This window comes from Trachurus trachurus (genome assembly GCF_905171665.1).
Source record: "Trachurus trachurus genome assembly, chromosome: 3".
Classification (NCBI taxonomy): Eukaryota; Metazoa; Chordata; class Actinopteri; order Carangiformes; family Carangidae; genus Trachurus; species Trachurus trachurus.
Window position 1 is genome coordinate 15,188,355 of NC_139893.1, and position 576,716 is coordinate 15,765,070.

Here is a 576,716-nt window from a genome sequence, read left to right on the forward strand (position 1 = left end):
GAACAACAGGATTGTACGACTGCCACTTGAAACCAGAGCAGCCTCTCTCATCAGAAGCGACTCAGCCTCTGATTTAATAAAAACTACAGGTATCTAGATGGCTTTGTTACTCAACAGCTTGATTTGGAGGAAATAAGTTTTACAATAAAGTGAAAAAAAAAACAGTATTTGGCAGCAGTTACAGGAAAGAGTCATGGCTTATTCTTGTCGGTGACAGTAATCTTTAAAAATCTGTAAATCTAAATCTGCATAATTATTAAAACATTTACCAACAAACTGTGGAAGAAAAACAACCAAATAATAATTTCAGTGGCTTGCAGTAGCAGTAATGTCTGTTGGCAAACTAGTAACGCACTGATGACAACACTGATCAAGTAAAACATCATTTATCTGAGCTACTCGGTAAAAACATTTGGAAAAAGCTTCGGTTTAAAAAAAACGTATTTGCTTATTTCAGCCAATTCCAATTGTTGGAAGGTTTTTAAGTTTAAATCCATGAAAGACTTCCAAGTTGCGTTTAAAACTGAGCTTTAATGCTCTGACGTGAGTTCAAAGACCTGTTTTCCACAGAAATTCAATTTGTACTTCGGTCAACGGCCTCCATCTTTGTAGTTCAGACGTCACCACCTCTCACTTGCAGTTCTGGTATTGCCACATCCAATCATACATGTGCCTTGCTTACATGCCATTGACCTGCTCAGTTTAACATCCTACTGTCAATGTTATCAATGATCTGCTGCATTGAGATGACAAAGAGCAGCGGAGACCTTTGTTTCATGTCATAGCTCCTCTTTTTCTCCCATCTGTCTCTATCCAATCATCTGGCAACCAAAGAAAGGACCCACCCCTGTCCAAAAATGAAAATAAAACAATTGTTCACAGGTTGTAAAGCTGCGTAGTAAAAATGTATCCTACAGGCACCTTGGACATTCTTGTAACTACTTATTTCAAGTTTTGACTGCTACGTGACAACTTGGCTTTTTTTCCCCCAGATATGAGTGAGACGTGATCGACAGACGCCCAGACAAGTTAAACACAGAGGTTTGGACAAGATGGACTCATGCACTGTGTTCTCCATCTTGCTCTTTGCTTCATTGTTGGGACGAACGTGGTGAGATGATGAGTAAGGTGTCCCATTGTCAACAGCTGCCTCCCTTTTTTGGGGGGGTGGGGGGGTCACTATGTCCCTGCTGGGGTCACAAAATACCACATTCTCACTATTATTTGATTTTTGAATAGAAACAGCTCAAGATCTCAACACTGACGCCGTCGTTGATGACGAACAAACACAGAGGCTGTGGAAGGATCTTGAAAGGTGTTGGCCTTGGTCTCTCTACTGGAGGTGTTCAATGATGGAGATATCTCCTCTCTCTAGGTCCAAACCGTTCATCAACAAACTGCCGTTTCTGGCCAGAGGCGTGGTCAGGCCCTGCAGCCCGGCCTCCTTCTCGTTCTTGTCCCGCTCGTCGTTGAAATTGACCGACATGGCCTTCTTGGGCATGGTGAGTTCAGGGGCAGGGCTGAATCCCAGGTCCGTGGAAAGTTTGCGTTTAATTGATGCCGCTCGCTGGAACTTATCGTAGATCTCAACACTGACACGTCGACGAGTTTCTTTGAACTCTGCCGAGACGTTGGCCGTCCACTCTGCAGCATGGGCACGGATCTCACCCACCTGCAAGAAGAGAGAGGGAACGACAGAGATTAGTGGACGAGACCGATGATGGATGATGGGTTTGACTCTTGATAGTTAAAGCTGTAAAATGCAACATTTCTACGTTGTCTAAAAATGACAAGAACTATGTGATACAATGTTGTTGAGTTGTGCACTTAAATTATCTCAAATGTCTAATTTTTTAATTTCAAAACCAGAGAAATCAATAATTTTAGTGGCAGCTCAGATCCAACCAATAATTCCTGTGTCCACTGAACACAGTCGGAGAAACACAGATATGTGTGTTTACTGAAAGTGTTTTGGAAAGGAGACCCATTGCTCCAAATAAAGCCCATTATCCCACATTATGTCATAACATATTGTTTTGATTGAGAAAAGCATTGCAGCAGAAAATTAAATAACATAACAATGGCTAAAACACAGAAAACTAATTTAATTTAACGATTGTTCTTCTGGTTGCTTTGTATGACCATTAAACTGCAGTGCAACATCATATTACAGCATTTATATCACTACATTTCTGTGTAGGTTCTGAGCAGCTATTGGTCTCCACCCAATTTGCTATAATATAAAAATCAACACGCAAAAATGTTTTACTTGTCATGTAAACTGTGAACTGTGAACTGCACTGAAAACTTTCCTAGTTGATGCATTCAGGGGCATATCCTTTCCACAAGTATTATGTTCAGATTCAGTGTATTGTCTTTAAATGATTTGAGTAGAAACATAACTTTTCCATTTGGAGATTGGATCAGATTTTACAGATTTGCCTTTATGAATGAAACTGTGCAAGAGAAGAGAGTGAACAGCTGAATACAATCTTTAAATATCAGAATAGCAATGATGTGTGTATTTCTCGTGGAGTGGAGCATGAAGTCACAGCAGAGACATATGATAGTGGAAATATTTGAATAATGAAAATGAATTCAGCCGTGGAGCAGAGATAGAGTTATATTCTCTAAGAACAGAGCGTTCTGCCACACCAAGTCTAATTTAATTATGTTTGTTCATCCCAATTAATTAAACACCTCATTACGTCTCATCTACAGAAAAAACACACAATCTGATAAGAGCTTCACTCTGCAGCACATGGAGTAGACAGACGAAAAAAACAAAAAAGCAGATGCAGACAGAGCATTGTGCCACCATCTTTGCATAACCGGGATTTTTAGGCTCCTCAATGAGACACTAACATGCTGCAGTTTAGTCCTAATATCTCATCAGAGGGTAATGGGGCAGTCAGGGTCCCTTCAGAAAAAATGAAACCCTGTGTGTGCAAACTCCTCATATAATGTCTCTATGTCTAACTTTGTCACACACTGCCTGATGAAAATAACACACAGGATAGTTCAACATTCTGGCAAAATCGCCTATTGCCATAATCCCTATAGTCATCGGAGCTAGTTCATTACTTTCAATAGTCGGTGCATGTGGTTTTGAAATCTGCAGGGCAGAGACACGAGCTGCTCAGCGAACACAATGGAGGTGAACGGTACTGGTCCCCTGTCCCTCATCAAACTCATCAAATTCACAATCCAATAACTCCAAAATGCTCTCGTGGAGAAGTTGTGGCCTGCACATTCACCACGCTATGAAATAATAGTGTAACATTACGAGACGGAGTTGTTTTCGAGGCAAATGCAGCCGCGACTACTTTCCAGACACGGCTGCTGGGCATAGTGATTCCAAAAGTGCACGTAGTTCCTAGTATTTGCTTCATGTGTCGTAATTTTACACAATTATACATGGTTATTTCATAGCATGGTGAATGTGCAGGTCACAACTTGTCCACAAGAGTGTATTGGAGTTGTTGGATTGTGTATCACCTCCATTGTGTTCGCTGACCAGCTCGTGTCTCTGCCCTGCGGATCTCAAAACAACATGCACCGATATTTAAAGGTAATGAACCTACTGCTATGACTATAGGGATTATGCCAATAGGTGAATTTGCCAAAATGTTGAACTAGGCTATCACTTAGACACACCAGAAATATGATGTGGCATCCCAGCAGACCCTCATCATTAGAGCACACACACACACACACACACACACACACACACACACACACACACACACACACACACACACACACACACACACACACACACACACACACACACACACACACACACACACACACACACACACACACACACACACACACACACACCTGTCTTACTATATTTGTGGGCCCCATCATTGAGATATTGCATTCACTATCCTGTTACCGTAACATTAACAAACACAACAGAAAGCCTAACCCTAGACTTAGATCTAACCCTGACTCCAAACATCTAACTCTTAAACGTTAAAAAAAAAAAAAACATTTAAACCATTTTAGCTATTTTACTGTGTGAACAGCAGCAGAGAGTACAAGTGAATTAGGTAACACTTTATTTTAAGGGGTCCTTGTTCCTGTGTATCTACCTAATTAATTACAGTGTAATTACCTATGTAACCGTATGTAATAACATGTATTTACATTGTAAATACATAGTGTATTTTGGTGTACTTACAGGTCCTTGTTACACTTGTAATAAGAAATGCCAAAGTGGCCTCTCTCTTTGCACAAGCATTTCTTATTACAAGTGTAACAAGGACCTGTAAGTACACCAAAATACACTATGTATTTACAATGTAAGTACATGTTATTACATACGGTTACATAGGTAATTACACTGTAATTAATTAGGTAGATACACAGGAACAAGGACCCCTTAAAATAAAGTGTTACCGTGAATTAATTGTGTTATATTCAGTACTCCAACAATTCTCGATAAGGACATCATCACACATTGTCCAGGTAATCTCTCTCTCTCTCTCTCTCTCTCTCTCTGGATATGAACACTGTAACAGCCTCAGACGACGCGTTTGGACGGCAGACAGTAAATTAGATTAGAAAACAGTCTTATCATTGAAATGAAGTTAAGCAGAGGGCAAAAGTTGAAGTGGGGACACAGCTCTGCAAACAAGGAGCTTGCGTAATCTGTGTTTCACTGTGGTGAAAGAGATATAAATTGTGGACATACACACATTAACAGATGAGCAGAGAGAGAGAGAGAGAGAGAGAAAGAGAAAGTCATACCTCTTCCTTCGTCCTCTTGGAGATGACTCTCAGCCAGTCTCCTATCATGCTGAGGATGGCAGCGAAGTAGGCCAGTCCCACCAGAATCCAGAACCATACAACTGGTTTATAGTAATCTAAATACTCTATATCTGACCCACCTACACACAAAGACAAAGAGATGTAGAGTTTTTTGTTTTAACACCTGATGTAACACAGATCTGTTCACTGTGTGTAAGTGAGTTAAAGTGTCTGTATACCTGCAACAAAGTCTCCAAATCCAATGGTAGTCAGGGTGATGACCACAAAGTAAAGGGACTCCAGCGCAGACCAACCCTCGATGTATTTAAAGATGGCCGCTGGGAGCGCCACGAACAGCAGGCAGCCAAACAGCACAAACAGCAGGGTGGAGATTACTCGGATCTTAGTCTGACTGATGTCCCAGTGCTGCCGGGGGAGAAGGAGAAAGAGACGATGTAACAGTGAATTTAAACTCTGTGACAGGTGCCGCTGATGTGTTTGTGAACTCTGCAAACACACATGAAGCCTCTCATTGTTTTAGTGTTTGTACAAGTGTTAAGTCACTTGGTTTTATGCTGAATCTGTCAAAGAAGAAGAGAGCAGCTGCGTGAATGAGATCATGGAAAAACCACAAGATCACCAAAGTCATTAGGATTCATCCTCTGGAGACGGTGAATGTCTCTGCACCACGTTTCATGTCAATCCATCCAGCTGTTGTTCAGACATTTCAGTTTCATGGAAGAGTGAGCAGCCATCACAGATTCAGCAGGTTGTTCAGGGAAAGAAATGTTTGTTTTAAAGTGAAATAGTGAAAGAGCCCTGACGCTGTTAGTAGTAATAACGTTATTCTGTGAATTGGTCCTTTGGGTACAGTAAAAAGAAAAGCCATTCACAGTGTTCACCGAGGATAATGCTTACACTCACAAACACACAAACACACACACTAATACAATGAACCTTTGTCCCCCTGTCCGCGGCCTTAATCATAATATTCATTACTGAGTCCCTCGGGTGCTCTGAGTCTGAGAGCAGCAGAAGGAGGAGGAAATCTTTCTCAATTACACATTGTGGATTCAGATTCCTGCTTCATCTCGTTCAAGACTAGAAAGCAAAATATTCACAACAGTAACTTTAACTTTAAAAACTTTAACACAGACTGTGTTTCACTTAGTTGGCATCTACAGAGTTAGGGGACACATTAATGCAGGTGTCAATCGTGTTGGTAAAATCTAAATATGTGATAAATATCAATATGAAACTCTCTAACAAAAGATACAATGTGATCTGCTTCTTATTCAGTCAGGTTTAGCATTTTAGTTTGTGAAACCAGGGTGACAGAATTTATCTACCTACTGTATTTATTAGGGTTTTAATCAAACCTCAATCAGCAGCAGTTTAGACTGAGAATGACTCATTAAAATGTAAATGAAGGGAAAATGTTTTGTTCACACAGCGTCTAAGTGAGCAGGCACATGCATCATTTATACACACAGCACACATACTGTACACACTGTAAACTCTTTAATCTCTGTAAGATTAATGACATAAAGGGAAAAAGTCCACCTTAACTGCTTCAGCCATTTTTACTCTACAATCCAAGATGCCGGTTTATGCACAGTGTGCTCACTGAAGGATTATCTATACCATTAAATATTCTCAATGTGCTTATTTCTTGTCTACATCTAAATATCTGTGAATATACTGGACCAGTGTCAGCTCAGTTTGTATATTAATGGGTAATTATATATAGTAATATTGCATATTGTATGAATATTTTTCATTATATATCATGTAATACATATAATAATATAATCAAGTTTGTTATGCTGCCTTGTAAGTCACCCTGCCCTGGTACAGTAGTTAAAACAGATGCCATGTTAAATATGAACTAAAAGAGCTGCTGTGGGTAAGGATGTTGTCAAGAGTGCTTTATTATGAAATATTCATGTTTGCCTATATAAAGTTGCTGCCTGCGGTACATAAACTTGTGTGAACTCTCCTCTGCGTGTGTGTATGAAATAACTGTAAGTGCATGTGTGTATGTTGCAAGTGTTTTGTTCGTATCTCCAGACTCACCACAAACATTTTCTCCACTCTGGCGATGCCTTTGCCGAATATGGTGCCAAGTTGATCCCCTACGCCTGCCAGGAGGAAGCCGAACAGAGGGATCCCCAGCAGCGCATAGACGATGCAGAAGATCCGTCCACCCTCTGTGTGGGGAGAGATGTTCCCGAAACCTGGAGAGAGGACAGAGAGAAGCTGAGACAGGGAATCAATCAACAGCTGTTAGACGTGCACAGCGAATATTTGGTCTGTTGTGGTGTCTTCATGCTTGTTTCCCACTCTGCACATCACATTGTACGTCACACACACGCACACAGGATGTCGGATCCTGCTAAATGGATCTCTCCAGTTAATGGGAGGCTTTCATTGCTTATTCATTCATTCATTCATTCATTTTGCAGCGATTGACCTGACAATATGTGTGAATGCAGTTTTCTCCCAAATGGGAATTACAGCAATAAATAACAGATTATATATATTTTGTGAATATATATCGCAACATCCTAGTTTGTAATGTTCTCATTTCTGTTCAAGTTGGTGTTTGAATTAAAGCAGCTGATGAACTCACACACTACAATCGTTTGTACAGTGTAAACGTCCATGGGTATGATAATGTGAACAGATTTGATTATATCCAGAAAGCTGATGTAGATTTAAAGACAAGAAAAGAAACTCATCACTTTAAATCATGTTACATAACCGACCACAACAGCAACAGTCAAAAGACTGTGCACGGAAAACACTCACATAATACAATTTGATTTTTTTCTCTCTCTAATCACTTCTTCTGATAGGCTTCTGTGTGTGTGTGTGTGTGTGTGTGTGTGTGTGTGTGTGTGTGTGTGTGTGTGTGTGTGTGTGTGTGTGTGTGTGTGTGTGTGTGTGTGTGTGTGTGTGTGTGTGTGTGTGTGTGGCATACCAATGGTTGTGATGACGGTCCCGGCAAAGAAAAAGGCAGAGTTCAGGTCCCACAGGCTGCTGTGGTTGGTCAGGGTCCCTGCAGGGTTCACTCCTGAACGGATAGCTGACGCAACTTGCTAGAAAAAGAAAAGAAAAGAGAGACACATGTGTTCAAAACAGCTGTTATTAAAGCTATAATGTCAGACAGGAACGTGTGTTTGTTTTCTTGCTTGCCTGCCTAAGGAATTAAAACGAGATACTCCGAGAACGGGACTGAAAACACTTCCACTCCTTTCAAGTGGAGCTGTAGGAACTGTCCATGGTGCTGAAGCTGCTGCAGCTACACAAGCTCAACCACAGCTGTGTGTGTCTGTGTGTGTGTGTGTTATAGGAGGTAGTGTGAGATGAGAAAGATGCACCATACATCTCAGTTTTTAATCATCTTCACATCTTAGGTAAAGGTCACGTCAGTCTCACCTTCACCAGCTCCTCCAGCTGGCTCTGGTTCACACAGGAGTGTCTGGACAGGAACTCCAGCTTCTGGGACAGGATGGCCAAACGCTGGGCACTGGGGGGGGGGGGGGGAGAGAGAGGGAGAGAGAGAGGGAGACTGTTAAAACACACCCAGTATGTCAGTCAATATGTTACTCTACAGCAGTGTTTTTCAACCTTGGGGTCAGGGCCCCATGTGGGGTCGCCTGAAATTCAAACGGGGTCGCCTGAAATGTCTAGTAAATGATTAAAAAAAAAAAATTACTGATAAAAATACATATTTTTAACTAAACATTATTATTTTTTAAATTATGATTAAAAACACCACACACAATCTTAAACAACTGTATTCTATATGTTCACTTTCTCGAATATAAATCATGTTCAAATAAAATGCAGCATATAAAAATAACCCAAGCTGGCGCATCTTGATTGACGGGGTTGCCACGAGCCAAAAGAGGTTGGGAACCACTGCTCTACAGATTGTAGGTCTGTATGTCACAAGTTATTAAATATCTGGGTGTCATCTGCATGTGGCCTTGAGAACACCACATGCTACTGAATTATAGATGCCAAATGACTGAACCCAGATTAATGTTCATCAGTAGCAATAAAATGACTTCTGACCACTACAACTTGAGCCAAGGCAGTTCAGTATTAATGAACAAACATCATAGATTCATCACATGCGTCTTGGGTTTAGAAAGAGAACAATTCCTTTAAAAATCATTTAGCCTACAAAATAAAGACTTTCTTCAATATTTTCACAAAGTGTAATGATTTAGTTTCAAAGGGTCCACTCTGCACTGAATCGAGGGTAGTTTTCAGCAGCACAGAGGAAACATGTGGCAGTACCTATAGGAGCTGTGGCGTGGGCAGGAGGACGACAGCAGGGGTCTGATTACTAAATGAACGGGTGGACGGGATCAGGACGGTGGCTCCGCCTACCTCTCGTGAGGCTGCTCCAGGGATCTGAAGACGGCTGCTCCCATCACCAGGTACAGGACCACCAGAAGAAAGATGGCGGTCACCGTCTTCCATTTCATCACCGTGGCAACCACCTGCAACACTTCAACTGATCAATCAACCTGCAATCAACTCCTCCCTTAATTAACCTATGATGGTGGCAAAAAGCCTGTTTTTTGTTTTGTTTTTTTGTTTTTTTATACAGAGACTGTGTTAAGAGCCGCTGTGACAAAAATAATTACTTTTAAAAGTCTGGACTTCTCTCTTTTCTCTCTCACCTCACTCTCCTCCCGGGGAGTCAGTGTGATTGGCTTTGTGGAGAAGGAGAGGCGGGGCTTGGTGTTGTGAGTGGCGGATTTAGGGTCCAATAAGTCTGGAGCTGCCACTGTCAAGGTGAAATAAGAAAAAGAAAATGGCCAATTAATCACTTTTCCCCCCTCAGTCAGACTTCTTTCCCCCTTCCCGTCTTTTCTAACCTGCTCCAGTCAACACATCTAGCTGTTAATTTTAGAAACCTTCATAAATAAATCACCATCAAGTCCTTTAAATAGCCTCTAGATCCTAACAGTGCCGAGAGTCAAGCACGTGCGTTCAGTCAGGTTTGTTTCTCCTGTTCATGTTGCACAATGGTCTGGCTGTGTAATAATGTGAGTTTCTGCTTTTAGGACACAGCACTGTAAAGTTATGCTGCAGAAAGAAGGACGTGTGTGAGGTTGAGGAGAAAACACAAGAGGGATTCGAGTGTTACAGTAGTTATATCTACTCACACTGGCTCTACACACAACAAATGCCCCACCATTTAGACATAGTCACAGTTCAGCTCTGTTCATGCATCCTGTTATTAAAGTTAAACAGGTGGATGGCGACTTGATAATGTACTGTGACTTTACTGTAACAACATCATATTTAACATGTGTATTGAATGTTTTCTTATTCTAGAAGAGAAGAGAAAACCAGCACCCTCCAATCAGCTCCTTTTAACTTTTTATTGTAGGACAGGCAGGCAGGGGCCTGCCTGCCTGTCCTACCCCCCTGATTGGAGGGTGCTGGTTTTCTCTTCTCTTCTTGTTTGCCTTGGCCGTGCACCTCCACATGAGAGTTTTTTTTTTTTCTCCTTTTTTTTTCTCCTTTTTTGAGATTCAGGGTGAGTGCTCACTACCTCCGTTCTGTATGTTTTCTTATTCTGAAATCCTAAAATCACCTAAAATAAAAATAGACGCTGCATGAATAGCAAGCAAGACAGACATTGCATTAATGTGATCATAAAAAAACAAATACTGCCAGGGACTAATTAAGTACTTTGAAACTCAGGAAAACTACTATGATATAATGTTTTTTTTCTTCTCCATACTGTACAGCAGGAGTATGAATATGTGTTTGCATGAAGTAGCTGAACAGAGGCATCAAAGAGCAGCAAAGAAGAGGAGACGATATGGGAGGCTCTGGAGGTGTTGGTTGCAGGATCATTCAGACCAGACAAAATATTAATAAAAGCAAATTATTGTTCATTTATCAGGATTATTATCAATTATCCGGATACGATGCCTCACATCACATCCCTGTTTTCTACTGCAAATTCAAGTGGAGGAATTAATCAATAGACAGGATTTCAATAGCACAATCCTGATTGCTTCTTAAATTATATATATATAAAAAAAATACTTTGAATTATTGTCCACAGCATCTTCATAATGTCATAAAACAAACACAAAGTGAAAGAAATAACAAATGAATTGAGTCCATGTTACCAGACAGTAGCTACAAAGGCTAAACTCTCTGGCCGATTTCCTCCCACCAACAGGTTTGCACAAACCACATATAAATCTGAGTTGGCCATTTAAATTAAATAATATCTTATAATCAGGGCCAGCTCAGAGTCGCCTCTCTATGTGCTGCTCTCCTCCATGTTCTGCTGTGTGATCCGTACAGCCCATCACTCCTCAAACATTAGATACTATTCTTTACATAACAATAACTCTGATTGTTTTCAGTTTTGAAGTTGCAGAAATATTTCAAACAATGTGAGAAATCAGATTAATAGAGTAACTCACACCATGGAGGTTTGACTGATTTAAAAAATAAAACAAAACAAAACATTTTTGTCCATTTTTATCTTCATCCTTCTCCCTCAATTTCAACTTCAATTTTATTCAACTTTTTTTTGTAAATGAAAAATGTTATTGCTATAGTTTATGATCCAATCATCCATCTGTGGATGATGCAGCCAGTTTGAAGTGTGAGCAGAGTTTTTTTTAAAAAACTTGCAGTGAGTTTCAGGACAAGCTCTCTTCTTTCTCTCTCCGGTTGCATCCCTGCCTCCTACAAACACTTGACTTTGATTGGCAGCTCACTCACTCCTTGTTGTTGCCTATCCGATGCCCTCCGCTCTCCTCTTCTCCTCATCCGACGCCCTCACTGCGTTGCGGTGAATCTTTCCTCCTCTGCGTGTCTCCTCCCTGCGGGGCTGAAAGACCGGGCGCTCCGTGTCTCTTCTTCTTCTGCTCCTCTCCTCTACTTTCTACTACTCGCTGATATCGGACGCTGCTGCTGCTGCTGCTGCTGCTGAGACACTTTCTGTCCGCTGCCTCCGCGTTTCACGGCCAAAGAGATTGAGTCTGTGGTCTTTCCAGCAGATCTCCAGTTGCTCCCACCACTGCGCTCCGGTTTGCGCCCTGGGTTTATGAGCGCAACCGGTGCAGCGGTGGGATATGACCAGAGGGGGAGGAGGAGGAGGAGGAGGGGGAGGGGGGCAGGGGTGGAGATAACAGCAGGGACGGGGTGGAGGTGCAGAGCGGCACAGGGCGGTGGTTCCCACACCGTCCACAGCTTCAGAGGCGTCGCCATCTTAATCTGTAGTGATTTGACTTCATGTTTATTCACTATAGAGGTGAGGCAGGACAAGAGACACGTGGTCCAGAGGAGGAGACAACCCCATCATCAAAGTGTCACCATGTCATCTCTCATAAGTCTAAAGTTTTATTAAATATTCTTGGTGTATGTAGGTTAGATGCTCTTAAGTTAACTTGTTTATCTTTTACCTTATGATTATGATGCATGTGCGCCAGCCAGGCCTTCACAAGTTGGAACTAAGCCTGTCATGATATTAGATTTTCACTCACCTTCACAAAGAAATAACAATAACATAAACTGTTGAAAAATTAACCACATCCAAACTTTGGATTATTGTGTATTTTATCTGTTTCCCATTCATTTTTCATTTGAATGATCAATTATCATCAGTGCTTCAACAGCCCTTGACCTTGAGTGAGTTTCCAACACATCTCATATTGTTTCATTTTAACGATTAAATCCATATACAAAAATTAAATTGGTGCAGCAGGGCTCTGCTCTCTCTCCCCCTAAGATTTATCTGTAGCCCTCGTTCTGAAACACAGAGCCAGTGTTTGGAAGATTTCTGATATAAATGGATCATACAGAAAAACATTTTTCTGCTACTTAAGTGATAAAAAACAACAACAATGCTCCCCATGATACAGTTTAAGGTAGTTTTCCTCATTATGTTTTCTATAAGGACAGTATTGCGTGAGCTTAGAATTATAGGGTTCTATCTCCGTTTTGGGTAGTTCCGAGATATTGAGCATCAAAGTTCCAACTCGGCTTGTGTTTTGGTTGATAGAACCTTTTTATTTTATGAATAACTAATTAAAAAATGTTGAAAATTTAAAAATAACACCACACAGGCATTAACAGACCACTAATGGATGATATTATGCAAAAAACTCAATTTTGAAAAAAATGGAGATAGAACCTTATAATTCTAAGCTCACGATTGGTTAACTGACACGCTGGTGAGGACCTGAGATATGCAGTTTGATTTGCTGATGGGAATGGAGATCGTCTTGCTGCATTTTCCACTGGAAAACAAAATAACCCATAAATGGTCCAAGTGTGTTTATACTGTAGCACAGGAGCCATGTGACAAAAATGCTCTCTTAATGTTTAACCAGCACAGGTGCTATAAACTCACCGAGTGAACACAAAGCAGGTTCATTATCACACTTGTTCTCTGCAAGACGTCTTATTTGCTCAGTGATGCAAAATGATCCACATTGCCATGGTCACAGCTTCAATGCAGACTTGACTTACTTTAATGGTTTTAATCACTTCCAGTCATGAACAGAAGATGTATAAACTTCACTGAAAGAGAAACAGACAGTTATTCAATCAGTCAGCTGCTCGTTTCAGCTCAGATGTGCATAGTCTCACACACATAAATGTTTGCTTCCATCACAGCAGCACATGTGCAGAGGAGATGATCAGGAAGACGAAACAGGTTGAATGACAGCTGTCTGAACCCCGAGGAGACAAAATATGCAGAAATACAGAGTTCATTTAAATGCAGAGTATAAATAGCCTACCTACAAGTTTCCAATAATGGATAGTGTGCAGAAAACTGCTCTCCTGTTTGAACTGAATTAAAGTTTCTTAGGTGAAGACTGTGGAGTGCTGTGTGTTGCATTCAAATAGATGAATCACAGTCTGCTTTTCACCGAGTGACCGAGGTAAAGAAAGCGTAATAAAGCTGAACATTCAATTAAAGAACAAAGTCGTTTTCATCATTTCCAGCTGTTTTCTGGGGGGGGGGACACCTTTCAAACCATTCAAAGAGAAAAAACATTGCATTGCTTTTTATGAGCTGACAGACAATAATGAACAATGGTCTGGTATCATCCATCTCTCATGCCCCATTGGTCTTTCTTTCTTTCTTCTTTCCCTCTTCTCTCTCTGTCTCTCGACCCCTGATGAGAAATTAATAGTTGTTTAAATGTTCATGTTTCCACCTCACGACTCCCACATCTGAACATTAATTACACGCCTATTTGTACAGCTAAAGATAGAGACTGCGGGTGTGTGTTCATGTGTGTGTGTGTGTGTGTGTGTGTGGCTGATGTCTATTTGTCAGTCATTGTATGCTGACTTCCTAATTAACATGCACAGGTATTTTTTTTTGTGTCTCAGCTCACCTGTCTGCTGCTTAATGGAGACACACACTTTCTCATCTCTAACACAGTGACGACTGATCCTAATTGAACTGAACAAAGCGATGTAAAGTTGTTTTAGAGGTAAATTCATGCAAAACCACTGATGCACGTTCCCGTCGGGGGCAGTTTTTCAGCAAGCAGTCTCTGCATTTACGTCGAAAACAACTTTGTCTCGTTACGTTACGTTATTATCTCATAGCGTGGTGAATGTGCAGGTCACAACTTGTCCACGAGAGCGTTTTGGAGTTGTTGGATTGTGCATTTGATGAGTTTGATGAGGGAAACCAAGAAATCCCATGAGCCTCCGTAGCGTTGCTCTGAGCAGCTCACAGCTCGGCTCCGCCACCGACAATTAAAGGTAACGAACCTACTCCTAAAACTATAGGTATTATGGCAATGGGCCAATTTGCCAAAATGTTGAACTATCCCTTTAAGGACCGCTCCAGTGTGTTTGTATGTTTTAGCTGCTAAAATACAAAAATGTGTCATCAGCAAAGAAGCAAGAAAACCTGCAGAGGAGACAGGAGCTCTTGGATGGTTACAGTGACAGAGTTTCTGCTCTCTTGTGCAGCGTGAACACAATCCAGTCTGAATATTACTATACAGAGTTTTAAGATAAGATAAGATATACTTTATTGTCCCAGAGGGTAATTCATTGTGGGCAGAAGTGCAGGTAGACTATATCGCCAAACAGGACAAGACCACATCACAAGTTTTACAGCTTTAGCGCGCTGTAATCGACCAGATAAGGAAGGACATCACCTTCAGGAGCACATCTTACCCAGAAAGCATTGTGCTCTTCAGTAGTTCCTATGCACAGTGCATGGGATGTATGAAAAAAGTTTTTAAAAAAGTTAAAAATCTATGTGGCAAGGTGAAGAGGGCCCGGGCGGGGATTGAACCTACACCTCCTGGGTAAGAGTCATGTGCTTGCCAGTCACCCAAAGGGAGATCCCTTTGGCCAAGTAGCCAGGGCACATGATCAATTGGAGGCATAGTGACAGGACCACCTCTGTCACATCTATTTTACAGATATAGACAAGGATGCTGTGGTGGCTCAACCTGTAGAGTGCATACTATGAGGCCTCAGTCCTGACCGCAGTGGCTCAGGTTTGAATCCACCTTGTGGCCTTTTGCTCAATGTCATCGCCAACCCCACCCCCCCCGATTTCCTGTCTCTCTCATAATATCACTGTCAATAGAGGCTAGCCTAGAAATCTAGACGCACCCCAGCGGCAGCAAATATATTTGTTCCGTAGGTGGGTCTAGAAACGAGCCATAGGAACTTTTTGAGTCTCGAACACCGTTTGTGTTCACCAATCACAGCGCTCTATCTGTTTAGAGAGTCGTTGGGCAGGCTTAACGCGATGACGACATACATTTGAATTGGCTTGTCAGGCTAACGTCATCCTGCTCTTTGCTCTGATTAGTCGTAGCGCTACCCTATTGGTGCAGAGGCAGTTTGAAAGACAGCCTTCATCCCGCCCCGGATTGAGCCGAGGTCTAGGCTACCGGTGGTTGCCAGACTATACATGTTAATGATATAGTCTGGCTTGTCAGGCTAAATAGAGGCATTGAAAGACCCCAAAATATCTTTAAAAGAACAAAAACAAACAGAAAACAAAAAAGGATTTTGCTGTTCTTCATTCATTCACTGGGCTCTTAGTTTATTTAAAAACTGCAGCTGCAGTGAAAACAGTAAACAGATAACGTGAGCTCACAAGTCTCTAACGCCCTGTTTGCACCATTACACTGCCTCATACTTTTAGTCCCTAAAATTAGTCAGTTGAAAACGGTTCATTGCTTTTTGCCGATTCAAATATGCAGTATGTAAATATTTCTATATTCTCTATTCGTCAGGTCTTCTCCTAACAGGGTGGTCCTCGGAGCAAAAAAAATAAAAATACAGATGACTAACACTTGATATAAATATTATTTCAGATGTGGTTTATGTGCCTGCGTGTCTGTGTATCCCATAGTTGTGTCGATCACTGCAGCTGCTAATTTAGAAATTGATTGCTCAATGATTGCAGTCAGTCTGTTGTATGATAATCAATGATGCTGATACTTAGTCACAGTCAATTTACGCAGCAGGGACCAAATATAGCACTCTAATTTCAGCTTATTTTCCCATCATCTATTATCATTGTTATGCTGTCTGTCTGAAGGGTAAAAATAATTCAAATGTAAATATTTTGTAGTTATGAAAGTAAATCTTGTTTCACCAAAAACTCAACAAGATCCCGTTGAGACAGTATTATTATATCAGGTGTTGTTAGCTTTAATAATTAATTAATTTTGGGGATCATGAAACTTGAGGTATCGTGGAGACCTTTAATTATGAAATGAACGAAGACGGAACAACAGTGAAGTTTTAATAGTGTGCACCTGTATTTGTATCCATTTATAAACCACTGTTGAAACACTGAGACACACAGTTTCTATCATTCTAAAATAAAACATTTAAATTAGAAAAGATGACTTATACCTTCCAGTCATGAAATGGAATCAGTAATATTTTTATAGACTATTTATTCAGCAGTTCAGATTCAGATTAAGCTCCGTTTTCGTGCACATAACGCAACGATGAGTGAAACCAAAGTTAGAGGGAACTCTACAAAGGCCTGATATACTGAGTCTCTAGGCGATAGACTGTAGATAGAGGAAGTAACTTTAACTTTACAGTAATGTGGAAAACAAGTGTGATCCCTTCTGACCTTTTCAGACATAACCATTTTAATTTCCACAACAGCTTCTCGTGAACAGTTTTCCACCTTGTATGCACGTTGTTGTTATGTGTGGGTCATTACATTGTATTTGCATGAAAATGTGTTCAAGCCCTCTGAAGTACATGCAGTACATGTATATAGTATGTGTACTGTCTGTATATATGTATGTATTAAGGCAGCGGTTGCTCTCTCAGGTGATTGGCCCTGACAGCATGGTACCCCCTTTTAGATGCCTGTGGAGAAATGACCCAGGGTCGTCAGACATCATGTCCCGGCTGGACACAAGCCTGCAATTAGACGCCCATGAACCAGAACTGCGCTCCGTGTGTGTGTGTGTGTGTGTGTGTGTGTGTGTGTGTGTGTGTACATACAGTATGTGGTATGTTTTGCAAGAGTTATATAGAAATATGTCGCTGTGTGACTCTGACTTGTGTAGGAACTGCAACAGCGGTTGTCACAGTATATAACAGCAGGTGTGTGTGTGTGTGTGTGTGTGTGTGTGAAGTCACTGTAACGGATTTAGTGCTTCCTCTGGTTTTCCTGTTGTAATGACCTGAATCCCAGAGGAATTAGTTTGTGGAATGTGACAAGAACCACTTCAAACAAACTCTCTATACTATGGCACTAGGGAACTGTGTGCGTGTGTGTGTGTGTGTGTGTGTGTGTGTGTGTGTGTGTGTGTGTGTGTGTGTTGCAGGTGCAAAATGTTTGGCACCCATACATACATTGCAAATCTCTAATCCCAACCCGTCTCTTACATATGTTCAACAGGTTCTGGGTGACACTCATTAGCTGCCAGTGCTGAATTCAAGCTGTTTTTATTGTCTTCACATAAAGTGAGTTTGAACATTTCCTGATAACTGATAGGAGTTCATAGGTTGAGAAGTTTTCCATAGCTTTAAAGCAACTCTTTCTTCTCTTCACAGATCTGGTATCTCTGTCTGTTCTTAGTCAACTATAGCAACACTTTTCTCACTTGAACACGTGCTCAACTCAATGCAACATCATGAATTTCATTAATGCATCAAGTGTGTCTGCTGCATTTTAGTCAGCAACGCTCTGTTACACTGTTGCATAGTAGATTTGTACTATTGCAGTTCAACTAGTTACAAAACTTTTTGCTGCGACCTCAGATGAAGTGTTCACAGAGCGACAATAGTAACTGGCGCTGTTGTGGGAGGCCCATGCAGTGAATATCAGTGTCAGGACGACATGTCAGTGGGGGCAGCGATGACTGTTAATGCGGGACGCCTCTGTTGATATTATATTGGGGTGCAGGGTTAAAAATAGCTCACGTAGTTTTGACTGTTGGGGCCACGGGATAGTGAAACCTAATCCTTGTTACATAACTGAACAGAGGCAGGGCTTCTGTGTGTTTCTGTGTGTGTGTGTGTGTGTGTGTGTCTGCCAGTGTACACTCTTGTGTGAGTATGCATGCGAATGCACTTGGGCTATGTTAAAGACAAACAGAGCCATGCAGTTGCGTGACATGGTGCTGGGAAGTGAGAGCAGTGGTTGGAAAATACCAGCAGGGAATCTGTCAAATTTTAAGACATGAAGAAAAAAAAGACATATTGTTTTGTGCACACTACTGTAAATATCTAAAATATGCTGTGTCTTTAAATCAAATAACTGTCCGCCGTGTTAGAGGATCTGTGTGAGGGAGTCTCACTCACCTGCACTTCCACCAGACACTGAAAGCTGATTTTGAAATGAAACCTGAAATGCACATGATGGTACTGTAGCTATACACAACTATTAAAGGTCCAGTGTGTAATAAGTGTCAAGATTTATTGGCAAAATCTGAATACACTACCCATGAATGTATTTTTATAAAAGTATAATCTCTATAAAATAAAACTTGTTTGGTTTTCATAGCTTTATATACACGTAGCAAGGGTCTTGCTTTAGAGAGGGTCGCCATCTTGAGCCGCCATGTTTATACGGCAGCCCGAACAGAAAATCCCGCCAGCCAGGGAGCACGTTCCACGAGTTTCGCATTCATAAATAAACCAACAAAGAAGAAGGCGGAAGGAAAGAAGAGCAGCAACATGTCGTAAAATGGTTTAGATCTTCACCTCATCACTCCATGCTCTTGAAATACTCCCAGTCGCGGTGAACAAGTTTTTTCGTCCTCGGAGGCCACCGACACTTTTCCGACGGGAGGGATGAGTGAGCCCGGCGATAGATAGATAGATAGATAGATAGATAGATAGATAGATAGATAGATAGATAGATAGATAGATAGATAGATAGATAGATAGATAGATAGATAGATAGATAGATAGATAGATAGATAGATAGATAGATAGATAGATAGATAGATAGATAGATAGATAGATAGATAGATAGATAGATAGACTTTATTGATTTCAAGCTGGGAAATTACAGAATCTGAGAATCTGAACGCGGTTCCCCCCCTATTTTACACACTGGACTTTTTCCAACATGTTGTTTATATCTCGACCTCTCCTCCTCGTCCACTTTGTTTTACTTTTACAGCTGTGTTTGTTTACTCCAGATTTGGGTCACAACTGTCCCATCAGCCCACACTTTCCCCCCTTCTCCAACTCTTCTGCATGAAACCACTAGAGCTCACCTGTGGCAAATTAAATCCAATGGACGTCACCCCTGTAATTTCACACTCGGGACAAAAACAAAGACTAGAAGTCCAAGGAATCCTCTCTGTGATGAAACTGTGACGAGGCATACGTATATACAGATCAGGGCGGCTTTGAAAACATTTCTATTAAAGCTCTGAGTTTTCCCAGGAACACGGTCACAGCTTCAGCCCGATGATGCTGATGCCCCACTGCTCTACATCGTAGCGACACTCATTCTCTCTCTCTCTATCTGCTTCGTGCCCTTGGTGGCACATAGGGCCTCCACAGAGCGTTTCCACTTCTCCCGGTCGACAGCAGTTGTTCTTGCTTCGGCCCATGAACTCCACCCCGCCTCTTCTCTTTCTTTCTCCACTGTACGTCTTTGGTCTTCCTCTTCTTTTCCCTTCAGGTGCCCAGGTCATGGCAATGTTGCAGTCATTATTTTGGTCCTGCCTTAGTATATGACCAATCATCTTCCATTTTCTCCTCTTCACTTCCTCGCTCGGTGGCCTCATGTCGGCTCTTTCTAATAGTTCTTCTGTACTAATGTGGTCTTGCCATTGGATTTTGAGGATTCTTCTTAGACACTTGTTGTGAAACACATCGATTGCTTTGTTGTCTCCTTTATTAATTTTCCATGTTTCGCATCCATATAGTAACACCGGCACCACTACTGTTTTGTACAGCCTCAGTTTTGTTCTTCTTGTGATGCTCTTGGAGTTCCAGATCTTTTTCATTTTGATGATTTGATCCTGTTCTCATTAACTCTCTTAAATTTCAATAGAAAATTGTCTGGTTGGAAAATTGTTGTGCATCTGATCCTAACCTGGATGTCCACAACAGGTAAAGATGTTTTTGCTTTTGCCTTGGACGGTGACTGAAAGCCACATCGTCCCACAGCGCGGTCACTTCCATTCAACCAGAGGAAACACACTCGGAGCAGCAGGAGATTTGTTTAAACAACTTTCTTTGTGGTTTCCTCTGCATGAACAACAGCAGTGCCTGACCGACCGTCCGACCTGTTTTTCTGCATCACGTGTCCCACCTCTCTATCTGTTCGGCCGCTGCTGTGCGTGAGAGAGGGAAAGTGTTTTCTAGATCAAATGCATCACCATTACACACACTCACACACACATACAGATACTACGCAGCAACTCATGTTAACAATTACAGAGTAATCTCCTTTCCTGTAAGTGAGTGTCAGTGGGATGTTTATGTACCAGCCGGCTGTGAAATAATGAGCCACCACAGTGTAGAGCCGCCCGGTGAGTCACGCAGAAGAACCGAGATGTTTGACTATATTTTTGGGCTTTTAACACGTGTCACTAATTTTTGTGCGGTTATGGAGCTATGATTGGTCTCTCTCCCACTCACAGGTCCTAAAAGTTTCCAGTGGAACGTCAAATACTTTCCTCCTTGACCTTTATATGAGTGTGTGACTGTATATGGCTGAGTGTGTTTTTTCTTCCCTGACTTCACAGATTACACGTGAACAAGCTACAAAAGCAGAATGTTTCTTCTCAACTTTCAAACTTAGATACAGTAAAAAGGAAAATTAATATTCTATCTGAAAGTCTAATATACTACAGTAAAACATGCAACTTGGACAGAATACAAACACTGTGGATGCAGTTAGCAAATAAATGCTAACTTTAAACAGAAAATTACTAAATAAATCAATTTATATAACAAACAGAGAAAATTATTACAAGGTTGACTGAAGTCAGATCCAAACTGTTACTGCAGAGGACCGACGGATCAACCGCCATGATGCTTTTGGGGCCTTTTGGTCTCATATTTACATGCATCAATTTTTCAAAAGTCAATTTCAGATCAGACCACAGCTGCACGTTGACCACAGTCAGCAGAAACCACAATGTAAGCACAGGGAGATTTAAAACACTTCATCACCTTTACAGTATAGGTGCAGCAGTTTGGGAGCAGGACAGGCTGGTACTGTCCTTCAACCACACAGCTCAGGCATCAAACAGATGGACGTCTCCTTCGGGACCAATGGCTGTCTGATCAGGAGACGGTTCAATGACACTGGTCTGTAGTTCAAACTGACGCCCTGTCATGTTACAGTCGTACAGATTCAACACTGTGGGTGTGTGCAAAAGACTTGTGGGTAATAATAGTAGCGCAAAACTCACATAAAAATGCACATTGTTTTATGCTGAATGAATGAAATCGTGTTTCATTATTATTTATACGCCGTGTTGTGCCTCAATTCGTTGTTACCATCACAGTCTCTCTCACTCTTACTATTTTTGACTGCAAACTTTAGACCCGCTTCGCTGTGTGTGTGTGTGTGTGTGTGTGTGTGTGTTTCACCACTATGCTGATGTGTTGCCACCTCAATAGTTTTTCTATTTTTAGGAATTTGAGCGTAAGTTCTGGCATCACTTCAGACGAGAGGGAGGCAGATAGGTAACAGATAAAAAGAGAGACGACGGAGCAGAGTGAGGTGACGTGGGACCGATGGAGGAATAAAACACACACCGAGCCTCAAAGCCCGCTGACACGATTTGCACATTCAACGCTGAGACTCCTGGGGCGTATACAGTAGTTAGTTCTGCAGCACATCAAATTCAGTTTTTCTCTATTTCCATACCTTTTAGACTTTATATCATCCTTTAATAACCACTAAAGTTGTAGTTAAATAGATAATAATAATCTGTAGTTCCACTATGGACAATGCACAATCTCTCCCTTTGCTGTTACATTCAGTTCAAAACTGCAGCAGCAGCAGCAGCAGCAGCAGCAGCAGCAGCAGCAGCAGCAGCAGCAGTGTGAAACATTTTCCCTTTGGGACCAATGAAAGATCCTGAATGTGTTGTGTCAAACGAACATTCATCAGTTCTATGTGAGTCACAGAAAACACATCACACTCTCTGGGAGACAGCTGAAGATCTGCAGGATAATTAATTTGCACAGCTATGATATAATATCAACTTACCTTGACCTGGTGCGTGAATGTGTGTGTGTGTGTGTGTGTGTGTGTGTGTGTGTGTGTGTGTGTGTGTGTGTGTGTGTGTGTGTGTGTGTGTGTGTGTGTGTGTGTGTGTGTGTGTGTGTGTGTGTGTGTGTACACTGTACCTGACCTTCCTCTGCAAAATAAGCATTCATAGTAGTAATAATAATAACAATTGATAATTATTTTTTCACTATATTATACTTTAGGTTAATAGGTTAATTATATTATATCATATTATTATAGGTTAATTTGATAAAAGACAACAAATCCATACTGAAACAAAATAAAAGCTTCTCATCTACAATGAAATGTTTGCATATTTATGGTCTAATTAGAACATTATTAACCTAAACTCTTTTTTGATAATGTTCTGCAGATGTATATATGATGCCTTTAGAAACAATTTAAACAAAGAGTAACTGGGACATCTTGTGGTCAAATATCTGCAGTACAGTGGTTACTGACATTTACCCCTCTTGCTTTTTGTGTGTATGGACTGGATTGATGGGTACTATAAATGTAAGATATAAACATTTTATTTTACATAATGAGTTTTCCCAATTTGACACAATTATGTGGATAATTGTATATGATAGCGCACTTGATGTGGTCCATGACCCTTTAAACGTAATTTTTTTCACTTATGAAGACATGGGTTATATAGCAACATTCAAATGGACTCTATGAAAGGAGGATGAAAACACATTGCTCTGTGCAATAGCATTTTCTACTCACAGAATAAAATAAAAAAAAACAACACTATTGTGAATATGAACTGGATAATAACAAAAGGCCCTCTGATTCACATATTGGAATAAAAAATTATAATTTCACTGGGATACTTGAATTCTGCAAGTTCAAGTCCTTACTCATTTCATCCTCAGTTGTTTAGCTGAATGCTTGCTTGAGAAAAAGTCAAGACAAAAGCTGTTGGTTTGTTTTGTCAGTAAATCAACTATGAGTCTTTATTCTCTTTTTGTTTAGTTAGTGCATCATGTTGTGTAGATTAGTTAGTTAGATCTTATCTGGAATCCGGGTGGAGAAGCTGAAGGATCAAAATCCATGGAGTTGCTCCTCAACTCCTCCAAGTGCAGCCACGTGGTGGTCAGAGGGGAGACACCTACAGGCAAAACAACTTATTGCCCTCTCAAATACAAAACACAACATGACCATGGCTAGAATATAAGTTGTTACACATTTCTCTTGTTGTATTTTCCCCACTTCACATTCATGAAATTAGTATGAGCATGAAAAAGCAAACACTCACCAGAGTCAGTACCCAGATTAACACATGAGCTCCTGTTCCTCCTGAATCCTCTGGTAGAACAAACAGCTCTCCCATCAATCCAACTCTTTGCTGGGTAATTACAACATTTAACTTAAAAGACACAGTCCAACATTGAGTCACTCTGCTCAGGATCTTCACAAACTAAACTCTACTGGCTAACTTCTTCCTTTTTCTTCCTCTCTGCCTCCATCTCCCTGTCCTGACTTCCACTCTCCATGCAGCTGCTCTGCGCCACCGCCTGGACATTTGGTCAAACTGCAACATCACTTCACACTTGGCTCAATGAGGAGCGATGTCAATTTAATGCATGAAAAGCTGTCATGGCTAAAGGTGGACGAGAGACTAAAATGTGGCCTTGTTTTATATTTGGACAGACAAAAAAGCCAGTATTCACAGCTACAACTGACCATTGATAGACATCATCATAACACTATAGACAGGTCTTTATCTCAGACAAAATCCAATGCACTTAAAGATACAGTATTATATAGAGCTATACCATATTGGAACAGACACCCTCTTTATCTTATTGGTATTGATAATAAATCAAGATTCAAAAAAGGGTGTCATGCATAAAGAAATCATATTTTGAGCAACTTATTACCCGCTTTTAATAGGCTATTTTAAAAAATGTTTATCCTTGTAGTTGTTTGTCTTTAAACAGACCCCAGGAAGAATAGTCCTCACCAAGGTGATGACTAATGGGGATCCATGTACAAATAAATAAAAAAAACACTTCAAATGTATAACCAAACTATAGTTTGTTTAGATTGTTTGTATATTAAGCAAAGTTTCAGGACCATACTGTCAGCCACCTCACAATTGGAGTAATAGGAGCTGGCTTTAAAGCAGAAGTAAGCGATCCAGTCGTTTTGGCTAACTTCCTGTCAGCCAATGGAGTTAGCAGTCCTCGCCCTCGTCCCTACGTCACCACATTCACGCGCATCCCTTGGCTGCACACACAGAGAGGACCGCCCCTTTATGCCGTTCTCTCTCCTCATTGGATAAAGGTTGTAGGATACAAGGAAAGTTTTCTCCTCGGCTTACAGCAGAGCAGAGTGACCGACAGACCCGTGTTTCAGACCAAACACTCTATGTAAGTGATTGTGACCCCGGAAGATATAACTATTTAAGACTTATATTAACACAAAAAATCTGCTTACTTCTGCTTTAAGCCTTTAAGGCTGACTTTTCTAGGACCCCGGTTTCAAGGCAGCACCTCCTAGTCCTTAGAGAACATGTGTGAACATTGGAAATAGGTCAACAGAGCAATAATTTGCATACACAAATATACAGCCAAAACGCAATATATGAAAAACTTTGCCAGGGGAGATATACAAGGTGTATGCAAAGTTGAACGACAGAACAGGTTTTGGAAATCCCTGCAGCACATAGTGCAGCATTTTTTATTAGAGATTAACTGTTCGAAATGAACATTATCTGATGCGCTAAAAGATATTTTGATTCTTTTATTCTAAATTGAAGTCCTGAGAATGTGGGCCTAAAACTGCAACTCCAAGGTGCGGTCTTTATGGTCCTGACATTGGCCCTGACGGTGCAGCCTCTGAGTCTGGAGGAACACACTGCTGATTTAAGCAGGTAATTTAGTTTGGGACCAGCATGCACCTGGGTGGGTATGTGGTTTTTACCAGAGCGGGAGTGGATTTCTTTGTTTACTGTCTCATGAGGAAAATACAATGATATTGTTTGGACATTGATTATTAATGATTATCATGGTGCATCTGTTGTCTTTTGATGTATTGAACCGAAATTAGTTGAGGACAAACAACCACCACACAAACTGTTCTTTACGGGAAACAGAAACCTAAAGCAACATTTTGGCCTACAGGAAAGAGGAAATATGGCACCTGAGTAAAAGTTATGAGCTGAATTTAATGCTTTTTTTTATGGTTCTTATTACAGAGTAACCTGGCTATAACATTGGAGTTGTGTATTCATTTCTGGGGGGTCATGGTGTAGCAGTGGGCCCCTCATCACCTTTCTCCCCTATGCAACGGCCCTGGTGCAGTAGCCTACGGTATGAAGCTACTACTGCGACTGCATGAGCTGTGACGGCTGTGGGCAGGCAGATCATCACCAGACTCCTCCCGGTCTAAACCACCGGAGTCTGACGGACTGACAGTGTGGACGTGGCGCGGCGGAAAACCCGGAGAGACGAGCACAAAGAGTATGAGCGGCGGCGGCGGCGGCTTTGCTTCCTGGCTGCGCAGACTCACTGACACGACGGCGGCTGCGTTCTTCCACGTGGACCCTGTCATTGACCAAAACAGCCCGCGGATGGAGGAGGAGGAGGAGGAGGAGGAGGAGGGAGCAGGAGGAGGCGGCGTGGGTGGGTGGGTGCGTGTTGCCGTCGCCGTTGCGCAGTGCAGACCGGGCGGTGCGGCCGGGACAGAGGCGCTCTCTCTCTCTCTCTCTCTCTCTCTCTCTCTCTCTCTCTCTCTCTCTCTCTCTCTCTCTCTCTCTCTCTCTCTCTCTCTCTCCAGACATGAAGCAGTGAAAGAAAAAGCTGCCCGAGTTAAAGCGTCTTCCTGCCCAGCAGCCCGTCCACCATGTTGACAGGTAGGTTTATCATCAGTCTGGAGACAGATGTGGAGCGTGTTGTTACTCCATGGAAATATTTCATCTACATACCATAATAATAAACGCGTAGTCAGCCGGCTAAACAATCTGCTCTCATTCATTCTCGCGTGTATTTGTTGATGTGTTAATTTTCTTATGTAAGCATGAAGAAAAACCACTAACGCCGCCCAGCCCAGGCTGTATTGTAATCTATGGTTGTAATAATGCTGCAGAGAGCTGGTGTCACCCGTGGGTCATGTGGGGTTGTGCGTGCATGTGTGTGTGTAGTTAGCATTGCTGCATGTAGCTGCTGGTGCCTTTCAGTAAGTTAGCAGCAGGCCAGTCCAGAGCAAAGCAGGTCAACACACACTTAACACATCTGCTTGACTGGACACATGGATGGACTAGTGGATGGATGCTGAGCTATAAGTAGATGTAGGGATCCTGATTGATTTCCCCTATAATGATCCCTACAGAGGTCCATCATCTGTGTGAAGGCTGCAGCACTGCTATATTTATTACTTTGTGAATTATTTGTAGGCAGTAGGTGTACCGTGTAACATGGAGATTGGCAACTTGACACCAGAAATGAATACTGGTTTTGCGGATACTTAGAAAAGCCATGTGGAAATTCCAGTTTGTATTCATGCAACCATCACTTATCAACCACTCCCATGCCCCCAACAACACTACTTATAGGAGAATATTTAATGTCAAGACACAAGTGCTGTTATGAGTGTGTTTATTTTATGGTAAAAGTGACATTTACCTGTACAGGTGCGATCATGTGAGGTCATAACCCCGCTGTGTGCTTGTAGGTGTGATCATGGAGTGTCATGGAGTCCTGTACCTGCTGCTGCTCATTCACCTGTGTCTGGCTGCACCAGGGCTACCCGGGACACAGAGGTAAACCAACCTCACCAATCACACAACTACTACTACTACTGTCTCCTTGTTTCACACAAAATCTAACTTTTTTTTTTTTATATTTCAAATAAATATTCTTCTAAGCAGCGAATTTCCACATGTAACTGAGGGTGTAAAGGCTGGTAACACAAATAAACCATCTTCCGCCTCTGTTGTAGTTGCTGATGCTTCTTGACATATCTTAATTTGATCTTAAATTTGTTTATCCAACAGAGAGGAAACAGTGGATGCAAATAATCCTTCCCGAACACTACCCAATCCCTTTGGCTCAGGAGAAGAGGACCGCAGGTGAGTAATGCGGCCTTCATCAAAGTTTGCCCAACCTCAGCAGCTCCTGTGTTGTCACTCTGTGGACTTTGGCTGCTGTGTTGTGCTAATGATGTGGCCTGCACCATATACTGATAAGATTACACGAGCAACAACACCACGTCATGTTGCAACAATGAAATATGTCTATACTTTAACATCTCTGCTACTGTACGGTAGAAATCTGGTGGTTATTTGTTCAGTGAGTAAGTGAGACAAGTAACCACTCTGTGGACATAGAGCCACAGTGTTTTGGCGGCAATGTGGCTGGAGTTTATATCTGATAAGATTATTGGATGTGTATCCTGCTCTGTCATATAGTTTGAGTGAGTCTCTTGAGCGTTTGTCAGCTGTGTAATTGCAGCTAATGTGATCTGTACTGTACCTCCCTCCACAAACAAAACACATGGATTCACAGGAGCCTTGAGTGCAGTCTGAATGGACGGAAAGGGCATTTCTGAATGAAGCACTCCCACCACACTGACATTGATTACCCATTGCTTTATCTGTGGCCTATGCATGGGACAAAACTATTCATCTAAAGTGTTTCCTTTATGTCTCAGGTTTGAGACATGTCTGCAAAGCCTTTTTATGTCTTGTATCGAACAAAAACACTTTAGAAAATGGATTTAATCTTTATGCAAAAGGTGTAACAGCTGAAACAGCACTGCTACCTATAAATCACAAGCACAGAAGTAGAGAAGCTCAATGGCTCTGTGAGTATCATATCACTGGTCTTCTTGGCAACAGCTTCATGTAAAATGTGATACACTATTTTTTGATGAGGTGGCACCTCCTCCTATTGTGAAGTTATGTGTTGAGAGGTATGCACATTGTGCCCTCTTGTGGCTACACAAAATACAGCATCACCTCTGTATTTACTGTCTACTGAGGCATCAATGTAAAGACAATCCACTCAAGATGTTTTAATCCTAAACTTGTTTGTCTGTGTCATATGACTCAGACTCTGCAGGGTTGAACACATCTGAGTGCTCTTTATCTTTTACTAATGGACTCAAATGTGCTATGTGCTGTGTGAACCACAGGTTGCTGCAGAGTTTCATTCAGTCCAGCTTAAAAGATGATCAAGGAGGACCAGAAATCAGCACCTGGGAGCAAGGTAAATATCTCCAACTACTGCTGTGAAACCTGAACAAAGAAATACAAAAAATATACAAGCTCTAATCTTACTAATGGAATATATAAGGACATCTCTAATAAAGTCATTTTCTATGACTTTTGCCTTTGAATCTTCTTTAAGTAGTTGATCAGAGATACTCCAAGGTTATGTCTATGATTCTGGTTTCCTGCTATAAATCATCCACAGCAGTGTGTCAGTTTGTCTTTCCTCTCCTGTGTTGTGTCAGAGGTATTCTTCCTGTTTGGTCTGTATGACTACGATCGCAGCGGGTTGTTGGACGGCTTGGAGATGATGAAGCTACTTTCAGACTACAGCTCCCATCATACACCTGGAGCAAAGGCCAATGAATTGGTGAGGACAGTGTATGTGTGTGTGGTGTGTGTTTGAACTGCTGTTGTATTTGTGCCTAATAACCAATCTATTTATTTAACTGTGTGTCGTGTGTTTTCTGAGTTCAGGTGGTGTCCATGGTGGATTTCTTACTTCAGACTCAGGATCTAAACCAGGACGGTCTATTGGCTCCATCAGAGCTGCTTTCTCCTCCATTACCTCTCACACAGGTACTGTGATATGAACACAAACACACTCTTATCTAGTGTAGCCTAATGGTAACCTTAAGATAAACTAAATATATGACGCTCAGTTGAAGCAGTACGATTGTATAGTAATGACACATCTGTGAGCGGTGCCTGGTGTAACATGTATTGAGCCTCCAAAAACACTGACAGGATTTTAAAGCAGAAGTAAGCGATCCGGTCGTTTTGGCTAACTTCTTGTCAGCCGATGGAGTTAGCAGTCCCCGCCCTCGTCCCTACGTCACCACATTCACGCGCATCCCTTGGCTGCAAAGACAGAGAGGACCGCCCCTTTATGCCGTTCTCTCTCCTCATTGGATAAAGGTTGTAGGATACAAGGAAAGTTTTCTCCTCGGCTTAAAGCAGAGCAGAGTGACTGACAGACCCGTGTTTCAGACCAAACACTCTATAAGTGATTGCCGTCGGAAGATATAACTATTTAAGACTTATATTAACACAAATATTCCGCTTACTTCTGCTTTAATATATCAGAATGGGAAAATAAATCTTTTGTAGTCTAAACATGAAAGGTTTTCTTAGATAGATTCCTTTATTGTCATCATACAAAGCATGACAAAATTGCTGCAACCCATGAACGGCACATAAATAGATAAAAACGGAAGGTATGAAAGGTACGAAAATGTACACAACTGACATTGGAAATAGTTGTTTGACAATTTAACCCCACATCAAGGTACATGTTATAGCTTTTTCAAATTCATAAAAAACAAAAATTTTGAATGCATTTATTTCATTACCGATAAAAAAAAAATGTAATTGATAAGGTTAGTTTTAATATTAAATTGAATGTTTTCCTTTTCATTGTGACATTGGGTGATAAATAGTTTTTTCTACTTTACCACCAGTTAATGTGTAGAAAGAAATAATGTTTTCTTTTACGTTGTGCATCTTACTTTGGTTTACTACAATAGATAATTTATTGTTAACTGCAGTAATGTTACATCATGCTTTCTATCTTAAAGGACTCCAGCAACAACAATGCACCTCACCAGGAGCAGGAGGTGGCAGTGGAGGCTGATGAGGAGAAGGTCCATGAAGAGATTCAAATAGAAGAACAACCTCAACATGAAGTGAAGACAGAACAAGAGGAGCATATACAGCAAGTAGTTGAACACAATGGACAAGAGCTTCCAGAAGAGCCTGCAGCAGAGCAGGGAGTTCCTATACACCAGGGGCAACCAGAGATATGAATGCACAAACACATACAGTATAAACACACCAGAGACTGTTTTGGTTTCTTGGGTTTGGTCGGTTGAAGACTACAGGCTACAGAGTTAAAAGTACCACTAATCCTTGAGAGATTGTCTTCATTTTTATCTCCACAAATTGATGTGGAATCTCAGATTTTACTGGACTGTTAAACATGTACAGTGTGTTTTAAAACTATTCCTGTCAATGTATTGGGGCATACCTGCAGCCAGTTCCTGTAGGTGGTTTTATTAGGAATACAAGCACCTTTCACACTGAATAAGGGACAAATGTTTGGAATTCAAAACGCAATATTTCCCATATTAGTAAAATGGAACTCATCATTAATAGCAATGAGAATTTGTGAATGGTTTTTTTTTTTACCCCAGTTGCAGAAATAGTTGATCATTTAATTTTTTTTGGCTATAATTGTAGGTTTTTATTTAATGTCCACCCCTTGTTCCAGATCCTTTTTTTTTTTAGTTGGGGGGGGGGGGGGGGGGGGGGGGTATTTTCAGTGTATTTGTGTTTTTCTACATAGAGAGTAATGTTTAATGCACACACTGATTAGTACTTTGCTGCATCTGGACTGTTATTTATTTAAAATGGTGTCATTTACAGGCAGGTTATATGTGCTGTGAAATTAAATTTGGTTCTCCTTAATGATTTCCTGAAAATTTCAATAAAGGAACTAAAATAAAAGGAAATAAAATATTCAATGAAGGAACATAGTTTTATTATGCACATGCAAAGCCTTAATTTCTTTGTGTACAACTCAGTAACTAAAATATTTTGATGAGGATTTCAATGTCCCTGAATTAGTGGGGAATTATGAAATTACAGGACAATACAATATGGGTGTCCTCTATTACAGTCCTTAGGCTATAGGCTCATTAAATTTAAATCCTGAATGCATTTACTGTATAAAAGGTTATCTGTTGTAGATTTTGTTTACCTTTTTACCCATTTTTGCATTTATGAAGCTGGAGATAATAAAACAGACATTGTCTCTCTCTTTTTCATTCTGAAATCTGTTTTCTTAAATCTTAAAACGCAGAAACACAACACAGATACACAATTGACAACTATAATACTACACTTAAAGAGAATTACAGCCATTTTTGGAGTTACACCATGGCTACCCGGTGCTCGAGATAGCGATAACGCTAACCCATGGGGGCAATTCTTTCAACCACAACAAACACTCAAAAAACAATCTTATCGATGGTACATGACTGTTTTAATGAATGTTGGGTTTGTGATTGATCTCATATTTTTTAAGTCTCTTCTTCTCCATAGGATTTTATAAAACAGTAGCTTCATAAAGTGTAGTCTAACTTAATTCCTGCTGCCAGCACATCACATCAGTACAGCAGGCTGTACACATGTCACTTCCTGTGTTTACAAACTAACAAAAGTCCTCTGTTACATTGAGATAACAAAATAAATGAATGCATCATCATCACGTGCAAACAGATTTTGTTAAATCAAGATAACAAAATAAGTAGTTATTACCTGCTGGGGTCATTATTAGTCTTATGTTCAAATAGTTTCACATCATCATCCAATGCTGCAAATAGGTTTGAGTTATTTTTATTGATTTATGGTGAGTTGACATCTATCTATCTATCTATCTATCTATCTATCTATCTATCTATCTATCTATCTATCTATCTATCTATCTATCTATCTATCTATCTATCTATCTATCTATAGAGTGAGTTAAAAAGAGAGAAAAAGGGCAGAGAGAGGGAAACAGAGCAGAGGCAGACGAAGAGAGAACTTGGTGGGGAGGGGGCGGTGTTCAAGTGTGTTCACCTGCCAAGTTAATGTCAATGTATTAAAGTAGCCCATTTGTGAGCCCTCATGGCTCTTTGCATAGTGGACTCAGACAAGGGGAGAGGCGAATCGACATGGTGACGTTGATTACTATGACGGGCTCCCTCTGGCTGGGAGTGGGACAAACAACCAGCAAGTCTTTGAGGGCGAAGAGAGGGTCGACCACACCCTTCCCCAGGTAGGAGGGGGAGGATGGGGTGCTTGGGGCGGGGTCGCTGTTAGCGGTTGGGGGGGTTTGCTGCACAGCTGAGACCAGTCTCCCAACAACGTTACTGAAGATGGACATGATGATGTCACAGAACTTATTTTATTATGACTATTATTGATTTATTCTTTGGCTGTTTGTCAGTTTTGTGTTATTTTTATAGCCTAGTTTTTGTTTGTTTGTTTGGACATCAAAGTAACTCCTTGTGACGTGGAACATCAAAGGCAAACGTGTAACGTCATTTGACGTTCTAAAGGAGCTCGATGTCGGTGACGTCACCGATGATTTTCGGAACTGCATGCCGGTTGCTAGGCGACAGAACAACGCGACACACATGGCGGAGAACAAGCAGGGCACAGGTTGGTCAGTTATTCATAAACTTTCTGCATATTAGTTTTAATTATTTTACTTAGATACCAAGAGAGGGCAGATTCGGTGTCTCTGGTCGATTTAAAATGACGGTGACGGTAGTTGAAAGTTTTTGCTTGAACGTTATGATGCTTCATTTAACAACAAGGTAGCGGTCCGGCGGTAACTCTGGACTCTGTTGGTGTTTTCTCCTTTGTCAGAAACCACAGATGTCCACAAGAGGATCACAGCAGCTTTTGAGGCGTTTGATTATCAGCAGAATAACACAGTGGATGTCCGGTGAGTTCCCACAGCAGCCTGCAGGGGGAGGTAACGTAATGTTAGTGATTATTTAGGAAGTAAAGCCACCAGGGTGAAAGCAGGAAACTGGAGCCATTGATGTATTATATTATAATAGATCCATGACTGGAGCCCACACAGCTGCAGAGTTACTCCATATCATTTAGACCTACACAATTTGACTTACTGCACATTTGTTAGTATAGTTAATACTGAGCTCATATGTTGTAAGGATGTGTTTGTGTGCTTGCATTTTTCCCCCATGTGATGAACTGCAAAATATCACACCTTCAAGGGCACTGACTGTGTGTTATGCAAAGTAAATTAAAAAGTGTGAACACAGTAAGTATGAAGTGGACAAGGAAAGCTACACCCATTGTGTGCTGTGGCATTTCTACTTCCCTGCTCCACAAAGCTGATTTTTGGTTTGGTGGCAAAGTGAAATGCCTTTGAATGAGATTAGGAAGTGACTCATATTAACAGGAAAGTGGGTGGTGAGAACCAGTGGCCAGTTGGCTCTGGAAGAACTGGATAAACCTGATCCTACAGTGACAAAAGAGCTGCCACATTTGTCACAGTCTTTACATATTCCTAAACAATGTGGGCTGATGTGATGTAGTGATCTTTTGACTGATTTTTATCTCTTCATTTCCTGTTTGTTTTTTAGGGAGATTGGCACCATCATCTATTCCCTTGGTTGCTTCCCCTCTCAAAAAGACCTGCATGACTTTGTCGCTCAGGTCAGACCTTTATTGTTTCAGTGATGTTTTGCATGAAAACAACTGAAATCCAACAGGCTCAATTTTTAGAGATGGACAAGTCAGCAGGACAAATTTCCCTTATTTGTGATCTTCCTGTCATGTTGAATTCAGGGGGAACAGTAATTCATTACTAGTATTGTAAAGTCATTGACCCATTAAAATATCATTCCATTTTTCAAAACATTGTAATTATTGTTCATTTGCTCTAGTGCAAATGAAGAATAATGATCCATGCCTGCTTGAAAGATGTAACACACAGAGAAAGTGGTGTACAAAGTGATTGTTGGGTGATGTTATAAGCAGCCATCCTGAAGCCCTGTCCTGTTTAACCAGGTGGAAGAGGACCACACAGGGTGTATCCATTTGGACAAGTTCCTCCCAGCCATGACCAAAGTGCTGCTGGAGCACAAGTAAGGCAGCTCTGTTCAGTATGACTCTTGACTGATGGCAGACATGCTTACGTTTTTACATAGTTTTTTTTTTTATCTTTCGTAAACACAATGGGGTAGTCACTGCAGGACTCCACAAAATAGATGTGTGGTGTACAGATACAGAGGTGCTTTGTTTTTTCATCATTAATCTTTCAGGTGGTGGTTCACCAAACATAGCACACTAAATGACAGACTTCTTTGAATAATTAAAGCCACTTTCCCTTAAACCCCTGCTTGTATGTTGTATGTGCTTTCAAATAGCGTGCACTTCATCATACATCATGATTTTGTCCTTGTGTTTCCAACCTCTTGCAACAATTAAACCTCAACTAAGAGTGAAAATGTTACAATTTTCCTAGGACAGGCAACATTTTTAGGCCAATAGAGTAACAGTAACAATTTAGACACAGCCAGGGCTATTGAGAAACAGTAGTGTAGACCTGAAAACACTGACAAAGGACATGGAAAATTCCACCATTTAGCTGCTGCTTAACAAGTTCTTAAGTTGTGTTACCAAGTTTACTCTACTAATCAGGCATTATACCCACATCAAAGGAGAGAGACACAAATAGAAATGGTTTTGGGTGTGTGTTTTAGGTTTCCTCCCATTCCCGAGGACCTTCTGCTTCAGGCCTTTGAGGTGAGCCCAGCTCTTGTTTCTTATGCACTCTCAGATGTTATTATAGTTTAAGCCTCTAAGAACATCACACTCACACTGTCTCCAGGTTCTGGACAAGGAAAAGAAAGGATACCTGGAGCCGGAGGAGCTGACTAAGTACATGACACAGGAAGGTAAAGCAGAGGCTTTTGGTTTTTACCAAGATTAGTTTGTGGGGTGAAAAGCTGCAGATTTTTGTATGGAAATGTTTGTTGTGCATTTCATTCCTCTTACTTCCACAAAACCACCTCTGATGTCTTGAAACCAGGTGAGCCCTTCACCCAGGTGGAGATGGATGAGATGCTGACAGCACTCGCTGACCAGGAGAAGAACTGCATCTATTACAGCGATGTAATCAGCCAGCTGACCATTGACCCCGACATCTAAACGGTGCCTTTGTGTTTCAGCCTAACTATCTGTTTGTTTGTCTGTTCACGTATGCTTTTAATTCTGACATGGTAATGATCAATAAAACTGCTGGTTTAATCCTCGCTTTGCATTTTTCAGATCTGTCCTTCAGCTCTGATCAAATAGTATTCAATTGAACTGACATACTGTATTTGGGACAATGCCGCCAGGGGCCCAGTTATTTTGGTTGAACATACAGCAGTTTTAAATACTCCCACGTTTACATATTTTACCCAAACTCTATTTGCATATTTCCGAGCATGACAAAGAAGTAGCAACATGTTCTCCAGAATCATATTAAACTGGAAACTACATGTGCAGTATAAACCACATGCTGCAGTTCCCCCTTTTAATGCGAATGAAGTCATAAATCCCTACAGCTACACACAAGTAGGTTATCTTCTATCTGATGCAAAAAGAAAAAATGTTGTAATCTTGAACATAGTTGGAATAAATAAGAAAAGTTCTTCATCCTGACTTAATGCAAGTATTTACGCTTTCTTGAAATCAACTTTTTTGCAAATTTAATACCAAAGCTCAAGAGATGGAGACAATCTATATAAAGGAGAGGCATAGTTAAGAATGAGAACTTGCTGCTTGCTGTCCCCACTCCAGAACAAGGGCTCAAAATAGAGGCTGGGGCATACATAGTGCCTTAAAATAGCACAGGCTCTGCAGCAGTAGACTAACGGCATGTGGGCCCAGTGGTGGAGTCAGAAACAGGAGTGTGGTCATTCATTGACACAATATTATAGAGTTATGTGCAGCCAACGGACAAATAATTAGTGACATAGCGTACATGAGGTGACATCAAATTGAAAAATGAAATGAAAAGTGTTAAATGTCGGGAGCCAGCGGAAAGGAAACCTGATGAGTTATGATGTGACGAAGAAGCCATGATGTGACAGTCCAATAGTGCTCATCACAAGCATAGAAAACAGTGAAGTTCAATTGACTTCAACTGACTAAAGCAAGAAAACTGTAGCCATGACGGGTGCAAACCAATTTCAATAGATGACCCCAAATTTAATAAAATAAACAAAGCAAATGAGTGCTTTATCAGCATAGCATTTTATCTCAGGCAATTCTGCATTGAATAGTTAACATGCATGAAACAGTTAAACACAGCTTTGGAACATGGGTGACATGACTTCATCTTGAGATTAGATAAGTATATGGTAGTGTGTGGTAGCAAACACAGGCTGTTTTCTACATGAGCATGAATGAATGCAAAGGTTTCATTTTGCAATAAAAACAGAACCCATCCTCGTGGCCTCCAATCATTGTGTGAGACAAAGACATCGGAAAATAAAAGATATCCATACAGTAATAGAAAAAGTCTGTATTAAACATTCCCTTTTCACTAAACACCAACAGTCAAGACAGAATAAGGCTCAGTTACCTTCAGCATAATCACACAACACCATCGAATCAGTACAGTCCTGATACACAGAGACACAATTCCTTTACCATTAGGTTTCTCATTTTCTCTTGACCTCATAAATGTTTCATTGTAACATGGATAAATGTGTTCCTCACTGAAAGGGGGCTTTAACAAGCACGTTTTCAAAAGAAAAAAAAATCTGAATGGAGAAAAGAAGTGAAGTGGGGTCTGTGATGGAATGTGTGAGAAAAATACCAGTTTGCATCCCTCCCATTTAGATCCAGTTGCTTAAATATAGTGAAATGGGAGTTTCATTTAGAAACTTTCACCTATACATTTATCTTAAGACTAAATTAAGATGGTAATGGCTTTGGAGAGTGAGTGTGTGTAGTGACACGGGCAATGGCCCAGCAGCAGAGCACCAACACATCTGGTACTACTAATCCTGCTACGAGTGAGATGAAGACTAAACATGGAAAATATAATTTCAGTATGGTCCACAACTCCATTCATGGTGAGGGCTTGGACTGAAGCTTACAATGTCAGGTTACAAACCTCCTCTTTCTTGGAAAACTCTAAACCCAGACATGAGATTGTGTTCCACTGTGTGCAGCCGTATTGTGGCGAAATGTGACCACTGGCTGCAAATAACCTTCCCTTTAACAGAAGTGTTGTCTACACACACACTGGTCATTTGGTCCTTAAAGAGCCACAAATAAACAAACACAAGAAGAGCAGGAGAAACAAGGAAGCAGTGTCACAAATAATAGGAAAGTATGACAAAGAAAGGAGATGATAATAAAAAAAGAGCGAAGGGAGAAACAGAGAGAGCGTGGAGGTAGAAGAAATTTTTGACATCATATCCAGCTACCAACAGTGGTCTCTTCACATAGTTTATGCATTATTGCACTGCGACTGACACACAGAGGAATGACAATCCTAGAACAACTCAAACTCACCCAGACCGGTCCGTTATGCACTTGTTTCACATATATTGGGAAGAACAGGGGTGACCACCTCACCAGCTTTTTACTTAACGTCTATCTTTGCCTTTGAGAATGAGACAGGAGAGCTAAGAGGCGGGACAGAACCTTCTAGATGATGCAACCTTTTAAAAACAGCCAGCTTTGTTAACTTCTCAGCTTTGGGTTGGCGCTTCTGAAAATGCATTTGCGGTAAGGCAGGTTTGGGCAAAGGCTTGTGCAGTGGTGGGACCTGTAGAATTTAAGTAGGTGAAGACACCTAATAAACATGCTGCCATGAAACCAAGGATTCAGCTGCTTCAATAGTTACACAACTCTGGATAAATGTGCTGCATAGTAGAGCCACAGGTTTAAAGGATACAAAGAAAATTTATCTCAGAGCGGAGGTTGTGTAACTCTGCAGTCAGACCCTGCAAATACAGCAGATCTGTGATGCATTCACAGTCTTGATAAACTTTTTTTTTTTTTTTTTTAAATCATGCCACAAGCTATCCAGTGTGGCTCTGTAAAAATGACTATCCTACCTCATCTCTCCTTATCTCATCCTGACTGAAGGCCAAGTATTAAAATCTCCAGAGTTAGATGATGGGCTACAGTGACTCAACAAAGATAAGTGTGTGCCAAAGCAGGGCATCGCCTGCTAGAAGTGGTGGACGTGGTGATGGTGCTAAAAATCAAACAAACTGTATACCTGAGGGCTTTGCACTCAGGCAAAGACACGAGAAATACATATTATTACATGTATTAAGTCACAACACAATTCACACCCTCACAAACATACACACACACACACGCACACACACACAAAACCACACTGACTGAACATTAATTGAAGAAGAGTCTGGTTCACATAGAGTTAACTTAGTTTACAAAACTGTAATATTTGATTGATTTATCCCTTTCAAAAATCATTACTGAAAAACATTGTGGGTTAACCTGATTAACAACCACTGTAGCCCATCATCTGACTCCTATGAGTGATAATAACAATCAGTTTCCCTATTAGTCCATTTGGGCCATGAGCTGCAGGGTGTGACACCAACTAGCCTGATACCCTCTGGTACCAGCGGCTACTTCGCCATCACACTTAGATCAAGTTTTCAGAGTCACCTTGTTGCTATCATCTAGTCAGCTCTGCACACAAATAGGACATTTTAGTCTCCTGGACTAGATCTGCAGCACGAGGCCGGCAGCTGAGATGTTGTCCCCTCCACCTGCAGTTTGGTAAACCTCCGTGCACACCAGCACCGGTGCCACGCAGATCTCATAATCCTCCTCATCCCAGCAGCTGACGGGCCTGCTCTCCTGCAGAGGGATACGCTGGCTGCCCTCCTGCCGGCTTATGGAGAATGAGTCATCCATGATGAGCCTCGCCTTGCTGGGGTCAATGTCGTTAGAGCCACAAACATGGCGGTTAGCTGTGAGAGAGGCCTTGGCCGTGGCCGACATGGTGTTCTTCCACTGAGAGCCACGGGTCACGATCATGGCCTGGAAGGCCAGCGTGTGGACGTGGAGGCGAGTCAGCGGCTTACTCTTGGCTTCGGCACTGTTTGTGTCACTTTCTGCACTCGCATTGTTCGCATCCTTGGAGCGCTCGTTCAGAATGCGATAGACCTCCCTCATTTGGTCGAGGACAGTAGCTACACGAGGGTTTGGGTCCGACAACACTGTGATGTTGGAGCCTTTCAGCAGGCTGAGCAGGTTGGGAAGCTCCTGTTCATTCATCCCCAAAGAGTCGGCCTGGGGAGCAGCGACAGAAACAATGATTCGACTAAGGACTAAAACTCCTGAACCTTTGTTGTGAATGATCAACAAAGTATATTTATTACGCTCTATAAAAAACTTCAATCAACAGTAAAATCATAAAATAAAAATAACAATAAAATCAATAAAATTCTTCTAACAACCAGGCACTTAGCACAGAGACTGTTTGTGTTACTGAATAGTTTGATTAAAGTAGTTCCTGGCTAAAATGTGGAATCGTTTCATTTTCTCACGTTTGTCCATTCCATGTAAGAAAAACGAATGAAACTATGTAAATACAGAAAGACAAATAGTTTATGCTGAGTCACAACTTCTTTATACACAAATATATTCAACTAATTTGACTAAGCAAATCTAGTTTCAAACTTCCTGGGGTGACTTCCATTTAGTTTTATCATCTCTACTTTTGTGCGATCACTCTCTTTGTCTCTTTGTATTCTGGCTTATTCATTAGATTCACATGACGTCACTGTGTTTCTCCGCCGCCATATTTGTGTCCGAATCAGGGCAATCTGGGCACAGATCACAGCGTCACGTTACCAGAACAAGTGGAGTAGTAGGAGGGGATTCACTTTTTTTTTTAATAACATGGATATATTGAATTCTGCATTTTGATTACTTTCTTATTAATTACTCACTGATTCTGCATTCAGTCTTTTATTTCTGTATAACAGACCGTTGCTAAGTAAAACGGGCCGTTGCTAGGGACGCCGCTCTGATCAGCGGAGCAGGGCAGAAGAACTATCAAGGGTTTTTACCTTGTGTTTCATTTTTACCAGCTTCAGACTAATTGTGATGTTAGAGAAATGACTTGTAGCTTGTTAGAGGGAGAGTGGAGGCTATCTGCCTCCCTCACCGCTGCTGGAACCAAACCTGCGATCAGAGCGGACGGGCCAGCGCAGTGTCACAGCTGTGACCAGCTGTGTCTGTGCCACCGCGAGTCCGTGACACAAACGTGTCCCGTATCGTCATCTCTTATGACAGACAGGACTACATAAATGCGCACATCGTAACATTTACATGATAATTCATCAATCTGCTGATTGATTATCAAAAGCTCGTTGAAAACAACTACACACGAGTCGACCGAGAGGAGAGTGAGGAGCAAACAGCGGAGAAGTGACCAGTGAGGACTTTGATCAACATTACGTCTCAAATTAATTAATTAATTCATAAACTGTGTAATAAGTGGGATGATATAGAGTTAGTCTGTTGTTATAGAGATATAAACCCAGACAGGATGTATGAAACCCTGTCATTTTGTCAAGAAACTGTCATTTCCATCCTGTGGTTTGCATGCTGTCATATGAGGAGACCTGTCAAATCGGACACAAATATGGCGGCGGTCCCTTCGACGTGACGTCACTGCAACCCATGAATATATTAATATATATTAAATAAATGCTCTCAGTTCTAATGTTATTTGTTCATTCATACATACATGTGGAATGACGTAGTGAAGCAGGTCCTCCATTATGCTCTCCTCTACGAAGCTGGCCATCTCAAAGTGGACACCAAGCTGAGGAGATGAGGTGGACAGCAGGTCGGCCAGGCGAGAGAAGAGAGCGTCGCGCTCACCTGGAAAGATGAAGGGAAAGACAGAGGATGTTGAGTGAAAAGGGAGTGAACTGGAAGCACAGTGGTGTGGATGAGAATAATAAAGCGACAGCGACATGAAAAACAGGGCAGACAACATGAAACAGTTAAGTAACAGGGTTGGTGGTTGAGAAGTGAAGAAATCAGGAGGAAGATGAGTCACCACTGATTGACAAAGAGACTGGTGCAGGATGGGAAGTTAGTTATGGCCTTCAGAGTTTATGGGCAATCATTAATTATGATCATGTATTATTATTAATAATTGTGCGAAAGTTTATGGTACATGTGATGCAAGGTTAACTATTCAGTAGTAACATATTTCACTGATGCAACAAAAAGCAACAGGCATTTTCCAAACTAACAACATATCGAAGCGTTGTTGTCATAAGTTTTTCTCTTACCGGACTGAAAGGGGAAGTTGTCCATCATTTGCAGCCCACCCACCACCAGCAGATCTGGCTTGAAGTCTGACAGTTTCTTGGCAAATTCCTCCATGGAGTCCAGGTAAGGGTTGTGGTCATCGCTGTGGACGATGTATCTGCAGGGCACAAACACAAGCAAAGCCAAACACTTCAAGCACCTTGCAGCTATGATTTATACATATGTACATGAACACACACAGACACATGTGAAAAATGTCAAGACTCAGATACACAAACTTTACCTTCTGTGATCTTTTAAGACTGCCACCAAACCGCCACCAAAAGCTCAACATACCTGTTGGCTCTTCGTGATGTATACTGCCCCCAGCTCGCTCCAGATGGATACTCCAGGATCAGATGAATGTCTGGCTCTTCTAAAATATTTCCTGCCACTGCACAGACAAGTGTAGGTGGGGTAAAGGTAAAGTAAGAGGAAATGACAATAGAGAAACAGAGTGTAGGAAAAGAAAAGGAGGCTGATACATCCAGTATGGGACTACTAGTGTGTGTGTGTGTGTGTGTACACGTGTGTGTGTGTGTGTGTGTGTGTGTGTGTGTGTGTGTGTGTGTGTGTGTGTGTGTGTGTGTGTACCTGTGATATGCTGGGACAGGACATCAGTAAAGTCTGGGCTGAAGCTTCCCCCTAGCAACACATCACATCCCTCGGTTGCCATACGACCAGCCATTACGGGAGCATTACCGCCTACTGACCATCTGTTCCCAGGTAGATCACGGGACGCTTCAACCAGCTCAGTGAAGAGAGTGTCATTTAACACAAAACGCCTGCAACACAAAGACATTTAAAAAACAAACATCAGAACCTGAGCGCAGCAAAATTTCCTCTTCTTCTTATCTTGTCTTGTTGGTAAACAAAACAACTAAGTGTGTTATTATAGTTACAGTTTGTCATACAGTAACAACAAGACAGGCTTGCTTTAGGACACAAATGTCCTGAACGCTGAAAATACTGACATGCTGGAGCTTGTCGGCAAAATGCACACATTAGCTATACCAAGAATAACACAGGTGAGGACAAAAGCAAGAGGGGGCAAGAATAAACGTTTCTAGAAAAAGAGAAAGACTGTGTGTGAGAGGTAAAGAGAAAGTAAGGACCTAATGTCACAGAAGGAAGCAGCAGAACAGTGTTTGGAAAGCCACGTGAATTAATGCTTGTACAATGCCTGGCTGTGCTCAAACTCTGTGTGACACCATTTGCTGCTATGAGACTCCTGACAAAATGCTAACACATGTAGCTAAATTGTAGTCATTAATAAAAAAAAAGGAAGCAGTGTTGCATTGTCAGCACAAGACCAATGAATGTAGCCGTAAGAGAGAGTTGTAGAAACATGCATGAAACTTTAAGAGATAAGTCTGCTTAGCTGTTGTAATAGGAGCAATGAGCATCCTGTAGAGATTAAGGTCATTTCTGGCACGGGTCATGAAGAGCAAACAGAAGGAAGAGCAACACAACAACACTGAGCAAGATAAAGACATTTGATTTTTTACAAAAATAAAATTATCATTCATCTGGTTTTATGTGGGCTGTGATTGGCAGACATACCCGCTCATCTCTTCTCTTACTTGCACATATCATTTTGTTGCGATAAGTTTTCTTTTGGCTCAAGTGCTTGAAATTATGGTCTCAGACTGAGTCTCGATGTCAGACTTTGCTGACAAAAGGCTGATCATCGTGTGTTCATAATACACTTTAATTCCACAAGAAAACGAGCAAAACTGAGGCGAGAGAAATAACCCTAAAAGCAGAAAAAGAGCTTGTTCTCTTTGTGCTTATTCACTCTCTCACATGCCCTTGTCCTTTTTGTCCACATGATGATTTTATAGGCCTGTTGCCTTTCGGCGTTAGTTCCAGCCAATGAACAAGGGCTCGCTGGCGCCAGAACAGAAGCAGAAGCAGGCACCAGCAACAGAAAAGAAGAGGGGAGATGGGTTCAATGACATAAACACCTACTAGTAAGAATCACTGCAACTAACTGATACACATCAACAGACTCAGACTGACAGACACAGTAAAACACAAACAATAGCTTAAGTGTTGATTTCCAAACACATAGATGGTGTGATTAGTGTGAAAAATTGCTGGACGGTTTGCAGAAGACGGAGCAAGCAGCTGCTGTATTCATTTGTATGTAGGTAAATGACAAAGACCCAACACATTCATGGTGGAATGTGAGTGTGGTTGTGAAAGAGCATGTGAGAGAGAGAGAGAGAGAGAGAGACACAGAGAGAGGAGCACAGAGGCCTCGAGGGTGCAGCAAGAAAACAGCTTTAAATGTGTTCTTTAAAGCCTCCCAAATAGATAATCTACTGCATATGCACCACTCTCTTCAATCACACTTGGCACACGTCGCACAGAGAGGACTTCAGTATTCAAATATGTTCACAAGGTCACATCAGTGAGCACATTTGCTCCATTTATCACTTACTCTGCAGCAGCTCCCGGTGCGAAGAAGTAGGCAAAACTCTGAGCCAACTGCTCAGTATTTTCTATGTAGTCATGATGCAGGGGCTGGTCCGTGGGGGGGAGTCTGATCTTATTAAGCAGCGACACCCCGTCCACTATCAGGTCGACACAACCTCCAAAACCTGTGCATGAAGGAGAGGGCAGAGAAAGAGGGAGAGGATCACAAAATATGCAATAAATCAATGCGTACAACTACATATCATGGGGCCAACATGACAGAGGGGAACAGGACACGGCCTAATAGGATTAAAGGGATAGTTCAACATTTTGGCAAATTGGCCCATTGCCATAATCCCTATAGTCATAGCAGTAGGTTCGTTACCTTTATTTGTCGTGTAAGCTATTTTTAGAACGGAGGAGCAGAGCGGCATGCTGTTCAGAGGTACACTATGGAGGCTAATGGAATTTCTTGGTTTCCCTCATCAAACTCATCAAATACAAAATCCCAAAACTCCAAAACGCTTTCGTGGACAAGTTGTGACCTGCACAATCACCACGCTATGAGATAATAATGGAACGTTACGAAACTGAGCCGTTTTCGAGGTAAATACAGAGTCTGCTTGCTGAAAAACTGTCCCTGAACGCAACGCGCATCAGCGGTTTTGCATGAATTTACCTCTAAAACAACTCTGTCTCGTAACGTTCTATTATTATCTCATAGCGTGGTGATTGTGCAGCTCACAACTTGTCCACGAAAGCGTTTTGGAGTTTTGGGATTTTGTATTTGATGCGTTTGATGAGGGAAACCAAGAAATTCCATTAGCCTCCATAGTGTAGCTCTGAACAGCCTGCCGCTCCGCTCCTCCGTTCTAAAAATAGCTTACACCGACAAATAAAGGTAACGAACCTACTGCTATGACTATAGGGATTATGGCAATGGGCCAATTTGCCAAAATGTTGAACTATCCCTTTAAAGGGACAGGGAGAAGATTGGGAATCACACAAACATTAACATTGGTAACACTCAGTCAACAGCACAGTTATAGTCCCAGCTGTTGGATCAAGCTTGTGTCTGATGAATACGTTGCCTTCAGCTACAAACCCTTTTTCTGTCGTGTTGGGACAAAGACCAACACGAACAGTAGCAACCTCTGATAGCCCACTTGTGTAGCCAACCTGCTAACGAAGTCAAAAGGCAAAAGACTGGAGTAGATCTCGCACTGGAATCTGTGTTGGATAAGTATTTGCTCTCAACCAACCATTTAGGAGATTTGCCCAACAATTTAATGTTAATAAAGGTTTGAAGTCCCTGAATTATAGTGTGATTTTTTTTTGTTGATTTGGCATTGTGTTGTAGTGACTAACTCTAATTCACCACCTGCCACATCTAATAGCAGCACAAAGGGGTTGGATGGAAAATATCTGTTATATTACATAACCGGGCTTGACATGTGATGTTATTGTATCTAAATCTGAATAACCACTGCGTAACATATCTGATTGCATATTATAGGGTTGGTCCTGGACTGGTTAAAGGTTGGACAGATATGGAGATAACTTCTGTTGTGTGTTTGTTTGCACCAAGGTTCAAAGGTGGTGGTCACACTAATCACTTTATTTGTTGAGACCTCAAACACATTTACATCTGCAGGTGAGGAATTTCACCTTTTACTGCAGTAAAAGGGGCTCAGTGACCAGTGGTCATATACACTTATGTGGCACCACCCACAGTTGCGAGCTGTTTACTTTACCAGGATCAAAACCTGGAACCGATACTATGAAGAATATTTTCATCTAAAGCGAGTGTCCCTACTATTTAACCAGTGCACTAGTTCACATTTGACATGTCTCGACTAAAGTACCACACTAACAACATAAGCGTCGACTCAATATTTCCACTTTCTTCCATCCAGTACATTACTCAGACTGCCACTAGCAAACACCAGCAGATATAAACACTCCTTTCTACCTTCTGCCATTTGGTTATTAAACTCCAGGAGGAAAAAGGTAGCCCATCCTTAATGCTTTTAACATTTAACCCCCTTTTCTAAATTGTGTATTTTTCTATTTTATGTATTTATGCAATTGGTTGTTGCAAAATATTATTGTATATATATTTTATTTCTGTGCTGTGTTGTATGTTCTTTAACTCCCCATTTGCTGCACAGCCAATTGCCCCACTGGGGACAAAATACAGTCATTGAGATTGTCATGGAGCATTAATTGCTGTACTTTTGTGTCCCTTATTGTTTCAAACTCGTTAAATCAGTTCTTGTGATGATGCCTTCCCAGAACAAACTGTCCCCAGCTGCGCAGACCAAGTGCTAATCTGGACTCAGATCTGGTGACTGTGCAGATCCTCATGCTTTGCTCACACACCCCTATAGCTGCTTACTCTTCCTCTCCTCCTATATTAACATGTGTTTGCACGATTTAAATAGCAAGTAAAAGCCTGGTTATAGGTAAAGTCAGTTCACATGAGACAAAGGTTTCCCTGCACATTCAAAACTAACTTTTAAAAAAGCCAATTTAGGTTTAAAAATAATATTGCATCAACACCGTTAATGAGATTTACGTTCAACTTCTAATTTTAACGGTTTTGTTCACGTGAATCAGTCACAGCTGAAGTTAGCTACTAACTAAGCTCAACAACAACAACTATCTTATCTTTCACACCAAAGGACTGATCAATATTTAACCCAGAGTCCCCTGTTAATCGGTTAAATGCTAGCTACCATTAGCTGGTAGCTCCCTGCCTCCCTCTCCACTCACCCACGGCCACTCTGGGTCTGGAGACGTCGCTCACGCCGACTTTCCGCTCCGCCCGCAGCAGCGAGGACAGCACCGTGTCCAGCCGGTCGTCCAGCAGCGCCTCGTCCTGGGGTGACCGGAACCACACGGCCAGAAGAACCACGACCAGGGACACAATGGGCCCATATTTCATCCACGAAACCCTGCCTCCCCCCTCCATCGCTCGCTCGCTGACTGGCTGCAGCGGCTTCAGGCTGCGAGGACTGAACCAGCGCTCTCCATCGGCTCCGCGGAGCAGCGGCGGCGGGCGCTTGTTTTCAGTACCAGCGTGTCCCCCGGGTAGTGCTAGGTGAGCGGGTCCTTTGCAGATATCATGTTTTCACAATCTGATAAAAAAAAGTACCTTTGTACCTTTAACCAACTACTCTCCACTGTTTATATATTTTTTAATAAATGGGCTTCTTTTACCCCTTTCCCGTAACGCACTGTAACCCCGCTCGTCTGATCGGCGTACGCCGGAGTACGAAACGAACTCCCTTTTCCTTCCTTTCAAATTCTACTACGAAGGGGGAGTGTTTTGTTTTCCTGCTGACAAGGCGGAAGTGAGAAAGCTTGCAAGAGTCAATCAGATCCTGAACATTGCTTGTCTATCTCATTACCTGTCACTTTTATATATTCTATAACTTATTACAATATATTGAATGAACATAGGGAGAAGGGGTGGGATTTAATAAACTTTGGCTTCTTCCCACTCCTTTTGAACATAAATAAGTGTTAAGACTTGTCATTTTGTGTTGTTGTCTTGTACTTATTGACGTTCGTTTGTTGTTTTTATTCTGTTCTTTTTATTCCATGTTCAAATAAACTTTAATTCATTCATTATATTTACTCACACACCATAACTAAAATATGCATTGCCACTTCTGCCTCAAAAAAGAACGAGTACTCCTCCTAAAAACCCAGGGCTCCGGACTAACTGTTTTTTACTATGGGGACACACAGGTGGACTTGCAAAGCAAATATCACATTTCCTCACACACACATTGGTCTGCCACCTGTAATGGCAGATACCAGATTGAGTCACCACTTCCGCATTTCACAAGTGTAAAAAAAAAAAAAACCCAAAACAACCTACAAATTTGCCAAAGATAACTTTTGTCTAATCTTCTCTTGTGAGAGGCTTCACAGTCAAAAAAAAAAAAAAAAAAAATAGAAAAAAAGTTTGATTTAAAACCTAAGCAAACATATTCACAACACCACATTGGGAACAAAATGACTTTATTTTAAACAAAGTAATGTGCCAATATTTTCCACAAATACAGGCAGACAGTTAAGACAATCCATCTCTTTTCCAATCATACATTTCAAACAGGTCTCATTTCATTGGACATTCATGTTTTAAAAACACTAAACAGGCACCAGTTACAATGAGTACATTGTGACATAATGGAGTGGGGGGTGGCACTGAAATAAAATTGGCAGTCCATATAAAAGCTGTGATTATTAAAAAAAAAAAACTGACCTATTCTACTGCTTTAGACAGTCTATTTGTAATGTGCCAAACTTTCACCACTTTTCACCAGTGCAAGAGAAACACAAATAAGACACACATAAATCCAATTGGTTCTACAACAATGACAGTCTGCTTCAATTTAAATCACCTGAGATGAAATTAAATGCACATGCATGTCTTGCCATTTTTTTTGATTGACTTTGCTCTAAGAAAGTGAAGGAACAAGATCTTTAACAACTCAGTCACAAACATCACCTGCAGTTCAAACATGATAATTTGTGGTCAGGCACATTGTTGCTGTCATATTTCATCTGCTAATCCACCTTCAGGTGACGGTAGCTCTTGAGCTTTTTCAGTCTGCTGTAGAAAACCACATGCTGTGTGCTGGGCGATCAGTGGCCTTCAAACGTAAACTACTAAAAGCAGGAGTGTGTCGCCCTCTAGTGATGAATGGCCATTACTGCTACAAACCTAAAAGGGAAACAGAGAAACATCCGTGCCATTTAACACCTTGATGAGGATTTCATGCAGACAATAGCTTTTTAAACTATTTCATTTCCAATATGTCTTTTGTTTTCCTACCTTGGGGTTTACTTGGGAATACCCGCCACAATCTCAGACTCAATACCACAGTGATCCGACCCACGCAGGATTCTGAAATATCCTGAAAGACAAGAGACAATATATTCATGTTTTGACCATTGATTTATAAATGTAACTAACATGCATTACTTTCATGTTGTTTACGAAAATAAAAATTCATATCTCAGGAGCCATCAGACGTCTTTATGAAGGCAATTACATTATTTCTGACTCTGAAAGAAACTGAACTATGTGGTCATTTGAGAGTGCGGTGGTTTCATTAGATTACACGTCAGTATTTCTAATATATATATATATATATATGACTGACTGTTACTGTGAAAATGTTAGTTAAAAGAAAAGTAAACCATGTCTCTGCTCACCGTTTTCACCCCAGTCAGTGTTCCAGGAGTTGGCACAGAGCCAGTAGGGAACGCCGTCCTCCTCGCCCCAACCCAGGACCTTAATGGCGTGGCCTCCGACAGCAGACCCCGACACATGCTGATACACACCTAGAGACAAGGAAAAAAGAACAATGCAAAAACATATTTTAGAAGAGGGTCTTCAAGTGTGAGAGACATTTTTGCAGAATTACTGAGGAAAATCTGCAATCAGCGTTTTTTTTATCTGTGCTTCATGAGTTGTGAGTGTACAAGTATTCAGTATGATTTAAATGCATTTGTCTGACAACAGGGCATGTGTTCGTACCGGACTTGTACAGCAGAAAGTCTTCATAGACGGTAAAAGCTCCCTCTACTGGGCCGTTCTTGGAGATCTCAACCTGAATCTGCTTCTCATCTGCCTCCACGCTGTACGACGTTTTACCTGTAAGAGACGTAGAGTTAGGATCCTGTGCTGCCCGAGTGGATCAGTGTGAACGTGTGTACCATTGTTAGAGTTAGGTTCATGTTAGGACATAAACTGTTTCTCCTTATCAGATAGAAAATTATACATCAACTCCTAATACGCGACTGAGTTGTAAATACAGTGAGGTTCAAAGTGGTGTAAGACTCTATTCACTATGGTCTCATTTAGATAACTGGGTCTGTGTCTGTTTAATAGCAAATATCATTTTCTGTGGGGAAACAGAAAAACTTACAACAAGGACAAAATGGAGTCCTAAGGTTAGATTACATCTCTCCTTTAGTCACATGATTAAATGTTTTCCTTCTGCCTGCCCCTCTTACCATAGTGCTTGTCTGCTTTGTAGCTCGGTGAGTATCCAGCCTCACACGTCAAGACGCACTGAGGTGTGTCTCCACCCTCTCCAGTGCAGGGAGGTCGGCTACCATTGACGTGGTGTTCACAGGGTTCGATGGTGTAGGGCCGGCAGCCTGTCGCCACAAACATGGAGGCAGAATTTTAGACGTCACCCATACAGGTGTACACGCTGCTATAGAAGTGTCACAGGTGCAAAACTCACCAATGTGGGAGTTGTAGAGACCTCCAGAGACCAGTCCTTCGTTGGTCCAGAAGTCCCAGGCAGCTGAGGGGTAGCCACCATTACATCTACAAAAAGAGAAAAAACAGATAAACATAAATACACTAAATGCTTCTACTTCCAAATGTTGACACTTTACAACATTGGGGATGCACCAACTCAACCTTTCCCTCTCCCACTTCAGCGCTCCCTTTGCCTATATGTGATATCTGAACACGTCATCATGTGTAACCCACTGGAGTCACTCTTATTTAAAGTTACATTGAGCCTGGGGACTCGCTGTGACCCACTATGAATTAATGACTAAAACTACATTTTTATAATTACATTGATAAGAGAAATTTGTGAATTAGTTCTGTCATGGCCGACACTCATGCCACTTAATGAAGACAGCTTCGTCACATACAAAACTCCTGCCTACTGGATCCATCCTTTCCTATACATTGTCAGACTTGTATCTTCGTATCAGACGATTCACTGGGAGGTTTGTGTTGAACCAATCCATTCTTTCCTCACATTTGAGCACAACAAAGTAGCAAAAGTGCTCTCACAACCCCGTCCCTTACCCCATGCCACAGGTGTCACAGCAGGTCAGCAGGTCCTCAGCAGAGATCTCTACGCTGACTTTGCCGTTGCTGTGGATACACACACGGTCAGAGATGGCCTCTGCAGCACCAAAGGCCTGTGGGCAGGAAAACCAAAACAAAATCATTAAAAAACAAAACAGGGAAACAGTCTAGAAATGATTAAATGACAAGGCAGGATGACACAAGTACATATGTACCCAGCCAGAGATATCAGTATAAATTGTGTCATGTTCAGATTCTTCAGCCCTTCAAGCCCAATATCCCAGTTTCATACGATCACATTTTTCTATTTACCCAGCAGGATCCACAGGAGCCCTGGTCGCGGATCTCCTTCAGAGTGGGGCAGTCGGGCCACTGCTCCCTGGAGTCAAACTCTTTAGGCAGCTTCAGTTCTCCAGCATATTGAACCCTGCACAGAAAGCGGCATTATACAGTTAACTATTACTGTGCGTTACTATCGTAAAACATACTGCCATAAAGTATGTATAACGTCAATCTATGGATTAATCTGGAGAACGATTTATGAACTGTGGTGCCTGCTATGCTGTAGAGCTTTTTTTTTTGTTTATTTGCTGATAAAAGGAAATAGTAGAAGATTGCAGAGTTTTAAATAAAACCTGATTGTAATTGGGTAGGCAAAAATAAGCCAAGCTCCGGTCTAAATTTCTATTGCACACTTCGTTTACTTTATCGTTTTGTCACTTTTTCTTTGACCTTGTCTAGCTGCTGTATTTAGGTTGAGTTGTAATTTCTATTGTACAATGAGGTGCCATGTCAAGACTAAAAACCAACTAAACCAATTATTAGACAAAGGTGATAACAAGTCCTGCTCAGTTTAAAGTTTAAGTACTGAAACCACTGCAATTACTATAATTGACCTCAGTTATGTCTCATGCTCAACAACCGCTTGCGTGTACTGTGCACTGTAAATAATACTAACATGATTGGCAGTTTAGGTCCCTTCAACATCGTGCCACAGAGCGTCTGGACGTAACTGTAATCAACATTTCTGAAGTTGTGACCAGCCTGAAGGAGAGAGAGGAGATACAGTCAAACAGACGGTACGTATATCCACTGAGAGACGTCCGAGATAGAAGTAAGAAAATAATCTCACCCTCCATGTGGTGTTAATCTTATTGATGTAGTTGACCATCTCGTCGGACAGCGGGTGGAGACGCGGTCTGGCCAGGCTCGCCGACAAACTGGCAGCCAGTAGGAGGAAGGCTGCACCCCACATCTTGCCTGTGATAAAAGACGAGGGAGACATTAGTAAATTAGTTATTCATTATACAAACTCTGAACTATAGAGTTATGTCACAACACATAAATGACCTACTTCCTCTTTCTCACCAACACAGCCCCCCCATTTCTATTTCCAGCAAAATACAAGCATGAGAAATTTTAATGTCAGGCTGAACATCAGTCATTCCTCACATATTCTTCTGTAACCACACGAGAGTCCTTTCACAGTTGACTAGACCGTGTCGCTGCCGTCGCACATACAAGTGGAACATGTATACACAGTTTTCACAGACACAGCAGAAAAAAACCTCTTCCTCAGTCATGCTAGTCGGAGTGGTTTCCAGAGGTTAAACAGATGAGAGGGACTTAAGATACTTAATGTGCAGCGCAATTCATGGTACAAAACCATTCAGTGTTCATGTCACTGTAGCTAAACAGAGTTTCAGTTCCTGCTTTGATAAAAGCAGAAAGTATGTCCTCTGGTAACATGAGCTATATCTAACATTTCATTGAGTATGAGGTTTGATGGAGCTACATCAGAGAGAGATAAAGATCATTTCCATTAGACATCATAATGTAGCCTATTAATGTGACAGTGTGTCTTCTCTGGAAAAGCAGGATGCTCAACGTCAAGAAAAAATCAATACCGGGGCAGAGACTGAACTTCTTTATAAGCACAATGAGAAGATAAAAAAAACACAGCTTCAAACCTGACATGCCTGATAAAAAAGGCAACAGATCGATGAGGTTAATAATTCTTCAGGCCTGAGCAGCAGGACATGGGTTAACATAAAGCCTTGTGTCAGAAAGAGACACAACTCTCAAGTCTTTGACCAAATTATGTTAGCAAAAATAAGCTTGCAATCAATTAAAACTGAATCCAAACAGACCAATTCAGGAACTTAACAGGCTTATTGACCCGCTAGGCATGTTTTGACATATTCTCTCACGGACAAGAACAAGTCTGTTTAAGAGCTGGAGTATCTACATACTTGTCTGGGCAGGTGCTGTTTCTATAATGAAGAAAAGCAGAAGGCAATCCAATGGAGACACGTCAGGTGTGTCCCAGAAAGGGGAAAGAAAAAACCCCCAGTGAAACTGGTTTGATATCACATGACTGAGGTTGATGAAATTGCATGAGCATAAAGTACAAGCAGAAGGGGAAGAGAGAAAAGAAAATTTCACTCCAAACAGATGTCTTGAAGGGACATTTTCTTACAGCTTGTCATGTTGCAATCACTCATCCTCGTGTCTCCAAAATCTAAACCAGAATATTGCTTAACTTTCTTCAATAGCACATCATTTCATCATATATCAATCTGTGTCCTGTAAAGAAAAGGAGTTGTGAATTTCTTTGCCAAGTATTAAAGCACTTCCTCAACCTGTGGTTTACAGTTAGCCTACTGGGTGGCTGTAGACGGTGGTTCCTCTGGCTGCACCCTGGACAAAACCATACCAACTAATCACATTTAAGCCAAAGGATCTTCACCAGATAAGTATGAAAGAAACCAAGATTTTCTGTGGTACGTTTCTAGGGAAGTGGTTCAACCAAAAAACACAGTTTTTAAGCTGAAACAACGATTTGGGGAAGTGACCCATCTGCCTGCTGATCTGTCCTCAAGGAATCAGTCTCAAGTCAAGTGCTTTCAACACATCTGTGACACCAACAATCAAAAAGGCTGCATCAACAACTTGCTGAGTCATAGTGGTGAGGCCTTGTGTCATTACCGCTGACATCTCTCCATAATGTCAATTTCTCCATTTTAAAAAACAGATTGACAATGAGACACTTCTGATTTGAAACTTTGCAGGGGCTTGTGGAAGTTTTTTTCTGTGTGGGAGGTTTCCGATGAAGTCTGAACTAGCCGAGTCACCACAGTGACCTTCAAGCCCCCTGAACAACAACTTTTGATATAGAAAAGTACCAACTATTAACTGTAAGAGAGTTGCTGTTTCTTCAGATATAGGCTAGAGCTCAACTAGCCTACTCCATGTTCTTATCAGGACACCTGGAGTTTCTCATGTAAAAACCACAGCAATCAGGCTTATAGATAACACAGTGTAAACTGGTTTGCGCTCCCTCGGGTGATAGATAACATTAGTTTCCTCCTCCTTCCTTGTCAGTTAAGAGCATGCAAAGTGCTAGTTCATTTACTCAGTCGATTAAAAAAAAGACCAAAGTCTGTTTACCATCTACCTGCAAAGTGTGAAAAACTTCTTCCCGTTTCCCTCTGCTGTTGCTTTGCCAACTCTCTGCTGCAGACTGTGTTGCAACTTGGAGGCATCCAAACTATGCCACTAAGGGCTGGTGTGGCTGCAGGTTTTTATTTCAACCAAGCAGCAGCAGCAGCACACCAGACTTGACTCATTAAATCAACTGAACTCTAGTCTTCAAACAGTTGATTGATCAAACTGTGAGTTACTGATTGGTTGGAACAGAAAACCTGCAACATGCCCTTTGAGGAAGAGTTTGGACCATAGACTGCAAAAAGAAGGTTTGTACATGTAGCTATGCCTGGTAGCCTATGGTCATAACGTTAATCCATTTGCATACCAACCAATCTCAGTTTATCCAGCTTTGCGCCCTCTGTGCTTTGTACCAGACGTGTTTATGGCTGGCTATGAAACATTATACCCATTATATAGCCGTATACAAACATTACAAAACATCGACCCCTCTCTTTCTGTATGGCTGCCTTAACTTTCACTTTCCATTTCCTTGACTCCTCGGTATCACGTCCCTCCATAGACCATACTAATCTTAATTTACTTTGAATATCAAGTTATTTCCTTCATTCCAATCAGATGTCATTGATCATTTAGCCTATGTTATGTTCAAACAATTAATCAATCAGACAGGCAGACACGCCTGTAGATAAACAAAACAGCTCCACCTGTTCAAGAGCTGCTCACCTTTGACCGTTAAGCTACAAAAAAAAAAAGAGGAAAGGAGGTCAGTCGGTCAATAACAAGAGCTACGATTAAACTGCTCTCTTTCTTAGACTAACACGTTGTTTTAAAGCAAAAAAACATACATATTAAAAGCTTGTTGTTACCGTGTTGTGTGCTGGTTCGTGTAAACTGTAACAGAGTTAGCTCAGTGCTGCTAACTCACCGTGTAAACAAGCCCCAGCTGAAACTACAACGGTTGCTACAGAAACAAACCCCGCTTACCTGCAGCAGCTCGTTTATCAGCCGGTGGAGTGAACTTGTTGGTTGAATCTTCCCCTCTGTGAATGACGGACTGCGGGGTCACTGGACAACAACAACAAAGTGTGTGAATGTGAGACGAGACGATCCTGGAGCATTTATCCCAGAAACCACGTGAGGCAGCCAGTCAGTCACATGAAGGCGGCTCATGTGATCGGTGACGACACCAAACAATCAGCGATCAGCACCACCACGGCGGCTCCACCACCACCTCCCTTCCTCTTTTTATTTTATTTATCCCCGGTGAGTGTGGGTGTGTGGGTGTCTGACTGAACATTATTAAATCTGGTCAAAACCAGATCAGGATCACGTTTTAAACACAGTTTAGTGAGAGTTGAGACGGTTTTGGTGCGGTCAGTGGGACACAGTGGATCTGCACTATCCCAGTCTGACCGCTAGGTGCTGCTGAAGCTGCCCTTCAACACAAACATAGTGTATTTTGTGATACTGATTTATTCAATCTTAACATATTTTTTATTATCACTATTTGATGATAAGTGTTATCCACACGCAAAAACAACAATCAACTTTGTGTTTCACTTTAAAATGTCTATGACTCTGGTGGGTTCGTTCTGTGATCGAGCCACGACAGTGACCCCCTAATATGTTGCTCACTGCCACTTCATCTGAGTTGTTATTGTCTAAACTCTAAAGTAGCTACTTCATGAATGTTTTTTTTTTTTTTGCTATGTCTCTCAAGCACTCCACAACTCAGTCCCAACGACCACTTGTTATGACATGTGCTAAAAAGGCTATTTTCTTTTCTTTCTTTTTTTATCACTTAAGAAGTTTCAAGACAAGACAATAAATGTCCTGCTGAACAGACAAAGGTATACCCTGTTTAGCCTGGTGTAACTAGATAAATAGCCTGTAGATGATAGCCTACTCCTATGCTATTCAGTTAAAATGGGTAACAGTAGGCTATAACTCCCTCAGTGACATGTAGGCTACTGTAGCACACTACTGAGGACCTTTTATTAATGCATGCACAGCAGTGTATAAGTGTTTTGACTAATTTTAGTTTATCCGAGGCTTTCATTTCTTATTTTCTGCTATCTTGTGATCATGGACTGACAGTGACTTTGTGTCTCTCCTGCCGTGTCATGGATCACTGACCACAGAGAACATGCTGATTGTCCGGCTGTTTTCCCTTCCTTATGAAACTGTCATCTGACTTTTAAACTGATGAGACTGGAAAAATGCTGTGAGCACACAGCAAACAAACTTTAATCATTACTTTACCAAACATGTTGTGTAAAAGCAGATCCTCATTTTAAAGTAGAGAGTGATTAACCACTTCCTTATTTAATCAGTGACACAGATCACACTCTCCTTTCAACTGACTGGTTATTTCCACAGTAAATATAAATTTACTTTATTTTGAAAAATAATAATTCACAGCTGGATTACAACAGGGGAAAGTAGATGTGCCCTAGAGGCCTACAGTTTCATTGTGCAGCTAATGGTCTGTAGGAAATTTAGCTCTGTAACACTGAAATAAACATTACTCTGCTTAATTCTCAGTATCTCTTTGTAGTTTTCAACGTGAGCTTGATGGAAGTGTGTCCAAGTAAAAGTCAAATGTCTTGATTATTATATATTTTTTAATCTAGATTATTTCAGATAAAATTCTATAATAATTTTACTGTACAATGTCGAGAAGATGAGTTGGAGGACTGATGCTTAATGCCCTGGGACCCTCTGGCAGGTTAATCCATCTGTGTGATAATGTAAACAGCACATTTTGTCCACTGTGACATTGTACGATGGCTGTCATGGTGCTGTGCCTATACTCAAATTACAGTGGACTCATTACCTACTGTATCAATGACACTGTCATCATCATCTCTATTTACAAACATTACAAGGTTAATAATGAAGTTTGGATTAAGACTTAAAGGCCACCTTTGTTTAAAGCTCATAATATTGGCAAACACATCGATAGTAAATGAATGAAGGGTGATCGATTCACCACTCTGGGCTTTAATCATGATTAATGACTTTATTTTGTCACATCAATAGCACAGATAATGACACAGTACCACCACCCACAACTGCTCTGTGGAGATCCTTGTAGAGATGAGGCGATGCATGTTGAAAAGTGGAGGCCGCCCAGTGGCGAGGTGATGTTACACTCAAACACCAAACTAATTCCAGTCCGTCAATGAAAACTATCCTGACTCTAAACAAGTTCACATGTGAAACTTCAGCACAAAACCTTGATGTGCTGCACCGTGGCTCATCTCCTAACAGTAACTATGTGTGATCAAACACAAAAGAAGAAAATGTCACAAATTTAAAATGAAATCCAAGTATAAACACGAGCAAATATTTTTGATACACATTAGGTACACAAAGCAAAGCACAATGTACTAATATAAAGCAATACACATACATGAGAGAAGCTGTCGTTCTACAAGGCAAAGCGCTGATTGGTGATGATGAAGCAGTGGCATCAGTGCAGTCTAAAGCATGAGCGTAGATATTTTTCATCAGTGCACTAATATACATTTTATTAGCTGACTTATTGCTTTTGCATACACATACATTCAAGCATGTGCGTTTACTACTGTAATGTGTGCGTGTAGTTACAGGAAGTGCTCTCTTTCTCTAGGAGAATAAATACAACTCTGCTGCTCGTATGAACAAGTATCATGCAGTGCCGCAGTTCGACACAGGTTGTTTTGAAGCATATTTCTCTCTGTATTTTCCCAAAACCACCAATTTACAGTATAACCTCAAAGGACGGCACATGTTCTGTCAACTTCAAACATGAGCAGTTCAACCATTTAATTGCTTATTACAAACATAGACCTTACTCTATAGTTGTTTTGTTTAGAAACAAAGAAATAAAGTAAAATAACATAACATTGATACAAGAAAAACTGAAAAATTAATATGCAAATATAAATGGAAGACTGATATTAGTAAACACCAGTTAGGAATGATAATTCCTATAATGAAATAAATAAAGATAATACTAATCACAACATGACATACGTAATACTGCCACTGACCAAACTAGAAACCCATAGCAGCACATTTCTATCCTGGACATTCTCCTTCAACCAGATTCCCTCTGTCTGGTAGTTACATTATACATTATAATATACATTTTATACTGTAAAACAAAGGCTCAGACTATTTTCAGCCATACAGTGAACAATTTAACAAACCATTTCATCACTGTGGCAAAAAAAAAGAAAATTAAAATTAACTTCAACTCATGGAAATTCAGTTTTACTGAGGTAGGCGGTTCAACTGATGGAAAGACTAAAGAGCGACTTATATTTATGAACAACTGGTTACACATTTCTTTGAAGTCAATCAATAAAGCTCATTGGCCATTGTAATTTAAAAATAATATTCCTGACATTTCGAGGTGATCCATGAGTGTAATGTTGTGTAATGTAGCACTCTACAGAGACACAGTTTAACGCCAAAAACCAGTTTGATGCATCATGTTTACGCTGATGGATTGTCTACATGTGTGGAAGCTCTTTCTCATGTACCACAAAACTGATCACTTGCATTTTCCTCTATCTATAGGCACTCATATCACCACTTTAAATCAGCAGCTGGTTTCAGGCGTAGCATTCGCACGGCGATTACAATATAAACAGCTTGCAGTGAGCTCTCAATAAAACCAACCTGAGCAAATGGATATCAACATTAAAAGCAAATAAGACTAATGACTAGTGGAGCAGACACAACCAGACAGTAAGTGGGACACGAAGAAGAACTGAACCTAAAACATTTCAAACTGATCCTAAAACATTTAAAGCTCTCTGGGACCACAAGAAGAAAACGGATGTGTAGTGAAGTATCTTTTAATTTCCATCCCAGTACACACAGGACTGCTATCTGATTGTTAAGACAAAAATAAATCAACCAAAAAACTGGAGAAGGAAACATCTACTAACACTCCTTTAGTTTTCTGTACCACTTACAGTAATCTTTCCCTTTGATAAATTGCCGTGTTCATTTGTATTGTAGACTCTCATGCTACAATAACTTAAGCTGTACCTTTTTTTTTTTGCTTTAAAGTGCTGACTGACATGACTGCAGTTACAATAAGCAAAGGAAATATACAATATAATAATTTAGAAACTGTTTTCCCTTCAAACCTTTGCTTCTCATCATTTGTTACTCTGATAGTTTCATTAAAACACATACCGACACGTCAATGAACAGATTTTAACTATATCCACAGACTGTAAATTCGGACCTGTCTCTGTCTTTGTCTGTGTGTGTGACAGTAGTGTGTCTGTGTTAACACCAACCACATAGTGAACGGTAAATACGGTGAGAAACCGAATGGCTGGATGAACACGTGGCTGCCTGGAAACTGGGCAAGATGCTCAACGTCATCTCAACATCGTCTAAAGGTTTTGTAGAAAATAATGATAAGCATTCTCAAGCAACATCAGTGACTCTGGATATATATATACTGGGGATTGCGTTATGCATACATTGGTTCAATATGTTATAAGAAACCATTGGTCTTATTGTATCTGACTAATCTCTCTTTTCTTTTCTTTTCTTAAAAAAAGCCTTGTTTTGGTGAGTGGTGTCACAAGCAGCCAGCATGTGTAACTATTGTAAACTGTTTAATTGCCTTCATTTAGAGTTCAAGTTCAAGTTAGATGAGATACAGCTAGCGACTCATTATCTTCACATGATTGATGATTCACATGATTGTTTAGGCTTTTTATTTTATTTTAGGCACAAACCCTTATTTTAATTATTTGATTTGTTTGCTTTTGAATTTTATCACAGGCAAAGTCAGCTGAGTGCACTGATTGAACAAGCCAGGGACTAAACTGCTCTTGGTTTTCTAAATTTAGTTTCTAATTATTAAAAATTGCTCCACATGTATTAGCACCTGTGAAATTCTGTAAGTGGCGTCTTTTAATGACCGACCCAGATTCCAACCTCTGTGGATACTAATTTATATAGTAGCTATTATATATAGTTTTTTCAGCAACTACTTATAATTAACCGAAAAACTACTTTTTTCCCTTGTAAAGTGGAGTTTGTCACTGTAAACTGCTCTAATGTTTTGCATAGAAAGCAGACAGCCACATGCCCCCTAATACAAAGGAACTTGCCAGATGCTTTTTTTTCTTCTTTTTTTTTTTAAACCTGTCTGCAAGGAGCACCACATATTCATCCCTTCTCCATGCAGCCGCCTCAAACAACCAGGAGCTATGATTTGTGTACAGCTGACCGCCTAAAACGCTGCTAAATGCTGGAGCTGGGACGATCTCAAAAGTCAGGGGTGCCACTTTTAACATATTGAACATGTTTTGCCGCCCGGTTATCTGCAATTTTAACTTTGGACCTGCACATCAGGAGAAAAAAATGAAAAAAAGTATCCTGTATGTTCTTTCTCAATTGATTCAATGAACTGAATAAGCCACTAATTCCCCACCGGGTTAGTTAAAGCATGGAGTCAGGTGTATCCTCAACTGTTTAACTGAAAAAGCCATTTCCCACCCTGGATTTCCCTCGGCCCTCACCCCCCATCCTCCTTACACTGCCCTCTCTCTGCTGTCCACAAACTGGACGATCTGTTTGCGAGCGTGGGAGATGACGGGAGTGAGTGGAACGACTGGAGTAGGGCTGGGCGTAGTAGCTCCAGGAGTCGCTGCACCGGGGGTCGAAGCAGCCGGTGTTGTAGCTGCAGGTGTCGAGCCTGCGGTCGATGAACCAGCAGGTGTAGAAGCAGAAATCACAGGCGTCAGAGATCTGGGGGTCCCGCCGGGGGTGTTGCCGGGTGTCGGAGTGGCAGGGATCACAACCACAGGAGCCAGGCCCGGGCTCTCAGCTCCCGGCCGAGGCTCGATCCGCGGAGTGGACGTGATGAAACGAGCCTCCCTGATCCGGTAGGGGCTTCGGTAGCTGGAGATGGGCGACAGCTCGGACCCCCAGCCCAGGTAGCTGCCGCTGGAGGGCGACTGTGCGTCTGCGCTGAAGTACAGCGTGGTGCTCGACTCTCCGGGCATCTTCTTCTCTGGCGAACCGATCAGGAGAGGGGAACGCCGCTCCGGTGACCAGCCGGGAGTCTTGATGTCCAGGGAGCCAACGGAGGACGAAACCTCGGTCAGGGAGGCGGCGTTGCTGTCGATGTGTCGGAGGCTGCCTGGTTGCCGTGGAGACGAGGGTGTGGGTGAGCCGTACGCCGCACTCTGAAACTCGTCATCACCTTTGGAAATGAATTCACATAGACTGTGATACGAAGTAAAGCATGTTCAAATGCATAAATATTTACCAAGTGTGTCTTTTTACATATGAAGCAACATGGAGTGAATATACCTGGTCACTTTAAAGATTATTTTAGACCAATTTCAGAGGTTCACTCCAATTCAACTTGACAGGCATTATATCATCTTCATAAATGTCTTAAGGTGCAATACTGTGGAATAGATATTCCCATCTAGGAAATAAATGTACATCAATAAAATGTTTCAAAAGGTGTTTAAAGAAACATGTATTTCTCTGAATTTTGTTTCAATTTCTTATGGGAAGAGGCTTTACATAAGCATGAGTTTTTCACTGTATCTTGTATGTCTTTGTGTGTATCTTGTTTTTTCTTTGCTTTGGTGCAAAATAAATTAAAACTTAAAAAATAAATAAATAAATAAAACTAAAATAATGGTTTGATCAACTCCTCACCAAGTGTGTGCACCGCTGTGTTAGAAATGTTGTTTGGTATTTATCGGGACTCTAACCTTTCTCCTCGGACGGATGGGCACTGGAGGAATCTTCTTCTGCCGTCTCTTCAGGAATCGACTCCTGGACCGGGATGATCTCCGGGAACCGTCTAATGTCGTGGATTGTTGTTGGAGGAGTTTTTCTCACTGGTCGGGCCACTGCGCTGGTCAGCGGTGGCTTTGGTGGGGGGAGCACCTCTGTCTCCTATAGGGGACAGGACAAACAGCTGAGCCTCAGACTGCAGACAGACAGACAAACTGAAAATGTTCTGCACAGACAAGACAAATGAAATGCTGAACTAAACTTGCCTGTGGAGCCTGGGTCACTTGTGGTGGAGCTGGTTGAGGAGTTGGATATGAGATCTGAGGAACTTGTGGCTGAACAGGTGGAATCTGACACAAATAAGAATGAGACACTTGTTTATATAAACATAGGAGAGCTAACACTGCGGCTGCATGATAGTGACGGTTGGTTTACAAGTAAGAAGGACACATATAATACAAGTCAGTGATGCAACAAACCCGAGGCATGTAAGGTTCATCTGGGGAGTGAACTTCTTCAGACAGACCCATCAGTCCAGCCAAACCCCCCTCGCCATACGATGACCAGATCTTTGTTACGTCCCCCGTCTTCATGGCCAAGCGAATCAGCAGCCAGTGGTGATGCTTCCAGCCCTCCCATTGGATTGGCAGGTCCATGAGAGTCCCACCTCCTGATAGATAGATAGATAGATAGATAGATAGATAGATAGATAGATAGATAGATAGATAGATAGATAGATAGATAGATAGATAGATAGATAGATAGATAGATAGATAGATAGATAGATAGATAGATAGATAGATAGATCCATATCACAATAAAAACACAATAAAAAAGAGACAGAGTAAGAATAAGAAAGAAAAATTCTACAAAGTACAGAATAGAACATTGAACATTGAATAGTGGGGGAATGCCCCACTATTCAATGTAGGCCTACATACAAACATGCTCTGAAATGACTCACAGTCTGGATGAGAATCTGACAGAACTGCGTACAGGATTAACCAGAACAGCAATTACCGGTAGGTCATTTTCTGATTCAGACGCCCTACACATAAATCTATGCATCAGATTGCGCAGAACAGCAGAACAGGTGGGTACCCCGACACTGACAAACATATGGCTTGCGCTGGAGCTTCTTGAGGCTCTCAGCAGTAGCCTCATGCTGTCATTATAAGCCACTATGAGCTTTCTTATACTACCTTGTTTATAGCGACACCACAGGTGGGCAGTGTACAAAAGTGTGCAATACGCTTTAAAAAGTGAGATCTTTACAGATACAGAGCACATACTAAACTTATGACACAGATAGATAGATAGATAGATAGATAGATAGATAGATAGATAGATAGATAGATAGATAGATAGATAGATAGATAGATAGATAGATAGATAGATAGATAGATAGATAGATAGATAGATATTGACTCACCAGACAGTGTTGCATGGCGATTGAAAGTGGGTGTGACTTTCTCCTCCAATGACAGTGCAGATCCTCGCTCCATGCAGGCTCCGCCTATCCCTCTGTGGCGAATACTCTGGAAGATCTCAAAGGACTTCGGGTGGAGGAAACGATAGTACAGCACCAATGCTATCACACCTGGAGAGAGAGGAGAACAGGCGAAGAGCAGAGAGACACGAGGACGACTTGTGGTGATGAAAGTGTGCAAGTCAGAAGTTCAGTTTAATACAGTACGTGGTTGTTTTTGTCTGACCAATGAGGAAGCTGCAGAACACGGCTGCTGGGATGCCGACAGTATCCCAGGACACCATGGTAAACAACCAGGAGGAGGCCAGGAGTAGGAAAGCGTTCTCCAGGAACATTGCCTCAAGAAAAAAAACAGAAACAAATGGTTAATGCTCACAAATCTTTAAACCCTTATTTATCTCACACTGAGCTATGACGGCTCAATTCAAGTCATCACACAACAGACCAAATATTTTCTGGTTTTATTCAAGTAAGACCTGATCACAAACCCAGTCGTACCAGGTAGAATCCGGCCATGCGGTATCTGGATTGACCCCATTTCACATTGAGGAAGAAGAAGATGTGAATGGCTCCCAGCACCAGGTTGAATAGTCTCCATCGACTCGTTGATCGTATGATGTCAGTCTGCTGAGACACCATCCAGAAAGTTGCACCCAGCCAGTGCACACCTGACACACACACACACATACACATACTTAAAATAAACCTCCAACCTCTAACACAAACATAGATACACTAATTCAGAGAAGAATAGTTTGCTGTTTGACAAAACTTCAACAACTTGCCGATGACTCCGAGGATCCACTGTTTGAAGATGCGTGTGAAGAGCATGAGGACGGCGAACCTGGATCCCAACATACCGACCTGCACAGAGAAAACAAACACCAACAAACACTTTCATTACAAATAAAATGAACAGGCCTAAATAGACACAGTTCATTCTACCAACACTGTTACTGTTATATCGAGGGTGCACTTTGTACATATCGTTCTTCTGAAGTTTGTTTAAATGTGCTCACCCTCCACAGGAGTCGACAGAGAATGGCAGCGGGGGTCATTTGTAAGTGCCCTGGTCTGATGAGTGAACAGCCTCTGGCATAGAGGACTAAGGCCCAGGCCAGAGACAGCAAACACACCACAAAACACACCGAGGCTGGGAGGCAGAGGCGCAGAGTAAAGAGAGAGAGAAGGTGAAAGTGTGGGAAGTGTTAATACCTTGATATATTCTAATTCATATTATATCTAATATATATTTACTTGACATTAGATACAATGCTTCTGCAGATGCATTATTGGAAATAGATTTCAGGAAAATTGAAAAGAATCACTGCACTGCACCACTTGGGGGCAGCAGAACAAACTGTAAACAAAATATCTCATATTATGAACTAAAAATAATGTACTCATTTAGTATATACAGATCAATTGGACACATATGTAAATAACACTTCATAACACTTTGTCAGTTGAGTCTGAACCAAAACAGTAACAACTGGACCAGGCAATTAAACACTGATCTGACTGACAGACACTGTTTTACACCAGTGTCTCGCTTTACCTGGGGATTTGATTCCTATATCAGTGCAGATGAGCACATACGTGTGCAGCAGCGTCTCAGGGAGGGTGACCACCAAGGCCTCAAACAGACGCAGGGCAGATACGTCCGCCTGCTGCATGATCTCACCATACACATCCTCATCTGGCAGACGCATGCACTCCCACAGTCTATTAAGGCCAGACAAGAAGGAGACGGGGAGGAAGATGGAGAGAGGGAGAGAGAAGAGAGAGAAAAGAAGAGAGAGTCCAGTATTACTGCTGGTTTCAGAATTATTGATCATTGACTAATTAAAGCAGATCTGGTCCTTAACACAGTCTTGACCGATCTCTAGTGATGGGCAAATGAAGCATTGAAGCACTTGAGTCAGTTGTTTTCGAAAATGCATTCATTACTCAAAGCTTCAGTGACCTCTTCTGGCGAAGTGCAAGGTTGCAGTGAAAAATAGGCAGTCTAGTGGGTGGACTGGACGGTTTTACTGTAATTGTGCACACACACTCACTCACACACACCTGCACACACACCTCAATGAGCAGTGTTGGTGAAACTACTTTTGTAGAAAACACCTTTTGTTCTGAAGCGTCTTTGCTTTGATCACCCCTGGATTTAAAGTATCTTTGATTTAAAAAGGTTTTGATGCGCACACACACTAAGACTGAATGTTGTATTTACAAATAAAGACTGATGAATGTTTGTTTTGTGTTACTGAGGAGAGTGCTGGGAAAATATTGCACTCAAAGATTTTTATTGAGGTACATTACGCTATTTCTCAAAGAATTTTTGGACTGAGCTGGTTTCTTTTTTGCTCACAAATTCTCCACACCGGCTTGCAAGGAACAGATGATGCTGGCGTGCATAAAAATCGTTTTGCTATTTGAAAGGGATGAGGGTACACATTTCGACGATCTCCATCACACACACACATGGTCGACTCACCTTTTGAAGATACCCAGGTGCAGTATATGTGTCCAGGTGAGAGACTTCCTACGGATACGTCCATCTGACAAGTACCACAGGTAACTGAGCCACTGTGGACCCCAACCTTGGAAATATAGAAGATGATAAAAAATGAATATCAATCAGTCCATCAATCCATTTAGCGTAGTAGCTGTCTATTGATCGGTTGGGTTGTTGCTCCTGGTGTTGTCTCACCTGGCAGCAGGAACAACGCAGTGAAGCCGGCGAGGTGGGCATAGCAATAGTTGTGACCAATCCATAGATAGTACACAAAGCAGTAGATCACTAAGGAAAGACACACACAGAGGCACAAACCAGCCAAAAACACATTAAAAATTATAACTAAATCATAAAAATCTGACTACATGTACAAATAATATAATGTACAGTTGTGATACTTTGTTATTTCACTTCAGTATTTCAATTCACTGCTACTGTACTCTAATTACAGTTATTGGGCTGCTACAGCTGCTAAGTTACTAAGCTGTTGCACACACACACACACATCTCATCATTGCTTTGTAAAATATATTAAACGACCCAACAACACACACTAGACAGTAAATAAACAAAATATATTTTATTGGGACAAAATTAAGAAGTTCTTTATGTTAATACGAGTGGCCAAATAGTAGTCAAATGGTACAATTTGACTACACAACATTTTTTAAAGACTTTTCCTTGTGATGATGGAGTAGCTATATAAAATCTATTATTTCAAACGTCAGATGTACATGACAGGCTGTCAGTACTTTTCATGACACTGCTCATATTGTAGACTTTGTTTACATCATGAGTAACCTCCAGCAGCATCTTAATGTTTGTGTTGTGGGTGTCCACTGCTTCAGATGACCTCTGTTCAGCTCATCATCTCCATCTAAGGTTTTCCGACAACAGACAGCTGATGCCTCCTCTCCCACACTCTCCTCTGCACTCTGAGGCTCTGCAGCTCTGCCTCCCTCCCTCCATCGTCCTGTACATGTAATCTGAGCTGGTTTTAGCTGCTAAGCAGGCGGGCTGTCCGGGGCAGACTGGGCCCCATCCATCCCGGGGTACGCCCATCGCCTCGTCCATTCATGCACCTCCAAAAAAAAAGGGCGCTGGAATATGACAACAGGGCTTCGCTTTGTTTCTGTCCAGAAACAGATTTCACTCAGAGGCGGAACCGATGCAGCTGCTTAAAAGATGGCAAACTGCTATGAGTCTGCAGTTTTGCGACAAACTGGATTTCATAACTGCAGGGGTGTAAAAACAGGGAAGAGACGCACTAGTGCTATAACTGCAGAGGCTGTTCTCACTCTTTTATCAATGACAACACAGCAGTGAGAATAAATGTCCAACTTTATATGTTGTGTTACTGCAGCATCTCATCTAAAACATGGGAGCATCTCCACCAGCCCTCACACACACACACACACACACACACACACACTGAAGTCTGCATCCGTGCACTGTGGCCAAAAAGGCACGATCTCACACACACGCACGCGCGCCAATAAAGTCTCACAACACACATCAGGTATGTGCACGGGCACATACCATCACATTTCAACGCATAGATTGTGTTTTAACGTGTGTATGTGCGTGTTTTTGTATCTCTGTGTGTGTGGGTGAATGTGTATGTGTATGTGTATGTGTGTGTGCGTGTGTGTGTGTCCCAGGTAGGACTCACGCGCCGTCCTCTCTGCAACGATGAGAAATGCGGTAAAGACGAAGACGCAAACTTGGCAGCAGGGCATGCAGGCGCCTCCATTACTGGGAGTCGCCGAGTAGTCCCTCATAGCGGCCGTGCACCGTCTCCCAAATGTGTTTCTACAGCGGGTTACAGCCGAGTGTCTGATGTCTTGATGCTGTTGTTCTGGTACCGGGCGGCGGGAGTCGGTCCAGCTGCGGCAGCCCGCTCTCTCAGCTCCGTGTCCCGGTCCCAGCGTCACCGCCCGTCCCGTTAAAGCGATAGATACACACTGGTGGTGATGGAGGTGAGACACCGCACAGGAAGACACATCAGTTGTAGGTGTAGTGTTGACTTTTTCTTTATCAAGTCAGGATTGGTTATATTTTAGCTACCAACTAGTTTTGTTTTGCCTAGAATTTTCTTCTTTTATTTCCTCCTCTAAAATCAGAGTAGCTGATTAGTATGAACTTTATTTGGGCCAAAAATAGGCTATAACTTTATGTTGTAAAAAAAAAAAAAAGAAAAAAAAAAGTAGTTTATACAATTTTCACTTATTTTAATAAATGTGTGCATAATTCTAACAATTATTGCATGATTTCTTATTTTTCGACAACATATGTGCTTGTAATGGGAGTTGTGGAGGACCGGTGATGTCAAAGGGAAAGTAGGCTAATGAGGCATTTCTTTAATTTCTTATTGTAAGTAGAGTGACCAGGTGTCCTGCTTTGTCTGCAAAGTATTTTCATCCCTTGTCCTATCTTACATCACACTTCCTGTCAATACTTAGGAATAATGACACAAAATACAATTCTTTGTAATCCCAGAAAATACTTTTCACATAGGCCTACATTCATCACCACACCACATAGTATTACCTGTCTGTGGGATTTGAACACATTCCTCCCAGTCCAAAGGCTACTACCCAAAGAGCTACTGTATCCACTTGGATGTGCTGAGCCCTCAGATCCACACATCACATCACATCACATCACATCACATCACATCACATCGCATCGCATCACATCACACCTAATCTTTACTAATAATAACACAAAATACAGCAAATCATTTTTTATTTTTTTTTTACATCAAGGACCAAATTAGACCACGGACCCCCATTGGACAAAGTTTTGAAACAAAGAAATATATTTGTTTTGAGACTGAATAACATTACTTTTTTAGTCAATGTACGGTCAAATTAGGGCCAGTGGCGTGAATTTTTGGAAAACTTTTGAGAAATTTCTGGAAAAAAGTGGTAAAATTGCGAGAGAAAGTTGAGGACCCCCTTGAACCTTCTCAAGGACCCCTGAAGGTCCCCAGACCCTACTTTGAGAACCACTGCAAACAGTAACAACAGTAACAACTGCAAACAGTAACACACTTGGGATTCAAACCTCAAGCCTCCACATCCACAGTCACTGAGTTCCCACTGAGTTACCCAGCTGGTTGTGTTGGACCCTCCGGCCCACCATACTATTATCTTTATCTTATATGACACCTCATCATCATGCTTACTGATAATGTCAAATCTTGTTGACTCAGGCACATTTTAGCTATGCCTGGGATTCAAACCCAGATTCAAAGCCTCCCAATGCAAAGTCTGTGAATGTGTTGATCAGTGACTTCTCTGACTCTCCACACTCACACAAACACACACATCGTGTCAGTGGGCAGAGAGAGGTAGACGATCATGTGTCCGTTTAGTTCTGTCTGTACAGTGTCTGATTCCCTGATTTTAAGGTCATGGGTTCGATTCCCACGTCTGCTGGCTCTGCTCCTGGCTCCCCTCTCTCCACTCGTTTCTGGTAACCAGATTTATGTTGAGGCGATCTCTGTTCTTTCAGCTGGGACCATGCAGTTACCTGTTTGTGTTACATGTTTAAAAGAAGGCAGGGTGTTATTGCTTGGAAAATAAAATGTATTTCATGAATATTGGCAGCTTGTTTCATTTTGTCATAACATGTTTTGTGGCTTTGTTTTGATGCTGATATGGCATCAGTATGACTACTGATCAGGGTTATATGGAATAGTTTAATCATAGAGAGATTAGGCTACTGGACTGGGTTCTTGTGGGCCCTGCTGGGATGTGGGCTCCTACAACGGTCATCACCTTTCTCTCCTTTGCAACGACCCTGGTTAGCGTTAGCGTTATGTTTGAAGTTAAGTTGCATGTAAATAATTTGGTGTTGTTGCAGGGGTTGACATGAGCACTTCATGGACACCAGGGGGAGCCTCAACACAGCTTTATAGACAAGTTTGTGTTTGCAGAGATCTGCCTGGCTTTGTTCCAGCTGATAATGTGTGGGGAAATTACACATTTTGACACATTTCCTCAAAGTGACCGTGAAATGCTTAATAAATATGTCTCTATTGATATATAGCAACCAAACAGACAGTATCTGTGTTATATCTGTGCTAAAGGTTCCCATTATTGTCAGTTTGTTTCCCTCTGTGGGTCGCCTCCTCTTTATATTCACCTCTCTGCGAACACTCAGTGCTGGTGCTCCCTGTCCCCTGAGGCTTGAAGGTTGATTTATCCTCAAACCCTCAAACCTATACAGGTCAAGGTTTATGCAGCAACTTCATTGTCTGGACACAGGTCTTTCTGTTTTCTAATCTAAATGACAAAACAACCCAAGATGCTCGAAAACTGTTGAAGAAATGAAAAACACCATACGATTTTAATAGGGGACTTTACTTGATAATATGTACAGAACACAGCGCACATAAAATCCTAAAATAAAAGTTTATTAATCTTTTTTTTTCAGCTCATTGCCACAGGGGCAGAGCAGAGCAGATACAACCTCCAACCAGGCTGAAGGCAGCTTCTCCTTTATGATGCCTGTCATCTATAATAAGCTCCAACCAGTTAGTTTGCATTCATCAGTTTATTCAGGGCTGAAAAGTTGCAGCAGTAAAAGCACCAGTATGTGTTTCTCCATCGTGTCATGGAGCTACAGTCGGTTTCTCTCCCCTTCTGTTAGTAAACCATTCAAAGAGGCTCAGCTCTTGATTTAAAACAAATACAGGTTGAGATGAGAAACACCACAGTGTCACAAACATTTGAATCCGCACTCTCGTCATGACAAGCCGCAGAGCTGCAGCCTCCTTGTCCTTCTTCTGTCCTCGCTCCATGTTTCTGAAAAGCACCTGTTTTAAAAATGTGAAAAGTTATAAAATTCCTTTTAATTTTATGGCACCAGTTGCACATCGCAGGATATTTGGGAGTGTCCACTTTCAGTTTGAGTCCACATCTAACCAAATGATGACAGTAATCCTGCCCTGAATCCATCCTCTGTAGGTCCTGTTGTGTCTTTTTCTTCCAAACACTTGAGTGTCGTCCTGCATCAGAGGCCTGAGCCATCACAGCTTGCATGTTTTCCTTGTTGTTTACTCAGTAGAGGAGACTGTCAGGTGTAGTTTGATGTGTAAGCGTCTCTTTGGTGCAGTACAGAGTAGACAGTGCTCCCAGATCAGGGTTTTTTTTTTTTAAATGTTCATTTCATCCAACGTTTTCTTTTTTTCTTCTATTTCATCTATTCATGTGTTTCACCCATCATCCTGTCTGTTTGACTGCGTATGTGTCAGTAATATCTGTTGAGGCTCTGAGTCACCGTGCTGATGTCTGGCTGTCCGTTCATCCAGATCTCTCTCAGAATCCGTTCCCGCTCTTCTAGCCGCTGGGCTCGGTCCAGCTCTGATGACACACACACACACACACACACACACACACACACACACACACACACACACACACACACACACACAAACACACACAAAACATTAAAATGGCTATTTCAAAGTATGAGTGTGTCTGACAGTCCTGACAGAGGTGAACAGGCAGAATACATGAATGTGTTTAAAGATGCACTGACATACAGTAACCTATATAGGAACTTAAAATTAAAATGGTTTATTTCAGTTTTACAGGTTCTTTTTTCTTTTTTTTGCTTTAAAGGAGCATTATCGCAAATACAGCAGTAATAGCATAAAATAAGCTGACATATGCAAAAGATGGGTCGGGGGGAGCCATAAGTAAATTTACAAAAAAAATCGCCAACAGTATAGTGTCCGTGGGGCAAATGCAGCATTTGTCTTTGTTATGATCCAAGCCGGCCCGGCGCTTGCTGCGTTAAAATGCACTCGGAACTCGCAAATCCGACCTCCGAACCGGACAAATATGCAACAGTAAGTAATGTAGCAGTGTGTTAGGCTGCTTACAGTCACTGAATCGCTGGTAGAACACTTTGTCTCCACGTCCCTGTGTCTTTCTTCAGCTGTCCTCTCAGCGTTATTAAGGAGGAGGACGTTTCAGTTGTTGTTGTCCTTGTTGTGGTTGTGCGCGACGTAGAGCTGCCGCTTCCACTAGCGAGTTTTCTTTTTCCCGCGATTGCACGTTCATTCGGCCTGGTGAGGGAGGAGGAGGGGGGGCGGGGGGGACTAAACGAGGCTGCTCTCTCTCTCTGACAGCTGCCCACTTGTTTATATCTGATAAGCTCCGCCTGGCTCCATCTAGTGGCCGAATTTTGCGATAATACTCCTTTAATTAAAAATAAATGTAGCCTATTCATTAAATCCTGACCAACATGCAACACAGGCAGTGAATCCAGATGTTGAATATGGCAGTCTTTGATCAGTGAGTAAATTTAGTAGCAGCTACTAAAGCAAATTTGTGTCATCAAACATTAGTCTCACTGTGATTCACACTGTTTTAAAAGGTGCATATCACACAAATCACATAAAAAAAACAACACAACATCTTTAAAATATTTTGGTAACACTTTATTTGATGCCTATCTCTGTAGCGCATTATAACCATACTTATAATCAGTTATAATGCAGTTATAGCACTGTATAACTATTATAAACACTCATAAATGATCATAATGTATCTTTATAACAATAATCATAACACACTATAAAGCATTTTATCATGACTTATAAGGTCAGGTATTAGAAAACATTATAATTGTTAGTAACTCGCTGACAATGCCCACAGTATTATAATAGGCTACTTGATCTTATAAGCCATTATAAAATGCTCTATGATGTGTTATGCTTATTGTTATAAACCCTTATGATAATTTATCAGTGTTTATAATGATAGTTATACACGTTTATAAGCCAATTTACAACACATTCTACATATAATGCATTATCGATGTGGGCATTGTCAACAAGTTAGGCTACTGTAACAATTATAACGTATTATAATACCTGACCTTATAAGTCATGATAAAATGCTTTATAGTGTGTTATGATAAAGCATTATGATAATTTATGAGTGTTTATATCTATAGTTATACAGTGTTATAACTGCATTATAACTCATTAAAGTATGGTTATAATGGATTATAGAGATAGGCGTCAAATAAAGTGTTGCCAATCTTTCCATTTGTGCCACCACGTGTCTTTTATGTGTGATTGCTGCTGACATGGATCATGGTCTTGAAGTGTGTCATGAGTTCAGTGTGTGTACCCTCGGCTGATGTGAACATGCTGGCGTGCAGCAGAGCTCTCTCGAAGCGCCTGCGTCGTCGCGCCGACAGCTCGGACGTATCATCCCACTCCTCCGACTCGCTGTCCCCGGCAGGCCCGGCGCCTCCGACCGCAACAACAGCGGTGCTGTCCGGATTACTGTCGGCGAGCTGACGGTGAGGACAGCCGTGGTGGCGAAGGCGGCGCTGAAGCCTGCTCCTGTGGCGATGCTGAGGGTTGTTAGTGTTTCCGTATCTGCAGTCGGCTCGACAGTGGATCTGGAAGACGATGGCGCACAGTGTGACAAGGAGGCCGACGCACACACCACCCAGAAACACCAGGGCTGTCCGCTCCGGTTGGTCTGGGAGAGGAGGAGGAACAGGAGAGGGTGAATAAAAAGTTTAGCTAACACTTTACTTGAGGCCTATCTCTATAACACATTATAACCAAACTTAAAATTACTTATAATGCAGTTATAGCACTGTATAACCATAGTTATAAACACTTATCACAATGCTTTATAACAATAATCATAACACACTATAAAGCATTTTTATCATGACTTATAAGGTCAGGTATATAGGTTATAATTGTTAGTAACTGGCTGACAATGCCCACATTTATAATGCATTATAAATATAGTTATAATGTGCTATAATTGGCTTATAAACGTGTATAACTACCATTATAAACACTCATTAATTATCATAAGGCTTTATAACAATAAGCATAAGACATCATAGAGCATTTTATAATGGCTTATAAGGTCTTAGTATTATAATAGAGTTATAATGCTCTATAATGTGTTATACTTATTGTTATAAAGTCTTATGTGATTTATTTATTTAGTGTTTATAATGATAGTTACCGTATACACGTTTATAAGCCAATTATAACACATTATAACTATATTTATAATGCATTATAAATGTGGGCATTGTCAGCCAGTTACTAACAATTATAACGTATTATAATACCTGACCGTTATAAGTCAAGATAAAATGCTTTATAGTGTGTTATGATTATTGTTATAAAGCATTATGATCATTTATGAGTGTTTATAACTATAGTTATACACTGTTATAACTGCATATACCTCATTATAAGTATGGTTATAATGTTTTGGCGTCAAGTAAAGTGTTACCAAAGTGTACAATGATTCAATGAATATATCCTCATCCTCAGTGCCCAGGCCTGTCTCTTTCTCTGATCTTTCCATGTCAACCCTCAGCTGTCCACCAGTGTGTCACATGCTCTGCATCTGTCCCATCTCACCTGTTTTCCTTTGAGTCAGTACCGACAACCATCTGCTACCTGTTTACTTCTCTCACTGCCAGAGACCTGTTGACCTGTTGCTAATCTATTTATTATTTATTGCTTTTCCCCTCTATTGCTTTCTTGTCCACATATTGAATTGACAAAATCACATACACATAGACGCTTTATATACTTTGGGTGCCAGGCCGCTGCATTGCACACATCCATTAAAATACATCATAATACATAAAACATATCAGTAGGAACACATGGCAATCTCAATATACTGTACCAACCCATGATCCAAATGTAGCCTAGTTACAAAACAACAAATATTAGGTTTTTTCTCTTATTTGAAATTTAGACTGAACATAACTTCGATCTCTTCATGTCCTAAACTGATTTTCAGGCTGTGAGTGTAATTGGAGGACAGTTTGTTTTCCCATAGGCCTCAGCTGGGTAATTTAGGGAGTTCATAGGATCCTAAGGAAAAGGTTGAACTACAGTGTAAATGTCACTCCTTTACTTCTTAAAACAGTTGCACTGATTTCATTTCACCAACCTGCGATGAAGGTGTAAGCTGCCAGTATGTTGCTGAGCAGTGCCATCTCCTGGGACACCACCGTCACCTCCATACTCGGGCTTCCCGTCGTTGGAGCGCTCATGGTTTCACAGTGACTTGAACTTATTGGACTCTGTGTTTCATTCTGTAGCAGAGGTCGTGACCCCCTACCGGTTTGAAGGGAAGAGATGAGAAGACATGACGGCAGGGTAAAAAGACAGAGAAAGGAGGGGAAAGGTCAAACAGTAAAGGCAGAAACATTGTCATTTATTTATATAGACAGAATCTATGACATAACGCTACGCACTTATCTTCTACTTGTAGGTTTCCACCCAAAACATAACAATAAACCCCAAAATAACAAAACGACACTTAGTTATGAGTATCTTTGTATTCATTCAGACTTTTGTGCCGACAGCCCTGCCAATGTAATTATGAACTCACCATCAAACAAGACATCACCTTGAGATGATGTGATATACTGTCTTTAACGAAACAGTCGTCCTGTTTCTCTGTAAAGGTCTTTGAGGCCTTGTGATTGGGGATTCAGACTAATGAGCATATTCATGAATCTCATGACTCATGACAGCACTGAGTCAGACTGTGATTGTATGCAAATGTTGGTGGTTGTGAAAAATGTGTGTGCATGTGGAAATTTATCACAAATCATTTCTATTTGTCTGCAAATGATACACATAGACAGACATGATGGGTTAATGATAGTCCTCTGAAGTGTGAAGTAAAGATTTAGACCCAAAGCATTTAAGTTTCCAGTTTCCTGCTCTTTATAAACGTGTCTGAGCAGTCAGTCTGCTCGGTGTTGAGAAAAAACAGCCATGAATCATTCAATACCTCAGATAAACCTGAACGACTCCTTTCCCTCTGTGAAACACCAATAATTAAATTTAACACTTCACAAATTATTCACATAAACAGAGTAACAAAACAGCTCATGGTGGAGACATGGTGCAACAGATACAACAGACGTACACACAGTGTTACTGTCTGGAAATGAAAACCATGCATGGACAAAATCAGATTCAAAATGAAATCTGATAAACAGAACAGATAAATACACAGACAGGATAATGATGATTATAGAGGCCTAACATAAGAGGACAGGATTTTACAAGATGTTTTGTCATCTCTGTGAAAACACTAACTTGTTGGTGCATCCACCTCCTCTGGACTTCAACCTGTCAACACATAACATCACAACTTAAAGGAGCTTCAACTCTCAATTGAACTAATTGTCATTTCCTGCTTCCCTCTATCTTCTGTTCATGTAATTAGTTATTTAACTGAATTTGTTTTACTGGATGAGTAGAAACATCTATGAAGGTGAAGACAAGAAGTTGGTCACTGGGTTTGTTTCTGAACTCTGACCACTAGGTGTCAACGAAGAGCCACTGGCCAACTGAGGCATCACTGGGGCTGTGAATACAATTATTCAGATCAAGTAACTGACTGACCTCAGTGATGGATGCACGCGCACACACACACACACACACACACACACACACACACACACACACACACACACACACACACACACACACACACACACACACACACACACACACACACACACACACACACACACACACACACACACACACACACACACACACACAGTCCAGTCCCGCTGACGTAATGGACTGAAGTCTTCCTGGAGATTGTGACAGAGCAACACTGTAAAAAGACTTTAGAGTTTAGTCCAGTTGCTTTTAACCACTTTTAAGCACTGGTAGTTGATTTCTTTTATTTTGATTCATTACTTCTTTGCTCTGACAAACACTCAGCATCAACCAGTGACACACACCGCAGCATGTTTGTTGGCTGTGAGGTGTGCACCAGAGTAGTAAACAGATAGAAATGTTTCTATAAAGCATTGTGTCTGGACATGTAGAGAGCACTTCTACTGGAAGTCCCCGATAAGCGCTCAGATTATACACCCTCAGTGTGTGTATGTGTTGCTTATTTGATGGTTCTGATACATAAATGTAGTGGATTACAGTTCAGATTGTCAGAGAGGGGAAAGAGAGTGAGAGACGAGGGGAGAAAGGGGTAAAGAGAGTACAGTCCCTCTGACTTGCAGACTAATTAAACTAACAGAGCTGAAATCCTGGAGAAGATCCAGGAGGATCCTTCATCCTCTGAAAGGAGAGGAGGATTGAGAGCGAGAGAAGCGAGAGAGGAGACTCCACTGTGTCTGCTTTTCTTACTTAACTCCTTTCTATCCTGATCTGCTCAGCAAAAGTCTCCACAGTACAAAGAGGAACAAGGATCAGGGACAAATCTTTGCTACATAAACTATGATATATACCTGTTAAACACCAGGTTGTGTTTCTTGGTTGATATACGGTGTCATAACAGCCCGAGACTTAAAGGGATAGTTCAACATTTTGGCAAATTGGCCCATTGCCATAATCGCTATACTCATTGCAGTAGGTTTGTTACCTTTAATTGTTGGTGCAAGATATTTTTAGAGCGGCGGAGCAGAGGTAAATTCATGCAAAAACACTGATGCACGTTCCCGTCGGGGGCAGTTTTTCAGCAAGCAGTCTCTGCATTTACCTCGAAAACAACTCAGTCTCGTATCGTTCTGTTATTCTTTCATAGCGTGGTGATCTTGTGCAGGTCACAACTTGTCCACCAGAGCGTTGTGGAGTTGTTGGATTGTATATTTGATGAGTTTGATGAGGGAAACCAAGAAATCCCATTAGCCTCTGTAGCGTAGCTCTGAGCAGCTTGCGGCTCTGCTCCACCATTCTAAAAATAGCTTGCACCGACAAATAAAGGTAACAAACCTACTCCTAACACTATAGAGATTATAGCAATGGGCCAATTTGCCACAATGTTGAACCATCCCTTTAACAGTGAAGTGCATTGCCATAGAAAATTGTCATAAAATACATGAACATATTTGTAAAATTTTGAGCCACGGTGAGTTTGTGTGTTTATTACGACGTGTATCTGATGCTCCGTCCGTAATGTGGTTTGACTCGACTGAGTTCCACTGCTCCAGAAATAAACCTGTCTGCATCAGCTCCTGCGGCTAATAAAAGCTCTGTCCTCTTACGGGGGGAGGGGGCACCGTGCAGATGAACCACTATCACTCACTGTTGTTACAGTGTTGTGTAACAGTGTAAGATAAGAGCTGGGAGTGTTTATATCATCACTTATTAGGTTCATTAACAATGTGAGTTCTGTAAATATGAGTCCGTCCTCGAAGCGTTTTCAAAGATAAATGACAATCTGTGTTACTTTTTATTTTCTCCATCAGCAAAACTGCATCAAATGAGCTCAGCAATATGTGAGTGACACTTAACTGAACTCCCTAATTACACAGGAAATTTGCGAAGCCCCTCGGCAAAACTTGTATTACTGACATTCTTCACTGACGTCTCATAATGTCCTCAAACCGAAACTTTTAAATCTCTCCTCCCAAATGAAGCTAAGCTCTGCAGATGTGAGCGAAGCTTGATTGTGCTTGATTGTGTTAATCCTGTTACAAAAGTACAGACGCAGAGAGAAGAGCGGGGTTAACAGGGCTTTTTGTAAAACTGTTTTCATTTCAGGAACGTGTTGTGATTTCCCCAGCTGACAACCTCTCACACATCTCATTACATGTGAATGTGTTCTGCCTGTTTATGAGCTGTTGCCCCCATTAAAGCCTTCATTAGTGATTGGAAACAGGCCTGATTGCTTCATGAAGACGGAGCAGGCTTCGTGACAAACAGCTGTAAATGCATCTCATGATGAAACCTCCTTCTCTTTTTTTTTAAAGAAGAAGTCAAAACCTGCATGTTGTGCTCTCGTGCTGAAGCTGTAAGGACATGGCAGCAGTCTAAACTTCAACGGATAAAAAATGGATGATGCTCTCACACACCATCAACCTGGCCTAATTTTTTTTGAGGAAGCTTTCAGCTGTAAAAACTCTGAAACAGAGGGTGCAGCACTCTTGACCTGTTCGTGAAAACTGAGCTCATGCTGAGGAGTAAAATCTGCTTTTTAACTAACACATTTTGGAAAGTAGGCACCAAAAAAAAAAAAGTATGTTTGTCTCATCCTTACATGTTGAGTAGTATCACCTCAGGCCTGTTCTCATGCAAAACCAACCCAACTGTCCACAAAAGCAATGCAATGACACGGCAAGTGCAAAAGGGAACAACGCGATGACAACAACAACAACAACAACCGGCATGACATTGCAGCACAACATAACACTTCCAAACATAACACAACCTCCGAGCACTTGTATATTCACTGACTGCCAGGGTCATTTTGTGATGTTGTGTGTAAATGCTGCAGGACGCTGCTGCCCTTCTCCTCTTCCTCTTCCTCTTCCTCCCTCTTTCTCTTTTGGATTTGACAATTTGGGTCACAGTGTAAAAAAGCAAGAAAAAAAAGCATGTCATCGTACAGTCACAAATAATTTACAAGGTTTTTTTTTATACTAACAGCAGAATTTCATGAATTGCTTCTATAACTGTTTTGGTTCTTTTGTTTCATCTAGAAACACGTCTGAGCTGAGCTGAGAACTCGTGACTGGATTTCCATCAGCATCGCGACAGACAGGTGAGTGTAGTGAAAGATCACACGCCTTAAATTCACTGTGGAGCTGCCGAGCATCGCTGTTACGTAATAACATTAGTGTGAGACACTTGGACTGCAGCCAGCTCATTACAGCCCATCACACTCTGTCCAGGAGTCTAGACAACAAGAGCTGTTTACCCTGATGGCACGACCACGCATGAGAGGAGCTTTCTCACAGTTTATCTCACTCTAACCGGCCGAAGCTTCATATTTGTCCAACACACAAACACACACACACACACATATAGTGGTGTCATTCTTCTCATTTAACTCTCAGCAAGAAATTAAGCAATGCTCAACTTGCTCTTACACGTGGCTTAAACTACATGAAGTGCTGAGTGATGCAGGTTTAAAGAGTGATAAGTCAGGATGTGGTGGTTTCAACCGTGTGTGTGGCACAATTCAATACAAGTCGAGATGCACAAAGCCGACCGAGCCAGAAGTCAAAGATACTTTTCCTTCCTAATTCTTTTTGCAGAGACAGAGACACTGATCTTCCCGCTCACGTCTCGGTGTCTGTGAAGTCTGGACAAATTCTTATGAGGCACAATGGCTCTTTGTTTTTTTTTTCTCCATGTGGTTAAGAAGACTATATGGTTCCTTCGCCTGCTTCAGCCGAGCTCACACTCACACACACACACACACACACACACACACACACACACACACACACACACACACACACACACACACACACACACACACACACACACAGCAGAGGAGATACACGGGCAATCCCCACACACATCCTCCGCATGCGCTCATCACACTTTTGAGTGTAACTCTCTCTCCCTGTTTCTCTCTCTCTCTCAGTGTGTGTGTGTAACGCTAATGCAATGTGACACTGGCCTTTCCTTCCTCTGCTGTGCTGTTACTATCTAACATGACCTGCAGAGAGAGAGAGAGAGAGAGAGAGTAGAAGGAAAGAGAGGAAATGTATGAAAAAAGAGTAAAAATCCCAAAACAAAACACATGCATGAGCAGAGAGAATTAGAGCAAGACGAAGAAAGAAAGAAAGAAAGAAAGAAAGAAAGAAAGAAAGAAAGAAAGAAAGAAAGAAAGAAAGAAAGAAAGAAAGAAAGAAAGAAAGAAATGTGGAGGACAGAGAGAGACACAGTGGAGACTTCCTACAACACAACAGAGACGACAACAATGATCAGCAGCAGCATCACGTTCACACTCAGCAGTCGCCACATGCAAACACAGTGTTTATACTCACGTTCAATCTGTGCCAAGCTCCCATCTGGAGTGTGTTTACTCCTCTCCTCTTCTCATCTTCCTCCTCCTCTCCTCCTCTCAACTCTTCTTCTTCCCCTCTCCTCCTTCCTCCTCCTCCTCCTCCTCCTCCTCCTCCTGCTCTGCTCTGGTCCTCTGCTCTGCCGCTCTGCTCTCTACTCCTCTACCCTCTGTGCTGCTCTCCTCCCATTATCTCCTCTCTGCCTTTCCCCTCAAAGAAAAACAGTGTAATTATATATATAAATCTTACGCGTATACGCCCCCCGGTTGTCAGATAGGCCAATGTGGACAAGTCTGCGTCTCCTCTTCACCTCTGTGTACTGATACACACTGAAATCATCACTCATTCTTTTCTTTTTCCACCTCAGTTTTTCCTCTCTCTCTGAGGCAGCGACGGCGGCCGGAGGGATGAAGCTCTGAGTGGAGGTTTCCAATTCTGCATCTTTTTTTACTTTTTTTTTTTCCAGGTTATTTTCCAGGCAGAAGGACAGAGGTCAGGTCCCCGAGGGCAGAGATGTGACATGAGAGACCCGGACAGGTCGAGCGAATCTCTCTCCTCTGTCTCTGCCACCACATGTCTGACTCTCTCTCTCTCTCTCTCTCTCTCTCTCTCTCTCTCTCTCTCTCTCTCTCTCTCTCTCTCTCTCTCTCTCTCTCACACACACACACACACACACACACACACACACACACACACACACACACACACACACACACACACACACACACACACACACACACACACACACACACACACACACACACACACACATACATATACAGTGCCCTCCTGGTTTATCTCTCTCTCTCTCTCCCTCTCATCTCGTCTCATGCAGCCTTCACCAGGGGGAGGAGAAAGAGAGGACGGAGAGAGGGAGAGACAGTGACAGGAAAGAAAACAGAGAGAGAGAGAAAAAAAACACATGTCAAATTCAACTCAGATTCAATTCGTGAAACATGTGAAAATAAATTTCATGTGTCATGTTGCAAAAAAAAAAAAAAAGCACACATGCCCATGAGCAAAATGATATTTTATACATAATATTTCTGGTGTTTTACAATTTGTTTGTTTCAGTTGTGACAGATCCTATCAGCTTCACCCCAAAGAAACAGGAATAAACACTTTTGGATGTTTCTAGACAGAGGTGATGATAAAAGCGCAGAAAAGGGAAAAAAAGAGAGAGAGGTAGCCTGAGTATGTCTTATGATAATGAGGATTTCATTTATCTGTTTGGGAATTCACCGTCTTGCTGCACACAGAAACACACCCACACACACAGCTGACATACACTTTCTTCTATTGTTGTTGTGGTTGTTATTTTTGCTTTGCTTTGTGTTTGTGTTGTGTGACTTTTTTTTTCCGGGAGTTTAATACGGGAATGACGTTTTATTGCAGAGTCAACAATTTTCTAAAAATAACTTTATCACAGATAAACTTTATGAAATTTTTATCAGCCGACCTGTCGTCTTGGCAGATTATTTTTGTGCTGATGTTACGCAACAGAAGGGGAAGCCTGAAAAACCCTCCCACCACCACCGGCCGGGGTCTGACAGAGATATCCCAGCAACAGCTGTCAACAGGAAAACAAGAGAGAGAGAAAAAACGACCTGCACACAAGTTTATTATCTTCAGGTACAATATTAGCACTGTTGACTGAGATAAACACAGGGTCTGTTGACTTCCCTTTTACTCATCCACAAAACACTCAACACTCTCCGCCTCTGTGCAACTTATTAGAAGAATATTATTAATGAACTGTTTCTACAACATTTAATATCACTCAAAAGAACGATGTGCTGCACGATCTGAAATCTCAGCACATCTTATCCCTCGTCTCTCGATGATGGACATTTGAAGACATTACAGTAATTCAGGGTGTTCATCAGGCCCGGCATGAAACAAAGGTAGAAAATCCTCTTCAGTTCAGTGTGAGAGGGTTAATGAGACAAAGTCCCAGATGTCACTTCCTCTCACTTCTCCCCCTTTCTCTTCACCACCACTGAAACAACCTTGTGCTCTGTTTTCCTTCACTATCTTCACCAGTGCTACTTCCTGTCTCCATCACTTTGTTTGGTAACACTTTATAATAAGTAAGCTACACACTATTAAGCATTAGTTAAGCTTCAAATCCTACTGAATTCATAATTTATAACGCATGAATACTCATTAGTAGGAAGTTTATGAACAGTTAAAAATTGATAACCACTAACTGTATTTATAATGAATATTCATGCGTTATAAATGAAGAATTCAGTATTTATTTATGCTTAACTAATGCTTAATAGTGTGTAGTTATTATAAAGTGTTACCCTTTGTTTTGTTGTGTTTCTGATATTTCATCCATCATCATTTACATACATGAGGGCGGGCAGAGGAATATTAGAAAAACTCTCTCTCAATATGATAAAATCACTGAATTAAATGAAATTAAATTAAAAGTAGAAACACAGACTGAAGTGTATGACTGCCGTACTGGGCCTTATTTGGCTGCAAGGCTCTAAATAATAACCTGGTAACTGGATGTGGAGATTTTGACATGATTATTTGCACATGGGTCTTCAGTAGTGATTCATCCAATAGTTTTGGCGATATCAGGAGTGAAGTTCGCTGCAGGTAGAAAACCTATTAGTAGTCTGTCCAATATATCATCATCGTCATCATCATTTAGTTTGTATAACTTTTTCTACATAGTTTTATATTATTTATTCTACACATCTTGATATTGATGCTGCTGCCAATGTGCTTTTAATTACCCCCCTGGGGATAAATAAAGTCTTTTGAAATTGAAATATGTTGTGATATTTCAGTCTGGATGAACAACTGGCCGACACTGAACTGGATAAAAGGAACAACGACAGACATTAATTAAATAAATCCACACTCGTCCTGTGGCTGTGAGGAAGAATAAAATATAAATGACAGTAAAGACACTCGTCCATCACTGACACCATCCCATCATTAGTTCCTCATCACTTTCATCATTAGTGATGAATTAAAAACACAACACACGTACCTAAACCTTGTTCTACATACAAAATCCACAATGTACGCTCCACTTAACATCCATAATGCATCCAATCCTGCACCTCCTGCTCAGTGTGATGAAATATTAACAGTCTCAACTTTGTGCGCTTCGTGCTGGGAGGAATTATTGTCAGTCATCTCTGAAACAGCTAGTGAGGGACTGGAGTTGTGTGTTTCACGTGGTCACTGGACCTGCACGCTGCAGGTACAGTCTCTGCTCCACTGTTACATCACTTCATTATTCATGACCGAGGAGCGAGGCACGGAAAATAAAATGTGGTCAGCTTCTAATGGATTAAAGTGGGTAGTTAGTTAATATTTACTGATGAATGTAAACATGCACCACAGACCACAAAGGGGTCTCCAACCAAACTAGAATAGGAAACATGTCCCTAAGATATTACAGTAAAAACCATTAAAACTGAGCTGGTAGGAAAATCCCCCTCAGCCTGACTGTCTTCAGTGCTCCGCTACACAAACACACAGTTCACAATCAGTGAATATCAGCCCCTTGTTGTTCTGTTTTCAATATGAAGGTTGAAGAGAGGGAGTCAAACTTAAAAAGGCGTAAAAAAGGTGTAGACGTCTTTAAAATCACCTAAAAGCTGCAGTGCAAAGCAGTTGAACAGGCGACGTCACTGTGACTGTTAACGCTCATTGATTCACCACATTTTACAGAAACCATGCGCACAAAAGTATCATTCATTCAGATTTATTGTCATGATGAACCAGTAAGACGGTGAAAAGTCCAATTGTCTGTTAGTTCCTCTATTGTTTATACTCCCTTTGTCCATAAGTGGCCACTGATCAACAAACCTGCTTCTTCACGGATGTTTTTATGTTGTTTTTATGTTGTGTTTGTCTATTTATGCTGCTCCTTATGCCTTTTAAATTGTCCCTTGGGGACAAATAAAATGTTTTAACTGAATTGTTAAATACACACCATCAATTTGTCGTTTACTTAAGCAGTTTAGCTTCTGGCTGGAAAACCAAACTCACTGTGTGTTCATAACTCGGCTACAATGTCCCCCACTCACTTTCAGCATTACTGTATATGGGCTACATTTATATGTAGACCTCTTTTGTGTTGTCAAATATATAAATTATATATGTTTTATTTAGTCTATTCCTGTGGATATCATCTTAGGTGGTGGAGGGAAATAGTATAATTCTGTTTACTCACGATTATATATGTCCAGATGGGATTCCTGGGGGGTGGGAGAATGGGATATGAGTGAGTGAGATGAGTCCATTTAATTATTCATCTACTGTATGTTGAGTTGGCTTTTATCATTATTACTGTTCTGTCGATGTTGTTATTGGTTTGCGTACATCTTTACATTGATCCTGCTCTACTCTGTCTTATCCACACTACGTGGGCTGGGGGTTTAGGGATGGGGCAGATACAGCTCTGTTACAATATGTACCCTGCTCTGATGGACGCTGATTAATTGTATCGATGCCTCTATTAATTTGAAAATGACCAATAAATATTTGATCACAAAAAATAACTACAACGTCCCCTATAATATACAAGTCAGTAGTTTTGTGATAAATTGTAGCATAAGGACCTAAATACCACTGAGTGAATTATAATTTGAGGCATACCGCCAATAAAAGAGACAAAAGAAGTGTTTAATTTTGAAATTCTGAGTATTAACACTACTAAATAAAGAGTATAGGATTATTCATATTTTGACTTTCCATGTGCCCGTTATAGATGGCGAGCCTGGACCGACCTGTCTGTAGGTTTTCTCTGACGTGGATACTTTTACCCTGTTGTCTCTCTGTTGCTACAGGCCACCTTTAATCAGAGGAGGTTTTCGGCCAGAGCACAGACCCCTCATTATATGTGAGTTATTTCTTTGTGTGTTTTGTGTGTGTATGTGTGTGTGTGTGTGGGAGAAAGTGTGTGTGAGTGTTACATAAGACAACTGTTCATGTGGTGATAATCAAATCATTTCCATGACTGAGTCAAGAGGAACCGAGGGCCTCTCAGACTCATCCTCCATGCACATGTCACTCTCTCGCTCTCTGTACTCTTTCTGTGTCTCCATATGTGTTTATCCTGCTTCTGTTTTTTTTCTCTCCTCCTGCTTCTAAAGTACTCTCCTCTCCTGTCTTAGTGCACTTTTCTTTATCTCCTTTCACCCACTCACTTTTTCTCTATTCACCTCATCTTTCTGTATCTCTGTCTTCTACCTCTGCACGTGATCTACGCATGTTCAGATTTAGAGCAGAAAGTCTATACGATTTATAATTCACTTTTACGCGACCACTATAAATAAAACTTCATAGAATATTAAAAGGGTAAAACAAACTAACCAACGTTTTTGTCCATAAGGTAAAAAGAGAAACATTTATTTCAGCTGGTGGCTTCAGTTATTTGTTTTCTTTTGGTCTCATGATGCTTCAAACTCACATTAGCCTTAAAAACTGTAATACTTAATAATAGTGGCATAATGGGGGCAGAGGACACTAATGGTCAACACAATATTAACACTAAATTTAAGTTACAGTGGAGAAATTTGTAGCAAGCAGTTGCTTGTTCACACACTGACACTATGGAGCAACATTACGTTAATGTTTGTGTGCAGCTGATGTAATGTAACTGCACTCTCTGCTCACTGTGTTTTTGGTCTTGAGCTGCTCATCTCTTCACTTTGACAGAGGTAGTCAACAGCGGGTTAATTACGTGAGAGGGGTTCAGCTGGACTGCAGCAGTAAAGCTGGTTGTACAGTTACTAATGTCCATGACTGAGTGAGTGAGTGATCATTGTTCAGCTGAAGTGGAGTTTCCCCATTTGATGTTGCCATTTCAAAATGAATCCTTCATTATATTAGGCTATACATGTCCAGTTTCAACTGTTTCAAGTTAAAACCTCCAATATATAATATTATATTATGATTTTTTTGCGTCCAAAATGGAAAAATGTATGTAGCCTATGTTTTTTCACTGACTGCACTAATCATCACAGCATTGTTGAAGTTTAACTGTGATTTAAAGTGGAGCAGAATCAAAACCTGAGGTCATTTTGCCACAGTGACAGAGAGGGAGAGAGAGAGAGAGAGAAAGCCCATAGTGGCTCAGCTAAATCTGCACCACATTCGTTTTTAATCACATGCAAAAGAATAAGTTATCATCAGTTATCATCATTTACACCCCCTGCCCCCGGTGCACTGAATCCATTACTCCCTCTGTGGCGCTCTGCCACAGGAGGTTGAGTTCAGCTGACTTTGCCGACTCCGTTACCCAGCTGTGTGTGTGTTGCCGTCAGCCCCTCGCCCAGCCAGCCACTCAGCGTGGTGGTTACGTAATGACTGTTGCTCCTGTGGACCCGGAGTCAGTGGAGGGTGAAGAAGGACTTAATGAGGTCTATTGGTGCGCACTGACAAGCCCACACTGAACTCCACTGCCTCTGTGGCAGGACACCAAACACAAACCAGTGAGGAACAAAGCAAAAATCACAAAAATTCAAACTGGGTAAATCTTGAAATAAGTCTAATGTCGTTGAAGTTGGATCTGGGTTTATGACACATTTAACTAAATATCTGCAATACTATATGTACTGAACATAATACATAATAACCACTGTGTAATTTCTGTGCTGAATACACTGCAAAAACTCAAAATCTTACCAAGAATATTTGTCTTATGTCTAGTCAAAATGTCATTTCTAGTCGAAACAAATCTCATTATACCTAAAATATGTATATTTATACATATACATACATAGTTATACACAAAAAGTAGCTTGTTTTTAGACACTTTTTTACTTCTTTCAAGCATATTTTCACTTGAAATAAGTAGAAAAATCTGATAGTGGAGCAAGTTTTTCTTCCTTATTACAAGCACAAAAAACTTGCTTTCACTGGCAGATTTTTCTACTTATTTCAAGTGAAAATTAGTTTGAAATAAATGAAAATGATCTAAAAACAAGTAAATTTTTAGGTGATGAGTCTTATTTTAAATGGAAAGGAATTAGTTTTGACTAGAAATGAGACATTTTGACAAGAAATAAGACAAATATTCTTGGAAAGATTTTGAGTTTTTGCAGTGTATGCTTAAAATGATTAAACTGTATGATGATTATGGTATATTCACTTCATACAAAAACATACTTGAGAAGAAATCTAAATCTCAAGTCCTCCACTCTTCAGTCCTGACTGTATATGCAGCAGCAGGACGACGTGTGCTCACAGTGTGACAGCGTTAATGCCTCTTCTCTTCAGACAAGAGTCAATAATTTGACAGTTTTGCTCACTTTTAATGTCTTTAATTTGACTTAAGAAACCCTGAATCACAGAGTGCCACGTAGAGGCCAGAGTGAGTACAAACAGCAGGTTACAGACTCCAGAGCTGTGAACAGGCAGTTTGAGTTAAGAGAGAGAAAAAAAAAAAAAACACTTAGCACAGCAGCAGTCGATGCAGAGGGCTGCAGAAAATAAAAAGTTAAACAAAAGACAAACGTTAACACCCCTACACAGATATGAAGGTAGTCCAGTCTCTTTGCACATTTTCCACAATCGAAATAAAACATCTAAATTAATAGAAGACTAAAAAACAGATCTGTTGATTGAACAAGACAAATTAATAGAATACAAGAGCGCAAAACAGCAGGCCTAGCGAAAAAGACTAGAGACCTAGTCTACTTACAGTAAAACTCAATCGCAGAAGACGCTAAGAGATTATATTGCTGTTCAAAACAGTAACAAAGTGTGTCTGATGCATCTGTAATATTTGCCGTCGCACACCTTCAAAACAAGCCCAGTGGATACCAACTGATTATCCAAGATGACACAGCAAAGCAAAACTGCTCCAAACCTTTGGATAGTCACACACGCATTAAATTAAGAAATAAATACGACAACGTTTTCGTTAATATTCAGAGCCCCAGCAGGCGCTCAGAGTTAGAGAAGAAACTGGACGCGAAGGACAAAAAAAAAAGAGTAAAAACAAAAGTAGAATACACCAAAAAGTCCACCGACAACATAAATATACAGCTTTTACACACCATTATATCCTTGTAACAGTTTTCATGGCAGATGTTTACAAAGGGAGGGGGGGGGGGGCAGGTTTTTGAGGCAACAGAGACGGACAGTGTTGCTGTGTATGAGGCGGCGACTGGAGAATGACACTGCAAGGTAAAAATGTAACGACAAACATGTAGAAATGAGCAAACACTGTTTTATTATTGCTGACAAACCTGCCGATCTGAGTCGCCTCAAAACACCGACCTCCTCTTCGCTGAAAAGTGAGACAGGAAGAGCAGACTCGAAGAAGGAAATTCTGTTCAATACAGCTTTTTATACCCCGTCGTATTTTGTCCACACCTGGAGAAACTACTTGGCCTTGGCTTTTAGGAAAGAGCAAAGACAGAGACGCTGCTGACCCAAAGGACGACTACGTATGTCTCTGACTTTAGATTTTACAGGAGGAAAAAGACGAGTTGCATTAAGGCCAGAAGTTAGAAGTCAACTCCCAAAGTTGCAGCATCTCAAGAGCGCACACACAAACACAAATACACAGACACACACCAGATAAAACAAAAATGATCGTTCAGTTCAGCTACAGTGACTCAACCCCCCGAACAACACGGACGTCCTGAGATCTTCCAGTTAAAATGACTCCAGATCAGAGCTGCTCGTCGCAACAACCTCAGGTCTTTTCCAAACAGCCGCTCTTTTTCCAAACCGTCGACGGTCACAACGTTCTCAGATCTTCATCTTCAACATAAACGTGTATCTTGGAAGTTAAGAGAAAACACTTGGTTACTTTATCTACTTGGCAAAGTGTGTGTGTGCCGGAGACTTGATCGCTTGAAAACCGACTGAGACGCAGAGCTGAGTGAGAGTTTCTAGGTGAGGGCAGAGAAGCTTTACATCTGTGGTTTTATTGCTCTAGTGATAGTTCTGACTTCCTCTGAAGGTTATAAATGATTAAAGCCGAGGACGAGTCACGCTGTAGTTCGTCTGTCTACTCCCTCAGAGTGTAAATATGGTCCAGGTGCAAACTCCTGCTCTGAAACTAGCTTCCCTTTGCATCTGGTGTCATCATGAGGTGAGAGAAAAGAAAAATCCCTCTGGTCCCTTGTGGAGGATCCAGAGGACATAAGAAGAGGTATTATTAGTGCTGGTTAACATTACAATATTAAGGCTTGATGTGCGAAACACATCGATCAGATGCGTGTAGCTCGATATGACATTTATCTTTATCCTGTGTGGTTGAAACCGTCCCGAGTTTGTTCATGTGTCGAAAAGCAGCTTCTCTTTATTTGGTTAGTTTTCCCCTTTATGTGGATGTCTCTCTGTGGAAGATGCAGGTTTTTCTATTTGCCACCGAAGAGCTGCAGGTCGAGGCGGACCCACACCTCCCCCGTGGGAACCTCATGCAGCAGCAGACGTCGCGTCACTGGTCCCTTGTTCTCCAACTCCTTCTTTATGGTCGCTACGGGAACCTCTGTCCGGCCCAGGAAGTCTGAAACAAGAGACGACATTTTTAAATATCAAATCTCAGACCTTACTGGTGGTTATTCTTCTGACTAGGGATGTCACGATTATACATTTTCTTGTTACGATTATTGTCAGAGAAATAATCACGGTATTACGATTATCACAATTATTATGCATTAATTAATTTCACAACACTATGAATGTGTAAAATCGAATATAGTCAAAATATAATTACATTACTAATTGTTTACACAAAATATTTCAAGTATCTATTATTATACTATTAATATATGACCAATTATCAACCCCCCAGGGGAAGCGTCATCAATACCAAATGTTTGCGTTTATTTTAATCGTTTTTTGTTTTGTTTTGTTGTTTTTTAAAAAAATACAAATGACATGCTAACATTTAAATTCCTACCAATTCAATGCTACTTTAATTAAATGGACCAGTATATGACCATTTACCTTTATTTTGGCGCACATCTGCAGATATGGTTCTGACATTATCTTTTTTGGGAAGTGACGGTATTTAGGAATCTTTACGATTAATTAATTGAGGCGTTTAATACTACGATTAATAGTGAAAACAAATAATCGTGACATCCCTACTTCTGACAACTAATATAGATAGATAGATAGATAGATAGATAGATAGATAGATAGATAGATAGATAGATAGATAGATAGATAGATAGATAGATAGATTTAGAAATTGCTGCCACCCATGAACGGCGCATAAATAGATAAAAACAATTACAGAGAGAGTGTGAGAAACAGACTGGACAGGTAACTGACCATCAGGTGCGAACTGGTCTCTCTCGCAGATGGCGATGCAGAGGACGTCCTGGTAGAGGTCTCTGATGTGAAACTGACAGTTGAAGTTCCACTTGGGGTTCAGGGTGTCGTTGAGCGTCCTGGACGTGAAGATCTGAGCTCCCATGGTCACTTCACAGTAAGGGTTGCTTTTACCTGGCGGAGGGAGGGAGGGGAGACAGGTGAGAGGGAGAAGGAGTGGAGAAAAAGAGAGGAGAGAGGAGTAGAAATTAGGAAAACAGGAAAGAGGAAGAGAGAGATGAGACAAGAGCAGCAGTAAAGAGGAGGAATTATAAAAAAGAAGAAAAAATGAATCAAGTGTGAGCAGCATAAAAAGAAAAGAAACACTAGGTAACGATGGAAGCAGCAGCAGCTTAAAGGCTCCCGACTGAAAGGTTCAGTAGGTTTCCATGAAGCAGGATTTAAAAGCTGGACTCAGAACACAGCCGTTAAAATTCATGGCGTGTTTTTTTAAGTCCACTGAACCGTAGAAACATCCTGCACCATCAGAGTATTCAAGCTCACCGTTGGGTTTTGCCGCCTTGAGCTCAGTGGCTTCTAAGATGGTGACCAGGAGTCGGCCGATTCCACTCGCCTTCACGGATCGAGCTGCAAACACACACACAAACACACACACACACACATGAATCTTAATCATTAATTAATAAGACATAATCAGGCGTGTAGGCTTCAGCGCCGCCGTGAGAGCGCCACAACAGACCTTGATAGGCCTTTTCCCTTTTTTTCTTCTCTCTCTCGATAAATTCTTCAGACGCAGCCTTGATCTTCTGAACCCACGCCGTCCTGAAAACACACACACAGACAGACACACACACACAGAGTAAGTACAGAGGCCAACAATCTGTCTGTGTACATATGTGTGTGTGTGTGTAGGCAGGTGTGTGTCAGTACCGTTCATTGATGTTGTCGGTTCTCAGGATGTAAACTCTGTCGATGTGGGAGATGTGGAAGGTGGGTTCATCACTGGAAGGATCTGGCAGCTTCACCAGAACTTCATTCAACAGCACAGGCTGCAGAAAACAACAAAAACAACAACAACACACTGTCAGGCACTGCTGCATAGCCTATTCATTCAGGATTTATTCACTTTTTTCATCATGCTTTTGTGGTATTGAATCATTTCCATCTCTTTTTCAACAATGTCCTACTTTTAGATCATGTTTCATTGGCGTTGCTGTGTTTGTTGTGCATCTGGTGCATTTGACCTGGTGGTAAAACAGTTTCCTCATGCAGGATCAATAAAGCTTACCTAACCTAACCAAACCTAACCTAACCTAAAATTATAGGGAAAATGCACCTTTTAATAAAGTATGTAGTGATAAACTATGAATTCTCCTGCTGCCATGTCGTCACAGTGTGTGTTTGTCTCTTACTGGTTTGTACATCTTGAGCTGAACGTTGTTCTTGTTGCTGAACAGCTTGTCGGGGCCAGAGGAGGTGAACTGTTTAGATGCATGAGTCAGGAGCAGGAAGTCGTTAAAGAGGAAAGCCCACAGCTCCTTGTTGCTCTTTGCCTTGTACATCTGGAAGAAAAGATGAGCAAACAAACATTTCAGATTTTTTTTGCTAATATTTTCTGGGGCTTTTGTGCCTTCAAACAAACATTTCATCCATACTTACAATATGATTACAATAACAGATTAATAAATGTTCTTCCTTTCCTTTTTTTTTTTTTTTTTTTACCCTTTAGTGATTGATTATTGATTGTGTTACTCACCTTCCCAAAGTGGAGCAATTTCCTGGGGCCTAAACAGTTGGTTAGAGAGTTAAAGACCAAGTTCTGTGGAGAAAAGTACAAGTTATAAGGATGTTTTCAAGATTTAAAATGGTTGTTTCTGACCCTCTGTCAACGTATGGCAGCTGGTAAAGGTTGGATTTATTGATTCCATGTCTAAATACCTCGAGTCATGGTGAATTTTGAGTAAACTGAGCTCGTTACCTCTGCAGCGCCATCACACTGTACGTGATTCTGGATCCACTCCAGTCGGTCAGAGTTTTCCTTCTCTCTCACGCCCTCGTTAACCTGGTTTTAATTAAATGTGCAGGAACAGAAACATCAGTTAAGTAAAAAGAAAAAAGTTGCTTTTCAACCAGATTATAGACAAAAACAATTCAATCAAAGTAACAAGTAAATAGTTCAGTGGAGAAATTAACCTGTTGACAGAGTTCCTCCGCCCTCTCCAGAGCTTCTTTCAGCGGCCCTCGGTCAGCGTGGCCCTCCGCGGTGCACTCCAGGATCTGAAACACACAGACATGAATGCAAATACACGGACAAAATTGACCACAACCAAAACGCAAAAGAAAAAGGGGCTAAACATTGTTATTTTTTGCTCATCACACACAGGAAGGTCAGTATTCAAACCACTTAATGAGGAGTTTAATCACAGCATGATGCCTACGTTTTTGATGTGCAGCGGGTAGCGTGTGATCCTCTGCATGGGCTTCAGCAGGAAGCTGGACAGCGGCATGCCCTTACATCTGTAGTCTGTGGCGATTTTCTGATGGGAGTGAAAGACAATATTAACAAACGCAGTAAGAGCCTGGCTTCCACTTTTATGACGAGGGACATTTAAGTTTCAGAGAAGCAGAAAGTTACACTTCTCAACAAATCAAAACAACAAAGTATAAAATAATAAATGAGCAACTACAGATGTAAAAGAACAACAGAAAGAAACAAGATTTGGTTTAAAAGTAAAAATACATACTGTATGTAGACTGAGATTTTATCAATTGTAAAACACCTTGAGGAAATCCTTGAAGTCCTGCTCGTTGTCGGTGCGGGTCTGGAGCAGCGCGGCCCCGTTGATCTGGCAGGAGCAGAAGCGGATGTACGGCTGCATGTGGGAGAGCTCTGCTGCCAGGATATCTCCGATCATCGGCACCGGCATGTTCTCCCCGCCCGTCTTCTTACGAACACGGAGCGCCCTGCAAACACACACACAGACACACAATGAAATGTCTATGTATGAACACAAACAGCTCCGTTATAGCTGCACTTGTACGCCCTTTAACCTCTGTCTGATGTTATTCTGATATTTACTTGAGGAATTTAGTGTTGCAGGCCAGCAGCTCCCTCCAGTTGACAAAGATCAGCGACATCTCTCCTTCACTCACACGACCCGACTCTGACATCGGTTTCTGGAAAACCTGCAAAAAGAAAATGACGGGTATGTGAGGAGGAGGAGGATGTAAAGATGATCTGACACATCTCACTCGAACTGCTTTGCTACTTTGTGACACGAGTGATTCAGCAGGGTGAGTGTGTGTGAGTCTGTTACCTCCAGCACTATGTTCAAGTCGTCCACATATCTCTCCTCAGTCTGGATCAGCTCGTGGATGTAACCCTGTCTCTTCTTCTCTTGGGGGCTCATAGAGTCCAGACTGTTCAGGTCTGCACACCCTGCACCAGACAAAGGACACACGGGGCCGGCTTGTATCAATCATAACGACAAACTTACTGTATAACAATTAATACACACTGCTTTTTTTTATCACAGCATCACTTCAGCTCTGCATTTGCTGCCTCCTGCTGGAGGTTCTGGGGAGTAAAGCAACAAAAAAAAAAAAACAGAAGCTGCTGCACATTGTTGTTGTGTGTATGTGCACATTGCTGAAGATTTCAAAAAGGAGACCACAAAGAGGAAGAGGAAGAAAGAAAAATATGAAACTCTAGATCAACACAACACACACACACACAAACAGAAACACATCAAACACACACACTTACCTGACACAGGGTGTCCATTAGCCCGTTGTGAGTGTCCTATACAAACACACTGGTTCCCTTCCCTTCCTATTTCCTCTCTTTCTTCACCCTCATCGTCTGTCTCATCCCAAAGATTTAAAAAGTGAAACCTGCTCTGTGAAGTCATCGCTAGGATTGGTTCTGTCTCAGTGAGTGTTTTAGTTGTCCATCTGTCTCTGTCTCTCCTGCCTCGTCCGTCTCTTTCTCCGTCTGTGCCGTTATCTCTAGCGTCAGACTAAAACCTCTCCGAGACCAAATCTGTTTGTACCAAAACAGAAAAGTGGGATTCTTTCTTCCTCGTCACCTACGTGGTGGCGCATGCTCAAGAGTGGACGAAACTCACTGGTTTCTGCTACAAAACAAACCCAAACATTTGTGTCCAGGGCAGATACGCAACACCAGCACAGTCATGGTCGCAATATACAGTAGTTATTATAACTCTGAAAACCAAACAAAAGGAGGAGAGAAACAGTGTCTGAGAAGAAATCATTAGGAGAGAGTTACGCAGATGAGATACGGCTGCTAGAGAAAAATGGGAGTAGAAGGAGTAGGAAAAAAAAGCTGCATCTGGCTGAGAAAAGGTTGTTCCTGCATATCTGTTCATCTTTATCGCATTCAATGTGTTGACAATATAAACACAGAATATAACTCACGCACGTGCACACACACACACACACACACACACTGCTGTCAAAAGATATGTCACCGCACAATAATAAAACACTTGTGTGATCCCAAACCAATTTTTATTTTTTGCACAATCAGAAAAAATATATCAACCACATCTTCAAAAATAATTCCACTATCTCGTAACACAAATGTTTTTACCTACAGCGGCGTCCTGAAGTCGGAGACCACCGTCCCAATTCAAGAGGTCTCTTTTGGACCCCTCTCTCTCTATATATATACTATAGAGATATCATCAAGCCCTTGCTGCTATGCACCTTTATGGTTCACACAATCATCCTGCAGCGATTCACTTGAATTAAAACAGTGACAAGTGCATTAGCAGCAATTTCGTCAAACTGCAAACAAACACTTGTCATTTCCTCCCTAAGTTTTCACTGAAGTGGGCTCAGGAGTCACAGCGCCCCACGTGAAGCTTGCATAGATTAGTGTTTCACTTGTTGGCCTGAGGACAGTGTATCCACAATCTTGACAGTATTGATTTTTTTTTTCATTATATATACACACAGACGTACAAACAAAAACCCATCGGAGCAGCAGCAAAACAGCATTTAGTTAATATGAGGAGCAGCAGCAGTTTGTATCGTCAGCCCTGGAGGCAAAGCTTAATGTTTGTCGATGGCTTTGAAACAGTTCGCCATATGGTGAAGAGTCGCTTCATCTCACATCGAAACTACTTCTTTTTCCTCCTGTTGGTGAACACAGCCGACCTACTTATGGCTTTCACATATAGAGATGTGTGCGTTTGTGTCATTCTGTGTCTATGCCAAGTCAAACTAAAGGTTTTCATAGGCTTGAAATCAAAAGCCCACTGCAAATCAGTTAAAGGTGAGAAAGTTCACGTGAGGTGAAAGCAGAGGGTAAGAATTAAAAAGCAAAAGGCTCCAACCTCAAGTTTCCAACTCAGTCCTGAGCAAAATAACTGATTGTTTCCTATTTTATTCCCTTTTCAAAGTATCAATATAATAAATATAGAAGGTAAAACTTTTTTTTAAAGCAGTTTTAAAGACAAGTGCAGGTGTGTTAAGCATGAACCCAGCCTGGCATTGGACCGTCCACTCTTTCTAAAACGACCCACAGGCTTGAGGGTTAGTACAATGTTTGTAGTTACTAGTGCAGACAAAAAGGCTGAGGAAGTGACAGTAAAGCTTGTGTGACGTGTCTGAACTTCGCCTAATCTCCGAGATAAATAGTGGGCTCTGTGTGAGCTGAACTCCTGAGATAAAGGGGAGAGTAAGAATGAAAATAAGGCTTTAAAGGGATAGTTCAACATTTTGGCAAATTGCCCCATTGCCATAATCCCTATAGTCATAGCAGTAGGTTCGTTACCTTTAATTGCCGGTGCAAGCTGTTTTTAGAACGGCGGAGCATATGAGCTATGAGATAATAACAGAACGTTACGAGACGGAGTTGTTTTCGAGGTAAATTCATGCAAAACGGCTGATGCGTGTTACCGTCGGGAGCAGTTTTTCGGCAAGCAGTCTCTGCATTTGCCCCGAAAACAACTCCGTCTCGTAACATTCTGTTATTATCTCATAGTGTGGTGAATGTGCAGGTCACAACTTGTCCACCAGAGCGTTTTGGAGTTGTTGGATTGTGTATTTGATGAGTTTGATGAGGGAAACCAAGAAATCCTATTAGCCTCCGTAGCGTAGCTCTGAGCAGCTTGCGGCTCTGCTCTGCCGTTCTAAAAATAGCTTGCACCGACAATTAAAGGTAATGAACCTACTGCCATGCCTATAGGGATTATGGCAATGGGCCAATTTGCCAAAATGTTGAACTATCCCTTTAAACAAAAAGGGGAAATAATGGGTAGAAAGGAAAGGAAACGAAGTGAGGGAGAGAGATAGAAAAGGGCACGTGGGAGGAAAGAGAGAGTTAGTTAGTGTCTTCTGAGGGGAAACGACAGGGAGGAGGAGGGAGAGGCCACAGAGAGACCCACCATCTCTCTGCTTCAGACACTTTTTTCTGTGCTTCATCATCATCATCATCATCATCATCAGTTCACAGTCACCAAAAGGCACCGAGGCTTCAACAACGACAGAATTGACACTGAGTCATAAGGAAGTTGTTCCAGGTCCTGGTTCATCCACAGGAAACTCAGGACCTGTTTTCATTTTTCTCTCACTCACACATTTCACATCTCTATCGTTGTCTCTCTCACATACTGATGCTCACACACACACACACACACACACACACACACACACACACACACACACACACACACACACACACACACACACACACACACACACACACACACACACACACACACACACACACACACACACACACACACACACACACACACACACACACACACTAACAATAGCTCAGTGTGGGAGAAGTTAGTAGATAGGGAGTCCAGACACTCCGCCTCTTCAGAGAAGAGTGCAATAGTGGGTCTTTCTGAAGTCAGGTGGAGAGGAAGAGGAGGTGGAGGAGGAAGAGGACTTTCTACCACCCTAGAAGGAGAAAGAGACAGAAGCCAAAAAAATGGGAGAGACAGGGAGGAAAGGAGGAATACAGATTGGGAAGGGAGGGCGGGAGGGAGGGAAGGAGGGAGGGAGGGAGTGAGAAAAACAGGGGAAAAAGTGAAAGTCAGAAAAGAAAGGGATTAACAGATGAAGAGATGGGTGGATGAAAGAATATAAGTGATGGTAGATGCCGGTTGCACAGACAAACAACAGCAGCATGAGGATCAGTTAGTCACAGAAGTTTGAAGCAACATGGAAACTGAGCATTTTCATGATTCATGCGTCTTCATTTCATGACACGATGTTGAAGAGATTTACTCACACTGCTGGCTGGGGTCGCACTCCGCCGTCGTCATCTTAACGTAGTTGGTGGGGAAGAGGCCGGTGGCCCCGTTCATCTCTCCTCTCCACCAATCAGGGTTGTTCTTGTCCAGGACGTTGATCAGCTGACCTTTAGAGAAGCTCATCTCGTCTTCGTTGGCGGCGCTGTAGTCGTAAATAGCAATGACCTGACAGACTGAGAGACAGCAGGACAGAATCCGTCATATTTAAGTCATTAACAATTATTTTATTTGCTCATTATAATTTTTTTTTAACACATATCTTAATTGACTTTTGAACTTGGTACCTCATTGGTCCAAAATAATTTGTTACAAGATAAAGAAAAGAAAAACAATATGTACAGCACGCCTGCATGTCATCTGGTAAAAGTGGATATATAAATAATCAACTGAAATAAATAGGAAAAAACTAAACAAAAAAAACACATGCATATATAAAAACCTTCTAAGCACTTTGATGATTGTAAGCACTTTATCATGACACGGTTGCACTTTTGTACTGTCTGAATCTGTATTATTATCTATTGTACTGTAAACTGACTGCTGCTATTTTATAACATGCTTTTGTTTTTATTTATTGTATTTTTTGTACCAGGGAACATCTATGTATGGGACAGCGGATGGAAATTAGCCTGTGGCTACAATCCGGCTTGTTTACGATTTTGTTTCGTTCATGAACTTGCATTGTCCCACTTTAAATAAATTGAATTGAATTGAATTGAAATAAGAAAAAGTGAATATTAATGTATGTAAAAAAAAAAATAATAATAATAATGATACCTGAATAAAGGGTACAGTCTTACTTTGTAGATGTTAGATTTAAAGGGGTTATGATATCAGGTCTTGATTCCAAAAATATGATAAAATATGATAAATGAATTCCATTTATTGCATCTTTAAATGTAGTTGACTTCACCTCCATAAAAGTACTGTCAAATTTAAAAGTTCAAAGGGCTTTTATTTTGAAATTCCACATCAGATTGACCTGATTTATTCTGGGTGTCATCCTGAGGTCTAGTACTATCAGTCTGAAGTGGACAGTCAAGTAATAACAGGTAGTTTAAAAAACAAACAAACAATTAATCCTACTATACATAGAGTACAGTGAAATTTAAAAGTTCAAAGGGCTTTTATTCTGAAATTCCACATCAGATTGACCTGATTTTTCATGTGTGTGTGTGTGTGTGTGTGTGTGTGTGTGTGTGTATGTGTGTGTTACCTGGCTGTGGTGCTGGTGTGGACTTGCCGCTGTTGGATCCTAATATTTTGACATGAGAAGAGCGGAACCAGCCCTTCTGTCGCTTCTTCCCCCGGGCCTGGAGGCAGAGCACACAGACAGACAGATGTGGATATTGAGGCTTTAGCCAGAAAAGTGAAGACGCCGGCCGAGGTCACGAGCGAAAAAGTTTGAGGACACAGAATTTCTTCTGTGGTGACGAAACCACTGACCTGCAGTTCTCCGAGCCACCAGCCAGAGGCGTTCTTGCCAAGGATGAGGACGAGCTGGCCGTTTTCCAGATTGAGCTGATCATGGCCTGAGGAGGCGTGAGCCCTGATCACCTGGCCGATCTCTGCACACACAAAACACAGATCCAATTTGAAAAAGCAGCATTTCTGTTCTTGGAAGTGAGCAAAAGACAGGATTAAAAAAAAAGAATAAGAAAAGAAGAATTGAGCTTACCTGGCTTCTTCTTTCCAGATAGGCTTGATGTCTGAAATTATACAAATTATGAATCTGTCATGTCATGTCATCCTTTAGAGAGCGCTACACATGTATGGTATTGTATTGTCCTTTGTTTATTTATGTATTTATTCACCATGGCTAGGTGCAACTGCAAACTGAATTGCCCATTGGGATCAATAAAGTTTTCTCTCTCTCTCTCAAAAGTAAAATATACATAAACGTCATGAGAAGAGTTCTTACATCTGCTTCTTTAGGTTTGACGTAGTTGCTGGGGAAGACGCCGGTCCGATCGCCTATGGAGCCGTTCCACCACTCCCCGTCCCTCTTGCTCACCAAGATCACATCTCCCTCTCTAAACGTCAGGTCGCCGGGCTCAGGAGACTCGTAGGTGTACAAGGCCGTGTACTCTGGAGAGGAAAACAGTTTGTTGCAGAGTGGACGGCCATGAGACTTTCAACACATCCATTATGACAATGCATTTTTCAAATAATGTGGTTATATGCTGTGAGTTGTACACTGTGGGTTAATTGCAAAACATATTACAAAGGTTCCTTCATGCTGCCTGCCGGTCTCTTGGAGATACGGATCTTAATTTAATTTAATTAAGATAATTTATCTTTACAGATGGATAAACATGCAACCTATGTAATTCAGCAGGAATTACTGTACACTGTTCCATGAAAAACAAGATACAACTAGTGTACAAGTGAGTAACATATGAAGATAAATAAACTGAACTACATTAGGCCCGTATTTTAAAGGGAAGTTGGAGATAAAGTCTTGTTGTACCTTCAAGCTGCAGGCTGTCACCGCCGTCTGATGCATCCGGAGGGGAGCTCTTCATGCTGGGAACACAGAAAGCCAACATCGCATTAGCATACTTATTAAATTAAAGCATACAATAATCCTCTCATCTTTCAATTATCATTCAGCAATAATGTCTTATCTCTACATATACACTGCCCGTCCCAAAAAAAAGTCACCACTTGGATTTAACTAAGCTAATACTGTAGGTAAGAGCCTCCCATTGGATAATTACTGCATTGATGATTATGTTTCAGCTGGCAACAACTTATCTAACCCTAACGGATGCAGTCTCATTTCTTAAACAACCACGTCGGAAGACACATCCTGACATCGTGGAGAAGATGTTAATCTGTTTCAGAAGGGTCAAATTATTGGCATCAAGCAAATAAAACATCTAAGGAGATTACTGAGACTAAAATTGGGTTAAAAACTGCCCAACACAATATTAAAAGCTGGAAGGATAATGGAGAACCATCATCTTCAAGGAAGAAATGTGGTCCAGTGTGACCTCAGAGTCCAGACCTTAACCTCAATGAGAATCTTTGAACAATTTATGCAACTCTGGACGGGAATAAATGTTGTGACATTGCAGAAGCTTATTGAAACGATGCCACAGCAAATGCATGCCGTAACCAAAGCTAAAGACGGTCCAACAAAATATTAAGAGTGCGTGACTTTTTTTTTTGGACGGGCCGTGTGTATTTACACAGAAACTCTTGAGCAGCTTAACAAAGCAGATTCCATGACATCAGAGGGCACAAACTGAATTCCTACCATACCAGATTTGTTACCAGACCTGTTGATGCACTGACAAACACGTTCCCTCTGTCATGTGACTGGTGCTCGTTTTCTTTGACCTACATTGATTAAAAGCCTCCCAACGACTGTAGGATATGTTGGTATGGAGGGCAGAGGACAGGTATGTGCTTTAGGCTACAGACTTCATTTAAGTTTACAAATATTACTCAAAAAAGAGATCATACAGTATCTAGTGATTCACAACTCTGCTGGTACTTTGTCAGCCAAGGCGATAATTGGAGAAGGCAGCGACTGAAGGCAGCGACTGACAACCTGGAGAAAAATAATTTGCAGTGGTCTGCTAAAGAAACTACATGTTTGGTGGCGATCTGGGCGTCTTCAGAATTTCAAGAAAAGCTAGAAAGCAGCACAAGAAAGAACAAGTTGTATTGAATTTCCCTTTGGGGCTTCATAAAGTAAAGTATTTCTCATCTTTGAACTTGGGGAAGAGATCGCCGAGGCTGGGTTCACTCGAACGCCAGACCAAATAATGAATAAACTTTAAAAAAAAAACTGAAGAAGGATTACTGAGACAGCAAAAAAGCAAAATATTATGAGATATACGCCAAATTTGGTTCCACTTAAACTGGTGTGAACGCAGGCTGGTTCGCCAGAAAACACCAAGGTTTTTAAACTCCCGTCTGAAAGCACCCTGAGAGAACAGTTAAACATTTCGATAAGAGACAAAGTGATTGATTGTCCTCCCACTGATCTAATCTAATAACGGGGCAGAGACTTACTCGACGCTCTCCTCTTCTCCCAGCAGCGTCACGTACGTCTTGGGGAACCAGCCCTGTTCACCGTTCAACTCTCCCAGCCACCAGTTCTCCTGCTGCTCCAGCACCTGGATGACATCGTCCTTGTTGAAGTTCAGGTGGTTGTCTGTCTTCGCCGTCCATGAGCACAAGGCCTGAGCCAGCAGGTTACCCACCACCTGCTGAGAGAGGCACAGAATTAAAAAAAAGTGTTCAATAATCAAACTGCGATAATCAACGTTTAGCAGCATCTTGTGTGTAATCTCTCACCTGTCCGTGCGTCTCAGAGGAAGCGAGGTTCGGAGAGTGTGTCGGTGTGAAGGCGGACTTGGTGCCTGTTGTCTTGGCGGCCTCGAGCACGCTGGAAAGCTGCGACTGGAGCGACGCCTTGGAAGCAGCACTGGCAGCAGCAGCAGCCGTGTTGTTACTCGCCGTGTCTGAAGGCGCCACTCTCTCCACGTAGCTCTCTGGGAACCAGCCCATCTTCCCCTGTTTGCTGCCGTACAGCCAGCCTTCCTCCCGCTCCGTCGTCTCGTCAACCTGAGAGAAAGACATGTGAAAGATTGAGAATACACAAGGGTCTATATTTCCTGTTTTCTCGAGCCCTGTAGTGGCAATCTAGCTACAAAAAATGTAACTTGAGGGAATTTGAAGACATTTTCAACTCATGGTGGTTTGTAAAAACGAGGTCCTCCATGAGTATGAAAGCATTTAACACTTTATTAACCTGCAAATCTTTAAAAAAAAAAACACCTACAAAAGGTGCAAAAAGACCGCTGATGTGTGTTCCCGTCGGTGGCAGTTTCCCGACGGGAACACACATCAGCGGTTTTGCATGAATTTACCTCTAAAACAATTCCGTCTCGTATCGTTCCGTTATTATCTCATAGCGTGGTGAATGTGCAGGTCACAACTTGTCCACCAGAGCGTTTTGGAGTTGTTGGATTGTGTATTTGATTAGTTTGATGAGGGAAACCAAGAAATCCCATGAGCCTCCGTAGCGTAGCTCTGAGCAGCTCGCGACTCTGCTCTGCTGTTCTAAAAATAGCTTGCACCGACAAATAAAGGTAACAAACCTACTGCTATGCTATGACCAATTTGCCAAAATGTTGAACTATCCCTTTAAAACAAGCTTGCACAAACAGACAAAATACTAAGCTTGTGACACAAAACTAAACGGACAAAAATACTAAGCTTGTGACACAAAACTAAACGGACAAAAATACTAAGCTTGTGACACAAAACTGTGGCTTCCCCTGATCCTCACTAATAGCTGAACCTACAGTATGTGTGACTAATCCCCACCCATGTCCCCAGGTGTGCAGGTAACCTATAGCAACCATAGCGCCTCACCAACCCACATTCATACACACACACAAACAAACAAACACAAAGCCGCTTTTGAGACATAATTTTCATTCTTACCTCGATGACATCTTCCGCGTTGAAGCTGAGCTCCTCGTTGTTTCGTGCGGTGAACGGGTAGAGCGCCTTGAAGGACGTGAGAGCGGCCGACTTCCTGTGTTGTCTGGTCTTGGGTTGTCCACCTGCAGCAGCACAAGAATTTACATGCGATTTGACCATAAAAAGTGTTTTTTACAAATATGGACACTCCCTCTACATACAGAATATACACTTCAGGTTCTCACCACAAGCCTGTATCTAAATTGTATGGCTTACTTAGACAATCACTTTCACAGCAATTATCAATATGCAATATTTGGGCAAACGATTTAAAACAAACTAACATCAACTGGTCTAGAGTATGGTGCAATATCCGACTCTCCTCCAGGAATCCGGACCACCAGATGATCCACTACAATTATATTTTGAGAACCCATCTCACTCCACAAAAGCTGGCCAAGTTTTCTCCCAACCACTCACCCAATTGTACATACTGTAACTGTACCCAGGGAACCCCAGGTACTTACTTTCATATAATGTGGGACTGTACTGAAATCAACCCCTTTTGGGTATCAGTTCTATCTCTGTTGTCCTCTGTTATCGGTAAAACTCTCCCTTTTACACCGACTTTGATTTTGTTAAATGACGACTCTGACTGTCATCTTTCAGTCTCCAACCGCCGCATTCTCCTGGCTGGCATAACTGCAGCTAAAAAAATGGTAGCCATCAGATGGAAGCAACACAATATACTAAACATCCCACAGTGGCTCACATCGGTTGTGGATATCTTGAACTTGGACATTTCAGTTGCAAGAATACATGGTGCCAAACAGATGAATATAGCGGTATTGGAAAAGGGAAGAGAAACGATCAAAACACTTTTGGCTCCACAGTCAAGGTAACATTATCATGGAGAATTGAGGATATGTAGCCTACATGTACATGATTACCCCTACCTCTACCCTCAAAGTTTTTTCCCTTGCTGCTCTTCGTTTGTTTGTTTTTGTTTTGTTTATTCGTTTGTTAGTTTTTATTTTTATTTTTATTATTATTATTTTTTTTTTGTGTCCCTGTCGTGTTCTGTATGATTTGTTGTTGGTTGTTGTTTTGTTGGGTGTATGTTTAATAATGATTTGTATGCACTGTTTGGTGGCTTTTGCACCAAAGCAAATGAAGTAACAAATAAATAAATAAAAAGTTGATCACAAAAAAAAAAGTGTTTTTTTAATAAACACTGAGGGCAGAAGGAGGAGGTGTGTGTGTGTGTGTGTGTGTGTGTGTGTGTGTGTGTGTCTCACCCTTCCTCTCCTCCAGTCCTCTCAGCAGCGCCTGAACGTCCACCTTCTTTGCGACACTCGGCGGCTGCTGTGGACGAGATGCCTCCTCCTTCCTCTTTCTCTCCTCCTCAGCTTTCCTCCTCTCCTCTGCCTCCTCCTTTCTCTTCTTCTCCTCCTCGGCTCTCTTTCTTTCCTCCTCACGCTTCCTCCTCTCCTCGTCTTGCTGCTGCTGCTGCTGCTGCTGCTGCTGAAGCCTTCTCCTCTCTTCGTCCCTCTTTCTCCTCTCCTCCTCCTCCTGCTTTCTCCTCTCCTCTGCATCTCGGACGGCAGCCTCGGCCGCTCTCTTTCTCCTCCACTCCTCTTCTTCCTTCTCCCTCCTGCGCTCCTCCTCCTGCTTTCTTCTCTCCTCTTTCCTCCGCTCCTCTTCAAGTTTCCTCCTCTCTTCCTCTAGCTGCCTCCTCTCCTCTTCCAGCTTCCTCCTCTCCTCCTCCTGCCTTCGTCTCTCTGCCTGCCTCTGGCGCTCCTCCTCCGCCTCTCTTTTCTTCCTCTCCTCCTCTCTTCTCTTCCGTTCGGCCTCCTCCTTCGCTCTGAGCTCTCGTTCGGCCTCCTCCTTAGCAGCCTGGATGAGAGCCAGTCTCTCTCTTTCTTCCTCCTCCCTCTGTTTGGCCTCTCTCTCCTCCTGAAGCTTCCTCTGACGCTCCTCCTCATCTCTTCTGAGCTTCTCCTGCCACTGACGCTCCTTCTCCAGCTTGATACGCCTGAGAGTGGGAGGCAAACATTAAATATATTATACATCATGATCTTTACTATAAAATCTACTATTAAGCCAGTGAAAAAGTTAAATACCTCTGAGCTTCCTCCTCCTCCTTCCGCTTCCTCTCCTCCTCCTGTCGTTTACGTTCCTCTTCCCTCCTCTTTCTCTCCTCCTCCTGGCGTTTATGCTCCTCTTCCCTCCTCTTTCTCTCCTCCTCCTGCTCCTTCCTTCGAAGCAGTTCACGCCGTTTGTCCTCTTTGATGTTCCGTAGTTTCTCCAACGCTGCTTGCTGCTTCATCTGGCTCTCTCTCAGTTCCTGATGCAAACAAACATAACACACGTTCACTGGTGGAAATATATGCAGCTGAATTTATGATTAAAGAGGAACTAAGCTACAATTTAATTTAAATTAAAAAGCTCCGGAGTAATTGTGATAGTTTTGATAGTTAGCTACATGACTCGTGACTTGTTACGAGTGAGAATGGAGGCTTTCTTCCTAGTTACTCGGTCGCCGCCCCGGTGTCCCAGCTCTTATCTTTGCACACTGCGACACAAACGCGCTCCCTGACCGCCAATCTTTTGTTTATGACAGTGAGTTAAAACTACACAAACACACACGTCGTCACATTGTATATGTTATATAACATTATCCACAGCTCCATGTATTGATTTTTCGCTGGCGTCGTTGTAAAGAAATGCACATGGCCGAGAGGAACGTAACCAAAAGAGCGGAAAAACGACCAGACTTGCATAGTTCCCCTTTAAGTTGAATAGACCGTTACAAAGACCTGTACACACACACACACACAGCATGCACAAACACGCAGTGAGCACAAAGGCGGTTGAATATTTAGCAACATTTTAACGGAGGATATGAGAAAGAGAGGAAAAAAAAGATAATTCAGAGTCTAAGAATGAACTTGAGAAGCTACAACAGATTGAGGAACACAAGCTGAACAACGAACAATAAAAAAACCAAAACAGATTAGACCAGATCAGCTGAGAAGGAGTGGAAACCTTTAGTAGGTAGAAGAGGTTACGAAGGCAGGCCAGCAGACAGAAGACAGCCTGAAGCATAGAGTCGTCAGCACCCACATACTGTAAAGTTGAGGAGAAGAGGGGACATGAGGGGAGGTGAGCAGGAGAGCAGGAGAATGGGAATGGGATCCAGTAAAGGAGAGAGCAGGAGTTTTCCAAAGTAGAAGAGAGGATCAGAGGATAAAGATAAGAAAGGGATGCAATCGGGGTCAGACAGCAAGAAAGAGGAGTTTGATGGAGAAGAATGGTTGGAGGAGGAGGAGGAGGAGGAGGAGGGGAAGAAAAAAGGGCCAAGCAGCAGTAATTAGTACGTAACATGGGCACACACACAAAGTTAGTTTATAGTTTGTTTGGAAAATAACAGGGAAAACAAGAGCATGCGCTGCATTAAGGCTCCACATAGTATGACGACTTAAGTGAGAATTGATGATTAGGCTGAAAAAAACATAAAAGACTAATAATTCACCTCCATTACAAACACTGACAAAGCCTTTCTGACAACTAGTCAAAACAACACTGGTATGGAGGAGTAGCTCATTAGCCACCGGTGGAAGATACTAGCAGTTTCCCAGGCAGCTCCCAGTGTGACACACTACACTGTGGTGTCTGCCAGTTTCAAGTTAAAATGACGTTTTCTTATTATTCATTTTAATGCTGGGTAGATGAAAATTAAACAAATGTTGGCCAGTGAGACTGAAGGGCTTCCTCTGTGACAATTTGACTTGTCAAAACAAGATAATATTGTGTTGGCAGAAACAGATCAAGGTGTGCCAGGTAGAGAGAGCTGCTGTTGTTCAAACTGTTTCCCTGCCTGTGTCCAAAATCACTCTCTCATTCACTCATCAGTGGAGAGTCAATAGTTTATTCAGAGGTGAGCAGTAAACTGGGGTGGACATCACTGTATACTCACAATACATTGATGTATTCAAATATTCAAATAAAATAGCAGATAGTAAGTCTACAACTGAAAATGGACACTTTTGAACAAAGGTGGAACTGTATTACTCTCTATTTGGAGGACTAATGGAGGAATATGGGTTATTAAAAGACTGCCGTGTATCTCTAGGATTGATATTGTACTTTGGTGCAAATATCTATTCTCCGTGCGATTTCTCTTCATGGTATTTCTACTGCATTTTATTTACTTGTAGAATTTCTAAGTGTTTATATATACCACAGTAGAAATGTTAAAACCTCTCAAACCAGAATGAAGACAAAGCGCTCTATCTGATCTTCAGCCATTTAGTTCAGATGTAAAGATTTAAGACATTCTGGGATCTGACCACGGTTAAAACAGGCTCAATGACAATTATCTGTGTGAGACATTGTTGGACTTGGAAGTTATTACTTTACTTTAGTAACTAGAAGTCACTTTAACAACACCAAGCCTGCTGTGAGCTGTTCCTACCTTCATGTCGTTGTTATAGCGGTCCATCTCAGCCAGCTTGGCAGCAGTCTCTTTCTCCAGAGCTTCCAGCTGATCTCGCAGTTTCATACATGATCCCTTTTTCTCTGACACCCCTCCCTTCAGGGTGACCACGGACGACACTACACACAGAGGGAAAAGAGGTTAACAAGCCAGAATCCTAATAGTAAAATAAAAAATAGTAGTAGATTTACTTCCCAGGCACAGGTTAAGGATATTTTCATGCTTTTGCTTTCTACAATTAAGTATTTCCACATTTTGCATTAGAGCAGTATAATCTGTTTTACTTTACAGCCCCACTCGCCCATTTAACATCTATTTCAAGCTTCTCTTCGTGTTCATCCATCAGTACTAACCGGGCAGGTTATTCAGACTCATGCTTTTGAGTTTCTCCGTCAGCCTCTTCTGCTCCGGAGTCAACTGGGACAACTTCCTCTGGAACTCCTGACCGAGAGGAAGCACATCAAAAGCAACAAGAAATGCGTCACTGGGGGGAAAACGTTCAGGAAAACACAACAGCAAGACTTTCTCAAGAAAGCAAAGATCAAACAAGATAAATCACAGATGACACAAAACGGTAGCAATCAATAACTGTCTTGGTTCCTTTGTCATGAGAAAGGAAACCACGCTAACACCTCAGAAAAAGAAAAGAGGCCACACACACAAACACAAACACAAACACAAACACACACACACCTCTAGCTGTTTGTGCAAGTTGTTAATGTCTTGTTGGCGTGTCTCTTTCCTTTGATTAATCAGATCCAGCTCCGTCTTCTGAAGCTTCTTCTTATTCTGAATGTCACGCAGCCGGTCTGAGATCTGACGGTGCTTGTTACCCTGAAGTAGAGAGAGACACAGAGAAACGGATAGAGATGGAAGAAACTTAAAGGGATAGTTCAACATTTTGGCAAATTGGCCCATTGCCATTGTCCCTATAGTCTTAGGAGTAGGTTCGTTACCTTTAATTGTCAGTGCAAGTTATTTTTAGAACGGTGGAGCAGAGCCGTGAGCTGTTCAGAGCTACACTACGGAGGCTCATGGGATTTCTTGGTTTTCCTCATCAAACTTATACACAATCCAACAACTCCAAAACGCTGTCGTGGACAAGTTGTGACCTGCACATTCACCACGCTATGAGATAATAACAGAACGTTACGAGACAGAGTTGTTTTAGAAGTAAATTCATGCAAAACCACTGATGTGCGTTCCTGTTGGGGGCAGTTTTTCATCAAGCAGTGTCTGCATTTGCAAAAACAACAAGTCTCATTATTATCTCTTAGCGTGGTGAATGTGCAGGTCACAACTTGTCCACGAGAGCGTTTAAGAGTTGTTGGATTGTGTATTTGATGAGTTTGATGAGGGAAACCAAGAAATCCCATGGGCCTCTGTAGCGTAGCTCTGAGCAACTCACGGCTCTGCTCCACCGTTCTAAAAATAGCTTGCACCGACAATTAAAGGTAACGAACCTACTGCTATGACTATAGGGATTATGGCAATGGGCCAATTTGCCAAAATGTTGAACTATCCCTTTAACAATGGCTGAAAGACACGTGGATAATGAATGAGTGTCTTACATGTTGAGCTGAAATGAACTCCAGATATTTTGTCTCTCCACCACTCACCACAGCCTCCAGCTCCATCTCCAGACTCCTCTTCTTGGCTTTCAGTGTGATTATATCATCCCGCTCTTGCTCCTTCTTGATCTGGAGCTCTCCTCGCCTCCTCCTCTCCAACTCCTCCTTCCTCTGGCGCTCAAGCTCCCGCTGTGCAGCCTGAAGTAAATATATATATATTCACACACGTGAGAATGAAATATTTCAACTATAAACACAGATACAGTATCTACAGTTCAGAGAGCTGCTTGTTGCTCGCTCACCTCTTTTCTCTCTATTTCTCTCTGTCGCTCTTCTTCTCTCTGCCTCTCGAGCTCCCTCTGTCGCTCCAGCCTCCTCTCCTCCTCTTTCCTCCTCAGCTCCTCAGCTTCCCGAGCCTCTCTCTCTCTCCTCTCTCGCTCCTCTCTCGCCTTTTGAGCACGCCGCTCCTGCTCCCTCCTCTCGGCCTCCTGCAGCGCCAGGCGTCTTTTCTCCAGTTCCGCATTTCCTCGCACCAGGTTGGCTTTGAATTTATCCTCAAATGACACTGAATATAGACAGGAAAGATAAAATCAATGAGTAATTGATACTTTTCCATTTTGGTTTTGTATGTGCACTCCAGTATTTTGTTTTACAAAAACACCCAAATAATAATTTGAGATTATATGGTTGAAATATTTGGAAATTAAAATATGGATTCCAGAGAACCTAACACATCGACCAAACTCTCCTGTTTCATAGGTAACTGATATATAGGAGATTTGAAAAAAAAAAGCTGTGAACCGAATATATTAAAACTTATGTTACTTAAAAATTATGTTGATAGTGTGTATGAATCCGACAATAAACTATTACTCTACATTACTGGGCTGTTCTTTGACTGTGTGCATCGCAACAATAAGTGTAGGTTTATGGTGAGGAATGCAGAGTTTGACAGCCAACTTGTTGATTGTGTTATATTAGCTCTTGGTAACACAGAAAACAGGCTAAACTCTCTTTGCTAGTGTGGAAGTGTTTGTACTGACGGTTGCTCTTGGTTTTCTGTGGAGGTTCAATGTCCAAATCATCAGTCAGCGCTGCATAGAGAGAAGAGCTGGATCCATTCAATCCACTCCTGCAATAACCAGAAACAACACACTTAAAAGTTTCACTAAACACTTACATTAATGTAGTACTGTACTTATTACCTGTTTAGTGTACTTACGTCTATGTTTCAATTACTATTTCAAAACATTATTTGCTCAGGTGAGTCATATGAAGTGCACATACCTCTGTGAGGGTGGTACCAGCTCAGATGGGAGTGTTAGTGGCAGTGGTTGTCCGATCTTCGCCATGTCCACCAGATGCATTGCCAGAATAAACTCCTCTGCTTTCAGCTTCCCATCCTTGTCCACATCTGCTAGAGTCCTGCAGAGGGTTTTTTTTAAAAAAGGAGGTTAAAGTTGTTTTTACATTATTTTACGCTGAGAATATTAACAATAAGTGCAGAAGGATTACAGTATGTGCAAGTGAGAAAAGTTTCTTCAGCTCAGTGGCCAGGGTCTACTCTACAAAGTGTAATTACACCTCTGCGTCAGCTGTTTTCATCACACAAACACTCACCAGATGGTGGCCAGCTGTGTCTGAGTCAGCATTGTGGTTGCCATGGCACCTCTCACCTGTTGACCTGGTAACAAAAATGACAATGTCAGAACAACTGTACAGCGCTGATGTGTGTGTATGGTGGAGGAAGGATGAGGGTATGAGTGTGTGTGTGTGTAAAGGACTCATATGGTATTTGTGGAATTTAAATGTGTAGAAATGGGACAGTATTGTGCATTTATTTAATAAATATTATACTGCATGTAAGGTACCAAGCCATCTGCAAGTCTGGCGTCAACGAGTGAGTGATTGTTAGCGTGTAAATATATGTGCGTGTTGAGCAACTGTCCCTCCTGTGTCTCCACTTCCTTAGAATTAACTAAGACCAGATAAACACTGAAAGACGACTTATGAAATCATCAGCGGCCGTTGTTCATGAGCATCCACGCCTACATTCTTCACATATTTTGGTTTTGTCTGACCTGTACAACTGTATAAACACACGCATTCACACAGCGATCATACCAGTGAGGTATCCAATCATCTGTTTGTCCAGGCTGTTGAACTGCTGTCTGTATTTTAGTCTGGAGGCATGTGGCACGGCCCAGTCGCTGGGACCAGCAACCATGGGCGACATCACAGACGGGGATGAGGAAGCAGAGCTAAAGGCAAACAGACAAAACAAAAATAGAAATATGTAACAAACTTCATGGACGGATTTGTGTGTTTGACTGACAAGATAAGCCCGGTGCTGAAGGAGCAAGAGGGGGAAGTGCACAGATCTTCCAATTTTCTATGAATGTGTGCGTGTGTGTGTGTGTTTTACCTGCTGGATCCCAGGTCCAGCAGTGATGAGGCTTTAGTTAAACCAGCTGAAGAAGAGGACAGTCCTAGGTGAGAGGAGTAGGTGGATGCAGATAGAGGTAGGCCTAAAAACAAAGAACAAACAAATTGCTATTTACATAATCGTTGTCAACATTTTAAGACATTTTATTTTAACACCCGATGACGGCTATAATGTCTTATCCTCTCAAAGTGTATACTTCGTTTAAGCTATCAGAAGGGGGGAGAAGAGTCCTGCAGTGGCTCAGTAATACAGTATACTATCATGCACTCACTGTTGTAACCTTGTCAAGGTCAGGGAAGCTATTTATATGGAAATGAGACAGAGAGACCTGACTGTGCAAAACTGGACTAGGATTTATTTCTCCCGTTTCCCCCTCAAAAGTGCTGAAATATTTCATCATCAGCACTCTGCTGCAATCATTTATTCTCAGGGTATTCCACCTCAAAAGGTTTTAATGCCACCGGAAACAGAATATAAGCACAGAGCAAGCGATAATCGTGTATTTAATCGTACTGGAGACGTCTCTGTCAGAGCAGTGACACATACACAACAGGGAAAGAAAAGCAGAGGAGAGAGAGAGGGGGAGGGGGCAGACAGAGAAATAAAAATGAGAATCACATGTACCAGTGCCCATCGCTCCAGCTGGGATTGGCTGCAGAAGTCCCATGGTGCCGTTTGGCAGCGTTGTGTTTCCCATAGTGGGCATCAGGGGCCTGGCGGGGTTGGAGGCTATTAGAGGGCTTAGACCTGTTGCCGTAGGAACCAAGGGGGTGAGGCCTGACATTGGTGTCATAGATGAGAGTCCCGGGGTTGCCATGGACATGGGGGTTAACATGGAAAGGTTTCCTACGGGCATCATGGGCACAGCACTAATACCTAGGAGATCACACAGACAATACATTAGACAGCAGTTAGAATAGAGGGGTTAAAACCCAAAATTATACTTTTTTGTACATAAAATTACAGTCAAAAACACATTTTCGCATTGTATAAAGTTAAGGTCAACAATTAGGTTCTTAAAGGGATAGTTCAACATTTTGGCAAATTGGCCCATTGTCATAATCCCTATCGTTATTATCTCATAGCGTGGTGAATGTGCAGGTCACAACTTGTCCACGAGAGCGTTTTGGAGTTGTTGGATTGTGTATTTGATGAGTTTGATGAGGGAAACCAAGAAATCCCATGGGCCTCCGTAGCGTAGCTCTGAGCAGCTCACGGCTCTGCTCCGCTGTCTAAAAATAGCTTGCACCGACAATTAAAGGTAACAAACCTACTACTATGACTATAGGGATTATGGCAATGGGCCAATTTGCCAAAAATGTTGAACTATCCCTTTAACCATCCAGCATCCACATATATGTAATACTGTACCATAGGTGGGTTGGCTGAGGCTGGGAACAGGCACTGGAGGCTGCTTCATGATGATTGGCAGTGCTGAGGGAAGCGGCGTACCCTGGAGTTTTAGCTTTATGAGCTTCATCGCGATGGAAAACTCCAACCTGTCCATCTTCCCATCTTTATTCAAATCAGCCAGAGACCTGAGAGACAGAGGGGAACAAAAAAACAGAGCGAGAAGAAAGAGTAGTGTTAAGATATTCAGGGACAGATTTCAGTGAATACTCCCAGAGAACCGACCACTTGTGTGAATGTGTCTCTCACCATATCTCAGCCAAAACTGAAGCAGGCAGCCCTGATTGGAGGAAAAACTTCCTCGCCTGCTCCCCTACAGAAAAGAGACAGAGAGTGACAAAAAGCTGTGAGGGAATTGTTCTCCTGCATGCAGGACTGAAAAACATGATTCCTATACAGTATGTCACTATCTACATACGTTTTTGTTTAAAGCTTTGTGTGTAAATGCGTGCCTTTGAGCATGAACATTTGTGTATATTTCATAGAAACTTGCACTGTATTTAAAAGTGTGTCTCTGTGTGGTTTGTGGCATAAACTGGTTTAAACAGTTTTGGTTTATTAGTCTAAACAACGGGTAAAAGTCTGACTTATGTAATGTCTCCCGCATGCAATCAGTGTGATCAAGATGTATCAACAGCCTCTGACTGTTTGCGTGCGTACCTGAGACGTAGCCCATCGATGGGGAGAGGGTTTCAAACTTCTGATCATGCTTGTTCCTCTCCTCCGGACTAATCGCCCACAGACTCAAACCACCTGGAGAGAAAAAGAAGTTCAGATGAAACATCAGCATCAGGACCACCAGGCCAATCAGCTTCAAAGAGCAGGTTTACTACTTTGTCTTCAGCAAACCTGCTTCTTGAAACAAGCCCCCAGGTTGTTTACTTTGCTAATGTTTACATAAATCATGTAAGTGTGACTTGTGCACAAACAAACAGCACCTAAATCTGAGCAAGACAAGCCAACATACATTTTGCATGATTTCAGTTTTATGACTTGCAAACAAACACAACACAGGAAGACAGACACACAAACAGATGAGATGAAGCGAGAGACAACCCAGAAGCCTCGGCTGCAGTTACGAGATGGGAATGCACTGATATTGACAAATTGATAATAAAGCTGTGTTGCCAGTGGCGCTGGATCGCTTTGTTCAGACAGTAGGGCAGAACAAGCTCACCCATTCACTACTATTTACCCCGCCAAGGCCGACCATACATCAGTGTTTACTCAACAGTCCCATCAACACGCAGACTGAATGGACAGTTCACTTCATCATGGAAATAAACAGTTCCTGTAGTAGCTAATGGCAATATAATCAAAGCTGGTGTCATAATAACTTTAAAATGACCACAGAGCACAACTGCACTGAATGTGTTATACTCAAATTAAGCAGTTTCACCGAAGGCCAGCAGAGACAAATTAGCGAAACAGTCTGTATGCACTGTGCAGACAGATGCACATGCAGCCAAACACAGGCATCTAGCTGGGAGTTACTACTACACCTAGCACTGTGTGAGCCCCAGCAGATCTGCAGAGCCAAAACACACACAGCCCTCTCTCCTCCTCCTCACAGACGCACACTTCTGGATTGCTGCCCTCCCTTCACACACACACACACACACACCCACCCACCCACTCACAAACTGCAGTGGTCTTACCATTCATATTTGCAGGTGGCGGAGAGAGAGACGAGGCGATGGGGATGGGGAACTCCCGGCGGTGTCCTCAGCTACTGCTCGCAGCCATCTGCAAAACACACAGTCACAGCCCAGTCATCAGTCAATACTGCAGCCAAGACAACAGGACAGCGCTGTCACTGAGAGTTGGTGGGGGGGGGGGGGGGGAGAGAAACAGAAAGAGAGGCTGGGGGAGAGATTCTGGTCAGTCAGCAGAGTCTAACAGCGCTCCTCCTGTTCTCTTCAGTGAGGAGCCGCCTGGCTGCGTCCCAAACCTTTTAAACCACTAGGACTTGTTCCAGTGCGATCCACACTGACTCTGTAGGGGACGACAGATCAGCGCAACACATAGTACACACACACACAGACGAGGCTGAAAAAACTTTCATAAGGAGACATTTAGTGTTTATCCACAGAGGAATATATAAACCCTGTGTTCGGCGCTCTGTTGGTTCAGATTTGGCTCGAGTAACATCTGGCACAGGCTGCATCAGATTAATGTTGTGGCATTAAGCAGACATCGGTTCCTCGTGCAGCTGCCCAGGTTTTGTCTGCAGATGCTGCAAGAGTTCACTATGGACACATGAGGGACTCTGAGTGATCTACTACATCATTCATCTACAACCATGAGTCCACAACCAGACTAGCAGCAGCTCTGTGAAGCTTCGGAACAACAGTATTTGTTAATGTCAGCAAGCCAACATGCTCACAATGACAATGTGAATGTTCACCTGTTCACCATTCTAGTTTAGCGTGTTTACGAAACAAGTAAAATTCATATTTTCTCTTGATAATGACACCAAAGTCCTTTTTTTAATCCTTTGAGGAGCTTTAATGTCTGTGCAAAACTTTAATCCAATAGCCTACTTGTTGAGATCTTTCTGGACTGACCAAATGACAGCTGTACAGTCTCAGTGATTTCCAACATACAGCGGGGAAAATAAGTATTGAACGCGTCAACATTTTTCTCAGAAAATATATTTCTAATAGAGCTATTGACATGAAATTTTCACCAGATGTTGGCATCAACCCAAGTAATGCACACATACAAAGAAATCCGAACATTAATGTCCATAAATTAAGTTATGTGTAATAAAGTGAAATGACACAGGGAATAAGTATTGAACACATGAAGAAAAGGAGGGGCAAAAAGGTATGGAAAGCCAAGAAAACAGCTGGAGTTTGTCAGTATTTAGAATGTAATCATGTCTCCTATCAGTGCAAAGTAATATCTGCTGGTTTAGTCCTGATTGATGCCTTTTAAAAAGGTTTCTCACCACCAAGGTGTCAGACAAGAAGTATTGCATGGTGGGCAATGGCAAAGGGCTGTCTAAGAGCTGTCTAAAGACCTACACAACCTTACTATTGCAAAACAGGAGTCAAAACAATAATCAGAAGGGTTCCCTAACAGTCCAGGACACTGGTGGAGAGCTTCAGAAAGACCTGGGATCAGCAGGTACAGTTGTTTCAGAGAAAACAATAAGTAATGCACTCAACTGCCATGGCTTGCATGGTGTGTGTGCATGGAGGCCATGATGGTTGAGTGCATTACTTATTGTTTTCTCTGAAACAACTGTACCTGCTGATTCCAGATCTTTCTGAAGCTCTCCACCAGTGTCCTGGACTGTTAGGGAACCCTTCTGATTATTGTTTTGACTCTTCTGTTTGAAATCTTTGGCTGCGTAGGTCTTTAGACAGCTCTTAGACAGCTCTTTGCCATTGCCCACCATGCGATTCTTATTGTCTGAGACCTTGGTGGTGAGAAACCTTTTTAAAAAGGCATCAATCAGGACTAAACCAGCAGATATTACTTTGCACTGATAGGAGATAGGATTACATTCTAAATACTGACAAACTCCAGCTGCTTTCTTGGCTTTCCATACCTTTTTGCCCCTCCTTTTCTTTATGTGTTCAATACTTATTCCCTGTGTCATTTCACTTTATTACACATAACTTAATTTATGGACATTAATGTTCGGATTTCTTTGTATGTGTGCATTACTTGGGTTGATGCCGACATCTGGTGAAAATTTCATGTCAATAGCTCTATTAGAAATATATTTTCTGAGAAAAATGTTGACGTGTTCAATACTTATTTTCCCCGCTGTACCTCTCTGTCACCCATGACCATGCCTTTTTCAAAATTTGTTACGCCACGCTTTGAACCTGTTCTTGTTGAGTCATGCACAAGTGCATAAACAGAGCTACTGAGGCACAAACCACGTTAATGCAGTCGAAGGCCCACTTCTCTTCCAGGGTTAGAGTTTTTAGGTTTTACTATAAGAGCAAGGGTGAAAGTTTCCATGTGTCCTTTTTAATCAATGTTATCAGTTTACTACAGTAAAGGTAAAGCAGCTGTGGCCAGATGACAGAGCACTGATTAATTATTATCATTCACACATTTTTAGGTTTTTTATCAAATGATTAAAACACACTATTGTAATTACATTTAATTTAATGTTTCTTACAACGGCAGGGTGTTGGTGGTAGCCGGCCACTACATGGGAAATGTACTGAACTACATGTCCGCAGACTAAATGGCCCATATATGGGCACCTTGTTGACAAAAGACCAGTGGCTTGTATCATGCTGGGTTTGCCAACATATTTATAGGTCCTGTTTGCGGCTGCACAGCACAGCTCTGGCTGTGTGAATGGAGCCATCACAAAACTGCTTTGTTTGGATCTAAAACAGTGTTTGCTGTGTGGGATGAACGGTGTGAACTTGTGTTTAATGAGGTCACAGTATGGACAGGTAGAGAGAAAGTCACAGGCACAAAGGGAACGGGAGTTTTGGCTTTATAGATAGACTGCCTGTCCAAAAAAAAAAGTCACACACTAATATTTCATCGGACCGCCTTTAGCTTTGATTACGGCATGCATTTGCTGTGGCATCGTTTCAATAAGCTTCTACAACATCACAACATTTATTCCCCTCCAGAGTTGCTTTAATTTTTCAAAGATTCTCATTGGGGTTAAGGTATGAACTCTGTGGTCACATTAGAGCACATTTCTTCCTTAGATGATGGTTCCCCACTCTCCTTCCAGTTTTAATAATGTGTTGGACAGTTCTTAACCCAATTTTAATAGTCTCAGTAATCTCCTTAGATGTTTTATTTGCTTGATGCCAATAATTTGACCCTTCTGAAACAGATGAATATCATGGTTGTTTAGCTTAGTTGAATCCAAGTGGTGATTTTTTTTTTTTTTGGACGGGCAGTGTATAAAGTCACACTGAATACAATATTGATTTTATCTTCAATTTTCTAGAAGGTAGAAAAACGCACACACCCACACCGAATTAGACACATCACGTCATTTCGGCAGCTTTTATATTCATTTCATCAGGCGCGCCGAACACCTGCTTCCTCCATGATTATCTCTCCCATCAGTCAGTCACATGATGGAATCGGAGGAGGAAAAGGAGGAGAAAAATTCCAATCTTTCTACTCAACACTTCCTGCCCAGTAACCCACAGACACAAGCATTTCCTCACACAACCTCGGTTGACAGGAAGTGATCGTGGATTTTGGCCGAGGGACAGCTTTGATGTCTTAAGAGAAAATGTATGAGGATAAGAGCTCAGGTCGGACCTGAGGGGAGTATGAGAATTACAGAGTGAAGAGTGGCTTTTTAAGGAAGCTAAACTGGTGATGTGATGTGATGTCTTTGCCTGCTGATAGGAGTGGTGCTAAAGAGAATATAAACGAGACAGAGAGCGATGAAAAATGAGAAGGCAAGAAAAACAGAATGAGAGTGTGAGCTTGCCGTTTTTTGTGAATGTGACCTGGTCAGCGCTCTCACAAGGGCAGAAAACAGCAAGGGAGAGCCAATAATCTACTGCCTGCCATCTGTCGCTGCCTCCCGCTCTCCTCCTTCACTCTCCCTGGGTTTCAGTCCCCCTCTGCTGCAGCCTCTTTTATCATCCTTTCTTCTCTCTGCCTTTTTCCCCCTCTCCTGTCCTTATTCTTCTTTTTACATGTGGTTATTAACTACTCAAAACGACCAAATACAGTATATAATCTCACTGCAAACTGCTATGGAGACTCCTGTCATCACCAATGTATGCAGTAATACTGTACAATAGCGAGCCTTCATTCATTTACAGGACCAACACAAGAATCAGATTCACATTCACATTCACCATATGGATTTGAGCACAAGGTCCCGAAACTGGTTCAAGCACTCCTTTGTATAATGTCCATGCTACATATGCCGACACAATGTTTTAGTGTGAGTAATAAGTGGGTAGGAGCCATCCAATAATGCTGATGCTCTACTGTAGTAAAGCAGTGTAATTGCTAGTAATGTAATAAAGTATAGTGGATATAAAAGGTAGATAGGCATAAACCGTTGGCTTTAACGTTCACCATTTCCAGAGCGACCAAGGAGTCTGACTTTTCCTGAGTGGACGGCTGATTGGCCAAGTGACTGACTCATCGACTGACTTGGCCAGCGACTGGCCTCAGCGGTAGATTAGGCTTTGCAAACCGTATGCAAATCCTGTCTGATTTTGCCCTTGTCACACATGAACATGCACAAGTGGTTTCTGTCTCAGCAGAGGCCTTGAACGCCTAAGTGAATACAGCAGACTCAGCATTTGCATTGTGATAAACCAGCTGGGGCAGAATCAGGGTGAGCGTTTTCTAATAAGGCTCTGAATATACTAAAAACTAACTTTACCAATGACGCAGGAGCTATTAAAATACTTTTAAACAAGGACGTCAGGCTAGAGGAGAGCAGTTGTGAGCAACAGTTAGATGCACTAGACACAGAGAGGGGGGCATTTGTAACAAGCAACACCAGAATTTTACTTTCCTACAAAAAGGTTTGCATGATCATTACATAAGCTACCAACACCGACTTCCTCTCAGCTCTACTGTAGCTACACCATTGTGTGAAGCTGAATACAAGACGTAGAAAAGATGCTGAAACATGCAAGTGCACAGGATATGTACTTACTAGCAGCTGCCAGCTGCTACACAAACTGAAAAAAACAAAAAACAAAAAAAAACGCCCATCACATCAGGACATTGAGCTCCAGAGCAATATCACAACAAGTAAAAAAAAAAAGACACCTTGACATTATAGCTCAGATCTCAGCCAGGTGTAAATGCAACCTCTTCGGTGTGACCACATTCTTAAGAAAGAAAAAACACACCCAGCAAGCTGAAAGATCACCCAGCTCTGGCCCTTCCTGCAAGTTTAAGCAAGTCTGGTGAGAGCGTCAGGTGGGAGGAGTACGTAGCACATGTTCCCTCACAAACAGTCATCTAATAAATCGATAAAACCTGTCCAATGCATTGCCCACCCTTAACTATTAACAAAGTCCACCAATTCACCCCGACCATATTTACAGTCTTGTTTTTCAACGTCATTCTCCAGATCAGATGTTAATACCAGGTGTAAACACACAGGCCCCCGCAGCAGAGACATTCACAACTAGCTCTCAGAGTTAAAGTGGTAAAGTTCAAGCTCTATAATGACTTTTCTAGGTCATGGCATGAAAATTAACACAACAACAACAACTGCTCTAAGTATATCAGTAAGTGAGTTGACAGTTGAATGACTCTGAACCTAGTGAAGCTAAACAGGGTGTAGCCCTTGTTATTTTTTAATAATAACTTTTTCCGTTGTGTCTCTGAAAAAGGCGTTTTGATCCTAACTAGGACTCAACAGTCTCGTCTCTATTAATTAGACTTACTAAACTTAAAAAAATACCTATATCTAATCATTTTCAAAGCCAACCACTTCTGAGCGTTTCATTTATCGCTTGCCTTTGTCAGTCAGACCTCACCTGCTTCTGTTCTGCTCTGGTCCACTGTTGAAAGACGGAGTTATTTCCGACCCCAGTCAGTCAGTCAGTATATACAACACTGAGGAGTGTTGGATAAATAGCCTGGATGTCCCTGACCACTCAGTCGTGCACCTGCCTGTCTGTGCGTCCCTTTATAATATTTTCAGTGCACATATGTCACACTGCACCTTTACACCAAAGGAAGGAAAAGAAAACCACAGTGATGAACCAGATAGAAATGACTGAGAACGAGGAAAGTATATAGTCACTCTTTCTCTTCTTTTTAATTCACCATTTCCTCATTCTCTGACGGGCTCATTTTCATCCCACTCTGTCTCTCCGTGTGTCATCATGAATGATACAATATCAACTGTATTCGAGCTCTTCTGAGCCTAAACTCTACAACCTGCCAGTGGTGTGACTGTGGCCTGTCCTCATCACTACTCTGTTCAGAAACAAGCGCCGCCCGTTGTTCTGAGAAATGATTGATTTCCAGCCGCCTCGCTCGCTGACCTCACACCAATGACATCAACTCGGTCCACAACTCTGTTTCTGCCCAGATGACTCTCTCTCCCTCCCTCTCTCTCTCTCTTCCTGTGTGTGTTTATATATACAGTAAAAACTACCCATGCTCCTTTGCCTCTCTCCATCTCCTTGATCACCTATTCCCCTCCCTTTTTTATTCTGCTCTGTCCTTCTGACTCCTTCCCGACACAGAGCAGAGCGAGCTCTTCAGCTGACTTTGTTAAAAGTGATAGTTCAGCACATCCACTCTCACGTCGTCATAAATAACAGTGGTGAACACACAATCAGAGAGTGCTGCAGTAGCCTCTGTCTTATATTTGATTTTGATTAATGCTGTTTGCATTGCTGTGTTTTGTTTTCCTAAGACAGGCCTCTCCCTCCTTCAAGTCGGCTGTGACCCACCCTGATTTGTAAATATATCAGGATTAGACAGGACTACAGAAAGGACTTGGTAATCGTGTCAAAGAGTGTGAAGTGTAGCTGCTCTGGGTATTCTGTATGTGTTTCATCATAGTCAGTTTGGCTTCGATTTTAACAAGGAAAAATTTGCAAAAAGGAGGAGTCAGTGCTGGGTAAGCCTCAGAGCTGCTGCTGCTGCTGCTTCAGTTCCTGTAATGTCATAAACGCTGCTCCAAGTCATACGATTGCATATGTCACAGTAGAGATGACGTAAAGCTTATGACCATACTTATTACGTTAAGGCTGTAATGATGATGTCAGTGACAACCCTGACCTTTGGTGGAGTGAAAGGTCATGGTGAAAGAGCACGCCTGCAGCTGACAGGCATTGAGTGTCCTGCCTTGAGGACACTTTAGCCGAGTGGATGTATGCAAACATGGAAGTCAAAGCCAGGTTCATCACATGAAAGCCAGTGTCAAGCAATACAATACATGCTAAAACAATAAAACTGTTCTGAAGATGTCATTTATATAATATTACATGTTAGTGCTGATAATTAAATTACTTTGTACGGCTGCTCTTGTTAATGTTTTTGAGCCTCTTGTGCAAAGTAAATGATGTCTGAGGACACACATTCAAATATAGCTAATCAATACTGATTTGAACTCAAAAGTTTTTTTCTCTCTCTTTATCTCTTTTTTTATGTTATGAATTTCTGTTCTGTTTTTGTTTTTGTTTTACTTTGAAAACCACCGCTGTTGTTTTTACATAGGAGAGGTATTTTCATAAGCCTTTTTTGGCTTCCACCTCTCCTGCACAATGTTTAATTTCAATATTGTCACTGTTTTTATGTTGGTTATATAATGTGCAAATAAACTAAACTTAAACAGATTTGTACTAATAAACTCCATGGATGTCAGTATTTACACAAAGAAAACAGCCAAAGATAGAGATATTGTGGATTCCTGCAGGAGTTAGCAGTGATGCTTGTTCTCTGATGGCTCTGCAAACACTATTTGTCCCATTTAGGCCAAGATATCTCAACAAAGGCAGGACTGACCACTGCTGCTGTATGGAGGACCACAGATTGTCTTTTTTTATTTCCAGTCTTGACCTAACTTGTGCCTCCCTCTGTCTGCCTGGTAGATAAACTGATAGAGTATCATTCCCTGATCACTTGTCATCAGCCCAGAGACCTGCCTGCAACCTGCTCAACTAGTTTGGACCGAGAGAGGAATTTAAGAGGACTTACCTGCAAATCTGCCTTACAAGAGAGGAAACCAAGAAATAAACAACTCACATCTAGATGCTGATTGTAACTAACATCTAATGAAATCATAATTTAGCTGAGCTGAACTTGTTCCCCTCCCTATGGTCCCAGCTCGGGACAGTAGCATCTCCTCCTCCAGCAAACAGAGGTCTTTACTTTAAATATTTCTGAACCGACGAGGACAAACTGAGTGAACATAGACAAGCGAAATTACGCACAGTTTAAAAGCTGATCTGATGCGTAAATGTGTTTTACAGAAACATTATTAACAACATCAACTTGTGCTCATGCTTAGATAAGCAGTTTCTCTCACGTACCTCTCTCACCGCGGCCAGAAAAAAACACAAAAAACATCGACTTCCGCGCCTCCGAGGGTGTGAGGAGGTTAACCCGACTCTTCTTGGAGGTTTCCCGGACACACAGTGGAGGTTTAGTGTCCCCCAAAAAGAGCACTAATTGCTGGGGGAAATGCTAAAAGTTTAGCAGCGGTCCTGGTCAGAGAGAGAGGACCTGTTGCTGACAGCTCGGTGTGTCACACCAACAACATGGCTGACTGACTGTTCACGTCTGAGCAGGCACCGAGTGGGAGGAGAGAGAGAGAGAAAGAGGGGGAGAGACGGAGGAATAAAAGTTCAACAGATGGAGAAGGGAGAACAATTGCTGGGAGAGCTCATGGGGAGATATAAGGGAAAATACTACACGATAACAGCATTTTTATTTATTCATTTATTTATTAGAAGCCCTACCTTGATTTCCACAACCCCTGAGTGCTTTTACAATGTCATCAGTGGACATGAGGGCAGATGGTTATATTCCTCAACTCATCTGACTTTCTTCCATTAGCCATTAGTCATACATTATTAATTTCTCCTGAATATTATGTTTACATAGTTGAAGAGACGGCCCCAATAACAATGGCCTAACTAATGAATATGAGGGTATATTTGACGTCTATATGTTATTTGTTTTTGTTTTTAATTCATGGTGCTTCTTTTCTTTTTAAAAAGTGAAATGTGTTTCAACCATAGACTGTATATCAAACAGTTTCAACATTTTCTATTCAATTTCGCTGGCATGTACATGTTCACTACATCACCCATGGTGCTTTGCGGCTATTTTACGTCACATCTTGCGACGTTGCCAAACGATTTCCGGCGACGTTTTATGGTTTGCTTCAAGTGTACAATCTCGGTTCTTGCCGCCACTGTGAGTGAAGAGAAATGTTTAATAAAAAGCCTCGGAGAAACTTTCGGCAGAGAAAAGCGAGCTCCAGCGACGAGGAGGACCAGCAGAAAAACAGCGCAGATGTTGAGGAGACCGAGAAAGTGACGGTTGTGGTACAAAAACAGCCCAAAGTGGTGGCCCAGGGCCGCGGCATCACCTGCACCTCGAAGAAGCCGGACAGCAGCGACGAGGAGAGGGGAGGAGAGGGCGATGAGGAGCTGCTGGAAGTGAAGGGGAAAGAGAAAGATGGAGGGAACGAGAAAACAAGCACCGTCCTCAGTTTCTCTGACGACAGAGAAGGTAACTAAATCAAACGTTCACTCAACGTTGCCTGGTAACGAACGTCAAGGCAACGTCCAGCTGCCATTGGACACCGTTCCGCCGCGAGCTAGTTACAGTTCACCTTATTATGACAGATTAGTAGTGTATTATGTGGTTATTATAAATAATAAAGATATATACAGACTATATTGTCAGAATTGTTAGCCACAGTCGGTTACACAGTCTCCCTCACATTTGTGCACACGCTTATCAAAAGTGTCCACTAACCCACAATGGATCCAAGAGTGCGTTAAAATTCACTGTCAACTTGATCTCTCTTTTAGTATAAGTTATATATTAAACTGAATATATAACGTTACTTAACACAGACAAAACCTGTGTCATGGGAAAATATTTTGTGTCACTACAGTATATGCAGGCACAGCTAGGGTCATGGTGATCCCATCATTTGACTGGCTAAAAAGTCAACACAAGAATCTATACACTTTCTTAGTGTGGCATGAAAGTAGTTTGAGGACAATGGGGAATGAACAAAAAGTTTTAACTCGTGTGCCTCTGCTTGTCTCCTTCTTGTCTCAGCTGAAGAACCAACATTTAAACTGAAGAGGTCCTCCGATAAGGCTGTGTTGTTCCATGTCAGGAAGAAGGAAGCTTCACCTGCCAAAACCACACGCAGCACTGGTATGAGATCATCTTAATATACTGTAGCAGTAGAGATGAGAAGTGTCAAAAGAATATATATGCACTCGCACAAATGCATCCAGTTCTATATGACATTAACCAATCAACTTCAGCCATTCTGGACAACTCCCGTCACCCACTGCATTTGAGCCTCTTGCCCAGCAAAAGATCCTTAAACTGTTCAACTGAAAGACAGATCATTTATGCCCAGGCTACACAACTCACTAGTGTAAGACGGGACAGTAGGTAGTGACACTCTTAAAGCACTTGCGATTTTGACAGATTTTAGGCACTTTGTTTTTATACAACTCTTAACCTCATGCACCATTTTACCCATTAGTATTAGCAATGAAAGGTGCTGTTTGTTTGTTTGTTTGTTTGTTTATTTATTCAGTCTATTTATTGTTGTGTTGTTGTTTGAATGAATGTATGCATGGGCTGCTGGCACCAAGAATTTCCTTTGGGATCAATTAAGTTTATTCTATTCAATTCATTCATTCATTCATTCATTTTCTATACCGCTTATCCTGCACTAGGGTCACGGCTGAGCTGGAGCCTATCTCAGCTGACTTTGGGCGAGAGGCGGGGTACACACAATTCAATTCAATTTACCAAATTAGCAGTGTATTGGCTCCATTATGTATAGGGATTATCTAGAAAGATAATAATGCAATAATGTTGTTGTCCAACATCATTATGTTTTAAAATGTCTCCTTCTCCCCTCTGCCAGCCTCAGCTGATGTAGGTGTCCCACCATCTCGTTCTCCAAGGCAAGATTGTGACAGTCAGTCTTCGCCACAGAGTCTGAAACATGATGTTGACAGTGATGATGACAACAATGGCGACAGTGACGACAATGAAAGCGATGAAGGTGGTGACAGGTCGCCCTCAGAGAGCTCAGTCTCAGACTCAAGCCGCTCTTCTACCGCCCCAGGTATGTGTTGTTTTGTGTGATGCACAGAGATGGTTTGCATTTACAAGTTTATCACAGTATGTAAAAGAACTTGTTGAAACAGAAGCCAGGTCGCATTGCCTGCATGTTCGTCTATATTCACATCCCTGTGTGTCTGTCAATTTGTCTTCACAGTAGTTATCCCGAATGCTGCAGAGATCCAAGCAGCCAGGAGGCAGCGCCGTGCCACCCGAGCCCGAAAAGAGTACATTCCCTTGGGCAGAGGTGGCCACAGCTCTGGCGGTAGCACCCCGGATCGCTACAGCAAGGATGAGGATGAAGAAGACAGAAGTGATGATGACGATGATGAGCCAGATGACCATGAGAGAAGAATTGAGTTTGCCCCACGATTGAAGAGCATAAGAGAGAGGATTGCAGAGAAACTTGGTAGGCGAAGGAGGGGGAAGGGACAGATGGGGTGAAAGGAGAATTTTGTTTAACTATATATTTTCCTTAACAGCAGTATTTGTCAAAAATAACAGGTCTTAATGATATCAAGTCTTAGTTTAACAGAGTTTTTATGAGCATGTTAATTAGTGTAGGTGACGAACCACAGTAGCAGCAGGGTTAAACTGCTTACTGTATGTCCTAGTTATCCTAAACTACAGTACATGTAGGAATTGAAGTCTGCTATTTTTTTATTGTGTAATCTAGGGGGCAGTGATGGCAGTCTGTCGGGGACTGAAGATGAAGAGCAGGAACTTTGGGAGGAGACACAAATTGGGAAGGGAGTGAAGAGACGGCCAGGAGAACAGGTAGGAGGTCCATGAAACATCTTAACCTTTACTTCTTCTCTGTTTTCCTTTTACACATTTTGCATGTTTTCTCAAATGATTTCTTTAATCTAAATGATCCTTTTCTATCTAGTGTGATTTTTTTTTTCTTGTGTCCTTCTGTATTGTTCCCTTTCCCCGTGCAGCCTACAACTGTCTATATGTGGGTCATTGAAAAAGCGCTATATAAATTGAATGAATAATAATAATAATGTCAAAACACTGTAATCTCTCTTTCTGAAGACTCAGGCTTTCTACCACTGTGACTTCTCCCCTCTCTGCTGCAGCTTTGACATCTGTCATTCTCTCATTTTCTTTTCCCAGAGCCCATCTGGTAGTGAAGCCAGCAGCTGCAGCAGCAGGCGAGCCAGACGAAAACAAAAGAACAGAGTCAGATTCCCAAAGACCCTGCCTCCCGTCAGTATTTCAATGGTCAAGAAGAGGATTGCTGGAAAGTAAGTTTTATCGGCTGGATCTGACTTAATGTCACACTGTAATAATGTGAAATATTAGTGATAAAATTGTTTTGGGTCATTTGCCTTTCCTAACATTTGTCATGCCCACATTTATCTTTCAACCTTTAGACTGGACTCCCTGAAGGAGGTGTACAGAGCGCGGCAGGCAGAGCTGAGGAGGATGGAGGGGGATGTTGAGAGCGCTAAAACCTCAGTGGAAAGTCTGGAGGAAGGTTCCTCAGAGAGCCAGCTTAGGTTTTACCGGAGCATGACTCTCTATGTCCACAACCTGGTGGAGTGTCTGAGGGAGAAGGTCAGAAATTAATAAGTCCATCTAAATTATCTCTTACTTTGCCTAAATGGTAATTATTTCTGACTGACAATAATTTGTGGCCTGCAGGTTGTTGAGATCAACTCTTTGGAGCTGGAGCTTCACACTCTGCTGTCTGACCAGTTGGACACACTGTTGGCTCAGAGAAGAAATAAGGTCAAAGAGCAGGCGGACTCTTTGCAGCAGCTCAGCTGTGAGTTTGTTTTCTTGTTTTCTTGTGTCTGCATGTACATTTGAGATGAACTTGCCCCTGTGGTTTCACCATAAGCCACATTTCTGGTTATTCCAGATACAAGTTAGAGACTAGATTGGTTACTTGACAGCCACTGACAAATTGGAAAAAAACCTGAGTGACACTTAAATTCACAGTACATTTGAGGCATAGGTCACTTCCCAAAGCAGTTAAATTGCTTCAGTGTAGCACCGACAAGATTCAAAATTGTTTTACTCCTTTACTTTGTACCCCAGGAGGAACGTTACGTTTAGCTCTATATAATCGTTTTAGATACATTTACATTGAATGACTTCATGTATTTTCTTTTGGTAAAGATGCTGTCATGTTTTAATTGTCTTCATCTCAATGAAGACTAATGGGAATCCAAAATAAACAACAGGAAACAACAATAAACACAGACTTTCTGGTATGGACGCAGAAAGTAATAAATCTTTTCTTCAGGTTTATGAACAATCTGGAAATGATGAAGAAGCCTTGGTACTGGAAAGAAAAATGACCTCTAAGATGTAAGATTGAATTAAGTGGACTTTTTTATCTTCCTTTTTAGATGGCTCAGATGAGCAGAACGGATCTTCAGATAATGGAACAGAAACTCAAGGGTGAGTGTAATAAAAAATATCTTTTTGTATTATATTAAATATATTCTTCAACAAGATTGCCTAAATTGTAAGAGTCCACTCTGACACAGAACTTTGTGTATTTGTTGCACATGTTGCAGTGTGGCAGGCACAGCTGCTGAAGCTGAGGTAGACTGTGATATCCCTGAAGACACACAGCCTTCAGCAGAAGAGGAAGAGCAACTGCAGCAGAAGATTGGTAAAAAGGAATCAATTCTTTTCAGCTCACATCTGTTGAACTGTTTTATTTAGTACAAAAATTACTGATTGCTGTTTCACTTTTGACGTTACAAATTTCAGCAAATCCTGAGTAGGAAAAAATAGAAAAATTCTTGTTAGGTCCAGCCTGAGTCAAGTGATCAGCTTGGTGCCCTTGTCTCAATCTCTTTTCTTCCGTCTCTGTTATCTCTCCAGCTGACATCCTGTCGAAGTCCCAAGCAGTGTTTTCTGACGTCCAGGACGATTTCTCCAACGTTAAAAATATTCTGTCTCGCTTTGAAGAGTGGAGAAGTTCTCACTCCGACTCTTACCACAACGCCTACATCTCCCTTTGTCTGCCCAAGTTGTTGAACCCCATCATTAGATATCAGCTCCTGGCCTGGAACCCGCTGAAGGTGAATTCACACTTGGACACACAGAGGCTCGGTTATATATTTATATTCACACTGCTGTCATTATTACACAATATATGGCATTATGTGATTTATGAAATCCATGTTTGTGTCTCAGGATGCCAGTGGGGACTTTGAAAACCTCCCATGGTTCACAGCAGTGGAGACGTTTTGTCATGGACACGGTCATGAGGAGCTTGAGCACACCGACAGGCAGACACTGTCGAATATCATAGAAAAGACTGTCGTACCCAAATTAACTGGTAATAAACAACACACACAGACTTGATTTGCCATGATCTCCGTCCACCCATAGTTAACTAGTCTGTCCTCAATTATTCCTGTGTCAAACTACAGAAACAGAAGCGTCATACTCACAAAACAAACTGTGTCTTTTTCCTTTGCTGCTCAGCATTTGTGGAGCTGGTGTGGGACCCCATGTCCCGCCAACAGTCAACCTGTCTCTCTGACGTCTGCCACAGACTGAGGGAGGACTACTCCATCTTTGAGGGAGAGCAGAGTAAACCAGTTAAGGTGAGACCAACATTTACACGCAGGCTTTATGTACATTAGTCGACACATACTGTATACCTAGTCTGCACCGCTATTTTAGCTGCTTTTCTCTGCACTTGATTTAAAAATGCCCAATACTTGACAAAGAAGGAGTGATATGAAAAACAGTGTTAACCTAAAATACGGTACATATAAATTACAATACAATAGTTAGAATGTCAGATACACTATACATGAACATGTGTGTTTGTGTCCTGTGCAGGCGTTCATGGAGACTGTGGTCAGGAGACTGAGGAGCTGTGTAGACGAAGATGTCTTCATCCCTCTGTACCCCAAAAAGTCAGTCTCTCTTTTTTATTATCTAAATGACTAACAATGACGAAGCAGATTTGACTTCTCCCCTGTGTTATGCAAACTGTATAGGTAGATCCAAATTTGTAATGTCTCTGTTCAGGCATAGAAAACTGTACTCAGTAATCTACTTTGATGTGTTTTATCTTCTTTCTTTCTTTTTTAAATTTCAGGTTAATAATAATAGTGTTTCATTTATTATTCATTCTGTTTGTTTTTGTCCAGGTTTCTAGACGACAGGTTGTCTCCTCAGAGTCGCTTCAGGGAACAACAGCTCTGGACGGCCATAAAAGTACAGCCCTTTCCCAAATACTAAAAATCACTTAAAAGTATCTTATATTGTCTCTTCAAGATGTATTTCCAAGTAGGGAGCTCAGTTGTGCCAAGCTATTAACCTGAGTTGTTTTGTTTTTACGTTAGCTCCTAGGTAACATGGGGAAAATGGATTTGCTGCTTCCTGAGGGCGTTCTGACTGAACTGATGTTGGACAAACTGCTGAACCGATACCTGATGACCACTCTGTCCAGCCAGACTCCATGTAGCAATTCTGTCCTAACATGCAAAAAGGTATTTTGATTAACCATTTTTACCGTGGAGTGTGTCCATGCCCCAGTGTTTGGTCTAACAATGATCTTATTGTTGATTGTTACTGTCATTCGCTTTCTCTTTTATTTTTATTCTCCTTTTTAATCTTGCACTACTCTCTCTCTCTCTCTCTCTCTTGCTCCCTCTTTGTGTTTTAGATAGCAGACAGTCTTCCCATTTCTTGGTTCAAAGGGGAGGAAGTTTTGCCTCAGCTGCGCAACTTGGAAAACCACCTCGTTCAGAAAGTTCACACCATCTGCAAACAGCAGCCTCCTGAAGATCCAAACACAAAGTAATTATAAACAGCACATTTTTTGAAATACTGTAAGGTTAACCTGGGAGGAGGTTATTGTTTGACCTTTTTTCTTCTTTGTGGATTAAGTCTTTGTTGATTAATGCAAAAAACACAAATCAGTGAAGTCTAATCTAATCTCTTATAACGTTATAACACTCCTTAAATCAGAATATCTGTTTTGGACAAGTAACTATCAAAGAAATTCCTTTATTTTTTTGCTATTTAAGTCAAAACTCCTACTTTTGATGGCTGTTATTACTTGATGCACCAGCAGTTGCACAGATTCCTTCTTCATGTGAAATGTACAGCATCCCAAGTTTCCAAATGGCGAAACATGACAGATTCTTCGAGGTTATTTAGTGCTTATCTTTACATTCATACTTATCTTCACACATTTCCCTGTCTACTGCAGGTCTGCTGTGGTCGAAGTGCTGCAGGTTCTGAGTAGGATCAGGTGCAATGACTCTATCATGGCCATAGCAGGGAAATACCACTACGAAGATGTCATCTACTCACACCAGCTGCTGAACAACCAGTGTGATTGAGCCTCATGTGTATATGGAAACAAATGGTGCAAAGTGTTTAACCAGGGAAATTCTATGGAAATAATGGATATAATTATTCTCCTTTCCATATTTTTTATTCATGAATAAAATTTAGCAGTCTGTTTTGTACAGGAGATAACTGTATTTTTATGAATAAATAATTGAATTGTGTTAATATATCTAGAGTTTTCTTTATAATACATACACTGTCAAGTTTATGTTCTTTATGCCACATTCAATATAGTAAGTTTATTACTAACTATAAGTACCTGGATATGAGTAGATATAGACAAATCCCATTAAAACATCTAAAAGCTCTTCTGTAACTTGAAAGCAGTAAATCTATATTCCCAGTACAAGTTTTACAGTCTAACAAAGTCCCCAGGTCAGCAGCTCAACTCATATGAACCCCCCATTTGGATTTAAATGTTTTACACGTCACCACTGTACAACGAAACAGTGGAAAATTCATTTTACTATTGAATGCAAATCATCTGAGGGCTCCATGTTGATGATTTTACTGTTCCCGCTTTTGTTTGCCTCCACATTCACCATTTGCAAACCAGTAAAGAGACACAGCACATGATTCTTCTGGACTGGGACACGTCAGCCTTATAAACGTGTTCACATGTGGAAACAAACCTCTGCTAGAAATGTGAACAAAACAATCAAAAAGAAACCACACCCAGCCAGAGCACTCGGAGCAACGCCGTACTTCAGGGGTGTGAACATGTGAAAGGAATCGCAACAGACTGTTGTTCAATAAATGGATTTAGATACTTCACTGTGAAAATCTGTGAGTGTGTGTTGTGAGTGTGTTGACGACTTCTGTTTTCAAAATCTCTGGTGGCAGCATCCTGTGTTACTCCCCTGACATCAGATACTTTAATTAAATTATCTTAACCAGTTGACACTTAGTTGAACAATTGTGGTATGAGTAACACAAAGGCTTAATTGAACTGATGACTGTTTTAGTGGAAAGTTGTGTTGCAACAGAAACAAACTGCAAAAGGCAGCAATACAAACCTAAATTTTCTTTTCTTATACAGATATTCATGATTAATTTGTTGTATTACAATTTATATCAATTTGCACTCCCAACAAAATCAATGACTACTAAAAACACCATAGACAGACATTACTTCATCAGTGTAAAAGGTATGTTGTCCAGCAATTACTACCACAAATATATATGTACTTTTGTCTATTTTTATACATTTGAGGCAGTTTATTCCTATAAAGAATTGACATGAGAGCAATTCAACAATAAGGTTTTTTTTTCTTTTATATTAGTGAATGTGAGAGACATGCAGCAACGGACTATGGGCTGGACTTGAACCCAGGATGCTGTGATCCTACAGTATATGAGAACCATGTGACAAAGACTCAAGACATTTTCTATTAGCAGAGTTGGCTTTATTTATGAGGTTCATACAAAGCAAAACACACCAAAACAAAAACCCAGAACTTTACCTGTCACGTGCACATAAAGCTCAAATGTGAAAAACAAGTATCTACTGAGATCAACCATATCACTTAGTCAACGTATTCTGGTCCATGTGATCGACAAACATTCAGAAACATTTTTTTTATTTTTTAAACTTGACACACTTGTTAACTAACCAGCAGAGAGGATCTGTTCAGTTTCATGGAGTAACTCATGCTGCTTTGTGCACAGACAACAGGATGCATTTTCTGACAAGGCTCAAAAGCAACCATTTGGATAGGTGAGCCGTTGCAACATTCAGCTACGAAAAAACAAGACAACGAAGAAAAGAGGATGATTTAGTGATAGTCAAACTACTATCTGTCAAAAACCAAGCAATCAGGATTTTTAACTAGCACGCCAGGCCAGGAAAGACAAGCATGTACTTGCACACACACACACACACACAGCAGATTTAGGTCTAATTCTCTATTGACAGCTTCACTCCAGTGAACAACACATGTACGACTACCTACCACGTTAGTGTTACTTAAGGATTAATGTCCTTGTCTACTTAAAGCATCTGTATGTTACATGGACAACACACAAAGATTGTAGCTTGCTTTTCTGACACTGTTAAAGTTGCCAGTTGTTGTTTTTTTTGTTTTCATAGAATATTTTAATACAGTCCACTACATTGGTAGCACTGATTTCAAGCTACGTTTACAATCCTCTACCCTGCAACATACCGGTAATATATAATTTGGGATAACTTGATACTATGAAGCTGTCAGCCTGCTATACTGATGAACAACAAGGGATTTTTTTAACCCAGTTGTTGTGGATGCACTTTCACAAGAGAATTATAGATACTAGAAGTGTTGTTCAGAGACAGGTAGGGAACCAAATGTTGCCAAAAATCCTTCTTTCATTCGTAATGATGATGTCATTGGAGATCAATGTAAAACCCATTTACACACACCTGTTTTTAGTTTTTTTTTCCTGTCCTTGGCTGGGACACGCTGCCACAGTTGTGCTATTTGTCTTTCAAGCAGAGAGTTAATAGAACATTCAAGCCAAAAGGAGACTGGAAAGTTTCTGACTAAATGAAGGATGAAATGCCAAAGGTACCAAAAATGGTGTTTGAACTTAATATGAGGGTGTACTCCATCTTGAGTCCAAGCACTCGTGATTGAATAGCTCCCTTCTAAAGCTGGAAACTTCCCGGTTGTTATTATGCATATTAGTTAAGTGCTAAGAAAAACCTGGAGTACGGCATCAGGGAGGGGACAGACTTTAGATGACAGAAAACTGGATGCCGTGTTTGTTGAGGCGGTCGACCAGCGTGGTTTTCGCAAAAACGGCCCCTGGAGTGTACACGCCTCCCCTGGAAATGAAGGATAAAAACAAGAGCTGAATTCATATGAAAGTCAATTTCAAACCCAAGTCTCCTGGAATTAATGAGTGTTAAACCACTGTACTGTAAAAATAAATATGATAAAAAAAAAAAAAAACACTGCGCATGAGCAATGTATACTAGTAGCAACATTTGACCATCGTTTTCGGCTTTTAATTTTCCTGCTAACATAAAAACAGCATAAACAACTTATTCTCTTGTGGTTTTTAACACTTTATCAAATTTGTTGTTTGTGCCTTGTGTTGTTGAATTTGAGTGTGAAGTTATTTCTAGGTTAGGAAGTGAATGTGGGGTGTGGCTGATTACTCACTTCTTGGGCAAGGCTGAGGGTTCATTGAGGATTGTTAGAGCAGCCTGTACCATGGCAATGGGCGTGGCCACATATCCACACTCTGGATAAAACAGAATAGATTAGACAAATCAGGCAAAGTGTGAAAAAAGCCAGACTGGGCAACTGGCCTCATCAATCAAGCTGGACAGGAACAAAGCAAGTGGACGTATTACACAAGTGACACGGTTAATATTCAACTCACTCAGCTGTTATATCAAGAATAAAAATGTAAAAAACGACTCTAGTATTTACCTGGCCCCTGAACCAGTGTGCGGATCTTGGCGTTCGGTTTTCCCTGTGAGGGGTCATCACCCTCTGAGTATCCCTCTCCGTAGAAGGCAAACTGGAAGGAGGAACCTTCCATCTGATATACACATGACACAGATCAGAAAACGGAGCTGCTTCTTATTAGCATGCTGAAATATTTGGTGCTGTGCAGCGTGTCTACACCCCTAGTTTTCCTGTGCTGAGACTTTACCTGCTTTCTAGTTGGTCCGGCTTTAGAGAAGAGTCCAAAGGAGAAGAACTCTGGGTGCTGAGAGGGTGGGTACAATAAGACAGGGATGAACACCAAACATACAGTATATGTATACTCTGACTTCTGATTGGTTGACTACTCAGTTACAGCCAGTTGTGAAATTTGTAAATCGTATTATGTCATTGTGTTCTTCACCTTGATGAGCAGGTTGCGTCCAAAACTGAACTTGACCAAGAACCAGAACATCATGCCGGCAAACATCAGCTTGATAATGCTGCCAATGCCTCCTATTCCTGCATATGCTCCATACTGAACCTGGAGTTGACAAAAACAGATTCTTTAATGCTGTAGAAACGTAACAAAGGTAGTAATATATATGCTGTTGTTGGCATCTTCATCTGAAAAGAAGATGTGAAGAGAGAAAAGGAAGAAAAAAGGAGACTGACTGGTGTGGCCTGATGCTCCTCAACCACGAATCGCTGAGTTCTCTTCACAACAGAGGGATCAGAGCCCATGAACGGCACCGTGTACTGCTGGATCTCATTACTGAAGAACAGTGTTCCCCTGCAAATGCACAGACATACGCAGAAAAATGTGCTGAGAAAACACTAAAATGTCCAGAAGTGGTAAGAGGATCCTTGTCTATCAGGTTACCTAGAATTTATTACCAAACAGATAAAACATCATATCAGTAATATTTCTTGTTACCATCTTATCAGACATATACATTATTATTATTAAAGTATCAGCATGTATCATCTCATCAGTAACTGGAAATTGTAACTTAAATACATACAGGTATGTTTGAGGCAATTTATAAACAGTCGCAATTACATTGTTTGTCCACCAGTGGGCACTGACCCATTTATTCCAAGGTCCCATATATACATATACATAAGGCCCAAAAATTATTTAAGAAAAATATGAATCATTATTATTGGCAATTAAATAATGAATGTATTTTTACTAAAAGACAAAGATATTTGACTTTTTCTACTAAAATCAAGATACTTCACAGTGAAAAGTGCTGCAAAATGAGAATGAAAAACTTTGTAATGACGTCGAGAAGTCTTTGAAATGTGCAGAACAACACATTTTTCTTGCCTACAGATTATTATGAATTTGGTATGGTGGTTTTGTTAAAGGCTTTTCAGGAGTGAAAGTGAAGAAGCTGATGTCTTCTGAAAAAGGCAAAAAGGCATTACTAATCTACCTACCTGCGTTTGATCTTAGCACCAGCAGTAGGGAGAGGTTTGTGATTAAACTTCCTCCTCAGACTCTGGAGCTTTTGGCTGTCAGAAAAACCGTAGATGGCGGACTGCCACGTGCCATCGTGGATACATCCGCCCTGACAGAGGAAGACAGTGTAACACACACACACACACACACATACATAAGATGTTTTTGAGAGAAGGAGATAAATATGTCATGCACATAAATATAAGAGATTAATGTACAGGGGTGGGGAAGAAGGGAGAAAAAAAGTGTGACATGTTTCATACTTCAGCTCCAGCGCTGACAGTCAGGAAGCTCTCCACTGCAGTCAGTGTACCTGTGGATGAACACACACACCTTTTAGCACAGGCTAATACAACATTAGAGTGTATGTCTCTGTATGTATACTGAGTGTGTATGTGGGCATGTCAACGTGTGCCTACCCTTGAACTGGTCTCTGGTGTAGAGGACGCCCATGTCTGCAGGTATAGAGTCGAATCCACAGCTCCCAATGATGTACACACCTTTGTCAGCTGCCTGACTGTTGTAGTTCAACTGCATTCCCTCCAGAAACTGTAAACAGCCAAATGAAAACACAAACTACCCTTAGACATATTCTAATTATAACACTTAAGTAATGAAGAAACCTTAATATTGTTATATTAGACAAGTTCTTTCATTATGTAATGAGAATAGTGGCATTTTTTGTGTCTTCAAGAACCAAGACATGATCTGAAAGTCCCGATAAATCTCAGGTTAGGCCATCGGAGTGCTGACTTGTTGCGTTACACACATGGGCATCTGACGGTGGGAAAACTGCTGTCGTGCAGCCAAGAGAGAGATAATTTTGTCTAACAGGCCACAGCATGAAAGTCAGCACGTCTCCCATTTAATCCAAACACAAACAACGGCCTAGCCCAACGTTCGGACATCTGGGGCCTGTTGTTCTGAATCCAACCCTGAACCGAGTTGTTGATCCCTGAGATCTGGGTCCACAACAGCTGATCAGAGTTTGTTCAGTCAACTTTGAGTATGTTCATTTTGGGCTAAGCAGTGGAGCTTCGATACCAGGATTCAGCATGGCAACAGGCAAATAAAGATAAAAGCCTCAATTTTAATCCAGTAGAGCTACAAATATTGAGTGCTGTTACTGCAGATTTATCTTTTGTAAACAATGATCACTGTCTGCGTCCTTCTGATAATGACTGACAGGTCATAAAAGAGTGATCTTGGGTAACAAACTTCGCCTACACAGCTGGCATTTTAATTTTCTTTTGTCATAAACCTCTGCAAATTTACATCCTCCTTTATGAGCTCTGACATCAACTGTATGAGTGAAATGAGCTCCTTCAGGTTCAAGTGGGTGAGTCAGAATTAAAGTGATGCATCTGAAAGCATTCAGGTATTTAGGTCAAACCAAATGAAAGAACAAGGACAAACAAATACACATGCATACATTACAATACAGAAATACAGTGTTATACATGCCTGAGGCTCTCCACTGATGTCAATATGGTGGGCTCCATTCTCCACGCAGGCTTTGACCACTGGCTCACCATAGAATCTGTACTAAAGACAATGAGAGACACACACACACACACATTAATTTATATCCTGTCTCATTTCACCTGACAGCCTCTGTGCTTGTTTCATCTGCTCAGTCAGTTTCCATCTTGCTCCTCATAGGAGCCACAGTGTTACTGGACAGTGTTACTGGTGAGAGCGCTCGATGCTGCGCCGTGTTGCTGCAAATCTAATTTAACTGGTTAACTCTGCTGTCATGTGTATTATACAAGTAAGTAACATCATTCATATGATTCTTGTAAGTTAATTGTCAGTTTGTGGAATTTAAAAGTAATATTAGGTTGTGTGGTGATATAACAGTTAAGGCATAAATAACATAATCGCTATGTTTAGGTTTGATTACTGTTCTGGGGATCCTGTTTGATTGTTTTAATGATCTTTCTCTCTGCCCTCATTTCCTGTCTTGACTGTCAACTGTCAGATAAAAGCAAAGTTATACGATACCAACACATTTGCAGTGAAAGGCACATTTTCTCTAACAATCACACTGGTTTCTTTTCCTTACAACAATGTAAGATGATTGGTTCACATATAATATGTGTCCCCCTGTCTCAGTTTAAACTCGGCTGGCCTGGCATAATGCTGCTGTGTGCAATATTAGTGGCAACTGTAGTGGAGGAATTTGGTTTGAAACAAGAACCTGAATGATGCACAGGACGTGAAGCAGTGGAGCTGGAAGCCTGCTCTCCATTCTGACTTCAAGACAATATGACTGATTGTGTGCTGCAAGTCAGTGGCCTTCATTGTATTTTGAAGGCGACTTTGTGTGCTTGTGTTTGTGTGTGTGTGTGAGAGAGAGAGAGATAGAGAGAGAGAGAAAGAAAGACAGAGAGGGGGAAAAAGCTGGTGATAATTTGACCTGCCAAACACGACAGTCTTGTGAGACAATGTGAGTAAAAACTAGTTAGTGTCATGAGAAGGAGGTTCTGAGCAAAAAATAAATGCTGGCACACAGATTCCCATGGAGTCGTCGACTTACAGGCCCCACACAGTTGAGAACAATCACAGCCTGTTTGCACATGGCCGCCAGGGAATCTGGTTCCCCAACATCTGCCACGATGATGTCCACCTCCGCCCTCAGCTCTGGTTTACCTGCACACATAAGGACACGGAAACACACTTTGTAAGGATAGGTGCTACAGTATATTATTTACCACAGTTTACCATGTAATCCAGAGACAACAGTCTTTATTGTTAAAAGTATTCATGGTCAAAGTGTCTGACAGCTAACTCAGTAGCATTATCTATTATGCCACTATTAATACACTATTACTACCCAACCAAGGATGGAGAGCAGTTAACTATAAATGCCATCAGCTGCTCTGCCTTATCACCATAAAAAAATATCCCCTAAAGCAAAATGTAATTGAATAATTTAGTAAACAGAATACAGCTGACCTCAAAAGTGGAGGACTAAAAGTCAAAGAAGAAACCACAACATATAGAAACACAGATAATGGATGTGTTTGATTAAATGTTCTGAATAAGGACCTTGGCTGCACCTTTAATAACTAGTAGTGAGAGTCGCCTAAAACAGCAACGTCCAAAAACAACAGAAGCTGTTTTTGAACTTGACTTAAAACTGTGAAAAACAGGTTTCGGTTTAAACAAACAAAATGCAGTCTTCTGTAACCAAGTGACTGGACGAGCTGCCTTGTCAGGCTCTCTCTGTGTGTGTGTGTGTGTGTGTGTCCCGTCATGGACAGAGTGGGTATGTTCCATCAGCTGTTGTACACTCCCTGAAGAGCGAGCCGTAACAAAATGACTGTTTAATCCTCTGGAAACCTACATTACTATCATGACAGCAGAATAGCTCCCTGGTTTTGATCTGTGATAGACTTTTCTATGTTTAGGGTGTTGCATGGATACAAATCATCATAATCCTGGAAAATAACTGGCACAGTGGCAGAGTAAATACTTGTTACACACACCATGTGATATTTGCTGCATTGAGGTGAATGACATCTCAATTTGTTACATCTGAAATCATACAGTTGATTAAGTGATCATTAATTAAATGAAGGCGATCCATCCAGTGAGCTACTGGACTAATTTGAATTTCCCTCCTAGGGATGAATAAAGTATTCTCTACTCTACTCTAATTAATTAGTTGAGGACCAGAAAGTCATCATAATTGATTAGTTATTCAAGTGGTGTAATATGGGGAAGAATGACTCAGTCAATAATCTTAACAATGAACACTCAATTATACAGTTATTACTGTTGAAACAAAGCTGATCATTTGAAAATATACCACTATCTTAAAAGTTCATTTCTGATTTTTTTTTTTTTTTGAATGGTTAACTTTCTGTTGCAACCTGGCCTTCACTTTGGAGTTAAGGGTCAAAGCCATGTCATCATGTTATCATTATCAGTCACTCTTGGACAGATTGGTCATCAGTTAAGCAACTTCCCTTTGCAACACAGCAAGTAACACGTTAATCTTGGTCAAATCCGTTTAACAGATAGCTACACATCCCTGAACTCGTGATTGTCTGCCAAACAAATGAATTAAAAAGCTGCTGCCCAGTGCCCTGTCCTGCTGCCTGGCTGCAACACACACGTAGCTATCATAACACGGGGGTTGATTGTTCAGGTAACGTTACGTACTGAGCACTCCGGCGGCCTGCTCCACAACTTTTTCCAGCTTCTGCTTGCTCCTGCCCGCCACGGCCCACTTCAGGTTGCCCCTCGGCCCCTCGGACACGGTCCGCGCCACCTCCTCCACCACGAACTGCCCCGTGAAGCCGGAGGCTCCGAAGACGACCAGGTGGTACGGCCTGTTGGACGAGGTTTCTACATGCGCCATCGTGACAGGAGACAGGCTGGTGTGGCTCGGCTCGCTGCTGGACTCGGACTGTCTGACTGCCTGATGGGAGAGGAGGAGGACCAACCAACCACCCACCAACCACACCGTTTAACGGCTGCGCCTTCCTACTTCCCTAGCAACGGTATGCTAATATGCTAACAGGTAACGGTCACGGGAGTTGTAGTTTTTTTTTTTAGCTAACAATGACGCCCATTTAATATGATTTAATCCCATCATCTGCCATTAGCAACCCTTTGAAATAGTCAATCATTATTATTTTTTTTAATTCATGGAAAAATAGATTTTAAAAAAAGGGTTTGTTTATAAATTTTACATGCATCATAGCCATCAAATTTCTTATATTCCAACCCATATTCAACTTTGCTGTAATATAGAATTTACCAGATGCTTGTGTTCTGTTTTTCTTTTATCACATGCCATTGTGACTATTTTACCTATCAAAAACATAGAACAACTGAAAGCAAACATCACCATTGTCACTTTTGTGCAATATTAAGACATTCATATTGTAACTTTGTTGTTGGATTTGCATTTTAGTGCAATAGTGTACTTTTCATTTTATCATTGTAAATGTACATTTTGAGTGCGATATTGACTTAGTTGGTTCGCTAAGCATAGGGGTCACCCAGAATAGAAATAACCTGCATAATCTCAGTCTTACTTTTGTTCATGTTCAAATGCAATTTCAAAAGACACACAATCAACATGAGTACAAAATGTACATTTGAACAAATCTAATGCAAACTTTTAAAACTTTTTTTTAAGAAAATTCATTAATTGCTCATCCCTTATTTGTCACTGTCTCTGTAGAAGAGGTGGCTGCTTATAGTGCACTGTTCAGGGACCATGTAAAGATGCATGGGCCCCCACCACTTCTTGGACCTGATTGAGATATAGCACCTTGAAATCTGTAGATTGTTTGAAGGTTTATATTTTTATTTTTGACCACCTGAAACTTGGTCCTTGGCTCATTTGTCTGGACCCCCTGGTGCAGGCATGGGCAAACTCTTCCACAAAAGGCCATGTGGCTGTAAGTATTAGTTCCAACCAATCAAGAGCACACAGTTTGACCAATCAATAGAATCGATTTACTGCTCGAGCTCATTGTAAAAAGAAACAAAAGAAGGGTTTCTTCATGTAAACTTAATGAATATGAAATCAGTCTGATGGGGTTGGTAACATTTCACTGAGCTTTTCCTTATTTTATTTTATTTTATTTTATTTTATTTTATTTTATTTTATTTTATTTTAGTGTCAAAGAAACCAACAGTACATTCCCCTGAAACAACTTAAAATTTTATTATTTTATTATTAGGCTTTCAGCACAACTTCCTCACGTCGCCTGTCAATGACGTCACCACCAGCGCCAGACAGCAGCCCCACGAGAAGCGACTGTTGCGAAAACAAGCGGTGAGGGTCAGGATGATCGGGGCTCAATGTCACCGAGCCTTTCCAGCCACCAGACCGCCGACAGCCGGTTTATGATCACCCCTGTCGTATTATTTGGATATATACAATATTCTGCAAATAGGTATGTATGCGTTTCCTCCTGTGAATTTTATAATAAATAATAAATGCATTTCGGAGCCGTAGCGTTGAGCGGCGTTAGCACATGGCTAACCAGCGGTATGATCACAGGTCCCATCAAACCGTTGTTCATCACTTTATTGTAACATTAAGAATTGTTATTTTGTCCCTCCTTGGATTAACCTCTAAATCTTTGATCTCACCGGGTAAAGGGCAGTGAACACCTCTCCAGTGAGGCGGACACGGTTAAAATAGTAAATGCCACTCAGAAGAAGTTTAACGTTACCCACGTGCAAACAGAACAGTCTGTGCTCCCTGTGACACACCGCTGTCACAGAGGATTTTGTTTACAGTGTTAAAGTAATCATCACAGGATATCACTTGTCGATTTTTTTTTTGTATTATACCTGTCTTACCGGGACTTAAAATCCGGCATGTAAACAATTGGCAATGTGCCAGAACAGTGCGAACACAGAAGGTACCAGTCTCTCATTACCAAATGTGTTACAAATGTTATTTTCAGAAATAATCGTGCTTGTGTAGAAGTAAAATAATGTGTCTTAAATGTAACGTCCAATTTTTCCAAAGCTGATTGTTGTTCAGCTCAACATCCGATAAACCCTTTCCTCTCTGTCCCCTGTATGCAGTGACGTCTTTAAGAGGGTCGTAAACCCCCAGCCCCCCTTCCCCCTCTGAAGTGACACCTCCACTGGTCCACCATGTCCACCCAGATCTGTCGAGTACTGCAGCTGGTGATGCACTCTGCCTGCTGTCAGAGCATCAGAAGTAGGTCCTGTGTACGCAGGGCCGTGTTGGCTCCTCTGGGTTCATCGGGCCTCTGTGTTCCCGGAGCTCCTCTGCTTCACAGACGGGCTTACAGCTTAGACTCTCTCTCCTCGGGTCCTGGTCGGCCCACACCTGGTCCAGGTTCACAGCAGCCCCGCACAGAGAGGACGTCCCCCTCTGCAGCACTCACCCACAGACACCTGTCTGCTGTGGCTGTACAGGTAGGTTATGCCGGGAACTAATGAATGACTCTGCTACTGTCCTTTTCTCCTCTACTTATTAACAGGTTAGCTCTCTCCATAGATCAATGTTTTACAATAAAAGGTGGTATTCAGTACATTGAGTTTTTTTTTTCTCCACTTGTTGGTTGTTTTTAAACTCTATGCATTTATGTTTTTCTCCAGAGCCACTGTCGTCCACTGTGTCAGTATGACTTCCTGGACCTTGGGGAGGTAGAGGAGAATGTACGCCGCGCTCAGGCCTGTAAAAAGATCAGACGCTTCATAGTGGACCCAGACCTAGCTAAACTGGTGACGCAGCATCTCGGGCCTGTGGATTCTAAAACTGTCATCTTCGAATGTAATCCAGGTATGTATTTATAGGCAAGGCAAGGCATCTTTATTTATATAGTGCATGTCATACCATGAGGCAACTCAATGTACTCTACATAAAGACAAAACATTTAAAAAAGCACCATATATTAAAACAATTAAGAGGACTTAGTGTAAATCCAAAATTACAAAATGATTATATATGTTTACATCAGTGAAACATAGACTGGGCTTGTATTTTTCTCTTTTTTCTTTCTTTTTTTGCAAGTGCATTTGGTGTTAAACTTTGATTTCAAGGTCACAAACTCGAAAAAATTAGTTTAATTAGTTTAAATTAGTGTTTTTTTAATGAGTTTGTGTACAGTGTATTAGTCTGATAGGCTGTGTTTTTGTGTGTCTCTCTAAGGTCCTGGGGTGTTGACCAGGACACTGCTAAATGCTGGAGCTCAGAGAGTTGTGGCCCTTGAAGGGGACAAGTTCTTCCTACCTGATCTACAGGTAACACAAACATGTACAAGAATTAAACAATTTTATGTATTCATACACATTTATTGAATATTATAATAAAGAGACAGTTGGGGTTATTTTGATAGCTTTGTGTGACTGGTGGCCTGCAGGTTTAGAGTGGAGGAAAGTGTTTTAGCCGTGCACAAAAGCTAATATCAGTTGAAGTGTACTGAATATGTTTGCTGCTTTGTTTTGCAGTCAAACAGTGCTTTCCAGTGGCACTACAAAATGTTGTTTGGGGATTTTGGGAACCATTGACCTACTGTATATGCAGAAGCACTCCTACACTGCACCATGTTATGCTGTAGATCAGCTGTTTGGAGGCAAATACAGATAAAAGTAAATAAATCTTATTCGCCAACAAATGCTATCATATGTGGAGACAAAATCAGATTTTTAATGGGGTTGAGTATATTTATACAACTTTTGTAAAAGCAGAATGAGTGGACTGAAACAAAAGTGAAGTGTAGCCCTGTCTGGCTCAAACAGCTGATCTGCAGTGTAATGCAGTGTGTACCGTAGTAGTATACAAAAAAGGATGAGAAGGCTGGTCCTGTTCACAGCAGCACATAGCTCAGCTTTTTACCAGTGCCCCTGGCTGCTGCTTTAAATTAGAGAGCACTGTTCTGAATCTACTGCAGTAGAAGTAATACACTGATTATAGACGAGTATTTCACACAAACCCCACGTCGACTAACAAACTAAAACTTTATCCCAGTTCCAATCCAAATCATTGTAAATGTCAGGTTGTGTTTCTTTGATTAAATAAATGATCTTCTCATGTTCTAGGAGTTGGAGGGTCGTCTCGATGGTCAACTGGAGGTGGTTCACTGTGACTACTTTAAACTAGATCCCATTGGCAGTGGAACCCTGAAGCCCCCTGTCATGTTCACTGACAAACTGTTCACTGATTTGGGAATATCAGAGGCTAGTTGGACTGATGGTGAGAAAAAAACATGTACACAAACAGTGCAGCAGACCTAAGATACTGAGGTGTTGCTGATTCACTCTTTCATGTACACACAAGGGGATTTTGTTCCTTTTAGTTCTTGTCTGGCTGTAAACTAATCCCACCTCTTTCATACAGTAAATATCATCAGTACAATCAGCAATGGTTTAGAAATAATTGCATCACATTGCATTAGTGTAATGGTTTTGCATGTAGCTTTTCCACAATAACACACTTAAATGAATGAGCACACTAAATTGTATATTATATCCCTTCAAATGGTGTGGTTTGGTGATGTATTCCTCTGTGTGTGTGTCTCTCCAGACATTCCTGTGAAGGTGGTGGGCATGCTGCCCCAGCATAATGAGCGTGGCATGCTGCTGAAGATGGTTTACGCTTTGTTTGAACGGTTGTCTGTCTTCAGATATGGAAGGATAGAGCTCAACCTTTTCATCAGCGAGAAGGAATATCTGGTAAACGAATGAGAGCCTCTTATTTGTAGAAATAAAATAGTAGTATCAGTCAGTCTATTGATCAGAGCGTAACCCGGAGGAGGAAGAAGATGGTTACATCTGTCTTCTCACATTTCAATCCATAATCCATAATGTGATGGTTTCTTTGATCCTTGCATAAAATATATTTTTTCTTTGTCAGAAAATGGTAACGCGTCCAGGTCAAATGATGAACTACAGAGCCTTCAGTGTCCTCTGGCAGATGGCCTGTGATATTGACCTACTGCACAAGGTACAGTATTTAAAAAAAAAAAAAAAAAAGAATACATTTGCATTGCTTCATTTTATTCACTAGTTCCTCAAAGCTACTGTGTGGGATTGTACCACTAAAAAAACTATACACTCTCAACATAAATTAACAACATAAAGAGTTGTCTAGTTGTCAACTTCCTTATCTTTGTCTTTGCAGGAGCCCTGGGAGTCATTTGTGTCATCTTCACGACATAGTGTAAGGAGTCCTAAAAGTAAGGTAAGGAAGAGAACAGACTTCATAATAACTACACTACGTAAACTTCATTGACAGAGCACATTTAATACAATGTCCATCCTCCACATCTGTTTGCTTTCAGCTTCCCAATGACCACCTGTGCCTGGTGCGTCTGCGTCCACGGGCTGATCTGTTTTCTGCAGGCCTGACTCCCTCCAATGCTTCAACTCTGCTGATGATGGTGAAACAGTGCCTGGCAAAGAGGAAGGTCAAGCTCATCGACCGGCTCAAGTAAATAACGCACATGCTCTTGTTGCATCAAACAGCTGTCCTCAGTGGACGACTTTTAGGGCGTATTCACACCAGGCTCGTTTGGTCCGCTTGAAACTGACTTTTCCTCTGGTGCGGACCTTTTGGGGAGGTGTGAATACAAACTACCGGACTCTGGTGCGGATCAAACAAGTGAACCGAGACCACCTCTGCAGCTGGAACTCAATTCACTTGTTTGGTCCACACCAGAGTCCGAAACGAACCCTGGTGCGATTCGCATCCGGTGTGAATGCAAACCGAACCTTTCCCGAACCAAATGCAAAATCCAAGCGCCTTTTTGGATTCAACAGGCTTCCGTTGTTGTCGGAAAATGTGGAAATTATCAACAATGAGCCGTGGGTCAACATGGAGCACAGATAGACACGCTGCCTCCTTGATATTTGGTCAGTGGAAAACATTTATCAGATGCTGCAGAGGACGCACCCGTCGCCGTTAAGGATGCACATTCTTAATATTTTTTTTTAACTGATAACAGAAAGTCGTTATCCGATGAATAACCGTTAACAGAAATAAATGTGACTTTATGCCGATCGGCAACGCGGCATCCTGAGAGAATGATGTTTTTTGTTTTGTTTTTTAGCGCACCATCCTTCAGACGCGCAGACGTCAGTGTGTTTGTTGTCTGACCATCCTTCACAGGGACGGCTGCATAACGGCCACATAGCCTCCAAGTGATGAATAAGCACAGGACAGGTGCAACTGGAAATACTACCAAATTGAAAGGGCAGCAAGAAACGCATTCATGACCTCCATTGTGTACTTTTCGTGGAAGATCCCACTGATCATTTTTATCCAGTGACTGTGGGACACACATGCTTTTGTTTACAAAATTGATCCGCTTGTGAAAAAATGCAATGTGAATACAAACCGCAAAAAATTTAGTCCGCACCAAAGCAAGTGAACTATCGGACTTTCCTGGTGTGAATACGCCTTTAGACACACCAAGTGCATCTATACTGTTTGACACATGTTCTGAGTTTGTTTTCCTTTTGCTTATTCTTCCTCCCTATGTGTTTTCCTTTAGTCTCTGGTCACCAGACAGCGGGAGTAAGCTGTTATCTGAAATGGATATGCCAGAGGACATTCTGACAGGACACGTATATCCAGAGGAGTATCTCCGTCTGTTCCAGTTGATGGACAAGAGTAAGGAGTTCACACAAAGCTGGCTTTATGAGGAGATCCTGGAGAACACACAGAGAGAAGGTTGGGGCTAATGTCAAGACAATCAGGTCACATGTAAAGATTTATTGGATTAAAACCCCAAAAGTACATAGAAACATTAATATAATGGTGTAATGTTATACAAAGAATAATATATGATGTAATGCAAAATGGGACATGGATACATAAAAAATACATACAATTGTAATAAATGTTAATGAAATGGACACATTGTGACTGCATACGCTACATATTTTTGTTACTGAAATGATGAAAATGTTATGACTGCACTGTACTTAAGGACAACTGAGAACCAGGATCCCCATGAATTTAGATTTGAAACAAAAACTGAAGCAGGAGTGGTTTATTTTGTGCCCTCACAAGATACTGCATGTAATCCACTTATCAACTGATTGTTAGTACACAAAGAATGAATGAACACAACACTAGCTTCTCATAGGGGATTGAAAAATCCTGATGGATGCAACGGATCATAGAAATCATTCTATTTAAGTTCAGAAGTGGCCATGTGCTGCACTTGAGTTTTGCGTTTGCAGTATAGTGTGTTTTGTCTCAGAAGCTTCACACAACTTAATCCTGCATGTTTATTGTACTGCCAAACTGACACCTTGAAGAGAGTTTTCGTGCAGAAAGTGCACAGCAAGAAGGATTTCATATGTGACAAGTTTTTCACTGTATAGCCTCATGTGTTGTAAATGTTTGTATATTATCTGTGAGCTCATAAGCTTGTGTACATGTCGAAAATGCCTTGCTTCAAGCAATGTATAGGCTGTGTGTCTGATGTAATTTTTGAATGATTAAATCTGAATTTTGATAATATAATCTGGGGGGAAACTGATGATTTGAGGCCTGTTTTAGTATGTGGTACTGCCATTGCTCTTCTTACCTGGGTGAGTCTTGGGTTTTGGCCAGAACTAATCTAACCCTTTGCATCTGTGGTTGCAAACAGTGAAGGAATGATACAGCCATTTGAGTATTTAACTTGTCTACCATTCATACCATACATGCCAAACAGTAATAATTACAGTTGTACAAAATATAGCTTTTGGAATAAATTATTTTACATTAAAAAGACCAAGTGGTTGACTCTTAATAAGATGGATTTCTTTTTCTTTTTTTTTTGATACACGGTGACCTTAAATTTCTGATTTCTAAATTTATCTGATATCTATTTTCAAAGCACTTTAAATAGCAGCCACTGTGGAGTGAAAATGGGTCAGTGAAGAAGAGGAGGAAAGGCACTGGATTTGAGCTGGTGACAGTAGTAGTTGTTGAGAAATGCTGGCCGAGTAAAAATCCACTGTACTAACCGTGAGGTGACGGAAGATGGCGACAGTGCACCTGGTGTCGGTGGGTTGGGCGGCAGTAGGAGCAGCGGCAGCGGCAGCAGTAGTAGCAGCAGGCGGGCAGGAGCGGCAGGAGCAGCGGCAGGAGCAGCGGCAGCAGCGGCGGCAGGCCTGGTGACAGCGGTAGCAACGACCCCTGGCTGTCTGTCGGTGACACATACAAGTCATTAAAACAACATCCACAGCAAGGTGTCTGATGCCCGAGCTTTTACCGCCCTGCTCCATGCAACACTTCCACCCGTAAGTATCGTTTTATTTTTCCATCGAGCAGGACTCGTAAAAGCTCCAGTAATATGAAAGCTATCACATTTACCTAAAGCTACCGTCGCTGTGTGTGTGTGTGTGTGTGTGGTTTTAAACGTTTTCTCCTCGGCACATTGCCCAGATGTTTCTCGGCTAGCTCACGTTAGCTAGTAGCACCAGTGACATACTGTAACGTTTACACTACTGCTGCTGCTGCTGCTGCTGTTCTCACCGCAGTTGTTTGACGGTTAGGTGGTGTTGTTGTTGTTCATATAACGTCGGTTTATCGTCAACTGTCCAGGTGTTAGCTCCACTCTGCCCGGACGTTTTTATGAAGATTTGACGGAAAACGGTGCAAGCGCCGCTGTCAAGTAGGGTAAATGTACCAGCAGCACTGCGCTTCTTGAACCGTACAGGTAGCGAGCAAGCTAATCCTTCAAAAAAAAAAAGTATTACAGTCGACGTGAATTTGGCTTGTTATTAGCTTCTTTTAATATTATTATTTGGACACAAAAATGTAGCTTGTTGGTCAATGGGACAACTGATGTTACCAAGCAACTGACGTCAGCGGAATCAGTGTCAGTTGTATCACAAGAGGAAACTGACAGCCGCAGTGAGTCCGCCGCCGTCATAATCATTTGCCTGTGTTTTGACCTGGAGTCGATGACTTGCCAAGGTAATGTTACATATAATACGGACATAACATTGATCAAACTTTATTAGTTAGACATTGTAGTAGTATAGAAGGAGACTTTCTGGTCTGAAATGATGTTGTCCACTGATTAATAACGCCCCATCCATCTCTCTGAATGACTTACGATACGATTGCTGCACATATTTTCACGTCTTGTTTGCAAACTTGACAGATTTCTTATGTGATTTTGGGGGATTTATAGCTACAATGTCTGAATGTACAGTTAGCGTGACCTGACCGTGTGCCTCGTCATCACACAGCACGAGTGCAGCATGTGTCAGTAATAAGGTTTCATGTTGGTTTAAGACATGACCCTGTCTGTCTCAGGTCTCAGCAGTGGCCTCTCACAGGACAGGGTCTGTTTCTTCCACCTTTGTGTTTGTCCTTTTGGCTGAATTCCCTTCTTCGTTTGTCCCCTCTCTTGTGTTTCATTATTCATGCCCCCTCTGGAGGAGGAGGGCACAGACAAACAGAGGAGAAGATAGATGGCTGTGTGGGTAGACGGCTCTGTGGGAAAGGAAAATTAAACTGTAGTTTAAAATAGAAAACAATAGAAAGTATAATAAATATGTCAGAGATGTGCAGTGACATCTGTGTGTCTGTGTAATCATGAGTTTGTTCTTGCATAAGCCTTAATGTCAAGGGTGTTTTTCATCATGTGGGACCATTGTAACTCCCAGGGGGACATTCAGCTTGGTGTAATTGGACTCCAAAACAGCCTCTGATTGTATACGTGTTTATAGTTAGATCTCAGAGCCACATTAACAGGGTGCAGGCTCACCCAAAGCGAATCTTGCTTCCCAGTAGGGTATAGCATTGAGAAAGTGTTGTTAAAACATTATAGAGCTTATGCAATCTAAAAGCAAGATAGTAATGTATTCCCTCACGTCCCCCCATGGAGACTGTTGGCCTCAGGGCTCAGGAACACTTGATATCAGTAAACATCAATAATGGCTTCAGTAGACAAATAACCAAAATTTGTGTTTTGCCCTTGCTTGTTTCTCCCCCCCTTCTAAATGTTTGGTCAGAGCCTCACACAGGGCAACACAATGTTACAGGAAGAACAATTAGCAGAGTGCTGCAGGAAACTAGGACTGCCTTATTCCTCTGATAGAGGCCGTCATTAACTGGGTTGTGTTTGTAGGATTAAAATTTTAGAAACTTGAGAAGTTGTGGCTTAAAAATTACGCTAAAAGTTGAAAAAAAAAAAAGTTTTCTATGCTAAATCAGTGTTGGCATTGGATATGGTCGTGCATATTATGGTACCAGAGTGTTTGAAGGGTAGTTCTTTGTGCCATAAGTGTGACAGTTGAAACTGCAACGTTTGCTTAGACTGCAATATGCCAGTTGCACGTAACCAGGAGTGTTTGAAGTTAAGGTGTTATTGTTTAAAATAGATATTGATTGAGAGGCCCAAAAACTGACTGGAAGGAGTTTGCATGTGGTACAGATAGACAGAAAAGTTAAGGCACTGGCTGTGGTCTTATTGGCAAGATATGCAATTAATTAATCACAACATGACATATTAACTACATAAAAAACAGGTTTTGCATCCATCAGTTTGTATTCAGTTTGTTGCTGAGACAACTTAAGTGTATCAATAAAATCAAAAAGCCTGTTATTGCCCAATACTGACTAGTGCACTCTGATTTACCCGTTTGTATACCTGCACAATCTGTTGCCAACTACAGCACACTACCCTGCAGTAAATCCTGTTTTTGAGAGGTTATTTTTCACTGTCAGAGAAGTGTTTATATAATAATCTTAAGGCCATAGCGTGTAGTGTTTGTAGTGTTGGATTTATCATTTTTCCTCTGTTTAATGTTTGTATGGTTGGGCAACGTATGATTTATTAATGACTGTTGCCTGGTGGTTTTCTCCCTTTGTTATTTTATGTTTTCTTTTGCATTCACACTAGTACTGCAGTCTCCATGTCAAAAATCCAACTGTTGTCTGCAATTTTCTATCTCAGTCAAAGTTTTCAGTTGCATCACCTGGTTTGTATTATCCTTCAAAAGTCTAATCACCATGTGCATGAATACACTTATTTAATTCCTCTGTTGTGTCCAAATATTCTAGTGCATTTCAAGGCGTTGGTTGGACTATAAGGAAACACATTCTTTTTCTTTTTTTTTTTATCTCTATAAGCCCTTGAGGTGGTTTGACAGCTTGGGAATGATGTTAAACTTGTTTTGTATCTGTGTTTCGTCTCAGGCTTGAAGAAGGGCTTTTTAACAGGCAGCGCTGACCTTCAGGGTTGAGAGGTCAGACATTGTGAGGGTGGAGCCCAATGGATCATGGTGGTGAGTGATTAACTTTTTGTAAAATATAACACAAAAGTATAAGCCCAGTGTGTTAAAGAACAGTGACCTCAACACCACATTATAAACACTGACTGGATTGTGAAAGTTAAGCTGTTGAGAAGGAGAAAGGCAGTTTTTTTGTGCTGTGTTTGCTTTGTCTCAAATTACAATTCATCTACTTCATCATCTGTAAATACGGGGTCTGGTGAAATGACACTCATACTGTACAGAGAGTCTGCTTCATTTCTTAGACCTGTATTGTAATTTCAACCAATTCATTTTATTACCCTTTTTTAAACTCTCCAGGTCAGTTTGAGAGTGAAGGCAGCGTAATGTCACATGTTCCTGCTTGTGATAACCTCCCAAACCCCGAAACTCTCACTGCCCAAACTCGAAACCTCAATGAGACCAACTCAAGTCTTTCTCCTTCACAAAATGAAGAGGGGGGAGGGTGCAGGCTCACCCAAAAAACCCACAGCAACAACAATGGACATGAGGAGGAAGAGCAGGAGGGGAAGAAGGAGGACACAGGACGAGGCAGAGAGGAGGATGAAGAGGAAGACATTGATGAGGTGATGAAAGAAGAAGAAGAATCAGAGGAATTAAGTGGTCTAGTACGCTGCCAGTCTCCAGACACTCCTATGACTGATTCTTCGTATTCAGAAACTGGTAAGAAGCAAACGTACCTTAATACTGAAAGAAAACTTGAAACGAGACTGTGTGACGCGTATGTCCATACAATAAAAAATCATTTTATGAATGTACTTAATCACATAACATTGCTTACATATTTTTCTTTTTTTTTTTTACTGTACAATGTGACATAATTCACAGTTAAACACCAAACAAGCTAATCCTTAAATAGTTTGCCTGGATTACGAGATTAGGCATCTTTATTTTCACAAATATTGACTAAATATTAATCCAGCAATTTAGTTTTCACTGATTCACTGTGATTTGTCAGGAAACAATGGTGAAGGTGAAGGGGTAACACCGCAGTCAGAGTCTGGCTCAGTGGCTGTTGTAATGCTCTTTGTGTGTGTGTTTTTAAGCGATCAACATTTTAGATTAAGGTCATGGGTGGCTGACTCATGTATCTAATCACATGACCAAAAAAGTGGATGGGATGGATGGAGGCTGTTGTGTGGACTGAAAGATGAAAATGAATTTTGGGAGAGAAATTATAGGAAACAAAGCAAAGGAGTAATAGAGTAGACAACACAAAGACACACATTGGCACTACCCAAATATTGTATTTATAACATTGTGAGTTTTTGCTGAAACCAAACAAAATCATCTTAGAGCTCACACATTTGAGAAAAAAAACAACAACTAATGTCTGACCCCAACTGGTTTGGCCCCTTAATCCTTTATTCACACAATGCCACTAATTTGAAGACAGTAGGTCTGTTTTCATTACCAACACCGCCCTCTTTTCTACATGATTGGCAATTGTAATACAGTCATGTGGAGAAGATGGTTGCAGTACCCTTACCTGGGGCTAAACTGATAAGGTCTGGGGTCCCTTCTGGCCCCTGGTAAATTGACACTTAGGTGTTAAACTGCAAGGCCTATAAATGCAAATATCTTTTGTTCCTATTATCTTTTGATCCATTTGTTATCCCGTTTGACTTCATGTAACCCCCAGTTGACCATCCACTTTTCCTCGACTGTTTAGTTGTCCCACTACCCTTCATTCTGGGTCAGTCTATTACCTCAGACCCTCCCATCAGGCTTAAACTTTACAACTATTCACTAGAGCAAATTTACTTAAACAGTCTCCACACTTTTGCAGACTTTAAAACATGCTTGGTTCAGTATGTTTGTGAGTCATCCTGTTTCAACAGGTTTACTGCACCCTTGTCATTCTCTGTTTTCTCATCTCTTTTTTGTCTGTCACCGTTTTCCCCTCTATAGGCAGTTTGTTGGAGACTCCTTATCCTTTCAGCCCTGGGACCAGTCCAGAGCCTACTTCTCCTGTCATTCCAGTGATCAGTTCGGAAACTGTGTATCCAATCAGTCCAGCGGAGTTCAGCCAGAGTGATGTCAAAGTGGACTCTCATATGTCCAACACTGGATCAGCTGCCTTCACCACAGGGCCTATAGATTCTGCTACACTAACTGTAACCTCAGACTTACGGTCCACCAGCCCCACTGGACCTTCATGTATCACAGAAGCTACAGACAGGATAGCAAAAAATACTGACTCCACTACAGAACGTCTTACCTCATCTACACAACCTGTCTCCAACAGTGGGCTCGCAGGACCTCTCAGCTCAACTGCAGAGACATTTACAGTAACAAGGCTCAACACTTCAGTTGCTGTCACTCCTGTGAGTGCAACAACAGGATCCCTCGTCTCTACCACAGGGCCTGCGACGACTGGTACACAATCCACTTCCACCACCACAGGGCCTATAACTTCAAACTGGGAACACATTACTTCGATGCCAGTGCCCACTTCCTCCTCAGTCTCCACCTGTGCCACTGGTCCTACTCCAAAGCCGGCTCTTCTGCAGGAGTCTCTTGAGCAGTTAGCACAAAGAGGAGATGACACTCACCTTCCACATTACCTTCACCAGGTAACCACCCTGTCTTATATACAGTATATGGCATATGACAGAAACTTTCCCCACTCTTCTCTGTTTGTTGGTGTGTTGTTGTTTTTTTTTGTCTCTTTAAACACTAGCGCTCACAGTAGTTATTAAATCACCATCACCCACTCAACCCCATAATCTAGGTGGCACTTTGTACCTTTAGGCATGGGTGTCTTCAGTGCCTGTGCACACAAACACTCACATGCACACATTAGGGAGTACACACATAGAGCAAGCCACATGCACAGTTCATAAAAACCACGCTCTGCGCTCTCTGTGCTCATTGCTCTCTCACGCAGAGACCTGCATGACTGAACATGCATTTTAATAGGGTGTGCAAATATTTCTGTCAGTTAGATTTATAAATGGCGCACCTGAGCTATGCTTACTTCCAGGCAAACAGGTGTGTGTGAGTGAAAGAGAAAGGGAGAGGTGAGCTATATTTAATCATTAATTAGGCAGTTACACCAGTCATTTATTTCTCTTTTTATACCATGATACATATGATACATGACTGTATGTTAACACATTAACACATATTTTTTGGAAATATTTTACAATAAATTCTAATTATATATTACTATATCACTCCATTATGGCAATGGTAGTATGTGTTGAAAATGTTTCTACGAAGGAGCTCTCTGTTGATAGTAAACCGGTCGCCATATTGGAGTTTCAGCTTCTTCCCTTGACAGACGCTGCAGAGGAGCAGCTCAGTGAAACAGAATGCAAGGAGTTGTACACACATTCCCAAAGTCCACATATTAGCCCTCCAGACTTTTACGCACACACACACACACACACACACACACACACACACACACACACACACACACACACACACACACACACACACACACACACACACACACACACACACACACTGACCTTTAAATGACAGATTAAAAACAATAAGAACAAGTAAAAGCCAGTGAAAAACTGTAGCGGGGCGCACATGCTGGAAGCCACCAGCACACCTCAGTTGGAGGTCGCATTAAAGATTAACATCCCAATAGTTTATACCCTATATCTGGGTTTCATCCTCTCAACTAGTCACTACTCACAGTGATGACTGTGTTCATGCACGCCACTATTTGTGTTTCTATGTTTGTACCTGGAAGTGACATGACAAATTTAAGTGATAGGTCATTGAGAAAGCTCTTACACGACATTTATAGGCATCACCACAATGACAATAGTGAATATGTTGCATTATGCTCTCCTGTATTAACATTAGGAGTTTGTTTAAAAAATGGTTCTTGTTGAATTTGTTTTTCTCTGCAACATTGTCTGATCTCGGTCTTCTGAGGTCCAAAAAGCTTAAACAAAATAAACACATTACATGTAGTTTAATCAACTATTGAGTTCACATAATGTGGCAAAATCATAGACATTCTCAACAATATTGGAGGGTACAGGGGAAAATACAATTTTCTAAGTGGTGTGATGGTCTTAGTTAGTTAGTTGCATTTTTTGTGAGGAAAAATAAATATATCTGAATCTTAAAATGGGACTTTGCTTTTCGTGGATATGTGGGTCACATCTGTGATGGAACTGATGGGCAGAAGAGAAAACAAACTCTTCTCCCCAACTTTATCTGGACCATGTCAGTACAGCACTTACCTAGAGAGGTCATTCAGACGTCACAGCACCCCTCACTTCATTAGCAATGCAGGAGCCTCATGTGCCCTCCCTCCCTCCCTCCCTCTCTCTCTCTCTCTCTCTCTCTCTCTATGCCTCCCTCCCTCTCTCTCTTTCACACACACACTTCTCTTGTTCTGTGATCAGCTGAGCAGCATGACAGGGACTCTTGCTGAAGAAAGGTAGAGTGTCGACCGCGGCGTATCATTTTTCTGTCCGTCTTTCTTTTCACTCTCATTTTCAAGAAGCCTCCTAAATGCAGTGGACTTACCTAACTGTTGCATTATGTATCTGAGATTGGATTATGAACTTCTTGCAGCTGTAGCAGTGCAGTCACTGTATCACAGCTTTGTATCGTGTGGTGTTTTGATGCTCTGTATTGCTGCACTGTCTTCCTGTTTTCCAGTCTTTGTCAGATCATTTCTTTATTTTACTGATCCTGTGTCCCTCTCAGGACCCACTGCACATGGGGAACTGTCTCAGTCTGGTTTTAAGCCCCTCTTTAGTCATAGTTCCCCTGATGGCTTTTGTGACATAACTGATGTGATAAAAATACACACTTTTTGAGTAGAGATGACATAATGCAATTTTATTTGAGTTTATAATCTCTCTGTCTCTTTGCAGATTGCAGAGGCCTTTGTCCTTCAGGAAGACTGTATCCTTATCACCCTGTGTGTGTGTGTGTGTGTGTGTGTGTGTGTGTGTGTGTGTGTGTGTGTGTGTGTGTGTGTGTGTGAGAGAGAGAGTGTGTCTCAGGGGGAAGTTCTTACTTTAATTTGTGCAAAGAGTGTCATGCACTTAAGGTCCTGTACGTTCACCTTGCTGCTTGTCTGTACACGTACTTCTCTTTTTGAGGTATTTACCGTTGTTGTGTGTGTTTTTTTTAATCTGTATTATTTCACGCAAAAAGAGAATAGGATTATTTCTGTTCAATAGATTGAGGAAAAGAGTGGGAAAGAGGTGGAGAGAGAATTAAGGAGGAGACACACAAAACGAGATACTCTCATTAAAAGGCACTCGAGAACATACAGTCTCAAAGACAAAGTGTAAAACACAGAAGGAGGAGGGGACAAGGATGCATGAACGGGAAGGGGAAAGGCAGCAGAGCAAGTATGAGAAAGACTGACATTTGACTGGTTTAATAGCAGGGAAGAGAATAAGTGGGCGGGAAGAAATGAAAGATTTTAAAGAGAAGAGAAAGCTAGCTTAGCTATGTGATGCATGTATTGAGACTTAGTTAGAAAGAGAGAGAGAGAGGAAGCAAGCATTGAGCCGTTTCAAAGAAGGATTGTGTTTTGGCTGCTCATATCCATAAACATGAGACACTGCATCCTGGAGCGCTCTCTCCCTCTATCTCTTTTGGGCTCACTAGCTTTAATCCACTCCCCCATATTTTGTCTCCCTTTGTCTATTTTTTCAGTCTCAACATTTTTATTATTGTTGAATTTTTCTTTGAGTGATTCATCTGTGTATTCAGCTCTTGTGAGCTTGATATTTTAGCAACACCAGATTTGGCACAAATGTTCATTTGGACTGAAAGATTTTAATTATGCGGTTAAAGATCTTTTGAGACCAATCAAATCGACTTTATGAGTTCGACCACTAATGTTGTATAATAATGTAAAAAGAAGTTGTGTTGACATTTTGTGTCCGAAAGGTCAAGGGTTCACTTAACAATTTCAAGGCAAACTGTTGAAAGGCCCTCTTGTAATGTGTAGTTTGTGCTTGCATGTGTGTGTTTATTCATTTACATACTCCTTAACCAGTGATGTACAGACCAACGGGCATTATGCTGCATCCAACTAGAGAGACTCTATCACCAGAGAGTTTTGGACAACCTGAATAAACTACAGGAGCAGTGGGGTAACACACATTACATGCATCACTGCACACTTTCACAAATGGAGTGTATACTCTTACTCTTACACTTACGGTAATATTCATAATATAAATTCAGTATGATAAGTATGTATGTTTTTAATCCCCTCTCTTAACCAGCAGGATTTAAGCTAACAATCCAAGTAGAAACTATTCACCTGAATTTAGCGGTTACACTACTTTACATATTACTTAAAGCAGATGGAGTTAGCAGTCCCCGCCCTCGTCCCTACATCACCACATTCATGCGCATACCTTGGCTGCACACACAGAGAGGACCGCCCCTTTATGCCGTTCTCTCTCCTCATTGGATAAAGGTTGTAGGATACAAGGAAAGTTTTCTCCTCGGCTTACAGCAGAGCAGAGTGACTGACAGACCCGTGTTTCAGACCAAACACTCTATATAAGTGATTGCCGTCGGAAGATATAACTATTTAAGACTTATATTAACACAAATATTCCGCTTACTTCTGCTTTAAAGTAATCATTGTCATTGACATCAAGTAACTTCTACTATATAATAAATATAATAGTAATACTGCAGCCTCTGTGGCTCTTCTATTGGACTATTCTATTGGTTTCAGGGATCATATAATGCAAATCCCATCAGGAAACATTTAGGCTCTTAGAGGGTTCCTCACAGTTATAGCCACGGTCGTAACAGTCTCTGTCTCTCTGTGTCTCTCCATCTCTCTCAGAGACTCAGTGTAACATGACTTCCTCCGACTTGGCAACTCAACATCTGGATACTCTTAAACACATCTGCCAGACTCACAGTCGGTCAGTCTGCGTTTGTGTCTGTCTGTACTTTTGCATGTACTTTCCCTTTTTTGTTGTTTGTATTTGTTGCTACCAAATACACTCACAAACCCGCAAATTCTGAAAGGCATTTAAGTGAAAAGCACAAGATTCCTTTGTAATGTGCTTTTGTATTGTTCTGTTGCAATCAAATTGACTTTAAAATAGTTTGGGTGTGTTCTAAACCACATACCAGTCCAGCATTTTGGGAAGCATGATCTTTTCCTGTCTTAACTAGAGTGGGACAAAGAACCAATATCATTTTTATTACATACATGAAATGCTTTAAGAAATTGCAATTTGTTTAATATGCAGTTAAACAATCCAACATCTTAAAAAGCAGTGTTAAAGTTTTTTCCTAACTGTTTAATTTTTCTGCTCATGGAAGCTCTGTGTAATACGTGTCTGTTGTCAGACAAGGGAAACATATTATTCAAATGAGGCCCACCTCCTCCTAGGCATTATACCTGCCAGAGACACAAACTTTTACATCATACACACCTGCACATTCTTTATGATCCAGACGGGTGGCAAGTTTGCATCACTGTGTATGTGTCTGTTTATATGACTGAGCATGCACTGTATATCTTTGTGTGTGTTGAGCACTGCACTGATAGATAAAACATATGGCCCTCTGCTGCCGGTGCACTTTCAGACACTTGAGCTATCACACTTCTTGGGTTTCACCCTGCTTCGTACACACACACACACACACACACACACACACACACACACACACACACACACACACACACACACGCACACACACACACACACACACACACGCACACACACACATACACGTTGTAATAGCCAGGGAAATGTGTTGGGGCTAATTTTAGATTGGGAGAGTAGAGAACGGTCACCCATCTTTCACGTCTTCATTTACTAAAAACCAAGAACAGACCTCTCACTCTGTCTGTCTTTCTCCCTTCTGTTCATAGACCAGGTGCAAGAGATGCTGTGGTAAGATATTCAGCTTTCATCATTTAGTGTGTGTGTTTGCGAGACAGAGAAAGAATGTGCATGCATGTAGACATAAGATTAGGCAAAGTGATTTTGAGGTTTGCATCTCACTTATGTCATATTAACATGTTACATGACAAATACCGGTATCTATTTTAAGTATCCATGTTGTACATCTAATGTCTAAATGGCTGCTTTTCATGTTCTCTAGTAATGCCTCACTTACACATTACTAATCTATATAGTGTAAAAACATTTTGTGATGTAGAGTTATATGTCTGTATTTGTGTTTATGTAGTGTGGACCTCTGGACTTTTTGAGGCCTACATTTGAAGGTGGTTCACTGTCTTCATATTCATCAGGTAAGTGAGTGAGTGTATTTATGTCAGTGAGTGTGAGTACTGTTGGTGGTTTTACGTGTTCACTACATTAATATTCATTCACTAGCTTTTCAGAGCTTTCAGCTAAAAGAAAAGACTCAGTTGAAAGATTTGCAGCAATCTAATAGTCGAACCTCAGGCCATAAATAACTGGTAAAAACAAACAATGGTTTGTGCTGATGTTAGCCATGAAGTAAGTCATGCACATTTTAATCTCTGGGCATTTTGTATGTCCTCAGTGATAGTTAGTGATCAGACATTAAAGCAGAGGTAAGCGATCCGGTCGTTTTGGCTAACTTCTTGTCAGCCGATGGAGTTAGCAGCCCCCGCCCTCGTCATGGATCTATTGGTCCTCGTCCCTACGTCACCACATTCACGCGCATCCCTTGGCTGCACACACAGAGAGGACCGCCCCTTTATGCCGTTCTCTCTCCTCATTGGATAAAGGTTGTAGGATACAAGGAAAGTTTTCTCCTCGGCTTACAGCAGATCAGAGTGACTGACAGACCCGTGTTTCGGACCAAACACTCTATGTAAGTGATTGCCGTAGGAAGATATAACTATTTAAGACTTATATTAACACAAATATTCCGCTTACTTCTGCTTTAAGGATAATTCATGTTCATTTCACACTGTGTGTCATGTGTGTATGCTAATTGATTGTCCAAGGAGAGAGTGATGCTTTCTTTTTCCAGTTGGTCGTTCCTCTAATAGGAAAATCTTACATGCTCCATGCTCATGTTTCAGTGGGTACATGGAAAATCAGATGGCAGCTCTCATTGCATTGTACTCTTAAGTAGTGCAATTGTGAAAATGTGTATTTTTAACGTTTTATCTCTGTTGAATATCACATTGGCCACTGGAGGAGTTTTTCCTGCTTGTAGTTAGAAAATCATTGCAAGTGTAGAGCTTTTTTTTTAAGGTTTTGAGGACATGAAGTAGAAAAGAAAAGCCTGCGTTAACTGATCACTTTTACCCTCGTCTTACATGCAGCAGTTTTAATTTTGTTGTTTTTGCTCTATGTCCTTCTTACATCTACCTCGATTTCTACCAAAACTCACTCTCTTCCTCTACTCTGTTTCCTTTTTTTTCATCTAGCCTCTCAGGTTTACGGAGGGATAGAAGAGCAGAGAGCCGAAGACTCCTCCCGCTCTCAGGACAGCGATCCAGTCATACCCTCCATTAATTTGGCTGATAGGCTGCATTCCCCTGGGACCGTAGAAAAGGGCAGGGATGACCCAGACAAGGAATTAGATGTGAGAGATGGTTTCCATGGATCTCAGCTGACTGACAAGCAGGCTAGCAACAGAGAGGGAGGAGAGGCAGAGGGAGGGGTAGGACACACCATCTCGGCCATAGGAAATGATCTGCACCCCCCTACAGCTGGTGAAATGGATCGGTCCAAGCCTGCAGAGCAGCAGGGAGGAGATTTAGGTCCAGCAGAGGAAAAGGAGGCAAAAGGGAAAGAAGAGGCAAGGGACGTGGAGGAGGCGACGGAAGCGTTAGAGATGGATGATGAGGGAGAGGAAGAAGAGGAGGAGAACCCGCAGAAAACAGGCTCTGCTTTCTGTCAGAAAGCTCTGCCCGTGGAGACTCTGGTCAGTGGGGCAGAGGTGGGGGCACAACAACATCAGGAAGCCCTGGCTGAGGAGAAACTACAGGAGGAGACACAGGTATTTATCCAAATGTGTTGGCTACTTAATATACTCAGAATTTAGTTTTGGAATTTCAAATTAAAATCTGTAAAATAGATGTTTAAAGTCATCTCAGTTACTTTATCTGTGAGGTCCCAGTTTGTTTACTTCAACCTCACTCATCAGTTAAACTGTGACACCACTATCACGATCAGTCTCATACTAATTTTCCTCTGTTGATGAATTTTGCATTGCTCTAGGTTTCTTAATTCATGGTGGCTGTTGCAGCTCATGCTAACTGTTAACTTCCTGTATTTTTACTAGTAAGGAAACATTGCTGGAAACTGTTTAACTTCCTCTATTCCAAATTAGAAGCCACCAGAGTTGGATTATTGTCTTCACAACTGGATGTTTATATTTAAGTTATAACCGCATTCGTTGTCACTGCAGGAGAGCGCTGAAACCTGCCTGAACCAGGAGGCCTACCTTCCTCAGGAGGCTCAGCAGTACGAGCATGAGGAGGAAGAGGAGGAGGAGGAGGAGTATGAAGTAGAGCAAGCTGATATCTTTAGAGAAGCTGCCTCACTGGACGACATGGCGAAACGCATCACTGTAGAGGAGGTGAGCTGCTGTGTGGATGATAAGGGAAAGTCATGTCTCATGAATTTGATTTGTTGGGTATTTTTGGCCACTTGGTGATTGATTTGCATGAATACTGATGTGTGGGTGTAGAGATTATATACACAGATAAGTATTTAACCCGGCACAGTTTGTCACATTCGGTCTTCCTTTCCACCTTGAACTCATCAACACACTGGAAGAATCACAAACAGTTCAAACTGGCTAGTTGTCAGGCGTTTCAAGGTTCCTGTTTGTCTCAAACTGCCCATCCAGACCCTTTTATAATGGACAGCACAGTGTGCTGTTGAAGCAGATGTAATGATATTACCGAGCCATTACGGTGAATCTCAGACTATGGATTTGTTTTGCAGATATGGAAGGCAACAGGACATTTATCTCCTTCATACTGAGAGTTAGACTAAGAGAAAAAGGGGAATAGAAAGTGTTGTGTCATCCACCTGCAATGTCAGCATTTAGCAGGCTTATTGTGTTGTTATTCTGATGTAATCCCTTTTAATACGGATGGATACCTGTGTCCAGTGTGGGGATAAAAATGTGTCTTTCTTAGTTTTTTGTTGTTATTATTATTGGTGGCATCATACTTTTCTTATTTTCACAATTGAATCAAATCTTGAATGTGAAAGAGAAGAGCTGTAAAAGACATGAATGAAAGAGAAACAGCTGCAGAGAGGTGGCAGACAGAAAGAGCTGGGGTACAGTGGCAACTAGAGAAGTGGCCTGTTTTTATCAAAAACAGGATGCAGAGCAGCCGGCCAAATGTTCAGTAAGCCTGGTAGCTGTAGTTAGTACTTGGAATCAGGAGGCAGCAGGTGGATGACGACATTACTATGTGATGTAACAATAAACACAAGTATTGGGAAATGTCTGCCACCAATTGACCAAAGTTCATTTGTTATTGCAATTTAGACTTTTACCACTGAGCTGAGGGTGATCAAGATCGAATGTGCAGAAGTTCTATCATCTATCACTGTGAGATAGTAAATCTATGGGAGGTGGCATTGATAGTAAGGTTTAAAGTTCAGTAGTACTGATTGTGGTGACACCTGCTGGACGTCCGGAGATGATCCTTTGGCAGTGACGATGAAAATACAAAATTGTGTTGTAAATAGAATTGTCTGCAGTTCCCAACTGGTTTCTTTCTTCTTCTTTTTTTTCTGCAGGTGTCTCCTTCCTCTGGCCTGGTGTCCATATTGAAGAAGAGGAGTGTGCGTGTGGACAACCTGAGTGTGTCTCCCAAGTCAGAGTCCCGGCCTGACAAACCCACTGCCAAAAGACGAGTCCACTTCAAAGTTCCTGGAGATGACTATGAGCAGGGTGTGTGTGTGTGTTTTTACTGTCAACGTTTCAGAGATACACATCTCACCATATACACTGAACTTGTGAATCAGCTCACTATAAACATACGGGGTGATGTTGACATGATTAACTGACACCAACCTACACATTTAGGCACTTCTCCAGTACACACCATTAATCTGCTCCTGTGTCCCTCTGTCTCTGTAGATGTTGGCGGTGGGGACTCCTGCCTGCTACTCTTCCTGCTTTGTCTGGTTACTGTAGTGATCAGTGTGGGTGGCACTGCCCTTTACTGTGCGCTGGGAGATGCCCACTCCTCAGTCTGTCAGGACTTCTCCAGAAATGCAGACTTCTACATGGGCCAGATACAACGTGGGTTATCTCATCTCCAACACTGGTTTGGCCCCGGGTCATAGCAGCGAACAGTCTGTCGGCATTGTGGAGCCCCAGGCCTTACTGTTCGTCACTGTAGGTTCCAGCAGTTCCTGCTACTTCCTGGGACAATGTTTTCCAAGGTAATGATGCCAGACAACTGCTACAGTCCCTGCCGGCATGTGGAGTATGCGACTATTATGCTGCCTAACTGGCTTAATGATTACATCAGATACAGTTGGTATTCGTAAGCCTGCTGTAGTGCATTTTTAATGCTCTCTAGATACAATTCCAGGTTGCAACACTACTTTTAAAGAAAAAGCAGAAGAGGAAGAACTGACCTTTTCTCAACTCTATCCAGAAAAAATATGTAATTAAATCTCAGCTAAATCAAATATAACTGATTACAAACCTTCACTGACGCACACTGGACTCCAAGACTCAACTCAGTTAAAAATAAGATCAAGGCAGTAACATCTGCAATCCACAGAAATTGAAAAAAAAAAGATATATATGATGTATAGTTTGTTAACTTGGGGTGCAGAGATGCCCTTTCCACATGCACTGCACAACTGGGATGTGGCCCAATGGGCATTTTACAAACTGCTGCAACCACTGGTGTTGCTTTTATTGTTGAATTTTTTAAGTCACAAATGACATTTTAAAATGAGCAAACCATTCTGTGGTCTTCTATTTGGATTGAATTCATTATGTCTTAATTATGTCTTAAAACTTTGAATGAATGTTTGGAGTTCATTGTTAAACTTTGCTTTGTGTCATCTGTGGGGCATTTATACAGTGTATTCATTGTCAGATAAGAGATTGAAAGAGTTATTTTTGGTATTTATCAAAAGTGAGCTGCTAACAGACAAGAGGCCCATCAAATATGTCCCACAGGGGAAAGTTATACAATTTCTTTGCATGTAGCGATCGTGATATTGAGTTATTTGTTGCATTTCCAATGAGCAGTTGCTGAAGAACTCCATATCCTCTACTTTCCCCCTTGGACACGTTTGAGACGAGTGTCCTGTCGCTGCCCTTTTCTGTGTAACTACCAACAATGGACTTGCAGCAAGCTGACATGGCGGCCACTGGAGTGTAAAAATATCTGTTTGACTTTCAATGAGCTAATTTTAGCTTTTTGTAGCATATGCAACATGTACAGGAACACACTGCACCTCTGTATATATTGTCAGAAGAATGTTTAACATGTTGCACATGAGAATGGTACAATTTTTTAAAGATATTGCAATATATCAGTACATAATTTTCTGTCGGTCCTGGACTCAACACAGCTTTTACATGATTTGATCAGAAACAAATATCCACAAACTTCTCTTCAGGTTTAGTGTGAAAGGTTCATGTCAGTGAACACTAGATAATTTAAAAAGAAGCTACCCAGATCTTAAGTATGTTGTATTTCTGCAAGATAAAACAACTACTGATGGCTGAGATATCCTGATGTTGGAAACAATAGTTATTCGGTACACTTCATTGATATTGATTGATCATTTTAAAATGTGTCAGCCCAGCTTTGTCTGTCTGTCTGCCTGTGTGTTTGCTATTTGGGGGGATTCTGGGCACCGTCTGTAGTCTGTCTGTCAGTGTTTTCAATATCTTTTTCTTTTTCTTTTGGAGAACAGGTTTTAGCAACTTTGCAACCACTTGGTCTTTTTAAAGACTCATCTGGACATTTGCCATCATTGTTAAACATATGTTTAGTGTGTTTACATTTGCTGAAAATTGAGCCCTGGTAAGATATAGAAGAAAAACAAACATTTATATGGGTGGAGAAATGATTTGCCTGTGACAGGAAAAGAATTGGTTTGGAAAAAGGTTTACACTTCACACCAGTCTTCTAACCCTGACTTCTAAACATTTGAGAACAGATTTTAGTCTTAGGGAGTCATTTTACTGCTTAACTACACCTTTTGCCCAATTAGACATCCATAGTTTTTGTGTTTTTGCAAATGCCATAAAAGGTGCCCTAGAAAAACCACATATGTTAATTGTTGGCAAATAAAGAAAGAAAGGAAAGATTCAAGTGTCTTACCTCTGTATTTTAACAGATTAGAATAAAACAGTATTATCTTATGGTGTGTAACTCAGAAACCTGGAAATTCATTATAGACATGAAGTTTTCCCAGGACATTAGGAATACAGTAGTAATAGTTGTTTTTATTTGCACACGTCCTCTGGCTGGTTCAGATGACTATGTTTCAGAAAACCTCTAATTTACTCTTTTAGATGATTTTAATTATTTATAATGCTAAGGATGTAAAGTCAGAGTGGTAAAGAAAAGACTCCTTTGTTTTCTGAGCTGGATTGTTGTCATCATAGATCAGATTGTTTGTTCTCTTATATCACGATTGTTCTTAAAGAGGCTTTGACAGAGAATTGGATTCATTCTTTTGTAACTGACTCCTGAATACCATTGTCTGGCTCATCAATGTATGTGATTTATATCCATTTATTTTAACTCATCACATCTGTATGATGATTTGATCTGGTGAGTTTGTTGTTTGCTGTCAGTAATGTCATCTTCACACAGGGTTCATGTCTCTTCTGAAGGCACATGATATGTTTTCATTTGTTTTTCCTTATTGCTTTTTAACAGAACATCAGAAATGAATGAATGGAAATGTTCTTTGTGTGTGAATCAGTACTGTGTACCACTGTTCTCAGCCTGATCAAAGGTGTTTTTTGAAATGTTTGCTGAATTCTTTCCACTTTGTTCTTATTGATTGTTAAAAGGAGATGAAATTTTCCCCCTGTAATGTCTCCTGTTAAAGCCATTGAAAAAAGCTGTTTGTAAGCCTCCATTCTGTCTCACCTCCTCACACCTGATTATGCTGTTCATAGAAATAGAAGATAATGGCCCAAACCTAGCATTACTGTAAGATATTTGGAGAGTTGTGTGAAAACATTCGCTTGAGCTGAAGGTGACATGGCAAAACATCATATAGTCATATATAGAAAAAAAACAATTTGGATTTGAGTCTCAGAGAAAAATCCCATCTGGCTTGTAGCCACACTAAAAGCTTCATCCAAAGCAGCACATGGAGTACATAATCAATAGACTAAAACTTACAGGGGCCAAGGTCACATTTTTCAAATCAAATCAATTTAGTTAATGTGTGGGGAGCTGACATTTTTGATGTATGGTCATTAACAGTACATTTCCATGTATCTATGGAAGGATAAGTCTGGCCTCTCTGAAGCTGCATGGTCAAATTTGCTGGAAATTAAACCTGCCTCCTGCTATTTTCCATTTAGATTTTGGGAATCAAACCCACAACCATCTTACTGACACTTAAACTGGACTGCTGGAGGTTGAGGGTCTAATGAAAAATGCTAGGCAGCATTATGTGAAATGTTGGAGCTGTTTTTGGTACCTTCACCCATCAACATCTCAAAATATTGATAACAGAAACTGGTAATAATATTTTAGGTAAAAATTCATCCTTTGACATTTATGCAGTTTCAATGGCAATTTACTCAAACATAAAAAAAAAAAGTTTAGACACGCAACTGTCTTCGACGAGGTTCTGTACGTGTATGTGACGTCATGACGCAACGCGCGTTTATTACGGATGTAAACAGTGCTCAGTTCACGTGGAGGGAAAAAACAAGACTAATCATGGCACCGAGGCTGGAGCGGTTTGTCAGTCCGGGGAAAGGTAATGGTCTGCGGGCCACAGTCCGGGTGAGCAGAGGAGAGCTGGTGTACTCGGCCGAGCCGCTGGCGAGCTGCGTGTCCAACAAACTGTCCCGACACGTCTGCCACTGCTGCTTCACCCGGTGAGTCGGTCAGCAGACCTCCGACACACAACCTCCCTGCTCCGAAGACAGCTAATATTATTAATACTGGGTGCAGGCTGCTGCGAGGTTATGAGGTTTACACACACTGTGGTGAATTAGGATGTGTTTCTGTCCAGCACCCCGAATAAGTAAATGGGCTACAAGTCACGCCACACTCACGTCCTCTGATATTTTCACTCTGTGTTCCTCTCACTGTTTGTGTGTCTAATATTGACAGTTCATTGCACTTAACGTGTTGGTTGTGTCTCTTAATTTGCTAACGACTTGACATGAATGGTATTGTAGGTGCGTCCATGTTCACCACTAGATGGCACCGTGGCTCTGTCATGGTTTCAGAGGAGGAAAGAGGACGAGTAGGGAGGAGACTTACATCTTTGAAGCTGTGTAGAAAATACAACAGCAGCAGAAGTAAAAATCTGACAATAAAATCTCATAAATAAGACTTTCACCTCACTGACCTCACTGTGACTAGTCTCTTCTGCACAGATCTATCCCAGTAACCTGTGTAGGAAAGGATTCAAGCTCCTCATCAGAGACAGTTGTGGAAAACATCTGTATCTGTGTAGATAACAATGTAGAGAGCTGGGAAACTGGCAAGTTTATCTAGTGGTTGCTGGACTTGGGCACAGGGGAAAAACACAATTTCAGCATCTGAAGATGAGTTCTGCTTTATTTCCCTGATTGTGAGGCTCTGTGTGTTTTATTATTTCTGGTAATGTAACACAAACAGTGTGCATATTCCTATTTTTTCTTGGGTTGCTTATTTCCCCATTCGCGTTTATCTGAGAGCTGTGCAGCTAACCTGGAGCCATATAATAATCCACCATATGTTGTGCACAGAGAAGAGGGCAAACATGGTTAATTGGGGGCCCAATGCATTTTGGCCTTGAGGCCCTACAGTGTGCAGGCTGGATGATTTATTGTGTGAAGCTAGAACTTTGTTGTGCTAATTTTGTCTCGCCATTTATACAATTTTGCTGCAGTATCTCAGGCTTTATTAAGATGTTGTGGCCTTAATACAATTTTGCATGTTCAGTAACCAGAATGTCAGTGTAACAACATTGCATTTTCTTACAATTTGCCACAATCTATATCTTATCACCGTGATACGTATAGTATAATATATACCATTATTAATTCTGTATAAAATTGTCACCCAGTGATGTAGGATTTTATTCTTATCACCCTCTTCTGTTATGTGGTAGAAATTGACAATGTGATCATTTGTTCTGTTTAACATCATCCAGTTTGATGAGATTGTGCTGCTTTCTTTACTGTCCCCAAACTCACTTCATCAAGCTCCGCAGATGTATGTGAATTTAATGAGACTGGTGAAAGAAATCATAGCGTGCTGATTTTCTGGTGCAGCGAGTGTGAGGTGAATGAAGGGCAAATTACTATGGGCAATACACGGCATGCATGAGCCCTGGTATAGCAAATGGAAGATGATTAATGAGATCAGCTGCAGAAAACCTCTGGGAGAATATAAAGATGAAGCTCATGTCCAGTTTTGATTTGCCCATGAAAGTTAATTATATTGGCGTCTGATCAGTTGAGCAGCAGCAGCAGCAGCAGCAGCAGCACAGACTCTATAAGGGATTGTTGGTTTACTACAGTAGTTGAGATGTTGGCAGTATCTGACGGTCTGAGGTCGGATCATGTTCTTTATATTTATACTGCATGTGAATGTACATGCTTTGTTGTGGGTTGTCTCATTTGGTTAATAGCACAGCATCCAGATCTGTAAGGTCGTTTAGATCCATACTGGCCGTATACTGGGACAGATCCCAGTACAGTATAGCTTTTATTACATCACTGGGTGAACAGCATGTATCTGCTGCTGCATGTGTCACCTCCAACTGCTCTGTAGTTGTTTTGCTGTAGCTGTGCTGTGTGTGCTGTGTGTATTTCTTCATTCAGTTACTGGAATATGAGCTTAGTCATTTTGTCCAAGTGGAGAACAGCCAACAAATGCCCTGCAGGGATGTAAATGTAGAGAGAGGTGCCGTGGCCACTACAGGAAGTAACAGCAGAGCAGAATTTCATTGTTTATTTTCTCCACTGTGAACGTGTTCTTTTATTTACATGTGGTATATTACACATGCAAATAAATGCACATGATGCAAATGTATAATTCAGCAACATCATGGCTATGAATGCCAGTCCTTAAAGGGATAGTTCAACATTTTGGCAAACTGCCATAATCAATAATAGTCATAGCAGTTGGTTCATTACATTTAATAACTGTCAGGAGCAGAGCCGCGAGCTGCTCAGAGCTACGCTATGGAGGCTCATGGGATTTCTTGGTTTCCCTCATCAAACTCATCAAATACACAACCCAACAACTCCAAAACGCTCTCGTGGACAAGTTGTGACCTGCACATTCACCACGCTATGAAATAATAAAGGAACGTTACGAGACGGAGTCGTTTTCTAGGCTAATTCATGCAAAACTGCTGATGTGCATTCCCACCAGGTGCAGTTTTTCAGCAAGCAGTCTCTGCATTTGCCTCGAAAACAACTCTGTCTCGCAACGTTCTGTTATTATCTCATAGTGTGATGAATGTGCAGGTCACAACTTGGTCACAACTTAGAGTGTTTCCGAGTTGTTGGATTGTGCGTTTGATGAGTTTGATGAGGGAAACCAAGAAATCCCATGAGCCTCTGTAGCGCAGCTCTGAGCAGCTCGTGGCTCGGCCTTTCTAAAAATAGCTCACACCGACAAATAAAGGTAACAAACCTACTGCTAAAACTATAGGAATTATGGCAATGGGCCAGTTTGCCAAAATATTGAACTATCCCTTTAATATTAAAGACCTGCGAAAGTATTTTTCATCCGCCCAAAATTTACTCTTGTCTGCTTGCATCGATGTTCCCACTTCACAATTAACTCCTAGCAGTCGAAAAGCCTTTTATTGTGGTGATATGGTTTGCAAAAGAAGCTTCTTCTCAGTCACTTAACATGGAAACTGACAAACTGTTGTTTGGTTGTTGACTTGACCCAGTCTGACATCAGCCCCCAGTTATACTCAGTCTCCGACTCCTTTATTAGCAGTTTTGGTTAAGATTATATCTGCTAAACATTAATGTGTTACCGAGCAGGTTCAGCCCTTTGTTTATGATTTTAAAGTACACATATGTGATACACACACACGCACACACAGTCTTTGAACTCCCGGCTACATGCCTTAACATTGTAACTTGACATTTATTCAATATCTCAAAAAACATATTCACCCTCCTACATAGAAAGATGGAGTTATAACAACAGAAATCAATAATAAATTAGAGACGTTGTGCCTCCACTGAATTCCATTATTTTTCGAAGAGCTCGGGGCAGATAGGTGTGTGTGTGTGTGTGTGTGTGTGTGTGTGTGTGTGTGTGTGTGTGTGTGTGTGTGTGTGTGTGTGTGTGTGTGTGTGTGTGTGTGTGTGTGTGTGTGTGTGTGTGTGTTGAAGAAGACCAGGAGGCCATGTTGCATGTTGTGGGGCGTAGCGTACTAGGACCATGTTTTTAAGATATTGAATAAATGTCACGGCTACATCTGCTTGGCTTGTGGCCAGTACCTGAGTGTCCCAAAGTGTGTTGCACATCGTTTATTGATTTGATATCAGTGAGAGGGGCTTCAGTTGTAGTGGTGTCGCAAAAACAGTTGTATGGTGTATGAATGGAGCACATACACATACACCCACCCACCCACCCACAAACACACACACCGTCACCCACACACACAACCCAAGGCAGAGATTGGTCTCAGAGATGTGAAGTGTTTTCACTAAAACATAATTAGGCTCTCAGCATGACCGAGTGTTTGTGTGTGTGCGTGCGTGCATTTGTTTGTGTGACTGTATCTCATTGCACGAACAACAGAGAGATGTGCTTCATGTTTGAATCAATGCACATGGGTTTGTGTGTGTGTGTGTGGGGGTGTGGGTGTGTGTGTGCTGGAAATGAGCAGGTGGGGGCATCAAAGCTGGAGTTAATTACAGGCCTTGAAGGCTGTATGGAAGTAATGAGTGATAAACACTGAGTACATAGAGACACACACACACACACATTCTCTCTCACACACACACCTCAGCAGGATCCAAATTGCTGGAGGTCAACAAACCCTTGACTGCAGAGGTTCTCAGACTCACAGAGCGATAGATGATGAGAGGAGAGATAACAGGAGAAGTGAAGACAGGAAGACAGCGGAGAATTTCTTAACATCTCAAAATGACACGCGTTCAAAGCAAATCAGCGTCTGACATGTAGCCGCAGTATATCGCTCATTAATTAAGTGGAAAACATGGTGTTGCTATCGCTGTGTTCCAACTAATCCTGCGTCCCTGAAGTGCATTTGAAGCTAATCGCTGGTAAATTGTTTTCATTGGATGTCTCATGTCTTTGGAGCGCAGTCTGTCATATTGATATTTATTGTTATACTGCCCACCTGTCTGATGATTTTACACGTCAGCTGTGTTTTATGTTACCGTCGTAAAGTCTCCTGTGGTCACTGCGATGTCAGCTAATGAGGGTTTCCAAGAAAATACTGTATAAAGTGAGACAGAGAGTCGGTGACTTCAGTGTTTGGGCAGTCATGGCTCGGCTGCAGTGTAAAAGCAGCTCCAGTGAAAAGAAAAATGTGTGTCCGATGTTGGTTGAGGGAGGATTGTATTGTAGACCTCCACCCGTTATTCTCTTAGTTCCTGCTTATTGCTTTTTGCTGTGATTGGTGAGTAGCATTACTGGAAGGCAATGAAGAGACACAGTTTGTTTTCAAGGAGTTAACGCTGAGTCTTATGAGGAAAAGCAAAGTCCACGCATGTTTGTAAGAAACTCAGGTGATGAACTTAAAAAAACAGATTTGTGCAGAAATGTTTGAAATTAGCAGCGTGAGAGACAGTTTGTTGACATGTTTGTCTTAAAATGGTGAGAGGAAGGAGAGGAAGTACCAGAGAAGAGATGCAGAGACGATACAGAGTCTCTGTTGGACAGATAGCACACATCAAACACACACACGCTTTGATGGGGTTTCTCTCTATTTTTGACACAGCAAAGAAGAACTTTGATGTCTCTCTCTGCTGTCAGGTCGTGTGTGTGTGTGTGTGTGTGTGTTAGATGAGGGGGGTCCATGGCAACATTTTCTGTCAGATGAAGTCTTTTGTTTGACACCAATCTCTCACTCACTCACCGTCTCTTTGGACCACACAGAAACACACACATACACGCACACAACACAGATGAGTACAAACCATAACAAAACTTTTGTCTTATTTATGATGACAAACTTTTGATTGGAGGTTGGATAAATGAGTTTCCAGGTTGTTGTTTTTTTGTTATATCAAAGAATATAAACAATATTGACAGGCGGCTGAACTTAAACAAAGTAAACAAGATGACAGGAGATGAGATCATGACGCTGAATTATGATGAGTCATAAAAACCCAAAGTGTTTGACATTATGTAGCAAAAGGATGGAGATGCAGAATCAAATGCATGGACATATTCATCTTAGACATGGATGCAGACATACAGATTCACATGCAGTTTGTGGAACCTACAGAAAGAGGGGCAGGAGGAGCAGATGAGAGGAGGGAAATATAGTTCAAAAGACAAGTCAGCACTCCTCCTTTCACTTGTTCCCTCCTCTGGATTTATCCTCCCATCTGCTGCGTCTGACATCTGTCTTCCTCCCACCCCCCCTCCCTCCCCCCATCTGCTTCTCTTCTCTCCTCATTCTCCCCGTTTTTACCCCTCACTTCCACCGTCTCCTCATCTCTCATCCTTCATGTACGTTTTTCGTCCCACCTCCCTTCTACCTCCTCTTCATCTCTCCCTCTCTCTCTCTGCTTCGTTCATTTTGCTTGCATCTGCTTCTTTCTTTTCTTCCCCTCTGTTCTTCATCTCCCTCTAGTTTTCCCTGCCTCCTGCAGTTAAGACACTCAGGTGTTTGAAAACATCGGAAACACACACGAACACGCGCACACACACACACACACACACACACACACACACACACACACACACACACACACACACACACACACACACACACACACACACACACACACACACACACACACACACACACACACAGCTGTATCCTTTGCAAGCCAAGTGATGAACACGCCTCCCCATGTGTGTAATACTTGGTATTCATCAGGCAAAACATCTGGGTGTATCATGTTTAACCCGTCTTGTGGGGACCACGGGTCTTTACAGAAATTGTATGTTGTTTCTCGGGAGGTTTGAGCATTTAATCTTTCGAGGGTGGTTAAACATCGTGCAGCAAAATTAATGAAAGTCAGTGTGTTTCTCCATTGAGTGCAGAAATGTGTGTGTGTGTTTTTTCCACCAGTAGAAATTTGGTTAAAATTAAAAAGGCTCCCTGTAGATTCACATTATTCCACTGATCTTAGACTGTGCATCTGTTACTTGTGAATGCTAATGTCTCTCTCGAACCTCAAGGCAAAAGGCCAAACAAAAAAACCAAAGAAAACATAATTGAACTTATCTGGACAGGATTAGATTTCTGACTGATGTCTGAGATAAACCCGTCCTTTCATTGTCTTATTCAGGAAAGATTTGAAGCTGTCGCCCATGACCGATGTGGATGCGATTTTATTCCTTCAGTTTCATATTGATAAGACAGAAAATTGATGCAGATCCCCAAGTTCTTTTGAAATTCACTTGGCTTCGACTTTTTGTGGGTTCTTGTTTGCATTTCAGTCAGCACATCACAAAAGCAGCCCAGCCATGTGTCTTTTATCTCAGAAATACAGCAAAGTTCACATCCAGCCTTTCATTCTAGGACACCAAGAAAGCTATTTGTGCCATTACACAGCTCACTCAGACGATTAATTCTCTTTCTACTTGCATAATTCAGTCAAATTTTAACTCTGGTTGTTTGAAAATTAACTTTTAACTGAGATCAAACCATATCTGCTCATATTTCTCTGGGATTATTCTCTTTTACACCAGGGCCTCATATGCTTCAGAATAGCTTCTAAAGTTCTTATGATCACTTTCATAGAAGAGCCTCAATATTACAATATAATGTTAGAATGGCTGAATATGCAAATTAGACTTTAATGACTTCCTAACCCGTTCCTCTGGTTTTGCCTTTGGTGCACTTTGAAGATCAGATTTAGGCTTTTTTGTATCATTATGATCTTATTAGATTATTATATGAATTTAGCCTATCTAATTGAATCTATTTTATATTCTAGTTTGTCATTGAATACATGTTACTTTGCAGATTATGCTTTGAAACAAACTAGATTTATTACCAAAGATACAGCCAAACCCACACGGGAGAAACTAATGTTTTCTGGAAAGGTCTTTAAACATTACAAGGCGGGAAGATGTTTCCTTAAGGCCAGTGTTTGTTGTGTGTTGTGTATGTGTTTGTTTTTTGTGTGTGTGTCTGTGCACGTATGCTCATCATCATGATAATAAAACCATGATACTCATCCCATATGAGTTCCCTCAGGTGTCAATGAATCATCCTCTAAACAACCATTAACAACTCAGCAAGGGTTCTAGGATCGCTTGAGATGCAACACAGCTGGTCTCTCTCTCTCTCTCTCTCTCTCTCTCTCTCTCTCTCTCTCTCTCTCTCTCTCTCTCTCCCTCTCTATCTCTCTCTCCCTCTATCTCTCTGGCACATACACACACTAGCAGCAATATTTAACATGCCAGTCACCACTCACACTAAACTCGTGTGTTGATGTGTTGCTGTGCTGCAGATGCCTGCGGTGTACTGAGTGGTTCTGCAGGCTGCAGTGGCGGCGTAGCATTAATTAAACAGTAGATGGCACTAGTGTCCCTTCAGGAAGTGCGGCACATTTGTGTTTAGTGCTTGTGCTCACATTTTCTCACATTGGCTTTGAAATACAGAGCAGCCGTCCTGGTGTTGGCAAAGTTTGCTTAGCCTCGGTTGTTCTGGATTTGGCTCTGCTGCATCAGGAAAAACTAATTTGTCAAACAGTTTCGAGAAGAAGCTGTTTCATGTCGTTTCCCGCTATCAGCAGAGGCTGCGGGAGACGGACACGAGGAGTGGCTCAAAGAAACCAGGTGCAGGTTTCCATACAGGCTGTGAAATATGAAGTGCAGTTGTATTTTTACTACCCAGATGTTTGAAAAACTCTTCAAAATCACCGGACTGTGGGTGTTTTCAACCACTCTGAAGGTATCGAGGACCGTGCATTCGATTTATGTTAACACTTGTCAGTAATGTACTTTACACACACACACTCGCACACCATTACCTGTCAAGTGGGAAGCAACCATGCTGCGTTGGCCACTCAGCCTAGAAATGAGAAAATTCACTCAGGCACGACCGGGCAGCCCAGAAAAGAGGACCCCACTAATTATTAACATACACAAGCACACACACACACACACACACACACACACACACACACACACACACACACACACACACATATAAACACAGAACTAACTCTCATGGCTACGGTGCAGCAGCCAATACTCACGGGAAATTAATTACCATGCTACACACACACATACACCAACAGAGACATGCTGAGGTAGGCCTAATTAGGTGTCTGATAGCATGGACTTCACAAAATTGACTACAGATACACACATGCAGGAGCACATATCTGTGCTCTTGCATATCAATGCAGAAGACCCCGGTCTTCCAGTCACCTCTACTGTTGAGTGACAGTGTTGAGTCGTCCTTTCTCCTGTGCTCTCAGGAACTTCCTCATGTCCTCTCTCCACTCATTTCTGTCACGTCTGTTTCATCCTAAAGAAAGAAAAAAAAAAAAAAGATTTTCAGGAAGTGATGGTGACTGAGTGCATTTAGATGTTTTGCATTCGACTTGAAATGAGCTAATTTGCAAGTCATAAAAAAACATACTCCTGTTGTTTCAAAGCAATAGGCACAATAAGCGAGGTGTTCATGTACCCATATGAAAATGTGTAATCTGATTGTCTCAGCACTTCACTGACCTCAGCGTCCTCCTCACCACCTGATTTGTCTTTTGAGACTTGTTTGATAATTAAAGTGACCCGACACATTTGGACCCAAGTGTACTGTATGAAACTGCTAACTATTTTTTTTTTTTTTCATAAAATAAGTGAAGATAAGTGTTGCATGCATTTTAGCAAAAATGGCCTGCAGTTAAAACAACCAGGTTTCTTTCTTTATAATGTCATTTGATGTAATCATTTTTGTTGCAATTAGTTATGTTATATTATATCTAGTAAATCTCTTCTTCTTTCTCCTGTTTCGCCCCATGCCGCGGCTGCAACCAACAGTTATTCTCATTATGAATTAATGAACTATGTAGATAATTTTTGTTTTGATGTTAGAAAAAACATCTCTATTTCCCCAAATCCAAGGTTATATCTTTATGTTGGTTGTTTTGTCTGCACCAACAGCCAAAAATAGTAAGTAAAGGTGAAAAAAGTAGAAAAGTAGAATGAATGACTCAATGAAAATGTAAGTGGGGAATGGGAAGAAAAACATAATAAGAGAATATGATATCGAGAAGAAGGGGAGGGGGTTGCCAAGAAAGTGTCTGTTTTTTTAATTCAGCCTTCTGCTTGTTTCTAATGAAACCATCTAATGTTATTCATGAGTTTTCCTACTGTGCCCCGCAGAGTAGACCAAGCATGGACCTGCCATCCAGAAGACTCACTTCACACAACATCTAACGCAGGCACAGAGGGATGAGAGGGGCAGAAAAAAAGACAGGGGGAAGAAAGTGGGAGCAAAGAAAGTAAAGCAGGGAGGGGAAGGGAAGGGGGAGGAAAAGAGGGATCATAACAGAAAAGAACATTGCTTAAAATGAGACAGATGTGCGTCCTAGGGGAAATTATAATCCCTGTATGAAAATGGGTAACTGTTCCGTCACACAGTAATGAGTTGAAGAGTACCAAGGACTAAGTTTATCTTTTTGCTGTCTTTTCCTGTTTATTGTTTCTCTTCCTGCTCTGTTGTTCTTGTCCACCTATATTTGGACTGAGTTAAATCAGTGTGTGGATCATACTGTGTATACTGTATATAGGCCTGCTATGTAACAACAGCGTGTAATCTTGACTTCTTGTCGGTTATTGCCTGGAGGCCAAAGCAGCAGAGTCATCTCTGTGTGTTTGAATCATGAAATAATGTGTGTGAAATGCACAGAGAACGTGTGGGTGTTTGTTTTTTCCCCGAAACAAATGATCCCAAATGACAAACAGTCGGCAGACAGCTGAGAGAGCGCTTGGTTGAACTGTTGAACTACGGGATGATGCTATAAAAAGATACGTGCTTTGTTGTAGTTGTTGATATGGAGCCATGCTTAGATGTTTCAGATACCCTCAGAATCACGTTCCCCCAACAAGCAAAATGAACATCACATATTCTCAGATGTTGAGGACATTTCTGTCCCTCAGTTGTAAAACAGTTTGGTTCCTTGGTTCCACGAGGAAACGTTCACTTTTGTTCAGCCAAGATATGACTTCTTCAGTCCTGTTGAAGTACCTGGATCATGTGACTTATATAATATACACTTCTGGTGTTCGAGTGAGTATCCTGTAAATGCTGAGAGCTTACCGGCCTGGAGGCGGTCACCATAACAACAGCCGAGTTGTGGTGCAACTGTGCATTAATGAATCCCAGTGAGTGACTACATAACAGTATAGTATTGGACTGACTGTCTTCCTCACATCCTCCCTGTGTCGACCAGTCTCTTTTGAGTCACTCAGTTGTTGCATCCACATTTAATTTAAAGTCTATTTTTGGGGCTTTTTGCCTTTAATTGACAGGATAGTTCAGAGAGACAGGAAATTGGGAGGCAGGGAGAGGGGGAATGACATGCAGCAAATGACCACCCGATGTGGGATTTGAACTGTAGCCTCTGCATATGGGGCGCCCGCTCAACCCACTGAGCTACACGGCGCCCCCACATTTAATTTTTTGATAGTAGTCATCTATTCTTATTAGTACTCTCAGTAATCGCCAATTTTGGTAAATGTAATTTTACGTTGCATTTTTGTGTCTTGATGTGAAACATTTCCTTAAAAACGGTCCAGTAGTAATGGATAGTTTTTTAAAAAACAATTAATCCTACTGTACATAGAGTACAGTCAAATTTAAATGTTCAAAGGGCTTTTATTCTGAAATTCCACATCAGACTGGCCTGATTTTTTCTGAGTGTCATCCTGAGGTCCAGTACTATTAGTCTGAAATGAAATGATCGAGTAATAACGGGTAGTTTTTAAGAAACTTGAATCTTAATGTACATAGAATACAGTGAAATTTGGACGTTCAAAGGGCTTTTATTCTGAAATTCCACATCAGATTGACCTGATTTTTTTTTTTATGTCATCCTGAGGTCGAGACGAGATCGAAATAAGATGATGGGTCTTTTTGGCAAAGCCAGTGAATCAGATACCAGACGAATCACTCACTTCACATCATGTCACATCGATTCAAATGTCCATGTATTTCTGAAGCTGCTGCAGCGTTGGTGCTTTCAGAGATGGCTTTCTGAACAGATCAGCTGTTGTTTCATGTACATATAGCTCATAGAAGTGAAACCATTTGGGTCAAACAGTGTTGACAATCAATCATTTTACACATCAATGACCAGTTTTAACATTTTAATTTCAAGTCAACAATATCTTTATTCCTCTCATGACTGACCTCTTCAGAATTAATTCATAACTTGTTTTTTGACATGTATGATGTATCTTGCTAACAGAAAAATAAAATGTGGATTTTTTTTATTATGGAGGTAATGAATGCCATTACAAAAATCCTTACTTAGATCATTGAATATGATTATGACATGGCTTTAATAAGTGGTATATGTGTTTCCAGCTCGTTTTAGCCTTGTTGTATTTCTTACGACCTCAGCAAGGAGCCTAAAATAATGACCATAATAATTCAATTTTTTTTTTTTTTTTTGAACATTCTGTTTATTGAATTTTTCCATATTCAAGACAAGTGTTTCAGTGACTTATTGTGAACATATTTTTTTCAACCCGAACCCCCCTCCCGTTCCCTCCCCCCGTTTCCCATTACTGGTATACTGTATATCAAAAATGTACTTACAGTTAATACAAATTATAATACAGTAGGATCAAGACATAGAATAGGTACAAAAAATAAAAAAATAAAAAAATATATAGAATAAATAAAAATAAATAAATAAATAAAAATAGTGATAATGACAACAAGTAGTAATAAATAGATTAATAATGAGATAGAACAAATGGAGAAAAGTACATAGTTTAAATACATTGATTAGTAAAAGGAGAAGTTAAACAAAATATAGATAGTTAGATTTCTCTAGTCGGCAACTACGTCTATCTTTGGCGTGACTCTTCAATCAGCTATGTCTGCTGTGTTCAGATGCTCCATTAGACCACCCCATACTCCTTCAAATTTATCTGGCCTTTGTTTTAGATTATACATTATTTTTTCGTTGGGGATACAAGAGGTCAGTTCACTAAGCCAGAGTGAGGGTGGGGGCGGGTGCTTATCCTTCCATTTAAGAGCTATGCATTTATTAGCTGTTGTCAAAGCTATTCTTATGAATCTGATTTTGTTGCCCCTTACAGGCAGCATCGATGTGTCCCCTAATAAAATTAATAATTCTATATTTTTGACTGAATGATTTTTAAATAGATTTCAAACATTTACTTTTCAGGTTTCCTTATTGTGGAGACTGTGAATCTGCCTGAAATCACAATGACATAGACATGAATATAGACAATAGGTCTTAAAGATGAGACTGCATCTTAAGGGGCAACATTTCTCACAAGATGAAGCTACAAAGAAGAATACATGTGGAGGTAGAAATGGGGGTCACGGGCAGCATCGGCTGCCCTGTTGGGGGTCATTCATGATGGATGGACTTCCCAGCAGCTGGAGCTTAAGATGTGTCCAAACTTCAGTGTCTGAATTATGTTCTCAGTGGATCTGTTGAAGCTGCACAGAACCTGACTGTGTTTAGCTCTGGCCCGGCTCTATCAGTTGTTATTGCTTTGCGTCTCATTCTGCAGGCATGTGTTTCTGAAACTGTGGGTGGCTTCCCTGTTTCTGGTCGGTCTCAACATGACAAGAATAGCTGTGTTTTCATGAACCACCATCCCAGAGTGAGACTATAAATTCACCACCAGGTTTCCAGGCTGGAAAGGTCATCGCAAATAAGACACAGTGGCATAACAGGAGGGAGGGAGGTGGGGAAAAGGAGGACGAGATGAGACCGAGGAGGAAGGGAGGAAGCTGTAAATTAAGAATCCAAGAGGGTGAAGATGAGAGTACAGAAAAGAGGAGTGTGTTTTGGAAACTAGTCCCAGCCGCTCATGCAGGCCCTGAGCCAAAAACAACAGACCAGTCTAGTCACTGATAGATGATCAGAGGAAACACACTTAACTTCTGTCGCTAATGTTGACAGGCAGCAGCCCTCTGTCAGACCCACAGTGTGTATATTCATATTATACGTCTGCCTTTGCCTTCCAGGTTCTCATAACATCATCTACAGCTTACATGAGTATGACCGATCTAATCAAATGTCCCATATGCAGTACGATAACCCCCGGGCTAATGTATTTACATCCATCACAACATGTGCTCCATTACCTCATTTTCTGTGTGTGAGCTCATAATACCATCCATTGTCACATTTAATTAGCGATACTTTGTCATTTCCTCTCCATCACTTGATGAACCAAGTGACTTCTTACTGTATATTATGAACTCATACCTAACCAGCCTGAGGCTCCTCCGCCCGCCATAACGTCCCCATGTTTCCTGTGTGCTCTAGCGTTGGAGTGTGTCGCTCATGCTGCAGAGAAATCCTCTACACACACTCTGGTTCAATACAAGTCACTGAGCATTCTGGCTTGTCAGCTGTTGTTAGCACTCACTTGTGCATTGACGGTGAAATCAGATAGTATTCATTCAGTCAGTCAGACTTCACTTTCCTTTTCAGTAAATTTGCAAAGATTTCCACAAGTCTGGACTGCCGCTTTTTATGGAAGTATTGGGGCCACTCAAAGAATATGAAGGGAGGAATTTTTTTTTTCCTTATGAACTTCGAGAATGAAGTCGAAATGTTGAGAAAAAAGTTGAAATACAGTGTCAAGGATAACGTCGAAATGTTGTACTTGTGTGCACGTTTTAACCTTGATACCACAAGGTTAAAAACACTTATGATTTGAAAGCACGTGATATGATATCAATTAAGTATGCAGTTGCAAAACCTCAGAAACCTTCTCTTACTGTTACGCTCCAAGGATGCGAGTCAGTCACGTTCCACTCGTAATTTGATGAACCAGAGAGGAAATTTTGCCTTGACACTCTTGACACTGTATTTTTAGACTTTATTCTCGACATTTCGACTTTCGACGAAAAAAAAAAATGATGTGGCCTTAATACTCTTCCGTAGTTTTTCATTATCCAGTAGTCTAATATGTAGATTGATGAGGGGAAACTAGATTATTTTAGACTGTGAACACTTCAAAGAATGCACTTTATGAAGAAACTTTCAACATGACTGTTTCTGACAAGATGAAATCAAAGTTGTGAGACTGGGTATCTGGCTGGGGGTCTTTGCATGTGTCATGCCTGTCCTGTTGTGAGTGACACATATTAAAGGGAGAGAAAGTATTATATTAAATGCATGTCTATATTTTAAAACTACTAAGAAGTTTAAACTTGATTGCTCAGATTGAATCTTTGTCCTTTTGCAAAATTTAAAAAAAAAAGGTTTGTAGATTTTTCCTCTCAACAGTTTTCACTCGAAGCAAGTTGACAATAATGGTTTCCTTGCTCTCATGTGCATGTTTTTATTTAAACTTAAAGACTCAAATACATTTGATTCATTCATGCCACAGGAAACCACTGCTGTACTAGTATTATATATTGTGCAATCACTTTACCAATGTACATAATGTAAATTGTACGAACCTCAGCCCAGACACACACACACAAACTCTGGCAGAGGTGCTGTGACTCAGACTTTGTCTTGTGTGTTTGTATTTGTGTGTTTTAGTGATGCACTCTCCACTGGCTGTAATTGGCTGTGTAGCAGACAGACACCGCTGCGCTCTGGCTTGTCATCAGACTGACAGGCGAACTGGAAAGGACAGCGGTGTCACTCTGAGAGACACATCAGACCTTGGAGGCAGGAAACGTACATGAACACACAAAAAAACACACATTTAACACCACAAGCAGACTCACACAAACAGATGCTCAGCCAGACACCTGCGAATGCTGTAACACAAAAGCAAGCCATGACAGAGAGTGTAGCCACCGGTCAATGTACTGCTCTTAGATGACGATCTAAAGGAGGATGAGTAGATGGATGAAGCCAGGTAATGGACGCGCACACTCGGCTTAATAAAGCAGACAGAAGATGATAAGACAAGGCTGTTGATGGAAAAAGGTCAGGACAATGACGGGAGCATAAAAGACGGTTGAGTGGACGTGTGGGTGTTATGTAGAGGCTTAGCCATGACCGACAGTTTTGTATGCAGCTGAGCAGTTTCTATTCAAACACTCATATGTTGCAAGAGTAATGAAAGTCTGACATCTGTGATTTTTTTTTTAGAAATCCCAAGTTGTGGCTCTGTTCCTGCTCACCGAGTCAGTCACTTTGTCTAGAAAGCTTAAATATTTTTCTACCTCTGGCGTCGAGAGCTTCTTGATAACAGTGAATCAGCCCATGAATGATTTTGTTTTCTTTAACGCTGGCGTACTGGATATGTTGAAGTTCAGTTGACAGTCTGTGCAGAATGATAAATCTCTCTCTCCCTCTTGTCCCTCTCTCTTTCTTTTGTCTAGACACGAGACCCTGTTGAGGTGTTCCCAGTGTAAGACGGCTCGCTACTGCAATGCCACTTGCCAGGTATTGTGTGTGTGTGTGTGTCTGTGTGTGTGTGCGTGTTTATGTTATATATGACTATATAGAGAGATAAAGATTAGTAATCATATGTTAGAATAAATCTATATGTATATAAATATAATAATATATTAGAATAAATCCAGTTAAATAACTCATAAATTAACTTACTGTATATATTATAATGACTAGATAACCTGATAAATAATTTATGAATAAGGGGTGGGAGTAAATAAGTTTTACTTCTTCCCACTCCTTTTCGGATATGAAACAAACAAAACAAAACAAAACAAAAACAAAAAAATCAAATTACCTTTATTTTTCAATTATTTTCTTTTATTTTTTTTATTATATATATATATATATATAGATATATTTCTTTTTTTGTTCATATGTTGTTTTTGCAAAGTTTTTATATGTTATGTCTGTCCATTTCTGTATTATGTTTTATTTCTTTTAACATGTCCGAAATAAACTTAAACTAACTAACTAACTAAAATGTTGATGTGTTTTAGTTTGTTAAAATAACCCCTCTCTTGCAGAAACAAGCCTGGTCCGGCCATAAGAGAGAGTGTAAATGTCTGCGGAGCCTGCTACCCAGAGTTCCCACTGATTCGGTCCGTCTGGCTGCGAGACTCATCTTTGCCTTGGTTTGTTTCTGGACTTTCTCACAGTTCAACACATTGTTGCTAGCTACTGTTATTTATTTGGCGGGTCGGGTGGGTTTGGGGGTCGGAGAGGGGGTTATTGTGTTGTTATGAAACCCTCTTGAAAGGTGATTTCCTTAGGGCCCGACGAGTTCATTCCACTTCATCAAACAGCTGCAGTCTGCTGCTTCAAGGAGGGAAACACATGATGTGTAACAAGCAGAAACATTATTCTACAGTATTATACTATGATAACAAGTTAATGCTCCCCCCTTCCCTTTATCTCCCCTCTAGTTAAGTCCATCTAAGGGCAGGAGTGAAGAACTATACACTCTGGGGGAGCATGAATCACGTAAGTCATGTGTGAGTCGATGTCTGTGTGCCCAAAGGTTGTGTATGAATCTAATGCCAGTGCAATATAAAACGTGGCCGTCATACTTCTGCTGTCAGACTTCAGAGTATTTCTGTGTCTGTCAGTGTCAAAGCGGAAGATAAAGTTTGTTTGTTCTAAATCTCTCTCTACACATTTCCTGAAGCTCACAGAGAAAACACAGCCTTTTTTTTTCTTATTTTAAATTCATGTCTTTCATTTCTTTCTGCCCCCCCCCCCCCCCCCCACAGACTTGAATTCGATGTCTGAGCAGAAGAAACAAGGTCTGTCTCAGCTGGCTTCCATGTTAGAGCTCTACTTAGATCCAGAAATACCTGAACTGGCACAGGCACAGGAAATGACATCGGCACTGCCACCCTCCTGCCAAGACCCTCTCAGCCTTATTGCAAAGGTGAGTAAATGCATGGACACGCAGTAGAAATTGACCCATAACCACCGTGGCACACTCATGCACACACACACACATGCACAAGGAGCCACTGCACTGCACAACTTCCCCCGGGTGTGTTTGGATGGACCCCAACATGTATGTATAAGATTTTGTGAACATCTGTGATTAGATCCCTGTGTGTGCTGTTTGTGTGTGTTTGTGTGTGCGTATTCCCAGAACAACCTCGGGTCTTACTCTTAAAACACACCAGATGCCTTCACTAGAATACAAACCACAAATTGTTATGTGCAAGGACGTGTTTGGATTCCACGCTGTGATCTGATGCCTGACTCCTCTTTGAGACTTCGTGGCTCCAAGGTGTTTAAATTTCAGCAAGTGTGTGTGTGTGTGTTTATGTGTTGTGTTTGTCCCATCACAATGATTGTATATGTGTGAACATGTACTGAGTGCTTGTGTTAAAACAAAGGTGAACATTGCAAATGAGACATAATCACCCATAAGCTCCATGGTGGGACTGATCTGTACTCAGAGCAATAAACCATCTACTTATTGCATTTATTTTTCAATATCCAAAAACCTTATGATGTGTTTTCACTCCCACTAATGATGCTTGTCAGCTGGTCAGTCCAGGCTAAGAAATCTCAACTATATCTCAACTCTTTGAACTGACATTCATGCCTTTTTACTACACTTTGATTAATGGTCAGACATCTGCAAAAACAGTGGTTTATTAATGAATCCACATCATTTTAATTAACTTCACTGTAATGCTGCTTACAGTGCGGCAGTGGCTCAGGTGGTAGAGCGGGTCGTCCAATGATCAGAGGGTTGGCGGTTCGAATCCCGCTCTGTCCCGGTTGCTGCCACCTTGCTCCTGATGGGTCGTGGTTAGCGCCTTGCATGGCAGCTTCCGCCATCAGTGTGTGAATGTGTGTGTGAATGGGTGAATGTGATGTGTACTGTAAAGCGCTTTGGGTATCGTTCAGATGGAAAAGCGCTATATAAAATACAGACCATTTACCATTTACCATTTACAGATAACACAAACCTGCATCACATGATTCGGTTTACAATGAGCACTGCAGCCTCACAGAGCTGTTGTTATGGCTGCCGAGTCAGCATTGTTGTTTCAAACTAAGACACACGTTACTGTGTGTGAATTTGTTTTTTTGTATGTTTTTACATGGTAATAATTGTGTTGGTGGAGTGGGGAAGTAAGAGAGACACAATGTTTAATGTTAGATGAGATATGCGTCTGTTTGTATGCATGTGTGTGTGTGTACATTTGAATTCATGGGACTGGATTTGAAGCTGGGAAAACTGGAAAACTGCTGATTAAATGCGGTTCAAGATCCCGTTGGGAATTTCGCTCCAGTTTGAGAGAGATGAAGAGCCAACAACGTTGAGTGGATTAAAGAGAAGAAGAAAGGGACGGAGATTGTGTGAAACAAAACGAGAGGGGAACGGAGGGAGGAGGCAGGGAGAGGAGCACAGGAAGTCACACAGGGAGGGAGAGATTAAAGGAGAACAGGAAATGTACTGTGTATCACAGTTACTTTGTCAGTTAACATAAATTGTCACAGGGTGATATGTTTCAAAAAACAAGAGCCAAGGGCGTGAGATTCGAATCACGTAGATAGTGTAACAGACTCTCTGCCGTTTTGCCTGATTCTCAGCTTTTCAGCCTCCTTCGAGGACACACATGGATTAACATGGACACCACCGAGCCTCATGTACACACTGATGATACATTACTTGGAAATTAGCGGGCCCTTGTGTACTTGCAGATGTGCAAAGTGTAACATCAGACTTAGCCTCTTATATGACCTCATAATGATGTCACTAGTTCACATAAACTGACCTCCCGTGTAGGAGAAAAAGTGGAGGCTTTGAAATTTTTCTGCATATTCACATTTGCTTGTATACAGACAACATGTTATGCCATTCGAAACATGTTTGTTTTTCAACCAAGATAACAAAAAACAATTGAATGGGTACAAGAACAAGTATGTGTACCTAATCCCCCGACAATCATGCTTCACCCAACCAGCCCAACCTTCAATCTCACCACCCTCACACAGCCAGGGCAGAGATAGACACAGACAAAACCCAGAATTAAGCACAACAAGAACAACAAAAATACAGGGAACTCCAACGTGTGTGTCGTGAAAATTTGCCCATATTCTGAGATATTCTGTTGATTGCCAATAGGGGGCACTGTTAATGCATGAACAACATGTTGTACTGGTCAAGTGAAGAAGTGGAGAAGTCCTTCATTTCACTTTCTTTCCGTCTTCATCCTTCCGGCTGTCTTCTATCAGTTTCTCTTATTGTTATTATTGTTTCTCTCATCTTCTTTAAGTATCATGATGACTCTTCTGATTCTTGTTCTCCACACACGCTGCCCTTTCTCTTCTCTCCCCCCTCTCGTTCTCCTCCTTCTCTCTCTCTCCTTAATGGCTTAAGTACATAACAAATGAGGAGTTTATTATTGTGTACTGGGAATGTTCACTGTGCTTTACAAAATGGGTCATTAGTGTGTGTATGTTTGTGTATGTTTGTGTCTGTGTGTGTATGTGTTTTGGGGCTGTAGTCTTTTTTTACAGTGGGGGAGTGTTGTGTGCTATAAAACCATTCTTTATGTTAATAGCTACTCTGTCCACAACACTAGCACTGTTAAACAAACACATGCATGCACACTGCAGGCACACACAATCAAGTAATGCCACAGCATCATTACTGCTCTTAATATAACCAAGAGAAGCAACGAGGGATTTATATGTTTGTGTGTGTGTGTTTGTGTGTGTGTGTGTCTGCAGCACTGTGCAGTGATGCAGATAGACTGCCGTGGGATGTGTGTGTGTGTGTGTTTGGACCAGGTTCTGCACTGTTGCGTGTTGCTCCGCTCTACAGTAGGGTATAGTGTGTGTGTTTGTGTGTGTGTGTGTGTGTGTGTTGGTCAGACTGCAGTGCTGCAATAAGCAGTGACAGATGAGATCTGGCCACAACACATTTTATTGCTTCCCTCAAGCAACTTCCACTCTCTGGAGTAAGCCTGTGTGTGTGTGTGTGTGTTTAAGCTATAACATTCACATACAATTACGTATTTGTACATTTTTGTGCACAAACAATATGTGTTTTCCTATATTATACCATGTGCAGTTCTGGATCCTTCCCAACACTGTGTCTCTGTATTTGTCTGTGTGAGTCTACGATACTCGTGAGGGCCAAAAATCTGGGTGGAGGTCCCCATGAATGTAGGAAGACAAGGATGTGTGTGTGTGTGTGTGTTTGCTTCACATTGTGTCTTGCATGTTCATGTGTGGACTCTCTGTTATGCTGCATCAGCCCTTGCTGGCTTGAAACCCATTTTTCACACACACACACACACACACACACCCCTCACATGGCCAACATGCTGCTGCCCCATAAAACACACACACACACACGCACTAACACACCTCACTGTCGGCTCTAAACCTGCTCCGTGCTTCAGCCTCATTCGTTTTCTCTCTGCTGCCTGACTATCATTTCTCTACTTGACTGACTTTTTCCTCTTCTCAGCGGATCTCAGATCAACTCTCTTTAACTGCATCTTTTGATATGTGCGTTTGATATGTGTGAGTTGTAGGACTAATAGGAGCTATAGGACTAACACCACAGAAAATCATCAGCTTACAAACCTTAAAATACAGTGTGAACTTGACTTAATGGTTATATAATTGGATACAAATCCATACTCGACTGTTTTTGCATACACCTTTTGGTGAGCAAACTTGGTGCACAGAATTAAATTGGTGGTCTACTCCATCATGTGACATGATAATTATAAATAGATGTAGTAACTGCATATGAAAATCACCATCAAGCATTTATTGAAAGTAATTAAGTACATGTACTCAAGTAGGCTGCCGTACTTGAGAACAATCAAAGGGAAGTCCAGTTTCCTCCGCTTCAACACTTAAAGGTGTACAGAAATGGCCGTTTGTCCTGTTTGTCGCGCCGAGTTGTCACGAGCTGCAACACGAGTTTACCCGAGTGAGGAAAACGAATTTGATTGGTCGTTATCGAGCGGGCGGGATATTCAAAGCTTGGGGCGAGCCCGAGCTCTGTGTGTGTGTGCGTGTCTCAGACGTTGAATGACGGATTACGGATCCAATATCAGTGGCTGATGAATCGTGTACAGGCTGACGTATAATCCGTGCGCCTGCATTATCCAATGCGAAAAAAAAAAATACACACTTTCATCCCGGATTTACTCAAAAATAGAATTTTGCACAAAGTTTGGCCTACAACGTCTGAAAGATGAGTTATCACATTAATTTTATCACCCAAAGTGGGCTCAAATTCAATTTTCTTTTCTGTACACCTTTAAAGACAATCTTGAGGTTTTTCCATTTGATGGTACTTTATTCCACTCTCTTACATTTAGGAGGAAAATACTTCATTCAGCTTCATTACCTTTATGTGACAGCTCCTCCTCCACCTCCAGTAGCTACAACCTTAAATGGAGCGCGTTTATATAGAGCTTTTCTAGTCTTAATGACCTCTCAAAGCACCTTACACCCATTCACAACCATTTAAACAACGCTTTATCCTGCCATTCACATACAGTTACACACTACTAATACATGAGTGGAGGGGACATTTTTTGAGTTAAGTGTGTTGCCAAGGACATTTCCACATGTGGAGTGGAGGCGCCAGGGATCGAACCACTGACCACTGTGGACAACCCACGCTACCTCATGAGCCACAACCTTAACAACATATCGTGATAAAGAAGTAAAAACCAGCTGTATTTTAGTACTTACTCCTATTTTATTTCCAATTACATATGTACCTACTTTTTTCATGCAGGACTCAATTTATCATTCATTATTATATTACGAATTGATATGTTTACATTTCCTTACTGTGTTTAAATTAGTAGAGGATCCAAATGTTTCCTCCACCACAAGAATCAAGATGCTGAAAAGCTCAGCAGCACGCCTCATCTGCTACACGCCCAATCAGATGTTCATTGTGAGTTTCCAGTCTGTTCACTGAGACTTGTGTACAATGCTTTCAGATACAGTCTGTGATAAATACTTCATTCAGTGCAGGAGAAAAAATACAATCTGTGACTTAAGACATTAGACAAGATTGTGATGGTGTTATCTCTGAGGACATGCAGTGTTTCTCCAAAGTTCTCCGAAGTTTATTAGTGGAAGCTTTTGGAAACCGTAAGTACTGTGAATTATTGAAGCCTTCTCGTGTGATTGATATGACAGGTTGAATGAAAAGTGTTTGTAGTTGTGAGGCTTTTCTGTTGGAAAAGCAGAAGGCAGGAGGGTGAAGAAAAGAGGAGAAATACAGTAGATGATGGACTGCAGAGGGAGGGAGTCTTAAGCAGGATGAAATAAGGTAAAATCACAGAGGCAGTGAGGAGAAGGAGAAGAATAAAAGCACTCGTTGGAAAATTGACAAAAGCAAAAAATTTGGGGGGATACAATAAAAAGAGTGAAGTGAAAGAAGAAGAATGAGGGAAGTGAAAAGGAGGAGAAGGATGGGAAGAGGGAGGACATACTCTGCTCGATAAAAGGTTTGAAGTTGCTGTATTTATGTTTCTGTGTGTATGAGGCTGTAACTGGGCCTCTTGGGAAACACACTCTCTCTCCCTCTTATATATATATATACACACACACACACACACACACACACACACACACACACACACACACACACACACACACACACACACACACACACACACACACACACACACACACACACCTCATTTGACCGTACTGGAAGCAAGGCATCTCCCCATTGAACAGTACAGTACACTGTATTGTTTATTACCTTTGCAGAGACATGGTGAGACGATTCATCACAGATCGGCTGCACAACACAGGCACAGACACACACACACACACACACACACACACACACACACACACACACACACACACACACACACACACACACACACACACACACACACACACACACACACACACACACACACACACACACTACTACTACCTGATGCCATGTGTGTCTGTGGAACCAATAAATTTACACCCCTGCTGAAAACTGTTTTGGCTTCAATTACACGAGCAGAAATGAGTCTGTGTGTTTGTGTGAGGAGTGCGCACAAAACGTAACTTTCTATTTGTGTGTGTTGCCTCTCATTTTCGGGGGTTCTTATAATTTTCCATGTCTGGTTTGTCGTAATATAACTTGCGCATGTCTGTGTAGGTGTAATTCTCTGTGTGGACAGATGTGCGCTGTAGATGTGTGAATGTAACTTTCTTGTTTGTGTGTAGGGGTAATTTATTCTCATGGCTTTCCTTTATATTTATTGACCATCTGTTGAGCAACTAAATGAGATGCAGACGCTGTCAAACTAGCATACCTTCACAAATGCAAAAGTTATCACTCTCCCAAATGTTTTGCTTGGGAGAAAGAATATCTTGGACAGAAATACAACACATTTTAAAATGACCTGAGGAAAGCAGAGGTCAAGGGAAGGGAGGAAGGAGGATTACTGAATCAATTAAAAATATCAGTGTGAAAGAAGGTGCAAAAAAATGCCATGATTTGACCCCCTACATTAGAATATCACTGAGCCTTTGCACATGTGTGTTTGCCTGAAGTCATTACAATAATCCCTGTCTCTACGTGTTAGTATGTTCAGCCTTATCTCACTAACATTTCCCCGGTCTGCCATTGTAGCTGGCAGTGCCATGGGTGCTACCTAATTAGCTTAGGCTTTGCAGAATCACACACAGACAGACACACACACACACACACACACACGTGCACACGCTTACAGCTTAGTGTAATGACTTTAACTCCATCATGAATGCAGCGACAGACAGTATAATAGGAAGAGAGAATAAAAACCATTTCTTTAATTGACTTAGATTGGCTGCACATTGCGTGGGCTCATGGGGAGAGAGGTGAAGAGAGAAAAAGGTGAAGAACGGAGGAGGCAACAAGCAAACTGGGTGAAAAAAAGGGGGGGGAAGGATGGAGGGATGGAAAGAGGGAACTGAGAGAGATGGAAATAATCAAGGGCATACAAAGTGGTGTTACAGAGACGAGACAAAAGGGCATGGAGATGGTGGAGAGGGAGGACAAAAATGGAGTGATGGCAAGAAAATAAAGGGAAAATAAAGAAAAGATTCGAGAAGAAACTGCAGAATTAGGCAACATTCACATTTGCACTCAGTGATTCAAATTTTCAAAGTGGTTTGAACACCAATATGTTGCAGGAGATAGGCACGCACGTTCATGTAGACGTGTGTGTTGTATCCATGTGCTAATGTGCATTGCAGTGCCATGTGTGAGTGTGAGTGTGAGTTGGGGGTGGGGTTGGCTTAATGAACAGCTTTTGGCTCCAGCTGCGACAGCCACTATCTCTCTCGTCTCCTTTATCCTCCCTCACGCTTTCTCTGCTCTCGCCTCTGTTGCACCAACGTTTACAGTAATTACTGTTCTTTGGTGGTTCAGAGGGATGGAAACAAGGATAGAGGCTGATAACATACCAACGCGTGAGAGTGGATTTTGTCTAATTTCCTGAATATCTTCTCGTGGGAGGTGCCAGAGAGTGTGGTTTCTATACGACAGGTTAATCTCACTGTGACCTGGGACGGACCTCCACCTGCTGTTGGGGTGAAACGGTCTGAACAGGTTCAGTTTTCCAGCCTGGGATCATGAACCTTTTGCTGTTTTCTGACCCTTAACAAGGATCTGAAACTGCTCGTCTTTGGGATACAAGGTTAAAGACGGCCCATGAAGTAATACCAAGGTGCCCAAATAAAGAAATCCAGACGAAGAAGTCATATCAACCAGACTTCTACAGTGAGGACACGATAATCATACATATTTTTTGCTGGTGCATGGTTCACTGGTTGGTCACCCCCCCCCCACCCCTCCAACACCTCCAACCCCGCTTTTAATTTATCGTCAGCCTTTAAATTCATCATTACTCAGCGCTGTGGATTATCAGCTCTTGTCCTCATCATCCATTTATCAGTCCTCTCACACAAAGGCTGGGTGTTTAAGAAGGGCTCAGGCTCAGGCGTTCACTGAATGAACCGCATTACCTGTTCCACTGCAAATACTGTGTGTCCCGCATCATCTGCTTATGGTGCTAAATTGTCATAGTCATATTTGACACTTGTTAATGAGGTCAAACTCCATAAGATTTGTCTATCATCAGTCCATCTGACGTGCAGCACATTCAGCCTGCTGCTCAATACCAAAAAACTAAAATTACAATACTAAAAGACAGGAAGTGACATGAGAGCAACAACTTAATTAAACAGCACAGTTACAGATCTTATCTTTTGGACCTATATTATACCCAGCCCCTGTAGGGAGAGTAAATCATTAGGAATCTAATATTTCCTAAAATATTTAAAATCCTTCTGTGTCTTAATTTATCACATTTTCTACATTGCACGCTTTAGACTGGATTTGTAATATCAGGGACGAGAGATGAACTCATGAGATTTAATGAATTTGTATCCCTGCTGTAGGCGTGCACACGCACGCACACACACACACGCACACACGCACACACGCACACACACCTGTCTAGAGCTGGCTGGCCAAACTAATGCAAGCACACAGCGTGAGACATTTTTTAATCTTTTCATAACAGTTTGAGTGGCCCGTCAGGAAATGTGCAGGTACTCCAGATGGCCGGTCTGCCACTGATAGCAGCATTCATTTGTTATATTTTTCACAGTTTATGTTTTGGTGTTTACTAAATTATTGTTTCCCAGCTGATGTTGCATTAATAACACAATAATAATAATAAAGATAAAAATAAATGACTGCCTCGATCCTGATTATGTGTTGGCTGCCAGACATCCATTATTTTTGTTTGGAATGGATAACACGGATGCTGGTGCTCTGTTTTCTATGTTTATACAGTTTAATATGTGAATGATAACCAACATATGTCAGTCCAGACAAGAGCCAAACAAACATAGTGTACACTACAGTGTTTCCTGCAGGATCCCCCATCCTAATGAACAAAACACATTATGGTGCATTCAGGGGAAAGAGGAGGTTCCTATGGCACTTATTTCAGCCTTATAAGGAAGTTAGTTTGAGTAGCTTCAGTAATTCTTTAAAAAGAGTACAATAAAAACTCAAAAACGCTCTTGGGATGCTCTTTAAGTAAGTAAAAGAGACAGACGGTATGCAGAAAATTTCACATTTTTCTCTTCAGTGTCTGGTAAAAAGCTTCTTTTTCCAGCTTTTTGAGAACAGATATTTCGGGGAATACTTACTCATATCCTATAAATTGGAGGTGACACTTTTGTTTAGTGATGCTGTGGGCTGCTCTCTTCAAAGTGTTGTGATGTCTCTGCTGTTTAAAGTTGCTGGAGATCATTTTCAGGAACAACACAAAGTGTTGAAGCAGGTGTCCCACAAAATCTTGTCTTCATGACAGAAAACAGAAGGGCACTAGGAATTAGCTGGAAGAAACGTTTACCACTGATTTTAAATATATTTGGTTACACTGCAAAAAATCAAAATCTTTCCAAGAATATTTGTCTTATTTCTTGTCAAAATGTCTAATTTCTAGTCAAAACTAATCTCTTTCCACTTAAAAAAAAAGACTAATCACCTAAAACTTAACTTGATTTAGATCATTTTAACTTGTTTCAAACAAATGTTTACTTGAAATAAGTAGAAAAATCTGCCAGTGAAAGCAAGTTTTTTTGTGCTTGTAATAAGAAAGAAAAACTTGCCCCACTATCAGATTATTTTGAGTGAAAATATGCTTGAAAGAAGTGAAAAGTGTCTAAAAACAAGCTACTTTTTAATGTGATGAGTCTTATTTTAAGTATAATGAGATTGTTATGACTAGAAATGAGACAAATATTCTTGGTAAGATTTTGAGTTTTTGCAGTGTAGTTGATGATGCATTCCCAAGATTAATGTGTTTGTAATGCTGAAATGCTACAGTACATGTAGGCGAAACAAAGTCAGAGCCAGCCAGACACATTGTAGCTTGTACTTCTCTGCTCATATCGGCTGAATATTCTGCATTTAGTCTCAGTTTTATCTGAAATATCGAATTTTGTTTTATTTCTTTGACATATGCAGATAGTAATGTGATACTTTGTTAAGCAGATTTAGTTTTCTGCCGCTCCAGCGCCATGAGGTCAGAACAGAGGGTCGTCCTCTGAACGGCTGAACAGAGGAGGAAACTGGCTGGAGATCAGTGTTTTGGTTCATGAAACGGGTTGGGAATGTTTTCAGTGTTTCCTTGGCTGTCGGTGTCTCTGTGCCTTCAGGGCCCATCACAGGTTAGAGTAAGCACTCACCCACCCACTCAGCCATCCTCTCTCTGTCTTTCTCTGCGGGTCATTAATGAGTTACGTAAAGCTTCCATGAATGATGTCTTGTGAAACAAAGACACAGAAGCCTGTAAAGTATCCCGCTGAAGAATGCTTAACCATCAATCCTTTTATTTCCATCCTGAATATAAATTAGTTTCCTCAGGGTTCATTCCCTCGTCCCGCCTCTCATCTGTCTCTCATCTCCCACTCTCTGTCTCCTCTTCTTAAACCACAGCCAAGCACGAAACCCTCAGTTCTGCTCAGGGACAGTGAGACGCACCTCGCTTTCCACTTTCAAGTTGTCACTGTGAGTTTGTGACATTTGTGTTTTCGCCGTCCTTTAAAGTGCAAATGTGCGCGCAAAACTTGGAAACCCCAAATGCCTGTTCGCTGCAGCTCATTATGAAGAGGATTATTTTTAGGGTCAGGGACCAGAAAATAAATGTGTGCCTGCTTTAGTTTTAAGTAGGTTGAATTGTTGTCCCGCAGTGGCTGCAGAGATGAGCGCTCAGTTGCATTTTGTAGTTGCGGTTTCTGCTCTCTGCTTTTTAATGGGCATTCATGCTGTGCTTCCTCTTGTTAAACATCAGCAGCTCATTAGGAACACAAATAAGACTGTGTGAGTGTGGATACAGAAACATACGCACGGGCCTCAACAAAAAGACGTGTGAATAACTGTTACAGCAAACTATATATAGGCTGTTTCTGAGTTGCTGCAAAATGACAATGTTAATTAAAGATAAAATCACAAAATGTAAATGTGTGATACATTTACATCCACTGTATATTTACACTTTCTTTAAAGAATAGCTACTTTTTGGCTCGTTCACTTTTGCGCTGATGAGATTTACATGAGAAGACAAATACGACTCTCATGTCTGTTCGCTGTTTGTAAAGCTCCTGCAGTTTAGCTCAGCAGACAGAAGACTAGAAACCGGGGGACACAGTCGAAAGGTCACAAAATACCTCTAAAGTTCACTCATTTCATTTTTTTAAAGATGCATGGCTCTGGATGAAATGAGAGGAGATCCCTAGACCACTCGGTTGCCAGGGCAACGGCGTCTGAGCGGTAGTCATGGGTAGTTGCTAAATATAATCAGGTTACTGGTGAGACAATTTTTATTGTTTTGCACTGACAGACATACAATCATTAAAAAAAGATCAGTAAGAAAAAATTGTTAAATAGCGACCCTCCCCTTTTAAACCTATGAATAACTTTTCTTAAGACTTTACTCCTTGCTCCCCGCCCAATTCCCCCCCCTCCTCAATCACACATGCACAAGCACACAAGTGCATATCTTCATCTCATACACAGATATATACAACATTTAACAACAGTATAGCCTACCTGTATAGCGAAATGAAGATAAAATACATACAAAACCCAATGATGCAAAAGTGACTAGATCTGTAAGGATTGTTTGAGTTTGGTGTAACCTGCCTTAGCTCTAATTGTTGGGTTTAAAACTAGGAGATACAGATATTTTAATAGTGCTTTAATTACCTCGTGGACTAGTATATCAGAAGATTCTAGATCGCTCTAGGAGAAAGGGGTATTGCAATGTGCATCTCGAGTGACAGAGTAAATAATTGATACGACCAACAGATGCGTTTTAAATCTGTTATATTGTTTGATTGAGGAAATAAAATAAATAAAAAAATGAAATAAAAAGTAAAAAAAAAAAAAAAAATGTTCACAGTGTCAACACACACATGAGATATCAACCACAGTTTCAATAAATTCAGTCTCTGTTTTGGGCAGCTCGCCACGACCACTGAGGTCCCCTCTACCTCACAGAATGGGAGGAAATCCTCAGCAGAAGAAGTAGTCTGTGTAGATCTCAAACCCAGGAATCCACACACAAGAAAAAGACCCGGCCTATAAAGGCCAAAAGAAAGGGTTACTATATATTCATGTAAATAAAATATACTCTAAATGTAAATAAATGCATATAAACACATATTTATACATGTATATTATAACATTGTTTCTTAATAATTGTTTTAACCACTTTTTACTGTGCTTTTAAATGAACTGAACACAATGTAAACATCAACATGAGCCAAAATGGCGGAATATTTCTTTACATTCATCTCCTCTCTTTTCCTCTTTTTTTTCTATACCACCGCTCACTCTCAGAGAAAATACACCGAGCGGGGAATAATGTACATAAACACAGATATATAAAACATTTTTTTAAACACTATACACATGAATTTAATGCCTCACTAACCCATATTAACATTAGCAGATGCACATTTCAGCTTTGTTCACCGGACTTTTATCAATTAAGTTCAGGCTACTCACCAGAGGCTCAACTTCTCATACACACACACACACTCCGGGCACAAGGAAGAATACACGGCTCGTCCGTCCAGGTTCCGCTTTTTTAAGAGACAGGGACATGGGAGTTCAGTAATGTGTAACCTCAAAGATATAATTTAGCGTAGTACATGGCTAATGGTCGGAGCTAGCGCCGTAGCTGCTAATAAACACTCACGTTCTCCTCCGTCTCTGTCACAAACACACGGTCCGCTTCCAACCACGGCAAAAGAAAAAGGCTTCGCTCTCTGCGCCGACGACAAAAAGTTAATTCAGACTTTGGAATATCTGGTTTTTTCTCACAAAACGGTAATATCTGCAGCCGAAGCTTAGCATGCAGCCACCTCGATGACGGTCCGGCAGAGAGAGAGAAAAAAACAACAACACGCCTGCACGTACACCCTGACGGCGTCTGATTGGTTACTCCGCTTCACATCACGTGAACTCCTCATGTCACCTGAATCTTTTACACTTCCAGAAAGGCACATTCGCCACACTTGAAATAAACAAAACATTCTTTTTAAAACAGATGTAAATAAACGTGTGTATATTAATCTTTTAATCTATTTATTGACATATTTATGATTTTATCATAAATCCTATTTATTCATTTTATGTAAGATTATTTTAAATCAAACTCTATTTATTTATTTATTTATCTGTCACATCTATTTATTTATCATTTATTAATTTATTGACCTAATCAATTAACTGATAGCTGGACTAGGATAAGGGCCTAGTAACCTGGGTTACACCCTCCCCTTCTAAAGGTGTGTATGTCCCATTACACCCACATGACTATGAATTGGCCTTGGGGTTACTTGGAGGATGTCTGCATAGCCAGGGTTCTGGAGCGCGTCGGCAAAAGCAAGGTTGAGGCCTTGGAAGAGTGACTGGACTATAGACAGCAGGGGGTTTCCCAGTTGACCATACTGTAGTCGTTCAGGGTGTTCTCTATGCCTCTGGGAACGCCTGGGAACACTGTCACCCTCACTCTCTCCCACGATGACTGGAGAGGTTCCTCTTCCAGATATCCCAGCTGCGGTTCCCTCATTGGTCCTGTCCAAAGACACATCCTCACAAGGTTTATTGACAGAGCATCCTTCATCCTTGCTGCTGTCACTGAATGACAGGTCTGAGAAAACAGGAAGGCTCTCATCCATAATGTTTGGTTCTGAGGGAGACTCCAACAGGCTCGGCTGAACAGGTAAGGTCTCATCCTCCTGTCTTGAAATGTCAAAGGGGGTGTCCTGAGAGTTTCCAAACAGAGCTCTTCTCACTTTGGGGGGATCAGTTTCTCTGTGCCTTGAGGTGACCTCAGCCTCCGGATCAACAACTGCTGAGGTTCCTTTCCATCCAGAACAGCTTGGCTCATTTGAAGTGTCATCCCTGAAAGCTGGAAGTTTCTCTGACTCGGATGGAACGATCTCCACAGGCATCCACTGTACTGTCTCTCTTTCAGGTGCACGTCTCTTTTCTCTGTCTTGTTTTTCCATGATTAATGTCTCTGTCTTTTCTTCCAGGTCAACAGGAGCAGGAAGCCAACCAGCTGAAGACGAGGTGGGTTGTTTTGTCTGTCCAAGATGTCTCTCCCTCGCAGGTGCTGTCTCTGGCCGGGTCAAAAGTCTTGTTTCGATGAAGTCAGTGTTCAATGTCTCTCCAGGTAAGTAGTAGTAGTAGTCACTGTCTTCTGACTCTGAGTTGTCATCTGCCACCTCAGACTCGGCTGCGGCTTCCATTCTCGACTGTCTCCTTGTTCTAGGTTTGCTGATTGTCGGCTTCGGAGGTTGCTCGGGCTCAGCCACAGGTAAGAACCCACATGGCAATAAGAGGTCGCGGTGTAAGGTGCGAAGTGGTCCATCTTTTCCCTCTGGTTTGACAGAGTACACAGGTAGGTCACCAGCACGTCTGACCACTACGTGAACATCTGGTTCCCATTTGTCGGCCAACTTGTGTTTCCCTCTGATCCGAACGTTCCTCACAAGGACTCGATCTCCTGCCTCAAGTGTGGACTCGACGACTCTCTTGTCAAACCGTTGTTTGTTGCGCTCAGCTGTCTTTGAGGCATTTTCAGTGGCAACTCGGTAGCTTTCCTCTAGGCGGCCCTTCAAGTCATGCACATACTGGGAATGTGACTTGGGTTCACAGCTGGAAGGGAGGCCGAACGCCAAATCAACTGGGAGCCGGGGTTGCCTGCCGAACATTAGTTCGTAGGGACTGAATCCGGTCACGTCATTCCGCGTGCAGTTATAGGCGTGCACCAGAGGCTTGACAAATTCTCGCCAGCAAGACTTGTCTTTGTTTTCGAGAGTGCCCAACATCTGGAGGAGGGTCCTATTGAATCTCTCCACTGGATTCCCCCTGGGGTGGTAAGGGGTAGTCCTGACCTTTTGAATGCCAGCGATGGAGCACAGTTCTTTGATGGTGCGAGATTCAAAATCTGGACCCTGGTCACTCAGAAGCTTTTCCGGAAATCCATAATACACCAGAAAGTTTTCCCATAAGCACTTAGCCACAGTCTGCGCTTTCTGGTTTCGAGTTGGTATCGCGACTGCGTACTTCGTGAAATGGTCTGTCAGTACCAGTATATCTTTTGTGTTGCTCCGATCAGGCTCCACCGATAGAAAGTCCATGCAGACCAGCTCCAAGGGCCTGCTGGCCTTGATGTTACACAGAGGAGCTGCTCTTTCGTTTGGAGTCTTTCGGCGCACACAACGTTCACACCTCTTGATCTTCTGCTCGACACATGCGGACATTCTAGGCCAATAGAATCGTGACCTCACGAGGTCGAGGGTCCGCTCTATTCCTAGATGGCCTAGATCATCATGTAGGCCTCTCAGTGCTGTGGCTCTGAGTTCAGTTGGTAGAACAAGCTGGTGTGTGACTCGTCCATGTTCTTGTCGCGTTCTGTACAACACTCCACCTCTCAACTCTAGACGCTTCCACTCTCGGAGCCACAAAACAAGTTCTGGAAGCTCTTGTCTCAAGGTGGGTGAGGGCATGTCTCCAGACTCCTTGTGCTCAATGACCACTCTGAGATCAGGGTCGGCCTGTTGCTTTGCTCTCATCTCCTCTTCAGTCCAAGGACCAATCACAGGGAGTCCATGATCCTCTTCCTGCTGGAAACCACTGGGCAGAGCATCGGAGTGGACGGCGAGAGACTCGACCAGTGCGACTGATGGACATGTGGAGTTTTTGTGAGACCACTCAACATCATGCCTCTCACATATGGCCTTCACTGCATCTGGGAGAACAACATCTGGACTCTCCTGATCCTTCAGGTAATGTAGAGTGAACTGTTGGATCCTTTCACGCTTTTTCCTCGACACAGCATCATCCAGGAGCTCCCCATGTGGTCGACGAGAGAGTCCGTCTGCATCCTGATTCTGAGTTCCTGCTCTATACTGGAGCTTGAAGTTGAATGTCGATAGAGCTGATAACCACCTGTAACTCGTGGCATCCAACTTCGCGGAAGTCAGGATGTAAGTTAAGGGATTACTGTCGGTAACGACAGTGAAGTCGGTACCGTACAAGTAATCACTAAACTTAGCAGTGACAGCCCACTTTAGCGCGAGGAATTCCAATTTGTGAGCAGGGTATCTCGCCTCACTCTTCGTCAAACCTCTGCTTGCGAAAGCGATAGCCCTCATCCGTCCATCTTGTTCTTGATACAAAGCCGCACCAAGCCCTGTCGTGCTCGCGTCAGTGTGAAGGACGTATGGGAGTTTGGGGTCTGCAAATCCCAAGACAGGTGCGGTGGTGAGCTTGTCAATGATCTCCTCGAACGCTCTCTGACATTCTGGAGTCCACCTCTTCCCAAAGGAGTCCTTCGGATGGAAGTACAGGTGAGTTTTTCCTCTTCCTTGACTGTGTTTCCTGAGAGGTGGGTACCCTGCTGTGAGGTCATTTAGAGGTTTGGTGATCTTTGAGTAGTTCTTCACAAACCGTCTATAGTACCCAGAAAACCCCAGGAAAGAGCGCAGCTGTTTGAGGTTCTCAGGTACTGGCCAGGTCTTTAAGGCTTCTATCTTCTGCGGATCCGTCTCAACCCCATGCTGAGAGACAATGTGACCAAGATACTTAACGGAGGTTTGGAAAAACATACATTTTTCTGATGACAACTTTAAACCATACTCTTTAAGTCGGTGGAGGACCTGTAGTAATCTTGACTCATGTTGCTCCAAGGTATCCGAGAAGATGATGAGATCATCGATGAAGACCAGCGCCTCCTTGCGGTTGAGATCTCCTACACATCTCTCCATCAATCGCTGAAACGTACTTGGCGCGTTGGTAACCCCCTGGGGCATTCTATTAAATTCCCAGAAACCCAGTGGGCACACGAACGCAGTCTTCTGTTTATCAGCCTCTTCCATTTCGACTTGGTAATAGCCCGATTTTAAATCGAGGACTGAGAACCATTTCGAGCCAGTCAAGAGGGAGAACACTTCCTCTAAGTTTGGTAGAGCGTATGCGTCTCTTATGGTCTGTGAGTTGAGTTTCCGGAAGTCGATGCACAACCTCACAGAGCCATTTTTCTTCCGCACGACAACAATGGGGGATGCGAAGGGGGACTCGGACTCACGTATGACACCAGAATCTAGCAGCTCTTGAAGGTGTTTCTTGACTGCATCTACATCGTGTGGATGGATGGGTCTGGGCCGGTGCTTGAAAGGAGTGTTGTCGCTCAGCTTGATGTGATGCTTTACTTTGTTGGTATGACCAAAGTCGATGTCGTGCTGAGAGAAAACCTCAGGCATGCTATTGAGCAGCCTTGTGATTCGCTCTTTCCACTCCGGTGGTAACGGGGAATCCCCAAAATCAAACTCCATCTTTTTGGTTTCAGGAGCGGTCAAGTCGGCGGAGGGCTCCTTTCCCATCACCTGTTGAACGGCGTGAATTTCAGCCAACACTGTCCTCGGAGGGATGGTGACGTCATGTTGAGTCTCATTCCTCAGCAGGATTGACATCGAGCAAGGGCGCTTGACAGGTAAGGTGCACAGGGAGGTAGCAACAAGCAATCCGCCAGGAAGGGACGACACAGATGCAGCCTCTACAACTGCCCACTTGTCCTGGTGAGCACCACTCATGTGGACTTGCCCTTCCACAACGGCTGTGCTGCCCGCTGGCACCACTTCGGGGGTGTTACTCCGCGCCTTGATCAGCCCAAGAGCTCCAGTACTTGCCTGCTTTTTCCGTACTTCAAGAATTTTCAAAACCACTCTGTAGCCAGGAAGGAATGACTGAGGGCGACAATCATGCTTTTCAACATAGCTGGAATAGAGGACGTCTAATGAGTTGGTGCCGATGAGGATTTGAGGCACACTGCTCACATCAGGAACAACCAACACCAGCGTAGGGACTTCAGTCTCTTTTCCCAAAAACTCCTCTGGAAACAAAAGGTTGAGTTCTACGTACCCGAGGTAAGGCACGGCCTCTCCATTGGCTCCCTCTACTTGCAGCTCTACATCCAAAAGGTCGTCCAAGGATTTCAAGGAATGATGGGACAGGTGAGTCTGGAAAAAGGACAGCGGGATAGTGGTCACCTGAGATCCCGTATCTAGCAGGCAGTTAACTTTGTGGCCTTCAATGGTGACTTGAGCAGTGCATTTTGTTCCAACCAGCTTGGGCGGCAGTATGGTGGAGGTGGTGTTAGCATTACCACACTTGCTAGCCACTTGCTTTGTTTTTCTAGGGCGTATGGTTGATCTTTTAGTCCCTGTTTGCCCTGCAACAGGGGCTTCTAGTAGTTTAACTGCTGGATGCTAGTGCTGCCATTTTGCTGATCCCATTGCCGTTGTTTTTCTCTAAGCAGCTGTCTCTTTTCCTCAACGAGGAGGGGATTGGGTTCACTCTCACAGTGGACTGCCAGGTGAGCGTCTCCACCGCAGCGGAAACAGTACCATGGACGGGGCCTATTGTTTGCTGATGGCCCTGAACTGGACTGTCCACTCACTCTCTTGTTGGGCGACTGGTGTCGAGGTGTCATGGAGAAGTCTCTTGAGAATGCAGGCGATGGTATCTGATGACTCTGAACTTGGGGTGGACTCACCTGTGCTTGAAGAAAGGCAAGCTGATGTTTCAATGCTTTAATCTCTGTTGCTTCTAGGTGGTCGCTTTTTGCTTCCTGAGTTGCTTTCCTCATATCTGCTACTTGTGCTTGAATGTCAGTAATTTGTCTTTTCAATGTGCTGATTTCAGTTGTGTCAGGACAGTTGACTTTGGCTTTGCGTGGGGTTGTAGTCTGCATGACAGCAACCTGGGCTTGTATTTCATTGAGCTGTTTCTTTAAGACGTCAGTATCTGTTACTTCTTTCTCAGGTGTAGCACAACTGTATGCAGCTAACTGTTGTGATGCAGCTCTGAACTTTGGGACAGCAGGACTTGGTTTGTGTTCAGTTCAGTTCAGAAAACTTTATTATCCCCCTAGGGGGCAATTTGTTGTACGGCAGGCAGAGCAACACCAAAACACAAACAAGTCAAATACAAAACAAAAACAAAACAAGTGCATTTCAGTCACAACAGTAAGACTCCGGGCACCAGTGCCTCGGGGGGGAAGGGGAGGGGCAGGCTCACAGTGACTGATTTATAAAACCAATAGTAGTAGGCACAAAAGTATTCTTAAATCTATTCGTCCTTAGCCTAGGTACCATGTACCGGCGGCCAGACGGCAGGAGCCTATAATGGGAGGCCAGCGGGTGAACAGGGTCGGACAGGATCATCCTAGCTTTCCTAGTTGCCCTGGCTCTGTACAAAACAGAGAGCTCCTCCAAGCTTGTCCCTGCAATCCTGCCACACATCCTCACTATGCTACTGAGCCTATTTTTATCTTTAGCAGTGAGGGACCCAAACCAACAGATAAAAGAGAAGGTTAAAATAGACTCGATAAAACAAGAATAAAATATCTTCATAAAAGTGGTGTCTACCTTAAAACTTCTCAGCTTTCGATAAAAATACATACGTTGGTGGGCCTTTGTGCAAATGGCATCAGTGTTCGCCTCAAATGAGAGGTTACTGTCAATGATAGTGCCCAGGTACTTATACTGTTGAACAGTGTCAACTGCCTGACCATGAATAAAAACAGGGGGATATGGCGGAGGTTTTTTCCTAAAATCAACAATGAGTTCCTTAGTTTTTAGAACATTAATTTTTAAAAATGAACTCTCACACCATGCGCTAAAATCATTAACCACTGGGCCGTGGGTACAATCTTGGTTATTTAAAAGAGACACAATCACAGAATCATCGGCAAATTTAAGAATGTGCCTATCAGGATGTTGACTACGACAGTCATTTGTGTATAAAATAAATAAAAGTGGTGAAAGGACACAGCCTTGAGGGGAGCCAGTGGAAGATAAAAGTACATCAGATAAAAAGCCATTTACTTTCACCCTCTGAGGTCTGTCGGTTAAAAAGTCAACAATCCAAGATACTAGGCCCCGGTCCAGGTTATATGAGTTGGTCAGGTGGTCAGCTAAAATGTGTGGCTGTATGCAATTAAAAGCAGAGGAAAAGTCAATAAAAAGGAGACGTGCAAAATTTTGTGCTCCTTCAAGATGACCCAAGACCAGGCTGAGAAGAGTGTTAACGGCATCCTCCACACTCCTGCCTGCTCTATACGCAAACTGCAGAGGATCAAGCCTGCTTTGCGTTGCGCTTAAAATCTCAGCTTTTATAATGCGCTCAAAGGATTTCATGACGAGGGACGTTAGAGCAACAGGCCGGAAGTCATTTGGGGTTTTTGGTGCTCTTATCTTGGGGACCGGGACAATGATCGAGTCCTTCCAGAGACGAGGGACACTGCAGAGCTGGAGGGATTTCCTGAAGATGAGGGTAAAGATGCCAGCCAACTCCTCTGCACAGCTCTTCAAAAGCCTACCACCAATGTTGTCTGGCCCAGGACTTTTTCTTGCTTTTACACCTCTGAAAAGTTTGCATACAGTGTCCTCTCTTATTTCAATGGGATCATCTGGCTGGGCAGTGGGAACATGTCTATATGCTGATAGCTCATTACTAAAATCAGCAATATTAAAACGATTATAAAAACTATTTAGATCACTGGCAAGCACATTATCTGACAAGCCAGCGAGGGAGATGGGGTTCCTAGTTGACTGCATGCCCATCATAGATTTAACAGCCTCCCATGCAGGTCTGGAATTACTAGAAGTGAGCTGGGTTTGCACCTTATTTTTGTACCTGATTTTGGCAAGTTTAAGTTCCCGCTTAACTTCCTTTTGTAATTCCCTACTGCGGGTAATGTCCCCCTTATTAAAACTAATGTTTCTCAAATTAATTATATTCTTAACTGACTTCGACACCCAGGGTTTATTATTGGGAAAAATAGAAATCAATTTCCTGGGAATTATCAAATCCTCACAAAAATTAATGTATGAGGTGACAGTTTCAGTCAGATCGTCCAAATCTGAACAAGTGTCCACAAATAAGTCCCAGTCTGTACAAAAAAGGCAGTCCTGGAGGCGCTGAGTGGATTCCTCCGACCAGACAGGAACCAATCTCCGCTCCGGTTTTGTTGCCTTCAGGACACTTTTGTACGTCGGACATAAATAAACAACACTGTGGTCAGAAGTCCCCAGGGGAGCCCTCGGGAAGGATTTATAGGCATCTTTAATTGATCCGTAGCAAAGATCCAGACAACGCGTATTCCTAGTGGGGCAGGTAACGTATTGGCGAAAGTTAGGGAGTGACTTTCTAAGTGTACAATGATTGAAGTCTCCCATAATGAAGTTAGGGGCGTCCGGTGCAATGCTCTGAAGCCGGTGGACAGTGTCTGCAATAACCCGTGTGGCATTAGCGGCATTTGCCTTTGGGTGGATATAAACGAGGGTAATGAATAATTGTGGAAATTCCCTCGGAAGATAAAAGGGGCGGAGGGAAACAGAGAGAAGTTCAATATCTGGAGAGCATGTTGCCTCTCTGACAACTGAAGTGCTGCACCAGTGTTTATTGATGTATAAACAGAGACCCCCTCCCAGTGATTTCCCTGTCACTGTGGGGTCTCTGTCAAGACGCAGCGGTTCCCCGAAGCCATCGATAGCCAGGTCGGGGCTCAGGTCCTGCTGCTTAAGCCACGTCTCCGTCACCGCAATGAGGCAAGCACTTTTATACTCGGAGAGGAACTTTACGTTGGCTTACAGGTCATCCACCTTGTTGCGGAGGGACTGTGCGTTGACAAGGAGGATCGAGGGCAGAGGGATCCTCCGGTGGCCCAGTCTTTTTAGCCGCTGCCGAACTCCACCACGTCTGCCCCTTCTCCTTACTCCGTGAGCCGACTGAAAAGCCGCACTCGCACCCCCCGGGGATGAGTCATGACGGACGATCTCCACAGGGAAAGACTCCCGGTCCACAGATCCTCCGCCAGCGTTCTGGAACAGCAGGAGGAACTCCCGTCCATACTGGCATGACTCAGTGGATACATAATGTCCTCTCAAAAGGCCCAAGCAAAGCGTAAAAGCCAGGAGGTAATTGATCCACCATTTAATGTCCATAGTTGTGAGATCAATCAAGCCAAAGCAGCCGTCAGGGATAGGAAGGTAAGGATAAAACAAACAAAAGTTTGACACACACACACACACACGCTCACTCTGCTCTGCTGCCGCGTGTCGCCTCACCAGCGCCACCCAAATCGCCCTTGTGTAGTCCAAGGTGTTTTTTCATGCGGTTATGTTTACTTGCCTGTCTGTCTTCCTCCGTTCTGATCAGAAGCACCAGTTCAGCAAACGAGGGCGGGGCATTTGTTTTCCGCTCCAGCTGGAGATCGGCGATCAAGCCATCATTCCAGCAGCCTCGACAGAACTGCTTCAGGAGGTAGCGGTTTCGTTCACTCTCAGCGATACCACCTCGTCTGACCACAGCACTCAGAGCGACTTGCAAGCGGTTCAGGTAATCAGAAGGCTTCTCGTCGTTGTTCTGCAGTGTCCCCATAAACTTAGCCAACAGCTCATCTCCATCCTCTACAGAGCCATAGACTGAATCGAGTAGCTGAAGATACACTGATGGCAAAGCTTGAGGGCTGACATGCTTGATAACATCAGTAGCTGGAGGCAATAAGCTGTCCAAGATCTTGCGTGTTCTGTGCAGGTCAGACATGGAGGGATCTGTCAAGAATAAATCAACATTTGCTCTCCAGGTATCAAAGTCAAGTTCACTGTTTGGACGAGGAAACTTTCCAGAGAAAGGTCTGAGGCGAAATGAAGAGTGCATGGGAGACATAGCTTCATTAGCTCGCATGACATGTTCAACAACGACCCGTTGTACAGCAGGAGGATTAACATCACTCATGGTAAGTACTGAATGTGTCACTGTAGCACTGTCACCATTACCACTGGCTTTGATGGACTGGGAAGCTGGGTGTTGAGTGTTCAAGTTAGCAGCCATGCTAGGCGATGAAGCGGCTGTCAACACAGCAGGCTGCAACTGGTCATTCACACCGATAGGTAAAGGCGTTACCTGTGGACTCAGAGCAGCGGCCTCGAGCCTTCGCAGAGCTGGTGTTGATGCTGCTCGGGCATCACCTCTCAATCCACGCTGCTCACGACTGGGTGAAGGAGATGGTGGGAACACAGCTGGTAAGTTCCTGACTATCTCAGGTGAGACAGATCGAAGCAGGAGAGAGGGCTGTTGCATGACCTGTGATGGCGCTTTAACATTTTCAATCTCCTGACCAGTTGCATCAGATGTGTTCAACTGAGAGTCTTCGACTGGTGCAGTGTCAGCGGGGAGGTTCACAACTTTACCTGCACTCATCTTCATCAGTTCCTCTTGAAGTACACTTTCAAATGACTTCCCACTTTTATCAGCTATGGCTTGCAGTTCCTCAAGATACCCCTTGGTGGCGCTGCTGCTAGCAGTGCTAGTGTAAACACTATCTAAGGAGAGCACCTTAAAGGTAACATTTGCATTAGCTGAGCTCTGATACTCTTTTGGCAATATAGGTCTAAATGTGTGCATTGCGGAGCTATTTGCAAATTCCACAATGGAGCAGAGATGATACTCTGATTTTGGATCATCAATGACTAGTACTCTGCTAATAGAACCATAGCGTTTCAGGTGGCTCTCAAGCTCCTCATCTACTTCAGTTTGAGTTAACCCAATAACAATAACTGAGTTACGAACATTTATCTTTTCATCTTTCACTATATCCATTTTACTATATTGTTGCTTACCCTTTTACTCGTGTCACTCAATAATACTCCACTTTCTCCTGGCTAGCTCGCCAAGTTTCTGTAACCTGCCTTAGCTCTAATTGTTGGGTTTAAAACTAGGAGATACAGATATTTTAAAGGGATAGTTCGGGTTTTTTGATATGAATCTATATGGCATCCCCATCATCAGTTACGTGCTGTGACGGTGACTTTCCCCGGACTGTGTCCCGTGAGCGGAGTTCCGGCCTGGTTTCGGTGCTGACGAATGTAGTCCGGCTATTGGCTGGGGTCACGAAAATAACGCGTTTTTCTACTCAAAACAATATGCGTTCAAAAGAGTGATACATTTGCATCACAAAACCGTTGTCCACGAAAAAGTCTGACCTCGCAATCGCTTGGCGCTATTTTCTCTCCCTCCGTATCACTGCGCGCTGCCGCCTGTAGACGGCTGTGCGCGTTTCTATCAGCTGTTTCACGGAGTTTACTGCTCGGATAGTTCACATAAACATATCTGACTATGACACAAGTGATGAAGCCATCCCTTGTTTTAGCACAGAGCCAAAGGGAGAGCTTTATGAACCTGGTGTGATGCTGAACTTCGTCAGATGGAGTTAGGTAAAGAGGTGGGTGATCGTTGCAGCGCAGTTCATGGTGGAAGATCAGACCTACAAACATACACAGACAGACAGCGTGCATCACCAGCACCGGACGGTGCTGCTGGGAAAAAAAGAAAGAAAAAAAAGAACGGCACTACTCTCCAGCCAGCTGACGTGCAGCTCACCTGCGGCTCACCTGCAGCTGTCAGAGGAGCCTCAGATCTTCCATAACGGACTGCGCTGCATTACTGATCATCACCCTGTCCGTCACAGCTACAGCTGTGGTCTAACTTCAGCTTGTCACTTCCCTGTCCCTCCTCTCTCTGTCTGCTCGTTTTAACTCCATCTGACGAAGTTCAGCATCACATCAGGTTCATAAAGGTCTCCCTTTAGCTCTGTGCTAAAACAAGGGATGGCTTCATCACTTGTGTAATAATCAGATATGTTTATGTGAACTATCCGAGCAGTAAACTCCGTGAAACAGCTGATAGAAACGCGCACAGCCGTCTACAGGCGGCAGCGCGCAGTGATACGGAGGGAGAGAAAATAGCGCCAAGCGATTGCGAGGTCAGACTTTTTCGTGGACAACGGTTTTGTGATGCAAATATATCACTCTTTTGAATGCATATTGTTTTGAGAAGCAAAACGCGTTATTTTCGTGACCCCAGCCAACTAGCCGGACTACATTCGTCAGCACCGAAACCAGACCGGAACTCCGCTCACGGGACGCAGTCCGGGGAAAGTCACTGTCACAGCACGTAACTGGTGATGGGGCTGCCATATAGATTCATATCAAAAAACCCGAACTATCCCTTTAATAGTGCTTTAATTACCTCGTGGACTAGTATATCAGAAGATTCTAGATCGCTCTAGGAGAAAGGGGTATTGCAATGTGCATCTCGAGTGACAGAGTAAATAATTGATACGACCAACAGATGCGTTTTAAATCTGTTATATTGTTTGATTGAGGAAATAAAATAAATAAAAAAATGAAATAAAAAGTAAAAATAAAAAAAAAAATGTTCACAGTGTCAACACACACATGAGATATCAACCACAGTTTCAATAAATTCAGTCTCTGTTTTGGGCAGCTCGCCACGACCACTGAGGTCCCCTCTACCTCACAGAATGGGAGGAAATCCTCAGCAGAAGAAGTAGTCTGTGTAGATCTCAAACCCAGGAATCCACACACAAGAAAAAGACCCGGCCTATAAAGGCCAAAAGAAAGGGTTACTATATATTCATGTAAATAAAATATACTCTAAATGTAAATAAATGCATATAAACACATATTTATACATGTATATTATAACATTGTTTCTTAATAATTGTTTTAACCACTTTTTACTGTGCTTTTAAATGAACTGAACACAATGTAAACATCAACATGAGCCAAAATGGCGGAATATTTCTTTACATTCATCTCCTCTCTTTTCCTCTTTTTTTTCTATACCACCGCTCACTCTCAGAGAAAATACACCGAGCGGGGAATAATGTACATAAACACAGATATATAAAACATTTTTTTAAACACTATACACATGAATTTAATGCCTCACTAACCCATATTAACATTAGCAGATGCACATTTCAGCTTTGTTCACCGGACTTTTATCAATTAAGTTCAGGCTACTCACCAGAGGCTCAACTTCTCATACACACACACACTCCGGGCACAAGGAAGAATACACGGCTCGTCCGTCCAGGTTCCGCTTTTTTAAGAGACAGGGACATGGGAGTTCAGTAATGTGTAACCTCAAAGATATAATTTAGCGTAGTACATGGCTAATGGTCGGAGCTAGCGCCGTAGCTGCTAATAAACACTCACGTTCTCCTCCGTCTCTGTCACAAACACACGGTCCGCTTCCAACCACGGCAAAAGAAAAAGGCTTCGCTCTCTGCGCCGACGACAAAAAGTTAATTCAGACTTTGGAATATCTGGTTTTTTCTCACAAAACGGTAATATCTGCAGCCGAAGCTTAGCATGCAGCCACCTCGATGACGGTCCGGCAGAGAGAGAGAAAAAAACAACAACACACGTACACCCTGACGGCGTCTGATTGGTTACTCCGCTTCACATCACGTGAACTCCTCATGTCACCTGAATCTTTTACACTTCCAGAAAGGCACATTCGCCACACTTGAAATAAACAAAACATTCTTTTTAAAACAGATGTAAATAAACGTGTGTATATTAATCTTTTAATCTATTTATTGACATATTTATGATTTTATCATAAATCCTATTTATTCATTTTATGTAAGATTATTTTAAATCAAACTCTATTTATTTATTTATTTATCTGTCACATCTATTTATTTATCATTTATTAATTTATTGACCTAATCAATTAACTGATAGCTGGACTAGGATAAGGGCCTAGTAACCTGGGTTACATTGGTCTTAAATGTTTTTAAAGAGAAACATAATTCAAATGGGTTTTATATCATTCCACAGCACTGCACCTTGATAGACAAATGAGAATTTAGCAACAGAGGTCCTACAGAAAGGAATGTGTAAATCGTTCTTTCTTCTTGTAAGATGTGCATGATAATGAGAGTTAAACTCGAAGTAACTTTGAAAAAAAATGGGTAGAGATGCAGGAAGGCAAATTACTTTATACATAAGAATGTGAACACAACGCCCTTATGTCAAGCTTTTATCAACTTTTATGAAAAAGTAATGAGAAAAAAAACTCAGCAGCAAAAGAAGATTTCGGTAAGTTTGCGTAAAAAAGGTTCATTATGTGCATCTTCAGTCTGTTTGTGAAAATGTTTTTTGCCATTCATTTTGATGTAATTTTGTATATGTTTTGCAGTTTTGTATCTTTAGGAACAATAGCCCCTCTGTGACTGTGCTTATTTATAGTTTTGACAATAGAGAATGTATGTGTGTGAAGGTCAAAAACACAGTGTTTCTCTTTACACACAATACTGTATAGTCATTTATTACACCCACTCGCTGTACACCTCTGTACTTGGCTCATCTCCCATTGGCCAGTAGCTAGTGTTTCCATGGAGATAAAGAAAGGCTGTTAGTAAACTGTTCTCTTGAATTAATGTTAACGGTTTACTCCTCCGTGAGACATTACTACATGGTAAAGACTAAAGAGCATCAATGGAAGCAACAACGGACTGAACCTCCTGTGTATCCATGTAGCTACCTCAGCTCAAATGTAAATCAGGGCCGCCAATTAAGAGTCACCATTATCAGGCAAATGTCGCTTTTGGTTTTTGTGCATCAATGAATGTGACCACATTTACATTTGGTAAAATGAATGCTACAAATTTTAGAGACAAATAATGGCTCTATAGAGAAACATCACTGTTATGAAGCTTGTATTGACACTGGGGGTTTCTCCATAACCCTCTTAACTTTACACCTCTACCCTGTCACTATGCAAAATGAAATTGCTATTTAGGTTAAAAAAAAAAAGCTTTCATGTGAAAAAAACATGGATGTCAGTCAGCGCTCCATTTCCAAAGTGTCTATCTGTGCACCTGTGTGTGTGTGTGTGTGTGTGTCTGTGTGTGTGTTGGTGTAAGATAGTGCTTTTGTATTGATTGAATGTGGCAGAGCAGGTTTAGACGTGTCAGCGTTTTTTCTGACCCAAAGTGAACAGGATGAGAAAGAGGAAGAGACAGAGGAAGAGACAGATAAGGACGGAGGGAGGGAGGGAGGGAGGGAGGGAGGGAGAGGCACACTGATAGGGTATTACATTTTTATGTCTTCAATGTCTTGGTGCAAAAATGATTTGAACAATAATTGGTAAATAAAATTAATTACTAAAATGAAGCAGTCCTTGTTTGTTTGTCTTGTCCTCTGATACGCTGCTGCTATTTATTTCCCTTCTGTTCTGCATTCATTAAATTTATGTTCCTCCTGACTTCAAGGGATCATAGCAGTCGAACAATCACTGTATTTGACCTCTTATTTAGAGAGATCAAAGGGGAATTTAGGGTTTAATGAGCCCCTCCCTCACAACACCCCCAGGTGTAGATGAAGAGAGAGTAAAAGAGTGGGAGTGGAAGATGACAGGAGGAGGAAGGACAAACAAACACACACTCACGTCCCAGTGGACCAGTATATCTAACACAGTGTAATTACAATGGGGAGCTCCTTTAATTGACTCCTACTGCAAACCCCCTGAGTCTGGTGTGTGTGTGTGTGTGTGTTAAGTGTGTGTAAGGAGAGAATCCCTCATGAAATGCTTTAATAAACAACTTCAGGTTAAGCAGTATGAAAATGTATTTTGTGTAATAATTTTAGTACAGCAGTGCTCTCCTCAGAGGAACTTTTTGGCTCTATATTTAGACTGTGTTATATCTGAATACAAGGTTGTGCAGCATGTAGGTTTATACACGCTACATCGGCTGTAATTAGCGCAGCCTGTTTCAATATTTTGTCTCTAGCCAGTCACACTTGGTGTGTTGGATTCGTCCTACCTGACTTCGATTGTCTCCTGTGACCTAAAAGCCACTTTGGACGACTACTGCAGATGTTCCCCCTTGCTCCGACATGGCTGCAGGTGTTCATGTGGTGTTAAAGAGGACGTATGCAGGATTTGTAGCTTAACTTTGCTACATTTTTACCTTAATTAAACAGCTTTGGAGTAATTGTGACGGTTTAATAAATGGCTTAACTTGTTACAGGGGCAGTGGAGGCTCTCTGACTTCCACGTGCGAGTCACTTATTTGCGTCACTTGGCTGAAAAATAACTTTGTAAGATCGGGGTCGCCGCCCCGGTGTCCCAGCTCTCGTCTCTGCGCACCGCGACACAAATGCGCCCCGTAACCCGTAATCTCTTGTTTATGACACAAATATACACATCGTAACATCGTACATGATATATAACGTTATCTACCGCTCTATTGATTGATTTCTCACCGGGTTTGTTGTAAACAAATGCACATGGACAGGAGGAGGGTTAGCAAAACAGTGGAAAGGTGACCAGACTTACATAGTTCCTCTTTAATATTGGCTTTTGCCCACATACATGTCGGCCCATACACCTCAGCAAATGTTCAAAGAAATCACAAATCAAATCCAAGTTGCTGACAGTTCGAGGGATGCAGCCAAATACGCAACATGGGAAAAAACAATCAGTAATGTTGTCACATTGTCCGCTGATGCCCCCCTCCTCACCTTGTGATTAAAGAAGGTGATGTGTTGATCAATGGTCAGCCCCATAGGCAAAGTGTGTGTGTGATTTTGTTTGGATAGCTTGTTGTGAATATACAGGTGTATTTACTAGTTGTGTAAATGTCATTAGCTGCAGGCTACGTAATCTGATTTTAACACATGGCAAAGGTTTCTCATAATGACACTGATATAATCACTCTGATATTGACTGACTGGTGTGTGAGTGGCATGACAGATGGCAACAAAGGTGTGTAACGACGTAGCCCTGTTTATACAATGTACTCCTTTGTACCAAACACACACACACACACAGCACGGTGAACAGCACTGCCCTTGTGAGTCAAGGACATCTCTTAGCTTCACAGGTGAGGGAACACAGACTATTTCTGCCAGGGATGAGAAAGAAGAACAGTTTAGAGAGGAAGAGGACGAGAGAGAGAGAGAAGAAGAGGAGAGAGGGAGATAGAAGAAGAGGAGAGAGGGAGGAAGAGTGGAAAGGCGGAAATGAAAAAAATTCCCCCTTAAAGATCGACAATCGCCAACAAATATTCCACCTTGCTGAACTGAAATTGTAGTGGCCTATTTCCAGCTGAACAGATGGGCAAACAACCATAGCAACCACTTTTTGAGCCAATTAAGGCAGTTTTGAACATGCGACGGACGGGCGGTGCAATATAGTGACTTAATCAATGTCCCAGATTCTAGTCGCATTTCATCATCTCAGTCCAGTTCCTCAGTGTCGGAGATGTAACACGGATCAATCATCTGTCCTTGATTGAAATGTGCTATTGAAACGACTGTAGTCCAGAACTTTATTAAAACCTGTTCCATCAATATCACAATAATGCTCCCTCTCTCTTTCTCTCTCCCTCCCCCTCTCTCTGTGGGTGGGCTTCCCCCTCAGTTATCTGACATTTCAGAGATTAGAGGTTCTTGATCTTTTATTCCACTTCCCAATCTCTGCTCACCACACCCTTTTTTTTTTTTTTTGCTTCCTCTGCCCCCCCTCCACCCCCCACCACCTTCCTTTTACTCCTTCATCCTTTCATCATCCCGTGGTTACACCATCAGATGATACTTACTGTGAGCCTCCTCCACCTCTCTGAAGGAATGGGCAATGAGCTGATGAAGAGCAGGAGGAAAGGGGGATGGGGATGGGGAGAGGAGAGGAGAGGAGAGCGTGGAACAAGGGAGGAGAGAAGAAGGGGTGGAAGAGAACGAGGCGTGGGGAAGATGAGAGGAAAAAGTGAAATGAGTGGCTTGAGGAAAGAGGAATGGGGAAGAAGGTGTGAGAGAGGGAGGGGATGGGGGGATCAGAGAGAAGAGGTGATGAGGATGAACAAGAGGTAGTTTCAAAGTCTTTTTTTTTACACTAGTTTATTCCACATTTACAGTTGTAGCTCCCATACATTTATTCACCACCACTACTACCACTTTTTTTTTATCCTTTCTCCTCCTTTTCCTGCTTTCCCAGCAATATTTAAAATGTGAAATACGGCAGGCAGAGTTTCCTTAAAGCTGTTATTCTAAGATTAGTTTAATAGAAATCTCTATTTTTTCCCCCCACTTTCTATTCACGAGTTGTTTAGTTATTCAAGCCCATACAGTAAGAGAGCTCCTCTTAATATTAGGAGGATTCTTTTATATGACTGCTCTCTCCCCCTCCTCCTCCTTCTCCTCCTATTTCTAACATCTCCCTACTTATTTGTGATTGTAAAGCTTCGAGACACAAGGTATGCATAAAAAGTAAATGTAAATGCCGGCTTCTTCCATCTTTCCCCACCGTCTCTCATTAGTCCCGACAGTTCCTGGTTATGGTGTTTGCTGTTTTGTTGTGAGGAGCCTGATGGGATGGGGATGATTGCAGCGCTGTTGCAGCTGATTGATAACTGAAGCCACAGCCTCTGTTTTCCCCAAGTGTCCACACGGTCTGTGTTTTGGTTTTGTGTGTGTGTGTGTATGTAAAGCTGTGGAACAGGGATGAATGTTTTATATACCAATCACAACGGGATGTAAATGATGAATATTCAGTGTGTGTGCCGGTCCAAATCACCCATCATCTATCTTACTATTGCTGCTTGCCCTGCCTGCTCCATAGATCCACAGATATCGCTTCATATACCGTGCACTTTTCTTTCCTTTCCTTCCTTTCCCGCTCTGCCTCCTTTTCTGTAGAGGTCACCATTAATATCCTATTCCTTTAGGGGATCTATGAATCAATAACTCAGCACACACACACACACACACATACACATGCACATACATCCCGTGCAGAGCTCACAAAACATGGATGGACATATATTCACTCTTTTTTTCACCATTTTCCACCTGATTTTCCTTTCCCCTCATTTCTCTCTCCAACTCATCTGTTTCTTTTTTTTTCTTTTTTCCCCCTCTGTCTCACCTCCACCTTCTCCGAGTCCACCTGCATTGTCACCCAAGTTTTAAAAACGTTGTCACCATGGATTACTATGCACAACCAGACACACCACTTACCCAGCATTCCTGGTGATGACAGGGTGAGCCAGGGCAGCTACCTCTGTGCCATCATGTACAGCTGGTGTGTGTGAGCTCCACTGAGCAGAAAAAATGCTCTTACAGATCGCTGCACACACACACATGCACACACACTCACACTGGTTGCTCCTGTGTTGACAAGCTCTTCAGCGTTTTATATACGTACAGCGGGGAAAATAAGTATCGAACGTGTTAAGACTTGCATGGTGAGCATGCATAGAGGCCATGGCGGTTAAATGCATTACTCATTGTTTTTTTTAACTATACCTGCTAATTGCAGGTCTCTCTATAGCTCTCTGTCAGTGATCCTTGGCTCTTGGACAACTCCAAGACACCTTGGTGATGAGAAACCTTTTTATGGGCATCAATTTGGACTAGACCATCTGATATTACTTTGCACAGATAGGGGACAGGTTTACTTTCTAAATACCGACAGACTCCAGCTGCTTTCTTGGCTTTCCAAACCTTTTTGCACCGCCTCCTTTTCTTCATGTGTTCAATACTTATTCCCTGTGTCATTTCACTTTATTACTTACTTTATGTTTATGTTTATTTGCACGATTATAAAAGCAACAATGAAATAGAAAAAAAACAAAACATGTGCGAGTGAGGTAGAAACCCACCACGGGCTTATATTTAAACCTCACCTATAAAAGCAATTGCACAAATAACAAAGCAAAACAAACAAAACACATTTATGGACATAAATGTTTGGATTTCTTTGTATGTGTGCAGTACTTGGGTTGTTGCCGACATCTGGTGAAAATTTCACGTCAATAGCTCTATCAGAAATATATTTTCGGAGAAAAATGTCGATCCCCGCTGTACCTTTTATCACTATATCTATATAATGTGCTGTACTGTGAAAAGTAACACAACAGCACGAATGACCAGTTCACTTTCACCTCTGGTTCACTATAGAGCGCTGAATGCCAAGCCCGGATCACTTTCCTCTGCATGATCTGAAGTGAAATGTCCATTTTAGACTCATGTGAAGCTTCCACCAAGTGGCAGCTCATTTCATTATGTTGAGGAAGGCAGACGACAGAGAGAGAGAGAGAGAGAGATGTATGGTCTTATTTTCTGGAAGAGGATTGAAGCTGTGACTCTGCTGAGACTGAGCGGTTATTTGTCTGACCACTGAGAGCTCGAGGTATAGGCGAACCCTCCCTGCAGGAATAACTGTCTGTGTGTGTCTCTGTGTGTGTGTGTGACATTTCTATCATGCTGTTTGATGCTGCCTGGAGAAGCTAGCTTTCAGACGGTCACCTGCTGTTGTTGATTTCAACCCCCAGACCTGCGTGTGTGTGTGTGTGTGTGTGTGTGTGTGTGTGTGTGTGTGTGTGTGTCCTCATTCTTGATTTTCTTTGTCTTCTCCCTCTGACATTGGACATTTTTTTTTGTCTCATTTCAGTCTTTGAAGCCACTTGACATTTTAGTCTCTCTTTAGCACCAGAGGATTAGTTGACAGAGATGAAAATAATACGGGGATTAAGATGCAAAGAGAGTGTCAGGTCTGATGCTGTTATCTTTGCCAAGGAAGTTGTGTTGTTCTGAACTGGGTGGAGGGATGGGGCAGGAACGCAAGAACACACCGAAAATCTTAGTGCAGATCATTATTTACTATGAATTACTACCATGAAGTCTGGTATATGTTGTTCGACTGTGGCGATCAGTGGAGACATCTTAGTTTTCATTATTTTTATTTTCAAACCACTTCTTTCATCAGTGGTATTTTATGAAGATTCAGTGAAATATGATCTAAATATTTCACTTCAATTTTGTCAACATCTCATCTTTGTTACAGGTGAAAAGGTTAGTGTCTGTCCAGCATTATAAAAAAGAAATTCCCTCATAAAATTCACTTTTGGAACTTGTATCATTTCCATAACATAGTTTTTTTTGTGCATTTGTATAAAGGGGTTTTGTGTCAGATGTTGATGGCTGCGCCAGATCTGCAGCTCCATCCATAAAAGTCTCACTATATTTGAAAACAGTCCACAACTTCTTCCTAATGGGTATCCATGTGTGAAGCCAAAAGCCTGCAGATAAATGAAGCTGCCGGTAGATTTCTTGTCAGAAGAGGCTTATGTGATGATGGATATCCAGCTCATGCTGCTAAGTCTGTGGGAAAGAGCAGGAGTTCAGCCACAGTGGTTCTTCTCTGTTTCGGCCAAAGCCGTCACTAACTCGTGCCCTGATCACCAGAAAATTATTGTGGCACTCAGTAAATTCCAATTAGCCTTTCTGTGTGAGCTGCTAGTCTACTATTGGCAGGACCGGTGAGCGTGTGTGAGTGTGTGTGTGTGTGTTTAAATGTTAGATGGAAAGGTCAGAGGGTTCATCAGAGTGGAAACAAAATGAGAGAGCTGCAGGTACTGGACTCGCATGTGCAAACACACAAACACACTCACAATCCTACTGTGACCAAAAGACAAAATGCCAACGGGCACAAACACAGTTAATGGCTCTTGTCACACAGTTCAATTGGAGGTTATTTACTCATGTATTTACAAAAAAATAATTTTCAATACTAAGATGGATAATCTCGTCCTGGTTACGACATCCAGGGCAGCGAGTAAATTGAATAACGTCTGTAATGTTGTTGTTGTAACTTCTTTTTCTCATTTAATTTATTCCCTTCCTGCTCTTCTTCTTCACACATCCATGATTCTGCTTCCTTTTCTGTTTGTCTTGGTTTTAAATCTATTTTCTCACTGCTCTCCATCAGTCACTGTTTTCTCCTTTCCTCTCTTTGTCGTTCTTTTTGTAATATTTTCTGTCTCTACCCCAACTCTCTTCTCTGCCCCTCGGGCTCATGGTTTGTTCCTGAGACAAAAATATCATCCAAGGAGTTTCACTAATTAACTACTTCTGTGTGTGTGTGTGTGTGTGTGTGTTGTGCTGACATGACTCTCTCTCTTCCCAGGGTAACAATCAGTATGAAGTTAGCTCTATTTGTTGTATTTGTTCTGTGTAGTTGAATAAATACATGGGAATAAATAAATGAATTATTGAATAATATGAATTATAAATGGGACAGTGTTTCTATAGACAAAACACACAGTGAATAAATGATGAACGCTTTTCACAGTTCTGTAATTACACAGTCGTAAAGGAGCCATGTTGACTGAAAAACAGAATACAAACAGGATTGTGGTTCATTTAAAAGGTTAAAACAAAGTATTTCCCTCTTGCCTCTCATCACTTAGAGGGCAGTTAAATTGTACTTTCACTGTCTTTATATTTAAAACTTGAAATTAAAAGAGCTGACACTACTAAATGGTCAGTTGGACTTCTGAAATCCCTAAGCTGTTGAGCAATTTAAAGGAGCAGTTCAACCAATAACAATTATTCCATAATCACACTGGCTCACAGTTCTTTTGCTTCTTGATGACATTTAGCTTGTTTGTATTGGTGTGTGTTGCACAGTAGGTTTGTTGCCTGGTCTTTCAAAACAGATACTGACAGGGTCATGTGTTCGTCATTATGTAGAGGGACAAAATTAAACACAAAATGTGTCGTGAGTTAAAAACTGTAACTATGGGTGTTCATTGACGTCACCAAACATTGTTACAGCTTTCGATCTGTTGGTCGACCAAAATAAGTACTAACTTCTGAAGTAATCAATCAGGACATTTGGGAATTTCTCACTATAGTGATAATGAGAAACAACATTACAGTATTTGCTACCTTTTTATATTTCTGAAGGGGACATAATGATTTGTAAAAACAAAACAAACCATTCACACTGAAACTAAACTAGCTGCTCTGTGAGATAAAAATTGAATAATAAATTGCTTGTACATTCCCACAGTTGCATATATTTTGCTTTGTTTGTGTGTTTTTCAACACAAGTTGAAGTTCTGTGACTCATGTTTGGATGTTGTTTCAATGAGCTGCATTAGTGTTTGAATTAATAGCTTTAAACCGAGGTCTGCTGTACATGTTGTTGTCGCTGTTCTCCGGTCAGTCCACCATTATATCACTGTCTCCTCATTCTGGTGCCTGTCTCATTCAGAGTGGGTGTGCGCTTGTGTGTATGTGTGTGTGCACATAGATGTGCACTTTAGGAGATGGATGAGGGTAATTTCCATTGGCTCAGGCAGTACTTTATCACTGTGGTGTACACACAACCACACATACATCCGCACACACACATACTGGACACATCCTGCATATACATACACATGTAGCCCTGCAGGCACTACTTTGTTACTATAAGCAAAAAACACATGGTTTTAAATCAAAAGTAGATTACATTACACACACACACACACACACACACACACGCACGCACACACACACACACACGCACACACACACACACACATGCAGAAATACATACTCTGTGAAACCTTTTGCACAAACACATGTGAAAAAAGCATGGACACTTGTGGATGGCAACCACAAGGTCACAGTGAAAAGATCACAAAGCCATAAATGCACACACACCAACCAACAGTGACAGGGATGTTTAGATTTTATCTGATGAATCTTTTATTTATTTTTCTGCCGTGTCAGTACAGTGCATCGGTCTCATTCTCACAGGTGTGAAAGCAAAGTCCAACATTTTTCTAGCCAACACAGGACAATATTGAGCTAAAGATGTGCAATTAATATATATTTTAGATTCATTTTGATACATGTTTGTCTTTTCTTTAGAACAAGCCCACTCATATGCACACTTTCCACTCTTATGCTAATTCCCTGATTGCGTGTCTCTGTGCTAATGACACCAGTTAAATTAGTCGCCTTTGTTCAGTGAAGGACACACACAGATGGATGAGAGAGAGAGAGCATGTTTAAATGTAAGGAGCTGCAGATGACAAGCTGACATTGAGTGTTTTGGTAATCTACATTTAAGTTCTGTTTGTTATGTGATTTATTTAAAAGTCAGAGAAAATGCAATCACGCCTAAGAGAGCAGAATAAAGGTCAAGTTAATCACTTAACTTACAATAATGAGTTATGCTTCCGCTGCATTTCTAAAAAAAAAATCCCAATTCACTTCTTGTTATAGAAATATACATTTTGGTATCTTAAAATGTATTGTTGAAAATGGTATTTTCTGACTTTATTGAAAGCTTCTGTATATTAACTTAACTTGTGGTAGCTTTTACTACTGTAGATGCAGAGAGGTGAAGTGTGATGTGATAAGAGTCACTTAATAGAGAGAAATGATAGAAATTGTTGATTGCTGGACTTAAAAGGAGGGCATTTCTATGGTAACGTAATCCCACCCTGCATGAAACAATAAATCCCATCATCCTTTTCACCTTAATGGGAAAGTCCCGTAACACTGGACAACAGCATCCACTTGTGTGCGGTATATGCAAAAATATCACCAACACACGTTTGCATGAACACACACACACACACACACACACACACACATAGTAACTCTCTTAAACACAGCTGTAATGGGTATGTTGTCGTTATTAGGATGATTATTGATTAAACATTAACTGTGCCATAAAAACACCATTATCACCATCATCATTGCAATTTAGCATGCAGGAGCACACAACGTGTTTAAATGCACAAGCTGTATGATTGTATTGTAATGTATAAGCATTAAGGTAATCCTGAATACATTAACACACACATACGCACAGATATACACTTGGATATTGAATGAAGCTTTTGAACTATAACCTGACATTCATTCTGGAGTGGGAGATAATTGTAGTTTAACAACCTTGGGGATTATATGTGTGTGTGTGTGTTTGAGAGGCAGAGAGAAAATACAACAACAGAAGACGTTTATATGTGTAAACCCATCACACAGGTTGTGTGCCTGTAGTGAAGATAGACATAAGTCATTATTCCCTAGGTAAATAGATACAGACAGGTGACAGATCAGAGGAAAAACCTGACGAATGAGTGGAGCAACAAGACGACAATGCCTTTATCCGTGGGGAACGAGGGGTCAGTGAATGGTTTGATATGAAAATTGTGTGAATCATATGCTGTCGCCTTCACAGCCACCAGATCTTGGACACCTCTGGGAGATTTTAGACGTGTTAGACAGATTTTGTAATGTAGATATAATTTGCCTGCTAGAGTCACACAGGACAGTGACAGGCAGAATAGCAGCAACACTTGACAATATTGTGACGTCCAATGCAACACGCAAAAGCCTCAGAAATCTGACTCAACACCTCCACCCCGACACACTCGACTATAACATATGCTTCAAAGGTTAATGCATTGTCTTTCAAAATGCACACATAAATACACACCCGTATTAAAAGCCCCAAGGTTCCCGCATCTTCTCTGAATCATCACCATCATCTTTTAGACATTTGTCTTTGTTGTGCAGAAAAAAAACTGTTATTACATCACAGTCGAAACTGATGCAAAGGAAACCAGGAAGAGGAAGAAAGGGAGAAAGTGCACTGATCAGGCATAAATTCATACTATACCTATTTGGGTAACACTTTATTTTAAGGGGTCCTTGTTCCTGTGTATCTACCTAATTAATTACAGTGTAATTACCTATGTAACCGTATGTAATAACATGTACTTACATTGTAAATACATAGTGTATTTTCGTGTACTTACAGGTCCTTGTTGCACTTGTAATAAGAAATGCTTGTGCAAAGAGAGAGGCCACTTTGGCATTTCTTATTACAAGTGTAACAAGGACCTGTAAGTACACCAAAATACACTATGTATTTACAATGTAAGTACATGTTATTACATACGGTTACATAGGTAATTACACTGTAATTAATTAGGTAGATACACAGGAACAAGGACCCCTTAAAATAAAGTGTTACCGCGATGTTTTCTGTGCACTTGTCCTGCCTGAAGATGCAAATGAGGATCTGCTCGGAACAAAGCCAAAGCACTAAAGTGATGCAGGTTGTTATTTTTTTTTATTAAAATCAAATGTGAGCCCAGTGGTTTTTCTTTTGCAGAGCAGTAGCTGATAGACAAACACAACAGACTTCAACAGCAACAACAACAACAACAACCTTCGGCAAAAACTCAGCAGCAGAGATAAAAAGGGGCTGGAAGTTGGAGATTTTGGCTTAAAGAGTGCTGCACCAAGCCACGGACAAGAGTGCCAGTGTAACATGTCTTGATAAAGAGACAGAAGTTAGAAATGCCCAGAAGTTGGAAATAATTGGGATCAGCAGTTGCCTGTGCGTCCTTGGACAGGTTAAGCTGAACTGAAAATGGATGAGAGGAGAATTACAAGTCACTTAGTTGGCAACCATCACAGTGTTAACATTTTTACCCTCAAAAACCTGCCCAGACTATTTGTATGCCCCAGGGCTTACTCTGTAATGCACACAGCCGATGGCCTGCTCCCAATACGCCGCTGACATCTCTCTTATGAGGGTTAGAGTCTCCCGAGGGCTCACGTGTCAATCACAGAGACATGCAATAACGGCAACTGCTAGCTGTTCATTATTTATCAAGTTCAACAGAGAGAAAGTGAATCAGGGGAGATACGGGACTTATGAATATTTGAATGAACATGGTGAGCGCTGTCTAACTGCTGAGCCACATTTATTAAGTCTGTTGGTCTTTTCAAGGACGATTTGAATGATGTAGCACAGAAAATAGGCAACATTGTTCCACAGAGGGCCAAGTGTCTTCATTATTTACCTGCTGTTCAGCTGGCAGAAGACACTGACTTCATTAGTTTAGTTGTCTTGTTAGAGGTGAGTTCATATCGGCCGTACAGTATCTGACTGGACTAAAAACTTACAGACTCTCCCCCTCCACCGCCGTCCTTGGTGTAAGAATTAATTAGGTGTGTCTGTCCCTCTTGGTCTCTTTGTTTGCTTGTCTGCATGAATTTAATGGTGCAACTATTTTTATAGGCACACCAGTAAAAAAAAAAATGAATCAGTGCATGAATGCTGCTACAGAGTTTGGCGTTGTACGGATATAAAATATGTGACTTAACTGTGCTGACTTTCAATTTTCAATTCTTTGACTCTTTGACATCGTCTCTGCAGCCAAAGCTGTCATAAGTACACACTATTAAGCATTAGTTGAGCATTAATAAACAATACTGAATTCTTCATTTATAACACATAAATAGGCTACTCATTAGTATGTAGTTTATACATAGTGCTTATCAATAATGAGTAAAACATTTTTACCTGTGTTTATAAACTACATATTAATGAGTATTCATGTGTTATCAATGATGAATTCAGTATTTAAAGCTTAACTAATGCTCAATAGTGTGTACTTATTATAAAGTGTTGCCAAAGCTGTTTATTAGACAATATTTAATCTCCCATAATCAGTGTTCAAGTGGCGACCAAAGGCTTGTGTGCAGGAGTTCACTATAGTGCCTCTACTTCAACCCAACTACAGCTTTGTGTGTTGGTAACAAGTGGAGTTGGGTTGAAGTAGAGGCACTATAGTGAACTCCTGCACACGCGCCTGGTCGCCACCTGTCTTACAAGTGTTTATAAATATCACCTGACATAAACACTTGTAAGACACGTGTTCCAGATACTTTACTTTACCTCGTATACAAACAGAGATTATGTGTCCTGTCCACCTGCAGGATGATAGGATGTTTTGTTCATTCATGTTTACAGCGTACTCTTCATCTGAAGTTAATATTTAGGTGCTTCATAGATGCATAATGAGCTTGTTCTTTGTTTAGAAATGATCAGCTTTTTGAGATGGAATTTTAATAATGTGAATCTAATGTAATTACTCACATAGTCACTGCTTTGCAATTCATAATCCAGACCTTAATGCTCACGATCACTGTCTCTTTTTGTTAAATGTAATAGTTATGGGTGCAGCAAATGCACAGAGGAAAACCCACTCAGAGCTGACTGACTGTTGCCGTCAGAGTGGAAGGAGGAACAGCTATTCCCCCGTGAAAAACACCCTTTGCTTCAGACTACAGGAGAGCAGTCAAGCAGTAAAAACCGATTTCCAGCAAAGAATACCGCTCTGAAAACAATAACCAGTTCTTTTTATCTTCACCCACCCCCATTCTCCGGCTTTAACCTGTCTGCAGACTATCTGCTCGGCCGAACGTCACTGTTTTCCTTTTCCTTTCTTTTTTTTAAGATTAATTTCTTGCCTTCTTGTTTTATGTAACTGTCTTGTTTGCTTTGTTTCTTGCCTCATTTCTTTCCTTCCTTTCTTGTTACTATACAGAAAGTCAGTGGTCAGAGAAATGGATTAACGGAGTGGAAAGAAACAAACTACTTCGACCTCTCAGGTCACATCTGTAAATGAGTTATACTGGATCCTCTGCAGCTGTATAGGCCGAACTCACCTCAGCGCTTTACTGGATAAACACTACTGTATCTGTGCGTCGTTGGCTTTGTGTGTGTTGGTGTTTCGTAACCTTTTCTCCTCACTGATCAAACAGTTTCACATTAGAGAGCTCCTCCACACTTAGTACTTGTTAAAGTCCTCTATGTTGGCCACTGAGTTTCTTTCCTGGAGCAGTTAATGGTTAAAAAAACGCTGTTGAATGGCTCCTCAGCATTTGCCATTATGGATGGGAAGCCTCAGTTTGTTAATTTTATGCACCGAGATGACATAATTACGCAGCATTTGCATTATTTGTTGGAGCCCAAGGCTGGAGCTGTAATGATGCTGTGGCATCTGTTGCATGATGTAGAGTTTATCGATCTGAGCTGCCAAAACACACAGGAATGCTTAATTCATGTTGCTAATGATACCCCAAAAATCAAACCTTATTGAAGAAAGCAGCTTAGTGAGAAACGTGTTTACAAAATGCCTTTTGACGGGCAATAAGAGAGCGAAGGAAAGAATGGCCCAGGGATTAATTCTGCAGTCATCAGGGGAGATTTATCTGTTACTGCTTAGGAAACTGATATGATTTTAACACATTTACATTCACATTTGTTACGTCTCACAGTAATGTACAGTGTAGCACCACCACTAGAAATATACATCCTAATGTGTGCGTAGGTGTATGTGTGTGTGATATACATTATGTTCCATAAATCTGCCTCCATCTACTATACATGTGCTCGAGATCTGGATGTAGTGGATATGGGGGAAGTGTACTGTGTGTGTGTGCATGGGTGCAGGAGCTTAGTAGCTCATCAGCTGAAAATGTGCCAACTTGACAAAAACACATGTCGACTTTCTTTTCTCATTTCTCGTAGAGATGATTGGGTATCAGCATGGAAATAAGTCATTAGAGAGCAGGAGGCAATCTTGTGTTCGATTGCTTCCAGCCCGGGGCTATTGTGTGTGAGAGAGAGAGAGTGTATGTGAGAGAGTTAGAAAGAGAGAGGGGGAGAATATGAGTTCTCTGTATGGACCATATAGTGTTTGTTTACGAGGATTCAAGTACACACATGAGTATGCTGGAAATTTAAGGTGTTGTTTATAGCTGTATGTAAACAGAATTTCTATGTATGTGTGTGTGTGTCAGATGGTTGTCTTGGAGCTTGACCACAATCGTAACTGAACCAACCAATGATAGAATTACTCAGTTTTAAACAGTGCTATAAACAAGCCCCATACAGCCACAGCAGTTTACCTGGATATTGTTTTAATATATTTTGCATGTGTCTTTGGTGTATTTAATGGCTGTAGAAACAAATAATGCCATGGTGTAGCTGCAGTTCTTCCATGGTGTCTCTGTCCAGTGTTGGACATACTCTAGCTCTTATGCGAATACTAGTGGTGTTGTGATACCGTATGTTGATATTGACTATGATACTTTATTGTCATGTACATGCATGTGCAATGAAATTAAGCTGCACAGTCAAGATGCAGACTAATAAAAAAAGAATAAGTAGAATAAACAATGTAAGTCACTCACACATCAACATTCATTCACTGACCACACAGCAAAACATCACACACACGTCAGTACCAGTTTATTCCGGGACCAATACCAAAGTACAATAAAATGTCTGTTAACCAGATACAGTATTACACGTTATTGATATAAGTTGCCTCACTGTTCAGCGTGGTCATGGTTGTGGGGTAAAAACTGTTCTGGATCATGTGGTGCATGTTTTAATGGATTTAGTAAAGACATTAATATTGTTAATATTGTGTTAATAATACACATTTGATAATAAAATGATTGCAGATCTAAATTAGACTTTTGAGCTTGTTCAACTGGTTTTCCTTTCATTGTTCTTTTGGATGTTTATGGTGCGGCCACAAGACATACAAAACAAACAATTAACAAAGTTAAAGATTAATCTCATTGACAGCATTTTTCCCCCTTCTAAACATATTGTGATACTTTACTTTTGACAATCATGTTGAGGAAATCTGATATTTCAACAGGTTTGTGTGATAGAAAATAAATCGAGCCAGACAAAGCACATTGCAGTGATATATATGGTGGAGTAATTATCCCAAAACATTGACACACTTGAGGATGTAAAAACACATTATTGAAAAATGTTTTCCTGCAGCTTTTCCATCTACATCTATGTGGTCCTCCACTCAATACTCTATACCCATGTTTTCCCAGAGTGCACCTTTCTAATTCAGTCCACCTGGTCTTGTTCACGCTCAGCAACTTTGCTTAACAAGTTTAAACACATTCCTGCTCCACCTTCCTCCTCCCTTTTCTGTATTGAGCCTTTTCTTCCTCACTCCTCTGACATTAGCCTTGTCCCACCTCCCTCTACATCCCTCAGACCTTCCTGCTGCTTCTTAACTGTCTCCTTCCACCTGTCTCCCTACGTCTTATCTCTTCCTCTCCTCCATTTTCCTCCTCATGTCATTCTCTTATCCCCAGTCTCTCACACTGTCCATTTCTGCAGTGGTTGGGCAGTTTTATGCTTGTTTAAACAGACAGACTTGTGTCTATGTGTGTGTGCATGTGTGTAAGGGATGCAATGGACCAAAAATAGCAGCTACAAAAAAATTAAAGGAGGGAATGAGTTTAAAATCTGAGTACAACATGAACTATTTTACATCTAGTAAGAAATATAAGAAAATATATACAGAATTCTGCATAACACATTTCACCATTGCCTCTCCCCCCCCTCTTCCTCTCCTCTCCCCATTTCCCTACTTTGATTGAAGACTTATAGGTTTTCAGAGGTAATCTCTGTTTGGCATTTGCTGAGTTTTCAGGTTAATTTAAAGAGCAGCACCTTAACAGATCCAGATCCTAAGATGGATAAGGCCAGGGCTTGGGTGGATGGAGGCTCTTAAGGGCAGTTGTGTGAAGTGAAGTCCATGGAGAAAATACATGCAGACCTGATTGAGTGGTTAGAAGAGACTCATAATGCTCAGTACAAGTCTGAGGAAATAGTAGTTACTGGATGTAATGTTAGGCCTATGAGCATGTACTTCTGGAGCATGTTAGATCCTTATGTTAGGAAAAGACATGACAGATGTACTGTAAGTGAAAATTTCCTGTCTTAACTTCCCAGACTGTTGCTCTGAAATAAGTGTTCAAAACCCTCCAGTGTTAAAGCACCACCCTGAGAGCAGTGTGCTGCTGCATCCACAGACTTGGAGAGTCAACACTGGGGAAGCATGGAGAGGTTCTGCACTGAATTGAGACTGTTTAAGTTGATTATGCGGTTGCCTATGCTCTATTATTCCAAACAATGGGCTCGTCCGGGATTTGAACCCGGGACCTCTCGCACCCGAAGCGAGAATCATACCCCTAGACCAACGAGCCACCTACATCCTGCCTTGTCTAGTTCTTGGATCTAAACATCTATGATGATCCACGAGTAGTAGGCCTGAAAAGCTTCATGATTAGTTGGAAGAAACTCATAATACCTGCAGAAATGTATGAAGCATGAGACACAGGTCACGGAAACTACCTGCTGCAACATACTCAAGATGTTAATTTAAGGGCTTTGTATTCCAAACAATGGGCTCGTCCGGGATTTGAACCCGGGACCTCTCGCACCCTAAGCGAGAATCATACCCCTAGACCAACGAGCCACATGTGTTAGATCATAAGCACACATGCTTTGTAAATGAATTGAGGGCATGTGTGCTTATTTTAATCACCAATAACGTAATCTTTATAGCATCAAGAATGGCACTGCAACATTTTGTATTTTACTAGAAGTCTTGTGGTTTTTCATCATCTTTCAGTTATGTATGAGTTGGTCACATTAATTCACTACATATCCACCCCAAAACATCAAAGATAGTTTCTTTTAGATAATATTTTGAGCATATGTGAGTGTCTACAGGAGAGTAAATAAAAGGAGAGTCAGATGGGGATGATATACACTGACCCTACTCATACCTGATGTCTTGCTGTTCATTGTCAGATCTTGTTTTTTTTTTTTGTATAAACAACCAAAGTAGTGACTGCAATCAAACAAAAAACAAAGCTCACCAGTTCTGTGGTATCACAAATGCACCATAAGGGATCAGGGTTAATAATAGAGTTAAGTGCACTGTCAGCTATCCGGTCAGCAGGGGAGATGGATGCTGATTAAGTTCGACATGTCCTTCAGATGATACTTTAACTCCCCTTCAGACCTCGGGACACAAAATAATGTTGTGGATTTTAACTGTAGCTCTTGACAGGAGCTTTCTGCCTGTGGTGTCCAAGCACATCAAAAAGCGTTCACACAGGGCGCTCTGCAGCAGCTGGTGCACACAGAGCAGTTAGCCGCCTGCTCCTGAGGGGTCATCCCATCAGGACGTAGCCTCTGTCACCTACAGACAAACCAGTCTGCACTGCACTCAGGGACTCTTGTTAAGCCCCCATTCAGTCAGTGGGGAAGGTGAACTCTGCCTTCCTGCTCAGTGTGAAACCTCGTTTTAGGAGATTTAGATTCACATCACAGATGAACTCCTTATTTTGTGAGTTGATGTGAGTTGGTGTATATGCAGAGAATATTCTAAGAGTTCTTTAACGTATATACTGTCTACTGCATGTGCACATGTGCTATACTTCAATGGGGGTTAGTAGCATGGACATTTCTTAAATGGTCCCTGACTGTTGATCTTATTCAAGATTCAAAATACCTTTATTATCACTGCACTGGTGAAGCAATACAACAAAATCTAGTTTGGCAACACCAATCCAGCCACAGCAGCATGTCTGAATAATAATAGTGATAACTTGTTGCAAAGTGCATTAAAATGACCTCATAATTAAACCCCCTATTAAGAACTTTTAACTGAATATGCAAAAGTCTCTTGTTTCTGCTGATGTCTCTGTATGACCTACAACAGCAAATGAGGCCATCGGTGGCAAGACAAGCTATTTCTTAAAGGGGTACTTCACCCAAAATCAATAATTCACCAATTTACTCACCATCATGCGGAGGGAGGGTTTGGAGAACTTTCGGAGCCCTGAGGCCACGACATGAAAAAGTTGTTCAGAAAAAATTAATTTGATCTCTGTTTTTAGCCTTTTTGTAGTAGTAGCTCCCAGTGGCTGCACGAGATGCACAGGACACTTGCGCCAGTACGGACGAGCAGTATGGTATATTTGGATGTTTCATAGTGTGTTTTGGACGATTCAAAAGTGAACTCTGTCCGCCGCCATTATATGAAAATCTGTTGCCAGCCGGACCCCCCCTGGAACTCCAAAAGCGTTTTGATAACTCCAAAAGTTCTCCGAACCCTTCCTTGGCATGACGGTGAGTAGAAAACTGGTGAATTATCGATTTTTGGTGAAGTATCCCTTTACTAGTGTTACTCTACCTTCGGGAGGCAGTGGTCAGGTCGACATGTCCAAACGATTTACGGCACTCGGACCAGAGATGGCACGTGCGAACCAGATAAGCGTCTTTACGACAATACCAGCTAGAGCTCATGGGAAATGCAGACTTCATTCTGGCAAAACGCTATTGCTTTTGTCCACAGGGGTTGTCAAAATCAACACAAAAAAACATTTTAAAATAACCTTAAAATGTTATTGCCACCGGTGTTCTGTTTAGGTGATGATACATGAGCTGACTCTGCATATACAGTATATAGAGAAATATTTTTGTTAGTTAATGTTAAATTGGGTAAAAAAGTAAAGACACACGCTAAGCTCTGTGTGGAAGTGTGTTATACGTGCTAAATATGCAGTTTCTAATTGTTAGGCTGATCAGAGGCCAAAGATGCGATGGTGCAAACAACCATGATGAGATCGTGGAAAATGAAAAGACTGATTATTCTCAGAGGGTTTGTCGCTACAAGCTACTCTCCCGTGATGCATTCTTCATGTAAGAAAATACTATGCCTATTGCCACTGTGAGGAGGAATGTGTACTTTTACGACCTATTTACTGTGATATTTGAGACAGAGAGTCACATTTATAATATTAAATCCAGAAAAGTGTGTTGATGCAACAGTGTACGAGTGAGGAGGTGATGTTCAGCCTCGTTTTTTTTTTCATATTTCCTCAGTAATTCTGAATATGTTTGTCTGCCTGTCTATTGAGAGATGAAAGAGCCATGATTAGGTCATAAATACTTTATCAAAGCCTTAATAGTGCGCTCACACACACACAAACACACATACTCACACACACACAGATGCGGCCTTTGATGGTGTCTGATGGCCTTTGTTGTTTTCCCCTGATTGACAGTAATTGAACCGATTCCAGCAACATTAAAGACATAAACCATCCAGTCGCAAGGTTTTTGAACTGACATGACAGGACAAAGCAAACCAATCCAACGGCTGCGATATGAGATGACAGGACCTCCGCGCTCCCCACCGTCCCAAACCCCCCATTCATCCTCTTAGAAACGTGCCACCCATATATGTTTCCAAAATGTCACTGAAATCATTTTGATCTGCCCTTCCCTCCATGAATACTTAATGTCAGCACAGACATTCACACAGTGCAGTCCTGCAGCTGAGTTTACCGCGAGCGTTACCGCCTCTCAGTGTTCTCCTACTCCTGACTTGTACCTTGACGGGCAAGTTGTGGTTTTGATCTACCGGTAATCACATCCATCTTCATTTGGAAAGTACAAACTAGTGCAGGCTGCATTTCTAAGGTGTCTCTTATCGTCACGTTTTCAATGTAGGCGACAGAGATAAAGACCAAGAGAGGAGACAGTTTTCAACAAATTGTCAAGTCTGCAGAAACTCACCAGCTCAGTTATCACTTAAAGAAAAACTTGACTTTGATGCTGAATTTATGGAATAAGCAGATTAATTACAATATCGTTTTATCAATACTACTCAAGACTGCATGCTTGCCAAAAAACTGCCCCCGACTGGAACCCGCATCAGCGGTTTTGCATGAATTTGCCTCTAAAACAACTCTGTCTCGTGACGTTCTGTTATTATCTCATAGCGTGGTGAATGTGCAGGTCACAACTTGTCCACAAGAGCGTTTTGGAGTTGTTGGATTGTGTATTTGATGAGTTTGATGAGGGAAATCAAGAAATCCCATTAGCCTCCGTAGCGTAGCTCTGAGCAGCTTGCGGCTCTGCTCTGCTGTTCTAAAAATAGCTTGCACCGACAATTAAAGGTATCGAACCTACTCCTAAAACTATAGGGATTATGACAATGGGCCAATTTGCCAAAATGTTGAACTATCCCTTTAAAGAAGTACATTGTATAGTCTTTACTTATCTCTGTCTATCTCAGCTGCTTGGTGTTTGTTTGCCTAAATATAGCTCTGGTGTTTTCAGACACTGTGGTGTCAAGTCCAAAATTTACCATCAAATTCCATCAGTTTCTTGTGTTTTTTCTTCCCCCCTACAGAAGATGACATTTTTGGATACAGGGGGTGTTTTTGATCTTATTTTTCCATTTTCCACATCACAGGCTGCTCACCACACCCTTCAGTCATTTGCCTGCCTTTGCTTCTTTTCTTCTATCCCACATTTGTAATTTCTACACATTTCATCCATATCAAATCATCAGAAATATTGGGTGTGACAGGCAGAAAAATAAATGAGCAAACAAATGAATGGAAGAAGGGGCTGACATGTTCTGTGCCATTGCCACAAGATGCACACTCTCTGGTGTCTTTTGTACGGATGCAGTAATTGTGTAAATCTTCCACAAAGGCAGAGACTGAATCATACGTATCAGGCCTCTAATCTCCATTAAGAACCTGCTGTTAAGGATTTCTTCTTTATTATTTGCTCGCGAGCTCCTTTGATTTCATTTGGTGGAATATAATTCATTCACCGGAGATGGATAGAAAGTAGCTCTCCACACACCGTAGCGTCTCTCGCTCACCTTCTCCTGGAGCTGGATCCTCCTCATGTCAACCTCATCTGAACCCACACTCGCCCTATTTATTAATGAGGAGATTATAAATAAACAGGTTAACTGTAGGAGGCTCTCATCGTGAGAAGGAAATGGCCATCGCCATGGTTACTGGGGGATGATGTTGTTTGTCCAGCTGTGGTGGGTAGCCTATGTTATGTGCCGTTTCTCTGAAAAGGCCTCAGAGAGAATCTACTGTGGAATAGATGTTCAGCTGATTAAAAATTAAGCTGATTAAAAACGCATTCATTTGATTGAAAGAATGAATAGATAAAGGCCAGGAAGATTATAGGAACAAAGTGACATCCTCCCATTAAAACGTTTAAAACCTCACTATACCTTCTGCAGCAAATTATTATTTTCATTATTTATTAATCTGGTAATCATTTTCTCCATCAAGTAATAGTTTAAAATGCCCACTGACATCCCAGAGCTCAATGTGACATGTTCAAAATTGCTTGTTTTGGCCAAAAGTCTAAAACTCATCAATATTAATGTATTATCCCAAATAACTAAACCCTGTAAATATTCATGTTTTAGAAGCTAGAACAAATTTTCACAGCATCTTTACATAAAAAAATATGTAAATAGTTGACGAATTGTTGTAAGTAACAGAACACAATCATGTGTATATAGTTTGTTACAGCAGTTCAGTGTTCAACATTGGTTCATCTCTACTGTTGAAGAACTTTGTTATTCACTTCTGAGTTCACAAAGAAGCAGAAAGAAAAGAAGATGGGGGTTGGAGGGGTCGAGGAGGAATAAGATGAGACAAAGACGGGAGTCAAATCGAGGCGTTTAGGAATTTATTCATCAGTAGTTTTCTGTGTAGTGTCTCTGTGAGACAGGGAGACCCACAGGGGCAGGTGCATGTGTTCGTGTTTATGTATTGGAGATGCAAAAGGCGTCCACCAGCCGGCTCTGCAGATGTGGATGTTCTGCCAGATTGATTCTCATCCCCCGAGAGAGAGATAGGAGGAGAGAGAGCGAGAGAGCAAATGTGTGTTGGTGTGTTGGTGTGTGTGTGTGTGATAGAGAGAGAGATCTATACCCTGAGTATCCTACAGCTGTTTGTTTAAATTCTGCCTCCCGTTCCCTGTTTCCAGCTTCTCAAATATGAGATTCCCCTTCTCTGTTTTGCATGATACAGACAAACAACAACAAACAACTGTAACATGTTTATAACAATTTATGTGAAATTACATTTTGCAAATTTCCTCACAAAACGATTCCTCGAGCCCAGACTCATAACCATCCATGTGTTTCTGCTAAAGGTGACGACTACTTCATAAAATCCACTTGAGAACACTTGATATATTGTTATTTGTATTTAACACATTGCCATATTATATGATGTATCTGCCTCCTGCACATTAGCTTTATGGCAAAGACGATGGATGTCTGTGGGAACAACTGAATAACAATCAAGTGCGTGTGTGTGTGCATGTGATGAAGAAAGAAAGATTTATGTGTGTGTGTGTGTGTGTGTGTGTGTGTGTGTGTGTGTGTATTCTGGGTTTTTGTGTCACCATGTTTCCTCCTCAGTTCTGCGGTGAATAAATGAAGTAAAAACCCTCATATCCCACGAGGACAGACTCTAATGGTGTTTATTACGAGGGCAGATTCAAGTCAAATCAGTTTGATGGGGTCTGGTCCTGGTGTGAATATCAGCAGGATGGAGAACATCTGTCTGCGGCTCACTGTAAATCTTCCCCTCCCACTCTGAGCACTTCTCTGTCTGCCTCCCTCTCTGACAGCCTGAATACTAATATCTCTGAAGTTACATTTATTTATCTACTTTCTGCAGGGGGACGGAGAAATAACAGCACCCACTGTAACATACACAAACACACCACAACCGCAGAAAAACACTTGTTTACCAGCACGAGCTCAGTAATTGACACATCAAAGATTTTTCTAGTGTTTCTTTTTTTTTAACTTTCACATCTTTGTTAAATTCTGTCAAGTTTTTGTGTATTTATGGCTGATTTCCCCGACTTTTTATATAAACTCTCACTGCCTCTATTTTATTAAACAACTTCTCTTCAGACACCTTATCATTAAAAACCATCTTTGCAGCAGCTCAACAGAGAAAGACAACCTCACGCTCACTTCTCCTGAAAGCTTTGGCTTCACCATTAATTTATTTCTGAAATGTGTCTTCTAAATCAGGCAGACCACCCAGATGCATTGTGGGAGGTTTATTCGTGGAAGTGTTAAATCTTATCCAATGTTTAGACATGTGATAAACTAAAATTGTCTTAGTTCTAGATGTAGATTTAGGAGGCACAATTCTTGGCGCACTGTGTAATGTCTGTATTTAATTAATAATATCCTATTCATAATTAAATCCAATAACAAACAAGAGAAAGCTGGAAAAGAAGAAACACCCGAAAATAAACACTGGTGGCTTTCATGTGTCAGTTACTGAACTAGTGCTGGTAAACAAGCTTTGGCAATCCTCCAAGTACTTGTGGAGATTTTTGTCTGGACTAAAGTGGTGGAGTCACAAGACAAGTGACAAATTATGGGGGGATTGGGAGGGTCTTAAAATATGCCTGGATCTTGTCCTGCGATTTCAGGCAGCCCTAAAATGGACTATACCAGTTCTAAACCTTAATGGTATAGCTGCACATCTCACTCTCATATTGGTTCAGGACCTTAAGTCTCTGTAATCATCATGCAAACAAATTTACATAAATATAAGTAGATAACTATGTATCTTATCAGATGCCCTTTAATTTCTTAGCTCCAGAGTTTAGCTGGTTTCTATCTTAAATTTAAAGTATGATAATTAGCTGGTAATAAAACATTTTCAGCTTTGATATAGCTTATTATTACATTTCAATAGTTGATTTTTGTACCTGTGTTGGTCTTTTACTTCTCTATTAGCTTCCATAGTAATCAGCCTTTGTTTTTTTCTTAGAGGAATTCATATTTAATTTTGGTACTTGTACATTAAATGGAGCATTTACATCTGTCTTTGTTCATTATTGTAATAGACAGTAGGTAAAGAATATTGAGTATTTTAACACAGATTTATACGTAAATGCAGATTATTGATATGAGCTATTTGGTCAGCCTCATATGTTAGATTTAGATGTTTTTTTCTTCAGTTTATTGATTTTTACAGAGTTAAACTATCTTAACTAAACAAACTGCTGTGATTTGTGAATTTGTGGTCTTCCTCTGAGTCATCTCCTGTCCTGGTCTGTCCTTCACCCGTTTCCCCTCTTTCTCCCTCCTGTCATTCATCTCGTTTAAGGTGATATGGTTTCACACCATCTCTATCTCAAAGGAATTTCTGACTGTATTTATTTATTTATTTATTTGTGAAGTGTCATCTAAACCCATCCGTCTCTTCTGTGTAGTTTTTGAGGAATGTTGTCTTTTAATTTATACCTTTCCACTGTCTTTCTTCTAGAGACTCTTGTTGGAACGAATGTTTTCCATACTCAGTTAATAATGATTGTACGTGGTCATTGAAAATTTGTGTCATTCCAGGTGATAAAGAGAGTGCAGTTCCTTTACCATATACTACAGTATCAGAGATCTCAGCACGTCGTGTTAGGTGCTGGAGATGTGCAAAATTCTTCAGATCATGAGATGAAAGTTCCTGTTGTTGCTTCCCTGAGGCAATTTAACAAATAATCCTTTTTCTCTCTCTTGTCTCCTCTTTCTCTCCTTTAGGTGACATGTAATTGTTTCACCATCAGTGACGCAGAGCTGCAAGAGATTGGAGTTGGGCTGTATCCGAGGTAACACACACACACACACACACACACACACACACACACAGGCCAAGGTGTAAAGCATACACATCTAGAAAAAAAAAACATCATTAATTTCAATTTAGCTCATAATCTTTGTTATATGGTGTCCCTGTCTCTCCAAAAATGCCAAAAATGTAAATGTAGCTCCATTACCTGCCAGATCACCGCATCCCAACCAACCCCACCCATAGCCCACACCCCCTCACTCACACACACACTCACACACACGCACATACACACTCTCTATTTTCCTGGCAGTTCTTTCAAGTACAAAGAAGAAGAAGGGAATTTTTATTTTGAGGCGAAAACTTAAAAATAAATGTTGACAGCATATTACAACTGTGCGTGTGTGTATGTGTGTCTCTTGTCTCTTGGCATGCAGGAGTGAACCACACACTCGTAGAGCAAAGCGGTATGCACTGTAATCCCGGTACGGAGTCCGGGGTGAATGGGGTGGGATTTGGCCGGTCGTTGCAGAGTTGCTAGTGTTGCTACGCGCATGCACACACACACACACACACACACACACACACACACACACACACACACACACACACACACACACACACACACACACACACACTACAAGTATCCCAGCCAGTTTATCTGGCTGGTGCTGAGATGTCAGATGGTCACAGTGGCTTTACCAAAGCCCAGCAAAACCATGTGTGTCTGTGTTAGTGCGTTAGTGCGAATTGTGTCGTAACTCATCCATAAATGATGGGCCCGTTTGCAGGATGGTCCCCTGCCTATTCATATTTTAGGTTGCCTAGCAACCGTGGGTTTGCTGAAAAGAGGGGGATTATTCTGGTGAGGCTACACCTCTGTTCACCCCATCAGTCTGTTCATTTTTCTCTCTTCACTATACATGTCAAAAATTCTGTTTCTTATTTGCTGACTTTCTAACTCCCTGGCTCTGCTAAGCTCATCCCCCTCCATGCTCGTCTCCTTCTACTTCTCATTCTCTGCTAATTGGCCCTAATGAAACTATGATGTAAAATCCTTTTCCTCTGAGCTCTTTATCAGAAGTGAAGCGATTTACAGCTGGATTGATAACACACAAATGTACTCACTTGTTGTAATCTAGCCCGACCATGTGCCTCATCTCACCTCTGTGTCACCTAAACCCATGTGTGACTGCAGCCAAATCCTCACACAAATACATCCAAATGAAAACAGGAAGAGGAGATTAGCTGACAATGTGACACAAAGACCAGAGAGATGTTTTCTGGGTCGTGCACCAGTCAACAGTTTTATGCTGCGAGAACATCTGACTGTTTTTTGTAGAATAGTTTCACTATCCTCTCGGCTCCACTGGAGACGCTTTAAGAGCATTTCTCACCATGACAAAGGTAGACATATTCAGACGCCCACGCTGTGCTGAGAAGAGCTCTAATTAGGAGACAGAAATAATAACAACCATGTGGGTCAGCCCCATTTAAACACCCTCATGCTTTTCTGTAATTAGAGAAATAACATTCAAGCCTGTGAATCCATCAACATTTAAAGACAAGATAAGTCCCTGAGAATTATATGGACTATATCTGTGTGGTATGTGAATGGTTGAATTCATATATTATTCTTATTATCAACTACTGTGAGTCATGAAAACATTTAAAGGGATAGTTCAACATTTTGGCAAATTGGCCCATTGCCATAATCCCTATAGAAGTAGGTTCGTTACCTTTAATTGTCGGTACAAGCTGTGTTTAGAACGGCGGAGCAGAGCCGTAAGCTGCTCAGAGCTACGCTACGGAGGCTAAAGGAATTTCTTAGTTTCCCTCATCAAACTCATCAAATACACAATCCAACAACTCCAAAACGCTCTTGTGGACAAGTTGTGACCTGCACATTCACCACGTATGAGATAATAACAGAACGTTATGAGACAGAGTTGTTTTAGAGATAAATGCAGAGACTGCTTGCTGAAAAACTGCCCCTGACGGGAACGCGCATTAGCAGTTTTGCATGAATTTACCTCTAAAACAACTCTGTCTCGTAACATTCTGTTATTATCTCATAGCGTGGTGAATGTGCAGGTCAACAACTTTGGAGTTGTTGGATTGTGTATTTGATGAGTTTGATGAGGGAAACCAAGAAATCCCGTGAGCCTCCGTAGTGTAGCTTTGAGCAGTTTGCGGCTCTGCTCCGCCGTTCTAAAAATAGCTTGCACCGACAAATGAAGGTAACGAACCTACTGCTAAAACTATAGGGATTATGGCAATGGACCAATTTGCCAAAATGTTGAACTGTCTCTTTAACGTAAAATTTAGGGTCAGTGCTGCTACTTTACTACAGTATTACAGTAATAAGAGTTTTTTTCACATTGATGTGATGATTGACAGTCAGAGGATCCCTGAGAAATAAAGATGCAAACGACACTAAGAAAGACAAGTACTGAACCTTCTTCTCTGAGCAGCTGTCAATTAAATTTAAACACAATAGTCCCGTACTGTCTGCACTCTCACGGCAACAGTTAGTCTCACTTGTGTGATCAGATATTGTTAATGTGAGATGCGGTTTAGTTAATTAATCTAATTAGTATGCTAATGAGCTGCTCTCCATCAGATAAAAACATTGTTTGGAGGGCTTGATTTCTAGTTGATATTCAGCCTGCAACTTCTCCACTGTAGAACAAAGCCAGGGGGTTACTGATGGTTTTTACAATACACACACACACACACACACACACACACACACACACATGCACACACATGCACACACACACACGCTTTATCTCTTGCACCCGTTGTTTTGCTCTATGAATATGATAAATGAGAGACCCGCCATCAGTAGAACAGCTTATAAAAACAGACAAACCTCTCCAGTATTTTTTCCCAGCCATGTGAAGAGTGACAGTAAACGTCTCTTTCCAGGTCCAGGAGGTGTTAACACAAGCACGCTAACAGCCTGAAAGATGCACATCAAATACAGCCTGCAATCTGCCACTATTCAGGATAGTAACACGATCTAAGTTTCTTTAATCTTTTACCGTGCCTTAATTATTATGAGTCAGAAGTCTGTGTTGTGACAGAAGTCGAGTACCCGTTGTTTCCTAATTTATTTGTGTGTGTGTGTGTGTGTGTGTGGGAGTGATGCTGAAAGACCGACGAAAACCAAGAGCGACATGTGTTATGACAGGGGCAGAGTACTCATTTTGTCACACTGTGCAGGGAATTAGCAGTGTTTGTGTCTCTGTGACTGTGTGTGGTTCATTTGAGCTCTCAGTCACATTTTTTGACCTGCTGCGTTGATACTTTAACTTCCTCACAGCACTTTGGATACAGGGTTTAAAACACGTGGCGTCGCTTGGCTGTCACACAGATCTATGGCGATCTTGAGGGAGATGTATCGCTTATTGTGTTTTCTCTTGAATATCAAATATGCTGGCACAAATAACAACGTAAATCAACACTGAAAAATCCCACAACAGTTGGGCGTGATGCTTTCAGCGGCTCGGCAGGAGGAGGCTCCTCTTATATTTTCCAGCCACTGACAAGTTAAGATTTCTCTCAGCCTTTATCAGCGTGGCGTCTCTGCTCATTGATCATGCTGCAGATGTGCTGTGATGCTGCAGATGAGAAGTGATGATGTGTTTTGTTTGTTTTGCTGGTTTGAGGGAGACGACGCACACATGCGCCGATTCCCAAGGAGGAATTTGTAGGATTCACAAGAAAGTTTAACATTAAATCACAGATGAATTTCTTCTCTCTCTATCTCCTCCTCCCACTGCTCCTTTCTCTCTTCCCTGCTCCTGATTTATCCCTTCATCTTTCTCCTCCATCCACTCCCTCTCTGTCTCTCCACCTTCTTGACTTTGCTTCATTTATCTTCTCTTCCCTCTTCACTCCTCCATCTCTTCCCCACTCTTTTCCTTTCTCACTTCTCCCCCTCCCCACCCTCTGGCTCTCTCTCTATCTCTCTCTCTGTCTTTCTCTCTCCTGCCCTCCATCATCCCGTCTGTTCTCTCAGTCTATCTCTGTTAAACCATGACTGCAGGCCAAACTGTGTGATGGTGTTTGAGGGAACAAAACTGCAGCTCAGAGCCGTTCGAGACATCAACCCTGACGAGGAGGTATGAACAACAACGACAAAAAACCCCGCTTCATCTTCACAACATTAACAACATAAGAGTATAACTGTTTTTATTGACTGTGATGTGTGCTTTGCTATTTGAGATATTTATTGAAGGTTTTTTATTCACTGTTGTTATTGATGGAGCGGCCGCTGCCAAAGGCTGTTTATTGATGCATAATCTGAAACCATATTATATTCCATGTACTTAGCACCGCTGCGGTTATTGTCTGAATTTTATTGTGCAAGCAGTAATAAATGTTGATGGATGTCTGGTGAACTTAACTTTATTAAAGAGTTTGGAGCCGAGTGAAATATCGCTGCAGCACAGACATGACACATCCGAACTTGGCAGCGTTTTCTCCAATTTTCCATACTTCATCATCCCTCCTGACTATATATGTAATGAGATGCATCCACGCCATCTGGACAAAGACACATGCACTCTCCCTTCTCTCCAAGCTCAGTTTACATAAACTCAATTGCAAATATCTTATTTGTTTGCACACTGAACTGCAGATAACGTGATCTGCAGTGTAGCAAACATAACAAAGTAATATATCAAAGACGCAAAATGAAAATGTAGTAAAATGGAAAATGTTCTCTCTGTGTCCAGCTCACTATAAGTTACATTGAGACGTTGTCCCTGAATGAGGATCGACAGAGACAGCTGGAGGACCAGTACCACTTCACCTGCCGCTGTCAGCGATGCGACTCTCAAGACAAAGTGAGACACATGATTGTTGAGCATTTAGAAAAACACAAACTATAACATGCACACAACAATACAAGTATGACCGATAATGAGAGTAAGCACATAAGAGCATTAATTAGATTTTATTATTTACACCAGTTTCTTGCTATGGATCTCCTCAGGCTGCTGGTGGATACATTTATGAATGAAATATGGCCATGAAATACAGTCGACCTGTTTTTGTTTGTCTCGCCTGAACATGTAAAGAAACAACCATCATTGTGTAGCGAGCACCTGTCAGTAATGAAACACCATGGCTGACTACAATATGCAATATGAAAAACTCTTGGCTGATAAGAAATTCACATTATGTTCCTCCTCAAATCAGTTCTAACCCAAATTTGTTAATATTATAACTAAATATTAAAACTTGTGGACCAGAAATACAAATATAGACAGACACATGTATGCACTCTCTCTCTCTCTCTCTCTCTCTCCCTTTCCCCCTTTCCCTCTCCCTCTCGCCTCACTCTGTCTGTCTCTCTCTGTCTCTGCCACTGTTGGTTTAAACAGTGTATCAGTGCGTAACATGCTACAGTGTACCTTTTCTTGTCCTCTCCTCCTTTCCCTCCTTCACTCTCACATCCTCTCTTATCTCCTGCCAGTCCTCTTCCTCTCTGTCACTGTGTCACGCTCCACCTCTTCACCCCTCCACCCCTCCACCTCTCTACCTCTCCACCCTTCCCTGACCGCTTACTGAAAAATGAGAAAAAATCATCTTGTCTTTCAGCTGCAGTTTTCTCTTCCATCCGTCTTCATCCGCTCCACTCTTCCTGTTCCAGTGTCTCGGCGCTTTGTTCTCAATTTATGTTTTCATTTCTCTCTCTCTTTTTTTGTCTGCCTTCATTTCCACCGCTTGTTTTTTTTTTTCTCCATGTGCTCCATATGGCACTTAGGTCTCTCTCTACCACAACACAACCCACCTTTGTTCTGCATACAACACACACACACACACACACACACACACACACACACAAGTGCTTTCTGTCATTCTCCCTTTCTCGCTTTAATCTTCAGATGATGATGGCAGGCTGCTGGGCTGTGACCCAAAGTTGTCATGCCGACAGATGATTGTTGACATCAAACCTGGGAGATGGTGTTTGTGTGTTGTTTTTTTCCCACTGTGCACATGCATGCTGTGTTTGTGTGTGTTAATATGCACACAAGAAAACTTTTATTACTCAGACATGTTTGTTGCTTCTTGACTCACTCTGTATTCCTCATAACGCTGCTGTATAAGCCAAGTATGCACATGAAAATTATTGTTTTAGACATCAGCATCTACTCTCTGCCCAGGATGGACTCATGCTGTCTGGTGAAGAAGCAACATGGCGCCAGCTGAAGGAGGCGCTACCCAGACTGGAGGGGCAAAAAGCAGATTCAGGTATCCTTTACAAGATCCCCACTACAGCAGCGTCATCATCCATCAACCACCTTACTTATGGGATGATGAGTTGATGCCTCTTCACTAATAATATTTCAAAAGCACTGTGTTGTGGCTTATTTCAGGGATTCAGGTCTGCATGGCAGCGTTGAAATGATGAAACGTTATTAGTAGTACCATATTTTTAAAAGGAAAAATGTGAAAGGTTCATTTGAGTGACACTCTGGAGACAATTTTAGTTCACTCACTAGTGTCTTGGATTACAGGTTAATGTGCAAATGTAGATCCGTCTCATTGTATCAGTATTTCTAAAGCTCCAAAAGCAGATGATACTTACATCGAATCAGTAAATTTGAAGCAGTGCAGCTCATATACAGTATGCCGTGTGCCTTCATGAAGGTAAATCTGACCCTTTTCGACTCTAATTCTGACAAACAGTGAATAATTATGTATCTGAACCCAATTATCAGAGTACAGCAGGGTCAGATTTATCTGATTCAATATTAGAGGTTTTACGCAAAAATAAAGACTTAAGATTTAAGGTTTTACTTGCACCAGTATAAATGTTGTTCTTACTTAAATGACCCTTCAGATTGGGAAGCACTTCTGCAGAGCTGTAGTGATTTGTTATCGACCGTTGGTGGTGACGTGCCTGAAGAAAATCTCTACAAGCTCAGATTGACAGACATGGCTTTAGACGCCTCCATCAACCTGGGACGCTGGGAGGAGGCTTTGAGATACGGGATGAAGACACTTCCGGTATACAGGTGAGTGCGTGTGTTTCAGCCATGTATCCTCAGGCTTAAAGGAAAACCTCCCCTGCCTTTAAATCTAGATATATGTTGGAATTAGAGACTTTCATTTTCCTGATTCCAGTATGGACGACAGTGTCAGGAAGAGGACAAGAGTAATTCTTCCAGAGTGCATCTGAAGTGCAACTCGCGGCAGACTTCGTAACTGTCTGTGTGGATTTATCACTTCAAATAACTTTAAAGAAATAACTTGGGCTGCTACTCAGTTATGACACCTTCATAGTCATCATAAATCTTCCAGATTATGTTTTAGTCTCAGACAGATTACTGGCAGAGGTTCAGAAAGATGTGGGCAAGGTAAGGGTTGCTCAGTATCTCTGTAATCTGTTGGGATAAAATGGATGCGTTGCTTGTTTCTGAGGTTGAAGAGGAGAATCAGTGATACTGAGCATTGAAAGACTGAGAAGATTCCCAAATGAAAAACATTTCACTTCTCTGACCTCAATAGGAGACGTGGATCTGCTTGTGTTATCCCTGTGTAGGCGAGGTAAAGTTCGTCAGGACTGGGTTCAGAAAGTTAGAGCAGAAGATGGAAAAAAACTGAAAGAAAATTTCAGGGTTGAAGTGGGTAAACTGAGAAGAACTTGAACTAACTTATTTATGTTCACATCATCACATATCTGTTGATCAAATGATGAATGGAGTTGTGTGGACGGGCTTCATGTTGTTTGTTTATGGAGGCCTATTGTACATTTTATTATACTGCTGAAATGAATTTTACACACTATGATGTGTGTTTAAAAAACAGGATTTTAAATAGTGCTTTATTCTTTAGCCCAGCTACCAGTGTCTTCAAATCTCTGAATGCAGCATAGCCACCTATTATTTTCTTTTTCTGTGCATCAATTAGTCAGCGCCTAAAATATGTTGTATTCTAAAAGTTCAAAGGGGAAAGGAACAAAAGAAAGTCAGTAAAGTGATGTAATGAAGGAAAGTGTTGGTAAAAGCAGGAAAACAGTGAAAGAAAGATAATTTACGTGGGAACAAGAGAAGATGAAAGGGAGGCTGTAAGAGCACATGTGATGAATCGACGTACAAAATCTATTAATGAATGAAACAGATGGAGTTTCAAAAAGTCTGTGGTCTTTCAACCTGCATGTCAGATTACAGTAAATTGCATCAACATTTTTCACCTCTTTTTCTCCGGTTTAGGTTGTCCAATCCCCAACACACCCCAGACTCCTCTTCCTGCAGTGCATTTCACTTTTGTGCCTGTGTGTGTGTGTAGGTGTGTGTGTGTGTGAGAGACACAGAGACAGAAAGAGAGACTAATTGATCTTTTGTGAGGGGCAGAGCTCCAGTGGCACAGCCTTGTTCTCACACTGACAACAACATATCCACAGGAGGGGAAACAGCAGCGCAGCCTATCAATAAATAACTAGACAAGAGAGCGGCAGAAAGAGAGAGAGAGATGGTGATGAGAAGAAGGAGATGGAGAGTTCAGTGTCATTTGAAAGAAAGTGAGAGAAATGTGTCTGAAGGAAGCGCAGGCGAAACCAAAGTGAGGGATGGTTGTGGGCGGTTTTAGGGAGGGAGCAGAGAGAGGGGGTTAGGTGAGGGTGGGAGTGAGCAGCAGATAAAAGAAAAGTAAGGGAGGGGCTGAGGAGTGTGGGGTGAATCACTAACAACGACCTGGCGAAGAAATGAGGAGGGGAGACGAGTGTGCAAAAATGGGGGGAAGCGACGTTATAGTGAAGAAAAAAAGTTGTATGGAAAAACACAACAGAAAAGTGAATGTTAAAATGAGGAATGTGGTCATGAACGGGATGAGAGGAATGCACCGAGCGTTATCCTGGCAAGGAGAAAGAGAATATGAGAGAGAAACCGTTCAGGAGAAATAAGTGAGAGAGTGGGAGGAGGATCTTCCATATTCATCTCCTATCTTCCTCTGGGCTCTTCAGATGGCAGAGAAGAAAGATAGCTGCAGGAGTTCTCCGTCTCTCTCTTTCTCCTGTCCTTCCCCTCATTCTGTATTCCTTTCTTCTCTCTCTCTCTCTCTATGCAGGTCTTTTTTTCTGCTTTTACTATTCACTTTGTGATGTATAGAGATGGTTTTCCTCCGCATTGGTGCACAAATAATGCTCAGCAGCTTATTGAATATATGCACGTACTGTGCATATTTTACTGCCTCAGACACCTTCACACAAACACAATACAGAGGTACATGAACGCATTGTCTGTGTATCAACAAGTGTGCTGTGCATTTGCACAAATAAAATAAATGTTTTCTTTCTCCTGTTCATTATCTGACAAGGTTTTCCTCAGGGCTGCACTGATAGAGAGCAACAGCTAAAACTGTTTCAGCAGTGTACAGCTTCAATGATTGAAGGCCCCTCGTCGGAACTGAACCTGAGACACTCAGGGTTCATGGTCGACGAACCTGCTGCATTATTACAGACCTCCTGCTCCATTCTCTGGCTAAGCTGACAGCCACTGTGGGAAATCACTGACAAAACAAATGAAAATGCCGCATTCATTTCGCATTGCGAGCAAAGTTTTGCTGAGTGAAGTTTAACAAAAATGCTGAATCTTACTCTTCCCATGAAGCCACCGAAAGCACACTGATTTGTTCTTAATTCATGCGCTGAAATGCAGAACTCCCCTGGGGTGTCAGCCATAGTTAGTGCTAATGTTTGGATTGCACAGTCTACATTCTTACATTGCTTTAAGGAGAGGCGTAAAGATCAGTGGTCTCCAAACCTGTCCATCACCACCAGGCCGCGAGGTGGCAAGATAAATATGAGGGGGTCACAAGATTTACAAGTTTGGAAAAAGAATGAAAAACATTCAGGCTTTTCAACTCTTGTCTTCTCAAATCTTTTTTCTTGCTAGATACTGGATAGATTTACTATTTTAACCTTAAAATTCAACAGTGTGAAAGGGGAGCATCCCTCTGTGGGTCATATATATACACAACTTAAGATGAGAAGTCGTGAGCGAACTTGTATCAATTAACTAAATAGGCAAAAGAGTGATTTAAATCTTATTTAAATGTTCATTGTTTTAGTGACAGGTGCACACTGGTACTAAGGTACAGTAGCTAAACTGAAAATACAAACCTGAAATTACTGTTGCACCGGACAGAAAATAAAATACAATTAATAACTCATTGATAACATTTCCTTCATGTTTTTGTTCTCCTTTGTCAGTTTTCTGCTTAACAAAATAATCTGTTTCACCCTCACAAACAGCAGACTGTGGGTCTTTTGCTCCAAACAAGAGCCTCATTAGTTCCACAGCATTTGCCTGGAAATGCTACACTTTTCCACAACTATTAATTTCTCCTTCTTGCCCCCTCTCATGCTCATAGCTGAAGGCAATGGCTTTCTAACTAGCTGCATACAGCTAGACTATATTTCTCTTCAATTTACTCTCCCGGGGAAGAAAGGAGGGGAGAATTCAGGAGACAGCACGTTAATGAAATTATTTTAATTGCTGCGTTGGTTCTATATGCAAAGAGGAAATATAATTGCAGTTTGGTCTTGATGTGAATGTGTTTGCATGTCATGGCTGCTTGAATCACTGGCTTGGTAATTAAATCAATATTTTAACTTGTTATTATTCATGGAGGACTAATGTTGTTGGTTTAGTCTTTGAACTTCCTGTTTAATGATTCAATTTTAAGCGCAGAATCAGGGACCACCTCTGTAATTGGTAGGCTTGTCAGTCAGTAGTTTAGTTCGGCTCGAAGGTATGAACAAATGGGCTATTAGCTCTGTGAGCGAAAACTGTTGGAAAATTATCAAAAAAGCTGCAGAGTTTTAAATGACTCTGGTTGTGGCCACTACGAGTTAATTAACTTTGATTGTATTGGGTTTAGAAAACAGACGTTTCTTTTTAAATTACAGAGAGTGCAAAAACTTTTTAGCCTCAGGAAGTGACTGTTTTCAGGCCGTGAAGAAATAATCAAGATGGATTCTGTGTTAATAGGAGATGCAGAGCGGTTTCTATTTACAGTTGATTGAATTGGGAACATATTGAACCCTCTTGTGATTTGTTTACTCTGGGGAGAAGTGAAATCTGGCAAATACACCAGATTATGGAGGGTGAAGTGGATTCAGATTGACCTTATCTTTGTGTGCATGCATGCTCATACATCAATGCTGGCATTCATGTGTGTATTCATGAGTCTGTGTTTATTTACAGCTCTTTGTGTTGGAGAGAGAGAGAGGGAGAGACCGCGCTACTTAAACGGAGAGGGGGAATGGAAGTAGAGAAGGGTTTCTGCTTTGTCAGAGAGCATTTTAATGCCATCGTTAAGCAGTTATTTAAAATTAGAGAGAGAGAGAAAAAAACATACCAGTGTGGTTAATCAAGAGGGAACAGGAAGTAGAGAAAAGGTTTAAAGGGGCAACAGAGGTAAGAAGAGCAACGAGTGCAGAGCAGCAGCGGAGAGACGGCCGACTGATATCGCCAACGTTAATCCCTGCAGTTAGCGGGGCAAAATACACAAATATAAACAGGTAGGAGCAGAGCAAAGGAGATGTGAAATAGGAAGAGGAAGCAGAGATTAATGGAGGGGAAGAAGAAAAGAGGATAAATGACAAGCAGAGTTGAGTAAATGTGTGTTTTGAAAATTCCAGTGTTTACTGTCAACAAAGCTGCTTCCTAAGAGTCCCAGATGTGTAGTCGTCTTTATAGGACTAGGAATGTCCCAGTTCTCTCCGTGTGTGTGTGTGTGTGTGTGTGTGTGTGTGTGTGTGTGTGTGTGTGTGTGTGTGTGTGTGTGTGTGTGTGTGTGTGTGTGTGTGTGTGTGTGTGTGTGTGTGTGTGTGTGTGCGCCTGTGCCCGCCCATGGATGTGCTAAAAATTGATACAAATTATGTTTTCATATGGCGTTTTAATCGAACAAATTTCAAAGTTCCTTTATGAATTATAGATAGAAGTGTTTTTTCTTTGCATGTGTTTGTCCCTTATCCCTTATATTGAGTTTTCAGAGACACTGAAGAGCAAAGAGTTGCATGAAAGTGGTGCCAAATATAGACAAGTGGAAACTATAACAAACACACACAATACACACTTGTAAAGACTTGAATATCCCATTTTTCTCACTGTTGCGAAGACGGTTTCTCTTTCTCGCCCATCCTCCTTACTTTGTCTATGTATCACACTTCACTTGCACACAGACACTGAGCAGCAAAGCAGATTAGTCCTGTTCACTGAGTCATCATATCGTCGCAGGTCTGTGCTGCGAGTGTCAGTGGATTGCCTCAGGGATCAGAGAGACACAAAGCGAACTGACAAATTCAGGCAAACGGTTAAGTGCATATTTCTGTGTTGATACTTTATGTGCGTACGAGTGAACATGAACGGTCTCAAACCATTCAGTCTGATTACTTATCAATCTGATCTCATAAAGCTGCACACAGTAAAAAAAAAAAAAAAGCCTTACTGTCAATCCAGGTTCATTTCAAAAAGTCATCTTCTCATTCTCATGTTGTGGGGAGTTCAAGGGTAGCGCCAAAAATAGGACGAGAGAGTTTGCTCCAGTTATCACAGCATCGCACTGCTCAGCTTCCTTGGTGCTTCCTCGGTGGGAGATTGAGGACGATTATTGAACCAACCACAGATTTTGTAGCTCATGATCGTGTCCCTCAGGGTGTCTTGTGTGGGTTGACTGAACTTTTGATATCAGCCGTCCAGCTGTGTAGAACCAGAGGGAGAGTCGCTGCTGCATTTTTGGCAGTGGGTCATAATGAAAGCTCCAGGTAAGGTAATGTAATGTAACCTTATGACCAGGACCTGGATAAGTGACACAGAGTAAATAGATTGTGGTTATGTTTACTGATAATTAAAGCCATTTTGATTTTATGCACTAGTTTATGATTTATAAGTGTCGGTTTAGTCTTTTTCAGCAAAATAAATAACAATTCATAGGATATCATGAAAACATCCACATGACAGGAATGAAACAATAACAGATCTGTGGGAAAGTTTGGTCGAAGCAGCAGAGGATGATTCTGTTCTCTGACTGTTTCTCTTTCTGTTTTCGTCCTCTTTCTCTCTCTCTTCTTTCAACAGGCAATACTACCCCGATCCCCATCCTGTCCATGGAGTCCAGCTGATGAGAGTGGGGAAGCTGCAGCATTACCTGGGACAGGTCGAGGACGCTTTGGACACATTCAAACAGGTGTGAGGGATGAATACCCACTACGTTTACATGCACAGCTTAATCGAGCTATGCTCAAAATTCGAATCGGACTTCTGTCCTTGTCCCAGTTTACATGCAACAGAGAAAATTTAATCACTGACGGTGACGGTGCCTCCTCAGGCAGCAATATGCATTGTTTCAGCGGGTTAATACTACCCCCCCGTCCTGTTGACTTTTCTGTCACCGAGTAAAAAACTGAATATAAACAACTTCATAAGCTTAATAAATTCTCAGACTAACGCGTTTACATGCACTCAGTTGTACAGTTATAGTCGGATTAAGGCAATAATTCATTTTTTCAAGTGGCATGTAAACGTACTGACTGACTGGTGCATCCATTGTGCTTCACCACGTGTTCTTGGCCAAACAGCTGGCACGCTCTGTACTGTGAGTGAGTGATGTCGTTTCTCCTCTCTCAGGCCTTTCAAATCATAAAGCTCACCCACGGCGACGACCACACTCTGACTTCGGATCTGTCGATGAAGATGGAGGAATGTCGCGCTGAGATGGATCGTCACTAATACACAGACAAACTGATACTTGACTTATTTTCATGCAACTCAATGTACAGATTTTACTTCCTGCTGTAATGATCATTTAATAATTTTCCTAATCAACATCATTTCTGGTGAATAAAAATGAGTGTTTCATAGCTGTGTTCGCAGTTTTATATTGAAATTCTGACTTGTAAATACCATCAAGCGAGTGGTGATACTTGTAGCCTCTTATTCTCTCTCTCTCTCTCTGTCCCTGTTTTTCTCCCCCATTCTCTCTGTTTGCAGGCCCCTGACTCCTGTGTGTAATCTTTAGATTCCATCATGATGAATGATCTCACAGCCAACCAGTGTTTGGCTCCCTCACCGCGTGTGTGTGTGTGTGTGTGTGTGTGTGTGTGTGTGTGTGTGTGTGTGTGTGTGTGTGTGTGTGTGTGTGTGTGTGTGTGTGTGTGTGTGTGTGTGTGTGTGTGTGTGTGTGTGTGTGTGTGTGTGTGTGCGTGTGTTGTTTTTGTAAAGTCTAGTTTTGAAAACATCCATCTTTCCTCCATACATATCCATCACACACACTTCCCATGTTAATCCCTGTTTTTGTGCGTCGCTCTGTCAGTGTGCGACCTCCAAATTAAGCCCAGAGTGTGTCTGTGATGGAATGTGCTTATGGGTCTCTCTCTCTCTCTCACACCCACACACTCTCTCCCTCTTTCTCTCTCCCTCTCTCTCTCTCTCTCTCCCTCTCTCACACACTTCCGATGTTAATCCCAAAATTCTAGCATTTGCAAACTGATGACAGCGCTTCCTCTGAGGGGGGGATGGATTAGAGTGACATTATGTTTGCTTTAAGGTTAAAAATAATACGGTTTTTGCTTTTCTGACACTTTTTTCTCCAGCACTGTGACATGTTAAAAAGCCCAAATCCTTCACCCACCCTGGATTAGTCAGCGGTTTGTTCAGCATGATTCGTCATAAAAACACACTCACATGAGTCATTTTAGTTTTTTCTTAATTAATGACAATAATTACAGAATTACAGTGTAAATTATGGCTGTAACAGCAAATCCTCCAGATTATTTCTCCCAGTGTGTGTTGGAGAAAAAGAGCGAAACGTTAACGGCACCTTGGGGAGATTTAATGAAAGTAATCTAAAGACTGAATGAAGATGTGCGGTAATGACAGTCGTGGTCCGAACGGTCTGTCCTGCTCTACAGTACCGCTGTCTACCTCCATTACTCACTTCATTGGCTCTGTTGCTTTCTGTCTCTCACTCTCTTCTCACCTCATAACGGCCATCAAATTAGATTTACTATCGCTTAACCATAACCGTCTCCCTCTCTGTCACTCACTGTCTCTCTCATTTTCTGTCTGTCTCTCTTGCTCACTCCTCGATGGCTTTCATATTAAATTCACTATTCGTGCGCGTTTCGTCTCTTTCTTTCACTCACCTTCCTGCAATTTATTCTCCCCCAGTTTCAATTTTCACTTTCATTCTGGAGATACTCTTTGTGTTTCTCCCTCTGCACCACTTCACCTCTACGCTCTCTTCATCCCACCCCCTCTTTATCTTCACATATCTCCTCTCCATTCTTATTATGCCTTTACTGAAATTCACACTCAATCAAAATGCAACCGCACAACTGAAATTGAAAACCCGGCAGGCGTTGGACCTCAATCTCATTCCTTAGTTGATTGGCAGGTCTCACTAAGTTTTCTAATTCTGGTTAATGTTTTTTCAACACCTGTAATGTTGAGAGAGACAGAGTTTGGTGACATAGTGTAGTGTGAGCATTGGATCATGGGAGTTGGCGTCACCACTGTTGCTGTAATTGCAGTCAGCTTCTTCCTGTCAGGAGTCGTTTTTTGCAGGGATCTCTCCACAAAGGTCTCCTCCTGTCCAAAAGAGAGCCGCTGAGATACTTTTAAACTTTGCTCAGCTTGTTTCTGTGAAGTTTAGCCTGATGACTCAAATCCTTCATCCACTCAGACAACCACAAGGCTTAGGCGTGTGCAAAGGGAATAATTACAGGTTTGCTTGAAACTGAATGGAAACGTTGCGGGATGCTGTAGTAGGTACACAGCTCAGCAAACAATATGACAAATTCTTTTTGCTTTTAGATGTTTAATTAACTTAGAAATTTCGCCTTTTTATAGGTGAGAGTCACCAGTTTGTGTTTTACTGTTTCTCCTCTCAGCTGGTTCTTCATGCAGAGACATATTATACTGTGGTTTGAACATGAAATAACAGCCAGAGACTGTAGATATCATCTGTACTGTACGTCGATATCATCATCTCTCAAAGATCGTTCTCCGTTTCAAGATTCAGTGATAAGGAGCGTATGTTTATGATTTTCATCTAACCTCTCTTTCTTCAATGAAAAGGCAAAACAAACCATATTTCACTATTAACCCTGTGTGTCTCCATCACATCCTCCATCATCACCTTTCCATTGTTCACCCTTTGACTGGTCTTATTCATTATCAGAGCAGGCTCTTCAGACTAGAGATGCTATGAAAACTTTACCATGACTGTGTTGTAGCTCATTAAAAGTGTGTTAGTGGCCAAGGCTCCAGCAGAGGAGATGCTGGTCAAAAGTGCACTGCTCTGTTTCGGGCTGCCTGCGCTGCTCTGGCGCTGTGAAGGATGTATTCTGACTCACCGAGCTGCATTGATGTAGATTACCAGTCTTCTTATTACAGTATAGTTGTCCCTAATGTTTTTACCACACAAAGACTAAACCTGTTCCTTGACCTGAACATCCCCACATCATTTATAATTCAAATTGAAAACAGACCTGTGAAATCCCTGTTTGTTGATCCATACTTAAAATCTCAATAGACATAGAAAGGAAGTCACTGCACTGGAGAGGTAATCGGAGAGACATATGAATCAATATATCCACTGCTTGTCTTCTTCCTCCATTTTCCTCCTACCAGCACAAAATGAAGTGCTCTAAATCTGCCGATTCACCTCATTACAAATGGCCATTTTAAGTAGTTGGAGAAGGAAACTACCAAGAAGATTAACTTGTATAAAAGAGGAATTACTTGAAGACAAAGGCTAAGTGGACCTAACAATTGTCAAATTAGCTTCCAAGCTCGGGGACAACAACAACAACAACCTTCGATGCTCGACATTAGCAAATAAATTAGTCTTGCTACCCTGGGCAGAAAATTAAACTCTTCCACTTGCCTGCGGTAAATGATTTAGCAGACAGGTGAGATCAGAAAGGAGAGCACAAATCCATTTGTTGGGCCGTGATTGCATATTATTTGTCAAAAAATTGCAGAGGAGATCATTCCCTTGCTTGTGATTTTGCAAATTATCCGTTTTTTCTAACCTACAATTTCACAAGTATACTTGTTTCTCTGCCTTGTCTTCCCTAAAATCAACCATTTTATTTCCCTTGCACCACTTTTCATGCCTCATTTCTGTTTTCCCAGTCTTCTAAATTGTAATTCTGTCTTTCTATTCCTTCTCCCTTGTCTCTCTCGTCTGTTCTCTCCCTCCTCTTTCTCCTATTATATTCCTTCCTTCTCCTCCTTCCTGTTCCCTGCTGTGCTTGGGTGATCAAAGCAGGCTCAACGGGGCAATATGTCACCTAGAAAGCTGCCTACAGGGTAGTAAAGGTCCACACACACACACACACACACACACACACACACACACACACACACACACACACACACACACACACACACACACACACACACACACACACACACACACACACACACACACACAGCCTAGCTTTGAAGGTAACTTGCCAGCTATTGTCATAAAACAGCAAAATGATGTGACTCGCATCATGTGGTCATGATGTGACTGTGGTGTCAAGAGGAAGTGGTCGATTGGCTCGCTCTCCAACACAGTCACAGCTCAAGGAGGCTATTTGACAGCCAGCTTACGTAAAACCCCCTTAAATTCTCCATAATATAAACATACTTATCTATTCAGTTTGACTTACACTTCTTCTTCTTCCCTCCAGTGCCTGTTAACTTGCAGATAAACATCCATGAGTTCACTTTCAGACAGTAGGAAAAAAAAAATGCTTCAAATAGCAATTGTGTCTGGAGGCGAGGTGTCACGCTTTGAGAATCCCTGAACTAATCATAGTAAATAGACAAATGTGAGTCAGTGATGAGATGACAAAAGCACTGAGATGCAAATACACCACACACAGCTAGTACTATCAAGGTCTGTGGAAGATTCCTTGAAGCCACTGGCTGCCATCCTCTAAGTAGTTGTTATCCCACATTTGATGGGAGGTCTCGAATCCTCTCTGATTGAAGCTGGAGGCCGATCGCATTCTTCCTGCTACACATTTGGCGTTGAGGACTAGTGACAACACAGTTCACAGCAGGCCTGACCCCGCCTCTAGTGACTTCTCTCGGAAAATAAGAAGTCATACAGAAAAGTTCAAGTCCAAGCCAAACACACAGTGCATCCCTAGACTTTTAAACGGGAAACATGAGACCTTCCTTTATGAAAGGAAAGGAAAAATGCCGTCCCACAATCCCATACCACTACTGAAACTGAAACTGAAGCTCAAATTCATATTTATAGATTTATTCGCTTTCTAATTAGTCCAGTTTGGAGTAATCATGGACAAGCAGGTTGAATTTAGTTAACAATGTTATCAAAACAAAATACTACATAAATTTTGTTTCATTAAATCCTCTGACATTGTGGAAAGCACTAAAGGGAATCTTCTGTTTTAATTATATGTAAATGTCAGGGAACTATAAATATATCATAATTATTATTTCTATTTAATTAGTTGTTTATTTGTATTTTGTATTTTTCTTTCAGTACCTTATTTCAACACTTCAATTCTGTTTTCTGATGATGTTCCTCAACCAATTCCCATCCACGATCATCACTTAGTTTCCCCTGGAAACACTTTGTTGTGTTGTGATTCTGAGGCGTTTGTTTAACTTGATGTTTTTGCAGCGCATGTGATAACGAATGGATGAAGACGTTTTGTGGTTTTGCACCATGTTTGTGTCTTGGCATATGTTTCTGGCTCTCATGGCCACCGTAGGAACCACCTCAACCCCTATGACACAGAACAAAAAGAGCCCTCATGCAGTCATATGTTGATGTGTGAGGTTAAACACACAGTTTATCCTCTTTCATCCTGTTGAAGAAAGAGGAAATTACATTGACTTATTTATTGGTGTTGGGCAGTGACGTTTTTCAAAGTGCTTTACAATATTTTTCTTTTTTTTCTACCTGAAATTCATTAGATGAAGTGAATATAATGCATGAACGTTTAATTCTTAATGCATTATAGAAAATAGTCCCTGTGAGAGACCTGGGGTCATGTTTGAAATGAATATGTCATTTTACATTAACATTTCCATTCATTCATTTGGCAAATGCTTTTATCCAAAGTGGCTTCAAGGTGAAGAACAACACTAAAGCTACAGGAGACCTTCATACCACATCTACTGTATTTACCAAGTGCAAGATCAGGTAAAGAACTGCATGCTGGGTGCTAGTTAGGCATGTTAGGGTGAGGTGAAAGGAGGAGGAGGAGGAGGAGGTGCACTTGAAAGAGATGAGTCTTTTTGAGGACATTCTTGAAGATGTAGAGGGACGTCTCTGCTCTGATAGCTTTGCTTTTCCCACCAGCAGGAACCAGACGATACTCTCTAGAGATCAAGAAGATGAGTGGGGGGAACTACAAATCACTTTGAAGGTAAGCAGTAGTGACGTGAATTTGATCGGGTGGCCGTGGGTAGCCGGTGCAGGTTGATGAGCACCAGAGTGACATGTGCCCTTTTAGGCTGATTGACGACCACACGGGCTGTCAGACTCTGAACCATCTGTAAAGGTTTGACCGGCCATGAAGATGAAGGGGAGCCTGCCAGGAGGAAATAGTAGCAGCTGGGCGACGTGCTGAGTCAGGTAAGGCCTGATTTAAACAAAAAATGTTGTATAGAGCGAAGAATCATGACCGCGAGATGGATGCAACGATATCAGAGAAGGCAAACAGGTCGCCCAGGGTTGTTGGGGAAGGAGATTAAGAGCTGATATTGATATTTATAGTATGCTGGAGAGACTTATTTGACCAGATGAGTAAGAGTTCAGTCTTAGCAGGAAACTTTAAAAAGAAATAACATGATGTGACAGAAATCTCAGCTGTTCGTTGCATCTGTCATAAGATAATGTATTCCAGGGAAAGTGGGCCGACTGCGGGAGGTGGCAGCAGTGACAACAGTTTCTCTGAGCTGATCAGTCGTTTCTCAGGGTGACGGGGTTACAACCTGCCTGGCAGAAATAACTGGATCACGACAAATTTAGAAGTTCCCAGAGGAAACAATTAAAACCACTGAAGCTTTGTAGTGATGAACAGTAGACTACCTGACAGTGGCACATCCCAAAAAGTCAAGGACTGTTAAAATGGAGCCAGAACTGCTGTCACCTTGTGTCCGTTTGGCTGCTGTACATGGACAGAGGAACACAACAAACTATTGCTACTGTGGAAAAATGGCTTTAAATGAATTTTCAGTATCTTATTCAAAGTTAGTTGTTAAAAAATAAACATGAATTGTCCCATCTGGCTTATTCAGAGAATGTTATCAGGCAAACAGGTAACTGTGTGGATGATTAGCAACTGTGACTCCAGTTTGTTATGTGCAATAAACAGCTAAACAGAGACAAAAAGTGCAGCAGATATTTGTGTCACATTGTAAATTCATAGCCTGTTTCATGTAGATCTTTATTAATCTATGATGTTTGTCATCATGCAAATTGCGGGTATTTCATTGGGATTGGACGAGACCACATGCCAGATGTCCGACTGGTATTCTTGTGTTGAAACAATGAAGAGTCAGATGTCAAAACTCTTTCAATACATTCCTTTATTTACATCCCTCCATCTTGCTCTTCCATCAACACAATGTGTCGGACCACATTTCTAAAAAAAAAAACCAAACAGAAAATCTGCAGAGGACAGTATGATCACAGGCTTGACGGGTGGAAACAACACACCCGCAGCGAAAAGCCTGGACTTCATCATTTCATCATGTCGTAAACCGACACAGACAAACTGGTTTTCATCAGTTCTGTACAGATTTTCCCACGTCCATCCTTTAAAACTGAGCAGAACTGAAATGTCCCTCACTGCTAGATTAAATCTGTTTTAGTAAAATGTGGCCTGACCCAGACGTAAACACACACTAGTCTTTGAAAGATGCTATGTGTCAAATTTCCAGATAACACATTATAATTCTTTACTTTCACAAAAAATTCAACAGCACACATCAATTTACTCTTCACTGACTGTATGTTGTTGTTTTGTTTGTTTGTCTTTAGTTTTTTGTCGTACAACTTGACATAAAATATGAATATTTTTCAATGCACCTGGTAAAGAGTGCATCTCTTTTTGCTTGGTTACCTCTGATGATGAAGGAACCTGTATTCCTGAAAAGTCCACCAAAACCAAAGGTGTTTATTTTTTAGAGTTATTGCTAGAATTATAAAGCGCTACCATAGTTCATTTGGCAGTGACACATGGAGGGAGAAACCTCACACATAGCATTTTAAAACAGGAAACAAGTACAGGCCATTTAGCTCATCCAGAGGTTTGGGTTCCCAAAACATCCACTGCGAATTAAACAAGGCTGTAGTTAATACTGGTATTTCATTTAAGACAACACAGCTGTTTTCATGCTAAAACATTTTCATCTTCCCATGTAAAAAAAAATCCTTTTAAAATTCTGCCGAGATCTCAGTCGAATGAAGCTTCTTGTGCTGGAACCAGGTGACGGCCCTGGATGTGGAAGTTTATGGAAACCCAAACTCATTACAATCCCCGACAGGAACAGCAGGAGCAAATGATATCAACAGAAAATATATAAAATAAAGATGAGCGCATTATATGTTATGTGTACAGTATATATTTATATATGACATGGGCTCAGCAAAGTATGTACAGGTATTTTCCTTTTCTTTAATGCATAGTAACTTTTTAAGATCATAAGGTGTAAATAAATAAGAACATTAATAAGCAACTCTGCTCTCCTGAGCTCAAATAAATAAACACTTCATTCATGACTTGCACAGTGAACTGGGAGATAAAGGAAGCAAGAGGAGACCTCACAGGAGCCACTTTGCCCACCTCTGCATCCAGTCTGTCAAAGCTTCTGAGTTTCAGGGGTAATTTCTCATTAGGTTTTTTAATGGCTGCCACTGCAGGTGTGCATCATATGCAATGAATAACTGTTTTAATAACTTTATGCAGGAATGAGAAGATCAAAACCTGAAACATTCACTGATATTTCTGTGTGTCAGTTCAGTGGAAAACGTAAAAACTGAATTTGATAAATTTAGCACTACGAAGCTTTGACAGGTCATCTCGAGATCACAGCACTTCCTCTCCTGTGATGTCGACTTGTTCTTTTACCTCTCAGACTACAAACAGGATCTCCCAGAATGCTCTCTGCTACCCGGGCAAAGGGCGTTCAGAGGGGAGGGTGGTGGTGGATGTCGACAACAATAGACAGAGATGTAGAAGAAGCATTCGAAGGGTATTGTTCTGTATCTCAGAGGGAAACAGGCTCTTTCAAATATTTATATTTGTACAAACATTTAGATCATAAACATCTCAAGCACCATAGATAATAATATGAACAAATTTTATGTGATGCTATCCATCCAAAATAATGGAACCAGGCAGAGATCTATGCCTCATAATTTGGTTATCACCCTTGTCTTTCTTTACTAAATTCCTTTCTTTATGCTTTTAGTTGTTCCTTTCCTTCTTTATACAGCACTGTAACTATTCAAATAGTCAATGGGAACTTTTCAGTCTAATTTCACTACTTCATCCCAATAATATAGAGACAAAAGCCCTGAAAGACCTGACAGTGAAATTTTAGGTTCTGCTGGATCATTTCTCCATTTCATCTGCAAAAACATCCCCACGCAAAAATTAGATCCATTTTTTTTCTTTGCTGTAATGTTTGAGAAAAAAGTGAAGATTTTTTTTCTTCATCTGCAAAAACAACATCTGGTGATCAACGATGGGTAACTGATTAAATATTATACTTTTAAGATGAATTATATACATCCCATTATTAAAATGTTAAGATAATTTAAAGTGTTAAAAGTTCAATCACTGCTGACTTCCCTATTCTCAATTGTTATTGCTGGCTCAGTCTTTCAGGGCTTCTGTATATAAAATGAATATCAATGTGCTTTTCTCCTACTTTTGTCTTCCTCATAATTTACTATTAAATCTCTGTATAACTATTTCCGTTATCCTACTATCATACATAGTCTCTACATGGTCCCATTGCACTCAAATAAAAAAAGGATACCTTATTATAAAACACACACATTGACGAATCATTCAGTTTCTTTTAGAATAGAGCAGAACAACACAGATACAAATAACAGACAGTCCGCCTGTCAGTCAGTCAATGGATGTACTCAACACTGGATCAGAGAAAAGCATTTTCTTTTCCACGTTTATGTGACTCAGATGTTTCATTGCTTTGTGAACATGAAAAAGCCATCACAACTGTATCGGGGGGGAATATGTGGTACTGTATGTATACCCCAGAGGGTCAAAATTCAGATGTGCTCTGTTTTTGAGTTAAGTCAAGGAATGAAACAACACCACAAGACCCTAGCGGCAGTGTTTTTTAATATTTTTTCTTCTTCTTTTTTTGTTTTTGTCTAAATGCACATTACTCTGTGTCCTGGAAAAACTGTGTATATTTTTCAAAATTCAGGTTTTGGTCCTTGCAACAGTTTTGTTGTTTCGGACAGGATTTGATGTTGGTCTACACACCCTGTAGGTCGTCTTATAACATTTTCTTTTTGTTGTTGTTGTTAGTGATCAAAAAGGTTTAAATTTAGCCTAATCTTTCATCAATATACCAAATACAGTTCAAATATTAACTATTTATTTTCTTATAATATGATAATATCAAGCACCGACCCATAGGAAAACATCATCACATTTAATAATGGCTATAAATTCAAAGATTTTCCAGGGACACGGATCTTTGTGTGTTTTTTTTTCTATGCTAGCACCATACTTACTGCATGTACACATAATCAGAGAGAAGGAGAATTGGTCTTGGTATTGTTGAAATGTTCACAAGGCACTTATCTAAATCATTTTCTTTGTCCTACTGTCTTTCTCCTTTAGCAACTGCACAACAATACCAGGCCACTCTGTCGTCAGCACTCTGTATTTACAGTCAATGGCTCTCAACTGTGTGTACTCTAAAAAGTGCTCTTCCAAAATGATGGTGGGGGTGAGTTGTTGTTTTTTTTCTTCCTCCCCTTCATCTCTCCTTCACCCTTCTCTGTTTAAAAAAAAAAGTGGCAGTTTTTGTTTCTCTCTCCTCTCCTCTGCTTTCCATACATTCCTAAATGTTCAACTGAGTCCGAGAGGCTTCTCAGCGGTCCAATTATTCAGTTCTCAGGCAAAATGCGGTCACTTGATCATGTTTGATGTGGGTTTTTTTTTCCAGTCTTGCAACCATCTGTCTGCCCCTTTTGGGCAGCCATATTTATCTGATTCAAAGTAGCCTGTCCATTAGATGCTGTTCAGCGGCTGTTTCTGAGGTTGTTTACAAAAATCTACAAGCTCATCTGTCTGTTGGCCTGTTAGATGTCCGCATTCCTTTTATCCCTCCATCTCTCCATCTCTCCATCCATCTGTCCTTCTGCCGACTTACATTTGGACACATTAGATGACCGGCATGATGAATCGAGTGGACAGTCCATCCCTGTGTCCCCTCCTCCATCAATCCAGTCATCCAATGAGATAGTGATTACTTAGGAGATATTTTCAAAGTGTGTTGGATTAATCAATATCTAATAGAGTCCAGCTGTGTGTCTACCTCTCCGTCCTCCTGCTCTCCTTCTCTCCCGCCGTCTACCGGTGTCTTGAGGAGACGTCGAAGCAGGTGATCATCATGAGATGGGCTTTGCAGAAGTTGACTCTGGTCTCCAGTTTGTCCGTCACCGTCTCCAGAGCCTCTAAGTACTCGAGGGAGTCCACTTCATAGACCTGCTGAAGCTCGACTGGATATTGGACAGAGAAGAAAACGTCACACAGTTGTATGTACTTTGGGTTGATTCATCAATTTAAAAAGACAGAACTGTTGACATTTGATATTTTTATAATTATCAACAAATCCCAGTTAAAGGGATAGTTCAACATTTTGGCAAATTTGCCCATTGCCATAATCCCTATAGTCATAGCAGTAGGTTCGTTACCTTTAATTGTCCGTGCAAGCTATTTTTAGAACGGTGGAGCAGAGCCGCAAGCTGCTCAGAGCTACGCTACGGAGGCTCATGGGATTTCTTGGTTTCCCTCATTTTACTGCACAATCCAACAACTCCAAAACGCTCTGGTGGACAAGTTGTGACCTGCACATTCACCACGCTATGAGATAATAACAGAACGTTACAATACAGAGTTGTTTTAGAGGTAAATTCATGCAAAACCGCTGATGCGCGTTCCCGTCGGGGGCAGTTTTTCAGCAAACAGTCTCTGCATTTGCCCCGAAAACAACTCTGTCTCGTAATGTTCTGTTATTATCTCATAGCGTGGTGAATGTGCAGGTCACAACTTGTCCACAAGAGCGTTTAAGAGTTGTTGGATTGTGTATTTGATGAGTTTGATGAGGGAAACCAAGAAATCCCATGAGCCTCCGTAGCTTAGCTCTGAGCAACTCGCGGCTCTGCTCCGCCGTTCTAAAAATAGCTTGCACCGACAATTAAAGATAACGAACCTACTGCTATGACTATAGGGATTATGGCAATGGGCCAATTTGCCAAAATGTTGAACTATCCCTTTGAGACAAAAGCGTGCCAGTGAATTGATCCAAACTACTACTATTTGTCTGTTAGTAAAAAAACACTGTTCAAAAACAGATTCAGCTACAACGCTGGTGTGACATATTCTTTTATTATGACAAACGCAGACTATGTTTAGTTGTTTTGAATCTACCTCACATACATCACACTGCTGCTGTAAATATTCAGTCGAGCACGTCATGTGTCAGTCAGCAGCTGAAAATAGTTTCTACTCACTGTTTATTTCCATCTGAGTAACAGCCAAAAACTAGTGCCCAGCTGTTTTAGAGCAGGACTCGGTCTTTTATAGATGAAACTCTATATTTGTGGCCCATTTTAAAAGTGTGAGTCATGGTATGATGTCAAATATTGATACAGACAACTACATTGTTGTTTTTGTTCTTTTCATTGCATTTGTTCACAGCATGAAATATATAGAATAACGTCAGCCTCATCCAGGAGTGGACACTGCATCGATTGGCAAATGGATGGAGCCGCCATTACCCTCAGATTACAAAGGGAATATCAACAACAGGCTGACAACCATTGGCAGAAATATTAGAGACAAGTGTGCAGGATTGCCTCTAATGCAGACAATGTTTTTCTTACCCAAGAAAAATCATTTTGTACCCGTTGAGAACCAGTCGTGTAGAATACAAAACAAGAATCCATGATCACAACATGGCTTCACTCTCTCCCTCACACACACACACACACACACACACACACACACACACACATACATCTATACCTCCCGATGTGACAGTTCTTTACTTACACTCAGTGGTCCATTTGTGCGGCTCCAGCATCAGGTGCTGTTTGGTTTGTTCCAGCTCTTTCTTCAGACACTGGTACTTGGCTCTGACTTCACTGATTCGCTGCTGGCGGTGCTCCAGCAGACGGAGCTTGGCACTGACGTACACCACCTCCTGACGCATGGAGAGAGAGGACACACACACACAGAGATATGGATTTTTACTCACTTTTATTTATCCAGAGGAGTGTGTTGTGAAACACATGTGCCTCTCTATCATCAGCAGCAGCAGCCTGCTAAATATTGGAACCAAATCAACATGCGGTGTGATGTGCCGGCATGCGAGCACATTCGGACACCGAGCAGCTTCACTGGAGCAGTTGGGGGTTAAGTGGCTTCTTAAGGCCGCTGTGGGGAAAATCTATACTTCATGCTTTTCTCTCCCTCCCTCTCTCACAAACCTCACAGTGCTGCTTATTCTGAATATATAAAGGTGTTGGAAAGGGAGCCAAAAAAAAAAAACTGCACTATGCATCCATTTACAGCTATTTCAGTCCATACTCTGTCTTAGGGATTTAGAGGGACACAGAAGAAAATAGAACGTATTTTTATTAAAAACACTCCCTGTTCACACACAGAGTGCAGTGCTAATGTTGATTCATTCATTTTGTGAAAATCTTCACTCATGTTTTATTAAAATTCATGGTTTTTCTGAAGTCTCCTTCTTCACTGACACATAGAGAAGAAACCCAGATCCCCGAGCCTCCTCTTTTCCTCTCTAGCTTCATCGTCTTGCTCAGCAGCGTTCAACACAGCACTCGCTGCTTTCTAGTGTGTCCCACAGCTATTATTCATCAAATCAGTTTCACTGACATCAAATGCGACATGCTACCTGGCCGCTGGGGCCTCTTTTTCTGCTCTTTCACATTCAGCCTTCTCTAATTCTCTCCGTACATCCATTCCTCGTTCTCCTTCACCTCACCACCACACTGCACATCCTCACACACCTCCTCCTTTCTTAATCCTTTCGCACTTTCTTGGTTTCCTCTTTTTCTCACTCAGTATTTGTGTATCAACAACCTTACCATTGAAACCCCTCTCTCTGAATTTTGGGAATTACATGCCCCATTCTCCCTCTCACCCTCTCCCTCCTCTTTTATCCCTCTCACCTTGCTCCCTCCTTTGTCTCTCCTCTTCTGCAGTCGCTCGACGTCATCTATCTCGTACACCTTGATCTCAAAGGTTTCAGTCGTAGCTGTTGCCCCCCGGAGGTTTGAGGGAGCTGGGGGCCCCAGGGGGCCGTCTACCCAGCATGCACCTGGGCTGGAGGAGGAAGAAGAGGAGGACGTGATGCCCTGTTTGGAGGAGCGGTGAGAGGGTGAGGAGGAGGATGAAGAGTCCAGGGTCAGTGCTGGGATCAGACGACGACGCTGGAGGCCTGGAGGAATAAGTAAGATGAAGACAACAAAACATAGCGTTACACCAAATGTTAACTAGAGATTTAGTGGTGTTGGATTTTATTTACTTTTGTTGCTTTAAGACAGAGCCACAAGCCAGGTGAGCTGTTTCCAGTCTTTAAGCTAAGCCAGTGCAGTCTTATTTCAACTGTTATTATCTTCTCATCTTATTCTGCCAGAAAGCACAGCGAGTATTTCCCAAAATGTCTGACCTTCCATTAACAATATAAGAGCATATTGGTCGGCCCATGTGGCTAATTGGTGTTTTCTCACCATTCATTTCCATGGGAGCAGCCAGGAAGGAAAGGTAACACAGGAAAAAGCAGCTGTTTCCAGCTGTGCATGTGTCAATGTATCAATCCTGAGGCATACAGCAGATACAGTACAACATGAGTGCCTTTGAACTCAACAGGAAACCCCTGCTGGTTCGCACTTTACAATTTGCTTTTCATCAGTAATCAGGGAAAACTGGAAGCTAGGACATGGGACATGAAAGCAGAATATTAGTGAGCTGAGGAAAAAGATCATGGGTGGGAGAAGAGAGAGGAGAGATGGGTGAATCATCGTGGGAGAGAGGCAGAAAGGAAGGGACAAAAGAGGAGCATCAGGGTGTTTCAAAAAGCAGAAATAGAACGAGAAATACATATTGTAGTGATAATCAAGATAAAAAGTTTAGTCTTTTTTTCATGAAGCTCGTAGATAACAGCAGCAGGTCAGTCTCTAATCTGCCCAGTACGCTAGAATGAATACACACACTCAAACATGCTCCCACACGCTTTGCATAGAAATTGCAAGCCATGTCGACAGGAATGTGAGTTATTAGATTCATCACCGGGAACCGAAAGATAAGGTGTGTGATAGTGGGAGGAAGTGGTGATTTTAATAAGGTTGCAGCTGTCTTTTTGGTCCCAGAGCAGCACAGAGGGGTCAAGCAGAGACATTTGTATTTCATTATGCAGTAGGAAGAGGCGTATAAGGCGACAGGGAGAGAATGAGGGTCCGCAGGGAGGAGAAGGTGCAAGGGGAGAGGGTTGAACGAATGAGGAAGAAATGTGAGAGGAATAGATAAAAAAAAAAAGATGAGACCTGGAGGTAAAATAGGGAGAGAGAGCAAGTGAGTCCCGTGTAATGGAAATCAAGCACAAAGAGAAACTCTGCTGGAGATTTGATTAACATTTCGATCACACAAACAACCCCACACAATGCCTCTGTCTGTGGCACACCTGCCCTCGCTTCTTCTAGCTATTTATACTGAATTTGGGCCCAGATTATTGTCTTATCTGTTGCCTATATATCTTGGAGGCAGACTCCATTGCTGTCCTCACCTCCACGTAGAGCAAACACAGTCTTTGTGTCTTTTTGTGACAGTGTGGCAGTGAGTGCTCTCTCTCAGCGCAGGATCAACCGTGGTTAAAGTAAAATGAAAGTAAATCCCGACTTCTTGCTGCATGGCAGGAGGTGAGGTTACATCCTGCACGCATGGATGGAAATGGGGTTTTTTCCTAATTTAAATCAATAATCGGAGACACGCCAGGAAGAGCCGCCGCCGTCCAAGCTGATTTTATGCACATATCCATCCTCGTGGTTAACCAGCAGACTGAAAATTGGAGACCACATTAGCAGGCTCTCTGTGTGGCGTTCTGGTGAATATATATTCATTACAGCTCACACCAGCAGAATCCCTTTACCATTTCACAGATGGGTGGCCAGGGTCACCTTTCCTACCTTTCTCCTTCTGCAACCGCAGCTTTTTCCACTTTTGCTTCACCTGCCCAGTGGTTCTCGTTCTCGCTCTACTGATGGATTTTCTCGATAGCTCTGTCTCTTGCTCTTTTTTTCTATTAGTGATCAGTGGATTTCATATCTTTTTCAAAGCTTTGGGAGTCTTCTGATTACATTTTTTTCATGGCTGAGCTTGCCACAGTCAAGTGCTCAAAAGGAGCGCCGATTGATAACATCAGAGACTGAATGTACATTTCCTCCTGGCATTTGGTGTCTGTGTTGTCCATTCATTCATCAGTTCATTCAAATATCATTAATTCCTGCAGCTTTGTTACATTTAAATTCAGATGTTCCTCTACGGCTCCACACATTGAGGTAAATGTCTGCACACAACAATAAGCCAAAGCTCAGTCACCTGCTGTCTGATGCAGTGAAAGTGTCATTTCAGTAATATTTAGGGAACAGATTGTTACCTGTGTTGCTCCTGCTCTTCTTGCTGCTCTTGGAGCTCCGTCTGGAGGAGTTGGTGGCTGTGCTGTGCTCGCTGAGGGAGTCCTGAGCGGAGGAGGTACTTCCTGTGTTCTCGCTGCTGTCTCTCAGCATGCTCTCATAGCCACTGCTGCCTCCGCTGTGGTAAAACAAGGCTGTCTTCCCCATGGCCGGGGGGAGCTCGCCACTCAGTACACTGCTGTTAGAGTCAAAAATGAGATCACATTTAATGGCATGTTCAGAAAATAATGTTTTTTTTCTTTTCAGCGATAGTAAATACAGTGTGTGAAACTTTGCATTTCTCATTGAACATCAGTTCGTACCTGTTGTCGCTGGCGTGGCCGCTGCTGCATCGGTGTGGTTTTCTGGGGGCGGTGATCTTGCTGTAGGGAGATGGCAGCGTTTGGACAACAGCTGCTCTCTCCTCTCCCGGCCCACCGCCACCGCCTGCTGCTCCAGCTCCCCCTCCACTGAGAAATCAAGAGAATAAACCTATTATTTTCAGCAGAGTAACCCACAGGTCCACATGTTAGATACAGTATGTTATTGATCTGTCGATCTGTGGGCAACATAATAATGGTGTTCAGCTAAAAATTGTCATCAGCGCATCTTATAAAATGCTGTTTCACCTAAATAATGAACAAACCTCGCTCCTGCAGCTCCTCTTTCATCCCCAGGTTCTGTGCCTCCACCCTGGGAGAGACTCCTGGTGCGAGAGCCTGCGCTTCCCTGAAGAAGCTCAGAGATTCGACCGTTGACGGCCCTCAGAGGCAGCTTGGCTGTCAGGCTCCCCCCTCGACTGCGGCTCAGAGACTGTGTAGACCAGGATCCAGGAGAAGATCCCTGCTGCTGCTGCTGCTGCTGCTGCTGCTGCTGCTGCACTGGGCTCTGGACCGAGCTCTGGGGCTGAGGAAACAGATACACGACTTAGGTGGTTGGCAGGAGAAATGGAAACTGTGGTGACTTGAATTGCTCGCAGCTATTGATGAATGTTGATGAATGTGTTGTGTGTTTCCCAGAGCCCAGAGGAAGGTGTTGCTGAAACTGATCGCATGGTTGATCTGGCTTTTTTTTTTTTACTGTGTTATTGATGTAGTTTAAAATGACAAAGTGTAAAGTGAGAGTACAGAGGCATTCTTACTTTTCCATTAGGAGGGAGGCTGGAGCTGCGGCTGGTAGTTTGGCTTAAAGACTTGGTTGAAAAGCTCAGCGTCTTGGTGCTGGAGGCAGAGAGGCTCCTGGCTTTGGGGCTACTGGTCATCAGCAGTTTACTGACCGCTGAGATCTTTGACTGGCCACTGGTTTTAGCCGGTGACTGCGGAGCGCTGCTCGGACCCAGGCTGCCACTGAAACTGGGGCTGGTCATGTTTGCGGTTGGAGAAGACACCGATCCAGCGCGGGTGAGACTGCGCCCCGTACGAGGCATGGTGCTGTCCCCCCTCACCCCTCCTCCTCCCCCTCTCAGGCTCTCGCCTCTCTCCAGGGAGAAGCAGTCGTAGTGGTGGGAACCGCTGTGGGAGCCGTGCACCCGGCCCAGAGAGTTGGTTCTGTTTGCGAGCTGCTCCAACTTGGCGCTGAAGAGGCGACTGCTGTCTATGCTGGAGCCTCGTTGCCTGGTGCCACCTGCGAGACCACCGCATCCCGAATCATCCGCCGTCATGGAGACTCCGTGGGCGGGCGGATGGAGAGGGCTGGCCGCCCTGTTGCGCTGGTCAAGGCTGGACTTACGTATCGGTGGCAGAGGCGGGATGCCCCCCTTCTTGTGGGAGAAGAAGCCTTGTTTCCCAGCTGATCCCCGGCGGTCGAGTGTAGCGCGGGGGCTGCAGGGAGTCGAAGTGGTGACACCCAGATTACGATACTCTATGCCGCTATCCAAGCCGTCGTGCCGGTTGAGTCGGTGCCAGCCACGAGGGAGACTGGCGGTACGGTGGATGTCTGGGCTGTACACGCTTGTCACGTACTCTCCCTGGGCAACAACCATCTCACATCCATCCACCACTCTCCTAAAGGAATCTGGAGATGACAGGACCTCGCCGCCCGAACCGGGGCTGCAATGATCCACACCTGCTAATGGAGAAAGAAAAAATGATTTAATTCAAGAGATTTTGAACCACAGAAATCTTTTATTTAAAACAAAAAAACATGACTGTTGTTTCTCACCATCCCTGCGGTGGTCGACCTCTCTTTTCTCGGCCTTTGCTTCACACACGAGTTCTCTGGACCTCCCATCCTCCATGCCACGCTTCAACCAGGGGTCTTCGAAGCTCATCTCACTAGAAATAGAAGCTAAAAGTGGTGCACTATATTTGCCTGCGTCTTTCATTAAGCTACTCTTGGTGGGCGAGGAGAGAATGGCTGATTCCTGGATGGGTTTGACCGACACACACTGGTGAATGCTGATTGTGGTCTTGAAAGGCGAGAGGTTTCCGGGTCCCGCCGCCAGGATCTGAATGTTAGTTTTCGCCATAGAGGGAGGCAGCTTCCTCAGCCTGTCTTTGGTTGGAGTCCCTTTTTCACTCCCGTTCTCCTGCAGCACCACCTCTCCCTCCAGACTGCCTCTCCTCGGGCTGCCACAGCTCTCATCGCCGCCCAGCCCCTCGACTGCAAAGCTCTGGTTGGGGTCGGGGTCGGCCAGGGCCTCCCCTTGCTGACTCTGGGACTGGCTGAAGCTGTGGAGAGACTGGTCGGCCTCACTGCCCATGCTCAGATCGCTCATCCAGGAGGAGATGGGCGAACCGCAGTTAGACATCACTGTGGCCAAGGCCTCGCCGTCGATCCTCAGCTTGGCCATCGCCACCTGCAAACAGGACGCCACACAGTCAAATAAGACGAGTTGTAAAAAAGAAAGAAAAGAGTTTAATTTCATGACTTGGCTCCTTGTTGAAACACATCACATCACATCTGTATTACCTGTGCAGTGTGCTTTAGGACACACACCCACATACTAAATGAGTTGCTGAAAATTCAAAGCAGTCACACTAACCTCTGCCATGGCAACAACCTCTGTAACTCCTGTAGTTGTTGCCAGACCTGCGGGCATGTTATAATCCTCAACAGCTCCTTCTGCAGCAGCTCCAGTGATGCCGCTGATGTGCTGAGAGCCTGAAGCTAGGGCGTTGACGGAGCCACATTCGCTGTTGAAGCTCATGATGCACGTTGGGCGACAGCTTAGGTGCTGAGTCTCCATGAGAGCTGCGACATCGAGGTCCTCCTCACATCCAGACGCCACCGTGTACACCAGTTCATCCTCCCCTAGTGAGGTATGTCCAACAGACAGTCCCAGTCCTGACGCTGCAGGTGGAGAAGAGAGATGTATTCATTTCCTCGTTGTTCTTGATCCTGACTTGCATCTTATGCTACATATTTGTCATCACACTTCTCTGGGTTTGACTGTGACTCATGACTCATTTCTCATCTCACCACCACCCCTTTTTTCCTCGTGTAAAAATAGCTGTGTTTTTGCCGCGACTCACCATCCTTTTGCGTGTCCATCGGTATCGGTGGGACGTCGTCGTCACAGAGCGTCTCGGCTGAACCATGGCTGGCAGACAGAGACGGAGTTGGCTCTCGGACCTGTGGGCTCATGCCCACAGGAGAAGTCCTGGACAGCACGGACTCTGTGGAGGAACGGCCACTGTCTGCAGCCAAACTGTCTGCAGAATCAGAAACACACATTTGGCATCGTAATTAATTTAATCTTCCAAGTGCAGAATATGTGCACCCACCAGTGCTCTGGTAAATTTAGGGAGTTGGAATCGATCTCTGAAGCCAATTTCAAAGCCCTGGTTACTATGTAGATCAACTTGTGCTCAGACAGATAAACTTGGTCTGGGACCATATTTACTACCGTATGTCTTTAGTTAGTTATTTTATTGCCTCGTAGAAGTGTTGGCATAAAACAACACCAATATGATTATACTGTAGTTCTAAAAGAAAAGTTCTTTGTGTCATAGGTGGTGCAGACAGACAGATACAGTACAACATTAATTTAAAAGAACATACGTATCCATCCAGGTATGAGTGTTTTTTCAAGTTAACCTTGAAGTGCTGCACAACTTCCTAGTGTTTACCTTTAGAAGACAGATCATACACACTGAAAGGTAACCATGAAATTAGTGTGTGGCCCTTTGAAATACTCTACAACAAACACTAGATAGAGATACAATCAACATGACAACTTTAACACTAACACAGAGTGGATGAATGTGCTGGACGGGTACTTACTGTAGAGCACTATCTAGGCCCCAGTTTTCAAAAGAGAATATATATTAACAAAGCAGGAAAACTTAAGTTAACATTTAAAAATGTTTGGATTTCAGTTATCATTAATACCAAACACGTAAAAAGCTGCTTACTGTCGGAGGTTATAGCATCTGTGACCTGGCCATCTTGAGCCAGAGTGTGCGAGGACAGAGGGGGCGTTGCAGGCATCACACCCTTCTGCGTGTACACTTTACACCGCTGCGATGGCGAGGACGGAGGCCTGAGGAGGACAGAGAACGCCCATTACAGAGCTTGTCACTGGTACTAATGAGCACTAATGCTCATTGACACAGTTTGCATGAGCAGGCCACCTGTAGTCTGAGGTTTTGGTCAGGCTGGCGATCCCGAGGCGTGGTGATCCCAGTGGGCGTGCCTTCGGGTCAGCGTTACTGCTCGCATTCAGATTCTCACGGCTGCAAAAGCGACAAAGTAGAAATCATGTCGACTGAAATGAAACGAATTCCAAAGGCTGATAATTTGCTCTGTCTATATAAAATTCAATAGGGGGAGAGTGGGGTAAGATGAGCCACTTTTCATATTCAGAATCACTACATAAAGATAATTATAGTTTTGTTGCTAACTCATATAACTTCATATAGTATATTTCAGGATGTTGTGCATCTCCACAAACAAACAGTGTAAACATAACTGTGTTGATAATATAGCATGAAAAAAGTGGTCTCGTGGCTCAACTTACCCCATGTATGGGGTAAGTCAATTTTTTATGGTTTCCTAGCAACAAGGGGTGGCTGAACTTGCCCCTATGCTCAACTTAGTCTCCCCTACTTGTTTTGTTTTGTTGTCACCTGTCTTGTAGCTGGGAGCCCTTGAGCCTACTCAGCGGGTTAGAAGTGATGCAGCTGCTTCCTGTTACGCTCCTGGTGCTAGTGACGATGGAGGAACCAGAACTCTGAGCGAGCTTGTGGATCATCGTGTGTGCCAGCTCGGCCTCCTCCACCACCTCCTTGATGTCCTGCAGCTGCTGGTCATTGGTCCTCCTCCTGGGGGTTGTTGCTGCTGCTGCTGCTGCTGCTGCTGCTGCTGCTGCTGCTGAGGAGGAGGTCTGCACGGCTCCTCCTACTGCACATGCTGAGCCTGGAGATGGGATGTGAGTTGCGAGGACAATAAGAATAATTGAAAAATGTTGTTGATTTGATGTTTAATTACAAAACTACATTTGAAGCCTATACATTTTAATGCATAAAAGTACCAAATACATTTATTTATTGCATCAAAGCTTTTTGACTTTGCAAAGAACCTCTATTTAAACAAAATAAAACAAAAACTTTTTTTTAGGGGCGTTGATCGGAGAAGTAGGTTGAGCAGGCGCCCCATGTGTAGGCTACAGTCCTCACTGCAAGCTTCCCCGGTTTGAATCCTGCATCAGGCGGCCCTTTCCTGCATGTCATTTCCCCTCTCTCTGCCTCCCCATTTCCTGTCTCTCTCTCAACTGCACTATCTAATAAAGGCACAAAAAGCCCCAAAAAATATAATATACAATTTTTTTCACAAAATGTGGTGTTAGGGTCGATTTTTGACAAAAAAGGCCCACACCAAAAATATTAAAACTAATATTTTTTTATGGATAGGAAGCCTAACAATGTAACCAAGAGAAGAAAACACACAAAAGTTTTCAGTGTATTTTACAGCTGATTTAAGACTTGGGTCAAAACTGACAGCAGCAGAAAGCTAACACAAGGACGAAGGTTAAATGAATGAACTCTTTTACCTGTTATGGCTTCTGTATCCAACACAGGAGCAGCAGCAGCTGAGGCTGAAGATGGACATGACTCTTGTTTGGCACCTTGTTTGTTTGCAGGGACCTCCTCAAAGGGAAACTTTGCCACCTGAACAAAGAGGCACAGTGATGGCTGAAAAATGCAATGGCTTCGTTCTTCATGTGAGAATACAATCAATCAGTCTGACTGATGACAAAGAAAACCCTCTGCACGTACGTTGCTCTTTTTGTTATAAGAAAATAATGTTATCCAAGAGAACTCCACTGGGCAAACAGGGTCTAGTATAAGCAATTTAAAATAGTAAGGTAAAACTTTCAAATGCATTATTGTGTAATACAATTGAAAGCCATGTGTTTCTTGAGATGGACAGAAAATAAACACAGGAAACAAATTATGACATCAAACACTCAGATACATGCAAAAAATATTAAGCAGATACAGACAAAGCGTTTATGCATTTGAATAGACTGTTCCTCCTCAGTCTCTGATTTGCACCGCAAAAGAAAACAAAACTTTCTTTACCTCCTCGCTGCCATCAATGCAGTCCAGTCTCTCCTGCAGCTCAGCGAAGGTGTTGCACTTCAGGCACTCAGCTCCTTCCTCTGGGACGGGAGCCAGCGGCTGCCCCAGCAGTGACTGAGAGGGCTGGGGCAGAGGCTGAGCGGCGCCGCTGGGCTGGTCCTCTGACTGAGGCTGCACCTGTAGGAGCAGAAATCACACAGAAATTGTACATCCTGTATCTTTCAGAGCACTGCTGGGTGTCTGATCTCTGCTGTTGTAGATATATTTAAAGTACCTTGCTCTGGGCTCCGGCTGCTTGACTTTGACTTTGCGTTTGATGCTGCTCTGACGTTTTTCCTCGAAGCAGAGCAGGAATAATTGGCACAAATTCAGGCGGCCCCTCGTTGTCTGTGAGCTCTCTGTCTGACACTGCAGCCCCGTTCGGCCCGACGTAGATCACTGTGTCACATGACTGCTCGCTGCTCGAATACTCGTCCGGGTCACTGGACAGTCGCAGCAGCGGAAGGTCAGAGTCGGTGTCACCTCGGTGATGGAAAGGACGCAGATGGGTCGGGCGACGCATGCGGCCCTCTTCGCAGGAGCTCTCTCCTCCAGAGGAGCTGGAGGTGTATTGCTGCGGAGAGATCGGATGACAGGGGAAGAGAAGACAGAGCAGAGTGGTGAGAGAGAAAACATTTCCCTTTTTAGATTTGCAGAGCTTTTAATTGACAGTTCGCTCTGGAGTGAGACGGGAAAGACAGAGAGGAGAGAAAATCCATGCAGATCCTCGACCAACATGCACCCTACCCGAGTGACCCAATTTGATTTTTTTACATTTCTATCCCAGACCAGCACTTCTGGATATCTTATGACTTTACTTTTCTCGAGCTAGAGTTTTATTTTTAGAAGCTCTGCAGCCCTCTCTTGACCCCCTTTTCTTCGACTGAACAATTGTGAAATAAGTCAGCGTGAGAAGTGAAAGGTGAAAGCGGATGTCACCAGCACTTTGGGCACATGTGGTTTTGATGAAAAAGGGGAGAAGAGGTGATAAAATGCACCGTGTTTTGAAATTAAATCAGCACAAATGTGTCATCGCGTAAATGAAAGTAAATTCAACATTTTGAGGTAACGTGGACCCACTGATTAAAATACAAACAAGTGAGTTATGTGCCCATCTTTCTACAGTACATTACCGGCGACTGTAGCTGAACTTAATGTACCTAAAGTTTTTTGTTAGATGAGATTAAGAGAAATGATCTCCCAGTTTTTTAATGAAGCATCAAGGTTTGATTCAAACTCACCACCGTGACTTTAGTTTTCTTCTTTTTCATGCGGAGGACGCGGGAAGCGATCTGGATGGTGGAGAGGGTTTCTGAGAAATCTCTGGGTGAGGCAGAGATGTGAGCAATCATGGTGGTCCGGCAGTTCATGTTGCCTAGCGACTCCCTTAGCAACATGGTCAGCTTGCTGTCCCTGGTAACGCACATACACTGAGATGTGAGCACTAAAGACAGGTTGGAAAAACGCACACAGTTACTCAAAACGTGTCACAAAACCGGTCGATTTTTCGACCAGACACCCACATACGCCTGACATTTGATGAAGGATTATTACCGGCCTGTTCTGGTCCAAAGACAAGAAAGAGACTGCGGTAATAATGAACAGATGAAGGTAAGATATCCATGTAAATGAAGCTAAAAGACTCAAAAGGCATAGTTAATGGTCACTATTGATTATGTTCATTGATTAATGTTATAAAAACACATGAAAGGTTGCTATTCCAGACTAAAGCTCATAAAGTCTCAAAGGAGGCACTCTGGATATTACGCAGTCTAATATTGGTAGATGATCTATCTCCCAGAGAGATTATAAGAGCAGATGGGAGACTAAAACTAGGCTGTGTGTTTAAGAAAAGACTTTCTCCTGGGTGGGCTACTGCAATCATTCATAGCCTTTTGTGTACGTGTGTATGTGTGTGTGTATGTGTGTGTGTGTGTGTGTGTGTGTGTATGTGGAGGCCTGCAGGCTGACAGTGAGCACAGCTCCTCTGTGGCCCAATACCTCACGCTGCTGTCCCCCTTTTCTAAAAACACAGCCTGCAGGCACGTCTCACACACATATGTGTACATTCACATGCACACAAACACACACATTCGCATATACTCTCTCCTATCTTGACCTCCTCTTTCTCATCGATGCACCCTTCGTCTTTTCTCCTCTCCTCTCTCTCTTCCTCTTTCTCAGTTTGCCGCCCGAGGCTTCAACAAACCCTCCTCTCTCTCTCTCTCTCTCTCTCTCTCTCCCTCTCGATCCGTCTCTATCTCGCTGTATCTCTCCCTGAGATTAATGTAGGTAAATTCATGACTCATGAAGTATTCATTTGCAAGTTAATTCAAGTGCTGAGGATGTTGGATTAGAAATTGCACTTCAGCCTGTGCTGGATTTATTACCGTAGTCGTACTGGCGAGGACTACTGTATGTAACATGATGCTTTCTATTAAAACTAGCCTGTAATGAATGCAGCCTCCGAATTCCTCGATCACCATCATTACAGGAAGCTTATATAACGGAGTGAGTGTGAAGTAGCTGCAGCTCGTAACATGTTGTTTGCAGATTTGTTCTTATTATTGACTGAGCAAACTGAGATAATCTAGAAATTTCCTAGGAACACTGGAATTTCTGTGTTTATTTTGCTAACACCAAGGACTGCAACTGTCAGAGTGGATACTGGAGTACTGACGAACTGACTCTGTCCCAGAATCGCGCTGACAGAGAGACATCAATCAAAAAAAAAAGTAGGTGGCTTTGCCAGAAGAGAGACATGGCGAACCAGATGGGAAGCGGTCTGATTTTGAACGAGAGGCTGTGCTCTGCTTTTAAAGGAGGTGCTGGCGTTTAGTGAATCTGTAATGAGCATTTAAATCTACATGTTGTGGCTGAAACATGGGACCTGCAAGACTGTTGGCAGTTTGGGATCACACTGAGATGCCTGGTTTCTTCTTGCACGAACCATGGTGTTGATTTTGTCGTGACAGACAAAATAAATGTACAACAGGGTCCGACAGTCGACTGGCGTACAGTCACTGGCTACCCAGCAGCAGCAGCACTGGAGCAGGACTGGGGCTGGAATGAGGACGGGATGAGACACTATTACTAAAAAGTAGTGAAGCGCCGGGGGAAAACTCCTCATTTAACTGTGATGAAATGAATGGAGCTGAATTCTTGGACTGTGGCTGGAGTTTAACACATTTCTGCTCAGCGGTTTGTGATTCTGTGGTGACTACTATGTTACAGACTTGCACTCAGCTCTCGGATGTACTGGAGCATCCATTATAAAACCTGTCCAAATCCCCTCAGAGTCTGACAACAGTCTGAGTCACCAGTGCCAAACCAGACTCAGCATAGCTTTGCTTACAGCTTCAGTGTTTTGGTTTGCAGGTTGTTTTGCAATGTAAATGCAAAAGCTGCTGATTAAATTAACCCAGGGAGTAGTACGGAGCTACACAGCCCCAAGGGGAGTGGCAGAGCGAGGAGGACGGAGCTAAGAAAAGAAGAATTAACTGAAGGGGAAGGTACAGCGAGGACATTTACAGTTTAGTCCGTGTGCTGTATGTATACTGTGCATACTAAACAGTATTTATGATTTTTTTTTTGCCATTACATGTTTTCTTAATTTTCTACCAGTTTTACAGTTAACCTTTGTTTTCAGCTTGTCTATGCTGTCTCTCCACCTCTCCGCGCGCTCCCTCTCTCTTTCTCCTTTACTCTCATTGCCAGTCAGTTAAGCAGCAAAATGAATGTGATGAATATGTAACAGCAGCTGTTGTTGTTTATAGCATTAAGTCCCCAAAACCTGGAGCAACTAAAGAGATCTGACGGCTGCTTTCTTTTCTTCTTCTCCTCCAGCTCCAAAACATCCTGTTATCCTCCTGTTCTTACTTGTCACTCCTCTCCACACTTCCAAATTGGACGCCTCATATTTACTCCTTCGATTTCTGCCGCAGTTTCCTTTTCTTACTTTATTCAAAGCATATTTGCACTCTCCTCTCCTCTCCTCTCCTCTCCTCTCCTCTCCTCTCCTCTCCTCTCCTCTCCTCTCCTCTCCTCTCCTCTCCTCTCCTCTCACACATAGACCTTCGGACACCACCCTACTTGTATGGGATGTGTTTGCTCCCGTTGACCAGGGCCAGGATCACGTTGCCGAGGGCAGATAAAGAAAGGCACAGAGGCGCCGAGCTGGGTGAAGAGGTCTCCCTGCTCTTCCCGCCTCCTCCTCCTCCTCCTCCTCCTCCTCCTCCTCCTCCCCCAAGTACTTTGACATCACAGCTGCCCAGATCCAGCAAGTGGAGGCGACTGCGTCCTCCTGACACTAGTGAGGTGGAGAAAATGGGAAGAGGAAAATTACAGAGGAGGTAAGTGTAAGAAACGTACTCATGCATCATGAAAGTTGAATTTACCTTTTTTCATTCGTGTTTAAGACAGAGGTTGATTGACACGTGAGGAAAGAGTTAGTCTGAACGATCAGATGAATCTGACAACACTTCTGTAGCAGCATATGTATTGATCTCCTCCAATTTGTTATTCAAAGCATCAATACTTGGATTCAAAGGTATAGTTCAACATTCACCACGCTATGAGATAATAACAGAACGTTACGAGACAGAGTTGTTTTCGAGGTAAATTCATGCAAAACGGCTGATGCGCGTTGCCATCGGGGGCAGTTTTTTCAGCAAGCAGTCTCTGCATTTACCTCTAAAACAACTCTGTCTCACAACGTTCCGTTATTATCTCATAGCGTGGTGAATGTGCAGGTCACAACTTGTCCACAAGAGCGTTTTGGAGTTGTTGGATTGTGTATTTGATGAGTTTGATGAGGGAAACCAAATCCCATTAGCCTCCGTAGCGTAGCTCTGAGCAGCTTACGGCTCTGCTCCGCCGTTCTAAAAATAGCACCGACAAATAAAGGTAACAAACCTTATCCAAAACTATAGAGATTATGGCAAACCCTTTAAAATATGCAACACCAAGTATGCAATCAGTAATCAATTATCAATTGATAGAAAATAATGAGTGCAGTCTTCAAATATCCTGCATTATTCATGCCAAAACGTTAGCAAAGGTTACAGCTGCAGTTTTTTTTCATGTATCTTGTGGCTACACACTGGGAATCTGAGTTGTCTAAAGGTTAAGACCATTAACACCAGTAATTACAGTGTGTGTGAGCAGCCATAGTTGTAAAAACAGTTTCAGTTCCCATGTTAGTTTGTTTATGCCACCATTAAACATCCACATTGTGGTGGGACACACGCACACACACATACACGCTCACACACACACACACAAGCATAAACTGAATGATATTTCAGGCAGACATCTGTCACAAAGTCGAACACTACCTCTACTTTATCACCTGGGTATTAATATAGACATGAGTGAATGTGTGATATGACTGTGAGTTAATCTAAACACAGACTCTCTATAGGGATCACACAGTCTGTGATAGGTATGTCTACAACTCTGTCATGCATTTATCTGTGGTGACTATAGATACATAGATTGATCTGTCTATCATTATTGTTTACACCCACTCTTTGCTTTGTCTCATGTGTGCTGAAGGATTATATTCATAGCAGCAGCGTGTTTGTGTCTGTCTTCATCCTGCTATGAATATCAGGGGAACTCACAGCAGGCAAATTGTGATATGATAACAACAATGCTAATAGTCTCCAGCAGCAGAGGCACTGCAGCTTTAATTGTTGTTGTTGTTAAGTCTTATTGTCGACAATCACATTAGATAAAGTGGCACCAGTAATAACAGTAATAACAGTGTTGGAACAAACAGCACTTACTCCCTCCTTTTCCTGTCTTTTCCATGCGATACTGGTATATGTGTAATGTGAACAGCATGTGTGAGTTCCTGTGTTCCTCTTCGGTGGTGTTGGGGCGCTGGCTGCTGTGGCGAGCTGCGATGGCTGCGTCCAGAAACCAGGCTGCCTTCTCTGGGGTTGGAGCACGCAGTTCAGACTGGTTCTGAAGCTGAAAAAAAAGACAAAGTAATTATTGTACTTGAATGTTTATGATAAGAAAGTAACAGTGAGGGTCCAGAGGGGAGAGAGAAAGAGAGAGGCAGCAGGGGAAGTATCACCTAATCTAATCTGGGTGGTTCTGGTTTACCCACGAAGAAGTTTCCAAACACTGATAATATTGTGCACAAGCACTGATTGGTGTATTCAAATGAGTCATTTCTAATTTGCCTGCAGGTGTGAGAGACAAAGATGAGGGAGAGAGGGAGAGAGAGAGAGAGAGAGAGAGAGAGAGAGAGAGAGCGAGAGAGACAGAGAGTGGTACTGCAGGATATCATTACTGATGAGATTATGTCAGATTAGTTAAGGATTACACAGATGTGCTTGTATCAGACCCTGTAATCCTATAAACATATAACTGCAGCCCCAGACGCACGCATGCACACACACACACACACACACACACACACACACACACACACACACACACACACACACACACACACACACACACACACACACACACACACACACACACACACACACACTAGCTCACATTCATTCTGGTTGGCAGTCTTTTACTGCTGATTAGTTATTTTAAAACGATTTATGACGATGATAATTGTGTACTACAGTGGTGATGATTTCAGATCAGACTCTGTCCTGTCATCCAAATGGATTGTTTATCAATCAGTAAATTCCGATAAAGTCAAGGATGACACTGTACTTTGGTTCAAGTTATTCTTTCATTTTCATTCATGCACTCAAGGTTTTTGTTCTAGACGCTGCTCTCAGCCAGCTAGAAATTGCAGCAACAGATAATAAATTAGCTATTTTAATAAATGCTTCATGCATATTTAAGATAAAAAGACTAATAGAATACTAAATCTCTTATAATGTATCTGCTGCTCCAAAGTGCGTGTGTGCAGGTCTGTGAGTGTGTGTATGCACATGCACGTGCCCATCCCACATCCAACAGTAACTAAGACAACAGAGAACTGCCTGCAGCTAAAAAGACAAAGGTAAAGCCATAGTCATACTAACCCGAGGCTGTTCATAAACAATGTGTTTGAACGTGTGAAGTCTGTGTGTGTGTGTGTGTGTGTGTGTGTGTATGTGTGTGTGTGTGTATACCTGCATGCCACAGATGGGGTCCTCACACAGATACACTCCAGGAGACTGGCCGTCCTGTAAACTGCCGGTAGCCACTTCAGACAGCAAGTCCTTTAGATTCTCCTCTTTTCCCCAAACCTACACACACACACACACACAACAACAGTTAATAGAAAGTTACACGACAATAAAAATGTTATTGCAAAAAAAACAAATAGAAAGCATTAGGAAAGAGCGCTATAGCACAATAACATTAACCCAGACTATCACCACAGCGAATGCCGTTCCTTCTTAGAGAAACTTCAGCGAAGAAGGAACTGTCAGTAATCTCCTGTCATTGTCTGTATCAGTAATGGCATCTGGTTAACTCTGTTGGCAACATGTCAGATTGAAGTCTCATCGACAGCACTGACCTCGACTGCAGAGACACGAACAGAGAAGCGTGCTCCTGTTTTCTCCTTTCTCTCATTGATGAGCTTAAACAGCCAGGAGATGGCACAGGGGATTATACCCAGAGATTGAAGAGAGTCATCACGGCCGATCATCGTGTATGATTTACCTGGAAGAGACAGGAAGTCAAAGCAGGAGAGGGGGGTAAGAGCAAAAAAATGAAGATATATCAAAAAGAACATCACCAAAAAAGACATTAAAAAGTTCTTTGTATGAAAAGATGTGTGTGTAAAATGTGTTTGAACATGCATGTGCACACAGAGCGACCAGATCTCTCATTTTGTGGCAGAAGATGATGATTACTGCCTCTTAACACACACACATACACACACACACACACACCAGCTGGAGTTGGAGATCAAACACACACCAACACAAAGCCATGTGTCACACACTCACACTGACTCAATCGCTTTTCACAAAGACAGAGGACATCAAAAGCCTGACTCCTGTGATGCAGGGCTGAGAAATGTGTGTGATTTGTTCTGCGATAGGGATGGAGGGGAGGTTGTCAGCTACACTGTAATTCTACATTGTTCTCCCTCCATGTTTCCTGGAGCTATTAAGACTTACTGTCAAAACAGAGATGCAGATTTTCATGAACTGTCACAGAAACACTTTGAAAACTCGAGGTGAAATAGTAAACAGACCCAAAATATCAAGTATAGTATAAACATGTGGCCATCGGCTGCTTTAAAGAAACTACCAGTAGTTTAAAAGCAATTCTGGATCATTTACTTTTCTTTAACTGCTTCACTAGTTGATTTCTTTTATTTCACAAATCAAATGGAGTCCCTCTTTGGCAAATGGCTCTTTGCAGGATTACTATTACAACCACAGCTCTTCAACAACCCTCATTTCTCTTTCTTTTCCCTCCCAGGCTTTTGTGGACGTGAGCGAGTCTTAAATTACACATGGAGGATGTGTAGTTTTTTTTCTTTTCTTCTGACTACCACAGGCTGTCAAGACACACTCAGCTATCTGACTGCTCCACTGACTAACACCACACTGCAACATAGTAAAGCTATACGCTAAAGGCAATAAAGCCGTGTGTGTGTCTGTGTCTGTGTAGTTGATGTATATTCCCAGTAATTGGCCTCATCAAGCAGAGCTGCCGATGCTGTCAGAGATAAAGTGATCGGAGTGAGAAAGTGAGAGAACAAGGCAGCACTGTATCATGAGTTCAAAGACACATGAGCTTACACGGATCCGCACACGCTCATCGTTACTGAGAGATGATCCATTCAAGACCAATAATCTAATAGCCGATACTAAAATCCATCAAATGCAAGCTTTAAAGCCAGAGGATCCAGTTACATTCCTGAAGTTCATCCATTTATTTTCCATATCATTAGGTCTTTTATTTAATTTTCCTAATCAATGAAAAATGTTTTACTCTTTGTGAAAGTGTGCCCGCATCTGTGTCTGAGTCCCACGTACAGTGCAGTACAGTGTCTACAGCCAAGGGCCACAGAGCCGAAGATAAACGCTCATGTGTTACTTTCCCCATTTTAATTAGAAAGAAGGTAATACTGTTATAATGCAGCCTCGTTAAGATCCATGGCCTTAGGTGAGCTATATCACAAAGAATTATCTCATCTGCTGCTGCTGCTGCTGCTGAAGCCATTTAGACTGTAAGCAGCAAGGTCAGGGCCACTCCATCACATCATTATAACAGTAAAATTGATTGAAAGAGCAAACTGTCTTTGATGGATTTCTCAATTATACAAAAGCACTTGCAGTATCTGAGCCTTAGGACTGTGTTGTATCATCCAACACAATTAAACACAGACAATCAGGGGTCTGTTTTGTTGGTGTGTTGGGCATATTGATTCCAGCTTTGTTAAATTATACATCATGAATCATCGTCATGAAGCATGACACAGTAGGCTTTTTTTTTAATGTGTCAATACTTAACAGATGACTGAAAACATGGAAACAGGGTGATACAACACTGATCTCCACATGCTGTCTAGTGTGTACGCCATATTGGGTTTGTGTACTGGTAGAGCTGTTTGTGATTATATGTGCATCTGTTGGTCTTATGTGTTCTACCTGTGTGTACAGTACTGTGGGGGGCACTGGGGGGTGGGGGGTCTTTAATATTGTTATTTGTCTTATTACTGGTCTTATTGTGCTTGCTATACTAGTTTGGTGCACTCATGATATTCCTATGCAATTATTACTGACATTGTTGTTGTATCTTTTTCAGTTTTTCAAGGACCGAGCATGAAGTGCACAACAGAGAGATGAAGGAAAGCAAGTAGAGGCAGATGTGGAGAATGACAAAGTTTCCTGCCAGATGTTGCAGGTCACAGAGGTAAATTTTAAGCATTTTTAAACTTTACTTAATCAGTTTAAAGTGCTGCTTTTTTACAGTCTGATTGTCTAACTTCTCGTGTTTATTGCTCCATTGGACCATTGTTGTAGCGATGTTGCACGATAGACCAAAACTGTTACACATCTATAAATGAGCCGAGTTTAGTTTTACTACATATTTGGCAAGGGACACATTCCCCGCAGCACAACACAGAAGCACAGTGGTTTGCATGTGTGTACACACAAAACCTCATCGCTGTTTGATCCAGTAAATGGCTCAACCATTAACACTGAAGTGTTCCCTGCTGAACTGCACCATTTTAACTCTCTGCCAGCAGTTCAAGGAGACTTACAAACTCCAACTGGATGTATGAAGATCACAAGCCAAGGCGGATAATGCCGCTTGCATGTACAGGGATAAACACAACAGGGGTTGACCTAGAGCTGAAGAACATTGTCAGTGTGTGAGTGTGTGTGTGCATGTTTGTGTGTGTGTGTGTGTGGTGGGTCTTTGTGGCACTGCATGCGTATGGGTTCAAACATGTTGCAGTGTGCAGTGAGAGGTCCTGACCCTTTTTAAGACAGCTTCTCTAAAAACCCAGCTTCAGAGGGATTAGAGCGAGAGAAAGGAAGACAGAAACACAGACAGAGCAGACTGAGAAAGCTTTCAGCTTCAGTAGACACTAATCCTCTTCTTTCTCTCTCTGGTAGATGAGGGCCAGTGGAGAGACAGCCAAGTCAAAGACTGACACACTGACGGCCAGACACACACACACACACACACTGAAGACGGTTCACAAGCTGCACATGCTCTGATTTTCTAGCCTGTGTTAACGAGTGTGTGTGTGTGTGAGTGAGTGAGTGTTACCCAGCTTGGAGTGTCCAAAGCAGAAGACACAGCCATCTGCTCCATTCACCACCGACTGAATCACCTCGGCAACTGTTCCCGCACACACCTCCGCCTGGCAACAGGAAGACAGAGGGAGAAATGAAGGGAGAGGCAGGAAGAAGAAGAAAACGTACAGCTACACGTAAACCATTTGACAAAAGGTGTTGTCTTTTTTGATTCTTTGGATAAATCGCATCGGCCATTTCTAAATCTGCCAATAATGGTGAAACATTGACTGTCAAATCTAAATTATCCGTCTTCATGGTGAGCCATGACATTCTTAGAAAGTCGATCACGGGGAGCTGCAGTCACGTCCAACTGGTCAAACTTGGAAGCTTTTAAGCCTCCAAGTTGGAGCAAGTTGGACCAAGTTAGCCTTGGAGTGACATCAGACATATTATATTTAGCATGTGGGCAAGATGTTGGTATCAATCTGTTCATCTAACTAAAGAATTAGAATATTTTCCAAAATGTCAAACTTTTTCCATTATGTTGGATTTCATTTATATGTAAATTCCAGCAACGGAGGTTTTACAGCCAGGATGTCACGAGTTTGTCGACACTTTTTAATAACTAAGCAAGAAAATCGCAGCTGTCAGAAACTGTCAGGTTTTTTTCTACAGTTTTTTTTTTTTTTTTTTAAAGAAAGCGTTCTCTGTGTAATGTCACGATGGCTTTTTACATTAAAATCAAATCCAAGTCATTTGCTGTGTAAAGTCAGAATCTTTTCTCTCACCTGTGAAGCATCAGGAGGGAAAGCAGCGTCGAATGTGAACATCTTCGGGGGGACCTGATTGGCTCCCGCCCTTTTCTGGGAAGCAGCGTTTGGCGTCTGATTGGCTGAAGGGTCCATGATGGTGATCTGCTTCTTCCTGGGGTCCACTTTGAGGAAGGAGCTGGACTCTGCTGCGTCCGACTGAGACACTGGGCACACCCGCACCATCACCTTCACCTGAGGGTAAGTCACAGGAAATAGATGGCTTTGATTACCTCTGATTAGTCACTATGGAAACCAGTGTTTGAGATAATCACAGGACACACACGAGCATTCATGAAGTCAAATATCCCTCCAGCTAAAAGTCACACTAGGACAAATGTAGGACTGCTGAGGGAGCTCGCAATGCTCCTACTTCAATGCTTTTTGTTTGTTTGTTTGCTCGCTTGTGTTTTTTTTTTTTTTTTTTGTTATGTATGTCTCGATGGTGTCTTTATGTGGGGGATGGAAATTTAAAAGCTATGCTTCGTCCATCCCCTTTTCACACCAGGTGCTGTTGTTTTCTAACTGTGCTGTTGTTGTATTGGTATGTTGGTGTCTGTAGTTTGTTCTGTTTGGTTGCTGTGGTCTGGTGTGAAATAAACAATAAACAACACTGCAGCTAAGAACATCAATGACATTTCAAACATTCAGCTTTGTCTTTGCAGCTCCTCGTAGATCTCTTGTCTGTCAAACACCACGACGTGCTTTCTGCTCGGTTCCTGTCGAGTTTTGAATTCTTCTCATGCTGATTACACATTTCTCCTTCACTTTGCTATGAAAGTTTTTGTTCTGAGGAAACCGTCCCGACGTTAAACTTAGAACAGATTTGATATTTCTGCAGGATTGTTGCTCGAAGGCATTTGAACTTATCTGCACCTGAGCTGCGACAAGACTCTCAAAGAACCACAACATTCAGCGTTTTACTTCTTTCATGAGTATCTACTTGCTCCCTCACTCTCATCACCTTATTTACCCTAAGAACGTCTCCCTACCAGCTCCCTCTTCCTCTTTTACCCGTCATTCTTTCGTTATCTCTTCTCCCTCTATCCCAAATCCCTACCTTTTTCTCTCCTCACCCACCCTCCCTACCTTCAGCTCACTGCCACACATCAAAAGCCTGAAGTGCAAGAATCCTGTTTTAGCTTTCTCTCCACCTCTCCCTACTCCTTTCCTCCCACTCCTGTCACGAAGTGTTAGCAGCCACAAATTACCGTCTGACAGCTGCTGTTGTTTTCTTTGATATCGGAGGATGCTAAACGCTGCGTCATCAAATCTGAGCTCGTTCCAGAACATTTCAACACATAAACAACCTTTTCTCTGTTGGTTAAAGATGTTTTAAAAGTTTGAAGGACTTTTTAGCTGTTTATTATTGTTCTCTGTCTCATGCATTAGCTCATCTGGGTGAATTAGTCTTTGTCTCTCTTGCTTGTTTCATCACTGCCTTAGTCACTGACTCAGTCCATCTCTCTCTCCATGTTTCCCCCTAAACCTTTCCTCCTGCTACAAGCTGCAGCATTATCCAAGAGAAAAGCCAAACCAGCTCACAAATGTAAGTTGATATTTACACTCGGAAAGTGGTTGAATCATGAACTGAGTGGGGAAAGTCTGTGTCACTGAGTTTTAAAAGGTTTTTTTGTTGTTGTTGTTTTTTTACCTTAATTTCTCTGTACATCTGTACATTTCTCCTTTCTTAAATTCACTGTCACTATGTGATGTCTCTGTGTTTCCTGAACGCATGCAGGAGTTTTATCTCTATCCAGGTAGATGCTTTTTACTCTATTATTGATCCATTTCCAATTGAGGCTTTAAGTTCCTGCAGGGTTATTAAGTAAAGGACCATCATGCTTCTGTGATCTCAACTTAGATTGTTTCCAGTGCACCTTGCACTCATGTTTAAACAAGCAATACATAATCATATTTCACGACTGTGCTCATTCAAAAGTAGACGTCTAATGCTATTATCATGGAAAACGTGCATCGAAAGACAGGCAGAGTCAGGGCTCTGAAAGCTCATGTGGACATGCAAAGTAAAAATGTAAAAACAAGGATCCAACAAGCTCAGCTTTTGCTCGCTAACATGATGAATGATGGCCAGACTGTGAAATCCATCTCAGTGGAAGTGCCCGACCGTAAATTGGCTCCAGATTTGAAAACTGTCGGCAGAAAACACATAGATTTTTTTGGACACGACCGTTTAGGGCATGACAGATGCAAAGAGCTGAATGTCTAACAAACTGCAGCGCGGCTGGTATATACAGACTGACAGGCAGCGGATATGCATTTCCTCATCCTTATACGGTTGACGTTATGAGTCGACAGAAACTGCTCAAGTACACCATTGGTTTAGCGTCTGTGAGACTCAGTCCCGTTTGGAGGATTGCAAGTTCATCCTGCTCTGGGTCAGTCCTTGAAAAGACACATTAATGTATGGATCCCGGTATCTGTGTGCACCTTGCTTTTCCCTGGTGTATTCTGGGATAGGCACCAGGCTCTAGACCTTGAAAAGGATGAGCGTCGGATTTAGAATCAAAAGATGGATGGATATGTGGATAATAGATTAATAGACGACTACTGAGCTACTTAAGTACTTTTGCAAGAAAACTCCTGACATCTTTCAAGAGATTAGGAAACGGCAGGATAATTCCAGCTAGAATATACTGTTACACAACTAGTTGTGGGTTAATATGACCTTACTTAACACGGGAAACACAGGGTTATATTAAAAAAAGATGTGAGAAATCTATTTTTACGAGTGTCATGCCATATGTTGTCTAAACAGGGTACGGATTTATGTCGTCAGGGCAGAGGTGCGGGTTAGATGAAAAGCGTGCTGTGCTGTGTTTATGTGGCTCCTATGAGGGAAGGAGAGAGATCTTTTGTCTGTTTCTTCTTGTTAGCACAGATGAATCATTGTCTGAAGTGTGATTCTTCTCGGCGCTTCCCGTTAAACACCACCACGGGAGTATGAATCGTATAGTGATCGCAAAACACTCCAAATCCCACTGCACTCTGAGGGAGAGCATTCAAAGAAAAGAGGAAAGACTGTTAATGATTAAAATGTTGTATGTGTTAGCTTCAGATCTGTTAGCGTTGAGCGGGGATGAGATCAGAGAGAAAAGTCAGAGATGAGGAAGCAAACTAATGAAAAATATAGTGTCTATCAAATGCTGTAAATATAGTATTCTCATGTTAAAATTCAAGTAATTGGATTACTGTATTAATTATGCACACCGCATTACTGTGCAGATAAATAATATCAGTAACATACATACGAATTTTAAAGCAATCTTCTGTAAGAAATGTAAAGATCAACGTCCTATTATACAAATGACTGTATTTGCAATTAATTAATCTTTTGCCCTGGAGTGAAGAGCTGGAAGCGACCAGAACAAGGTCATGTCATGCTCAACAAACTCATCTTGAATTACATGCGTTAGAAAAGAAAAGCATAATAAATGCCTGCTTGTAACTAAAACATTGCCAAGCAAAGGGCACAAAGGCAAATAACACTCAGACAGCTCTCACCGTGTCACTGTTTATGTGCACCTCTCTCTCTCCTTGGCACACACACACACTCACACACACACTCACACACACCTAATACAGCACATTAACAGGCTTGCCTTTGGTTGCATCATTAAATGACCACAGGCCATTTAGGGGAGTTGGTTCAATAAATTGTGAGAGTGAGCCAGTGTGCATGAGAGCGTCTCTGTTGAAGTCTTTGCCAGATGAAGATAATTGTGTGTGTGTATAAGTGTCTCTCTCGATGAGGGTCTCAGTCAGATCAACTGAGATTTCACCTGAACACAATAAATATGTGACCGCTGTGACCCCGGTGATCTCAGATACTAAGGCTTACTGTCAGGTCAACAGTTTGTGTTTAAAAAAAAAATCCCATAGCACTTCACACCAACACACACACACACACACGAGTCCGTGCTACACCCTCTCCTGACCCCAATAAAAGAGCCCATCACATCAGTAAGAGCCTGGGGGAAGGATTTTACCGTTGCACGCTTTACAAGGCGTAACTCATAAACCCCCCCACCCCACCCCACCCCACCCACCCCTGAGAGCCCATTTCCACCTCTTGTCTGAGAGTGTGAAAGGTAAGAGGGTTGTCAGAGTTTGCGTGTATGTGATTGATGTACAAATGGGCCTATAATGCTACTCCATGTCCGTTTTTCAAAAATACTGAAGCCGTATGTGAAAAGGCAAGGCTTATACATGGGGCCATTAAACTCCATTCACCCTATTTTGAGACTATCAAAGCTCTGGGCTGATGACCACCAAACACTATTAGAGAATCTGATACATCAGCAAAATGACACCAGCCATAGGGAACGTCACTCTCGTTCTGGCAGCGGGAACTTCAGTCTGTACAGCAGATTTTATACCGCTGAAATGCATATGGGCGTTTCCATAAAAAAAAGATGTATTGTTTCTGTCCTGAACACATCAACAACGTTCAACAGGAAGTTCCACTGGTGAGTCATTACCTGTGACATAATGGACACACATATGTAGGAAGAACACAAAGGTAATGGACTCTTGAGTCTGTTTAATGAATGAATAAGGAGGTAGAGAAAGAAAGAGTTAGCGATGTTTGTTTCTGAAAAGAGAAAATGAAGGAAGAGAGAGTCGGAGAGAAATAGGTCACTGATGTAACTCTGGTTAATAACATGACATCGTCACAATGGTCTCACTGTGATTTCAGACTGCCCATTTCTCTCTTGAGCCCTTCGCATCCCCTCATCCCTCTCGTCCTCTCTCCCTTCTTCAATTGTTCACTCCATCCTGCTCTCTCTGCCTCACACTTTCACAACACACATAGACCTCTCCCTTCTCCTGTCTCCCTTCTTGTTTAACGAAGAACTGCTCGATATCACTGTCCACCCACGCTGTTCTCTCCCCTCTACTCTTTGTGTCGTCTCCATCCTCTTCCTGTCCAACTTTCTCTCCCTTCCACTGAACAAAGGGACAAGAAAAATCACAGCCACTGTCGGTTATTTCCTTTCCACACTTTTCCCATTTTCTCACTTGATCCTGCGCTGAATACAGATGCAAAGTGGAGAGAGAAGGAAGAGGGGAGAGGGAGGAGAGATGCTGGAGGAGCAAGTTTGTTTGCCTTCCTCTGTATCTGTGTGACTATTTCAATTCTTTTTGGTTTGGAGAACAACCGGTATATACGTTGTGCAGTAATGTGAGTCTAACCGGCTGTGTCTGGACTATAGGTCTGCTGATCTCATGTGGAACAGATTGGGGGTTCACTCCTGTGCTGAAGGGCACAAGCTTTGACAGATGTTGAGACAAGGAGTCGTGTTTTTTTTCTGAGAAACAGCCCTGACCCCTAGGACACTCTCTTGGATGTAAAGCTTCCCGTTCCTCCACTTTATACCCCACACTTAGTCACAATGAAGTCTTTGAGCCAATTAAAGTAAAGGAATTCAGCTAAACAGCAACAAACAACCCTGAGCTGGGGGAAGACTGTTCAATAGTCCCTCACAGCAGTGCTTCATTACTATTGGCTGGAAAATCAATAGGAGACTGAGACTGAGCTCTAATTGGTTCCCAAAGACTGCAGAAACACACATCCGTGAAAACACATGCACAGAGCAATAGAGAGAGAAAGACAAATACCATATGGGAATAGCAAGTTCAGACTTCAGATCAATTCTAATTTATTCACCCCGGGTCAGTATCAGAAGATCCATGTTGGACGTATTGCAGAGATCTCACAACTGTGAGGTTTGAACCTGTGTGTCAGTCGGTTTTACCCGAAGGAACTTTACTATACTAGCAATAATAACTTTATTTGTATAGCACATTTACTAACAATGATAAAATAACTATGCACTGTAATTCTGGGTAAAGTCTGAACACTTCACAGTCAAAGTTAACTATGCACACGCTAACAAAATTAAACAAAATTTGACATTTAGCCACAAGAGATTAACAAAATCAAAGTCCTGGATCAAGTACATGGCTTTGTAAAGGATAAAGCTGATATTCTGACATTAGTGACAGTTCAGCTGGAATGAATGAATGAATGAATGAATGAATGAATGGGCTCAGGTGGAGAGTCACACGTGTTATTACAGTAAATCAGAATATCCTGAGTGACAGAACATGTTGGCTTTGGTCTTTTTATTCAGTTAGTTTACAATAAGCCAATACCAAAGGTAACATCAAGCCAAGACCTGACACTGTGGTCCACCCCATTATAAGTGTGTGTGTGCGTGTGTGCAAGTGTGTGTGTTTATGTCAGTCACATGCCGCAGCAATGTCAGGACTGACAGCATTAATATTTCAGCTACAAGGTGGAACAAAGTGTTTCTCTCTGGATTCCCATAACAGACTCACTCACTCATTTAGATACAACACACATACAGACACCCCAGATAGGCATGAAGACACACAAATGCCCGTGGAAAATGCACTTGCACATGCTCACTCATGACACAGACACACACAGCTTGTGGCCTGAGAGGGATCGTAGCTGCTATTAAAAATTGATTAGCTGTCATAGTATCATTTTCCCCCAAGGTCAAGTCGCAATCTGTGAGTGAGTGAGTGAATGTGTGTGTGTGCATGTGTGTATGTGTGTGTGAGTGAGTGCAAAATGCTGGCTGGAGAGATGAAAGGGGTGGAAAAAACTCCCACAGTCTTTCATTGTCATTCAGATATGGAAAAGAGCTGAGAGGATAGGGATCAAGGGATGGTAGGGCAGGAGATAAAACTTATCCATACAGCAGAAAGAGAAGAGAAGAGAAGAGAAGAGAAGAGAAGAGAAGAGAAGAGAAGAGAAGAGAAGAGAAGAGAAGAGAAGAGAAGAGAAGAGAAGAGAAGAGAAGAGAAGAGAAGAGAAGAGAAGAGAAGAGAAGCTCCACATGTGAACTTTTTAAAGAGAAGATCCACATGTGAACTTTAAAAAAAATATGTGGATCAGTTTAGCAGACAAAAAATAAAATAACATAAAGCAGACATGCCGTACGTACTGCATTTAGGCATGCTAGGGCTTTTTAATAAATGCTAACATCAGTATAACATGTTCATAATGACAACTACAGTACCATACTAACATGGTAACATTTGCTAATATGCACTCAGCACAAAATTGAGCGGAGCCCATAATGGGGAATGTGAGTAACCTATTTGGTCACAACCAATATCTTGGGTTGCTGTGGCAGCACCTGTAGACTCAGTGGTCTGTCATTAATCAAAGACTACAGTATAAGACGTTCTTATATATTTCAGGTTTATGTGACTCCTGTAAGGGGCTTTTAATGCAGTGACACTGAGCTACAGCTGCCACGACCCTCTGGAGATTGACAGACTGACATCAACATCTTTCTTGTCACTGAAACATGGCTACACAGCAACAAATAATCACCATCTGCAGGGACTCATGGTCCAAAAGAAAAGGTGCACAAAAAATGCTGTGGTTGTGTCCAGATAATATTCTCCGCTGACGTAGTTTATAATCATGAAGTGTTTTGCTACAGTAGCTGCTGGGGGAATTGTTGTTATTGTGGTGGTTTACCTTTGAGAGCCTTGCAGCTGTATCAGTGATCAACACTGATACAACTCACCCCAACAGATTTCTCAACCTCGCTGGTGACTTCAATTACAGTAATGTCTGCACCAATTTTCATGACATCCCGTCCAATAATTGTTGAAATATTGGATGTGAGATTTAGATTAATTCAGGGCAAAGGCATCAGGCATATTAACATTTCCTACCCTAGTGCCATGCCACCAGAGCTTCAAAAACTAAATGAATAAAATAACTGTAGGACAATAAATAGGCAATGCTGCAAAATTCTACATATTACGTACTACTGTTTATTAATCTATTGTTTTAATGCTTTTATGTATATAAGAAAAAATCAATCATGTTTTCAGACAGTGCACTTTGACCAAAAAGAAAAACCTATAATTACATAATTTGTCTTACAAAGATTAGTTTATCTCAACCGCTGCTGAATGAGTGAGTGTCATTGTGTGTGAACTTTGATGAAGCCCATCGCTGAAATTTAGTTATTTTATATGAATAGAAAGAGTAATCAAAAGGGAGGCTATCTAAATGCTTTTTTATTCTTTATATCTATGTAACTTTACAGTTGGTTTTTCCAGGTGCTAATACATGTACAGCTTAATTTCCACGACCAATACACATCTCCTCCGCCTGCAGTCAGTGGTCTGAATGAGGACTCCCAGCTGGCTGATTTGATTAAAGTGAGACGGAGCTTACCAACAACATGTAGAAAGGCTCCGTGTACAGAAATAACAGAGGGGAGCTTGAGATACAGATGCCTCTCAGACAGATCCAGTGAGGGATTATATTTAATTTGACATCCCTAAGGGGAACAAGGCTGAACCCTCGCCATCTTTCTTTCGCTCTTTCTATGTAATACACCCCCACCCACCCACCCCCCACCCGACACACACACACGACACACACCACAGACTGTACACCTGACCTGTGCAGGTTGATTTCCCCTGGCTTTAGATGTGACGTCTCAATCTGTTTTCTGCCATATTAACATCGGGGAGAACACAAACCCCCCATCACACCCGCAGACAAGCCTGTGTATTCTGCAGGATGTATCGTACCCACTTCCACCGGGGGCTTTGCTGCTTCCTTGACATCTTCTATTGTACACTATAATCCTATGAATTTGTGAGCATGAGAGCTGGTGTGCGAGCGTGAACGTGTGCAAATGCCATTTCAGTGGGGAGCCGACCCCCACTGCAGGTGACATTTTTACTGGAGAAATGTCACCACAGCCATTTTCATCCCATATGTTTGTGTGAGTGTGTGCGTGCGCGTGTGTTTGATTAGGTCTTGGCAAGCTTCAATTGATTTCACAGAAGAGGCTTGTTATGGTCCAAATACCATAAATATCTCCATGCCTTGGTACCACTGCTTCTTCTTCGTTTATTCGGATGCTTTTCAAACCACGGCAGTGACCACCTTTCAGCAAACACGCCCGTACAGGGAAATTAAAAAATGACAAAAACCTCATTGTTCACTTTGTAGATACATTATCTCTTTTGTTAAATTTTTTGCACTGACGTATACGAATGATAAGCTGTGGTTTAACAGGAGGTTAGGTCCCAGGCTACAGTATTTCTTGGAAGACAGCCAGTCTAGCTTTACTTAAAGCTAAAATAAGCCAATCATCATCTGGCAGTTTCATATTCAGTGGGAAAACAGTACACTGATATTCAATGGACAGATATGAGAGTGGGATTGGACTTCTCATCTCACTCTCACCAAGAAATATACTATATTAGAGGCGTCGTATAGCTCAGAGGCTAAATTGCTGCATGTCTTTTCCCCTCCCTCTGTCTCCCCATTTCCTGTCTCTCTCCAACTCTCCCGTCCATTAAAGGCATAAAAGCTCCCAAAAATACTTAAAAAAATTAAGCAATGTATTTCCAAAATATATACATATGTATTCCCTATTTATATATTTCCTTTCATTACACCCTTGTTTGAGGAAAAGATGGTAAAACAACTGGAGTCTTTGATTAAAGTTCCCCACAGTAACACATATCACTGGGAGAAATCCACATGACTGTGAAAGGCGTGTTTTTTTGTAATTAAACAGCAGTTATAGGAAGCATTTGTACACAGCAGCAGGTTGGGCCCCACAAGCTGATCAAATCTATCGCAAGATCACAGAGGATCATGGGAAGCACAGGCATGAAATGAGATAAAGGGAGACAGTGAAGATGGTTTTTCGGTGACCGCAGTTTTGAACATGGACAAACTGTGTGTTTTCTTTGTGTGTTGGGGTGTGTAATATGAGTATTATTTGGCTGTTGTGTAAGTGGGTGCTTGTAAATATGTGAGCGTGAGTCTGTCTCCCTGACGACTGCGGAGACATCTGTCACCTCCATATGGAGAGAAACTGAGATAGGGGCTCAGAGGAGCGACAAAACAAAAAGAAGAAAAAAAACCCAACACATATAATGATCAGTTGCATAAAAAGTCTAATAAATGAGGAAAACTAAACTGAATATGAGATTTCAAGATATGTGAAAGCATCATTTTATAACTCACATTTCTGTAAATGATGACTTCATCAGAAGTACAGCTTTAACTATTATATATTATATTTGTTAGTATTCGTTAGATAGCAGACAGGCCAACAAGACAGAAAAAATGCTTAAATGAGATCATGAATCAGACCCAAACCACAACATGGAGAGTTTGTGTGATTCAGATCAAGCAAATAGCTCCACATCAATTGGCTGCTGATTCACTTTATTACATCTGAGTTTTTCAGATTGTTTCCTAATGCTCTAATTTTTTTTTTTAACTACGTCTTTGTTACTGCCATTCTGGATTAATTATAGCAAAGAGTCATTTTACTACATCTCATTATAAGTTAATTGAATTGATATGAGTGGTTGGGTTTCTCCTCTCATCTAGTATTTAATATAAAAGTCACGCAACGAACACACTTTAAATTACATGACGTAGCCAAATGGTTGCAGACACACAATAAGTCTTTGTGGGTTGTTTCTGTCTGGCTCTTTACTGTCTGCTGTCTAATAAAGGTAGTCCAGTAAAGGTAGTCACACAGTGAAGTGTACACACCGAGGCAGACAGGAGCTCAACGACACAATATCTGCACCCAGCTGGGATTCGCTCTTGCCCATGTGCACATGTGCACAAAAACACAGCTGCACATGAGTGTGAACCCTTTTCACTCTCTGTGTACAGTAACGGACACTGCTGTTTTGATTTCATATCCATTCTCATTCATTTTCCAGCAGTAATACAAACACACACACACACACACACACACACACACACACACACACACACACACACACACACACACACACACACACACACACACACACACACACACACACACACACACACACACACACACACACACACACACACACACACACACACACACACGAATAGTCAGTGAGCCTCAAACTCAAACTGTGGAGGAGGGGGCACTAAAAACTCATTACATGGACGATCAATATTGCACACACTTGAGAAGCATGACCCCCCCCACCCCCCACCCCCCACCCCCTCACATCCACAACACACACACGTTTCATCAACCACGAGCAACGGTGACAGATGACTTTTGTCAGCCTGAGATGTGTTACCGTGGTAACCATTAGGCTACATTTCGGGATGGTACAGCAGGGGTGACACACACACACACACACACACACACACACACACACAGACAAACTGGCCAAGGTCATGACAACAGCTGGGGATTTTAGCACATTCCTGTAGATTGTGGACTCAAACTAAAACCAAATCAGTGTTAGTTACTCTTGTGACATGTTACAAGTCACATAAAACTAATTATCACTTTCTAGTATTAACTAACAGTCCTCTTAAACAGGGAAAAAACAAACATTTTGATTTGTCCTCAATTAAACAGATAAAAAACGAAGAGACTTGGACTTGGCCGTGGTTTAAAGTGATAAAACGCTTTTGACCTTAATTGAATCACGGGTTTCTGCACAGCTCTGTCCTAAGGCATGTGTTGAAATCCAGACAAGGAGGATGATGAGTCACATGATGAGAGTTCACATCTACAATAATAAACTTTTTAGTCTTTACTGAGAGAAGGCATTTGGTGGTGCACATGTCAGAAAAATCAATGGATGCCAAGTGATGAGTCTGACTAACCTCTTGCCGTGAGTCATGTGCCATTTAGAAGGAAAATAATGGAAATTCCTGCCTAGTCATCAATACCCATTTACACCTGGTATTAATGTGCATTTTGGGTAATTGGATTACATTAGGATAGTGATTGACCACACAAATGTAGAGGTGCACACGGCTATAGAAGCGATTATCCAGTAAATACACGAAGCAGTCTCTCATCTCATTCTCTCTTTTTTTTTCTTGGTTGTCAAAGAAAACTTTTCCACTGCTTCAAAAAGCAAGTAAACACAACAACACAACTTAATGGATGACTGCCATGTTTTTCAGATCTTTTTGTTGTTGTTTGGTGTATTCTTGGACTGTTTTACTCAAGTGGGCGATGTGACCATGAGCTGAACATAGCAACTGGATTTTAATGTGGACACTGGAGACACATTAATACCTGATGAAAAGTTGATGAAGTTAAAATCAAAGTAGGTACAAAACTGAAGATACCTGTTTTGTATTTTGAGTCAATACGGTGTACAAATGTATAAACGTCAGAGTAAATGTGTTCTCTTACCTTTCCAAGCCCAGGTGTATCTTTTATCTTATTGGCTGCACGGAGGAGGCAGGGTGGGGCCGGGGGAGGGGCCATCAACAGGGCGGAGCTGAAATTGGTGGGGAACAGAGGGGGGTCACAGGACGGTGACGCTGATGTCACTGGGGCTGTGACTGCAGCGGTCTTCTGCTTCTTCTTTTTGGAGGCCAAGTTCAGCTTTTGTGCAGCTCTAAGAGAGGAGAGCAGAGATGGAGAGGAAACAGGATTCAGTCAGTCTCATAACTATGTTAAAACCAGTAACAGTAAAAACAAACATGACATTGCTTAAGATGAGGACGGACAGGAACTACGGTGGCACATGTGCATGACTACATGGGTCTGTAATTACATCCTTTCAGTTTACCACACAACAACCATGGCAAATATGCTAATTGCAGAATAGAATTTGATTACACAGCCTTCAACACATGTACACACAAGGACACACACACACTGCTGTTTACATATGTAGCAACATCTGGATGGGGAGTGGTTGGTTCATTTGCTTTCTTGCTGCTCGACTCCCGGCGGCATTTTAGCTCAAAAGGAGCCACCAAAAATTATATGTATATATTCTCCATCTTTCCTGCGCTCTGATTCTATTTACTCCTACTTACTCCTTCCCTCCCTTTAACTCCAACTTCTAAACTTCTTTGTCCTTCTTTTCTCCTCGCGCTCTCATTTCTTACCTCAACACAGCTGCGTCTGTCTCTCTGCCTCTCTCAGCACATCAATGCATCATTTTTCAAGTCAAACTTTTCCATCTTCCAACTCTCTTTCTTTCTTACAAAGCAGAAATATTATACTATATCTGTGTCTGCATTGCTGTTTTAACCTATATGAAGGAATTCATAGTAAGGAGACATTATTACCAGCACTGTCTTCGCTAAAACTATCATGGCCGATTGATTTTAGCCTGGCCAGTGGTGAGAGCTGGCTAGTGAATAATGTGCCTAATTTTGTAATACTTGATGACAGTTTGGGAACACGGGGGCTCTGTTAAAAAGATATTTCTTGAGGGAGAGCCAGTGAATTTGCTCCCAATAATTCACCGTAGCGATTTTACTGTCATTCTTCACTGTATATGTCAATGCATTTCCTTCATAGGGATTTTAGAAGCCACAACTCAAACAGGCATATTTTCTGGCGATCTGAGTCACATACAGCAGCTGTATTAACAAGACCATAAAATAAAATACCTCTAAAATGGCACTGGCAGGGATTCATGCTCAATTCTGGTTTATACTATCCTCGTATATTTCTAAGATTATGGAGAGAGAGAGAGAGAGAGAGAGAGAGAGAGAGAGAGAGAGAGAGAGAGAGAGAGAGAGAGAGAGAGAGAGAGAGAGAGAGAGAGAGAGAGAGTGAGTGAGAGAGAGAGAGAGAGAGAGAGAAGACCTTGCGCCCTGACACACTCTCTGTCAAAGAGCCATATTCTCACACCATTGGCTTTCAATTAACTGCAGCAGGTTACAGAAATGAGACTGAGGGGGAGCGAGGGAGAGAGAGAGAGAGAGAAAGGGAGAGTGGGGGGAAAAAGGGGGGAGAGTCAAATAGAAGAGAGAGAGGTACAGTGAAAGGGGGGTGGGGAGGGGATTCAGTGACCCGTGGAACGACGAAACGTTTCACCATTTGACTAGCTCTCCCAGGAGATTTGTGTGTGAATCTGTGTGTGTGACTGTGGATGTGTGTGTTAGTGCATCTGCAACGCGGCTCCACGAGCAGACCCCTAAGTGGTTCCTCACCGTGTGCCAGCTAAGCTTAGGCTACATACATACTGCAGCAAATGTGATCCGAAGCAATTACTGGTTTTCTTATTATACTACATGAATGCTTAAAGCCACCCTGGTAGCATGAAGATACATGTGTAGAGCGGATTATAAAAGCTGGTCTTTGTCAGGTGCAGGAATTTATGGTATCTTTTAAAACAATAATCGTGTTATAGCGGTGTTACTGAGGAGTCACATGTGTCTGAATTAAAATCTATTACCTGATTTCTAAGTAACAATGGAAACATGGCTGCTGCAGCTGCTGCAGTGCTGGTGGTGGTAGGATGAGACATGACCATGACGGATTCATACGCAGTCTATATGCTGCTGCTGCTGGAAATTCCTACTTGTAGCATGCCCACTTTCCCCCCCCCTGCTTGTAGCAAATCATCTTTCTATGTAAATTCCTTTTATGAACAAAAGGCTCCCTGAGCAAAACATGCATCACAATGTTTTTGTTATTGCTTTTTCTCATGCATCCTTCAAACTCATCAGCCAAATCAATTTCAGATATTTGCATGTACTGTTATCCTCATATTACGTTCTCACATCTTGACCAATTGAATCGATAGTACCTTTTAAGCAGGGTAGACACACAAACACACACTCACACACACAAAGGCACAAGCTAATTGGGAGCGTTTAATGACAAGTGGCCTGGGATTTGGCCGAGTGGATCCATTCCAATCAAACCCTAAAGTGAAGGGCACTTGTTCTCCATCCATCTCCACCATCTCTCTATCCATCAGCTCTTCCTCTGTTGCCATCATCCTTTTATTCACACCCCTCCTCCTCCACCGTCATTCATGCCATAACTCTTTTAAATCCCTCTCACTCTATAATCATCCCTTATTTTTTCCTACTATGTAACTCTCCATCCCTATCTGTCTTGTTATTTTTATCCTTTCATCCTTTGCTGTCTTCCAAGCTGCCCTCCATACATCCACCCATCCAGCCCACCATCCATTCAGCCTTCCTTATTGATCCCGTCATCCATCCTTGCCTCTCTTCCCCTCTGTCCCCTCATGTGTCTCTCCTTTGCTTTCTGGCTTTCTTTTCCTCTTCCTTTCACACCACTATCCACCCTCACACCTGACATGTAGTGTACATACAAAGACTCACTTGAAATACACACACGTGCACACACACTGACACACAAAAAGCTGATTTATGGCTGGTGTCCAAGGGCTGTGTTGTTCCCTCAGTAGCAAATTACATTGTATTTAACAGGCCGTCAGCGGAGGGAGATATAAGGACGGGCTGCGAGCGATTGTGTGTGTGTGTGTGTGTGTGTGTGTGTGTGTGTGTGTGTGTGTGTGTGTGTGTGTGTGTGTGTGTGTGTGTGTGTGTGTGTGTCGTATGGGGTCAGTAAGACTGGCATGGGCAGAGGACTGGCTTTACTGAAACTATCTATCTATTGTCTTAGTGTATAATTGTGCCCTCCAATACACACACACTCCAGGCTCCCTCATAAAAGGCCATCAGATATATTGCACTGTAAAAGTGCAAACAAGCCTGAGCAATAAAATATTTATACATCATTGTGTTCAACATGCAGTTACTATGGCCACATATCTAGGCTGGTTGCTCATCTTCAAATAATGTAATGTCAGAAATTAGTGTGTGTAAGTTGTCGGTATTTTTACTATGTGAAACTGAAATTATTGAATGGACAGAACAGTTAAAATCACTCTCTGGTTTCCATCTTAAAGCAAATTAAATTGTTCCTCTCTTTAATGAGGGATAACTCGTTTAAGTTAATATTAAATCATTTGTTTCTGAGGCACTTCATATGGTAATTTCTGTACTGGCCACCTATTTAAACCATCAATCAGCCATTATTAATTGTGGCTAACTGGTGGCCAATTAACAATTGACTGAATTCTTCTTTTTAAAGAAAACTGAAGAGAAGCGGCAAGAGGTTAACAGAGACACAGCAACACCCCCCTCCATCTCACAGCCATCCTCCATCCAAAATAACAACACCTTCCCAATTCACCAATTCACTTGGGACCTATTCATTTACTCTGCCACCTCCAGCGATACACACACACACACACAGCCAAATCCCTAAAGATCCAATCCTTGGAGCATGCAGTATAAAATTCCTGCACTGATAGGGACTCCCTTCCCCCAGTGAGAGCATGCACACACACATGCAAGTGCACACACACATGCAAGCGCGCACACACACAAAAACCCAGGCAAGTAAAGCATGTCTATATCCCAGCATCCCCAGAGGCCACTGCAGCACTGGGAAGATGGAGCACTGCTGTGTGAGTGTGACATATTCACAGACAGATTGGTACTAATGAAAGATATTACTCACATGCACATTAGCAGAGGTAAAGAAAAGGTCATTGTGGAAATAGGAAAGAATTTTTAGGAGTGGAGTGGAGAGGTATAAAAAGGACAATGGCACAGAAAGAAAGGAGAGGGAGACTGAGAGCCAACAAGAAATAAAGAGAGCAATTAAACGAAAGCAGGATGATGGAGAAGACATGAGGATGAGGGGATAGGAAGAGGAGGCTGAGGAGGAAGTGAGGGATCAGGTGAGAGGAGATGTGGTGGGCACGGGGATTTTGCTGTGTGCAGACAGCGAGCATGAGTATATGTGTGTGTGTGTGTGTGTGTATGTGTGTGTAACAGGAATGTCTGTATGCAGCCCACATCTGAGAGTAAAGACCAGGACAACCATGGGATTTACCAGTGCTGCATGGCTGCATCAATCGACCATAAACACAAATACACACAGCAAGAGTCAAAACTAAAAGGTGACAGAGTGTACATCCTTTTTTGGGGGTTTTGTTTTGCCAATTAAACTGATATCCCACTATAAACTCAGACGAAGACAAACTGCATGCCTAGTATGTGAAATTTCAAAAAGCAAACAAAACAAACACTGTGACACGTTGTCACACTGATTTTAAGAGTAAATTACACATCACAGCTTTGAGCATCTATGGTAATTATACAGCCTAGAACAAAAAGAGAAAAATACTGACAGCTAGACACACACTTTGACACGCACAGTGACACCTGCACCATTAAATAAACCATGTTCTTTCACTTAGAAGGTTAATGCTCATAAATCGATGCAAGACAGCTGGCTGTACGTTTGGAATGACAACCAGATGTGTGTATGCGCATGAGTGTTTGGGTAAAACGTCCTTGTTACCTGACGGTTCAGGGGGTCAGAGAGAGAAAGCTCAGGAGAGGGTGTGTGTGCGCACATGTGTTTGTGAGCATGAACAGTTTACGAGTGGTCGCTGGTGCATCGAAAGACAGACGTCACTGTCTGCTGCGTGTCAGTCATATATCAGACACGCAGACACAAAAGACAGGAGTGTGTGTGCAGGAGAGGAGAGGAGAGGAGAGGAGAGGAGAGGAGAGGAGAGGAGAAGAGAAGAAGCTGGATTGAAGTCATTTAAAATGTGATTTAAAGCAGCTCATTAGATTAGACCGATCAGCGATAGTGAAGACACTGCGACACACTCATAGTCTTGTGTTACCCATGAATAATTTAGACATTCATTTTGAGCTTGCCATGTTTATTCATCAATAATTTACCCATATTACCCGGTTCTTATTTAAGTTGTGTCACTCGGCATTTCTCAAGATTTGATTACACAGCTCATTGACGACTGGATAGTTGATTTACGCACAAACTCACAAAAAGATGAGTAATAACACTTATGCACAGAATATGATTGCATTCAATTTTCCACCACCTTCCTCTTTATTTATCTTACAATGTAGTTATTTGTGAACTTATTCTTTCATTCATTTTGTTTTATTAAACTAGAAAGCATTATCGTCAATGTCTGCACTTTTAAAGCTGGAGTACTGGGTTAACCCAGTGATAAAAAAATAAAAAAATATTTGCACAGATAAGCTGGTAAGATGCGTGTTTTTACTGAAATTCAACATTCTCTGAAATACTAATTCTCTTAGTCTGTATAATGCTGCTAAATCCCCCCCAAAAAACATTCCTCACAGAATAATGGCAAAATAGACTGCTACAGTGTTGGTGTTATGCTAATATCAATGGCTTCTTGTAGGTGCAGACATCTCTCAATTTTGTTTTGTTCCATTCAGTCATTGACTGTGACTCACAGAGGATGTTTTAGTCAAATTCAGACACAAAAGAAACCTGCAGAGCTGGTGGTGTTGAATTAGTGTGAGAGTCTGTGCAAATTAAAAAACACTTTCTAATTGGAAAACACCAGATGTGGAGATGTAATGCAAAAACAAAAAATCAATATTGCACCTGATCAAGCTTAATTAAGTGTGATGGCTAAAATGAGAACACCAATTAGCATATAGCCATCTCCTTTCAAAATAAGATGAAGCTACTTTAATGTGAAAGAGTCTCACCTGGCAAAGAAAGAGGCAGCAGCAGAGGTGGCGGTGGGAGCCGTGGTGGTTACAGCTGGAGTGTGAGAGGGAGAGTTTGTGTGCGATGGTGAATTTGTGTGTGAGGGAGAGTGTGTGTTGTAGCGGTTCAGGGCAGCTTCAGTCAGTCCTTCTCTGGAGGCCTCAGAGATCATCTGGGAGATCTGATAAGAGAGATAGAGAGAGATGTTTTACTATAACTGATAAAAATCTACTAAAGAATAAAGATTAGAAATGATAACATGTCTGTCTTCGTCATCAATATCAACCATCTGCTGTGGTTGAGATATAAAATCTATAACAGTAAAGACACCAAGAAAGAAAGTAAGAAAAAAAGAAAGAAAGATGAACAACAAAGTTCACCCCCCCCCACACACACACACACACACACACACACCCTGACAGATGTGGATCTGTGCGTGTGTGTGTGTGTTTTCCTTGGCAGACAGACTGCAGATAAGCTTTCGCAATGATCACAGTGAACCGGCAGCAGAATGAGTCCCAGATAGACAGAAACAAACAAACAAACAAACACACATACACACACACACACACCCTTTTCTCAGTTTCTCTCTTTTAACCTAAAGCCATCTCCTCCTGTTTCACCCTTACTTCTATTCTTTCGATTCCTCTCACCACTCTTTTTTTATTGCTCTTCCTTCCCTATTCATTTCCATCCCCTCTGTCCCCTTGCTCTGCCATCTTAAGCTATTCACCTTTGTTTGTCCTTTATTATTGGATCATCGTTCATGGCGTTTGAGCTTTATCAGATCGCAGGCGGGGAGGAATGCTAGTGAGGATGAAGAGAGAGACATTTGAACTTATAACAATTTAAAGAAATTACATTTCCTGGTCAGTATGAGAGTCTGAATCTTTTGGCCATTCTGCCTTTATTACATAGGTGATAGTGTGGACACACAGCAGACAGGAAACATGGAAAAAAGAGGGACGGGTGTGAGATGCAGCACCGGTCCGTTGCCTGTAGTTGTGAATTACAATTGCATGGTATGTGCCTTCACCATGAGGTCACTGGACCCTATTTATTGATATGTGTCTGAGAGAGTGACCAAAATGTTAAATTCATAGTTATCTCGGTTCCACTGCAGGGCATAAAAAAAACACATTTCTCTATTTCTTGTAGCAAATCTGTTCTTCTTGTCAACGAAAAGTGCAATCTTAAGCGTAGTTGTTTCTGTATGTGTGTATGTGTGTGTGTGTGTGTGTGTTGGTCTGCATCAATACAACCCCTAGTGTGGGCAGTGTTTGGAGTCGCCCGTGCCAAATTCAGACTATGCCTCAGACATGCAGTCACACATGAAGAAGAATTTATGTGACAATTTATCTGTTTTATGACAGCGTGCGTGATGCATTAGTTTGTCACTGTGCATAGATGTGTGTTGCATTGATGTATATGCATGGCCGTGTGTGTTCATGTTTGTGTGTTTGCATCCGTGTGTGTAGGCAACCCATTCGTGAAATAGATATGGATTATTGATTATAGTTCTTTATGTGCTGCCAGTTGCCAGACAGCAGAGCGCCTAAATCATAAACCACACACTCCAATAAAGGAACTATGGCCTGTGTGAGAGTTAATCTGCGAGCGTGTACAGCATGTCTCTTGTGAGTATTTCTGTGTGTGTCCTTGTGCATGCATGTGTCTGCACTTCTTTGCACCTGTGTGTATGTGTGTAAATCACATTCACTGTGCGTATATTTACTGCTGAGGGCTTCTGGGGTCCAAGCACGCAGCCCACTGCCTTGATAAATTACCTATTGTAAATGAGATGCCTCTATAGTTTATGTACCATACTCCTCTGTGCATTTACACCCATTTCAAATGCTCAGACTTGGCCTGCTCCTGCTGCATTATTAAAGGAGTTGTGAACGTATAGAATAAAGGTTCAGCAGCTACATGGAATACCTGTGCACTTGCACTGGTTACTCATTTATCCTCATGAATGGGAAAAGGAAAACTACTCGGACAGAATAGAAGAAATGCACCACAGAGGGTTATTATGTGAGCTGAAAACTGGAGGTGGCTGAAGAATATGTAGCAGGGAGTGAGGGTACAGGTATAGGTCTAATATATTACCAGGACTGACCAACATTACCATCTATATATCTACACAGTGATTGTAGCTACAAAATTAATCCATACAGTAAAATTAGCTTTTACAATGTCGTAATACGTCAAAATGAGTCTGGAACAGCATTGTGCTGATGAGTAACCATGCCTCATGCATTACACCAGCTTGTGTGAGAGCTGTCTGCAACTGTACTATTCACTCTGAAAATAGATGGATCGCATTTGCTCCTATCCATTGTCACATTTTCTCCATTCAGACTTTTGCTGAAGACATAAAGGCTGGGTTGCTATCCCTACGTTTTACTGCATTAACTGAATGACACTGGTTGAAAATGTAATGATGCCTATGGGGACATTAGGCCATCACAACCGAAGAGAAATTGATATAGATAATAACAAGACAAACTGTGAGTACAGAGGATAAAACAGCAGTGAAATGTATTGAAAGTAATAACAGCTAACCAATAAAAACACAGCATCAGACTGTGTTTTCATGTAACAGCTGGTTCTGAGATTGTACCTGTTATTGTGGGACTTTGATAAATGTGATATCATATTTTCACCAATATACGAAGTAAAAGAAAAACACAACTGCTCTCAGAAAAAGGAATAACTTGTTCATTCATCTTCATTATAACACAAAAGCCATTTCCCCAGCAACCACCTTCCTCATTTGTCTCTCTTAGATTTATTTTATTTTTTACATCCTTTAGTTTCCAACCATATGTTACAGGAAACAAATGTTGAATTTGTTGGCCGAAGTTCCAGGTTTGCATGAGGAGGGCAAAAAACTGAAATGGTGCACATGTATGTCCACGTATGTGTGTGGTCCGGCCTGCTTTTATCAGGGGGATAGGCATAATCTGTAAAACAATCTAGGTAAATGCTCACTGCAGCAGTGTGGAGAGGAAGGGCAAGAGGCTGCCCTCTCAGGAGGAAAGTGGGGGAGTGACACAAAAAACAGTGAATAAATGGAACTGGCTGTTAATTCATTTCACATTGGAGACTATAGAAAGAGAGAGAGCCTATGGGGGACAGAGTGTGTGTGTGTGTGTGTGTGTGTGTGGGGGGGGGGGGGGCAGAAAGCTAGTGTGTGCGTGTGTGTTAGACATGAAAATCGAATGAAAATGTATGATCCTGCTTTTTGAATTTAGACTTCAGGGAACTGACTGTTTGTATTTGATGGCAAGAAAAAATAAATGAACTGTTTGGAAGAGCCTCCATTTATGTTTAAATTAGTCTTTCCTGATATTCTGATGTGTTCAAGTTACAGTGCAAATACAATTTTTTTTCAACTAATAAAATACAAATCATTGTATTTTTCTTGGCTGAGCTGAAACACGTCTATAAACAATAATAGTCCAAAATGAATCCTGAACATTGTGCAGGTCTGATCTGCAGGTAGCTACTGGAAGAGCTTGTTTGCTATTATTAGTGCCAGTGGATGCTGAACCTGTTATTAAATCCAAAGGCTTCATTTACTTTTTCCACCAGCACTGTGCATGTTTGATGGATTTGTTCAATACAGACACAACAGATTATGATAGTTTGTGTGATACTAGCTTAGAGACAGGTGTTTGTCTACACTTGTGACTTAGATGAGATCAGATCAGATTTCATTTCCAGTCCAGTCAGTGGAGAAAGCCAGATCAATCCAAGGAAGGAGAGAAAGAGAGGGTGGAGTAAAGCTGGTGCCGAAGAGGCTGGGATTGAATAAGCTTCATATTGTACTATATAAAGTTGTATTATCAAACCTGAAACATCTTCAAGGCTCCAGAAATTAAAAGAAATAAAAATAAATAAATAATAATAATTGGAACATCTTCAATTTTGGAGTACAGATTACTTTATGGATTACAAGTGACATGCTTTCTGACAGTAAGGCGACAACAGATGCTCTAAAAGACATCTATACTCTTATCATTCCCTTATTTTATGTTGGTAGTTAAGGGTCTTGCTCGGGGCTACCACCGTGGTGTTACTGTAATGAGGGTAGGACAAGCACAACCCTTTCTCTTTTCCCACCAAAATATATTCAGCTAGTCCAGCGACTGAACTCACGACCCTCAGGACACAAGTTTCCTTAACCTTTGAGCCGCCACTGACCCAATTCCTGACCATAAAGGATATCTAGCCAAGACTAGCAGCATTTATCAGTTTACATATGATAGGAAGTGGTGTGTCGTATCACATATCCTGTTTCTCTCTGCAAGACATTCAATAACAAAAACATACACGGTAAATTTGGAAAGCTTATCTAACCATTGTTGAAAGTGCACACACACACAGAGAAGAACACACCATACTGTATAAACCTGTTTTCAATTAGCTGCTTGAAGGACAGAGCTAGGGCAAAGAGACAATGTTACTTTTGTTTTCTCGTGCCAGAGAGAGAGAGAGACCCATCCTCTCTACTCCACCAACATAAAAAGCCCAAATGTAAATCTCAGTGAACACAAATATGGACTATTTTCTTACAGTTTATTCCATTTAAAAGGTAACCGTGAACAGTTGACACTGCAGTTTCTGCCTTGTCTCTTGGAGCAATTTAAAGAACCATACATCACTGAGCACATTGCCGTCTGACCTCTCCCATTAGTTTTGCCGCCTGGACCTTTGGTTTGTCACCTCTTTGTCACCACTGCTGACCCAGCAGGATTTTAATGTCAGCTATACTGGTAGAAAGGTTGCTTCCTTTCGCTGTCTCCCTCTGCGCCCCTGCTCTTTCAGCTCTCCGTGTCTTCTTATGCTAGCTTGAAAGGTGACTTTAATGGTGATTTTAATCATTAGAAACTGCTAAATTGAAGAAGACCATACCATTGTGGCTCTTGATCATGTTTCTGAAGAGTAGCACACATTCCTATGAAGCTCATGCATTTCTACTACAGCTTGTCGACTTTCAACCCTCATACTTTCCCTGCTGTCAGTCCACCTGTGTTTGTTTTCTCTGTCACTTTGCCGAAGAGTGTGAACATGTTGGATGAGATTTCTCATTTGGCTTGCATTCAATCATCAGCCATTGTAAGACCATCTGAAAGCCCCACTGATGCATCTACAGCCATCTTTTATGATTTGTGCTGTTCAGCAATAAAGCAGATCTCCAACAAAATCCAATTGACAGCACAAAAAAAAGAAACACATCACAGGAATGTCTCCAGATACAGAGGAAATATGGTCTAAAGAAATTAAAGTGCCAGATCTGGCCCCTATAATAAAATAATCTGTTTTTATTCTAAACACCTCTTTCACCTTCTCTTCACCCGGTCTCTCTACATCCCTGTATCTTTCAGTCTTATCTCTATTTCTTTCCATTCTCATTTTTTGAGCATCTCTCTCCTCACTCCTCCTCCTGCTCTCTCTCTCTCTCTCTCTTTCCCAGGGGTGTGTCCAAACAAGGGTGATTTATTATCATGCTCTGTTTCTCCTTTCCTGCTGAAACACCATTACTGTCAAAGTCACAGCACAAACACTCAGGCTCACTAACATTTTACACCTCCCCACACAGGTACTAACTCAAATACAGGAGAGCTGAGAAAAGAGAAAACCTCCTTCAGATTTGAACTCATTGACTGTAATTTCCACAAAGACAGGCCAAAATACATGACGGGTACTACGCCTCATTTATTCCTGACTAGTAGAACAAGATAACGAAACAATTCAAGAGTCTAATTTCAATCTACTATATATCTCTGTATCTGATTTGAGTCATGGATTGAATAAAAATACACAGAGATGGGCGAACAGCAGCATAGGAGAGGACATGAATATGAAGGCATCACGTGAAAAAGACAGAAATAATGGGGGAGAAGGAAAAGAAACAAGCACAAGGAATAAGTAGAAATGTGTAAATGTGTGTGTGAGAGAGAGAATGAGAGTGAAAGAGTGAAGGGGTACTGGGGGTGTGTGACATAGAGTCCCCAGAGTCCTAATTATCACTGTATGAATTATTACATCTGTAGTAGTACATGCTCTCTCACACACACACACACACACACACACACACACACACACACACACACACACACACACGCACACACACACACACACACACACACACACACACACACACACACACACACACACACACACACACACACACACACACACACACACACACACACACACACACACACACACACACACGCACACACACGCACACACACGCTCACTCCTACCCCTCTGGATCTCCCCTGGAGTCTCAGCTCTCCTCTCTCCATACACCTCTAGACCACTCGCCACCTAAGGCATTTTCTGCCTCCTACCAGCCTCCTCTCTTCTCTACTCACACTCCCTGTCTTCCTCGCTCCTCCTAAATCCTCTTCTTTTATCTCAGTTTTCCATTTGAGTCACTTTTTTATAGTTTGCCTCATGCTAACTAGCTGCTTGATGTCCTGCCATGTTTAATTAGTTTTTTTTTTTGCTTCCCTCTCGATGAGAGCTAGTTATCGATTCCAAGAATTTGATTATTGTGTCCTCACAGAGATTTTCTTTTTGTGGGGTGGGGTGTAAAATAAACTTCACAAAGTCCCCCTGCTGTTTTCGATATGTGTAAGCAATTAAAAGCCAGTATTTCCAGTTAGTTGCAAAAATGAATCCTCTATCTTTCTTTGCATTCATCAAAAGATTGAGCTGAGCTGCAACACTGGAAGTGAGGTCATATATCAGCCTGTGCATATCCAGACCAAACTGAGATACATTTTGAGGCCAAAATCATTGGCATCCAGTGGCCTGTAAGAGGCACTGAAATAAATAGGGTATATGTGTTTTGGACATGGCAACTTGTCATGTGAGTGATGGAACTGCCATTTTCAATTTGATCAATTTATCTAATTTTGCTGATCCTTGAATAACCTTAGTCTAAACTTTACCATTGTTAACACACAGATTACCTTCAGACCAAGACTTACAAAAGTTAAACAATTTTTGGTTGGCAAAAGTTTTCAACCATAACAAACAAATCTAAATTGGTGGCAAAGGTGCCAAAGGAGCTAAGTCATATGTCAGCCTATTGTTATTCAATAGAAACTTACTGTGAGTGCTTACAACAACTCCCTTGACGTTACATCATGTTTCCATGACAAGTCTGGCCTTCTGGGTTGCTTGACCCCACGCACCGCTGCTTGCAGTTATATTTATATTCTGTCTTCTTTTGATATGGGTGGTAGTCATGCTCTAGATTTTGAAACTACAGCTCCTGCAATGGTAAACTGAAGGTATACTGTTCCCATGGAGAAAATGCTCTATATTGTAGCTATAGAGAATTTCATTCATTATAACATTGGCATCATTATAAGTATGCCAACAGTTCCTGTCTGCAGAGTACGCATGGAAGATCTCTAACTCACGTATCTTGGTATGTGAATGAATTTTGAGAGCGTGTATGTCACACTGACTTTAGAAATTTGTCTGACATCTGTTAAGTCAGATTTATGATTCACTGAAGGAGAATTGTGCACAAATTAAGGCAATATTAAGGGTTTGAAAGTACATTTATGACCTTGTGTCTCTCCCTTCTTATCTTCCGAGGAACACATAGACATGTGCACTTGGACACATACAGGCACACTCTTTGCCTGGGGCTGATACAATAAAGCCTGGTCTGACTTTGAACAAGCTGAGGAGAGGACAGGAGAGGGCTGAACACATTATCTCAGATGTCAGGTACAGTCAGTGGATGATAGCTAACAAGGTCACACTACAGTAGGTAGGTGCACCTACAAGCTGAAAATGAAAATGTTTCTGTCTTGACGCATATTAAGAGATGAATTCATCTGTATGCTGGTAGCTTGTTACCACTTGGAAAAAAAATGTGTAAGGCAGAATTAATATATTCAGTATTCTGGCAATATTTGCTCTGTCCCCATGGGAGAAGTAGCTATAAAGATTTTTCTGTGTAAATGTCAGGCAAACACACTTATGCACATTGCTTACCTGATATGGATAGAGCGTCACTCCTCCATTAGTTCGGTTCATGTGCTGATGGGCCTGCAGAGCTGCTGTGCTCAGGACCGCTCCACTCCCGTTATTACTGCTGTTACCACTGTTATTGCTGGTGCTGCTTACTCCAGTAGCCGGTTGTTGCTGGGAACTCGCTGCTTTTCCTGAACTGGGGGACCCACTCCGTCTGTCCACCGCCCCTCCAAGCCCCAGGGAGCTGGGCTTTGACCCCAGTCTGTGCCCTGCGCCTTGAGGTTGTGGGTTTGCGGGAGTAGAGCTAGACATTTGCCCCACCGACGGACTCCCGTGGCTGGGGTTGGATGGTCCATGACTGGGGCTCGGTGTTGGGGTCTGGCTGGGGCTTGGTGACGGTGAGGCGGCAGCAGCAGCTGAAGAGGACGATGACGGGAGAAAAGGAGGAGACCAGTCCCGAGATCCAGGACCTCCCGGTGCGCCAGATGCTCCCAGTGGACCCGGAGGTCCTTGAGATCCATATCGTCCAATCAAAGAAGGGGGAGAAGAGGTGGGAGACAAATCCCACTGGTCCAGAGTGAGGACCATGCGCACAGCTTCCTGTTTGAGCTGAGTGAGGTGAGTGGCACAGACATCACAGCGACTGTCGTGCTCGTTCCACGCCCTCCGGGAACTGTTAGGCACCTGAAGCTTATCATGGAGGAGGAGGGAGAAGGAGGGATCCTGGAAGGAGAGAAAGAAAGAATGACGTTTAGCCTGGTATCTGAATGAATGAGGACAAAATAAAGCAGGAGAGGAGAGGAGAGGAGAGGAGAGGAGAGGAGAGGAGGAAATGATAGACATGTTTAACAAGTCATGACTATGAATATTTATAGAAAATCCAAGAAACATAGCCGTGTAGCCTGAGGGAGGATGAAAATGAACACACACACACTCACACACACACAAAGGTCCAAAGGGTAAAAGTGTGACTTGGACAGTCGTCTAATGCAGGAATGAGAACATATGACCTTCTACTTGCTCTTCTCCTCCCCCTTCTTTTCCAAGCTGACCAACTACCTCTTGTTCATTCATGTTGCAATAAGGAGTTAAAAAATATTAAAGGTATATGAAAATGTGATAGCACTTGCATTTCTTTAGCAGCATTGGTACCAAACGTACTATAATTATCATACTTTTAATGTGACTCTATTCGGACTGACGAAGGCAGTGTAATATTTCCACAAGTATTCTTCCATTCTCTTGAATTGGTAAAACATGACACTGCATGTTAATAGTCTACCCACTTGAACACATTTTGGAAGTTTAGTACAGACAACGGGACACATTAGTTAAAGCAGAAGTGAGTGATATATTTGTGTTAATATAAGTCTTAAATAGTTATATCTTCCGACAGCAATCACTTACATAGAGTGTTTGGACCGAAACACGGGTCTCTCAGTCACTCTGCTCTGCTCTGAGCCGAAGAGAAAACATTTATCGTATCCTACAGTTTTTATCCAATGAGGAGAGAGAACGGCATGCAGGGCTGTGTGTGCAGCCAAGGAACGCCGTGAATGTGGTGACGTAGCGACGAGGACTGTTATGGTGCGTTCAAGGAAACTCGTATTTTTCCGACCGTGAAGTCATACCAGTTCGATCTGGTACGAGTTCACCGGTCGGAAGTTACGAGTGGCCGTTATAGTGACTTTCACCGGTAAAACAGGTCGGAAAAACACGAGTGGGTTGCCTGGAACGCTACAAAGTCGTAAGTTGTGACTTGAAGCTGTAATTTACGATTTCAAAAGCCTGCCTGGAACGCAGCATTAGCGAAAACGACCGGACCACTCACTTCTGCTTTAAAACAAAAACAAAACAAAAAGTATTGAACAAAGTGCAGGAACATTTAGTGGTGGTAGTAGTAGTAGTAGAAGAGTGGCTAAAGTTTAAAAGTGTTAACTTTTCTATTTCTGGTGCATTGTTGTTCACAAACATTTCCTGTTCAACCTTTTTTCGGTGAGTACAACACTGCCAGACTTGGAGATTCCCATCGTTCCCATTTAAATGATTAGTATTTAAGATGGTAAACAAGACAGGATGTGAGATAAAAAGCATGGCACAAACTGCAAATTTTATCTCCTGCATCAATTTGGTTAAACGATCCAAACAGATGTATTGTCCCTCTTTTGTGTATGTGTGTGCATGTGTGTTATAGTGTGCTTCCTTGTGCGTGGAAATCAGGTTATTTGTCCAATTTGTTTGAATCTGCTCCTACGTGCATGAATGTATGTGCATGAGCAGGTATGTATTAAGTGTGTGTGGGTGTGCATGTGGTTTTTCCCCCCAGACTAATTGGAGCCACTTGCACAGAGCAAAGCCACTTCAAATCTCCTGCCATGACTCTCTGGTCTAAATATCAAAGGTAACAAGCAAAACACACGCACACATCCAGATACAGATCTGTGTCTAAATCTTATTTGACTCCAGTGGAAATATTTTTTCAATTTTTCCCACAAAGCATTAAGTACTTTGTCTCACAAAGGGTCATTAAATTGAATTTGTTTTTCCTCATATAAAAGTCTGGCTTTACTCTGGGCCCTTGAGACCAATGGTGGGATTAAAGAGATTGAATGTGACGTCGCAAGCTAATTGTCGGCTTTAAGAGTAGGTGTAGTGTTGGTGTATTATCAGCGGGTGTATGCCTGCTTAGGAGCTCTGTAATTCAACAAAACATCTGTGGTAGGTGGTGCCAGCGCACATGATAGCTGTAATTACCCTCCTGCTTTCAACCAGCCCACCTCTTCTGCTACACTGAAGCCAGGTATCTGTGTCAGCCCTCGCCCTCTTTTCTGCACAAGTGATGGTTACAACCGACTGAGTGTGTCCTAATATGAAAACTGTATCTCCAGCTATTTTAACTGGGGTTAGATGGTAAAGACAGAAACAGAGGAATGAGTAGTGACATGTTTCTGCAATGTGTGTTATATTGTATACATTAATCTCCACTGACGATTTGTCATCTTTTCTCTGGAGCTGCTTTCTTTTGAATTACTGTACCGCTGTTGTCAAACACTATTCCATTTTCGAAAACAGAGCAATTACTTTCATCGTCTTCTCATGAAATACTATAGGTTGGTACATGAAGCATTATCCTAGTAAAGATTCTACATTTGTAGCTATTTAAATAACCCAAGACATTTTCCCGTCTGATTGATTTTCCCATTGCAGTTTCACCAACAACGAATGATGTAGTATGGCAACAGTAGCAGAAAAAAACAATCTAATTACTTATGACACATGTTGATCTGATGTCAAACACATCCGTCTCAAGAGTTTGACAGGGACTTTTATTTGAATATCTCAGTACATCATCCGACTGAGAGAAGAGGCAGTTCATGTACAGTATTAATCACAGTGATGGGTACGCACTCTTTGTTAAGTGAAGTTTAATCAATACATGAATTGTGGAGATGCATAGTTTGTTTGTGTGTGTGTGTGTATGTGTGTTCAATCAATAGGTACGTGATGGACGGAGGTTATCTCTCAGCAGATTTAGACAATCAGACATTAAGATAGGCAGACAGATGACCGGCAGACAGGAGAGAATAAACTGTGGCATGTGGGTAAACAACAAGTGACTGACAGGTAGAAGGAAGCTTGTGACATAGAGTATACCTACAGGCAGCTCCTCTTCTGCAGATTCACTATAAATACATCCAATTACCCATTTTCATGAACTTTTATATTAACTGTTTTTATTTTTGAGCAGTTCCATATGAACAAAACAGCTTTAGAGCTATAAAAACAAACATGTGTGTGGTCAGCCTTGTTGGTGGCCCATATACTAATAATGGAATAAGATCCTGTTAGCACGGGAGGCTGAATGTAACATACTGTCTGCCAGTCACAAATAAGCCTCTATCAGTAACGAGTCTGTTACCTTTCCTCGATCAATAAACCATCTGTGTGTGTGGAAGTGTGCGCACAAGAACGTGTGCACACAAAGCAACATTTCATCTAATAGTAAAATGCAACCACTCAGTCTGAGAGCTGCCTCCTAGGCTATGTCAACAAACCACAAGACCACAAGATACACGCATATGCACAAACACACACACACACACAAATGCATACATCGCAGATGCTCAAACCTTGGCGAGCACGAGACCGGTGTATGTGTGTGTGCTCGTGGATAAAGACTACCTTGTTACTCGGGCAAACTAAACGGAATAATGAATAGAACACGGTTCTTAAACTTATATACACACACTCAGGCAAACACACATATTCCTGCCTGACATGAGACACCACATACTGTACATGCACACTCCAGACTACTCTCTCTCTCTGTCTCTCTCTCTTTCACATTCACTCACACACACACAAAAAAAACATGTTTGCAGAGTACCACGCATCAGAGGAGATAGAAAGCGGAGGTGGGAGCAGATTTTTCATGCAACTCATAATTTATGAATGCATGTATTCAGTTTCTCACTGTATGTTCAATGGTTCTACTTGGCTACAGGGTTGTAACGCATTTTCTGCTTTTTTTGGCTGTTTTTTTTTACATGAAAAAACTCTGAATAGCAGCTTAGGGAAGGAACAGCAATAACAGCAACCAAGGTCAAAACTTTTTCACTGCTCTTTTTGCAGCATGTTGTAAAGTTCTCCATGTGTGACTAAAATAGTCTCCCAAGAAAGAGTCTCTCTTCTTCTCTTATCAATAACAATCTCATCCTCTTGCTACAGTAATTTGCAACAGCCCTCACTTTACTGAGTGTTCATGTCAGTTCCTGTGTTATAATTTGTAATTGAGACCGATAAACCAGGCAATCCTCTGTTAATGCCACATACGAGGCTTTCTTTTTCTGTTTGGAAAGAATTAGAAAAGTCAGGCATTTGCCAGAAATCGGTGCAAAGGGGAAAATGTAATCTCTCCTGGCTCCTTACGACCCCTCTCTATCTCCCTGTCACACATACTCAAGCACACACCGGTAACATGGACACGGTGTACAGTCCTTGAGATGAGGACACTGTTGTTCCAAATTAGCTGAGATTTGGGGAGCAGCCAAGCTGCCCAACTGCAAAACAAGAGAAACCTGAGAGAGAAAGACGATCCAAGAAAGAGACTGAGACTGAAACACACACACACATCTTTGACCCTATTTCTGTATTTTTCTTCCCACAAATGTTTCCTTTTTTGTTATTTCCACCTCATCTTTCTACTAAATTTGAGTTTGTTTATGGTTCCCCAGTCTCTCTCTCTCTCTCTCTCTCTCTCTCTCTCTCTCTCTCTCATACACACACACACTCATTAGTGCACTATCATGTTGCCAGACGAGAGTCCAGTCCAGGCTAAACAATAAGTAGTAAATTTGATGAGGAAATTACTGCAATCAATTTTATTTTGCTTGCAGTTACTCAGTTGTACATTATCAGATTTAAATTAGAAATGTTAGTATAATTACACCATTAAATAAGATTGTGGTTAGATAAGAATGTCACATCCCGAACCATTACATTTGCGGGTCTCCTCCCTTTTCCCCTCATTTCATCAAACTGTCTCTTGCAGCCATCTCCTCACCTCTGAGTTCATCAGTATTCTGTGAGTGACTCAATCAGTCTCAGCACCACAGATAGTCTACATGTGTGTGTGTGCTTGTGATTCATTCATTCCCTCCTAGAAGGGCAGACAAACACAGCCTCGGCCCCACACTGCAAGGATGAACTGAGTGATAGGAAGAGAGAGAAAGCAGAGAGACAGAGATGGCATCCAAGCTAACTTAACAGTGACCTCAGTGACTCTCGGTGTGCTGACAGCCAGTCTGTATAGGAAATGACCGTGTGTGTACGCATCTGTAGACTAGACACAGAAGGATGCCATTACTGAGATTTGATAAGAAAAGACAGCTCTTTGGTCCTTACTGTGTGTTTGTGTGTGTGTGCATATGTGTTTGTGTGTGTGTGTGCAGTGGAGGTAAAGGGTCCAGGGAAATAGGCTGTCAAACATAATAACACACATTCCTTTCATACACACACACACACACACACACACACACACACACACACACACACACACACACACACACATACACACACACACACACACACACACACACACACACACACACACACACACACACACACACACACACACACACACACACACACACACACACACTGTCCACCACTGACTCAGAATAAGACAAGGTATTTTGACACTGACCTATGTGATTGAACCCACCTTCATTATCATCCTTCTCTTTTTCAAACCTCTTGTTTTCACAGTGACTATATTTAGCACCAGTTCATGACAAGACAGTCAAAAAATAAGGGAAAAGAAGACGAGGGAAAGTAAAGAGAGTGACAGTGAAGGTGTAATTCTTCAGTAAAAAAAGAAGAAAGAAAAAGAGTAGAGGAAAACGTTGTTAGCCGGTTATAGCCAGAATGACGCTGGTTTATTGGCAAGTGTGTGTGCGCGTGCGTGTGTATGTGTGTGTGTAATCAGTTCCAGATGAGTGACCAAGGAAGGTAAACCTCCTCCCCCCGTCCTCACACTCATTTACCTCCTCACATCTCTCTCCTCCTCATTCATTCCTCCTCCCCCAGCTCCTGTATACACTCCATGATATATATATTTAGACACACACCCTGGCATTTCTCAGCAGGTCTGAGATCACTGAACTCATGCAGAACAAACCCAGTCAATCTCTTGCACCTGCCATGGCGCCACACACATACATACACACACGAAAAATGGAGAGCAGTGAAAAGACGGAGCAGGATGGAGAGTGTGAGAAAAATACAATAAATTTCAAGTGTTGCCCCATGATCACGTCCATGATGGAGAATGATAGTGTGTCTATCTATGTGTGTGTGCATGTGAATGATTGAGAGTCTGTGCAGGAGCAAGGTCAATAACACAGGGGTTATAAATGACATCACACACACATGCACACACACCAAACACATGGATGTGTGCACCACATGTAGGACAAATGTTACACTGACAGAGGTCAAGCACAGGTCTCTCTCTCACTATCTCTCCAAAACACACCGTGTCTATCACTCTCAGTCTCTCTCCTTTGGTGTTTGTCTCTCACTCTCAGGACATACAAGGTGGTGTTTGTGCGATGCGAGTCTGTAATATTCAGGGCCAAGTGTGATTCTGTCAGCTTGAGACAAGAAAACGCACACCTGGAGACGACTAGTTAAAATTCCACCTGTGACAAAAGCTTTGCACAGGCTTTCATCTGACAACCTGCCGGTACCATTTTTAAGTCTTTGAACTTGAGACATCTGGTGTAAAACCAACAGTAAATGTGAAGCAGCACCTTGTTTATAAGAGTAAAAGATGTTATTGAGCTAATAGAGCTGTAAAAGCTGCAGTCTTTCAGTGAAACTATCATCACCTGCGGACATATTCAGCAACCCAGCATTCACATCAGCCAATGGACTCAGGTCAAGCAGAGACTCTATACTACAGATGAAGAAGAATAGAATAGAAATAAAAACAATCCTTTAAACAAATGTATATCAGTGTTAAACATATAATGAGTTCTATATAAATGCAACACACTTAATTGAAGTTCACTGTGGTGACTTTAAACTCAGATTAGATTATATTGATTAGCCACCACCTGGCTACAAGCAGCACAGCTATTTCTGATGCATGAGGGGGGAAGGTAAAAAAAAAAAAAAAAAAACTATTATACATACAGGGGGGAAAAAATCAAACAGCATTTGCTGATAATGGTAAAATGCAAAATAAGGTAATAAATCCCTGATCCTCACCATATGTAAAGGAGTTAGGGTTAGGGACCACTGCAAATTATCTCGAGTAACCTGAAGAATAACAATAATTCAAACAACCAAACAAAAAACTGTCCCTAAAATCTTGATTAAAGCTTCATCACAGCCCTGAGCCTCGGTTGTAAAATCCATTACAATGTGTGCATGTGTGTGCATTTGTTTCATTCTAGCCTGAGCCGGTACAGACGGCACAAGTAGCAGTGGTTATGTTTCACTGTGCATATTAATGAACCACGTGAATGCATGTAGAAGAAAACACTGTGCTCACAAAGGTGGCATGAATCGATCACACACACACACACACACACACACACACATACACATACACACTCCTGATGCAGCATAGCCAGATCAAATGATACAAATGATGAATACGAAACCTATTTGTCCACACAGGTAAACAACACCAGATTTCCTGTGTGCTTGTGAGTCATACGTAGCTAACTGAGAGGAGATTATTGTAGTGTAGGGTACAGCATGCCACAGAAATAACCCAAAGAAGAAACTGTTTTTTAAAAGCACATGAGAGCAAGTCTCAACACTGAGGAAAACAATCCTCCTGCTCCCTTGATTTTTTTCATTCTGTTTCCCCTTGGTGACAAAATAACTTAAGGAACCCAGTCGGTTTCCTCCCTCTCTCTCTCTCTCTCTCTCTCTCTCTCTCTCTCTCTCTCTCTCTCTCTCTCTCTCTCTCTCTCTCTCTCTCTCTCTCTCTCTCTCTCTCCCTCTGTCTCAGTCTCATTTATTACCTGCACCCTCCCCCTCTCCTCTCCCTGCGTCTCCCTCTCTGAAGTATTTCTCCTTTAATCACCTTTTTAATTGGTCATTCCTTCATATGATCCAGTAATGGATGTAGGAGTGAAATTGGTTAGGACACAACTGTAACCTATTACACACACACACACACACGCGTACACATGCTTGCACACATGCATAAAGTCACTTATGCAAACATTTAGATGGATAGACACTCGCATTTGTCTGCACACATGCACACACCGCCTTGTGATGTTGACACCCTATATTAATAACAAAGAAAAACGCATTAGAGTTTTTGTGTTGCCATAGCAATGTGAAATTAATTAGCATACGCAACTAACTAGCTATAGGGGATGTAAATTGCTTGCCGCTTTCTTTCTCGCTGGAGACTGGAGGATATTTGTGTGTACATATTTGTATGTGGATGTTTATGCAGTGTGTGTGTGTGTGTGTGTGTGAACAGTTTGTTGCTGAGCATGCTGGTGAGGCCTCATACTATCAGCAATAATACAGGTGTCAGATGTGATAACATCCATGTGATGTTTTTCACACACACTCAAAATTATCTCTCCGTGAAGATCTCGCACCAGCACTACAGCTCAAATTAATCACATGCTGATACTCAAATTCAAATACCAAAAGCCTTGCTGGCATGAACAACAACATGTTGTTGCCAAAGCAGTTCGCAGAATATTAAAATACATATACACATGTATCTGACATAATGAATGATATGTTTATATTCTCTCTCTCTCTCTAAAGGCTCTGGATGATTGACTTAGATTTTTTAAAATCAGATATACATAATATGAAACACTTATCTGCCTTTTAATAAGTGTAAATTAAGTATATGTGCAGTGACTATGTACTTATGTGCTTCCTTGACATCACTATCATTTGTCCTTGTACTGAAAGGACAGTCTCTCCACTTGTAGAGGGTTGTCCTTACTGTCATAGAGGAACGAGACAGTGGCTTTACACGCTTGATGCATTGGTCTACAGAGATTTTAGTCCCCTTTGAAATGTTACTTCTTTGAATGGTTGTGGGTTAGTTGCTCTCATGAAGCAGGGTCAGCATGAACGTCCTCGGGCAGCCTTTGAAGAACTCCCTAAGACCATGTTGATGACGTACTTCAGCCCGTCAAAGACTACATTCATGCAGCCACTGTCTGGGATTAGCAACTATGATTAATTGGCTGTCTGAATGTTCCCTGGATTGACTTGGGGCAATGCGCTGATCGAGGGATTCTTCTCCACAAAGTTGTATTTTCTTCGCCAAACACACATGTGCGCATAATGTACGAAAATAGCGTTGCTTGACCTGTGGGTATGTGTGTAGTGGGATGTTAAACCCAATCAAAGAGGGTACAAAAAACTGGAAACAGATGTACAGACAGATCAGATCAGTCATCCTCTCATGCAAACCTGTGGATATATTTTTGCTTCATGTATATTCAAGAGGTCGTGTCTGCCAGTGAATGTGTGTAAACTGTGCATACGATATGTGTCATATACACCAATGTGGCTCACACAGTGTTAAGTCGACAGAATAGCTATAATGTAACTGGACTAGCAGGAGGAGAGCCTGATTTTTATTAGCTGGCCATCTACATCAGCGCCCAGCTGTAGATGAAATAGTTATTTTAAATTACTGCCTGGTCTTTTTATGTGAAAGTTACTTGCTGGTGCCTGTTTTTAAATTATCTGGCTATCCATGGTGGGTACTTGACTGTAAATGACCTGCATATAAACTCAGCTGTTTGTTTTGAAATGAGCCCATCTGCATCAGAGCTGCACTGTAAATGAGGTATTTGCTAGCACAGCTATATGTGAAAATAATCTGCCTCAGTGTGTTTGCTAGCTGCCAATTAGCTTCTTGTCTGGCACCTGAATTTAGATGAGAATCTCGACTCCGTTGCCAGTTAATTTAAGCAGGAAGTAGTCTATGTAAATGCCTCTTTTCACATGGGATATTTGAAGGGGGTGTAGGTGGCTGCCCACAGTAAAAATACAGTGGAATCGTTGCTGTGTTTCCTACAACTTCAACACACTGGTGGAAATATAATGTTTGGTTGAACAAAAAATGTTCAGGGACAGGGAGACAATTACATACTTCTTTTTTTATGCATGCATGGGTTAGTTATTATTATTATGAGTCTAAAATGTGTAAATTGGTTGTTCTTGTCATTCTCAACCTGAGAGTAATAATATGGGTCTGCAAGGGTCTAATTGAACAACTGGACAAAGTTAATTCAATAGTTTTACTAAATACTGTGCAGTGGCTAAAATTAAACACAATCTTGTGCAGTTCAGTGGCCACTGTATAATAGGGCATTTAAGTGCCACACACACACACTTGAAGAGCCACACAGATACAGTACTGCTCACACTTTTCTCTGATCTGTCTCCCTCCTTTCCAGAGGTGGGTTTCCATCTTGACCTGCTCTAATAATGTCTCTGACTGTATATAATGTAAAGTGTGATTCAGTGAGGGTCTCTCTCACAGCTGTTTCTCCCCTTTTCATCTTCCACCCACTTTCTTTCCTGTACCTTTGCCTCAAGCTCTCCACCCTATCCTCTCTCCTCTACATGATATCACTCACCCTCCTCTCCAAGTCTCCTGTACTTTTCTCTCCCCTCTTTCCTCCCCTCTCCCCCCAGTCTCTCTCTCTTTGACAGTGATAAATTGCCTGTTGGGTTGGGCAATCCATCTTACCATATCCCACACCTGAACACACACTCTCTGATGCCCTCTCACTCCTCCTTTACTACACCCCTGTTTTCCTGCTCTTTTCCCCCTCTCCCCTGCAGTGTCTTTCCATCTCAAGGTTAGTGAGGCTCACTGGGGTGGAGCTGAAGGTAAAGATCTGCCTGATAACTCACACTTTTATGTGCACTGCACACACTAGGAAACAGGTGAACAATGTGTACACACCTATGTGTCTCTTACACACAAACAGACACATAAACCCAAACATCAGACAAATAGGAACACTTGTTCCATCTGCATTTTTATTCATACAAAATACTCACAGGAAATAAAAACAGACTATCCGTGGGAGAGTTTTGACACAAAACAAGAACTACATCAAATTGACCATGGAATTCAGAAAACCCCACTGACCAGAACATCAAACCAATTTGTTAGAAGTTTCCCCCAGGCTCATACAGAGGTTTTATGTGTTTTAGCATAAACCTTAAACCTCCTCAGGGTGTGCATGAATCGTCCTGCAGGCCTCTAAAACTAAAACACATTTTTAACAGTTCTATATCCATGAAAGTCAACTGAGCGTGCTTGCTTATTCCCAGTCTTCGCACAGTACCTCTCATTCATAGATGGGATAAAGCTACTACAGTGTTTCACTGTTGCCAACTGAGCTCTTCAAAGGGAACGGCTGAGGTCTAAGAGTCTTGCTCAAGAGCAGCGTTGTTATTGACCCAGAGCAGATGTGTGTACGTATCAAACCTGGATGCAAAATACCAACCATCACAGTCTCAGGCTTGCATTATCAATCCAGGAGAAGTGATCGGTCAGATAATGCCAAGAGGAAGTCTGCTTTAGTATGACTCCCTCACCGTCACTGTACGCAGCCTGTTGTACAGTCAATAGCAGATAACAGTAAACAACAACAGCCATTTCAAACCCTCTAAATCGAGCCTCGCAGGCTCCATCTGCCCAGGGTAATTGGAAAGTTTAACGGCTAGAGGCTATCCTCTGTGTCTGAAGCACAGGCTGGGAGCAAACAGCCAATTTAATTCTCTCTCTCTTTTCCTCTTTCCGCTCTCTCTCGCTCTCTCTCTCTCTCTCTAACACATAACCTATGTGAATTATCCTTTAAACCTCTATTTAGTTTCTTTCTTTCTTTCCCTCTCCTATCTTTCTCTTCCTCCATCTTGTTGATTAAGGAGTGACGTTGGGATAGTGCTGAAGCTGTACTGTATAGTGGATTGCTTTCATCACAAACAGATGCTAGATTAAACCACACTGAACGTAGTCTATGATGTCAAGGTTTTTCAAAAGCTTTTTTTTTTTTTTTTTCAAGAAACCCTTTATAGAAACACTGCAGGATTTGATAAACAGTTACTGTGATGAAGTCCACAAGAAGCAACACTGGAAACTATACAGCTTAAATGTCAGCCTTGTTCTCCTTTCACCTCCTGCCCTTTACAATGCTCTGACACAATAGACTCGCAGTACTGCTTAAAATACACAAACACAGACATACACACACAGACAGACACACATAAAACGCCAAATTCTATCTTTGGCAGTAGTCACCAACCTCTTAACCTATATAGTTAAGCAAGGAATGTACACACGCGCACACACACACACACATTTTGCAGCCCATGTGTATTTAGAACGGGAATGCCATTACATTACATGTAAAACATGAGCAACTGATGGCAAAGCCCTGGCTCTAATTTTGACCCTAAAAGGTCAGCCCCTTGTATGCACAGACACACACATATACACACAGGGTGCAAGGCCACTGCACCTTTGTAAAGGCAATTACGTCACTTCTTCCCACACACATTTTTTTCTATTGTCCCTCTCCTCCTTTATGTTCTTCGCATCTTGCTTTTCAGCTTCCAGTACAGTTAGCTGACAGACGGCCACACACAGAGATAGTAGTAACGTATGCAGTATTTACAATACTAACACAAAAGCACCAACCTCTGAAACATTAAACCTTTTTATGAAACTCCCAGAGATCATTTTGAACTGAAAGGACCATGAGGCCATCGTAAGTGTTTTGATCGTCATGATACAGACTGAAACTCTGAAAGACTGTGTGTGTGAGAGAGAGAGAGAGTGTGTGTGTGTGTGTGTGTGTGTGTGTGTGTGTGTGTGTGTGTGTGTGTGTGTGTGTGTGTGTGTGTGTGTGTGTGTGTGTGTGTGTGTGTGTGTGTGTGTGTGTGTGTGTGTGTGTGTGTGTGTTGTTTACAGTAACAGAAAACAAGAAAACATATTGATCCATCCCCCTCACGTTCGTATTGATGTGTCATGATGACATAATCCCTTTTTTTGTATTCATGACTCAATACATCAGTTACCTCACACATCACCAACATACATAAAAGCACACACTTTAATGTAAACCTTTGGTCCTAATTCTATATTTGTTGAGGAGCCCTCGCTTTGCGCATTGGAAGTTGAAAAGTTTTCACAAATAAAATTATGAGCATGCACACAGACACACTCTCCCACACACACACACACACACACACACACAAATACACAAACACACACACACATCATCGTCCCTGTCACTCACACCTCAGCCTGTCAAGTGTTTTTCCTAGTGTGAGATGTTGAAGATAAATGTGTTATGTCTGAATATGTGATAGCCTGGAACAATGTGTATGTGTGTGTGTGTGTGCATGTGAGGTGTGTTTATGCAAGCGCATGTGCAGGCTTCTGTGTGATATATCAGCTTATGACAGCAGGTTGGCTAATGTTAGAAGTGTGGTTAGCGGGTCTTCAAATAAACTGCTCAGCGAGCGAGACTTCACAGTGTCACAAGGTGCCGGAGCTGGCACGTGCTACTGGAACACTGGGACTTTGTTTTTTTTACTTTTTTATCTTGGCTCTGAATGAAAAGTGAATCAAAAACTTTTCCAACTCTGAAGAAAACACAGGAGAGAATAAACTGCACTAAACAGACGCCACAACAGACATATAGAGAGATGGAAGGACGGACAGACAGTTCGCTTGATGAAAAAGAGGGATACAAACTCATGAAGCAAAAGCCATGCTCCATCTTCTCATGGTCACAGATTGTGTGCAGTTATCACAGACTGTCAGATTTAGTTTCATCACTCACAAAAATAGAAGCAGACAGGAGAAGACAGACAGGAGACAACTGCATAACTACTGTACAGTCTTCTCTACTTATTTCTATATTGTGGAGGTGATGGAGAGGCAGTTGCCATGGCAGCTACAGATCTGATGGCAGCAGGTGCTGTTGCCACTTTCACCACCATCCAGTGTGTGTTCTTGGTAATGCACATAAACACAAGCCAGTGTGTTTGGCAATGTGTGTGTCTTCTCCTATAATCCGCAGTGTGCCTTGGCGTTAGTATGCCAGTATGTGGGTATCTGTACACACTGTTACACACCGGGCTAGTGCGAGTTTGGGTGTGATCACTCGTGCATGTGATTTGCCTGTTATTGCAATATGTTGTCAGTATGCAGGAGCGGAGGGTATGTTTGTTTTGGTCTTGGAGCCTGTGAGCTATGCAGAGGTGCTATAAATGTAAAACTGGCTCCTCTTTGTCACTGCTTTAAGTGGACTACCGTTGCTTTTTTCATCTCAGTGTTTTTTATTTTTATTTTACTTTTACCTTTATTGACAGGACAAAGATAGATTTATAGAAAGAAGGGGTGAAAACAAAGGTCATTGTGTCTTTTTAAATTCGTTAAGCCCACAAAACCAACTAACCAGTTAACAGTGACTGCAGTTGAAGAATGAAAATAGAGCTTGTAGTGGCAGTGGCACACACTAACACATCCATCTACTGGCTCTAATCGCGTGTTTTGGTGTTAAATGTCCTAATTAATGTACAATGGCAAATTTAAATTCATCATCTGCTGCCTTTAGGAACTGGCAATGCCTTTGTGGCTCCTCTGGCTCATTTTTAGACAGACTACACACACAGACAGTGTGTTGACTGCAGTGGTCTACTGGCAGGGTAGTTAGTCTAATTAAGTGTGTCCGCTCTGGGTCACTGACTATAATGACGATGATAGCACTATTGAAAAAAAAAACTGTTTTTCTCTTTCCTCTAACTACTAATTTTTATCACTGTTCCTCATTCTCCCTCTTCTCCTCTAAATTTAAATCTTTTTGTTTCCCTCATTTCCTTTCTTTCTCTAGAGCCCAATTTAGCAGAAAATGTGTGTGGCAGAAAGCAACAGAAGCAGAGAGATGTTGTGTTAGTGTTTCTATGATCCTGGTATTTTGCATGTAAGATGAGAGAATAAGATGCCAACAATAAGATGGGAGAAAAAAAGAGAATGAAGGAGGAAAACATGTAAGAAAATAGTGAAAAAGGAAAAGAAAAGACAAATGTAATACTACACAGACACTGGCTTTGACTACATCTGGCACTGGGTTGGACCACATGTCTCTTATAATTATGTACATTATGGTATAGATAACATGCAGTGCTGGGAGAAGTCCATGGGAGTCCGTGCCGATGTAAATTTGTTTCTGGAGGATTTTAAGCACCGTATTCATGCTGGTTCTACCTCATCCCAAAGGGCCGCCACTGGGTTAAGATCTGTAGACTATACGGATGACTGAAGTGAATTCACTTTTATGTTTATTGTTAGGCACAGTGTGCTTTATGATATTGTACATTATTTCATTGGCAGTATAAAGCTAATAAATGGCTGGTAGCCTACACATGATCAGAAATCATTTTCTTTTCTATTTTTATTACATATTGATGACTAAAACTACATTTTATTCTGTTAATAGACAGCGTTTTCAATGGAGTGAACCACCTGCTGATCTTTACAGCTCCAACATGTTATTTCCACACATAAATACAGGCCCATCTGTTCGCTTTTCCCAGTCTTATGACCCATTTCATCAATGAGGCCTTTTGCCCTACTTTAGCTTACTGACCAAAGTGTCATATCCCAATATAGACATTTCATATGTAGATACATAGTACAGAAAACTCAAGTAGTTTATATAAAATGTCTGCATGGAAAGACCTGTTTCTTGTAACATTTGTATTTCGACTTTGTACCATTGGCATTGTGAACCTCGGGTCGAGTGTTTGCACCAACTCACAAAACCCACATTTCTTGTTCATGTTAGTTGGACCTGTGTCTTTACAGATGTCAGTTGGTGTCTGTGGGCAAAGTGTCTGTGGGTTTCTTGTGTTGGCAGGTGGCATTTGAGTCTGGTGTGTGCGACCAGTTTGCAGTATTATTTGCATTTTACATTTTTCAAGTCAAATTTTCTGCCCTGTATCAGACTTTTTTCATAGTTAAAACAAAGCTATGCTCTCTTGTGTGTGCTTGTGTATGTCTGTGCTGTGGAAGAATGCAAAGCAACACCCAAATTACAAAAGAAATGGGAGGCAGTCAATATATGCTACTAAGATTTGGGTATTATTCTAACACTAGTGTTTCTGAGAAATACCTATAACGTTATTTAATTGGAAAAAAGAAGGTGCTGTAAGTCGCCCCAGATCCTGAGATGCTGCGTATGTTCGTGCACTTGGGGTGAGTCAAATTGACATAAACCCAGTGAGAAGCTCTTCAATTCAGCCTGCATCAGCATCCCTCCTCCCCTCACACACATCCATCCATCCACACCATCTTGCTGTTATTGATGAAGCCACCTCTTTATATGGTAATGTCTTTCACACCTGAAAGGCATCAGGAGGGCATGATCGCTCGCACTCCCTCTCGCATGTACAGTATGTGCACATGCTATCACACTGACTGCACACTGAATATATTTTCTCTTACCTCTTGCCAAAATCCCACAAGTGCACGGGATCACGCGCTATTATTCACGTGAACTTCATAAATTTGCACCCTCTCTCTGCCTCTCACCAACACGCACACAGCTATAAGGAGGCCATTAACGCTGATGGAGGTATGTATGCGGCTCACATCTGTCACATGTCGCTGCCGTGGCAACACCAGCTGCCGTGGTTACCGGAGGCCTGCTTCTGTGGTGTTGTGGGATTTGGTTATTACAGGATAGCTAGCTACCTGTGTGCAGAAATGCATCCCTCTGAGGACAGACTGAGCAATAATAATCCACCATTTGCTGACGGATAAGTAGACTAATTACAGACAAACTAGTGGTTTTAGATGGTAACTGGGATTAGCTAAATTGGTCATATCCACATGCATATTACTGTAACTCCACTTGTGTTTGTGGGTGGAAAGGCAGCTGAAACAGTAGATAGATCAGTTCAGATGTACTACAAACTATCTTCTGATGGGGGTTATTTGATTATGTTCAGTCCAGGATCTTGTTTGGGTTAAAACATGATACATTTTTGCATATGTTTTAAATGATCTGGGTGCTTTGCATGGCATATCAGTTTGTCACTCTATTTAGAATAACAGTCACTGTGTGACTGTAGACAGTAAACTGTACAGTTACAATAACACCAGGAATGATTTGAATTACCCTCGTTTTGCAAATGAAGGCTGTGTGAGATGGCTGAAAGCACTGAACAGAAGGTAGTAAGTGGACCTAAAGTTGAGAGTATTTGGTCAAATCCATACACACTATTGTTTCAAAACACTCTCAAAAGAGTAAGGGTAAGCAAGAGGGAGAAAGACAGCCAAACTTCAGGCTTCTGGGTGATGACCTTTGGCTGCATTATCCAGAGCACTGTCTGCTTTTATGATGACATGCAGAAATAAATGTATATATTCAGAGACACAGAAAGCTTTACTTTTCTAATGTCACTGTCTACTCTCTCTACAAATGATCCCAGCTTTAGTGACGTGTATTAAAGTTAGAAATCCATGTACTGTGAAAACTGCTGACAGCTGTTTAATGCACAGCCACATCTAGACAGACACATCAATGGGTCTGCTAATATAAACACTTTAAGTGCAGTCAGAACTCGTTGCTTCATATAACGTGTCCGAAAAAACAGAAGTGCAGATGAAAGCAATCTCAATAAATCTCAAGTTGCCAGTAAGAGGTCCTCTGGGAGAGAATACAGTCAAAACATATCCTTTTTTGGCTTTATTTTTACATCTGAAGTGGAACTGTATATGTTTCACTTTAAACAGGGATGGCTTTTGACTTGCATCTGATCTGAAACAGAGACGTAACCGGTGACTACAACGCACACCCACCCACCCTTACACACTCTCACACACAGTGACCCACTTTCCTGAGCTGAACTGGACCAACCAAAAACAGTTCCAAAAACTTCTATCCATTTATGATTTCAATGTGAATATAAGGAATAAATAGACATACATATAGTCACACACAGATACACGTTACTCAGCAACAAAGTCATGAAGTGAGTACAGCTGTGGAGACACGTGTACTACAGGGTCAAGTGGTTATAAGTGTGTGTGCATTGCATTTTGTATGTGCATCTAAACCTGTAAACCTACTGCTGCTCCTTCTAAACCCCACTGCACGTACAGTTCAGCTTCATAATTTATCTGTCTGACATCAATAACTGTTACCAGACCCTGCAGGGCTCAGAAAACAGAGTGAAGAAGACACAGCACAGATCTAAGTGCATGGGAATCTTTTCTATCATTTTGGACTCATTGATATTTCCAGCACCTTAGCAGTGGAGTGGGTGGGTGGAGCAGGTTGCCATCCTGCAATAATCCATCTTTATCTCCCCTCGTTCCCTTCATCCCTTCAGTGCCATGTCTCTTCAGAGCCACTAGGGAGCAGACTACTCATCAATGACTCAATGAGTGAATGAATAATTGATGTACTTTCTCTAAGACACACATTGCAATGGACAGGAAATAAGCAGTGTTCAGTGTTCACACATCTAACAAACTGCAACACAAACAGGCTAAATGTCTTACAAGCACAAATGAACACACTGCCATACACACACACACTAAACAACAGACAGAACAGCAAAAATATTCAACAATGAGACTGGTGAAGGTCATCATTAGCATAGTCTTAAAAAATGTGTGCGTGTGTGTGTGAGTGTGAGTGTGTGTGAGTGAGTGGCTAGCCCCAGTCAAGCATGACCTATCATGTATTCACATTCAAAGACAAAGACGGGTTTACACGGTTCAAAGGTGCGTGTGTTGTGGAGCTATATTATATATTGGTGGTTGTGTGTTTTGATTTTATCTTTGTCTATGGGTCTGTCCAGTGGGAATAACACTGGGTCTCATGTGTATAGCACAGCAGTAAGGGACACACACACACACACACACACACACACACACACACACACACACACACACACACACACACACACACACACACACACACACACACACACACACACACACACACACACACCGCTGAACTGCTGCTCTAGCACATTTGGTGAAGCAGAGGCATTATTAGGTCACATTGCTTTTCTCCAAGGACACAAGTTCAGTTCTTCCTGATACAAAACACTTGCATGGGTCAGTTCACTCTTGTAATAGAAGTCAAAAACCAGCTAAGAAATCCTGAATAACTAAAATAACTGAGCAACACTGCCCCTGACGGTGTCACATATTTATTCCTCCAACTGTGAAACTACTATTGAGAATATCCAGTAATGCTACTTACACCAATTACAGTACTTTAATGTATGAGCCTGTGCGTATTCTACAATGTAATTAAGCTATCTACAACGGAGAAGCTTTGATCATCCTAAACTAAACCCAACTTCAGAAAAACATTTTAATTAGTGGTCTGCCCACCAACAGTCCTCATTAACCCCTGCTGCTCCTAACAACTTCCAACTGTCATGCTTCTTGTGTTAATAAGAACCCACTGTCTGCACCTCTGTCTCTCAACATTAAGCCTCTCTGTCCCACTGCAGTCCCGTATCTGACTCTCTCTCTTCTGCTGGCTGCACTTAATCAACCCCATGGTGCAAGTGCTTATTTGTTATCAATTAGCACAAAGCCTGATGTGTGGTCCCACTGTACTCACACAATAATTCAGTCAACTGCAGCAGAATAACATTGAAAAAATGTCAAGGGCCCTGCTTTCAATAAGTTTTTTATGCTTTCAACAAACACTTTTATGAACTATTAACTGTACAAATAACAAAAAGAAATATTACACACATTCTTGATAAATTCATACCCCACATGATTTGATCCTCTGTCATAAATTCATCTGCAACACTTGGGGCTTTACGATTTGCCTATTGAGAATCACTGTACTAATGGAATTAAAATTGATTATATGGACTTCCTACAGAAAAAAAGAGAAATCCCCTGTCAAAGAAAATTAGAAAAATGCAGCAATCCATATGTATTAATACCTTCTCTAAGAGTTCATTGTCTTTCAGTAATCCATCATGTTATTTCCTTCAATAGGAGCAATAGAAGAAAGTCAGTCATTGATTCTAGTGATACGATCAATGAGGTAAAATGGGAAGCACCATGGAAAAAGTCAACATACTTTCATTTGTGGTTATCATTATGTTTTCGGCACGTTGTCAGTAATTGATTAAGAGCTTCAGATACAATAATTATACTAGATCCCAAAGGCTGCATGGTTTCTGCTCTTTCAACAGCTGGCCAAATGAAGGTTGGGCGAATTACAGCATCCTTAAGATTTACAAGAACAATAACTCTGACAACACGGCATCTCAGTAAGCAAGGGGATGATTAGGGGCCCAGTCATTCATGAGCAACCATGTTCATAAGTGTTATTGTCCAAATGCCACAGTTCATGATGGAATAAGTTATTTTTAGAGCCTATGCTACTGAGTATAACCAACTCACAGCTGGGTAACAGAGCAGGGAGAAAAGCAAATGCTAGATGATATGACATGCACACGTTCATACACACTAGAAGATAGATGGACAAGCAAAACAATCTTGTTTTTTACCTTGCTGGAGTAAGGTCCAGGGATGAGCAGTTTCAACGCTTGTCTTTTCAGCTCTGCCAGCCTTGCATTACAGTTCTCACACCAAATCCCTCTTTCACTGCCAGGGGAACTTCCACTGCCTGAGGCTGGTGATCCAGTACCAAAACCTGGGGAGCCACCTAGAGAGCCGGGCGATCCTGTCCCAATTCCTGGAGAGATGGTCCCTGGTGATCCAGAGAAAGACCCTGGTGAAGAGATTCCTGAGCCTGGGGACGGGGTGCCTGTGGAGCTTGGCATGGAACCGGCTCCCTCCGGGGTCGGGCGTGTGTTGGACCGGTTGGTTTCCTCATAGGCCTTTCGGTACCACGTGTCAGGGAAAAAGGAGGCTGATTTGGTCGGTGAGGTGTCAGGCATCTGTGGATTTTTATTTTTAAAAAGGAAATCATTAACAATGGCTGCATTCCCAATGGGATTGCAATTCCAGTGCAGGGCTATTGTGCATAATGGTTGGTGGTATGGTTTCCTGGGACAGAAACATCAAACAGTGCCAATACTAATGTTATCATTCCTTTTATGGGTTTTTCTGAGGGCAAGTTAAAAGTTTGTCACAAAAAAAGCTATTTGAGTCCTCAAAACAGGTTACATTGGAATAAGAATAAAATCATGAGAGGTTGTGGCATATTCATTTGCATGATACAAGACCTGTCTCATGAATATTAACAGTTTAGCAATTTGCATTTTGCCTCTAAAGCAAAATAAAGATGCTTTTGCTATATCCACCCTAGCCCCGTTCAGTGGGCAACAAATCATTCATGATAAACATAAATTAAACTAAACCTGAACTCCAACTGTGAAAATATGAACATGGCTCACAGCTTACATGTCCATGCTTAGTTTACATGCCAAAAATTGATAAATGATTAATACAAATTGATGAGAATGTAATGAAAACTTTGAGCTGTATGTGTTGTACATAAAATCAGTAATCTGTAGCCAGTGGGTAGACAATGAGTCTAAACCACCGTTGGGTTATTAGATCAAATGGCCATTCAGTTAAAAACCCACAAACAGGAAGCAATGTCAAACATTCACAGTGTTGGTGCTAGAGCCCCAAGCCGAGACAGTCAACATATTGGATGCTTTAGGATCAAGGCAGATTCTGTGTGTAGACCTGTGTTATTTTTCCCTACGCAGGCAGCCACATGGGAACATCAAATGAGCCGCAAGGAGTTGAAAATTAGATATTTTGCGGCTGGGTAAATCCAGTCAGAGAAGAGAGACCCATTGATGTGGTGGTAGCTTGAAAGGTTGGGCACTTTAGCTACTGTACTCCCTCACATGTCTATAATAAGGCAAAAATTGGCAGGGTGATAGGTGGGAATGCTCAGCCATCACCCCGGCAAGAGGCTGGTATAATGTGAGTCAACCCTGTGTAATAGATTAACACTCATAAGGAGTGACACAGGTGTGAGTATGGCTGCTTGGTTCCCACTTAGTGGTAATTAAGAGATGTGGGAGATCTATCAGTGAAGATGCACACCACTGTTGTGACACCAAGAGCAGCAATGTGCAAAATGTGATCTTCACAAAGCAATCAATCAACAGCAGGAGCACAGAGCCTAATGAGAGCTGTCACCTTCATATTTATGTCAGCCTGAGGAGGAAAAGCAAACTACAGTTTCTTATTATAATGGGTGGATGTGAGCTGAAGTGCATACAGCACTGAATGGATGATAAGTTCTTATGTTTACCAGGATTATAGCCTAGGTAACAGAGGTGTGTCCACCCTTCAGCTACTGGAATGAATAACCTACCCCATATTTTCTGCTCCGGCTGCTCACAGACCTCTCCTTGGTCCCCGACAGTGAAGTCATGTTGGAGGTGAGAGATGAGGAGGGGGGAGCAGGAGAGGAGAGGAGAAAGAACCTCTGCTGCTGCTGCGTCACATTCAAAAAAGAGACCACCAGATCGATTTCAATTAACCACACACCCCTGCAGTTTGCTCTTCTCAATCTGGACACAACCTCACGCCGCCTCCAAGTGCATGTGGAAACTGGTTATATCCCCCATTCCGTCTAGCCAAAAAACAAAAACAAATAGACAATAATAAAAATTAAAAAAAATCCTGAATGGATATGTTTTCTTCTTGTTGCTTTTAAATCGACCACTCGAAGCACTTGCAAAACCCGGGCTGAGGACTCACACAGGTCGTGCGTGAAAGCAGACCGCTCCCTGTCAGCAGAGTCTGCTCTGCTCTGAATGGGGGTCTCTGCTCAACAGCGCTCCGGGCTGGCATCGCGCTCAGCCCTGCCTCCCTCCATCAGCTCTGCGTCTGCCCAGGTGAAACAAAACTAAACAAATACAAGAAAAAGAGAAGGGGGGAAAAAAGAGGAGAAATCCGGAGCGCGACTCAGGTAGGTCTCACTGGCAGACTCGCGACTCGTCAGGTCGGATCAGATGTGGGGTATAGGTGGTGCAGGAGTCGGTCCCTCGCTGTTTACAGTTGAAGTGTTACTACTATCCGTACCCTCCTGTTGACTTCTCGAGGCTCCGCACTCTGCTGAAGCCAGCAGTGGACTGAGACAGGAGAGAGGCGCACATCTGGATGAGGGCGGGGCCTCCCTATACCCCTCATCATCGACCACAGGCCAATACACATCCAGAGGTTTCAGCTGAGTGGCAGGTGAAGTGCTGCCTGTTCGAGGTGAGAAAACTCAACTCCAATATGGAGATTGGTTGATTTTGGTTGATTTTGTTAAACCCCAATGCAAATGACTTCCAAATGCAAATAGATTAACTAGCCAACGTTTCGACCAACAAAAACAAATAACACATTTTCTATGTAATTTTGCCCCTGACAATATGGAGAAGTCTTTAAATAGCCTTTAGACCTCCGTGTAAAAGATTTGCAGAAAATGTGGGTTCATTAATAGTCAATTGTATTGATGAAGAGAGAAAAGGCTCACTTAACTAGGACATTTTAGAGACTTAATTTTTGGTATCCAATGTGGCTGCAGTCCTGGCTATAGCTCTGGCTCTACGTCTTCCAATGAAATGAGATGCTGATAATAAGCAGGTTTCAACCTTTGTCAGTCAAAATCTCAGTTTAAAGGTTCATCTTACCAGTTATTCATTTGCATAGGCTAAAGTCTGTAGAATTATCAATAAAAGGTTACAGATCCAAACCTACAACAAAATCTTTTTTTATTCTTCTTCTTTTTCCTGTGTTAACTTCTAAACTTCTCATGTAATGGAAGGGGCACGGACACCTGCGTAAATGTTTTTGGAAGCACTTGTAGGCATCTATGTAAGCGGTAACACAGTGCCCTCTGCTGTGGTCTTAAAGTTATTGCTGCAGACCCACTGAGGCCGAGCATGACCACACTGCTTAATTTCACATGGCGCCATTTTTCACTCGAATGTTGATTTGTGAAACTATCATATCTTTTGTGAAACTGAGTTTCTCTTACGCAAACTCCATGACAGGAAGTCGGGAGACGCAGCACAATATTGGGAAGCTGTTTGCATATTTGTATAAGCTGTTTACATACCTATTTGGTAAAGCCACGACCCCTGCCCTGCCCCTGCCCCATGACTCCTGTAGCTAGTAGCTACAGTGGCATGCAAAAGTTTGGGTGCCCGGCCTGGTCAAAATTTCTGTTAATGTGAAAAGTAAAGCAAGTGAAAGATGAAATGATCTCAAAAAGGTAAGTTACAGATGACACATTCCCTTTACATTTTAAACAATAGGTTCTTCACCTTTTACATTTTCAAAATCACAGAAAACAAGGAAAGGGGCAAAGGTTTGGGTTCCCTAGTTAGTAACACGCCCCCTTTGTAAACCATAACAGCGTGTAGGAACTAAATAGTAAATAAATTGTCTGATACCTCAAAGTTATCTCAGAGCTCAAGTCTCCTGGGTGTACCATTCTTTTGCAAGGTGCTGCTTTCCGTTTTTCACTTCAACATGGTAAAACAAAAATAATACACCGATATTGCTTAAAACTATTGCAAAAGAGGGTTTCATGTTTAACTGTAGATGCCTTTTGGAGATCATTAAAATTTTGCATACCACTGTTATTTGATTTTAAATCCGCGCACTCCGGGGCAGCAGGGGACGCTACACGTGTTCAATACTGGTGTAAAAATCCTGACTACTACCAACAACGAAGTAATAGTTGTAGTGGTGGGATTGTTCACATTCGTTGTGTGTGTGTACAACTTACGCCTTTGGCCATACCGAATAATTAAACACTTCATGGCAATGTGGAAGTGTCTTCAGTCCGCGAGAAAAAACTGGCGTTGAGAAGAGAATCTTTGCAGATCGCGTGGTCTGAATTGACCGGAAATTGGGAGCTAATTGTCCGAAGTGTGTAGCCTGTCTGACTTACAGGTTTTCCTTGAGGTGAGTGGCTAGCTTCATAGCTTCACTGACTGTTGCTTTCTGTCCAGCGTGAAGCCACTAAATCGTGTGTTGTTGTTCCTTCTTCCTTATTTCGTTTTCCACGTAGCGTGTAATGTATTAAACGTCTGGTCGGTTTGTGTGCGACCGTTGAGGCTTTCACGTGTTAACTGACATTAGAACTTGGAATGTTGTCGTCTTGGAATTCTGACGACGAACGCCTCCGTGGGTACGTTTGTCTTATTTGGTCGTTTACTAACACGCTAACAAAATATAAATGTGACAGTGACAATGTGTCAGGGTGCAGCTTTTTTTGTTATTGTTGTTGGTAGCGTCAAGGGACAAACACTGTCACTGTGTTGCGTTAGCTTACAGCTCGTGTTGTTGTGACGTTTTCATCTGCATCGCAGTAGCTAACTTAACTTACAGATATTATTAGCTTGGCATCTGCAGCACGTTGCCTTAGGGTATCCTACTAAATGCTTGGTCTTCTGTGAAAACCTGTGCTGAAGTAAGTGCTTCCTGCAGTGAAGTAGTGAGGGAGCTGCTGTTGTAAGCGTTATGTCATCTGTGATACAGGCATATATGGTGTAAACAACGCCAAACAACATAACAAAACTGGGCTGTTTTACTCCGTGATGTACGTTTCGATCCGGTTACCGTGGTGACAGGCTTTACCGTGGGTGAACATAATTGAATGTGGTGTGAATGTGGCGTTCATTACAATGTGAGTTGTTTTGTTTGTTTTTATTTTAACGCCCTTTATTTTCACTATGTAAATGGAAATCTTATGTACAAAGGGTAGGCACAATAAGGTATTGCTTCAGCCTACACCTTTTGGTTGCATGTATTACTGACCAATCTATGCATTTTGTCAGTCTCTTCTTTTTTAATCGACCAAATGAATGAATAAATAAACTAAACTAAACACGTGTCTTGGTAAAGCGAAGGTCCAAATGTTGAGGAGCGTTTCCTAACCAGACCCTCTGTGTCTTTAATGTCACACAGCTGTCATTCCTCTCACCTGTCTCATTCCTGGCTGCAGCGCTGGAGACTCACCTGTCAGGTTGGAGGAAATCTGCTCTGATCCTGCTACTTTCTCTGGACGTCTTACCCAATGAACTCAAGCGAACTCTTTCCTGCAAGAGGAATACACCCACAATGAAAGGTAAACATACGTGCAATATTGTCATTCACTTTGTTAAACCAGTGTCCTCCAAAGAAATGACTGTGAACGATCTTCCAGGTGGACCTCGGAAAACAAGAAAAAGGGAACCTAAGAAGACACCAACAAAGGCAGTCGCCTCAGAAACTGTTTCATCTCCAGTCACAGAGGAGTCAAATCTTGTGCCAGGCTGCGATATTGTCCCAGGCAGCGATAGTGCCACAGCCAGCCAGTCTTCAGCATGTTTCTTACCAAGTACTCCAAAAAGAGGCAGGAGACGAGCAGCACAGCCACCAGGACTTTGCTGCACCTCCACACCTGTACACAGCCCCTCCACTAGTAACCCGCAGTTGTCCCCTCCTGGAGCAAAACAAGCAGAGCTGGAATACACTGAAATAATCACTCGGTTAAAGGTGATCATATCGTTTCTGAATCGATAATATTATCCCAGCATTTTAGAGCCTGCAGACTTTTTTATCATGTCATATTGTTTGACTCCTTTAATGTGTGTTCTGTTGTAGACATCAGATTCGCCATGCTGCAAAGCCAAATCTCAAAGCAAGTGCAAGAAGGGTAACACTTCCCAGCCAAGGCAAGTCAGAAAAAGGCGGACGAAGGAGCAAACGCAGACCTGCAGTAAAGCCAACGGGCCACAAGCCAAGTGCCAGCCCAGCAAGAAGCGTAAGGCTGAGACAAGGGATTTACAGAAGGACGCCACCTCTCTGCCATCCACACGCCCCAGACCAAGATTTGAGCTGGAGAAGCCTGATGTAGAAGAAAAAGGTATTGTCTGCTCAGGGTCAACGTGATGCTTTAAGAAATCTGCTGACCACACATTTACTCACATTTATAAATCAATCATCATTCAAATGTGTATCCTCTAATTCCAGGATGTTCCTTTATACCCCCCCAAAAAGATGACACGATGTTGTCTTCAGATCTATCAATAGAGCTGAGTCAAGATATGGAACAGCTGCCATCATTATCTCTCCAGGAAGATGAGGAAAGTGAAGAAGAGGAGCTACCAAGCTTCTTGAAGCAAATGGACAAAAGTGAGAATCTACAGTGACTGAATGCAAATGCCCTCTATGAGCACTAGATATGTAGTGGATTATCTGTGCATATTGTCTGTCGTAACTGGATTGTTTGCATCCTTGTCTTTCAGAGTCCCTGTCCATTACAGAAGGAGCGTTTGTGTGGTGCAAATTTAGAAATTATCCATTTTGGCCTGCATTGGTGAGTACAAAAACGTGTGTGTATCATTGATTCATAATAAGCGTGAAGGAACAATGCATAATTTCTTACCAATATTTCTCCCACGTCAAGAAAGTCCCCAATATCTCACATTAGAAAGAAGCTTGAACTAGTGTATTTCAATTTTTTCAATCTGCAGGTAAAAAGTGTGAACCGCAAACAGAAAAAAGCCAGCATCCTCTTTATTGATGACCCAAAGATGCAGAAAAAGAAAGGGTAAGAAATGATGAATGTGTTCTCTCCCACTGCATCCCATGCAGCTTGATAGCATAGTAAATTCCTTCATGATCTGATGTGATATTATTAAATCTGACTGCACACACCAGGATGTAAATGAGCAAATTGCTGGCAGACTTTTACATCTCCTGGAACCGAGTTTCTTACTGTACGTTTTTATTCTTGAAGGTTTTCTGTTGCACGGAAAACCCTGAAGCCTTTCGACTGTGCAGAAGCTGATGAGCTTGTGGTAAGAAATGCTCACCAGTTACACACTTAATTTTCTGAAAGCAGTATCATAGCAGACTAATTCTGTCTCATGTTGGTTTTGTCAGTGTAATGCCAAAGAAAAGTACGATGCTGCTATTGCGTGGTCCTTGGATCTCATAGAAGACTACAGAATACGTATTGGTATGTATTACCCATTTGATACTTGTACAGGAACAGATAGATGGAGGACACTGATATTTACATCTATTTCATATAAACCCTGTTGTTCAGATTGTACTGACCATGTTGTTGTCTTTCTTAGCATTAGGGTCATTTTCCGGCTCCTTCATCGACTACTTTGCTCACGCCATGAGTAAGTTTCATTGTACGACATCATTAATATGACAGCACAGAATATGAGGCTGCTGGAGTTCACCTGCAGCCCCACCTCATCCTGACGACGCTCTTCACCGCTGGCTTTTAATTATTCCAGGTTATCCAGTGAGGCGGAAGTACCCACAGGAAGCCTCTGAGAGACTAACCATCACCAGTGATTCAGTGTTGGAGGAGCTGGGTGATGATCATAAGGAGGACAGCTTCAGTGAACAGCAGGGAGAGGTCAGCAGGAGTTCAAAGAGGCTGCTGCCAGACCGAACTCATGCCGCCCACAACCGCGCTAATGAAAAACTCGTACATTTCATCGTCAAGCAGCGCATGGTGGAAGGACGCCTTCTGGTATGTTTTCATCAAGCCTCATGTTTTGCTGTGTTACTATCGTAATTCTTGAAATACATGATATACATAATATTTTCCTTCCCAGTGGCCATGCTTTCACATTTGCATACCACAGTATACTTTGCTCTCTGTGGATACGTAGTTTTACCACTCGATGTTTTACATGGAGGAATAAACCACCTGAATCCATTCAAGATGAACCAGTTCTACATGTAAAACTGTCCCATTGATTTAAATGAATCCGTACTTTCTTTCATGCCCTGCCAATGTTTTACATGTAATAGGAAACACTATTTTATCTGTGTATCTCAAGTTACGTGTATGTATTACCTTTCAGCTTTTTAGCAAGTAACTGTAACATTACAAGACCAGTTTGTAATTAACATTGACCACAGGTCTTTTTCATTCTTGGCTATATAGTAGCAAACATTAATGGGGAACAAAAATCATATCCCCAAAAGCAAGAATAAAATGAATTTTATTCTTTCTACATCTCTACATTTTGAATGTAGATCTCTATTGGCTGATTTCAAGAAGTGGCCGGTGGATTTTTTGTAAAACTGTTTCTGCAGAGTGCTCAGTTTGTATCCTGGTTTAACAACCCAAATCACCAAAGAAACAGTCTAAAACCATGCTAACAAAGTTATTGAAAAGTACAGGTTAGGAGTATTGTGGATAAATTCTGAACTCTGTAACTGCACTATATTAAGGTAAGTGTAGATCTCAATTTGCTCACAAATGTAGGGCAAATTGCAAATTGTTGTTCACTCCCAATCCCAAAGAGCTCAACCAGTTTTGCAAAGACAAATGTGTGCACCCAGGGACACAAAGCTCGGGAAACAGGAATGCAAGAGCAGTAAACCTGTTTTACAATTCTACTCTTTTTTTTTTATTTGACATTTGTAGTCTCTGTTAATGAAGTATAGGAGAAACTAATGAGATCCACAATGTTTTTTGTATTTACCATAAAGGGATCAACTATAAAAGAAAAAAACTAAGTGTGGTTGATCTTTTTAATAGGCAGCTAAGCACAGAGTATGTTGGAATAAAAAGAGCATGAAAATACATATCCACACTTATTATATCACTGTCCTCACAGGCTGTGATTCGTGGGCAGGAGCAGTCCAGATGGCTGCGCTCCTTTCTGAGGGCCAAACGGAGACAGGTGGTGAACATATACCTGGAAGATGACCAGCAGTTGGACCAGGTCTACTGGTACTTAAACGAACTCTATGGATCAGCCGCATCCACAGCTCCGTGCCTGGATAAGGTGAAATCGATAGAGCGTGTGCCCTTTGTCCTGGATGTCCTTCTTCCTGAGGTAAGCTTGAGGTTTCCTCTTGGTCAGCAACAGCCAAGGTCAAAGACATTATGTTTTCAAGTTGTCCATTTTATACATTAGGATACATTGACATTTAATCAATACATTGATCAAAATATGGTTCTGATTTGAGTGTGTGTCAGGCCTATGTTGTTGCAGTGTGTTTATATGTGGTAACGAGCAAGAAGCAGCCCAGTATGTTGTAATACTTGTTGGTGATATTGTTTTTTGTAATTGACCATTGTTCCATATCTGGCAAACTTCAAACTCTTTATGTCTGTGCACAGTTTTTTTTTTCTTTTCTTTTTTGATGATGTCATAAACAGCGTACCCCCACTAAAAAAATCCCCACTACACTTTTGCTGGTATTCAAGGGTGAACAGTCAGTGAGTTGATGTCACTGTGACCCTTAAAATACACATTTTTGGCCATAGCTGGTGTAAGTTATGAATTAATATAGTAATTATGGCAACATAATTACACAAATACAAATATCTAATAAGTTAAAATTATGAAATGCTGACATTTTCTATCCGAATTGTCAAAAAGGGCAATTTGACTGCGATGTCATAACATTATGCAGAAACACTCACACATACTCACATTATTCAGTGCTGCAATTCGGGAAAGGGAGATTGTGATCATATTTCCTGCAACTTGGCTGAGGCATAGAGGCAAACATAAGGCACCAATTCTAGTTGTTGTGTATTATTGTAGCTTATGGTGTATAATGTCTCTCTGTCCAGGCCATCATCTATGCCATAGCTGGGGTGGACCAGCTCTCACTAAAAAAGGCAGAGGAAAAGTACCTAAAAGGACGGTGTATAAGTAACAGGTAAGAGTTCAATGAACTAAACCATTGAAAGGACAATTTTAACACCAAATACAGTATATGTTGAGTGATTTGTTTTCTCTTTTGTTCTTTTCAGAGAAAGACAGGAGTTTGACTTGATGATCGAGCGGGAGATAAGGAAAAAGTCACAACACCAGAACTCTCCACATGCTATATTCTCTGACCCCATCACTTAGAGCACAGACTGTTGTAAAAACTTTTTTATTGCGTTTGTTATGTTTTTTTGTTCGTTTTTTTACCAAATCAATATATTTGTGCCTCGAAATCTATAATTTACACTAGAGGGTATCTGCTCTGTAACACTGTACCTGTGAGTACTGAGTTTTAGATCAAACAAGCTGTTCAAAATTAGAATCAAGAAATTATGGCTTCAGATGTTATCAACAGTTATCATGCTTTAGCTTAAATATTCTTTCATAAAAAAGGATTGTCAAGTGCCATTTAAAAAACAAAAAGATGTGTCAGTACAAATCATCGTTATCCCAACATTAGGTGATGCATGGGTTCAGCAGCACAGTCACCAGGGAGTACACCCTAAGATTTATTTTAAAATCGTTTTGTACCTTTTCAAATGAGGGATTTTATGTATGCTTAATCAGTTTGTTGGAAGTTTTCCCGTGAGTTTGTATGTGCCTAATCTCATTAAAAAGGGTTTTCTTTTTCAGGAAATGAGTCCTGCAACAATTCTAATACAACAGGCATCCTTTTTGAACTATGACACTTTCAGCTGTTCTCAACAGAAACATGCAAAGCTGGACTAAACTCAGCAGATACATCACCTCACTGCTGACACGGACATTGTCAACAACAAAAGGATCAGTGGGGGGGGGTTCACACTTGGAGGTTAGACATTTAAAAACATAAATGATTTGGCTTCAAACTGTGAGCTTTTGGCTTTCTTTTGATCGAACAGCTGCAGAGAGGCAAGTCCTATGAGCTGACTGAGGTCTTCGGAGCTTAAAGCTGGGGTAGGCAGGATTTGTTTTGAAAACAAGCCTACAGCTCCCAATATCTTTGACCAATCAAATCTGTTCTGGTCTGGTGGTTCCTGATTGGTTGAAGGGCCGGCCCTATTCTGTCCTAACAAATCGGGAGGACAGAGTAGGGCCGGCCCCTCAAGCAGTCAGGAATCCCCAAACCAAAAGAGTCTTGATTGTTCAAAGATACTGGGAGCTGTAAGCTTTTCATTTTCAGGGTGCTGCATACAGAGACTTACGCCCAGTTCCAACCCGACCCCTCACGGACTCATTGACTTAGAGGTGCGTTCATGGTAAGTCCGTGAGTGTGTGAGGGTTTTTCCAATTTCATATCATCAAGTCAGTGAGTCAGTGAGTGAACCCTTTATGCCCCCTTATTGTACTTTCCTTATGCCAAGTCAGCATTGATGCTGACTTAGCGTAAGGAAATTACCCACAGTTCATAGCCTTGTGAAGTCAAATACAGGGGATGCCATCGGACAGGAGTGTTTAAAAGAAAATACGGTAAACAAGCTCCCAGGTTTCTATATTGTTAATGGACAGAGCAACAAAAAAAAAAGTTTACTGTAAGTATTAACATTGCTCGTCACAACTGTGTGTAGTGTGTGATTAAATTGTATGATGATTTGGTTAGATCTGATCCAAGAACAGTTGTGAGTCTGTCCCTCATACACCTTGTGCTGCTGAAAGTGAACAGTAAATTATCGGTCCAAGACAGAGTCAATAACATTTTGTTGTCAACATAACGTGAAAAGGGGACAAGTGCTGTTTCATTCCTGTTTATGTTTATAGCATCTGGACCCTCACACACTCCCACACTCAGCATATGTTTTTTCTCCTCATGTTCCTACACTAGAGAACGTGTTCATCTTATCACCAAATGAGGCTGCTCTCTCTCTCTCTCTGACAGCTGATTTTTAAATACCATGAATAGAAAGCATAAGAAACGCAGATGTGGATGTTTCTTATGCTTTCCATTCATATTGCTGTTATTTCAAGCAAAAAAGAAAAAGATGTGATTAATCGTGATTAACGCAGGAAATTTTGAGATGAATTGCAATTAAAAAGTGTAATCGTTTGACAGCCCTAATTATCATACAATATTTGAAAATAAACCCCGTTTTCAGTTTGTGATTTTCTGAAATGGCCCCCCACTGAGATGACAGTGCCAGTAGTGGCCCCCAGCTCATTTGAGTTTGAGACCCCTGGCATAGATTGTCTTTAGAGGGAGAATTGGAACTGGGCGATAGAAACACATAGACCTTTCCTTGCTGATAATGGGAAAACACAATTGTCTTAAAAGTAAATATTTTGTTTTTAAAACAAATCCTGCCTACCCCAGCTTTAACTATCGTTTCAATTCAAGGTTATAACAAAAATGCGTATATAATGTCACAAAATACCTGTCCTTAGCATACGTAGACCATAGACTGTAAAAGGCATAGACATAGCATAAAGTTTGTGAGTTAGTGTTTGAGCCAGGACTTCCTCCCACCAGTAGAGGGCAACAGTGCGTGTTTACTGTCTGTGCTCCGTCGGGACCAGGAGCAGCGAAGAAGGGGCGAGCGGAGCCACTTTCCGACAGTGGAAGTGGCGCTATCCGCTGAAGACGCCTGGACTCAGCAGCGTTTCATGCTAGCCACCAGTCCCCTGAAGTGTAACAGAGGACTTTACGCATGAGTTGTACATTGAACGGGAGCGGATTATGACACATGAAGGAAGGAATCGGGAGAATCATCCAGGAAAACAAACCATTTGGGGCTCTGATCCAGCCGTCAACATCCTTGAAACAGGTAAGTGTGTCGTTCACGGCGGCAGCAGCTAGCAGTACGTCGCATCACGTTTTCCAGCTCTGTAAACTTCCATGTGCTGTCTAAAATGACACAACAGGCTCACAGTAACAACTTGACTTGACCTAAGAACGAGTGCCCGGCGATGTTGCCAGTAGCTACAAGACGATATTCTCAGGCTACGGACAGTTACGTTTGCAGCTTGTTGTATGTAGCTAAAAAAAGGCTACAGCCACCAAACTACCTTCACCTAGCTAAGCTCACAGACTCGTGTCAAAGCCAGGGGGGCTCGTCGCCGCTACCGACAAGAAGCACGTAAGTGAGATGTTCACACTCACGGGTGTAATGTCACTTCTGGGTGTCTGCATTAAAGTTAAATTTGCTCAGCTAAATTATTAGCCTCTTTAGCCGATCTAAATTCACATGAACGCCAACAGCCGACGTAAGTTAGCGGACGTAGCAACGTGCATCAGGCTAGTCCGGTCAGCCGCTCTGGGTTTGCTCTCAACTAGTTCTCCTGATGATTCATTGAATGATTGATTGAAACCTTTATTTTATCCCCGCAGGGAGATTCAGCTGTCTGAAACTGCAATATTTAAAAAAAATGAGAGGCAGAAACAATCATTTAAAAAAAAAGGAAAGATAATTGGTTAAAGAAAGGTTATCAAGTTAGCTAATAAGGTTAACTTATACATAAATTAATAAATGAAAGGACAGCACGAGAGAGGCATAACCAACTTCTGTATTATTATTAAAAAGTATTAAAGTGTCAGGTCATAGTTAAAAAGTGATTTTAATCGATGATGATGATGATGATGATTAAACAGCTGTATCGTTAAATGTTAACCAGCGTCGTAGTTCATTTGGGGTGCCACAAATCAACCCCATAATTTAACAACAGATCTAACACAGATTAACTTTTTTCCGCCCCTATCCGCCCCCACAAAAACATATACGTACGTCTTAATCTAGGTTAGATATATTTTAACTTTTAACGGTGATCAACTGTAATCCCGTGTGACCTTGCGAGCTAACTGGTTAGCCCGCTAATAATGTAACTGATGATGGTGGTGATGATGGGAGCGGGTAAAACGGCCACCGGCCTTTATTCACGCTTTGAGTAACATTAACATATTTTAAATGTGAGGCCCGGTGCGTTACACTTCGTAGGGATATACAGTGATCATTTGTTTGTTTACATCCCGTCACGCTAGCTCAGCGCTAACAAGTGGAGGTGGGGAAGCTAATCTTTGCACTGTGTAGATGCTAGCGTAAACGAGCGAGCTACAGTTGTCCAGTTAAATTGACGCCTAAATATTTATAAAACTAAGACATTTGGTTTTATGTATGCGTGACGATTACCTTTGCGAGTTGATCTGGGTTGTTTAATGCCATGAGAGTTACTGGTTGTCACAGCTAAACTCTGAATATACGCAACGTGAGCGCTAGATTTTGTATTTGGTGAAGAAGCTAACGTAACGTAACTCCTGCTATTTTATTGATCTGTTTTTGCTTTTGTAAAAACGTTTTGCCTCTGCCTTTATGATTGTTGTAGTGTTGGGATACTTAAATGTGCAAACATCGAGGTTGTTTCTTGTGTAATAGTCACAGTATCTCTCCATGTTTCCACCCGATGCCATGGCATGTGGCAGCAGGCAGCGCAGTGACAGGCTCGTTGCGCGGGAGTTCACTTGAATCCTGGTCGTTTTCCACTGTGGTCACAGGTGGCAGTGTTGTGTCTAGTTTCTCAGACTGATATTCCCTTTTAGGTCGAATTGGCCTAGAAAGCGCCTTTTCTATATACAAATACTGATAACCGTGTTAAAGACATGGCAGATAAGCAAATGTATTTCATTACAAAATGTCAGATGCCTCTTATTCTTTGAGTTTGAACTAGTAAATGGTGTTAAAGTATACGTGAATGTGTGTGTCAGTTTGAAAATATATGGAATGTAAGCCATTCATAGAAAAAGAGAGGATTGCCCGCACACTCTTACAGGAGGTGATGAAGACCTGATGAAGACCACACATGGTCGAAAACGTTTGTGCTAAATAAATCACTGTGACCTCCTGTAAGAGTGTGCGGGCAACCCTCTCTTTTTCTACGTTACTTTTGATTGCCCTGCACCTCAATAGCCTACAGCATGATGTGCGTATAAAAACCTCCTTTTTCAAGTAAGCCATTCATAACATTGTTTAAACTGAATAATCAGTGTCAACTAATTGATCAATGACCTTAGATTTTAACTCTATAATGATATAACGGTAATAAAGTTGCTACGTGTCTAAATATTAATTGAATTGTCTATTATCTATTATCTATTATCTATTACAGATGCTTTGTTTGAGCAGTTTATCAGAACCTACTGTCAGTCAACATCTGGTGACAGATGTGTAAGCAGTAGGTTAGTGTAGATTGACTGTAGATTAGAAAGCAGAGACCCGGTTGTAGTCCCAGCTGTCAGCAAGACTGCTGACGGCACATTTCCCAACAACTGGGGGTGCAACTGTGGTTTGAGAGAAAGACCCCTTTTGTGCTGTAAAACCCAGTTGAGCAGATAAAGCCTGAAGAGGATTTATGGAGTCGGAAGGGTTCAGGAAGGGTGTCCCGCAGGTTGGGATTTTATTGACTGGTGTTTATATGAATGAGGGAGTATCTGTTTTGGGTTAATATTTGTAAAGGAAGATTACATTTCAACAGTTTTTGCTATAACGAGTTTTGGAGAACTTAAGTGCTGGATAAATTGACCGTCTGCTGTTACTAATGCACTTGTATGTCATGTGTTGTTGTCTATACAGTGAACAATGCATGACCTGACGGCCCAAGTGACCAGCAGCCTGCTGCCTTTCCCAGGAGTGACTGTAGACGCTCTGGGGGAGGATGAGATCACGCTAGACTCTGTTCTTCATGGGAGGTTCACAGTCGGTAAGCTTATTTTTACAGATCAATGATCTCCACAAATGAATATTTTCTTTCCTCCATCCATGGTTGATTTTTTGAAAGATTACAACATACCCCAACCACTTTTTATATATATACTATAAACAAAATAAAGAACAATTAATAAACACTAAGCTATTCCTAACCCACAGGTAGAGAGTATAACACATTTTATTTAAATTTGGTCTTAAAAGTGTTAGGTTAGTTTTTTTTATCTTTTTATGTTCTGGATTCATTCATTGCTAAATTAACAGTTCATTTTTCAGTTTTGTTGACTCATGAACAGTGGGATTGGGGGGAAAAAACTGAACCCAAATTAGCGATGACCTTCACTCCAGATCACGGCATCTTAACCTTTCATTTTCTTTTCTGTGTGTGAAGGCCGCACCGGCCTGGCCTGGCTGGCCTGTGGCCCCCATCTTGAGGTTGTTCACGCTGTGACAGGAGAGCGACTGTCGGCATACTGCTTCAGTGGTGGAGGGGAGCATCCGCCCAGCGTTCTTGCTGCCAGGGACTTTGGCTGGCTCAAGCGGTCAGTTTGTTTCCCTATCTTTTCATTTCATTTCATTTCTTTATTTATTGAATTGGGACAGTGCACATTCATCAACACTGACGCATTAAGCATTAGTGTAAATGTGCCGGACTTAGCACAATTGCTAAATCTATCTCTTTATCTTCACTTGTTTATCACATTATCATAAGTTAATGACTGTGCTGGGGAAATGTCAAAAGTTAACTTCTTTACTGTTCAATATTACTAGGTCGGGCCTGTTGGTTGGCTTGGAGGAAACGGAGGGCAGTGTGCTTTGTCTCTATGACTTGGGACTGTCAAGGGTGGTCAAAGCTGTGGTGATACCAGGCAGGGTGAGTTGTGCACTAAGATCTTCTTGCGTCTGTCACAGTATACCAAGATAAGTGTTCAAAAATATATCTGACCAAAGGTACCAAAACGTTGACACTATCTGTCTTCCTCCAGATTACAGCTGTTGAGCCGTTAGTGAGTTATGGCGGAGCAAGCACTTTGACACAGCACCTCCACCAGAGTTTGCGCTGGTTCTTTGGTATTGCTGCTGTGGTCACGGATCTCGGTCACGTTCTTCTTGTGGACCTCTGTCTCGATGACCTGTCCTGCAGCCAGACTGAACTGGAGGCTTCAGGTGAGGATAATATTTCAAGATGGGTTGGATATATTGGTGTTTGTACCTTGTCTATGTGTTTTTCTTCCGTCCCGGATATCCTTCTTCTCCTTGTTTTGGAAACAAGGTTTGAGGAAAAACAGTAAAACACAAGCCCACCCCTTTTAGTAATTGTTTTCCTTCTTTAATTTACTTTCTGCCCCCAGATCTGCAGGTAGTGACCAAATCTCCTGCAGAGATCCCCAGGCTCAGAGAAGTCAGCAGCCGAGAGGGCAGACATCTTTGTCTCCAACTGAATGGGCCGAGTGGAGTTGGAGCGACGGCTCTGCAGTACATCTCCAGGACTAACCAGCTGGCGGTGGGATTTTCAGATGGATACTTACAGCTGTGGAACATGAAGACTCTTAAGAAAGAGTGAGTCTTTGTTTTAACTCCTACTCCGTGCTTTGTGTTGCAAAAGTGATTGTTCTTGTGTTTCATATCACTGTGAATGTCCGTCCATAGATACCATTCCCAGTTAGAGGGTGGCGGGGTGGCTGTATATGCCTTCACCTTCCAGGAACCAGAGAATGACCCCAGGAACTGCTGCTACCTCTGGGCTGTCCAGTCTTCTCAGGACCTGTAAGTCTTACATATAACAAGTACTGTCAAGTCAATTGTTTTTGTTTTTTCCTCTTGGAATCCCACGGTCTTATTTTTCCTCTCACTCTCATGCAGCGAGGGAGATACCGTCAGCCTGCGTCTGCTTCAGATGGCCTTCAGTGAAAGAAAATGTTTGTCTTCTGGGAAGATCCTCTATGAGGTATTTAGTGTGTAAAATGTTAGAGCAAAGTTTTCTTGGATGAAGAAATCCTTTACAATGATGGTCCCCTTTCAGCCCCTGCAAATAAACGGTACCTTGATTTATTCTCATCCCTGTTTTCTTTTCGGTCTCTTAGGGTCTGGAGTACTGTGAGGAACGTTACAGCCAGGAGCTGAGTGGCACAGCTTTCTCATTCAGGGCTCAGACCACCAACACCCGCCTGCTCGGTTGCCAGACCATCGAGAAGTTCAGACCCCATCCTGACAGGGACGACAGCATGAACGAAGGTTAGCCTCCTCCTGAGACTACCTGTGGAGATAATAGGAGTAGTCAGTGCAGGTTCCCAGCCTTTATTCAAATGTGAATGCTTTGTGCTTCAACATTTTTAGTGTCGTCATTGTGCTGAAAAGGCCCCTTAGAGCTACTTTACCATTGCCTGTGCTGGTTAGAGCTATTGAATAATAGTGAACAGTCACGTTTTGCCTTTTCCTATACTGCGTCTGCTTGCACTCTTTTTTTTTTTTTTTTTTCTTACATGGCTTTTATTTTCTTAATCACATCATCCACTCCTCTTCCCATTTTCAGTGGCATCTCCAGATACCAGTGTTTCAATCTTCAGCTGGCAGGTCAAAGCTTATGGACAGGGAAACCCATCGACCTACATTGGGGTGTTTGACATCAACCGTTGGTACCATGCACAAATGCCAGATTCTTTAAGGTACACAAGAATATTATTGTTCACACATTAAAAAATATATGTATAATAATTGAATTTATAATGAAAAGTATCTATGTTGTCCATCCGTTCGGTTTCAGTGGTTTCTAAGTTTACTTGTGTGTTGTTTTCAGAATGGGGGAGTCCCTGCAAAACTGTCCGTACCTGGCAGTTTGGTCTCTGGACCCAGTGGTGCAGATGGTGTCTCCACATCCTCTACTGGACGTGGTGGTTCACGACCGCAGCCTGAGCAGGGGTCTGCCCTTCACCTGCCCCCCACCAGAACAATACTTTAACCCCACCACATACAACTTTGGTAAGTGTGGAGATACTATGTGCCCTCATGCTGATTTAAGTTTCTGTTGAGAGATGATTGATGCATATTAAGATGTAGAATTATCTCCCTGGTCTTTTCTTTCCAGGCTTTGTGCCGTTCTGTTCCTTCATTGTATTACTCAAACATGTGCTTGCACAGACCTGCCTGGACTTCTAGTTCAAGTATGAATTATTGCAAAAGGTTGATGGACCCTTTTATGTTACAGATGCTACCTGCTTGCTCAACTCTGGAATTGTGCACTTAACCTGCTCTGGGTATCAGAAAGAGGCAAGTTTCATGTGTTCATTTTCCTGTGATGGCAACATTAACTTAAATTATTTTTGGGCATTTAATCCAAAAGTTAGGTGTAAGAAGTGGACATGTGACTGTGTACACACATTTTAAAGTATGACTGTATCTGGATCTGGTCTTTTACTTGTGTGTCTGTGATATGATGCTTATCAGTATGGCGGCACTATATTTACCATTTAGTCTCACGTTGAATTCTGTACGGTTGTTTTGATTTTTCTTTTACACCCCACCACTGTCATTAAATCCAGACCCTGAGCTTTTTGAAGAAAGCTGCTCCTTGTTCCAGTGACATCATCTCCGCTAGCTACTCTCGCTGCCTCATGTCTGGCCTACTCTCATCTCGCCTGGCTGACACCCAGGCCTCCAGCCTCTCTCAGGTATACACCCCTGACTGACACCTGTTCAAACCTCTTCTTGATGCTTTTTTATTCCCTCCTTTTTTTCAGATTTATACATTATACAATATAATAAACACAATTAAATAAGATTTCTTTTTTTACATATTGCTTTTCCCCATCAGGAGGAACAGCTGGATGCCATCTTGTCCACAGCAGTGGAGACCAGCTCATTAGGACTGATCACTGGCTGTATCAAGCAGTGGACTGCAGAGGGTGAGAAGTCTAGAAGTTACTTTCTCACATGAAAAAATACGAAAACTGTGATTATATAAAGTGATTTATTAATAGCGCTACATTTATCTTTATCACCAAACCTGCAGTCACCTTTAGTTCTGTTCAAATTCTGTTACTCTCCAACAGAACAACCAGGCTCTGCACTGAACCTGCGCTACATCCTGGATTGGGCCTGGAACAAAGTAATCCAGACGAAGGATGAACTTGATGGCATCTGTATGTTTAATCTTTTTCTTAACTATGAAGTATAATAGAATATTGGTTAGGCAGGAGAGTTTTTTGTTTCTTGATTTTGGTCAAATTAATTTGTTTATAGTAAAGTAATATGAATTTTATGAGTTAAAAATGGCACTTAATATTGACCACTCCAAATAAGTTTGAATTGATTAAATCAGAGGTTTGTACAATATGTTTGTAAGGTAAATTTACTGTTCAGACTATGTTTTATTTATCCTTGTTTGCTTTTCTGCTTTTTTGATTATGTAAATTATTCACGATTTAGATTATTGTTAGGGAGCACACAGTTTCTATGCTGTTTGGAAGCTTTTTTCAATGTGGATCTATTTTGTGTGTATCTGTCTTGTAGGTGCGCCGCTGTTTGACAGCTCATCAAACTTCACAGACCCTCAGACCTTGCAGCTCTTGCAGCACAGCCAGCGGCTGCTGGGTAACCTCAGTACCATCTTCCACTGTCTCCTCAGTGAAGCTCAGGAGCTCACACAAAAAGGTGCTGTGTCCACAGAGATACATTCACATCACAAGTGTTACATTTTCCTGTGATACTGGCAAACAAGATCAGCCAGCACAGTTACCCTATGTTGTTTGAACCATTTTTTTCTTTCTGAAAAGTTATGCTCATGCTCTGTTGTGCAGGTCTGGTGGGACTGATAAACAAGAACTTGGTTTCCAGTCTGATCTCCAAGTATGCTCAGGTGGTCCTCTGGTTCTGTCGTACCGGCTTACTGCCTGAGGGCTCAGGTAAAGTCGTGCTTGCACAAACAAAATTGTCATGGAAATCTTTCAGTAGGAACCGTAGCAGCAGAAATCATTCTCTGTGAGACAAAAAACAAGCTCACAGCAGGTTTAATATTACAGTAACACATATCAGATGACATTACATATTATGAAACTGGAAAGATAATGCACTGCAGAAGGGAGGAATGTTTCTAAATCAAGGTGTGGGCAAAACTTGTGGCTATCTCTGTATTGAGTTGTAGTTTTTCTTCTTGTGCTCACCAGATGACGATGCTCTCCAGATCTCCAGGCCTGTCTACACCCACTCAGTCATCAGCAACTACTACACTATGCGCAGAGAGGACCTCACCAGGCTAGCGAAGTGAGTAGTCTTTGCTAAACTGACATCTGTCCCAAGTCTAGGGTTGCAGCTATCCAAGCCTTTCATATTGACTTAATTACTGTTTAATCGGTGGAGGAGTCTGTAAAATGATTCAGTGACAAATGCCCATCTCAGTTGACTCAGTTTTCCCTAAAAATTAGTTACAATGAAGCAATTTTAATGTGCTCATAATCTACTGAGGGTTCTTGAATTGCAGTTTGGGGTTTCTGCGATCTAATGCTGACACTCTCCTGTCGTCTTCTCAGGGGCAAGTGGTGTGCAGACTGCCTGATGATCGACGGTTTGGTTGGCCAGTGTGGCGAACGCTTGACCAACCTATGGAAAAGGGACGAGGGTGGAACGGGGCAGTATCCACCACCAACATTGCATGTAAGAATTTGAAATATGTAATATAAATTAAATTTTACTGATTTGAATGGACCAGTTAATGCTCTACTCAGACTATATCTGTTGTCATGTCATAAAGAGCCGTGTGTTTGTGTCTTTGATCCACAGGCCTTGTTGGACATTTACCTACTGGACAGTATTGACGAAGCTGCCAAACATGCAATTGTATCCTTCATGATGTAGTAACACTCCCAAACTTATAGCAATGTCAGCCGTTGCCGTTTACAATATTCTACACCACATTGTGTTTCGCATCGTGTTGCTCCACAGTCAAGATTGAATGTGATTTATCTTGTGATATAAAGTTTGAAACGGTCAGCCTTCTGTTTGTATAAGCCTTGACCTGTTGTCTCAGGTGATTTACCTGTTGCTGGATGTCATGTACTCCTTCCCCAACAAGGATGGAGCATCAGTGGAGTCTTTCCCCCCAGCTTTCGCCATTCCTGTTGGACTGGTGAAACTAGTACAAGGCCTCTGGCTGCTGGACCATCATGACCATCAGGTTCGCACTGATTTACCCATTTGAATGACAGTTTATTTTCCCGAGGTGTCATTTTGGGCTTGTGCAAGACAAAAGAGCTTTGTTCTGATTAAAAGAACACCAGTATGCTCATGTTACTGTCAACATTTACAGTGAAAATATTATTGATCTTTCTAAACTACTGTAGTTTAGATCCTTCACTAATATTTGAGCTCTTATTAACATTTCTTCTTTGTCTTCATCAGCGTGCATTTGAGCTGCTGCTGCATCCAGCCGCCTCTCAGTGTCAGTTTGAGTGGCAGCACGAGCGCGTCCTCCAAGCTCTCATGTGCCAGGACCAGCACTCGGTGGCTCTGCGATATTTCCACATCGCGAAGCCCCTAATTTCCTCCACCTCCCAGGCGAAACTCTGCCTGTCTGTGCTGCTACAGAACAGGTAAAAGCAAAGGGCAAGGATCTTGACAGATGCTCAGTAAAACTTTAAACAGTTTTGAAACCGTAAAACCTTTTATTCCAGGGAACATGATGTGCAGTTCCAGTCTTTCACATGTTTTAACTTAACCTTTTATTAACCAGCCAGTTTGCCACTTTTCCAGGTGTCTCATAGATGCGTGGTCCTTACTGCGGCAGCACTCTAATCGCCTCAATATGAGTGAGCTGCTGGGCTTCTTGTACGAGAGCTGCCAGGAGCTGGGCCTGATCAAGGAGCTGCTCAAACTGCCCCTCGGTCTAGCTGAACAGGTTGGAAAGAGATGATTTAAAGTCGTCATTTATCTCTTTTTGTGTCTTTGGATTATATATAAAGTCAGTTCTTAAATGGATCTTGCATTTGTGTTTCAGGAATGTTTGGAGAAGTTCCTCCAGGGCAGAGGAGGCCTCCCGAACAGAGAACTACTCATGGTTCATTACCTTCAGCAGGCCAACTACATACCTGCTCTGCAGCTCAACCACAGCCTCAAAATGCATCTGGTGGTATGTTTGACACACACATACAGTATTATCTTTGTATAATATATGTGTGGCATCTATTTAGGTGTTCAGAATTTTCTGACCATCTATTCATATAGAGAGAAGATGCTCAAATCCCATAAGACTAGTAATCATTGTGACTTATCTTTGTGACTAGAACGAGCGAGACCCAAAGCTCAAAGAACGGTCCAACACCAGGAACTCTATATTGGATCAATATGGCAAGGTTCTGCCCAGAGTGCAGAGGAAACTGGCGATGGAGAGAGCAAAGCCCTACCAACACCCCTACACCATCCACAAAGAAGGTAGGGAAGAGCTGCACCTGAGTTTAATCCATTCAGTGTAATTTACTTTCACAATGGGAAAAGTGTTAACAGAAACGTCCCAAACCGCTGTGTTGCAGTCATTCGGCCACAGCCCCTCTCGACCATCACTAAGCGCTCTGCCAGTGAGAAGGTGATGTCCCGGGCTGGATTCATCAACAATGTCCTGACCAAGATTGAGGAGGTTTGGTTAGGCAAAGGAGCAACGCCACAATCTTCTCCAGCCAAGACGTGAGCATAAAAAACCAAAATCACCCCTTGACTGTAATCATTTTTTTTATTATTCTGTTTTTGTTTATTGTTCTCTAACCCTTTTTAAACCTGTCTCTTCCAGTCCCAGGGCAGCTGACATTCAGAGCCCCTCCTCTTCAATTCACCCTGATCCCTTTCTGGGAACTCCCATCACCATGACCTCCAAACGGAAATCAAGGTACTTTCATCAGAGCTGCAGTGAAAGTGAAACATACCATACACTTTTATTTCAACATAAACCTTATCTATAACTATATAACTTGGTACAGTACAGTTTAATGACTGGTTTAAGTATCAACAGATTTACTATAACCAGTCTCTGATGTCATATAATCAGGGGTCATTTCTTTTTACAACAGAAAGCTTGGTAGTTGTTGTTCATTTCTTCCTCTTTAATGTCGCCCAGGCTGATGGACTTGGTGGTCCACCCCTCCTGTCAGAGCCCTCAGTCTCTTCTCAGCCCCCCCAGACATCCCAGCTCCTGGGTTTCTCCAAAGAGCATCAGCAAAGCGCCTGAACTCAGCCTGCTGCAGACCCCACAGGTCGTCAAGGTGTGTAGACCACTGTGTTGTATTTTTGCTTTCAAGTACTCAAAAAAGATTGTATGCAACAAACATTTAATCATAATTGATATAAATAAATATTGTTTGTATCTGGTTAGTTTCCTTAATTGTTTAGTTAAAGATCATTATTTTGGGTTTTGTCCTCTCAGCGAGCTCGGGCGCTAGCTGCCTCTGGCCCGGTGTTCTCAGCCTTCACGCCCCAGTCCATCCTTCGCAGCAGCCTGCGGCCCACACCTGTCGCCACGCCTTCTGCATCTCCAGGACGCTCCATCACCCCCCCGCTCCGCAGCAAAGAGAGCCGCATCACCTTCATCGGAGAGACAGAATCACCTGAACCAGAGAAGGGAATCCGATGGACCAATGGGGTAAGACCAAGCTGTTACTGTCTGGTTGTTGTGCATTGAGAAATTAGGTTATATCACTTTTGAGGTGTTATTATGTTGGTCTATATTAGCACATGTTTTCTTTTCACATTCTCTTTGTCCTTCTTGCTGGTGGGTTTGGGTTTTCTCTTTATAATAAAATGTCTTCCAATCCTTTGTGGACTTGTCTTTCTCTCTAGGTGGCAGCAGACAGTGAGATCAGCTTGCTGACCAGAGGCTCCACGCTGTCCAAGGCAACGGGTAAAACCTGGTCCTCACAGCCTGCTGAGGAGGAAGAGGATGGAGAGGAGGAACAGGAGCAACCTCACGTAAAGTTCTTGCCCCCCGAGGGAGGTATTCCTTCACCAGAGCTGAGGTGCTCCGAAAGTGAGTCGTCCTCCGTTCATGAAGTCGCTGCAGACATGGGACCATCGGATGCAACGCAAACACGACTCGCCCTGAGTTTCGACACCAGTCACAACACACCTGTCCGCTCAACTGACACCACCCTGGAGTACTATGACGCACCTCTATTGGCAGAAGAAGATGAAGAAGAAGAAGAAGAAGAGGCGCACATGGCTACAGAGACCGACGAGGAGGTAGTGACACTGAACATCAAACCCCAAGTGGAAACGGAGGAACCAGAGGAAAAGCTCTCCCCAACCACTGAGCAAACCTCAGTCCTTACAACAGAGATTATAGAGGAGGAAAAAGAGGAGACGGAGGAAGATGAAGCAATTGAAAACATGGTCGAGATTGCACTTCAACATGAGGCTAAAAGTGACGAAGATTTCCAGTCAGAAAACGAGGATGAAAATGAGGATGCTGAGTCAAGTAGCAAACAAGAAGATGCTGGAACTCTTGACCATGAGGAGATACCAAGCGACAGTCAAGGTACTGTAATTCATTTGCACAATTTGCTCCAACTTATTTTTCTATTACTTTCAATGTAAGGCAGCTTGTTTCAAATTGTAGAAATTGTAACATGTCTTGCTACCCCTTCACCAAAACACCTGTTGACATAATTTATATGTCACTAGTTTGTAACCAGGTAACTGAGAGCATAGATTTTGGACCAGAGGTCGAATCGGACGATCAACCAGCAGAAGCCACTGACCAGGACGTCCAGCCGGAGGCCACAGAGTTAACCGAGCATCTGAAACCATCTGCAGCCACTGAACCCACAAACGAACTCGAGGACGAGCTGGAACAATCAACAGGTCCGTTTTCCAATAAATGATGCATGTACAGTGTGAAATGTTCTAATACCCACCTCCTATTAGACAGGATGGTTATTACACACACAGACAGATTAAGAAAACAAAGAAGCTGAGAGTTTCCTGTCCTGTCATTTGAATTTACATCCTGTTGTTAGTGGTTTGGTTGACATTTGTATAGCAGCAGTGGTGGTTTTGTTGCTGTTAGGTGTGAAAAAAGATAGTAGTTTGTTTTTGCGCTGTTTGCCATCAGATCTGACAGAGTTTGTGCAGCGACATCTGTTTGGCGGCGATCTGTCTCCTCCGCTCACCCGCTCAGGAATCCACAATGCATCACAGGCGGCACAGACGTCGTACAACAGGTATGTACTTTTTTTTTTCTGTGACTACAATGGTTTGTTTTCAAATGCTGTTTTGTTTGTGGAAATACGAAGCTACAAATAGCCATCACCCTCCTTTCTCTCAGTGAATCACTAGGCGAGGTTGAAGAGCAGGAGCCGGCAGCTGCTGAAGCCCCCCCTGCTTTTACCAGCCAGAAGTCGAACGCCTCTGTTACGTCATCCGAACCGACTGGCACAGACTCCCACTGTAAGATTGTATACACATACGTAACGACGCTGATGCTGCTAATGTTACTGTGTGGTTTCTCACATACCTCTACTTTTCTGCTTTTTTTAAATCCCGTAGCTGTTGTGAGCGTAAACGATAGTGAAGAGCTGTCTAGTGCTGAGTCTGAGGAGGAAGAGGAGGAGGAGGAAGAAGAAGAAGATGACGAGGAGGACGAGGAGGAGGATGAGGACGAGGAGGAGGGGTCTGATCAAGCCGAGGAGGAAGAGGAGGAGGACTCTGGCAGCGAGGTGGAGATCATTGAGGAGGTGCAGGGCAACGGGCGGTTGCCCCCCCTCCAGCCCAGCTCCGTCTTCGTACAACAAGGACACACACATTTCCTGCCCAGTCTGTCGGAGCAGGAGGCTGCTGCGTTCTCTCTGCTCACACCGGGGCCTGAAATGAAGGTAAACGGACACAGAACGAGATGATGAGATGACAGAATCTGCGACAGATGATAATTTATCTTTAAAGCAATAGTTCAACATTTTTGGTAAATTGGCCTATTGCCATAATCCCTATTGTTTTAGGGGTAGGTTCATCGCCTTTAATTTTCAGTGCAAGCTGTTAGATTGACTGGGCAGAGACGTGAGCTGCTCAGCTAACACAACAGAGGCACACAGTACGTTCACCTTCATCAAACTCATCAAATACACAATCCAACAACTCCAAAACACTCTCATGGAGAAGTTGTGACCTGCACATTCACCACGCTATTAAATAACCAAGTATAATTATGCAGCATTATGACATATGAAGTAAATACTCAGAACTACTTGCGTTTTTGACGCCCAGCAGCCATGTCTGGAAAGTAGTTCCAGATATTAATTTGCCTCGAAAACAACTCTTGTCTCGTAATGTTACATTATCATTTCATAGCGTGGTGAATGTGCAGGTCACAACTTGTCCACCAGAGCGTTGTGCAGTTGTTGGATTGTGTATTTGATGAGTTTTGAGGGACAAGCGAAAGTACCGTGTACCTTGGTTGCATTAGCTAAGCAGCTCACGTCTCTGCCCCGCAGATATCAAAACAACATGCACCGACAATTAAAGGTAATGAACCTACCCCTATGACTATAGGGATTATGGCAATAGGCCAATTTGTCAAAATGTTGAACTATCCCTTTAAGTAATAAAGCCAAATATTGTCTGATTAATTGATGAATTGTAAATCCTTTCCTTAAAGGTGCTGGAATCAATTTCAGTTAATCTGAGAAATTGATATCAACAATAACCTTGCCGTGTGTGTTTCCTCATAGATGGTGGAGGAGGACATGGAGGGCGAGGTGGTGATGGTCAGGCTCGGGGCCGATGAAGGAGGGATGGAGGCAGAAGAGAACGAAGATCAAGGATCATCATACATGGAGCTCAAACCCTCGACCACTCTCCTGGTGCCTCTGGAGCTCGTGGAGGGGCAACACGGCCTGGTGGACAGCGCTCAGCTGTGTCTTCCCGACATCCAGCAGATGGTCGTGCCAGACGACCCGCGGACCGAAAGTCAGAGCAGCTTCTCTCTGATGCTGGACATGGACGAGGACCTGGATAAAGACGCAGACACGCTGCCGATGGAGAATGACCTGCAGTCCTCCGGTCTCTCCACCCAGTCTCTGGTCGAGGAGGCCGGTGAGGAGCCTGTGGCCAAACCTGAGGTTATTCTGTTGGGCACAGACGAACAGGAAGCTCCTCTCCAGGGGAAAGAGATGGACACCTTGGATGGTATCGAGCTAGATGGACTGACCGAAGCAGAACCTGTCCAATTCCAAACCGACCAACTCACTGAAAGCACTGAGACAAGCCAGGAAAGTGAGTTTGTAATGCTGCCCGAAGATCACGAACCTGAAGCTCCTCCAGCACCAGCTCCAGTGGAAGAACTCCCAGCAGCGGTGGATGATGAAGATGTTATAGCAAAGAAAGATGCTGCTGATGACGAACTTCCAGCAGCGGTGGATGATGAAGAAGTTGTAGCAGCGAAAGATGCTGCTGATGAACTCCCAGCAGCGGTGGATGATGATGTTGTGTCGATGAAAGATGCTGCTGATGACGAACTCCCAGCAGCGGTGGATGATGATGTTGTAACAGCGAAAGATGCTGCTGATGAACTCCCAGCAGTGGTAGATGATGAAGATGTTGTGTCGATGAAAGATGCTGCTGATGACGAACTTCCAGCAGCTGTGGATGAAGATGTGTCAATGAAAGATGCTGCTGCTGATGAACTCCCAGCAGCGGTGGATGATGAAGATGTTGTTACAATGAAAGATGCTGCTGATGAAGAGACGGGGGAGGAGGAGACTAAACCAACGCCTGCTGAGGACCAGGTAGAGCCCGAAGAGAATCAGCCTGTTAATATAGACACAGATGCTGCTCCCAGTCCAGAGGTTGTACCCGATCCAGATGTTGTACCTAGTCTAGAAGTGGTACCCAGTCCAGAGGTTGTACCTGATCCAGATGTTGTACCTAGTCTAGAAGTGGTACCCAGTCCAGAGGCTGTGGAGCCGGTGCCTGCTGAGGAGGAGGAGCCGCAGGAGCAGACAGTCTTAGCAGAAACAGAACAAGATAATATCACAGAAGAAATTACAAAAGAGAAGGAAACTAAAAGACGGACTAGAGGAAGACCGAGGAAGGATGAAGTTGAAGAGGAACCTATGCAGCAGGACGTGAGCTCAAATAACAAACCAGAGGAACCGCCCGTGCCAGAGACTCCCACCTCTCGGAGGAAGAAGGCTCCTTCCACACCAACACGGAGGACCACAAGATCGAGGAGAACTGTCACTTTCATCTCTCCTCTCCCGGAGGAGACGGACGAGCCGGAGCAGGACGCGCAAGTAGACGAGGCGGAGACGAGCGCTCTGGAAGTCCCTGCCTCGTCCCGACGTACGCCCAGAAAAAGCAAACAGAACAAAGAAGTCAACGTAAGAGCCAGCACGCCACGAAGAAGTACCCGCAAAGCTCCGCTAGAGCCTCCCAAAGAAGAGGTCGAAGAGGAGGAGGAGGAGGAGGCCGCAGATAACGATACCAAGGCCTCCTCTCCTGCCAGACGACGGGCTTCCCAGAAGGCCACTGCAACGAGGACGAGCCGGAGGACCCGCACTGTCAGTGAGCAGGAGGAGGAGGAGGAGGAGCAGGAGGAAGAGGAGGAGGTCACGCATACAAAAGCTGGTCGACGAGCAAGCTCCAGGACTTCCACACCAGCCAAACGCAGGACCCCTCAGGTGAGCACCCCGAGGAGGTCCAGCCGAAGGATATTGAGCAGCAGCGAGGTGGAGACGACGACATTAGAGATCGTGGAAGAGGAGAAGGAGCAGGAAGAAGAAGTCTCCGCTCCTCCGGTCAAACGCAGCTCTAGAAAGACGCAGTCGACGCTGCTGGAGGAGGAAGAGGACAGACCAGCGGTAGATCGCAGCCCTGGCAGGACAACCCGGCAGTCCAACCGGATCACCCTGAATGTTTATCCACAAGTAAGGATTTTTTTTAAATTGATGTGGTAGATATCAAAACATTTTATTTTAAAACTCAGCAAATCATCCACATTTTCATATTTTTGCTTTTAGCTTTTCTTCATTAAACAGTTTTAATTTCTACCAGTGATTATCATGCATGTGTCATCCATCCATCGCTGATCATTGAAAACATTTAATACTCTAGGTGAAACTGGTTCCTGTGTCACTTCCCCAGAGTGCAAAAAAGACAAAACGAGAGACGATTGCAGAAAACATAAAAGAAAGCGAAGATCTTCTGGAGTCTGAACTCAACAGCAACACTAGTCACACCAACTCCCGGCGACCAACCAGGAGCAAACTCTGGAACCACCCGGAGGAGGACCTCCCCTTACTGGACTCTCCGTTGGAGGTGGACTCTGAAACCCCCGTCGCTGACGCCCTCATCAAGAGGCTCAAGGATGAGGAGGAGAAACAGGAAGGTGTGTACAGAGCCTGAATACCGAAATGTGTTTGATAAGAATAATCAATAAAAGTAGAAGAGGTCTTATGCGTGGTAAAGAATTCAGAAAGTATTGGTGTAGATATGCTCCGGTGTCATCTCTTTGTTAAATTTACAGGAGGAGTAGTTATCTCAAAAGTGGTGAGAACCAGCAAGAGGAGTACGAAGTCGTCAAGCGAGCACGTCCCTGAACCCGATGAGGACGAGTCCAGTCCAGGCGAGCTTTCGTTCATTTACTCCCCTGCAAGGAGGAGAACAAGAGGTGAGCACAGTTTCCCCTTGCACATCTGTCCAGCTGTCCATTTTGTCCTTGATGACTTTAACCACATGTTGTGTTGTGTGTCCTCAGGCCGTAGAGGAGAGTCTCCTGGTCCGAGTGAAGAGTCTGTGGTGCGGGTCACACGGAGCAAACGAGTCAAAGATGCTGCTCCTCAGGTGAGTGTCGGAGGTTAACACCTGTGGATGTGTTTTCAACCAGAACGTAACGAGTCGGTGTGTCAGTTCTTCAAACATAAATCCTGGAGGTTCAGTTTAACTAATTCTTACTCAAACATGTATATTGAAACTACAACCTGTGTGTCAATACTGTTAAACTCTATGCAAAGTAGTGTCATTTTTCAAATGACCTTGTTTCCAGCTGCTCGTGCATCTGGATCTGACAGTGGCCATATCTTGGGGTTTATAGCTTTATTTAAATAAACACAGGGGTTATGAGGGAGAAATATTAACTGTGAGATCTTCTTTACACGTTTTGATTTCACCTTTTCCTTTTTTCCAGGATGATGTTGCGTCAGATGATCATGTGGAGGAGGAGAAAGCAGCAGGTGTTTCTAAAACGAAGAAAACAGGCAAACGAACAGCCAAGTAAGACCCACACTGAAGCCGCTACCCAGAATTTTAGTTTGACATTTTAAATGAGATTACCCAATTTTTCTCAACCACAATTTGGGTTTCAGTGTTTTCTAAAACACTTACCCTAAACTACTGAGGCTCTTCTCAACCATTTCACACCATTAAACCTGCTGTTTACATGTTCTAATTTTACTCCTAATGCTCAATCTACATGCTTCAACAATGTTCTTCTGCTGTCAGTTTACAATGTATTTCAGTAGGCATTAACTTTTTTTTTGATTCAGGAATTTTTCAAACTTTTCGTGTCATTCATTTATTCATCAACCTCCTCAACAATTCAAGTAATTTCCAGCCATTTCATACAAAATCTTACATCTTTTTAATTTATTCTCAGCCATTGCTTCAGCTATGTTAGCGCTGGTTCATCAGTTTTCCTTCCTGTCAGGTTAGCTGCAGATTTCAACTATTCAACTGTCACACTTAAACATGCAGGATTTCAATGTTTTCTTCTCCCTTTAGCATTTCTACTGCTTTTTACCTTTAAAAGGGCATTCATCTTAGACTACAAGTTATGTGTTTCAGCTTTAGCATTAGCCTTTTTCAACATTGCTTTAGCAGTTTCTTCAGCTAATTTAGCATTGATTCAACAATTTCTTCAGCTCATTCAGCATTGCTTCAGCAATAGCGTTCAGCTGCTTTCAGTATTCATACGCATTTTCTGCAGGAAATGCTATCTTTTTCTAGTTTCTTTTCGCATTCACAGTTACGCTCCCTCATGCTGTTTAAGATCTTTTTCCTTCAAACCTTTTTTTCTTCTTTCCCCGTCCTCAGATCTAAAGGCGTTCCTGAGCCGCCTCCCATAGCAGAGGTGGACCTGATCTCCCCTCTGCCCAGCCCGGCTGACCCACAACCACGGACACAGAAGAGAACTAAAGACGGAGACGTCCCGGCCTCGGGCATGAGCCTCAGACGCAAGCGCATAATGGACACAGTTTTCACAAAACCCGTCACCCGGAGGAAGAAACTATAAAGGAGGTCTGTGATTGGTTCTGACCAGAAAACCTCAGACAGCCGCCCTCGAGGGTTTGAACCGCCTCAGTTAAGAGCTGTCAAATAAAGGTGTATGCCTAAACTCACCACGGATCTGTTTCCTCAAATGCCTCAAAGCGCTGCATCTGTCTTTGTACATGGACTTCCCTGTAGGATAATAAAATAAAAGCAATGAGGACTATATTTTTGGAGTTTACATGTCCCGCTCACCCTAACTTGATTACTCTTGATATTGTATTTGTGGCCATTTTGTGACGCTCCTCGTAATCGGTTTAATTCTCTGGGCACAGAATGGCACAAGGGCAAACAATCAGTGTGGGTTTTTAGAAGCTCTTGATACTAAAACCAGAGAGACTGAACTGAACTCGCCTCCGATGAAGAGGTTTTATTTACATTCAATTTTATTAATTTTTTTTGTTTTTTTGTTTTGTTTTTTTGTCGTTGTTGTTTACTTTTAAGATTTCAAGGCCTGCTGTTTTTTCTATTTAAGAAGAAAGGCAACCAAGCCAGTGGAGACAAAAGATTTCTACTGCTAAATTTGTATATAGTCTTTTGCTATGTTCCAAATAAAATTAATAAATAAATCCTAAAGAATTATGTTCATTTTGAAGTTTTGAGTGTTTCAAATGCATTTGATCACCTAATCAGATTGCCTGTCTCAATAGTCTCAATAGTTTCGGTTGATTTGGGAGATTTTCTGTGAAAGACACGGACTGTTTTTGTATGTCATGGGATGTTAAATATTGTAAAAGAGGGGGGAAAACACTTGCACAGCGGTTTGAAGTTGTTAAACTTGTTTTGGGACATGTTAATAGGCTTGTTTGATTAAATTTATGGCAACCACCATCTAACACATAGGCTATTTTCTGATGAATGTATGTAGAATGTCTTATTTTTGATGACTGCTCTTTGATAAATATGGCAAAGCTTGAATACCTCCACCTCTGGTGTTTGGGTGATTGTCTCAATTCAGCTTCTTTGGTGTTTGGGCAGAGTGAATCTCACAGAGCCCTCTTCCTAATGTCTGTCTCAGCCTCAAATTATCCTTCACAAAGAGCCGAGACTTCATCTTGTTGGTGCCTTAGACACATGACGTTCATCAAACTCAAACCTTTAACATTCAGGACATCGTGTGGTTCATGGAAGAAATGTAGCTGCTGGAGGGAATTTTGTTGTTGATGTAACTGTGGCAGTAAACATCTACCAGTCCTGTAGTTTGACTCTCCTATTCCCCGTGACACCGTCTCTGCTGAATAATTTAAAGTGGTGGACAAGGTGAAAGTGAAACCAATCTTCACTGCTCCACTTCACACATTATAATAACGTACATCTTTTCCACACTGAATTTAATGTCGATCGTTGCTTAAATAGTCAAAAGTCATTCTCCAACTAAATATGTTTGGTAATATGTGTTTGGTCTCAGTCAGTGTCATCTACACTTGGCTTTAGTTGATATTCAAGTGTTATGAATCACATCCACATTTCAGCAACAAAACGAAATGTTTTTTTCCTACTGAAACTGTTTCCCAGCAGGCCGCTGTGGTCACCATCGTCCCCGTCACGCTGCTCTGAGTGTGTTACTGTCGGTGTGTAACTCGACACAGTCTGGTCTCCTGTGCTCTGTGGTTCAGTTGATCACTCGGTCTCCTGCGTTGATGCCTGTGAGCTGGTAATGAGAGCTAAAGTCATGTACAGTAAGGACTGTGTCAAAGTGGCCGTCAGAGTCCGGCCGTTCAACAAGGTCAGTGTGCTGTGGATTTATACAATATGTACATGTTCACTTTTTAAACCTGTCATTCCTTTGTTGTGTTTCCCTTTTCTCTGCCTGTTTCAGTTACAATGATCTTTATTCTTATATTAGTGCGTGCTGAAATTGGTATTTCTAAATTATTACTAGACCAAACTTTGCCTCCAGTCTTAGCAGTTCTTTAATAACTTATTGACAAATATATAAGCAAACAAACTCAGGATGATTTGACTTCATAGACATTATTTTTTCAATATAATAGCAAAACAAAATAAGAAGTTTAACATAGAGAGCTGTAAAATGTACAAATACAACAGATGAAATGTCTAAGAATAAAGTCACCACACTGATTTTCAGCAGCTGTTCCTTGAGAAAGTTGCATACTGTTTAATAGTGACCATGGAGTAGAGTGATCAATCAATCAACTTTATTTGTATAGCACATTTAAAAAACCACAGGGGAAGCCAAAGTGCTTTACATTGAGACATAAGAACTGATCCACTGTATAATACACAGTGTATAATTAAAAGAACCTCTAATAAGTAAGATTTGTGAAAAGATGGTTGAATAGCCTATTAACATGTGCTGGCCTGGTGCATGGCCTAACGTATGTTGGGATGTTGTATAGCCCTAGAGAAGTGACAAAGCTGATATTTAGAAAAAGGAAAAACTACATATGAATTCTGTACACTACAATATCAGGCTCATTTACTGATGTAGCCAAAGTTAATTTGAATTGAAAAAATGATTGGTATCCACAAATATCTATTACATATTCAACAGAACAGAAATAATATGATAAATGAAAACAGCATGGTAAAAGGTCTACTGGTCATTTTGTCTGGGTGCTTTTGGCAGCTCTAGAATAAGCATTCAGCTACTTAATATCTTTATTTTATGCTTTAAAAAACGAAATCTCTATATGTAGCCTATATAGGGGAAAATATTTTGATTCTGTGTCAGTGAGTGAGGTGTACATCTGTAGTTGTTCATTGTACAGTGTTGTTTACAAATCTTACTTATTGTGGCTCTAAAGAAGAGTACAACATCTCACTTGCCCTCTTTCCAGATCCTTCACATATTTCCTGAAAATCAAATTAAATGTGCTTAATGAAGACTGACGTCCTCCCACAGTGACCTCTCCTCTTCCTGCCTCTATGTCCTTCGTTCATCCAGAGGGAGAGGGATGCAGGCAGCCGCTGTGTCGTCTCCATGGCGTCCAGCTCCATCACCATCCAGGACCCACGTGACTCTCAGAACCGGCGCTCCTTCTGCTTCGACTACGCCTACTGGTCCCACGGCGGCTTCACTCGGGACCGCAGTGGTCTGTTCGTGCCCGAAGAGCCGGGGGGACGGTACGCCGACCAGGTCAGCTCCATGGCAACCAAGGATTGGTAACAGTCACCACCACAACCTATAAGAGTACAGAAATGATGTATTGCATCTGATAAAATGTTATGTACCCCCATAGGACAGTGTGTTTCAGGACCTGGGAGAGGGAATACTGGAGAATGCACTGCAGGTATCGTCCCAGTTGTTGTTGTTCTGTTCTCCTTGAATAGCACGGATACTTTCAACTCGGTGCTGATAGTAAATGTCCTGAAACAAACATCCACAGGGTTACAATGCCACACTGCTGGCCTACGGGCAGACTGGCTCAGGGAAGAGTTACTCAATGGTTGGCTATGGGCCGAATAAAGGCCTGGTTCCTAAACTCTGTGAGCGACTGTTTGAGGCTATTAGAGAAAACCAGGACACCAGACAGTGTCAGGTAGAGTGTGTGTGTGTGTGTGTGTGTGTGTGTGTGTGTGTGTGTGTGTGTGTGTGTGTGTGTGTGTGTGTGTGTGTGTGTGTGTGTGTGTGTGTGTGTGTGTGTGTGTGTGTGTGTGTGTGTGTGTGTGTGTGTGTGTGTGTGTGTGTGTGTGTGTGGCTGCTTGAGCTCGTCATCATCTTTTACCAGTAGATATTGTGTAATTCCTTTTTAACGTCTGTGCTCTTCATGTCCTCACAGGTCTTTTTCAGTATGATGGAGATTTATAATGAGCAGGTAAATCTGGCAGCAGTGAGCAGTTACTGAATATTATCATTTTCCCTCTGGTCTCTTTTCTCTGCATATTACTCTACTGAAGAGGTCATTGTGTTAATAGACGACCAGATGTTATCGTTTTTCATCTCTCCCTCCCTCCTCCTGGCTTAGGTAATAGACCTGTTGTCTCGAGGGTCCCGTACTCCAGGGGGGCTCCGAGTTAGAGAGGAGCAGCAGCGAGGTTTCTATGTGGAGGGTCTCCGTACCGTCCCCTGTGACAGCGCCCCACAGGTAGAGGAACGGGCGAAGGCACAGACACAGACGATGGAGGAGGGTATTATAGCTGTGATGATGATGATGATGCATTTGTAAACCAGGATCCTGTGCATGTTTCTGAAGGTGGAGCAGCTGATGGAGCAGGGGACCAGGACTCGAACCACAGCTGCCACGCACATGAACGCCAACAGCAGCCGCTCGCACATGCTGATTATCCTGCAGCTCAAACAGGCACTGGGAACGCTCCTCTCTCATGTGAAACTGAACACACACACTCTTTTCTGAAGCTCTTGTGGCCTCAGAAATCCTTCAGATAATCATTGACAGAATGAAAACAAAATCTAAATAGTATTATTATCAGAGATGGACAGAGTACTCGACCCCAGTACTCGAGTAAGAGTACAAATACTACTGGTCAAAATTTACTCCGTTACAAGTAAAAGTAGCTCAGTCGACATGTTACTCGAGTAAGAGTAAAAAAGTACTTGCTTTTAAAGGTACTTAAGTATCCAAAAGTACATGCTTTTAAATTTACTTTAAGTAAAAGTAAGAGTAAGAGTAAATTTATTATTTTTCACATCAATGAATTACTATAATTCTTTCTATTCTAAATGAATTTAATGACCTTTTAACTCTTGTTTCTGAGAATTAACTCTTTGAAACAACCTGCACTGATGTGCTGCTTTTAGGGGTTGGGGTTTCCTTCTTTGACAAACACAGCTTGTGTCCAATAGTATTTTAGAATAAAAAAGAAAAAAAAGAGAGCAGACCTGAAAGTATCGAGTACTTTTCAGCCTTCCTAGAAATTAACTTGAGTAAAAGTAAAAATATTTGTCTTGGAAATGTATTCAAGTAAGAGTAATAAGTACCAAAGAAATCTAATACTCAAGTAAAGTACAAATCCTCTGCATATGTACTTAAGTACAGTACTCAAGTAAATGTACTCCGTTACTGTCCACCACTGATTATTATACAGTATGATCAATAAATTGTATTTTTGAAATGTTTTTTTATGCACATACATGCTTGATTTTGATCTCATCAGTCTTGTGACTCCATTTTCCTGCATGCATCTGTCTCTGCACATCATTATATGTCAGTGAACTGTCCTCAGGCTTCTTCAAACACCTGTTGTTGTGATCCCTGTGACTCCCTGCCAGATCTTCTCCAAAGAGAGCATCACAAAGCAGTCCAACATTAATCTAGTGGACCTGGCCGGCAGTGAGCGCCAGCGGTCGTCGGGGTCGGAGGCCGACAGACTCAAAGAGGGCACGGCCATCAACCTGAGCCTCACCACCCTGGGCAATGTCATCAGGTACACCTGCTCTTTTATTCATCGTTTTACTTTATTGAGTTTTGTGCATATTTTGCACATGATCTCCTCTCATTTCCTTTCAGCTCCCTTGCTGATGCGGCGGTGGGGAGGAAGGTCGTTCATATTCCTTACAGAGACTCTGTCCTCACAAAGTTGCTGCAGTCTGCCCTGGGAGGCAACAGTCGGACTGTTATGGTAACTCACATTTTACAGATGCCAGTGCTGACAGCATTTGGTAACCCTTTAATTTATAGGCCACTAAATATGTGATAATGTCAAGAAATAGCCTGGAGATAACGGTCAATTTCATAGTAATTTCTTGTTTTTCATAAAGGTCATAAAAGTCCTTGCAATTGTCAATTACAATCAATTATTTCTGGGCTATTTCTATGCAATCAATCGTTATTTCTTGGCTACATTTCTCAGCATTACTTGACCGTTATTTCTAAACATTATGACACAATTACTTGGCTATTTCTTGGCTATTTCTTGACATTGTCACGTAATTAGCGGCCTGTAAATTAAAGGGTTACTGAGCAATTTTACATATTGCTCATCTCATCTGGTAAAATTGATCAATTTTCAAGATTGCCACACTGAGCCCTGCTGATATCTGCTATGAGGAGTCTCTCTCAACCCTGCGTTATGCTGAGAGGTAAAACAATCCATTTATTCACTCTGAGGTATTATTAGTCACTCTTTTCCTTTCTTCCAACTGGATCCTATTCACCAGTATCACACGTTGTCCCCTCCACCTCCACCACATCTCCAGGGCAAAGCGCATCCAGAACCGGGCAGTGGTGAACGAGAGCCCCACCGAGCGTCTGGTCAAAGAGCTGAAGGCCGAGAACGCCAGACTGCTGCAGCGGCTGAGCCGGCTGGGTCAGGAGGGACGCAGAACCAACGACGAGACCAGTAAGAACCACCGTTAGGACCGAGTGGAGGAGAACTCAGAAGGTCACAGAGGTCAGCCTGTATGTGTGTGTGTGTGTGTGTGTGTGTGTGTGTGTGTGTGTGTGTGTGTGTGTGTGTGTGTGTGTGTGTTTAGAGGAGCTTCGACAGCTGCTGACCCACAATGAGCTCCAGATCAGAGCCATTCAGACTCTATGGGAACAACATCTGCAGGAGGCGCTGAAGGACTGGGAGCAACAGTATGCTAATATCACACAGGTACATACACACACACATACACACACTCACACACACTCACACACTCACACACACTCAGACACACTCTGTAGTTTCAGATGAGCTTTGGAAAACACATGAGCACAGACCTAATGAAGGTTTCTGCTCGTCTTCTTGTCTCCTTCTGCCTCGCTGCCAGGAGAGCAGTGTTATAGTCAACTAAAACTAAGACTTACAGCAAACGGGCAGTGAAAAAATAATTTAATAAACTGAAATAAAAATAAAATTACAGTTACATTACAGTAAAATATACAATGAACAATGCAAAACTAACTACAACTAAACTGAATTGCAGATAAAAATAGAAAATTTCCTCCCAGATATTTTGAGAGTGCAGCAGGGTCCCCTGCCGAGGGTGTGATCTCTGTCTACAAGGGAATCAAACCCTGACGGACAAATTTCATTTCTTTATTTCCTTTCTTTCTTTGTTCCAGCCAAGGTTATTTCACGGTTTTTCCCAATAGACATATGAAAACACAACACTTTCTTATATTGGAAAGCCCTGACATTATGGAGCTGTCAACCTGTTTGTGTGCATTTATGTGTGTGTGGTTGTTTTTCCACAGAGACTTCATATAAATGTATGGGAGGAAGAGGTCAGGAGTAGATTAACATAGGAGTCCTTAATGAATGAATTGACCTCAGCTGTGGCTCTGGCCTGAGACTCAGAGGTTGCCCCGTGGCACTAATTAGCTTAGTTTTAGTTTTCTTATAAATGGCTAAAGTCGCAAAAAGAAAACACCACAGCTCAATGTGGGACTATTTCAAGTACGACCCCCAGGTAGATAAGAGTAAATGTATCGTGATGAGCACTGATGGGAACATTTGTGTAATGCAATTAAAAGGGAAAAATCCCACAAATGTGAAAGTTCATCTTGGGAGCTCTCACATAGAAGCTTCTACAAACCAAGGCTGACTGAAAAACTAAGACTAAAACTAAATAAAAACAACTGCTGCTTAACACTTAATCACTTGTTGAACTAAAACTAAAGTAAAGTAAAGAAAAAAAAAGTGAAGTAAAAAAGAAAACTGAAAAACAAAACAAAAACAAAAAAAATAATGAAAATGTTAAAACTATGATAACTTTGCAGGAGAGGAGGATGATGCAGATGCATCCCTACATCCTGAACATCAATGAGGATGCTCAGCTGTCTGGAGTGGTCAAGCTTTTCATCCAAGAAGGTGAGACTGTCTCACGCTCTCTCATTCTGTTCAGTGTGTTTGATTAGATTTAGTTGTAATTTGTGTTATTGTTGGTGTTTTGTGTCCCAGGTGACTGGGACATTGGCCTGTGCGACTCCTCTCCGAGGTCCATCTCTATCAAGGGCCTAGGGTGAGTTCTTATCACAACATCACACCACTTACTGACAGAGCAAAACCAGTGCAAGTAATGTTGGATTACACACTCCGATGCCATATATGAATGTGTAATTGTGTGTGTGTTAGGATCCAGGACCGTCACGCTGTGTTCAGGAACGAACAGCGGCGGATAACGCTGACCCCTCAGCCGGGGTCAAAGGTCATTATCAATGGCCACGCAGTTTCCCAGACAACTGAGCTGCAGCATCTGGTGGGTCTCAACACAAACAACACAGACACAGGACATGTGACATGTGACACGTTAAAAGCACACACACTCCTCTTGTCTTCCTCTAGGACCGTCTCATCCTCGGCTCCAACTGCACCTACCTGTTCGTCGGTTATCCGTCCGAGAGGGGCGGGGACGACTGGAGCCGCTACGACTACGACTACTTCCAGTCTGAACTGGCTGCAGCTGAGGGCATCCACCTGGGTGAGCGGGACCATCAAAACCTGGAGGTAGTAGAGACAGTTTATTTATATCATGTGTATTACATTAATCATGTGTGTGTGTGTTTAGGTGAGTCCAGCGCTGCGTCCAGTCAGGCCGACCCCAGTCTGCTGGCGGTTTTCTACGACTACATCAAACTGATGCCCATGGTGGCTGAAGCCAACCAGATGAGCCAGGAGCTGAACAAGGTGACACTTTCACTCATGTTGAAATTCTTCTAGGTACGCTTGTACAGTAAAAAAAAAGAAGATATTTAGTTAATTAAAACTGTGTGAACATCTTCTCCTTACTCTCTGCCATGTTTAAAGGGGGTCGAGTTTAAATTAGAGATCAAGAATTTGGCGCTGTCAGATTCAAAAGGTCACGACCTGGAGAAAGAGATTGTTGTCAGAGTCACCTCAGTGGGAAGAAAACAGGTCGGTCCCTTCTCTCTCATTGTGTTCCTCGTGTACGCAATGCATGAGCTATTTTATTATTTGTGTTTCATTTCAGATTTGTGTTTGGGCCTTGAATTTTTAATCCTTTGCATATTAACTCCCTCTCAGGTATGGGTGTGGTCCAAGGCCAAGTTTGTGAACCGTAAGTTCCTGATGGAGGAGGTCTACCAGCAACATCAGGCTGAGCAGAATGCAGACAGTGTGGGTAAATGGAGTGAAAGTAATGTAAATCAATAGAAATGCATTATATTTCTCTCTTTTCTACATAAATTCAGTAAAATGTGAAAGAGACCCTGATGTGGAAAATTTTAATTTTAATTCGCACAACATGAAAGTTGTTGACTTATTTACATTTCAAAGCAATTCCTCTATTGTTAGATTCAATCTATCTTTGGTTCCTGCCATCAGAGAGTAGAGGGGGCGTCTGCAGTGGCGTTACCCAGAGACAAGGACCCGTTCTGGGATCCAGTGGAGCCTCTTCTCCTGGGCACGGCTCATCTCTGGCTCCAGTCTTTAGCCTTCCGCATCCCTCTGGAAGAGCAACTGGAGGTACAAGCGTACACACTGCACACATATCCCGCATGTGTAAAGTGATGATGGGCTGATAATGTCTCTCTGCAGGTGTTGGGGTCGGAGGGCACAGAGGAGGCCATTCTGCAGGCACAGCTGGTTCCCTGCAACTCCACTGGACTGTAGGAAACACACACAGCTACAAATCCTGAGCAGTCCAAACACAAATGCAGATATGAGAGTAAATAATGGTCCTCCTTTTTTCAGACCACTTGGTGAAGATGACATCCTGATAGACCCATCTGAGTTACTGGGCCGACGACTGGACTTCCAGCTGGTCCTGGAACAGTGTTGTGGCCTGCGCTGGATCAGAGAGGCCCGTAATAGAGGGGTTCAGTTCGGGTGAGACACACAGGTCGACATACAGAGTCCAGCAGGGAAAATACAGAGAGAGAGTTTCTAGCAATAAATTAGCCCAAGGACTGGAGGTCAAGTTGAGGTTATGTTTTCAGTCGTGCAAATGATTGATGGTGAATATTACTTTCCTCTGGATTCATATGGACAGAATTAAGATACTGGACTTTGATCTTCTTTGTCCCTGTCTCTCCTTCCTCTCTGCACTCTCAGTTTCAGGTTATTTGACTGCAGCCAGCCTCTCTACACTCCAGCTGTATGGCACAACTTCAACCCTCTGTTGGACCACAGAGTCCACTTCACCTCCCTCCACACCTCCCAGCGTCTGCTGGACTACCTGCAGAGCAGCGCTGTCGTGCTGGAGCTCTGGGGCCTTCAAGGTGAGAGTGAAAAAATGGACGATTGACTCAGATATCACTCTCATCTCGTTAACTTCCTCCTCAACCTTTTGACATCTGACTTAATGACATCTCATTTTGTCTCATGTTGTTTAAGTCATTACTACAAAATTGTGTCATAAAGCATCATGACGCTGCTGTTGTCTTTCTGTCTCAGACGGTTGCACGACCTTGACATCGTGTCTGGAGGGAGTGAGGATGACCACGGAGGGTGTGTTTATCATCGACGAGGCAGAGCCGTCCAACACTGCAGTGAGTGTGATGTTGAGTCTGTGTCTCTGCCTCTGGAGCTGCCTGTCAACTTAGTCCTGTTTCTAAATCTGGATACATTAAACAATGAAAGAGATCCACATGCAATTCAGTATGTTTAGCATTTACTGAAGCATCAGATAAGTTGTGAAACAGTAGAAATGTCAAATCATAGATCAAAGGACAGACTCTGTGATATTTGTTTTTTTTAGTTACTAGTCTGCAGAACTGAAAGGCCAGGCAACATCACTGCACAGGCTCAGTGTCATATCTTGTTCAAAGAACAATTCATCAGGTGGGATATTCAACCAGAGTGCTTATATAAGTGTGTGTGTTGCAGTCTGTGCACTCTGCAGAGCTGAACTGCTCAGTCAGAGCTCTTCAACAGGACTTGGAGGAACTGAAAACTGTTAATGCTTCTCTGAGGAAAGAAAATCACAGTCTGAGAGAACAACTCAACACAGCCAAGAACGGTAATAAAACACACCAAAGGCTGGTCAGTTTGTTTCATTCATTCATCAGTTCTTCAATCTCACACCTTCCTTCCTCTCATGTCTCAGGTGGGGAGAGCGCACGTGGACGGTCGGTTCGCCCAAGCTGCGATGCGGAGTTTGCTCGGGCGCTCAAGGTTTTCTACCACAGTATGACGTCGGTCAGGGGTCAGCTGCAGCGTCTGCGCCGACACAGGCCCAGTGTATGTATCCATGTCTGTCTGCACCATTCATATTATCATTTACACATAATACAGTACACACTTTATATGTTGTCTTCTGCTGTTTTTCAGTGAGACAGCTGTAAAAGCAGTGACAACATTAATTTGGCATTTTTAGGCCATGGAATCAGGACTTCAATGAGACTCCTGATGTTTTTGTGTTGTTAAATATTTTAGTTGGTAATTTGCAAATGCATTAAGAAGAATAATGGAACATGTAGCACACAGAGTTGTACATAATCAGGGTTAGCTTTTATAATAACAACTCCCAGTGCATCTACACTTTTAATGAACATGTGTGTGTGTGTGTGTTTTCCAGGAGGAGTCCGACCTGCTGGGTCTCAGACTCTTCACAGACGAGCAGAGCCGTCTGCTGAGAGACTTCTCGGAGCAGCTGGAACACAGCGTCTCCACACTCAAACAAGATGTAGCTGCCATCGTCCGGCGGAAACGAGAACGATCAGGAATCTGGTCTTGACTGCTGTTCTGTAGACTGATGTTATCAAGGTGAACGTGTCTCGTGTCATTCTTTATTTTGCAACAGTACAGAGATTTGTGATTTTTAAGAGTGTGTGCGCCATGAAGATACTGCCATTTCTGAGAGCTTCACTGTATAAATGCGTCAAATCACAACATGAACCCTGCTTCAGAAACATGGGCGTTGAACTAAACCTTCATGTTACTGATAATTCCAGGATCCTAAAATAAATGTACAGATTAAAAATGAGTCATGTTATTGTTTAAAGCAAGATTAATCATCAATAGGGTCAGGGGGTCCAGGATTAACAGAATAACAAATCAACATGACAAAACCAAAAGCACGCAAGTCTATAAAACGTTTAATACACTGCATGTAAAATAATTAATTACAGTCACAAACTGCAAATAAATTAAAAGGCAAATACAACTCAAGTTTTAGAATTCCCAGTATATTGTTTCTGAACCATCATTGATAGTGTGTCGTATATTCAAGCTGCTGCAGTTCACTCTGAAAACCAGTATGACTAGTGACAGCATGACATCGGAAATCAAGAAGGCTCTTGTTCCTCTTCTGTTTGCAGGGGGCCGATAACGAGAATGAGATATTACACATGAGAGGAGCACAGAGATCCTCAATCATTGTGTTGAGATTAAAGTATTTACCACGGCACCTCTCGCTGTAATGTCCAGTCCAGAGGTAAAAGCACAATGGTTAGTGTTTGTAAGCAGTCACGACTTCCAACAGTACAGACAGTTGCTGTAGGTCCAAAAACAAAACAACAAAAAAAAGATAAGTGTGGGCACATTTACAGGAGGAGAGGCAGAAGGTAGATGTGAGGCAGATTAGTCATCACACAGGACAGAAAATCTTATGTACAACAGAGCAGATACACAGGCAGGAGGACAAGTTAAGAGTAGGCGGTTGGTTGGTCGAAAGAAACTAAAAATGGGCGCAGAGAGACAAACACAAACCGACAGACGGGAGCAGGGAGGCAGCAGTGAAAGGCCAGAGAGTCAGCAAGGTACGTCTGAACTGAGGAGGTAGAATGGAGAAACACAAAGCCAACTGTGGGACGGACAGACAGTTAGCTACAGAGGTGTGTGTGTGTGCGTGTGTGTGTTCAAGGCTGAACCCATGAGTCAGTTGGTCTGTTTGGTTTGTGCTCAGTTCTTACAGTAGCTCAGATTCTTCAGAAATAAGCACCATTTCTATTGAACTGAACCTATGTGTCATGTGTATTTCCATAAAAAGCACCCAGATTATGTGTGTGTGTGTGTGTTCATGCACAGGTACAGAGAAGGCTGAAGGTAGAGGTGAGGTAGGTTAATAGGATCTCAGGGAGTTGGGGGATAAAAACACAAACAATTAGAAAAACATTGACAATATACAATTTGTGTAACAAGTAAAATAAACGTCAGAACAAGTTGAGCACGATGATCGAATGTGTCTCTTTCTACTGTTCGACTGCCAGTGGTCTGTGCGGCTTTGGACAAGTTTGCGTTCTGAGTCGCAGTTGAAAATGACAGGAAAAAAAACACTTCCTCTGGAAGAAAAAAACCCTTTTCGCCCGAATGGAGGTGACAGATTTCTGAATAAGAGCGCCATCTGTATACCTGAATTTCGAGTTACAATACTCTGGTTGTCAGCCAACTTCTAACGGTACTCTTGAGGGTAGATAGAGTGTGTCATGTGTTTTCCAGATTGAGAAGCCATTTGAGGCAACTTTTAGACTTTTACGTGACTCTTGCTGTGCTTATTTTTAGGATTTCTATTCCAGAGACTGGTTGGTTGACATCTAACTGAACAAGCAATGGTTGAGTAAACCATTATCTCACTTGTTTCTAAAGCTGCCTTGTCTTTCTTTGCCAAGCTAATGCCTCCTGGCTGAAGGGTCAGTACTAAAAACTTTTTTCAGGCAGGACTGGAATGACCTCTCTGCATGGAAGTAAGTGCACAAGCATTATTCCAGTTCATTCCACACAACCACATCCATATTATATCATCCTCCTCCTGACTCTGAATACAACCCTTTTACATTCTCAGTTCCCTCCATCAGGTTTTCTCTGTGTACCAGAGGGGTGAATTTAAGTTTAAAACACGCACGCACTCGACACATGCGCACGGGGAAGCTTTCAGCAGCAGACAGATGATTTCACAGTATAAAAATATTTCACTAAACCAAAGAGAGGTCCACATTGTCACATTAGGCCCATATTTGTCAGTCTCTAAAGCCACACAAAGATAAACATCATTCATCAAGAGCTGCAGTGTAAGACAAGACGAAGATTGGGAATAATTAGATGCAACTGACGTAAGTCAAAGTTTCATGTGAGACATTATCAAGGGAGAGGACAGAGCATTTCAGGTTGTAATGAAGCAGTACTCAGCACTGTTTATACATGTAATAATATTCATGAAGCTTCTGCGGGAGGATGCAGGATCATAATTTGGATGTAACGTCACCATTAGACGATTCATGATGCTTGGACAGTGGTGTCTGACCTCCAAATCCAGGATCTGATGAATAATTCACATTTCACCTGCAGGAAACTGTAAACATTCTTGTCCATGAGACACATCGACCTCCCTTTCTGCATTGTCAGTTATTTCAGGTTTACCAAAATGTTGTAAATTCAATAAGTAAACATGCCTGTCCAGCTTACAGTGAAACGTCACTGAATCTTAAAAATGTGACTTAGGTTCACTGACTGAACAGCTGAGTGGTGAGGAACCAACACCACCTGGTACATTCTCTCTTCACAGAGGAAAACATTTACATATTGAGCAGACAAGTGTGTCTCTGCAGGCAGCAAATCCTCGGTCAAAGGCAGCGCCAGCGTTCTGACAATACTTTCCCATAAAAAATGGAGACTTTTCATTTCTCAGGCGCTGGTGCCGTCGTTCTCAGATGCTCGGCCGTCACTTGCTGTGGTTCCATGGGTGATGAGAGTGGGCGGGGCTTCAGATACGTCTCTCTGGCTGCTGTGCCTGGAGTGGTCATCTATTCGATGGAGGCTGCTGTGAGTGGAGAGTGGGTGGTCCAGACGAGGCATGCTGCCATGGAAACTGCGCGCTTCTGTACCTCTGCAAACCATCGTATCGCTCCTGAGCAAGGAGGAAAGAGCAGAAGGACCATACCTCATTTACAGCGTCTGGCTGACAGACAGACAAAGTGCTATGGATTCGTGTTCTACCTGTCGTCTCGAGTGCGGCGCAGGCTGCCGTGGTAGCTTGTCTTGCTGTGGACGCTGCTCGCTTTACTCCTGACAGAGGCGGCGGCGTGGCCGTGATGAGTTCTGACGGGTTCGTCAAGGTCGTCTAGGACAGCCAAGTGGGTGGAGGAGGCGTGTGTGGAGGTGCCCTACAGGTAGACGCACCAGAGAGGGCAGATGTAATATGGCTTCTCTTCAATAATTTAACAGTTCAGATCATGTCGTGAGATACAGAGTCTTTTATTGAGCTCTTTAATGTTAGATTGTGTTCTGGTAGCCTGATGATTTTATGAGTTAGGTGTTTGTGAGCTGACAAAATACCACTTCTGACTAGAGTTTTGTTTACAGTTTTGTTGCATGAAGCTTTAGACCCTTGTTCCATTTTTGGTTAAATTTAGTTAAAGCAGAAGTAAGCGATCCGGTCGTTTTGGCTAATGCTGCGTTCCAGGCAGGCTTTTGAAACCGTAAATTACAGCTTCAAGTCACGACTTACGACTTTGTAGCGTTCCAGGCAACCCACTCATGTTTTTCCGACCTGTTTTACCTGTGAAAGTGCACTATAACTGCCACTCGTAACTTCCGACTCGTGAACTCGTACCAGATCGAACTGGTACGACTTCACAGGTCGGAAAACCACGAGTTACGGGTTGCCTTGAACGCACCATAACTTCTTGTCAGCCGATGGAGTTAGCAGCCCCCACCCTCGTCATGGATCTATTGGTCCTCATCCCTATGTCACCACATTCACGTGCATCCCTTGGCTGCACACACAGCCCTTCATGCCGTTCTCTCTCCTCATTGGATAAAACTTGTAGGATACGAGAAAAGTTTTCTCCTCGGCTCAGAGCAGAGCAGAGTGACTGACAGACCCGTGTTTCGGTCCAAACACTCTATGTAAGTGATTGCTGTCGGAAGATATAACTATTTAAGACTTATATTAACACAAAAATATCGCTTACTTCTGCTTTAATTTTACATATATCAATATAATCTATTACGAACTTTGTAAACCCTCTGTGCCAAGAATTGGCATCCATGCATGTCCTGTGTTGGATTGAGCCCATGGACAGAAAAAATGAATGACAGAGAATATTGCTTCTGGTCTCAAATTTGAAGAAGTGGAGATACATTACTTGTCTTGTTGCTTGTTTTTTTGTTTGTTTTTTTTACACAGTAAATTTTGCATTACTGTATCACTGCTGTGTTTGCAGTCCTACCTGAGTGGATGTTCCTCTTGACTTCCTAATAACTGGGGTGTTGGGTTCACGTAGCAGAGACTGGGCAAAGTCTGGCTGCTCCTGCAGCACCTGGCGAGACTCATTCACCCCACTGCTGCAGAGAGAAGAGAGGACGGAAGCAGGAGGTGTAAGGAGAAGAGAGAAGGGGAAGGTGCAGGTAAAATGTTGAACAAGGGACAGATCCAGGAAGATTAGAGGGAAGCGGCAGAGGGAGGGTGTTTCAATGCAGACTAGTTCACTATGAGTAGTGATGTGTTGCCGCTCTGTCTGTGTGAAGCAGTAACCTGACATAGAAACTATAATCATCCATAATTCAAATTTTGAATTTTTTTTTTGGCCTAATAAGCATTAAAGTGACTAAACACAGACAAAAAAACTTCCAGTCTCTCATCTTACTCTTTGCGTCTGCGTCCGTGCAGGAAGTTGGCCCATTCAAAGCAGGTCTTCTTACTGCCCACCCAGAAAACAGAGGGAATCCCCACCACCAGCATCATCAGGTATTTTATCAGGAACAAAACCATGAGTGGCCGACTGGTCTGCTCCACCTACAGACAACACAAACAGACTAAAATGTTAAAGGTTCAGGGGGAAGACAACTTATATTATTGTGGAAAATACCTACATATAAGTTAAACAACAAACAATCAGTTAAACATAAAGTAAATCAACTACTTGAACAATAAGCAGACCAAAAGTATCCAGTACTGACAAGTGCCAATGTAAACGTTGGAAGAGAGAGGGAAATCGTAGAAAATAGGACAGAGCATCAGCTTTCTCAGGTGGACTTTAACTTTGATGCAGGACACGACATCTCACAGCAGAGGGCAGGATTTTACAGCAGTTGTGAAGGTCAGTTTGGATCTTGCTGTCAGCTATACTTGTCTTTTAAAATATACATCCCTAAATTTTCCTTGAGCCACTGTTGGATGTTTTGAAGCAGTAGCTAAGAACTGTATTGAGTTTCAAAACCTAAACCAAGAGCAACTACTGACTGAACATGTTTAAATTGTGTGGTAACATTCAAGTCACAGTGTTAAGGAAAATGCAGAGACAATTAAATGTCTCATTTTATGTTTATACATTAACAGCTAGCTGTCCCAGTTGTAAAAATATCAAAATAAAGGTTAAATGCTGGTAAACATACTTTTCACAATTTATTTTAGTGCTCACACTATCTTCAAAGCGACTACAAGGGCAGACGGACGTTTACAAAGCTGAGGCGTCTCTTGATTTTGAGAGAACCATCGGCTGGCAGGTGTTATCTACTAATTAGCTTGTTCACTTTCACTTGCTTCAGTGTCTCACATTTAGGTCTTGCAATAAAACAAGAAGCCCTGAGTCTGCAGTATTACACCATCAATGCACACAGAGGAATAAAGTCACTTGAAATGGATAAGAAAATTATAAAATCAAAAAGTATTATGCAACAACAACCAACTGCACCGTCTTGCTCATAGACTAATATGTGCATGTGACCCAGGAGATCAAATAACGCATAGACATAGCAATATTAAAATTCCAGAGTAACAATAAGTCACAAAGGGGGTCTCTCCTCAACACACACATGAACACATGAAGACATACACAAGTAACATAAGCACTTGCACCTGTCTCCACCCTCTCTCATATAATCTGTCTGTCACAAATTAGATGACTTCTCGTCGTCATACCCTGGTAAATTATAGTGTGAAAAATGGAAATATGGGCAAATTAGATCTCATCTTATGATTCAAATGTGAAACTGATGAAAAGCGTTCATTGTACTGCATATGTTCTTTTTACAAGGACTATTGTTGTCTACGCTGCGCTCATTTATTCGGTTATTAATGTATCACCAGACGGTATAAAACTCCCACCACTCTTCAAAACCGCTACAAAGACGTTATAGAGTACAGGCAGCGGAGCATGACCGAGCAAGCCCCGAAGCCCTGAGAGAGAGAGACACTGAGAGTGAGCGAGCGAGTGAGTGAATGAGTGAGTAGAGGGGTAGAAGGGGGAGACTGAGTAAAAGAAGTAAGTGTGTGAGAACCAGCTGAGAGAGCGAAAAGACAAAGAGACAAAGAAACAGAGATGGCAGTTTTGTGTGGACTTGATCTGGAGAGCTGTATTAGTTGAGTTAATGATGTATAGTGCACTCTACCCCCTCCCCTCCACAAATACCTACTCACTCAGTCACCCCACACGTCTCCTACCCCCTGCTCATTATTTCAGTTTGTAACAACCTTGGTTTTGTACACTTGCCCATTAATTGTACTGGTAATAATTACACTCTTGATTGCTGAGGTCTGGGGGACAGTAAAATCAAAGACAACATTAAGAGACTAACAGAGGTTGTAAACAATGTTAGTAAAACTTATTTAAAAGACAAAACAAAGAAGATGTTTCAAGCATTCATTACAGCCTGATCAGGTGTATTTGTACCAGTTCCATTTACTGGAGAAGCATGTTATTTACTCACTGGTCCTGGTGCACATGCTTCTCTAACACTGCAATAAATATGTCTCTGTGGTTTAATGAGTGTAGAAAAAATACTACATCCTCCACAGTGGGAGGCTGAGCACTTCACACTTCACACCAGCTAACTCTGACAGTGTGAGAACACACATCGAGGGTGTGAGTAAGTGAGATAGAGAGGGTTGTGATTACAGGGAATACAGCTGGAAATTCTGTGTCTGTGTTTTCAGATTTCCACAAAGACATCTTCATAAGTGCTTCCCTATGATTCCCTTTCAAGCGACATAACATTATCTCAAACAAATACATTTTTACTCCTCTCTCGCTCTCTACCTTGTATGGGCAGGGGATGTGATAGTGCTTGCAGTTCTCCTCCATCCATGTTGTCTCCCAAATGTTACGGTAGGTGTGTTCATACAGGTAGCATCCAATCACGGTCAACAAGGGGACAAGATAGAGCACAGAAAACACTCCCATTCGGATCATGAATTTAACTAGTTTGGTCTGGTTTTCTTTCTCCAGAGGGATTTCCATGCGCACCCGATTCAGAGCCACGATGCCCACTAGCAGGAGAGAGACACCCACCTGAGGAGAGGGGGAGACAAACGAGAAGACAAGACAGGCAGACAATTAAAATTAAAATTCTTTTTAAGAGCTGATGACTGACAAGCAGACAGACAAAACACCGTCTTCCATCCACCCATCCACATACTAGTCTATCCATCACTCCATAATTTCAGCCAACAATCAACACCTGTATCATTTCATCCATCCTCCCCTTAATCTGTGCAACCATCCATCCATCCCACTATTCACTTCTTTCATCCGCCCGCCCACCCACTCATTTATCATCTGACTGTACTCACCGCTACGTTGAGGCAGAGTGGTGCCAGAACAAACCACCTCAGGGCGTCTATGTCATAGAGCCCTATGAAACACACTCCACTGATCCCATCTCCCTCAATTTTGTTCAGGGCCAACAGGGTGACAGTCAGGGCCCCTGGGAGCCCCCAGGCAACAGCGTGGAAGAGGAGGGCTTTCTTCTCAATGGCCTCGCTGCCCCATTTAGGCACAGCCGCCAGGAACCAAGTGATTGTCAGTATGACCCACCACACGCTGCCGGCCATGGTGAAGAAATACAGGACCATGAAGAACAGGGTGCAGACCTGAGAGAAGAGTGGGAGGAATCATTTTTGATCAAACATCATATCAGTTTTTTGCATTAACAATGTAATGTTCACCAGAATCTATAGCATTTTGTTATGCTTTCAACTTTTTTCCATAGACTACTTCAAAACTAATGTTTCATTAAATTCAAAAACTAAACTATTCAAATCCGATCAAACAATTCAGACATTTGAAAAATTTGTTTATAATGGATTATGTTTACATCTTACGCATGACAGGCATCTAACAAACACAGGTTCCCATGAAATGTTAGCGTCAACTGAAGCTCCCACCTTGTTGTGTGAGCCTTGTGTTATAGTTGAAGCTCTGAACTGAGAAGGGCTGACTGCATTGCAGGCTACCCTGTCCTCCAACAGGAAACCAAGGAAAAACACCAGCGACACCATGACATAGCACACCGCGTAGAAGATTATTGGACGCTCAGGGTATCGAAACCTAATAGAGGTTAAAACATCAAGCAGAAAGAAAAATATTGATCTGTATTTTCCACTTTACTTTTGAAATAATTTAACAACCAATCTGGATTAAATGGTGCAGTTTTTTTTTTTTGACAAGTTCTTTGGAAATTGTTTAACAAATTAGTCAATGAGTCATTCAAACCTGGTAACATCAATGAGAAACGTCAGGAAAGTGAAGAGTGTTGCAGACAGACACACAATAGAGACGACTCCGATGAAGTATCTTATAAAGTTCAGCTCCTGCTTGTTGAAGAACATGGAGGGGCATGGGGCAGAACAATCCTTCTTGCCCATGAAGGTGTAACCTAGGTCTGGCTCAACCTTGAGCTCTCTGGGGCACCAGAAACCATAGTCTCTCTGGACCGTCATGGATGACTCGTCAGTGGGTTCAGAGCCGGTTAGCAGGTCCTCATGACGAGGGTAGGGCTCATCACAATCTGGGAACCTGGAAAAAGAGGAATTACATTAAATCCTATTAATCTACACTCATTACTAGAACACAATGTAAAACAAAAAATAACATTACATGATGTATTCCAGGTCTGATGGATTGGCTGCATTAGGTTTATTTGGGTGTACCTCAAAAACTACCAATTGAGGGTAGAAACACAAAGAGAAAGACAGACGACATGGCGAGAAACCAGGAGGATAGGGAACTGAAAGATTTAAAGAAGTGAGACAGAAGAAAAAGAGATGAAATGAAACTGCTGTGTAGAGATACATAAGAGGAAAAGGTGAGAATAGTTGCAAGATGCTGAAATACAGAGTTAAGTTGGTTTGATGTGAGGCTGAGTTTGTCATGAGTTCAAAGGAAAGAAGGAAGCACAAGAACAATGCAGATTTACACAACACACATTGCAGGCTCAGTGCTGGGTGGATATTAAAAACAACCAGAATATCAGTGCCAGTGTCATCTCAGAGACTTTAAAATCCTGTGTGTGATGACACTGGTTATACTTTTATTTAGTACCAAGTTGAAATAAAAAATTAAACACACACCTGCTGCATTCCATGTCGTCTGGCCAGGCTACACCGAATATCTCCATGAGTTTGTGGCACTCATCTTTGGCCCGCTGGCAGAGAGATCGACACGGCATGGACACTCGGCCATACACAGTACACACCGGGGCGTACAGGGCACACAGGAACATCCTCAGATCAGCACTGCACACTAGGTTTACCATGGGATGGAAAGGCTACGGGAGAGACCAAGATGGAGAGAGAAAAAAAGGTAGAGATTTTAATTTATATTCAAACATGGTACAAAGCTGAAAGCCTTAGTCACAGCAACATAGTAAATCGTTGCTCCACATTTCATCTTTACAATGTTATATTTCAATAGCAGCATGAGACAGGTTGACATGGTTATTAAATTTGTCATGCATGTAGGAAAGAGTGATGTTACTACACACACGCACACACACACTTATACACATATTCTCTGGGAAAAGTGGACTGCTATCGGTGGCACATATGAGAAGGCTCATATTTAACCTGAAATGGCCATCAAAGTGGATGCAGGGAGAGTGAAAGGAAGTGGACAAGTGTGCTCTTACTCCTCTGCTGCAATTTATACTGCTTAGTATTCCATCAATATTGAAAAGCTTATGAAATATGTATAGCAGCAATGATATTACCAAACATCCCTTTGAAGTAGAGGAGAGGCAGACGGACCTGTGAAGGTTTAGCCACAGCCATGTGTCGATACATTGAACAAACAAACAACAGGATATGCATGGTTTTCCCTGTCTATCTTAGGCAAAGGTGGGCCACCTGGGTGATTTTTGCCACCGCCTTGGTTGAAGCTTGTATGTGTGCATGGGGGGGGCGTTAAGATGTGGCGTCTTTTGTGTGCACATAATTATTCCAAAAGGTCAGAGAGTCCAGCTTGGGGCCTTCTGTCTGCTCAAACCTTCAGATGGATTTGGAAAACTATAAGTGATGGGATGGATGAAAAACAAACAAACTAGCTTTTACTTTAATAGTTACTGCTGTCATACTGAACAAATACTCTCTGTGAGGGTTGAGCACAAGCTTTATTATTTTTTGTTCTGGGACAGCGCGAGTACAAACTAACCTCTGCAATGATGATTTGTCAAAGGTCATATTGTGGCCAGTAAAGCAATATGCCTTTTTTCTTACTCAATAGACACATTTTCTCCTTTCAGGTGAGGGCTGCTACTGCTCATGCTGACAGGTGAATTATTCATTAGTTTGTTCTAAAAACGTGCCTGTTCGTGGAAATTAAATTAGGACTAAAATACTAAAAATACAAAGCAGAATATTTTTTTAAATATGGATTGAAATGTGTGAATATGTGTGCCAATTTATAACCATCCATAGTTCCTGTCTCCATGTGTAAACATTTCTGTTTATGAACCTATATATCAACTAAGATACATTGGTGTAAATTCAACAAATTTTTCTTTTGTGCTCATTCATGAGCAATTGCCAGAAACTTTGTGTGCACTGTGCACTAATAAGAAAATGTGTACAAAGTGACCTGCATTTATTCAGCTTGCTATTTCAAAGTTCATATCATCTGGGTGAACTGATGCTGAGTTTTCAATGCAGCTTTCACAACAGAAAAATTAGAGCGGAGCCATGGTGACAAAGACTTAAGAGCAGTGGAACAAAATGTTTAGGCTGACTGCACACAACATAGCATTGTGTATGTATATAAATATGTACATGGGCCTGTGATGCAAGTGCACTCACACAGATTGCATACTACAAAAAGCTATGGTATATACAGACTGCATGACTGCATTCCTGCCCATGCATCAATGAGCCTGTGTGCGTGTTTTGTGTGCGTTTCTGTGTGGAGTCAGGCCTTGTGAGTATGTTTTGATCGTTCTCAATTGATGTGTTCTACATCTGCACATTGGAGAGATATCCCACCAGTAAATGTGTGTAGTGGTGCGTGAGCTGTGACATAGTTTTGAATGTTGCACAGAAACACATGCACACACATACACAGACTAACCACTCGGCCTCATTCAATAATTCATTTTACAGCCTTTGCATTTTTATTTCTTGTGTGTGAACACACAAGGTTGACTCTGTTGGGATGCAGAAAGACAGGAACCACATGAGCTTTAGTTGTAAAGCAGTTGGGAGCCGCTGCCTGCAATGTACAGTGATGATATGGTAGAACAAGATTAGGTCAAAACTTAATATATGGCCTCCGGACCTGGGGGGTATTCCAGTGTTGGCCTGTTTCATCCTGTTTACTTCCCTTCCACTTCTACAAAGCGAAAGTTAGAAGCTCATTCACATAAGCTGCCATCTGGTCAAGCGGAGTGTTTCCATGAAGGGAAAGCCTGACTGCACCACTGGGAGGTAACATGGGCAACTGTCTTCTACACATGTTTGTCACTCTTCTTCACTCATTTTCTTTTTAAGAAAGAAAAACAAATAAAAAACGCTAAAAGATATGAATGATATTCCAATATCCTGATAACGAGAGCTGTCTTGAGCCAAGGCCAAGTTACACTGCTAAACAATCTCTTTATTATGAAAGGGAAGCAAACAAAATCAATCTTTGATGAATTTGAAACAGAAAAACTTGCCAAGCAACACTCATTATTATATCTTTCTGATGAAGCATCCTTCATTTCAGCCCTCACTTCAGTGCAGCTCATAGTGATTTTATCTCCACAGTCCCACTGTGCACAAATACAGTTGTCTTTCTCTGTTTTTTTTTGTACATATTACATAGATATGTCAATAACAACAAACTCACAAGACTCCCTAAGGCCACACTTAACTGAGTGCTTGTTTCTTTCTGCATGAGTGTGTCTCGCTGCCCAGCAGAATGGAGCCTTTCTTCATGTCTCCTCGTACTAACTCTACAGCGAATATGTGTGCGACTCCCATTTTGTGTGTCCCCATTCTGCCCACTTCTCCAGAGCATGCGAGGTTACGTGTGTGTGCAAGTGTATATGTGTCTGTGTCGTTGCTCTTGTATCCTGTGTAAGTGTGTCCCAGTTATTATGTTTCACAGTGTGTGTGTGTGCAAGTCAGTGCCTGTTTCCAGATATGTGTGCAATTATTCTGACAGTCAAGGCAATTGCCCCCCATCTCCTGCCACAAAGAGAATATTGATATTAAGTGGCCTAACTGTGCCGCCCAAAGAGAGAGGAGGGGGATGGCAATCAGCCATCTATGGATGGTGACAAGAATGAATTGTCTGGCATTTCATAGTCAGTTGTGATGGAGGAGCAGGGAAAAGAAAGCGAAAAAAGCCCACAAACTTGGCCTGAGGGTGGAGGCACACTCCTACTACAACACTGAATGATGTTGAAGAAGACGATAAGGTAGGGAGAGGAGAGGAAGTGTACTGCAACAGCTTTCCACTATCAGCTCGTCTCTGTCTTAGAAACCTAACGACACATTTCCATTTGACTACCGATTGCTATCCACCAAAATATCAGATAAAGCAGAGATAAACGCCAGTGACTGACTAGCCTATACTTCAAAATACCAGCTGGTTAACAGAAAATGCAAGATTAAATTCTGATTGAAAATTAAGACAAGGGTTTACTTGTAGGTTTATTTTCAGGTTTGAGTGTGTGTTTTGGAAAGGCAATTGTGAACATTCAGAATGAGAAGTAGAGTGTTTTTTTTTGACGCTGCAGAAAATGAGAAAAAAAGCCCCTGACTGGTCCACCTCTTGTTCAATAGAGGGATTAAGTTTCTTTCTCTTTACTCCCTTCTCCCCAAAGAAACCCAGCAGAGAGACAGAGAAAGAAAAAAACTTCAAGTAAAAAAGTCAACAAAGGAAAAGTGAAAGAAAGGCCTGGAGAAAAACAGCAGCATATGATTAGCAGTCACGCAACGCAAATAATTGACGCTTCTGGCAAACGAGGTAGATAATTGCTGTAAAGTTGCTAAATAAGAGATAGCAGTGCAAGAAAAAATGCAGGGTGGGCTTCACATGAGAACTTTTTGAATCAGTAAAAGCTTTTCTGGTGTCCAGTTCAGTGTTGTATCATGGGGATGAAAACCAATAGTGACAATACAACAGAGCACCTTTGCACAGTTCATGAGCCCCAGTGAATCATCCAGTTTGTTAGTCTGATAAATGCTGACATTTTGGAAATCACTGACCATCGCCCATATTCTGTGCCTTACATTATGTAGATTCACAAAGTGTTCAGACTCCTTTAGTCTTTTCACAATGTTATGTTTCAGTCTTATAACAATACATGCACACATGCAAAGCGTGTCGAATCATACCCAAGATCTTCAACAGTGCTTCAACAGTGTATAGAGTTAAGGATCTGACTACTTTCATCCATATAGTACTATTTCTGTTTCTCCCTTTTAATACATTTGCAAAATGCTCAAAACTGTTTTGGTCAGAACACTTTGTAAATGCACAATACATTGATTTCTAAATATCTCTGAGTAGTTTGTTTATCCAGTGAGTGTTTGTGCATGTACGTGTGTGTGTGCCGTTTGGTGCTTAGAATGGTTGTAGAAAATCCAGTTAGCCAACTCTGCAGAAACTCGTACACATTGTCAAGTGCAGGAGGAGGAGCAGGAGGAAGCGAGGGAGGAAAAAAGGAGAAAAACTGGAGTGGAATGGAGAAAAGAGTGGCGGTTTCCCGGTGGATTAGAGAGTCAAATGGATTGTAAGGAGTGTTTAGAGTGTGAGAACCTGAGACGAACACACACACACACATACACACACAGACACACACACTTCCTGAAACTGTCACCAGCTTTGTATTGTGGTCAGATCAAGGTGACGGGCTGTTGGCTCTAAGCCTCCAAAGAAACAGCTCCTGAGCTGGCAAGTCTTCTCTAAAAAAAAAATCCCCATGTTTTTTCCAAAGGTGTCCGAATCAATCTTCAAATGCATCATATTTAATCTGGTCTAGAGCTAATGTTGGCTTGGGCCTTTGTGCATCTTATAAGAGCTCATCAACAATAAAACACAGAAAAAATATATTAAATGCATTTTTAGAATTTAGGAAAACCTGAAAAAAAAGACAGCTGTCAACAGTTTTCTAAGTAAGTGTCCAGACCCCTTTAATTTTTTTTCAACTTTTTAAATGTTTTTATTTTATTTTATTTTTTAAGTTTTATGTCTAATATAGAAAAAAAATATATTTTCAATCTACACTTAAAAGGAATTATGGAGACCACTGTTCTACTGGGGCCATTAATACCATAGACCATAATATATCTACGATTAATACAGCCAAAATGTTTGTAGTGTTCCCCCACCTGTCACTGAGCTCTGTAGACAGTTCCCTCTACCTGCTCTGATATAAACTGTCAGCTGTGAGATCTTAAAAACGTGTGTGCCTTTCCAAATCATGTCCAATCAGTTGAATTTACAACAGATTGACACCAATTAGATGCATATAAAAGATGATCCAAACCAGGTCATTAAAGTTTTATTTTCGCAAAAGTATTTTCACATATTGCAGTGTAATGCTGCTACATAACAAAATGTACAAAATGGTCTGTTCAGAATGCACAGCAGTATGTGCACTGTCTGTCAGCCCTACCCCTTTGAAAGAGAAAGATCTAAAAAGCGGTTCTTTAAATGCACCGTTAGATGCACTGTACTGTTTCGCGTGCCTCTTCCTGACACATCAGGAGGAATTCTGATGAGAAAAATCTGGCTTTTTGCAACTAAACCTTGCCAAAGTCTATCTGGACACATCAACCTCACAGGCTCTATATCTCCTCCTCCTCTTGTGCTATCTCTGTCTTGCACTCTAACTCACTCTCAAATCAGTCAGTCGGGCCCTGCAGCACACATGCTGTCAGACCACATCAGCTCTGCCTCCATTAGCGTGCTACTATAACATCGCTGCAACATCCGCTCTGTAGCTATTAGTACTAACTGCTCAATTTTAGTTTTCTATCTTTCTGCAGAAACTATTACATCCTCATTTGGCTCTGCCTCTGTACCACCACTCAATCCCCCTATTTCAAACAGTATTGGATTCAAACTCCCCATATTCAAACTGCTGCATCCTCCTTCCATACATTAGGGGTAATTACATTTTCTCTTTACAGTGTAAGTGAAGCGCCTCATTTCAGTTCACAATAACTTAGCAATTACACACCCCCTCACCCACCTCATTCTCCTTGGATCAGCTCTATATTATCCTGTACTGTAAGCACAGCACTTTTTCCTGCTGCTGCCTCTCTACTCTCCACTTTTACTGGCAAGATTTCACCTTGACTGGCTTTTTCTAGTTGCTCTGTATATTGCACAGGTGATAAATGTATTCATAGACATATTCACACCACAAAACACGCGCACACACATGCTCTGACTATGTGCCTGCCTCCTCTTCCACGCTTGTGAGAGAGACAGGCGTTGGCCATGAACAGATGAACTGCACAGAATGTGATGCTCTCCTCCTTAATCTCTGAAAAGACAGTTAAGAAAGGGGCACCCTTCTCCCACACTCTCTCCCTCCTTTATTCATTGGTTCGTTTATCCGTGTCCGTCCATCGCTCAGTCGGGTGGACCAGACAAAGCCGTTAATGGCATTCCCCTTCACGTCCACTTCCCCTCCTCCTCTCCTCCTATCTTCTTTCTCCTGAATTCATCTCTTATTTTCCTTGCCTCCCATTTACTCCTGGCAATTACTCTGACGTGCACTTGTCCTCCTCCCCGGGTTTTCTTCTTCCAACATCAGCATTCATTGACTTCCCCTACTCTGTTATCCTGACATTTAAAGTTTGTCAAAAAAACTAAACATAAATAAAGCAAAATCCTCAACGTACCCCGTAGTTCATGTTTTTGAAAATCACTTCACATTTTTTCACTTTATTTGTCCATTGATTTCTTTCAGAGTGACCCAAATTATATTTGATCTCATCATTATTTTAAAGCGAGAGAGACTGGGGGAATGAATGACATGCGCTAAAGATCGTCTCCGTTGGGAGTAGGGCTGTCACAATCATTAAATTTTAGTTGACGATTAATTGCCATACAAATAGTTGCAATTAACAATTTAATTGTCTTTTTCTGATCATTTTTACCTTCTGAAGAAGAGCCATTTATTGGCATTAAACACTGGAACACATGAATAAAGACTGCATTTTTGTTTGCCTTTAGGCTTTGCAACTAAATCCATGATGCTCATCGAAATGCAGTCGTCGCCTTGAGAAACAGTTTGTGGCGCTCCCCTAATGTGTCATTAAACTATAGCAGAGGAAGGGGGCGCAATGCGATGATGTCATTAAAAGAGCACCATTCAAACCCAAACGGTGGAAAACAACGAGGAAAAGGTGATGGACATTTCTGTTAGTTTCATCCAGCTGTTTTTATACAGATAAATGGATATGATTTTAACGCTTAGCTACACACTGCAGTTATTTGAGCAAAAAAACATTTGTTATTTAAGCAAAAAAGCTCAAATAACTGCGATCAGGCAATTATGTTATGATTGCAACAGGCCTAGTCAGGAGTGGAACCGGCGATCAACACTTCAGGCACATGCAAATGGGACATGCTCTCTAAGTACTAGACCATGCACTGACCATTTTTTGCCTCCAGTATATCCAACAATTCAAAATATTATATTCCTAATTTCCTACATAGCAACATTCATGTAAAATATCATCTTAAAATGCTGCACCAAGTTTACTTATATTCAAAATACAATAAATATTGTCAGTGTAAAACTGCGTAAATTAAAATGATGATGGCAGAACAGATGAGTCACTTGCTACTGAGGACAAACCAATATCTTAAAATGACCTGAAATTGCATCCTTATTAGGTTAAATCATGTATGTCTTTGTCAGACAACAGTGCAATGAAAAAAATATCAATTATCATTTATAGCTTACTGAACGTCTCCAAATCACACATCATATCAACAACAATGGTTGGAAGTCGTTTACTGGTGTGGGTGGAGAGCTGTTATGTCCTTCAGATATGCCATGCATCTCCCTGATTACACAGCTTTGCCTGCCAATATCACAGATTGCCCACTCTGAATGGCAATGTCAATCTTCCAGGACAAATAACACTTGAGAGCAACGTGTAGTTTTTTTTAACTAAATGACTCCGCTAGAAATATGAATTGCCAATTTCTACTCTTTCCCTGGTCAGTCCTTTCCTTCCTCCTTCTCTCCTTGGTTTAGTCCAGAACAGGCACTCATCATCCAATTTCCCTCCCCTCCCCTGCTTGTCTGTCTCCCTCCATTCTTCCCCTTCCTTCTCAGCCTATTTAACTACCATGGCAACAGGTGATGTGGAGGCTCTCACAAGACTGTGTCATTGAGGATAACATGCATGTGCACAGACACACGCACCCACATACACACACACACTGAAATAAGAGTCCTTTAAACAATGCAACCAACCATAGAGTATGGCAAACAAGCTCGCACAAGGAGCACAGAGAGGAAGTGTGAAAGTGAGAATAAAAGAGACTGAGAGGCGTATGAGAGAGGGTCAAAGTAAATGATAGAGATGTAGACAGGGAGCCAAGAATGTGACAATGGAGCTGAATCAGATAGCACCCACACACGTCCTAACACCCTGCAAGCCAACTGTGCAGATCCATCTGCTCATCACTTGCATAATATGTATATATAGTCAGATGAAATCCCACTATTTCAAGCAGCTGAGTAGCCAAGAACTACTTTGCATCCTTGTACATTTAGAAACCATTCAATTTCAAATCATGAAATATATAATCTAAATTTTCAAATATCAAACTGGTTCACATACGGTTAAAAAAAATAAAGGCAAATTAACAAATTTCTTGGAAAAAAATTCTTTCTAGCTTGCTGCATGTTTCTACTACTTAGCACTATCTAGAAGAAGAAAAAAACAATAAATAACTTACTGCTTTTTACCCCACTAATTTATTCAATCTCTTCCCTTATGTAATAAAATTATTCATATAATAACAATTAAGATATGAAGAGAGAAGTCATGCTGATCACGCAGTGAATGCATCTGTGTTCAAGAGACAGATTCGAAGCACAATCTACATAAATCACTGACAGAATCTGAAAGTTGGCGAGGGGGAGGAGGAGAATAGCAGACATTACTTGGGTGTGTGATGCAAGGGTGGTGGCAATGCAGAGAAAGAGATGGAACAGATAGGAAACAGATCTGCACAAGGAGCAGCACAACTCATTGCCTTTTGCCTGGTGCCTTTAACCATACTCTTTCATTTTAACAACAAAAAGTAAATGTATTAAAAATGCTGCTCAGTCCAAAGTTTGGACTTGATTTGACTTTTACAAATGTCCATGTGCAGCAGAATGCAGCTAAATGTAAACTACGCATGCATTATGTGTTAACTCACTATATATTATAGAGGCAACAAAAAAAGCCAGTGTCAAAATGAAATGTCTGCAAGTTGAAGGTTTAAATTCACTATGAAACTTATCTCTACTGCCACTGACTTTAACTGTTTAAAAATCCGTGTGATTATGTGCATTAATATGGGAGCTATTTTGGGGGAGTTGAGAGTTCAAAGTTGCATGTGGCTTGATAAGTGCACAATTAGCAGTACTGAAGCTCTTAAAGCCAACGCTGGTCCTGACCTGCAGTATGCTGAAAATGTTAGAGCTGCCTTGTGTTGAGTGGCTTTGCGTGAGAAGGGGATCAATGGTGTGTGTATGTGTGAATGTGTGTGTGTTTGTGTGTATGTTAGTTGGGCTTAGCAGAGAGGGTTAAACATCTCCCACTCTTACCAGATGCAAATACGTACACACAGTTCCCAGGCTGGGTCATGGGTTCAGATTAAGACCATAAGACATGGATAACCTATATTAATGTGTTGTATCAGAGCAGAATACTGTAGCATAGCTCACAGCATCAAACACACAGAATCTATTATGCAGATGCAGGGAGGGGCGTATGGAGTGATACGGAGCAGGCTAGGAGATTGATCGATCAGATCGGTCTGCCAGAGATAATTTATATATTAAGTTTTTATTGGCTGGAAGATACTTAGACATAACACAAAAGGAGCAAACAGATGTGAAATTGTTGATTGGCAGATTCACCAACAATTGTGATTATTAATTCAAGTTATTTATCATGCAACAATGTTTCAATGTTCTCAATATGAGGATTTGATACTAAATTCCTTGTTAGAGAGTTTTAAATTGTATATCTGCTGCCTAATAAGGAACCTTGTTTGAACAAAAGTAGGAACTTCAACTTGTCAGGACAATTATTTAGTCTTGGCAATTTCTGTTTTAACTGGCAAAATCAAAGAAGTTTATAAATAATGTTGAAAACATAGTAGAGATGACAGACCAGATTGCAAGTGTCACTGTACTTTTTCAGTTTTTTTGTCTGACACGGTTACATTTGAAACACAATGACAATACATTCAACTCTATACTGTCCTAATGCACTGAGAGTGTTAGGGTGGAGAATTCAAGGGAACTACATTCCTTCATATGTCAGTGGAGACCATAATTGGTTGGCTACACTCAAACTACCGCACATCAGTATTTGAAGTTGAACAATGACCAATCTTTCCAATCTTTCCTATGATCTCTCCTCACTGAGCACTTTTAGGCTGAATAAGCACTGGTGACTGCTTTACTGATGGGAAAAGTCTGCCAAAAAAAACAGCACCACCAGCCAGTGCCTTTGTTCTGTGCGTAAATAAATGATTGCTTCATTTGGGCTGGCTGCCTCAATAGACTCTGTCAGAATAAGCAGGATAATCAAGAGTTCAGCTGAAAAAAACTTTTAAACTGAATGAGGACCTGTCTATCTCTGCCAGAGAGAATGGGGTAAGCCTCTTCAGATGCACTGAACACACACACACACATACCCACACACAAACACACGGCACAAAACACACCTCTATTAAACCTAATTCTCTCTTTCGTATTCATACACACAAAGAAAAAAACACAACAGACCACACTTAAACACAACAAGCCCTGAACTCTCCACATTTGGCACACACTGTCTCTCACTGTTGTGGGGACCTGGTGGCCTCAGGGTGGCCCTTCTTAGACAGAGCAGTCTTATTTTGAAGGACAGGACCCCATACTGAGAGAAACACAAACACCGGAGACAGTAGGGTCTAAAGACTTTACACAACCTGTCACTCTGTCAGTATTTCTCTCTGTTAAGTCTCTGACATTCTTTCTGCTCTACTGCTATGCTGGACATTTCTTTTTCCAATACTTTGTTTCTTTGCCCCCGCCCCTCCTCCGATAACCATAGACAAATTAATCCACTTCTGCAAACCATTAATACCAGCAAAACTACATACTCGTGAATTTTCTCACTAAAAACAATAAAGGGAGCTTCAATAGCAATGCTTGTCATGAAGAAAACAGCCAGAGAAAATGTGTGCAAATATAGGACAAATAGCATATACCGGTCCGGTACGTATACATTTCTTTTAAATCTGCTCCCTTCAGCCCTTGTTTCATGAGTGGGAGGAGTTACAAAAACAAGGGTGGTCTTGTGGGAAAAGAAAAGCTCTTAAGCGTCTTTTCACAGTAGCTGCCTACTTGTCAGTTCATCATATTCCATATTACATAGTTTTTGAACAATAGCTGCAGTGATATGTCTAGCTCCATGTAATGACAATTACTACCAATGTTTAACATCTCTAAAAGGAGTTTATAAGTGCATTACAGTTTTGGTCAAATTTGCTTTCAACCTTTAATAACTTCAGTGCACCATCATATTCTAAGTATCATATTCTAATCTTCTAGTCAATTCTAATTGACCACATCCACATCACATTGCTGTCAAATGGCTTCTTATGAGTGTAAAATCCTTGCTGTGGGAAGGGCAAATGACTGTGTTTACATGCATTGAAGTATTGAGGTTACTCCTGACTTTCCTTGACAGTCGTGTGGTAAAATGAAACTATACATAACTGCTTGTGTAATATCTTTGTTGATTCAAAACAGATAAGAAAATAAGCAAGTGGAAATAACTGGTTTCAACGAGCAGGAGCCAGTAAATTTTAGATACACAGTCAGAAAAATGTGTTTGACCTCTTCTTATAAGAGCTTAATCCGTAAGTGCTGCAGCAGCTAAGGAAAAAAAAACTTTTTGCAGCTCATGGACAGGCATTTACAAATGACCTCCTACCTAAACTTGATTTCTCCATTGACCCGATTTTGTGGTGCGAGTGTAAACATAGGATCATCATCTCACAGGTTTAGATTATTTCACACATAACTATGGTTATTGTGTGGCCCTCTAATCTCTTTCACTCCAGGATAACCTACAAATGACAAAGATTGCATCAAAATGGTCCAGAGGTTGGTATGGTTCCACCGTTTCATTCATATACACAGCCTGCACAAGACACTGACAATATATCTCAAAAAATGCAAAGAGTTTCATTTATTTTCTTTTTTTCTTTTTGTGTTATTCACTGGAATGACAGAATACAATGTATTTCACCTTATTCAATCTGGAGAAATCCCTTGGATGTCGTAGACTGTTAAATGGCTAAAAATGCTATTCGCCTAAATTAAAACAAAATGAAACTCCAGTGCAGAAAGGCATAGCTACCCACTAACCCATGGGAAAGTCTCTGGCCAAACAGACATCTGGGCTCCGGAGGCCTCAGGCACAGCAGCACTCATATTCATTTATTTATATATCTAACAAAGAATAATGTGGATGATGAATTCCCTATTTCATAGGTCTCTTTACTTGTTACTTGTAACTGCTGGTATAAAATAAAATGAGATAAGTTTAAAGATGATTTGTATCACTGGCAACTGTGTTTCCTCAGGGCTTAGCAGGCAGGGTCAAAGGAAAGATCTATAGGTCTCATTCAATGTATAAAATAATGAGTCAAATATGTAATTTGTCATTGCACAAAAGTGGAATTCATCAGACAAAAAATGTGGATTTGCAGGGAAAACGCTCACATTTGATTAGTTCCTGCCTTGTAGTGCAGACAGACACACAACCCCAATGATGTCATATGTCTAAATCTCTGTGTCTAACATGGGCCTCAAATAATGTCACGACCTGCAGCCCATCCTCTGGGAACCATAACATGCAGTGGCAGATGAACAGTACAGGCCATATTCCTAAGTGGGATGCAGGCACAAAAGCATGCAAATATGTACACAAATATACATGCACCCACACCCACAGCCTCTACCACAACCACAACCACACAGACACCCACCCACAATCGCAAAGAAATAATTTCCATTTAAACACTCTCCTGTTCGAAAGCCATTCCCCTTGTCTCGTCCCCCTCTAACGTTTCACCCCCCCTCGTCTTTCAGGTTTAATTGACTATTGTGGCAGATGGGATTGCCGTTGGTCTGTGGGAATAACTGTCTTCATTGCGGAACTGAGAGAGAGATTAGCAGCTAGTTAGCACTAGTGAGAGATGACAGCTGGCACCGTTAACCTCTCCTGTCACTCAGACAGGAAATACTAGTGTACAGTTAACCCTTACATTACACACGAGACAAATACTTCTCTGTCAGTGAAACGTTGAATAAATGTGACCAGATATGTTAATCATCTACACACACACTCGAGGATAAACCTTTTTTGGCCTAGCATGGCATCTAAAATGAAGAAAGAGAATAGGAAATATCTCTACTGTCAATCAGAGGAATCACAAGGACCCATCTCCACACTTCCAAAGCGAAGCATGGTTTAAAACGGTTTCAGTCTCGGACTGTCAACCTGTGACTGGAAGACAAGTCACAACAGAAATACAAGTTATCTGGTAGTTCACTAGAATGATCAATCTACTTTGTAAGAAAGCCAAGATATGAAAGCTTTCTCCACTGAGGCAGAGCAAACATTCATCATGTGATATGACCCAAAAAATGACAACGGCAGCTGCTGACAATTGCTCCAGTTTCATTAAAGCATCTGAAATACTTCGTGCTGATTTGCCAGCAGTTGTTTTTGCTTCAACATTTTGCTACAAGTAAAACTCCCAAACGGACACACTGATGTTTCTGACTCACACATCAAGTGTCACTTGAAATTGCAATAACTTTCAAAAGCCATCCTCTACTTTAGGGCATCATTGAAACCAGGACTGGCATCAAAACCCTAAGCTTGATTGATAAAGGCTTCGGTTGTATTCAAGAATTTTAGCATTAATGTTTTAACACTAACCAAACAGAACAGTTAAAGAAATATAACTAGGTCTTTCTTCGCACTCATTTGGATTTCACCAAACCCCAATAACTCCTGCTAAACACATGTGAGGACCAAATGCCAAGAACTCAGTTTGATAAGAATGGTTTTGTTGAAGTATATCCATATGGTGAGCTGCTTTGCAGCTGCTCTTGAGCAGACTCATTCTTTTTGAGGTTCCAGCTGATACTGCTGTAACAATAAAAAGACACAATCATGTCATTGAGCCAGTGGGGGTTTATGATTGGAAAAACAGTTGTCTTGAGCTATATGGACACATGGGGGAAATGTGCTGAATTTACTAAAATGGCGTTCTCTGCTTTGTCCTTTTGAGAATGTAAAACCTAAGTCATTATTAAATGTCAATATTCTAGATTTGTATGACAATGCTACAGTAATTTCATAGATGCTGCTGTTCAATTACTTAGGTCCTCTATGAAAAACAAAAATCTGGAATCAAACATAAATGTTTCAGATTCACTTGAACTCTCTCATACCTACACATAAACTACTGCGTGTGCGTGTATTTGTCTGTACACACAGACACAACACACACACACAAGCTTGTATTATGCAGCCAGTGTCCCATGAGATATATTATTAAATTTCCTCTAGGGTTCCCACCAGGACTACCATGCCTGGTCAAAGCAGACCAGAGCAGGAGCACTGACGGGGCTCATGTTGCTACACAACCATCTTCAGAAAGCTGTCTCCTCCATGACTGGAGGGACCGAGGGTGTCAGTTACTTGGCTCCTTCTTCATCTGGGTCAAATCAAGTTCAACAACAGATGCTTCTTAAAATCCTTGACACAGCGTGTTTTGACATGACACTGGGGGAATCAACTTGATTTGAACATTTGTATGGTTCCTTAATGTGCTGAGTGAATCCCAAGACTAAAGGAGTGTCAGCACCATACAAAACACCCTAAGCAAATCCAAAATGTATGGCTGTCAGTGTCAACCCAAAATAAAGCTGTTTTTTTTCTGGTATTTCCACTATTTCCAAGGGAGAAAAGGGGGAGTCTGACACCAGGGGATCATTTGAGTATAATCTACACAGCATATTTGGGTGATAGAAAATGTCCTCCTGTGATTAAAGATCCAAAACACAGCAAAGCAAATTCTAGCTTGACATTTTATTTGGCTAACATTTATCTGGCTTTGAGATGGGAAAATATTAACTAAAAATAACAATATTCAAGATTAAACAGGCAAAGTGCACAGCCAACACAGGCCTTGTCGAAATTAATCAGCTTTTCAACAAGGGTAATGTAATATGCCAACTATGAACAGCTGGAGGCAGATTTAATTCATCTGATATTAGTTATCTTTCCGTGTTCTACAGACTATAAACTACAGTTGTACGGTAGCCAAAACATGTCTGAATCTCAGTCTGCATGTGCAGTGGGAAAAACATCCACTCACTCACATGTGGATGTATGAAGACACAGAAACATAACAAACTTGGGGACTAGAGAATGAAGAGAACTCAAACTGACTGTCCCTCTAAAACAGGCTGTGCCTTGCCTGCATGGTTTGATTTGTGTCTTTGTGTTTTATCGTTTGTTTGAAATAAATTATCTTCTTTTACATTTAGGAAATTACCAAGTAGTCCGTCAGTAGTAGGCAAAACTAACACACCCAAACATGTCCAGATCTCAAATACAGTACTGAATTGATAATTATCGTCTAGCTATTGAGCAACACCTTCCTCTCTGCTCTTTCTCCCTCTCTGGGGAATAACAAAGGACTAGGGAAGAGAGTAACATGATATAGACGGATAATGTGCGTCTACTATTGCACTCAGTGTGTAACACATTTCCCCACCTCTGCTGCTTAAAGTCTATGCGCTGGAAGTGCACTCAAATAAGCACTTCATTGCAGATTATTTTTCTGCAACTGCTTCTGTTCACATTCAAAAAGGGCCATGAATGTCTGTCTGAGTCCGTACACATTCATCTACTTCTGTGTGGAACAACGACAAGTATTGAGAAAATGAAGCTGTAACGTGAGGAGGCGAGATTGAGAAACACCTTTTCTCAAGTGTTTCACTGCTCCTGTCTTTGATATTTCTGTGTGAAAGCCACTTCACTACATGCGCCTCTATGTATCCAATTTGTCCTCCTAAACCCTATAGATTATGACTTTTGGGGTGGGGTTTTAAAAACTCATTGTGGGAAAAAAGAACATCAATTGTTGTTTCTGTGTAAAACATTTCTATGTGGTCTGAGGACAAAAGATCACGGGTGATTTCCCATGTTTGCAGGGGGTGGAAAAGAAATCAGCCACTGACTGAACAGTTACCATTAATACTCACAGTACAACACTGCTTTGATTCAGTAAATTAAAATAACTGATTAACCACCATCCATACTATATAATTAAGGTTACAATATGTTTTGACCTTAGCCAACGATCTTTGTTTTCCTGCTTTTTTTGAGGAATTTTCCATTTTTGTTACAATGATTTCTGTGTTTTCCTTGGCTCTGACACTGTCTCTCCCTTTGTTATTTGACAATTCAATGTGAAACTCTGCAAGTTATTTCTTTGTATCATTTTCAATTTCTGCAGCCTGTTATCATGACAAACACACACATTTTCAGTAAACTTCATGTTTGTTTCCTGTCCAAATGTTAAGACTTTCCACATCAAGTGTAATGCTTCACAATGTCTATTTTTTTTTAGGAACAACGTGTAACAGTACCTCTCTCATTCACAGCAGGGGCTATCCTATTTCCCCATGTGCTGTGATACTGACACACACAACATGCACTTGCCTGAATGACACACACTAAAAAACAACCTACCTCCATGGCTAATGCGGCTGTCTGCTGGTCGTAGTGATTCAGTAGATTGGGCATAAAGGTGGTGTTGTAAGGCAGATCCTGGCACATTCTCAGTCTGATGGGCTCACAGGTAAACTCACTGTGGCTTTCTATGGCCTCCATGTGAATGGAGTGTGTAGGTGCAACCAGGGAGAGTAGTATTGGGAAGATAGAGATGAGGAGGACAGAAAAACAGAGAGGGTCTCTCTGTCTGTGGTACACTGTTGCAGTTTTTGAAAACCAGTCTTTCATGCATCCTCTTCCAACAGGTGTTTGCATTTTAAAGTCCATTATTTCTCCGCAGCGGTTCAGACGTACTGACTACTGTTGTCAAGAAAATATGCAGGAGTTGTTTTTAAAGCCTCTCAACATCAGAAGCAAAGTGTCCATTTCTAGGCTCAGCGTTGGTGGTGAAGCAAGGAATCCACACAGCAGGTATCCTCCCAAAATGTACACCGAACAGCACACGTGATGGAGTACAGATTCATCAGTAGGCCATGAGTGGATGTACTCTTTGTGTCAGTCGTCATATTCAACCATTGCAGTGTTTCCTTTTCCTTTTATTGTGCAGCCTGTCATAGAAAGCACATTTTAATCCAATTTAAATTGCTTCTTATTAAAATAATAGCAGAAAATCCTTACATGGCTGCCCTCCACCTCCTGGCACTCCTCTGATCAAAGGCAGATTCTCCTTGTTCCATCCCCAAACTGAGAGCATGTCCTCAAGGAAATACTTCCACCATCAGCTGTCTCTTGGATATCTTCACTGGTTTCCTGCACATGTCTTTCTTCCACTGTTTTTTGTTGTTTGTTGCTTCAAGCCATAGTTTCACAGAATCACCTGAAATCGTGCCCAAAAGATCCCATAATCCTCCAAACGGTTTTGGTGAATAGTCTTTCACTTTCAGTCCGCTGCACTGGAGTAGATTCAACAAGCAGGTCCTGCAGGTTTAAAAAAAGAAAAACACAAAGAAAAGCCAATGGTCAAACAAGCAGAGTGGGCTTCCTTGGGAGTACAGAATATGTACTGTATCTGGTTTGGTCTCTGGCCAGCCACACCCTGGTCTATACTCCAGTCAGGATTAAAATATCTGATGAAATCTACACTAGCATGTTTATGTTGGCACGGCGGACTGAGAATTAGTGCTACTTTGTTGTTATCAAGAGCCAAAATCGACTTGCATTGATGACAGCTTAATATCTTCATCTGCTCGCCGCTGTGTGTCAGCGGAGGTTATGCACAGTTCATGCCGCAGACTGCACGTTCAAAGCGAACCAGGACAAGTCGTCGTTGCACGTTTGACGCCGTGGATGTGGTCGCTGGCTGCTGCTACACCTGCGGACGATCAGACACTCCCACACGCTCTCATGTTTGTGCGAGGTTGGCCGGGCAACAGTAGCGCTCCCCTGCGATGTTTCACACTCCACGACTCGGTGTCTTTTAGGTTGACTAACACACAAACACACAACAAACTTACGAGAAACCGCCTGGACCAATTTAACGCTACAGCTGTTAAAGAAAAATGAAATGGCGCTCAGTAATTAAGTTTTAATTTACACCTGCGTCGAACTGCTCCGTTAGACAAGAGCTTTGACTTACAGTAAACGTTGATAGCAGGTTAGCTAGCGTTAACGTTTCTAAACTGTTGACGTTTGACTGTCCACGTTTAACCTGTAACGTTCTACCGTTACAGGTCACACAGCCGTTAACGTAAACGTTCACGTTAGCTCTCCTCTGCTCGAACCCGGCCAGTTTTAGAAAACATAAATCTTTCTTAAAAAGCAGGTAATGAGGCGTCTTCGCTGCACCGAAGCGAGAACCACACACACATCATGACACACCAGGATCACGGAGGACGGAGCGTATCAATCTTCAGTACCGTGTGTGTGTGTGTGTGTGTGTGTGTTTGTCACCGCAGTGTCTTCATCCCAAAAGCAGCGCGCTGTTTGTATCGAAGTCCCCGGCTTGCGTGTGCCCATAATAATGAAATTACTAGACCAATTGTACACTTCCCATCTAACATTACAATTATAAATGCTTTACCTTGTGTGAAGATTAACGAGCGGTTCGTGGCGTGCGCTCCTCGGCTGCTCCACCGGCTCCGTTCACTGCAGCACTTGGCTTTTCCTCCACTGTTTGCAGCTGGGTCCGTGCAGCGTGCAGCCGACACATCGTGAACGCGGATTCTGCGTGGCCGCGCAGAGACACGAGAGAGCTGCACGATGAATGTTGTTGTAGACATACAGTGTACACTACAGCAATATTAATAGACGCATGTAATGGGTGGCTGCTGGTGGCTCTATTTTAATAAACGAGGCACGAACCAGAAGACAATTTTGCTTTTAATTAACGTTGCCATTTGTTGTCTTTAATGGACAACACAAAGCTTGAGTGGCATGGGAAACTGTGTGTGTGTCCTGGCTCGGTGCATGTGTTGACTATTAGTGTTTTTGATGGTAACTCCCTAATTAAAGGGGCTTACAGATAATTTATCTGTGAATAATAACTATACCTTGATTTGTCAGGCAAAACTGAAAAGAGGAAAACAATAGTTAAAATTATCAAACATCTTTATTAAAATTATACATCAAGTGTAGGTATATAGGTACAAAACCATAAAGCGGTGCTACATACACACAACTTTAACACAGGATCTATGGGAAAGATAAATTATGGCATTGGTTTTGTCCCATTAGGCCATCCTCCAAGACTGTAGTTTTACCTTGTTTTGAAAAAAACCACAAAAGTTTTCATTTGGCCATTATTCAGTGATATTATTAGTGATAAAAGTATACCTTTGTCAAATAAGTGACTTTGCTAATGTTAATTTAGATGTAAATTTTATAAAATAAAAATATCACAGTAAACTGGTTAATCAACTGCATTCTTCATATGCAATACTTTTATGGGACATTTATTTCTTTAGGCTACGACAAAATGTTCAGAAGAGCCAAATGACATGGCACTCAAACAGCTAAAAACCTTTAGTGTTTGACAATGCTAACTCTTCAATAAAATATCATGTTATATGACCTTGCTTGTGGTCTTTTTATTTCCCCTGACAACAATAAGCTTGTCTGCAATATCTTAACACACATTGATTTGCTCATAATCATCTTGGGGTTTCAAATGTGTATTTTAAGAGTCTGGGATGCAACATCAACCTCCTACGGACTGAAACGGCCACTCAGACTTGTTGTGGTTGTATCAGTCAACGCTATGTCAATATTTATCCCTTACAGTCTCAGGATTAGTACTGTGTGCTATGATTCCCTTCCGCACGATTTAGCACGGCACTAGATTAACTGTTTCATGGCTGATCTGATCTGATCCTCTATGTCGTTCAGTCATGGGGGGTCTACGCCAGCTGAGGCTGCTGGCCCACATACTGGTTTAACCTCTTAATATGACCCCACTCGACATTCACTCACAGTATACTGTACATGCAGAGGCATTCAGTCCATATAGTAGTGATGCTGCAGTTCAGTTTATTCTAAATTCACTAGGTTCAGACCAGATTTAAACATTCTTTTAACACTACACTGTTTCATAATCTAAATCTATTGTTGTCATTTTACCCCTGAATGTCTTTCTAGTGGCAAAAGCAACACAGAATGATGTAAAACCCTTTTAAAGATGTTGATCTAGTTAAGTTTATCAGTCCTAACTTTTCACATACCCTTTCAAACAGTTTGTATTTCTCTTTGAAGCATATTTTTATGAAAGTCAATAATTCTACAACAACCGCTGTCAAATAATAATGTGATCAGAAAAAAGTATTAAAAAAAATAAAAAATGAACAAAATCATATGAAGACAAAACATTTAGGCTAATGTTGCACAGTTGCAAGTTGTGTGTGACATAGTATTCATCTAGATTTTCCATGATGTAATGGAAACCAATCAACATGTCACCAACTGCAGTTTCCCTCACAGTTCTCTACTATTATAAGCCAATTTCAAAAAGTGCAATTTAGCATGTACAATTTAGTTTGAAAGCCAAATACTGCGTCTAAATAATATAAAAGGGAAAACTGTTATTTACACACTTAACATGACATGTCTCTGCATTACAATTTATCAATAAATTGACTATAAGCATAATTATTTGTATGTGTTAAACTTGTATGTTGAAAAACCTTGGTTTCAGTTGCAACTCAGTGCAATGGAGTTGTTTATAATTTGCACAAACAATGAAATACAATAAAACAATAAAATAGATTTTGCTGAAATGTGAGACGAGTTTACATTACAAGATAAAATAATCATAAATCAGCTAAAAACATTACATATTTTCAAAAAGGTATAAAAAAAAGCACTTCCTTCACGTATAGAGGATTCTTCATATTGAAAGACATAACCCAAACGGATACTGATACGACTGAAAGGCTTAGTAATAATCTTACTGTAGCTTCCAAACACACATTATGCACACTGAATCACAATATCTGCACAAAAGGAATGCGCCTAAAACATCTGTGAGTTTTGATGTCACTCTAAATTCATTTACTTACTGTATAGATTGCTAAGTCTCTTGAAAGTGATTCCACTCCTGTTCCACAGAGATTGCAAGGCAAAACCTGCCACTCTGAAATGCAGGTGCAGTGGTGCCTTTTGCAACTTAGCTATCCTTCCTGCTTCTTGTTCATTTAGGCTTCAAAGTTCACGCGCTTTCCAATCAGACGTCGGCTGTGGGGAGAGCACTCAGCCTCTTCCTCCAACTGGAAGAGTCAAGGAAAGGACAAGGAATGTATCAGTCTGTGCTATTATGAGCAAGTGAATGTGGGTGTTTGGGCTTTTGTCTTGACCTAGAGAAGAGTGAGTGGATGTCTGTGGATACGTTGTAAGAGTATACATGCACATCTGAGTCAGTCAGAAATTCAGATACACATCATAGTTACATCCCTCAAGCACACACACTCCCCTAAACACAAAGACACACACACACACCTGCTCTTTGATGTAGCTGTTCCCACAGGGCGCCAGTCCTCTAAGAGCCAATCCAATGACGAAGCACCAGACAGACAGTCCGACCTCAACCCCTGCCAGCACAGAACAAGGGATCCACAGCGCTAGGGTGGTGTCCTGCAAGATGGAAAGATTAATGATTAATGATGAAAGACAAGGAAATAAATTACCACCACAAGGTCAACTACTCCTCCTGTGATGTGAGGTCAATGGGTTGAGGGACAGGGAGAGGTAGAACTTTTTAAGAAACTCACGTAAATTCTTGTTGTATCAAACGGACACTGGACACCGATAGGTGACCGAGCATTGATGGGCACTAGTGTATCGTTGCATCCCTTCATCAAACCCTGTCCATTGTTGGCAACAGTAATACTAATGGCCAAGAGGACACCAGCGCAGCATGCTGCTGAGAGCAGGGCGTTCAGGAATGATGAAATTAAAAGTCCTATTTGCTGGAGAGACAGACACAACATCGTATAAAAACAGAAGCATTGGTAACCACTGAGCAGACACAATGAGTGGCTGAAGAGAGCAGAAATTCAGTTCTTACCAGTTTTACCACATGAAGGTTCCTCGACATCACAATAGCAATAATCCCAGTGGCAATGCTCTGTAAGATTCAAATGACAAGATGATTGTTCCAGTGGCACTGATTACATTTCCAAAGCTGTCTCTTTGACAAGTGCCTTTTAATATCTTGTAAGGAGTGAATTTCAAAGAAAGGTGACACCATCATCAACACCTACTGTAGCAGCTTATCTGTAACTCCTCACTGTAATGAGGTCTGCCCTAAAGCAACTAGCAACTGATGTGAAAAACCAGTTCTGCTTAATGGGCAAGTTTAGTCTTGGTTGTGGATAAAAATACACAACTGTTACTGAACTACAGGAGCACAGAGCAAGGACGATCAGATGAGTTTGTTTTATGAAACATACATTTGTCTGTTGGTGCATCCTCATCTGAACTGCAAAGATCACTTTAAACGTAGTGTTTATATCTAAACTATAGAGACTCACCAGCAGGCCAGAGGTGACAGAGATGATGTTGGCCACAGTATATTCAGTGGTGATTTGCTGGTCGGGTTTGGAAATGTGGCGGAGGACGCTGCCATGGACGATAGCTCCAAGAATGAAGTTAATGTGGCCGACCAGGATGAGAGTCAACCCCTTTTTCATTAGCCTCCCTGGCCCTTTCTCCTTATCTGGATGACAGACATACAGGAAATACTTAAAACATGCCTGATATGCATGATGTATGCATCACAACATATCTATAGCTATATATACAATGTTGTATGCAGAACAAAAACAGTCTCTGCTTACACAACAGTAGGCTACACATTGATTTAGCATTATGGCAGGCTGATAATGGTTTTCTAAGGATACTGATATTTGTTGTTTTTATTTTATTGAAACTGTATAGTTCCATAAAACTGACAATTCATTTGAGTTGTATAGTATTAACCTGTTAGCAGCAGTCTGTGGTGAGCAAACTAAATCACTACAAACATAACCATTTCCACACTACACTTTCTTGTTACTTCTTGGCCAACACCTACACCTGCCATATCACCTGGTGTATGTGCAATAAATTGATATTAGCTCATATCAGCCTGGCTTATTTATCCATCCAGCTCTATTGTGTGTGTCTGTTGCAGTGTGACGTTAAAAAACCAACTGGATTAGATTCTTAAGAACTTAATCCCCGACATAACATTTATCATACACAGGCATAGCTACATTTAAGAGGCTACAGTTACAGCATTTGCATACAAAAGCTACACTTAAGGAAGGGGGAGGTATTTGTGGGCATGAGTGCCTCTTTCAAATCGAACTGCTTTAGTCCGAGTTTGTCAAATCGTTAATTTCTCATAAACCAGAATAACCTGTGTATGTTATGCGCGCATTTATAATAACCTGTGTTGAGTTTTTAAAGTGAAACCGTGCCATCCTACCTGCAGGCCTGTGGTCAGTTACACCCGTGGAGGGGAAAAACTAGGTCGAGTATTTGAGCTTTGACATTTTGTTATAGGAGCTGTTCAGCAGTTAGATATAAACCAAACGTTCACTCACCAAACGTGCACATCTCTCCTCCGACTGATGTTTCCTTCGCTTTGAATGAAAATCCGTGTTTGTCGACAACAACAGAGGACGAAACTTCAGACCTCACTCACGTCGCTCTGTCCACTTCCTGTACGACGTCACCAAACTCACCTGCAAATTACCTGCAGCCTGCTGGACGCTGAGGGGCGCAGCAGACATCTGAGACGTTTAATAAGTTTATCCCCCCACCCCCTGAATGAGTTTTATGAAGAGAAAAAAGTCAAGCGTTTCACACATTTATTAGAAAGAGCAGTCTTACTTTGTATTGTTTTGTTGTTGTTGTTTTAAAAGATACTCGTTTAAAGACACTGATGTAATTTACAAAATATAAGAATATCAATATACAACCTGGAGAAACAGGCTAAAGCTGTCCATCATGTATGATTATATAATAACCAACACCACTAATCTGAGTGGAAAAGATGAGACAGTGACGAGGAGAATGAGAGATAGAGAGAAGGATCAGTATGAAGCTGCTAGGCTAAACACTTTTTTTTTTCTTTTTACAACTTTTTTTGTACAAGGAGTGCTGCATTTACATTCCACCAGCTAATTTAAGAGCATATAACATAAGTAAACAATGCATTCAAATGCACTACAGCAAAATATGCAGATTTGAGGATGGTAGTTGTCTGTGTACATCTTAACTAGAATTAGCAACAGCAAAGTTGTAGAAGATATGGTCAGAGTCTCCCCTTCCAGTATTGAATCATGGCCAGAGGCCTTTTTTGTGGAGCACTATTATGTCAAAGTGAAGTTGATCTTCACCTTGCCATTTTATTCCATCAGAAATTTGCGTCAAATAAATTTAGTCATAAAACGTATTAGTTACCAAATTTGAGGAACAAATGTTTTGTTCACCAGAAGGGGACTAATGGACATGCATACAAACAACCCAAAATTACAATGCCCTCCCTGGCTGTCTCTGGTGGGGAAAAAAAAACTTGTCAAGTGATTCAGATCATCAGATTAATTTGATCTCATTAGTGAAGTTTGCAATTAAACAGTAGAAATGAACTGCTGGAATTGAACTGGGCAGAGTGTTTGTAAGACAAAATACAACATAAAATATAATACTCTATAAAGAAAATACAAGAGAAAGGCAAGTTATTGTATGCAATAATATTCAAACTAAATATATTTATAATCTTACATTTCCATCCGTCCTGCCAGTTCAAAGTATTGATTTATGTGATCTTTAGTACTACCTGTAGTCCACAAAATGTTCTGAGCCAAACTGTCACAAAGAGACCACAGGCAACTCCCTGATTTCAATGCAAGTCTTAACAACACCTGCATGACGTGTAATGTTTTATTCAAGTTTAGAAGCTTTGGCAAACCTGTGCAGGATAATTTCAATCCACTAGTACCCAATTTCATCAAATGGTCTGTTATCAAATTAAGATAAAGTAACAGAAAAAAAAGTAGAGAAGTTCTGTATTGGCTCAGATTCTCCACAACTTGGTCTCCATTTAAAACAAAAGTTGACAAAAGGGAAAATAAGTAAAGAAAAACACCCGATATACAGTAACTGTAACATAAATAAAACATGAAATTCTCACACAGATGTGTCAGTAAAGGGCTATGTCATCTTTCTACAGCATATGGCAGCTGAGTTCACTACACAAGTCTCACATGAATGATTTTTAAAGGCAGAGTAGCCATGTGTGAACCCAACAAGCAGCAAATGGTAAAACAATCAATAAAATAAGAAAAACAATTGAAAAAAAGAGAACTATAGGGCATGTGCATAGGCCCACAATAAGACAAATAGTAAAGCAAAATATAAAAACAAACACACAAATGGAAATTCAGTAACACCGAGTTCACAGTACCTCATAGTGACCATCTTCCAGAGAGAATTGGCAAGATGCCCCATCAAAATGTTAAATGCAATGATGCACATACATTTAGTTGGGTATCTCTTTAACAAATGATAACCAATGGATATTTATACAATTTAAAATATAAGTTTGAATTTTCCCTCTTTGGAGTACTCAAACTACTACTATATACTATATTTAATCTGAGAAGTGATAAAAAAAACAAAAAAAAAAACATCCCAGATAAATCCCACGAATTGGCAATTAATTTGCAAAACTTTCTTTGGGTGCTAAATTGTTCCTCCTTTCTAGGGGAGTAATAGTTTTGCTGGTACTCAAAGGAGCATGTCCAACTAGTAAAATCTAATACAAGAGTTGAGAGAGGTGAGTTAGTACGCCATTTGACTCAAGTAAAGCCCTGAAAGATGATTTAGATTGCTTCATACCAGGACACAGACCAGCTTGGCAATTCATAACGTCAACACTGCACACTAAAATACAACTCTGCTCGACAGAAAAACTGTGTTATCATAAAGCTGAAAGTCAGGTGCCTCTTTTTAAATGCAAAACTGGCTTTATATTAAAGCTTTGATGTGCTTTTAGGAAGTTTTAGTCCCTGATCCCAAGGCTTTTGGTCACATTGCTGCCTACAGCATTGTATAACGGATTTTAAAAAAAAAAGAAAAAAAGAAAAAAACACTAAAATGAAGTCACGTGTTGAGTAATCAAAAATAAAATGTGTAACAGGTTTGACAGAGTGTATTCATGAGGAGATGTGGTTGATGAAATCATTGCTATTGAAGAGCTTGGCTGAAAGTTTCTTCCAGTAGGCCGGCTATCTTGTTTTGGTCCAACTGTGAACACAAACACAAACAATTCAAGACAGTACAAAGATAAACTGGTCTGCCAGATGCTGGAGATAAATCCCAACATTATAGATAAAGCACTGACAGACACTCCTGAGTCAATACAACAGGCACAAAGCTGTTTTATGTATGTCCATTAAGAGGATGGAGTCATTATCACAGTCCACATATCCTGTCATCTGCAGAGAAATCAAGTGACTACACAACATAAGAGTGGGTTTGTGCGCACGTGTGAGTAAGTGGGCACCAGTACATACAGTAGATAACAGTGTGCATAAAGCTCTTTAAGGGAAAGTGTCTATGAGTGGGAGAGTATGTAGGAGTATCAAGGGTCCCTGCACCTTTCACAATCACCTGCATTTTCCAACACTTGTCAGAAATAGCACATTCGCCTACAGTGTGGACCACAAAAACACAAACACATACACAGTGAATGTGAATCTCTCCAACCCACCTCACTGATTAAGCCCAGCTGCACCAGCTCTCCAGCCAACTCTTGAGCATTCTCCTCTGAAACACACACAAGTACAGATAGTAAGAGTAATTCATAATGTCACCCCCACATCAATTCTACCAGGCAGCACCCATCATTTCTCGTGAAGTTATGCAAATACTATAACACATGCAAAGCTGCACCTGGATAAAGGTCAGGCTCAGGGTAAATACCACGTTCACAATGTCGTCCAGATGCAGCTTTCAAATCCAAATCCCACCTCAAACACAATAGAAACCAAACCAGCAAAGAGCATCTACAGCTGTTGCTGTCTGCACCTGTGAAGCCATTTTGTTGTTTCATAATCCCATTCTTTGTATTCCCGTGGACATCTAGCAAAGCAGTCATTAAGTGACATCCAGTACAGCTGAGAAAGGACAGAATACAGACTCATCAGGCAGGAAAATCAAAAAGCCAACATGTTTCAACCAGCATGATCTTCACTGGGACATGATATGTTAAAACATGTTAGTTGTTCAGATATTCTTCTCTAGTCTTACTATTGAAGGCTTATCCACTTAATGGACACATTCTTGTCCTTTCCTCTACTTTAGAGTGTCCATAACTTTTATTCTGGCCTAATATTTCTATACTTTCTCCACTGTTCTATTGAATATTTTATTTGTCCTAAACACAAAATGTACCTTCAGCCTGGAAAAAGTTTTCAAAAAACTTATCATACAACAATCATATAGCAGCAAATACAATTTATCTTGGGAAAAAAAACCAATGATAAATATTAAGATTTCACTAATGTCAACAATTTATGTTGCAATGCATCTATACAACTTTTTGGTTGAGGGAAAGTTAACAGACAAAAGTGTACGACTACAAGTGAACTACAAAAAGCCATAAACACAGGTGTGACCAAAATATATGCAAGGTTACTCAAAATAAAGAAATATAAAAGAAAACTAACATAAAAATACATTTAATAGATTTTACTTGCCAAAACCTTGGGAGAAAACATTTAAAAGAAACCAGATCTGATTTTCTGGTATAAACTCTTCCACAAATTCTACTTTGTGCTAAAGTCTTGAAGAAAAACAAACTGTATATAATCGCTTAAATCCCTGAGCTGTATTTGTTGTTAAAGTGTAGTATTTTATTTTAATGAATGAGATTCTTATTGTTACTTTAGTTAACATAGCAAACTGGGACATTCTTTTCCTGTACCTTGTGAGCAGCAGTTGTCAGGGTCTGCTGATTTTTAATAACCTGGCTGTCAATTTACAACTGAACAAGGCATGTAGCTGGAACAAGATAAACAAGTGTAAGAGATGGAACATCCAGCAACTCTGACAGTAACAAAACCGATACAAGCAGTCGACAGCTACATACCAAGGGGAATGATACTGGAGCAGAGGGAGGTAGTTCCCTGCTGATTTGTATCTATTTAGTTTTGATAATAAAAAACATGCCTCTAATGTGAATGCACTGAAAAGGATGTAGATGAATCACAGAGGCCAGTGAGGTGAGATTGAAGTAAGTTAGTTAGCTAGTGACACTGCAGTGTGACTTTGGACTTGGGTGTGTTGATAAGGAGCTTTGGAGGGACTATACCCTGATATCAGTAGGAGGGGCTGTGAAGAAAGAGGACAGGGTGTGTCTATGAGAATTATTAGTGTATGTTCAAAAGGAGGAAGAAATTTATGTGAAATGGTAAAAAAGAGCAAAAGAAAGTCCTGTGAAAGTGTGTAGGAATTTGATAGAGACAGTTTGTGTGTGTGTGTGTGTGTGTGTGTGTGTGTGTGTGTGTGTGTGTGTGTGTGTGTGTGTGTGTGAGGGTGAGTGTGTGTGTGTGTGTGTGAATAAGAGACAGGGAGATGACTGCCTGGGAAAAGATGGTCAGTTCTTGACACGGGAGGTGACAGCTGTCAGCTGCAGCCTCTCACAGGCCTGGCATTCCCCACACGCCTGCAACCGTATACATGCCTACCATACCTGTGTACATGAGCAGTTTGGATCATACTGCCTGCATTATTCTGTTATTTTGACCACTGTAGCAGTTGTGCTCTGTGTTATGTTCTCATTTGCCTTCCTTTGGTCTTGCTTGTGGCAAAACAGTGAGATGAAAATACTAAAATATTGATGTACAATTCTTGAACAAATAAGTAAAGATAAAAGAATCAGGATTTGTTAGGATGACTCCCTGTTGTTTTATAAGAAACATAAAAAAAACAGATTTGAATAGTTATTATAGCCATTAGCAATTCAAGTATTCAAACCAAATAAATTTGTCCAAAATAGAGGTGCAAGGTTTTCATAACACATAAGCAACAGTCTGTCTCCCTGCCTAAAATAGTCTTGCATGCTGCATATTGTGACGCCATCTGAGTTTCAAGCTCACTCTGGAATCTCACTCTCACTTTCCCATACAACTCAGTCCATACATGTGAAGATATACTGTGTCTGAAACCTGGGAGTAAAATCTGGGAGTGCAGTGGGCTGAGCTCTGCAGTGACTGGTCTGATGATAGAATTAGATGCACCTAATCGTGTGATTCTATCATCAAACCAAAACACAAACTGTAAGACTAAACCATAGACAAACTGGCCACAATTCATGGAAACAAAATGAAAAGATTGTTCTTACGAGGTAACATGTCACAGCTTAGATGTCTATTCAGTTTATCCTCCAACTTCAGCAGTAACGTCAGCTAAGAGAAGAGAAACAATTACGATTTACATCCTTACAACTAGGGAATAAATTGTTAGTATAATATCATGTTTGTTAATTTATTAAACAATAAATGATCACATGAAATGACAATTTGTAAATGTTATTACAGAGACTCACATGAATCTTTGCTCCATCCTCAACAGGTTCAGCATTACACTGCATATGAATAACCTGCAGAAATATGGAAATCTGAATATGAATGGTTTCTGTAAAAAGTCAGTGTTGGTAAATTGTCAGAATAATGCTTTACACAAATATGCAGCCACGTGTATCCTGACTCAGGAAACTTCAGCAACAAGATTACTTGTGAAATGTCACCATTGTGACTCCATTTTCTTTGTTCACATGCAGTATGATCTATTGTACGCACCCGCCGTGTCTCGAGCTCAGTAGGCTCAGGGGTGGGGGATTTGACCAAGGGGATGACAACGGGAGATTTAACCGTCTCCTGCTGAGGCTGCTGAGGACAGGGCAGCCCGAACGCTGTCATTGGATAAATACCATTCCTGACCCAGGGAGGGATGGGGACAAAGAAAAGGGAAATTGGGGAAAACGTGGCAGATAAAAGCATGAGGAAAAGAATGGAGCTGAAAAAGGACTGCAAGTCTAACAAAGTAATGATGAATTAATAGTAGATTAAGAGGATATTAAAGATAGGAGGGGGACAGTGATAGAAAACTGGGTATTTCAGTGTTGTGCTCTCAAATTAAACTGAAATATACACAGCAGAACATGTATGTGATTCAAGTTTTACAGAAATTATTTTTGCCTAAAATTCCATATGTTCATGCAACCAGGACATAACGATTTGATTCAGGAAGAGACACACAGATAGTCACATAGTCCACTACTGCCCCTCTGTGGACAGATAGTGTTGTTGCATCTTTAGTGCTTAATAAAATCAAAAAGTGCACATTGACAACTGAGCTTGATTTGCTTCTCACCTCACATCCTCCAGGAATTTATCAAGCTCCAAAGCAGGAAACTGTGAAAGCCTTCAGAGAGGACAAGAAAAAAAAAAAAAAAACTTAATTGCACTGTTTTTGAATGCAAATATATGAAAGGAATAACATTAATTCTGTTGTTTTTTGCCTGCTGTATCTGTGCAGACCATCACTGCCTGGTGGATATTTGGTTTGAGTCCCTTACTTAAGCTGAACATCCTCCTTTGTCTCAGCGATGACCAGGTTGGGGTCCAGGTTCTTGGTTATCTCCTCCAGGGCGTTTTCGGCAATCATGTCTGGGAATTTAGAAATCCTTTAAGAATAACTTAATAAAACAGACTTTTAAGATAAATATCTTAAAACTTGATGATGGACAAAGTAATAAAAAAAAAATGGAAGCACAACAAAATCGACAATGTCTTTGTATTTATGTGTGTGTGTTGAAGACTCACGCTGGTGGCTGACGATACAATGTGCAGCTAGCAGTTTTAACTGTGGTACTTCAAACAGAGCTTGGTTAAACAGCAGCTCTCTGGCTGTGGGCCGTGTACTGGGATCACAGTTGAGGCACGTCTGTATTAACTCCTACAAACACAAACATCTGTGTCAAAATGATAGTTGAAAAAAAACGTTTCAAAGATAAATTAAGTATGATGTTAAAAATAAATAAATGCAAACACACACACTCCAGTCCCTGTATCTCACCCTCTGCAGTGGGTCCTCCAGTAACTGTATTTCATTATTTATGGCCTCCTGAGAAACGTTCGAGGACTCTCCATTCCCCTGGATCTCCAGGAGTGCCATCTGCAACACAGCAACAAACACGGTGACATGTTGTTTTGAGAGAGGGCCCAGGCCATTACATCATGTTTCATTTGTCTCATCTCACCTCTAATGCACACATGCCGAATGAGTAGATATCTACGGCCGTGGTGACATCCTCAACATCTTCAAAAGACATGAAGAATATCATTTCAATATCATGAATTATTTTGTAAGATACGTTATAATTTTAATGACTTAAGTTCAGAAAGTGCCTCTTCCTAAAAAACTGAGCTTACTTTAAAATATAATCCTATGTGTATCATCCAGTTTACTCTGGAGGTCAGGAAACTACCAATATCACTATCAATAGAAATAACTAAAAAGTCTGATGTTGGTCATGACTACCTCCATATTCTGGTGCAAAGAAGTGCATGTTTTTTGGTTCCTCCCGACAAGTCTTCACATGGTTGTTAATGGTGTCTGGAGCAACTGCAGATGAGACAAGGACACAGATGGAGGATGTAGAAGTAGGATGGTGAGAGAAGCAGTACCAAAAACAAAAAGTCCGAACAAGACAAGGACGAAATTATGTGGTGCTGAAGGACCAATTAATACTACATTTACATTAAAGGGATAGTTCAACATTTTGGCAAATTGGCCCATTGCCATAATCCCTATAGTTTTAGGAGTAGGTTCGTTACCTTTATTTGTCGGTGCGAGTTATTTTTAACGGAACGTTACGAAGGAGTTGTTTTCGAGGCAAATGCAGAGACTGCTTGCCAAAAAACTGCCCCCGATGGGAACGCGCATCAGCAGTTTTGCATGAATCTACCTCGAAAACAACTCCGTCCGGTTCCATTATTATCACATAGCGTTGTGAATGTACAGGTCAGAACTTGTCCACGAGAGCGTTTTGGAGTTGTTGGATTGTGTATTTGTTTATTGAGTTTGATGAGGGAAACAAAGAAATCCCATGAGCCTCCGTAACGTAGCTCTGAGCAGCTTGCAGCTCTGCTCCACCGTTCTAAAAATAGCTTGCACTGACAATTAAAGGTAACAAACCTACTCCTAAAACTATAGGGATTATGGCAATGGGCCATTTGCCAAAATGTTGAACTATTCCTTTAAGCAAATCATCATGGATGTTTGGAAGCTGCTTTTCAGAGTTTATGGAGTGCAAGAGAAGAGATAAGACTAAAGTGCACAGATGCTGTTGTGACCACACTTGTGTGACAGCAGCCCTCTGTATACACAACAGTGATTTTCTAAACCACATAACACACGCCTGCTTTCTTTCCATCTTATGCAACGTACAGGTACAAGACAAAAGCCGTATTTTTATGATTTTTGTCACATGGGAAGTGTTGACTGTTGAGTTCAAGTGCCATCCAGCCCTGGCACTGTGGGGTCATGGGACTTTAATGTACAGTTATGTGGGATTTGCAGCCTTTAGATCCATAATTCAGCATCATTTGACTCCATCACCAGGGCTCCAGCTCCACTACCTAACACAGTGGGAGGAAACAAGCGTAATTCTATACCTGAGCCGATCTTGATGAGCCCGTTGTGCTGAATGAAGATGGTGTCACAGGTCAGGTTGCCATGGATGATCGGTGGGTCACAAGAGTGGAGATAACTGCTCAATAGGAGAAAAAAAATCATTCAAATTACATAATAAGGTGTCTGGATTGTTTTTCCATGTACTGTGTGTAAATTTTCCCTGAGAGCGTCTGAGAAAAAGGGAGACCAACCTGAGAGCAGAAAGGATCTGTGTGCACCATCTCTTCCAAGCCTGGAGGACCACACATCTTATTAAAGCACTTCCTTGATTAACTATGGGTTGCATTATATCAGGGGGGCCAGAGGGACACAGGACATTTGCAAATGCATTCATTTTGCTTACAAATATCTTAACCCCAGTTTATTTATTTACCAGACTATTGAAACTGTAGAACACTTTACTAAACACATCATACAAGGTTAATTTAAAAAACAAAACATAACCCCTTGTTCTATTAAAAATGCATTTACACAGTTATTACCTTTTCATTCATGCTTTTGTGATTCTTCTTTGTCTTCTTTAGGAACTGCTTCAAACTTCCTGATGACATATATTCAGTGATGAAAATCACCTGAAGGAAAGAGTAAAAAAAAAAGAAGATAAGAATATATAAACATGAGATAAAAGACAATGATCACATTAGGATTACAAGAGAATATGTGTAGCATACAGGTGAAAGATTCAATAATGTCTCACAAAAGGCCTGAGACTCACCCTGGCCCGGTTTTCCTTTGTGTCGGCCCAGTACTTGTGAAACTTGACAATATTTGCATGTTCCAAATGGATCAGGTTATCAAATACAGCCTTCACTTTCTCCTGAACACAAGCAAAAAAAAAAAAAAAAAAAAAGTGATGTCAAAGGACAGGGTGGATTTCAATTCATAGATGTATATTGAGATTTCCAGCCATTATATCCAAGTTTCCAACTGAGCCAAACCTGTATGTACCCAATGCAAATAATCATAATTATTTTTCATTAAACGTTACATGACAGATCCATAATGGAGTAGAGCACACTTGGACTGGTTTGCCCACATTGTATTAACCCTGCACTACATCATTTTCACAACTTTGAATCTTTATGTTATTTTCTTATCCTGTGCATGAACCTCCGAGACACAAAAAGAGCCATGAAAATAAAACCAGCCCTTTGTTCTTTTTCTCTTCTTTACACTTAGTTGACCGAACCTGAGATGTCACTAACTGTACCAGCCGGGACACCATGTTCCCCAAATGTGGTTATTTCCAACTCTCTAACACAAGCCTCACCTCCAGCAATTTGAAGTTCTTCCTCTCTGAGATCATAACTTCGTTCCAAACAACCTCCACCCCTTCCTCCGTGTCCATAGCCAAGTACGCAGCATCTATGCCAGGGACATTACGCTGATTCACCTACATTTGAAAGGACCAGAAAAAAAATGGTGTATGAGATCATATATTGTGGGATGAAACACAGCTTGTTGTGATGTTACTTAATACTTATAATAGTGTCACTAACTTTAAAAAGGGGGATATTAACAAAAGAAAATAATACTGTTATAGAAAATACTCTAATGGTTTGACTCAGTCTTGATACTGGTTGATAAAAACTCTTACATGTAATAGAATATCTTATTCTTACTACTCCAAAAGTATATGGTGTGTAAGAAAAACACAATGATGGCCCAAGATCATTGCATCCATCGTTCAAAAGAACCAGGCTTATCGACACTTATCTAAATACTCAAAAGTCAAGTTATTGTCAGGAGAAATACTTTGTCTCACAAAATAATTAGTAGCTTAATGATGGTTAGGACAGTTCAACCTTCATCCAACAGCTTCTTGAGCCTCTTTACCTCCTCTCTGCGTTTCTGCCAGCGACCACAGGGACTCTCCTCCAGGATCTCTGACTCGTCTTCACTTTCATCCTCATCCTCCGTCGTTGTTGTTGTTGCTGCTGTTGCTGTTGTTGCTGCTGTTGGGGCAGGGGGCTGCACGCAGGCCACAGGTGTAGACCCAGATGACCCTCCTCCTTGTACCTGTTGACTGTTACCGCCGGACATGTGTCCTGTTGTTGCTGTTGTGACCTCTGCTGTGTTACTACTACTACTACTCTCTGCAGGTGGAGCTTCTCTGTCCTCCGTCTCAAACATCCTGACAACTTGGTGCTGCAGCTGACTTCCTCCTTTCCTTCTCCTCTTGGCTCCTGTTCCCGAGCTGCAACAAGCAAGGAAGCCACTTTTCTGTCTTGCCCCCCCGGCCTTCCTCTGTTAGAGCTGGTCACATATCCCCTCCTCTTCTTTTACTTGTCTTTCAACGCGGTGGAGCTCAGGGAGGGAGGACTGTAAACACATGACACATGTTATGGAGGGCTTGTTTCACAGAGCTACTGCTGCTGAGCTGCTGCTGCTGCCACCTTTGGCAACAACGTAACAAGTTATCTTTCCGCCTACGTTAGTTCACTTCAGAGAGACTCTTTCTGACCTATGTTTCATTTGTAGTCAAGCCTGTAAAGACAACTAGCTGCTACTGAGACACAACACTAACAGTGAAGTCAGTCAAACTAACCAACCAACCTATCGTAGCTAACTTTCCTCAGCTAGCAAGCACTAGGGAAGGTAAATAAATAAATACCTGACTCAAACTTAAGTTGCAACATGTGAAAAAAAATCTTACCGTGGCACAGAAAACTACCAGTGAACAAAATCCTCTCGGTTACATAGTGATGAAAAGGCAGTAAAACGAGACGCCTTTACTGGAAAAATGCTAGTTCGTCATAAAAATTTGTTGATGGGGTTTCAAGTCCCTTTCTCCTCCTGGCAGAGGTGGGAGGGGCGGGCACAACTTGGGGAGCGCTTGTTTGCGCGGAGAAAACGCAGTGGTGTAAGTTACTGCGAAAACATGAAAATAAGTACAACGCATGGGGGTGAACGGCAAAGATTACACTCAGTACAACGTTAAAATATTAGCATGTACTCACAAATATGGTTTTATTTCACAAACTTTAACGTTCTTTCTAATCCGTTCAGCCCCAACGCCCCCACGACGGACTGTGCGTTTGTTTCATTTACAGCTCAGCCGCGGTAAAATAACGTGTTTCGGACACTTGTGTATTCTTCCGCTACAAGTTGGCCTACTAAGTCAATTAAAACCAACGAAGGCTTAAAAACATTCAGGGTTTTCTGTCCAAGACTATTAACTGTAGTTTTAGTTGTTTAAAGGCACAGTTACCGACTAGATGTCCATGCGTTAGCTCAAATCAAGCGCACTCAAATCTGGTTGTGATAGAGGGCAGCGCAAGACCAGTCAAGATAGTTCACCCCTCCGTGGCCAGTGTGTGGGCATTGGTGCGCGGAAGGGCCGTGTACATTGGAGCTATGTAAACGCGTGTTTATATCTCACATATCGATTTCAAAAAACTGTTAAAGATGTGTATTTGATGTTGTTTGGATGTATTGACAACACATTTTCTCAAAAAAGCGAGTTTAGCCCAGCAGTTCAATCTCAACGGCGGTTTAAGCAAATGCGGAAGTTGCGAGAAGTGTACGCTCTCGCCTCGCCTGTAGAGGTTTGTACAGCTGTTTTCACGTTGCTAAAATTCTGCGCAAGATGTTATCCACGATTTACGTGCAAGGCAGTGATGCAGACAAGCCGTCTGGAAAATAAAGGAATTGTTGTGTGGTCGCCTTTTGGATTAAAAAAAGAAGAAAGACCCCTGTCTCTCTTCGTCCACTATGCGGAGGCTCAGCGATAACGACGCCGTGCGCGTAGGTCGCAAATAAGGGATATTTCATGGAAGGTGGGACGAGGGAGAGGTTGTGAGGCTGGGGGAATAGGGGCATCAGCTGAGCCGGAGAGAGGAGGAGAAGCGTTAGCAAGCTAGTAGCTACCGTGACAGTAACGGGTGTAACGGAGAGGTGACTTTTCCCACACTATACAACAACAACCCGCGGGTTCAGCTCGGCTCAGCACAGCAATCATGGCTACTAACGGGAACAACTTAACGCCTGGGATGGGGGAGATCATCCAGCTGAACGTCGGTGGGACAAGGTAGGCTTCCTCCTCCTCCTTATCATCATCTTCATGTGGGGAATTTGAGCTGTGGCCACGTACATCATGTATGATGCATCTGCATGGCCAAGCACGGATGTAGTTGAAGTAAATACACTGTGGTTTTTATTACACTTTATTTTTCCTATTCCCTGTCTTATCATGTTTCCCTCACGCACCAACTCTGGGAATTCTGGGTAGTTAAAACTGAACATTATGTACAGGTTTATTATTGCGGTTTAGTGATAATCTCTTCAGCCAGGCAACTTTCATTTCATCAGTGTAATGTCCACAAATAACATTTATATGCTCATAAGTGCATCTACATTTTCTATTTCATAGTCTATGTAATACATGTGTTATTGTGTCCTTGTGCTGTAGGTTCAGCACCTCCAGACAGACTTTGATGTGGATCCCAGACTCTTTCTTCTCAAGGTTGGTTAAAGCATGTTGAGATGTAGGCTATCCAAAGCAGATGATAGATGGAAGAGATCTGGGCTGTTCATGCAAATGCATTTCCCTCCCCATCTCTGCACGCTCAACTAATGAGATGTCACATGAACGCTGTCCAGGTTGCACTATAAAATGTGAATGTTAATATGTCATAGTATGACTAATATGGGACTGTATGAGATCAGAATGACCCTCACTGTCTATACTTCCCCAGAGACATAAAATACATGAAGATAAATAATCTATCCCAGTAGCTATGTCTACACAATTTAGGAGTTCAACCAAAACCAGGTCATTGACTTATGGAGCTTTCTATGGTGCCGTCACACCACAGGAACACAAAATGTGTATTACATAATTAATGTAAAGTAGGGATGGTCCATTATCTCATCCCTGTCTTGATCTGTGCTTCTGCCATTCTGGTGATGGAAAATGGCAGGGGATTACAATCACAGTCCATGTAAATGTTGTGAATTTCATTTGGTATTCCAGTGAGACAAACCCCAATGCTCACTGCAAACACTCATGAGATATTTCTAATGTATGTTTGGCATGTGCATGTTTTTTCAAATCATTTGAGTGAGTTATTTAGTTGCAATTCCAGCCTGGAGGGGGACACACTGTAAAAGTCAAACAGCTGATTGGGGTTGGGCAAATACCATGGTCGTTACAAACTCAAACACTGAGTCTGAGCTCACAGTTTGACAACAGCTGAGCAAGTAATGCTAAATGCTGTAAGACTGTCTGCCAGAGCACCTGTCTGCCTGCCTGTCAGTCTCTTCACCCCCAGCTGTCTGCTGCGTGCAGCCGGTGTAAAGTAAATTCTCATATAAATTCTTGAAATAGATGTAGAGCATCAACACACATGTGATGGTTAGTATCAACATGTGCTGATACAGTAATAATCTAAAGAGTCGGCAGGTTAGAGTATTACTGTACAAATAATTTGTGGGTTTACTGCAGGTACTGGTGATACTGCTGGTAAGTGGAAATGGAGAAGTGCTGGGGTTAACAGGATCACTGTGTGTGTGTGTGTGTGTGTGTGTGTGTGTGTGTGTGTGTGTGTGTGTGTGTGTGTGTGTGTGTGTGTGTGTGTGTGTGTGTGTGTGTGTGTGTGTGTGTGTGTTTCAGTTTGCTGAGTGGAAGGATATCCACTCTTCGGGATGAAACTGGAGCTGTGAGTATGGCCTTTGTTCTTTCTTTTTCCAAAACCAGTCTGACATCTGACAACTGAACATTCATTAAAATCTTTCAGCAGATACAACATCATGACATCTGTTCTTCACTTTAATGAAAAGTGTCACATGACCTTAAGATTATAAGGAAGAAATAACTTCTGTTACTTATACATTGAAAAAATAGCAAGTAGTTTCACAGCCCATGGTGACCTTTTTTCTTGCTATAACAACAATCATACATCTGTTTGTACGTCTATACATCCCATTCTCATGAACATGATATCTCAGCACAAACATTTACTCTGACTTATATAATTACATTTTGATGAGCATGGTTCATGTACGATTTCTGTTTAACACCACGGAACAGATGATTGTCCATTGCGGGTAATACGTTGAAAGTTTATGTCACTGTTATACCACCACTTGGCTTGATGCTCACAAGTAACTGATGAAGTGTTCAACATTTACTTAAACAAATGGTTGATGACTCACTGCATCTACACCTGCATCATGATATATGCTCCTCACTTGCAGATATTTATTGACAGAGACCCTACAGCTTTTGCACCAATTTTGAATTTCCTCCGAACCAAAGAATTAGACCTGCGGTAAGGAGCCATGACAATATTCAACACTATGTTGAGTTGTGAGCAGGATCTTACTCAATACTTATGCTACTTCTCTCTCTGTGTAGGGGCGTCAACATCAGCGTCCTACGACATGAAGCAGAGTTTTATGGGATAACTCCTTTAGGTATGTTCCTGTGCAGAGTTTTATGAAGAAATGGAGGAAGCAGCTTTGTTATCAGCGAGTGCTGATGCTATAATAGACATTATGGAATTGTCACGGGAAATTTTGTAACACATTTTAGGAAATTTACTTCAATGTTGCTTTGTAATGTCAAACGTGTTTTGGCTTTAAATAGAAGTTTATCAAGGTTAAAACCTGAAAACTGTTATGTCCATGTACTCTAATGTTGTTTTACTTCCTGTTTCACCGTTTGTAACTTCCCTGCATTGTCTCTGTACTTGAATGGGTAATTCACCTGATCAGCGATACTGATCACTTCCTTCAAATCATGACACATACACTGGCACAGGCTCAACAGTATAATACACAACAGTAGATACAGTAAATACAAAATAATATACTGTATTGGTCCAACTCAGAGACTCATCTAGTCAGTGATTAGGAATTTCCCAATGATGAAAAAATGTATTATTGAATTCATAATGTAAAATGAAGAAACAATGGTACATAAACACAAACTACAGTGTCCGTGTGTGTGTGTGTGTGTGTTTGCAGTACGACGTCTGTTGCTGTGTGAGGAACTGGATCGCTCGTCATGTGGTAGTGTTCTCTTCCATGGTTACCTGCCACCCCCAGGTAAAGACATGAAACAGAGAAAATGAAATGAAAATAGAGTGACTGTGTTAGTTATAGACAGAATAATCTGCTGATGTTTCACAAAGCAAATTCCCAGAACAGAAATAACCTGGCTCCAAGTCACAGAATTGTATAGAAACACTAATCATCTTTAACTTTCTGTGAATGAATCTCGGTGAATCTTTCCTCGACAGCCATCCCTGCCCGTAAGCCAAGCCCTCCCTCAGCAGCCTCTGAAGAGCGGCCCGGTCCAAGTGGAGCAGAGGGCTTCACCCGTGTCGGCCCCCCTCCCCATCCTTCTCTCTCTGGCCCACCGGGCACAGATGACACCCACAAACTGGGTGAGTTATAAAGTTACTTATATGAATAGTGACAGCTGTTGTGAGCAAGTGCAAGTGCTCCATCTCAGTGCATGTTTACTCTAATTATATTAAATAAAATATTAAAAGACAGAGACCGTCAGATGATGTAGCAGTGACTTGTCAGTTGGACATTCACAGACTGTCTACTGTATGTGATCCAACATCTGTACAGACGAGGTCCGGGTTTATTCAGCTGTCTGTGTGTGTCACATTTTAGAGCAGAGGTCTTCAACAGGGGGTCCGTGACCCATAGGGGGTCTGCGGAGATACTGCATTTCGTTCGCAAAAATCTTTGGTTGATTAAACAATTTTTAGAATATCTTTTCCATTTATGTGTAAAATAAAAACTTCACTTTGAAAAGCTTGTCTGCATGATTATCATGCAATTGACAGACGTTGTTGATATTGGCCTTGGTTTCAGTTAACAAGGTCTGTTTATAAACGGCCCCCTACTCACTGTACCTTAAAAACATGAATATATGAACCTATTTGAAAAGCTTACTATTGAATGCACAATACCAAGGTACGTTTATACAAGGCTCTAAGCCCAGTTTAATATAAAACACAATTTTATACAATATATAGTATATAGTAGGTGGTCCCTGCTCCATCTCTCCCTCAGTTTGGGGTCATTGGCCTAAAAAACATTGAAGACCCTTGTCTTAGAGGGTATATATGTATGCGTACTGTTTATGCTCGTCCACGTCTGTGTGAGTGTGCATTAACGTCTCAGCTAATGTGACCTGACACATCCTTTTAGTGGGCTGACTGAACAGCAGAGCAGAGAGTGCAGTGTAATGTGCAGCAATAAACAAACACTGTGCCTGCTTCGATGCTTTTGAATTGCTTTTCTAGTTTTTTCAGTGATTCAAATAAATAATGACAAATAATAAAAGGGTGAAACATCAATGTAGTTATTGGTCTATGAAAGTATGTGTGTATTAATGTGTATTTTTTTCCACTTGTGTTTGTGTGTGTGTGCATTTGCAGGACCCGTGGTCGACCCCAGGAAGGTGTTGATTATAGCAGGACACCATAACTGGATTGTAGCAGCCTATGCACATTTTGTCATCTGCTACAGGTAACACTGTCCCGGCATAGTATTGAACACATTAATCACGTCTGCTATTGTTCATAAGAGAGGGACATTACATTATTTATGAAGCGTCATTATCTGTTGCGTGTCCTGCACACTAGCTGTCATCTTAAGCTTGATTCAAGTTTGGTCAGATCACTAAATTATTTATCTTTATTTAAACAAGCAGACAATTTGACTATGAAATATTATTTGGTTTAATAATTCATTAAGAATTTATTTAATCATTTCTTTATAAGTGGATATAGATTGTAAAAAATGAAATGTGATAATGGTTAAAAAAGAGGAATTGATTCATAGGAAATGTGTAGAAGCGGCCCTTGTGTCAGACATGCAGGTCTCTATCAGGGCATCAGTGGCTGCTCACATCCTTATGAAAGCTGGTGGTGCAGACACTTAAAAAAAACAAACAACAACCCACATGCAGCTTCACAGCGGACCTGCATGTTTATCACTGACCTCGATTTTAACGTTACAAATCTCTGTATCACAGGAAGTCAAAAGAATAAATAAAGCAGAGAAAAAAATGTTTGTGTTTGTGTGATCTCATGCCAGGATAAAGGAATCTTCTGGATGGCAGCAGGTGTTTTCCTCGCCTTACCTTGACTGGACCATTGAACGGGTTGCACTTAACGCCAAGGTGGTGGGGGGCCCACATGGAGACAAGGACAAGATGGTGGCCGCGGCCTCTGAAAGCAGCATCATCCTCTGGAGCATCCAGGATGGAGGCAGTGGCAATGAGATAGGTTGGTTTACATCACAACGAGAGAAGGCATTATCTAGACGGAGATGCTTAAATTGTAGTGAGTACCGTCTCATCTCATCGTCTCTCCTGACACGCAGGTGTGTTCAGCCTCGGTGTACCTGTCGATGACCTTTTCTTCATCGGGAACCAGCTGGTGGCTACGAGCCACACGGGGAAGGTGGGGGTGTGGAATGCGGTCACACAGCACTGGCAGGTATGAGGCCATATGAATGTGTGTGCAAGAGTATATAATGTACGCTACAGTGTAGAGTACATTTTCTATTCTCACACATTGTGCTGATTGTGAGCTCCCTTTCTGTGTGTGCATTAGGTTCAAGATGTGGTTCCCATCACCAGCTGTGACACAGCAGGATCCTTCCTACTACTGGGCTGCAACAACGGCTCTATCTACTACATAGGTACACACACGTTCACAAACATAAGGCTAGTGCTGTGGCTCAATTCGAATACTTCCATACTTAAACTATTTTGAGTATGTAAGTGCATTCACACCGACAAGTATGTCAAAATGCAGTCTACTGTAAGCACACGGATGGTGCCCTCATAACGGTCAAAAAGTTGAGTATGGAACGATGGACACTTCCCACCATCAATGGTCGCCGCCGTGGCTACGTAGCAGAATATAATGTAAATCAGCATAACGTAGGCCAATGTTTTCCACCAGTAAGAGGAGCAAGCAAAAAAAAAAAAAATTACAAGCAAGGCATTCATCATCGCAAATTGAAATTACAAACAAAACAAGCCGGTAGATGTGTTGACAGGCGACAATAGCAGTCAAAAAAAGAAAAAGACATTGGCAACAAAAGCGATAGTTAGTTAGTTAGTTCCCTGTAGGTGCACAATGACAGTATTTATTTGAGACAACATTAACTGTGGAAATTCACACACTACAGAAGTAAGTACAGTATACACATAGTATACTTCATGACAGTGTACTCATATAAGTATTCTAATTGAGACACAGCATAGTTATCTGTGGTCTGTCATTTAGTTTACTGGACATTTGTAAGCTCCAATGGAAGCCCGTATTTCAGTACAAGGGTGTGGTTCAGTATACTATACTATACTATACTATACTATACTATACTATACTATAATACTTTCTCTCTAATGTGTTTTGAATGTATAAAATGCTATAAAACTCCAACCTCAGCACATATGAATGGGCCTCTCTCTTCCTGTCAGATATGCAAAAGTTTCCACTGAGGATGAAGGATAATGATCTTCTGGTGACTGAGCTTTATCATGACCCTTCAAACGATGCCATCACTGCGCTGTCTGTCTACCTCACACCTAAAACCAGTAAGCACGGAGTTTTTTCATCAGGTTGGTGCTCTAACATTAAAAAAAAATCATCATAAATGAACTTTTTCTGACCTCTCTTATCTTTTGTTGTGCTCAGGTGTTAGTGGGAACTGGATAGAGATCGCCTATGGGACGAGCAGCGGTGCAGTGCGAGTGATCGTGCAGCACCCAGAGACAGTGGGATCAGGCCCGCAGCTCTTTCAGACGTTCACTGTGCACAGGAGTCCAGTGACAAAGATCATGTTGTCTGAAAAACATCTGGTGTCAGGTGAGGGAGGTGGAGCAGGTCGGAGGTTTAGTCAGCCTCCCTGCGGACGGAGCGATGCTTGAGATAAAGAGTGTAGGTTGTAGAGGATTATACAAGGCAGGAAGCAGTACACACAGACTGTTGACAATGATCTAATCATTTGTTCATTGTGGTCTCTCTTGTTACCTCTGTGTGTGTATGTGTGTTCTTCTTTTGTGCGTGTGTCAGTGTGTGCAGACAACAACCACGTACGGACATGGACGGTGACCCGGTTCAGGGGGATGATCTCCACCCAGCCAGGCTCCACCCCTCTGGCGTCCTTCAAAATACTGTCCCTGGAGGAGACGGAGAGTCATGGGAGCTACGGCTCTGGGAATGATATCGGTGAGAGACGAGGGGAAGAGAATGTGGAAAGAGAGATTAATGTGATAGGATAAATATAGGTTATAAGTAATTGATTAGCTGATCGACAGACAAATAATCTGCATTATTATTTTGATAATCCAAAATAATAGAAAATAGATTGATAATCAGCCACTTTTCAAGCTAATTTTATGAAAGAAAATGCATAAATGTCATTTGTTATTGTAAATTGAAAATGTACAACTGAAAAATCTCTAGTTTCTTCAATGCTTCACCATAAACGATAATAAAGAATAACTTAATTAGCAGCTGATAATTGTAATGAAAGTTTGCAGTCCAATATAGATTGTGTGAGACTGTGCTTGAAACAGATCAGCCCTTATCTTCCAGGTTCAGTAGATAAGACTTCCACTATATGTAAATAAGATGACCTTGTTTCCAGCTGTTCCTCTCATCTGAAAAGCTGGCAATAACGCACAATACCAATCACGTGAATGAATCAAACTGTAGTTTTGTCGCTGTAATTCTATATTTGCATTCTTGTGTTTTCTGCCAGCGTTTTGTTGTGGTTGTTGATTGACTCCGGGTGTGAGATGCCAAAGCTCAGATGGTGCGATTTCTTCTTTCAGGTCCATTTGGAGAAAGAGACGATCAGCAGGTTTTCATCCAGAAGGTCATTCCCATCACCAACAAACTGTTTGTGAGGCTCTCGTCAACTGGAAAAAGGTATAATGTCCTCCACCCGTCTATGTCCTCCTTTCCCTTTATTCAAGCTGCTGGCGTGTTTTCTGTTTGGCTTTTGCTACTTGGCTGAGTTTTTGTGTTCGTCAGGATTTGTGAGGTGCAGTCAGTGGACGGGACAACCATCTCTTGCTTCATGGTGCGGGAATGCGAAGGTTCCAGTCGGATGGGGTCACGACCTCGGCGCTATCTGTTCACCGGTCACGGCAACGGCAGCATCCAAATGTGGGACCTGACCACTGCGATGGACACTGCTAACAAAGGAGAGGAGAAGAAGAAAGAGGGTGAGGAAATAAGAGATATAGACATATGGAAGAGTCACTGTTAAATACAGAAGATCACACTTACTAGGACTTGATAGAAATGTTTCTTCTGATGAGCTGTGTGTGTGTTTGTGTGTTTAATAGATGTAGGTGGACCTACAGAGGAGGAGCTGCTGCAGCTGTTGGACCAATGTGACCTGAGCACCTCCCGCTGTGCTACACCAAATATTAGCCCCGCCCCCTCTGTGCTGCACCACACACGCCTACGAGAGTCCTGCTCGAGGTTAAAAAAAAACATTGTGTTAACCTTATTTACCTTCAGCTCTAACAAATACATGAAGTATACGTAAAAAATAAGGAACTGTGTTTGCTTAGCTATGTACGTATTAAAGGGATAGTTCAACATTTTGGCAAATTGGCCAATTGCCGTTGTCCCTATAGTCATACTAGTAGGTTTGTTTTCTGTAATTGTCGGTGCAAGCCATTTTTAGAACAGCTGAGCCGAGCCGTGAGCTGCTCAGAGCTACGTTACGGAGGCTCATGGGATTTCTTGGTTTCCCTCATCAAACTCATCAAATACACAATCCAACAACTCTGTGGACAAGTTGTGACCTGCACCATCACCACGCTATGAGATAAAAATGTAACGTTACGAGACAAGAGTTGTTTTAGAGGTAAATTCATGCAAAACCACTGATGCGTGTTCCTGTCAAGTGCAGTTTTTCGGCAAGCAGTCTCTGTATTTACCTCTAAAACAACTCTTGTCTCGTAACGTTCCGTTACTATCTCATAGCGCGGTGAATGTGCAGGTCACAACTTGTCCACAAGAGCGTTTTGGAGTTGTTGGATTGTATATTTGATGAGTTTGATGAGGGAAACCAAGAAATCCCATTGGCCTCCATAGCGTAGCTCTGAGCAGCTCACGGCTCTGCTCCGCCGTTCTAAAAATAGCTTGCACCGACGATTAAAGGTAATAAACCTACTCCTAAAACTACAGGGATTATGGCAATGAGCCAATTTGCCAAAATGTTGAACTATCCCTTTAACAACGGAGAACACCTTCTTATAGTAAGATAAACAAAGACTTTTAATTAGCGTTTAAGTCTTACCTCTTCTTTTATTTCCTTCAGTCTGCAGTTACAGGTCCAGGAGCCCATTCCTGAGAGCCAGGCTACTTATGGAGCTGTGCGTCCGTACAGAGAGAGCCCCCTGCTGGCCCGCGCACGACGAACCGAGTCCTTCCACAGCTACCGGTGAAATATTTGTTTGACACTGTACTTTTTGATTAAGATGTTGTAGTTTTTGACTTGTGAATGAAACATTTACACTTGGAAAATTCTGATCTGTTCTGCATCTTTCCTCCTCTCCACCCTTAACTGACATGTATGCATTTCTGCTTCCATAGAGACTTTCAGAACTTCAGCCTGGGTCGGGGTGTCTTGGACAGCACGGGTCAAATTTCCACCCAAAGCGCCGGTCAGTTCCCAGACGCCCGGCGTTCACTTTGTGACTTTGGACCCGAGGACGGCGACAGGAGATCCTCCGTCATGGAGCTCTGGGCTAGCCGAAGCACCGGTGCGAGCTCTAACCTTAACATCGGGGCTTCGACTGCTGCTGGGGTTTCTGCGGCGAAGGCAGAAGTCAGTCAAGAAACTCCACGGCAACCTCCAGACAGCCCGATACCTGGGGCTGACGTTAGGCGAAAAGTGCCCCCATCAGAGGAGGGAGAAGGAGCGGGATCTGGGGGAGAGGGGATGAAGGCAGAGGGAGGAGGGCGGAAAAGGGGAGTACTAGAAGGAGGCTTTCTAGGGAGGAAGAGAGCGCCCCCAGTTCCTCACCTGTCCTCCCTCCCGTCCGGATCTGAAGGCGGCGGCAGCGACTCGTCCTCTAACGCTTCCCCTTCCCCGACCAAAATTGCCTCCTCCACCTCACCGCGACACAGGAAGCTGGCCCCAGAGCCATCCAATCAGGACAGCAGCCTGTGAAAACGCACAATCTGCCCAAACCCTGTTGCTTTTCTTATCCCAGTCAGTGAAATCACTTCATGGCGAAGTCCTGTTGGTGCACGAACAGCCTACTGTGTCAGATTCAGGGTTTAAATAGGTAAAGGTTTGTTTTTGGGAGCTCACACATAATGAGTCTGGGTCTCAGTGCAGAATTTCCACTATATTTGCTCCCAAGGCTGGAAAAACTTTTATTTTAACGATAAACGCCTTTAATTGAAGTCAGTGGAACTTGTCATGGTTTTGAGTACAAAGCCTGAAATGAGGAAGTGGTTTCAACATCTTGGCACTAGCAGTGTTTTGTTTTTGATCACTCTCCATTTGCTTTCATGGCGACTGGTGATGACGTTAATTTGTCAGGTCAGAGCTGAAGAACAGCTGAAATAGTTTTCTCTTCTTCACTTGACGGCTCAGCAAACGTACAGTAACTACAGCAACAGGCAAGTCTGTTTTTTTCATGATGTGGCTGCCTGTTTGGTTTTAAGCACAATCAGGTGTTAAACCACAGACAAGACTGAATCAGTTAACTCAACAGGGTTCATAGACTTATAAAAAAGAAGAGTATCAGTACTGATAACAGAATGGGGGTTTCTAACATGTGATGCATGTGTTATTTAGCCTGTGAGAGCCGAAAACAGCTACAAAATAGAATTGACAAAGACACACACACTGTTCTTTTATCAGATTTTAAGGTTTTACTAACTTACAGTGTGGTAAGGGGAGTTACAAAACACCCAGATTTGAAAATGTCTTTATCACCAAACAGTTTTCAGCAGTCAGCTCTTTCAGAGAAAGAACTCATGATGACGTGGAGCATCTCTGAAAACATGTGCAATTTGTCTCATGGTGGATTTTTTTTTTTCTTACCTAAAACATATTAACTTTGCCGGAGGGTTGTGGCTACTTTTTACTGGAACTGGTTGATTAACATTTAGCTTTTTATTGACAGGCCAATTGAATTGTTGATTTATTTTTAGCATAAAACCCTTGGCAGGAAAGACTGTGCTCCAATGCAGCAATTTGAGGCATTTTCATAAAACATTTATTATATTAACATGAATTTTATTTATCCTGCGCTCGCAGCAGGAACCTTTGTTGTTTTGTAGATCTATCCAAGATATTACACTCACACTGACAGTGACAGCACATCACCTTTAGCTACATTTTATATAGAAAGAAAAACAGTTTTTAATGCTTTAAAGTTTACATATTCATATTTAGACCGAGACTAATTATCTGGCTCGTGTTTTATTGCTCTTCACTCTAAATCACCTGTGCTCACAGTTCACAAGTTAAAAAAAACTAAAACGGGCTCGTGTTCCTGTTTAAATTCTGTCTGTTTCTTCACGGTGGTGCCTGTGCAAGCTCACACTAAATATTATGGGTTATATTTAATATTATGGGTTATATTTAAGTTTTTTAAAGTATCACAATATAACTACACTCAACTCAATAGAAGGACCTACACTACATCACTTTACTCTCTTGGATACAGGTGGCAATGTGTCTTATCTTGTTTGGATGACTGTTGCAGTGCCTTATTTAAACTTGTTTGATGGTTATCAGCCTGTTTGTGTGTTTTAGTTGAAAAAGATTCTGACCAAAGGCTTGTGAAGGTGGAGCTCACTGTGTAGCCACATTAACGGACCTGTCCACTCTGGCGTTGGCTAGATTTGTCTGATGCACCAGGCCCAATTAGATTTTATGACTTATGTATGGTAAATCACTGATGTGTGGTCAATATGCATTAGATGTCTCTTGTATATAATCCTGAAGTAGACGATAACTGGAACGTCCATCTCATTTCCCAACATCAGAGGAACTTTGTTGTTGTTGTTGGTCTTGTTTTTATAAAAGGTAAAACGTGTGTACGCTCTGTACGACACAAAAGCAAAGCACCTTGGGTAATGTAGTAGTGGGCTGGACGGACTGGATAGCTTGAAGGAAAATGGCAGCAACCTTTATTAGTGAAATAACTCTGTGAGCTAAACCTTCTTCTTTACTGTTCAAACCTTTTGGAGCCACTGGAAGAGTTTAGTGAGTTTAGCATAAGTTAAAGAAGCCAGGGCTGCTCCTGATAAATGGTACTTTTGTTACAATTCACATGCTGTAAAACACATGAAAACATAAAAAAAAGCTGAGTAGGTTAAAATAAAACTTTCCTTAAATGTTTATTATAATTTGCCAAATTTAGCAGCTATGTAACCTCACACATTGCTCATCATTTCAGCATAAATATATATAACACGTGGTCCCTGCCTGTACAAATATGTACATTTTTATACACAACCGTTTGATATCCAAGTGTACGTTAAGTAGACATACATATTCAAAACAAAATCCTAATACGGATGCATTGACGTGTGTGATTGTTTGTCGATACTTACACTGCTGTTCATTATTATCATATTGTTGATAATCATATAATGCCTACATCGATATTACCATGCTATTGGACCTAACTGCATTTGCACTTGCACTATTAAGACTAATATTAAAGTAACTTGCTAGTGTTTATTTTATATAAAATATAAGGTTTAAAGTGTATTTCAGCACATAACTGTCTGTCTGTTTGTCCTTATCCGTCGTCCCTCAGTTCCTCTTTGGCTGTGTTTACATTACATTACAGCCAGACACTGGTGAGCTAAAAGGATTACATTTTTGTTTGTCGAAACTGCCCTGAACATCGTTTTATTTTGTGTATGTTAGAAATGCTGCATTATGTTGTACTATTATTTACAATTGCCTATGAAACTAAATCAAATATAGCGTATAATTTCAACCTGAATAACAACACAGCTGGAAAGAAATCAGGAGCATCAGTTTGCAGTCTAGACATTGTTTACCTTTTGTCTTTCTTTTTTTTTTTTTTTTTTTAAATAAATCAATCTGGTATGCATGTTTTAACAGATTGTGTTGAACAACAACAAGACATTGTTCTGGGATCATTATTTTCAGTCCAGTTTTCCAGGCCAGTGGAAGAGTAATTGGAAAGATCAATAAAAAATAATTTGAGATGAGTCTTTTTGTGTCACTTGTGTCACTTGTGAGATGACGGGAACTTTGACAATGAATTCAAACAAACCATCGCTGCTCAGTGTGACTTGTGTTTTGGTTGAAGCAGCTTAAATCTCATCTGCAGTTTCACCTTTAAAACTTGACTCAGTAAAAAGACTAAACAGCCTGAGAGAAGAGCTGCCAGTCACTGCTGAGTTGTTTGCACGTGGTTTGTGTGGATAAAGTGCCAAAGTGTGAGTGTCACATAGGTGTGTGTGTGTGAGAGAGAGTGTGTGTGTGTGAGTGTGTTTCCCCAACGCTTTCATTTCACTAACCTTCCCGCTCAGACAGTCTCCTCTCTGAGACGCCGTCTGTCGTCATTGTGATTTATGAGTTTAATAAAAACCTGTGTTTGTGTGTGTGTGTGTGTGTGTAGCTCAGGGCCATACTGTCCCTTACAATCACTCTACAAGCTCTCTTTTCACAACCTCTCCCTCTCTCCGTAGCTGACAATAGCTGTGAATGTGGCTGTGAATGTTTTAGAAGTGCCCTTGTCAGACTGATGTCCTTGAGCGAGGGCAAGGTTGTTACTGCCAGTTTGTTAATTTCAAACTTGCCTTGATGTCCCCTTAAGGGACATAGGAGCAAAACTAAATTACAGCTTTATAGTTTTGACAGAGATACTCGCCCCTCTGTGTGTTTGTGCTAGTGTGGGTGAGTGTGAAAACTTAAGTCTTTACACAGCTGATGGCACATCAGTGTTTTACTAACTCAACTCACAACCAGTCTGAGTCTTTGTAGGAAACACATTTAGACAGAGCAGTTTTATCTAAATGTGACATCCACTAAACTACAGTATGGTATTAGTGCTGCAAGAATGTGTTTAATACAATTTACTGTGTGTCTATAGATGTTGAAGGGTATAACACAAGTAGACTGTTAAACTAACTCCCACTCATGTCTCCAAGTGTGCACCTAACTCACACACAAACACACATCATTTAACTGTAACGTATGTGCAAACTCTTTAGCTTTCGCCACTGCATATCTTATAAGTCGCATGAATACTTAAACCGTGGCACAATGTCACTCTCTCTCATTATGGAACAAATGCCCATGTGTCACTGGTTTACTGTCCTTTTGAACCTCATGCACTGATATTGTGAAATGGCTTGAACATAGCGTTGGTACGTCTGTGTCTCCTCATTATGATGTAATACAGTATAATGTTTGTACAAGGTTGTCTGTGTCTGCCTCTATTTCTGCCCTGTATAGGCAGAAAAATGTGGAAAATATATGATATTATTATTATTATTATTATATATATTAACACTATGCAAGTATAATATCATATAGATATATACTACGTACATGTACTGAGTGATACTGTAAGATCACTACTACAACTAGTTTTTTCCAAACCACTGGCTGTTATGTATAGTTTACCAGAAAAACACAAACACTGATCAGTGAAACATCTGTAAATAAGACTTTTTATAGAACAACCATAAATAATACTGACAGCTTAAAAAAAGAGAAGGACATAATAATAATAATAATAATACAGTAGGCTTCAATTTTGTACACAAAAATATGAAATCCCATCAATATGACACACAAATTCAACATTGCCCTGATAAATACTGTATCCATGATGTTAATTACCCAATCTGTGGAATTAAAATATAAACACAAGCTGTGTCCCAGTTCAGAGGTCGCATCCTCTGGACACTGTGTACAAAGACGTGGTCCCTGAAGGCCACACAGAGGAGTTCCTGTCGGCCCTCTGCTGTCCACCAGTTCATCTTTTTGAAAACTGATCCATCACTGGCACACAATGAATATTGGGATGGACTGGGCCTCTGAACTGAGACAAAACTAATGTTTGATTCCTGCCACGAAAACAAAACAGGACACTGCAGAGATTTTCTTTTTTTTGTTTTTCACTCTTTTTAAGACGATTGTGTTCATGATACGAGAATGAAGAAATGTCTTTCAAACAACACTGACACTGTCACTGCAGACATTCAACTTTACCAAAGCTGCACAAAGCTTACTTACAAAGTATCCCTCTAAGTTTAGACATAAACTGTATGTTCACAAACTGACATGGTCATTAAAATCTCAGATAGGGCCTTCAAGTTAGGTCACATAATCACAACAGTCAGACGGCACATCTGTGATTCCCTGCTACATCTAAAACATTACGTAAGAAAAAAAAATACAGCAATAGTAGTTGGCATTTTTGTAATAAAACTAACACCAAGGCCATTTGTCTTGATACGACTAAAGGACTATTGTTATTGATAAAGTTTAAGCTTACTAGGCACAACAGCTTGTTCAAGCAGAAGATGTGACTGAAACCTTGATATTAAATGCTTTCTAGTCTGGTTTGATTCTTATCACTGACAAGTTAAACTGCTATAGCTGAGCTTTCTGCACTTTAAATAACTAAACTACAAACACTGGACAAGCAGAGAGAGTGAATCATAATAAACTCTGATCACTCTGGCGGTGTGGTCTAAGTCATTTGAAGAATGTTGTCGTTCTTTATCTGATAGAACAAACTGTATAATGACGACCGAGGCGTGGGTACATTCAAACAACTTACTGTAGCTTTTTTAACTCACAGCCGACACAGTCACAGTTGACCGACTTCACGTCTGTGTGCACTGATGTCGATACATTAGTAAAACATGATTACACTCTCCGAAGCAACTATTGGTGAACAGTTTTTCTAACCTGGTATTTTTCAAGACTCCAGACTACAGTTGATTAATCCCGTCTGTCCTCAGCCAACACTGTATAACATGCTTGAACATTTCAGTCTCTGGGTTTGAAACCGGGTCTGAATTGTGACTGCGATACCTGATCAGATGTCGGGATCTTGTCTTAAAGATGTGTATCAGTGAACATGGTGTGTTCCCTTTTCACAGAACTTAAGGCCTTGATGGCGCCCACAAACTCATCTTCCTCCACGTACTGAAAGAAAAGAAAAGGAGGCATCAAAAAGAAGATCGACAAAAAACATAAACTAGGAGCTCAGCATGTTGTTTTTCCAAGCAGAGATTCTGATTTTGCATATTCTTCGGGTGAACAATGTAGATGACTTCACAGGCTTTTTCCTTCTGAGGTTAGTCTCTGTTTACAAAACATGCACAGACTGAAATGGTTTGCATAGTTTGCACTGTGTTAAGATCAGATAACTTTGTTACTTCCTACGTGAGATTGATGTCAATCTCACCTGTGCTGCTCTGCATTTCCCCTTGATACTTTTTTTTTTCAATTCATCTTTTTTTTAAGTTCAAAGGTTTAAGTCTGTGTTGAGTGTCAATCTACAAAGATCAGGTAAAAACAGTTGAAATAAAAGCAAATGTTCCTGTGATAAAGCTACAGCAGGGTCTTTTATCTAATTCTATGGTCCAGTGATGCTGTGTCCCACAGATCAGTCAAATCCATCAGAGTTAGTAATAAAAGCCCCAATTTGTGGTGACACTGGTTCTCCTGACAGGGCCGGTCCGTCTGTGCTGTAATCACTGACCTCAACTGCAACTCTTATTTAATTGTATTTGTAACGTGTCTGTCCTCACCAGGCCAGAATCCTGTCCCATTGGGTTGTCCCAGCTTCCTTCCTCCATCATCAGTGACTTCCTGTCGATCAGTTGACTGACACTGCGGTGCAGGGAATGCTGGGAATAGGCTTGATTCAGGTCTGTTTGGCTGGGAGCCCTCATGACGGACATGGGGCTGAACCGTGAGCTGCTGCTGACGATCTTTGTGTCTGCCATTCCCTGAAAAACAATTTACAAATCAAACACTTCACAACACTGCAAACACAATATTTCAGTGTATGGTGTACTTTTAAAAATGCAATGCATCACCACACCAACCCAAATTTGATTAGGAGACACACAGGTATACGGTACCAACACCCATTGACTGTATGTTAATGTTCTGCATATCGATTTTCATATGGGACTGAAGTGAATGGAGAACAATGAGGCTGGGAAAAGTGTGGTATAATCTGAAAAAAGTGGGCGGTTCAGTTTTGTGAGGTGATCTATGATGTGCAAAAACCCTGCTATAAATTTTGAACTGCAATTCCACCTGAGGAAAGTTTATGTTCATCATCCCATACATTTTGAGACAAAGCTTAAATACAACTGTAGGTAGGGTGTATGATCTTGATTATGTTGTCTCTGTACAGGAAAATATCTATTTCAAATAAGGGATGTATATTCATATTACATTTCAATTATCATTACATTGAAATTCAGAGACTGCCATTGTCATAATATCAAAAATTCAGCAGGAGGCACTAGTCAGCAAGAACAAATTGGAGAGGAGCTGAGTAAAATCTCTTAAAATATGTGCATATTTGTGCAGGAACAAAATCACAGCAGACACATGCAGCCAAATTTTGGTTTTATATATATATATATATATATATATATATATATATATATATATATATATATATATATATATATATATATATATATATATATATATATATATATATATATATTATTTTATATATATTTTTGGTTTTTTTTGCCTTTAATGGAAAGCACAGTTGAAAGAGAGACCAGAAATGGGGATGGGGTGACACGCAGGAAAGGGCCGCTCGAAGCGAAGACTGCAGCCTCAACACATGGGGCAGCCGCTCCACCAACTGAGCTAAACACTGCCCCGAGGTTTTATACTTTTGTACTTACTGATGTGTACATTAAACAACGCCCCTTACCGCTGTTCACGCACACACAACAAAAGCATGCGTACACAAACGAAACAGGCATGCGCACAAAGGCATCCACACAAATTCACAAACCCCTACCTCAGTGTAAACAGTGAAGCTTTTAAGTATAACGTTGCTGATCTCAACACAGTCTGCTACAGTGTCAAACTGCGGGGGGACAATAAAATAAGCATTTAGGGTTTTGACAACAAAATACTGGGAATCAATCTTACTGTGTGGCGATCGGGGAGCAGCACACAGCTGGAGTGATGTTTAGAGCACAGCTCAGGACTGGGCCTCTGAGAGACAGAGAGAAAGACAGAGAGAGAGACGGGATGGAGATAGTATATTGAAGAAGAGAATCAGAAAACATAAAAGAAAGAAACACAGGGAAGGAAAGGTTGACATGAAATTAAAAACTGAGGTGAAAAACGGAAGAAAAATTAAATGAATTGAGGAAGTTATGTGAGAAAAAATAAATAAAGGAGTAGTATGAATAAACCACTGAATCAACCAATGAAAAGGGTGGAAAGTTGAGAGTTTTACCTTGGTAGGAGATACTGTCAATTACTGGGAATAGTTTGTTTGGGAAATGGTTAAATGGGATGATGTCTCTACATGGAACGTTTTGAATGTGTCAGATGACTAATCTTTTTCTTCTTTATTTAACAGCTACCTTATGTATAGGGCCTCTAACTGAATCAAAATGTCAGCCCCTGTTCCTCATTAGGCCTTAAATCAAGGTTGAAAACATCCAAACAAATACATTTATAGAACAAGTCTAGTATGAAAACAATGATTCTACACGTGTAAGCTAATTTCTCTCCTTCAAGCAGCGTTGGCGTGACAGGGTTAGGGTTAGTTTCTTCATCAGAAATAAGATGCAGTCAAAATACTTGTGAAACTATTTTATCTCCTCACTTATTCTTGTTCATTCATTTCATTTTTCATTTCATTCATTTTCTATACCGCTTATCCTGCACTAGGGTCACGGGTGAGCTGGAGCCTATCTCAGCTGACTTTGGGCGAAAGGTGGGGTACATCCTGGACAGGTCGCCATTCTATCGCAGGGCTAACATATATAGACAGACAACCATTCACACTCTCATTCACACCTATGGGCAATTTAGACTCACCAATTAACCTAACCTGCATGTCTTTGGACTGTGGGAGGAAGCCGGAGTACCCGGAGAGAACCCACGCATGCACGGGGAGAACATGCAAACTCCACACAGAAGGGCCCCAGCCGGCCGGCGGGTTCGAACCCAGAACCCTCTTGCTGTGAGGCGACAGTGCTAACCACTGCACCACCGTGCCGCCTACTTATTCTTGTATCACTAAATATTTCTTTATCTTCTTTCTAACCCTGGCTACCTCTCTCTGTCTTTTCTCCTTTCAGCCATCTTGTCACACTCTTTTTCTAAGTGCCTTGTTTTTCGGCCACTCTCACCATGTACGCCTCTCCTCCAGCTTTCCTGGTCTTCTGAAGCATGACCAGCGGAGGGCGCTCTCTGGCTGCTGGATTCTTCCTCAGAGCTCTGAAATAAAAGGGGAAAAATCATAACACCCCTTTTCTTTTCAGCTGCACTGGCTTCCAGTCTCTTTCAGAGGGACTCTTTCAAAATTGATTTAAAAAAGATTTAATCACATCTGAATCATCCGGGGCCAGAGTATATAAGTGAGCTCTGTATACCTAAAACCTTTGTGGGACTTGTGGCCCAGCTCTGGATCAACAATCAACCGACTCTAAGTTACGCTCAGTTTTATGCATGAATTTTCTCGACATTAACAAGAAAATAAACTCTATTAGTACATAGAATACCTTTGTAGCACTAGGCCGATCATTATTGCGAGCAGAAAGAGACCCAGCAGCGCTAACAGCAGGATGAACCACAGCTCAGAGTAAACTGGAGTGGCTGAGATGCTGACACCCTGTGTGCCATTGTCTTCAGGCTCAGGAGGATCTGCAGAGAGAGGGGAAGATGGAAAACAAGAGAGAGATTGTATTTATTTTTATTTTATCTTACTCTGCTTTATCCTTCGACAACACTATGTAATAAAAACGTAATGCCCAGAAAGATTGATGAGATTAAAATGTGGAAGAGAATATAAGAAACAAATTCTCAAATCACTGTGGAATATTCAACTTCAGGTTTGATTTTTGACTTTGTGTGTGTGTGTGTGTGTGTGTGTGTGTGTTACCGAGGCCTGTGGCAGGGCTGTATCTGATGGTGGGAGTACTGGCACTGCCACTGTTGGTAGTACAGGTTATTTGAAATAGAAGAGCTGAGAAGAACGGAGGGAGAGAGACAAATGGATTAAAGAAACATATTTCATGTTCAAATGAAGGTAGAGGATTGTTGTGTAGTTTGTAGTACGGTATATTTACTGTACATGTACATTAATATATTCCGTATTACTGATGCATTTGTTACAGCATTGCACCAGATCTGATGTTGTGCTGAGATAACCATTGTGAGAGTTTGTGCTCTAACTTTTCTGTGAGATGCGTGGAACATGGAGATTGCTGTAGAAGCCGGTATAGACCCTCAGCTGGCTCTCAGTGACGCTGTACTCCTTCAGGTATCCGTTGAGAGAGAAGGACGTTGCCCAGTCCAGCCATATGACAGTCAGATTACTTCCCACTGAGAAAGGAGACACATACTCCGGAGCTGGAGGGAAGAAATGAGGGAGAGAGAGAGAAAGAGGGAGAAACAGAGGGTAAGACAAACATTGGATGTGATTCTGTTTTTTGTTATGACTGGTTAATCACGGAGGGTTGAGGTGTTGCTGTTGTGTGTGTTGATTGGTGTTGCTGTTGTGTGTGTTGTTCTATATTTGTGATCAGGGCATCATTGTAAAAGAGAGCTTGCTCTCAATTGGCTTCCCTGAATAAATAAAGGTTTGAAGTGAAGGTATTTGATGCATTTGTTACCTTCACTGAGTGTAGTCACAGTCGTCCAGTTGGAGGCAGTGCTGCCCATGTTATTGAAGCAGGCTGCTCTCAGCTCATAGGTGGAGTACGGTTTGAGACCTGCACAGTTTACATTTACATTTGCTGACTCTTTCATCTTAAGTGATATTTTTATTAAGAGAAACAGGACATCTAAGTGTCATCGTAAATTCTAAAAATATCTGGCCTTGACTAAAGCTACGCACTCACCTGTTACATTGTAGCTTCGTTTATTGCCAAAGAAACAGATTTCAACTGGTCCTTCAACACAGGGCAGAGGTACAGGCTGGGGGGGCTGTGGGCAAGGTGATCGCAGATGTAGCTCACAGCTGGAAACAGACATAAAGAGCAGGAGTGGGAATTAAATGATGGTACATGTATCTGTTCAATCAGTCTGAGTGCAAATAGTTTTTTCAATGCAAACGTTTCGTGTTTATGCGTCTACTCACCTCTCAATGATCCCGTTAGGTGCCAGAGGCTCGTCCCAGTCCAGCTGAACAGAGCGGGAGGTCAGGGTGACAGGACGAGGAGGGGGCTGGTGGGCTGGCGGTGCAGTCAGGGTGAGGAGCTCACTCAGCGGACCCTGGCTACAGCACTGACAAATGTTCAAAACAGAGACTTTATCTCGTTATCGCATAAGGGCTGTATCCAGGCAGATTTTTTTTTTCAAAAGTAAAAAACTACATACACATCCAGTAGAAATGTTGATATTAAGACAAACGCTTCACCTAAACTGTGTTAAACATTAATTACTACAGTATATACCACTCAAGTGGAAGTGTGTTTACTTGTGTCAAAAACTACTTTGGTAAAAGTATTAAGTGGCTATGTGAAGACTGCTTTAAGTTGTTTCATTCCATATGATAAATACAAGACAACTGTCACAATTTCATATTTGTCTACCAAGTGATACGACCTACAGCGGGGACCGTTCTGCTGTTTTTACATGAAAGATGTGAATGCAAATTTAAACTGACTATCCTCCTCTCAGTCTAACTATGAATTCATCATGTCTTCTTTTTTTGTACTGGCTCACTACTAGTTTGGAAAGTAAAGATCACAAAAGACTTAAGGCTTAAATAGCCAAGCAGAGCAGATAATTCAAGAACAGAATATACAACAGCTACCCTGCTAGTTATTACCTGATAACAGGTGCAGGCCTCTACTACTACCCAGTACTGGGTGTAAGGACGCAAACCATGGAGTGTCTGCTGATGGGATGTGCCCTCTGAGAGCTACAAGAAGAGGATAATGAAGTAAGTTCACATTTTAGATTACTGTTGTATCAAGAGAGTAAGTGAGTGGATCATGGGGGAAGAAGAGACAATAGCAGAGACTGAGGGAGAGGCAGTGCTCACAGAAAGTTGCACAAAAATGTAAATAAGAGCATTAAGTAAATTATCAACCATGGTGCTGTGTTGCTTTACCAGTGTGAGGTTGTTGTGGTTCAGTGAAAATACTCTGTAAAGGCTGACGATCCCATTGGGCTGAGCTGGAGGACGGATGTCCACTACCGCTGAGGTTGCTGAAATACGCTTGAAGATAGGTGGGCCTACACCCTCAGGTGGGGCAGAGCCCGTCCTCCCACTGACCCACGGACTCTCAGTATAACCGGCCGAATTCACTGCCCAAACCTGTCGGTCAAAACTTTGCATTAGTCGATAATATCATTAGGTTTGAACTAATTAAGGGAACATGCAGCACAAAATGAGAGTCACACAAAATTTCTTCCTCCATCATAGGATTTTAGATGTTTTATTAAGTCTTGATGATGAAGGCTTCTCTTCATTACCAGTTTCCACAAGACCAACAAAAGGATATAAGTCAATTCATTGGACCATCCATCAAAACCACCATCGGCAGTGAGAGCAAAACCTTTTCACCATGCAACCCAACACTAACATATCTGCATGACAATTACTTTTCACCTTCATCAAGGAGTTATTCTCAGACACACACACACACACACACACACACACACACACACACACACACACACACACACACACACACACACACACACACACACACACACACACACACACACACACACACACACACACACACACACACACACACACACACACACACACACACACCTAAACAGTAATCTTATTTGTGTGCTTGTGTTGGGTATAATTAGACGGTGTACACAGCACAGGGTCAGGCAGGGTTGAGATTTGCATGTGTAAGTCATCTGTACCCTGTCAGAAGTAGTGCAGAAGGCAGATGGATGAGTCTGAGCTTTAGTCTTGAAAGTGTGTGTCCGTGTGTGTGCGTGCGTTTTATTGTTTGTGTCTGTGATCATGAGTTTTGTTTGCATGCGTGTGCATGCAAGTGTGTTAGGAGTCGAATTAACCTCAATAATAGTCAATTAGGCTGTGATCAATCAGACTGATTGATCTAAGTGACAGCACAGATGGACTGAGATGGGAGAGGGGGAAAGAAGAATAGAAGATGGAGAGAGTGGGGATGGAGAGGAGGAGGGCAGGAACAAGGGTGGACAAGACACAAGGAGAGGGAGCAGGAGAAATTTTGAGCTTAGTGCTGGTTTGTATCTTTGTGACTCCTCCTGAGGTTACTTGCATCGATGGGTTGATCGATTACGTTGTTGTACTTTTGTTTGCATTAACACGGACAATGTCTTTAGTTGGTGGGTGTACACACATCTCCAACATTAAAAAAAGCCTTTGATAGATGGCTCAACATCAGACCCTTTGACTTGAGTAATGCACTGCACTAATTGTTGATTCTTCCAACGACAACAACCAAAACAACAAAAAATCTAAGGTCTCTTCAAGTTGGATGTCATTCTCCCCCAAACAGCCTGACAACAAGGAGCCAGTGTCTGCTGCAGCACAGGTCCAAGTCTGCACAGTAGAATAATAGTCAGGTAAACATTTTAATAATGGAGAGATTTACTGCTTTTACATTCAATTATGCAACCAGAATTATAAATACAAACACTTGTCTTATCACAAGACAGCAATTAAGCAATTATATGTGAAGATTAAGTTCAAGCTTAGTGACCACACACTCTAACAGTCCTCTAACCTTTACTGTGTTCAAATATAACAATGTCCTCCTTTTGTGGAACTGTCTATAATGTTGTGTGGTGATGAAGGAAGATGAAGGAACAGTGGGAGAGATGGCAGGAAGAGAAATGAAGGGAAAAAAAACAGGCAGATGTGTGAGAAAGTGAGAAGGAGGATGGCCGGAAGGAGATCCGTTAGGTAAAGGGCATGCTGTCACTGATAAAGAAAGGTCAAAGAGAAGTGTGTGTCTAAAGCTGTGGAGAGATGAACCCATTGTGTTTATGTGAGGCTCTGTGTGTACAACTTATAATTACATAAAAGGTTACATGTAAAACTAAAATTGTCATTAAGTACCATGTTCATCATATTCTTTCTATGATAAAGGCTGTACGGTACCTTTATTTGTAACTTTGTCATCGTGTGATCAACAAACTGTTACTGTCATTGTAATTCACTTTTGCAGCAGCATATTAAATAAACAGCTGTTTTGAGTTAAATAGTTGAAGGCAAAAGTGAATTAGCACCAGGTTCTGTACAGCAAAAGGCTTTCGGCTAAGTACATTATAGTTTCTCCTCAGCAACTGTAACTTGACTTGTTGCTGAGAAGGGTTTCAATTCAATTTGCTTCTGCCATCACAAGAATTATAACTTGCGGCAATAAAATACTTCTACCCAGCAACAACCATGTTCTTCCCCAAGTAACAACACAGTTCAAACCTCAACGTGACGCAAAGCTTTGGACTTGATTAAGAAGTTTGTGCCACACAGACAGAAGAGAGAGAAAAAGTTCAAAACTAAAGTCAGCCCAGATCACCTTGCCCTTGATCCAGAGCTAATCTCTCCGTCCTTATATCATCTACAGACTTTTTACTGCTTTCTCTCCTCTCCCCTCCTATTGGGCCATGGTTTGGCTTAACAGAGACAAAATAAAAATATACCCTGTTAGCTGCCATGGCAGCAAATGAGCCGCCATGGCAACGAACGACTTCAGGAAACTTCCAGACAGTATTCAAGCCGTTTTATTGGACGCTTGGACTGCGGAATTGATTTGAGCGCTCTGATAGGCCAACAGGGCGACTTGGCGGGTGCATCTACTTGGGGTGAAGGGGCTAAGTTGTGTGAAAGTGGGCAGTAATTAAAACCAAGCATAAAGCTGTCAATAGGAGCTTATGACCCAGTGTAATTAGCCTAATATGATTTCTCTCTCTGCACTGTGGTGTGCTAAACTGAACTGACTTATCGTCCTTGTGTACGACTGAAACACAGGCAGAGAAAGGATGTGAGCCAGATCGCAACAAAGACAGATTAACAGCTAAATAAAAATAAAGCCAGGCAGACAGATAGTTCTGTAGATGGACAGACATCTTAGTGCATTAAAGTGAGAGGTGGGATGGACAATAACTTCTAATGAACCGTCCAAAAATGCACTTTCTCCGCTTCGCTGTCGCTCACATATACACATACACACACATGTTGACATGCACATACAAACATCCACGAGACCACTGTTGTGTACATGTGCTCATGTACAACACACACACATACCACCACCTTGTCCACGTACCCCAATCCCCCCCTGGCAAATCCTCAGGGGACGTGTAGCGGTCACCATTAAAAGGTCTTTCCAATACAAGCTCTGTTACCAAGGGGGCTAACAGTTAATTCGATTGGCTGGCTGGTAATCAGGAAGTGGGTGCTCTGAGGGCCCAGTGATTAATGGCTCTGTTGCCCGCCCGTCATCTCCCAAAGCTCCACCCTCCCTCCCTCCTCCTGTCATAAATTAGGACCCTCGTAAATAAAGACGGCACCACAATCAGGCAAACTCAATCAATTACTCAGGTTCTCTGGTCTCGGCTCGTATGTCTGACAGGCAGGAATGCTAATGTTATTGTTGCCTCCAAAGGGCTAGCCTGTCAATTAGTGCACCAATGCACAGCACAACAGCATGAATATGGACCCCTCCATTTAACACCTGTCTGATTACTTGGCTTGTGTGTGTATGTCTGTGTACGTTGGCATGTATAGAGGACTGTATCAATTGAAGTGGAGTGAGTGACAGGGCTTTTGAAAAACATTTCTTTGAGTCTAAAAACAGACTATATCTATTGTGAGTGTGAGCACATATCTACATGCGGATGTTTTGTAGCCTATCATATAAAAAACTCATCATTTCAATCATAGTTATTATGATTTTTTTTCACACATTCAAATAATGTACACAGAGCATTATACCTGGTACTGGTACAGAGTGTACGGCTGGAGTCCTTCATCTTTGTATACAGTGGAGATATTCCTGTAGACAAGTGTTGCCGCATCGCTTCTGTCGGGGTCAGTGGGACGCTCCAGCCTGCGGTACACCTCATAGTGCAGGACTTTACCATTTGGTTGAACTGGAGGGGACCAGGTGAGCAGGAAGGTGGTGTGTAGGCCGGTGTGTTGGTCAGGCTGCAGGTCCAACAGTGGCACGGTCTGTCCAGCAGGGGGAGCCTCCAGAGTGAGGATGGACGTCCAGTCACTGGAGGAGCAGCCCAGTGCTGTGCAAGCCTCCACCCGCATCTCATACCTACACACACACACACACACACACTGACTATGACACCACTGTACTGTCTTTGATCACAGATTGCACAAATAACAAAACAAAACATCTACCAACAGTTACCCAGATAATGTATAAATCAGCAAATTACACTGCGTGCATAAATAATAATCTCACTGGCTTTCTCTTGAAACTCCCAAACTTTGCCAGCAATATTTGAACAAGGTGCTGCTGTGTATGAACAAAAACAATGCTACTTGTCTTATTTCTTGTGCCAGATTTATTCAAAAACTTGATTTTGGTGGGACTGAAGACTGAATTACAGCTCAAAATAATCTATTTAACAAAAGCCATGAATTGATGTTTATTATAACCAAATGTCTATCGAGCCTCATCAGGTTACAGGCCCTACACCATGTGGTTACTAATTTAAAGACACTGTTGTGTTTTTAGAGAAAGAGAGAAGTAAAAGAGATGACAGAGGGGAAAGAGGGGGAGGAAAAGATAGAGAGAGGGGAATGAAGATGAGCTGAATGGATAGAAGGTCATCAGAGAGAGGGGGAGCGATCTTTAGATGATAAGGCTGATGAGCTTTTATTATCTGAATCTTATTACCACACACACACACACACACACACACACACACACACACACACACACACACACACACACACACACACACACACACACACACACGGCAACACATTCAAGCACACCGATATGTGCGAGCGAGGGACATACACACACATCTCCCACACTGCTGTCTTTGTCTCAGAGACAGTGATAGATACATTGTCACTGACTCAAGGTTGATGCTTTCCCTCTCTTTTTCTGTTTCTTCTTGATGCTGTCCTTTTGACAGCATGTTTGACAGGTTGTTTTCAAATCCATTTATCTGCGGTTTGGCAAATGCATTAATATCCTAATAGATGATCTATTGACTACTGTGAAAATAAAATGATCTCTCAGCTCTGTTGCTGTAACTGTACAGCAGTTTGAGGAGGTTTGTGAGGAGTCAACCAGTGTTTTTTGTTACCAAGAGATGGCACTCTGTTGCCTTGTTTGTTGCCCCATGCTCATCTCCACCTCCCCACATGTCTGTCTCTTACAGCACTGACAACACAGGGAACTATAGGACTGTAACTGTGTTGGCTAATTTTCTTCTCAAACATTGTAAAGCATATTCACAAAAAAACTAACTAAAGCTATAATATGTCTTATACATACAGTATATAAGCCCATATAGGGGTTTAACCTCTCCTGCACTTACTATTCATGTTTCTTTTCTGTTTTTGTAATTGTACCTCTTTTTTATGCTGCAAATAAATAAACTAAACTAAACTAAACTAAACTAAACTAAACTAAACACACTACTATACTATATATAGTATATATGTCCTACATACACCCAATACATAAAACGTAGCGGTAATCCATAAATAAATATACAGTATCTTGTTGCATAACAGTCTAACGGTACAGTAACTGTGGTGAACTGTGTTTTGACTGACCTGTGGTAAGGAGCCAGCCCCTGCAGTGTGGTGAGTCGGTCAGAGAAGGCACTATCCTCTGGAGTGAACACGGTGCTGGTGACGTCAAGCTGGACTGGATCTCTTTGATACACAGTGTAACTCACAATGTCTCCATTAGGACGGACTGGAGAGCTCCACTCCACCCTCACCTGGGAAGAAAAAACAACATAAAACTTTTAAACAAAAAAATATAAAGACAGAACAATGGTAAAACTCAGCATGATTCAGCTGTTACTCATACAGTAGAGGTTGAAGAGATGAATGACCCACCTGGCTTGGTCCCAGAGGTGTCAGTGTGGGGAGACCAACACCAGAAGGAGCTGACGGGTGAGTCTTTGCTGAGGCTGCAGCGCTGCTCACCGCACCTTTGCTGTTGTTGGACCTGACGAGGTAGCTGTATTCCACACTTGGCAAAAGTGTGAAGTCGTGGTAATGTGTCTCCGCGCCAACATAGATGACTTCACCATCTCTGTAGAGTTCGTAGCCTGTGATGATGCCATTAGGATGCTCTGGTGGTCTCCAGGTAATCTCTACTGATTCTGGGCCAGTGACCTTCAAATGAAAAGTCAATGGTCACATCAAACAGATCTCTAGATGTGAATATCTACTGTAGATGTGTGTAATAAAGATGATAATAACATATACGTAACTAGATACTAGCTTCTGAGGGTTCGCATAATGCCCATTTATATTGTATAGTCTTATGCTTACAGTTATTTCTATGATTTTGTCTGCCCTGTTTATAACCACAATGGTTGGCTACATGACAGAAACAACTCTCATGCCGCAAATCACATCTTGGTTTCAACAACTGCTGCCTTCATGAGGGCTGTTGTATTGACTGCATTAGTTGGAGCTTGGTGTATCTGCAATAATTATTCTAATATATAATGATAACAATGAGTAGGAAATGGCTTCAACAAGTCCAGTTTAGATTCATTCTGGACAGAAATTCACAGATTTCTTTATTGCACATTAAACAAAAATGATTTAACTGGAAGTTATGAATAAACAAAGACACCTTCAGAGTTGGAGCAAGCAGGCCAGTGGGAGGAGCTTCCTCGGTTACAGCAGACGTTGCGGCACTGGTGGTGCACCCGCCGCTGGTACAGGCCGACAGAACCAGCTGATATGACGTGTGAGGCTGCAGATCTGACACCACTGCATCCAGGTCTCTCCCACGGTAAACCTCCTCATTGTTCAGTTTCAGCACATATTCGGTGACCTCTCCATTCTGCGTCAGGGGTTTATTCCAGGAAATGTTTATACTATCGGACGCGGCGGTGTCAACTGTGGGAGTGTCCACTGTGGCAGGGGGAGCCTCTAAGGTTGTGATGTTTGAATGAGGGCTGGTGATGCATCCCTCAGATGTACAGGCTATGATTGAGTAGCTGTAGGAAAGGATAGAATAAAACAAAAAGATTTAGAAATGTAATAATATTTGTTTGTTGGAGTTATTTGGAGTTGACCCGAAACAATCAGTCAAGTTAGTTAATTTGAAAGCAAACAACAACACCTGTATGCTGAAAACGGCAGGAGGTCTTGGTCAGTGTAGTTCAGGACAGTGGGATCAAAACTAAAAGAGAAACTGACACCGTTTCTCTGAATCCTGTAAGACTGAAGTATCCCATTGGGCTCCAGAGGAGGCGTCCAAGAGACTAACATCTCACTGGGCCGGCCACGGAGGTGAGTCAGGGTTGGAGGAGGCAGGCCGCGTGGGGGAGCTTGTTTGGTTGTTATAGTTACCCATGGGCTGCTTGTGTGACCGGCAGAGTTGTGAGTACGAACACTGAACTCATACTGAGTCCAGGGACGCAAACCGTTCACTACATAGGAGAAGCTGGCACTTTGGTGTGGGGATGATTCTCTGAAGAGCACCTGTTGATGACACAATTTTCAACCATACTTAGAAAATTGCTGCTTTTTATTACATTATGATGACTTAAATAAGTATAAAACAGAACTATGGTTGATAAAAAAGGGAAACAACTTTAATTGTTGTGTATTCTGTCAAGCTACATGACAAATTGTCTTCTGAAATTAGATATGGCTGCCTATACCTTCGGAGATGTGGATCTATTTTCACTCACCTTCGCCCTTTCATTATCTTCTTCATTACTTCTTCCCATCCCCACTTCTTCCAGACGTCTCCCAAGTAAAATGTACTCTCCAATTGGCCCATTGGGCTGGACGGGAGGTCCCCAGCGAAGTGACACATGGTCTGAGCCAACGACGAGGGGCTTGGGAGGAGGCTGGGAAGCAGGTGGAGCTGCTGCTGTAGTGGTGTGCTGAGGAGGTGTGTGTGCGCAGCCTGCTGAGGTACAAGCTTCAAGAGTCAAAGTGTAACTGGTCCATGGCTCCAAACGACGAAACAGGAAGCTGCGCGATAGGCCGCTGAACTCCAGGTTCCCCTCACTGTACAAGTTATACATCTGGAAAACAGGAGAGGGAAAACAGAGAAGAGGAGAGAGACGTAGCAAGAGCAGTGGGAGGAGAAGAGGAGAGGGGTTGTAGGTGGGTTAGAATAGGAAAGAGTGAAGGGAGGGAAACAGAGAAGGGACAAAGAAGTGAAGCAGGTGAGAAGCCAGAATACAACAAGGCTGGACAAAAAAAACCCTTTGTGGTAGAGTGTGTATGTTTGACTGTTTAGATGTCAGGGGCAGGCCTATTGCTATGCACGAAGTGTGTATCAGTATGTATGTGAAGTGCATAAGCATGGACGCAAATGATTAATGCTGCTTAATTATCTGAATGTGTAAGTTGATAACTCGTGATGTGTCTTACTGTATATTATTAATATCTAATTGCTGCATTGTAGTTCATCTGATCAATGCTGTACATTCACTTTGGTGTATTTTCCCTATTGTTGTTGTGTGTACTGTTTGTACCGTGATGACTCCATTAGGAGTATGTGGCTGGTCCCAGCTAAGCAGTAACGCCCTGCCCTGCTCTCTCTGCTCCACGGTGAAGTTAGCCAGGCCGGCTGGAGAAGCCTCCAGGGTCCTAATGCCTGCCCATGGACTGGACACGCTGCCTGCAGGGTTAGAAAACATGTAGACTCTATGGAGCGGCTCAGTCTGCAGGTGCTGATATTATTTGTTACAGTAGTGACAGTTCAAAGGAGCTACTGATCATACTCAACATACCTGCCCTGTTTACGGCTTCCACTCGAAGACTATACTGACTGTATGGATCAAGACCATAGATGGTTGCTTCAAGGACTGAACCCTGCAAGAGAAAGAGAAACTAAGGTATGATACACAAAGATATGGAATGAGTACAAGGCCAGGGAAGTAAGAAAAAGCAAAAAAGTAGGAGAAAGTGGGAAAGGGGGATGAGCCAGAGACGGTTGTAATGAGGAGGAGATTTGTGAGAGAAAAGAGAGAAGACAATGGAACGATTGCTCAAGAGTTAAAAAAAAAAGACAGAAAAGAGAGTGCAGATGGAAAGGGAAACAGAGAAGCACACTGTAGCAAGAGGAGAGTGTCAGGAAATTAGTTACACAAACAAACCCTGCATGAATAAAACCATCACATTACTCATTAAAACGGGGAATGAAAAGGAACACTGAAACAATGGCGAGCTAAGATGACATGACATGGGATTTGTGATATCAACATTTCAACATTCAGGCTCTGCCATGGTAAAGTAAGCAGACACCAGAGAAAGTGGCAGAGGCAGAAAGAGAGACTGGCAGCTAGACGGCCGTCCCTTATGGGTGAATTCAAAGCTTCCAGATTGAGTGTTTATGTCACACATGCACCCTTTCATATCAGACACACACAAACATACACAGACACAGTGTGTCTGCCAGTAGCTTTAGGCAGTGGGACCCAGCCCAACACCCTGGCAGACACAGGGTAGTGTGTGTGCGTGTGTGGTTGTGGTTGTGTGTATGTGTGTGTGATACAGTGGGAACAACATTTACTAATTGATAAGAGACACACTGTTGTTTCAAAAGGCCCTGGCGTGCTATGACATGGTAGTCAGGGAGCACTGGGCTCTAGGATGTGGTATTGCCTGTTTGTCTGTTTGTTTGTTTATGACTGTGAGCTATGAATCAGCTGTGAGACTGATGTTTCTCTGTGGATGTGTCAACATATTTGTGTGAATGCACATCACAGGAGGCTGTATTTATTTTTTATGTGTTGACTCTGCAGTTTTTTTTTTTTTAAAGAGTCGTTTCAGGACTGTATGCTTTCACATAAGCAAGCATATGTAAAGAGATTAACTGGTAACCCACTTCAATGCAGCAGCAAGAGGATCAAAAAGGCTCCAATTCAAACTGAATCAAATGAAAACCCTGACAAATCACCGTAGCGTGGCACCAAGGATGAACTGCCTGAGCAACAACCAGAATGCATGTATTCACAGTTTTCATGTCTGGGAGCCAACATGTTTTTCATCCACAGTAAAATAGGATTAATAAGCCCCTAGACACTAGCTAAATCCTCCTGCAAATCACAGTTCTTCTCAGTAGAGAGAGGGAGGGGGGGACACAATGAGAGAGACACAGGGGTGGAGAAAGATAGAAAGAGAAAGGGTTGGAGGGGGTGAGAAATAAAGACTGAGAGAGAAAAAGAGATCAGAATGAAATAGAGTATATGTAAGTAAGGCGATGTAGGACAGAGAGCTAAAACTAAGGGAGTAAGTAAGTTAATAACTGATGGAGGAAATAAAAAAGAAGAGAGAGAGGAGGGGAAAGTGAGAGAGAGAGAGAGAGAGAGAGAGAGAGAGAGAGAGAGAGAGAGAGAGAGAGCAAGATTGAGTGAATGGTTAAAAAAAGAGGGGAGAAAGCTAAAGTGGGAGAGAAAAAAGATAGATGTGGCAAAAGGGAGAGACAGATTAAGTGAGCGAGAATGAGAGATCTCTCTACCTTAAAAGCCAGTGAAATATGTGAGGCATGTGGCCTATAAAGCGGTTAACATATGCACATTGTCAATAGCAGCATCTGGCGCTGGCAGCTTTTATAGGAGCATGGAGACTCTGCTACACGCCTCTAGATGGCAATACATTCAAACACTTTATCACTGAAACACACCACATTAACAGCCTCCTCGCCATGCACACACACACACACACACACACACACACACACACACACACACACACACACACACACACACACACACACACACACACACACACACAAATACTCAACAATCTAGTGCTATGAAATTCACAACCTCGGCCTCCTAACTGTGCGCACTCACACACACACACCAACACACAGACAGGCAGTAATCAAAAGGTGTAACATTGAAACACACTGCTATTACATTACATTAACAGCTCCCTCAATAACTATTGGTCTCTCATACATACACATGTACACACTCAAACACACAAGCACAGATATACACACAAAACTATCGAAGAAATAATTACATGAATAACGTTAAGGTAAATACCCACTAATCTCTGCAGCTAAGATAAACAAATACTCATATATTTGTAAGATTTGTCATCTATACTACATTTATACTTCATATATACTGTACTATGACTGCATCTGACCTTGGTGTATGATTCTAGTGTAGGATTTTCACTTTATTCTACATCCCAGGCAAAATCATAGCTGTAGTAAATGTCAACAGCTGTACAGTTGTAGTAATGGCTGTTTGATAAATTGTGTTTTTTCCCCTGTAAAGCCTATTTGGAAAAAATGGCTAACCTATGAAGACCACATGAGCAACGATGTGAGATATGAAAAGAAAACGTTCTCGTCAACCTAAATCCAGTGAGCATGAGCATGTGCATGTGTGTGGATGATCAAAGTCACCAGTTAATCATGCCAAATGCAAAAGAACAGAGGGGGTGCAAGAAGTCAAGAGAGAGAGAGATGGGGGGAGGCAAGAGAGATTGTGTAAAGTGTAAACAAGACAGAAAAAGAGAAAAGGAGACAATGATAGGGAGAGAAGAAAAGAGACAGGAAGAGGTCGTGCTAATTTATACATTAAAGAGCCCTCAGATCTTACACGGTTCAACACAACTTAGCATTGAGGGCAAGGAAGCAATCTATTCAATCTTCTATTTCCTCATTCTGTCTTCTCTTTGGTGTGTGAGCTGAGCTACAGCAGGGGTCCTCTGGACAGTGTGTGTGTTTCTGAGTGCCGGGTCAGTGCGCGCTCATGTTTGTAGAACAAATATATCGATGCCAGTGTGTGTGTGTGTGTGTGTGTGTGTGTGTGCATTTGCACGTATCTTAACAAGCCCGCATCTGCTGGCATCTTGTTTTGTGCCCATGTGTCCCTTGAAGTGTGTGTGCAACTGCACATCTGTGTGTGTGTGATATTCAGGTGGAGAGGCAGGGTGCGGCTGGGGGGACAGTGTGTGATACTAATTAAGAATAACCATGTGTATTTGTCAAAAGAATTATGCTGATTATCTCACAAAGGCCCCAGCACTGGGCCCCGCAGAGAGACAGAGACAGAGAGACGGACCAACATTAGCATATGGCTACACACACACACACACGCACACACACACATATACAGTCTTTCTTTCTCTTTGTCTCTCACTCACACACACTTACACATACACACACATGCGTGCAGGTAGAAGTAAAGCAAGTGCCTACGAACACACATGAAAGACTCATTCTTATAAGTGAACGGGGTCCAACTGGTCGACCTCAGGGACGTGTCTCTCCACAGGCCGTCTATGGCCTCTCTTCTCTGTCATATTAAGTCCTGGAGAGATTATAAAGCACCATGCTGGTTCACCTTTCCTTATGTGTCTTAATTCTGACAGTGTGCGGTAAAACATGCCATAGTAAGATATGAGTCGATTTGATTTGATACAATTCGATTCAATTCAATTCGATTCAGTTCTTCTGACCAGTCCATTAGTACAAGCTGTGCAATGACCAGCCCTGTGAGAGCAGTAATTGTTTTCTGAGTTTTCTGAGGTCAGCCAGTGAACCCCACGCTGCTCCATCGCCCCCCCATGCCAAGCTCTCAAGCCAAGTTTGTGTGTGTATGTGTATGTATTTTATGTGTGCACACTTAATTCAATGCTGCTGGCACAACTGCCCTGTGTCTGTTTGCAAATGCCCTGCATGGGTGTCCCTGCTAGTCAGTGTGCGTTAGACAGACCCTGACACATACAGACGCTCGTGCATCTCACACACACACACACACACACACATGCACAGAGAGAGAGAGAGAGAGAGAGAGAGAGAGAGAGAGAGAGAGAGAGAGAGAGAGAGAGAGAGAGAGAGAGAGAGAGAGAGCCATTAGGCATGTGTTTGTCTGTGGCCAACACAGACATAGAGAGGGACTGCAGGGGTCTGGAACAGGCATGCCCACTTCACACCGACAGTCATGATTGGCTTTGGCGGTTCTAGACCCCAGGAACAGCATATTTGATGTGTGTGTATATATATATATATATATATGTGTGTGTGTGTGTGTGTGTGTGTGTGTGTGTGTGTGTTATGTGGCCAAAGACCAATGGCCAAATTCTGGCGAGTGAGGAACAGTATGCTTATCCACAGATATGTCCTGAGATTGAAATGAGCAAGCATGTGTTTGTCTCCTTAATTTTATCAGAGCTTTATTTCATTAGGCATCAGGTCTATACAAAGACTAAATAATGTTTTGTTTGTTCATTTGTTTATTTATTTGTGTGTACAAGGTGGCTAGTTTAAATTGAGAAGCAGTATTCGAAAGAATATAGAACAATGGCTGTAAAAAGACAAAAGCAAAATGAGTTTGTTTGACATGACCGGGATCACGCTGAAATTACACTTGATGGGAGACTTGTGCAAAATGTAAACACAGACCAGCATCTTACTAATACTAAATCCTTTTTCTGGCAGACTTGTCATCTTTAAACCCCTCACCACCGATCGCTGGACATTATGCTGACAGCCAAATGTAAACACAGAGACTCTGCATTCATATCCAGGCTCTGAGAGGTTGGCAGGAACGCCCCCTCCAGGCTATGGTCAAACATACTGCCCACTTCCAAAACAAACACACACACACACGTACGTTCCTTCAGAGTTGAATAACATCACAAATATACTAAACTCATTTTTCTCTCTCACTTTCTCTCTCTCTCTACACACACAAACACACACACACACTCACACACTCAGCATTCCTCTAAAGTGATGACCATCATATCGTGGTTGCAGTGCTAAACACCCATTAAGACAAGTGGAGAGCACTAGACTGGATGGTGTAGCCTCTTCACAGACAGACACACAATAACACACAACCTGTCATTACCCAGCAAAGGAGAGTGTGTGTGTGAGAGAGAGAGCGGGAAGAGAGAGGGAGCATGAGAAAGTAAGAGAATACAGACTAAACTCACTTGAAAAAAAAAAATCACTTGACGGAGTGAGAGGGAGACAGTACAAGAGGGAATGGAGGGGCCAACGATGGAGGATGAGAATAACATAAAAACTGTAATTTGAGACCGAGGTAGAGAAAACCCAGATGGAAATGCAGAAATGGAGGGAGTCCTGAACAGTAATGGAGCGACGAAGGGAGGAGACAGAGAGAAAGATTGCAGCGAGGAGAGGAGGGAGTGTTGCAGCCTGATTATTTGCCTGTTTATGCAGAATGCTGAGAGCCCTCCAATCAGAGATGGAGACCTCTAACTAAGGGGTCTGATAGGCCGAGGGCCTCACGAACTCTGCATCTGAGTCTCCTTATCCTCTCCTCTAATCCTTTCCTTCCTCTCTTCACCTGTCTCCTCCACTCTCACCCTCCTCATCCCTCTCTCCTCACCCTCTGTGCACTCAGCTCTGCATTCCTCTCTTCCCTCCACTCCTCTGGCTCTCCCTCATTTGTTAAAGGGTGTCACTCAGAGCAAGGGCAAAGCCTTGTCATTCCTATTGTCACTCCTGTGGTTAAGCGACGCAACGGAGACAACTGAGCAGAAACTGAGCAACAAGTGAAGGAATAAAGCTGTTGTTCAGTCCTGTGTCCATGGCATTAACTTACTTTATCTACAGATTTAAAGAAAGAAATCGATAAAGTCATTTTCTAAAGATACCTACACAGTTTCTATCCTATGTTTTGATTTTGCTATGTTAAGCAAAATCTATAATACATTTTTACCGATCACTGCAATAAGAGGAGGAGGATTTTGCTTCACTAACAGAGCCTATAATGTTACTGGAGATAATTTACATCTACATCTCAACAGTGTGAGGCTCAGCTGTACTAGCTGTACTTCAGGTCAACCACTAGTATCCAGCAAACACGTCCACTATTTTATTTGTCCCACCTCCTATCTGGTTGGTAACCAGTAGGTCTCCACCCTACCCGACTGCACCCAGAGTTGGCTCAAAAAAATCAAACTGCTGCGACTGAAGTAACCCTAACCCTAACATGCCAACTGTGCCCAACTAGTGCCGACTGGTGCAGACTAGGCCTGATTGTGAATCGTGGGTGTGTTCTCAGTCCTTTAGGTGAAACTGTATCTTTCTTGATCATGTCCTTACTGTGCATTCCCAAACAAAACTGTGACCAGCACAATGAACATGCATGTTTACAAATTCCACAACCTCTGCATCTGTATTCATACCTAGTGTTTCATGCCACGTGTTCAACATTATTACTTGTTCGTTATCATGCGAAACACCTGCAGGCCGTTCATGTCTAAGTACACAAAACATATTCTGATAACATGTTCATACTTTTGTAAGTCTCCTTGCTGTGCATGCCAAACTAGACACGTTCTAATTGTTTATATGACACACTCACACACACACACTGAACCGCATGTTGGCTTTCAGACACAGTTCGCCGGCTGGCCCTCGCTGTCCCGCGCTCTCTGACGGGCTCTTAATGGTAAACTAACAGATTGTAAACATGCTGCTACCTCTCTCTCTCTTTCTCTTTCTTCACTCTCTAAATTAATCACTCTCTCTCTTTCTCTCCGTTTTCTCTCCTCACACACCTCTTCCCTCAACTCTCTCACTTCCTCCTTAGCCCCGTTCACTTCGTCTTTCTCCCTCCATCCTTATCGCTTCTACTCTTTTCCTCTCTCACCCTCTGTCTCTCTCTTGCTTTTCCTGGGGTATTTTTTAAACAATGTGTCCTTCATGTACGGTTGGTTACGGGGCGTACAGAAGGACATCATTAGCGCTGGTGGTTAAGCTGTAATTTACACCATTACCGAGGTAGGGGCCATTTTTATTGCCTAGTAAATTTCAGCTCTGAAATATTTAGACCATATGGCTCAATTTGTGTAATAACCTTAATTTCCAAGCACCCTTCAGCTCCCTTCAGCGCCGGCTGTTGTTGGCGGATGGTGGAGTGGTGCGTGTACACGTTTGTATGTGTGTGCATGGTTTGGGTTTGGAACACACATACACACAGACACACACACACACCTTCACGCACACTGAAACATGGGCACGGTAAAATGTTAACGCATACTCTACACATAACCTCTTACATACACATTACACACCATCTTACACACACTCTGGCTGATTCATTCACTCACATACACACACACACACTAACGGAAACACACACGCACACACACACACGTATGTATGCATGGCGGTAACAGATTAATAGGGTGTCAGCTTGTGTTTGGGTGAGGGAGCGTCAGGCGTCGGCCAGATGGTTCTCAGGGATGATGACTGTCAGGGGTCCTGCTCTGATCAATGGGATGTATTAATACAGCACACACGCACACACACATACACACACACACACTGTTGCACATGCATACAAACAAAAATATGTAATGCACGCACACACGCATTCTCACACGCAGTCATATTCAGACATATGTATCCATATAAAGCAACACACACACACACACACACACACATATGCACACAGAAACACACACATATATGTATGCACATGGTCTCCCTTCACCAATGATCCCAAGGGCCGCGGTGTAACATCTGGAAGAGCCAAGGGAGGGAGGAAAGTACAGAAGAGTAGAGGGGGAGAAAGAGGGAGGTGGTAGGCAGGGAAACACAGGAGGAGGCAGCAGGATGCAAGAGAGGGGACGAGAGTGAATGAGAGGTGGAGGGAGGTGGACAAGGAGTACGGGGAGTGATGGAGTGAAGGCGATGGAAGAGGTACAGAGAAAGGTTAAAGTGCAGAAGAGGTAAAAGAAGGTAGAAGGTGTGTGTGTGTATGCAAATGACAAGGGAAAAGGAAAGACAGGGTGGCTCATGGAAGAGAGAAGAGGATCATGGGGAGGCGTAAGGTGAGTGGCAGGTGCATGACACAATCCATGAACCAGTGAAACCAAGACGATCATTGACTGGAAGAATCTCCAGCAGGAATGATGGAAAATAATGAAGAGAAACATTAAGTATGAGAGAAGTAAGAGGATCATGGGCAACCTGACACCCTGTGTGAGAGACTAACATGTCTGTCAGAAAGGTGTAAGGCATGGAGAGAGAATGTGTGTGTGTCTGTGCCTGTGCCTGTGTGTGTGTATGAGAGAGGCTGTGTGTGCGACTGTGTGTGTGTGTGTGTGCCAGGCGGCACGTAGGGATCTAGTGAGGCAGGCCGCCTGCGCTTCGTACCCTCATTCCGTCCGATTGCCATGACGACCCCATTAATCAGCCAAGCTGGCACAGAGCAGGGTTCCCAGCCCAGCCTGAGATCAATACACACACAAATACACACATACCAAATGGACACACACACACACACAAACACACACACATGCACAACAATACACCCACAAACTATAGAGATTATGAGCAGTAAAGGAAGGGTGGATCAGTGAAGTTAAAAGGTTAGAAAAGGCCAAAATGTCACTTCCGGAGAACTCTCATTAAGGAGATTAAACAGATTAAAATGAAAGATGATCCTGTAGTTACAATATTTAAGAATAGGACAACGTCAAACAATTATTTTTTTTGTTTGCATTCAGAAAACTACAGCTCTAACTGAGTTTGACTGCAACAGTTTTTCCCTTACCCATTCATTCTCTCTCTCCGATTGTAGCTCCTTGTTCCATTTCATTTTGTTGTGTATAATGTTTGCAGATGTTTAACATACAATTGTCTTGGCTTATGGAAAACTGTGTTTAGTTAAAGCTGCAAAAACAAGCAATATAGCAATATAAAAAAAACACAGCAATATGCAACACAGCAATGGTCTTTTTTTCCTTACCACTACAATATAGTCCTTAAACTGACTGATTGTTGATAATCTCTGCAACTTAACTTTTTTTTTTTTAAAGTCAAACCCAATACATCAAAAATCTTAAGTTTGCTGGAAACATTGTTTCTCATTTTCACTTTCTTTGTGTGTTCCTAAACAACGGAGTGCATGTGGCGAAGGCAACTGTGTGACAAATGACCGCCACCAAAATAAGTCTATGCCATGTCAATGAGCCTCTCACACACCCACACACACACACAAACTCACGCACGCACACACAAACACAGTGTTCCATATCAATGAGAAGGTGAAAGGTCTCCATTTACATCTTGTATTAATTATGAGTGACAAGCCAAAGGTCACTGAGGGAGAAGAGGCCACTCGTATGGACAGAATATAGATCTATACTTCTACCTCTTCTCTTCCTTTTACTCGCCTCCCTCCTTCCCAGATCTATCACTCTGTCTTGCCCCCCTTTTGTTCTTTCACTTGTCTTTTTCTCCCCCCTCCACTTCTCTCTTTTGGTCTCCCGCTACCACTCTCTTCTCTTTTTTACCTTCTCTATTAACTGTTGTTCTTTGTTCTGCCAATCTGGCTCTTGGGTCTTTTGCCTTTTTTCTCTCTTTAAATGTGCATACATTGATGTGTTTATTTATATTCCTCTTTCCTCTCTCTTTTATCATCATGTCTTGTTTAAATCTATTTATCCAGTTGGTCACTTTTGTTTCTTGTCTCTCTTTACTTTTCTCTTTTATGTCACAGAGACAAATCTGAATTATATGATAATTGCTACATATAAGCAGAATTATACACAAACTAAGTTTCAGACATAACACACACACACAGGTGTGTGGTGGTGTGCCGACAGATGCTGGCCACTGTTGACAAATATCTCATTGCAGCTTTGGGTGAACTTTGCCTGCTACTGAGCTGCCAGCTCCTATTTAAACTGGATGGCTGCCGCCAACAGTAGCGTATATATGTGTGTGTGTGTGTGTGTGTGTGTGTGTGTGTGTGTGTGTGTGTGTGTGTGTGTGTGTGTACAGTACATGTGTGAGTCTGTGTGGGGGAGTTTTTGTGTGTGCTTGTGTGTCTTGGTGTGGTTTGCGGGGGCTTGCTCATAGTTATTCCCTCAGTGCATCAGGCATGGCACAGAATTGTGGGAAGGGCCCTGGAGAATAGGCGGCCATGGGCTGTGTATGTGTGTATGTGTGTGTGTGTGTGTGTGTATGTGTGTGTGTGTATGTGTGTGTGTGTGTGTGTGTGTGTGTCTGTCTTCAGGCCCCTCACTGGCAAACAGATGGCACCAGCACCACAGGTAGTCCAAATTTCTTTACATGCATCCAAATGACAATAGACACATTCACACTACCTATCATATATTGCTCTCACAAAATTTTGAATGCGTGAATGAACTTACTATTGCACAGAAACCTGTGCAGTAAAGGGATACCACACACAACAAACACCTAGAAAACAACAAGCACCAAGGAAGAGACCCTCACAGAGAAATGCATGTCCTTCTCATCCAGCAGCACTGACTGTGTGTGTGTGTACATTTACCTCCACAGTGAGAGCAGTAACAGCAGTTGAGTTGAGCGTTGGGTCCTGTTGGTGCTTCTTGTAAATCAGTCTATAATGTGAAATTAGACCGTTGGGCTGTCGAGGTTCACTCCATTTCAGATGGACTGAGTGAGCACCTGTCAAAGTGCAAGGCATGTGGGACTGGCGCAGTGATTCAATACCAGAATATTTTCATGTGACAAAAAACATTTTCATGTGACTGAGTGAACTCACCAGTGGGTGTGACTGTGGGAGGAGCCATGTCTTCTGGTACTGCCTGTAAGGTCTGGGCCAAAGCCCACTGGCTCAGAGCTGAGCCTTTGGAGTTGTGGGCTCGTACCCTGTACTGGAAGTAGCTGAAGGGTCGTAGGGTGGGGCTAGCATCAAAAAATTCAAGGGGCCCTCTGGACCAGATGAAAACCAGGAGCTCCTCCTCTGTTTCTACTGGACGCCTGTGAAAAAAATAGTAATAATTTTCTGAAATTGTGTTTCATATACTTAAAGGGGAACTATGCAAGTCCGCTTGCTTTTCCGCTGTTTTGGTTACGCTGCTCTCAGCCATGTGCATTTGTTTACAACGAAGCCGGCGAAAAATCAATAAATGGAACGGTGGATAACGTTACATAACATGTACGATGTTACGACGTGTGTGTCTGTGTAGTCTTAACCATCATAAACAAAAAATTACGGGTTGCAGAGCGCGTTTGTGTCACAGGGGTGCAGAGATGAGAGCTGGGACACCGGGGCGGCGACCGAGTAACTACACTGATGTTGCAAGGTTGATTTTCAGCTGTGAGACGCCAGGTGAAGGCAGAGAGCCTCCGTTCTCACTCGTAACAAGTCACAAGTCATGTAGTTAACGATCACAATTACTCCGGAGCTTTTTAATTAAGGCAAAAATGTAGCATAGCCACGGGAGAAATCCTGCTTAGTTCCTCTTTAAGTTGACTTTTTTGTTTTAATCTACCTAAAAATGCTATAATGAAAGTGATGTTGAATTGAAACCACTGATGGTAATGATGTAACTGGCCTTTCTGATATATCACAGTCACGAGAACATGATGTCACCATGACCTTGAACTTCGCACTTTGTCCACTGAAATCTCATCGTTTCATCTTTGGGTCCAAGTGAATGTTTGTGCCAAATTGGAAGAAACTCCCTCCAGGCAGTCTTCAGATATTGTTTTCGAGGCGCCAAAAACAGTGACCTAGACCTCTGACCACCAAAATCAGGTCATCAAAATCAGAAACCCTGTCAAACTGTCTCTTTTCTGAGATCTCATTCACAAGAATGGGGTGGATGTATGTCTGTGTAAAGGGATGGGAAACCTGGAAACCTGGCTGTCACCAACATGGACACAAAGAAATGGGATCAGTATGTTAAAGGAGTGTAGTAAAGTGTCTCAAGTGTCCTGTATAAGTGTTTTAATATATTTTAATACAGCGTGCTGGAAACAAACACACTTAGTTGTGGAACTGAAATTAAGGTGACATCACGTCTTTAACATTATGTGTAAGTCAGTGGCTGATGCAAGCGCGACGATGTCTTGGTAAGCCCCTTTGTCTGTGATTATGCAGGGTTTCACACAGGTGTGTGTATGTGTGTGTGTTTGAGAGAGAGAGAGAGAGAAAGGGAGAGATTTTCCTATTTTATCCAAGTCCCTGTCTGCCTGAGTCTGATCATGCCAGGTGTGTCAGTGTGTGTACTGCTATGCTAATATGTGTTTCCTGAGGAGTTAAAGGGCTTAGTCTGGTCTGACCCTGCATACAGATCACACACTCTTTGGTCAACAAGCAGACCACGACCTTCAGCACGCATTGAACACACGAACACACACACACACACACACATTGTACGAAGACTGACCAGGAGACATTTGCCTGGAGACCCATAAACAAAACTTCTCGACTCCTCTATAGACCGTATATGTGTACATTACATGTATGCAAAGAGTATGTGTATGTGATGTACTGTCTCAGTTACGTCTGGTTAATTACTGTTCTGGAGATGACCACATCACCACACTGGTCTGTACAGCACATAGGAATGTAAAAGCATGAAGTGTAGTTGTTTCTATGACTGCTTGTCAATAGTGATCATCTGCTTTCGATACACTCTCTAATGATCCCAGAAGCCTTTGCTCCTTATTTTTTTCTGACAGTGAGTGAGGTGCAAACACAAAAGTGCCTATGTACACTCTTCAGAATTGACTTTTAGCACTTTTACACTAGCGTGGTACGGCACGGCCTACTTGTTTTTTTTGCTTTTCCACTAGTACCTGGTACTTTTTTGGTAACACCTCAGCTCTGGTTCCAAGCGAGCCGAAGCGATACTAAACGTGACGTCAGCCGACTGCCTTCCACTGATTGGCCAGAGTGTCGTCACTGCTGGAAGAGTCATGAGTGCGACTTCCGACACGAGAATCAAACCCGCTAAATTTAAAAACACACCAACAACAGCGCCCACTGATCTGAACCGAGACTGTTGTTATTCTTTCATGTGAGTTAAATGACTGCTGTGTGGAAAACCATGCCATGGTCCGTGATCGAGGTGCAGACGAATGAGTTTGGAGGATCGAAAAAAGAGAGCGAGACGACGCAGCAGCTACCGCCGTGATATGACGACCCCGCCCCCGCTGTGGAGGAACTATGAAGAACTCAGCTGTAATGGAAAAGCACCTAAACTGAGCCGTGCCAAGCTGTACCGTGCCGTGACTGTGTAGTGGAAAAGCGCCATTTGATCATACAAATCATTTGCCTCCTAAACCGTCGGTATTGGTTTCCTATAACCATGAAGGTACCACAGTCAAGCACTGACAGTTCCCATTACAAACCCATATTGTAAAAATGAAGGTACTGTAGCAGTAGCTGTGTATGTTACCTGTATATATGGTAGGAGGTGATTAATCCATTTGGTTCTTTGGGGGCTGACCAGTGGATCTCCAGGACATTGGCTCCAGCTGCCTTTACAGTAGGGGGTGGCTGACCTTCTGGAGCCACCTCCAAAGTTTGCACTGAAACACCCAGTCCAACTCCACACCCCTCTGCAAGAAGCAACACAGGGCAAATAACAGAAACAGACACATATTCATTACATTTGGTTCTTTTACAATAACAGAACAAATCTCATCTACAAAGGCTTCTCCCTCAGTATGACCCCATTTATGTAGCATATCACAGGTCGGCGTGGTTACACATGCTGTAGGGCTGGAGATGAAACACCTCAGCTAGAGCATGATATACTAGAGGCCTGAAGAAAAGAGACCACTGGCTGCAGCACAGGGCTCCTCACCCCTCACATCATAAAACACAGCAAAATGCAAATGTTAGACATTAAATGCATATAACAAGGCACCATTACCACCCTCAAGCCTCTGAACCATGTGGCCACAGAGAATAGATCTATCTATTTCAACTACATTCACAGTTTTAATCTCTGCTATTTACACTAGTTTCTTTGTCATTCATTTCCTCAATTAAAACGTGTGTGAGGCTTCTATTTTCTCGACAAATAGCCGATTTTTCCAATTAAAAGATATTTACCGATCTGACAGGCTTGCACTCTGATGTCGTAGCTCGTGAATGGCTCCAGACCAGTCACAATGCGGTGCAGGTCTTTCCCAGCATGATGCACTATGGAGCTGTTGCTTCCTGGATTAAATAGGATGTTGTATGTTACAGGCTGTCTGCTGTTGAAATGAACTGTGGGAAAGGAGAAAGACACACAATAAACCTTTTTATAGTTTCTGTGTTTGCTGCAACAGAACCAAAACACAAGGCAAGGTATGTCATTTTAGCTGACCCTCCAAGCTACATACATGGACTGCGACTTTTTTTTCTTTTTAATTGTGGCATTCATGATGGTGCAACTTAAACAACAAGCCAATTCATGTTGAAATAAATTCTAGTCTCCACCATTATTTTTCTCAACAAAGGATTGAGCCTAAATTAAACAGGCTGTAACATGAACTTGTCTGACTTGACACTTACTTGACTTGACTATAATAGCTATTTCTTCCACTTTGAAGAGAAGCCTATTGGTTTTAATTGAATATGTTGAGGAAAATATGGTTGATAAGCACTATAAGTACAGTAGCTGGCTTCCTATAACTACATCTACATATCTGCTAATATTTTTGTCTGGACACTGAATGATCTAGCCTTTACAATCCTGGCACTGTGGCCTCACATCCAGACAAAAAACACACACATGTCATGTATACATATAGAGACACACACACACAGATACACACATGCACTTAGACTTTGTTAATATTCTCACCGGAGGTTTTTCCATAATTCAGGCCTACTGTATTGTGATGGGTTATTCAACATTCATGAACTCTTGATATCTCGAGAACGAACTGATTACCAGACAAATGAAAGACTTCAATTATTCACCCCCCAACTCACATATGCACACACACACCTACACACACACACCTCTGACTCTAGCACATGGACCTTTTTATATGAGCACACTTTAGATGCGTTAATACACTTTCACATAGTCCACACACACTCAGAGATATTTATAATGCATCTCTCTTTGATCGGCATGTTGCTCAGGCAGGTTTAATTGTGACTGTGATGTAGGTTAAGTATTTAAGTTATTATTAAACAACTGATAAGCTGCTTTAATGTCTTCTATTTCTCAATCAGGATTTCAAAAATTACAAATACACACATATAGAGCCCCTTCACAACATAAAACACACCTCCACACACACATCTGATCCTAGACTAAATGGCTTTCAGTGGCCATACGCAGTGTTTTGGCACTCAATGCATGCAATGTATGCATAAGACACAAACACAAGCATATACATGCACAAAGACAGACACTCTGTAAGAGGTTCAGGCGAACACACATACACGTACACACACAAGTCGAAAACACTCCAGACTCCGGGCTCAGGGAGTTAACCAAGCGTGAGAACCCAGCCGATATTTCCTCACCTTTAAAATCAACCCGTAATAACGATAGAATAGGCCTGCCTATGGAAATATCTCCACAATGACATGCACACACACATATGCACACGCACACACACAGACACACACACACACGCATGCAAGCACACACAGGCACGCACGCACACAGGCTCTCAAATACACATGTATAAAGATGCATACATAAACACAGAGACAAATATACAGAAACAAAGACACACACACTCACACTCACACATGCACACACACAGAGTGAAGTGTCTTTGCTAGTTGGCCCTATAAGCAGTTTCTGAGATAGGAAATCAGCCTAATGAGAGAGTAATAGTCAATGATAGATGGGTTAGGGCAGACAATCACTGCCCCATAAGCATGAAAACTCAGCCAAGTGTATGCTCATGTAGGCCAGTGTATGTGTGTCCAGGTCCTGAGAGGCCAGAAGGTGAATGGAAAACTACTCCGGGGCTTTTTTTCAGTCAAACCCTCAGTCAAACCCTCAGTCTTACCAAAGAAAAACGTTTATACTGTGAATATAATTTTTTGTCTTGTAGAGCTAAAGTTTATGAATATGACAGGGTTTTTTATTATTGGTTAACACAGAAAAATCACTTCATGTGTATCAGATTAACACAAATTACAAGAAAATAAGAAACCATCTCAGTCATAGTGTAATGTATCATTTAAGCTACTGTTCAGCCATCCATCCATCCATCCATCCATCCGTCCATCCATCCATCCCGCTACTCACCAGGAGGGGTCCAGGCAAGAGCGATGGAGTAGGGACCTAACACTGTCACATTGTAGGGAGGTGAGATCCCAGTTGGGCATGAGACTGGAGTCTTTATAACATATTTGTCACTCACACCGGTCCCACCCTCAGTAGCGACCTCCAGCTCATACACGTACCTAAAGACATGGAAAAGGCAAAAAGAGGTGAGGAGAGAAGAGATAACAGAAGAGGGGTACAGGGAAATGAGAGATCAAGGGAGAAGTGGAAGATAATTTCAACGGTCTGATGCAAACACAGGACCGGGTCAGAATCATGGCCCAGATAGTCAAAGAAACAAACAGAGCTTTATTATTATGTACAAAAGTCAGCAAGTACATACATCTGTGTGTGTATGTGTGTGTGTCAATACTATGACCACACTTAAGGACATTTTTTCTGCTTCTCCATCACACACCTTTCCCTCTCTCTTTCATCTGTCTTGTGCCTCTCTCGACCCACTCTCTACCTCTCCTGCCCATGACATCATAAGACAGATTTCCCTTTTAAGAGCGCGTGGCTGGCTGGTGCTAAAGCCTACATTAGCTGTGTAAGTGGGCCACCATTTAACATTAAAAGCCTTTAATTTGCTATAAACTCCGGCACACATGCATTAATAGGCGCCGGTGTTGGGTTATTGTTCCTGCGCAGAGCGTTTTAAACAGGAGGCCATTAGAACCTCTGCAGTGGGTTAGAACAGCGTCAGGAAACGCTAGTAAAACCCATATGTTACTCACACACACACACTCACACACATAGAAAGACCTGAGGAGAAAAACATAAATAAATACACCTCAGTGAGATACACCAACTAAGTCAAGGAGAGAGGGCGAGCGAGAGGCACAGAGAGAGGAGGAGAGCAAAGCAGTGAGTGAGTGTGATGGAGAGTGAGAATTTTATCATGGCATAAGGTTTCAGTGGGAGAATGAATTTAAACACTTCATCACTGCAAGATATTTACTTAAATGTAAACACCGCCTTGGGATATCAAAAGTAAAATGGTGTGTGTGTGTGTAGGTAATCGATGAGTGGGATATTTGCATCTGTTTGGTTGTGTGTGTGTGTGTGTGTGTCTGTGTGTGTGCGCGTGTGTCTGTCCTGCGGGGCCAGCCAGAGGGAATAGGTTAATTCTCTCGTCATCTTAGACACTTCCTGGGCTGCCGAAGCAAAGTGACAGCTAATCAACATTGTCATAAATAATCAATGGCCACTTTGAGCTGTCTCACGCACAGACACATGCACACACAGAAAGGCATGCTATGTACACACACACACACACACACACACACACACACACACACACACACACACACACACACACACACACACACACACACAAGCGAAAACACACACAAGTCTGCCTGGATAATGGGGCCGGTGCTCCCTGTGTAATTCTTGGCGCAGGGCTAAATTGGGAAAAGAAGGGAAGAAGGAAGGGAATGAGGTAAGAGAGAAAGGACAGGAGGGGAGGGAGAGAGGAAAGAGAAGTGAATAGGAAGCGAGGCAAGTGATGAGAAGTGAAGGGTCAGGACAGAAATGCCTTCTGGCAGACTATCTGGAATTAGGGAAAATTAAACATCACACACACATACAGTCCTATCTTCCTCCTTCCCCCGTTCCTTCCTTTCTCTTTCTCTTTCTCTTTCACACACATGGAGGAGATTGGAGTACTGCAGGGTGTTATCCCAAGATTTCTATGTGGGGTAAAAAGAAAATTGTCTCGGGAGAGAGGAGGCCGAAGAGGAGAGAAAAGGAGAAAGAAAAGAAAGAGAAAGAGGGAGGAGAGAGGGTTTCATTTTGCGCTCCCATAATTAAAACAGAAAATCCATCTTGGAAAAAAAGACACGGATTAGTAAAGGTTAAATGAAAATAAACAGATAAATAAAATCTACGCTCCACTGCTGTCTGTAAGCAAAACCCAGATCTGATTGGTGATTTGAATGTGTGTGTTGGTGTGTGTGTGTGTGTGTGGTAATGTTTGCGTCTGTCATTGGTATGTCAAATATTTGCCCATTAAATGACACAAACAAACATATATAGAGAGCAGTGCAGTCCTGAGAGAGAGACACGGATGGGATGATAGGAGAGCTTTTAAAACAGGGTGACCCCAATATAAACACGCACAAACACACACATGCGCACACACAAACGGGAAAAAATTAGGAATTAAAGGGATGATTAATTATGTACCTACAAGTGAAGTGTGTTTATGCGCGTGACTCCTACATATGAGCACACACTCGTGCACGTTTGCGTTGATGTGTGTGTGTGAAAGCGTGCAAGTGAATGCTATCCACCTGCGATTTGGCAGGAGTCCAGTGTCGGTGTAATTCTGGTCACGGTGGTCTCCGGTAAAAATAGTGTGACCGTCTCTGTTCAGTCTGTACTGAGAGATGTGTCCATTAGGCTGGGACGGCTGATCCCAGTACAGCTCCACTGCAGATGTGTTTATTATCAGGTGTCTGGGCCTTGACCATACACCTGCAGGAGCAAGGAGAGAGAAGGAGGACATGAGCATTTCCCACAGTCATTAATTATTATCATCTATTATTAATTACACAATAATAATAATAATAATAATAATAATAATAATAATTAATTAAAATATCATTATTATTAATTTATTTCAATATTGGCGATTCGGTGAATCTCTTGCTGCTCAAATACAATGTGACTGTCTACTCATATTATTTTAAAACAATGCCAATGATGCTGCCTGAAAAAATAAAGGCAATGTATCCTGAAAAACAATACACATACACAAACCAAAGTACACAACAGCGCATCTAAAGCCTCTGGTGTCTGGAGACTGAGAACGGTGGCATTTATCATCATGAAAATGCAGATTATTAAATTATCTAGCCAACACCAAATTCTTAACAGTGATTTGAACTATAACAAAATCAAGACGGGAAAAGATTATTCAGACATAAATGATGAGATCTTAGACTCATCTATTTGCCTGTGTGCAGGAAGAGAGTTTAATTGACTTACTTTTAATTAAACTTGAATTGTTTACCAATACACAAACATGTCACAGATATGTTAATTCCAATCACACAGAAAGATATATTTGAGATGATGTGAAACGGTGTGGTGGCATTGTGGCTGACATTGAGACACAAGGAGAAGGGTGGGGTGGTGGCTGTGGAGAGGAGGAGCTTAAAAAAGAAAAAGTAGGAGGCCCATATAAAAATAAATAGAATGAAAGACAAAAGATCCAATAGATTGGTGCAGGGAAGGGAAAAGAGAGATATTTAAATTGTAAATAGACAGAAGAAGCACTGACACCTACAGTAAGAGGAGAGATACATGTGCAATTGTTTTCAAGAAGAGACGCAGAGTGGGTAAGATGTGGAAAACAGATGTGGATGGAACCGATCAAGACAGAGGAGGAACAAGAGAGAGGGCGAAGGTGTGGAGAAGAAGAGAGAAGTTGAAAAAAAAAGGATGAAGAGAGACAAGGTTCCTAAATTGAAATTATTCAACAAATAAAAATCCAGAAAGCCATTTTAGTCAGACATCAGAACAACTCCACTCCACTGTAGTCAACAGTGAGGAAGAGGAGACAGGAAGAGAAAGGTGAAGGGTAGAGGGATATGCTATAGGGAGACCAAAGAAGGACAAGAGAGGGGGAGGATTCAAAAAAAAGGAGAGCAGTGGGAGGAGAAAAGAGAAGTGAGAGAAGAGCGGACAGGAAAAGGAGAAAATTATCCGAAAGAGGAAATCAGAGAAGAAGACACAGACAAAAGTAGAAGGTAAAAAGACACTTCAAAAATGTAACAATTATTGTCGAATGTCAGCATCAGTTACAGTAAAATGATAATATGTTAAGTTATCAATCATTTAATCATTAACTGTTAATTATCAGTAATATTTGCTACAATGTTTAATACACTATGCCAGTAATCTACATCGACCAAAAGAAAAAAAAAATACATGCAATTCCTAAAATATATACTTTCAAAGAAGGTGTAACACTGTAGCTTCTTCGGGATATTGCTGTGTGTGTGTGTGTGTGTGTGTGTGTGTACAGTATGTACCAGCAGGGGAGGCTTGCAGGGTGTGTCCCGTGGAAGGTGAGCTGGCTCCACATCCGACAGCTGTACAGGCCACCAGCACAAAACTGTAGTTTGTGTACGGCTGCAAACCTGTAGCACCAAGACTTGTGTGAATATTTCCCCTAAAACATCACAAAGGATCGACGACGACACACTTATAAGCACATGCAGAGTGGAATCTTATCTTCATCTTATGTTTTATTCTCATCACAATGAATTGTATCGAACAGTAAAAAAAAGCAGTGGTGTTCAAAAAAATTTAATGGACAGAGTGATAACAGAACAGTGTGAAGAGCTGAGGAGGAAGAGAAGACAGGGGAAAAGGTGAATGAGAGGGAAAGCCTTTTGAGCCTGTATCACCCGCTCTCCTCTCTCTCTCTATCTGTTTCACTCTCCCTCCCTCTGTTCTTTCCACACTCTCTCAACGGATGGATCCATATCTGTCGGTGTTAAATTATGCATGCCATAACTCAATAATGAAACAACGTAAAGATGGGCAGCCGCGGAACTGACATGGGATAGGACCGGTCCAACGCTGTAATGTCATCAGCTTTTGATCTATGATAATTATGATACCTTGGTATGCGTTTAGGCTACAGCGTCCAGACATGATTTATTTATAGGCACCTGCTATGCCGTCTAAAAGAAATCACATAGCGACTGAGTGATCCTTTAACTGCATCCACAGGCAATCAGTTTTTGGTGTTATATTGAAAGTATTTTAGTTAGATTTAAATACCTGAATCTGTTAAAAATCATATATATTCCAAATAAAGTTAGAATCACTTTCCAGTTATTGAAAACCTTTTTTCCTTCACATTTATTTTCTGTCTCATTCTTAATGTTAAGTGGATGGAAGAGGATGAATGGATGGATGCAAATCCTTAATGCTGTCATGGGGGTTGACTGGATATTTTATGGTCATTCACTTAGCCGACAGGCTACAACAGCTTACAAATCAAATTCAAAGGAAAATGAATGAAGTAAAACGACTATTTCAAAAGGATGACTGTGAGAACAGGCTTTGGCACATTATACACTGTGTTCACTTCTTTGTTTCTGCTTTGGATCTACACTAATTTAGGTGAAGCAATAAATATCATTACACTTACAATGATTTCTGATGCATTGCATAAACATTTTACATATTCAGAAATGTCTAATTATGGCTCAATGCAATGGATTTTATTTGAAAACATGCAAGTAAAATATCTTCCATTTAATGGCTTAACTTCCATATGTTTTGTATCGAAGGGCAAACAGACAGTGGGGGACTTTTAAGCACCGGTTATGAGATACAATTAAAAGTCAATGATATATTGAATTAATCAAATAAACACACCTGTGATTTGGTGAAATAAAAAAAGACCATAATTTTACCATTTGTGAAATAAACGCCTTTTTGATATAATTTGTGAAATAATCTAAATTATCTATTGCTGTTTTCCGACTGTGTATATTTTAAAGGTTGAGAGACGGAGAGGGGCACCCCACTGTGTGTCTCAGCTGCTATATGCGCGTCGGTACCGACCCTGTGTTGACTACATACAGCGGTGAACATACACACACATTTACACACACACAGTCTAATGCACAGCGGAGTGCTTCACCACGGTTTCCTCACGTCTCTTTCTACTGCTTAGCCTGCTTAACATGCCTCGCAGCCTGCCACGCTTAACCCAACCTCTGATCAATGTGTCTGTGTGTGCACGTGCAAATGTTCTTACAATGTTGCCCTGTGTTTGGGTTAAATAAAGAAAATCTGCCAGCCATACCAAAGCGCTAGGGTTGAAGCGTAAGGCTCTGTTACACTATTTAACTGTGCAACTAAGCGTGTGTATATGCGAGTGTGCACTGTAGCATAGTAAATGATATCTACACTGCAAGTGATGTCATTTGTTGCAACACTAAAAAAAGCGGTAACCCTTGACTAGATTTTCGTACATACGGACTGACAGTGTCCCGATGCGGCCAAAAACTGGGCTGACAACTGTGTTGTAATATTTCTAACACAGTCCAACCCCACATCACATGTGGCAACGGCCTGAGAAGTAATGAAAATGTGTGCATAATCAAAATGACTAAAATTATTTTAAATGCTGCCCTTGACTCAATTACAGCCGTAATTCAGGTCAGGGAACACGGGGCACTGATCAGAGCACTTGCTTGTAAAAGTTGATTTATCAGTTCCACATTTAATGCTGCAGACTCACAATAAGGAACAAAAAAAACTCAGCTGATTTTCTAAACACTGTGTCTCATGCTACCTTAAAAACAAACCAATCACATCACAACGAACAATTATACTTCTCATCCAATGTGCAAACCCACACACAAACACCTCTGATGTGTCTCGATGTATTTCAAATTATCTGTAACACTCAGCCTGAAGAGGGCAGTGTTGTTCTGCTGGAGAAATAACATTAAGTTGACAATAGTGTGTATGTGTGCATGTGTGTGTGTGTGCGCGTGTTTGTGTGTGTGTGTGTGTGTGTGTGTGATAGAAAAATGGACAGTGTGTGTGTGTGCACATACCTGTATGTGCGTGTACCAGTGCATACATGTGTGCTTGATTATGGAAAGACAGAGGAAGCTTCAATCATTTTAACAGTGATCACTGGGAAGTGAAAAACAGGTGGAGGGCGTTTTGATGTGAGCAACCGGCAGCTCACTAACACATAGAGAGACAAGGCTGTAACTGTCATTGTCAGAGCTGGACACTGGAGACTGGTCTGTGTGAGACTTTGGCAGTAAGACACAGGAAAGAGTTGGTGCACACATACAAGTAAAAAATCAAAGTATGCATGTGAGAGAAACTCAGAACAAGAGACTTGATTGTGAGACCGTTGTTTCTTTCCATAAGCGTATGTGTGTGTTGCTGTGGTGCACTAAAAAATAACAGATTTAAAACAGCATTTTATTGACAGGTTGCCAAGGCCTATTTGCATTACAGACCATGATAGGATGATGGGCCCTGCCCGCAATACCATGCCAGTTACCTGATACACCACACAGTCAGGAAGACAGTGTGAGGCAGAGAGAGAAGGAGAGAGAGAGATGGAGAAAGTAGGAGAATAAGAGAGAGAGTAAGGGCAGAGAAATGTGAGGACAGCTGAGACAAGACATGAAAGTAGCTGCGATGGAAAGAGAAGGAGAGATGTGGTACGCTGAAGCGCAAAACAGGACAGTGACCAGAAGGGGAAAGAGGGAGGGAGAGGGAGAGAAAGAGAAAGAGAGAGAGAGAGAGTGGGGGAAGACAGATAGAAGAGAGCTTTGATAACACCTCTCCTAAATAATTAAGAGTTTGACTTCCTGTCTGTGGCTCCCTAATGCAGAGACCGTCTGGGGTGGAACAACGAGATCAGGTTCACTCTCACTCTCTCTCTCTCTCGCACGCACACACAAACACGCGTACACACACACACACACGCACACACACACACACACGCGCACACACACACACACACACGCACGCACGCACACACACACACACACACACACACACAGTCTCACTGAGACTACATGGTTAATATGCAAGTCAAAAAAATGTCTAAAATCCTGATTTCATAATCCTGATTGCAGTCCACTGAGACAAATATATCACCTCACTCACTCACTCACTCACTCACTCACTCACTCACTCACTCACTCACTCACTCACTCACTCACTCACTCACTCACTCACTCACTCACTCACTCACTCACTCACTCACTCACTCACTCACTCAATTCAATTCAATTTAAAGCAGCGACATACATTGTATACATTGTATATATTGCCAAAGCAAAGCAACTCACTCACTCACTCACTCACTCACTCACTCACTCACTCACTCACTCACTCACTCACTCACTCACTCACTCACTCACTCACTCACTCACTCACTCACTCACTCACTCACTCACTCACTCACTCACTCACTCACTCACTCACTCACTCTAATGTTCAGCTCAATATTTCGAATAAAATAAAAAAAACACGTAAATCCTGAGAAGTGCCATGGTGCTTGCAATTTTTGCTTTTAACCAATCCATGAGTTTAATTTTTCACAACTACATTTAGACCGGTAGAAAAAAAATCTCTTCTTTTCATCTTTCTGACTATACATCCCTGTTAATTTCCTTTATGAAGCAGGACAGAGTTGAGGCCGATATATGAGGGAGGGTTCTGGCAGGTGTAACATCAATCCACTACATCACAACCTTCTTTATACCTGTCCCATTGAGCTCCACTGTTTGACTACAGGCCTGCTGAGCTATGGTTAGAAATCGAAATAATTAAAGTGTTACATGGTATTATTGTTAACTAGTTGGCTGAGAAACTCTTTCATTGATGCTGACACCTCTCACAGAAGACAGATCCAGGACTAAGACATGATGAAAACAATTTTCCGCCTCTTCTACTCCTTTTCTCATGTCTACATGCCTGTACCTATAGTACGGACCAATCAGAGAAGAGACTGTGGGGAAAACGCATTAATAAATAAAAGAACATACTCTATTCCCTGCTGTTCTGAATTAATAATGAGCCTACAAAAGACCAATTAAACACATGATTAATGCCATAATCTATATAATTGCAGGCAATAATTCATTGTGAGCTAATGATAGCAATACTTAATATCGATTCACATGGGGTGTCTTTGTACAGTAGTGCTTAATTCTTTCAGTGAAGTGTCTCTTTTCAGAACTGCTAAAAATACTATTAATAAGAGTCTATTTCTTGCTTCTCCTAAGGCAAATCACTGATAAACAGGAAACGGTAGAAGCCTAAAATTTGTTTTTTGTTTTTTTAAATTGTAGATTCTGGCATCACGAAGGCTGTGGCTTACTGTAATTTTCAGTACAACACTGGAAAAGTGTTATTGTTAAAAGCATCGACACAACTTAAAACATCAACACTGAACTTTTAATGCAAGACAGAAAAATGATTCAGTGTCGATTAAAGCTAAACTTGCCAAGTGCTATCTATTAATGCCTATTAAAATGCCATTTGGCGGTGGGTACTGTTACAGATGGAGTTTTTGCAGCATGTAAAACTTGGTTCATTTATCATGGCCTAAGAAAACCACAAATATGTGCTGCATCTTACATAGTTTCTTATTTTTTAAGCCTAAAGAGAAAGATAAATATGATCTTGTATTTTTACATTACTTTCAATCGTTTCGCAGATGCTTTAATCCAATATACTTATGAGTGAGAGTCATCACTAAATCTTAAGTACAATAGGAGGCTCTGGTACTGCTACTAAGAATCACATCGATTTAATAAGTGCAAAGAGATCAAGTGAAGAAATGCATCAAAAGTGCACAGTAAGTGTTTTTGATATTCTTATTATAATGCAACAGGTCCTCTCAGTTTCAGGTACGGTTTTACTACTAATGTTTCATAATTTGAATAATAACCAGTATTAATATGTTATGATAATGAATTTATGTTACCTTTTTTTTGAAACATGAATATCTCACATACTCCCCATCCATCAGCACAGGGAATCTTTGGGCCCACAGATCTATCAGATCAAATAAGTTACAACACTGCAAGCGTGATTCAATCTAAAATCGACATTTTTGCGGCTAAAAAAAGCACATTACTCCAATTTCTGTGGTTTGAGAGAGCGAGCGTGTGAGCTCTTTGAGTGTCTGTCTCGGAAAGTGGTGAGAGCCGTCAGGGAGACGCAGAGAAGATGAATAATGGCGTATTAAACATTAAGGATGAGGGAGTAGTGTGGCAATTATTTCTGTTCATATTTCACTGAAAACACTTAGTTACATCCATCCACCTTTTCATGTGTCCCACGCCTTTCTCCTTTTCTCCTTCAGTCTTTTTAAAAAAGAGTCACTCTGTGTATCTTCACTCCTTCAGTTTGTATGATCTTTTTATGACTCCAACATTATTTAATTTTGCCACTGAAACTACTCCCCACCTTTCTCCTTGTGCCTACCTCTGTCTGTTCCACTTCATACTGAAGAGTTTTTGAAGAGCTATCACTTAAGGGCAGTTATACTCATTATTGTAAAATCATATCATGTAAAAGAAATACCATACCAATAGTTACATTACATAACTTAAATAATGAGAATAATATAATAATCAATTATTATAAGATATCTCATATGACATATAAATCAAAAATTGCTAATGAAGTTTAGTGATTTAATCTAAATGGGCCAAAGAGTAAAGAATGAATGAACTTAAAACCTTTAAAAAAAATACTTAATATAAAAATAAATACATACATTTACAGAGCAGAGATGTTTTCTTATGATCTACAGAAAAGGTACAATTCAAGTTTTTTTATGCCGATTAATCTGAAGTTGATTTCTGATCCTTTGTTGTGGTGAAACTGACTTTCACTGTCTCTTTAAACATATTTCTACTACATGCATGTGTTGAGAGCCATGAAGTGGAGCTATGAGAGAGAGAGAGAGAGAGAGAGAGAGAGAGAGAGAGAGAGAGAGAGAGAGAGAGAGAGAGAGAGAGAGAGGGATAGAGAGAGAGAGAGAGAGAGAGAGAGAGAGAGAGAGAGAGAGAGAGAGAAAGATAAAGAAAGAGAGAGAGAGAGACTGGTCGAGTGGTGGTTTTGGCTGAATACGCAGGGTTCTCCAGTGTCTCACTGGGGTACAGGGAAATTTCACACACGCATGCTGGTTGCTTACACTGGCACATGGGGCTGGTACAGTATTACAACACATTACCATCTCTATTTGGCATTGTTTGCTTTGCCTCATGCCTACACATACAAACACACATGCTCATGTACACACAACTCCTGACCATACAAGCCAACCACAGGCACCATGGGAATAGTCTATTGGCTACTGGCAAAGCCGACGCCTGGTCCGAGTCCAAAACAGAGCAGAGAAGAGCTGTGAAGGGAAAATGCCAATGATTTCAGCTTCCGAAGATGTCGTCACTTCATCATATGTTGAAATTTTAAAGGGCCTAATCAAATCAGTGAAAGTGACAAGTGTCAAGACAGTAAGAACTGTTTGTCTACCATAATGAAATTATCGCAACATATATATTTATTATTATTAGTTGTAGTATTTGCCTGTTTTCTCCAAGTAGGTTCTGTTTTATGCAGACAACTAACATTTGCTTAACAGTGCCTCATGCAGATGTTTGTGTATGTATGTGTGTGTGTGTGTGTGTGTGTGTGTGTGTGTGTGTGTGTGTGTGTGTGTGTGTGTGTGTGTGTGTGTGTGTGTGTGTGTGTGTGTGTGTGTGTGTGACTGATGGCAAAGGGCCAGCAACACTGCTCCTCCTCAGGGTAGATAAAACATGATGCACAAATCACCCAGTCCTGACACCACCATGTTTGTGTGCAGATCTACAATATATTAAGACAAGCCAACACTTCTGTTTGTGCGCCTACTTTACCTCTGAGTGTTTTATTAGAGCTCTGCGTCTCAAACCGCCTTCGCTCTGCCATTTGTGCACTTACGTTTCTGTCTTCTCAAGCTTGTATGTACAGTGCAATCCTGGAAATTATTCACCCGTGAGTTGTAAGTACAGGATTTAGCATATACTATTGGATATAGCAATGTTGTATAATCAAAACATTTAATAAATTGTCCAAGTCTATTGAACAAAATAAAAACAAGACTTGCACAGTAGTAAAATAACACAAAATGTAACCTGGATGAAACTGGCTATCTGCACTGATATTTGTTGCAGAACATACAGTATGACAACAGTCACAGCCTCTTTTAACCATCTAGAAGCTTCTAGCATCTGTCTGCAGGTAGTTTCTGACACTCTTTTATTGCTGAGTGTGTTAGAGATCTAGAAGATCTTTTAAGTTTACAGGAGTTCTTTTTAATTTTCAATTTGTGGCCTAAAAAACAAACTGATGCACTGCATCCCCAGAGAGCTCTACTACCTATAAGACCATTATCCCAGACTAGAGACTCTACTTATCTATGAAGGTTATTGCAAACATTTGTCTTTTTGAATCTTCCCTTGAATAGTGGTGTCCTACTTGGCTTTCACCCATGGAGCTCTGATTGTTTTAGTGTGTGATGTACGGTTCGGGCTGAAAGTGACCACTCCAGACTGCTCCAGGTCAGACTGAAGCTCTTTAGATGTCTTTTGTGTGAGTTATTTCCACAAACTGAACAAAATTCTGCAGATTTGACTTTCTCTGTAGTGTCACGTCCTGAAGGAGTCTTGACAGTTTATACAACTCTTAAATGTCTTGATAACATCACAAACTGTTCAAACATGATTTTTAGGGATTGTCTTGTAGTCTTTGGAGCTGTTTTGTTTTATAAACATATTCCCAGTTTTAAGCAGCTCTTGTGTATTTTCTATTGTGCAAAGCAGCTGGAAAGAACAAGCCCCAAGCAGTGAATCCATCATTAATTGGTTAATTTGGGTCACATGAGCACTGAAAATGTTTTGTTTGTTGCTCCCAGTCATGCTCTTTCTAAATTGGTTTATTTGCATTAACTTATTAAGATATTTTCAATTATGTACTTAAAATTATTAAATATTATTATTTTTTTTTAAATGCAATATTTTCAACCAGGATCCTATGTGAGCCTGATATAATGTACACCTCTCGACAGTGTTTGAGTGTGGTGACTGTGTTTTCACCCTTTTTTGTTTGTTTACATGTGAGTGTATTTGTGTCTGTGTAAGGCGTTGGCCCAGAGAGAGTGTGGCAGGAAGTTATTAGTTTGCTTTCAGTTACCAGCATGCATGAATAAATGCAAGTCAAAGGGGAGAAAGTGGAAAGAGAAGTGGCCAGGTAAGAAAAGAGAAAAGAGGAGGAGAAGTAGAAATGTGAAGAAAGAAAGAGAAAAAGAAAGAACAAAGAGAAACAGGGAGGAAAAAAATAGCAAATGAACAATACAACTTGTAACTTACCAGTCACAGTATGATTTCTGGGTCCATCGGTGTGTGTGACTATGGTTCCAACACCTGTCTGGTTCAAGTGGTACTGCTGTATGAGTCCATTGGGACTAGCAGGTTCAGACCAGCTCACGTGAAGAGAGGAGGAACTTAAAGCTGTCACCACTGGAGGCTGTACACCCTCTGGGAGACCCTGGACTGTGACTGCCACAACCTAAACACACACATGGACATGGAAACACACAAAAAAGATATAAAATATAACACATTTCTGATGTTTTACAGAATGTAAAAGATGTTGACAACAGATGGATTTCTGCTCTGAACATTTATGATTGTAATTAACATGATAAAAACTGAATAAAAAGCTGCATCATAATTCACTGCTTCTGTTTTTGAGGTAATAAAGACCATGTTCACAACAGAAGAAGACATTTGCTGGCACTGGTGTAAAAAAAAAGAAAAGAATGAGAAAGATGGGTAAAACGATGATGGCCAGCCTGCAGCTAAATACTGTATGGCCAAAACTGTGAGAAAAGAAAGACAAAACCACTACATACCGTAATAAAACTATACTCAGCAAAGCAGTGAACCAACACAGTGACTGTATACTATGTAGTATTACAATCAAGAGAGGTATCCCAGTCTGAGAATACAAGACATGAACAGTTTGTTTTTTCTATTTTGAGCATCACCTCTTCACAGTCATAACACAGACATTCTGCCTTAAAAGACCTACTCCATTGATTTAGTGTTTCTGCATGATTAAGAGTCCCTTTGGCAGCTGTTTCAGCAATTCCTCCTGTAATATCCACTTTAATTGTGTTGGCTGTGTGGTTTCCAGTAGTTTTAACCATCATTGCTAGAAAAATTAGAAAACATAACAAAAAACAACAAGCAATCCCACCACTGGGCTCAGGTTCACACGAAAAAATTGCTGCTCTTGCATACAGTTTTGCGAGCGACTATCTTATTGTAAATTCCTGGCGTAGTATCTGTGGGCCCCTGTGAACGCTGGGTGAATGTGGAGACCACAGAATCACAGGGCAATCTGCTGCTAATGGCAACAGGGATATCCTGCCTTAATAGACTGTCACTAGCACTTCCCCCACCTGTCCCGCTCAGTGCTATGCAATTAGAACAGTGCTACTACAACTAAGGAGACGCACACGCGCGTGCACACACGTACAGCACACACAGGTACATGCAGGTATACACACATGGACGCGAAGAAGTGGAAGAGAGGAAACAGCAGAGGAGGCAGAGAGGAAGACGATAAGGGAGACGCAAGGGGGAGTGAGTGTTTGGGTCTGCTTCCAACTCAGATGCCTGTCAAGATTTATGTTCAAATGTAAACAAAATAAAATCCATATAACTACCTAAGTAACCATAACTTAAACTGCTTGATGGACAACTTACAGAAGTTGTGTTGCACATACAGTAGATGCAGGGACATTACAGTCAAATAAATGCACCTAAGTAATCTGGGTTCCCTCTGGGTGCAACTTAGCAACTGATGATGCAACTTCACTGTATTAATGCATAGAAAATTGACAGGGTAGATTGAATATTTAATGCATGTCACATGTCATACAGTATGTAAACATGGCACAAACAGAAACATTAAAAGCTCAGAGTAATATAACTAAAGTGCTTGCATTCCACAGACTTTATAAAAAACGCTGTGTACATAAGAAAATGCATGCCTCACTAGGTTACTCTTCATCCTGCCCTTCTTTCTGTATCTAAAGGAACAGACACACGGAGGGACAGAGAAAAATGGGATTGTGGGAGGCACACAGAAAAGAGAGAGGGGGGGGATACTGGACACTAGATGACAGTTTGTTGTAATAGAGAAACTTGTGTTTGGTGTTTTGTGGGAAGGAGTGAGGAGGAGAGAGGCTGAGAAAGAAAAGAGACCACAGTTGGCAGAAACAGGAGAGATCAGTGTAAAGATGGAGAATGACAGGAGACAAATAGCAAAGAGAACAGAACAAAAGGATGTGAAGACAAGAGGAGGACCAATCGCTGTTCCCTCCTCTCTAAGTGACCAACCGTATTAGATCAGCACCTTCTGTTGCCACAGCAGGTGTGTGTTTGTGTGTGCCTGTGTTTGTTTGTCTGTGTGTGTGTGTGAGGGGCTTGATGCCAGGTAATTGCAGTGGTGTATTAGGTTAGCCCAAGTTATCCCATAATTGGGACTGTTTGGCCAATTTTCACTGGTGTACAAACTAATTCCAACTCAGTCTCCCTCCAGCCTCTGCTAAGAGTGTGCGCACGTTTGACTGAACATATGAGAGAACATGGAAGACAAAGACTGAGTCTGTAACTGAGACCACCTCTCAATGGGAAAGTGGTCTCAGACTTTTGGACCCTGCACATCCAGAGTTGTCCTGTTGGTTATTTGGCCCCCTGCTGCTTAATGGAGAACATTTACAGCACGGCTCATCTAGGGTTGGTTCATTTTCAACTGCCAGGCTCACAGGCAGAGTTGGACGATATGCAGACACTGACTTGACCTCAAATGTGCAGACATCCGCAAACTTTAATTTCTCTTTTCTCTCCAGAATATTCAGAGCTCTGGCTCATCCCTTTGTAGCTCTTTATATTTCCTGATCTCTATAAGTTCCTCCTCATCCATGGGTCATACAACCACAGATGGCAACAGAGACAGCAAGACATGAGGAGAGGGAAGACGAGCTGCGACAGGAGCTAGGACGTACAAAATAACCTTTCAGGGGCTGTTTTGCAAAATGTTGTTGGGTGGTGTATAGGGCTGACCCAAAAAAATCTAAGCTTCGAATCTTCGTTCTTTGCCATGGTCATCATCATCGGCAATTGTTACATTAAAATGAGGTAAGTAGCTAACTGTTACTGTATAAACCTTGATGGTTAATATGCTACATTGTCCTGTGTGGATGAAGTTTCTCTCATGAATGAGCATAATGTAGGTATGTATATCATGAGGCTGTTGCTATGTGACTTGTGATTGACAGTTCACTTTACCATTAGATTAAAGTTACAGACTAGTCATCGGATGTCCACTGATATTTGATGATTTCTTTGAGGGACCAGCCACAGTAATGTGGATGGAAATGCAATTATATTGACAAATCAATATGTTCTATAAATTGTACAGTGACAGAACAATGAATACTAAAAACGGTAACAGAATCACAATGTACAAAATATATGAAGTGTTACACATCTTTCTTTCTCTCTTTATCTCTCCAAAATGTACCACTTCCCTTTATCTATGCTCTACATCCCATTTCATCCATGTCATCTTTCTCCCCAACATTCATTTATTGTAAACATTAATCCATCCATCATCTATTTATCTATCAACCCCTCACAACTAGTTCAACAATCTGTACCTCCATCTCACTCTCCATCATCAACCCACCCCTCCACTGACAGAGCTGCAGGCTTCATCTTTACGTAAGAATGTGCTCATCAAAATAATGAGATGTTAAATTAGCTTTAAAAAAAAGCCACAAAGACAGTTTTCAACGTGAGCTTTCATCACCTCTAAGCCGGAGAAATTAATTGTTGTGGTGATATCAGCTCGACTACAGCCAGAAAGATAGCGGGGGTGGGGTGGGGTGGGGGAGTTCTGTGTGAAGCTATTATGGACGCTATCACAAACATCAGGTAGGCTCAGCAAATCCAGAGCCTCGCGTACAGGGGGAGAGCGGAAACAAGGCTAAATAACAACTTGTTCCGACACGGGAACAGCACAGAGTTCACACAGTCTGGAAACATCACACACTGTAATTTCTTAGCAACAAAAGTCAGACAGGTTTAGAATTTGTAAAATATCACTTGCACAACAACTGTGTACTTGAATTATGATGCAAACAGCGTTTAGACATCGGCATCGGAGGCGGCTGTTACAACAGGGTGAAAGGGCATTTAGCTGAAAGGTCCTGACCAAACAATGGATCAGAGGAGCAACAGAAGGCCACAGCTGCAAGGTTACTGGTGTAAATTTACCGAGTGTGAAGAAGGAAGCGGCATATTAAAGCAATTTCTCCTTGACAGAGAAAAGGAAAAGTTTCTGTATTCAGACAGTTGTGAATAAGAATAACACTGACTACTATGATAAATGTATTGATTACTTTATTATAGGCGACTATGAAGCTGATTTTTGCTCCTCGACAGGAAAAAAATGCTGACAAGACACTGGCTCCAATGATGATGATTTACAATACATCAACATTTGTATTTTCCCCTTTCATCTATCAGATAATGCAAATGGAAATTAAAGATGGAGCAATTCTCTCTTTTTCATGCACACACACATGCGCGCATACACACACACACACACATTTTAGTCTTCTTTTTTTGTCCCTCAAGAGGTATACTTAAATTAAAGGACTTAACTAAAATACAAAGTAAAGTGGTGCTTAGTTCAGTGAAGCCCAGTCCATCTTTTGAGGACTCATCAGATAATCACACAGGGGACTAGTGTCTTTATGAAAAGGGGTGCTACATTTGAGTTAAGCTGTGTGTGTGTGTGTGGACAGGTTGGTGTGTGGATTTTACTGTCTTTTTGTTCAAAATAAATACAATATACAAATCGAGTAGATTTGGTTATCAATGCCAGTTACTCATTTGATGTCGGAGTAGATGCTGTGTTGGTTTCAGGGTTTGTGAACAGGCAGGCCAGCTGATTCCTCTGCATTATTATTTTTTGAACGCTCCAAACATCCTGATCCCCCTGAAACTTCCTGAAATGCTTCCCTAGTAATGCAGACATTGCGTCATATTTGACAAACAGATCATCATAAAGTTGGCCACACGCACTACTAATGAGATGATACTGTGATGCAACATAACTTATAGTTACAACAGCAAAAACATCCAAAGTCTCACCTGTGTGCTGTCAGTACAACCAGCCCGGTTACAGACCCTGAGCTTGTAGCTGTATTCTTGAAAAGGTCTGACCCCACCCACGTCGGTGAAACTATTTTCATCACCACGGTAACGCTCTTGTCCATCCCGCAGTATAACATAGTGGGTGATGTTTCCTGGTAAAATGGAAAAAGAGATTACATTTTTTTCCTCAAAATCTCCATCTTTGGGTCTACATCCACATTTCTCATAAATACCTCTCCGCTGAATTTAATTAACTGATTCTTTTATTACTAATTAACACGTCCAAACACTAGTGACGCACATTTATACACACCATTAGGCCTGGCAGGTGCCTGCCATTGCAACTGGATGATGTCATCTCGTTCACCAAGGCGACTCCAACGAGGCGGTGCCACGCCCCACGGTTTGTCTTCACTGGTGGTCACAGTTGTAACATCACTGGAGCCTCGTCCAAAGCTGTTCCAGCCCTTCACTCTGTACTCATAGGTGGTGAAGGGCTCCAGATTAGAGTCTATTCAAGAGTGAGGAAGGGTACACATACGTAAGACAATAATAGAGATCAGTAGATAAATATCACACCATAACATCAACCTTATTGTAGAGATTGATACTGTAAGTTCATACAGAAGTGTGAGTGCTATTTCCGGAGGGTAATCAATCATGTTGTAAAAAGGTATGTCTATCATATAAATTGTGGGGCTGGTAGCATAGAGATTTAATTTACTCTGGTTAACAAAAATCAGTGAATTAAATAAATAAATAATAAACAGTTCAAATCTCCTAATGTTTGATTTCCTTTATTGCATTAATTTTCTTTCATTTCAATGAATGGTGTTTGTTAATGGGAATAAGTTGCAGTAAAATGTGACATGACCCTGCCACAAAGAGAAGGAACAGAAAATATACTAAATTTAAAGATAGCACCTAGCAAGATAAGCCCAACGGATTTTGTATCTGTATATGCTATTCATGAAAGACATAACAGACATGCTAATACAAAATAAAATAGTAACAATAGCTCCATCGTTGCAGCTGCACTGGGAGTGATCCAACATACTGTACACACCTTATAGTATATGCATATTAACCACATTCACTACACTGACTATGTACTATCACTGGTGCATAGTTGTCAGGGCTGTGACTGAAGCATTCTGGGAGATAGGTTGTTACAACCCTTCTGGTGCGGTATACATACAGGAGCATATATACATACAGATGCATGTGCACACAATTACACACACACACGTGCATTATTTTTAGGAGTGTTAAGGGACCAATGCTGTAAATGAAACCACGTTTTAACCACCAGTCTGGGACTCTTGTCTTTACTACTGTGATAACTGAAGCAACAACATGCACACACTGACACACACATGTAAATAGAACACTTAAACAAACACGCCTGAAAACGGTCATTCAGTGTGATTGATTGGTTTGACAAGAGTATAAATATCAGTTGTGTGTGAATACAACTGTATACATTTAAAACATTAATTGTATATGTGTCACTATGTGTTGTCTACCATAGGTTTTTCTCCCAGAGAAGTATAGCATGATATCATGTGTGTGTGTGTGTGTGTGTGTCTGTGTGTGTGCATGAGAAACATCTGGCGTATGGTGGGTGGCGACAGCTTTATGTGCCTCTGCCCAGATGGTGTCACAGCATCACCTAGAAACTCTTATCCTAACCACCCCATGCCCCCTCACTCCTGCCTCCCCATCACACATACACAAAGTAAAGGAAACACATACGCAGAACCACATTCACTACAGACGGACACTTAGATAGCAACTAAATGGACACAAACACACACAAAACACGTGTAATTATAACCACCCACTCACATACTGTACATACACACACATAACACACACAACCACAATAAGTCTTGTAGTCTTGATTAAACAGATGTAACTACCCAGATAAGTAGTGTGGATCAACTAAACATCCTGACACACACACACAGGCCAGACACTCCCTTTGGACAGATAACTAGGTAAAGAACATTGAAATGGGTTTTAAGCGCCCATCTCTAAGTTTTAATGATACACAAGTGTACAGAGAGTTACCACGTTACAGCTATTAATGTACATTGGAACAGCTGCCTGTGTGTGTGGAAAGGCATCTGTCTGTAAAGCACGTTGATTGCAGCGGCTGATACATATAGATTAAATGCAGACTTGGTTTCTGCAGGCTCTCTTTTTCTGAGTGATGTGTTTCATGATGGCTTTGTGTGTTGAGGCCATCGTGATATCAGATTGTCTAAAAGAATTCCAGATGATTTAATTAATGCAACAGAAAATTTGATTCTGTAAACAAAACTGTACAAAAACAACGATTACACTTGGTGGGACGTGGAGGGGCAAATGGCTAAACAAAAGATATTTTTATTCTAAATGCTGGCAACACCCTTGTTGAGTAGTTATTGTATACAGAGACATGCTTGCACCATAGAAAACATTATTGATGGACTAACTGAGCTTAATGACAATCCTGCTGAATAGAACCTTCACTTTTTCTCCATGTTTTAACTGCAACAGGATGTAAGAGAAAGTTTTATCAAAAGGTAGAAGGTGTCAACCTGTGTGGTTTCACTCAGGCAGCTTTACTTGCTACTTGAAACTACAAATTTGGATAAGAAGAGCCCCCTGAATAAACCCACCATTCCTCTGGGAATGGTGGGTTTGAAAGAAGCAGGTGTTTAATCTGCCTGCCTGATCAGATCACTAGCTGACTCACAAGCAGCTAAAACTTTAGTTTCCTAAAATTTCTAACAAGCTGAAATGTTTGAGCAGTGATAAGCAGTGGTGACTGAAGAGGTGGCTCATGGGAGGGATTTGGGGGGGGATACAAAAATGGCACATAAAAATGTTTTAAAGATGGGCGATAAAACAGCTGATTTGCTTTGAAGAGGTGGTGAAACAGATAGAGGGTCACAGAGGAGGGGTTATTATCAAAGACTACTACAAAAGTGATATTCACCAGATGAATAGAAGTTCAAGACAAAAATGATAAAATAAACACGATAAACTTAAATGATGGCTTGTGTTTCTACTGACCACACACACACACACACACACTGTTACGGTCACTTTCGTAGGTTGAGAAGGGGGTGGGGCTGCCATATTGTGTAATGTTTTGATTGGTTGCCTGGCTACCTGTCCGCTTAAGTCTGACGTGAGCGGAAGGAGCGGGGAATGCTGGGAAAACGCCAGAGTGAGAGCCGCGTGGAGACGCGGCTGCAGCCCCGCTGAGTAGTCAAGGGATCTTGACGATGAGAAAGGACACGTATCACCTCAAGATTGAATTATTGTTTAGTTATTGTCTCGTCCACCCACAAATGAACTAACAAAGCCACGACCGCGTGACGACGGACTGAGGTCGACGCACGCAGGACGCCGAGCTGGTGCTGGTCCGGTGCCGCTGCAGCAGGACGCCGGTCAGCTAAGAGGGATTCGCCGGCCAAGCTACAGGTGATGACCGTGAAGCAACTGGTAAGTCAAAACATTGCACTATATGGCGGCGAATTCTACCAGACTCCAGGGTTTCAGTAACAGAAGTATGTGCACCTGTGACCGCCCTGAAGCCTAAACTTGTTAGAGCCTTAATTGTGAAGTTGACTTGCCAGGGTGGCGCGTGGTCGCGACACACACACACACACACACACACACACACACACACACACACACACACACACACACACACACACACACACACACACACACACGCACGCAAATTACCTGTGTAGGTATATATGCTGGCATCTCCGCTGTGAACTACTTCCTCATGTGACGGACACAGGTTTCCCTCATATCTCCTGTTCTCAGCGTGTGTGCGATTGAACGTGTCTGCCATTTTGTATGTGTTTCTGTTCGTATCAGTGGGCAGGCTCGCTGTAGTAAGAGTTTCCTGTGTGCTGCTGATGGCAGGTGAGTACACTGTCGAGGGCGTGTCAGCGAGCGTGCGCGCAGACAGCACCCATGTGCAGGCGGTCGTGGATGGATCGAGGTCACAGGAGCCGCAGTAAGCTGTGGATGCTGCGGCTAGGGGACACACGGTCCCCTGAAGACACTGGTGCTGGATGAAGAACGGAGGGAGAGAGAGAAAGAATGAGGAGGGGGATGAGGTGGGAGGAAGGAGGAGTTAAATAATTTGTTAAAGGTATTACAACAAATTCAGGGGAGCAGGACACAAAACGTGAAAAAAAATCTTTGACTTCCTCCTATTAAACACTTTCTGTGGTTTGGCTGAACACAGGAACCACAACAGAAGCAAAAACTGTCTGAGCTCTGCAGCGTCTCTGTGTCTAACACACACCCTCACTTGCAGAATATGACTACGTGTGTGTGATTATGTGTGTGTGTGTGTTATGCATGGGTCCTTAATGACATCATTAGAGCTAATGAGAGTTCCTACCCTTTGTCCCTGTGTGTGTGTGCCTCTGTGTGTGTATGGGCTACGTGTGTGCTTTTCTCATGCTGACTTAGGAACACACAAACACCGCACGACCCCAGTTGATAAATGGAAGATGGCCCGGTCCCCAACTCCTGATGTGACATTATGTGTGTGAGTTTTAGAGAGAAAGGAGGGAGAAAGAAAGGGGAAATAATTCTGCCAATGTCCATTGGACATGCAGACCCTGATTTAGTTTTGATGTAGTCTCACATCTTGCAATTCTGTGTGTCCACATCCAGTTGACATGACTGAACAAAATAAAACTGACAATTTGATTCATACAGTGTCATAACACAACGTAGCACAAAGAGAGAGAGTCACACATTAGCATTAGATACAGTGAGAGATACAAACACGTCTCACATACCTGAATCGACAAGCCGGGGGTGGGTCGATCAGCACATACGTGTCGTTGAGGGTTGTAGCCAATCCCATTGCAGCATTTCTCTTCCTGATGTATGACCTTTGACCCACAGCACTGCAGCGTCACTGTGGCATTGCCAGCAGGGTGCATAGTGGGATTCCCATCTTTCCCCACACAGCAAAGAGAGGTTGAAGAGTTCATATACTCTTGACCACAGCAGACAAAACCTAAAGACAAGAAGTATTGTTTTATTCGCATTTTAATGTTTAATTAATTATTTTTTATGTTCAACTTTCTGTTCTTTTCCTCCTCTTTTGCTGTTCTGCTTGTCCATGCATAGCACCCTTTATTCTGCCTGTTCTGTTTTTCTCCTGTCCTTCTCCCACCATATCATCTCCTCGTTCCTCAGCTCCTTTCCCTTCACCCCCGTCCCTTTTACACTCATCTTCTCTCCACACTGTAAATATATTCAGGAAATGCTGGGCTGTGTTGTCTCTCTTCTCACTTCCCAAACTCCCTGTCCCTCTTCTCTTCCATCTCCATTTCCCCATCTGCGCAGATAGAGTATTTAAGCTGCTCTGAATATTAGTGCGCATTTTCTCTTATCGACCCTTCTACACATTCCCCTCATCTCCCCCTCCTCCGCTGCACGCCTCCTTTCCTCTCCCGTATTCATCTCTATACAGCAGCAATATTCAGGCTATGCCGTCGGAGGAGTGCAGGGGAAGAGGAAGTGTGTTTTTCTGAGAGCTGCCATCTCTGACAGTGATAGGTGATGTCTGTCTGCCGCCACTTCACCTTCAGCAGCAAGGTGACATTTAAAATACATGATATCACTCCATTTCTGTGTGAATGTTTCGCAGGTGTATATCAAATTTCAAGCATGTTTCTTCACCTTCTCCACTTCATATTTCAAATCCAAATAACTTGAATCACTTTGAATGACTGACAAATTAAAACTGTTTAGCACCTGCAGATTCGAGGTAAAGAGATTATTGCAAGAGAAAATGATGTTCTGCTCCAGAGAAGCTGTCAAAGGCTTCATTTTATACTGGTTAGAAATGTGAAAGTTACTCTGCTAAACAATGATTTGACAGAATAACATGCTACTGTAGGTCAATGACCAAGATTATTTATGTCCATATAAAACACAGACTCCACATTGTCACATGCATATACATTTTCAAATGGATATGGGTAGCGATCAAAAAATGGGTGACGTTGGCTCATGCAGTCTACGTTATGCTGGTTTCAAAGAATAAAAATGAAATTTAATTGAATAGTTTACACGTAAAAGACAGTTGCAGTTTTGTCCATGACTAGGCCAGAATTCATATCACACAAGTCAAAATTACTGCTTCTCTATTTCATCTTCAATTCTAAATCAAGTAAATACATCAAGTATTAATTTTCAACTTATCACCATTCTTTTCCCTGCTTTCAGTTTGTTGTTGGGGATTAACATATTTGTTAATTAGCTTCAGGTTATGCATTGTGTACAGATTTAAAAGCATACAATGTACGTTATAACTCTGATTCAATCAGTTTACTGCAGCTGCATCAAACTGATATAAGTTTGTCCTTATAATAAATTTCAAAGGCAATAAGTCTACACACCTGGGTGTAAACAGTATGAAACTATGAACTAGCAGGTGACTGAAGGGGTTTGCTTCATAATAACAGCCTTCCTCTGGTTTGATGGTCTAAGACCTCTCCTGATAATACAAATGCTACACCCTAACAAAGGGAGGGAGTTTAGAAAAAAACTCACGCTCATGTGTATTAGATTAAAGTTTGATCATGGACATGGAAGTGAAATAAGATTGGCAGCAGCTTTTACCCAGAAATTACACAGGTTGAACCAGTCTGGTCACCGTGACGTCAGCACAGCTTAGTCGAGGGGGAGGACTGTCCTGCTTTGGCCTTGCGATGGATTAAGGCTGTAATATTGTTCTGCTAAGATACTGAGTCAGCAACCACATACTGTGAGGACGTATTAGAAATATAAATGAGCATGGCGTTGCACGGCTAAAATATCACAAGTGTAATGATGCACGGAGGACAAGTCATATTTTAATGAGAAGTAAAAGCTTCCATTTCCCAACAGGCTGAAAAGACTGTATGGGATTTTATTAGTAAACAGTTAAAATAGTCTAACTTTCTTTCATAAGGTGTTTAGCAAATTTACCCTAACAGTTGATGACATGCTGATCTGTGGCACTATCTACCCCCAGCTGTGGTGCCCATTTTATTTGACAGCAGACATTACACTAAGTCATTGCTCTGTATCACGGCCTCAGCCTTTAATGGGGCTGCAGCTAGTTGTGGAGTGATGAATAACTTATTGTTTAACACCCTAATCAGCATTCACTCTTTGAGCGCAGGAAACGCTGTTAATTTAAGCAATCATTTCATTTAAAGGCCAAAAGTGGTGAACGGCACATATTTTCTACTGCGCTGCAGCGGTGCATTATATCCACGCCGTATCCATCACAGGCACCGTGTGACAGGAAAATGCATGTGTATGTGTGTGTGATTGTGTGACATAAAGGCAGTCTGACGGCTAGTAACTCACTTAGCAGCGGCAGCTGTTGCAGAGCGGGGGCTTGGTGGCCAATTCCCCCAGCGCCTTACTTCAGCTTCAATGACGCGCAAATAAACAGCTCAACACTTTTCCAAAATAGCTTCTCTCCACTTATCCCTCGTCCTCTCGCCATCCTCACCTCTACTCCTCCCTTCCATCCAGACAAAAGGCCCCCTGCAACTCACAGTTTTTACTGATTTGCGTCTGTGTCTTGTGCTTCCATCTACTCTCTGGAAGCCCAACTGTCTTTCTAACGATTCTCTCTTTCACTTCTAGAAGTGGCAACCTGAAGTTCAGGAGTTATCCCTTACTTCCTGTCCTCCCTCCCAACTTCTATGGTCTCCCCACCTCTAGTTGTCTGCCACCAGCTACCTGTTAGTTCACCCATGCTCTATCTTCTTTTCCTGCTACTCAGGTCCTACAGTTCTGTGTATCTGTGTTCTTCCCTTGTCCTCTTCTCTCCTCATCACTGTTCTTCATCTCCACCTCCCTTGTATCCTCTTTTCCTTCCAGTGTAACTCTCCCTCTTTCTCTCTTAACTCTCTTCGTACTGTACTGTACGCCGTTGCCTATGTCGCTTGTTTACTGTTCTGCAGCTAAACTTCACTATTGTATTATCACACATTCAGCAGAAATCCAATCCCTGTCTTTGTGCACGTTATCTGTGTATGGGTGTGTGTGATATGATTGCACAATTGTGTTAACGTTCTGACACACACACCTCCTATTTTCTCTTCCTCTCTATAAGCTCTGTGTGTTTGTGCAAGTGTATACATGTGTGTGTGTGTGTGCTGACAACATTTTATCACACACCTCTTGTTTTCTCTCTTGCATCGCAGAATGCTTCAGCCCTAATCTTCAGATTTATGTTGGATTTGCATACATTCGTTAATAGCATCGGGAGCAGCGCGTCAACACAAGGTGCTTAGACAACGTGAATTATTATTAGGGTTTCAGTCATTCCACTTAATGATAAGTCAATATTTAGCCCTGCCAATGAACTACTGATAAAAATGTGTGTTGTGGATTAGGGTTATCCGAGCTCTCTAGGAGACCAAAACCCCTCCACAACTTTAAACAAACCAAACACTTTTAAATACCTGAATATATTACAGCGGTTTGGCACAAAGTGCAGAGCAAGTGCGCACAAACACATGCATGTGCGTGTAAACCAGCACACACACACACACTGAAGAATCTTCCACTGACACAGACAGAGTGAGGACACACACATCTGCAAGCTCTCACAACAAAGAAAGGAGCATTTACAGCTTACAGACAAGTGTGCACACACACACACACACACACACACACACACACACACACACACACACACACACACACACACACACACACACACACACACACACACACACACACACACACACACACACACACACACACACACACACACACACACACACACACACACATTTGAAATATTTATTTATGCCCACATAATAAAGAAGTACAAGGGTTCTTGCACAAGGGACATAAACACTGCCAGTGCAGCACACACACAAACACACACTCACACAAACACGTCATGCATCTCTCAGAGAAACAAAAAAGTATATGAAGTATTCAAATAAACTATTCAAAATGCAAGTTTAAGTTTTTGAAATGTTCTATGGGCTGCATTTTTTATAAATCAGGCTCCCATTTTTAATCCCAACTCTACGACTACTGATATATTTTTTGTTGTATGTGAATTGTTGTTTATAGTTGTTTTTGATTGGTCCCAACTCCCAAATGAATGACGACACTTCAAGGTTTCTTATCAGATAATCAACCACACATTTGTTACTACGTGATAGTTAAAAGCAGCTCTCATCAAAACATGTTCACTGTATCAGCCTCAAAACTCCATTGTTGGTTCGACTCTCGCACACATGCACACAGGCCGTGCGTGTGACCGGTGTGCATGCGTGCACTTTGTGCTCCGAAGGGGAGAGACTATATGCCATGTTGAGAGATGAAATCACAGTGGATTGACTTTCCCAGTGTTCCCCTGTCGACACACACACACGCACGCACGCACACACACACACAAGGATGTTGGGGCAGCAAGCACACACACAATCAAACACAGCTCCCACCTGACTGGTTGTCCTCTTGTCTTTCTGATGTCTATTTTTTTTCTTTAAGATCTCAACATCAATACCAGCTGGATGTGTGTGACATTGTGCGCATTTGTGTGTGCATGCATCCCTGTAAGTGTGTGTCCTGAGTGTTTATGTGTGTGTGTGTGTACTGTATGTGTGCTGAGCTTAGGTAAATGCTTTGGTGGCACTTATATTTTCACCACTCTACAGGGATTCACTAAAGGCTGAGACACAGCATGCAGCTGTTCATGTGTATTTAAAGTGTCTGTGACAAACATGAGCGAGGAGCGCTGGGATGAAGAAAGAGGAAGTGATAAAGAAATTAAACAGCTGAGAGTTAACAAGGTGATAAAACAATGACAATATATAAGGGGTAAGTTTTGCTAAAATAAAGAACACATCATGTTGTATGATGTAGTTACATATGTGTCCAAAATTTGAGGGGCATGGAACAGATGATGATGGATAGATAACCCTGTTTCCTCAATTACACACACTTTAACATGTTATCCACTAGTTGGCTGTGTGTTTTAGAGCAGACACCTTCACCTTGCATTCAACTATCCAATCCTCACACACTGTGCCAGAGACATTGCATCTGACAACACAATGACCCCTAACCCATGGCCCACCTCCTTCAGGTTATCCATCACTGTCAGCAGTGAATCTTGAAGTTGGTGAGTATGGGATGGTGACCAGCATGAAGAGGTTCTCCAGCATCTCTGTGACTGTATAAACACTTCCAAGCGCTATGCACATCTTCTGCTTTTTCCACAGTTCAGTGAGAAAGAAGAGAAAACGTTTCAGTTCAAATGCTACGTCCAATGTTTAGCAGCTGGTGTGAGGCAACACCGGACAGGAGGGGGGATCTCAACAAACTGACATAACTCAATACAAATTATTTATATTTTTTGTCACTGTCATTTTGATTCTTCATTGTGAAAGCAAAAGAACTGCAATCAACTCAACTATGTCACCTATGGCACCGTTGTCACATGACCTTAATGACGTGACCCTGTTACTTGGATAAAGGGGAACTAAAACCACCAGCACACCTGGTATACTCCGTACAGGTAATATTTTGTAACTACATCCTGCAACAATCTGTGTGTGTATGTGCATGTGAGCTCAATTTGCTCCCCACTCTTACCTGGAAGTCTTTCACACTCACACACACACACACACACACACACACAAACACACACACACACAGCAGTCTGTCCTCATCTCTGTGTTCCCGACAGCCTCTGGTTTTATTCTTGCCAGTCATTAAAGTAAACCTAATAGAAAAGCCATCATCATAAATACATTAACAGAGAGAGAAATGTCTTCCTGTGTTCAGAGAGCACTCAATCTTCTAAAGCAGCCAGACGCTGCTGTTTGGAATCCACTACTGTTGGCCATTTGCTACCCATCATTGATGAGGGGCTTTTGGCATTGGGAAACACACACACACACACACTCACACAAACGGAGAGAAATACACACTCATAAAACTGTTGAGAATCTTTTGCTGGAGACAATGAAATGACGTGTGCAGGATGTGTGTATCTGCATGAAGAAACGATCAGGCACATACGCAGACACAGATACAGAAAGTGGAGCATGCATGCATCAAGTTGAAGTAATAAACCATGCAGACTTGTACACACTCATACACACAAACGCATCCACTCTCACAACTCCGCCAGGCTCGGAGTGAGCTAGCTTAACTACTGGGATAATTTCCCTCCAGCAAATGGTCACTGTGCCCTTGAAAAACATATTTGATTATTACTTTTTCCTCCCCCTCCTCTTTTTTTCTTTTAGCATCATCACAGCCATTTTCATCACGCGCTCTGATGATGGCACGGCAAGGCGCGTTAAGATAACACCCAGCACCGCCAGGCTTTTAACACTTAAACGGTGAAAAGGGATATTCAGATTTGTCCTTGAACGTTTGGATGGGGCCTGCTGGGCTGGGACAGAGGGAGGGAGTAAGGGAAGGAGTTAAAGGAATGCACACATTTTTTAAGATTCACTCACTTCAAGAAAAAGTGAGGAGGGGAGGGCATTTATGGTAGCACCCACAGTGAGAGATGGGGTAGGTTGAAGGGCAGATGGAAGAGTTAAAGAACTGCGCACTATAAAGAAAAAGTGTGAAAGGGAAATGATTAGTGGAGCGCGCACAGTGAGGCAGGGGACTTAGGGAGAGTCAGGGAGCAACGGGAGGCCAAAGACACCACACACGTTCCCTTAAACACCATCTAATCTCACCTAAGTCTTAGCTAAACATCTTACATACAACCTCAGAGAGAAAAGAAAAGAGAAGCAAATGAAGAGCTTAAAAGTTGGTCTTGAACCTACAACACAGGAGGAAATGCTGCACAAAAACGGAGGCACTTTTGTCCAAAAGCAAACAGTATTTAATCTACTTGAAAGTGAAATGAAAGCTGTTTAAACAAACTGGCAGATTTGGAAGGGAGGGATTTAGCAGAGACTTTGTGTTATTGTATAATAACTGTGGATGCTGAGGAAAGGATTACAGACCATCTCAATAATACCCCAAAGTCTAAAACTGGCCAGAGCAGAAGTTAGGCCGGCCATTTGAGATGGCGAAACAACTGTCATTTAACCAGGTGAGTTTGGGTAAAGTCACATGTATGATGCTATTTAGACTTCCTTCAAGTCTGTGTCTCCTATCTGTCTCCCATCAGTGACACACTACACTTTACTGTCGCACTTTGAAGCATTTTGACAGGGCTCACAGAGTTGGGGCCTAAACAGAGGCTTTTGTCTCAGTTATGTGACGAAAGCCAAAGTGAGATGTGAGCCACCGCTTGAGATGGATGACTGAGAGGAGCTTCCAAGAAACTAGTCTCTGTAAATGAGGTAAAGTATTCCAGAAAACCAACAACACATTTAGATTTTGGTTGAAGAAGTGGCCTGTGTGTGTTTTTTTTAATATATATATATATAATATATATATATATATATATATATATATATATATATATATATATATATATATATATATATATATATATATATATATATATATATAATATATATATATTATATTTAAGTTCAGAAATTGCAGCAGTTTCCCATTGTTTCTTTGGGTCAGATTGGACAAGATCAGATTTCTTAAATCCAGCCTACAACACATACATCTGTGTATGAATATGTTTTGCATATTTTTGGAAAAGTGTACACGTACGTGCTATTCAGTGTGTTTACACATGCATGTTTCCTTTTGAGTGTGTGTGTGCGGTTGTGTCTGACCGTTGTTGTGTATGCCTACGGATGCTTGTGTGTATAACTACATGTGCACATGTGCATGCAAGCCAATACGTGTATCTGTTGCCAGACGGCTGTCTCCTGGCATTGCTGTTCCCCTGCAGTGTGTGTGTATGGTTGTTGACAGTGTGGACGGTAATGTGTGATAGATCGCACTTCAGGGACCCCATAATCACATCAGCCTAACCTAGTCTATCAGCTGGGCACAATGGGATACCCTTCACTCCTCCTTTAATCTGCTCCATCTAGCTCTTCACCACTCTTCTCTCCTGCTTTCTTTCTTTCTCACTTACTTTCTTCCTCATTTTTTCGTTTCCTTTATCTGATTAATTTTTTAAACCATTTCTAAAAATCTGTTTCCCTACATTCCCTTATTCTTTTTTCTACTATCGTAATTTTTTAAATCTTGCTTTCTTATATTAATTTATTTACTATTGTACTTTATTCGTATCCTTCTCTTATTTCTTTCACTGTTTACATTTTTACTGTGTTTTAATTTTGTGTATCCTGTACTTAAAAAAAGAATTCCCTTTAATCATTAGTCCTTTTTTATTTAAATTTTCATTGTTCCTTTCTTCTCATTCTTCTTTTTCCTTTATTCCTTTCATTCCTCCTAAAATCTCTCACGACATCATTAAAAACACAAAACCCTGGACATGGTGAGAGGGAGCAATGAGAACGAGTGGTGCCAAGGTTAAGTATCCTATCCTATAATAGGTGTTGCTGTGTGCATGTTGTGTGAGTGTCTTGAAACAGACGTGTGGGGTCGAGGTTGCAGAGCCGGCCCCAGGGCTCCCCGACAGCGCGGTGCACCCGGCAAATGGCCCCTAGCCTTGCTAGCGCCGCTAGCCCTGCGATCCATCATACCATATGTTCTCAATGGGGAAGCTAACGCTAATGACTGATGAGTGGAAGGGAAGGGGGCATAAAGGGAGGGAGGGAAGGAGGGAGAGGAGTCGGAGTGGGAGGAAGAAAAGATGATAGGCGGAGAAATGAGGAGCAAGACGCCAGAAGAGGAGACAGAGAAGGTGGGGAAACAAGTTGAGGAAAGGTAACAAAGAAGATGACAAAGGAGAAAGAGGAGATGGGAAATAAATAAAAAGAAGGAGGCAGAAAGGAAGAGGAGCATATGCACTCCTTGGGAGGCCTCCATAAATGAAGGATGACCATGTAGCCTGCTCAGTAGGAAGAGAAAAGAGGATCCAGCGGAGAAGAAGAAAAGGGGACAGATGAGACAAAGAAAGTGACAAGGGGACAGAACATGAAAGTACTGTATACTAGAAATATTTTAAAGTCATTAACAATGTCATAAAATATAATATGTTGAAAAAAAATTAAGTTGAAAACATTTTTTTTCATAATAAGAGAGGAAAAAGTCATTAAAAATCAAAACCATGAAATTATAAAACTTAAAAAAAAAAAAAAAATAAAAGTATTGTTTTTTTGTTGACTTGCTTTCTAGGAACTTTTTAGTGGGCATGCATGTGTTTTTATGTGGGCAGGGATCTTGTGTGTGTGTGTGTGTCAGTGTGTTTGCGGGTAGGCTAATGGAGTGCTATAGGCCTGCCCATATGGGGCCATTGTTTATGTGTGATGAATAGAGCCCACGTGTCTGTCTCTGGCACTCAGCACTGAGCGAACCCTGCCGAGGGCACCCTGTTGACTCTGTGCACGCATGTTTGTGTGTATGTGTGGGTGAATGTAATATGTCTATATGTGTGATAGAGAGTGTGTGTGTGTCTGTGTGAAGGAGAGAGAATGAGTGTGTATTTGTCCTGCTGTGTGCTTGGCAGTGCCCTCAATGGTGCCATCCCAAGTGTGTTTCATCATCATCTGCCATGACAAAGATGTCTAATGACACACACACATACATATACACTCACACACACACACACACAGTCCCATCTGTGCCATGGTATCCGGGTGCTTTGGGACACTGCAGGAGAGGAGGAAAGGGAAACGACCCCACGTTCCTGCACCATGTGTCTAACTCAACCCTCCTTGCTTTACTCTCTTGTCCCGTTGTTTTCTATCTTTTCCATCACCTTCTCCTTTTCCCCCCAATAAACATAATAACATTACTAGGGACTAAACTCTGACAAAATCCTTTTTTGGGCCAAAGTAACTAGTTTTCTGAGCAAAACCCCTTTGGTTGATTGGACTTAACAATGAAGGATTTTCTCTGACAAAAGCAGTTCTGTATCAAACAGGCTCAGCAGGCCATCAAACTTCACCCAGTGTGCTTTCACTGCTGAGCAAAAAATCACTATTGTAACAACAGTGGTTTGTGTGTGTGTGTGTGTGTGTGCGCATGTTTCCCTCACTCACCTGGGGTATATGCATGCACTTCCCCTCTCTCAGCATCACCACAGCACACCAGTGAATCATCTACAATCCAGCCTCCACAGCACTGGACCCCATAGCCGTCATGAAGGCTCCCGCTACAGCAGAGCTGGCCGCCTTTCATGGCGTAAGGAACCCCCCCACAGCAGCTGTCCCCCAGCCCCACTGAGACTCGGCCCTGCGAGTGGTCAGGACAGCAGTATTCATCTACAAAGACAAGGACGGATGAAGGCAACACTAGAGGAAGATAAAGTCAAATTAAGAAGAAAAGAGCATATCCCACGTAAATATAAACATATGGAGTGATATACAGTACAGTACAACTCACTGGCTTTTATACCAACGTAGTATCCTCCACAGCACTGGTGGTCAGGCAGAGCTCGGAGCAGTTTGCCGTTGCAGCAAACTGGGTTGGAGGAATTATTAAAACTCAGGTAACTGCTCTCACAGCAATGATGATGTGGCTTCTTGTTGTACAATTGTCCCCTGCAGCAAACCTACACACAGAGGCACACACATGAGAGTGTGCACAGAGCAAAATCCACACAAATAGTGAACAAAATTAAACTACTTATGTAAGGACAGTGAAAGTCCTTTAAAAGGAAAAGTACTCATGAACTACTACTTTACAATAATGCATATTATTGTATTGCAAGTAACGCATTAATTCACAAATAACTTCAATGTGGCAACCGGTGAAGATGATAACTTCTATACTGCTGGACAGTTTAATCCTTAATAATACATTATGTTTAATTTATCAATTACACTTGATTAATGAATGAATAATTTAAATGTGGAAAATAATTTCAAAATAAAAGCAACACAGTAAAAGTTACAACAGTTGGCTCCAAATTGCACAAGAGAAGAAGCATTAAGGTGCAGGAAATTGAATTATTCACATTCAGTACAAGTGCCTCAAAACACCACTGAAGTAAAGTTACTTATTACTACTTATTTACTTTTAACTGGCTTTGACTCCTTCATTATGTAAAATCTGTAACTTCATCACCTCTGTGGTGACTCAAATGGAAACAATTGTATATGATTTAGTGTCTACACACATAACCCATGTTTTGATAATACTGAGTTCTGTAAAGAAATAACATCTTATTAAATCTGTGTATTTTGTCAGCATTAACCTCAAAGCAAGACAGCAAGACACAAATAAAATACAGTTTCTTTGTGACTTTATGAGGCTCTGATGAGCATCACAGTTTGAACACAAAACTCAGAGAATATCATACTGGCTCATTCAAGACATTACAAACATTATTTCATTAACCTTCAAAGGAAACAGCATGTGTACTCAACTTTGTGTTGTAAACTTGAACAAACAATATAATGAAGGGTCCTGTGAGTACATGTTAGTGATATGCAGGGATATTTCTTTTTCTTTTATGTGCCTGGTTCTATTAAACATTGTCACTTCACACAAAACTTAAATCGGTGTCTATTTGTATTTGGATGTATGAGCTTATAATAAATATTGTTTTTGTTTGTGCCCCTGGCTGCTGTAGAAGTAAATGTATGGCGGGTGGTTATTGTGCCAACTTGGCTGGCATTCAGTGACACAAGGATGGAAGTGAATGCAGATGACAAGTTAATCTATTTAGAGAAATGAATCACTGAGAGCATGGCTATCCATCCAACATAAATAGTGTGTGCACTTGGAGGAGGAAACAGCCAAGTGTGTATTTGTCTAATCGTCTCTGTATATTTTTGTGCTTGCAAGTCTGAGGTCTGGTGAGTACACAGCAACACGAGTCATATTCTTTACTTAAAGGGGAACTATGCAGGATTTTTAGCTTAACTATGCTACATTTTTACCTTAATTAAACAGCTGTGGAGTAATTGTGATGGTTCAATAAATTACATGTAACTTGTTACGAGGGAGAATGGAGGCTCTCTGCCTTAGTGTCTCTTGGCTGAAAAACGCACTCCGTAAACCATAATCTCTTGTTTATGATGGATAAGACTACACAAATATACACGTCGTAACATCGTATATGATATATAACGTTATCTGCCGCTCTATTGATTGATTTCTCGCCAGCTTTGTTGTAAACAAATGCACATAGCCAGGAGGAGGGTTGGCAAAATAGTGGAAAAGCGACTTGCACAGTTCCCCTTTAAGATCAGATGTTTTATAATGTGTTGTTGTGCCGCAAAGGTTTTAATCTTTACTCATGACAAGATCTAGCTAAAAGGGACCCTGATATCCAGGTGAAAAAAGTGTGGAAAAGAGAATTGTGACAGAAATGCATCTTCCATAATCACTGTTTGGGTTATATTCTGCTTTTTAAAACAAATTGTAATTTACTCCATATGTCAAAAATACACCCTCATCACATGTTGCAGACAGGTATGTGATGTTCCAGGTGACAAAAAAATGCAGCAAGGCAAAAAAGTGTAAAAAGTGCAATCCTCCAGACGATCAGCATAATATTGATTAGTGCATGTCCTTCAAGGTGGAATACATGACAGATACATTAAACATCCAGACTATAATCACCTGTGTGTCAGGACTGAAGCAGGACGTCCCACACACACCATGATTCACAGGACACTGCAGGTAGGAACATCTGAACCTTAAACCACCGACACCTCCTGACTCTTCAACCCCAGAGGGTGTGACCCCTGTTGACCCACTGGCACACGACCTCAGGGTCCGTCTTAAAACCTCGTAACCCAGCATGATGCCACTGGGGCTGCCTGGAGGGGACCAGTCCAACCTCACTGCCCTGCAAGAGAGAGCGAGACTCACATTTGTGTGCGCGCACAGACACACAGACACACACACACACGCATTCATGCATGGTTAATGCTTGACAAAGTTGAGTTACAGTGTCAGGGTGTGTGTATCTTTATACACTTCACACTATTGATTTTCCTCTGTTTTATCTCTGACATCTTTGGCAGGGGAAGACCTGTGTAGTAACACGCAGAGTTACAACTTCCACAGTCTCCTACAGAGAAAATAAGCCACAAATCACCACTTCCGTTGCAACTGCAAGATTAGCAGGATGATGGCTTCTGTCAAACACTTTAAAGCATTTTAAATGTCATTAAATTTCACTTACTGCAAAAAAACCCATCAGTTTACCATCATACTTTTTGGAGGCTGTTAAAAAGTAACCTCATCTGACTGAATTATAGAGTCATATGACCATATAACTTTTATTAAATCAGGTGACCTCAGTTATAAAATACAGTATTTTAATGTATGACTATGTGCTTAACACTTTATATAGCTTATAAGTAATTATGACTGAATTATTCAGGTGTATTTAATGTTAAAAATAAATCTCAATCTTGTGTCTTGGGGAGCTGTAGATAGATACAGTTTTAGTTTTTGTGAATGTAGCCTACAACTGACCTTTTGTAATAAAAATGAATTCAATAATACTTGATATACAGATTACTAACACTGACTAAACCTGCATTTTTGCACGGTTCTATTAAAATGGCCAAACAATTTGCTGTGTTGGTGCCAGTTGTATTGATTCTATTATGTCAAACCTGCAAACCAACCTTCTACAGTACACTGCCGATAAACACTATCGATTACTGCACTCAAACCAAAGGTTGTAAAATTTCATGAACCTGGGACAATGGCAACACTTAACAAAAGGTTTAAGAAACATTTTCATTCAGATAAAAACTGAAAACACGTGCAGTACATCGTTGTATTACCTGGGACTGATCACTTGAGCGTGTGGTGCCCCCAGGTCGGCCGGCAGATCCTCCACTGTTGTTGTCTGAGTGACATCGCTTCTCACACAGGCATACACAGTACACACCTCCACCTGAAAGTCACACCAAAACAACAGACTAAAACGTAACGTACAGACTTGCTTGTCTGTGTCTGGGTGTGCATGATTTCTTTTGTGCTTACCTGTACGTTGTAGATAGTGAAAGGCAGTAGGTCCCGCAACAGGAGCGAGCCTGAGCTGTTGTCTACACTGCCATAGAGACGGTCGTTTACGTAGATGAAGTAGCCAACAATTGCTCCATTTGGCTGTAGAGGAGGGAGCCAGAGCACACGCACCGTGTTGCTGTCTACTGGAACCACCTCTGGGGCGGACATGCCCTCTGGCTCTGAGGATGGTACATGTGAGGACAGAAACCCAAACATTATTTAACATTATTAAAATAATGACACAACGAAGACTGGAGACATGTCCACCTTAAAACACACATTTGAGGGAACCACTGTTCTCATCGTCACACGTAAGCTATATGTACTGCTATGTACATGATCGACTGCCTCCACTGTTACTGTGCTGTAATTTAAAAAAGTGCTGCAAGAGATGGTATTTGTGTTTTGACTTTTGGAGGCAAATTTCTTCCCCATGATCACCATGAAAACTGCCTGTGCAGTGGTTGAATTCATTTTTAAAAGCTATATCACTAAAACCTTAAAATGCCCATAAACAGTGCTGCATTATTGATCATCAGATCAGACTTGTGGGAGAAAATGGGAGAAAAAACATTTGACAAGTATCATTCTCAACCTGGGGATACATTGAATTTGAATATCTTGCAAGCTTCTTTTAAGGTTTTCTATTTTCTCACAATTACAGGAGACTCAGACCAACAGACATTTCAGACGTCACACTTCAGCACTTTTAACCACCCCCACATTCAAGGACTGCATAAGCGTGACAGATGTTCAGACAGAGCTTAAGTGCATATGATTATATGTACAGCACAAGAGTGAGAATGTGAAATGGTGTCTCTGGCCTGGCCCTCACCTGGTTAAAGTCCTACTTATCGCACAGAACACAGCGCATCTTTGATAATAATGCTATAATGATAAATTCTCATGTGAAATATGGAGTACCCCATGGCTCTGTTTGTGACCCCTCTGCTTTTCTCTCTCTCATCGCATTGCGCTTTCTCTTCACTCTCACCCTGTTGCTCTCTGCAGGTCTTTCTACTTCCTAAGCTGTAGAGTCTAGATCTGTGATTTAAAACACATATGATGCCATCCGACAGCTGCTACGACTACTACTACTACTACTACTTATTATTATCATTAATATTATCAGTATTATCCCTTTCTTCAACTCTCTCACTCTCTCAATCTAGTTGAGACTAGCTGCCTGTTTTTCTGTGCCACTGTCCCCAAGACACTGTGTGATCTCTGTAATTAGTATTATTGAGTTCAGTTCAGACTCAAATTGAGGAGTGCCCTGACATAAGTTCTGTTGTGATTTGATGCTTTGTAAATAAAAACTCAACTCAACTTCTCTTAGCTAAGTGCATCACTTAGAATAATTGACAGATTTTGTACGACCAGCACACATCTTCTTTCTCTACCTTATAGTTGACCATGAATCTTTCTTTAAGACGGTCTCTACCTTTCTAAATTGCGTTATTATAGTCTTTCTCTCTTTGATCGTCCTTTCAATCTAATTCCTTTAATTCCCTTTCTTCACTCTTCCAAGAAATTCTCTGTCAGCACACCCATGGAGGATACTACACCAAAACTCCTATGGTGATTGATATACTATGGTAACCTATAGGAAATGAGTCACGGATACAGAGGCAAAATAAAGGGGTGAATTACAGAGACACTGAAGGACACTGGAAAATCTGACAAATAGAGGACAAGCGAGAGATAATCTGTGAGGGGAAATATAAGGGGGCGTGAAATAAATTAAATTCCAAAGAGAGGGAGAGGAAGAGTGTTAGTAATTTAACTTTATTATGTTTTCTACGAATGATAATGGTGATCAAGTTCAAAGTAGAAAAAAGTGAGAATGAGAACCAAACACAGAGGAAGTGAATATGAGATGGTGCGTGAGACAGGTAATCATAAAGACTCCATTTATTATTCTAAGTGAAAATGCACTCAGCTAAGAGAAGTTAACCCAATTCATTTGCTGCCAATGCACTTACCTAAACGCAACCTACTGCTCTACATTTCATTTACTGCAAGATGGCATTATCAGCGCAATACTGCACACAGAGCCTCTTTCACCCACACACACACATTTTTCTTGCCAATTAGTCCTGATGTTAGCATTGCCCTATAGATTGCAGGCCATGTTAGGATGGTTGGTAGGGTTGAGCTGCATTAGTTAAAATATATTTGGCCTTGGTGTATGTGTGTGTGTATGTGTGTGTGTTGCGCACACTCTTATGGCTGTAAAATAATGAAATTACCTCCAGAGCCCTCTCAGTTAAACGAGCCGTGCTTTGCCTTTAGCACCTAATGATTTTCTAATGTTTTTAATGCACTTTTTATTATACTGCTTAGATTAGAGAGAAAGAGAGAGGCCTCTGACATATGATTATACTGAGACTGAGGAAAAAAAAACAGACAGAGATGGCCAGAGAGAGGGATCGAGAGGGAAAAGGCGATAGAAAGAAAACAACAGACACAGTAAGCGGCCTCTGACATATGATTACACAGGGTGATTTGAAAGATAACCCTTACATGCTGGAAGACTGAACTGAGAGTTGAAGAGCAAAATTAAAGAAAAGTCGTCATGATAGTTGGATACTATTGTGCAAGTCATAAGTTAGTTATTCTTTTTACAAATATGAACCGATTAGATAGAGATAGCTAAAGATGTAAGAGCAAATGAGGCTCTCTTAAAGAGGTTATTCATAATGATATTATTCTCTATTTTTAATTTAAACATCAAGGACAGATTTTTTTCTTGAATTACTTTTATCCCATAAAATCACTGAAAAAAGCCCATGTGATGTATAGCAGCTGTATCATAACGTACAGTAATTACATGACAGCAAATGACATGGGAGCAGTCATGTTTGCTGTCATTTTTGACACACACAACACAGATTGTGTGTGTGGCTTTGTGTGCAGTTTGCATGTCGTGCCAACAAGCATTTTACAACACCTTAAATCTGCCTCACACACACACTTTGTATTGATTTCATGCCTCACTACATGATGTGTTTAACATCTCCTGTGAAGCCCAAAGACACAGAGAAATGCACATTAACACAGACACCTCTCTTGGATGTATTGAATTTGTGTACAGTACATGACATACTGATACATACACATACACACATACACCCCCACACATATACTGTATATATACATACATAAACCAGCTTCTAAAATCAGCAGTTGTCCAAAATGCCACAAACATACACTTACCTCCATCCTCCGTGGTGACGTTAACTATTGTCTTGGTTGTATTATGTGCTCCGTTAAACACTGCTAATGACAGCAGGTAACTGGTACTGGGCCAAAGGTCACGTATCACTGTGGAGTTGATCTCAGAGGGTAAAGTCAAGATTTGACTTGACTTGTGGGACTCTATTGTGAGAAAGTAAGATTCCACTTCTCCTTGCAGGTCTTGCAAAGCTGAGGAATAAAGACAGAGGGAGAGGAGTGACGGAGCAGCGAAAATAAAATATAGTAATAATAATCAACATTACTTCTCTATTATTGCTTTTTGATCATTTCCAAATGACAGAACAATTTCCAGAGAGGATCATGTCATAAAAGCACGACTGTGTGTCTCTAAGTCAGTGTGAAAAAACTCTTTGAGCTTCAAACATTTCTGAACAAAGACCTTCTCTGGGTGCAGACGGTGTGTTTGAGTGTGTGTGTTTAAGACAGAGGGTGATCTTACAGGGTTGTGTCCAGTTGACCTGCACCGCAGTGTGATTGATAGCATGGGCAGACAGAGATGGAGGCTGGAGGGGAACCCCCGCCATGGTCACCGCGGTAACAATCTCTCCTGAGGTGAAGCCCACATCATTATGGACCACTAACTGGTACTCGTATCGAGTGAATCTGTTGAGAGACAATATTTGTGTTAGGAAAAAAAAATGCTGCTGTAGATGGACTCCTGGTGCAAATACTACAAAAACTACAAAAACTACAAAAAAAAGAAAAATAGATTGATTGAATTAAGAAATTACAGAAATGGTAGTGTTGCTCTGTAAGTGGGATAAGGAAGATCATAATTTCAGTAATGCCTGCCTTTGTTTGTTCCCTCTATTACTCAACATTTCCCTTTCTTTGCAGTTGGTATTGCCAACATAGCAGATCTATTACATTAAACAAACACTAATTGCCTCTTCATGAACTTCTTCTCCTTTGGACATCCATTAAAAAAAAATCCCAGTGAAGTGAAAAGTGCTGACACGTTCAAATGTTTGTCAGTTTACTTCTTGAATAAAGCACAGTAGAGACACAAACCCAAAAAGAGTACAGCCAGAGCCGTTTAGCAAGCATGGAGGGGGAAAAAAAATCAGCTTCCACCAAGTGCCAAACTGAGATTAGGGGACGCTGTGTGAAAAACAATTTAATTCTTTGGGATATTTGCTTAATGTATCTTTGAGCGGTATTAAAAGATCGGCATCAGCGGCAGCTCGCCGATCAGCTCTGCACACACGGTTTGCTGCGGCGCCGGCGTTTGCTCTAGAGCTCATTTCAGTAATCTCACCTGCTTAGGCCTTTATCTTGGTAGAACAATTTGGTGCCGGAGTAAACATGGAGCCAGCGATGGAGATCTTCAGAGGGGGGAGGGGACGTGGCTGTTACTGTGGGGACCGTGGCGATGGCCAGGGGCTGGTGGGTTTTACGTCTGAGCAACTTGTATCTGAGGGGGAATTTTGAATAAAAGAAAAAACACACACACACACATAGTTGAATGTTTAGGAATGCATTAACACACAATACATGTACACAAATGCGCCAAGTTGAGCGCACAGTATCCTCATGGAAATACACACATGCCTGCATATGGATGCACACACAAACAAACTCTTACACACACAATTTCCAACTGAGTCTTCTTCTTATCACTCATTTCCTCCTCTTCTGCTGTTTTTCATCATCTCTATTCTTTTGCGCTCACTGTATCTCACCCCTCCCTCCCTACGCCCCTCCCTCTGTTGTTTTTTTCTGCAGGGTTTGTGTTTTCCTCTCCCCACAGTGATGCTAATTTTTGCTGTAATCAGAAGAGAAGGGCTTAATGCCGCCTTTTAACCAACCCACTTAGACAAACACACAGAGCTGAGCAGAGCAGAACAGAGAGACGGGCTCATGCATTTTAATCGTCTGCCAGGAAAATGGACCTTTATTTTAGGCCTAATCGCCGACAGAGTAGAACAGGACAGAACAAACGGACCAGAATGTGCATTAGGACTGAGAAAACACTGATTAAAAAATGCACAACACTTAGCTCATTACCAGGACACTCATGTTAGCAGCTTGTTAACGTGTTCCTGTCTGCTCATTTTCATAAGTTTCTCAGCTGCAATTGAACATCTCCAGAACGTCTCTCTCAATAACAACATGCTTTACATTTCAATCTTGGCTGTCTGGTGTCTAACTATAGACTGTAGCCAGTGGAATAAAACACAGAGTTGACTATGTAAACTCATGATGATTACACAGATACACAAACTAGGTCTTCATAATTAGCATTGGATTTTAGAGCTGATGAACTAATAATCATTTTTGCATTTCTTTTTCTTGGTTAAATTCATTCAATCTTTCAATCTAACTGGATCATGTTTGGAGCAATTACTGCTGTGTACAAAGTTGTTCATCTGACTTCATACTATGTCCATTTGTTGCTGATTTTTGGTGCAGATTCTGAATATTAAAAGTATTTTCACTGAAATACGCAGTTTGTTGTTCCTTATCGCCCAGTTTTTTATTAGGTTGGTGAATATAATTCAATTACCGACTCAATAGTGTGTTATCACCCACTAAGAACAATAATGTGATTACAATAAAGCGTTACTAGTACACTATCTTTAACCAAGAGTGGGCAGGAGTGTGATGTGGTGTTTGTGTAATATCAGTGTTACCTGACGTTAGGTCCATTTGGCCTGCTTGGTGGTTGCCAGGAAATGGCCAGGAAAGACTCACTGACTGCCACAACTGACAGTGGTGAAAGCTCTTGAGGGCTTGTGGGTAATGTGGTAGCTGGGGTCGGTAGACTTTCTGTGCACCCTCCAACTTGTCCACCACCCGTAGAGCACGCCAGCACAGTAACACTGTAGTTTGTGTATGGAATGAGGTCTGTGATTGTGACGTTGAGCTCAGATGCGTCGCCACTCTTGTGGAAGATCCGAGGTTCTGGGAGGCGGATCTCATAGCCGTGGATTTCTCCATTAGGAATGAGAGGAGGAGACCATGTGACCTGAAACATAAGTGTGTTAGATTTAAGTTCTGGGTTGTTCATTTGTTCAAGTACGGTATTGAGACAAATCTGTCTAGTACAGATAAAACTAAAGGCTTAGTTGATTTATTCCTCTCACTGTCCTATCGTCATTCAAGAGAAGTCATCTCATTGGTTGGCTGTGTGTTCTAAATGTTCTCGGCACACTGAGGGCGGCAGAAAGCTTTTACATGGATGAACTCCAGGAAGTCATAGCATAGTGCATGTGTGTGTGTGTACTGTATGTGCACAGTTTGCAGTGTGTGCACATGCAAACACACACCTAAATCAGTGTGTGAATGCATGCGAGTGCTATCAGCGCTACCACACCAGGTAGCATCCGTGTGTCACCTGGGTATGTGCACATACAGTGGCAGCGGTGGGATGGTCACTGTGTGTGTGTGTCTGTGTGTGTGTGGCAATTCTCTTGTGGGGAAAGATAACCTGACTTTGACTTGAGCAGAAGATTCCTTTCATCACATTTAAAAGAGGGTACACACAAACACACACAGCAAAGGCGTGCACGTGCACAAACACCATACTAAAATAATGAAAGCGGCAGGTAATGGAATTGCTGCATGCAAAAACAAAAGCTTGCTGCTGTTGAGCACTGCATCTGATTTGGAAACAGTTCAGTCTGTCAGCATTTCAGAGTGAGGATGAGGGTAACTGGCACACACACAAATAGTAATACACACACATACTTACAAATACACACACACACACACCTATGCATATTTGAATCACAGATATCTATAAAATAAATGTTTTGCTCGTTAATACGCATGCAAACACACACATATGTATGGAGTATATAAATATAAAAATTGCACGTGTGCACACGCACACACACATGCACATACACGCACACACACACACACACACCTGTGTTTCTGTACTGTGTACTCTTACACACTTATACAAACTGTCATGTGCATTAACTGATCAGTTAAGAGCTTGTTGAGAGTTTAGGTGATTAAGTGGTCATCGTTGATGAGACTATTATGAATGAACGTCAAGAATAATTATTTCTTATGCAACCTTGATATTCATTTAACAAGTGACACCGTGAGATGATACAGGACACACACACATATATACACACACACACACGGGCAGGGTCATGTTGAGTTAGGTAGCTCATTTCCCAAAGTGCGTGTTGGGTGTGCTTTGTGGTGGAAGTCATTTACAGATTGAATAGCCTGATGTAATCTGGAGATGGTGAAGACAGCGGAGACCCTGGGCTGACACAGAGCACTGGGGCTAAGGCCAGTAGAGTATGTGTGTGTATTTGTATATGTGTTTATGTGTATATGAGTGAGAGAGAGAGACAGATGATAAAGTTGAGAGTGAAAGAGAATAGGTGTGTGTGTGAAAGGATGTGGTTTTGGGCTTTGAACATCTACGCTACTATACTGAGAGAAACCGTCCAAGTGTATAGAGAGTACCAGTCACTGCAGATAAAATATTCTTGTTCATGTATTGATGTTATTATTCACACATGGAGGTGAACTTATACCATCAGGACTAAGTCTGAAATCTTTTAGTTTTCTCTAATTGGTGGTGAAATAATTAGGTAGATATCACAGATCCAGTTATTTGAGCACTGGTTAAGTGTCTGCAGTAGGAAAGTGAGTGTACCTCAAAATATCTATTTTGTGTTGGTCTCATTTTACTATAAAAGCATGGTGGGTGCCTTGCCACAAAAGATAACAAAATGAGCTAACGGAAAATATATTTTAAACAGGGTAATAGTGACATAGTCAATAACCCATTGAGGAGGGAGTGATACATTCACTGAAGGAGAAAACAGAAAAAGACTGAAGGCAGATACTCAAAATCCTCTCTCTGTTGTCAAGGTCAATTGGTAACCAGGAAGCGGCCTGCCTGCCTGTCCAATTAGCACCAACCAGGAAGGAAAAAGTTCCCCCTCGGACCTGTGACCCCTAAAGCTGTGCTGCTGCAGAGATGACAGGGGCGGTTCTGAAATGATGACAGGCATTAGCATTTTTCTGCAGTTAGCATTAGTGCAGGGCTGTGAGTGCATGGATATGTGTGTGTCTCCATGTGTGTGTGTGTCTGTATGCACATGCATACAATATTGTTTCAGAGGCTTTCACTGATAGGCCTTGATGTGGGATTAGCTAGTGCTGGAATTTAACTCTGGCCCCTCCTTCAAAATGGCCGACAGGAAGGAAGCTGCTGCAGACAGGGTCATAGCCCCACCCATTTTCTGAAGGGGACCTTGAGTTGAATGTTTTTCTTTCTCATTAAATCCCAAAAGGGAAAGACAGAAGAATCAGTGTGACATTGCTTTGTCTTTTCTACTCCACACTTCTGTCAAATCCAGAGTGACTGAGGTGACTCTCTTTGCATTTTATATTTTGTATATTTTGTCAAGAAACTTAAACACTTTATGAAGCCAACACACTCACTCTGAGTATTTGACACCTTCTAACTTTAAATTGTATCAGGAAATATTCAATTAACTCTCAGTGCCCAATTAATGTGTTCTATTTAATCTTTCTGTTTTTTAGTTTAAAAAAAATCATCTTACTTGAAATGACTCTGGTCCCAAGACCTTCACCCTTGGTGGACTGAGGCCAGCTGGGCGAGAAGGTCTCGTGGTGATGCTGACCCAGGGTCCTGCAAGTATATAACAATTTGCATTCAACTTTAACTTTGTTATAAAGTGGTGAATTACCAGTGTATGTATATTGATTGATAGTACCTCAGTTAACAATTCATTATGGTCTTACCTGTGGTGTTGCCAGCCAGGTTATGGAGCACCAGTCGATACTGGTAGGTAGTCCAAGGACTGAGAGCTGATGAAGAGTCCAGAAAGGAAAGAGGCGGGGGGTCTGGTGGGAGATGGCCCACTGTAGAGACTTGTTTGGTCCCAGCTACTCTACGCTCAATCAGCCACCTACCCCGGGTACAATACACAGTAGAAAATAAAAAGATAATTACATACAGATATGAGAGTCACCCAGGGATTGAAGTGCATGCATTGCAATCATCTCTCACCGATCCAGTGGTCCATTGCTCAACTGTGGTGCACCCCAGGACAAGAGAACAGAGGTGGGTGTGTCAGAGTAAAGGTGAGGTGCAGGAACCCCTTGGGGAGGAGCAGGGGGGGTACGGAACTGTTGAGACATCCCGGACACTGAACAACCCACGCTGGTGCACGCTTCCACCTAGGGTAGTGGAGAACAATTTTACAAGACCATAAGGTGACAAGTGTTTTTTTTATGTTATCACTTCTAATTGTTGCAACTTCAACTACCATGATCATTTTTCAAGATCATCATGCAAGCTTATTATTCAAATGGAAAAAAAACCAAATTCTAGTTAAAGGCATACTTAACCCAAAATCGATAATTCACTAATTTTCTACTCACCGTCATGCCAAGGAAGGGTTCAGAGAACTTTCATAGTTATCAAAACGCTTTTGGGGTTCCAGAGGGGGTCTGGCTGGCAACAGATTTTCATATAATGGCGGCGGATTGTGCTCACTTTTGAATCGTCCAAAACACACTATGAAACATCCAAATACCTCCATACTGCTCGTCCGTACTGACCCAAGTGTCCTGAAGTCGCGATAATGAAAAAAATTATTTGATCTCTGTTTTTAGCCTTGATGTCTTCGAAACCCTCTTTGGCATGGCGGTGAGTAGAAAATTGGTGAATTATCGATTTTGGGTTAAGTATCCTTTTCATGTTTTAATTATATAACTAGACCATAAAATGAGAGAAACATTGTGTCACCACAATATTATAATTTGTATTGACAATTATTATTTTTTAAATATTTTGTTTTGTACAATAAAGTTGTGTATTCTACCAGAATGTCATGATAAAGCTATTATCTACCATTCACTACACTATGTAGTACCTGTAAGCTGTAGGTGTGGTATGGGAGTAGGTCGAGGAAAGTGTAGTTCGTGGTGTTCCCAGGCACAGTGACAAACAGAGGGGATGAATTCAAGTCTGCGTCTTCACTAAAGGAACTGGATATGGGGCTTTGGGAGTGGTCTTGTGCTAAAAGTGGTTCAGTGTTGACACTAGTTGCATTATAGTGTGGCGTATAGACTAAAAGGCCGGGGCTTGGGCTCACACTGGTAGTACTGTGTTTACTGTGGTGGAGTGAAAGCGAAGTTGGGCCTTGGCTTGTGTTATTGTATTCTGCAATAACAGGCCTCAAGCTAGAGAAAGGTTTAGGAGCAGGGTTGGGTCTAGTGCTTTGGATTGTGCTTGAGCTGAAAGTAGACATGGAGATGTGGCCTGAGCCAGGAGGGGTAGGGCGGGATGTCGGTCTGAGGCTAGGATCTGAACTCAGGTGTGCAGTGTTGGGCGATGGGCCCGAGGTAGGATCTATACAGGAGCTGACGGTCGTGTCTGAGCTGGAATCTGATGAGGAGACACATCCGGGCCAAAGAAAGAGGGTGTAAGTGTTGATAATGCCATTGGGTCGCGATGGAGGAACCCAGGTAACTGTTGCACTTCGAGGGTGCAGCCCTGATAGAGTGGGGCTGTCGACTGGTCCTGGACCTGCGGACAAGGAAGATGATGAAGTGATGAAGAGAGGGAAAGGTGAAAAAAGCGAAAGATAAATATGCATGTTTGCTTATAAAGGAATAAGAAATAACAGTGATAAGAGAGGATTTGACGAATTGAAGAATTATTTGACATCAAGAATGACATCAGAAGGACAAAGCGTGATTCTGCCTTCCCCATTCAAGGGATTAACATGGAAACTCTCTTTCTTTCTCAATTTTTCCTCAAGCAACCCAAGATTGTATTTATGGATTTATGCAGAACCTGTGACTGTTTGAGTGCGAGACTGTGCACCTTTACTGTATGAAGGGAACTCAGGTGATGGAGGTGAGGTGCGTGCAGTGTGTCACACAGGGTCGGGGTCCAATGTGTTTTCACATTCACAGATATTTTCATTGCCTGGGAGCTCCGTAACTTCTCATGTCCAGAAAAGAAAATAATCCTAACTACTAATAAAAGTATGCAGGCCAACAGAGATGCACATCAGAAGACCACAGGGGCACATACACACACGTCACATGACTTGCACATGTTCATGCAGGAACCTACACAAGACTAGTCAGAGGAATATTTCACTGCATGGTAACTCATTTGAAGGTAATGCCCCCTCCCCCCCTCCTCCCCCGGCATTTACATCCCACAGTACTGCTCTATAATGGACACACACACAGATGCATGTCCATATACATAGACACACACTTCTTCTAACGCACACTCACTCAAGCCCACACCCACAGTGATGCAGTATAGCAGTAATGGTGCTGTGTGAAGGGCAAGCAGATCAAGGTGACTGAGCGGACTGAGGGAGCGTGCTGCGTCGCTAAGTGCTACCGCTAACCGCTAACGGCTTTCCCAGATGGCGGTGTGGTTTGTGTGTATGCGTGTGTGTGTGTGTGTGCGCGTAGTAGGTAAGGGAGAGACAGAAAGAGACAGAGATTGACAGAGGATGAGAGAATGTGTGCATGACTGTATTAGACGTAGAGAGTGCAGGCATTATGTATGTGCCTGTCAGTAAGTATGCGGGCATGTGACACAACAGTTGTGTGCGCGCAATATGTGCAGATTTTTCAGGTGATCAACTAACTGATTCACCTCACAGACACTGAGGGGACAACGAATGTTCAGTGTTTGACCCAGGATGTCCTCAATCTACTAAAAGTTTAAAATGACTCCTGGTCTGATGTTAAGAACAATTAAAACCCTTTTTAAAAGACCACATTTCTTTTTAAAACATCTGAATCTGATCATTTATCAGAAGAACTACGTCATGTCCTATGAAAAGCTGACACAAAAAAGACTTGCATTGAGTTTTAAAATGTGTAAACAAACATGCATAGATATAATATAATCTTACAATTAGACACAGGGATACACATCACCAGTAAAAGGGACAAAAATGAATTACTATGCCACACACACGCGCACACACACGCACACACATATTTTCCTCCCGAACAAATAAACAACAATGTAAAATGGTGATGTAAAGCTTGGCTGATTTTACAGATCACAAATGCTGCCGCCAACAACACATCTTTCCTTCTCTCTATCTGTCTCTTCCTTCTTCTTCGTTCCTTTTTCTGACCCCTTCCCTCCCTCTTCCCCCATCACCCCTCTCTCTTTCATTTTCTCTCTCTCTTATTTGTGCTTTGTGTCGCTGTCTCTCTCTCTCTCTCTCTTGCTCCCTCTCTCCCTCTCTCTCTCTCTCTCTCTCTCCAGGCTCCCTGCTAAATAAACAATGCAGAGAGTTGACCTTTTGGGTTAACAGGTTTTTATGCTAGCTCTACTCAGCACTCACACTGATTCAATTACCACCAAAGGTCCACTGAACCCCACGAATAACCAAGGAGCCCGTCCCCCTGTCTGCCTCTGTGCTTGTCTGCCGGCCTCTCTCCATGCCTCGCTGCACGCTCGTTCATCTTTGCCGAGGGTTGGGGTGTCTCTCTTCTACCTGTTTGTCTAATTTTTTACGTTCTGCATCCCTCTGGATTATTTGACAATATTCTTGCCTGCCTCTCTTTGTCGTCTCTGGTCACAATAATGTCCACTCCAACTACAGCCATGAGAGGTGCACACACAGAGAGACAGGAAGTCCCAAACTGCAATTAATTTCACCACAAAAGACAAACCAGTCACCTTGATCCAGGCCCCATCAACCAACCAAAATAACCCCCGTTGTTACCCCCCATTCCTCCCTCATTCCCTCTCTCCTACCTTCCCCCATCCCCCTCCCTCTAAGTGTTGAGTGTTATTTAGGCTTTACTGGCGCGTGTAAAATTCTGCAATTTGAAGGGCTGTTAAGTTTTTCAATTGAAATTTTCATTTAAGATGCAGGTGATGCTTTTTTCCTTTTTTTTTTATTTTACTGACGCTTTACTGCTCTCTGGATAGGAGGGAACGAGAGTTAAGGGAATGCGTTGCAACCGCTCTCTCCGGTTTCCTGACTCTTTATCCACCTTTTCCTTTTCCTCTTCCTCTCCCTCCTGCTCACCTCTTCCATTTTTCCATCTCTCATCCCAAGCGGTCATCTTTCCTCTTGTCTCCCATACCCTTTCACCTTTTCTGTCTCCCCTGCCTCTCCCACCTTTTCAATCCCCATGCCTTTCCCTCTTTCTTCCCCCTCTCCTTCATCCCTCCCTCCACACCTCCCACCCATACTCCTCCTCGCACCAGTAAAACACAGTAGCAGAAAGCTAAAACAGGAGTGCAGGGCCGCCAAGCTTTAAATCACATTTATAAGGATTTGGTTAGCATAGTAATAACACAATCAACTGACAAGGGCTGCGAGAGGGGGAGGAAGCAGTGTGTGTATGTGTGTGTGTGTGTGTGTGTTTCTGTGTATGCATGTGTACCTCTGTGGGTATACATTGTATGCAGCTTGTTGTGCATATTTCTGTGTGTGTGTGTGTAGGTCAGGGTCCATCTGTATATATTTAACTGTGTACATCTATGTGTATCCATGTGAAGACAAGAGGAAGGGTATTATTTTTAGCCTTGTGCAGGGTTCTGTTCGTGTATGTGTATGTATTTGTGGGTGCGTGCATGTGTGTGTGTGTGGTTGACTGGGCTTTTGAAGGTGAGTCAAGGCTCCTAGGAGTCATAATGAGGACAAACGCTGAGCTTTACTGTTATCAAGATGCTTACGACACGGTGTCAAAACGTGACAAGCAATACGGTGGGAATTTACATTGCATTTCATATCTTTACTTTTTCTGCAGATTACTTAATGTCATTGCTGCTTTAGAAGACACTGAAGAGACAGTGAGAAAGAGGATGATGTATGACCAAGGTCATGAACTTGATTTGTATCCATAAAATCATGAGTATGTGAGATGAGCATTAGCCTTTAAGTAACAAAAACCATCATGATACCTTTGAAATGTCACTCATTCAAAATACTCAACATCCTTTTTAGACTCTGACTATTTGTAGTGGTTTATTAAATTCAAACATCTCCTGGTGAATCCTGCATTAGATGGAGCAAACTAAAAGTTGCCAACTAATTACTAATTAGTTAAACAATTAAAAACCATAACCACATGTAATTGTGAACCGCTGGGAGTTCTTATTTGAGAAAGTGAACATGTAAATCAATGTTAAGATACTGTAATCAGTGCACGGTATATAATATATCCTAATATTTTAGTTATCTTGTAATATGACGAATAATAGTGGGATTATGCTCACATCACTTCCACATTTCCTCGAGAGAGCCAAGTAAAATGAATGCGGGAAATAAGGTAGAGTATTAATTTATTAATGCAGTCACTCATTCATTAAATAACATGAATTCTTTGTGTTCTGTCATTACCTCTAACCTCATCTCTGTCCCATGTTCTCCTTTCTCACCCTGCTTTAATTTCAGTTTGGTAAAACAGTGATTCTTTAATGCTCTCTCTTACACATGCACACACACATACGTGCACACACTTTCTAAGACTGCTTGAGATCACTTTGTCAAAACAGTGCTTTATTCATACTCTCTATAACACTCTGTAGCACACATACATGCAGTTTTCTAAGAGAAAAGACACGCACACACATTTTCTCTCTCTCTCTCTCTCTTAGATCACTTAGCTGGTGTGAACATGGGAGTAGACAGAGGAAAGGGAGCTGTCCAACACGGCTAGAGTTTATGTTCACAGGAGCCGTCTGTCTGTTCTGCAGCGGCAGGAATTCATAGGGACCAAATTACATTAAAAAGATGGATATAAAACTTTAATGGAATGATAAAAAGGAAAGGAGGAAGCATGGGTCTCTCTTTCTCTGTTCTGTCATTAGCCACATCCTCTCTTCTTTTTTCTCAATTCCTCATTTTACCTTTTTGCTTCCTTTATTTTTCTTCTCTCTCTTTTCCTCCTCATTCTTTATCTTCTTTTCTATTTTTCTCCCTTCTCTCTCTAAATAGTCAAGAGGCTAGTCTGAGAAACAGAGGAGGTGAAACACATTGTGCAAAGACAGAACGAGAAAGTATGAGAAAGAGGTATGACAGTTTGAGAAGGACAGAGAAAAGAAAACTATATAAATGCACAGGGAACCACAGAGGGGGCTGAATTAATAAAAGAGAATATGCACTTGGATCCATATTATTAATGAAGGTCTTACATGTACAGTACAGTTCTGTAACAATGTAGAAACCTTGCAAGGTTACAGCTCACACATATACACACAGATCAAGTTAGGGGGATCTCCTCAAAAAAGGTAAAACCCGAAGGCCCACTACACTATAAAAAATGATCTACCGTATACTGTATGCCATTTCATCATATATATGAATGTGTGTGCGCGAGTTTATGTGAATGAATGCTTAGGTTTATTGCCAAGTTAAGATTTTATGTACTTATGTTTGCGAGTGAACTCTTTATGTGTAGCTGCCCCTACAGTAAGACAGCAATCACATAATAAGCAGTGGCCTTAACATACTGTACATGAAATCACACTGAATGAAATGTACGAGTGGCTGCTAAGGTTGTCATTTTTTGTAGAGGTGGGGAGAGGAGATTAGGAGGAGAATGCAGCTTTTCCTGTCACTGCCAGGATGATGAGAGGACGGGTTTATGGTGACAAATTACACATCAATGTTAGGAAAATCCAGACTGGCTACATTTGGCTTTCTCCCATCACAGGTTTAAATCCCTTCTTATTACAAGGCTCCACACCTATCATGTATTCTATTATTATGGTGAAAGAAATTTCAATGCCTACTTTAAAATAATTTAAAATGACATTTTCACACTTTAACAATGCTGTTGGTACATGAATGGATTGGATGGATGATTATTACACAGGGAGCTGTGAACAGGGATGACTGTGTACCAAACATGACACCACCTGCCCTGTGTTTCTGTATTTTAATGATAAAACAAATGTTCACTGTCACAGGTCGGTACTTTCAGACAACATTTAATTTATTAATACTGATTGATTAGTTGCTCTGTCTTGTTTTCTCGACTTTTTCAACTTCAACATGGCCAGTTCACTTCCAGTTAAATAGAGATGGAAGCAGGTACTTTGTCTGCATGAAACTTCATGACTGTGTGTTATTGCTTGTGAGGATGAGAAGGTGTGTGATTGATAAGCAGGACAAGGAGGTGTGTGTGTTGGACACATGTTCTCAGTGTGTACATGTCTGTGTATGTGTGTGTGTGTGTGTGTGTGAGAGAGCGGCAGAAAGATGAGAAAGAGGAAGCTGGGGTTTGAATGATGGGGTACAGAGTGATCGAATGGACACATCTATTACAGTCCGCACACATACAAGTAGACAGAGAGAGGAGTTGCACGTTTTCAACCCCACATCAACACAGGTGTACACACAAACAAAAACACAAATATTGTCCACCTTATCTATAATTGTCAAGTACATGGAGAAAGGGTGTTATAAAAGCCCATTGTTTTAGAGAATGTGTGTCTATGTGTCTGTGTGTGTTTGCTGGAGGGAATTCAAATCTGCATAGCAAAGAGAAAAGCACAGGGCCATAATTTAATGCATCCTAAATGTCTGCAGTTGTGTGTGTCTGAATAGGTTTGTGCTGGCTTCAGTGTGTGTGACTGTATGAAAAGTGTATGTATACATATATGTGTACGAACACATTTCTGTGTGTATGTGTGTGTGTGTGTGTGTGTGTGTGTGTGTGTGTGTACACATGTGCATGTATCCAATGTATGCAAATCTCAGCTGCTTAATGATAATGTATGTGATAATAGCGTGGTACTAATTAATTTATAACTTTGCACTGAGGAGGCTGTTCCAGTGGCTAATATGATTCTATTACTGCAATTAGCCCACAATGACACTGGCTAGGTCACTCACACACAGACACACACCTTACAGTATGCAAATCTCACTCTGTCACTGTGTTTCCCTCCATCTTGCTTGTGCCCATATTTCCTTCACATTCTTCATTTTAAGTACGTTCTGTAGCAGTTTCTCATCCTCATTGTCTCAATCACATTGAGCAGTTCCATTAACATTAAGAAATTAATGCACTTATTATTTTATTATTATAGAATAAAACCACAGAGGCATCCAGGGAATAGAAAACTGGGCAGAGGGTATGTTCTTCCACACCACAGGCCTTATGTTTAATGTTCGAGGGTATTGTTTACATTATCACCTAATATCAGAAGATCTGTCAGAGTCAGACTCCTTAAGTTTAATTTTGACTCAGCAGTACTGACGGCCAAGTGACGGCAGAGGCCAACTAGCAAACAGCTGCTGGCAGCCAGCTGCCACCCAGTCACTTGCAAAACTCTGCTGGACTACTGACATGAGCAGCACAAGTGAGTATGAAAACACATCACCACCAACCACTGCCAACAGAGAGGCTATAGAACAGCAGCACTGAGACCTTCTCTAATGCAACAACAAGTCTGTTCATGACCAACAGGGGAACAATTCATGTCTTCTTTTCATTGTTATTGATTAGAGGCTTTTCCATTTTGAAGTTTTTGCATTATGAGAGTGCACAGGAACAGATGTGTAAATGTGTAAACAGTACTGTACTTACTGTCCTCTGCAGTGTGCAGGGTTGCCCAGGGTCCCGCTGTCTGCCCATGTGTGTGTGAAACCACCACTCTGAACAGGTACTGAGTGTACGGCAACAGGCCCTCCACATGGTAGGAAAAGGTGTCTGTTGCATTCTCTACAAGCCTAGGAATAGATGGACACAAGCATAAATACATGCGTAGACACACAATTGATCAAAATGTGCTGGTGAGGAATCGAACAGGTGGTCAAACACAGACCACTAGAACCAATCTGACCAACATGTGGTGTGTATGTGTATTATTCAATTTCAGAGTAGATTCATTTTTATACGGAAAAGAAAAATACGTTTTTACCATAGCTATGGGTGAAATTGATCAAGGCCATGGTTGTGATTTTATTAAAAAAATATATTATTCAGGATTTAGCAAGGGTTAGGGTTAACCATTTTTTGTTCTTTCATGCCAAATTACAGTACATAGATTAGATTAAATATAGAACTGATCCCAATATTAGTTTGACAATGTAAGTTAGCCATTTTATAGCGTAAATGCAACGTCGTTTCCATGACTGGTGTGAGAACTTGGTCAGCGGTGAAAAGAAAAGGAAACAAAGATGACAAAAGAAGTGAACAACCACAGAGTATTTCTTTAGTATTCAGTAATAAAAGATTTGCTGTAAAGAACAGCTTTGTCCACATTACATCTCACATAAGACAGAAGATGCTCATTGCAATAAAATATATTGTATCTGTTTAATATGTTCCTGTGAGTTCTTTCTAAATCTTATTTTAAGTGTGACATTATCAAAGTCAAGAGAAACATTTAATATGATATCAGACCAGTGACTATCTTGGAAACATGTACAATATTTTCAAAGCTTTTTTTTTATCTTATCCCCATGTCATACCTGATCCCATGTCATATAATCATACAAAAGAATCTAGGACAAAGTAAAAGAATATTGTCATAAATGAGGGACCGTTGACCATTTAGCATCAGATAGATAGAAGGGATGAATGAATGAATAAATCAGGGAACAATGAGATTTCCATAGCAGAAGAGGAGGAGGGCATGGCTGTCTGATATATAATACATGTAGCTAGTCATTTATTTATTACCACAGAATGAGAGCCTCCTCTTCTTGGATTAAATTGCAATTTGTTGTCAGGAAGCATGTAATGAATACATATCAGATGCACACCCTCTCTCTCTTTTTATTCTATCACATTTTCTCTTTCTTCTCCCTATGCCCCGTCTCTGATTTTTTGTCTTTTTGACTCTACCCCCGTCTCTCCACCTCATTCCCTCTCTTTTTTTCTGATGGTCTGTCATATTGATGTGACATATTCAGCTGTGCTGTATAATGCACCCCTTTGTATGTACATGTGCATGCATATGTGCATGCTCCCTTCTTAAGGTGAATATATATGTGATGTGGATTTGAGAGTGTTGTACGTGTGAGTCATTCTCTTACTGCTGTTTCATATCAGATGTGCTTTTCTCAGACCACTTGCATGGGCTGTGGACAACTTTGTGCAAATTTGTTTATCTGTGTGTGTGTCCATTTATTGTGCTCTCTCTCTCTCTGTCTCCCTCTCTCACCTTATCACTGGCCTCTGTGGGGATGTCCTCATTTGCAGGCTGTAGCGGAGTGGGCCGGGCCCGTTGGAGTGAGCAGGAGGGTACCAGGATATATTCAGACTGTCACTGGTGGCATGTGCCAGCGTCGGAGATGATACCCTGTCTGGGGCTACGAGGAGAGAGACAAGATGGTGAGAGGGAGACAGGTGGAGGGAACAGGTGATGGAGGAAATATTTGTTGGTGAAAAAGAGACAAAGGGATGGATTGGGAACAGATTAAGAGCAAAACCTGCAGAAAAATAAGACACAAAAGAAACTTAAAACAAGATGTGTCCATTTCATATTAGCATTATTAACGTCCTTATTGTGCGACGCTGCTTAGGGAAGAGTATAAGAAGAGAAAATGAACATCAAAAGCAGAAACCGAGGACAGAGGGAAAGAACAAAAGGGGAAGAAATACAAAAAAATATTACTTCAGAAAATGCCACAACCAACCGTCAGACTTACTGCTGTACTTCAACCTCTCTGTCTCGCACACCCATTAAAATGCACTTACACACAGCTTTTTAACCCTGCTCTCTCAGCAGAGCGCCTCTTTTCCAGCTGAACATGATAGCACATTGTTAGTGTTGGAAAATCAGTAAAAACATCTTGATTCAGGGAGATTGCTGAGCTCTTAAGAGAAGCAGAGAAGATGCAAGGAGAGACAGAATAAGAAAGAGATAAGGACAACAAACACAAGGAGAAAATGAGAGTGACTGTCGTGTTGACTATGTGAAATAAGAGTAGGCCCTTTTGATGTATAAAGTGACCCTCCAATCAAACACACTGGCCTCTTTCCACTACAACAAGACTGATTGCTGAAGACATCTTATCCAAAAGATGACGGCGCACACACACACACGCACACACGCACACACGCACACACGCACACACGCACACACGCACACACGCACACACGCACACACACACACACACACACACACAGTATGTGTAAAAACCAATCCTCAAAGTGATGTTTGAATACTGGATCAGAATACTATTAGTTGTGGTTAACCTACCTAAATCATCACTCAAATCCATATTCACATTTATTATCTGACACACACACACACACACACACATATGAGTGTCTTTGTGCAGTTTTGTGGAGAGCTCACACTGTGACCATTTACAGTTTTGTCAGTGTTATGTTGTCAGTACATTTATTTCCAAATTGTATTTTCTGCATTTACTGTATGCATTTTGTGTGTGTACAGATATAGTTAAAGAGTTACACACTCATTTGTTATACATCTTAAAAAAGCGTACCTTGGAAACAAGCGAACTAGGGTTAAGGATGCCTGAGGAGTCTCTCAGTCTCTTATCAGTTACATATAAACTATAACATAAGTATGTGTGACTGGCAACTTGATTGATAAATTATTGGATGTCCATATTTGAATCTAAAAATTATGCAAATATTTCAAAGCCTGTCCTTGTTTCTGTTTCCTAAAACAGCACATCTTACTGTAGATCAGTAGGTCATGTCCAGAATGAGTTTCAGTGTGTGTGTTTCAGATAGAAAGTATTCATCTGTGTGTAATTCTTGAAACACGTTGAGTCCTGCCTCTCTGACACACACACACACACACACACACGCGCACGCACGCACACAAAACACATACATCACAAAGACACACACTGTTGGTGAGCCTGTGTCTCTCTCATGCTGTGTTAGCAGGTACAATATCAGAGGTGTCACTAATCGTTTTAAACTATGCACTTTTATGTTCACTTCTCTCTCTCTGCTCTCCTCCTCCTCTGCTCTTCTGTCTCTTGCTCGGCTATCTTCTCTCTGTTCTTTCATAGAACAAGGACGCATCAAGACAGTTTGCCTTAAAGAAGTCTAAAGAGATGCCAGAGGCACAGAGGTAGAAAGAGAGATAGAAAGAGAGGAAACGTCTCGTATTTAAAATTTATACTTTCTTATGCCTTTGTTTTGAACTTGAACAGCAGAACTTTCCGAAGTCTGTCTTTTGTTGTTCTCTGACTAAGACATGGGTGTGGTGTGTGAGTATGCGTATGTATTCAGTTCACTTTTCTTAATGTTGGCCAAAGTGGTAAAATATGTGTTGTTCATAGACGTATGTGTTGTTACCACCTGGTTGCTGTTATCTGCTCTGATCAGTTTTGACGTTTATCAGTATGCACAATCAGCACTCTGCATGATTGTACACACACACACAAAGATATACGTGTTCAGACCATAAGGTGAAGTCAATTATCTGTTTGTGTGTGTGTATGTGTGTGTGTGTGTGTGTAGAGTACGGACCAAAGATCCAATTGCAACCATTTAATTTAGTACATACACAAGTTAGATGTGGGCAAAAGTGCCATCTTATGATGGCGGTCATAAATATATCATCATACTATCATATCCAGTTTCTCACTACAGAGGGAAACTCCTATCATGTGACTGTGGTGTTTTAGTCCTTCAATATCTGTATCATCCAGATTGTCTCCATGCTGTCTGTAGTTATGATATTACTTTAGTAGCATAAAAGTATAGTATAATAAATTGCACTGATCAATTAACTTGAAAAGTGAACCTTCCTACACCTGACTGGACAGATGTAGCACTTGCTTGGATGTCAAAATGATAGCTACTTACATCAGTCTGTGAATAAATTTGAAAATTATGCCAGGCATTTGCACATTAATGCAACCCCCTATTTTTAATATTTATGAGGATGATGAGTCACTTTAGCTTATAAGACATAAGAATGTAAGTATATATCTGATCAGGACATGTGGATTTGTGTGATGGAGATGTGCCTCTTGTGCATTTGTTGTGGGTGGGTGTACCTGCTGGAGGTGTTGTAACATTGAGTGGCAGGCTCTCCACACATCCCTGTGTGTTACACCCTCTGATCCAGAAGCTGTAGTTGGTGTACGGCTGCAGGTCAGTCACCGACAACCAGCTGCCAGCTGCTTTTCCTCCGTCTAACACGCCATCGCCATCTAAGAGACAGCGAGTCACACAAAGACAGACATGTAGGGTCTTAGGCCAAACAAGCTCTATATATCTAGTGAGGATGAAGACAGTGATGTCTTACACAGATTATTTTCATGGCACATTTATTTATTAGAGTCATCACAGTGATGGCAGAAAAAGCGATTCATAAAAGATAAAAGAGTTCAAGAGAGAGGAATAGTGAGTGAGATTAACTGAGAGTGATCAAAAGAGAGAGGCCTCCATGTTGAGGTTATGCAAGGATAGTCAAAGAAAAGGGATCAGAAAATTACACTATGTTAAGCCTATCCAATATATTTAGATGGACACACACACACGTGCACAAACACATATCAGTTCTGTGTGAACTAATGAAGACAGTGTGTATCAAAGAAACAAGAGGTTATGGGTAACTCGAGCAAAGCGCCACCTCTCTCTTTCTTCCACACCTCTTCTATCCTTCTCTCCACTCATTTTAATCTGTCTGTTCCTCTGTGAGATGCAGATCAAAGTCTCTGACTCTGTGTGTGTGTGACACAGAGAGAGAGAGAGGGAGACTAGGTGAATATGTGTGAGCTGAAGGAGTGTGTTCTGCCATTTCTCATCTTGCTCAATTTTCTTCTTCCACTTTTTACTCCCATGTCCAGTTCTCCTCTTCTGTTTTACCTGCATTTCCCCCTCATACATCTATGTAAATATGAGCTTCTCATCTCTGCTTCCTCTGTAGACTATTGCTTCTCTGCTACTTGTCTTTGTTCTTCCTCCCATCTTCACACCAGTGTTTTGCTCTAGACTCCTATATCATCTTCCCTCTCAAGTCAGTGGCGATATCAAAAAACCCTGTCTTCTCTATATCACTCTGGTTTGATTACTCCTTCTTTGACTTCCAGGTTTCACGCCCTGACTTTCAGTTGTCAGTCTTAAGTCCTCAGCAGTGAGGAGTCTGTGTGTGTGTGTGTGTGTGTGTGTGTGTGTGTGTGTGTGTGTGTGTGTGTGTGTGTGTGTGTGTGTGTGTGTGTGTGTGTGTGTGTGTGTCTTTATCCAAGTTACTGTTTTACTCGTATCTGAAAGAGAAACCACTAGACAGTCTTAAAACTGCTAATGATATAAATTGTACTCAGAGCAGAGCAAGCAGTCTTTTACAATCACTGATCATTGTTTAAGGTACACACACTTGCAGTCTGATGTAATCTAACACAACAGCTCTGCCACAAATTCTACTTTTATGAGGCGTATAATTCGTCAGTTTTGTTCACACAGTTGAAAAATTATATTTCTACTGAGGTTGTGATGGGTGGTGGTGTTGCACTGGACCTGGCTCATTTACATGTATGAGACACAGACAGAGAGAGGGGCCGTGTGTGTTACCTATGGTTTTGTAGTACAGTGTGTAGCTGAGGTTCCCGTTCGGCCTAGGAGGGGCTGTCCAGCGAGCTCGAAATGATCGAGAGCTGTGATTGGTCAGTTCCAACAGTATGGGGCCTTCTGGGGCCATCTCTAGTGTCCGTACCTCCATCTGATTTATTGAAGAAAAAAAAGAGAAAAGACACAATCTTACTTGTGTTAAACTCCATAAAAAGGACAGACATGTTGCATGTTTACATTCACATACAATGAATATATTGCGTTTTATTAATTCTCTTCACACCCATCCATACAAGTGAAAAAAAAACAGGTAAGAAAATCTTCCCCCATGGGATGACCGCAACATGCATCATAGAGTGGATTACTCAAAGTGTTAAAGAGTAATACTCTACTCCAACAAGTTTTAGTGTGGAATGAAACTACTCATCTGGCAAATATTAACTCTACATCTGGTTTTCTATCCTCTTTCTGTTATCCTTTTATTTTTCCCTCTCTCTTTTTCTCTCCTGCTACACTCTTCAGTTTTCACTCCACTCACTGCCCTCTGTCGCTCTTTCCACCATCGCTCTGCTCTTTTCTTCAGTCTCATTTCCTCCTGTCTCACTTTCCTCCTACCCTCTCCTCTGCTGCCCTTCGCATCTTCACTTTCCACCTCATCTGTCGCTTTGCTCTGTCCATTTGCTCTATCCTCATCATTTCACTTCCATCCTCAAACAAGTTCCTCCTTCCTTCTCCTTTTCCCATCCATCCTGCCAGCTCTTCCTCTTCTCCTCTTCATCCTGTTCTCCGCCCCCTCCCCTTCCCCTTTCCCACCTTCCTCTCCTCTTGTTCTGCTGTGTCAGCTGATCTTGCAGCGTCTGACTAAATATGGCGTCCGTATTGGAAAAATGCCCCAAAATATGGCCTGTCGTCAGAGATGTCGTTGAGCTGGAGTGGCATTTCCTACCAAATGTCACCGTCGTCACGCCAACCCTCGTTATTGAGCTGGGAGAATCGATCACCTTTATGATGCCTGGTGACACCAAGGCACACAGACACACGTGCACACACAACACACACACACACTTTGTAATTGTCTGACTAATGTAATGTTTGTATCTCAGAAAGGATGTTGCTGATTACTTTATTACAATACATCTGTTAACTAGTAAATGATTCACTGACCATCGGTCCTTTGCCGCAGCCCTGTGCAGTGCAGGCCTGCAGCCTGAGTACGTGGCGGCTCCATGGAGAGAGTCCCTCAATCACAAAAAACCTCTGGGAAGAGCTGGAGTTGAAAATGAGAACTCCATCCAGCCAGAGACCATGGCTGGTTATGATGCCTGGCAAAAGAATACATCTGATTAAACCAGCTAATAATTATAGGAGCTTACCTGAGTCACTGCAAACAAGTTTCAGTTTTTCTCTTCACATGTAAATATAACAAATGTATTAAATCAATTCCCTGCACAGATTCACTTCTGTAACATCAGCATCAAATCACAACTGGCTACTTCATTGCACTGGTCACACATACACTCTAAAACAGTCTCAAGACTATGAGGAATCACAAGGTGAGCTTTGCTTTGCTGGGCTGCCGTCTGTCCGGGTCACTGGATTACAATGCAAATGAAATGTGACTTAGGGGCTCCAGAGCTGCCAGTCAATGTGTCCTAGTGTGATCCAATGATGAACACAGCACTGAAACAACAAATGTAACCATAGGTGTTACAAAGATAAAGGCCCTCAGGAGGACAGTTGTACCACTGTGAATACATGAACGCACACACACACACATACACACACAAATAGGTGCAAATAGGTGTGCTCTAGCAAACTCCTCCACATACAGGGACGTTCCACGCATACATGGAAAGATACACACACGCTAAGATGGGGAAATTCACACTTGTCCATCCACACACACACACACACACACACACACACACACACACAGAGGCACAATAATTACATTACATTACATCCACCTAATAAAAAAATGAAACAGTACGGTGCCAAATGTGCTTTTCCTTAATAAAAATGCATACAGGGGGCTCAAAAGATCAGTGCTAAGAGCTAAGAGTCTATTCTGCTTTAATCATGTGTGGGTTTTATTATTGCTCAATACAGATATACACACCTATCAGGGAAATGAAGACACAAAAACCCCACAGACGCCAACTACATCTGGGAAGCTCTTAATGTGGCCAATCACATGCGTGTGAGTGTGTGTGTGTGTGTGTGTGTGTGTGTGTGTGTGTGTGTGTGTGTGTGTGTGTGTGTGTGTGTGTGTGTGTGTGTGTGTGTGTGTGTGTGTGTGTGTGTGTGTGAATAAGCCCATATCAGTATAGGTTGTAATAAAGACAGGTTGGGAAATGAAGCAGCGAATGCATAACAGGCTTATTTCCCCTCTTTGTCTGCGTGTTGCCCCGACCTAATCCCCGAGAGGATTATCCCCCACAAATCCCTACGGAATTGGGGAGAAGGGGGGCAAGAGAGAGAGAGAGAGAGAGGACGAGAGAGAGAAGGAAAATAACACAGAATCTCAGTCCTCTGGATCACATCGTCATCGTCATTGTTGCCATCCATTTATGAAAAAAGGTTTAAATGAAAAAAAAAACCTGAGCCCTTCTCCCTTTTTAAGTAAAAATTAAAGCTTTTTAAGCATGAGATAATCGGGTAATCATGATTAAGTGTCTCCCTTGTTATAAATTTCTGTCATCAGATGAGAAAAGCTTTAAGTAATTTATCCAGGCTAATATGCACACACATCACAGGGTTTATGGTGCGAAATGCACTCATGTGGCATTAAGCGTAAAACACACACTATTCACATTACACACACACATGCATTATGGAATTGCACATACTTTAACGAGCATTGCAGTAACATTTGATAATATGTGGCAGTGCGTTGTATGTTAGAGTGAAATGGGGTGGGAAATCCTCAGATGGTTTTCGTCACTCAATTCGTTTGATTTCAGAAGACGTAGCATTTGTTACATACAGTCCTTTAAAATTCATGTTACTATTTTATTTATTAATTCATGCACTGGTATCAAAATTGCATTATGTAGAAAATTCTCCTGTCCACCACTTTGAATTTCTTCACTGAAAACAGTTAGGCACAAATAACTTTTATTATTATTATCATTATTATTATTCTTATTATAACCTTGACAGATTTAAGTCAATATCTAGTTTAAAAATTCACAACATAGATGAAATACACCTTAGTCCAGCACTGTTCAATGGATTTTAATTGGCTGCCAGAGAAAGGAAAAAGAGAGACAACTGTGAATCTATGTACTTCCAGCCTGCAGTTCTCTATTCAGTCAAAAGGGAGCACTTTTCATCCACTTAAAGAAGCCTGGTGAAGCACTGCCCTCTCACTCCGTGCCTCCGTTCGTCCCGCTCTCAAACTGTACATCCTCTCACATCGCCTCTGCCTCTTTTCTGTTTGTCTTTGAGTCGTTTGCGCCCTCTCCTTTTAAGTTTCTTTTTTTTTTTTTTGATTTAATGTTTTTATTTTTCTCTGTTTTATCTAATTCAATTTCTAACCCATCTGATTCCCCTTGCACAAAGGTAAAATTGTAGGGTATACCTGAACCATGTCCAGATCTTCATATCTAAATGTGTGAAGGACCAGGTTGAAGCATATCCTCACACCTTGAATACACTTCCAGAGGTCAGCTAATGATACATGATCTCATCCTAATTATGATTCTTGTTAATGAGTCTCAACATCTCACATGTTTGCAATCCCTTTCACTGAGAAATGCCATAAAAACATCTTTCCAGGCATGTGAAAAAACATTTATGTTTTTAGCAAGCTTTTACACTGTAACATTATTCTAAAAGTCCCTGTTGATAAATTTCCATGTATATTTGTGTCTGTCCTCTCACCATTTGGAGTGCCAGGAGGTGTCCAGCTGACGTTGAGTGCATATGGGGACAAAGGGGTGACCAGTGGTGCAGGAACATCCTCTGGGGTGCTCTCCTCAGTCTCAGCATGGCTGGGAGGGCTGAAGGTACACCCACCTCCTGTGCAAGCCTGATGTACACACACACATGGCAGACACAAAAACATGAACGTATGGATGAGGGTGATCATGCAAATCATAAAGACGATTTACAGGGTAGAGGAAGACACTTACAGCCACTTTGATGGTGTAATTCGTTCCAGGGGTTAGGTTGCGAAGTGTGTGGTCTTCAAAAAGTTCTGAGCTGTTATGGGCAACCACGGACTGCGCACCGTCATGTGACAGGAAGATGGAGTAGAACTCCAAAGCGCCATTGACCTGAGAGGGCCGCGACCACCTGGAGAAGGTGAGAAGAATCAGTGGAGAAGAAAGCTACAACATGCTGCACATTTTTAACTTTAATATTGTGTTATTTACAGAACTGTGTCAACATACTGAAGGTACAATTCACAGCTATTGACTGCACGACGACACCAATACAACAAGGATTTAAAAAAAGATCATGAGACAGAGTTTATTTATCTGCATGTGAGTACAGTATGTGCTCACGTGCATGTGACTTTATCATTGTGTTCCCATCTGAAAGTACATGGAAACACAATCCCGAGCTAAGATTTCTTACACACACACACATGCACACCCACACACAGGTATGCTGCACACACAGTTTCCTTTGTGAGACAGAGGTGTCTCCTCTTCTATATTTAGAACAGGAAGGTCATCCCCGACAGAGAGAGAGGGGGAGAGGACGAGAAACATGCAGAGTATTCATTACAAAATGTAAAAGAGAGTAAGAAGCAGCAGAATCAGATAAAAACTTGCTTGGTTCATCAATGCTTAACTATTATTCTACTATTCCTTTTTTTAATCTCTTCTGATCTTCTAATGAGGGATAACAGTGGCTGGTGAAGATGTATTGATGACCAACATGTGCCCTCTGTGCTTTTAAAAATGCTTTGATTTGTATCTGTATCTCATTGTTGAATGAATATTTATGCAGTGAAACAACATCTTACCGTAAAATGTTGTGCAAGACATGAGAAAATTAGAAGCTAACCACACTGTTGTTTATTTCATTTCACCTTCATTCGTACAGTAAAATATAGTGCTGTCGAAACAAAGTTTTGAAAGTTTTCATACAAAATCCTGATCATTTTCCCAAATTTCGAGAACAACATTGCACATAAATAATTCATAAATAAATGAGCAAAAATAGTCGGCAATTCTCTCAAATCCCAGAGAGTAACACAACCCTCCTGGCATGGTAGCAGTGGGAGGCCATTTTAAAAAGTGATGGATTCCTTTCTTGGTTCCTCCCATTAAAAGCCAGCTTTTGAATGAGTGATGAGTGTGTGTTAGCACACAATTAGCCACTGTGGCTAATCTATCACATTTATGATAAGATTTATATGCTGTCGATTGGCAGTGTGATGTATGTCTACTTTTGAAAAACTAAATCAAAGGGGAGTTGTAATAATCTGTATCATAATTCACTGTGGTAATGGTTTTAGAATACCACTGGTTTAAGAGTGTGTTATGAAATAAGACGGCGGCTTTTTCAGCATGTTAAATTTAAAACCAGGCTCTCTGAGATGCACAAGGTTCAAATCAAATCACCGCCTATGAAAAATGTCAAACTGTCAACATTGCACACTCATAAAAACACATTAGCACCATCAAGTAATTATTAATAGCACATTATTATACATTCACCAATTTAATCATTTAAAATAATTTTGGACTGTTGTCCTGAGGTGCCATATGGCCCATCAGATTTTCTTTGTATTTGTTACTGCACACGTGTCTGACAGTGTGGTACCTTTGCGTCTGCTTGTGTGTATGAATGTGTTTGTGTCAAGTGGTATAAGGTGAGGGCAGGGAGGAAATCTGCTGATATTGTTTTGTTCAGATGCTGCAGCCTACCACAACCTTTCTCACAGTTTCTCACCCTTAATACACATATATAACTCTGCCTCACTTCCTTTTTAAATATTTCCTACATCTCCCTCCTTTCTTTCCTCTAAAACTCACACTTCATCTTTCTCTCCTCCACTCTTTGGTCCAACTGTCTTCACATTTTCTCACAGTTCTTCTCTCTCCATCTTTCTGTCTTTCTAAGCTTTTCTCACAGATAAAATAGAGAGGTATTGACCAAGTATGATCTCTCAACCTCGGCCTATTACCAATGTGCTAACAAGGCAATATGCAGCCTTCCCACACCTGGTAAATATATGCAGTCCAGACTGAAAGCATTTGGACAGTTACACATTTTTATTCCTCAAGCTCTGAGCTTCTGCACATTCAATTTTAAATAAAATAATATGCCAAGCCTTTTTAATGAATATAGAAAGAAATGTGTGCAAGATAATGGCCTTTTAACACAGCGTGCACATTTTTTTACAGTTTCAAAAGTAAGTAACTGGATATTTGATCTAGATCTGGATATTTAATATTTTGTGCTCAATGACTGCCTGATGTCAACCAACAGAAATCAGCAGTCCCTTATGATACTCTCCCTTATGCTTGTTGTAGCATCTTCAGTAAGATGAATACAGCTCAGTCAGACTGTTCAGGTGACCGACTTGGCCAGTCGAGGATATTCAACCTCCTCACCCTAAAAAGCTCTTAAGTTTGCCATGGCCAGAGGTTCTGGCTCATTATGCGGCTGATTAGAGAAATAACAGCCAATGACTTTTTATGCATTTGGCTAAAACTGAGAACAAAATGGTCCTGTTTACCTCCCCATGTTGCCTTCTCAGTAGTCAAACCATTACAGTAATATATATCTGAGTCTCAACTCCAGAACTTTGTTCCTGAATCTGACCAATTTCTATTTGTACATTTTGGTGAACTTAGCCATTGATGTTTACAAAGTATTTGTGTTATGTGGTGAACCCTCTGATGTTGTAGTCATTAAGGCTCTTCTATATGAGGAGATGATATATGAGATAATTATAACCTGTGCTACTGTATGTTCAAATTAAGACTTTGTGAAAAATATTTCATATGTTTTATCTAAAAAAAATACCCCAAGAAAACTCTGTTTTGCTGCATATAGGAACACAACCCACACACATTCAAAATATTCATTGATCAATTAGTTAATAATAAGCTGTGCCTGCTAGTTCGAAATATAGTCTTCCACCTGTGTTTGATTCTTCATTAAATTTCACCACTGCATCCACTTATTCTGTGCCTTGTTGTTTTGTTTTAGCCTGTAGTTGAGACCTAACTGAAAATGAATAAATGAGCTCCTCTATCATTGCTGTTATTAATTTCCTATTTTCAATTATTCTGAACACATTTATAAAGGAAAAGAAAAAATGCATGCATTTTCTCTATATATCAATAGACTCACATATACACAGACATGCACTGTGTGTGAGTGTGCGTGAAGATGCACACCACTAATGAAGGTGATCAAAAGCATGACCAATGATCATCACATCTTAACCAGACAAACTCATCATTCCCATCTCACACAGTGGGTACCTTCAATTTACTCCCTCTCCATCCTCTCACCCTCCCTGTCCATTGTTCAAGTGTGCGGTTATGCTTGTGTAGATGTGTGTGTGCGTGTGTGTGTACGTGTGTGTACGTGTGTGCACTGTGCCCTCCTGTGGTGAGTCCCACTGTAAGTGACAGTCAGGACACTAATGGCTTTCACGCAGATTGACTCTTGCTTCACACACACACGCACACGCACACACACACGCACACATGCGCACACACGCACACTCACACACACACACACACACACACACACACACAAACAGAGAAACGTTTGCACATGAGCCTGATAGGAAAAGTGCAGAGATCTATCTTCCTCTGTCCCCTCCCACTTCAGGTGAAAGGTCAAGTGCAGGAAAATATTATGCAGAAGGTCACATTTGCTCTCTCAACATGTCTCTCTCTTTGTATCTTATAGAGACACCGCATATGAAATTCAAATGAAAAGCTACAATATACTATAATATAAGATTTTTTTATATATATTTTCCTGTCCTTTTTGGTGATAATCACTGTGACTGTGAGTAAATAACAAGTAAATATAAATCAGTGGTGGATGTATTTCTATCTACATATTTCTACAGTAGCTGCAATTTTAATTTGTCCCTAAAAACAGGGTTGGATCTGTGTGTAGTGATAAGACAGCATTCACAACTGTGTGTTGTGCCTCACAGCCTTATACACACTACTGTAAATGAAAGTACCGTTTGCATATGCATGTGTCTCCTACCACTTTGTATGGACCCCACACAATTATCTACTGATGAGAGCTGTGAGGGAGTATGCATATCCACTGTACTTACTCAACCAGAATAGTCCGCGAGTCTAGCAGGGTAAGATTTGGTGCTTGGAGCGGCCCGGGAGGAAGCTGAGAGGTCACCATTGTAACTTGTGAACTGTTGGTGCAGCCGACTGAAGTGCAGGCACTTAGTTGCAAGACATGAGTGGAGTAGACACCAAGACCTGAAACAAAAACACTAGATGAATAAACAGATGAGAATACAGATTTATAAAACAAAAAAGAAATCATTAACTTAACTCTCACACCTTGTTATTGTCATTTCACCCTGACTCCTGAACTCCCCACCCTCCTCCCTTACACTCTCTAAATCTGTCACTGCTTCAAAACTATTCTCCATCTGTCCCACTGTTGCAGTCTCACTCCCTGTAACACAATCTATTCTTGCACATATCGTATAATTACTACATCCATAATCCTTCCAATCACTGTGAACATCAGACACTTAGCATTATTAACCCAGCATGGATGATATGTGCTCTCATGCCTTCATTAACTTACAAAGACACACACATACACTGTTGGGCAGTGTGATGTTTTGCCAACCATGTAAATGTGTGAGTGTGTGCGCGTGTGTGCATGTGTGTGTGTGTGTGCGTGAAATCAAAATGAGTGATAATCTATTCTGCTCATATAAAATGCCATAAAGATGACTCTGCTGTGTATACGACTCTGTGTACATCCCTGTATATGGCATGTTTGCACATGTACTGTATGTTTGTGTATCTCAGTGTGTGTGTATCTATTTGCAATGTGGTGCGCCACTGTATTCTCACTGGTATGACATGTGTTTCATACCTTCTTTAACTCTCCTTAGTGAAAGCTTTCAAAGCAAATTGTGTGTATGCATGTGCGCTGACGTTTAGTGTGCTTTGTTTCTCCGCTGCTTCATTTTCTTGTTGGTGTGTGCGTGTGCGTGAGTGTTTAGTGCTCTTTTTCAAAGTGGTATTCCCTTGGTAAAGACTGAGATGCTCTTTCCTCTTTCAAATGCTAATCCCCCACTCCATTTTGCTTTTCTTCACTCTTCCCGTTCTCTTTACACCGAGGCCCCATCCGTCCACAGTCACAGCTACGCTGCAGCACGCACTTATACACACGCTCTCTCCTTTTTACCAGTGATGTTGTGTTGTCTCTCTTGCCCCCTGTAGACCATTTGGTTGTTGTGATAGAGGAGGTACTCTGTAATGCCTCCATTGGGCCTATCATTGTAACAAAAAAGAAATAAGGGGAATATTATTGTGTTATATTTAACATGTACCATTTTGATGTGAAAATCTATTGTTTTTATTTATGACATGTTTATTCAGGGTGGAAAAATAGGGATTCAAAATAAAAGCAGAATGAACTGTAGTTACTAATACAACATGTTTATTGTATGTATAATTCAGTTTACTAAACCGCTGCCTTTACTGTTTTCTTAAAGTAGCAGGTTACAAAATAATCTATTCAAACTTGAACATGTTGCCCAAGGCCTTATAACTGAATATCAGAAGTGTACTAGCTTATGTAGTAACTTACAACTCAAACATGAACAACATGACAATGAAACAACATACACATTTGGCCTGATGTGAGAGCAGAAGTGGTACTTACCTTGCTGGAGGTTCCCAGGTTACATACAGTGCTGAGGGGGATGAGACTGCAGCTGGAGGAGAGACAGCATCTGGTGCTGAAAGGAAAATATTCCATTATAAACGGTGTATGTTATAACAAATACAGTGTTTGGTACAAACAAAGGGAAACTAGTGACATATCACTCGGCCCTTTTCAACAAATTACATTTTATTCAAAAAATATTATGTGTATGTGGAATCAGGGGGGAAAAGTCAATATTACAGTAATACTAAAACATAGCAGATATTATCAGTAACAGTAAAATATTATTACAGTATATTAAACAACATCATATCTATTCCATGATATGTCAGAAGATATTCTGAATGTTATCAAAATCTTTATTCAATTGATTAAAAGCTAGCAGAACATCTGTTTTATTCTTTTCATAGATCTCTGACATAAGGTGAAGTGTGCTTTTGGAGAAGCGATGCATTTATGATAAATAAATAAATTTTAAATAAGTTCTACGTCCAGTCTTCCTAACATGGTCCAGTGTCTTAACTCTGCGCTCAGTGAGAATCAATACAGTAATCTGTTTTTTTTCTTCTTTTACTTCAGATTGATTTTTGCTGTCTCTGCACTGACCCCTGCCGTCACATTATCTTCCCAACAAGGCCAGTTAGTCCAACATAGATTAATGTAGTGACTAACATATGAAGAGAAATTTTTCTTTTCCTCTTCCTCTTGTTCTTTCCACGACCTCCCGGACGAGAAAAATGTAAAATATTACTCCGTACTGTCTGCCTTTAACTCACTCGCAACATGCTTCATTCTTTTGTCATTTTGCATCTTGCCCTATCCAGTCATCTTTTTTTTCTCCTATCACTCCTCCTATTTATCCCAATCCAACTTATTCCTGTGTCTTGTCTTGTTTCTCCACTTCTCCCCTCTAAGGAGCTAAAAATCTCTGTCACTGAGGAGACAGGACAAGAGTGCCTGAGTGTGTTTCTACATGCACAATCAATCATAAATTAATGCTCCTGGTGAAGGAAAGAGAAGGACAGAACTTTTGTGCTTGGGTATGTGAATGTGTGTATTGTTTGTGCTTACAGATTTACCTTCCTGCGGGGTTGTGAGGCTCGATCTTAAATCATTATTGTCACCGCTGTCGTGACGAAGACTTTCAGTGCAGCCAATAGGAGTGCAGGCGCTCACAGTGACGATGTATCTGGTGGCTGGTGTTAGACCTGACAACACACCTGGAGAGGAAAAATGTCGCAGAGGGAATGAATCAAAGAAATGACACAGAAAACACAGACAGAGAGAAACTTGGTCCCCAAAATAAAGTAACTTTGTACGACACCCACTTGACTGAACTACTGAGGCATCATCTTTGCTTCAGCTTTACTTAAGAATATAAATAGTAAACAGTTCCAATATAGCCGATACTTTCACCTTCCTTAATGGCAGCCATGCCCTGCCAGACTAAATGTCTTTTACAGTCTCCTTCCGTGTGTGTTAGAACCTGTTGTAACTGAAGTACGTATCAAACTGCTTCAATTGGGCGATTTAAATGCTTTACTTGTTTCTATGCTCCGCTGTTGCTAAGCAAATTTACTGCATCTGGCAAACAAAGCGAGTCCATTCTAATTGTAAAGCTTCAGACGTCTCTCTGATGTTTTTCGTCCTAGCCGTCTCGGCCCTCTCAACTCCTTTCTATATTTCCTAAGTCACTCCCCTCTCTTCTCTTCCACCCCCTCCAACTCTCCTCACGCTCTGTGTCCAGTCACCCTGTACTTGCCTTGCTCTCTCTCCCTCTCTCTCTCTCTCTTTCTCTCTCTCTCCCCTACCCATGTCTTTTAATTCAATTAAGGGCCAGGGCCCCACTCCGCTGCCATTACACCCTCATTTGCTTTCTGTGTTTTTTAGCCGTTGGTGTAATTCTGCAGTCAGGTGTCGAGGCCATCATAAATTAACAAGAAGCCTTATCACGGTGGACTTAATGTCTGGCAAAGAGAGCGGGAGGGAATGGGGAGCAGCGAGAGAGACACTGAGAAAGACGGAGACGGAGAGCTCATCTTCATATTTGCCTGGAGACATGGCAGAGTGGATGAGAGGAGGGACGAATAGCAGCAGCGGACGCACACATCATCATCATCATAAAAGATGAAGTGAGGAAAGATCGAAAAGTGAGCAACAGAGAGAGAGAGAGAGAAAAGGAGCGATGCCAGGGTATGACATCATTGGGGTAGTCCTGAGTGTCTTGTTCCAAATGGAGACAGTCTCCTAAAGCTGGGGACTTGCCAAGGAGACATTAACAGGGTTGCCTGGGACAGTGTGTATGTGTTTGTGTTTGTATGAGAAATAGAGGTAAAGTGAGTGCAAAAGGCAGCGTGAATGTGTTTTCACTAAGGGCCAACATGCCCGCACAGGTCCCACAAGTTGGTGCAGGAAAACAGCTGCAATAAGTTTAACAAGACAACATAGGCAAGTTAAGATACATTTGTCATGTGATGTTTATCTTGCTGTTACTAGGGAAGATTCAGATTTAATAAGTATCTGCATCTAAAAAAAAGACAAAACAGAAATGGAGAGATTTCTTTTAGACTAGGAAGGTAAACACATGTTTTACCTGTGAAATTTCCATTGGCCAGGTAAATAGCCTGGATGGGTGGTGCATCTGGCCGGTCTCTATTGTAGGCCTTCAACTCATATCTGTCAATCAGCCCTCTGATGTCGCCAGTGGGTGGCACCCAGCTAACCCTGGCACTGAAGCCATTGAAGCTCTGCAAAGAGGTGGGAGGCGCCACAACCCTGGGTACTAGAGTCAGAGAGGGGCAAAAAAAATGAGTCAACATGACAGGAGCAGATTACTGTGAATCAAGACAGAGTGAGAGATAAAGAACTACGAGCAAATAAATAAACAACCACATACAGTAATTAAACAAGGCAATACATAATGAAACAAGTAAGAGAATCAAAGACAAAAGAACGGGAAGAACCAGAGAAAAAAGAGAAAAAAGCAAAACAACAGGTCGGGAGCACATGAGGTTAAAGAAAAAGCATCCCCCATCTCTCTGTGTTTTAATAGGCCCAGTAAATCATACCTCACCATTAGCATAAATAGTATTTATGAGAGTAGTAACTTTTTCAGCACTGATTTAATACAGCCAGCCATTCATTCTGGGCAATATTTCACAGCAATCAGCCTCCCTCCTTCTCTATAGCACTCCCCTTCTTTCTCTCTCTGACACCCCCTGTAGTTCATGATGGTCCATCTCCTTTCCACCCTCCCTCTCTGTCTCTGTCTCACTACCTCATAACCACTTCCATCCATACTTCCATCGCTCTTCAAAGCCACCTCTACCATACTCAGTCTGTTCCTAGTCCAGACGTCGACTGGTTGTCAGTAATAAATCCTTAAAACTGCCAAAAAGGGGAAATTAGAAATTCAGATATTGTCATGCAGAAAACAGTTTGTATGTTCAATCTATCGTTCACCTCTTTGTTGTTCTTCTGTCAGTCATTAACTTCCTTTTTCACTACAACGCCTTCCTTCTCCACTTCAGTGATTATTACATCTTCCTGATTTCATCCCTTTTATCTCTTTATTGCCACCTACCTTGTATCATTCCTCCTCTCTCTCACTTTTAGTTTTCTTCCTTTTCTGCCATTTCTTTGACTCCCTTCTCCCCCCCATTTCCTCTCAGTCCCTGTCCCTCATCTGCCTCTTTCCTCCTCAGTTCTTAATGTTTTTAGCACTTACTCCCTCTCTCCCCTCCACATCTCTCCTCTCTCTGGTCATAGCATGGTGTACTGAGACCTACCAGTGTATCGTTCACTACTAACGAGCAGCTTTATATTACACAAGGGACCACACAGGCCATTCTGGGTTAACAGCCTTTTACTGGGATGCCCTTTATAGAGGCCTTATCAATCTCTCATACTGTCAGGCACATGTAATATCACTGGCTTTGGATAAGTATCAGATACTGTACAAGATAGCAGTACTTTTACATCCCAAATCTGTTAGGAACAAAGAGAAACACTACATTGTCAACCACTGGGAGTATTTCCCCCTTGCTCAATGTGCCAAAGTTGTCTGAGTTAATGAAGTTTCTATTTGCAGATAATCATTAAAATCAACTATACAGTTAATGTATGTTCTTTTGTAAGTGAGGACAGATTACACAACAGATCACACAAACATATATTACACGTAAAGAGGAGCACACACAGTATGAGGGGCTTTAACTCTCCTATGGGCTTAAGGGTCTTATCATTATCTCATACTATTAGAGTGTGTGAGATAGAGGGTGGATAGAGAGAGAGGAAGATACTGTACAAGATACTGTAAAAAAAAAAAAAAGTGTACTGTGCTCGTGCACTGCATCATTTGGACTTGTGCGAGGGAAGTGTGCATGTGAGAGTGCATTGTTATGATATCATCATTATCGTCATAATCATCATCATCATCACATGTTCTGTTCTTACCTCTGCCTCGGCTGCGTCCTCTCTGCCATGGTCCTGCTGCCCAGCCTCCTGCAGCCAAGGCCACAAACCTGTACAAGTACTCTTGAAAGTGTGCATGTGTGTGTTTGAACATGAGAGAAAAGGGGGGTGGGATGGAAAGACAAATATTCTTACAGTGAGACATATGCACAAAGAGACAGCAGTTGTTGATATGTCACTGATGTTACATTTACTTATTACAGCATTGATGGTTCAGTGTTTTGGAATTTGAATGATGTGTAGAGATTTTTCATGAGTTTCCCACTTCCTTCTCAGGTGGTCTTTGTGTAGTAGTAGTTATGTAAATGCAGACTGTGCATAGTTACCAGTGAAAGGCTGTAGATTGTAATCTATGGCTTGTGTCTTTCTCCCACTATACACCAACTCTGAATCATTTCCTCTGCAGTTGAACCGGCTTTCGGTGGTGGGACAGCCATCTAAGTAGACTCTAACAGAACGGCGGGAGGCAACAGAGAGATTTATACTTTGACTGGTAGAAGGGTTTTTTTCAGTTCTTATACTCAGATCCCTTATGCAACCTCCTAGGCCTGTGAAAAAGGACAGGGGTGGGTAGAGGGTAGAAGAAGGAGAGGGAGAGGGAGAAAAAGAAAGTGTGAAAAGTACACTTGGTGATATGCTTGTTGCCATTTTACACTGTAGCATACCCTGAACTCATACAATAAATGTGCTTTGTCATTATTGCCATTCATTTGGACTGTTTTCATATTCTTCTGTTGATACTATGCATCTCACCGTGTTTGTGACTTCGGCTGTCCAGAGCAGGATGCACAAGGTCCATTGGCACGCCCCCCAAGTACAAGGGGGAGTCAACTCTCAACCTCCCTGCTCCTCGCCCCCTTGTCTCCTCTGCCCAGTCGCTGACTGCAGCAGAGATGAGTGAGCCGCGTTTTGCGAAAGACAACTGTTTCCAGTCTCCATCGCAGTAGCTGAGCCCCACCCACATGCTCAGTTCAGTCACATGACCTTCAGAAGCAAGAATGAAGGACAGGAGACCACCCTCCAGCTCCACCTTAAAATACAGACCGACAAACACAACATCACAAGCTGATGCTTTGTCGTGTGCTTCTCAACTTTGATTTGTGTGTTTTCAGTATTTGAGCAATGTAGTATTTGAAACATCGACAACGTCTCTGCTCCTTACCAGCATGTAGTCTTCAGTTTGTGTATTGTATGAAAAGAATAAAAGTGCATTCAGCTGGTCTGTTCTGAAATCCATAGAGATGTGAAAGTCCTGTCCTCCACTGAATACCTTTCTGGCCAGCTCCAGGTAACCTGAGACAAGGAGGAAATAATTACCAACAACCAGACTCTAGGCTAAAGAAAGAAAACCAATTTTTTTTTTGCTTTATTGGGAACCTGTAAAAATATATTTTTGGAGTCATATTTATTCCGAAGTGAGAGCCAAATAACAGATTAGAGGAGCAGGCCCTTTTATAAAGCAATAATGGAGGAAACTTACACTGATGAACTCGATATTTCACACTGAGACCAATGAACCTATCATAATCATATTTATCAACATGAAGCAGCAACCTCATTACCACAAACACCTCCAGCAAGCATCTTATTAAGATATACAGAGTTGCCAGTGTGTTAGGAGCACTAACAATTAAGTTTAAGTTGTATCTGAACACAGCTTTCGTATGACTAATACACAACACAGAGGTTGTCTTCTCCTCTGCAATGTTAATACTCCATTGCCTATAGTCACGTTTCTGTACCACAGCATAAATAAATATAAATCTCGGTAGTGAGTAAGACCTTGTGTTAATGTGTTTTGTCCTTTTGAAACAATGAAGGAAATAAAAATTAAAAAAAACAAACAACAAAACATCAAAACCATTATCAACAACAATCAATGAGATCCTACCATGACCCAGAAAATGGGCTCCATCCACAGTCTGAACAGGACATCCTTCCCAGTTTTCATACACTGCCACCTTCTTTGTGGCCTTTGCCCAGTCCAGAGATCTCCATTCTTCCGAGGGACTGTCAGTCACTTTAAAACTCACGTCTTTGAGGCAACCAGAGAAACTCTGTCGAACCAGTCGGGCATCACCTGGTAAGACAGACAAAAATGAACGCTATTAACATGAATTTCTGGCCAATAACGTTTTGGGAGATGCATTTAAGTATATAGAGAGAAATAAGCAATAGCTAAACTGAGCTAAATAGCCAAAAATGATCAAATCAATCTAAGTTAGAGATTATAAATATTAATTATCAAAAGGGGAGTGAGTGGAAATGGATTTACCTGAATCCTGTCTAAGCACTGTAAAGTCTTCAGGAAGTCCTCCAACAAATACCCCCGTGTTCTCACCAATTATGGTGCTGCCACTGGAAGCTGAACCACTTCCTGATGATAAGGATGAAGGTATTACACATAAATGTAGTAGAGCAAAGAAAATGAGTAGAAAGAAGGAGAAGAGCACAAATAAAGGATGGGGCATATTTGAATAAAGAGAAAGACAACATATGAGAGACGAGGTTAAGAACAGAACAGAAGAGAAAGACTGAGTGTGAGAAGGGTTTTACTCTTTTAGTCACTATCCACATTTACCTACAACGAAAGAAAGTGTTTGAAGACATATTTTAGTGGCAACTGGGGCACATTAGTGTGTTTCTGTGTATGAAACAGTATTTTTCTCATCAGACACAGAGTGGCTGGGATTAACCTGGCTCAGACTTCCATGCAGAGCTGGGGGATTTACATACATAGAAACTCACATCCACACACATAATTTGTCTGCCCCAGACTATTCACAAGCACATGTGCAAATCCTCAATTGAACAGGCGAACACAGATTTGCTCTTATTTATGTTCTCACAGAGAGATTACACACACAGACGTGGTCGGTATGAACATGAGAAGAGTTACCTTTGTATTGATTGTTTACAAGGAGTGTTCCCACGGCCCCTCGCCTTGTTGCTATGATGTTGTGCCACTGTCCGTCATTGTAGCGTCGCTTTCCATCACCCTGTACACTCACAGCCACCGCTGAGCCCTACACACACACACACACACACACCCATTGGCAAGAATTAAAACACATACACATTAATGGTGTTGTGAAGACGACCAATTGACTTATACTTGTTTCCTGACTCTGACCATAGGTCTGGCAACTGTGTTTTACAGTAATCGCTAAAGTAAATCTGTGACCTCTGGCTCAACATAGACCACTTTTAAAATCACAGTGCAATCAAACATGCTTACTTTGTAACATTTTAAATTATTGCTTCTTTATCACTCTGCTGCGCGAACAAGGTTAGGCAATAATTGATGACACACATCAACGCGCACCACATACACATATAATCATCAAAGTGTTGTTACAGGGCTTTTTGCCACCTATTAAGTATGACATCATTGTTGTGATCAGCTTTTAGCAAGTAGGCAAAGAGTAATGTAGTAAAACGAGAGGAACTGATACGTGCACACCCACTCAAACACACCAACATATACATCCAGACACACACACACACACAGAGTGATGAAGATTTAATGATGAGATCAATAAATGTATGAATGCCAGAGTATATCAGCCTCTGACATCTTTACTACCTTTGTTAGACAGCTCTGCTTAACAAGACAACACAGGGGGAGTTTCTGTACTGCTTCCTTTCTCAACAAACACACACAGTTAAATCTATAGGGAAAGTACTGCGATTGGAAGAACGGCTAAAACGAGATGCCCTTGAGCAAGGCATTAAGAACTTATTTACTAACCCAGTAGATTTGTTTAACAGGCAGAAGACTGTTGGTTGTTTTACTGAGAAGCATCAGTTGAGGAGTGCCTGAACAGAAACTACAAAGGGTTTATCCAAAGTGCTACGCTGGTGTCTTTCCTGGCTTTACTTGACAGCCCCTGACTCTGTGTGTGTTTATGCATGTGTCAATCTCTTATAGGAACAGGTTGAAGTGGTTTGTCAGATAACTTTCAGATCTCTTTTTCCATTTTCTCTGTTTCTTCATCTCTTTCACTAAACCCTCATGTCTCCCATCTGATTTCAGTACAACATATCGTTCAGTCCATGCCAGTCAAGATAAATGTAAAACTTTTTTAATACTTTTGACCATATCTCCATCACAATTCATAATTTTAAAACACCATTTAAAAAAATGATTTGTATTCATTATATTGGTCCTTGTAGCATAAGTCATTTTTTTTTATAAACCAGCCCATTCAAACCTCTGTAGTGTTAAAGAAATAGATGAGTACAGATGGTGATGATAAACTTTTTGAACTGTACAGTCATTTGCTGTACTTTTTCACCAAAAATTCCACAAGTATCAATGGCATCTGGGGCAGGTGAACTGTTATGTCATCCCACTTTAGTTTAAAAAGATCACAAGACGACAGTTGTTCACCTGGAATCTTCGGATCCCCATTTTGTGAGACCACTTGCTATTGCCAGGCTCCTCTCATTTACATGTTTAGCTGTTTCTGTTGTCAAAAAACAGGACAAGTATGAAAAGACTGTATGTTACCGGCACTTATTTCAAAGCTCTTTCCAAACAACTGCTCTGCTGCTAGTAGAATTATTTTTATAACAAGAACCTACGTCTAACAAAGTCACCGTACAAGTTAAGACAATGGCTGTACTATGATTTATATTTATTTGTAAGATGATCCCTCAGAGGGAAGGCAACAAGCTCATTCAATGCAAGGCAACAGAGTGGAAGTACAACCTCATGCTTGCAGGGCAATATTGTTACCTCTCTTTTACTTATTTGTCCAAACCTCTGCTAGAGTTGGTGCTAGATGTTGGAAAAGAGATCTGAAAAGTCAGTAAATCTAGCGACAAAGGTGTCAAGTTGACAACACTGCTGATTCATTTTGGAAGAGCAAAGACCAGTGGGGAAACTCCAACTTTGGACAGTAGAGCAATGGTGCAACTTCAACTGTCAGTGAGTCAGCAACACCTTACATGTTTTGTGTGTGTTTGGAAACAGGAAGCCCTCTAATATCAGAAATAGGTGTAGCTTCTAAGAACCAGCACCAATAAATGTGTATGCACTGGTTCACATGAATAACTTTTAGTATAAATGCTTTGGAAGATTACAATGCTTTTTTTCATCAAACAGTGAAGGACTGTAAATTATTGTTAGGGTGTAAACTGTAGGTGCATATGTGTGAGTGTGATTGTGTGTAGGTGTGTGTGTTTGACAGTAATCAAGCTCCAGTGACTTGGTTTATCTATTCAACATGTGAAAGAGAGTGTTTCTCTGTGCGTTTCAAAGTATGTGTGTGGCAACTCACATGTGCACATATTTATGAGCATATCACTTGCCTGTGTCATGCTAAATTACTCCCCCCTGCACTGGTAATCCCATTAGGCTAGCTCAACAGGCTAATAGGGGGAAGTAATGGGCCCAGCTATAGTATGTATCTAGGGGAAGACTAATAAGCCATGACACCACTCCCACTGTTAATTACCCCAAACTAGCCTAAACAAAGGAATCAACCCAGTTGGAGAAGACACACATCCACTCAATTGCTCTTCCAGGTACATACATAAGCACAGACATGCACATCAACACTGCAAATCAACAAAGTCCCATTCAGTGGCATAAAACCCGCTGCGCATGGTGATACATCCTATAGTTCCATTTAAATGGAGACGTTATGATAACAGGATTGGATAGTAGCAGTGATAGGAGCAAAAGCCTAAGTGTGTCTATTTGTTTGAGTGTGTAATTAGTTGGTGGCCTCATGGAAGCATGTGTAATCATCTCCCATCATCACTTTCATCATTGAAGTCGTTGACTCTTTAACCCCTCTACATGTGTCTGTATGGATGGATAAGGGAAGCAAGGCTGTGTATTTCTACGTGTGTGTGTGTGTATGTGTGCCAGGGTGCAAAGCTTAATTAGCTTGCAATTGGTATTCACGCGTGGTGACTGCAGGGAATGAGTTAATTGCAGTCCAATTCAAACGTTGACACACTTTCAAAGTTTTTTCCCCTTTCCCTGTCTCCCTGACAGAAACCAATGAGGGGCTACAGATCACATTTATTAGATGAGAGCTAGTGAGTAAGGAAATAGGAGACGCAGGAAGCTTGAGAGAGAGAAAGATGGAGAGCCAGAGGTGGATCAGAGAAAAAAAGAGGGAAATGCATGTCAAGGTGAGCAACTAAGTATAATGTGAAGAAGTCAGAAAGAAAAACAAATAAGATAATGTGCATGAAAAAAATTTAGTACATGGTATAACAAAATGGGTTAAATAGCCACTAAGACAGAAGTACATTTCAAACTAAACTTAAGTTTTGCAACTTCTACTGAAGTGGGGAACAACATCATGCTTGCTACAACTTCTGGTGTTTATCTAATGGTATGCAGATGCAGGGGTTCAAAAATCTAAAGAAATGAATCTTCACAGATGTAGCAGTTTTTCCATTCATTATCTTAAAAGTATTTAAAAAATGGCTTTACATACCTGTGGGTCAAACAAAAAGTAAGGGCGCCCATTTTTCATCTGAACAGCCAGGAACTCTTCTTGATTTCCAGGAGAGAAAGCACAGAGCAGCAGGCCATCTAGGGACCGAGTCTTGAAACTCAACTCAACACCTGATACAAAGTAAGATGAGGAACAAGTGTGAGATGGGGGCAAAATATTTAATTTACTTTCATTTGTTCACAGGAATTCATTTAACATGGGTCCACACACATCTAATACTTGTTTTGCAATTTTGTCACACGGTTATGAAAGAATACATTGAAGCTGAGGAACCACACATGTCCCTTTTAATACTTAAATGCAAACGTATGGGCCCATACAGGTTGAGTTGTGGAAGATGTTATCAGGGCACAAAATTTGTGCTTACATCTCTTACCAGAGATGGTAAGACATTACATTTAATGTAATGTCTTACCATCTCTGTATGCAAATTTGTTGTCTGTATGTCCAAATATTCTGAATTAAGACTTTGGCTTGACACCACTTGCACAACACAAGTGTAATTAAACAGCCAGCCACAACCTTTTCTGTCATAGTATACTGTATATGGTATACCAGACTTCACTTTGGAGGCCAATTGCTGTCTTTAAAGTCAAGTTTGGTATACTATATGTGTCTGTTTACAAGTGAACGAGAAATGGGATGTGTGAAACAAGGGATGTGTGAATGTATTTCCCCTATATCTTCACATATCTTCTACGTTCAGTGTTTCCCAAACACCAACAAAGTTCGAGGCCGACTTCATTTCCTCTATAAGCCAACTGTCTGGGGTAATCTTACGACTAAGATACTTAAGGGAAAACATGGACTTCAGAGGAGTAGCCTGAGCAGGCAGACCTGCCTCCACGACTTAAACAGCTCTCACTTCTCAATCTCTTGCTTTTATCTCTTAAAACCTTAATCTTCCATTGTATAATTTAGAAAAGATGAAGTAATTAAAAGATGGAGTGGACTCAACAGATACAAATTTGATGAAAATAGAAGTAATTGAATCATTGTAAATGTCCACTCAGGCTTCCCTTAATATCAACATACTTGTGGTAGTTGATTTAGGAGAGATATTATAGGTTTTTAGCACATTTTTCAGCATTTTAAAGTTACAAGACTCTTTTATGCAAGGGTTTGTTGCTGCATCACATTCAAAAACTGTGAATCAAAGATTTGGCAATGTGGGAAACTTGGGGGGAAAAGGAGTGCGTCAAACACCCACAGTGCAGAGAATTCATCCAGCGTACTGTCTTGTCATGTTACTTAGGATCAGAGATTGAATCTTAATCCACTACTAGATCCACAGCAACACAGACCATACGGTTTTATGTGTGTCTATGAGTACGTGTGCGTTTCCTCAGCTCTTTTTGTCTCTGTAGAAAACAGAAGTGTGGGAAGATCTAAGGAGTTGAACGGGGGGTTCATCAGAAGCCGGTGTAAAATAATTAGTGTGTGAATTCACTTAAGAAGGAGAGAAGTCAAACAGTTACATGGCACGCTCAAGATGAATACAGACTACAGGTTATGTCTCAAAGCTCCCGGTTTTTACACTAATTTGAATGAAAAGTACTTTTTCCGTCAGTCTATTTGCAACAGGTGCTGCTGGTTTAGAGCAAACGATTGTGAACTGAAAGGATCAAAAACAATAATTTATCTCAGACAACTTAACAATCTGTTGTGTGAGCAAAGTTGCCTGAGGTCTTTGATATACAGCCTGTAGGTGTACAAGCAGTATCACAGCCAGTACTGGCAACAAGTATAGCAGTTAGGTGTGTCAGAGGTCCATACATAAATGTACATATTGAAAATATCCTTCTGGACTTGGTCAGAAGTATACGTGCTTTATGGGACACGGTGGTTATACAACTAAATAAAGATAAAATAATCTAAGAAAAGAAATGCCACACTTTATCTTTCAAAAGTGGGAAGCTGAGATGCACCTTAAAGCAGAAGTAAGCGATCCGGTCGTTTTGGCTAATGCTGCGTTCCAGGCAGGCTTTTGAAACCGTAAGTTACAGCTTCAAGTCACGACTTACGACTTTGTAGCGTTCCAGGCAACCCGCAACTCGCGTTTCTCCGACCTGTTGCCTGTGAAAGTGCACTATAACGGCCACTCGTAACTTCCGACCCGTGAACTCGCACCAGATCGAACTGGTACGACTTCACAGGTCGGAAAAACACGAGTTACGGGTTGCCTTGAACGCACCATAATCTCTTGTCAGCCGATGGAGTTAGCAGCCCCCGCCCTCGTCATGGATCTATTGGTCCTCGTCCCTACGTCACCACATTCATGCGCATCCCTTGGCTGCACACACAGCCCTTCATGCCGTTCTCTCTCCTCATTGGATAAATATTGTAGGATACGAGAAAAGTTTTCTCCTCGGCTCAGAGCAGAGCAGAGGGACTGAGAGACCCGTGTTTCTGTCCAAACACTCTATGTAAGTGATTGCTGTCGGAAGATATAACTATTTAAGACTTATATTAACACAAAAATATCGCTTACTTCTGCTTTAATAAAGGTATAAATGTAAGAGTGTAAAAAAAAATTACAAAATTGACCCATTCTGGTTTGTCCACATTTTCAATAGTGTGGAAAATCAATAGTACAGTAACTGTGGTTAAAGCATACAGCTAAGACAAAAATGTTCTTTACATTGCATTGACTTGCATTCTGTACATCAAGTGGACATGTGTCATTTACATTCATGACCTTGTCACCACAAAGATGAGTGAAGTCATGACAGATACCTGACATTACATTATCCCGTTTTAACCTTCTCTCTCTCTACCACCATCCTCTCATCTCTCATCCTTTCCTTTCTCCCACTGCTTTTAACCTTCCTCTTCTTTTTCGTGACCTTTTCATTCCTCTTTTTTTTCTAGAACTATTGCCTTGTCTGAATGTTTTCCCTCTTTGCATCTTCAATTCCCCTTTTACCTGTTTTACTCTCCACTCTGCGCCCTCCTACAAACCCCACTTCTCTCCTTATATTACTGCTCAAATTTGTACATATTTTTTTGTGTGGTAAAAGAGACTATAAACAACATCAAACTGTGTTTTCTATAGTGAACGTCATCATAGGAGGTACATATTAATCACAAGTCATACACACTTGCAACCAATGCTACACATGGAGCAAAAGGACCCTAACACACACTCATACGACCTGAGGTCAGAGAAGAACATAACTAATGGTCCATCTTCATATATTATATACAATTCAAAACAGAACTGTGCAATCGTCACATACATGAAATGGTAAGATGATGCATCTCCATATACAGAAAAGATGTGCAATATCCTCAACTGTGCTATGATGCATTATAGTCCAAAGGTGGACACCAAAGTAGATAGATTTTCAGTCATGATTTGCAAATACAGACCAGCCATTGTGACCACTAATGTATGCATGTATCATGTATATACTACTGCATGTGTTGTATTGATCTTTGTTTTATTTTGCCTTCTGTATTTGTATAACTATTGTACAGTATGTTTCGTGAGCCTGTGTGATGGGGAGGAACAGACTGTCAACACATGCTTGGCCAAGGTGTTTCGTCCAAATGTACAACATCTAAGTGACACTGCTTGTGCTCAGCATTACTTCCTTCAGATTCCCCCACAGGACTTGTGCTACTTCACACTGACAACCACTTTGGAGCCATCAACAGGCAAACCTGAGCACACATTATGACAGGTGACTCTGTTGCACATGCAGAGTACATGGCACACACACACACACACACATGCACTTGCTGAACACAGGAGTCACACAAACACAAAACACCAGCATGCATGTACACAAACACTCTACAATTGACCCTAATGCATCACAAGTTAATGCTTAATGTTAAACAATGATTGTGGAAAAAACCAAAGACAACCATTAATCAAGTTTGATATACTATATAATGAAGTTCTTTCAATTTGCCACTCGTCTTCCTTACTTTGTCCCCAAAGTAATTACTTTAACGACTGGCCTATTATTTTCCTAAATTAAAAAAAAGAAGTGACATGCCTTAAATTGGAAAGTTTGTCTAGAGTGTTACACCAACTGTGGGGCTGTTAAAATCAATCCTTCATCCCCTTAGGAGGATGAATGTGCTCAACAATCTAATTGATTAGGATCATCCTCTGAGGAGCACAAATGTTTTCACAGTGTTCTCCTGGCTGTCTGCCCATTCTGATATTTCTGCAAATTGAAGGGCATTTCATGCTACGACATCCTGGTTTGGAGGAAAGTGTCGAACAGTCCGACTGACCGACCAACCAACCGAGCAAGCAACATCATCCTTGGCACTCACATCCATCCAACAAGTGATAGAAAGCATGGGATTTCTTCCTACAGCTCAGCTTCTCCTCAATAAACACATCAATTAATTACTCACAATTCTTTTGTATCAAAGTCTGAGGGTTTTTTTTTTTAATATAATGAGTGATACGTTTGTTAATGTACTGTAAAGATTACATTTTATGACCTACAAGTACATAAAACCAATTAGCGTCACACCATCAACTCTAGAGTTAGGTGAGAGAATCATTGTTGAAATTTAGTTTTTAGAAAATAAAGAACGGTTAAAGAGCGCTTTGAATGTAATTGATTGTTAACACTAAATGTTTGCTTCTCTTTGTGCTGTGGCAAGAGGATTTTTGTCGTATTCCAACATTAACAAGTAGCAATACTCAATTATTTTAAGTTTTGAAAATAATCTTATTTATTAGAAGGTATTGTTTCATGTGCTATTCTATTGTTTCTCCTCTCTCTGTCTCAGTAAACAGTGGAGGTTGTGTGTAATCATCTACACAACATAACCTGAATAACTCCAGTCATGTTAGCTCTCTGCTGGCATTAATCAGAGCCTGGCGTATTAATGAGAGCGCGGCAGCTAGCTAATTACACCCATAGATTCTGCAGCAGCCCATTAAATATACAAATGACAGAATTAAAGAGCCCAGCCTCTTCTGATTAATCTTTAAATGGGGAAAAACTAATGATGTCTGTGCAAACTTTCCCTTCACACATTTCTCCCCCTCTCCTCTCAACGTCAATGCCTGGCAATCAATCATATTAATTAAGGAAAAATAATTTGTATCATTTAACATTTCCCTCTTTCCTGCTCAGTTGCTGCAGTGGGGCTGCAGCATGTACTGTATTAGATATGTCTGGAAATTATCCAAGTCTATTTGTTCCCGCATTCATTTTTCTTTTTTTTTGGTTCTTTTTTCTAAAATATGTTTGTGATGTTTCATCTCTCTTCATTTAGTGTGTGTTGAAGAAATACATCTGGATTAGTGAAAAAATGAGCAGGCCATCATCCTCATTACAATCATTTTCATTTCAGGCTCAAATACTAAATAATTATAAATGAGGATAGAGGACTACTGTATATGATCTGTTTTGAACCAGTATCCAGTTAATTCTTCTTTTTTTATAAATACACACTCCAATTTTAATGCACAGAGTCCTTAATCCAAAGATGAAGAGCAAGAAGTCACATCATAGGGCTATGGATATAGAAACATTATAGGTAAGATAAATGGACTAACATGCATTTATGGAAACAAGCACTTACAGGGTATTCATATCACAGCATGATTGCATATCGTTATAATCCTGTTTTATCTAAAGTAAGATTCAGTGTAGTAAATATTGACCTCAAGTGCCCTAAATTCATTCAGCATTAAGAAGCATCATTCATCACAAGTGAGCAGACTTATCATTTATGGAAATATGTGCTCCTACCACAATAATTGCACATGGAAAACAACCTATTTGGCCTAAAATTATTTTAGTAAAGTGGCCATAAAATTAGAGGTTAAAGGGCAAATATCAAGTGATTTTACATGGTAAACCTTTTAGATCCTAACTAGATTTAACATACATAACGTTGGCCCTGTTAAGAAATAAAAAAGCGACATTAAGAACCTCAAATAACTATTTAAGGAAACAATGAATTAATATTTGTTACATCTTACGTACGTTAAGTCTTCTGAGAAATCAAAAGAACTTGATTTCAAAGCGATCCGTGTTTCAAATTTTGCCATATGTTTTGACTGAAATATCATCAGGTCGTATCATAGAACACCAAAGACTATTCAACTCAAATAAAAATTTAACATTTGTTATTTCTGGGGTTACTACTGTAGATTTCCACAAGACATCAACAATTGACGAGTCTTTCCTCAGTGATCAATTGACTCTCGAGGGGGCATTACACTGCATTACATTCATAATCCAATTTGGCTTTGATTTGTTCGCTGTTCCGTGCGCTTCGATGGGAATAATTGTCTGTAGATGATGCTATTAGTATTGATGGTTGTAAAAGGGCGATGGTTTGAGGACTGCCGACACATTGATGGTCCAGAATAGATCCGGTCTGAAAGTGATTGTCTGATCCATTACCCTTTATGAAGGAGGAGAGTGGAGATGAGACCAAACCCTCAAGAGCAAAAATCATCATCTATTTGCTGGTAGTAGTCTGACAGATCTATTTACCTTTGTGCTGAAGAGGCATGAATATGATCAAAAAATCATCATTTGTTGATTTGTGATACAAACACTGCGTTCAGAGACAGCAATGTGCAAAGATAAAGAATAATAAGAAATACAACCGTTGGGATATCTATAACAAAAATAGGTTGTATTCATTTGCATTACAACTTTGTATTTCACTTTTTTTTTTACCATTTGTTTTACTCTATTTCAGCCACACCCTTTTCACATTAGTACACTTATACACATTAATGCCACTTGCATTGATACAACACAGTTATCCTTTGTGGGGAAGGGAAACCAAAGGGAGAGTTGAGCACTCATTTACCAGTTTTCATGGAAACCAAGACTGCCTAATAGGAAGTGGTTGCTCCTGTGGCCTCTTTTTTGTCAACTTATTACTTCCTGTTTTTTATTTAAAACTCCTTCTCCCCACCTTCACATCAGGCCACTAAGCGGCAACCGGCGGCAACCTGTCAGAATAGAGATGTCCGTCGGCTGCCATTTTTTTCTTTTTTTTTGTATTTCGGCTCCCTAATGACCAGCGCGATCGAACTTTGACGTCAGTCACGTGACGAGCGACCAAAGCGGCTGAAAATATTTGCCGTTTTGGAAGCTGTCTTGTCTGACGCCCACCCTCGATCTTTTTGACGCTTTGGAAGCTTTTGGTGTGAACGCACAGTTAGGCTTTAAAATGAACTGTACATGGACCCCTCTGTGTGGGGGGGCAAACATATTTGGGTGTTTTGGATACAACACGATTATGTGACCAACACAGACAGCTTTGTTGGCTCAATTACAGTTGGACGCTGTCACATAAGGATTACAGATCTGCATGGAGATAGGAATTTATCACAAATAAAAACCATGATTTGCCCACAAATGTAAATTCGTTTTTTGAAAATTTACAACTTCAACATGGGTAAAAAACACCTTCGACATGGCTTGTAAATATTTGAACTATTTAAATATTGTGTCCACACAGAAAGACATAACCGGTGATACAAGGTTTGCGCAGGACAGTCGAAAGGCTTTGCCTGCTCAAATCCCACTGATTAGTATCAGCAGTCATTAATTATGAGCGTCAGACTGGGTGATGTTCTCAGATGAAGCAGAACATGTTTGGCTGTGCTGCTCAACCCTCTAATGATGCTGGTAAACAGAAAGATAATTGACCTTTAAGATGACTGGGGAAGTCATTCTAGAGGAATGAGACTGAGAGAATGACTGAGAGAATGCAGCGCAAACACAGACAGCACACCACAAAAACATACCTGCAAACTCAGGCTCCTATATATAACTCACATGCACAGTTTAGAGCAACACGGACAGACATGCTGCTCATTTTCTGAAACACACACCTAGGTATATCTAGACATACTACCTGTGAAGTCAGTGTTGACAGGGAGAGTGTCACTGGTAAATTGGTAGTAACTGTTTCCAGGGAATCTGGTTCCTCTCCCAACAGGAACTTGTGGGTCAGAGAAAGAGACATCTGTCCTCTCCACCTGGAGATAATAACAACACACAATATGAATAACATTTTGCAGAAACAATACCAAGTCTTTGTTTTAGGACTGTCATATTTTTAATCAAAAATAGAGCAAAGAAAAACATGGAGAATCATACACTTATGTCTCTGTCTTTACATGTGTCACTTGAGCTTTGTATATCAGAATCATAATAATACTTATTTACTGTATATTATTTGATATTTATAATATTTTACAAATCCAGGTCTTACATACCATGCTAACATTTGCCAATTAGCAATCAATTCAAAGTACAGCTAGCTTTGCAGATATTTAGTCATAAACCAAAGAATTTTGACGTGACAGTGGCACTGGATGAAAAGTCAAGGGACCGCCAAAGAGATTAGAATTTATCTGAAGGGGGGGTTTGAGTATGTGTAGCAAATTTATATCCAACAGCTGTTGAGACATTTCAATTAAAATCACAAATGTCAACCTAATCGTGGCACCAGGAGAAAAGTCATTAAGATTCATCCTCTGGGAACCATGAATGTCTGCACCAAATTCTGTGTCAATTCATTCATGTTGCGATATTTCACTCTGACACAAAATGGTGCTTTTAATTACATCTGTACAGAACTCTACCACAGGTCTACGTAGGGTGTGCATGGGTATGAATATTAAACTGACCTGATATAGTGGGTGTGGTCCATTGAGTTGGACTGGAGGGTCCCAGTCTATCTGAATGGTGGTTTCATTTACTGGATGTAATCGAGGTGGAAACAGTCCCGTTGGAGCTGAGGACAGAGAGGCAAAAAATGAAAGACTGAATGTTAAGTTTAATAATAGTAAAATAATAACTTTCTTAATATTTTCAATCATATAGCAAATATCTAGATTTGTGTGTTCCCCTCTTTCTCAACACAATGTTGTCTTTGTAATCATGAAATGAAATGATTTTGTGAGGTTGATCTTTTTTTTTTTTTTTTTTAATAGAATCACTGTAGCGCATTTCTCATGTCTATTTTATGGCCAGACTGCACAAATGCCCCATTTTCTTTTAACAGAGGGTCAATTTAATTTCCTTCTTTCGCTTTAGATGTTAAATTAAATGTCTCTTTGAAACACACTGGGAGCTACTGGAGCCGCAGTCCCAACATGTATCATAAATAAATCAAGCAGAGACTGGCTGATATAGTGAGAGCAGATATATAAGAATGGAGAGAGAAACATAGCAAGTGATGGACTGGTGTAGAGATGGGAAAGATGTGTGTGTATTAAGTGTCATTCCATCGCCATGTATCCGCATATGTGTGTGTGTGCACGTTCCAGTAATGGTCTAAATGGTGTATGGTAGGAGTAAATTAGCTCTTAGTGACACACATGTGGACAATCTTCAGTGTGAGTTCTAATAGAGCTCTTAAAAGGGAGGTGGACAGCTTGTCTTAGGTGGCTCATCTTGGCACATCAAACCATAAATTACTTCCAATCGATAGCTTACCAGTCTATTGAAATTGAGCTATGGTGACATTTAGAGAACACACACACATACACACACACTAAAGACACACAGACACACACACAGCTAACGGCTTAGCTTTAAACATGGATGTCCTGTGTTGATGTATAATCATTTAGAAAACAATTTTATTCTTTTGGTGATAGGGGCACTAGAAGGTAGGCAGGTAGATAAACATGTAAACATGTGACAGCTATAGAAGTTGGTCTGACATCGAGTCTTTAAAAATAGAAAATAAGTATGTGTGAGTCCTTGACGACATTTATCTTGTGAACAACTATCGCTCGCAGGATTTGTACATGAGTGCAAATTAGGGTCCCTGGGGCTCTCAATGAGACCAAGGAGCAAAATGCACTATGATGACAACATGTAAATCTATTGGGACAGTTTTATTGGGAGTTCAGCTGTATTAAAGAGTAGAAGAGACTCAAATTAATATAGGGCTGACACTGGGCAGGATGCAGACAGGACAGCCATGTAATTGGTTTTAAATACGGATGCCACACGAACCAATAGTTAATAGTCAATAGGCAATTACAAAATGTAGAAAATTTGTGCAGCAACAGGTTCAACAGGATAGGGGAAAAAAGAATACAGCAAAATTGGAGACATGTATAGCAGGGACAAATTTTAGCGATCTCAAACTTATCTAAGCACCTCAAAATTAAATTCTGTCACCTCCCTGCTCTTGTTTTGTCGGATGATCTAATAATGTCATAAACGTATGCTTCTGTGTGTTGATTACAGACAGGAATGAAACTCTGTTGTCTAAAAGACTCAAAACAAGCAATTTATGACAACATAAAGCGTTGAACAGGAGCTGAATATAAAACCTGTCTCTTTATCCTTTGTGCAGTGACAGAAAATGCCATGCCTCCATTAACTCATTTTCTTTTCTCACTTACTCATCAGTTACTGCCTTCTTGGGAATAAGGTGTACAGTCTGTAATTACGGAGCACTACATGTTCTGGGCAGTAGGTGTCATGGATAAGTTCATCACATAATAAAAACTGGACACCCAGTCCTATCCACAGAACACCCATTTCAAAAGGATTACAAACTTTGACAGACGTGAAAGCGCAGTGGAGGGAGTTTCTGTGTGTATTTATGTCTGACGTTATATTTTGTGTCATATCAGACAGCTTTCCTCTCTTGTGATTCCTTGTTATGTGCTGTACTGTATTTTCTGCGTGTCATGCATTCATTTATTGTATCTGCTTGTTAATTCACCGAAATGTACTTAACACTTTGACACATTCAGTTTGACGAAAGCCACTTGCCTTATCACGAGTGTGCTCAAACACACACATACACACACACAAGGTTAACAGTCCACCAGAAAGGTTAATTTTAGCTGCCGACATGGTAATGAAGCAGCTAAATCATGGGCCAGCTCCCAGGAGCAATTGTGCATGTGTGTGTGTGTTTTCTGTTTTTACAGCAACTGACATGTCTTAACAGCCTCTTAACGTACAGTTACACCACGCACACAAGCACACCACTTATTGACATGGCGATCCCTTGCCATGCATATTTCTCTCCTCAAGAAGGGCCTCAGGCCAATTATGCGTAAATCAATAAAGTTCCTGTTCTGTTGAGTGGTGTTACAGTGTGAGTGTGTATGTGTGTATGTCTCTCTTTGTGTATGTCTTGTAGAACAAGCCTTTATGGATGTAGGATACATAAAACATCACCATCAGCCCCTGATTAGCCACTCACTTTACGTCGTGATCGATAACTTTGTGGGAAGACACACACAATGAAACAACTGCATATGCATCAACACACGTGGACAGAAAGCTCTTTCCTTGTGTCGTTATGTCTGTCTCAGTGTGCGCGCTAATGTTTAGTCATGTGCTTTGGTGTAACTCCAGTGGTTTCACAGATGCTGTCTGCTCACTTACAGCAGATGGTAGCTGGCTCTAATGGCCCTGCCTTGTGTGCAGTAGATTTATCAGCGTATCAGTTCTGCGCTCAAGTAGCTCTTACAAGGAGTACACTTAATGTGAGGATAATTCCCTCCACAAACTGAGTTACTTCCAGGATATATAGCTGTATCATATTGTTCGTTTCATTTCTGTAGAGACCAACTTGTGGAAATATTTGTGGGCAAATCATGTGTGGAGTTTTTAGTCAAGAGAAATGATAGTGACGAGAATTTCTTATTAAAAATTAGGCCAAATATGGACACTTAGGACTGCTACAGTAAGTAGACATACTTTTGGTTTGGATTTCTCCCTGTGATGTAAGAACAGGAATGTTTGGTGGTATGGAGTAAATGCTCACAAAAATAAAAATCTTATGATAACAGCTCATTTGTGCCCTTTTTATAAATGGAGAGGCAGAAGGTGTGAGGCAGAAGGTGTGCACCTCTCTCAGGCTATTCTTCAAAAAACATTGTATTTACGTGTTTTCTGTTTACTCTCAAGATGATAGTCTTAAGTCAAATGAAAAAAAGTGATATGAGATGTGGAGCTAAAACAGACGCAAAATGCCCAGCGGAGAAACACATGCTATGCAAATTGTTTTGAGATTAAAAAAGAAAAATCTGCCAAACGGCATATGCCATTATCATTTCTTATAGCTGAAACAAGGGACATCTTTGGCGTTGGATGAAACAAAACGGTGGCAACAGATGTGGCTGTTAAAAATACATTCAAAAAGTCAACTGGGTACAATAAGCCATATTGTATTGTACTGTATTACAGTCAAGAGAAGTCTTTGGAATTACTTGAAATAAACAGCGTGGCTGTGTCAACAGATGTAGCCATTAAATATACATTTAAAAAGTCCACCGATTACAATATGAAGCATCATTCATCACAATAAACATAAGGAAGGACTTTTTTGAGAACTGTATGAAATGTAGATATTCGGGATGTCAACAGATGTAGCTGTTTAGAGCGCGTTCAAAAGCACAAATCCCTGAGCAAGTATTTCTACATGAAAGGTTCTTTTTTCACATCCACTCAGCACACTCATTGTCTATTCACCTGAAAGAATAAAAACAAAAACAAAACATAAAATGCGCAGCAAGAGTGGAGACCATGAGTGAACAGATGGAAAAGTGTGTTTAAGGGTCAAGTGTGCGTGTCTGTGCGATGTGTATATTGCGGAGTGATTCAAGTTTCTCTGCTGCCATGTGCTATTTTGTGTTTAAGTGAAAACGCGAGGCAGAGACTGAAGTGATGGATGCTATGAGTGAAAAAGTGAGAATGCAATAGACTGTCAGAAAGAAACAGACAGATAAAGGGAATGAATAAAAAATTTGTGTGTGTGTGTGTGTCTATGTCATCCTGCACTGATCAATTAGTGCTCATCTCATTCCCAGAGATTTGTGCCTGAGTTATTAAACACAGCTAATTCATCCTACTTCCATAACGGTTATAAATCTAAGGAAGAGGGAGAGAGAGAAGAGAGGAGAGAGACATCGTATGTGTGTTTCTGTAACTGTGTGTATGTGTGTGTGTTTGATTCATGGCCAGCAGGAAGTGTGAGCTACGCCACATTTTTCTCCTTGTAATTAACAGTAAATTGTTTTTACTGCCGCTTGCCATGAATATCCCCTCTGGTTAACACGACAAATGCTGTCGACACTCAAGTACCCAATGACTGACTATGTGCTTCTGGATGTGTGTGTGTGTGCGCGTACAGTACTGTATGTCAGCGGCTTGTGTTGTAGTAGTTATGAAGACAACACTTAAGTAATTCAATATTACACGCAATATGTAAGTGATCGGCCATTATCCTTCAAACAGACAATTGCATTTTTTAAACTTTAGTGTCATTAAGGAGACCCCCGCGTCTCTTGTTTACACTCTACCAAACCAACTCACATATTGTTCCCCAGTGTATGATTTTATATCGTAAGCATTCCCCCGATTCCACGTTTGTGTGCCTTATACAGACCAGCAAGGTGGAGGCAAGGTGTAACTGGCTGCATAGAAGTGGTGGTGTAATGCAGTGTGTACTTTGTGCATTTGTGTGTTGATCTGTTTGTTTCACCTGCTGGTAGAGTCCGTCCTGAGCTTGGCAGACTGGTGATGCAACCTGCCTTTGTGCAGAGTGTCACAGTGAAGTTGTACACATGGTAAGGCTTCAGTCCTTTCACTATATAGACTGGCTGTGACGATGAATCCGCTCTGTGCAAGACCTGAAAAAAAGGACTTATGGTGAAAGTCTGGCATGATAATTTAATGTGTCATTTAGGGAAAATAAAATAATTTAACTATAAGCAGAACTTAAGTCTGTATCATTTGTCCTACTCATTAGTTACAACCACGTGTGTATGGGTCTTGCCTGATTAACTACTGGAGGGGCATAGGGATTGGTCGTCTGCTCAGTGAGCAGGTTGACCCGATATTCTGTCACCCGTCCTCTGGCGATGACGCCTTGACCCTCAGTTGAGTTCCACAAAACTTTAAGACTGCTGGATGACAGCGCAGACACTTCTGGAGGAGCCATCAACTCTGGCACTTAAACATAGACAGACACAAATGCATTATGAAAATATCCACATTTGAATGAAATACAACATTAATTAACAGGCTGTTACATTTTGTATTGAATTAGAATAAAACATTCCATTTCTTGATATTTTGAAAACAGTGTGCATGGAAAGGGGGGAGAACAAATAAGATGTGAAATACAACCTGTATTCCTTGAATACGTTCAATGCTAATGTAATGCAGGTCAGGACACCATTTCCCCTGCCTGTCACAAATTTATTCAATAATCTGGTTAGTATAGTTGAGAGAGACAGTAAATGGGGGGGCAGAGAGAGGGGAAACAACACGCAGCAAAGGGCCGCCCGATGCCGGGTTCGAACCGAGGCCAACTGCAGCAAGGAGTGGGGGCGCCTGCTCAACCCACTGCGCCACTGGCCCCCAATAATTAATTTAAATGTAATTTTTCTCTCTGGGTTTGAACAGTAAAAGGAACCTAAACTTTACTGTACAAACTTTTTTTTAAGTGAACATTCAACAACCTCCTATTGAAAGAAAACTATAACCATATCACTGTCAGGGCTGTATTCTCAAAGTATTTTTAAGATAAAACTTAAGATGTAATTCCCCACACTTCTGTATCATTCATATCAAAGGTGCACTGTCTTCAACTTCGGTTAGTAATTGCAGCATCTCCCCAAGTGATGTTGGCTGCATTAAGTACAATGCACAGACAAAGGACATAAAGTAGTAATTAACAGTTGCGATTTGATTCTACAGCATACTTCATTTATTGTCAAGTGTGAAATCAGTGTGAAATAAAGCATCTAAAAAGATTCATTTGACACAGACTGATTTGACAGTAAAGGATATCTGTTCCCAGTCTCTGAGGTGTAGAGGATCAGACTAACTAACTTTACCGATTCCTAGTGTTAGGGAATTCAAATATCTTTCACTGCCACTTAACATATGGGCTTATTGGACTAGGTTTATCAAAAACAAAATACAAATTTAGATGAAAAGGCATATATTTAAAATCAGACTTAATGGATATTATGTGGACTTAATGGATTTAAGTATTCCATAATTGTATGGTTGTGACAGCCACTATTACATGACAGATTAGAGAGAAGGATGCTTTTATTCCACTGTTGATGGCATCTTGGTGTGAAATATGCTGTGAAATGTGATTCATGGTAGACATAACCACAGTTTTATTCTTTCTCTCTAACACAGCACATGTGCACACACAAACGTGGACACACACACACTCCACATTTAAAATGGTGTTATCATATGCTTGTTATCCAGACACATAGCTCAGACTGATGTTGGAGGCAATCGTTTAGTCCTAATGAGCCATATCATCTCTTTGAAATTCAAATACCTTAATGAGTTTCCCCTCCCCCATGCATTTTTTTTTTATTTCCTCCCTACTTCCCTTCTCCACATTTCTTCTGACAAATACCTCCTAGCTTGTTTTCCCAAGAATTCTCTGGTGAACAGATTTCAACCAAAACATCACTTTGTTATGTTTTGGTTGTTATTCAGATCGGGGATTCCTGTCATTACATGATTTAAACATTTTAAACTAATCTTACTAACAATGCTGTGCCATGAGGGCAAGCAGAGCAAGCAGTGCTTGTCCAGTCAAAACAAACAAAAAATATGATTTTAAATAAACCAATAAATTAAATGAAATAAGAAGAATACCTCAGTGGAAGTAAGATCTTCTTATGTCTGATCAGATCTTTGTATTTAATATTGTCTGTTTGCCTTCATCTATAGGCACTTAGCTACTGTATTGTCTCTGAAAGCTAGGTTGACTCCCAGTCATTATACTATGTATTGTTTCTGTAACTCCTTGGTGTAACTGTGCACAATTCACAAAGACTGGAGCTTGGCAAGCAGAGACGAGTGCAACATTTTTTTGTATGAACATTGAGAGTAATCCTGAGATCTTAAACAGGTAGCTGTAGCCATTGTGTGTCATTTTGTATGATGTCTAATTATTGTCAACCTACGCAACTACAAACCGATACACAGACAGACCCCATGATTAGAGGATGCATCTCTGTAAACGCCATTAATGACAAAGCTTAACCATGATCAAAAATGATACAAACCTCCCTCCATGGTGCGTGTTGTGGTCCACTCTGATGTGATCCTTCCTGCAACGTTGATACTTGCAACCCTCATCTGATAGGTGGAAAATGCGTCCAGGCCTGATATAATTGTACTGTTCTCAGGGGGTGACAGAGTGCTCCTGTTGGCTAGCTGTGCATCTGGGGAAGAACTTGGATCCAACCAACCAGAGCTGACAAACACTTTCTTCCCAACTGCCATGTTAGACAGGTTTTGGGTTTGCAGTGGTCCACGTAGAAAGACCTCATACCTTGTGATAACACCTGTACAGAAAGCAAAATTAGTGTGATAGAGATCAGCAAAAAAACTCCTCATTAGGATTATAGTACAGCAATAAGAGAAGCAACAATTGCAGCTGGTCTCCCAGTGCCAATTCAATAGGTTTATTATTCATGACTGTATTAGTACTAAAGCCCTGCTTAATCCCCATTGAAACAGCTAAATTTCTGCACTTTCTAACGTACATTTATTTATTTATTTTTTTTTTTAAATCGAAGACACCATAAATAAGTAATCTGTGGCCTGTATTTGGCGCTGTGGTAGAAAACAGGCCAATAGTGGTTCCTGTTGGCTCTCTGGTGGACAGGCCTAACCTCAAATGGCAGAGCTGAGCTGCTGAGGACAGAGCAGCAGCAAAATGCAATAAGAGAATTTGAAACCCAATATGAAATAAGTGAGTGTCCAAACTATGCTTTGTGTATAATGGTAAAAAAGATCTAATAATGTAAAGAGGCATATGTGGAACCATTGGAACTCCAACAACAATCATTCATGTGAATCAGCATGTATTGCCTGTAAGCGTCCTGCCACCAAAATATATCACTTAACTACTGACAATCCTCTGCTGTTGGAAAATAAACCATAAACGAAGGGCTTCACCTTATTCAATTATGTATGCGTTTCACTGACATATCATAAAGTTATCTTTCAATTCCAAAATTGAAAGTGTCGTTGTTGTCGTCACCCCTGTTGCCCTCTGTTAAATCCATTTCTAGTAACCAAAGGCATCAGGACAAACCGGTACTTTAAATATTGAATTGATGACAAGGAAAATGAAGTAAGGAGACATAGAGAAAAAACATGTAACAGGGATTAGTGACACTGGGGAACAGATTAACAGAGAAAAAAAACAAGAGACACAAACAGAGAGAGAAACCTAGGTTACAGGGCTTTGTATGACACTGAGCCTTAGAGCCGTTACAAAGCTCTTTGGATTTACCAAAGGCAGTTCCAATTCAGAGTGCATTTGTGTGTGTGTGTGTGTGTGTGTGTGTGTGTGTGTGTGTGTGTAGTGTGTGTAGAGGTGTTAGTGGATTCTCATACTTCTTGAGTGACACAAGCCTAGAAGCCACAGTACTAAGCTAGTGTTTCATGCAATATAAAAATAACTGTGTTGTATGTGTGTGATTATTTTACTATTTTATTAATTCTGACATTGTCGTTAATAATTTCTACATTTTTGTGTCATGTAGTTGTAATACACTCCTAATAAACACACAAAACATGTCTACCTTTAATTGCGTGAATGTGTGTACATGCTACATGAGCTGTTCAGTATGCGTGTATGTCTGAGATCCTACCATTTGGCTGACTGGGGGGCTCCCAGGAAACATGCAGTGTATGAGGTCCTGTAGCAGTGACTCTGGGTGGAGGTTGGTTTTGTGGGGGGGCAGAGGCTGTCAGAAAAGACAGTGGTGCAGTAGAAGTGCACCCTCCAGAAGAGCACGCCTGTAGACAAGGTTATGATTTTGTCATTTTCATTTTGTAGGTTCTAGATGATAAAAATGAGCACCGGTCGAAAAACTGTGATGGAAGCATATTTGCTATATTCTTTTGAAGATAGAGTTGCTTCAGATGTCTGTCTTTTTAGTGGTTATAAGTATTATGTCTTTAAATTTTGACTGGTGCCTACATCTCCCTGCAAAGAGATGTAGGTACTAAAAACGCTGGCAGTTTGCCACTTACCTCCAGTATTATGATATACTGGGTGAAGGGCTTTAGATCACTCGCCATCGCCTCTGTAGATAAGCCTGTGTAGTGAATGATGGGCTCTGCCCCAGATGACTCAGTAGAGGATAATACAAACCTGTGGGACACAAAAAAATGTGGTAATCAGTTCCTCTTTGCGTTATTTTTCCATCCGTCCCAGTAGTTTTACAGGGCTTCATGCTAGTGCTGGGATGTCACAGTGGCCAATCCAGAGTTTGCGTTTTTAAATCTGCAGTCAACTCTGCAATGTTGCCTTTACTCTGTTGTCCTGAGAGCTCTGTTGCTAAAACACTTAATCTCATCCCCTCTTTATCTTCCCTCCTTACCTTTCCACTGGGCCGGTATCGTTTCGCGGTGTGCTCCAGTTAAAACTAGCTGTGGTTGCACCAGGTCGTCCCACAAGGTTTAAATGGAGCTGGTCTGCTGCAGGTGGTGCGCCTAAGGTTTGGTATGAGGCCGATGCACTTATTGTCACACCGGCCACATTAGCTGTTATGAGCCAGTAAGAGTAGTCGGTATAGGGAGACAAGCCGGTGTCCTCAAATGATTCTGGGCCTTAAGAAAAGAAGAAGTGGTATTTGAAACAATAAGAAAGGGAGAGAGTTGTGCAATTTGCAACTTGTGTGAGTACTTACTGAAAGGATAGTGACTTTGGATGCTATGCACTGAACGTCCATCTCTGATTAGTGTGTAGTTGAGTATATTAGAATTGGGGGAGTCAGGTGGATGCCAAGAGACATGAATTGAAGAATAACTGGAAGCAAAACCAACAGGTGCAGGCTGCTGAGAAGGTGCTGTACAAAAAGAAAATGTAAAATGAAAAAACAAAATGACTAATCTAATCTTAGACAATGTGTAAATCTGTCATCAGTGTCAGCAATAGTACAGCATGAGGACTGCATAGAGAATCATTTTAGTAACCAGGTAATTCATAAACTGAATCTTAGCTTAGGTTGCTGTGTTTGTGTGATGTTGGGTTTGTGTGTGTGTGTGTGTGTGTGTGTGTGTGTGTGTGTGTGTGTGTGTGTGTGTGTGTGTGTGTGTGTGTGTGTGTGTGTGTGTGTGTGTGTGTGTGTGTGTGTGTGTGTGTGTGTGTGTGTTTTGACAAACCACACCTTTACTGCAGCCAAAGTGGTTCTCAGGGTTAAAATGACTTGCTCCAGGTTGACATACATCACACTTGTCTCCTGTTACCAGCAGCTTACACACACACACCCCTGAGTCTGGATGACATGAACCATTGACACTGCCCACTGGGTCACATGCACAAGGCTGGCACCTGGTCATACAAAGGGAAAAAAAAACATGAAGGCATAAAGATTGTTTTGTACGAGTCACAATTTTCACATCAGTGGTTGAAATAAAAAATAAATAAAACAGTTAAAATAATTGCCAGATAAACACTATTAAAATACACATACTGTACTGCCAACTTTACAGAATACAGACATTTTACATTGCAAGTTTTCTAAATAGCTAACCGTTAGCTAGCTAGTAATACAACAATGATGTAAGTTTTTCAAACCAGCCATCACACTGATTTTTTTTACAAATTGAAATTGTAAATACTGCATTGACTGAGAGTCGTGGAGTGAATGCAACTGCTTAGGTGTGGAAAGTTGGCCAGAAATAAAGAATGAAAATGCACTTAGTGTGCAAACGTTCAAAGATAACTTCAACTGGATCAGCATGCGTGTCTGAGAGGTGTCGGGTCTTCACCTTAACACTGCGAGGGAGACCCTCACTGCCATCTCCCCCAGACACTCTCCTCGAGCTGTGAAACCAACTTCACAGAAGCTGCTTTCCCCCTCAGAGTTGTCAAAGAGTGTTGTGTATGTGTGTGCACATGTGTGTGCGTCTCTGACGGTGTATGCGTCTGGGTCACCAGTGTGGTGTTACCCTCACTGGGGCTGGGCAGTGGGTGATCATCCGGCCAGCTACCTCACACCTTTATATACACACATACACACACAGCCCATATGTGTTTTTCCTTCCAACACATACTGTACTCACATGCTCCGTCTCTCTCCCTCACACACTGCTACACCTTCTTTATTACTGTGTGAAAAGCCACAGTCTCATAACGAGCCGCAAATTTGTCCTGTCAACTGGCGCTCCACCCCCCCACACACACAAACACACACACACACACACAACACAAACACACACTTAGAAATGCCATAGTGACTTGACCTTCACTCTGTTCCCAAGGAGAAAGAAAACACCAAAAATCACCCCCATTCTCCTTTTTCATCAGCCTCAAAGTACAGTACTGTATATGTTCGTGTGCGTGTGTGTGTGCGTGTGTGCGTGTGTGTGAGTGAGTGAGTGAGTGAGTGAGTGAGTGAGTGAGTGAGTGAGTGAGTGAGTGAACATTTGAGATATCGCAGACTAATGGTCGGTAACGCTTCCTTTTACGGTACGGTAATTACCAGGCAATTACCAGGTAATAAGATGTATTTACTAGGTAATAACCAGGTAATAAAATGCAATTACATTGTAATTACCAAGTACTTACTAGGTAATTACAAGGTAATTACCCAGTATTTACAGATATTTTTCCTGACTACTACCAGGCATTTACCCAATAATTTCCTGGTAGATACGCAGTAATTGTATATTGTAGATTTTAAACCCGGTAGTTAAAAAATATTTACCTGATATTTATCTGGTAAATACCAACAAGTTACCTGGTATTTACCCAATAATTACCAGGTAGATATCCTGCAATTGCATATTGTAGACTATAAACCCACTGAATGTGTCTATATGTGACTTTGTTAGGGTGATAATAACTTAGATATTTACCTGGTAATTACCAGGTATTTACCCCAAATCATCACATGTTTACCTGGTAACTACCACTTATTTACGTGGTAGTTACCTGATATTTACCTGGTAAATATCAACTAGTTACCTAGTATTTACTAGAAATATACGGAAAACTACCAGGTATTTATCCAAGAATTATAGATTATGTATTACCAGTCAACCTGTGTGGTGACCGTGAGGGTATAACTTGCAACTATTTACCAAGTAATTACTTTCTAATTACCCAGTAGTTACAATTTACATTATCAGGTAAAACCTTGTGAATTACCCTGTAAGGAAGGTGGAACTGTACTGTAAAAGGAAGCGTGGTTTGTTTCAATGATATTACCATGTACTTTCCTGGTAACTGTAGATTATAATCCTCTGCCCCCCATCAGGCTGTGTAGTTTTGAACATGGTACCTGGTAAAAACTCCCATATCTACCTGATAATTAACAGGTAAATATCAGAGTTTTACAGAGTCGTTACCATGTAAGAAAAGTGTAATTGTACTGTAAAAGGAAGCGTGGTTTGTTTCAATGATATTACCATGTACTTTCCTGGTAACTGTAGATTATAATCCTGTGTAATTTTGAACATGGTAGGCCTACCTGGTAAAAACTCCCATATCTACCTGATAATTAACAGGTAAATATCAGAGTTTTACAGAGTAGTTACCATGTAAGAAAGGTGGAACTGTACTGTAAAAGGAAGCGTGGTTTGTTTCAATGATATTACCATGTACTTTCCTGGTAAGTGTAGATTATAATCCTGTGTAGTTTTGAACATGGTACCTGGCAAAAACTCCCATATCTCCCTGATAATTATCAGGTAAATATCAGGGTGATATCGGAGTTTTACAGAGTAGTTACCATGTAAGAAAGGTGGAACTGTACTGTAAAAGGAAGCGTGGTTTGTTTCAATGATATTACCATGTACTTTCCTGGTAACTGTAGATTATAATCCTCTACCACCCATCAGGGTGTTTTGAACATGGTACCTGGTAAAAACTCCAAGGTTGGGTTAAATATTTCGACCCAACAGATTGGGCTGAGATTTGGACGACCTCCAGCTTCAGAAAACAGTGTTTGGTAAGTAAACTTATAATTATTAGCCTACAGACTTGGTAGTTTAATGTGGTAGCCAATTAGTGTTACTTTAAAAACTTCACCTCACTCTGCAGCCAGGCATTGTTTCCTCGTGTTGCTTGCTTGCTAACTTGCTAGCTAGCTAGTTATTTTCACCTGATAAGATAGTTTCCAGCACAGCAGCAGCAGCATCAATTGTCAGGGCCGTGAAGGAAAGGAAATGACGGTAGCCTAGCCTCCAGTCTTGTGTTTTAATTGACAGGAGGACCGTTGTGGTGAGTTGGGAAGTGGGTGTTAGCAGCGGATGCTAACTGCTAGCGCTAGTCGAAGTTAGCATCGAGCTAGCTCACCTTTCCTTTGCGATGCTGCTGCTGCTAAGAGGAAGAGACTTGCTACCAGCACTGGCTAACATCCAGGACATCTGGTGGTGCTAGTAGCCCTCCTACTCTGCTTCTGCTGCACATAGCTGTCTATCAAAGTCTATGAGTGTAGGGTGAGTGTAGTTTTCTGTTAGCCGTGTGTGTGTATGTGCGCTCGAACTGTTTTGCTTTGTCGTTAGTGGAGGGAGGAGGAGGAGGAGGAGGAGGGGGGGGGGGGGGGTGCGTAACGGACGTCACCATAGTGACTAGCAGCAGAGACGTTTTGCTAGCAGTGCTTGTTGGTGCTAGGTTGGAGTATTTGGGTTTGCTATTTTGAGATTATTGTGGTCTTTCTTTTCTCTGCCCACTACAGAACCCAGTATAACTGGTGAGAAGTGCTGGCAAATGACATTGTGGCCTCCTCTCATGGACACTCAAGGTATGGTGAGTATGTTTGTGTGTTGCCCTGTCTAAAATGCATAGCTATTTGATTTCGACTTCTGGCTAAAAATCAAGGAATCCCTCATCCCAGAATTCATATAGGGCCCTGAAAAATTAATGGAATAAATAGATATTTTCGAAAACATTATTGTAAAAATATAGTTCATGATTTGTTTCTACCACATGGGCATCAACAGGATGGGTATTTGAAGGGTTAAATGCAGAGATGCATAGTTTGTTGGCTGTGCACATACAGTATGGGCTACTGTACCCAGTGTACAGATTTTATATCTACCTGAGATGGCTGTTACATGTGCCTAAAGAAATGTGCTATGGGCTAAGACTCCAGATACAGTGTCTGGTAC

At 41.6% G+C, this 576,716-nt stretch overlaps 21 protein-coding genes across 29 annotated transcripts in view; 9 read left to right on the top strand and 12 right to left on the bottom strand.

Moving 5' to 3' along the window:
- Positions 1 to 1,333: 1,333 nt before the first annotated feature.
- Positions 1,334 to 9,560, bottom strand: kcnk2a (potassium channel, subfamily K, member 2a; the record flags this gene model as incomplete). Its single annotated transcript, XM_084001540.1, has 8 exons — positions 9,459 to 9,560; positions 9,163 to 9,275; positions 8,200 to 8,290; positions 7,742 to 7,859; positions 6,835 to 6,995; positions 4,998 to 5,184; positions 4,759 to 4,898; positions 1,334 to 1,672 (listed from the first exon to the last, which is right to left on the bottom strand). Exons 2-8 carry the CDS (start codon positions 9,258 to 9,260, stop codon positions 1,334 to 1,336), a joined length of 1,134 nt encoding a protein of 377 aa, XP_083857666.1. The 5' UTR covers positions 9,261 to 9,275; positions 9,459 to 9,560.
- A 16,711-nt stretch (positions 9,561 to 26,271) lies between these two features.
- Positions 26,272 to 35,447, top strand: drc8 (dynein regulatory complex subunit 8; the record flags this gene model as incomplete). The annotated part of the gene is made up of 15 exons (XM_084001541.1): positions 26,272 to 26,360; positions 27,179 to 27,266; positions 27,501 to 27,575; positions 28,640 to 28,713; positions 28,961 to 29,085; positions 29,193 to 29,294; positions 30,293 to 30,487; positions 32,401 to 32,535; positions 32,819 to 32,921; positions 33,132 to 33,210; positions 33,878 to 33,950; positions 34,305 to 34,381; positions 35,000 to 35,042; positions 35,128 to 35,194; positions 35,329 to 35,447. Exons 1-15 carry the CDS (start codon positions 26,351 to 26,353, stop codon positions 35,445 to 35,447), a joined length of 1,365 nt encoding a protein of 454 aa, XP_083857667.1. The 5' UTR covers positions 26,272 to 26,350.
- Positions 35,448 to 36,516: 1,069 nt separating this feature from the next.
- On the bottom strand, positions 36,517 to 47,010 carry adpgk2 (ADP-dependent glucokinase 2; the record flags this gene model as incomplete). Its single annotated transcript, XM_083997598.1, has 7 exons — positions 36,517 to 39,575; positions 41,041 to 41,177; positions 41,597 to 41,733; positions 41,913 to 42,009; positions 42,210 to 42,400; positions 44,062 to 44,221; positions 46,812 to 47,010. The coding sequence occupies 7 exons, from the start codon at positions 47,008 to 47,010 to the stop codon at positions 39,003 to 39,005; spliced, it is 1,494 nt and encodes a 497-aa protein (XP_083853724.1). The 3' UTR covers positions 36,517 to 39,002.
- A 1,041-nt stretch (positions 47,011 to 48,051) lies between these two features.
- On the bottom strand, positions 48,052 to 55,517 carry ctsba (cathepsin Ba). The gene is made up of 11 exons (XM_084001419.1): positions 55,330 to 55,517; positions 52,028 to 52,155; positions 51,854 to 51,939; positions 51,208 to 51,322; positions 50,893 to 51,008; positions 50,309 to 50,394; positions 50,073 to 50,219; positions 49,594 to 49,710; positions 49,269 to 49,397; positions 48,886 to 48,967; positions 48,052 to 48,774 (listed from the first exon to the last, which is right to left on the bottom strand). Exons 2-10 carry the CDS (start codon positions 52,148 to 52,150, stop codon positions 48,894 to 48,896), a joined length of 993 nt encoding a protein of 330 aa, XP_083857545.1. The 5' UTR covers positions 52,151 to 52,155; positions 55,330 to 55,517; the 3' UTR covers positions 48,052 to 48,774; positions 48,886 to 48,893.
- Positions 55,518 to 60,899: 5,382 nt separating this feature from the next.
- xkr5b (XK related 5b) lies at positions 60,900 to 67,906 on the bottom strand (the record flags this gene model as incomplete). Its single annotated transcript, XM_083996146.1, has 13 exons — positions 60,900 to 61,573; positions 62,100 to 62,286; positions 62,391 to 62,474; positions 62,604 to 62,794; positions 63,557 to 63,724; positions 63,840 to 63,951; positions 64,112 to 64,281; positions 64,399 to 64,477; positions 64,633 to 64,766; positions 65,172 to 65,338; positions 66,105 to 66,210; positions 66,321 to 66,410; positions 67,798 to 67,906. The coding sequence occupies 13 exons, from the start codon at positions 67,904 to 67,906 to the stop codon at positions 60,900 to 60,902; spliced, it is 2,271 nt and encodes a 756-aa protein (XP_083852272.1).
- Positions 67,907 to 71,384: 3,478 nt separating this feature from the next.
- Positions 71,385 to 75,228, bottom strand: eva1ab (eva-1 homolog A, regulator of programmed cell death b; the record flags this gene model as incomplete). Its single annotated transcript, XM_084001735.1, has 3 exons — positions 75,098 to 75,228; positions 73,280 to 73,639; positions 71,385 to 71,497 (listed from the first exon to the last, which is right to left on the bottom strand). The coding sequence occupies exons 1-3, from the start codon at positions 75,198 to 75,200 to the stop codon at positions 71,385 to 71,387; spliced, it is 576 nt and encodes a 191-aa protein (XP_083857861.1). The 5' UTR covers positions 75,201 to 75,228.
- A 13,009-nt stretch (positions 75,229 to 88,237) lies between these two features.
- Positions 88,238 to 124,070, bottom strand: itsn2b (intersectin 2b). Its single transcript, XM_083997587.1, has 40 exons — positions 123,857 to 124,070; positions 115,532 to 115,619; positions 114,534 to 114,626; positions 114,123 to 114,186; positions 113,835 to 114,001; positions 113,088 to 113,339; positions 112,443 to 112,545; positions 112,142 to 112,278; positions 111,638 to 111,701; positions 111,305 to 111,442; positions 111,061 to 111,149; positions 110,320 to 110,582; positions 110,066 to 110,215; positions 109,140 to 109,280; positions 108,800 to 108,887; positions 108,426 to 108,565; positions 106,072 to 106,295; positions 105,247 to 105,983; positions 103,970 to 104,091; positions 102,815 to 103,084; positions 102,530 to 102,726; positions 100,974 to 101,029; positions 100,425 to 100,591; positions 100,182 to 100,212; positions 99,950 to 100,071; positions 99,720 to 99,816; positions 98,482 to 98,676; positions 94,526 to 94,647; positions 94,288 to 94,394; positions 93,989 to 94,172; positions 93,647 to 93,745; positions 93,402 to 93,485; positions 93,187 to 93,270; positions 92,965 to 93,027; positions 92,621 to 92,770; positions 92,139 to 92,257; positions 91,948 to 92,030; positions 91,752 to 91,835; positions 91,209 to 91,382; positions 88,238 to 90,435 (listed from the first exon to the last, which is right to left on the bottom strand). The coding sequence occupies exons 2-40, from the start codon at positions 115,536 to 115,538 to the stop codon at positions 90,287 to 90,289; spliced, it is 5,616 nt and encodes a 1,871-aa protein (XP_083853713.1). The 5' UTR covers positions 115,539 to 115,619; positions 123,857 to 124,070; the 3' UTR covers positions 88,238 to 90,286.
- A 636-nt stretch (positions 124,071 to 124,706) lies between these two features.
- gcfc2 (GC-rich sequence DNA-binding factor 2) lies at positions 124,707 to 132,022 on the top strand. The gene is made up of 18 exons (XM_083996010.1): positions 124,707 to 125,063; positions 125,625 to 125,726; positions 126,457 to 126,660; positions 126,814 to 127,065; positions 127,333 to 127,433; positions 127,776 to 127,906; positions 128,036 to 128,219; positions 128,307 to 128,430; positions 129,020 to 129,071; positions 129,191 to 129,288; positions 129,504 to 129,703; positions 129,819 to 129,963; positions 130,113 to 130,234; positions 130,476 to 130,552; positions 130,790 to 130,856; positions 130,985 to 131,131; positions 131,308 to 131,441; positions 131,857 to 132,022. Exons 1-18 carry the CDS (start codon positions 124,760 to 124,762, stop codon positions 131,987 to 131,989), a joined length of 2,577 nt encoding a protein of 858 aa, XP_083852136.1. The 5' UTR covers positions 124,707 to 124,759; the 3' UTR covers positions 131,990 to 132,022.
- Positions 132,023 to 133,383: 1,361 nt separating this feature from the next.
- Positions 133,384 to 141,331, bottom strand: LOC311008184 (saccharopine dehydrogenase-like oxidoreductase). The gene is made up of 12 exons (XM_084001629.1): positions 141,051 to 141,331; positions 139,420 to 139,532; positions 138,345 to 138,425; positions 137,300 to 137,429; positions 137,144 to 137,193; positions 136,859 to 136,989; positions 136,088 to 136,205; positions 135,837 to 135,956; positions 135,642 to 135,698; positions 135,416 to 135,527; positions 135,143 to 135,224; positions 133,384 to 134,802 (listed from the first exon to the last, which is right to left on the bottom strand). Exons 1-12 carry the CDS (start codon positions 141,247 to 141,249, stop codon positions 134,712 to 134,714), a joined length of 1,284 nt encoding a protein of 427 aa, XP_083857755.1. The 5' UTR covers positions 141,250 to 141,331; the 3' UTR covers positions 133,384 to 134,711.
- Positions 141,278 to 149,113, top strand: tfb2m (transcription factor B2, mitochondrial). 2 transcript variants are annotated; one of them, XM_084001628.1, is made up of 11 exons: positions 141,278 to 141,391; positions 142,586 to 142,801; positions 143,445 to 143,804; positions 143,988 to 144,171; positions 144,541 to 144,632; positions 145,431 to 145,584; positions 145,915 to 146,063; positions 146,245 to 146,334; positions 146,512 to 146,571; positions 146,672 to 146,820; positions 147,884 to 149,113. In XM_084001628.1, exons 3-11 carry the CDS (start codon positions 143,517 to 143,519, stop codon positions 148,071 to 148,073), a joined length of 1,356 nt encoding a protein of 451 aa, XP_083857754.1. In that variant the 5' UTR covers positions 141,278 to 141,391; positions 142,586 to 142,801; positions 143,445 to 143,516; the 3' UTR covers positions 148,074 to 149,113. The 2 variants fall into 2 exon arrangements, with proteins under 2 accessions (XP_083857754.1, XP_083857753.1); XM_084001627.1 differs by having other exon boundaries at positions 141,281 to 141,411.
- Positions 149,114 to 149,488: 375 nt separating this feature from the next.
- On the top strand, positions 149,489 to 167,619 carry cnsta (consortin, connexin sorting protein a). Its single transcript, XM_084001399.1, has 13 exons — positions 149,489 to 149,627; positions 152,539 to 152,627; positions 152,934 to 153,296; positions 154,545 to 155,209; positions 157,490 to 157,520; positions 158,642 to 158,728; positions 159,442 to 159,523; positions 160,486 to 160,507; positions 160,806 to 160,869; positions 161,986 to 162,560; positions 162,972 to 163,142; positions 164,324 to 164,477; positions 164,667 to 167,619. The coding sequence occupies exons 2-13, from the start codon at positions 152,615 to 152,617 to the stop codon at positions 164,873 to 164,875; spliced, it is 2,436 nt and encodes an 811-aa protein (XP_083857525.1). The 5' UTR covers positions 149,489 to 149,627; positions 152,539 to 152,614; the 3' UTR covers positions 164,876 to 167,619.
- An 828-nt stretch (positions 167,620 to 168,447) lies between these two features.
- Positions 168,448 to 252,685, top strand: smyd3 (SET and MYND domain containing 3). The gene is made up of 12 exons (XM_083994809.1): positions 168,448 to 168,632; positions 184,454 to 184,517; positions 185,054 to 185,161; positions 185,453 to 185,510; positions 185,780 to 185,940; positions 238,877 to 238,944; positions 242,932 to 243,034; positions 243,650 to 243,760; positions 245,084 to 245,171; positions 245,764 to 245,938; positions 252,005 to 252,113; positions 252,554 to 252,685. The coding sequence occupies exons 1-12, from the start codon at positions 168,472 to 168,474 to the stop codon at positions 252,653 to 252,655; spliced, it is 1,308 nt and encodes a 435-aa protein (XP_083850935.1). The 5' UTR covers positions 168,448 to 168,471; the 3' UTR covers positions 252,656 to 252,685.
- A 10,841-nt stretch (positions 252,686 to 263,526) lies between these two features.
- Positions 263,527 to 336,334, bottom strand: kif26ba (kinesin family member 26Ba; the record flags this gene model as incomplete). Its single annotated transcript, XM_083969317.1, has 28 exons — positions 336,229 to 336,334; positions 334,436 to 334,828; positions 313,358 to 314,059; positions 305,323 to 305,504; positions 299,159 to 299,366; positions 286,908 to 287,123; positions 286,151 to 286,244; positions 282,927 to 283,072; positions 282,535 to 282,651; positions 281,227 to 281,413; positions 279,530 to 279,746; positions 276,679 to 276,850; positions 275,673 to 276,011; positions 275,399 to 275,575; positions 274,867 to 274,984; positions 273,944 to 274,232; positions 273,449 to 273,550; positions 273,230 to 273,357; positions 272,348 to 272,527; positions 271,858 to 272,159; positions 271,035 to 271,671; positions 270,016 to 270,938; positions 269,521 to 269,780; positions 269,198 to 269,344; positions 268,859 to 269,073; positions 266,376 to 266,644; positions 265,231 to 265,381; positions 263,527 to 263,675 (listed from the first exon to the last, which is right to left on the bottom strand). Exons 1-28 carry the CDS (start codon positions 336,286 to 336,288, stop codon positions 263,527 to 263,529), a joined length of 7,080 nt encoding a protein of 2,359 aa, XP_083825443.1. The 5' UTR covers positions 336,289 to 336,334.
- Positions 336,335 to 338,002: 1,668 nt separating this feature from the next.
- Positions 338,003 to 345,391, top strand: LOC311002159 (PWWP domain-containing DNA repair factor 3B-like). Of its 5 annotated transcripts, none has more exons than XM_083993414.1 (14): positions 338,003 to 338,121; positions 339,825 to 339,984; positions 340,063 to 340,394; positions 340,503 to 340,764; positions 340,872 to 341,033; positions 341,147 to 341,217; positions 341,375 to 341,451; positions 341,641 to 341,701; positions 341,787 to 341,862; positions 341,984 to 342,034; positions 342,155 to 342,396; positions 343,496 to 343,717; positions 344,464 to 344,552; positions 344,647 to 345,391. In XM_083993414.1, exons 2-14 carry the CDS (start codon positions 339,978 to 339,980, stop codon positions 344,744 to 344,746), a joined length of 1,752 nt encoding a protein of 583 aa, XP_083849540.1. In that variant the 5' UTR covers positions 338,003 to 338,121; positions 339,825 to 339,977; the 3' UTR covers positions 344,747 to 345,391. The 5 variants fall into 5 exon arrangements, with proteins under 5 accessions (XP_083849540.1, XP_083849539.1, XP_083849538.1 ...); XM_083993413.1 differs by lacking the exon at positions 338,003 to 338,121 and adding an exon at positions 338,604 to 338,819 and having other exon boundaries at positions 339,862 to 339,984; XM_083993412.1 differs by lacking the exon at positions 338,003 to 338,121 and adding an exon at positions 338,608 to 338,819.
- Positions 345,392 to 347,139: 1,748 nt separating this feature from the next.
- ahctf1 (AT hook containing transcription factor 1) lies at positions 347,140 to 367,408 on the top strand. 3 transcript variants are annotated; one of them, XM_084000060.1, is made up of 40 exons: positions 347,140 to 347,340; positions 350,137 to 350,263; positions 350,660 to 350,810; positions 351,040 to 351,142; positions 351,255 to 351,435; positions 351,621 to 351,828; positions 351,919 to 352,035; positions 352,132 to 352,216; positions 352,353 to 352,503; positions 352,802 to 352,934; positions 353,066 to 353,247; positions 353,474 to 353,535; positions 353,808 to 353,936; positions 354,080 to 354,170; positions 354,318 to 354,407; positions 354,778 to 354,918; positions 355,065 to 355,169; positions 355,431 to 355,527; positions 355,794 to 355,917; positions 356,044 to 356,100; positions 356,291 to 356,437; positions 356,662 to 356,852; positions 357,013 to 357,157; positions 357,257 to 357,388; positions 357,543 to 357,690; positions 357,789 to 357,939; positions 358,043 to 358,138; positions 358,367 to 358,511; positions 358,673 to 358,888; positions 359,086 to 359,779; positions 359,926 to 360,105; positions 360,356 to 360,464; positions 360,569 to 360,690; positions 360,790 to 361,115; positions 361,968 to 364,163; positions 364,351 to 364,624; positions 364,763 to 364,906; positions 364,994 to 365,079; positions 365,423 to 365,508; positions 366,328 to 367,408. In XM_084000060.1, the coding sequence occupies exons 2-40, from the start codon at positions 350,143 to 350,145 to the stop codon at positions 366,524 to 366,526; spliced, it is 8,115 nt and encodes a 2,704-aa protein (XP_083856186.1). In that variant the 5' UTR covers positions 347,140 to 347,340; positions 350,137 to 350,142; the 3' UTR covers positions 366,527 to 367,408. The 3 variants fall into 3 exon arrangements, with proteins under 3 accessions (XP_083856186.1, XP_083856187.1, XP_083856188.1); XM_084000061.1 differs by having other exon boundaries at positions 364,766 to 364,906; XM_084000062.1 differs by having other exon boundaries at positions 364,381 to 364,624.
- An 810-nt stretch (positions 367,409 to 368,218) lies between these two features.
- kif28 (kinesin family member 28) lies at positions 368,219 to 378,106 on the top strand (the record flags this gene model as incomplete). Its single annotated transcript, XM_083969310.1, has 27 exons — positions 368,219 to 368,287; positions 369,470 to 369,661; positions 369,765 to 369,815; positions 369,912 to 370,064; positions 370,305 to 370,340; positions 370,491 to 370,610; positions 370,719 to 370,826; positions 371,756 to 371,910; positions 371,994 to 372,105; positions 372,498 to 372,565; positions 372,683 to 372,825; positions 372,959 to 373,080; positions 374,190 to 374,280; positions 374,371 to 374,431; positions 374,545 to 374,668; positions 374,755 to 374,890; positions 374,978 to 375,096; positions 375,217 to 375,324; positions 375,454 to 375,546; positions 375,754 to 375,894; positions 375,967 to 376,037; positions 376,123 to 376,257; positions 376,483 to 376,649; positions 376,825 to 376,919; positions 377,257 to 377,389; positions 377,477 to 377,610; positions 377,948 to 378,106. 27 exons carry the CDS (start codon positions 368,219 to 368,221, stop codon positions 378,104 to 378,106), a joined length of 3,096 nt encoding a protein of 1,031 aa, XP_083825436.1.
- A 2,885-nt stretch (positions 378,107 to 380,991) lies between these two features.
- Positions 380,992 to 404,746, bottom strand: LOC311007162 (frizzled-3-like; the record flags this gene model as incomplete). The annotated part of the gene is made up of 10 exons (XM_084000250.1): positions 404,591 to 404,746; positions 387,659 to 387,855; positions 386,802 to 387,104; positions 386,474 to 386,636; positions 385,880 to 386,179; positions 385,347 to 385,598; positions 382,956 to 383,104; positions 382,539 to 382,653; positions 381,304 to 381,470; positions 380,992 to 381,214 (listed from the first exon to the last, which is right to left on the bottom strand). The coding sequence occupies exons 1-10, from the start codon at positions 404,729 to 404,731 to the stop codon at positions 380,992 to 380,994; spliced, it is 2,010 nt and encodes a 669-aa protein (XP_083856376.1). The 5' UTR covers positions 404,732 to 404,746.
- A 4,511-nt stretch (positions 404,747 to 409,257) lies between these two features.
- krtcap3 (keratinocyte associated protein 3) lies at positions 409,258 to 411,767 on the bottom strand (the record flags this gene model as incomplete). Its single annotated transcript, XM_083992593.1, has 6 exons — positions 411,649 to 411,767; positions 410,593 to 410,777; positions 410,127 to 410,186; positions 409,831 to 410,028; positions 409,559 to 409,693; positions 409,258 to 409,329 (listed from the first exon to the last, which is right to left on the bottom strand). Exons 1-6 carry the CDS (start codon positions 411,659 to 411,661, stop codon positions 409,258 to 409,260), a joined length of 663 nt encoding a protein of 220 aa, XP_083848719.1. The 5' UTR covers positions 411,662 to 411,767.
- Positions 411,768 to 411,978: 211 nt separating this feature from the next.
- LOC310984188 (nuclear receptor-binding protein-like) lies at positions 411,979 to 423,641 on the bottom strand. The gene is made up of 18 exons (XM_083969337.1): positions 423,468 to 423,641; positions 422,648 to 423,133; positions 422,082 to 422,204; positions 421,527 to 421,628; positions 421,294 to 421,383; positions 421,003 to 421,043; positions 420,793 to 420,887; positions 419,657 to 419,740; positions 419,376 to 419,434; positions 419,192 to 419,290; positions 418,939 to 419,071; positions 418,692 to 418,782; positions 418,487 to 418,537; positions 417,913 to 418,048; positions 417,660 to 417,713; positions 417,456 to 417,519; positions 414,822 to 414,877; positions 411,979 to 414,355 (listed from the first exon to the last, which is right to left on the bottom strand). The coding sequence occupies exons 2-18, from the start codon at positions 422,942 to 422,944 to the stop codon at positions 414,296 to 414,298; spliced, it is 1,635 nt and encodes a 544-aa protein (XP_083825463.1). The 5' UTR covers positions 422,945 to 423,133; positions 423,468 to 423,641; the 3' UTR covers positions 411,979 to 414,295.
- A 785-nt stretch (positions 423,642 to 424,426) lies between these two features.
- On the top strand, positions 424,427 to 437,834 carry kctd3 (potassium channel tetramerization domain containing 3). 2 transcript variants are annotated; one of them, XM_083994047.1, is made up of 19 exons: positions 424,427 to 424,841; positions 425,223 to 425,276; positions 426,426 to 426,471; positions 427,010 to 427,083; positions 427,170 to 427,228; positions 427,781 to 427,861; positions 428,056 to 428,202; positions 429,214 to 429,304; positions 429,875 to 430,065; positions 430,163 to 430,278; positions 430,396 to 430,483; positions 431,271 to 431,387; positions 431,488 to 431,658; positions 431,866 to 432,021; positions 432,630 to 432,726; positions 432,832 to 433,025; positions 433,149 to 433,287; positions 434,135 to 434,257; positions 434,410 to 437,834. In XM_083994047.1, the coding sequence occupies exons 1-19, from the start codon at positions 424,771 to 424,773 to the stop codon at positions 434,987 to 434,989; spliced, it is 2,595 nt and encodes an 864-aa protein (XP_083850173.1). In that variant the 5' UTR covers positions 424,427 to 424,770; the 3' UTR covers positions 434,990 to 437,834. The 2 variants fall into 2 exon arrangements, with proteins under 2 accessions (XP_083850173.1, XP_083850174.1); XM_083994048.1 differs by lacking the exon at positions 427,010 to 427,083 and having other exon boundaries at positions 424,798 to 424,841.
- Positions 437,835 to 440,896: 3,062 nt separating this feature from the next.
- ush2a (Usher syndrome 2A (autosomal recessive, mild)) overlaps positions 440,897 to 576,716 on the bottom strand; it is a gene marked incomplete at its 3' end in the record, with an annotated part of 184,671 nt that continues 48,851 nt past the window's right edge. Inside the window, exons 18-92 of the mRNA XM_084001543.1 lie at positions 572,768 to 572,931; positions 572,288 to 572,446; positions 571,979 to 572,207; positions 571,629 to 571,749; positions 571,244 to 571,391; positions 569,645 to 569,926; positions 567,373 to 567,548; positions 567,079 to 567,226; positions 562,244 to 562,350; positions 561,466 to 561,589; positions 553,579 to 553,709; positions 550,017 to 550,143; positions 549,393 to 549,494; positions 549,009 to 549,197; positions 548,280 to 548,410; positions 547,871 to 548,147; positions 547,444 to 547,665; positions 547,100 to 547,180; positions 545,238 to 545,426; positions 543,724 to 543,864; positions 542,642 to 542,717; positions 542,162 to 542,247; positions 541,053 to 541,212; positions 536,914 to 537,076; positions 536,663 to 536,810; positions 533,942 to 534,099; positions 532,781 to 532,928; positions 531,265 to 531,420; positions 528,438 to 528,585; positions 526,856 to 526,998; positions 519,187 to 519,842; positions 518,319 to 518,488; positions 518,051 to 518,217; positions 517,849 to 517,937; positions 514,939 to 515,273; positions 513,564 to 513,719; positions 512,745 to 512,908; positions 512,264 to 512,473; positions 509,021 to 509,223; positions 508,819 to 508,931; positions 507,638 to 507,866; positions 505,451 to 505,619; positions 505,108 to 505,329; positions 494,815 to 495,038; positions 493,733 to 494,069; positions 490,302 to 490,499; positions 489,986 to 490,140; positions 485,123 to 485,321; positions 476,231 to 476,338; positions 474,485 to 474,668; positions 472,170 to 472,327; positions 470,015 to 470,173; positions 469,353 to 469,515; positions 466,706 to 466,923; positions 466,472 to 466,608; positions 455,948 to 456,029; positions 455,690 to 455,835; positions 454,892 to 455,233; positions 454,318 to 454,679; positions 453,823 to 454,192; positions 453,072 to 453,353; positions 452,781 to 452,950; positions 450,963 to 451,293; positions 447,123 to 447,329; positions 446,838 to 446,930; positions 446,145 to 446,290; positions 445,906 to 446,024; positions 445,678 to 445,776; positions 445,238 to 445,414; positions 444,945 to 445,028; positions 444,565 to 444,706; positions 444,193 to 444,280; positions 442,976 to 443,041; positions 441,595 to 441,795; positions 440,897 to 440,986 (exon numbers count right to left, since the gene is read on the bottom strand). Of these exons, the coding sequence (XP_083857669.1) occupies positions 440,897 to 440,986; positions 441,595 to 441,795; positions 442,976 to 443,041; positions 444,193 to 444,280; positions 444,565 to 444,706; positions 444,945 to 445,028; positions 445,238 to 445,414; positions 445,678 to 445,776; positions 445,906 to 446,024; positions 446,145 to 446,290; positions 446,838 to 446,930; positions 447,123 to 447,329; positions 450,963 to 451,293; positions 452,781 to 452,950; positions 453,072 to 453,353; positions 453,823 to 454,192; positions 454,318 to 454,679; positions 454,892 to 455,233; positions 455,690 to 455,835; positions 455,948 to 456,029; positions 466,472 to 466,608; positions 466,706 to 466,923; positions 469,353 to 469,515; positions 470,015 to 470,173; positions 472,170 to 472,327; positions 474,485 to 474,668; positions 476,231 to 476,338; positions 485,123 to 485,321; positions 489,986 to 490,140; positions 490,302 to 490,499; positions 493,733 to 494,069; positions 494,815 to 495,038; positions 505,108 to 505,329; positions 505,451 to 505,619; positions 507,638 to 507,866; positions 508,819 to 508,931; positions 509,021 to 509,223; positions 512,264 to 512,473; positions 512,745 to 512,908; positions 513,564 to 513,719; positions 514,939 to 515,273; positions 517,849 to 517,937; positions 518,051 to 518,217; positions 518,319 to 518,488; positions 519,187 to 519,842; positions 526,856 to 526,998; positions 528,438 to 528,585; positions 531,265 to 531,420; positions 532,781 to 532,928; positions 533,942 to 534,099; positions 536,663 to 536,810; positions 536,914 to 537,076; positions 541,053 to 541,212; positions 542,162 to 542,247; positions 542,642 to 542,717; positions 543,724 to 543,864; positions 545,238 to 545,426; positions 547,100 to 547,180; positions 547,444 to 547,665; positions 547,871 to 548,147; positions 548,280 to 548,410; positions 549,009 to 549,197; positions 549,393 to 549,494; positions 550,017 to 550,143; positions 553,579 to 553,709; positions 561,466 to 561,589; positions 562,244 to 562,350; positions 567,079 to 567,226; positions 567,373 to 567,548; positions 569,645 to 569,926; positions 571,244 to 571,391; positions 571,629 to 571,749; positions 571,979 to 572,207; positions 572,288 to 572,446; positions 572,768 to 572,931 (13,354 nt within the window). The remainder of the gene's footprint in view (positions 440,987 to 441,594; positions 441,796 to 442,975; positions 443,042 to 444,192; positions 444,281 to 444,564; positions 444,707 to 444,944; positions 445,029 to 445,237; positions 445,415 to 445,677; positions 445,777 to 445,905; positions 446,025 to 446,144; positions 446,291 to 446,837; positions 446,931 to 447,122; positions 447,330 to 450,962; positions 451,294 to 452,780; positions 452,951 to 453,071; positions 453,354 to 453,822; positions 454,193 to 454,317; positions 454,680 to 454,891; positions 455,234 to 455,689; positions 455,836 to 455,947; positions 456,030 to 466,471; positions 466,609 to 466,705; positions 466,924 to 469,352; positions 469,516 to 470,014; positions 470,174 to 472,169; positions 472,328 to 474,484; positions 474,669 to 476,230; positions 476,339 to 485,122; positions 485,322 to 489,985; positions 490,141 to 490,301; positions 490,500 to 493,732; positions 494,070 to 494,814; positions 495,039 to 505,107; positions 505,330 to 505,450; positions 505,620 to 507,637; positions 507,867 to 508,818; positions 508,932 to 509,020; positions 509,224 to 512,263; positions 512,474 to 512,744; positions 512,909 to 513,563; positions 513,720 to 514,938; positions 515,274 to 517,848; positions 517,938 to 518,050; positions 518,218 to 518,318; positions 518,489 to 519,186; positions 519,843 to 526,855; positions 526,999 to 528,437; positions 528,586 to 531,264; positions 531,421 to 532,780; positions 532,929 to 533,941; positions 534,100 to 536,662; positions 536,811 to 536,913; positions 537,077 to 541,052; positions 541,213 to 542,161; positions 542,248 to 542,641; positions 542,718 to 543,723; positions 543,865 to 545,237; positions 545,427 to 547,099; positions 547,181 to 547,443; positions 547,666 to 547,870; positions 548,148 to 548,279; positions 548,411 to 549,008; positions 549,198 to 549,392; positions 549,495 to 550,016; positions 550,144 to 553,578; positions 553,710 to 561,465; positions 561,590 to 562,243; positions 562,351 to 567,078; positions 567,227 to 567,372; positions 567,549 to 569,644; positions 569,927 to 571,243; positions 571,392 to 571,628; positions 571,750 to 571,978; positions 572,208 to 572,287; positions 572,447 to 572,767; positions 572,932 to 576,716) is intronic.

Excerpts from the sequence above, each read along its gene's own strand:
- ctsba (XM_084001419.1), bottom strand. The coding sequence starts at position 52,150 with ATGTGGGGTGCAGCCTTCCTCCTACTGGCTGCCAGTTTGTCGGCGAGC. Across the intron at positions 51,940-52,027 it reads AGATTAACACCACATGGAGG|GCTGGTCACAACTTCAGAAA; the intron begins GTGAGATTATTT and ends TCTCTCCTTCAG. Across the intron at positions 50,220-50,308 it reads TCTCTACAACTCCCACATTG|GCTGCCGGCCCTACACCATC; the intron begins GTGAGTTTTGCA and ends TTGTGGCGACAG.
- itsn2b (XM_083997587.1), bottom strand. Across the intron at positions 112,546-113,087 it reads AGCTGGAGCGATGGGCACTG|GCCTACCTCTATCTGCATCC; the intron begins GTACATGTGATT and ends CTTTGTTTTTAG. Across the intron at positions 93,486-93,646 it reads ACCCGCTGCACATCAAAAAC|ATCCTGGAGTGCACCGCGGA; the intron begins GTAGGCATCATG and ends TGTGTGTTTCAG.
- gcfc2 (XM_083996010.1), top strand. The coding sequence starts at position 124,760 with ATGTTTAATAAAAAGCCTCGGAGAAACTTTCGGCAGAGAAAAGCGAGC. Across the intron at positions 129,704-129,818 it reads TGGCCTGGAACCCGCTGAAG|GATGCCAGTGGGGACTTTGA; the intron begins GTGAATTCACAC and ends TTTGTGTCTCAG. Across the intron at positions 130,235-130,475 it reads AGCAGAGTAAACCAGTTAAG|GCGTTCATGGAGACTGTGGT; the intron begins GTGAGACCAACA and ends TGTCCTGTGCAG.
- LOC311008184 (XM_084001629.1), bottom strand. The coding sequence starts at position 141,249 with ATGGCGCATGTAGAAACCTCGTCCAACAGGCCGTACCACCTGGTCGTC. Across the intron at positions 135,957-136,087 it reads AGGAGCATCAGGCCACACCA|GTTCAGTATGGAGCATATGC; the intron begins GTCAGTCTCCTT and ends TGTCAACTCCAG. Across the intron at positions 135,528-135,641 it reads CCGGACCAACTAGAAAGCAG|ATGGAAGGTTCCTCCTTCCA; the intron begins GTAAAGTCTCAG and ends TGTGTATATCAG.
- tfb2m (XM_084001628.1), top strand. The coding sequence starts at position 143,517 with ATGTCCACCCAGATCTGTCGAGTACTGCAGCTGGTGATGCACTCTGCC. Across the intron at positions 143,805-143,987 it reads TGTCTGCTGTGGCTGTACAG|AGCCACTGTCGTCCACTGTG; the intron begins GTAGGTTATGCC and ends GTTTTTCTCCAG. Across the intron at positions 146,064-146,244 it reads TCAGCGAGAAGGAATATCTG|AAAATGGTAACGCGTCCAGG; the intron begins GTAAACGAATGA and ends TTTCTTTGTCAG.
- cnsta (XM_084001399.1), top strand. Across the intron at positions 157,521-158,641 it reads CTTTGTCCTTCAGGAAGACT|ACCAACGGGCATTATGCTGC; the intron begins GTATCCTTATCA and ends AGTGATGTACAG. Across the intron at positions 163,143-164,323 it reads AACGCATCACTGTAGAGGAG|GTGTCTCCTTCCTCTGGCCT; the intron begins GTGAGCTGCTGT and ends TTTTTTCTGCAG.
- smyd3 (XM_083994809.1), top strand. The coding sequence starts at position 168,472 with ATGGCACCGAGGCTGGAGCGGTTTGTCAGTCCGGGGAAAGGTAATGGT. Across the intron at positions 185,162-185,452 it reads CGAGACTCATCTTTGCCTTG|TTAAGTCCATCTAAGGGCAG; the intron begins GTTTGTTTCTGG and ends TCTCCCCTCTAG. Across the intron at positions 245,172-245,763 it reads GGGGCAAAAAGCAGATTCAG|ATTGGGAAGCACTTCTGCAG; the intron begins GTATCCTTTACA and ends ATGACCCTTCAG.
- LOC311002159 (XM_083993414.1), top strand. Across the intron at positions 340,395-340,502 it reads AAATAATCACTCGGTTAAAG|ACATCAGATTCGCCATGCTG; the intron begins GTGATCATATCG and ends GTTCTGTTGTAG. Across the intron at positions 341,034-341,146 it reads CTTGAAGCAAATGGACAAAA|AGTCCCTGTCCATTACAGAA; the intron begins GTGAGAATCTAC and ends CTTGTCTTTCAG.
- ahctf1 (XM_084000060.1), top strand. The coding sequence starts at position 350,143 with ATGCATGACCTGACGGCCCAAGTGACCAGCAGCCTGCTGCCTTTCCCA. Across the intron at positions 351,829-351,918 it reads ATGAAGACTCTTAAGAAAGA|ATACCATTCCCAGTTAGAGG; the intron begins GTGAGTCTTTGT and ends GTCCGTCCATAG. Across the intron at positions 360,106-360,355 it reads CGAGCTGGAACAATCAACAG|ATCTGACAGAGTTTGTGCAG; the intron begins GTCCGTTTTCCA and ends GTTTGCCATCAG.
- LOC310984188 (XM_083969337.1), bottom strand. The coding sequence starts at position 422,944 with ATGTTTGAGACGGAGGACAGAGAAGCTCCACCTGCAGAGAGTAGTAGT. Across the intron at positions 421,384-421,526 it reads CAAAGGAAAACCGGGCCAGG|GTGATTTTCATCACTGAATA; the intron begins GTGAGTCTCAGG and ends TCTTTCCTTCAG. Across the intron at positions 418,049-418,486 it reads AAATTCCTGGAGGATGTGAG|GAATGGTATTTATCCAATGA; the intron begins GTGAGAAGCAAA and ends TCCCTGGGTCAG.
- kctd3 (XM_083994047.1), top strand. The coding sequence starts at position 424,771 with ATGGCTACTAACGGGAACAACTTAACGCCTGGGATGGGGGAGATCATC. Across the intron at positions 428,203-429,213 it reads AGATGACACCCACAAACTGG|GACCCGTGGTCGACCCCAGG; the intron begins GTGAGTTATAAA and ends GTGCATTTGCAG. Across the intron at positions 431,388-431,487 it reads CTACCTCACACCTAAAACCA|GTGTTAGTGGGAACTGGATA; the intron begins GTAAGCACGGAG and ends TGTTGTGCTCAG.